Here is a 576716-nt window from a genome sequence, read left to right as displayed (position 1 = left end):
GAAACTTGATTTTGTTTGTCATTAATTTTGACTTTGCTTAACAAATGTTTTTGTGCGCATCATAGCCTTCCTAATTTGGCCTCGGTTTAATGTGGAGATGAAATCCTTGATTAACAAAACTGTTTTAATTTTCAGGGGTTGGTGACTGCGTTTTTTCATAGAGTTAGTATGTTCTCAGTAGTTTTGAAATCTTTCAGATGGGCTCAATCCAAGTGACAGTTCAGTGGTGATGCTAATTTTCATGCAATATGTTCACAGAGGAATTCCTATGCTCATGCAGTGTAAGAATTTATTCTGAGTTCCCTTAGCATATGAGTACTTATTCCGATATTTTCTCTTATGCTATATTTTTAAAGGCAAGAGGGAGAATTACATAATTACCTACAATATGCAATGCTAAATGTCTTCTCTATACACTACTCCTGTCAAATAATATGCAACAATTTGGCCAAATGGACATGGAAGATATTAATTGAGAAAAAATTAAACTTTGTAGTATATCCAGGTTTAAAGACAGCCAAACAAACTGTTGCCATAGGATACACGCAATTTACCAGGATTTGTATTTGCACCAAATCTAGTCGGTCTCAAATAACTCAGTATGGTCTTCAAAATGAAACAGCAAATTTACTGTTTGTATTATGTGTATTGGATATACTTTGGTAGAACCATACTTAAAGTCATTTCAAATGTCTTTTTTATGCCAAAACAAATCCTGTTGACTCATTTCCAATTTCTAATTATATGAATAATTATTTCTGAATCCCACAGTTCTTCTAAATAGCATCTATTTTAATAACTGCAATTGATACTTCCATCAGTTAATATACTGTCTTGCTTCAACAAATAACTAAACATCTGCTGGTCGCATTTACTGTCACTGAGTAAATGATTTTATTTAAAAGAAATCATGTAAATTAGAGAGAAGGACAGACTACACAATTTTCTCTTTTTCACTAGCAGAGTACATTCCTTTCCCTTAAGAACTGTTTTTAATATCTGAAGAAAATCGTCATTTGCCATATTTGCTTTCTGTAACAAGGTTAGGGAATGAAATTCTATTCTAGAAAAATGATATAATAATAAATCCTATTTGAATGAGGATATTCTTTAATGTCCCAACTGTTGATATTTAATGAGGCAACTGGGGTAGTCAAGATCTTTAATATTTGTTGGTACTGGTGCTTAACTTTGCTATGGTATGGTATGGTATGTTATGTTATGCTCTATTATCTAACTATAGCCATAGAAGTTTATCAAAGTTTTCTGTCCCTAAATCTCTAACTGTTAAGGAAAGGAGACTAGATGCTTTTAACAATATTTTTCTAAAAATTTTTTTTTCCTGCAAGCATTTACAAGTCTTTTTCTCAGCCCTTTCTAATAGCTACAGATGGCATGCTTTAAAAAAAAAATGGAAGCCTTCTTCATCATTTCAACTTCCCAGTGCTATCGGTGATCTCCTATAATTGATAAGAGCATCTCCCGCTTGTTTCTGTCTGACAGATGTCAGGCACAAAAGCTGCAGACCTAGTGGGGTCATCATACACTTGTTCATGTCCTTACCTGTTTTCACTGAACAGGTTAGAAAAAGAAACTGCTACTGTCTTTCTGGATGTGTGATTGCTACTTGGGTTGGACTTGACAACAACTCGGAAAGATGTGTCAAAAAGATAGCGGGACCACTTATATTAAAGCTTCCAAACCAAAATACCAAAAGGTAACAAGGTAACGAACACAAAGACGGTGGAGAAACTAGGGGGAAGAATTATTTTAATCAGTGTAGTCAATGATATCGTTTAAAAAAAAACTTTCGTTTTAAAAAAAGAAAGCAAAAGTTAAAGATTTTTTTAATGAAAGGTTTTTTTTGCAATTTGGAAATTAAGTCAATCATACAGTGAATACAGAAATGCTTTTTAAAGAACAGTGGCACTTGTTGCAAACGTTTTCTTTTCACATCTTATAATCACACATGAAAAGATACATTTTTGTTTTTGTAGTGGTAATTATCAGATCAATATTGCACACATGATCATGACTGTTCTATGATTGGTTTTGTGTTTCCAATATTAAAGACTTTTAGTACCTTATGTAGAAAAGGAAAAAATAAAGAACACTGGCATAAAAATAGTGACTATTATCATCCCTGATTTAATTCTCTTGAAGTTCCTCTTTAGCTAAAAATTGAAATGTCCTTCTTACTGTTTTTGTCAAGATACATAATTTATTTCATTGTCAGTTTCCAAATTGTCATACATTTTCGAAGGCTAAAGAAAAATTTATTTAGTAGAAACGTTTGCCATTCCGGATTATTCAGGGAAAAAGTCACAAATTTAACAATGTGTATATCTTCTAAAAGAGATTATGCATATATTTAAGAAACAGAAAGCTAAAGCACTACCTGATTTTTATATTTTTTAATCTTGAGAAAGCATGCCATGACACTGGAAATTATTCTTGCTGTTGATTACAACTTTACCAAAAAAGTATAAGCATCTTTAAATATATTATCTCTATGTTGGCTAGATCAAAATTCAAATCTGCAACTCATTAGCTTTAATCAGAAATACACTTTCAATGGCATAACACCAAAACTGAGAATATATACCTCATGAAAAATGAAAGGCTAAACCACATTCACTCCATTAACTTTAAACTATGACAAGATTAAATATTGTTTTCCTTAAATTGATTTTATGTGTTCCTGCTGTTTTTACTGAGTCCTTCGCTTTGTACTTTGATTACGTTACCCTTTGCTCAAAAGAAATCCACTGCTGGAATATTAGAAAATGGAAAAAAACTGCACCATTGTTCCAATGTAATAGATATTGTTTTAGAATGTTTGTCCTTGAGTTTAAAATAAAAGATATGCTAATAAGTGCCCTATTCAAGACTTTACTCTCCTACACTAAGAAGCTTGTTTTCATTTGATGAAAACTATTAATGCTAAAACAAAAATAGTTTTGAATTCATTTATAAGGGATATGCACCTACCTCTTTAGTTAAAATCAGTGATCCATTAAGGCTTTCTAGCTTTTTTCCAAGCTGTGAGCATACTGAGTATTTAAGTATGAATAAGAGTGAAGGTGGGGGGTAGGTTTAGCTAAATAAAAGATTGCTTGATATCTTGGGGTTCTTTGAAGAGTTTTATAGGCTTAGAGTTCACAGTTTGAATGAATGACATTTTTTTAACTTTTATATATGGAAGTTTGTTAACCTGCATTTCAATTATTGAATAATTAATTATACTAATTACCTTTGTGAAAAAATTTGCACCGTGAGCAACCTAAGCTTCAGTCATAAATTAAAGCTTATAGAATTGATATTGAAGTAATTTAAATTATCCTAGGATGTCAGTGATATTTATTTTTCACCAAAGAATGTTCACTTTGCATTAAAAAATATGGAGATACTCTGGAATATTAGCTTAGTATATATCAAACAAGATATGTAAATGTTAAACTATCAAAATGCTTTATGCAAAGCGGCCAGATATTTACCTGTTATATAATTTTTGCTTTGAGGATTTGTAAATATTGGCAATCAAAGAAAATAAAATGTGTATACATTAAATGCATTCTTATGAGGAAAACGGATTTCTATTTCAAGAAATTAGTTAAGAAACAAGGAAGAGTCCATTGCAAAACAAATGCCGATTTATCATTGGAAATACTGCCTTTTTAAAAAGCAGTTTAGTGGAATTGATATATACCAGAAATTCTATAGATTAAAGAAAGAAAATTCGTCATTCTTTAATAAGTGTTTACTACCAGTTTTTTAAATTCTTATTCTTTATTTACCTGAGAATACTTAAATAAGTCTTCAAAAGCACTAACAAAATCAATTGAATCTTTCAGATGTCTATGAAATACTTTCAGTAACAAAAATAAATAGAGGCAAACAAAGTACATATGGGCCAGTATTGACACAAACCAATGAGAAACAGAAAATTCACTTTTATTCTGTTTGCATTTTTTCCTCCTAGCAAAACTCTCTGCTACAGTATTTCTTTTTAAGAATAAACAAAATTAAGATGCCAAACTTTTCCCTGGTTTATTTATTAACCATGATATTAACTCAGAATTTTAATACATCTTTTTTAAAGTATTTAAATCTTTATTAACTACAACTGGTGTTTGGTCTGTATAAGGGATCTGAAGTGTAGAAATAAGTTCAATAGATAAAAATGAGTAAATTAAAGTTGTCACTCAAAATGTTGGCTTATTTTTAATCCAATGGATCCAGATATACTCAAATCACTTTATTAGATTTTATTATTTATTATGGACTATAGAAACTGAAATAATAGTATTTTATTAGAATTTTCTAAAACAGAAAACATTTTAAAATAATAAATGATTTAAAATAATAAATTATAAAATCAAAACCAAGCCCATAAATCATTCATAAATCATTACTTTCTCTGCACTTCCTGATGCTGCCTTTAGAAATGACTATTACAATATATTAAACATATTAGGGCAAACAATTCCTAAGATATTGCTTTACTTTTCTACAATATTATGCTACCTCCCACTCTCATTGCCCTTGAAATATATATGTGATATATATATGTGTTTTATATATATATATGTGATATATATATGTGTGTTTTATATATATGAGTTAAATTTTATTACGTGGAATTATTAATATGAAAGGCACATTTTTATAAGTTAGAATGTAAAAATTATACTATCATTTTAAAAAACCTCTAATTCTGACAGCCCATGTAAAAATTGTGAAATCTGCATGAGATTTGTTTTATTTTTATTGTATTACAGTCCACGATCAAATAGAAATATATTCAGATGTGTCTAAAATTAACCTTCTATAAATATAAAAATATTGACAAGGGAAAATAAAGCTCTACTATATTAAAATAAATAAGCAATGTTATTGTTAAACTCTACTTACCATAATTTATTTTAATACTTTTTAAATAGATCTTAAATATCTAATCAATGACTTTGATTCAATTAATTTCAGTACAAGTATTTAAATAAGTCACAAAAACTTAAACATAAAAATATTAAGTACATTATTCTGAGTTCTATTTCATTTAGGTATAAAACTTAAGGAAAAATACTTCTTAAAAATGAATTTAAACAAATATTAGTAGAATATTTAACATAGTATTTGATTTAATGAAAAATTACTTGCAAAATGGCAAAAATAAAGGGCAAAAAAAGAATTTCAATTTCTTCTGGAAATTTAAATTACTAAAATAAAAGACTCATTGTTTATATTGAAACATTATAATGTGTATATTAATTTTAAATTTAAAAACTTTAAAAATACCATCATAGTTTTTTTATAAGTGAAGTTTCTTTAGCATTAAGCTATGAAAAATAATAACTATGTCTTCTGTTTAAGCATAAACTGAGATGAATTCTTTCATGTTTTCTAAAACCTAAGGTATAGACATAATTTAATATAATCAAATATATATATTTAGTGTTGTTAGTTTTGAATTATTTGGATGCAAATTATATATTCTTACCTGAAAAGCTCAGTTTTTAAGGAAACAACTCAATATTTAAATAAAAATATTTTGCACTAAAACTTGGAACTATTTTGCTTTATTTTAGTGGCCTGTGCTAACTTGCTTTTTACAAAGCTTTTGAAAGCTTTACAAACTGTAACCAGCACCTGTTATACATAAAAGTATTGGCCACCACTTTGTAGTAACTAAAGGAGGGGTAAAAAAATCTATCTATTTTTACTGTAATTCATATTGGTTTTATTTTAATGATCTTCCAATATGTGCAGATTGAAATCATTAAATAGTCCTTTATACCAAACCCTACATTCAAAGAAGAGTTATCAGATACTTGAATTATGATTTATGAAATTTTTTAGATTTGTCAAAAGACAACATAATGAGAATCATAAATTACTGCCTCATTTATTTGCTTAGATTTCAGTTACATACAATTTTTTTTAAATAACACCAATTTTCTTAACTTTAACTTTTTCTCATGTTAGAACATCTTCATTATAAACTAATCTGAGTTATTTGGTGAGGAATAGATTATATAGTAATGAATAAGCATATTCTAGAATGAAAAATAGAATAGGGCCTTCCAGAAATACAAAAGGCAATTAAATCAAGAGGGAGTTTTCTGAGATCATAAAGGATAAAAGCTCCTTGGGTTATAATACAGTTGTTTTTAAAAAACTTTTACTAATATGTTATTAAAATGCTGAGTGATTTTATGTGTGTGTAGACATGTATGCATGCATGCGTGTGTGTGTATATATATATGCATATGTGTATGGGTATATTTGCAACATATAATCTTTAGCTTTTAAAGAGCAAAAATATTTTACATGTCAACAAAAGTAAGTAAGTCTGGATGAAATAACAAATCTTTTCAGACATTTTGTTGAACTGAAGTTAAATGACCTCATTGTTGTGCACCTTCCTTTGGAGCACATGATGAATAGATAGATTTACAAAGTAAAAATTTGAATTGAAAACACATCATTACTTGAGCTAAAGACTTTTCTGATTAATTTAGTTTACTGATTTGGAGCCTATTAAACAAAGAGAAAAGTTGGCTGTTTTCAAAGTACTGAATTGAGGTTTATCATTATTTTGATGAGGCCACCCTACTATGGTAGGGCAATGTAATCAGAATGTTGAATTAAGTCAAGCTCTAGTCTAAAAAGAATAAACTGTACTCATCAGTAAATGTTCTTAATAGGAATCTTGAAAATATTTCATTATTCCTAATTTAATTAAGAGGGCTTGAACGGTTAACTATGGCCCACATTCGTACTCAAGAATACAGTATAAGAAAAGCCATAAGAAATGGTGCAGAGAGTCATTTTTCATACCCGATTTCATACCTGGCTTTTTTTTTTCAAATGAAAATTAGGCTTATTAACTTTACAAGCGCTCATTTTGTATACAGTTCTGAAACTTTACAATGTCATGGGCTACATATTACAGATAGAAACCTGTTTAAACCAACATGTTAATTAAACATTAATTTATAAATATTTATACTGGGTTTATGCTAATATGAAGTTCAATTATATTGGCCCTATAAATATAAATAATGGATGCGTAGACCTCTCAATCTATGTACCTCAGGAGTGGTATGTAACATTCATGAAAATGTCTATAGACAAACATTGTTTCCCATTGTTCTCACCTATGTGCAATATTATTGTACTGGGGAATAATAGAAGCCACATGCCAGGTGTTTTCAGCATTAGAGATAATGCAGTCAAACACTCAGCACAATGCCAGGCACATCATAAGCAGTGCAAAGATGGAAGGGGTCATTAGCATTATTACCAGAAGGTCCCTCTCCCTAATAGTGCTATGTCATTATCACCCAGAAGAAGTTCACTCCTGGCACACATCTTCAAAGTAATTCCTCATACCAACCACACATGTTATCAGTATAACATGCATTACCACTAGGGCTACACATAGCATTAGGAAGAGATTGGTGCAGGGTGAATGAATTTCAGATGAAATATATGACAAAAGGCACGAGACACAATTCTGTAGTAGAAAGTACATATAGCCATAAACCAGAGTCGGTGCCCTAACACAATCCACAGCCACATTGGATTGTTATACACGTGTTATACACCTTGTTGCCAATGTTTATAATAGAGGATTTATACAAGAAATTGCACAAAGTCACATTTTAAATTTTCCTCTACTTGATACTTTGGTTTGCTTAATTTAAACTTGATACACTACTTCTTTCTCTCTAATAAAATGGTGAGGGAGCACTCCAGTAGACATGCAGGCAAAGGGTATTGAGTCACGCAATCCATTTGGTGCTCTTTCTGATACATTTGCTCCGAGTGGCAGAGCAGGGTGAAGGGATGGAGCCGTGTGTGTGATCTGATGAGCCTGGCACAACTGGGGGTGGCTTCTCTAGGCAGCTAAATTAAAAACCTCCCTGCAATGTGGATCTTAATCACCCCCTCCGAGGCTGTAATTGGTGATGGTCACTTAACTCTTTCTCTCCTTCTAGACTTAAATGTGCGGTGTTCCTTTACATCCATGTGTTTATTCGATCTCTCCAAGAGGATTCTAATAGCATTGACTACATAGCCACCCCCAATGGCGTCTTAAGACAAAGGGCTTTTGGCTATGTCAGATCTCACCAGTCTAATGTGGGTGATTCTTTTCCCTTCTCATTTTGAATAAAAGAGCAGTGACACCTTGAAAGTAAAAGTGCCAGAGGTTTTGACTCTTTCAGATGTTTATAATAAAAACCCACATTTACAAAATAACAGGATTATATTATTTAATACATACATTGGAACTACACTGGGTTGAATTAAAATGAAGTTCTTTAAAAATTGAAGAGCACTATTTTACAAAGACAGAAATAAAGATCAGGCTGCAGATAATCTAACGTTAAAAAAATAACTCTCCATGTAAGAACACCTGATGGTACTTTAAAGATGCTCAATAAAACCAAAGCAAGTCTGTTTGAAACTGAGAGTGCTTGCTGCATTGTTCTCTTGTTTGTATTTTCTTTTTCTCACTGAGGTATAAATTTTTAAGAGTTACAGGCAATCTAGGATGATTATAGAAGGTGTGCAAACCCCAGTGCAGTCTGGAAGATGATTGTAGGGGTGGCGTGAAAGATTAACTCCGTTTAATAAATACTTACTGGGTTGTGGCAGGCACAGAAGACATACACGCGAATGAAGCTCACTCCCCGCCTAGAGGAACCTAGGAGTTCACTGTCCCTTAAGAGAGTGGACAGTCAAAGGGACATATCACTCAAATTGTGATTTAAGCATGCACTAGCAGAACCACGCACAAGATACAGATGAGAGAGGCACAGAGAGCCCAGAGGTGGGCCAAGAGTCGTAGAGAAGTCCATATTTCACCCAGTAAGAGACCTTAGAAAGAAAAGGCAGCCTCTCTCACATAGCCGCACTTTAATTGATACAACGGAGACTTATAAAGTTGCCTCTATGAGCAAAATGATGGTCTAAGCAGGACTGGGGCTTCCTACAATGACCTGAGAGTGGAGGGGCGTGGGCGTGTTGGTGGAAACCCATGTGGCTTTCTCTTTCTTGAACCCTGATTCCAGGGTACGAAAGCATTTGGGCTGGAAGAAGCAAGAGACGGAAGTGCTGTTGGAAGACAGAGTCAGTTTCTCTGCCCAGGGAGAGCAATTCTCTGTCTTGGATCAGCTCACCTATTATTCAGAAAGCATATCGTGAACGCAGAACCGCAGCGGACTCTGCTTTTTCTGGGAGAGAAGAATGAGAATGTAATTTTCCAATTCATTTTGAAGACGGTCCTCAGTCACACTCAAGAGACAAGCCAATCCAACTGGAGGGGAAGTTACAAAGCTGCAACTAGCCCTGTGCTGGGAATTGGCGGGGAGGGTGGTCCGATGGCTGGGAGCTAACGACCGTCATTATCTTTAACAACTACTGACTTTGTACAACTAAACTGTGACATTATGCCTGCGCATTGCGTCTACTGTGTGAGTTTAAATCACTGACACTCTTCATTTTTTTCTCTGGTTTTACAGACTAAGAATTTTGTAAGCCTGATATATTTACAAATTCCCATCAGGACCTGCAGCTTAATGTGGTGAATATTTCAGGTGAACAAAACCAGAGGGTCACTTTTTTTTTCTTTTCCTCAGAAGAGGAAACTGAGGCCAAAGAAGAAATGACTTGCCCAAATTAGCAGCTTTTGACTGGCAAAGGGGGGACCGGAACCCACGTGGCTGTGATCCTAGTTCAGTACTTTTTGCACAACACAAAAAGCTCTTGTTGCCACTATGATTACTACTAATAATAACACATTCATTTAGCCCATGCAGAGCCGGACACTCTCAAGAGATATGAAAGTAAACCTGTTGTAATTTCAGCCTCAAAGAACCTGTAGTCCACTAGGGTGGCAGAGACATAACTGGAAATGTCAGTGGAGTATCTAGCTGTATATGGCCCTGGCTGGGCCTGAATAGATAGAGATAAGGACTGTGTCACTTATCACTTCTCATATTCTAGTTTCTGCTCCTTCCCTGACCAGATATTGTGGGGTAAGATCTTAACGGTTCAACACGGGGTACTAGGACACCCCTAGTGATGCAGACAATACATGAACATGCATTTATAGCATCTGCCTGGAGACACAAAGGTAGGCACAGGCACAGTCCATCCTTGGATATGGAAAAAGGCCCAAGCCTCAAAGCCACAGGTAGTGCTGATGCACTTCACAAAATAGATGAACACTGACTGTGGCCTCATGTGTGGTGTTCAATCATGGAACAAACTGTGAAGACATCCAAGAGCGAATGGCTCCTGACACTGGGTATACTCAGTGCACCGGTTTCCTGCCTTCTTCCCACCACCCTGGGTCTCTTGTTCTACATAGCTGCAGAAAATGCAGGACAACAGCTGCACAGCCACACACAACACACCACATGAGAAGAGCCCTGAGCAAAACAGCTCTCTGCTCTCCATCCTACTGTGTAGCACACACTTGAGATTATTGATGCCAAGTACTTTCCTTCAGGAATTTTAAATGTCTTCCCACTGAGCAGCAAATCATATAATATCCAGAGTCCTGATGTGAGCAGCATGAGTTTCTCGGGGCTTTGCAGGAGACATACGGAAGTGATGTTACCTTGTTCACAAGTTGCCAGCCCAAATCCATGGACCATTTCTTCCTTAGAGGGTATGTACTTCTTTTCTGAAAGGTTTGCTTTATGACAATTATTTCTCAGGGTATACAGGCCAGCCAATAAGTAAGTTGTCTACAAGGCTCCCTGGTGAGGAAGGTGACGGTGGGCATTAGCCTGGAGAACTGTCCAGATGGGATACTTCCCTTGCAGACTGGTAACAGGCTATGTGTATCCATTTCCCCTCCCTAGGTCATGTTAGAAACTGATGCTCAAAGTCAGCATCTAATAAAGGAAATTGGAGAGCCATGGAAACAATATGGCTTCCAATAGGTGAGCATGAAATTTCACCTAAAAGGAAGACCGGAGATAGGGCTGCTGTTCACAGTTGCATACCAGGGCTCTCTGCGGCTTGGTGTGACAAATGCTATTGTTGTAAGATGTTTCTAGAAGCATAGGGAAGAAGTTTTTACAGTAGTCCCCATGTGACTGAAGATCCTTTGGATGTAGGCTCTAGGAGGGCAGAATTTGCTGCTGCATTGCTCACTGCTGCATTCCCAGAAAATAGAACAACCTGGAACTCAAGAAATGTCAATAAACTGGCCCATCCCCTCCCCTCCCCCATCCAGGACACATTTGATCCAAGATCAGAGCATCCTTATAGACCCCACATATGAGTTCAACCTTGTATTATTAGTCTTCCTGTGTCTGGTTTATTTCAGTTTAAATACCCTCTGCATACACCCAGTTTGCTGCAAATGATAGAATTTCATTCTTTCTATGACAGAATAGTATTTCATTGTGTATATATACCATATTTTCTTCATCCAGTCACCTATTGATGGACACAAAGATATTGACTCTATGTCTTTGCTATTGCAGATAGTACTGCAATAAACATGGGAGTGCAGACATCTCTTTGACATACAGATTTCATTTTCTTTGGGTAAATATCCAGTAGTGGGATTGCTGGATCATATAGAAGTTCTACTTTTAATTTTTTGTAAAATCTCCACATTATTTTTCATTATGATGGTTGCATTAATTTACATTTCCACCAACAATATATAGGGGTTCCCATTTTTCCACCTCCTTGCCAGCATTTGTTAGGTTTTTGTCTTCTTGATAATAACCTTTCTATTTGGGGTAAAGTGACATCTCACTGTGGTTTTTATATGCATTTCCCTGATGATTAGTCATTTGAACATTTTTTTCATATGCCTGTTGGCCATTTGTTTTCTTTGTATGTCTTCTTTTGAGAAATAGCTGTTTAGGTCTTTTGCCCATTTTTAAATCAAATTATTTGGTTTTTTGCTATTGAGTAGTTTGAGTTCCTTTTATGTTTTTGATATAAACCTCTTGCCAGGTGCATAGTTTGCAAATATTTTCTCACATTCTGAAGGTTGTCTCTTCACTCTGTTGTTTTCTTTGCTGTGCAGAAACCTTTTAGTGTGATGTGACCCCATTTGTCTGTTTTGCTTTTATTGCCTGTACTTTCGAGTTCTTATACAAAAAAATCTTTGCCCAGACAAAATGTCATTAAGCATTTCTCCTGCGTTCTTTTCTACATATAGTAGTTTTATACTTTCAGGTCTTATATTTGTCTTTTATTGGGGGGAGGGGAGGGGGAAGAGTCTCACTCTGTCACCCAGGCTGGAGTTCAGTGGAGCAAACTTGGCTCACTGCAACCTCTGCCCCCTGGGTTCAAGTGATTCTCCTGCCTCAGCCTCCCCAGTAGCTGGGATTACAGGCACCTGCCACCACACCCAGCTAATTTTTGTATTTTTAGTAAAGATAGGGTTTTGCCATGTCAGCCAGGCTGGTCTTGAATTCCTGACCTCAAGTGATCCACCCACCTCAGCCTCCCAAAGTGCTGGGGTTACAGGCATGAGCCACTGTGCCCTGCTTCTTTAACCTATTTTGATTTGATTTTTTAATATGGTGAGAAACAGAGTCTAGTCATCTTCTTCTTTATGTAGATATCTACGTTTCCCAGCACTATTTATTAGAGACTGTCCTTTCCCCAAAGTGTGGTGTTGGTGCCTTCCTTGAAAATCAGATGGCTGTGTTCTCTATTCTGTTCCATTGACCTATGTGTCTATTTTTATGCCAATACCATGTTGTTTTGATTAATATAGCTTTGTATTATATTTTTTAAAGTAAGGTAGTGTGATGCCTCCAGCTTTGTTCTTTTACCTCCAGGTTGCTATGTCTATATTGAAGATCTTTTGTGATTCTATACAAATTTTAGGAATGTTTTCTCTGCTTATCTGAATAATGTCATTGGTATTTTATTTTTTGATTGTTTGTTTGTTTTGAGATGGGGTCTTGCTCTTTGACCTGGGCTGGAGCGCAGTGGTGCAATTCTATCCCACTGTAGCTTGGAACTCCTGGGCTCAAGCAATCTTCCCACCTCAGTCTCCCAAGTAGGTGTGACTACAGTAGCTGGGACTAATTATTTTTTGTTTTGTTTTGTAGAGATGGGCTCTTTCTATGTTGCCTCAAGTGCTCTCAAACTCCTGGGCTCAACCAATCCTCCCTGCCTTGGTCTTTCAAAAGGCTTGGATTACGGGGCAAGTCACCATGCCCAGACATTATTGGTATTTTGACAGCAGTTGCAATGAATCTGTACTACTGCTTTGGGTAGTATGAACAACTTCAGACTATTCTTCCAGTCTATGAAAATGAAATATCTTTTCATTTATTTGTTTCCTCTTTAATAGCTTTCACCAATAATTTATAGTTTTCTTTGCTTGTAGAGATCTTTCACCTCCTTGGATAAATTTATTCCTAGGTATTTTTAATAGCTATTGTAAATGGGATTGCTTTCTTTATTCCTTTTTCAGATACTTTGTTATTGGTGTATAGAAATGCTGTTGATTTTTGTAGGTTTATTTTGTATCCTCCAACTTTACTGAATTTATTTATTAGTTCTAACTCGGGTTTTTTGGTGAAGTTCTTAGTGTTTTTGGCACATAAGATCATGTTGTTTGCAAACAGGGACAACTTGACTTCCTCTTTTCTAATTGGGAAGCCCTTTATTTATCTCTCTTCTAATTGCTTGGGCTAAAACTTCCAGTACTGTGTAGAATTAAAGTGGTGAAAGTAGGTAGGTGTCTTTGTCTTCTTTCAGGTCTTACAGAAAAAGCTTTCTTTGTCATATATAGCCTTTATTGTGCTTAGGTAAATTTCTACTATACCTAATTTTTGGGAGGCTTTTATTGTGAATGGATGTTGAATTTTATCAAATGCATCTTCTGCAGCTATTGACTAGATCATACAATTTGTGTTCTTGATTCTGTTAATGTGATGTATCATGTTTATTGATTTGCATATGTTGAACCATCCTTGCATTTCTGGGATGAAACCACCTTGATCATGGTGAATAATCTTTTTAATGTACTACTGAATTCAGTTTGCTATTATTTTGTTGAGAATTTTTACATCTGTTTTAGTCAGGAATACTGACCTGTAGTTTGTTGTTGTTATTGTTACGTCCTTGTCTAGTTGTGGTATCAGGGTAAATGCTAGCCTCATAGAATGAATTTGGAAGAATTCCCTCCTCTTCAATTTTTTTGAAATAATTTGTAAAGGATTGATATAATTTCTTTCTTCCTTAACTATTTGGTAGAATTCAGCTGTAAAGCAATCAGATCCTGGACTTTTCTTTAATGGGAGACTTTTTCTTTATTTCTTTTACTGATTCACCCTGTTACTTTTTATTGGTCTGTTCAGATTTTCTATTTCTATATGATTCAATTTTGGCAGGTTTCCTGTGTTCAGGAATTTATCCGTTACTTCTAGATTTTCCAATTTATTGGCAAATAGTTGTTCATAATGGTCTCATATGATCATTTGTATTTCTGTCATATCAGTTATAATGTCTTCTTTTTCACCTCTGATTTTATGTTTTGAATCATCTCTCTTTTTTTCTTAATTTAGCTAAAAGTTTATCAATTTTGTTAATCTTTTCAAGAAACAAACTCTTTATTTTGTATTTATATTGTTTTATATATTATATTTACATCATTTCATATTTTTTGTCTCCACTTATTTATTTCTGCATTGATGATTATTATTTCTCTCTATTTTTGTTTTTCATTTATTCTGTTTTTCTAACTCCTGAGGTGCAATGTTACATTGCTTATTTGAGACACTTCTAATTTTTTGATGTAGGCATTAACTGCCTGTCAATTTTCCTCTTAGAACTGCTTTTGCTGTGTCATGTAAGTTTGGAGATGTTATGTTTCATTTTCATTTGTCTCAACAAATTTTTCTTTTTAATTTTTTCATTAACTCATTTGTTGTTCAGGAGTATGTTGTTTAACTTCCATGTATTTGTGTAGTTTCCAAAGTTTTTCTTTAAGCATTTCTTGTAAAGTCAGTATAGTGGTGGTGAATTCCATCCGTGTTTGCTTGTCTGGAAAATACTTTATTTCTATTTCATTTCTGAAGGATTTTCTGGGTGTAGTATTCTTGGATGGAAGGTTTTTTTTTTTTTTTCATTACTTTGAATATATCAGCCCATTCTCTTCTGGCCTGCAAGACTTCTGCTGACAAATATGCTGATAGTCGAATGAGGATTCTCTTCTATGTGACTTGATGTTTTTCTTTCGCTGCTGTTAGAATCCTTTGCCTTTGACTTTTGACAGTTTGATTGCAATGTGCCTCAAAAAGAACTTTTTTGGGTTGATATAATTGGGATTTTTTGAGTTTCATGGATCTAGATATCTATATCTCTCCCATGACTTGGGAGTTTTTCAGATATTATTTTGTCAGATAAGTTTTCTGTGCCATTCTCCATCTCTTCTCCCTCTGAAATTTTCTTAATGTGAATATTTGTTTGCTTAATGGTATCTCTCATAAGTCTTACAGGCATTCTTTGCCCTTTATCATTCTTTTTTGTTTTTATTCCTCTGACTGGGTTATTTCAACAGACCTATCTTCAAGGTCAGAAATTCTTTTTTCCATTTAAATTCATCTTCTTTTGAAGCTCTAAATTTTATTTGTTTAATTTTTTTTTATTGAAGTGTTCAGCTCCTTCTGTTTGTTTTTTTAATGATGTCATTATCTTTGTTGAACTTCTCATTCCGATCATAAATTGCTTTCCTGATTTCATTGAATTGTTTGTCTGTATTCTCTTGTATCTCACTAAGTTTCCTTAAGATTATTATTCTGAATTCTTTTGCAGGCAATTCATAAACGTGCCTTTCTTTGGAGACAGTTACTGGAGAATTATTGTGTTTCCTTAATGGTATTATGTTTCCTTACTTTTTCATATTTCTTGTGTCTCTGTATTGATAATTGTGCATCTAGTTGAATGGTCACCTCATCTTTTCCAATTTAATGAGTAGCTGTCATATGGAAAGGTTTTGGCTGCAGATGTCTCCTAGGATGTCAATTGGGTAGGGTGCATTGGCTTTGATTGCAGGTGGGTGCAGTAGTGTAGTCTCTATGAAGTTTCTTCAGCTGTATTCAACATCACATCAGTGATGCCTGTGAGTGCCTTAGTGGCCTAGCATACACAGGTTTATGTGGCTGCTTTGCTGGGTTGGGTGTAGCCCTGCCAGAGGCAAAAGCATTTAGGTTGATATCCCAAATCAAGCATTGAAGTTGGCAGCAATTTGGTAGTACCACCAAGATCCACACACTGGTCACTGTTTTTGTTTCTACTTGACCCCTGGGTGGTCAAGTCATACCCCAATTTTCCTTGACCTTTCCTGACCTCTCTCTCTCTAGATCTCTCCCTTGTGGCTCCAGAATTCTGGCAGCTTCACCTCTAGGAAACAGATTGAAAGACTTTTTTTTCCACAGGATACCACCTTCTCCCAAAAGCAAAGACTGAAAAATCCTAATGTGGTACCTTCCCCAACTAAGTGGCCCAGTCACATCACCCAAAACTTTACTTCCCAATAGGCAAGCTCCAATAAGCTTTTAGAATCTCACTCTTTTAAATACTAAAAAACCAAGGAAAATTGCAACACTGGGAAAGACTCTAGCATGAAAGATGTAGATGACAACACACAAAAAGAAAAGGCAACTTGGAAGGACAGAAATTGTCAAATAAACTATCATTCCTATTCCCACAAAAATAAGAGAAAGTAATATAACAATGAGCGAAAAGAGGATATTATGTTTTAAAGAAGATTTTAGAAACCAAACTAAAACTAAAAGTATTTTAGACGTTGAAAGCGTGATACCAGGGAGGACGATATTCAAGAGAAGGGTTAAAAATTAAAGACAAAAAAAACTTAAAGAACAAGGGAGAGACAAAGAAATAGAAATGGAAAAGTTATATGGAGGTACAAGACCAATATAGTACCTTCAGTATCTGAAAAACATGAGTTTCAGAATGAGCAAACAGAAATTAGAAGAGACTAGATCATCAATGAAATAATTCTAGAGATTTTCTTAGAATAAAAAGTCATTGGTTCCAGATAGAAAGGGTCCATTGATTGCCAAGCATAAAAGATAAAAATAGACCCACATTCCAGCACAGCATCATGAAATTTCAGAGCGGTGGGGACAAAGGTGAGAGCCTACCATCTGGGGATGGCAGACTATGGGTCATGCACTAAGAATTAGAAATAGAAGACTTTGGACTAGAAACTAGAAACCAATATAATAATGTATTCAACCCTGGAGAGAGAAAAAAAGTCATCCTAAAATTCTATGTCTACTCAAATTTAACAAATAAACACAAGAATGAATATAGCACTGTCAGACATGGTAGGACTCAAAACATCTTCCTTCCTACGGCTTGCTCAGGAACTCAGGAAGCTACCAGAGGATGTACACCACCAAAATGAGGTAGTAAACCACAAAAGGGAAGATGTAGGAGAAAGAGTGATATGGTTAGGCTTTGCGTCGCCACCCAAATCTCATCTTGAATTGTAATCCCCATAATCTCCGGGTGTCAAGGGAGAGATCAAGTGGAGGCAATTGAATTATGGGGACATTTCCCCCCCATGTTGTTCTTGTGATAGTGAGGGACTTCTCACAAGATCTGACGGCTTTATAAAGGGTTCTCCCCCACTTAACTTGCCATTTCTTCCAGCCGCCTTGTGAAGAAGGTGTCTTGCTTTCCCTTTGCCTTCTGCCATGATTGTAAGTTTTCTGAGGCCATCCCAGCCATGCTGCACTGTGAGTCAATTAAACCTCTTTCCCTTATAAATTACCTAGTCTGGGGCAGTTGTTTATAGCAGTATGAAAATGGACTAATACACAGGAAACAACAGGTGCTAGAGAGGATGTGGAGAAATAGAAACACTTTCACACTGCTGGTGGGACTGTAAACTAGTTCAACCATTGTGGAAGGCAGTGTAGTGATTCCTCAAGGATCTAGAACTAGAGATACCATTTGACCCAGCCATCCCATTACTGGGTATATACCCAAAGGATCATAAATCATGCTGCTATAAAGACACATGCACACGTATGATTATTGCGGCACTATTCACAATAGCAAAGTCTTGGAACCAACCCAAATGTCCATCAGTGATAGACTGGATTAAGAAAATGTGGCACATATACACCATGGAATACTATGCAGCCATAAAAAAGGATGAGTTCATGTCCTTTGTAGGGACATGGATGAAGCTGGAAACCATCATTCTGAGCAAACTATTGCAAAGACAGAAAACCAAACACCGCCTGTTCTCACTCATAGGTGGGAATTGAACAATGAGAACACTTGGACACAGGGTGGGGAACATCACACACCGGGGCCTGTCTTGGGGTGGAGGGAGGGGGAAGGGATAGCATTAGGAGATATACCTAATGTAAATGACGAGTTACTGGGTGCAGCACACCAACATGGCACATGTATACTATGTAACAAACCTGCACGTTGTACACAAGTACCCTAGAACGTAAAGTATAATAATAAAAAAAAAGAAAACCAAAAAAAAAAAAAAAAAAGAAAAGAAAATGGACTAATACAGAGAAGAAACAAGATCTGACATAGGAGAAGAGCAAAGATAATTTCCAAGTCACAATACAAAGAGATCCCAGGATGACAGCTGAGCCTCAGGTGGAGATGGCAACCAGACCAGATGGAGGCAGGTCCAGGGGCAAAGACAAATGGATGGAATAGGTGGTGTATTTGGACATCCCGAAAACAGTGTTTGTATGGTCTCAGTGATGTAAACTTGGAATACTGATCTAACCAAAATTATAAAATAACTATATGTGAAGATATATGAAAGATGTGGGTGAGCTTAAAACTGAATAATCAGTCTGGGTGCGGTGGCTCACACCTGTAATCCCAGCACCTTAGAAGGCCCAGGCCGACAGATCGCATGAGCTCAGGAGTTCAAGACCAGCCTGGGTAACATGGCAAAACCCTGTCTCTACTAAAAATACAAAAACTAGCCAGGCATGGTGGCATACACCTACAATTCCAGCTACTTGGGAGGCTGAGGTGGGAGAATTGCTTGAACCCAGGAGGCGGAGGTTGCAGTGAGCTGAGATCACATCACTGCACTCCAGCCTGGGTAACAGAACAAGACTCTGTCTTAAAAAAAAAAAAAATGAAATATCAAGACGTAGATATACCAAGCCTGCCAGTTAGAGATATAGAAAGATGTCAAAATAATCGGAAGAACCGAGAAAGTGGGTGCTTTAGGGGAGGGGAAGAGGAAAGGTGGGAGTAGGATTGGCTCTACCAACGTCGCAGAACAATTTTGACTCTTGAATAATGTGCATACTAGCTTTGATTTTTAAAGAATGAATGGCATTCTTCCAAATAAACCACTGCAGACATGACAGCAATAAAACATCAGCAATAGTTACAAACAAACAAAAAATTATTTGTATTGGCAAGGCAGCAAGAGCAGAAAGGGAGTGAACAAAATTTGGCTTAAATGACCTCAGAATAAATTAAAGTTGGACCCAAGGAAGGACTCCTTGATCATAGTGGTGTACATGGCAATGCAACAGGAATGAAAACCTTCAGGCGAGAGGAAGGAAAACCACCCTTCTCAGATGGTTTGGCTATCACAAATCATCCTGCATGCTTTTCATATTCGCAATGGAACTAGTTAATGATTCTTCATCTATTCCCATAGATAGTGCTTAACCTGCTGGCAGGTTTCCAACTGAAATAAACCCTTAATTCCCAAGGAAGCTCAGAGACCTTAAAGAAAACAATATTCCCTAGATAACTTTTATTCGAAAAATTTTGCATATGTTGGTTGCATGGGGAAAAGCCCTCTTATTTGCACAGAAAGTAGTGTTTCTGCTGCAGTAGAGCCTTTAAGAATCTTTCCAGATAATCCAGGACTGACTTTTCCAAACCAGCAGCAGCCAAGCACCTCCCCAGCAGATATATTTGACCTAAACTGGCTTCCATACTTTGTTAATAAAGCTTGGCCCTAAGCAGTCTCAGCACATGGTGAACTGTACACTAGTTCCATGCATAAACAAGATATAACTTAACCTGGGAGTATATCTTTGTAACCAAGCAACTGAGTCTCGTCAAATCATAGCAGCAAAACCCTCAGCCAATCCCAGGCTGAAAGCTGCCAAATTATGCCCAAATAAGGCAAACGGGGAACTGTACCAATCAGGTAATCTCTGTGCATTGTTTCCTGTTTTTCGGGTTATAAATATAGCTCACTGATATGGTTTGGCTCTGTGACACCACCCAAATCTCATCTCAAATTGTAATACTCACACATCAAGGGAGGGACCTGCTGGGAGGTGACTGGATCGTGGGGGCAGTTTCCCCTGTGCCGTTCTCCTGATAGTGAGTGAGCTCTCATGAGATATGATGGTTTAAAAGTGTTTGGAAGTGCCCCCTTAGCTCCCTCTCTCTCTCTTGCTTCGCCATAGTAAGACATGCTTTTCTTCCCCTTTGCCTTCCACCATGATTGTAAGTTTCCTGAGGCCTCCCCTGCCATATGGAACTGTGAGTCAATTAAACCTCTTTTCTTCATAAATTACTCAGTCTCAGGTAGTGTCTTTGTATCAGTGTGAAAACCAACTAATATACTCACTAAGGTGGGCGTGGGAGCATTCTGAACCCCCAGCATTCAAAATCTTGTTTTGAATGCTGTCCAGCTCTGAAACTTCTTTCCTTCAAATAATAACTAAAAGTTAAATTTAACTTGTCCTAGGTTTTTCTTTGTCACCTGCAATCCTGACAGCACTCCATACATCATAGCCCTCAACACTTGGCACTCAGGAAGAAATCTGCTCTCCTACCCAGCATTTCACACCACTGACATCTTATTAGGCCCCATCCCATCGCCTACCCCAGACATATGGGTAATTATGACACTAATAGGACATTAGTGAAAGTTAGTTACCATAAAAGAAAAAAAAACTGCCGACTTGGAGTAGTTCCCACTGCACCTCATTCTCTCAGTCCAGAAAAGCAAGTCAAGAAAGTAAGGAAATGAGGGAGGCATTATCATAGGATGACCAATATATTACTAACCAATTACCAGCATCACAGCCCAACACTGGCCCCAGTCATGCAGTTTAGAGCCTCTACTGTGATGCCACACAGGCAAAGTCAAATACTGGACAACTACTCTTCAATGTGGCTGCCCGTTTAATATTTGAAGATGGCTTGCCATCCGCTCCCCCAGTTGTCTTTGGAGGAAAGGGAGAATTTCCTAGAACCAATTTGAGTCCTCATCTGGGCCATTATCAAGTGTACATTCCAAATTGTATTTTTATTTTATTCAATATTTTCCATTTTCTTTATCTCCCCCTAACAATCTCTCCCCATTAATGGCTCCATCTAGGTTTAAATTAAAGACCCTACTTGCTTTATGATAGTTCCTGTTGCTTATTGACCTCTCTGTCCTGCTTTGATACATCAGCTGACTTGTTAAATTTTTTTATGTTAACCAGTATTCACATTTTCTTATAGAATATGGTCTTGGAAAATTCAGTCCTTCATCTCAGCCTGTGTTGGTCAGTTTTTGTCTTGACTTTCTGAACCTGAGATCATACATTCAATAAGCCCCACATATATCCTTAATAATAAGATGAACATTCTGGCCAAGGGCCAAGCCAGGTGGCCCAGACACTAAAGACTTCTCTTTGGATGCACCCAGATGCACATATCAGCCCTTTTGCTTTAAAAACATATTCTACCCAAGTTGAGCCAAGCAGGAAAGCCATTAAAAAGTTAATATGTCAAAGGTGCCATGTCACCTGATTAGTTCCCAAGCCAACATTTTATCCAACAATATTCCCCTCTTCCTTGAACATTCCTCTCTCAGTGGCCCCTTTTCGTGTTCTGCACTTCCATATTGTTGCATTTCATGGCTAATCTTTTGACTGCTTTCCCTCTTGATCTGTAATAAAGCATTCTCTTTCCTGATATGGGACCACGTCGGATTTCTATCCTAATAGCTCATCTCTCATGATGTAACACTTAAATGCCCCGTGCCTTTGAGCTACCGTGAGGCTGGCACTGGCTTGACTTGCCCTCTATCATCTGTGTGCCCATCATGGGAGGCAGCACAGCAGAGCAGTCAAGAATACAGACTACTGAGTCACACTGCCCAAGTTCAAATTCTGGCTGCACCATTTACTAGCTTTGTAACCTTGGGCAAGATTTTGAACCTCTCTGTGCCTTAGGAATACTTATCTGCCAACTCATCACTATCACCTCTGAACAGTTTAGAGGCACCAGATCATTTTTAGGTTTGCAGGGTAATGGCTGTACTGGCACTGAAAGGAATTTGTAGAGTTTTAGCTTCCCCTGAAACTCTTGTTTTACCTTCATCCTATAATTTCAATTATTTTCTCAATCTCATGTAAGAAAATAATCTATATAAAATCCATATACTTACCAAGCAAATGCATCTCTAAGACAAGTCTCCATGTCCTCCTTGCCAAGCATATTCTGTCCCTTAATCCTTCCTACATAGAAACTGGGAAGCCACCATCAGTGGTCAGTGAGGAGGGCTTTGAAAGCAGACAGACCTGGGTTCAAATCACGTCCTGCATTCAGCTCAGATCTGCACATCTTGGAGCCAAACTCCTTCTTACAAATGAGGCAGAGAATGATTTGGAGCTCATGTGCAATTTCAAGTGAAATAATTTTATTTTCCAAGACAAGAAAAGGACTGGAACACTTTAATTGGCCATATGAAAATCATGAGATATTTCTGCATTAATGGGCAGGGCAGATTAATGCTAATTATTCAACTAAGGCTTATTATGGGGTTCCAATACTTAAGAAAATAGAGACAATGATTCAGGCTTTTAAAACCGGAACCAGGAAAAAAAAGTGTTCTATTGGAAAGGTTGAGCCTTGGAGGGATCCAATAGTGGCGTATATAAAATAAAAGAAGTTATTATTCCTACAGTGTCAAATAGCTGTTTGTCATTTCCCCTAAAAGCAGTGGGAAATTGGCTTAAACTGCAAGGATTTGAGTTAAACATAAGGAAAAAATTCCTGACAGTAGGGGTTGTTAAACAGTGGAACAAGTTAGCAATAACAATTATGGAATGGATTTCCCGGGGCTCTTTGGACATTGTACCCCATTTGTCTGGGAAGTTCTGATATAACCTTGCCTATTGGAGACCTCCTAGGATCCTTTCCAGTTCTCTGGTTAATTAGTTCAGCATGCTTTTGCACTAATAGCTTTATAATCCTGGTCGCAACTGATTAAAAGACAAAAATCAATTTCCCACTCAAATCCCCCAAACGAGAAGGTGTTTTGCTCCCCTGTGCACAAGAAACAGGATGGGCTGCACATTTTCATTCATATGTTTTTAATTTCTTCGGGGAAGTTTTTAAACTGAGATTACCATAAACCAAAGTTTAGCCCAGAAATACAGTGAATTATAAACTGGTGGAAACGCTGAATAGAGATATATAATGGAAACATTAACAGAGCTTTAGCGGTGATGGCAATAGTATGTCACTACAATGCAAGGAAATCGTGTTAAAGTAACTGCTATTGTAGATAAGGGGGTGCTGCTCTTAATAATGGATTTTTCATGCATTACTTCTATGCTTTTAACATTTTTTCCATCGTGAAGTGACCTTGGAATAATGCTAAGAACTATATTTTGTATTTAACCTAAATACCAAATTTAAAGACTTACATAGATAATACAAAGGGCTTCATTCCATGCTGCTGAAGATTGTGCAAGGTCATAGACTGCTTCCACAAACTCATATGTAATGGAAGTAAATCATTTTTTATTGAAAATATGCAACACGCAACTACTTTCTTCTAACAAAGCCAGGAATATTTTATGAGAAATTTAAAAAATGGAATAGTATTGACAAGTAGATACCATGTAGGCCCCAAAGAAGGGTGGGGGTGGGCCTTCAGCCTCCCCTGATAATTTCCACAGCCCCACAAAGCCACCCTAAAAATGTTTAAAGCACGAATAGTGTCTTTGTGTCACAGTTTCCAGTGAATTCCCTTAATCCTTCTTCCAACCAGACTGTTATTTCAAGACTTTCCTTGATTTATATTCTGGACCTCCAGTGTGTATCAGGTGAAACAAACAAAATAAATGAGATATATATTTATACTGGTCCTAGGAAAAACTGAAAAGCATTGGTTTAAAATCTGTTGATCTGTGCCACTTAGTTAAAATATTCACCCATTCTACACCACTGCACTCCAGCCTGGGTCACAGAGACAGACTCTGTCTCAAAAAAAAAAAAAGAAAGAAAATTCACCTATTCTTCCCACTTGACACCCATCCATCTTCTGTGGCCAGCGTACCCACATCCCCCTCCATTTCCTTGGTGTGTCTCTGCCTTGGTGTGCTCACACCACTGCTGCCTAAGCTCCTTCCTCTCAAGATAAGGATGCCAACAAGCTGGCCCGATAAATTCACCAGCCCTCTGGTATAATGCAAAAGAGCCAAGCGTGTGAAGATGGCATGCTCTGAATAAGACTGCCTGGTGTTAAATGCCACCAGCCCCACTTCCTATCTGTGAGTGCTTGGAAAATGCATTTAACCTGCCTGTGCTTCCTTTTACTCACCTAGAAGATGGAGATGATGACAATACCCATCTCCTGGGTTACTGCAGGATTCAATGAGTTAATGTACATAAAACTTACACTGTGACTGGCCCACAGTAAACACATGATAAATGTCAGCTTCTTACATGGCATTCAGATGTAAGACCTTTCTTTCTCCATAGTTTAGGACCACGTTGGTCAGCATTTCAGGCCATGGCAAGCAAACAACTCTAATATTTGAGACAATGGGTCCTAGATTATAAGTAACTAGTTTCTCTCCCCACGAGAAGTGCCAGGAAACATGTGTATAATGCATAATTGTGCATATATGTACCAGTCAGAGCAGAAAAGGGAAATTTTAAGCAACAAAATCTACCAGCCAAATCATTCCTTCAGAATAAGTTTAGTGACAGCCTCCACTATCATCTAACTGCGTAGTTTTGTGCAAGTCAGCTGAACCCGAGGAGCTTCACTTTTCTTATTTGTAGAATAGAGACAATACTAATTTCACAAGGTTTTAGCAGATTCAAAGGAGATTAGTAAGTGACAGGGTTTATGTCAAAGGAAATCATAAAGAATGATATAATTCTGGCCGGGCGCAGTGGCTCACACCTCTAATCCCGGCACTTCGGGAGGCCAAGGAGGGCAGGTCACTTGAAATCAGAAGTTTGAGACCAGCCTGGCCAGCATGGTGAAACTCCATCCCTACTAAAAATGCAAAAATTAGCTAGGCGTGGTGGCGGGCACCTATAATCCCAGCTACTTGGGAGACTGAGGCAGGAGAATCGCTGGAGCCTGGGAGGCAGAGGTTGCAATGAGCCAAGATCACGCCATTGCACTCCAGCCTGAGCTACTCTGTCTCAAAAAGAAAACGAAAAAAGAAACAAAAATGTTATGATTTGGATACATCGTGTTACCGTTTTTTTGCTGAATTTTCTCCTGCTGCTCCCAGTTTCTCTAATTTGTGTTTCAGGGCAAATTATCTTTTAAAAACACTTGGTATTCTCTTCCTGGTTCACTCATCTCTAAATTTTCCTCTAGAAAATCTACCTCCTGTCTCAGAAACCATACCTGGAAAATTCCCTTTCATCTGTCCTGGGATCCATGCTTTACCAACCTGCCACCAGCCCATCTTATTTACTGTCTCCAGGTGAGAAGGAAAGACTCTTTCCCACCTGGGTACAACTCTCCATATTTCATTGTTATGTTTATGTTTTTCAGAGACAGAGTCTCACACTGTCACCCAGGCTGGAGAGCAGGGACTATTCACCAGCGCAATCACAGCTCACTGTAGTCTCAAACTCCTGGGCTCAAACGATCCTCCCACTTCAGCCTCCTGAGCAGCCAGGACTACAGGTGCACACCACCATACCCAGTTCATATTTCACTATTGATTTGGTTTATTAAAGAAAAAAACTTTCTCTAAAGAAATGACTAAGAATGCTTTTCACTTTGCCAATAAGATGCTGCTTGCTCCTTCTCAGTTGCCAGAGGCTACCTTGTAAAAAGAAAAATTAAAGAAAATTAAAAGGAAATGCCAGAAACTAAAAACGGAAGTTTTATTTTTGAAGTTTGCTCTGGCCACCTTCTCTCCTCCAGCTGGGTTGTAAAATTAACCAAGTATCATGAGCAGGAGAGCAGAGAATCTGGCAAAAGAGACACACAGCCATCATGAGAATATCCAATTTCCAGGGAGACTCTCTGGCTCACTGTTCCTTCCAGGTTCCCCTGCCCTACAGACCGCCCAGACTGGGCAGGATATTCCAGTTTGTCCTGTAGACTGGGGTGAAAGGCATCACAAGGGCACTGTTCAGATTCCCAGGTGATACAGGGATAGAAAGGGTGGGAGGTTCCAGGAAAAGAATATAGGGTGGAAAGTAACAGAGTGAGAATGAAGACAGAATAGAAAAGAAAAATGCACAGAGGACACAGCAGCAACATTTAGTGAGCACTTGCTATAGACTAGGCATCTTCCCATTTAATCCTTAAAGCAAGCCTGTGAACTAAGGATTGATACTGTCATTTCTGGGTGAGAGACTGAAGCCTACAGAGATAGTAAGCTGCTGACCCAGAATCTGAATCCAGATCTGTCTTATTTCAAAGTGGATATTCTTAACTCCAGCTCCTATAAGCTCCTACACAGCTTAGATACACATTCAGCGTTAATATTTCTTAAATGTAGTCAGACTAAGCTTGCACACTATCATAATCTGATGTGTCCGCTATTCAAGGTAAAAAAGCAATCAACAAAAGTGAAAGTTTTTAATATAGTTGGTTTAAGAGCTTGCTGCTTTGATTCTTCTCTTCTCGCCCTTGAATGAGTTTTCAACAATGCTTCTTTCAGAATCAAATCCACTCTTTTTCTGAAACACCTAAGACTGGGTCTTAGTAGGTTTCTTATCTGTGCTAATAAAAGAAAAAACCCTGCTTCAAAAAGCATCAAGCTGCTTGTAATCTTAGCACTTTGGCAGGCTAAGGTGGGGGATCATTTGAGGCCAGGAGTTCAAGACCAGCCTGGGCAGCATAGCAAGACTCTGTCTCTACAAAAAATAATGAAAATTAGCCAGGCATGCTGGTGCACCCATACTCCCAGCTACTCTGGAGGCTGAGGCAGGAGGATGGCTTGAACCCAAGAGGTCGAGGCTGCAGCAAGCCATGATAACATCACTGCATTCCAGCCTGGGTAACAGAGCAAGACCCCCAATTCTAAAAAAAAAAAAAAAAAAAAAAAAAAAAAGCATCAAGCTAAGTGGACAATGATATATCACTTTGTACCCAGAACACTCATCCTTCAAAAACGGACTTCATTCTGCAATATTTCTTTGTTCACACTCCACACAAGATAATAGAAACCCAGCAAGACCTGATTCAAATCCAGCTTCATCATCAAGTGTATGATCTTGGGAAAGATCCTTAGTTTTCTCATTTCTATAATAGGTGTAATTCATAAGGTCATCATGAAGATTAAATGAAATGGTATGTAAAAAGTCCTAAGCACAGAACATGTTCTCTATTCATAGCAGCTATTGACAGTGTTAACCATGGTGAGGCCTAATGTTAATACTTCAAAGATGGTACCTCTTCTGGAATCCAAAAATTCATGCCATCTTTCTTCCCTGGATAATACTGCAAAAACTTTACCAACTTCTGGCTCTATGAGTATCTAGTTATCAGGCCCTTTGCTAGTGGTCAGCAACTTTTTGGGATATGAAGACTCATTTTTAACACCCACAAAACTCACCGATGTCTCCTCTGAGGATAGTTGCTGATTAAGAACACAGCTGTTTCTAGACCCCTTTCCCATACAATGGGAAACTTGCTCTCAATTTATTATTCCTCTTCTCTTCAGAAAATCTCTCTCCAAACACAATATAAGAAAATAGGCCTTTACTTACCAAATAGCAATTCCATTTCTGCCTTCAGCCCTGCCTCCTGTTGGAAATTCCAGGGTTTCCTTACTTGGACTATTGGATATGCTCAAAATTTTCTGTTCAACTCTGCAGAAAATGCCTTGATAAAGTCTCACAGATGTTCATGTTCGTTGTTCATAAATGTTTAACAGTTTAATACTCTTAAAACAAACTCAGTTCCCTTTATCTTAATTTTCTGGCAGAATATGTGGAAAAGAAAAAAATCTCACTTGACTCTTTGGACTTAAAACGTACACATTCAATTAAATATCTATTAATTTGGTTTATAATGTTGAGATTTACAGTACCTATTTTCATTCTCCATACATGCCAACACTTTCCCAACTCAGAGTTTGCTCAACCTAGAAGTCCCTCTCTCCACATTCAATTTTAATCAACGGTTCTAGTCTCCAACACCTGCTCCTCCATGAAACTCTTCTCCTCTGAACTCCTGACATCTTGACCCTAAGTCTGGCTAGGTTATAAATTGACACACTGGCATCAATGCAGTCCTAGGATGCCAGTGTGCCAATTTACAGCTGAAGAACTGGCATGCGATTCCACAATCTCGACTGCTATCCATTCCCTCCATACTCCCATTCCTAATTTTCTCTGCCCTACTCGAATGATTCTTTTTACCCAAGACTTTGGTCTCTATGTCTATGTCTTATTTTTCTTTGTATTGCTAACATCCTGGGATACAGTAGATACTAAACTATAAAAACCTGGGGGATGGTGAGTTTGCCAGCGTCATTCTCTCCTTACTACCTCCAACTGTTTCTCCACTTCTCCACTTTCCTTCCTTCAGGTAATATTGAAATTTTGCTTATAGCAAAGTAACTGAGGGCATCCTACCACCCCATGCCAACATAGATTCACACAAAAACCAAACACAAAGTAAATAGAAAAGAAAAGAGAAGGCTTATATTTCTCATTACATCTGCTATCTGATCCTATTTCCATTCTAGACACAGGTTTTCCATTGTTATTTTTCTGGCTCAATTAGGATACTGGAGTTACAAGTTGCGGATTGTGGACATAAAATCCAGCGCTCAGGAGCTCATGTAAGATTAGGATGCTAAACAACAGGTCCCAGGAATTTCTCTTACCCACAGGACTGAAATGACTAACACAGGGTACCATTAGATGTAGATGTGGATAAGGATTCAAGAAATTTTTCTCACATGTTGCCTAATGTAACACAGAGTTCAGAAACCACCTTGGTTCAGCCTGCAAAGCCCATCAAACCCAGGTATTACTTTTTACCTAATTGTCTCCATTTTTTTCAGAGGCCTGTAGCCTCCAGCACTGGAGTGTACTTTGACTACAAGGAAGGGGTCAAGGTGTGAAGAGACTGCAGTGTTAATGTAGGTGTCACATAAATGCATTAGCTCGGTGGACCAAATAAGGGAAAATATTTTGATGAGAAAATGGCATTTAGAAGCGTTAGCACGTTTAAAACATTTCCCCAGTGTGGTTACATTAGCAGACCTAAACAATCAAGGGCCAGAAGGCGTTGCTGCAGGGATTGTGAGCCTAAAAAGTTATCTTTGTTCTGACACCTATTAATAACCATCTTTGAGAATTATAAAGCACAGTGAAAAGAGAATTGTTCAACTCTGCACCTGCAAACATTTTATAACTGTGATTTACACAGACAAATATATATATATATATATATATATATATATATATATATATATATGATGATATATGTTTAATTCCCTGCTGAATGAGAAGCTTTTGGCATTAAGAAATCTATTGGTAATTCTAGGTGCCGATGGCACTTGGGACCCTTCCCCTAACATTTCCTACTTAAGGAGCAGGTTGCTTGCAAACGCACAATACTCATCAGCAAAAGAACTCAGAATGTACTTGTTCTGGCTTTGAAGGAAACTTGCTCCCTGGGCTGAAGAAAACCTCCCCATATGGGAAAAAGAGAACTTTTCTCATCTTAAACCTTCGATTCAACTGCCTTCTGCACCACGTGCTGGAACTGCCCCCACTGGGCTGTCTACTCACTGCTTAGATTTTTCACTGGAGAATGAGGAAGACCACTGCAGGGGAGGGAACCTCAGGGCGTGTGGATTTGAGGGTTGTACACTCAAATGTCAAACAGCTGGCTTGTTTAACACAGTTAAACTTACAGGATCCTACTGCATGATGAGAAGAAGCTTTCATCAGGCCTCTTTTCCTGGTTATCACAAATTTGGGCACCTTGAAATCACCTGCTGCTGATGTTGAACTTAAATATCACTGTGAAAATCTTTGTCTCAGAGGCAGGGAATTCTAGAGGTTGATGACCACTAAAAAGAGTTAAAGATCCTGTGTCCTTTGCTTTTGTCAGTTTCTAAAAAGCCAGACTGAAGCTCTTCCATCTGAAGTGTCTGCCCTTAATGTACAGAGATTCTTTGAGAGAGCTCAGATTGTAACTTTTCTCTGGGAAACTGCTGTAAAGAATAGACCAAATGAGTGATTCCCTCTGGCCAAACCAGTAGGGGATGAGACAAACTCGCTGGTGTTTTAAATTTTTCGAAATGACTAAAAAGGCATTATTGGGAAAGAAAAAAACTTCAGTGAAACTTTATCTCTGAAGCCAACGCCCACTCTGAGACACAGGCTCAGTCTGGCAAACCAAAGCCAGTTGCAGAGAATGCTCATGTCTGAGGGGATATTTGGTATAGGATGTACATCCTGCGTGAGGTGTGCATCTGCAGGAACTAGGCAACAGTAAAGTTAACCTTGGTTTGCAGGACTTGACAAGAGTTAATTCCTTATTAGAGATAAGCAAACTGAGGGTACAGAATCATAAAATCATACAAGTTCAGGATTAAAATGATCTTGGAAGTTGTGTTGTCCAATCCAATTCCTGCCTCTTTAGATGTTCAGATCTCCAGACCATATCATCATCAACTTCTACAGCAGGCAACCTCGGCAGCATGGACATTATCAGAACATTAATTGGACAGTCATTGTGCTTGACCCTCCTCAAGCATTAGCCCACTGCATCTCCCCATCAACTCTGCAACTTGGGCATTATTAGCCTACTTTACACAGGAAGAAACAGAGAAAGTCAATGACTTGGCAAATCAAGAGGAGCTGGGACTTAAATCCTAAATGCCGCGCTCTTAGCCACAACATTCTGTTATTTCCCCAATGGCTCAGCCAATATCAACTTGGATACTATTAGTGACAGGGAGCTTATTACCACCCAAAAACAGTTACTTCTACTCTAAGACTGTTCCCTTTACGCCCCCATAAAAAAAGCTGGAATTTCACCCTTTGATTAAAATTCTGCTTGCTGGTATCCTCCAGAACAGGTCTGATGTGTCTTTTATATGGAAACTCTGAAACCATCTGGAGACAGGAACTACACATCTCATTTAAGTCTTCTTTACATTAAGCTACATTCCCTTTTTCTATTTTTTTTTCTTTAACATTTCCTGTGAGATCCTCATTCTGGAACCTATGCTATTCCAGTGCAAGAGCCATTTCTTACTCATCCCATACCCTCAAGACCTAGTACCATGCCTGGCACAAAGTGAATTATCTAATAAACGCTGATGTGGCTTGGCTCTGTGTCCCCAGCCAAATCTCATCTCGAATTGTAATCCCCACATGTCGAGGCAGGGGCCTGGTGGGAGGTGACTGGATCATGGGGGCGGTTTCCCTCATGCTGTTCTCGTAATAGTGAGGGAGTTCTCATGAAATCTGATGGTTTTAAAGTGTGGCACTTCCCTTTTGCTCATACTCCCTCTGTCCTGCTTCCGTGAAGCATGGAGAAGGTGCCTGCTTCCCCTTTGCCGTCCACCATGATTGCAAGTTTCCTGAGGCCTCCCCTGCCATGCAGAACTGTGAGTCAATTAAACCTCTTTTGTTTATAAATTACTCAGTCTCAGGTAGTATCTTTATAGCAGAGTGGAAAATGGGATAATACAAATACTAACGGATACAGCAGCTGATCAACAACTCTTCAGTAGTAGGTGTTCAACAGATGTTAAACATCTTGAATGTCTTTAAAGTTTTGGCAACTTTTCACAGTCCTTCATAGATCATGGAGCCAAAATGAAACACAATCTCCATGTGTGATCCGGCTTTAAAGTTGAGTAAGAATCGCACATCCTGCCTGTGAAGTGCTGTATTACTCTTAATGCAACGTAGGATGGCAATGGGATTTTGACCACCTGGGTCACCTTGCTGACTTATGCCAAAATTAGGGGAAATAAAGCTCTAAGGTCTTTTTGCATGGGCTGTGCATAGTCTGTGTTGTGCTACAGTAGCTTCTGAACCTAGGTGCAGGAATTCGTCCCTAGTAAAGTTCATGTTAAGCTCATGGTCTAGCCGCTAAGATGTTTTGGGATCCTGGAGTCTATAATGAAAAAGAGTCATTATCCTTTCTGACTTTGTTTTATTATTGAATTTGGAAGGCCAGATATCTATGCTCTTAGCCTTACCCTGGAGAAAAGACTTTTGTGGCTGGTTTTCCTTTGAAGCACTCTTTTTCCACTAAGTGAAAGAAATCGTTTTCATTGGCCACCAGCAGATGCTCTTCATCCCTACATCTAGAATGAATCCTGATCCTTGAAAAAAAGACTTTGAAAGAGTTTCATACTCAAGACCTAGGCATCAGGTCACCCTCTTTCGTCCAGTTCTGATCAGCTGGCCTTCTGATTAATTTCTCAATCTTCAAGTCCTTGGGTTGGACTAATCTAGTGCATTAGTCACATGAGGTTTATTTTAGTTCAATTAACCTGGGCTATGCTGCAGGAACAAACAAGCCTCTAAAGCTCGGTCCATAAGTTCACACTCATGCAAAGTTGGAGAGTTCACTTCCGGACCAACTACCCCATACAGTGTGGCCCTCACAATCACCAAGGCAAGGCAATTGAAAGCAAAACAAACTCATTCTTGCTCTCTGATGCTTCCTTCCAGAAGCCACACACACACTTCCCACTGGACTAGTGGTCAGAACTTGGGAAAAGGCCCCCGCCTAACAGCAATGCACTTTTTATGTCCCTTGGATAAGAAAAAATGACACAGGACTTGATGAGCACTGACCAATGTCTCTGCTAAAACTGTTGTCTTTTATTTCCTTTTTCTCTCTGGGACTAAATTCCTCCCCAAACAGAGCACGGTAATTAGGATACTACTTTTCTGATGCCTCCTCTCTGCCATAGCTCTTATTGTCACCTCTTCTTGGATTTCTCACTGACAAGCTCAGAAGATCCCATATATCAATTAGGACTCCTGTTAAGATAACAGAAAAATCCACACAGAGACATTTCAGTAGAAAAAGGAATTTACTATCTCATGGAACAACAAAGTTCGGCTGTAGACTAACTTCTGAATTCACAACTTAGACAATGTCATCAGGACTTACTTCCATCTCTTGGCTACGACTATCCTAATGTTGGCTTCATTCAACACTCCCATGGTAGGTGCTGAGGGCACTAGATTCACATTATCACAACATCAAGGCATATTCTGGGGCAGAGGGACAAGGGAGTCTCATTCCTACACAGCTCAACCAAAAGCACTGAATACATGTCTCATCGTTTCTGATTAACCCATGCAATCAAGTGCACATCCCTGAACTAATTGCTGTCTCTTGTGAGATCTGGTGCCTTGATTGGCCAGACCTGGGTCACATATTTCCTGAAGCCAGATTTGGGACTCTGCAGGAACCACATGCATGTAAAATAGAGATAAGGTAGCTCCTCAAATGAAAATGTGGGCTGTTCCAGAAAGTAGGGTGAATGGGTGCTGGGAGGCCACAGATGGTGACTGTCCACCAGCCATGACTTAACTTTGTGTTAACCAGCCCCCAACTGCAGAGTTTGATCCCTGCCTGACCTGAGATTCAGTTGCTATAACCTTTGCACAGCTCACCTGCTCCTCCTCCAGCCCCCAGGAGTGGATCAAACAGCCACCCAGTCCAGCCATTCTCAGCAACAGAAACTAAGCTAGGCCTGATCTATATCCTCACTATAACAACAGCTTAGAAATAGTTTTGTGGCCCTACTACTAGAGACCACCTTCAAGGTGGATAGCAATACCTCTTTATATAATAGTCTCTACTAAGCAATCAATCCTTCAGCCCTGAATTTCACTAATATGTAATTTGCATTTCTCCACCTTATCTTACAAGGTTCTCATGAGAGACCACATCAGTTGTCTTTCAGAAGTTCATACACACTTCATCTCCCTGACACGTAACCATATCCAAAAAGGAAATGAAGTTATTAATCTGGCAAGGTTTATACTCAGCGAATCCATCCTGGCTTCTAAGACCACCACTTCCTTTTGTCAAGGGCTCACAAACCGTCCTCTTAATAATCCATTCCAGAGTTTCACTCAGGATTGACATTAAGCTCGCAGGTCTATAGTATGCAAAATCCCCTTTCCCCTTTTTCAAAAGCTGGGACTGTGCATGTCAGCCTCCTGTCTCTCAGCACCTCCTCCCCTTCATGAAAGGCAGCTAATGGAGGATTTGCCTAATGTCTCTTAATGAGAGAGTGCACAGTCAGGATTAGTAGTCAGCAGACCGTGAGCGTCCAGCCTTTTGCTTCTCCTTTTCAGCCATGACGATTTCCCCACCCTCTTTTTCCTTGAGATTAGAGCTCTCTACCAGAATTGCCAAGTGCAAGATTTCTTTACAAAAAATAGGCCACCTTCTCTCTCCCCTTGATGTGCTTCTCCTAGGGAATTGGAATAGGAGGCAGAAGGGGGAACTGGGGCCCGAGGCCTCCGTGTGCACACAGCACAATCCTAGAGCTCCGGGGAGGAGCGGTCTGTGGTGTTGTCTTGGCTGCAGCCGATTGGTAATGCCTCAGTTCATTTTCAAATTCAATGTTGGGAAACGATTTTACCTGGAAGTCCTCTAAACCTGAATCTGAAAGAATTAGGGGGTGGGGGTCACTTCTGTGCAAGTGGCAAGTTGGAAATTCCCTGCAATTCCCATAGTCCAAACATCCACATGTATCTGAAAACCTGGACCCTCTGGGTTGGTCTAATTGGACAGAGCTGCCTTCCTGTTGACTTTCTTTCCATTTTCTTATGTGAATACCTTCATCTTTAAGTGTCAGTCCAATTCTCATTTCACATTTTTAAATCCCAACTAACTTAGCATAAGCTAATTAGAAAATCCACACTATACCACCTTTTAGGGCTCAATTACACAAAAATCAGAGTGGCGCTGGGCATATGTCTCAGCAAAATAGATTTCCAAATTGGTGTAAAGTGTACTTAATATTGATAGCTCTGTAATTTCCAGAAGAGTTCAGAATCAGAGTGATGTAATTAGGTTTTATTTGAAGTTTTTCTTTAGATTTAAAAGGAAAAAGAAGGGGGAAAATCAATATATTACCTGGCTAGGAAGTAAAAGTAAGTGAATCACCCATCTGTCTTAATTTATTTCATGAACTGAGGAGAATAATATTCACCTCTCTGGATGATGTTTTACATCATGAATAGATACAGTACTAATTTTTAAAGGCTAAATTTAATGTTTCCACAAAACAGAAATAATGTTTTTCAGTCCTGGCTCACAATATAATTTAGTACAGAAATGACACATAAAATATGTAGGCAACCTTTTATGTCGTCTATATACTTAATACTTCCTTCACTTTGTGCCACAGTATGGATCTTATGAGAGAATAAGTACCTTTTTATAAACAACAACAGCAACAAAGAAAAATAACAGACCAAAAAATAAAATGTGTGTTCCTCTTGTGAGGGAGGAGAAAAAGAACAATTTGTTGAGGAAAGAGGGCACGAGATTTAAAGGGGACAATTTGATCTGAGCCACCTTCCTTTGGTGTTGAGCTGAGAAAGATCATTAGCAACTCTAAGACTCTTGTTTTTATCATGAATACTGTGGTCGTTACAACACACATTTAATGTACTAGTCAGCTGTTGCTGCAACTGTGTTCTGTAACAAACAACCCCAAGCCTCAGTAGCTCATAGCACCATAACTTATTTCACACTCATGTAGATGGTGTAGATTGGCTGAGGTTCAGCTGATTTCTGCTGACCTTAACTGAGCTCTGCTACTGCAGACCTTGGGTCAAGTGGAGATTTGCTCTCCAGTTTTTCATTCTGGGACCCAGGCTACAGGAGTAATGGCTACCTGGGGCACACCCTTTTCATGGAAGAAGTCAGAAACTCAAGTAGGGTAAAGAGAAGAAGCCTCTTCCAGCAGCAGTTGCTGAAGAAAAAGATAAAACCCACACCCACATTCTATGGACCAAAGCAAGTGAGCAAGTGTCTTGGCCAAGCCCAACATCAACGGGATGGAAAAGTGTATTCCACGCATAGAGAGCATGAAAAGGGTGGGAGAGAAGGCAAATATGAGCATGAGGATCAGTCTATCACACTCCACACACCTATTATAAGGAGGTTCAAATGAGTTACGGTATATAAAGCACCAAGCACCTAACAGGCACTCAAAATATGGTAGCTATTATTGGCCATCTAATTATGTGATTAAGCTGTCTTTAAATTACCAACACATTTCTCAACCCCAATTATGCTGAGCCTTTACAGACTGGCATTATAATTGCTTGATACTCGGCTATAAAGGGAGTGACTTCTTGCCAAAGAAGTGTGTTGCCCATTTGAAGCCACACACATCAATACTATGGATTTGGCCACAATACAGGCTGAGGAATGTGTCTGGAATTGGCATATCTTGGTTACAAGAAGAATCAACCAGCTTATACTTTCTCACACTTACCTGGACAGAAATGAACGGATAGCTGCCCTTTCCATAGTCAGCTGGTGAAACTGTTACAAGTTGTGCTGCTGAAAAAATGAATCAATGCAAATTGTTACGATTTTTGGAGTGTCTGGCGGAGCTATCACTAGGTGAGACTTCACTAGATTGAGAACTTCCTTTTTTGTGAGTTGGCGTTTTTCCATTTGTTTATTAAATTTTTATGCTGTTTTCTGCTTGGAAGCAAAAGATAAGTTTAGGAAATGCAATCCCTTTAGAACATTCTGGGCAGGCAAAAGTAGACCTGAGATCTTGTCCAATTCTGACTCATTTCTCTCACAAGTACATCTCTTTTTTTTTTTTTTTTTTTTGTGAGACTGAGTCTCGCTCTGTTGCCCAGGCTGGAATGCAGTGGCACAATCTCAGCTCACTGCAAGCTCCGCCTCCCAGGTTCAAGCCATTTTCCTGCCTCAAGCTCTGAGTAGCTGGTGGGACCATAGGCGCCCACCACCACACCCGCGTAATTTTTTGTATTTTTAGTAGAGACGGGGTTTCACCATGTTAGTCAGGATGGTCTCGATCTCCTGACCTCGTGATCTGCCCGCCTCGGCCTCCCAAAGTGCTAGCATTACAGGGGAGCCACCGCACCCGGCCACAAGTACATCTCTTAATCTCTTTGCCTCCCTCTGCTCAACTATAGAGTTGGCTTAGAAAATCTTTGCAATCCCATCAATGTCAAAAATTCTATGATCCTAATTCCTGCTCAAGTTAGAAAGCTCCCCAGCAGAGACGTAGCTCTGATATAGAGGGGACATCAGTTGCCAAGGCACCATTAGTTTAAAGGACACCCACAGGCAAAAATCTTGGTGGAGCATTCAATCCAAAGGGTTTTACTGAGTTATCATTGAATTTTTTTTTTTTTTTTTTTTTTTTTGCCATTCTTTTCTGCTACCAACACTTGACCTCCAATACATACCCCAAGCCTGTCCATGCCTCTCTATCCCTGCTGCGGCCACCTGGCCCAACCTTACCCCCTCTCATCTAGAAGCAGCAGAGCCTCTTCCCTGGCCTCCCTGATCCCACTTTCACCCCACCCAGACTGTTCCCCATCCAGAGGCCAGAATGCTGTTTATAAAATAAAAATCAGATCATCCCCTCTTTGCAGTAAGTCTTCCTCTTATTCCTAGGATAAATTTCCAAGGCTTCCATGGTCTTCAAGGCCCTACAGCACCCAGGGCCTGACTTTTTCTCAGTCCTTTCCCCACCCTTATTCCCTGAGCTATAGTTGCAGAGGACTTCTTCTGGTCCTTGACCATGATGAACTCATCTCGGGTCTTTTATTCCTCCTTTCTCTCTACCCTGATTTTCCCCTCAACTCCAATGTCTCCTCAGAAAACTTTCTTGACCATCCTGTGTAATGCATCCTCCTCTCCATCCCCAGCCTCTACTATGTTACATTTTTTAGACCCCTTATCCATGCAAAATGGTCTTGCTTATTTGCCTGTTTGGTTTTTACCTAACACAAGAACACAAGCTAAACTGGTCCCTGCTATATGCTGAGCAGCTAGAATATTACCTAGAATGTAGTCCATACTCAACAAATAACTGTCCAATAAATGAAGAAATCAGTGAGTTGAGCTGGCACACACATGATCTCCCCAGCTCCGAAATAAGGAGAGTTCATATCCCAGTGGCCCTTTGAGTGATTGGAGTGGGTTCTCCCTAGAACAATAAAGTGAAATAGTAACACTAGCTAGTTCTGCCTCATAAAGTGAGCAAAGACTCCAGAATGTTCTGAGCTACAGAAGTGGGGTCCAGGTAGACTTCACTAAGGTCAACACACAAACCATTCAATGTTGGAGAGATTTCTCAGCCACACGGAAAGGAAAGACTCAAGCACTCAAAGAATCCGGACAGTGAGAATCAAGAGAAATCATGAGAGAGTCACAGGTGTGACCCAGCTTAGCCCTCCACCTCTCGATGGACTCTCTCAGCCTTGGCTTCCTCATCTCTGAAATGGGAATAATAACAATCATGGGCTGGGCGTGGTGGCTCACGCCTGTAATCCCAGCACTTTGGGAGGCCGAGGCAGGTGGATTGCTTGAGCCCAGGAATTCGGGACCAGCCTGGGTAACATGGCAAAACCCTGTCTCTACTAAAAATACCAAAAATTAGCTGGGCGTAGTGGTGAATGTCTGTAATCCCAGCTACTTGGGAGGCTGAGGTGGGAGAATCACTTGAACCTGGGAGGTGGATGTTGCATTGAGCTGAGATAGTGCCACTGCACTCCAGCCTGGGCGACAGAGTGAGACCCTGTCTCAAAAACAAAAAACAAACAAACAGAAAAGAGGCCAGGCGTGGTAGCTTATGCCTGTAATCCCAACACTTTGGGAGGCCGAGGTGGGCAGATCACCTGAAGTCAGGAGTTCAAGACCAGCCTGGCTAACACGGTGAACCCTGTCTCTACTAAAAAATACAAAAATAAAAAATAAAAATAGCCTGGCATAGTGGCAGGTGTCTGTAATCTGAGATACTGGGGAGGCTAAGGCAGGGAGACTTGCTTGAACCCAGGAGGCAGGGGTTGCAGTGAGCCGAGATCCCACCACTGGACTCCAGCCTGGGTGACAGAGCAAGACTCTGTCACCAAAAAAAATAATAATAATAAGTAAATAAATAAATAAATCATCATTGTCAGCTGATGGACTTGTTGAAAGAGCTAAATCAAATATATGAGAAGAGGCTCTAGTACATAAGATGTATTCCTTATTTCTTTTTAGAAGATTACATCAGTTAAGATGCTTTTGGCAGCAAGTACACCCCTAACTGAATGAGGTTTAAACAACAGGAACTTATGTGGTTCACGTAGCCTGAGGACAGAGGAGATGGTCTCAGAGGACAGAGGAGATGGTCTCAGAGCCCAGCAGCCTCAGGTGGACTTGCTCGAGATTTTCTCCACCTTCCCCGCATAGGTACAAAATCCCCTCCAAGGTATCATCAGTCCTCAGGTCTCCCATGACAAGTGCTAAAGGAAGGGAAGGCACTACTTCTAGGTCTCTCGCCCTCTCTATCTTTCTCCCTCCCGCAAGCAGTATCTTGGATATTTTTCTTTGATTCCTTTGATGCCTACCTTCCACCCTCCTCCTTCTCTGTGCCCTAGCAGCTGGTCTTCCTGGGCTGGGGTGGGCTCTTCTGACCCCTGGCTTCCTGTTGCCTTTGGCTCCCTCACTGCAGGCCACCCTCTCCCCCAGCCAGGCTGGTCTCTTTCAGTTCCAATAACCATTCCCCATTCGCCCTTTCAGCCCAAGAGTGGCCATGGCTCCCTCATGATTCCAGCCCCACAGAGGATTCCCTCAGCCATCCTTAGGCTTTCCTTCACCCTGCCCCAATCTTTGTAAATAGTCTGTTTATGAAAGTATCCTTCATTGCTCTGTCTGAGTGAGCCTCTGTTTCCTGCTGGGCCCCTGGCTGAAACAGAAAAAATCATCTTTCTCAGAGGCTATCCAACACTCCCATCCCTCCCCCTGCCTGCCCCGCCTGCTCGCCCTCTTCAAGAAAGTCTTTCCTTCAGGTCTCAGTCTCTAGGCTTGGACCATGCAAGGGAGCCTGGAAAAGCAAGTATCTGACATTTCCTGGGAGAGTGGGGTGGTTCTTGGTTGGCAACCAACAGTGTCGGCCTCACGACACTTTGATTCTTGATCAAGAGAAGAAACAATGTCTATAGGCAGGGGGTGTGGCTCCCAGTTTTTTGGCAGCAAACTTTTGTGGGTCACGGTTTGCCAGCAGTTATTGTGGTTACGGTGGTGGTGAGCAGCAGGAAATTGCTCCAGAGAGAGGCGGAAGGGACAACAGAAGGCTGCCAGTCACCTGCTGCAGGCCCATGGAAGCACCCTCACAGCACCAGCGGCAATGAGAAATTGCTGACTTTATTTGGGAAGTCGGAAACTCAGATCCTCATGATCAAGTGTTTCCTTTCAAACCAAGACCCAAAAGGCAAATGTGCATTAGTTGTCATCGTTGTTTTGCTCATGATCTTTCCTTTGGGTCCCCACACATTCAAGGCACAAGATTCTTTGGCCAGAGGTAGAAGGTGTGTCACTTGCATTTGCATGCATAACACATGTATGATTAACTCTTAACTAGCATGAGCTAACGAAGGCATCTGAGACAAGTCAGAGCATGGTGGGGATATCAGATGGCCATCTATTTTGATACAGTGTGGTCCTGACATCTTTTTGTTTTGTACACATGGTGTGATGTCTGTTTGGAATGGCCCAGACAGTAAGCCATCCTGTCCTCGGCCTTAATAAGTAGTTTTATTGTTCTTGTTGCTGTGTTTTGTTTTGTTTTGTTTTGTTTTTTTAGGGAAAGAGTCCTGGCTCTTAGCCATAATGGACAAAAGGAACAAGTTCTTAATGTAAAATAAGCCAGACTAGGAAACATAGTCTCTTTTGTAGAGACAAGGTCTCTTGTCTTAATTAGCTGGATGTGATGACAGGTGCCTATAGTCCCAGCTGCTTGGTAGGCTGAGGTGGGAGAATCCCTTAAGCCCAGGAGTTTGATGTTGCAGTGAGCTATGACTGCACCACTACACTCCAGCCTAGGCAACAGGGTGACATCCTGTCTCAAAATACAAAATAAAATAGGAATATATTTGGCCATTGAACACATATTGTCTGTCCAGCCACCTTGGATGTAAACTTGACTTCCATGATTTCTCCTTTGTTCACAAGAGCGACAAAGGTTGCTAAGTAGGCACAATACGTTATATATATTTATACATATTATATATTTATCTTGTATATTGAATGTGTCTCCTACTAAAAGGCAAGCACAGGGTTTGTGTTTCGTTATACATATTTATATATATTATATATTTATCTTGTACATTGAATGTGTCTCCTACTAAAAGGCAAGCACAGGGTTTGTGTTTCATTATACATATTTATATATATTATATATTTATCTTGTATATTGAATGTGTCTCCTACTAAAAGGCAAGCACAGGGTTTGTGTTTGTTTGTTTTTTGTTTTTGAGACTGGGCCTTGCTGTGCGGCCCAGTCTGGAGTGCAGTGGTGCAATCTGGGTTCACTGAAGCTCCTGGGCTCAAGCGATTCTCCCACCTCAGCCTCCTGAGTAGCTGGGACTACAAGTGTGCACCACCACCCCCAGCTAATTTTTTAATTTTTTTGGAGAGACCGGTTTTCGCCATGTTATCCAGGCTGGTCTCAAACTCCTGAGCTCAAGCAATCAGCCTGCCTTGGCCTCTCAAACTGCTGGGATTACAGGCATGAGCCGCTGCACCCAGCCAAGGTATTTTTGACTGTTGTGTTTCCTGCTGCATTTTCAGTACCTAGAATGGTAACTGGTTCTGTACGCATTTGTTCATTGTAGGACTACACAGGTGGATGAATGAACAGCTAAAGGTAGCCTCAGACGTCTGCCACATGGAGTTCAGACCAGAGCTGCTCATCCCCTCACCCCACACCTTGCCAGAAAGCAGACTCAAACCATCCAGTGAAGGAATGAGAGGCTCCGGGCATTTTTGGAGTATCATCTGAAGAGTCACACACATCTGACAACTGTTGATTACCTAGGAGGACAGACCTTGTCAGTATCTTCTCTATTTAGCCAATTCTCAGACAGATGGTGCATGAGCCAGGTGAGTATTCAGCAATGAGCAGGGGAGCGGGAGGGACACGGAGGGTGTTAGAATAGTCATCTGGTGCATCACCTATGGCTGGTACAGAGGATCTTACTGCTGTAGGAGAGCCACTATCATATTTGACAAATGCTCAAGGCAGAAAATTGATACTATTTTTTTCCAGAGGGGAGGGAATGTGTCAAAGACTAAGACAAGGAGTTAAACTCAGTAAAAGCTGCCCTGTAGGAGTTAGGAGAAGATGCCGTGATGAGGGAAAGAAGCCTCTCTTCCTTCCCCATCCCAAAAAGACACAGACCCCGAGAAAGCACAGACAAATATACTGAGCACCTGTGGCTTCAGAGTCTCCTGCCTGGAGACTGGCCCTGCGTTCACAGTCTCACTGCTTAGAGGGACTCACCATGTTGTCTCATCCGCAGCTTAGAAAGCTGTTGTTATTGAAAGGTGACAGCGTGCTGGCAGTCCTCACAGCCCTCGCTCGCTCTCGGCGCCTCCTCTGCCTGGGCTCCCACTTTGGTGGCACTTGAGGAGCCCTTCAGCCCTCCGCTGCACTATGGGAGCCCCTTTCTGGGCTGGCCTAGGCCGGAGCCGGCTCCCTCAGCTTGCAGGGAGGTGTGGAGGGAGAGGCGCTGGCGGGAACCGGGGCTGCGCGCGGCGCTTGCGGACCAGCTGGAGTTCCGGGTGGGCGTGGGCTTGGCGGGCTCCGCACTCGGAGCAGCTGGCCGGCCCTGCCGGCCTCGGGCAATGAGGGGCTTAGCACCCGGGCCAGCGGCCGCGGAGGGTGTACTGGGTCCCCCAGCAGTGCCGGGGGCCCGCTGGCGCTGCGCTCGATTTCTCGCCGGGCCTTAGCTGCCTCCCTGCGGGGCAGGGCTCGGGACCTGCAGCCCGCCATGCCTGCGCACCGCCCCCCGCCCCGGGGGCTCCTGTGCGGCCTGAGCTTCCCCGACGAGCACCGCCCCCTGCTCCACGGCACCCAGTCCCATCGACCACCCAAGGGCTGAGGAGTGCGGGCGCATGGCACTGGGACTGGCAGGCAGCGCCACCTGCAGCCCCGGTGCGGGATCCACTGGGTGAAGCCAGCTGGGTTCCTGAGTCTGGTGGGGACGTGGAGAACCTTTATTTGTAGCTCAGGGATTGTAAATACACCAATGGGCACTCTGTATCTAGCTCAAGGTTTGTAAACACACCAATCAGCACCCTGTGTCTAGCTCAGGGTTTGTGAGTGCACCAGTCGACGCTCTGTATCTAGCTGCTCTGGTGGGGACTTGGAGAACCTGTGTGTCAATACTCTGTATCTAACTAATCTGATGGGCACGTGGAGAACCTTTATACCTAGCTCAGGGATTGTAAAGGCACCAATCAGCACCCTGTCAAAACAGGCCACTGGGCTCTACCAATCAGCAGGATGTGGGTGGGGCCAGATAAGAGATTAAAAGCAGGCTGCCCCAGCCAGCGGTGGCAAGCCGCTCGGGTTCCCTTCCTCACTGTGGGAGATTTGTTCTTTTGCTCTTTGCAATAAATCTTGCTACTGCTCACTCTTTGGGTCCACACTGCTTTTATGAGTTGTAACACTTACCAGGGAAGGTCAGTAGTTTCACTCCTGAAGCCAGCGAGCCCACGAGCCCACCGGGAGGAACAAACAACTGCAGACGCGCCACCTTAAGAGCTGTAACACTCACCGCGAAGGTCTGCAGCTTCACTCCTGAGCCAGTGAGACCACGAACCCACCAGAAGGAGAAAACTCTGAACACATCCGAATAGCAGAAGGAACAAACTCCAGACGCGCCACCTTAAGAGCTGTAACACTCACTGCCAGGGTCCGCGGCTTCATTCTTGAAGTCAGTGAGACCAAGAACCCACCAATTCCGGACACATTATCACATGTTCTCTTCCTCAGAACCAGCTCCCATGTCTGTTAACCCCCAGTCCTTCTTTCCAACCACCTCCACAGTCTGGAAGCTCTGAGCATTTGTATATCAGTGATTACATTGATGAAATCCAAAGCTTAGCTGCTTGACAATAGGATCCCAATCTCCCTCCAACAAGATCCTCCCAGAAAATGCCTAATTTCTTTTTATTACATCAGAGAGTCTCAAACTTTTTGGTCTCACGATCCCTTTATGCTCTGACAGAAAATAGTAAGCACACAGAAAGCTTGTGTTGCTGAAGGTTATGTCTGTCAGCATTTACAGCATTTGAAATTAAAATTAAGAAGTATGTAAATATTAATTTAGTAACTTATTTTGAAATAAAAATGAACCATTGTATGTTAATACATTTTCCAAAGAAAAAAGATAATGAGAAGTGTAGGATTATTGTACATTTTTACAAACTTATTTAGAGTTTGGCTTAATAAGAAACAGCTGGATGCTCATATCTGCTCCTGTGTTTTATCTGATGTGATATCACACAGCCAATGGCTGCTGGAAAGTTCCACTGAACACCCATAAAAAAATAAGAATTAAAAAAAGCAAAAAAAAAATTAGTATTATGAGAGTCATTTTGACCAATTCTGATCTTCTTTTGGAGTCTATTGTCTTCCTTCTTATCTGCTGGTTTTCAAACTTATTTTACCCACTGAACACGCTATTCAAGTGAAATTGTATACAAGAGCCCACAAAACCGATATAGGCAGAGATACTCTGATTGAAACAGCCTCAGAGTCCCTGCTCTGCCTGCCCTTTTGTTTCTGGGACCCAACCTACCCCCACTGCCAGACCCCTGAAGGCTTTGCAAGGATGCTCATGGGACCAGTACAGCACAGTTTGAAAGCTGATGAGTCAAGCCATTGGACACTCATCCTGGTCCACTTAAGTTATGTCTCAGGCTGTCCTTCAAATTATTGGCCCAGTTCCAATGTCCCCTATTCTAAACCCACAGATCCAAACCGACTTATATGACAACTTTGTAGTATGGGAGAGTAGCTCCAAGAAATAAAAAATATGAACAACTATGAAATGCCATTTTATATTCATTATATGGCAAAATTTACATTCTGATAATATCAAATATTAAGGATGAGGAAAAATAGGAGTATATAGCTGATGGGAGGGCAAATTAATATAACTTAGGGGAGGAATTTGGCAATATGTAAAGCAGCTGAAAATACACATACCCTACAGACCAACAATTCTGTGCCTATTTTCTGTAGAAGAACTCTAAGAAGACATACACTAAGATATTTGCTATAGATTGTTTGTAATTGCAAAAAAAAAAAAAAGTGGAAAAAATTAGTATCCATCAAATGAAAAAAACTGTGCCTTATGTATATGCTGAAATACTATGCAGGAGTTTAAATAAATTAATTCTATTTATTGGTATCAACAAGGCTACATCTCAAAAACATTAGGATAAATGTTAAAAGCAAGCTACCAGATGATACTTCTAGTGAGCACTTTGAACATGTGAAGTTAAGTGCTTGATCATAGTTCTCACATCCTCATAACTCCCCTGTGAAATATATGGTGTTTTTTCATATCCACATTAAAGAAACTGGGATTTACAATGATGCAACATTGGACAAATTAAGGTCTCAGGACAGGAGGTCACGGAGTGATGAGCCCTGAATTACTCTAGGTGGGTTTAACTCCAAAGCCCATGCCCTTACCCAGGGGAACACACTGCTTCTCACACTATTTGGGAGGTAATCATAAGTATGGAGAAGAATATAAAACAGCTAGAAGGATATGATAGTGAGTGTTTCTTGAGAGGGCAAAAAGGGGCTTAGGAACAGGTGGAGTATTATAAAGAGATGCAACTTGATGCGTAATGTTTTTTCTCTTTGATTATGTTTGTAAATGCAAAAAATTATAAAAAGAATTAGCAGCTATTAGATCTGGATTATAATATTACAGGCATGCATTATTTGATTCTTATTCCATATTTTTAAAACTTTGGGAAATTTTGAAATATGCAAGTAGACCAAAGTAAGAGTAGTTAACCCTTTTTTGAATGTTTATATAAAGCAGATTGTATTACTTAATCCTGGAAACAACCCAATGAGGTAATTGCTATTATTTTCTGTAGGGGAATTTTAGGCTTAAAAATGTTGAATACAGTCAGCGGGAAGCAGTGCTAGGTGGTCCCGCTTAAGAACCCATGTTCCTGGCTACTGCATCCTACCGGAACCTCCCTTTACTGAAAATCCCAGAGCTAATCCAGATTCTTTTTATCCTTTGCATCCTGGTCTTTGCCTCTCTAAAGTGTGATACACAAGAAGACATAGTGATTTTCTCTGCTCTTCATATTTAAGCATTTATCTAAACACAGAATCACCATACAAAACCTCCATATCCACCAAATCCAAGGTGAATAAACTCTTTCCAAGCAAAATTGCTGATTTCTGAGTTCTTCATGGGAACCAAATCCCTCAGAACCCAGAGTTGGAACATTCTGGATCATAGTGTGGCAGAGCCCATTCAGTCCCCAACCCACTCCACTTTTGACATTGCATTGCCAGGTAAGGTGGTGGCGATGGATACATCCACTGGGCCCAATTACGAATGTCCAGAAAATGTGTGCAGACTGTAGCTTGTGCTCACAGATAGGCACTGTGATCACAGTCTGATTTCTGGTGAAGTAATAATGTTGCATGTAATACCTGACAGGTGATCTACAGAGTAGCTGGCATCATGAAAGTATCCATTTCAACCACAAAGCAAAGTACTTTTAATGACTGGGCTTCTTCCAGAAAGGATATTGGAAAAAGGACAATGCTGATAACCTGTTTCATTGTTAATCAGAAGTCTTCAACATAACACATGTTTGAAGCACTCATCCCCAGTCACTCCTTTGTTAAGGCGGAGAGGGAGGGGCGGCTCCCCTTCTTCTTCAGCAAGGGTGCTTAGTGTTTGGCTGTTTATCCTAACGTGGAACCTCACAAAGCCTCAAAGTGAGGGACCAGGAGTGTCCCGAACCTCCAACTGGCCACAGCACAGCTTTATGGTTAAGAAGCAGCAGCAGCTGCCTTGAGGACCTCTGTGTCAATTCTGATTTGCAAAATTACCTCCCTCTCCAGCAAGAAAATCCACCTTTAAAAACTGAGTAAAATAAAACAAAATTGTAATAAACATAGTTAAATTTTCGTGCACATCCATGATTATTTATAATAGTGCCCCTACCCGTAGAAAAGAAGAAAAGAAAGTGTCCAGCCAAAGGGAATTGATTAAGTTCACCATGGCATTAAACGAGCAAAGAGTGTGGAATTCTTAGTACAGGTCCAGAACATAGAAGATTCTCAGCAAAACACTAGGTGTTGTTGCATCCACAGCCATGATTGGGCTCCTATGCAGATATATTTAAGGGTGTGGAGAAACAAAGAGGGATGCTGTCAAAATGTGTCCGTAATATAAAGTAAAACTAATCCCTACTAAACTGCATGTGCCCTTTGACCGTGTTTGGGTTTTACTATGTAAAACTGGTTATGTTTGGGCAGCGCATTACAATTTTTATTTGGTTAATGTTGCAACTGTGTTTTCTAGAAATAAAGCCTATTGATTTTTAAAGACCAAAAAATGTTCTGCTTTCAAACCACTAAATTCACCAGAATTACTAAAGTCTTTCTGTCTTGCAAGTTCCCTCCCTCCCCTAAAGGATAACGGCACTTGGAGCCTCCTTAGGAGCTTTAGGTAGAAATCAAGACTCTGCTGAAGGTACCAGAAGGGGTGGGAGTGAGGGAAAGAGTTGCTTAAACTTAACAACCCCACCCATGGGTTTGGGCCAGAAACCATCATGTTGGTTTTCACCAAGGAAACTTTTCCTTTAGAATATCAGTTATAATAAGAGAAGCAGAACAGAAGCAGAATCTTACTGGAAACTCAAGAGAGGTGACAAGAGGTCTCTCTCCTCCATGCCCAGCTGAGTCGTGGGGATTTGGTATAGGACAGACCAGGCTGGGTCTACACTCTGCAGCCGATCAGTTGAGGAGCCAAGCCAAGATTCAGAAGCTCCCTAAGTCAGTTTCCTCAATAACAAAATGGGGAGCATAGCGTTATCAAACTTCCTACAGTTCTGTGAGCTCTAAGTAAGCTTGTTTGGAGGTTCTAGCTGGGGAGGGCAGCTAGTCACATACCCCTGATCGAAGAATAGTCTCCCTCTATCAGGGAAGTTTGTCCTCTTCAACCAAGCCTGCAGCTCTGGAGGGACACACATGGAGTGGTGAGAGAGGAAGGGGACACCTGCTTAGCCAGCCAGATGAGCAGAATCAACGCTGGCGATTAATGGGTTGACAGATGTTGCAGCCAGATCACCGCCTCCGCCCCCCGATCTACTAAATGAAATAACACACTTAAAACGTTTAGCACACACCCGACGATGATCGAATATTCAGTAAATCTCAGCTACTGTTAAAATTGTTTGCCAAGGAAAAAACAAGATTTATCTTCTTATTTAAGAATATTAAATACTTTAAATGGTATCATGCTTAGTATTTCTGCATCACTTCTCACAGTCTCCTACTTACTCTAGAAAATGTAGGCATTTGGTAAATTCCCTATATAGGAAATTGACTCTCAGTAATTCTTTGTTTAGCCTAAAGATCACAGAGTTTGACGTTCAGAAGTTCACCGTGTCTATTTTTATCTTTAGTTGGTCTGATCGTTTTTCTCCCACAGCAACTTTCTTTGAAAGAATGTGCAGAAAGATTACACTATTCTAAAGTGGACTTTCTGGACCAAATACATAGCCCACTTTATTTAAGAAAGATCGGTATTTCAGAGATAAATAGAAAGTGGCAATAATTTCCCTTAATAGTTTTTAAGAAAATATGTCTGTGGATATCATCATTCCTGTTTTTTGGTTTTTGTTCACTTTTAACTCAGAAATCCACTTAACTATAGCCAGGGACTCTTCAAAGTATTTTCGTGTGGACACTTACAGATAGATATACTGATTGCTTATTAGAAGGAATGACACCAAAATCAAATTAGATGAGAGATTACTTTGTACTTTTATCTAGGGGAAAAATATAGGAAGCTCCACACCCTGAAAGTGAATAAACATGTCCAAAAAATATCTATGTAAATGCAGCAATGAAATATTTCTGGCAATTCCTATTTCAAATATCCTGCTCTGGAGTATCCGTGGGCACATTAAGATTGTCAGACCGTGCATCTCCATGTGGGATGTGGAATATGTGACCCTTGGCTACACAATGGATCTGCCTCCAGTGGGACTCCCCCTATGAAAGCCAAGCTGGCCACTTGACTTCTTTACCAGGCTCCCATCTCACCCAGCCAGTACATTTTCACCTCAACCACTTCTACCTTAGGCCTTACAATATAGGAAACAAGGTGCTTTATGATCCCTGCCATGCTCAACTCTTCCTGCTCATAGCTGCATCCTTTAAGTTTCCCTAGTAGCTAGCAGTGAACCCACTGTTCCTCTGCAGACTTTCATATGGGATGTGGTGGAAGGTTGATACATACACATTTGGCACCAGTTACACACTAGTACTGTAATGCCATTCAGACTATTCTAGGTTTAAAAAAAAATGAATCATAGCTATTTGTTAAGTGCTTATTCTGGGGCAGACACCAGACTGAGTGCTGCTCAGGTATCCTTTTATTCTATCCTCACGACAATCCGATGAGGTTAATAACACCTCCATTTACAGTTAAGGAGACTGAGGCTTAGAGAGATAGGGAATTTTACCAAAATGACTCAGAGGGGCAGAGCTAGAATGTGAACCTAGGTTTTTATCTGGCCCTGGTGCCTGTTCATCAAAATGTCCTGTTGCAAAGGCTCTTTTCCACTCCATTGAAAATTCTGCTGGGGAAGTGGAGGTGGAGGCTTTAGATAAGCTCAGAGAAGACCTGGTTGGAGCAAATCCTGTTTTGGTTTTGTGGTAGTTGTGGGAGGAAGCCACTGACTCTGATTACTTCCCTGGGTTTCCTGGGGGAAAAAGAAAAGGAAATGGAAATTAAGGGAACATGATGTACCTTGGTGACCACATGGAGCTGTTCCTTTTGCCTGACAAAAAGGAGAGTGCTGGGTGTCCTGGAGGCACATAATTTCAGCCTGCACCTTATGCATTTAGGACATTATTATGACCTATGCAAGAGCCTCAGAGGCTTAATGAATCTTGCTATTTCCCAGACATGTGTTACATTTAAATAACCCATATCACAAAACTGCACCCAACACTGTGACATACTCATTGGCCTCCACAACAAGCTGATAGCAGCTTGAGGGTGTGACTTCCACTTTATTATTTATTTATTATTTATTTATTTATTTATTTATTTATTTATTTTTGAGATGGAGTGCCCGCTCTGTTGCCTAGGCTGGAGTGCAATGGTGCCATCTTGACTCACTGCAACCTCTGCTTTTTTTAGGGTTCAAGTGATTCTCCTGCCTCAGCATCCCAAGTAGCTAGGATTACAGGTGTGCACCACCATGCCTGGCTAATTTTTGTATTTTTTTTTTAGTAGAGATGGGGTTTTACCTTGTTGGTCAGGCTGGTCTTGAACTCCTGACCTCAGGTCATCCACTAGCCTCAGCCTCCCAGAGTGCTGGGATTAAGCGCATGAGCCACCACGCCCAGCCTGTGACTTCCACTTTAAATCCAGGACATGGCCTGCCACTGAAGAGGAAATGCGAAAATGGTGAATAAATGATTTGCTGGATTTTAGAGTGAAACATGACTGAGCCATATACCTTGCATATCATCTGCATCTCAGCCACTTGGCTTATGCCAGTAGCCCTTCCTAGAATCCCAGATGCTTTCTATTGGCCTCTCCAAATAATGCCATTGTTGGAGGCCCCATTTCAAAGTTCTACCTTTCCTCTGAAGATTTTGCTATGCTACTTCCTCAATTTTTTTTCAAATAAACTTTTTTTTTTTTTTGAGACAAGGTCTCACTTTGTCACCCAGGCTGAAGTGCAGTGATGCGATCTCAGCTCACTGCAGCCTCTACCTCCTGGACTCAAGCGATCCTCCCACCTCATCTCCTGGGACTACAGGCACATGCACCATGCCTGGCTAATTTTTTTTGTATTTTTTATACAGACGGGTTTTCGCCATGTTGCCCAGACTGGTCTCAAACTCTTGAGCTCAAGCGATCCACCTGCCTCAGCCTCCCAAAGTGCTAGGATTACAGGCATGAGCCACCACACCTGGCCCCACTTTCTCAATTTTTATCTATGTATTTCTATGATTTACTTCATAGTATAATGAATTATTTCTTTTGTTTGTTCTCTGATCTTTTCAATAAGAGTATACATTCCCAGAGAATAGGGTATATTCTTACAGAGGATAGAAAGATTTTAATAAAATATCCCTAAACAACCAGAAAGCCTAACGACTTCAGGTAGAAAGGTAAATGGATACAACACTTTGGAAGACTCTGGTAATATCTACTAAAGCTTCATACATCCATCTCCTATGACCCAACAATTAAACATCTAGATTTGTGTTCGATAGATAGATAGATAGATAGATAGATAGATAGATAGATAGACACACATTCACCAAAACACATTACCTAAAATGTTCTGATACTAGCATTAGTCATAGCCAAAATCCAACAATTGTGCAAATGCACTCAATGGACTACTGTACCACAATGATAATGTGTGAACTACAACTACACACAACAGCATTCAGCAATTTTACAAATAAATACTTAAGAGGCCCGACACTAAAGAGTCCACACTACAATATTCCACTTACATAAAGTTCAAAAACAGGCAAAATACAACCTGTACAATTTGAAATCAGACTGACATTCAACTTAGGGAGGTGTAAGACTGGAAGAGAACCAAAGATGGCAACTGGAGTCCTGACAATGTTCTGATTCTTGATCCAGGTGCTAGTTACACACATAGACCCAATTACAAAAATTCCCTACACTGAAAACTCTCAGGCACTTTTCTGCATGCATGTTATATTTCAAGAAAGAGTTGTTTTGTTTTGTTTTTTAGTCTGCTGAAAGAGTTTTCATTTCTGACCAAGATGGAGTAAAAGAAACCATATTGGCCGGGTGCGGTGGCTGACGTCTGTAATCCCAACACTTTGGGAGGCCGAGGTGGGTAGATCATTTGAGGTCAGGAGATCGAGACCAGCCTGGCCAACATGGTGAAACCTCGTCTTTACTAAAAATACAAAAATTAGCTACGTGTGATGGCGCATGCCTGTAATCCCAGCTATTCAGGAGGCTGAGGCATGAGAATCGCTTGAGCCTGGGAAGCAGAGGTTGCAGTGAGGTGAGCCGAGAATGCGCCGCTGCACTCCAGTCTGGGTGACAGAGTGAGGCCCTGTCTCAAAAAAAAAAAAAAGAAAAGAAAAAAGAAAGAAAGAAAAGAAAAGAAACCATACTTACCTGCTTACTGTAATGTAAGCAACTGGAAAACCCAACTAACTATGCGAAACAGTGGTTTTCAAAAATTGAACAACAGGCAGCACAAGACTGCCATAACCGAGAGAAGGGATTCAAATGAGATGAGCCTTATCATTGCTTCTGCTTTGCTGTGATACAGGGAGGGGAAACCCAAACACAATCCAATGATCTCACTAAACTGAAGAGAGAACGATCAGCACACAGAGAGACTTCAGAAAGGCAGAAGCAGCTAAACGGGGGACAAAGGCAGAACACTGAAGAGGAGGGTGCTACCGTAAAGAGGGTTCTAGAGAACTGCAGAGGAGTCTCCATGAGTCTTCAGTTGAACACTGATTAGCACATTCTTGAGAGGAAACTACCACAGGCCAAGAGAAGAGCCACCAGAAATCAGTAGGTTGAACAATCCCCAGGCTGGAGATCATTTTTATTCCCACCAATCAAACAAAAGCTGAAAGAATTCACAGCCAACAGCCATGCACTACTTTAAGTTCTTCAGGCAGAAGGGAAATGGTGGCAGATGGAAATTTGGATCCACACTAAGGAATGAAAAGTGCCAACGTGGTAAAATGTGGGTAAATATAAAACACATTTTTCTTATGTTTTAATTTATCTGAAAGATATTGAATAAAGCAAATTTTTTAAAAACATATTGTATTGGGGCAATTAAAACATCTGCAAAAACAAAATGAATAATGATTGTCCAAAGAAAAACAGGGTAGGAATAAAAACATATTGTTATAAGGTTCACTGTACATGAAGTCTACAATATTATTTGAAGGCAGGCTGTGATAAGACAAAGCTATATACTATAAACTCTATAGCAACCACTAAAAAAAGTAAGGCCAAAAAAGCTAATAAGTCAATAATGGAGATAAAATGGAATCATAGCAAGACTCAGTACAAAAGAAGGTAAGGAAAATATAAAACAAATAATGTGACTGTAGATTAAAACCCAACCATTTCATAATTTCATCAATTGACTTACATTAAGTTTAGCCTAAAGCTGCCTCATTACATATTTTAAGTTCAGCCTAAAGGTTTCCCCGCACATAGTGAACTATAACCTAACTGGATGTGTAGACAGACTGTAACCTACTCTCATGCAAATGAACAAGTTTTGGCCAATCACAGACAGCCTACTGTTTAAACCATGTTCAAATAACTTAAATGTTAAGCTGTAACCAATCCAGCTGTTGCTACAACTCATTTCCATTTTCTGTACGTCACTTACTTTGTTCTGTCATACATCTTCTTCCAACATGGGACTGCACTGGAGTCTCTCTCCGCCTACTCTGGCTCAGGAGGGTGCCCGATTCTCAAATCGTTCTTTGCTTAGGTAAGCTCTGATAAATTTAATTTAAATTAAAAATAATAATAATAATAAATATTATTGGGATGAAGAAGAATATTTCGTGATGATAATTCATCAAAAGGATGCAACAATCCTATATGTGTATGTAACAATTAACAAAGCTTCAAAGTGCAGGAAGGAAACACTGATAGAACAAAAATGAGAGATGAAAAAATCCACAATTAGGCTTGAAATTTCAACATCCACTATCAATAATTGATAGAACAATTAGACAGGAAACCAGTAAGGATTTAGAAGACTTGAACAACACTGTCAATCAACTCGACCTAATTGATATTTACAGGACAACCCATCAAACAAGAGCAGAATATACATTCTTTTTAAATGTACACAGAACATTTACCAAGACAGACAATATTCTGAGCCATAAAATTGAACACAGTAATTTTTAAAGAATTGAAACAACACTAAGTAGATTATTTAACCACTATAGAGTTAAACAGGAAGCAATAACAGAAAGGTAGTGGCAAAATCTGAAAATGTTTGGAAATTTAATAAGGCACTTCTAAGTAACTCAAGCATCAAAGAAGAAATTGCCCCAAAAATGAGAAAAAATCAACAATAAAATTGATTGAAAGGTATATGAGAATTTGTGTGGTGTCAGTAATGCAGTGCTTAGAGGGATAGTATCTATAGCCCTAAATGCTTATATTAGAATAGAAGAAAGAAATCAAATCAGTTATCAAAGTTTCAACTGAATAAAAAAAAGAAAATCAAATTCAACTCAAAGGAATGAAGAAATGAAATAATGAAGATGAGAACCAATAACCATTAAATGAAAAACAGAAAAATAGTTGTTTAAAAAGTCTCGTTGAAAAGAGAGAATACATGAATTACTTCGTTCAGGAATGAAAGAATGGACTTCACTACAGATACTATAGGTGTTACAACATTAGTAAGAGAATATTATGAACAATTTTATGCCGATATACTCAACAACTTAGATGATATGAACACATTCCTTGAAGGACACAAACTACCAAGACTTACTCTTTAAGTCAAATTAGATAATATCAATAACCCTACATCTAGTTTTCAAATTACATTTATGGTTATAAAACCTTCACACAAAGAAAAACTCACAGCCAAATGGCTTCACTGCTGAATTCTACCAAACATTTAAGGAATAAATAAGAGTAATTTATAAAAACTCTTCCAGAAACCAAAAAAAAAAAAAAAGGATACTCCTCTCCACTCATTTCCTGAGGCCCTCAGTACCCTGGATTTGGCCATTATTATGAAAACCAAACAAAAAAAAATACAGACCAGAATCCCTCATGAACATGGACACAAACTTAACAAAAAAATTCTAGGAAATCGAATGCAGAACTATATAAATAGAATATTAAATCATGACTAAGGGAGGTTTACCCATGAATGTAAAGTTGATTTAACATTTCAAAATCAAGCAATGTAATTTACCATATTAACAGACTAACAAAGAAAAATCACATACACATTTATCTCAAAAAGTGTCAAAAAAGTATTCATTCATCATCATTCATTCATCACATCCTCAACCTAAGAGTGGAAATCTACTGTTTCCCAAAAAAAGGCCTACAACTACCATCATAATTAATAATGAGACACTGAAAGCTTTCTTTCCCTTTCAGATCAAGAATGAGCCTGAATGTCCACTCTCACTACTCCTAACCAATATTTCACTAGAGATATTGGCTAGTACAGTAAAGCAAGCAAAAAAATGAACAAAAAGCATGCAGATTGAAAAAGAAGAAGCAACATTTTTTCAATTCACAAAAAGAATAAGAAATTAATATTTTTTAAAAGTTACTAAAACTAATGGTAAGTTTAGCGTTTAGCAAAATTGTGGGCTACCACGTCAATCTTTTAAAACTCAATTGTATTTCTGTATACTAGGAATAAACCATTAGAAATTGAAATATAAAAATTGTAATCTTTGTAAAAATGTAAAAGCATAAGATGCATTGGGACAAACTTAGTGTAATACGTGCAAAACATTACTGAGAGAAATTAAAGAATTATTAAATAAATGAAGTAGTATACTATGTTCATACACCAATATTGTTATTATACTGATTCTCCCTTAATTAATATATAGGTTCAATGTAATTCCAACCAAAATATGAGAAGATATGTTTAAAGAAATAGACAAGTTATTCTAAAATTTATATAAAAATTCAAAGGACCAAGACTACCCAAAGCAATTTTGAAAAAAATAACAAATTTAGAAAACTTATTCTATTTCTTTTCAAGATTTACTACAAAACTACAATACTAAAAACAGCATGATATTGAGATGAAGTTATACAAAGAGTTCAGTGGGACAGAACTGAGCATCCAGAAACACACCCAGAAATATATAAAGAATTAATTTTTAAGAGAGATGCCAAGGCAACGCAATGGTGAAAGGACAAGGAGGTATGTACTATTAAAGAAAGAAATAAATAAATTAGATTTCATCAAAATATTTTAAATATTCTTCAAAAGACTTAAAAAATGAAAGGAAAAACCACAAAATAGGGTACAATATGTCTGACAAAGAACTTTTATCAAAAATATAAGCCAGGCATGGTGGCTCACTCCTGTAATCCCAGCACTTTGGAAGGCTGAGGACAGAGGATCGCTTGAGCCCAGGAGTTTGAGACCAGCCTGGACAACATAGAAAGACCCCATCTCTACTAAAAATAAAAATAAAAAAATTAACCAGGCATGGTGGTGTGTGCCTATAGTCCTGGCTACTTGGGAGGCTGAGGTGGGAGGATCTTCTGAGCCCGGGAGTACAAGGCTGCAGTAAGCTATGATCATGCTGCTGCACTCCAGCCTGGGTGATCCTGTCTCAAAAAAGTATATATATAATGTATATACATGTATAAAATATATACATATAAAATATGTATATAGAGAGAGATATAAGAACTTTTACACCTCAAAAATAAGAAAACAACACAATTTTTAAATATGCAAAAAATTTAACTGAAGAAGATATATGGATGACAAGCACATGAACGATGTTCAACATTATTAGTCATTAAGGAAATGCAAATCACAACCACAATAAGATACCATTACACGCTCATTGGAATGGCTAAGATTAAAAAACTAACAATACCAACCATTGGTAAGAATATGAAACAGCTGGAAGTATTATATATTGCTGGTGGAATATAAAATGGTATAGCTGCTTTGGAAAAGACCTTGGAAGTTTCTCATGAAGTTACACATATATGATATATGCACCCTATGCCCCAGCAAAACCACTCTTAGGTATTTATTCAGGAGAAATGAAAACATCCTTCTGCAGCACAAAAACTGGTATTCAAATCTTCACAGCAATTTTATGAATTATAGCCACTGAAAACAAGCCCAGTATTCATCAGTTGGTGAATGGATAAATCAACTGTGATGCATTTATACAATGGAATATTACTTAGCAACAAAAAGGAAATTACTGACACACACAGCCTCATCAACTAATTTCAAAAGCATTATGCTAAGTGAAAAAAGTGAAATACAAAAACTGTATAATGTTTTAATCTATTCATATGAAACAGAAAAGGCAAAACTATAGTGGCAGAAACCTCACTCATCATCAGGGCAACACAAATCAAAACCACATGATATATCACTTTATACTTATTAGAATGGCTGTTACATGTATCAAAAAGACAAGAGATAGCAAGTGTTGGTGAGGGTGTGAAGAAAGGGGAACGCCTGTACCCTGTTGGTGGGAATGCAGATTGCTGCAGCCATTTATGGAAACAGTATGGCGGTTCCTCAAAAAAATGGGCCAAACTACCATACGACCCACCAATCCATGGCAATCCCTTTTCTGGATATACACCCAAAGGAAATTAGATCAGCACCTCATAGAGATATCTGCACTTTCATGTTCATTGCAGCATTATTTACAATAGCCAAGATATGGAAACAGCCTTAGTGTCCATCTACAGATGATTGGGTAAAGAAATTGTGATATATATATATATATATATATAATATATATATATAATATATTACAAAAATAGAAGAATCTTTTTTGAGGCTGAATAATATTCTGTTTATATATATCACACATATCACATATATAACAGAATATTATATATCGCATATATACATACAAACATACATGTATGTGTATACATATATCACATATACACATATATATCACACATATATGCATAGATTTATATACCTATATATCACATATATACACATATATACGTATACATCACATATATCACATATATATATAAACAGAATATTATTCAGCCTCCGAAAAAGATCCTTCTTTTCGTAACCACATGGATGAATCTGGAGGACATTATACTGAGTGAAATAAGCCATGTACAGAAAGAAAAGTACTGCATGATCACTTTTACATGTGGCATCTAGGAAAGTAAAATATATAGAAACAGTGAGTGGAATGATGATTACCAGAGATAGGGAAGGTGGGAAATGGGGAGGCATAGGTCAAAGAGTGCAAAGTTGCAGTTATGTAGGATGAGTAAGTCTAGATGTCTAATATACAGCATGAGGACTATAGTTAATAATATTGTATTATGCACTGGAAATTTGTTAAGAGAGCAGATTTTAGGCACTCTTACCAAAAACAGAAAAAAATGAAGAAAGGTAACTATGTGAGATGATGGATTGGTTAATTGGCTTGACTATAGTAAGCGTTTAACTATGTATATGTATATCAGGACGTCATGTTGTACACCTTAAATATATACAATAAAAATAAAATTAGTCCAGGTGCGGTGGCTCATGCCTGTAATCCCAGCACTTTGGGAGACCAAAGTGGGCAGATTATGAGGTCAGGAGTTTGAGACTGGCCTGGCCAATATGGTGAAACCCCGTCTCTACTGAAAATACAAAAAAAAAATTAGCTGGGCGTGGTGGTGCGCACCTGTAATCCCAGATACTTGGGAGGCTGAGGCAGGAGGATCCCTTGAACCTGGAAGGTAGAGGTTGCAGTAAGCCGAGATCACGCCATTGCACTCCAGTCTGGGCAACAGAGTGAGACTCCATCTCAAAAAAAAAACAAAAAAAATTTTAATTAAACTTAAAAATATTTATCAGTGGTTGCCACAAGCTAGAAGGGGAGGACGTTAATGACATGGACGTATGAGGGAATGTTTTGGTGTGATGGAAGTGTTCTAATTCATGATTATGATGATGGTCACATAACTGTATGCATTTGTTACAACTCATCACGTTGTCTTTTTAAATTGGTGAATTTTATTATATGTATATTACATTTCAATAAAGTTGCTTAAAAAGTCTGCAGAGAGAAAAATTATATAGCAACATATACATACGCATACATATACAGCACACATATATATAGACCTTTTGTTTTTTTGTTTTTGTTTTGTTTTGTTTTTTGAGATGGAGTCTTGCTCTATTGCCCATGCTGGAGTGCAGTGGTGCCATCTTGGCTCACTGCAACCTCCGCCTCCTGGGTTCAAGTGATTCTCCTGCCTCCCAAGTAGCTGGGATTACAGGCACATGCCACTATGCCTGGCTAATTTTTGTATTTTTAGTAGAGATGGGGTTTCCCCATGTTGGCCAGGCTGGTCTTGAACTCCTGACCTCAGGTGATCAGCCCACCTCAGCCTCCCAAAGTGCTAGGATTACAGACATGAGCCACCGTGCCCGGCCTACATAGGCCTTTTGAATTAAACTTTTGCTTCCAAGCAGAATAAGGTGTCAATTATCGAAAATAAGATAACACTAATAAAAGTGATATATTATTTAAAAATGTCTGCTTCCTGCCCTTGTAAAGTGTAATACCCAATCACTTTGCACACAGACAAATATGATACCTACATATTTTCTCTATCCCAATAGTGTATGAAGTGAGTTTCTCTGACAGTCTACCCCAAAATACTTATTGACTCTAGCTTTTGATGTAAATGATAGTGAAAAAATTATTTTCATTTTTTTATTATACTTTAAGTTCTAAGGTACATGTGCACAACATGCAGGTTTGTTATATATGTATACATGTGCCATGTTGGTGTGCTGTACCCATTAACTCGTCATTTACGTTAGATATATCGCCTAATGCTACAAAATGAGACTATGGTTCATGAAACTCTCAATCTACAGTCCAATATATTTTATTAGACTATTTCACTTAACAATGTTTAAGAAGAGGCCTATCTGCTTAGATAACTGTCTCCTATAGAAAAACTCATAGCCATGATGCCTCCATCATCATATTGTGACATCCATTTACTATTTTTCTTACAACATACAAGGCAGGATTCAAGGTTAAGGGTAGAATACCAAAGATGTGCTCCACGAGTAATTCTAATGGCAAAAGAGCCTTGACTTTTGCCTGTTACATAACTTCAACTAAAACTGACCTTCAACATATGAAGATTTCATTTGCACAAATAAATGGTTGGACTGATGTCTTTTATTAGACTCACAAACAGTAATCAGCATAGAGGCTTTCAAGGCCACAATCTCTCTTTTGATTCAAACTACAGATAAGAGAACAGAAGTCACAGGAGTCACCAAAGGCTAAAGTAATCTTTGTTTCTTAAGAATGCAAAACTATGTACTTAGGGATCACATTCTGTCACTTTCCACCATTATCAAGAGTTATCATATTTATCCTGCTAACAGGATGGATTTATTGTTTGTGTGTAATAATTTGGGTCTAAGCTGCATTGATGTGTTTTATGGCATGTAGTCAACGCCGATCTATTGCGGGTCTATAACCGCTCCATAAACTGCAGATGCCAGCATTGAAATGAATGAGCCTAAGTATCTATGAGCTGTTTTTAATTATATGTTTATCTTTCCTCATTCCTTTGACTCACATTTTATTTATACCACATGTGGTTACATGTGGTATAGAAGCAATTTTAGGGGGTTTTGGAAAACCGAGGGCAATCATCTTATTTTACTCAGCAAAGCCACATTACTTACATTGACAGCAATTATCTTTACACATATCATAACATTCATACAATTTCTGGTTTCTTCCGACCACACTATTTCTATTTGAAATTCTCCTAAAGACAGGCGATGTTAAAATGAAGTTTATTCGTTGGTCTTGAAATTTTTAGCTATTCTCTTAATTGTGTTTGTAGTTACAACCATAACGTAAAACCTAAATCTGATAATTTAATTATTATATGTCATACTACACTAAAAAAAACACAAATATTTACTGAAAATTTTAAATCATCATAGAAAAGTTGCCTACAGACCCAATTTAATCAGCTATTTTGATTAATAGAGTTTATCTGTACACGTATTATTTTTGCTCTGAGTTGAAAGAGCTTTGACAGCTGGTACAGACTAAAATTATCGCCTGTCCAGAGACAAGGATTCCCATGAGCCAGACATAATCACTTTCCATGGGCATGGCCTCCAGCTTACACTCTCCAACCTCACCCCACGCTGGCTGTAGTGATAGGTGACTGACTGCTGGCCTTAGTCACCTTGACTTGACTTACACTTCAACAGCCCGCAGAATGAGAACCTTGCCCCCAGCATCCTCCCGGTAACTGGGGCTCTGACTCCAAGCCTGGCTTGTCCTCACCTCTGCCCTGAAGACCAGGGCTCCACCTTTAGACTGTCACTCATCCTCCTCACCAGCCATGGAAATAATGCCTGTTTTATAATTCTGCTCTGCCCCCAGCCTCCTCTATATTGAAACCTCCCTAACACACCTGAATTTGCAAAGCCCTTCACACATTTTGCATCTATGCCTATACCCCTCTACTGTCTGGTCCAGGCTTCCAGCTTCTCCCAGAGTTCCCTGCTCTCAAACCCACTCAAATTAAGACAGTTGCTTTGAAATATCAAAGCGCCCTGTGTTTTCATTTTTTGATGAGCAGCTAATTTCTGCATATGAATAATTACTGTTTTATCTAAGTTTTTGTGCTTGTTCTGCTGCTCAGTGTTATAAATAAAATATCACTCAGATGACTTCATTAAGGGAAAGAGGAATGTTCTTTACCTCTGCAACTCAGCCTTATCTAACTAGTCAGAATATCTGATTTAAGAGAAGTTTGGGACTGCAAGTTTTATCATCAGAATTGGGCTCTTGGAAAAATCTAACAAGTTGTCTAGAGATAGCAGAGATTAGAAAGGAGTACCGAAATGTTCAGAATAATTACCATTACAAACCCACTTAGACACTTGCCACTTTGGACAGGTGACAGGTCAAGGATTTATCAAACAAGTGCATCCAGACAGCTGGATATAGCCAGGCTCACATGCATAATTTAGTCTCCATCAGGATGACTGTCACTTATACTCACAACATTGGCTCAAGAGCTGTCTACTTCAGATAACTTGCTGTAAACCAGATATACACACCCAGTAGAGCACCCGGGGAGGTCGGCTCCTCCTTGGAAACTTTTCATCACAAAATGGAAGCCATACATGCCTTCTGATAAACATTTCTTGACTCTTTGGAGAATAAATCTCAAAAGGTCAATGGTTTGCCTGAAAGCAATCAGTTGGATGCATTAGTTTTATTTTGTTTTGTATTTTTTCTTTTTTTCTTTTCTTTTTTTTTTTTTTTCCTGAGACAGGGTCTTGCTCCATCAGCCAGGCTGGAGTGCAGTGGCTCCATCTCAGCTCACTGCAACCTCCACCTCCCAGGTTCAAGTGATTCTCCTGCCTCAGCCTCCCAAGTAGCTGGTGTTACAGGCACCCACCACCATGCCCAGCTAATTTTTGTATTTTTAGTAGAGGTGGGGTTTCACCATGTTGGTCAGACTGGTCTCAAACTCCTAACCTCAAGTGATCCATCCACCTCGGCCTCCCAGTGTGCTGGGATTACGGGCGTGAGCCACTGTGCCGGCCTTGTTTTGTATTTTTTAAGGATTCAGTTTGTGCCTAAATCTGAATTTATCATTCTAGTGGGTGGGTTTTATCATTCGGAAGTATGTGTAGCATCTTTTATTGTCAAAAACTTTTCCTGGAGCTAATTTTGATCTTAGAGAAGGTTGAAGCATTTCTACTTTGTAGTTCCTTCATTCATTCGTTTATAAAACAGCTACTTATTTCTATGTACTCTGTGCCAAGCACCATTCTAGGTGCCAGGGATACTGCAGCAGGAAAAACAGATATAACGCCGTCTTCATGGAGCTTACTTACATTCTGGTTGGGAAGACTGTCAATAAAACAAAGAATTAACGCCAGGTGCAGTGGCTTGTGCCTATAATCCCAGCACTTTGGGAGGCCGAGGAGGGAGAATCACTTGAATCCAGGAGTTTGAGACCAGCCTGGGCAACATAGGGAGACCCTGTCTTTACAAAAGGAGAGAGAGAGAGAAGTAATATATGGCAAAATGCCCGGCAATAAAGGTCTCATAAAGAAATAAAAAGGAGGGAAAGGCTAGAAAGTGGAGGAGGGAGAGCAGTATTATAGCAAGGACTCTGGGAAGCTGACAATTGAACAGAGATCTGCATGTAAATACTGGGGAGAAGAGACTTCCAGCAGAGAGACTAGAAGGTCCAAAGGCCCTGGGGTAGGGGAAACAGCCTTGATCTGTTCAGGGGACAGCAAGAGGCCAAAGCGCCTGGAGCTGGGGAAGCGAGGGAGACAGGTTAATCGTCTCCAGCCCGGCAATTTCATATCACATTAGGTATTTTTTTCCATAGCATGCCGAGTAAACGCTGCTTTAAATCAAGACTTTTTTTCACTCTGACCCCCAACCTGACTCAGAAGTCACCTTTGTTTGAATTAATTATTTAATCACTTTCATCACACATGACTTCAAGAACTGCCGCCTCGTGTTTAATTCAAGACAGTTGGCTTTCTCTTTGAAGACAGATTAAAAACGGAGTAGCAGAAGAGAGAGTTGGTGTCTTGAGCTTAGAGCGGCTTCGGAGAAGAACAGGATGGGGGTGTTCATGGTGCTTTTCTTTGATTCACAAGAGCTGCCTAGATTCTCGCAGTGACGAGCTCTAAATTTACCAAAGTGACAGTGTTCACTTCACAGAACAGGGAGCATGAGCTAATCATATAATAAATAAATAAGCCCGGGTGGATGCGCCACACCTGCACGACTCCCATCACAATGTGACTTGAGGGTTCTGGAAACGGGAGACTGGGCGGGGGTAGAGCTGGGTTAGAAAGAGAGCAAAACTCCTTTGCACCCAGCACCCTTCGCAGGCTGGTGTATGATCTTCTGCCTGCAACAGTCGGCTTTATCTGATTTTCTTTTTTTATTAGACAGCTGTGATGTTCTCCCTTCAAACCCTTGTCACTGCCGTTCGCAGGAATGTAAGTGATATGATTAGGGAACATGGCATTTTGTGTAATCGGTTGTAATCACCATCTGAGGGTTTCAGGAACATGACACACACACTGCTTCTAGGCCCGCCCGAGAGCAGGCGCCTGGAATGACAGGAGCCCCACACACATCTCCACCCCGTGTTTACGCATCTCCTCCTGGCCTGTGTGCCTAGCCTCTCACCCCCTCATTCAAAAAGCCCCAGGCTTCAGGAAAGGACCTAGCACTCCTCCAAACACTGCTCTCTTAAGAAATCCATACATTTGGGAATCTGTCTCTTTTTTATTTGTCAAATGAAAATTTTGCACTTCCTTTATCAAGGTTCTAAGTAAGTGAATTTTCCAGATAAGAATTTACCTTTCAGTATTAAAATAATTTGCCTTTAATACAATTTTTAATCATTTAAAATAGGATTTGCTTGTTATTTAAAAATTGTATCAGAAACCTCCCTATTTTCTTTAAAATAAGTATACAATTACTTAACAGGACCTTGAAATCAAAGAAGACTCCCATTGCATGAAATGTTTCTCATTATTTGAAATGATGTAATGATGCTCTCGGGATTTCTAAAGTTATTGGGCTGTTTATTCCTTACATAATGCCCTATGCAGGAAAAACCTGTTATGGGACCCTGGCTCTGCCACTCCCTAGCTCTGTGATGTTGAGTTGCCTAAGCTCTCTGAACTTCTGTTTCTTCCTCCATCAGAACGTACATAGTTAAATATGCCTCTGAGAGTTGTCATGAGCATTTGGGCTACCCAAGATTCTTAATTGCAAATAAGAGAAAGGGACACTGGCTAGTTTAAGTGGAAAATAAACATTTGGAAAGATGCCAGGTAACTCACAGAATTGAAGAAAAATATGGGAAACTGACCAAGGAAAATGAGCAGGAACCAAAAGCCTAGGCAGGAAAGAACACAGGGAAGCCAGTTATCCGTCCAGGTAGACGCCTTCACAGGGCGTGCTGCTATCAGATCTTCAGTGCCACACTGAGACATCAACACAATCTCTGGTTGTCCTTCTGCCATCACAGTACACCTCACCCATTGGAAGGCCACCTGGTTGGCAAAGAATACGGAAAGGGAAAGGAAAATGGCTCCTTTTAGAGTTCTTGTGGAAGCAGAATCCAACGTCTCCAAAACCTACACCACGGAAATATCCCAAAAGAACGAGTTCAGAGGCTGTGCAGAGCATACATCCACTGCAGAACTAAGTGAGGGCGTGTGTGTTAAGCATCTCTAATAGTACCTGTCACATAATAAATGCTCAATAAGTGTTACATTTCTACTCCTAAGTCTTCTTCTTGGCTTACTGGTTATTATCTAGTCCTTCTCTACCTGTTCTCCCCTCTGAAATTGCTGTTTTTCATTTACTGAGCTGGTACATCAGTTTTCTAAACTGGTTAGAATTGTATACAAACTAAAAAATGCAGGGTTTGAGTGAGACATGAAGTTTTGAATAAAATGAATAAACAGAGAGCCAACTAATTTTTGGAATATGTTTTTACAGTGTTATTTGACACTAAATTTAGACTCTTGCTTGTAGAGAGCCGAAGTGTGCTGTTAGGTCTGGACATACGAGGTGTCACTCTAGTCAATTTTTTGTTCTTCACTTTCCTCTTCAAGACATTTTTTTTTTCCTCTTAGAAACAATGACTGCAGAGTCGGAGCTGGGGGGCCTTCCATGCATTCCACCCTCTTTCTGAATCTCAGGCTGGAGTTAGAACATCCCCCAGAGAACCAGAGAACAGCTATGAGAACGATACAAGATAATGCATATGCAAAGCCCCAGCCCAGGAGCCTGGTATTTGTAGGTGAATCTTCATCAGGTGCTTCTCTTTCTCCTCACTCTTCATAGTTGGCTGAACTCATGGTCTATGGTCTTTTCTTTTTTCTCTTCAGGGATAACTGCTGGGGTTTTAAAAATTTCCATCCCCACACTGTACCCCGAGACCAATTTTATCAAAATCATCTTGGGATATAACCTGAGCATTGGTATTTTTAACACCACCCAGGTGATGGTCATGGGCAGCCAGGTAGGGCAGCATGACTCTCCACCTTCTCATCTCTTCTCAGCTTCCCTGAACACCTGTATGTAAAAGCCTGAAACTGCCATGTCTGGCCCTTTCCTCACAAAGCTCATGAGTTGCATATTTTTGACCACTTGCAGGCAATAGACATGCTAGCCATTCTCTGAAATTCAGTGGTTTCACATCTAAGTTTGTTTTCTCCACAATTGTACCAGAACTATCATGGATTTGTCTCCAAATCTCCCCATCTCTGTTCCTGGTTTCACTATTCTTCTGGCTACTGGGGCTCTGAATCATGCATATGCATTTTCTCCCTGTCACTTAAGGAGTCACCACGTTCTCTTTTTGTCATGTCTTTCCTAATTAAACCTTGTTCTTCAATACTATATGCCACCTCTAGTATATTACACCTAGAGTTCATCTGTTCAGATCCACATATAACCCTGCCTCCAGGTTAATCTTTCTAAAATTTCACTTTCTTTGTAACAAGTACTGTTAAACCATCACGGGTCTCATTTCCCATTCCTTACAGCCCACATTTCTGCTACAGGCAAGCAAGGTCTTTATAACTACCAAAAATGTCATCTTATTCAACCTATAATAAATATCTATTGATCAATAGTTAATATTGATCAGTAGATACTGAAAACTACCACCTAAATTCTCCAGACATTCTTTGTAAAAAAAAAAAATCATTCTTCGTAGAATTTGCAAAATCACTAAATCACTAACCTGTTCTAAGCATTTACTCTATACCAAGCGTATCCATTTTTCTCAACCACTGTCATGCCATTGTGGTCTCCATTTTAATGAAGGACTTCCAGGGGTTAGGAAGATAGTTATCACAATTAATTCAAGCCAGGACTAGAACTCAATTCTCTTTGACTCCAGACCCCATATCAGAGCCCCTAAGCTCCAAGGCAGAGGGAGGGTTTGACTGGGAAAGACCTTGAAGATGCTGCTGTAATGCTCTCATCTCTCTGGCGAGGAAATAGGTTAACTCAATTTTCTGCGGTCATGCAGGAGGGATGTGTCAGACCCAGGACAGGAACTGGAGTCTTCTGCCTCCCACCATCTTTGCTTATTTAGCTTGCAGACCCTTGAACAAATTAGGCCCATTGTCTCTCTTGACCTCAGGATATTCTTGCACCTTAAATTGCCCTTGTTTTCCCTCCCTTCTTTCCCAAATTCTACCCCGTCCTCCAGAGCCATTCTAGAACCTCATTCCCCAAGTGCACTGAGCTCCACCAATTTTTCCTGGTTTTTATCTTGAGTGCTCCTGCCTGGATTTGCCACCTCATCATTGGATCACATGCACTTTGATGGTATTTCCCACTTGTTCCCCAGGAAGACCCTGCCTCCCTAATGATGTTTTACAGAGCTTCTGCAGAAACCACCTGATTGTTCTCCAGGTTCTCCCCAACATCATTTATCCCAGAGGCCTGGTGAGAGACAGGAAGGTGGTCAATAAACGTGTTAAATTGAATGGAATCTCTACAATACTAACAAACAGTCCCTGGTCATTAATAAGATATGGTTAAGTCCCTGCATTTATTTTTTGAATTATATTTACACCTGGGCATTTCTCAGCATATTCAATGAAGATGTAAGACTATGGTTATGACTTAGACTTCTCAGCCGTGTTGAGTGACCAGAGGCTGAGATAGTTAACAAGTCTGTTGTCCTCAGTGCTCTTCTTAAAATTGCTTTGAAATATTAATGCTGTTTTATTTTCAAATGTAAGTACGGTCCGCGTTTTTGTATCAGTTCCAAGATGGAGAGTTTAAAATGCGCTTTTCTGAATTGAATTGGGTTGATTCAGGTCAAAGCTTAAAAGAAAAATGCGTATATGGATAAATAGTCAGAGATTAAATCTGTAAACAACCCTCCATTTGCTAATGCTTTTTTGTCCTTCTTGGTTTTGTATTTTGCAACAAAATAACTTGAAGAATGTGTTGACATCTAAGCATATAAATGCAACTTATCGAATTGATTTAAGTGAGAAATGTATTTTAGGGTAACAATTAGGGTAAGAGTTAACAGATAATATAGAATACATAAGGGAATGGACACAAACCTAGCAGCAAAATTCTGCTGATCTGGCATCTACATTTTTCTCTATTAGGAGCTCCACATGCTTCATCTTTCTATTTAGACAACAGCTTGTGTTTCTTCCCAGTGTGTGTCTCTAGCTCTTCACAAAGAGGTATTAACTACCTGCTTCAAGCTTGTACTAGGAAATTAACATAAGATATTTTCATTTGACCGTGATCACATGAAGCCCTCTCTAATCTCATTGGGCACATTACCCATCAGATTTATGGAAATTCTCAGTGAACTGTGACCTTGAAGTGTAACCATTGCATAAACTGTATGTGAGATGCGGCTGTGGTGTTCACAAAATATACCCTTGACCTTGGCAACTGGCTGACTCTTCACCTGGGTCTACTAGTCACTCGGAATCCAAAAGAGAACATACAATCAACCCAGGCTTCCAAACCTATGACACTGGGGCTGATTAGCAGGGAGAGGGGTAAGACGGAATGAATAATGAGGTGAATAAAGATAGCCAGAAACTGCAAACAGCAGGGAGCCTATTTCCACAGAACTTGAAAATAAAGTAACAATAGAAAGAGTAGTCAATTATTAAATAATTTTTTTTCCTCTTCAATGATGTCCAGGTTATTTAACGTCTTGACTTCTTCAGTCATTTGGAACATAATTTCAGCATCACTATCAAAAGGAAAGTTGTGAAACTTTTAACAAACCTGTGATTGGACACTGGTAAATAGTATCTTACAGAGGGAAAGAAAAATTAAAAAGGCATTTGGCAGCAAGATACACCATCACAAGGCTGGTGTTCGAAGTCATGTTGGTAAGCTTCAAACTAAGGCATGCTTTTGAACCTCATCATCTGCCACAGCTACCAGATATCAGAGAGGAAGTGAGGAGAGGAGAAATTACAGGAAAAATGATTAGGAAGTTCTTTCAAAATAAGCAGTATTATCTGAAGGGGCCACTGGATGCTATCTGTAGTAATCTACTAAATCCAATCTATATTATCAAATATATGTATATTTTGAGGCTGAAAATAATGTGATTCAGAGCACAAAGTCAGCCCTCCTGGTTCAAACTCCTGTTCTGTCTTTCTTTCACATGTGTCCTTAGGAACATAGGTTTCACCTTGCTATGCCTTGGTTTTCTCATTTTGCAGACCTGTCTAACCTCTTAGGGTTTACATGAAGATTAAAATTAAATAATTTATACTAAGTGCTTAGCACTGGGCCTGACTCATGTAATTACTGCTCAATATATTTTTAGCCATCTCCTCCTCCTTATTTTCTTTTCTTTTAGACAGCTATTGTCTATAATTGTCTGTCTATTTCTTTTAGACAGGCACATTGTCTCCCGATTCCCTTCCGATATGTGTCTAGGTAAATGCAGCCACTACTTTGTATTTTTCCATTATCTTAAAAATATTTTATCATAGACTTCTAGAACTATTGCTGATTGGTCTCAAATAAACAACCTCCTCCCAACAGATGAGGAAACTGTGACTCAAAAAATGGCTTAACCTAAGCAGTAATGCAACCAGTAACTGCTTTCTAAAATAATAAAACAAGTTATATCATTCCCACCTAAACGTTATACCGAGCCTGCCTTTGCTGGACACTATAAACTACTATCCTGCTGTTCTGAGGAGCTCTTGAAGTAGATTTGCTAAGCTATCTAAAGTTTTTTGCTAAGCAAACATAACTACTGTACTTATTTTCCTCATTGACCTGCCTTGCTTGAATTGTGTTTAAGCTTTTGAGGACAAGAGGCAAGCTCTAAAATTGTTTAAACCCAACTACACATCAGAACCATCTTCTGCAGAACTTTCTCAAAAAAAAATACCTATTCCTTTTCTTATCCCATCTAGTGAGTCAGGATTTCTACGAATGTGGTGGCTGTGACCGAATCTTTAGAACATTGTTTCTGATGATTCCAGATCTTAGACAGTCTTTGGGAAACGCTGATACTGTAAAACATCATCCTTTAGCATTGGTGTCCAGCAAGTGAAAAGTGGTAGATTTTACAGAATCCAAAGTTTTTCTTTGTCAATATTAACTCCCTTATCAATAAATAATATAAACATGCATTTTCTTTCTTCATGGCATACCAATATGTGCATATAAAAGATGTCTAAGCATTTTCTCACTTGCAGTATTTTTAGTGCTATATTTACTCTTCCACAGCCATAGCAGCATTGAAACCTATAATTACCTGCCACTACCCTGTTTCTATTGCCATTTCAGTCATCTCTCTATATTGGGATTTCTTGTTACCCAATTTTTATGAAGCCATCACAGTTTATCAGTCAGTTTTACATTGCTTTAAAAGAACTCCCCCTTCTAAACTGTATTACAAGTTCATGTGGATCTATACACATTACACATAGTTTATTAAAGTTAACTTGAATTTTAGAATTTCATAGCACTCTTGTGATGAATAAAGAAGACAATTCAGGGTATCATGAAGCCGGAGTCTCTGAACTGGAAATTATAGGTGTTTAAGGCATTTAAGAAATGTGGCAATTTCCAAAAATACGCTTCTATAAAGATGCTGAGTAGAAGAATACGTGGACGCACTTCTTATGTTCGGCAACCCTTTGAACCATCATGCCCCCTTTTTTTCCCTTTAGTCTTTACTACAATCTCATTTCTGCTGAGTCTCCATATAACTTAAGGAAAACCCTCTTCTGCACCAGCACTGCGAGAGGATTCAGAGATTCTTGGCAGCCAAAATAGAAAGCCAGTCCTACAGTGAGTAAATTGGCCTGTGTGTGTGTTAGTTGCTTACGCTGCTGGATGAAATCGGCCCCCCAGGACACTAAGAGCCTTCCAGAAATCATGTCTTGCACCTCGCAATGGAATCCCAGAAAACCAAAAGCATCTTACTCAGGTATGAGACTGCAGGATCAGCCCAATGAGGTTTCAGAAGCAAGAGAAACCTCCTCCCTACTTTGCTGTTGGAAAAGTACTTGCACATATCAATCCTAAACAGCGCCCACATAAAAGCAAGGGAGTGTCTCTTGGATTGGCCAAGGGAAATATTAAATCAAGACGGTTTCATACTTTGGGTTAGCCGTTTGCTATTACTCTTCAGTACAATGAAACAAAGAAACGTGGATGGGGCACTGTAACGGAGTGTGAGTGCGTACCCTGGGAATGCAAGCTTTCTTTTCTGCTATAATTGCATTTACTGGTGCTGTTCCATTCAGCATAAATGTGGCTACTAGCATTCATCTAAAAGATGCCCTAAGGCTTAAACCTTCCCCAAGTGTTGAGTAAGAATGATGGAAATGTGGTTGGGGAATTTAAAACCCACTCAAACGTCATTAATTAGAAATTCCCTGATGAAATTAAACCTTTGTATTTTGGTGGGATCATTTCTCGACATTGCGAGTGATTCTTTTTTTTAATTGCTGAGTCGTACTCAGGACTCAGTGTACCCAACTTCTGAGAAAACTTGCCAAATTCGCAATTTTTGTCCAAACGTTTGAAATTAATGAGTACGTTAAACGACTTTAAGGAATTTCATATTCAAGTGACTTCAGTGTATTTAGCTCCAAGGCCTGAGGCAAGACTTCCAACCGCTGAATTTGATGCCATCACTGAATACACTTACCAGGAAAATGACTGGAAGCGTGCACCATCAGCGCTCACGGATGTCACAGACATGCATGATCTGAAAGCAGAGCAGAGCAGGGGGCCGCTGTGCCTAGAAAAGAATATGAATTATTTTAGCTAATTTTAATTATGTTTTAGCATCCGTAAATTTCAAACACTAGAGGGAGATCATAGAGACTGGAAGGTTCCATTTTCCTTACCAAAGAGGGCAGCAGCAACCCATTCGTCTCATAAATTCCATCATAATTGTACAAGAAATTGATCCCTATAATCAGTTTTCAGTCCAAAGCATATTTCCACCACCATCTCCATAGTAAGTTGCAGTTTGAGTTGTCTCCTACATCTTAATACGTAATTATATTAATACTAGGTAGAGGCATCCAGTGCTAGTTATTAGTGGATACTGTTCATTGAATGAATAATATATGGAAGTAACTGTGCTAAGCATTTTATCCACCACGTCTTACATAATCTTCACCATAACTCTCCACCGTGGATATTATTACTCTCCCACCTAGCAGATGAGGACTGAGACTTAGGAAAGCTGAATAACTCTCTTAGTTCACAAACCTAGTAAGTGAAAAAGCTGGAAAGTCCAATTCAGGTCCATATGACTTACAAGTGCAAAATTATGTCCCCAATAAATAATAAATGGAAGGCCAAGATTATAGCAAAGACTCACTCAGCAACTCCTGACACAATTTGCTCAGAAGTAGGCTTACCACATTGCATTTTCCCACTGATTCCTTTTCAATTGAATTTTTTAATTTGAGTCTACAAATGTAGATTAATGCATTATAGAATAGTATAAACTACTCATTTGAATATTATTGAATTGAGGTGTCCCAAGGAAGTTAGTGGAGCTAAGATTACAGAAAGATATTCATCTGATTGCCCAGCCAATAAACTACAGCTACTGATGACAAAAAAATAGTCTAATATGTTGAGTATTGACACACACACACAACATTCAGAATGTACTTACCAAAATGAATATTTTCTAATAGCATTAAACTTTCCAGCCAGTTTAAATCTTCTTCCAAATGGTTTCATAAGGATACTTAGCTTGGAGATCACCGCCTACATTAGAGACCCTGGTGATGGATCTAGAAATTTTTAAGACTTAGTTATCAACCATTATCAATGCAAATAGCACAATGGTGTAATCAATGATGCAACTCTCTGGGAGCCAGGAGAAGTGGGTCCCAGTCTTTGGTGGCTGACCTTAAGCAAACCATTTAGCTTCTTGGGGCTTTAGAAAATTGTGTGATTTTATTATTCAGGTAGATGTTTCTTTAAGAAACAATTTAAATAGCGTTTTTTAAAAGTAATTGATCATTCAGTAAATTAAAAACTACAATTCAGTAATCAGAAAAAAAGGTTTTTCTGTATCTACCTCTGACACTATGGCCTAAGAATAAGGATTGCTATCTTTATTGCTATTTTTATTAGATAACTAATTTTAAAAGCAAGCAAATTTCAAGTGTTAGGTTGTTGTACATGGGTGTTCAAGTTTGCATAATATATAAAAACCTTGGATGTAACTCTTATCACAAAAACTATTCATTTTATTTAACAAAAGTAAATAGATTTGTTGTACCTATGTAACATCCCAGACCCATGTAAGTGATTATTAACAACTGGATTCCTAGCTCTTAAAAAAAAAAGAAAAAGAATCCTGCGTGTTCTTTCCAGAGAAGAACAATGATTAAAAAGAATATTTTTCCTTCAGTATAAAGAGGATATTTCTACAAGTGAAAAATTAAGGTCAGTAAAAACAAGTGAGGAGCTTGAGCTGTGTATCTTCAGGCCACACAACTGAGGCAGAAGTTTCCCGCTTGCTTTGACAGTGGTTTATTCTCTGACCCAAAGAGCCTGAGGTAAGATTCAAAGGCTGATGGGTTCATCTGCAAGTCCTGCTGGTGAAATTGGGTAGCTGTGGCTGCCCAGCTGCTGAGACAAAGCTAAAATGGGAATGAAGTCTTAGAATGTCCACTCTTTTGGCCACTTAATGGAGCTAAAATGAAAGAAATGAAACAAAAGCAGCCACACGTTAATTTTACAGGTCTTTTTGTCTTCCGAATTAAATGTTTGTACTTTTTACAATTTTACAACTGGCATATTTTAAATTTTCATTAATTCTATGGCTTGAATGTCCCCCTCCAAAATTCATGTTGAAATTAAATTGCCATCATGACAGTATTAAGAGGTGGGATCTTTAAAAGGTGATTAGGTCTTGGGGGCTCTACCCTCATGAATGGATTAATACTGTTATCAGTTGAGTTGTTTACTTACAGAGGGAGTGGGCTCCTGATAAAAAGATAAGCACAGCCACCATTTTCTCTCTGTCTCAATCATCTTCCTCGCCATATGCTGCCTGGTGCCACGTTTTGATGCAGCAAGAAGGCCCTCACCAGATGCAGCCTCTCAATCTTGGACTTCACAGCCTTCAGAACCATGAACCAAATAAAACATTTTTCTGTGAAATTACCCAATCTGTGGTATTCTGTTATAACAGCAGAAAATGGACTAAGACAACTAAAAAGAGAACAGTAAAGATATGGAAGCACATTACAACTGATGTTTTATTTGACTTATTCATTACAATAAGTATGTGTTGAGCCAAGTCCTAGAAATGCAAAAATGAAAATGGCCCAGTTATTGTCCTTAAGACTACATTTTTTTAACTTTTTAAAAATATAATATATTTTATAATTTTCTAAAAATGTTGTGCCTTACAAAAACCCATAATCCAACAGTGGCTCAACTAATTGGAAAAATGTGCCAAGTGAATCATTAGACAGAAAAAAATTCTTTTCCCTACTACATAGAGTTACCTTCAGGAAATCATGTTTAATTTCCCTGCCAAGGAATTTGAGTAATGATTTACTGCAGTGGTAAACCCTATATTGTACAACCACTTCATTAGTTTTTGTATAACTGGAAAAGGTAAATAATCTACCTTTGGCAGATATTTCTGTTACTTAGCCCTTTTTTATATAATCTTTGAATAAGACTCAAGGATTTCGCTCTATAAATGATGATCAAATATTTATATACATTGTATATTCTCCTCTAGAGCTCAATAACATATATATGTCTTTTATATATAAATACATATTATATTGAATATATTACTTATATAATTAATATATACAACACAAAATATGTGGACTGGTATATATCAAAATGTAAATAATAATTATTCCATTGAGTGGAATTCCAGATGTTTTTCATGTTCATTTTTATAAGATATTCCAATATTTGCTGATTATGTATAACTTTTATAATTAAAAACATAGATTTGTAGGTTCTTTCATTTATATTCCAATGTTATACAATAACTATGTATTATACTTATAATCAGAAAATGTATATGTTGTTTTTATTGTTATATATTATATATATGAGAAGATTATAATTATGCTTCAAATACATAGCAAAAATAAGAGATGGAAATGCACGCACATATAATAGTGACTGTGTGTATAGAACGTAACTAATGGAAGTGATCCTTCTGTTTTCTGGAGTTTTTCCTCATTTGTAGTATGAGCATGTATTGATTTCATAATAACACAAGAACTTTATTTTTTAAAGACAAGTTTTTAAAAATAAATACCTAATTGAAATACATTCTTTCCTGGATTTTTTTTGTTTCTGAAAAGCTATGATTTTTTATTTATAATCAAAATGTACTTCAATGTTTATGGACAAATTTTAGGAGTAAAAATGAATAAGTAATAATACATTTGTGATAGATTTAAAATAAGAATGTGCTCAAGTAGGCGCTAATAAAGAAAATCTCATATAAAGCACTGGAAATGAACTCAACACCATGATCACAGCCAAAATTAAGACTAACATTGGAACACTGTAAGGGAGGTTGAAAATCCAAGTGTAATATCCTGTCTTTCTACCTTGATGTGGAATCCATCAGTCTAAAGCTAGCCGTATGGAAATGTAAAAGCCAGGTGGATAGACACCTAGATAACTAAGTCCAACAAGTCTGAACTGCTCTACTTGGCTGGAGTGTGGGGCACTGATCTCAGTCTATAGAGCAAGATTGGTGCCATCTGACCAGATAGAAAGGAGAATGCAGGCTCACAGCAGTAGGAGGGTTTGGAATGGCATGGAGGGGCAGAAGGCAGAACTTGAATGGTCCCAAGAGCTGTGGAGGGCAGCTTCAGGGGCATTTCCCAGAGCATCCAGGCCCTCAGCCACTGAGGCTTAGATGGCTTAGATGAAGCCCTTTGAGACAAGAGGTAAGTACATAGTAAGTTCCCCACATCGTGGAAACTTCAGGAGGGCCTCCACCTCTGTGTGTATTAATTTGCCCACCCCTAACTTGGTAATAATTCTGTTATTTGTTTATATATTTATTTAGCACATACTAGGTGTCAGGCATTATTCCAGGACTAGAGTAATAAGATAAAACAAAAAAGTGACAGTGATAAGTGTCATTTTAAAAACAAGGCACAATATGAGGCTGGACTAAGGAGGAAATGGTCTGAGGAGTTGTCCCTGGGAAGTGAGCAGAGCTCTGAATGGTAGGAAAGAGGGAGTCATGAGAGGAGCTGCAAGCACAGCCTGAGCAGAGGCAGGTGAAGGGACCGAGGTGCAGAGTGCCATGAGGCAAGAGGGCAGTGTCCATGAGGCACGCAGGAGCAGAAGGAGCTATAGGGATTGGTATGTGGTGGTTGAGGAGCTCACCATCAAGGGGTGCCCTGCTGGTGATGGGAAGCCAGCGGAGAAGGAGTTGAGAGGGAACTTGAACCAACTTGGATATTTAAGAGTTCACTTTTCTATGTGGAGGTGAGATTATAGGTGGACCAGAGTGAAAGCTAGAAGATGAGATCGAAGAGCCACTGCAGCTCTACAGCTCTGGTCCAGTCTGTAGACTGAAGAGAGTGGCTGGGATGACAAGAAGTGGTCCAGTTATATTGAAGGTAGGGTGAATAAAACTACATGAGGGATTGAATACGAGGGAATGAGAGAGAAGGGAGAACCAAGAATGAATCATAACTTTGGCCTAACGCAGTGAGTGTATGTCAGTGCCATTTATTTAGACAGGAAAGACTGGAGAACAGGCACGGGGATCATTGAGGAAGAAGGTAGAAATTCAAGACATGTTTTATACACATTCAGTTTGAGATCCCTATTAGTCAGCCAGGAAGAGATGTAAACTAAGCAGCTGAATAATACATCTGGAGCTTAGAAGGGAGATTAAGCCTGGGAGAGAAAACTGAAAGTGATAATGGCTTAGATAGTACCTAGAGAGTGGGAACAAATGAGACCATCCAGGGAGAGTGTATACACAAAGCAGAAAGGCTAATGACTGATCCCTGGAGCACAACACATTTAGAGGTTAAGAAAGAGAGAAGAAGAAAAAGAAACTGAAAAGGAGAACCTGGAAAGAGTGGAAGCTAAAAAAGAAAGTGATTCAAGAAGGAGGAGTTGGTTAGTTGTGTGAAATGCTGCCCAGAGGTCAACAAAGATGGGGAGAGAGAGAGAGAGACAGAGGACACCGGTCATTTGAATCTCATCAGTGATCCTAAGAAGGGCAGTTAAATAGAATGTTAGGAGTAGAGGGAGCTGGAGGGAAGGAAGGGAAAAGAAAAGGTAATGAGCTAAAGTTGTTTTAGGGTGACTGTTGATAGGTGCTGATAGCAGAAAAAAAAATACCCTCACAAATTTTAACAACCCTAAATCGAATCCTATAAAGGGACAATGAACCAGATGCCCTCATTGAATCACATTCTTTTCATTTAAGCTACATTAAATTTCTTCTCATTTAAGCTACTCCTTCAAGTCTTTATAAACTCAAATAGAAAATATTAATAAGACACTGGGTGTGGTGGCATGCATCTGTAGTCCTAGCTACTTCTCAGGAGCCTCAGGTGGAACGATCGCTTGAGCCCAGGAGTTTGGGGCTGCAGTGAGCCATGATTGCACCATTGCACTCCAGCCTGGGCAACAAAGAGAGACCTCATCTCTAAAAATAAAAAGGAAAAGAAAATATTAATCAGATTCCTTTATAAGATTTCAGAATTGTCATTTTACTTCATGCACTCTCAAAGAAACATAGTGTACCTCAAGCGGAATAAAGACTACATTTCTTTTACAAAACTTTCCCTCCAATGTTTTCCTTTTGGAATTGTGTTTACGCAGAGTTGCTGGTTTACATCAAGATTCACTTGAAATAATAGTGCAAAACTCTGTATCCCACCTTTTTTTGCATGGCCAACATCAACATTTTTTAAAATTTTGTTCTACATTAGAATACCTTTCTCAGTCTTTTGAAATGTGTCCATCTGTTGAAGTTTTAATCAAATATTGGTTGTTTTAAAATCTATTCTGTGGCTTCCATACTCATATTTGTAAGAAATTTAAATTGATATCATAGAGTCTGAAAACATTTTTTATTCCTTTATGAAATATTTATCATGATATTGGAGGTGTGTTTTTTCCATAAGATGTAAAAACAATGAATTTATATTTTCATCAAAATAGTTGAAAAAGTATTTCCCTTGATAAACATATACTACACCTATCCCCTTACAGTAGTATAAAATTTGTATATATTTACAAAATCTTTAAACTTCAGATTTTTAGATTTTTGATGTTCATAGATTGTTATAAATTTAAATATCTCAAATCCTTCTATTTACAAAATGTGTTTATTGCATAGTTTTATTTGTTTATTTTCCATTTGTCTTCAAAAATTAAAAAGTGAATGATGAGGTTTAAAATATGATTTATGGTTAGTTGTAGGTTTTCTCAAACATTCGCTTCTGCACAAAATATCAATGAATTCTTTCTCTGGATGCATGTGGAAGGCAGAAGGTATCCTTTCAAAGTCCGTGAAACGAGCATAGACTTTGGACTCAAAGGTAGGTCTGAGTTGTCCTGGGCATTTCACTTACACGCTGAACCTTCACTCTGTGTGTGTGTGTGTGTGTGTGTGTGCACGCGTGTGCACGTGCGTGGTAGTGAGGCTTCTATTACCTCCGTCACATGACTGTTGGCAGATTAAGGAGATGGTCTATGTAAAATTCAAGGCACACGGCAGGCACATGGTAAACGGACTGTTTCTGTGATGCTCATCTATGTGAATGGAGATGTGTTTGTGCTGTGATTAATCCAATGAGGGTGTTTACGTTCTATGAAATATAGCCAGAGTTTAGAAACAGTTTGTGAAACTTTATTAACACATGAAACCTTTTGTGAAGTCGACACTAGGTAATATTAACTTTTAATTAATTAAAAACCTGTCTGTGTATTAAAATGCCTTACAGTCTGATTAATGGAAATAGATTAGAAGGCAATGTTTTGTCATACTAAAGGTGCATTCGATCGCACATTCAGAGAGAGAGCAAATGACTTGGGACACCATCTAAACAAAAATCAGCAGCTACTAATGAGGCTTGTTAGTGATGCTAATCTATGTAAATGTTATTAATTGAGAACATCTATCTTTTATCTCCAACATTTGGTAATCAGGCAATTAAAGAACAATGACATTCCCGGTGGTTGTTCTTCCTAGTTTCTTTCTTTCTTTCTTTCTTTCTTTCTTTTTTAAGTGATCAAAGAGTTCAGAGTAAGAAAAAAAGAAAGTCCCTTATCAAGAGGTAGGCCTTGCCTTGGGCTACTAGGCCTCATTAAAGACAGAAAAGCTCTGTTGATCACCAATTAACCTGATTTGTAGGAACTCTGATAAAGACCTCCAACAACAGGAGTTTTCTTACTATGGTAAATGACACAGTTTGTTGACAAAAATAAAAGCAACTCATTGAAAAAAAATAAAAGAAGACTATAAAGAATTCATTGGTAATGAAAAGTCATTCTGCTCAGATTCCTGTGCTTGGAAGAGAGAGGAAGTTTTGCCCGTCTGGTGGCCTAGTGCCCACACCAAAGGAGCCAATCACACCTTAAGTCAGGTAGAATCAGCACCCAAAGATGTCTGTCTGGTCATCTTGTCAAATCTCTGCTTGCTCCTCCAGGGGCAGCAAACAATTGACTCCGTCAACTTTGTGAAGGGCAACTGGGCCCTGTAGGGTGTACCACATTCCTGGACCAATGGAATTTGGACCTAGGACTGCCTTGGGAGCCAATTGTTAAAGTTTTCAAATATTCCATTTTAAAATTTAACATGGTTTTAAATTATACTGGACAATGTCTATTGTATGTTTTTATATATCAAAGATATAGCTAATAGAAATAGCATTAAAGACAGCAATAAGGAGACTATACACACATTTGAATCCAATGGAATTCAAATCTAGGATTGCCTTGGGAGCCAGTTGTCAAAGTTTTCACGTATTCCATTTCAAAATTTAACATAGTTTTAAATTATACTGGACAATGTCTATTGTATGTTTTATATATTGAAGATATAGTTAATAGAAATAGCATTAAAGACAGCAATAAGGAGACTAAACACCATGCACATTGCTCAGCACTTTGCCGTGGATTACCTCTATTGATCTTCACAATAATCCTATGGCATGCACACTATCCCAGAGAGAGAGAGACACCCTGTATTTGACACCTCACCCAAAAAGTTAATAATTCATCAAATATCCTTTAAATCATTTATTTAAGCAGCTCTTATTTGGTTCTGGCTTTCTCTTCCTTCAGGATCTTAAAGGGCTTCAAGAAACCCTTAGCTATAGAAAGTAAAATTCCACTGGTGAACTGTGAACTTCCCATTTGGGTGTTGAACATGCAATGTAAATTTCCCCCAAATGTCTCAGTCCTCCAAGACTCTGAGAAAAGCAGCCAAAACATAGAGCAGCTGTTTTGAATGCAAGCTATGGAAATCCCTAAATGGGGCGGTGGCAGGTGGGGGTGGGCAATGGCTCACTCCTGTAATCCCCGCACTTTGTGAGGCCGAGACGGGCGGATCACGAGGTCAGGAGATCCAGACCAGCCTGACTAACATGGTGAAACCCCGTCTCTACTAAAATACAAAAATTAGCTGGGCGTGGTGGTGGGCGCCTGTAGTCCCAGCTACTTGGGAGGCTGAGGCAGGAGAATGGCTTGAACCCGGGAGGCGGAGGTTGCAGCGAGTGGAGATCACGCACTGCACTCCAGCCTGGCGACAGAGCAAGACTCCATCAAAATAATAATAATAATAATAATCCCTAAGGGGTGTAAAATTGTAGTAAAATCATCGTAAATGTGTGTGAATGGGGTCTATCTGGCTCCTTTTACTTCCCCTCTTGTATTCCCTCTTGTATTGTCTTTCTCCTCCATCCTGTAGAGTGACCCTAAGAGGCCCAACACGGGCCAGAAAGAAAGCAGCATAAGCACTGCCCCATCGTCCTTAAAACAGTATGTTTGCTTTATCACGATCCACTCAAAGAACAGCCTAAAAAGGAACATCTTGTTAGGACAACAAGAATCTCTATTTGTATTCATCTTACATTAATTATTATTTGCATTATAATTGTTGGTGGTTGCTAGCTTCAAATCAGTATAGGTTTGAATATATTGCCACTTCCTAACATTGTTTTCTACATACGAAGTCTCCCTGAATTTAAAAAGTTTAAAATAATGTCCTGTAGCATGCTGTTTTCTTTCTTTCATTTGATGGTGAAAGAGAGAAGCTCAAGACTGAAAGAGAACTAATGATAAGCATAGCTCATTAGCCGGCTGGACTATTGTGAAATTGACTATGATTTCATTTTTCTAACGTGATAAATGATGTAAACAAAAGATTTACATACAAGGCTGACTTCCCAGAGCTTTAGTAACTGCACATTGTAAGATATAGGTATAGGGGTAGGATGGAGGAAAAAGCCTCTTGTCTCTTAATTGGGTGTTTGTTTCACTGAGCTGATAGATTCTGAATGCTAGATAAAATTTATAACAGTATTTCTGAATATTATCATAAGGCAGTGGTTTTCAAATTTTAGTGTCTATAAAAATCCCCTGGTGTTTGCTAAAATGTAGTAAATCCAGTTTGAGGGCCCCAAACTACTTTAACAGGCAACCTTCTACACACACACACACACACACACACACACACACACCCTAACTGGTGATTCTGTTACAAATAGTCCAAGAAGTAAAAAAAAGTTTTTGTTTTTTGTTTGTTTGTTTGTTTTTGAAACAGAGTATCACTCCCATGCCTGAGGCTGGAGTGCAGTGGCACAATCTCAGCTCACTACAGCCTCAACTTCCTGGGCTCAGGTGATCCTCCCAACTCAGCCTCCCGAGTAGCTAGGATTACAGGCAGGTGCTACCATAGCCAGCTACGTTTTCATATTTTTAGTAGAGACAGGATTTCACCATGTTGCCCAGGCTGGTCTCAAACTCCTGACCTCAAGTGATCTGCCCACCTTGGCCTCCCAAAGTGCTGCGATTACAGGCATAAGCCACTGCATCCAGTTGTCAAAAAGTTTTGAGGCTAGTTTTACTTCATCCAAAAAATATGTGTTGAATGCTTAGTATGCATAAAGGGAAGATATCCAGAGGCTATAAGATATGTATGATGCCTTTCCTTCTTCCTCTTTTATCTAAGAGATGATTAGAAAATTAACTCAAAGTGAGAGACTTGGTGACCCATTGTAAATGTATTTATAAGCTAGTAAATCCATCTCAGGAGATCTGAATTAATGTTAAAACAACAATTTGGTTCTTGCATTACTTCCTGACATATTTTACAGCAAGAAATTAATCACATTTGCTCCAAATCTAGGGTATTGGTTTCTATTTCCATTTTAAGGATTTACTGAGTAGTGCTAGGAAACATAGGCAAGAAGAGAGAAAAGACAATATATTGACTAGTGATTTGGGGGAACCACCAAGTCATGTGGATAGTGTGCAAAGAATACAAATGATTCCATCTGTGTTTTTTAAATACCTTCCTCTGGTCATCTCTCCATGATTTGTGTGAGAAGCATCCCCTGGGCAACTGCCCGGCAATTCTGGCTTTCTTCAGGTCAACAAAACCTAGTTACAAGGTTTTAAATCACCGGTAGGTAGCTGAGGTTTGCAGGAAGGGTTATATACTAGGAGGATGGGAAGAATGGTTGAAGTCAGGTGGGCATAATCTAGAAAGTTTCCCTGATAGGCTAAAGCAAGCAGGGCTCAGAAGAAGAGAGAGAGAGACAGAGGAACAAGTGTTGCTTGGTGAAGATGATTCTGACAGCCACAAATGGAGCAGGAAGGGGAGAGATTAAAAGTGACATAAAAAGGGATTGCCTGACTTAAGGTCTTGAAACCAATAGGTAATAATTTGAATATGACCCAGAAGCTAATGGGAAGTCATTTGAGGGTCTTGAGAAAGGGAGAATGGAAACAGCAGGTGTAAAAGATTATCTGAGCTGCAGAAGACTGGACCAATTCGAAGAATGAGAGGCCAAGGACTGAGGAGGACTGGCAGGGAACCCCAGATCACAGTGATGTCCTACAGCAGACGGGAACTTGGTGATTACAATGAGGAAGCAAAGCCACGCAGGTTAAGTGGCTTGTCCCTGACCCAACTGCTAGTTACTTTGCTTGCTTATTTGTATTCTGTATATATATATGTGTATCCTGTCTTACTCTTAACAGAAGATTTAAAGTAATTTGTTTATTGTGTCTATCTACTCCACCAATTTCCAAAATAGTTCACCAAATAAGCTACAAGCCAAAGTTCAATTAAATCCCAGTTTCTGGGGGTGGATCTCAGGCTTCAATATATGTTTTTAAACTGCTACAATAATGCTAACGTGCAGCTAAGGTTGAAAACCACTTTTCCAAATGTAGCAAAGGGAGCAGATGCTCTCATGTCCCTGAGATGCTTAACACTGGTGACAAGATTAGGGGCAGATTCCTGTTAGCTGAGGCCAAACAGGAAATGCACTGGGCAAACAGTTTTCCTTTTTTTCTTTTCTTTTCTTTTTTCTTTTTTTTTTTTTTTTTCTAAAAGAAATGGTAAGTACCTGTTTCCACTGACAAAACTTTTAGGAATAAAACTTAAGTCAAAAAGTAGTGCATGACTTTTCTATAAGGTTTTTGTGAAAAAGTCACTAAGGTCAGCTAGAATTTTTTTAAAGCTATACAAATATTTTGTACAAATGCACAGTTCCCCTGTGGACATTTATGAGTGCCAGTGACTGCATTCACAACACTGATGTACAATGGAAGGCATTACTCCAGGAAACTGAGTAAATGGCCCAGCTAATTTAGAAAAAAAAAATCTAAAATCCTAAATGAATATGAGATGTTTGAACAAACCTCTAGCAGATGCTGAATTGCCAACAGCTCATGAAATAATTCTCAAACATGAACCTATAGTGAAGATAGTTTATGATCTTATTTAAACTGAGAACCGTATGCTTTAATCACTAGACATGATGAAGGAAAAGGTTATTCATCTGTTGCTTGTGTTTTAAAAGTGAGATTTTTTTTTCAAGTACAGCAGGAGGCCAACCCTCTTCAAACTGAAACCAAAGGCCTTTTCTTCAGAGAAATGTGATGTTTTCATCTGAAAGTAGGTTTCCTTCTTTCCAAGAATGCAGATACCTTGTTGGAAAGCAAAGTTGTATGTCTTAGAAAGTAGAAACACGGCTGATCAGAAATCCAGCTAGAACTGCCACCTGCCTGGGTCTCATTCCCAAACTTGAGCTCCCCCACCTGCCTTCCATTCCATGTTTTCCTATTAGATGTTAAGATTGGACCCACAACACAAATACAGGGAAAGAGGAAGGGGAGAAAAACATAGTAAGATTAGCCAATAGTGTGGGAGAAAAGAGAAGGCAGTAGGATGGGGGCGGGGGTGGGGCTTGGAAATTGCCTGTGTTTGCCTCGTGCCAAAAACTCCCAGACAGCAAGATTTGGAAAATAATTTTAAGAAAAATTCAGTGATCTGGATGCTATGCCCATCCGACACCAAATATCTGGTCACCTGGGGCATCTGGGAGATTTTCTGGATTCTTCATTTTCCATCTGAATGTTTGGCTATGCTTGGATGCCACCAGACAGCATTCGTGGATAGAGTGGCTGAGAAGATGTCTACAAAGGGGAAAGAGAATCTGACCTTCTTTGTCAGAAGCCAGTTAATCCTATTAATAAGGTAGAAAAGTTTAAAACCAAACAGGGGTGTGTCTGGTTAAATTTGGATTAACAGAAAATATACCACGAAGAACCGTGAAAAAGAACAGCAGTAATTATGCCCACATGAAAGAGGGGCATGAGTTAAACCTGCGCCAGCAGACCAGAGAACATGCCTTCCAATATGGCAAGATTGCTGTAGTTGTATTAATACAACTTTGTCTTAATTATATGATTGATGTGGGCTTCAAAAGAAAACTCAGAAGCCATAGTGGCTCCAAGGGCATGAGCATTATTGAAAGGATAAAGACAGCCTCCCCAGAAGAAAACCACTCGAAGAGGAAGCCTGGGAGGTTTGCATGGCAGAACTAATCAATAATGTCTTGGTTTTATCTACATTAAGTTTAATAAAATTTGATGACATCCGTGATTGAAGATCACACACACAATTGTGGCAACATCAAAGGTATTCTGCAGCATATGTTCAGCCTGGGAAGTACAGCAAATCAGAGACTGGTTGTATATGACACTGCTCACCATGAGAACACGGAGAACACCAAGAGGGGAGCATTCCCTGAGTGCCTTCTCCTCCTGTGTTGACAAAATAAGCAGGGTAAGCTTTCTCACCAGCCTTCACCAACCACCTTTTCCTCTCATTCTCTCAGCTGTCTGATATCAGAATTTTAAAAGAATAGGTTAAAAAAAAACCATACTTCTAAAGTTACTTCCAAAATCTGCCCAATAAACAAAAGCCTGCCCTGGATAGATTTTCCTTTTATCTTATCCCATGAAGCCAAAGGAAATGAGAGGATTTCAAAAGTGACTCAGCACAGAGGAAAGGGGGAAAACTGAAGAAATTGCCACCCAGTCCCTTGCAAAAAAGGGGACGAGGACTTTGTTGTCAAATTTCACATGCAGCTCTGCAGAACAAAAGAAGAAAATGAGACCTGCAATTACCTCAGCTTTAAGAGCTCAGTGAAAATCGCTTTAATCCCCCGGAGTTTGTACCACTGTCATATTTTACTTTCTCTTCAACAGGTGTGCAAATCGTTTGGACTGGAGCTGGAAAACAGCATTCAGACCCTATGGGCTGAACGCGAGCAAAGTATTTGCTTAGTTGCAGCTGGTCATCTCGTATCTTCTTCAGGAATGAGGAATTGGTGTCATGGTAACTTATTTTAATCAGTTTGGCAGCAGAAAATATGATTTTACTCACAAAAGTGATTCAGGTAGGTGAGCCTTCCTGGGGTTTTATATCAAAGAGGTAAAAGCAACCATTGTTTGTTTGAATTCAATTCTAACAATTCAGCTGAGGAAAACAGTGAGTATTAGTTGTCTTTTTTATACCTGTGTTCAATGCCATTTTATACTTGAGGATCTCTGATAAGCCAAATGCCCAAGCAATATCACACATTATGAAATTTGAAGGGTTTTTTCCTTTCTTTTTGCTTTGCTTTAAAAAAGTCATAAGTCGCAGAATCCCCCCCAAAATGGTAGTAAAGTTATGTTACTAACAAACTAAAAAAATAACCATGCTTGTGACAGGAATCATTTTCCTAAAACTGATTTGGGTCCTTTTTTTTTTTTTTTTTTTTTTTTTTTTACAATTTCACAACTTCATTTAATGTATTTGATCAGCGATTAGTTCTCATCCACATTGACTGTAGATTTTTTCACGTGGTAACAGGTACATAGGTAACCAAAGTATAGTGCTTATTTGGTGAATCTTCATCCTCATTACGTTTTCTGGACAACCGCACATGGATTTGGTATGGGACATTCCTTATTCCTTTGGCCCAGACAGCTTTGTTGAACCTGGTATCAATGTGCACATCTGGAGTTCCCATCTCCTTCATGGCAAATTTTCGAATCTCTTAGAGTGCCCAAGGGGACACTTGTTGATGGAGTATTCTCGGGTCACCACCTCATTGATGGCAGAATGGCCCTTTTTCTTCTCGCCACCCTTCTTTGCAGGAGCCATTCTGCCGAATCTAAGTTGGAAAGGAAGACCATTTTTATCTATAAAGCAGATGAAAATTTTCTAAAGAAAAGTTAAGTGATATTTTTTTTCCATGATGTCCTCGTTTCCCTGCATAAGAGGACGATCTAAGACTCTAAAGTAGGGCTTTTGACTCAAAAGCCACATTGTTTCTGTTATATTGCTCTACCTTTAATTAAATAAATCAACACAGGCCAGGCATGGCCGCTCACTCCTGTAATCCCAGCACTCTGGGAGGCCGAGGCAGGTGGATGGCTTGAGCCTAGGAGTTCGAGGTCAGCTTAAGCAAGATGGCAAAATCTTGTCTCTACCAAAAAAAAAAAAAAAAAAAATTAGACAGTCTCATAACCATGTCAATAGATAGATAGATAATATAGATGATAGATAGATAGATGATAGATAGATAGATAGATAGATAGATAGATAGATAGATAGGTAAAAAATAAAATAAAGAGTCCAGGCGCAGTAGCTCACGCCTGTAATCCCAGCACTTTGGGAGTCCAAGGTGGGTAGATCAGTTGAAGTTAGGAGTTCAAGATCAACATGGCCAACAAGGTAAAGCCCCATCTCTACTAAAAATGCAAAAATTAGCTGGGTGTGGTGGCGCATGCCTGTAATCCCAGCTACTCAGGAGGCTGAGGCAGGAGAATCGCATGAACCCAGGACGCAGAGGTGAGCCAAGATCGCACCACTGCACTCCAGCCTGGGCAACACAGCGACACTCTGTCTCAAATAGATAAATAAATAAGCACAATATTTTAAAGGTCCGCTTCTCTCTAGGTTCCCATGGTATTCTCTCCAGCTATTTAATAGAAATTCCATGACCATTTAGGCACCAAGAAGGAGGGGACCCACTCCTAGCACCACCAGGGTAAAAAGCTTTGCATCACTCCGTTCATGTCCTCTGAGAAACAGAAGCCAAGGTAAAATTAGCCATGCAAGAGACTTGAACGTTTAAGTTTGTGAATCTTCTACCTTGGTAGAAGCAGGTCAGATCTTGGGATTTGAGTGTTGCTTCACCAAGAAGACTTCACATCTCTCTGTCCTTGAAAGGAGCTGTCTTCATCTTGCATTTCCTTGCCTCGTTTGGAGACATTCTATTTTGAACTGGCTGAAGCCTCCATCCCCAGTGAAGAGCGATATTATTAACTCTGATTGACCAGGACTGACGGTAAGAGAGTGAGAGTTAGTGCTACATGAATTACACAGAGTGTGTATCAAGATGAAAATAAAAGCTGCAATGTGCAGACAGGAAGGGTGAAGGGTCCGTTGAAAATCAGAGAGATTAGCAACTCATCACATTATTTGTGGGTTATCAGGAGACAGAGGTAATGAAAGTGAGACCTATATCCTTGATCAATAAGAGTTTGACTGCATTTTGAGTTCATTTTCCCCTGCCGAGAGAGAGACAGCAGGCTTACTATTGATCACCGTGTTAATCCATAACCGGACTGGGCCTTAGCCTGGTGGAGCAAGCAGGAAAAATAAGATAATAAGCAGGAACTCTTGATCTTTTATTATGGTGTGCTAGATAAAGAGAGTGTGGGGGTTCAAGGTGGAATACTTTATAGTTAACCCTTACAGTCCCTCTTAATTTGAAATGCATGAGAAGAAGAATTGCGGCCCATCTTACTCGGACTTTTATTTGACCTTATTTTGTCTGCTTCCTATCTAAAGTGTGCCATGGCCTCTTTTCAAAGACTGGAGGCTGATTTAAGTGGGCCAAGGGACAGCCAAAACGACATTAGGCTCAGAGTAAAGGAGAAAGGCCCTCCAAACCCTGCTAGCAAAAATCAAGTGAAATTAAGCATTAATTGCGTCTGTTTTTTATATTTTCTTATGCTATTTTAGAGTCACTCGATCCAAGAATATTTATGTACATGAGTTGTCAATAATATGTGTCAGTCTGCTGTTTCAATAGCAAGCATTATTTAGTTTTTCATTAAAGCATTTGACTAAAGCAGTCATTGCATTGATGTAGACCCATCTTAGAAAGATGGTCCACCTTTTCTTTCAGATCCATCAGAGTTCCCACCTTTGTGTAACATAGACCCCGGCTATAATTTAGGCATTTCCTGACCTGTCTATTAAAAATCACCAGGCACAGTGGCTCATGCCTGTAATCCTAGTTACTAGGGATGCTGAAGCAGGAGGATGACTTGAGCCCAGGAGTGGGAGGCTGCAGTGAGGTATGATAGCTTGGACAAAAGAACGAGACTTCGTCTCTAAAAATAAAAAATAAAATCTTTCTCAGTGACTCAATATTTACTCATAGTAGTTTTTGCTGAAATTTAGACTAATTCTACCACAACTCCGATTAATCCAGATGACACCTTTGTACAAATTAGAAAAATGTGACTGCCCCAGGCAAGCACAGCCTAAAAGCAACCAAATAAGATTTCTGCCTTCCCTCATCCCTCCCCACCGGCACCACTGTGCCTAATCCTAAACAGTGCCCTGAAGTCCGGCGCAGCAGCAGAGAAAGCAGGAGGATCATGTGAATGTAGCCCACCTACCTGCACCTTGCACGGGTGTAGTTAAGTCTGCACTCTGTGTGCTTGTCCCAACTCAGCTGTCTCTCATTTAGAGGCTTCCTGTGCTTTTCCAACTGAGTTTTCATCCAGTTCTTCAAAATGCTCATCCTTTCACACAAGTTGCACCTATTAGTAAATGGCAACCTAAGTCACCCTGGAGTTAAGTATTCTGAAACAAAGGGAGAGAGAAGTGGTGTGGGTGTGGGCACATTAGTATGAGAGAGAGAATGAGAGAGAGAGAGAGAGAGAGAGAGAGAAGGGGAGAAAAGAAAACAGAGTTTAAAGAGCTCTGCTTTGGAAACATACTACTCGAGCTGCTCTAATAAGAAAAATTGGGAGATCCATACAAAAATAACGAATTTAAGTATAAAGGAATTTAAAATGAAATGTTTTGTGATGATTTAGCACTTTATCATTGGATAATCAGGGAAGTTAAACAACCTGAATGAGTTTATACAGTGATTATGTGGGAAAACTGGACCCCAACCCAGGACTTCCGAAGCTGGAACTAGTCATTTTTGTAAGAGTTAGTCCAAAAAAAGCTGAGGCAGCAAAGTCTACTATGGAATTGATTTTCAGAAACAGGCAATGCTGCTTTGAACTATCATACTTAATGCTGATGATAAGTAAACGCTTCTGAAGTGGGTGAGACACTGAAAGTTCTCCCCAAAGCTTAAGGATCCAGCTTGAGAGGGCTTGTTAGTATTAATTTACATTGTGAATAAAGAAAAGATTGTTGAGGAAAGGGGATTTTTGTCCATTTTAAAATGACAAACAGCAGCCATTATTTATCTGAAGCCTCCGTAAAACAAGACAATCAAGTCATGTAACATTATTTGGAGATGGAAGATAGAATAAATGATTGTGGCATCAGTCTAGAATAATGAATACCAGAATATCTCACCTGGATAAGCCAAAAACTAGTTGCAAGGCCTTGGGAAATTTCTTTGGGCTTTCCTCTCTTCCAGAATGATCCACATGATCATCCCAGCTTTACCATTCTGTTGTCTTCCATAGTCAAATGATCCTAGCAGCCTTCTCAGCACCCATGTGTGATCAGAAGTAACAACTCTTGGTCTTTGCAGTAAAGTGGTCAAAAAAGAAGACTGCCACCCAAAGAAGAAAATGAAGTTTGTGATCTGATCCCATAAGATGTTTCAGACTTGGGTTTCACTGGCTCTTATTTTAAGAAATCAAGAATGACTTAACAGAATGGATGTCACCAAAAAAAGTTCATGGAAACAGTCAGAAACATAATGGCTTTGGGAAAATGTTCATTTCTAATTTCATAAAAATGAGGATCTAATTTAAAATGAAAAAAATGATGTTTGGGAATTGCTATCATTTGAATGTCTGTGTCCCTTCAAAACTCATGTTAAGACTTAATCCCCAATGCAACAGTATTAAGAGGTGGGGCCTTTGGGGAAATGATTAAGTCATGAGGGCTCTGCACTTGTGAATGTGATCAGTGCCCTTAGAAAAGAGGCTTCAGAGAGCTCTCCATCCCTTTTCCCCTTCTGTCATGTGAGGACACAGCGTTTGTCCTCTCTGGAGTACACAGCAACGAGGAACCATCTTGGAAGCAGAAAGCGACCCCTTAGTAGATACTGAATCAGTCAATGCCTTGATTGTGAACTTTCCAGCCTCCAGAACTGTGAGAAATTGATTTCTGTTATTCATGAATTACCCATTCTGTGGTATTGTTATAGCAGCAGAAACAGACTAAGACAGATTGGTTTAAAAACTGAGAGAGAAAATCCTCTTATAAAAAAAACTGTTTCACACCAAAAGCATTTGCAACAAAAGGAAAAATTGACAAATGGTATCTAATTAAATTAAAGAGCTTCTGCACAGCAAAAGAAACTATCATCAGAATGAACACACAACCTACAGAATGGGGGAAAATATTTACAAACTATCCATCTGACAAAGGCCCAATATCCAGAATCTACAAGAGACTTAAACAAATTTACAAGAAAAAAACAAACAACCTCATTTAAAAGTGGGCAAAGAATATGAACAGACACTTCTCAAAAGAAGACATTCACATGACCAACAAACAAATGAGAAAAAGCTCAACATCACTGGTCATTAGAGAAATGCAAATCAAAGCCACAATAAGAAACCATCTCACACCAATCAGATTGGTGATTATTAAAAAGTCAAGAAACAGGGCCAGGCACAGTGGCTCACACCTGTAATCCCAGCACTTTGGGAGGCCAAGGCAGGCAAATCACCTGAGGGCAGGAGTTTGAGGCCAGCCTGAACAACATAGTGAAACCCTGTCTCTACTCAAAATGCAAAAATTAGCCAGGCATGGTGGTGCACGCCTGTAATCCCAGCTACTTGGGAGGCTGAGGCAGAAGAATCATTTGAACCCGGGAGGTGGAGGTTGCAGTGAGCTGAGTTCGCACCATTGCACTCCACCCTGGGCAACAACAGTGAAACTCTGTCTCAAAAAAAAAAGTCAAGAAACAATTGATGCTGGTGAGGTTGCAGATAAACAGCAACACTTTGACACTATTGATGGGAGTGTAAATTAGTTCAACCATTGTGGAAGACAGTGTGGTGACTCCTCAAAGATCTACAAACAGAAATACCGTTTGACCCATTCTGTCATAAAGATGCATGGATGTGTATGTTCATTGCCGCAGTCTTCACAATAGCAAAGACATGGAATCAACACAAATGCCCATCAATGATAGACTGGATAAAGGAAATGTGGCACATATACACCATGGAACTACACAGCCATAAAAAGGAATGAGATCATGTCCTTTGCAGGGACGTGGACAGAGCTGGAAGCCGTTAATCCTCAGCAAACTAATGCAGGAACAGAAATCTGCATATTTTCTCACTTATAAGTGGGAGGCGAATGATGAGAACACATGGACACAGGGAGGAGAACACCACACACTGGGATCTGCTGGGTGTTAGGCGGGAAGAAGGAGGGCATCAGGAAGAATAGCTAATGGGTGCTGGGCTTAATACCCAGATGATGGGTTGATCTGTGCAGCAAATCACCATGGCACACATTTATCCATGTGTGTGCCATGGTGGGTTGCTATGCAGTTGTTACCTGCATATCCTGCGCATATATCCCGGAACTTAAAGAAACATGAAGAAAAAAAATAATAAAAGAGTTGAAGAAAAAAATGTTATAAATAGAAAACAGATTCTTTACAAAAAAATTTGGCAAATATCAAAAAGTATAAAGAACAAAATATTCAAAAAGCACTCTGGAATCTGCAAACCCCAGTCGGTGCTGCATCCCCAGCCCGCCGCCACGCCGCCTACAAACAGGTGCTGATCCGGCACGGCGAGGTTGCGTGGAACCTGGAGAACCGCTTCGGTGGCTGGTACGATGCCAACCTGAACCCAGCAGGCGACGAGGAGGCAAAGCGCTGGGAGCAGGCGCTGCCAGATGCTGGCTACGAGTTTGATATCTGCTTAAGAGAACAATCCGGACCCTCTGGACAGTGCCAGATGCCATTGATCAGATGTGGCTGCCAGTAGTGAGGACTTAGCGCCTCGAAGAGCGGCACTATGGGGGTCTAACTGGTCTCAATAAAGCAGAAACTGCTGCAGAGCATGGTGAGGCCTGGTGAAGATCTGGAGGAGCTCCTATGATGTCCCACCACCTCCAATGGAGCCGGGTGATCCTTTCTACAGCAACGTAAGTAAGGATCGCAGGTATGCAGACCTCACAGAAGATCAACTACCCTCCTGTAATAGTCTGAAGGACACTCTTGCCCGAGCTCTGCCCTTCTGGAATGAAGAAATAGTTCCCCAGATCAAGGAAGGGAAATGGGTACTGATTGCAGCCCATGGCAACAGCCTCTGAGGCATTGTCAGGCATCTGGAGGGTCTCTCTGAAGAGGCTGTCATGCAGCTGAACCTGCCGACTGGTATTCCCATTGTCTATGAATTGGACAAGAGCTCGAAGCCCATCAAGCCCATACAGTTCCTGGGGGATGAAGAGACCGTGTGTGAAGCCATGGAAGCTGTGGCTGCCCAGGGCAAGGCCAAGAAGTGAAGGTCAGCGGGCAGGCTACTGTCCCCAGGAGCACTGTCCCTGCCCGTCGCTTCCCTCTGCCCCTCCCTCCTGCACGTGTCACACTGACCACATCTGTAGACATCTTCAATTGTAGCTGCAGATGGGGACCAGTGGCTCCCATTTTCATTTTAGCCATTTTGTCTCCTGCACCCACTCGCTTCATACAATCTAGTCAGAATAGCACTTCTAGGGCACAGGTTCTCAGTCTAAGCTGTGGAAAAGCTCCCCTCAGCCAAGAGAGTTTAAAGGTAGTGACTTGGGTTTTTGCGAGTGCTTTGTTTACTAAGGACTTGTGGAGAGGAACCATGCTAAGCCATGACCAATGAGGAGAAGCAAGAGAGCCTGTCTGCCCCCTGGAGCCAGTCCCGTGCTCTTCTACAGTCAGACCACTGCCTGGGGGCTCTAGTCATTCCAGTGAAAGATGGATGTAACCTGCATGGTGATGTGACGACTGTTTCCTCTCTGACCCCAGAGGAACGGGCTCTAGAAGGTTGGGATCAATCCTGAATTTAGTTTAGGTGTTACTTTTACTTTAAAAAAAAATTTATATATATAGATATATAGATATATATATATAAAATATATAAATAATACAAAACAATAACCCTTCTGGGGTTTCTCGTGGCAGTTGAAATAGTCCCACATGTGGTCATCAGAAAATAAGCCGTTCCTCATACCAACATGGGACAAGCTCCTTGACCTCTGAGGGGCAGGAGTGCTTCCTGCTGTGTGTTTTAGAATCCCTTCCCACCTTGTTTTGTGGCAGTGAAATGCTTCTTGGTCTTGTCCAAGTATGTCTTTCACTGATTTCTGAATCATGTTCTAGTTGCTTGGCCCTACAACATGGGTCCAGTGTTCATTTGAGCACAACTGTACTAAATCCTTTTTCCAGATCAGTATAATAAAGGAGTGATGTCCAATAGAAAACAAAAAATTCAACCAGGCACAGTGGCTCACGCCTGTAATCCCAGCACTTTGGGAGGCAGAGTTGGGTGGATCACCTGAAGTCAGGAGTTTGAGGCCAGCCTGACCAACATGGTGAAACCCATCTCTACTAAAAATACAAAAATTAATCTGGTGTGGTTGCAGATGCCTGTAATCCCAGCTACTCAGGAGGCTGAGGCATGAGAATTGCTTGAAGCTAGGAGGCGGAGGTTGCAGTGAGCCAAGATCGTGCCATTGCACTCCAGCCTGGGCGACAGAGTGAGACTCTGTCTCAAAAATAAATAAATTAAATAAATAAATAAATAAATAAATAAAGCCATTGCTAACATTTTATAGCATAAACTCATCTTTTTGTCCTATGCTCATATATACATGCAAAATCTTGACAAAATTGGAATAATTTTGTAAGTGTTATTTAAGTTGATTTTTTTCACTTATCTTGTGTAATTACCGTTCCATATTCTTGAATATTCTTTGAGAAGCTTGAAATTTTAAGATGTACTGTCTCCTTCTTCTACATTTTTGTTGTTGTTGTTTGAGACATGGTCTTGTTCTGTCACCCACGTTGGAATGCAGTGGCACGATCATAGCTCATTGCAGCCTCAATTTCCCAGGCTCAAAGGATCCTTTCACATCAGCCTCCCAAATAACTGGGACTACAGGTGACATGCCACCACACTTGGCTAATTCTGTTTGATTTTTGTAGTGATGGGGTCTCCCTACATTGCCCAGGCTGGTCTTGAACTCCTGGGCTCAAGAGATCCTCCTGTCTCAGCTTCCCAAAGTGCTGGGATTACAGACGTAAGCCACTGTGCCCAGACTAAATTTAAAGCGTAGTTTCCCTATTTGTAAATGGTTTGGTGTTACTGGGTCAAATTATAAAATACATAGAAGATTAATTTTCAAATAGCCAGATCATTCGGTAATTAGAAAATTTATTTCTTCAAAAAATCAATGAAATAATCATTTCCAATTTTGCTTTCATTTAAGTTATTTCAAAGTAATTTGAGGTATAACAAATAATAAAACAAGTCCTCTGTGTTGAATGGATTTTGATTTCTGTGATCAATAAAGTAATTGTAGCTGTAGACTGTACACTTGGGTGCCATAAGGTACTGTCTTATCCATGCCATGTAAATATGCAGAGACACCTTTGCATCAAATAACGTTTGATGCCCTTCTAATCAATGTTTTGGCATCTTCTTCTTTTTAACCTGGCTTTTTTCACTCAATATATAACAACCTGATTTTAAGTGCTTATTTTTTTTTCCTGTACCTGTCTCCTAAAAATCTAAGACTAATGAAAATGCTCACTCTTGCGTTTGATTTGCCAAGCCTGGACCTGCTGTTTACCTGGTGGATGAAGCACTTCATCAGGATTCCACTGTGCTGTGGTGAACGGAGGCTTTATTCCACCAGTGTGGTTAATAAATGCGCATTTTCAAGAGCAGCTCACATATCCTGAAGTATTTTCCAGGCTTAAATTAATTGATGCATCACAATTTTGATTGATAATTTTCTCTCTGTAGTCCTGACAGCCTTGTAAGCAGGCAGAAGTCCATGTAGCACGTTCACAGGAAAACAAGTAAGATCCTTCCTATGAATTTTCTCCTTTAACCACAGTGTTAGCTACCATGCATTGTGTGGTAGGCATTTTAAATGTATTCTCACTAACTCTGAACAACTATTCAATATAGGTAGTATCAGCCCCATTTGATAGATAAGAAAATGAAAATACAGGGATCTGGAAGCCCTAATTTAAATGCCTCCTATCCACAGAGCAGTATCAACTCACATTCACTTGTTTTACTTAGAAGGCTCAATCAGCACTGAAGGAGCAGGCTTTCATTTCTTAGGGTGTCAGGAGAGAATATAGGAGCCTGGAAAGAAGAATACGTGGTCCTCATAGACAACTTCCATTTGACTGTACCCACAAATGTATTTCCAATGGAAGTCTTCAATCTCCACCCATACAACACCTTGGCATCCAAGTGGTGGATAGTACCTCAGTGTTTCACGGCAGCTAGATTGAACATTCTGTAACAGTTCTTCCCCTCTTGAAATTCTAGAACCCCTAAACCGTCCCACAAATGCACTTGACATCAAGAGGGCTAATGCTGGGAAAGCCACCAAAAGCCTGTGCCATTCCAAACACTGGGTTGTCTTTGGTGAGCCCCATTACACATCAGCTCATGAAGCAAGAGGCAGAGTGTTGTTGAATCTGCAGAACATTATTTAAGTAGGGAAGTCGATGTTACTTCCAACTTTTGATTGCGGTATTTCCAGTTCTCATTTCACTTGGTTCCACAATCCAGGATAGCAACCTGTATCCCATCTATTTTGCAAATTCATACACCATGGTCAAAAGACAGAAGATGGAAGAGAATGGACTGATCTGTTCAAATACATCACACAATCAAAGAGGTACTTGCGAGGACTAGAAGAATAAAATATTATTCTTCATTAAAAGTTCTAGACCAATAATTTCAGAGGTGCAACAATTCTCCATGTTCTTTTCTCTAAGCCAGAAAGTAGACAAAAGAAAACAGAAAAAAAAAACTAAAAAGTTTATATCTGCATTCAAATGGTTTTGTTTTCTCATTGAGAAAAGTGTTTGAATATGCTTTCAACTTTATACTTGAACAATAAAATATTTACAATTATAATACAGCAAAAACCTAACAGTAAGAAAATGAGAAATCATTCTAATCTCTTAAGCAAATATTGTCATATGAGCATACACATATCGTTCACTCACTTCCCCAACTCACTAAATGCTAGAAAAACGATTTTTTTAAAGACATAAGCCTGTAACATGAAGAGTGGACAACAATATTAAAGTAGTAAAACTTTTGGAGCAGGAAAGCAGGTGGAAGACTAGTAATTGAATTAACATATCCCAGAAAACTGATTTATAAGGCAAGCCTGGGGGAACCTATGAACCATGTAATACGTAATATGCATTACATGAGAGACTCTCCAAGTGTGCAGGTATGGGTGGTACCAGGTTTCCCTGAGACGAAAGTAAAGGGGGCGGGAAATGGGACAGTAAAATGAGAAAAACTTCTTTAAAAATTTGCTTAAGAATAAGTCAGAAAGGACTAGTATCCAGAATCTACAGAAAACTTAAATCAGCAAGAACCAAAAAAAAAATCACATCAAAAAATGGACATGAATAGAAAATTCTCAAAAGAAGATACACAAACAGCCAAAAAACATGAAAAAGTGTTCAACATCACTAATCATCAGTAAATTAAACCACAATGAGATACTACCTTACTCTTGCAAGAATGGCCATGATTTAAAAGTCAAAAATAATAAATGTTGGCATGGATGTGTTGAAAAGGGAGCACTTTTACACTGCTGGTGGGAATGTAAATTAGTACAACGACTATGGAAAACACTATGGAGATTTCCTTAAAGAACTAAAAGTAGAACATCCATTTGATCCTGCTATCCCACTACTGAGTATCTACCCAAAGGAAAGTAAGTCATCATATGAAAAAGACACATACACAGGCTGGTCTATAGTAGCACAATTCTCAGTTACAAAGATATGGAACCAATCTAACATGCCCAACTGCCAAAAAGTGGACAAAGAAAATGTGGTATGTATATGCCATAGACTACTACTCAGCCTTAAAAAGAAATGAAATAATATCTTTTGCAGAAACTTGGATGGAACTAGAGGCCATTTACTCTAAGTGAAGTTACTCAGGAATAGAAAACCAAATATCATATGTTCTCACTTATAAGTGGGAACTAAGTTATGAGGATGCAAAGGCATAAGAATGATATAACAGACTTTGGAGCCTCGAGGGCCCAAGAAAAGATTGGGAGGTGGGTGAAGGATACCAGACTACATATTGGGTATAGTGTACATTGATTGAGTGATGAGTGCACTAAAATCTCAGAAATCACCACTAAAGAATTTATCCATGTAACCAAAAACTACCTGCACCGCAAAAACTATCGAAAGATAAAAATTAGCCCAGGCACAGTGGCTCATCCCTGTAATCCCAGCACTTTGGGAGGCCAAGGCGGGCAGGTCACTTGAGGTCAGGAATTCCAGACCAGCCTGGCCAACATGGTGAAACCGCGCCTCTACTAAAAATACACAAATTAGCAGGGTGTGCTGTCGCCTGCCTGTAATCCTAGCTACTGGGGAAGCTGAGGCAGGAGAATCGCTTAACCACAGAGGCGGAGGTTGCAGTGAGCCAAGATCATGCCACTGCACTCCAGCCTGGGAGACAGAGCAAGACTCCATCCCAAATAATGATAATAAAAAATTTAAAAAATAATTAATTTAACATAAAATAAATTGCTTAGGTCATTTTACTAAAAAAATAATAATAACAAGTCAGATCTCTAGATCTCCTCACCAGCTCACATAGCCAAGAAATGTCCCAACACAAAAAAATAAAAAGGACCCAAGGATCACAGCCACATTAGTTTTCTGGCTTATGAGAAAAGAAAAGAAAACTCAGATAAGTATAGGAATAGTGTTTTAAGGCTCATGCATGGAAATGGCATGCATCTCTTCTATTCCGTCTCCGTGACTCACATGAGTATATCTAGTTGCAAAAGACCACAGGAAAATTTAGTCTCTGGCTGCTCAGCCATATGCCTAACTTCCTTACCATCAAAGAAGGGGAGAAGGAATTTTGATGACATTTTGAGAGCAGGACCAAATGTCTGAGACTCTAAATTCCAACATTTAACATGGGAATATTATTCCCAAAAGGCCAGATGGGACCCGTTGCCTTTTGTTGTTGTTGTTGTTGCAGTTGTTGTTTGTTGTTGTTTTGAGACACAGTTTCACTCTGTCGTCCAAGGCCGGAGTGCAATGGTGCCATCTCGGCTCACTGCAAACTGTACCTCCCAATTCAAGTGATTCTGCTGCCCCAGCCTCCCACGTAGCTGGGATTACAGGCACCCACCACCACGCCCGGCTAATTTTTGTGTTATTAGTAGAGACAGGGTTTCACCATGTTGGCCAGCCTGGTCTCAAACTCCTCACCTCAAGTGATCCGCCCTCCTCGACCTCCCAAAGTGCTGAGATTACAGGTGTGAGCCACTGTGCCCAGCCCCAGTTACCCTTTGTACGTGCAATTCCTCAGCAGAGACTAGTGTGACTGTAGAGGGTGTCATGTAAAGCTAAGCCACCCCCATCCCCAGCTACCACAAGATCACCCTGGATGTCACCCTGGAAAGGAGCCGAAGGAAAGGAAGGAAGCCCAAAACACTGTGCCTTAGCCCAAAAGAGGCTGAGTTTTCTCCCCAGTTTAAAACAGACAAGACTGTAGTTGTATAAAACGGCATGTAGAAAGTTCAATCATCCACCACTAACCTTACCACCGCCCTGCTCTCCAATAAGTTAAGGCTTCATAAAAACATGCTACGAGGCACCAGGAAATAGAAAAGCTGTATTTGCTTTGCATATCTATGGTAAAGATGTATTATAACCAACCCCCATTAGTGGACACTTAGCTTGTTTCCAGTTTATTGCTGTTTTCAGCAATGCTATGGTGAATGTTTTGTGTGTATATCTGTGTGTGTATTTCAATACATTTGCCAGTTATTTTTCTTTGCATAACATCCCAGAAATGAAATAGTGAATTAAGGGGAAAACACTTTTTAAGGTTCTTCATATCCTTACTAAACTTCCACCAGTAAGGTCGTGCCAACTTGTAATTGCACAGCAGCGTGCTGAATAACTAACCTCTTTTCATCCTGAATATTGGAAATCTCTCAAATATTTCACAGTAAATTCTTTGCTAAAAACTAGATAATTTTGTTTTCATTGAGCTGACAAGTAGGGAGGAGCTTAGCTCAATAATGAATAATAATTCATTATAATTACGTAATAAGAAGTTCTATGAGAGGCACAATAGAAAAGATACTGAAGTGAGATGCAGAAGTACTGCCCTCAATAGCTAGTTCTGGCAGTAGACTGCTGTGTAATATTGATAAATCAAAACAAAAATCGGGGGTCAAATTAAATTTATTAATTTCTTGTCCCTCAAGGTAGCAGAAACCTTAATGGTAATACAATTCATAATTTTCTCTTGAACCAAAAACACTACCCTGAAGACTTAGCCATGCATGATTGAAACAGACAACTCAAAGCAGAAGAAATATCTCATTTTCTACTGTCACCAAATAATCCCACTAGATACCACGTTATTAATGATTCCCCTATGCAAGATAGCAACTCCTGGCTTAAATTCAGATGGATGGCTGTAGCTAATGTAAAATTTTCAGCATCATTTCACTTAAATTCAAAATTCAAATTCAACAAACATTTATTGTGCCAGAAGCCGTTCCATGTGAAGAATATGAAACAATGGCCCTGTCCTGAAGAAGCTGACAACATAGTTAAGTCATTTTCTCACAGTAGGTTTTTCTACACAGAATAGTTTCTACTTAAAATAATAAAGCAGAATATTGAGACCAAGAAATACTAAAATTACAAAATTTCCAAGCCATCTCAAAATTGAGGCTCACTTTTTAAAGGTACTTGCACATTTTTCTTAATATTTAATATATTTGCATATATCATAAAGAAATATTTTAATAGATTTGAATTGTGTGTTGTATGTGTATATGTGTGTATATAGATGCATATATAAAATGTATATAAAATCTTATTAGTAACCTGTACTAATTTTAGTGTTAAAATTAACTGTATATTTAACAATGCTTGAGTCTAAATTAGAAAAATATGATTGACATCAGAACAGCAACATGTTATAAAATATAATTACTTAATTTTAAAAATTAACTTCATATAATTAACTAATACACCAATAATTAAGAAATATGTAATTAAATTATAGTCCCTACTGCTTAGTCATTTAATCATAAAAGCAAAACATGTTTTTATAAACAAATAAAATAAATCTCAAATCTATTAATTAAATGGGTGGTTGGAGCTAAGAATAAACATTAAGAGTAAAAATCATCTATTTCCACAATCTCTGTAATTAGAAAACAAGTTTTATGATGAAGTGCTTAATTATTATATTGGTATAGACTAGTTGGTGTGGCTCAGTTCCTTAGTTTGAATACTAGCTCTGCCGCTTGGCAGCTATGATGTGCAACTTAACCTCTCTAAGTTTATTTCTGCACCAGTAAAATGAGGATAACCATAGTGCCACTTCAGGGAGCTATTGTCAGAATTAAATAAGATAATTTATGGATAGTGCTTACTATAACCCTGACACCTGGAAAATCCTAGGCACCATTATTATCTAGCCAGTTTGGAAAATGGTCTGCTTCATACATAATTTGGTAGTAAATCAGAATTCTGTGATATCATTTATACAACCAACCAAGTTCATCTCTTTGATTGGTAGGGAAAATATAAGAGTGGAAACAGGAATATACTATTATTTCGGTAAAAGTCCTAAAGAGTCTTCTTCTCTAATGAATTACCCCTTTCTGTTTAAAGAAAACCAAGATATTACTAATGAAAGTTTGTCAGTTTCATTTGCAAACTGCTTCAACAAACTAATTCTGATAACTATGGGATCTTGCTTCCAAAAGACAGTATATATATGGGTTTTTTGAGGAGAGACGACAAAACAAATACTCTGGCTAATGTAAAGGGAATAAAATCTCTTGGCAGAATATTAGAAAACCAGGTTACTTTCAGAAGGGCTGGAGAACCAGGTTTGAAACCAGGCAGGAACAGAGATAGTTCCACAGAGCAGATGTGGGCCCACGAGGACCATCCTCATTGCAGGAATTACCTGGTTCGAGCCAGTCTCTGGGGAGCATGAGATCTTACCCTGTTCTCCATGTTTGCAAGTCTCATCTTACACATCGGTCTGTACCAGGACAGAGAAAAGAAAGATTTGTCCCATAGAATCTCCCTGGTGGGAGGGAAATACCTGGACACCAGTCCCAGAACACTGTGCAGATGGGCTCTTTAAGAAGTGTAAATGGATTCTCAACAGATTCAGACCATGGGGTTGTCACAGTCAAATACATGAAGAATCTACAGAACTTTGTGAAGCTTAAATATAATTCCACTAACGTTACTGGAAAGAACACAGGTATAAGCTCCCACTTGGGGAGCTTTAGAAATCACAATACTTTGAAGGATTCTCATTTGAGGAAGGTACCTAAACCCAGAAGACGATTATAAACTAGCAGAGTTGTGACATTTTTAGGATTAAATAAAACCATGTCTATGAAATGCCTTCATAAAATACAGCACACCCTGTGAATGTAGAGTGATATCGGTATCAGTAGATGTCTGTTAGAAAAGTAGACACCACATTTACATACAATCAGTTGGAGATAAGACATTCTTTCCCCGTAACCATTGTTTCCCTATATACCAGCTCTCTTCCCTTTTGACAGTATCTTGTTTTAATCACAGCAAAGGTAGAATTTTATTGTCATTCAACAATACGAATACGTATCCTCAGGGTATGCTAAATACACACACACACATCTCATATCTTAAAGCTATTCATAAAGTAGTTCTCCTCCAGGCTGAATTAGCAATGTTCAGATACTGCAAAGAAAGAACCTAAGAATGGGAAATGCTTTCTAATGAGGCTGTCTCTGAAGCAGCAATCAAATAGGAATTCAGGGAATGTTCTGACATTAGTATTAAGAGGACTAGTTTGTTTGCATCCGCTAAATTTACGGTGCTTAACTTTTCAATGCTGAGATTGTCATATTTCCGGGAAATGTTTTATTCACTCAGTTTCCTTTGTCTGAGAAATGAAGCTATCACTGAACTATTTCCAAGAAAATCCCAACAGAGATCCTTATAGACAGAGAGGTAAATGCATAGATGGGATGAATTGGCTCTGAGTCTTTGTACATGTTAGAAATACAAATAATATTCCAATGATACTGAAGTTAACAGATCTGGGTTCCAGAGGTAAAAGCCACAGAGTAATGAATGTGCTTAATAGTGGAAAAGAAAGTCAAGGAAATTTTATGCAAGAAAGCAAGTTAAACCATATCTTTTGGAAGAAAAATTACAAATCTATGTACTTTTCTAACTATTAAGAAGTCCAAATGAGGCTGGGCTCAGAGGCTCAAGCCTGTTATCCCAACACTTTTGGAGGAGGCCAAGGGGAGGATTGCTTGAGGTCCTGAGTTCAAGACTAACCTGCTCAACGTAGCAAGACCTGGTCTCTACAAAAAAATTATAACATTAACTAGGCATGAGGGTGTGCACATGTAGTCCCAGCTACTCAGGAGGCGGGGGCAGGAGGACTGCTTGAGTCCAGGAGTTGGAGGCTGCAGTGAGCCATGACCACAACATTGCACTCCAGTCTGGGCAACAGAGTGAGACTCAATCTCAAAAACAAAAAACAAAACAAAACAAAACAAAAGAAATACAGAAAAATTCAGGCCGGGCGCAGTGGCTCACGCCTGTAATCCCAGTACTTTGGAAAGCTGAGGCAGACAGATCCCCTGAGGTCAGGAGTTCAAGACCAGCCCGGCCAACATGGCAAAACCCGTTCTCTACTAAAAATACAAAAATTAGCTGGGTGTGGTGGCACGTGCCTGTAGTCCCAGCTACTTGGGAGGCTGAGAATCATTTGAACCCGGGAGAATCATTTGAACCCGGGAGGCAGAGGTTGCAGTAAGCTGAGATGGCACCACTGCACTCCAGCCTAGGCAATGCCTGACCAATGCACCTGGCCAATTACTGTAATTTTATACTAAGTCTTGAAATCAGGTAGTGTGAATTCTCCAACAATATTCTTGTTTTACAAAATGTTCTTGGCTATTCTAGGTTCTCTGCATTTTCATATACATTTTAGAATCAGCATGTCAATTTCTTAAAAACAAACAAAAAGTCTGGAGTAGAGCTACAGTCTAGCTCTGGACTTTTCTATGAGGGACAAATAAAATGTCTTGTTTAAGGCCACTTGCATTATAGATCTTTTTTACTGAAGACCAAACCTAATCCTAACTGATGCAATCTTTGTTTCACTCTGCTGAGCCCTGTACCAGTCATCATAGCCAATAATGTATAACGCAGGTAGCTCCACCAGAGACACAACAACTGATTGTGAAAAAGAGATGGCTCCCTAGGAAAATCAGGGCTAGAGGTAAAAGAAGTTGAAAGGATTTTGGGTAAGTAAAGTATATACTTACCACTCTGCCAACATGGCCTCAAAACTAAACAAACTGGAGGTTACACCTGCCTTGATTACTATCTGTTTTTTAAAAGACTCATTCAGTTTACAATGTGCTTTCTAGCTACCGAGTTGCTTATTGACTCTGAAATACAAACAGTGGTACCCAGAGTGAAACATGTGAAAGAGACACAGCTATACAGTGATCCTAGAGATCTCCAAAAATCCCAGACAATGGTCTGCTGAAGAATGTGGCCAACTCAGCTATTCGGAAGCAATCTTGCTTTTTTTTTTTTTTTTTTTTGCAACCGAGTTTCACTCTTTCACCCAGGCTGGAGTGCAGTGGTGCCACCTCGGCTCACTGCAACCTCTGCCTTCCGGTTTCAAGTGATTCTCCTGCCTCAGCCTCCCGAGTAGCTGGGATTACAGGTGCCCACCACCATGTCCAGCTAATTTTTGTATTTTTTAGTAGAGACGGGGTTTCACCGGGTTGACCAGGCTGGTCTCAAACTCCTGGCCTCATGATCCGTCCACCTCGGCCTCCCAAAGTGCTGGGATTACAGGCGTGAGCCACTGCACCCAGCCCACCAATCTTGCTTTCAAGGATGACTTTTGCACCTGAGGAAGACTCAAAAGGTACTTTGTTTCTTTGCTTGCTTGTTTTTTTGTTTTTAATTTAAACTAGTCAAACAACAAGGTCAAACAGAATTAGGCAGAGACACATTTTCAAATTGAGGAGATGAGATTGGGAGGTCACTAGTGAAAGCTTAATTAATTAATTATTTTTTTCTTTTTTGAGAGTGGGTCTCACTCTGCCCCCCAGGCTGAGATGCAGTGGTGTGATCATGGCTCACTGCAGCCTTGACCTCTTGGGCTCAAGGGATCCTCCTACCTCAGTCTCCCCAGTACCTGGTACTATAGACATGTGCCACCATGCCGAGCTAATTTGTTTTTAATTTTTTGCAGAGACAAGATCTCCCTGTGTTGCCCAGGTTGGTCTCGAACTCCTGTGCTCAAGCAATCCTCCCGCCTCAGCCTCCCAAAGTGCTGGGATTACAGGCATGAACCACCATGCCTGGCAGCGTGGAAGCTTAATTTAAAAAGCAAGTGCTGGGGACGGGGCGTGGTGGTTCAGGCCTGCAATCTCAGCAATTTGGGAGGCCCAGGCAGGAGGATTGCTTAAGCCCAGGAGTTTGAGACCAGCCTGAACAACATAGGGAGACCCCGTCTCTACAAAAAATAAACCAAATTAGCTGAAGTGGGAGAATCGTTTGAGCCCAGGAGTTCAAAGCTGTCATGAGTGGTGATTGTGCCATTGCACTCCAGGCTGGGCAGCAGAATGAAACACTGTCTCAAAAAAAAAAAGCAAGTACTGATAGGATGGCTTCTGCCAAATGTTTTCTGAAAACTCAGATAAAGTTATGAAACATGGATGTGACAGATCTACAAACCCCAAGGCAAAACCCAGGCCAGTCTCCCTATTAATGCCTGGTGACATCATATAAGCACTGGAATTGGAATGTGATGTTGAAAGATGACTCAAGTGATCCAGTTGGCAGAAGATCTAAATTCTTTGGAAATGCCTTCAGCCTTGGTTCACCTCTGCCCTGAGCTGGTTGGCTGATCTTCACAGTGTACAGCTATGGGATGAGAGAGTCAGCTCTATCCTGCAAATTACAGGGCTGCTTCAGAAGCTGCTTGGCTACATCTCAGATGGACCCTTGGCTCTGGTGTTCTGAGCATGACTTTCTGTTCTTTGGCCTTTGCCCATCTATGATTCCACCAAATCACAGTCCAACTAATAATCTTCCAGAGTGTTAAAGCTGAAATGGACCTTAGAAAACAGTAGAATACCAGTCCCTTGTTTTCAGATGAGAAAACTTCTATAGTAGGCTCTCTGGGAATATTTCTAAGTGCAAGATACTTTTCTTGCCCTTGAGCAAGAAATGTTCTTGTTTTATGTTTGTCTTGTTTTCTGCCATGGCTGTTTTTGTTTCTTCTTCTGAAATTACCTATCCTAAAATCCTCCGTATATTTATTTTTTTGTTGTTGAGACAGAGTCTTGCTCTGTCACCCAGGCTGGAGTGTGGTGGCATGATCTTGGCTCATTGCAACCTCCGCCTCCAGGGTTCAAGTGATTCTCCTGCCTCAGCCGCCCGAGTAGCTGGGACTACAAATGTGAGCCACCATGCCTAGCTAATTTTTGTATTTTTTAGTAGAGACAGGGTTTCACCATGTTGGCCCGGCCCATCTTGAACTCCTGGCCTCAAATGACCCGCCCACCTCAGCCTCCCAAAGTGCTGGGATTACAGGGATTACAGGCATGAGCCACCGCACCTGGCCTTCCTCTGTATATTTCAACCAGCTGAATGTGTTGAACCTTAAAACAAATGAAATTGGAAGATCAATGGAGGACTTCAAGTGTTACATTGTGTAAAGGACATGATCTTACATTTGATATAAAGCAATAAATCTGGAGCATTTTCATCAATCTGAAGGTACTATTTTAACTAAGAATCTATCAGTCTACAGTGCTAGGGCACATAGCAAACAAATGGAATTAAATAGGCAAGAAGCCTCATTTCAGATTGACAATACCATGCAGGTTGCTTTAGGTCAATGGAAATGAGTGTTCTTAGTAAGCATCATCTGCATTTTCTGCATTGCCCTCAGATGCAGATAGATTCATGAGCACCAAGGTACCCATCTCAGGTAGCCACAAGCCTAAGAGGGCATCCTAAAGACCAGGTCAGGATGCATTTGAGAAACGAGACGGCTTCATCCTCTTTTACTTCCCCTCTGCCTTCACATGGCCCATGTCAACAAAGATGTAGCGTGGTGCCTTAGAAACTGCTCTTTCTTTATAAGCTCAGAGTCAAGTTCATGACTACTCACAAGAGAATATGACTTTATGGAATGCCATTTTGTACTCTGTCTTCTTGATTTATTTGTTCCTAATTTTTTAATTTAGCAATATGATTTGCATTTTTGTTAATCACTTTGAATTCTTTATGCAGGAAGGTATGATTTATATTATGTGTTATATCAATATAATTAATGTCTGTGCATACAATTTGGGCGTACGGCAAAAGAGAATAGTCTTTGGAATCATACTGCCCTGCTTTAGATATCTCAGTACCTATGTGACCTAGGACAAGCTATTCACCTCTCTGAGGTTGAGTTTCTTCACTTGTGAAGTAGGGATGAGAATCCGTCTACCTTAGAAAAGGTCAATGGGACTGAAGGTAGTATAGGTGAAATACTTTGTACATTGCCTGCCACCAAGTAGTTACCCATATATCACTAGCTGTCCTTATTTATGAAGCAGCTCATCTGCAATGTATTTAGGGGTGATTCTATCTTCTAAATACGATTCAGCATTTCCTGCCAAGTCAACAAGGCTGAATCTAGCAGTATCAACACTTCACTATTTCCCTGTCTCAATGCAAAAGTGTAAGCTGTGACCATTTCTACGGTATCATGTTGACACTGGAAGAGAGGGAAATAGGAAGAGCAAAGAGAAGAGGAGTCAGGAAGACCCCCTGAATTAATCCTCAAATGCCAAATCAATGGCGCCTCCTCACTTGCATGCTCACTGGCCAGTGAGCTCACTTGCATGCTCACTGGCCAGGGTCAGTCTCAGCATCAATTGGAAACTTGTAAAAAGTGTGAATCAGAACCCCTTACCATGGACCCCAGGAACCCGTGATTTAACAAGCTCTCTGCACAATTCTTGAGAAGCACCGCTGGAAAACAGTACTGTTAGAGGATATCTTTAGCTGTCGGCCAGCTCAGACAGAAGGAGCCAGTAACCCCCAGGCTGGATCCAGTCCCCAGGACTACTCATTTGGAATTGCAAAATGATTTTTTCAATGGCCACTTTCACATTTTGGAAAATTGAGTTTCCCGGTTATCTTGCAAAATGAGAAACGATGGCAACACTGAACCTGCATTTCCACAGGATTACGTTTAACAAGAGTGAAATCACAGTGCACTTCTTTAGAACCAGCACTTTCTAGTTTGTCATAGTCCCCAGCAGTCCCTCTTACTTTACACCTGCTCCACAACGCCCATCTCTAGTCCCAGCAAGCCCCTGTGAGCATTTGGTTTGGCCACTCCTGATCTAGTTCAACCTCTCCACCCCCCATTTAGGAAAGTACACTTAGGGTGAGAGAGTTTAAGCAAATTCAGTTAGCAAGTTAAGAACCAAATAATGTATTACAGAAATCATAGCTATTATTGCAAAATCGTTTGTTAAAAAGAAAAATAATTTGGACCAGAATGCTAATTTTGTGATATCTTCTATACTATAGTTCTGCATCCTTATCCCTTGTCACTAACCTTGATGTTCATTTTCATTCCTCCACGACAGAATGTTATTGGGATAAAGGAGGCACAGTGAGATTTGGTGAGTTTCACAGGGGCCAATCAAAAACACAAGCAAACAATTTTGCTCTCACAGTGACTGGATCTTATTTTAGCATTACATAGTCAAGGTGTCTCATTTCTAACAAATACCAGAAATTACACTTGTAAATGGCATGTATGTGTCTGCAAAAGAAGACATTTCTCAGGCATCCGTAATGTAGATATTTAAAAGTTGCCCAGGTGATTCCATTTTATGCCACCAGGTTTGGAAAACAATGATTTGGGCAACTGTGACATAATCCAATTATCCTCCCTGCCACCCTGACAGATGGCATGATCATTTTAAAAAGTGTTTTCAAGCTGGTTGAATTGTAAATACTTCCTTATATTGAGCTAAAATCTACTGCCTGCAATACCTGTCTTCTACCTACTTCCCTTTGAAATCCATTGCATTTTGCCTGTCTCGACCCAGTTGTCTCTCAACTGTTCTATAAGTGATTTGGTTTCTGCACTAAGATCCACTGTGGTCACCAACCTCAAGAGATAATAATGAGATTCATCCTCTATGGAAACCTTGTTCTCCGACAGGCATAGCATTAGGGATTTTGGATCTCTTCTGTCATATTCTTAACAAGCTAGAGAAGTGGATTTTATTACCCATTCTTTAACTGCCAAAGCCGGAACTGGGACTGAGGCAATTATGCTAGTAAAACTATGTTGGCCTGGCACCTTTTGGTGCCTGGATCTGGGCACTACATTTAAAAAAAAAAATTGTATTTTTAATTTTTGTGGGTACATCATAAGTGTAGATATTTGTGGGGTACATGAGATGTTTTGATACAGGCATGCAATGCAAAATAATCACTTCATGGAGAATGGGGTATCCATGCCCTCAAGCATTCATCCTTTGTGTTACAAACAATCCAATTACACTGTTTTAGTTATTTTAAAATGTACAATGAAATTATTGCTGACTATAGTCACCCAGTCATGGGACCAAATGTCTTATTCATGCTTTCTATTTTTTTGGTGCCCATTAGCCATTCCCACCTCCTCTCAGCCTCCCACTACCCTTTCCACCCTCTGTTAACCATCATTCTACTCTCTATGTTCATGAGTTCAATTGTTTTGATTTTTAGATCCCACAAATATGTGAGAACATTCGATGTTGGTCTTTCTGTGTCTGGTTTATTTCACTTAACATAATGATCTCCACTTCCATCCATGTCATTGCAAATGACACGATGTCATTCCTTTTTATGGCTGAATAGTACTCCATTGTGTATATGTACCACATTTTCTTTATCCATTCATCTGCCGATGGACACTTAGGTTGCTTCCAAATTGTGGCTATTGTGAACAGTGCTGAAACAATGGGCATCGCACTTTTTTAAAGTGGAAGCTTCCTGGTCTAGAATACCATCTTTCCAGGTTAAGGTTAATAAACAAGTCTTAGCATAATTCGTTTTAGACCTAACCTCATATCGAACCAGCTGGAAGGGAAACCTTGCAAGCTGTCTGCAACAGCTTGCTGAGGACCAGGGCTTGATCCATCACATGCACCCACCTGTAAGTGTGGGGTGCCGGGAGATGAGTTTCTAGGCCCTTAAACATGAGATGAGAGCCCTGACAGAATCAACGAAGAATAACTAAGTATTCATTCGTGAGAAGCCTTCATGAGAGGCTGGATGGCAGACACTAAACGTGAGTTTTAACTGGTAAAGGATGCACTGTATGCGGAATGTGAAGAAAAAAGGAGAGGGTCGGAGGGAAACAAGCCTGGGATTTGTTTGTTTGCTTTGGTTTTGGTTTAATTTGGTTTTTGCCAGGCCCTGTTCTCCTGTTTTTCTCCTCCATTGTCCATTTTAAAATACTAAGTAAATAAATAAATAATTTTAAAAGGAGCAGTAACCTATAATTCCAATGAATGCTCCCCCAAATAAATTATAACAACTACAGGGTGGTCTAGAGTGCTCAACTAACGTTCATCTTCTTTTAACATGTAATCATCTACAGGGAGAGGAGATGTCATAAAACCTTATGCACTCCCCTGCTTGGGGTTTTGTGCCTCTTTGTCAATATAGTGATTAATTTCACAAACTTCACAAATTTTTCGAAGGATTTTATGTTATGATAACACACCTTTTGGGACAATGATTTTTACTGAAAATGCATTTATAAGAGGTGACTTTTACACTGTTTAGAGGATGGATTCAAGTGTGTTGAACATGTTCTATCCGAGGTACTGTTTTAAATTCTATCAAACAGTTAGCCATTTTATATAATGCTCAAATGAAAATTGAACGTGAAGTTCAACTTATGTTTTTATTTTTAAATAGCTGATATGAATTGATTTCTTTTTAATTGAAAGTTATGTGATTTGATGATTCAACCTCAATAACAAAAACAATGTCACTTTGCAACCATTTGATTTATTTCATGTTTTGTCACCCTGCCATTATTAAATTAGTTCACCTTTTAATAAAAATAATTTCTGATGTTGAGAAAATACAGGTAAGTAGAGAAAAGCTTCATTAAGATCATCAGTATTAAAACTAAATCCTTTTTTCTCATTAAAGGAGATACAGTCAATTTAATTAATGCACACTAATCTCTAGTTGACATTAAATTCATCTAAAAATCTACACTCATATAAATTATTAATACCAAGGCATAAAAAATGTTTAAAATGATTAATATATAGATGAAACACATTTCTAGAGGTTCAAGTGATTATATTTTAAAATGTTCTATAGATGAACTAATCATTTGACACAACTTCTTCAGTTTATCAAACACTTTTGATTTAAGGGGAAAAAAAGACCGGAAAAGTATCTTTCCTAAGGAAAAAAAAAAAACAGAAAATTTTACTAAATTTAAAATTTTAAATGTTGATTTAGAGTTGATATTTCTCTCTAAATTAACTTAAAATCATCATAGTGTGAAAGTCGAAACCCAAATTATCTTTACACTTACATCATTTAAATTCTTATTTTTGAAAGAAGGCTGTATTTTGTGTAACCTTCAGATGTTTTCTTCTTTACTTTTTCTAGAAAAGGAGAATTATTATAAACCAATAAAGAATTCACCCCCAGCATTTAAAAAAAATGATTCTGGATTGTAAAGCTGTTTTGTTTTAAAATATCTTTCTGTATGAACTTATTTTAACTGGACTTTTAAAACATTCTGACCTCTAATTGTAAGTATATTCCAAGTGGCATAGTTTGTATTCTGGTTTTATCAATCTGTTTTCAGGCTATAGGTCACTTTACAAAGAATGTCACCATGTATTTTAACACTAATTTCAAATAAAGATCTCATCCCAAGTCCAGGCCAATCAGGCTTATAAAAGTTTAACTTCGATTCATGAGCTCTTTTATATAGGGCTCAAATCTTCCACCAGGGCAAGACAAGCCACACAAAATAACTGTCTTTTCAATGTACATTGACTTAAAGAACTTACCTTTCATATTAAGTAACAACAACAAGAAGTAAACTTGTATTTTATCCAGCTTTTCAATTTCATGATAAGCTCTAGAGCTAATTAATTTAATAGACTACAAGATGCCAATTTTCTTTATTTACCCTTTTTGTCTTGATAAACATTAGTGTGCTTGAATGGACACCTCTATTTTCCTTGGAGTTTTAAAGCTTCCTTTCATGTGTGTGAAAAATGGCTAAATATGTCAGGGTTTATCAAACAGAGCCTTGCTTTTTTGGCTGGTCCCTTTCGCCTTATCTAGCAAACACATTACCCTCTCCATCAAAATGTGGCAGAGCAAACACTGCAGTGGGCCCGCACACATAACTAGAGCTACCTTTAAACAGCCTCTAGACTCTTTAAACCCAGCTAGAAAGCTGATTAGGTCCCAGATCTTTGGGCGTTATCTTATTTTCGATAGCCATGCTATGAAAAGGCAATGAAGAAAAGCTGTCTAATAGCGAGGCACGTTAAAGTGTCTGCTTGCTTAAGTGCCGTGTTTAAAAGGAAGAAAAAAGAGAACTGTGTAAACTAGTTTAACTATTTGCTAAACCTCAAAAGGAACAATGTTTTAAAAAATTTTATATGTGACTTAAAGGAAAACCATATTTTCTTAAATCTCAGCCTTCACATACAGAAACCAACATATCACCATGGTTTATTTTCCTGTCCAAAAATATTCTAATATATTTGTTTAGGGTCTTTTGCGCAAGTTTGAAGAGATTATCAGCCCAAATATGAGAAAGTCAAAGATTTATTTCAGGCCCATGGAGCAACCATGAAAAGACACAATAGGAAGTTATGTGTATTTCACTAAAGTTACCTTTACCTTTATTTGAAAGGATGAATTAAGAGTAAGAAAACAGCTACTACTGAAGCTGAGTTTAAACAGCTAAAATTCACTTTGTATATGAAATAGAGCAAGACAGATGACATTTAGGAAACATCTAAACCTCACACAAACACCACCTTCTTAGAACACAAATTTTTGGTATGCGCACCAAGTAGAAACAGACTGTCTTACAACACTGAACATGTTGAAAGGGAAACATGTGAGTAGGATGTGGAATGCCGATGTAGAGAGGAGGGGGTGTGGTTCCAAGTGGCAAAGTTAGCATGAACACGTGTCCGAAAACACCGGCTCCCATCCGGACTTGTTTGTGTGAGTTAGTTTGGGGAGTTACATAAAATGAAAACTATGCATGCCTGAGGTTCTGTGATCTAATGTAACAAAATTGAGTCATATTTTATATCCATGAAGGGTGACCTGGAGAGAAAGGGAGGGTGCTGTTAGCTGCCTTTCCAACACCCCGGTTTCACTTCAGCTGTGGTCTCAAGTTACTATCTAAAGAGCCAGAGCAGCTCAAAACCAGAGAGAAAGATACCCCATAGTTGAGGTAATGTGATACCCAGTCGAAACTGGTTTTGTCTTCATTACAAAAGCCAACGTGAGGGGTGGGGATCAAACCCTGAAAGATTTTATTATTTCATTCCATTAATTTTTACATCAAGATCCTAGTTTAAATCAATATTCTAACATATTATCAGGACATATGTCTTTCCATTCAAAATAAATTTAAACTTGGACAACCTAATAAAAGACAGTGCCTGGCACATATAAAACACACATCCTAAAACTCAGAGGATGTTAAAAGATATGCTACAAAGGAATTAGGTACTTAGCATAAAGCAAAAATGAAGAAAGAGCATGCTGACATCCTTACCAAATAAAGTGACTGGATGGCAAGTCACACTGTGGTTTCTCTTTAGGGTCTCTTGGTAGCTTTTTCTTGTGATTTGGTGTATAGACATTTTCACGGCATTCTCACCACTCCTCAGAGCCGCATTTTAGCTTGGCATTTGCGTAGAAGGCTATGTGGTTTATCCGAGGCTCAGGGAGCCAGGAAGAAAGAGAGTGATCACTTTGCCCCTTTGGGGCAATTTTGTAATTCTGATGCTTCAGCTTAGTGCAGATTTGAGCAAATCTGCAGATATTTGAACAAGGTCTTAATAGAAACACTTCAAATTTCAAGTTTACATTTTGAAGTCTGGTCACAACATTCTACATGATCAGAACAAAAACACTGTTGTTGATAATAACATTAGCAAGACATTAATTCCTACTGTAGGCCATCAGTAACAGCTGATGTATATCTAGAAATTGCCACACACCAGGCACACTTTAAGAGCTTCACGTGAGTTAACTCACTTAATCTTGACAGCAACCCCTGCTGTAGGTAATATTATTATTTTACAAGTTGAGAAAACTGAAGAACAGAGAAATTAAGTAACTTGCCCAGAGACACACAGCCAGGAAGTGACTAAACTTCAAAGAAGTTCATTGTATGTGTTTCTGTGTGTGAGCATGTATTAAATATGGTCAAAGTGTTTCCTTGAAAATAAGTAGAGCCCCACTAAATCAATTTGACTCTCCAGGAGACAACATAGGAAATTGTTTTCTGCTTTATTATGGGTAATGTACATAATATTCTATTAAATAAATCTTATAGTTGACGGCTTTAAAAGATTGATTTTCAATGCAAACCAATGATTTCTAATTTTTTTGGAAAATGATCACAAATAGATTCATGTGGTACCTCAAAACTTCTGTGATTAAAATGTGTAGATTTTGTACATCACAAATTGGCCTTTCACCTTGCTTGGTCTGCCTTAGTATCCCTGGCTGCCATTGAGTTACGGGTAAATATTATCCTTGCCAGCCTACCCTTTCTCTTTCTCTCTGAATATTGTATCTGTACTTGCTTTTGATTAATGGCTGGTTTCTCAGCAGAAAAGTACATCTTTCAGAGTTTTGTAATATTTTGAGCTTTGTCACCGAACACCATCTGAGGATAAATAGCAACATCTAGGGATAAAAAGAGTTGCTGTACATGATATTATCAGCAAAGAAGGCATACCATCAGAATCTCCCAAACTTCCCCTAAACAGGAGACAGTAAGAGAAAGGCTTCAGTGCCAGCACAAATAAGGGACATTTGATAAAAGAAGATGTTAACTGGAATGAGAAGTGTGCATCACATTTGGTTGATGTGTTTATCATCATTTTCAGGTACACAATCAAGCCAAAAGATACGCTTTGGTGAATGATAATGTTCGAGAATGAAGAAGAAAGTTTTAATGAGATCAATGTTGCCATCGTCTCCCAATGTTAACCTAAAAGCTGAAGACAAAAAAAAAAAAAAAAAAAAGAGCTGTTTTAGATGTGTTGGCTTATTTGGGGAGCAATTATGTACTTAACATCTTTTTTTAAATGCTGTGAATCTCCACCCTCCAGTGCAACATTATACACACATGCAATTAACCACCTTGGTAATGTCTTTCCCATCTGACCTAGAATGACAAAATAAGACTCTAATGGGCAAAGAGATACATACTGGTGCTAAGATTGCCTTTTTAGACTTCAGGAGTCTCTAAAAAACAAATGTAAAAACACCAAGCACAATAAATAGCATCTCTGTCACTGGAAATCAGCACAAGCTTGAAACTTCACTTTTGCACTCATAGAAAAAAAATATTGCTAGCCAGAATAATAGCAATCCAAGATGATGCAAAGAAAAATGTGTCCCAATTTTATCATAGCAAATAAATGTTTAAAACACACATTAGTTGGTACATAAACATGTGCTCTGTTGGTGTTAACAAAAAAAAAAAAAAGAAAGGAAGAAAACTGTCAAGGAGATGGTTCCCACCTTTTAGAAATCTCACAGGAAGTAATTATTCATTGTTTCTGCACTAAGTCATGCTAATTTCAGGTCACAACTTTCAGAACTGCTAGGATATGCCCAGACCATTGGGATTATTTATTTGAAAAGACACAAATATTATGAAAGTTTATTTTACACACTGAACAGCTTGTCACCTGGAAAAAAAAAAACTTTCCTCACCATGGGGTTGGGAGTGTGTAGGGGTAGTATAAACCCAGTTTGCTGCCAAAGGAATTTATGAACTAAATCCCAAGGCAACCTCAGGAGAGAGTCTGTAAAAAAGAATCATTTTGTCAGCCTTTCTACTGCTTCCACACCCCAAGCCTGCTATTGAAAGAGAGTGAAAGAGAAGAAAAGAGAAGCCCACCCTATTTGATATTGTCCCCACCACCCCCCTCTCCCAGTTAAGGAAATGTTGCTCCAGCCATAGATTTAGAATGAATCATCTGATCACACTTCTGGAAACTAGGGTAAATAAAGGTTGTGTGCCCTGTAATTATTAATTATACAGACTGAGCTATCTCCAGGGGCATTTAAAATATTTGGGGGTTGCAGGTGGAGAAAGGTTTCTTGGCAGTAGTTGTTCATTGAAATCTCTTACAGGATTTTTTTTTTAACCTAGTCTGTGATGCAGAACCCGCTGTGCTAAATTATGAACCAAAGGCTTTGGGGTGGGAACAATCAATCAAAATACCTGGGGTAGTGTGTAATGTGCATGCTCTTGTCAGCGTGAACAGGCTGCCCCTGAACACAGTCCCCCAGCAGGTTAAATAAATATGATACCATAGACAAACCGACAGGATCACACGGCTGCATCAATCAGCAGTTGATAAAATACAATCTTCCTTTAATACACGCTGAGAAAGTTATTTAACACTTACAAAACCTATATCCATTTCTTGTCCTTTTTTTTTTTTTTTTAAGTCTTCTTAGAAAGTGTAACTCTTTTAAAGGGCAAGGAAAAGAAGTTGCAAAACTGGCGGGGGTGCGGGGTGCTGATTTAATGGCGCCAAGGAAGGGTGAGGCGCAACTATTGAAGTAGGTGGGGGGAACAAATAACGGCGGTTGGGGGCGAGGGAACTGGCCCGAGGGTCGGTGAGAATGCAAACCACACCTGAAGCATTTCAACGGATCTTGAAACCCGTGGATACCTCGTTGGAACAATTCCTGCAGGGAAACCCCTGGTGTATTTCAATTCCGCTCTTAGTTCAGTTCATTTCAGCTCTGCAGTTTGCGTGCATCTGGAGCAGATGAGAAAACTATTCTGGATTAATTGGGGGAAAAATAACTGGGCAGGAAATAATTTAAAAGGGAGGACCCTCACAGGGCGCTTAAGAGAAAAGCGACCCCGTAGAGCTGGTGGTAAAAGGGAGATCTTCGATGACTTCCCACCGGTGAAACTTGGGGGTCAGGAACGAGAAAATAGGAAGACAATTGCCCTGAGTTAGCAGCGAGGATGTTTGCGCCCGTGTGCTTTGTGGCTTAAGAAAAGCTCCTCGCTATGATTGAGGACTCCACTTTCCCCGCTTGCAAACAGGCAAAAATGAAAGGCGTTGGTGCCAGGACCGTCTTGAGTGCTGGCCCAGGCAGAGCTTTTGACTTTAACCTTGCGCTCGCGCCTGGCGTCCGCGGCTCGCTCGCCTTGCCCCAGTTTAACCCCGGGCTCCTCTCCTCGGCAGTGCGGCTCCGCGCGCCTTTGCGAGGACCAGCTTGGGGGTGGCCGCGCGCTGGGGGAGGGCCTTGCACGTCGGGAGTGGGAGAGCCTGGTAAAGGCTGACAGACTATCTCTTAACAAGTGAAGATTAATGCCGCATCTAAAACTAAGCTCTCCTAAGTGCCGTCGGTGCAACATAAATACCGAGAGTGGGGAAAGGCGTCGCCTGCCACTCAAATAGTACGGCTCTCTCCCAGTCTGTTGAAATAACTCGCCGGGGCAGCTCGAGGTGTTGACGGCCACGTTTGTCAGCGCGTCGTGCCCTCCTCGGGGGCGACGAGAGCTCGGAACCGATCCAATCTGGGCGTCCCCTGCCCCAGTCAGCGCAGCTCCTCCCAGGTCTCCACGAGCCTCCGCTCCGGTTTCCCGAAGATCCACGCCGGGGCAGAGCTGGGCCCCGGGGTTTAGGGTTCGAGAGTCCGCGGATCACTGCAAATGGGCACCCCTCGCGTCGCAGGATCCCTCGGGGGGCCGGTGCCAAGTGGGCTCACATGGAGTCAGCTGGCGACCCCGGGACGCGGGCGGGTGGGGGTACCTGGCGCCAAATCCCGGCCTGATCCGCCCCCTCTGGCTCCTCCCAGGCGCCCTACCCAGCCCTACGCCCAAATCTGAGGCCCGTGGGACGGGCAAGGGGCGGGGAGGGATGGAGGTGAGAGTGGGAGGTAGTAATCTGGCTGCCCCGGTAGCGCTTTCAAGCCCCGAAATTCGCTTGGGGTTCGTTAACACACGCGCTTGGGGTGGTCCCCTCCCCCCGGGTACGAACCCTTCCTGCTGCAGCGGCGGCCCAGGCTTCCGTGACTTGGGGAGGCGCTGGAACCCTTGTAACCTTTTTGGAGACTTTGCGCTTTCGAGAGCTCTTTACCTGAAACTGACACCCGCAAGCACTCTCCGGGGTCCTGTTGGGCAGATGGAGTGGCAGGGCCAGGCGGGGCCTGTTGGCGAGACACGGGGACATTTGTCATGGGTGACCCGGCGCCTCGGCTTCTGAGCCCACGCCGGCGCGGGGAAGCCCGCGCTAATGTAATAAAGCGAGAGCGACAAGAGGAAAGGCCCCTCTTGCCCCGGGGCCGCCACATGCTCACTCCGTTTTACTGTCAGGGCTGGTCGAGGCTGTGGCTTCATTTCATATTCCATTAATATTTACAGCAGCTATTGAATTTCCCATTACAAAGTTCACCATACACACTGCTAATATGAAATTTTAATAGTATTGTGCACATTATGAAAAGTCCCACCATTAAGAGGGGCGGGGGAGGGTCCTAGGGAGAAGTGGCCCTGGGAAGTTACCCACGACTGAACACTCAAAACTCCCCGCAAGCAGCTGAATGTATTCTGCAACTATTACCATAAAGATGTGAGACAGTAGGTATTTTATCAATATTGAAATCAAAAGCAAGTGAGGAAATCAAGAGTGTAAAAAGCAGGCTGACTAAATTGAGTTTGCGAAGTTCTGGGTGTGTGAGACGCTTTGCCCACATGTATAGATGTTTCCGTTTTTCCACTTTACTAGTGAACAAGCAGAAGTATACAGGTTGTGTTGGGATGTGGCTGCAGTGGAGGCTGGAGGGCTGCCGGGACAGGCAGATGCGTGGCAGTGGTAAAGCCCCTGCCCTCTTCCCTCGGCATCCCTCTCCTTCCAGACCTCCACCCACCTCCAGCCTTGGGCCCCAGAAGTTCCCAAAGCTCCAGTCCTGAAGGTGACCCCAGGGAACAAATTCTGCCAAGAACTGTGAATCATCAATTTCTCCCTCTTTGGTGTTCAACTTTTCAGGACTGGCACCCTAAGGTCAGGTGGTGTTTCCAGGGGTAGGATTTTCCATGTGATGTGCAATCCTGCGGAGGGACTAACGCTCACTTGGATTGAAAAGGGGAGGAAGGACAGAGAGAGAATGTGGCCTGGACACTTAGAAGTGTTTGTCCACAAAGCCCAAGCCCAAAGCCTTGCTGCCTAAAGTGGCCCAGAGGTTGGCAAACCGAGGTGGAGTTAAATTTCTCTCTCCGTCCTTTCAAGGACTGTACAGTGAAGCCACAAGGTCAGGCGCTTGGCAACTTCCAGCTCCAAACGCACTTTGTGGCACAGAGGGGCAGCCGGGCATCATCCTCTGCTAGAGCTGGCAGGCGCGTCCATGGGCATGCCCACCTCCTAGTCCAGTTGGAAGCCAGCCTGGAGCCATTCCACAGCAGATGTCCGATTGCCACTGGCTCTCTGAGATGCATTGGGCCTTCCCACTTTACCTGTAAGGACATTCATCTTCCTGGGAGAGCCAACTAGTTCCCATGCCTCTGGCTTTTTGCAGGTAACCTTGCCCTAGAGTGGGTAGATAAAATAGAGGGAAAGCGCACGCATTTTGTTTGGGGGTAGGATATGCTGTAATTTCTCTAGTCTGCACCAAGCTTTCACATCGCCTGTCCACCCACCCTCACACCATCCCCTCCTCACACTCCTCAGGGTGTAAATTAATGACAGTACTTTGAGCACCACTGTGGTGTCTTAATAAGCTTCTATTTCCGCATTGAGAGGGCAATTTCTGAATCTTTAGGTTACTTTCCTGCTAAAGGAAAATGACAGTGCCAGAAGGTAAAGATGGGTGACATTTCCATAGGAAGATCTGGTGTAGATTTTTTTTCTGGGTTTTAAAAAATATTACTATTATTATTATCACACCCCCCCATTTTCTTTGCATTTTTTTTTCATTGAAGCCCCTAAATGTGTCATGCTTTGTCACATCCTCTGTGTGTGTTTTTAGAGAGCATTTGAATAAAAGGCTCGATGCCAGGTATTGGTGACACAGGGGGTGGAATTTTCAGCCGTTCCACAAAGAGTTGGCCGCCTCTATTTGCATAAGGTCAGAGTAGTGCTTCTGATAGAACTTTACCAGCATCTCTGTCTCTTAGCAACACTCTTGCACTCTTGGTCCCTGCATTAAATTGACTGGTCCCTTCCTTTTCTTCCTTTCATTGGGAGGCTTACAATAAAATGTCACCCTTCCAACCTGTGCCTGTCACCCAGTAGGTCATCTGTATCTCCCCCTTCCCCCTCCCCTTTCCTCCCCTCCTCCTCCCTTTTCTCTCCAGCTCCAATTAGACGATGAGATTATTCATTTGGTGGATTCCCAAAACAGTTTCATTTTATTGTGTTAATTAATATTAATACCATTTCTCTCTTTGTTATTAATAAAAAGCTATCATAAACACAGGCGCGATAAGGAGCAAATTGCCAGCACCTACCAAACAATGGGCCTGGAGAGGGGTAATAAGGAGAGTGGAGATAGAGAGAGCAGGGTTTAGGTCAGGCTTCCCACCCATTTAGTTGACGCGGGGTTGAGCGCAGCATCGAAGCCCCTGGAAGGGAAGCACGCTTGGAATATGCCAGGCAGCCCTCTTGGCTCTGGGATGGGAAACAGTGACAGGATCCAGATGCTGATAGGTGGTGTTAATGGAGGGTCACGTTTGGACAATAGTATCCATCACTTGCCTCCTGGCTCTTCTGTCAGATGGAGTCATTTCTTACTACGCTATCACTCAGATTTTGGATAGATTCAATTATTACCTTCACCTTGGCAACAGGATATACAAATCTATGCCCAAATGACTAAGTAATAATAATAGTATTTTTTTTTTTACTGCACTTCTCCTCTTGTTCATTTTAAAGAAAAAATCCCTAAGGGTTCAATAGCTTTTTTCCTATTTTATTCTGAAAACATCTGCCCAGTTACTCAACCCCACAGGATAATGGCTGCTTAATTAGCACAAATGTTTGTCTGAATGCCTGAATGATTATTGCTGATTTTTATAATCTTACCAATGGCCCAAATTAAGTAGTCTGTGTATGTTTTCTAAAGTTTTGGAAGACTCTAACTTACAAAGGGTCTGTGTGCTGTCTTTATGGGGTTTTTTTTCCCTTTTGAGAAGTGTTTGCAACTGAGTGAAAACAAGAATGGTATTAAAAAGGAAGGGGAGGAAGAGGAGAAGAGCTTATTATATTACCTTTGTTCATAAAGTTAAGAATTAATTTAAATCAAGTTAAAGATTTTAAAAAATTAAGACACTGAGAAGTTCTGCCTGAAGGAAGTGAGAATCAGAGAGATGCAGGGGTGGTGTTGAATGTGCTTTGAATTCCGTCTCTGCTTTCTTCCTGGACAGAGAAACCAACCTCCTTCTTTAGAGGAGTGGTTTGTTTTCTATAACATATTACTCATCCCCTTGAGTAGTGCAAATGGTAAGGTAAAGCATCCTGCCTTTCCCTGATATTTTCACAAAGCCCTCACTCTGCTTTCTACTCTCTTCTTCCTACCCTGCATGCCCTGTAATTCTTGCAGTGTATTGCCAGATAAATTTGCAGGTAATGGGGTCTGAGAAAAGCAACCAGGGTTAAAAGTCAACTAGCTCCTCTTTAATAATTCACGTGTCATATTTCTTCCACTATGTCAAGTTTGGTAAAGAAGATGGACAGGGGCTGATGGGCGGCCACTTGACTTTATTATTCTAAGCCTCAGAAGGGAGGAAAACTGTAAAAAGAGATGCCCCCACTCTTCTTACAAAGGGGCGAAAGCAGCCCAAACCTTCCTCAGAGTGCCTGGTCCTCTCTGCCTCACTTTGCAGTTCCAGCACTCCTCCAAGATGCCAGGAAGATTTGCAAAGATGGGGGTGCGAAAAATATTCCTGGGAACTTTTCCTATTTTGAAGCTCCCCACCTTACAAATTTGTCCTCTTTCCTCCTTACCAGTATCTTCATTCTTATACATTACCAAGTGACAATTCTGTTCATATTTTTTTGCCACAATATGTAAGTTGCTAGGGCAGCTTCACCCACAGACAATGGCTCTTATTTTTACTTTCTTATAGATGACCTTTCTTCTTTTTACAACTGCTTTTTTTTTTTTTTTGGCAGCATTGCTGGTGACAGTTTCACATTCCTCTGACTTAAATCTCTCTATTCTCTTTCTTTTTGCGAGGGTGTGGGGGCAAGTTTGAGATGTGTGGGTGGTTTTTTTTTTTTTTTTTTTTTGGGTTGTTGGAGTTTTGTTTTTTTTTTTCTTTTACTTTCAATAATTTGCTGTTTCCAGGGAGGGGGAGAGACACGGTATGCATAGACAAGACAAGAACATGTGAAACCAAGGAAGTTTTAAGCATATTTGAGCTTGATTTTGGAGTATGAATTGATATATAATCAGATTCCAGAAAGGAAGACAGAAGACAAAGAGAAATAAAGACTGAGTCTTACCTGTTCAGATTTTGCCCAAATGTAGAAAGGAGCATTTTGCTCCATCCAGTTTGCATTTCACTATTGCTCAGGTTGTCCCACCAGAATTTTAAGGATCCCAATTTACACAGATCAAGCCCAGGGAGGTGATTTCGTTTACAATTTCTCCCTCCCCATCTCTTCAAGAGCAAAATATTAGATGAAGGTGTTCTATCGTGAGAATTAAAACCTTTCCATGTGTTACTTATTTAATGAAAAAAAAATCCTATAGTTTTGCAAACCTGCTTCCTGATTACTGGCCCATGGATAGCCATTTGAAGAACAACTATTTTCCTTTTCTCCTCTCTTTTTCTTTAGTTCTGAAGAACGTTAAAACAAAATAACACAAATCAGTCGTTCGGGAAATATAGTTTTATCTTCAAGTATAATTATCACTAGTGGCACATGACAGAAAAATAAATAGTATCTCTCATTCCATTCATTCTGTGACTACAATGCTATAAAATATCTTTTCTGTTTTTTTTTTTTTTCTGGGGGGCTTTTCCACTCAGCTTCATGGCTTTTAAATTTAAGCTAAGTTTTTGCAGCAGTTGCTCTGCTCAGGATGATAAGGGCTTGCTTTTCGGGCTCAGTTGTTTTAATATCAACCTTCTCCAGCTCCTGCCACAAATTCGAGCTGGAGGTCTGTTTATATGTCTGATATAAGTTGCTGGGGGGAGGTGTCACGGAGAGTTCCAGAGGGAGAGCAAATAATTAAGGTTTATAAAAATCAGGCACACTTTGACAGGAAGAGAATAAATAGTTCTGAAAGAAATTCATAGTAAAAGATTGGGTCAGGGTTGGGAAAACAAATTTGTAGTGATTCTGGTCTGTAGCACAGTTGGAGGAGGGGCTGAAGTGCGTCCAAGATCACCACTCCAAGAAACAGCCTATTTGAAACAGCTGTTTAAAACTTTTCCTGATTGTTACCTTTAAACCGATTAAACCAGCAGGCAAGTGCTTGAGCAATTTTTCAAACTCGGGCAACACCCAGTCCTCCTTCAGCGAATTCCTGATGAACACTAGCTAGGTATTTGCAATGTATCCACTCTTTCTCCCTCTTCAATGGTAGAGTTAGACAAGGTTGTTCACACTTTATTTGCATAAATTTTTTAAGGTGGGGAGGAAAGAGAACATGCAGTTTATTTTCAAGCACTTTGCCATAATGTGCTATGTAACTGGCAGAAGTTTCTGGCTTTGATTGAGCTCAAATCTTTCAAGAAAACGAACTTTGTAAGGAAGTTTGTTTGTGAAACTCCTAACCATGTCTTCTCTAGATTAGGGCGATGGAAGGGAATTGGGATACACGCATCACCCCTTTGGGAATACAAGATTGCTTCCACACCCCCTTCCTCCTGCATTTCTCCGGATAATTGCCCTCCCTCCCCTCACTAAGTTGCCATCCTCAGGCCGACCTGGATCCTGCAAGCCCCGCTGCCAGTTGGGATGCTGCTCTGTGTTCTTTTGGGGGTTCTTCACCTCTCTTGAGCTCAGGGCAGGGCAAGGCTCTGCAAGTCTAGGCACTCACGCAGACAGAACTATTTTCCACTGCGGATGGGGTGATGAAAGCATTTGAAAAGGTGCCGGGGAAGAGGATGTGTTCCCCACCCTGCAAGATCAGCTGGGTCAGAGGGACCCTGGGCGGAAAACGGTTAAGACTATTGCACTGACTTAGCAGAAATCCCAAGAGAAGCTTCTCCCACAAGGCAGAAAATATAAGTCTTTGGCGGGATTTCATTTTTTAGATGAGAGGAGGGACATTCGGAGAAAAACCAAAACTAGTAAAAAATAAAATTTAAAAACTAAAAATAAAAAAATCCTCTAATGGAAGAGCGCAGGAGGCAAGACCTAGAGTACATGCAATCCCATTCTCATATTGATCCGGAAAGACCCGGAGGCTGGGAGGGAGCGCAGTGTAGACTTCCCGCCTGGAACTAAAACACAAAGTAGCAAATTTGAGCAGAGGGAGTTGGCGCTGATTTTCTGGGACGATCTGCCGCTGTCCTGACTTAGGACTTTCGGAAGAGGAGGCGGGGTCGGCTCCGGGCCGCGCGGGGCTGGTGGGCGGCGCGGCGGGGGCACCCCGCGGCCTCCCCAGGCCGGGTTCTCTCCCCGACCCGGCGCCGTGCGGTGCGGCTCCCACCCGGCCGATCCCGCAGATCCCGTCTGGAGTCCTGCTAACACCTGTCATTTGAAGCCGTGTTCGCTCTGTCTTGCAAACATCTCGAGCATTTTTGATTCCGCTCGCCGCTCCTTCTTACTGAGTTGTCCGCGTCTCTCTGCAACTTGTCATAACCCATAATAAAATGCCTTTTCCGTCGGGAGTTGAAGTCCAGAGGGCGGCGGTTCTCTTTTCAACTGACAGCCGAGCAAAGGAGCCGCGGCGGCCTCCCTTTTGTCTGCCTCGGGGTTTAACTCCTGTGGGACCGGCAGTGCAGATCGCGCCCCGCGCCGGCGGCCGGTTCCCGGGTCCGGGGTCGGGGGAAGCCGCCACCCTAAAGACCACCCCGTCCCCAGCTCCCCGGCCCTGCCCCGCCGGGATTACTGCGGTCCGGGGCGCGGTTGCGGGAGAAAGTTCTGGGCCTCTGGGGCTGCGTACACACGTGCTGCTCAGGCGCGTTCCTCAAAACGAGAGGCGCCTATTTGCACTTGTCCTTTTTCTTCTTCTTCTTTTTTAATTGGAGGGGGGCCTGACCGAGAGCAACACAAGGGATAAGTGAAATAGAAGACTGATACCAAGGTCACGTCAGCCGGCATCCCGGCGGCTTTTCACTGGGCTGGTGATGTAACTGGTTCAAACCATTTTCCTAATTAGCCAAACCCATCCTATTATTATTTTCATAAACCTGGAACTGAAACATGAAGATCTGTTGGAGTTTTTCTGTCCCACGTGTGCACGTGAAGGGCTAACTCAGATGACTAATCAGATGGCCCGGGTTGGGGAGCGCGCAAATGCGGGTTTCATTATCTCTCCCCAACCCTTGCAAAGGGATCCCGAGCTCCAGGGTGTCCCACGGACCACGTGGCCCAGGTGCGCAGTCCTCAGCATGGCCAAGTGCCCCTGAGCTGGACGTCTGGCTTGGCCTCCTCCTGACCGAGAGGTTCCTCGGTACCCAGGGACACCCTGGGTACCTCGCCACCATTACCTATTTAGAAGTTCCCCACCCCCACTTTCTTCTTACCTGACCACCCACAGAGAAGTCGCCTTAGAATACCCTAAGGTCGCCAGTGGGAGCCTGCGAGTCTCCCAGGCTTTTTTCATTTGTCAACAGTTTGTGACAGAGAAGCCATGGCTTTGATGTCACCCGATATTAGGGAGTAGGCGGGTAGGACGTGGGTAGGAATAAGGAGGCAGGCTCCTGGGAGAGGGGAACCAACGCTGAACCCCGGCAGCTGCCTTCCTGGAGCCTTATTTTGTCCTTAGTTTATTTAAAGAAGGAGGTGGGGCCAGGCGCGGTGGCTCACGCCTGTTATCCCAGCTCTTTGGGAGGCCGGGGCAAGTGGATCACCTGAGGTCAGGAGTTCGAGACCAGCCTGACCAACATGGTGAAACCCTGTCTTTACTAAAAATACAAAAATTAGCCGGGCGTGGTTTCGTGCGCCTGTAATCCCAGCTACTTGGGAGGCTGAGGCAGGAGAATCGCTTGAACCCGAGAGGTGGAGGTTGCAGTGAGCTGAGATGGCACAATTGCACTCCAGCCTGGGCAACAGAGCATGACTCCATCTCAAAAAAAAAAAAATAAATAAAAATAAGAATAAAGAAGGAGGTGGGGCAGCCTCTGATGGAGATAGTGTCAGAGTGCCTCCTCCCTGACGCTTAAGGCCTCACATCCATCCCGGGAACTCCTCTTGGGGGGTTCCAAAACGAGGAGGGAGGCTAGGAGATTGTTCTCATTCAGCCAGCCATTGAAACGGAAACAGCCTATCCTGGCCTGGCTTCATGGCCCGCCACCCTCCCTTCTCAGGGCATCTCGCCCCAAGAGAGATGCTCACACTTTCAACCTGGTGCCCCGAATTCAGACCGCCTGCCTCTCATACCTCCTTGCCCACTCCTCTCGCCCAATTCACAGACTTTCTCCTAATTTCTTTCTGTGCTGGGAAGCTAGCAAAACCTTAAAAACAATACTTTCAAAACCCAAAACACATTCTATTCTCTAAAGGAAACCTGGAGAAATTGGCCAGCTGAATTCCGCAGATGACTTCCATTGAGGGGTAGAGTGGGAACTGGAGACGGTGGGAAGTCTGTGTCATAAACTGTGATAAGAGAGGGAACATAGAAAGATTCAATTTGAGAGTTGTGGTTATTTGACATTCCTCCACAAAGAAGTCAATTCTGTTCAGTTAAAAAGAAAAAACATTTCTGTTTTCTGCATCTGCAGGCAATGGTGAGATATAGTAAGGAGAAGTTTAATATTTGGAAAAATAGGTAGTAGAGGTTTTTGTATCCCCCAAAAAAGAAAAAATTAGAATATAGAAAAAAATGCATTTGTGTTGGAGCAATCAGTTCAGAAATACTATACTTCATTGTTTATTGTGATCTCTCATTTCTCTTTTTATCTTATTTCTGAAGGTTGACCTCCAGGTCTCAAGCTGGGCTCTTAATGTGCACATCTTAAAGTGGTATTTCACCATCAGTTTAGCAGGTGCTGCTGACTTTATAAAGATGATTATTTCTGTCCTCTTTAATCTCTGGAAAAAGCCAGAATCCCTTTCCCCTGTGAGACCTACTTTTGGAGAAACTATGAAGCTGCAGTTACTGAAAATGGTATTCTTTTAAAATACTGGTCAGAATTACTCAGGATATATTTGAGGATCCATTCTCTCCAGTTGGCTTATAGGTTCTATTCAAAGAGAAGCTATTTAGGGACATGTAAAAACCAGTAAATTTCCTGGTGCACAAAAGAAAATGGTGCTTTTTGCCCACCGCCTATTTCCACTCGAAAGTGAATAATGCCCCAGTTACCACCAGGCCTGACTTGATTTATCTTGGTTAATAGGATTAACGTGTCAGCCTCTCTCAAGAATTTCTAAATGCAGATCCAGAGTGTCACTGACTCGCTGGTGTCTTTTTTCCTCTCTGATGGGTATAATGACGCACCTACAAGCAGAGGGGCCTTTGTCCGGTGGGAGCAGGCAGATTATCTGTCTCCAGTGAAATAAGGCGTGATGCAGCCACCTTTGCCAAGACTCAAAGCCAGAACCCAGTCACTATAAAATAATTGTGTCACTACCTCACCACTGTACTGTCTGTGTTTCATTTATCTTTTGACTGTAATTGAATGGTTGAAAAGCAAAAATGTAGACAAATTCCAGCTGTATTGAGATCTGTTTCTTCCTTTACTACCTCGGCCCATCATTAGATACTTTCCCTCTCTGCACAGGAGGTCAGAGTGTATAAATATAAATTGCATTTTGCATTACTTCTAGATGAGTGAAGCTGTCAAAGCAATAATATGAGCTTTCAGTCCCACATTCTACCATTTCTTTCCCATTTTTTGGCCAGAAGGTCATGTGCAAATTGAACGTGACAACCCAGAAGACATGTCCAACAGACTTGTATTGTTACTCAGTTCAGCCGCCTGGCTCATAACAACATTAAACCCACATTAGTTTCCAGACTTCCCCAGGCAGGAGCTCCTAAACACAGGACTCAGGCTTCTCAGAAAGTTTACTTCAATGGCAACAATTCATTTCATCTGAAAGTAGTAGGTGGCACTGACCTAAAATATTTTTCACCCAAGATTCATGAAGATGTCATACTTAGAGGGACCAGGGCAGTATCTTATTAAACAAAGAACAAGGGGAAGGGCCAAAGAGCCCTGCAACACACACACACACACACACACACACACACACACACACACCACGCACACGCATGCGGGAGGAGAGAGGAAAGTATACTGGCTTCTATTTGAAAGTATGAAAATTATTCAGAATCCAATAGTGATGTGGTTGGAAATCATTTTTGTTGTTATCAGAACAATGAAAATGTCATTTGGGAAGCCATCTTAAAATATGGATTGGCCGTGTACCCTCATTAGCAAGTTCTTGATAGTATTGTTTTAAGAACCCACTTGCATAACAAAAAAATAAAGTTTTAGCAGTTTATTATCACCGTCATTAAAAGATACCCCTCCATTGTAGGGAAGGGATCAGAAACTTTCATCAATTTGAAGAAAGCTGAAGGGCTTGGAGGATCAGTAATTGTCTATCGAAGTGACCCGTTCATGTCTTGCCCAGATTGCAGTTAATGGAGAGCTGTTGTTCACTGACAGGGTGTTTGATGGTTTCTAGAAAATGAGTGGCTGTTTTCATTCCTGTTCCAAATGGACAGGTGTCTACATCAGAATTGGCAACCTGGTTGGCAGATTCAGAGTGGCCAAGGAGCAAATTGTTTATGGAGAATAAACTTCCCTCCCTCCCGTGATGACTGTGCACACGTGTGAGTGCTGGCAGTGGGGAGGAGGGAGAAGTGGAAACGTCGGAAGTGGAAAGATTGATGCAGGTCCATAGAACATAAAGGGGCTGAAGCCCCTTGGTTCTGAGTGACGCCATATGCAATTGCACCTCTCCTGGAGCCCAACTTTTGCTTATCCACATTGTGCTCTAAGTGCACAAATAAAAGTTTGTGAAAGTCACTTAGTTTCCCTTAAAATGCTCATATCAATCTCAACAAATAAAATTAAATGAGGTTTTTCGCACATGGTTAAATCAGCAATATTTTCATTCATTTTTCTTGAAGAAAGTATCTTTATTTTCATTCCCTCAGATGAACTAACAGTGCTTAAATACTGAACAGAAAGAAGAGGTAACTGTAAGAATCGCCCTGGGAATGCCTAATCCAAGGTAGGAAATGGCCCTCTTGTCCTCAGTGGATAAGGCCACATGTTATCACATAATACCTAAGGGTGACCATTAGATATATAAACATAATTATCTCTTCTTTCACATTTACACATAATCCTTACAATCTCAGGTTATTATTCATGCTAATGGTTTTGGCGTCCTGTTATTATAATGAAATATATGATAATAAGCTTTTTTAAAAAGTCATTGTAATACCCCAAGGTCTGATATCTTTTATTGTCTAAGCTCTACTTTCACATGGATTAAATTTGTGTTAAATTTTGGAATATGTTAACAATAATAACAAAAATCTCTGTGACCATGAAACTAATGCTGTCAGTATTGCTGACACTGAAGAAATTTGCCCTTAATTTTGGGCAACTTTTTATGGATATCTGTAGTTATTAGGAATGTTTAATTTTTCAATACTTATAATTTATAAGCTTCCAGTCATAAGATTTTAGAGTTCTTCTCCTTTGTCCTAACATTTTTCTTCTCTTCTTCTTTTTTTTTTTTTGAGATGGAGTTTTTGCTCGTCACCCAGGCTGGCGTGCAGTGGCGCTATCTCGGCTCACTGCAACCTCTGCCTCCCCGGTTCAAGCGATTCTCCTACCTCAGCCTCCCGAGTAGCTGGGATTACAGTTGTGCACTAACACACCTGGATAATTTTTGTATTTTCAGTAGAAACGGGGTTTCACCATGTTGGCTAGGCTGGTCTTGAACTCCTGACCTCAAGTGATCCACCCACTTCAACCTCCCCAAGTGGTGGGATTATAGGCATGAGCCACCACACTTGGCCTCTTTTCTTAATAAAATAATTTGTATAAACCTGACATTAATTTTTAGTTCATTTTTACTCTGCTACACTGCCAGAAATTATAGCAATGAAGATAAAAGACTTTGGAGTAAAGCTAACTCCTCCTCCACCTCTATACTGCATTCTGTGACATGGGGCACATCATTAATTCTCTAGGCCTCAGTTTCTTCATCTGTAAAATGGGAATGTTAATAGTCTTTATTTTACAAACTTGTTTGCAGATTTGTGACATGCTTACCCAGTTGTTTGAAGATTTGTGACATGCTTTCCATGTTTTAGGAACAGAGTAAGTTCTCAATCAGAGCTAAGCACCATTGTTGCTGTTAATGATGGTGATAGTTTTGTAACCTCGAAGTGTCAATATCTTCATCTTCATCCATGAAACAGAAACAACACCACCCAAAGGGTTATAGACAATATTTAAGTTAGTTAAAGAGTGTAACACATTTGACATAGTGGCTGAAGCAGAGCCTTCAGTAAATAGGTGGTGGGTTTGTTGCTGCTTTATTCAGGGAACCAGCGAAAATCAATGAAGTATTCACTGTGGAAAGAAAGTCCATTCTTCAAGAGTTCCACGTGATAGTTCTTCAAGTTTGACTCTAGAGGCTTAGTTGGTAGAAAATGGCATGATTGAAGCCAAAGTTGAGAATCATGCCCGGTTAGCCTCCTTTGTCCTGTGACCACAACTCATACCAGCTCTCACATGAATTCACATGTCTGGGCAGTAGTGAGACACCTCAGCAAGAGTGGGTGGGGGTGGACAGCCCAAGTCCACATCTGTTCCTGAAAAATAAATTACGTGAAATAAAACTCCAGGTACATGTTTTGCTGATCCAAAAACACGTCTTAGAATCTGAAGGAGGATGTAGAGTTTAAGTGTAATGCTTACTTTCTGATATTATTAATTTACTTGTAGAGATAGGATCACACCTTTTTTATATTTGCATTTGCATAGAAACTTTGGTACCATCTAAAGATTCTTCTTAAGGGAACCCAAAGGCACCCTGAAGCCAGCAGCTTTCAGCCCCTGCAGGAAGAATCAGGCACTTCTCTGAAAGCTTTCTCTGCCTGGAAAAGAGCCATCAGTTATGGCTCTTTAAGAACTTTACATTGAGCCAATAACAAAATTTTATTGAAGCCTTTGGGGGGTCCATATATCCCAAATACAATTTCATGTTAAAAATAATATTCCATAGCTTCAGAAATCCCTTTGTATATCAGAGTTCATGAATATAATCTCCCTCTGGGGAGAAAAGAAGAATGGAAAGTTTCCATTCTAAAGCTGTTTATGTGTAACACAACTAAATAAGATTCTTGTCCTGACTTATTCTGTATTTAAAACCAAGGATTCCTCAACTGATTAGATAGAAAAATGGGTTGTTCAGAAAGCCCCAATTGTATCAGATTTGGGTGTGTGTGTGACTTGTATCAACACTGCTCAGTGATGTTTAAAACCTCTAATGTCTTCAGTTCAGCAAGAAAGCCAAATGGAATTGGGTTTGATCCATTTTCTCTAAACATAGTTGCCTCATTTCTCTAAGAGTAAATTGGATTTGGTGAAGATTAAAAGGTAGGCATAGAGAAGTAACTTCTCCCCCAGTTGTCACTGACAACCCACACAGCCCAGTGTTTGCCATGTGCCTGTTGTCTGTTTTTCTGACCATAGGGAGCAGCTCAAATGACAGGCACACAGATGGACGCATTGTGTGATTAATGGTGTCTCCCAGGCCTGGTGGAGAGGCTGCAGGAAATGGTGGCATATATAAGCGAGTCCTCTTTTTGGTTTAGTGCTCCTTCCACGGTTTGAAGTAGAGAAGAATCAGGAAAAATTCCAACCTCATTGTTTGCTAGAAAATATGAAGGTACCCTTCTTTCTTTTTCTGGAATCACTTGCCAAATCCGGGAATTTAATGGGAGACCACACCAACTTCCTGATTTGCCCAACAAAATTATATTCTCCCTCTCTCCCTTCCTCCTCCTCTTCCTTTCATGCTTTGTTCCTTCCTCCCTCTTTCTGTGTTCTTTTCTTTTTCTTTGCCTTTTTTTTTCCTCTCTCTCATACACTACCTCACCTCAGCAGCCTCAAAGTGGACCACTAGAGTAAGCTCTCTGTAAAGTCTCTGAGGAGTGAAAAAAAGTGTGTAGAACCAGCCTGGTGTGGTGGCTTACGCCTGTAATCCCAGCACTTTGGGAGGCTGAGGCAGGCAGATCACCTGAGGTCAGGAGTTCGAGACCAGCCTGGTCAACATGGCAAGACCCTGTCTCTACTAAAAATACAACAAAAAATTAGCCAGGAGTCGTAGTGCACAACTGTAATCCTACCTACTTGGGAGGCTGAGGTAGGAAAATCACTTGAACCCAGGAAGCAGAAGTTGCAGTGAGCCCAGATTGTGCCACTGTATTCCAGCCTGGGTGACAGAGTGAGATTCTGTCTAAAAAAAAAAAAAAAGAAAACAAAACAAAACGAAAAAAACAGAAAAAGCGTGTGGATCTGGGAAGGCAGGAGCAGGCAGCATGAAGGCCTAAGGACCCCCAAACTCATCAAAGGGGTCATTCTTGGGTCTGGTGATTCTAATGTGTCAAGAACAAGATATCATAATTTCATCATTAAAAATGAGTCAAACACAAGGCCATATCCTCAGGATCATACCCAAAGCTGAGATTCTTTCCTTGGCTTTACATTTTAATTTATTTTGTTTTTATTTTTATTTTTTGAGACAGTGTGTTGCTCTGTTACCCAGGCTGGAGTGCAGTGGCAAGATCACAGCTCACTGCGGCCTCAGTCTTCTGGGCTCAAGCGGATCCTCCTGCTTCAGACTCCAAAGTAGCTGGGACTACAGGTGGGTGCCACCATACCCAGTTAATTTTTTTAAATTTTATTTAGAGACAGTGTCTCCCTATGTTGCCCAGGCTAGTCTTGAACTCGTAGGCTCAAGTGATCCTCTTGCCTCAGCTCACAGCTGTGAGCCACCTCTCCCAGCCTAATTTATTTTGAATACCAAATATTAATAGAAACACTGAAATGGCTTTTTAAAATTTAACTTCTTTTTGAAAAGGTAATAGAACCATGCAAAAAGTAGAAAGGGGTGAAAATACTCTTCCAGTTCTATCTCCCAGCCCCGCTTACTCAAGTTCACCAATGTCCCCTTTAAAAAATCAATAGACTTTTTTTTGGTAAGGAGTTTTAGGTTTATAGAAAAATTGAATGGAAAGCATAGAGATATATATTTCCTCATCAGCTTCCCCTATTATTAACATTTTCCATTAGTGTTTGTTTGTTACAACTGATGAGCCAATATTGATACATTATTATTAATGAAGATTCATAGTTTGCATTAGGGTTGACTTCTTGGTGTTGTACATTCTATGGATTTTTACAAAGGTATAGTGACATATATCCATCATTACAGTATCAAAGAAAATAGCTCTACTGATTTAAAAATCATCTGTGGGCCGGACATGGTGGCTCACACCTGTAATCCCTGCACTTTGGGAGGCTGAGGGGGGAGGATCACTTGAGGTCAGGAGTTCGAGACCAGCCTGGTCAACATGGTGAAACTCTGGCTCTACTAAAAATACAAAAATTAGCCAGGTGTAGTGGTGTGCACCTGTAGTCCCAGCTACTCGAGAGGTTGAGGCAGAAAAATTGCTTGAACCCAGGAGGTGGAGGTTGCAGTGAGCCAAGATCGCGCCACTGCACTCCAGCCTGGAGAGCAAGACTCCATCTCAAAAAATTAAAAAGAGAGAGAGCAAAAAATCCTCTGTGTTCTGCCTGCCTATTCAACCCTCCCTTTCCCTAAAACCCCTGGAAACCACTGGGTTTTTGTTTGTTTGTTTGTTTTACTGTCCCTATAGTTTTGCTTTTTCAATACTGTCAGAGCTGGTATCATACAGTATGTAGCCTTTTCCTATAGGCTTATTTTACTTAGCAATGTGCCTTACTACTATTATTATGCCTAAGCTGTGCAAAAGCTCATCTCTTTTTATTGATGAATAATATTCCGTTGTCTGGATGTATCACAGCTTGTTTATCCATTTACCTATTAAAGGACACCTTGGTTGCTTCCAAGATTTGGCAATTATGAATAAAGCTGCTATAAACATTCATGTGCAGGTTTGTCTGTGGACATAAATTTTCAACTCATTTGAGTAAATACCAAGAAGTGTGATTGCTAGATCATATCGTAAGAATATGTTTCGTTTTGCCTTCCACCCCAATGCCCCTTTCGGTGGTTTGCAAGTACGCGTTAGCACAATAGGTACTTAACAGAGATGGAGATGCAGACCTTGCCAATAGCTCCAGACGGACACCAAGGCAAGCGCTGCCTCCGTCTAGAGGAACATGGGGGTCACCGTGAGGAGCATGAACTCCATCAGGCTACAGGGGAGCTTTGCGATTTACTTGGTCTGCGACCTCAGGCAAATTGCTTACCTTTCTCATGCTTTTGTTTTCCCAACAGTAATTAGGCTTGGTAATAGCACCCAGACAGTAGGTTCTGAGAATTACCTGAAATATTCCATGCACATCTTAGGGCAACACTTGGTACAAATAAGTGCTCAGTAAATGTTAGCCATTTTTATATCATAAGACATAAACCAGCATTTTTTCTCCCAAAACAGCCAGTGTGTTCTTTAGAGATAAATTCGTGTGATGGTGCATTCAGGAGCACCCATGACAGAACAACTAGACACACCGAGGAATCTGGTGAGAAACAAATGTGTAGCAGTTAAAATAAAGGAAAATTAAAACTAGGAAGAAAATGTCCTTAAGTGAAATCGCTTCCTCCTCGGAGGTTTTGGTCCATGGTATAAATTTCGCACTCCACTCTCGACCCTGGTTCCCATTAGTGACTTGCTGGCTCAGGATCCCCTAGGATCAGTCCTGGACTGTGAGCTGCCCTGTCTCTGGTGGTCTGCCAAAGCCTGACCCCAGACACCCAGGCTAGCCTGGCACCCCCCCACGGTGAACAGCCTCCTCACCCCAGTGGCCTGGCTGACGCTCATGTTTTTCTTTTTTCAGGCAACTCTGCAGGCAGGTGGGAGAAAGGACATAAAGCCATCCACGTGATTTTAAAACAATTTATTTGAGCAGTTCTTATGCAATGACATAATGATAGATGCTAACAATGAAAAATAAATGCACCATGGCTGTATCATCTTTGTATTGGGTTCATTTTGGAAATTAACAAGTAAACAAAAGAAACAATTTTTCTCCTGAGCATCCCTGATGAATAATCTATGGTTCCTTACAATCCATCGGAAATGGAAACATTTGAGTTTGTCCACCAGCTGAATTGCCTTCATGATATCAAATAACTAGTTTTCCTGTTTTAACTGCACAGGCAGGGCTTAGGTGTCAGCAGGTCAGAGCATATGGAACTTTTTTTTTAACTAAGATAAACAGTGAAACCCAATAACTTATGCAGGGCAAGTGGCTCCAAAACAGACACTCACTAGTATGAGTTATATCTGCATTAATAAAGTGTGGCACCAAGGGCATATTTGGATCAAAATATTTTGAATAAGTGAAAGACTAAAAGATGACAGCAGAGCTCCGAATTCTGCCTAGGAATTACAAAGTAGGCTTGAGAAGTTGAACTGTAGGAGACAGGGGTCTGCAGGAGTCCCCCAAAGACATGACTACAGCCAGGTTTTAGGATTGTTCAGATCATTAGTCCCGTGGGAAGAAGAATGGAAAGAGGGCAGGGGATCCGAATGAGCAGAGTCTTTCTTCTTTAGCCTCCTTACCCCACTCAGGTGTCTGTCATAATTCCTGGCACAATTCAATAAAGAGTTGTGACACAAAGGAAAGGAAGAACAAAGGAAACAAGAAAATAATCAATCCCTTGGACAGGCCTCTCACCCTAAATTTGCTTTGAGTGTAATACAGCCCAGAAAAATTTCTCTTCGTCTCTAGAACCTTCTGTGCCTTAAGGTTCAGGCTTCTGAGTCTGGGTAATGACTAACGACACAGTCCCCAGAATCAGACTAACTCGACGTGGGGTCTGGGGTTCACCTTTCTCTAACTCTGTGACTGAACAGTTCTTCCCTAAGGCTCAGTTTCCTTGTTGTGAAATAGAAATAAGAAATGTGAAATAGGAACATTTTGCCTCCAGATTCTGTAAGGATTATATACAATAATAATGCTTAGCACAGTCTAATGCATAGTGAGTGCTCAGTCTAGGTCATTATTACATTATTGTTGTCATCATTGCTATTCCAAATTGACGACCCCTGTTATGGAATGTTTTTCTATCTGAAACTGGAACTAGGAAAGGGATTAGAGGCAAGGTTCAGACATGGACACTGGGGCTGGGTATTCTGGCATCCTTAGATGCCCTCCGCTGTGCTGGATCAGCCACTTAATTCAGTTTTGAGAACTTTCTCTGCAAAAGACGCCAAAAGGGGTTCTGGGGAATATGTAGGGATACAGAGGAATATGGTGGTGTCCAGGCCTGATAAGCGCATTACCTGCCCAGGGTGATTCCACAAGCATTGCTGTCCAGTTCAAGTTGCTGTTATGTAAAGTTCACTTCAAAATAAAAGATGTGCCTCTTTGAATCTGAATTAACACATATCATCCTGACCCTGAGACCAGCCTGACCAACATGGTGAAAACCCATCTCTACTAAATACAAAAAATTAGCCAGGCATGGTGGCACATGCCTGTAATTCCAGCTACTTGGGAGGCTGAGGCAGGAGAATCACTTGAACCTGGGAGGTGGAGGTTGCAGTGAGCTGAGATTGTGCCATTGCATTCCAGCCTGGGCAACAAGAGTGAAATTCTACAAAAAAAAAAAAAAAAAAAGTGCTAAAGTCAGAAACTGGATGATGGCTTGAGGAGCCTACACTGACTCCCTCAACTAAGCCCCAGAATATATCCCTACTTTTGCAAAAGAAAATCTGTATGCTTGATAGTCCTTCTAACCATTTCACTTTGTTAGTCCAAACAGAAAAAGACATTGAAGGCTCAACTAAGAGAGATAAGCAGATAGTTGATTAGACTTCAAATTGAACTGATTCAGCAAGATTTAAAATGATTTGGGAAAAGGGGATGGATCCAGACCACACTCTTTTTAGAAGCAAGTCAGGCCTCCATCAGACAGAGCTATGCCCAGCTCTGAGGAGGCCTTTTCCAGCAAATTTTCTTCCCCACTTGAAGCCAAATGTCCCTTGGTCTGCTGTCAGTCCTGGAGACGTGGCGAAGGAAGAGTGGAGGGGGATTGGGCGTTTATCTCTCCATGCAATCAGAGCCATGCAATTATCTTTCTGCATTAATAGAAGGATGGGCAAAGAGAACATGACCCCAACCTTTAATTTCCTCTCATTGTCAACAGAGTGACCCTTCCCCTGGGTGGGAAATCTCAAATTGCTTAATTTTTATGACTTTTATGGCTTTGGCTACCAAATGAGAAAGCGAGAGAGAGATCGAGAGAAAGTTTAAAAGTATTAAGGCTGGGCGCAGTGGCTCACGCCTATAATCCCAGCACTTTGGGAGACCAAAATGGGTGGACAGCTTGAGGACAGGAGTATGAGGCCAGCCTGGGCAACCCCTACCTGCAAAAATAAAAAATAAAAATTAGCTGGGTGTGGTGGTGCATGCCTGTAGTCCAGGCTACTTGGGAGGATCACTTGAGCCCAGGAGTTTAAGGCTGCGGTGAGCTGTGATTGTGTCACTGTACTCCAGCCTGGGTGACAGAGTAAGACCCTGTCTCTAGAAACAGTTATTTTAATTAAAATTAAATTTAAAGTATCAAGTACCTGAAAAAGTGTTTTCTATGTTATCCCTGTTGTATGTCCCTAATGCTGAGAGGAGAGCCCTTGAAAACAAATCTCCCTGCACCTGGTCAGCCTCTTTGCCAATTCACAACCCCAGTAGCCTCCAGTGCACTCAGCTCATCCCACTGGAATGCCCATGTCACATGTTCACGTCCTCATTTAGGGAGAGGGGACAGGGATGCAGACATTTAGTAGATTCTCAAATTTCTAACTTTCTCCTCTTTGGAGTTCTGTAGCTATGTCAGATAATTTTATTATAATGATTCCAATTGTACCTAATCTTCGCTAGATTTAGGAAAAAGAACACCCTCTCTCCCCCAACTAGGTTTCTGAGTTCTGGCATTAGTTTTGTTTTCAAAGTAATGACCAGCACTCCAAGCCTGGATAGCCTTGCTGGAGAACTTTCCACCTGGAGCCCTGCCCATCGGCCCTGCGGGACTTCCTTCAGCTCCTCTGTGGTGAGCACCTTCTGGTTTGGGGATGATTTCTTTAACTTCCCCTAATAATTCCTTCCCCTGGCCACTTCCATCCATCTTTCACACACTGTCTTTAGCATCATTTCCCACAGGAAACCCTCACAGCCGCACGTGCTCCTTGCCCATGCATCTATGGCTCCCCCTGGATGACTCCTAACACACATGCTTTTGGCTGCCTGGTTCTGCTCTGCAAGTCCAGGGATCATATCTATCTTTTCACTGTACCCTGGTGCCTAGCACAATATTTACACTTGGGAGGGGCTCAATAACCTTTGATGACAGTGAAAAAAAGAAGGAAGAGAGGGAGGGAAGGAGGAAGGCAGGAAAAGAGGAAGGAAGGGAAGGAAGAAGGTAGAGAAGAAGGGCAGAAAAAGAGATCAGAGTGGGGCGCAGTGGTGGCTCAAGCCTGTAATCCCAGCACTTTGGGAGGCCGAGGCAGGTGGATTACCTGAGATCAGGAGTTTGAGACCAGCCCAGACATCACGGCCAAACCCTATCTTTACTAAAAATAAAAATGAAAGTAAATAAATAAATAAATAGCCGGGCATGGTGGCACGCACCTGTAGTCCCAGCTACTTGGGAGGCTGAGGCAAGAGAATCGCTTGAACCCGGGAGGCAGAGGTTGCGGTGAGCCAGGATCACTGCCCTCCAGCTTGGGTGACAGAGCGAGACTGTGTCTCAAAAAAAAACCAAAAAAAACAAAAAATAAATAAGAAAAAGAAAAAGATCACTGCAGAGCCATTCCCAATTTGTCATACCCTAAATATACTATCTCTCACTCTTCCCCTTTTTTGTCTCTCCTCATTCTTCTTCTCATAGAAACTCAAAAATTAAAATAAAATTAAAACCAATCTGTCCGTGTGTACCCCAATTTGGTCTGTATTGTGGGGTTTTTGTTTGTTTTTGTCATTCTACACCCTGCCTCCACAAATTCAAGTATATTTCAAAGCCAATGTACTGGACGAGCACGAAGCAGCAGGTCCCTCTCACACACATCCCAATAAATAAATGACAAGATCTGTTGTATTGAAATATGATTTTTTAATTTAGGGCTTGAAAATCTTACGAAAGTTGTTTTAAGTCATCGAATAATTCTATCTGGACAGTGACATTGCAAAACTAATAAAATGAAAACACTAGAAATATTATTTGGAGGTGCAGGGAGATGAGGCACATTTTGGGGCAAAGGTAGAGAAAATGTAGTATTTGGATAGTTAGATGTTTTACTTAGATTTTTGTTTCATTAGCAACTAATGGTTGAGGTGTCTATTTATTTAATGAAGTAGTGGTGTATTTCATTTAATACAAAGAAAGCTTCTCCCCCTCCCCAAGCAATGTAGAAATTGGAACAAAGATACACCAAAGCCCTGTTAGGACATTTTCCACAGGATTAAAAACAAATCCCAAACTGTACAATGCTGTAAGAGAGAGACATTACACTATGTAAGTGTGACTAGATAAAAGTATTTCAAGGAAACTTTCCGTTGCTTTGGAAGAATTTCCCTCTTTTGTGCAGAGAAATCAAGAGAATTTAAAAAAAAGAGGGAATATAATACAATAGCATTATAGAAGAGAATAACACACGTTCACTTGGATTGGTGTCTTCGTCTTTCACTTCTTCACCTTAAGAAATGTAGTGCAGGAGTGGCTGAATTCCAGGACGGGGCAAGAAATAAAGTGCAGTGTAGATTTGTTCACGACAGGAGATTTCAAAAGTCAGAATTACTAAGCCTGGGCGGAAAAATAAGAGAGATTTACTTAGGCATTAAAGATATGTACTAGGCAGTAAAACCGATAGATCCTTATTACATTGTCCCATAAGAGACTGGGCCACTCAGAGAAGTTAATGCTAAGGAAATTTAAAGCAAGTTATAGGAAATACTTTTTCACTTGGTAGAATTCATGCTGAGGAATTTGCTGCCACCGGCAGCCACAAAATCAATCACTGAGTTGGGTTTTTCAAAGGCCCAGGATAATGCAAGACCTACTCTTCTGGTTAGTTGGGGAGGACAGAAGCAATCAATTCGCCTGCTTCTAGGAGATCACAGTTGATTACAAGTGGGGTCAGCAAAAGGATGTCCCCCACACTTGATCAGGATAATTAAAAAGTGTTTGCCCGTGCTCACAGGTCCTAGAAGAAGACTGGAAATAGGATAGGATCAAACGGCCTGATCCAACTTGACAGCTTTTTGACCAGAACAGAGAATTAAGCAACAAACACACACAAATCAATTCCAGCAACAAATTAAAGATGTTCCTCAAATATTTTTTCATAGAAACAATTTTGCTCCTGGTAATAGAAATATTACACAGCGTTTTTGTTTTTAATCTCACTCTCCAACGAGTATTTTCAAAGTGCATCTGCCAAACTTGAAAACAGCTAGCATGCGTAACTTTCTTTTCCCCAAAAGAGAGTAGAGTGTAGTTGAAAAGTTGTGACTAAACTACAAATATTGGCAAGGTGATGTTAATTTTGATGTTATGTTGAATGTCAGTAGGACAGTCCTTTGATAAAGTCATCGCAGTTTGAATTCAGCTTTTTTGTTGTTGTTTTTTAGCTATTATCTTCCCCATCTCTTTAACTTTTTTTTCTTTTATGAAACTAGGATAAGGCCGCCAGGACTTCACTTTGTGCTACTGCAAGTGCATCAAAACCAATATTGTGTCTTTGGCATTCGAATCCATGAACTTCTGGAAGAGAAACCAAAAAGCCATGTCAGGTATGGCTGGAGCCTGCATTTTCATTTGGGAGCAGAAGCATGTCACATAGTCTTCTAAAAAGAGAAATTTTGCTTTAAAAATGACACAACAAAATAAAATGCTGACTGAGTCATGGTAAAAAGCAGTCTTTGAATTTGAATAAAGTGTAGCAGTGCTGCAAAGGCAAAGAAAATGTTTCGTTTTCATTTCTTGAGAATCAGGACGCGTTACAGACTTTAATGGACAATGACCTGTCTGATTTCATTACCTATGTTAAAGAGAAAGCAAAAGTAAAGATAAGGGGAGTCTGAAATCTCTTCCATGGTAAACCACCATAATTTGCAATAGCTGTTATAATTTGTAGCTTAGAGACATGCTTATTTTGATAAGCATGTTTTAGTGAAACATTGTCCTGACTACTTCACCATGGCTTTCCACCACCCTCCCCACCCCACAAAAAAGAGATGAAAGAGTTGCTCTCTTCATGCAAATGTCAGGGGAGTGCTCTCTAGTTGCCATGGCACTGCGCTGGAAGCTCTGCGGGGCATTCCTGAATCTGCTCACAGGACACCTAACCGCTACAGCCTTTTTTGTCGAGGGGGACTCTCTGGAGCCACACCACCTGGGATCCAGTCCTGGCTCTGCCTCTCATCGGCTGGGTTTCCCTGTGGAAGTCATTTACCTCCCCTTGTCTCAATATCCTCACCTGTAAAATGGGCAGAACAATATTGCCTACATCATAGGATTGTTAGAAGTTTAAATCACTATAAAATAACTAGAACTGTGCCTGACACGTTGTGAAGTGCTGAGTCATTGTTGCTTTCATTTAGTCCCCAGAAAGCCCAGTGCTAAAGGAACTTATCTTTCCACTGGGAGACAGAGGAACTGTGGGGTCACTTGCACTTTCATGGACTTGGGGGTAGGCGTGGGAGAAGTTTTCACTGTTCTACTCTCTCCCTATTTTGGCCCTAACTTCTTATGTCCCTCTCCTGCCAGGTTTCTCCTAGAATTCTGCACGCCATAAACCAGCCAAGTTCACTCCATCCTCACAGCCCTTGCATCTTCTCTTTGGGCCTGGAATAGTTGCCTCTTCCCTCCTCCCAGCAAACTCTGACTTGCTAATCCACAGTCATTGGTCAGCCCTCTGCTTAGATGTCACCATCTCTGAGAAGAGTTCCCACAGTCTGAGTTCAGTGCTCCTCATGCGTGTGCTCCCATTCTCTCTATACTTCCATCACCATCCTTCATTGCCTGTTTACTTTTCTGTATCCACCATGAGAGAGCAAGCTCACTTGGCAGGGATTAGGTCTTGCTCTTCCGCTGAGTTTCATTTCTGACAGGCTGTTCAATGGTCCTGAATGAATGCAAGAATCAACCAAGTTCAACAGGAAAGGCTGCACCTTCCCAGAACATGCTATTTTCATTTGCCTTTACTCTACAAAACCGCCAGGGTCTATCCAAATGAAATTGATGTTTTGACCACTACTGTATTCAAAGCCAACATTACAGAAGAACCAATGTTGGAGGTATATGGAAATAATTGGTTCATCTCTAATAAAACTAACACTGGGAAAAATTCATAATGCACTAAAACTGAGGAAAGTTCAAAACAAAGTAAAATAGGAGAAATGCTTTCATTGGAGCTTACTTAGTCTAAGAAGAAAGACTCAGATGGGTGTTTTTGTTTCACTGTTTTTAACATGGCTATATACTTAATTATTGAATCAAATTGTAGAGTTTACATTTCTCTCTTAGAATATACCAAATACTCTTACTCTTACAATCTTTGGAACATATACAACATATACTTGGCTTTGTGATGGACAATCAGAATGGGAAGAAAAGCTATCAGAAGGCAAGCTTAGCAAGGTAAACAACCGATTGGGGCAATTCACCCTTGCCTCCTACCCATGCTTGAAAGATATGGTTGATAGAGGCAGAAGCTTGGCACAGCACAGACGAATGATTCAGTTCTTCATTTCTCTTTGTGAATGCAGGTTGAATCTGGATTTGGACATATACAACAACAATAACATAACTGATATATTCAAGCAGGAGAGATATATGAGGCCCTGCCAAGTGCCATTCATGCGTTACTTCATTTAATCATCACAAGAATCCTATGAGGCAAAAAATGATTTAACAACATATAGATGAGTAATTTGAGGCTATGTGATTAAGAAATCTGCCTGAGGTCACACAACCAGCAATCAGCAGAACCAGGCTTCAAACCTGGATTCCAGAGTTTTTCCCACTCACTTCTAGCCAACACTGCCACCCTCACCCAAACTCAGGCACCTTGAGAAAAACCTGAGGTCTAGAATCTGAAGACTCACATTAATTATTGCTCATATCAGCTTGAGTAGTTCACCTCATCTCTCTAGATCTCTATTTCATCACCTATGATATGAGAATAATAATATAATCTGCCCTACCTGCCTTCCAAAGCTTCCGTGATAATAAGTGAGACGGTTTACATGCCAGAAGTTAGGAAACAGGAACGTGTGATACAAATATCGGTTGATAAATTTTATTTAAAAGCATAGTCTGGGCCAGGCACAGTGGTTCATACCTGTAATCCCAGCCCTTGGGGAGGCTGAGGAGAACAGACCGCTTGAGCCCAGGACTTTGAGGCCAGACTGGACAACATGGCAAAACCCTGTCTCTACTAAAAATACAAAAGATTCACTAGGCATGGTGGCACATGCGTGTAGTCCCAGCTACTTGGGAAGCCGAGGTAGGAGGAGCAATGGAAGTCAAAAATGCAGTGAGCCATGATCGCGCCACTGCACTCCAACCTGGGTGACAGAAGAGAGACCCTGTCTCACAAAAAAAAAAAAAAAAAAGCATAGTCTGTTGGGTTTGTATGAATTTACCTGGTCTGTAGGGAGTATTTTACTTGTGACAGTTGAAAATCTGTTCCACCCAAGCCAAATATGATCAATAGATGATAGTGATGGACTTTGCCCACACAGATTAATGGATGTGATTTGAAGGAGGAAGTGGCTGTCCCATAACCATACACTCCAGGCTTGAGGAAACAGTAATTGCCACCTGTAGAAAAACAGGACACAAAGACAACATGCCCATGCTAAACATAGTTGTGCTTGGAATCAACACTGCTTGCAGATTAAGCAAAGGTGAATCACAGGGATTTCCCGGGAGTTAAAAAATAATCTTATCTAAAGAACAGACCAGCATCTTTACATCCATATATTAACAAATATCCAAATATTTATTTATCTGGAGAACGCTGATCACTGACAAGGTTTTAAAATTTTGTTTTATAGCCTACATAACTTCTCTCCACCAATATATTTTTCTGTAAAAATTGCCGCAGAAGATGTTATCTAATCCTACTACATGTGCAAAGCTCTGGGGAAATGTAGTGTTAAAGAGAACGTAACTTGAAAACATTTCGTCTATTAGATTTTTCCACCTGTCCTTAGCATCATAACCCTCTTTGCTTTCAGTTAAGCAAAGCCAAGTCACCCTTGACTATAATCATTTATGTTCCCTCCTGCATTTGTTGAGTACTGAAGCATGTAGTTGAGTACTAGAACAGATATCTGTAATTTTTCTCTGTCCAGCATACATTCCCTGTTTATATAGCACTTTGATTTTCCTTTAGGGTACCATTCCCTTTCTCCTTTTTTGGTCCTTCCTTAAGGTTTAAGTAGTGCTAACTCCATCCATTGTTTCCAGCAGTTGGCAGGTGACCTAAGCCCAGCCAATCAGAATGATGGTGATTTTTTTCAAGCCTGGATATGTTATCCAGTCAAGACCTATGGATATCAACTCTGAAATGTTTAATGCAACTATTGAGAAAGAGGCTAAACTAGTAAGATATAATTTGAAATGTTAGTAGCCATCTGCGCTGACATTTCAAGAGAATCTACTAGAGAATGAAGCCAACACAAAGAAAAGCAGAGCCAAGAGATAAAAAAATAGTTTCCTATTGTATTTGCATACTTAGCTCTTTCCCTGATCTTTTCCATTATATATGCTAATGCATTCTTTTTTAAATTAGGCCAGTCTCTAGTGAGGTTCTATTACTTGCAACTGAAGGCAATCTCACTAATCTAAAATAATTTATCAGTTGTGCAAAATTCACAGTTGTTACATCTGTAGTCTGTCAGGACCCCGATAGCTTCTAAGGAATAGGGAGTAGAAATAGAAAGAAAATATGTAGAGCTGGATTTTCTCCTTTTGTTTCACTTCCTTCTCTGTTCCTGATCATCTCATTATGTTGAGTATTTTATACACAGAGCACATGTAATATAACAACTTCTTTCTGTTGATTATGGCAAGAAGTCCAAGCTGGAGCTCTCCATTTACCCAATCCCACCACACCCCAGGTTTCCACAGCTGTAGCTGAGCCCTACAACTTCATCCTCACCACTCACACCACCCTAGAGCACTCTGATTGTGCTTCATGGTAGACAATGAGGCCATCTATGACATCATCTGCCATAGAAATCTCAATATTGAGCACCCAACCTACACTAACCTTAACTGCTTTATTAGCCAGATTGTGCCTTCCATCACTGCTTCCTTCAGATTTGATGGAGCCCTGAATATTGATCTGACGGAACCTCAGACCAATCTGGTACCCTATCCCCACATTCACTTCCCTCTGCTCACATAGGCCCCTAATATCTCTGCTGAGAAAGCCTACCATGAAAGCTTACTACAGCAAAGATCACCAATGCTTGTTTTGAGCCAGTCAATCTGATGGTAAAATCTGAGTCTTACCATGGTAAATACATGGCTTGCTGCCTGTTGTACCATGATGTTGTACCATGAAGTACATGGTAAATACATGTACTTGCTGCCTGATGTACCAGATGTTCCCAAATATGTCAATGCTGGCATTGTCACCCTCAGGACCAACCACAGCATCCACTTTGTGGATTGGTGTCCCACTGGCTTCAAGGTTGGCATCAATTATCAGCCTCCCAATGTGGTACCCGGTGGAGACCTGGCCAAGGTACAGAGAGCTGTGTGTATGCTGAGCAACACCATTGCCATTGCTGAGGCCTGGGCTCACCTGGACCACAAGTTTGACCTCACATATGCCAAGTATGCATTTTTTCACTGGTACATGGGTGAAGGGATGGATGAAAGAGTACCTCAAAGTAAAGGCTTTAAGATTTTAAAAAAGGGGAAGAATCTAGAAAAAGCATTCTAGATTAAGAGCCAAATTATGCTCCTTACCCTGCTACTAAAGAGCTGTTGGTGCTTGAAAAAAGTCATCCAACTATTTCTGTTCACACCAAGAAGAAACCTACAATCGAGGAAAAGGGAAGGAAATGATTGGCTTGTGCTCTAGCATTGGTCTTACAGATCAAAGCTCTGGATTTATTTTTTTTATAGTACCAACTTCTATTTTAGATTCAGGGGGTACATGTGCAGGTTTGTTACATGGGTATATTGCATAATGCTGTGGTTTGGGGTATGAATGATCCCATTACCTAGATACTGAGCATAGTACCCAACAGTTAGTTTTTCAACCCCTGTCCCCTTCTCTCCATCCCGCTTCTAGTAGTACCCAGTGTCTGATGTTGCCATCTTTATGTCCATGAGCACCCAATGTTTAGCTCTCACTTATAAGTGAGAATAATCAGTGTTTGGTTTTCTGTTCTGGCATTAATTCACTTAGGATAAATGCCTCCAGCTGCATCCATGGTGCTGCAAAGGACATGATTTCATTGTTTTCCATGGTTGTGCAAAGCTTTGGATTCTAATCCTAATGTCACCATTGGCTGGTTTTGTGAGCTTGAGCACATTGTGTCATTGTCGTGGGTATCTATAAAATTAAGTCAGTGACAGTGAGCCTGCTTATCTCAGATAAATTATGGTGAAGCAAGAGAGAAAAGACATTTGAAAATGCTTTGAGAAGTTTAAGGTTCTGAGTACATGCACGATATTGTTACTAGTAATAGTAACAGTAAATGTCAAAGTTTCACATTTGTCTGAATAAGAGAGAGAAAATTTCCCTCATCATGGCATTAGAGGATATGGCCTGGAAAGCACAGTGAGGTCATTCTTCTTCTACTTTTTTTATTTTTATTTTTATTTATTTATTTTTTTAGACAGGATCTCTCTCTGTCACCCAGGAGGTAGTGCAGTGGCACAATCACAACTCACTGCAGCCTCAACCTCTGAGGCTTAAGTGATCCTCCCACCTCCTCCTCCAGTTCTTAAAAATGGAGAAAAACTAACCCTATTCATTTACTTAACAACGTTTTTTGATGCCAAGGACTTTCTACTTTAATAAGGTATAATTTATATTTTTTATATTTAATTTTTGTCTTTTTAAAACTGCCTTTATGTTCTGCCTGAAAGAACTTTACCTACCCTATGTTCTTAAAGATAGTCTCTTTTTTACTTCTAGAAATGTACAATTTTTGCTTTTACTTTAGATCTACAGTCAGTTTGAAATTATTGTTTCTTTATGTGAAATATAGGTCCCACAATTTTTACTTGGCTAGTCAGTTGCTCCAGACCATATACGGCACACACACACAAAATTCATTGAACCACCTTGTGTACTTGGTGAAAATTAACTGACCAGGCTGGGCTCAGTAGCTCACACCTCTAATCCCAGCACTCTGGGAGGCCAAGGCAGGCAGATTACGAGGTCAGGAGATTGAGACCATCCTGGCCAGCATGATGAAACCCTGTCTCTACTAAAAATAACAAAAATTAGCCAGACGTGGTGGCAGGCACCTGTAGTCCCAGCTACTCTGGAGGCGGAGGCAAGAGAATCGCTTGAACCCGGGAGGCGGAAGTTGCAGTGAGCCAAGAGTGCACCACTGCACTCCAGCCTGGGTGACACAGGGAGGCTCCGTCCCCCACCAAAAAAAAGGAAAAAAAAGAAAAAGAAGATTAACTGACCATGTATTCGTGGATCTATTTCAGAACTCTATTTGTTGCATTAGTCTACTTGTCTAATCCTGCAGCATGCAACACTGCTTAATTATTTTATTTTATTTTATTTTTGAGACAGGGTATCACTCTGTCACTCAGGCTGGAGTGCAGTGGCATAATCACTCAGGTTCACTGCAGCCTCAAACTCCTTGGCTTGAGTGATCCTCCTGCCTCAGCTTCCTGAGTAGCTGGGACTAGAGGCATTCACTACCATGCCTGGCTAATATTTTTTATTTTTTGTAGAGATGGGGTCTCACTATGTTGCCCAGGCTGGTCTCCACCTCCTGGATTCAAGAGATCCTCCCACTTCAGCCTCCCAAAGTGCTGGGATTACAGGCATGAGCCACTGCACCCAGCCAAGGTCATCTTTTCTATTCGTGTTTAATGATTTATCTATAGCTCTGCAACATGTCTGTGCCATCAGCTCCTACATAGAAAAGAGTAACTACTATACAACGACAAGAAAAAAAATGACCTGTTACCAAAAGAACTGGGTTCTAGTGCTAGCTCTGCCACTAGCTTCCTTTGTGACCTAGTGTACCAGCTTTCTCTAGCCCTCAGTTTTCTTTATCTACATAATAAAAGGATTAAATTATGTAATGTGGTGGCCATCAAGAATGCTCACCAATGTCTGGCTCTCCTCTTCCTTCCAAGCACACAGAAGACTATACTTTTCATACCCCATTCTAGTTATGCTCAGCCGGGTGACTAGTTCTGGCCAAGAGGATATAAGCAGAAGAAACATGTGTTATTTCTGGATATTTCATTGCCCATGAGAGATATTCCAGTGCTCTCTTCCCCTGCTGTGGCCACAAAGTATACCACTAATTTGATTTGGTCCAGTTATTGATAGCATTGCCTCTATCATCTTGGGCCCTTTAGTGGGTATGTGAAATAGAATCACCATGTCAACATGCAATTGATATGTAATGTGACTGAGAAATGAGCCTGAGAAATTGTTTTGTTAAACTATAAATATTTTAGTGCTAAGTTGTTACAGCAGCATAATCTGGCTTATCCTAACTAATACAGGTAATTTCTATATTTTCTCTCAATTTTCATATACTGCAATGCTATATATATATGTTTTCTACACTTAAAGAATGAATTTCGAGCAAAAAGAAGCTGCAAATCTCACAGATCTGCTAAGATATTTTTTAAATAAGTTACATGAGAGATGAGTGTAAGGAGAGGCACCATGGAGTTTGTCTACCACTGTGAGAATAGGAGGACATTCTACAAGATCTTGTTAAATATGTCTTCTAATTCTTCCCATCAGGACTTTAAAAAATAAATTAAAAGATGTACTCTATATTACTAAGTATCAGAAAATAGATGTCAAATGTGAAAGACACATGTGCTAATACAAAAATGTGCAGAATGTAAATGTAGGTTTAATATAGACATAGTATTTAATGCATTAGTCATATTTATTTGCAGATGTCATCCAAAGGACTTAAATAATAAGCACACTTTAATAAATCTAGCAAATAACATCATATTCCTAACTGTGCTCATCCTATCTTTCTTTACCCTCTTTACCAAGGAGTATGTTCAAACTGGCTGACGTAAAATAAATTTCACGTATTCATGCTTTTTGAGGTATTTTGTTTATTTGTTTGTTGTTTGTCTGTGTGTTTGTTTTTGCCAAAAGATGAGAAGACCCATTCAAGGAAATGCCAAATAGATGAGAATAAGAATAATGATGTGTTTGTGGCCAAAGAGCAAGCCAAACGAAAAGGATAATTTGTCCACTTTATCCAAAGACTTACTTGATTTTATTGAGCCCAAATAAGCCCTAGACCTCTACTCAAATATAAATGGATTCATCTGAAACAAGCTCATTTGCTTGGCAACTTCCAAAGTGCCTCTGCTACGGAAGTATGTGACATGAGTAAGAAAAAAGAAGAAAAGAAAGGAACCAAAATGGTTCCAGTCCCTCTTGTTTTCTTAGCTCCTACCTCACCATGAGTGAGAGATGGACAGAGGAGAAAGGAAGGGAAAAAAATGAACAAAACTGGCTAAGGCAGGAGGATCGCTGGAGCCCCGAAGCTCAAGACCAGCCTGGGCAGCCCAGGGTGACCTCATCTCTACAAATAATTTTTAAAAAATTAGTTGGGTTTCATGGCACATGCCTATGGCTCCAGCTACTTAGGAGGTTGAGGCAGGAGGACTGCTTGAGCCTAGGAGGTCAAGGCTATAACGAGCCATAATCACACCACTGCCCTCAGGCCTGGGTGACAGAGTGAAACCCCGAAAAAAAAAGGAAGGAAGAAAGAAAGAAAGAGAGAGAGAGGAAGGAAGGAAGGAGGGAAGGAGGGAACGAAGGAAGGAAGGAAGGAAGGAAGGGGAGGGTGAAAGTAGAGGAAGAAATTGGCAAAGTGAGAAGGGTTAGTAAGATAAACAGAAAGAAGGGAAATGCAGAGAGGCTCACAGTTTCAATTATGGTCAAGTTAAGGTGAAGCAGCCAACTAATGAACAAGAAAACATTTCTTGACTCTTTTACTAAATGGCCCTGAAATGTTTTAGTTGAGCTAGTTCTGCAATGGCCCCTATACCTCACCTCTCAGAAGTGTAGGTTAGAGACGTGCAGGAACCACCATTAAGGTCACTTTGGTGCAAGAGGAGCCTCCAAATGGTCTCTTAAGAGAGACCAACCAACGGGCAGAAACACTGTGGGATGGAAGGCCATGTGGAGTGTGAGGACGCAGCACAGAGACTGCTACTGTGTCCATGTTGCCTTTATCCCATCTCACCAAGCTCCTCCTAGAGCAGCTGAGAAGGCCAACAATACTCCAATCATTCCTCCTGACTCTAGATTTTCAGACAATTCCGCCGTACTGATGTTTAGGTAAAAGGAGGGAGGTGCACATAAGCAGGAAAGTGTTCTAACAATGTAGGAGACTTGAAAACCTCCGAGCCCAGCCTAACCAACATGGTGAAACCCTGACTCTACTAAAAATACAAAATTAGCTGGGTGTGGTGGTGCATGCCTGTAATCCCAGCTACTTGGGAGGCTGAGGCAGGAGAATCGCTTCAACCTGGGAGGCAGAGGTTGCAGTGAGCCGAGAACACACCATTGCACTCCAGCCTAGGCGACAGAGTGAGACTCCATCTCAAAAAAAAAAAATAAGTAGCTAACTTTTTTTTTCAAGATAGGGTCTCAGTCTGTTACCCAGACTGGAGTGCAGTGGCAGGATCACAGTTCACTGCAGTCTTGACCTTCCAGGCTCAAGTAATTCTCCCACACCAGCCCCTGAGTAGCTGGGACTACAGGCATGTGCAACTACGCCTAGCTAGTTTTTTGTGTTTTTTATAGAGACAGGATTCTGCCATGTGTCTCAGGCTGCTCTCAAACTCCTGAACTCAAGCAATACTCCCACCCTGGCCTCCCAAAGTGCTGAGATTACAGTCGTGAGCCACCGGCGCCCAGACTTTTTTTCTTTTCTTTTTCTTTTTCTTTTTCTTTTCTTTTTTTTTGAGCTAACAATTTTTCAAGTACCTACTACATGCCAGGCAATAAGCTCAACCTTTTGCTTGCTTTGTGTAATTTAAAATCTCTACAACTAGCTAGTCATGGTGGGTGTGCCTCTAGTCCTAGTCACCCAGGAGACTGAGGCAGGGGGATCACTTGAGCCCAGGAAGTCTCAAGGCTGCAGTGAGTCATGATCGCACCACTGCACTCCAGCCTGGGTGGGACGGAGCAAGACCCTGTCTCAAAAAAACCCAAAAAACTCTAAATCATAGTGTTACTTGCTCAATTTATAGATGAAGAAAATAAGGTCAAAAGGATTCAGTGAGTTCTACAAATTCTCACAGTTTGTAATGGCAGTGGTAGGATTCTAACCCAGATCACCTGACCCCCAAACCAGCTTTGGCCACACTTCACACTGCACAGACTATGAGTAAGCTACATTTCCCCCAAATTGTTCCCAGTAACCATTGAATGCCTTGCATTATTTACACCCATCCTTATTATTCCTTATTAGTTCAGTGATCGGTCTCATTCTCACCAATGATTACTTTAAGTATGTCAGTATTAAAATAACTTCTCTCCTTTCACTAACCCTTCACCTTTCTTGGTCATCTATATCTAACTAACCCAACAACTGGGTTTTAACCTCTATAGCAGAGAGTCTTTCAGGGAGAAATTCAATAAATATATTTTTACGAAAGCTTGGCAGATACTTAACTGGGCTCACAAGTATTTCATAGTTGAATAAAGTGGTTCATTGACAAATAGTAGCAGTAATAAACATTTGTTGAATGATTGAATGATTGAATGTTTAATAATTAAAGAGATCCTCTCTCAGAAACACTCTTCTGTTAAGCTACTTTCAAAGAGGCTATACAAATGAGAAAGGTGTAGAAGGACATAAATAAAATTTTTTATTTATTCATTTTAATTTATGCCTTCCACAAATATTTATTCAGTGCCTTTTCTAGCCAATACCAGACACTGTACTAATTCCACTGATAGGGTTGTGTACTAGTTGTCTATTGCTATGTAAAAAATTAACTGAAAGTTTGGCACGTTAAAATAACAAACATTTATTTTCTCCCAGTTTCTGAGGGTCAGAAATCTGAGAGTGACGTAGCTGGGTGGTTTCAGTTCAGGGTCTCTTCAGAGGTTGCAGTCAAGCTGCTGGGTGGAGCAGAGGTCATCTCAAGAGTTGACTGTGGTAGAAGGACCTGGTTCCAAGCTCACTCTCACAGTTGGCAGGCCTCTGTTCCTTGCGGTAATTGGCAGAGACTTCAGTTTCTCACCATGTGGGCCTTTCTGTAAGGCTTCCCAGAGCCAACGATCCAAGACAGGAAGAAAGAGAAAGAGCATACACCCACGCCAGAGCCAGAATGGATTTTTTATTACCCAGCTTTTTATTACCCAGCCTCCAAAGTTGTACAATGTCACTTCTGGGACTTAGGCTCCACCTCTTGAAGTCGGGAGAATCAGGCAATTAGTGGATACAATTTTAAAACTACCAAGAAGAAGCCAGGCCCAGTGGCTCATGCCTGTAATCCCAGCACTTTGGGAGGCCTAGGCAGGAGGATTACTTGATGCCAACAGTGTGAGACCAACTCGGACAACGTAGTAAGACCTCGTCTCTTAAAAATTTAAAAATGGCTGGGCACAGTGGCTCACGACTGTAATCCCAGCACCTCGGGAGGCTGAGGCGGGTGGATCACCTGAGGTCAGGTGTTCAAGATCAGCCTGACCAACATGGAGAAACACCGTCTCTATTAAAAATACAAAATTAGCCGGGCATGGTGGGGCATGCCTGTAATCCTAGCTACTCAGGAGGCTGAGACAGAAGAATTGCTTGAACACAGGAGGCGGAGGTTGCAGTGAGCTGAGATCGCACCATTCCACTCCAGCCTGGGCAACAAGTGCGAAACTCCATCTCAGAAAAAAAAAAAAAAAAAAAAATTAAAAAATTAGTCGGGCACACCGCATTGCCAAGACAATCCTAAGCCAAAAGAACAAAGCTGGAGGCATGACACTACCTGACTTCAAACTATACAAGGCTACAGTAACCAAAACCGCATGGTACTGGTACCAAAACAGAAATATAGACCAATGAAACAGAACAGAGCCTCAGAAATAATACCATACATCTACAACCATCTGATCTTTGACAAACCTGACAAAAACAAGAAATGGGGAAAGGATTCCCTATTTAACAAATGGTGCTGGGAAAACTGGCTAGCCATATGGAGAAAGCTGAAACTGGATCCCTTCCTTACACCTTATACAAAAATTAATTCAAGATGGATTAAAGACTTAAATGTTAGACCTAAAACCATAAAAGCCCTAGAAGAAAACCTAGGCAATACCATTCAGGACATAGGCATGGGCAAGGACTTCATGACTAAAACACCAAAAGCAATGGCAACAAAAGCCAAAATTGACAAACGGGATCTAATTAAACTAAAGAGCTTCTGCACAGCAAAAGAAACTACCAACAGAGTGAACAGGCAACCTACAGAATGGGAGAAAATTTTTACAATCTATCCATCTGAGAAAGGGCTAATATCCAGAAACTACAAATAATTTAAACAAATTTACAAGAAAAAAATCAAACAACCCCATCAAAAAGTGGGTGAAGTATATGAACAGACACTTCTCAAAAGAAGACATTTATGCAGCCAACAGACACATGAAAAAATGCTCATCATCACTGGCCATCGCAAAAACGTAAATCAAAACCACAATGAGATACCATCTCACACTAGTTAGAATGGTGATCATTAAAAAGTCAGGAAACAACAGGTGCTGGAGAGGATGTGGAGAAATGGGAAAACTTTTACACTGTTGGTGGGACTGTAAACTAGTTCAGCCATTGTGGAAGACAGTGTGGCGATTCCTCAAGGATCTAGAACTAGAAATACCATTTGACCCAGCCATCCCATTACTGGGTATATACCCAAAGGATTATAAATCATGCTGCTATAAAGACACACGCACACATATGTTTATTGCAGCACTATTCACAATAGCAAAGACTTGGAACCAACCCAAATGTCCATCAATGATAGACTGGATTAAGAAAATGTGGCACATATACACCATGGAATACTATACAGCCATAAAAAAGGATGAGTTCATGTCCTTTGTAGGGACATGGGTGAAGCTGGAAACCATCATTCTGAGCAAACTATCTCAAAAACAGAAAACCAAACACTGCATGTTCTCACTCATAGGAATTGAACAATGAGAACACTTGGACACAAGATGGGGAACATCACACATGGGATAGCATTAGGAGATATACCTAATGTAAATGACGAGTTAATGGGTGCAGGACACCAACATGGCACCTGTATACATATGTAACAAACCTGCACATTGCGCACATGTACCCTATAACTTAAAGTATAATAAAAAAATTAAAAATGTAGTTGGGCACAGTGGCATATACCTGTAGTCCTAGCTACTTGGGAGGATCTCTTGAGCCAAGGACTTCCAGGTTGAAGTGAGCTATGATTGCACACTGCACTCCAGCCTGGGTGACACAGTGAGACTCTGTCTCCAAAAATTAATTATAAAAAAAAACTACGGAGGGGGAGTTCATTAGAAGGGGAAACTGTTAAATTTTATTCATATACTTTTAAATATCTTAACCAATTATAATTGTAACCTAATTTTCCATTAATAGACAGTATATAGCCATATACTCAGGATGAGAAAGGAGATAATTAGACATGGGTCAGGGGTGGGGTTGATCTTCCTCTCCTTTCTCACCCTCTCCACAGAAGACCAAGAAAGCTTCCATCTCTCATGGAGATCTTTGTTATCTTTTGATAAGAGATTCTATTTTCCATTCCTATGTCAAGGTATTGCATAGACACAAAATTCCAGCAAGGTTGCAAACCTCAGTAGTGCAGAGACAGTGGAGGAAACTCAAGACGATACAGAAAAGGCCATCAAAATGGTTATCAGGGAACCTAGAAACTGCCATATAAATGTATTTCCCAATGAATTTTAACATCCAAATTCATTTAACTTTTAATGGTCTGACTATATTTTGACCTGCTGAACTGTTTCTCAGATTCAAATTTTCGTCATTGTCCTTCACATCAAATAATGAATTCTGAAGCACAGTTTCCATCTGTCAGTTTAGAGAATGCAGCATCTCATCTCTGTATTGAAATCAAGTCCCTCTCACCTTTCAACAGCCAAAGAACCACTTCATCGTCAGCAACGTGGAAAGCCACAAATCAGTTAAACTTACCTCGCGTTTATGAGTACCCATGAATTGCACTTACAATGGTTGTACAAAAGGGTATGGTAGTGCCGGCTTCTCAACAAAGGCTCCCAAGTCAGGTAAGGGCACATCTGGGGTCAGTGATACTTTCCCTATTTGTCCCGTCTGTGACTCAGGCGGAGTTCTTCAGTTTTTTTCTCGGGCCCACTGCCACATCAACATTGCAATATTCCTTGTCACTGTATTTAAATCTAAGAAGAAAACCGCATGCAGGTTTTTGAAGAGCCACATGTGGCTAAGAAAGCCTCAGGTTGGAATGCGGCCCTGTAATCCCCTCACAGGGGTGGAGAGGAAACAGCTCCAGAGAGGGTTCCAAATACACACCAATGCCCCTTCGAGCTACGTTTTGCATTTCGTTTTCTGCTTTAAAATCTCTATTGGCTTCACCTCTGAGAAGGCTTAAGAACATAATTTATTCCATATAAGGTTCCCCGTAATTTATGCTCAGTAAATTGGCAGCATAGGAAGAATTTTTCATTGACTACCATGGAAGATTATTAAAGGCCATCTTGTGCAAGCAAAGACAGTTCAAGCAGCCATACGTCACACAAAAGGAAATTTCCTAGCATCCTGTGTTTTAAATGAAAATAATTTATATCTTTTGAATTTATAAATGTATAATTTTAGTTTTTACGCAATTGCCCATTCACACAAAATTCTTCTCTAGACAGTCCAACTCCAGGATACACTTCACCTTTTATAGTCCCTCTTCCTCAAAACCGGGTAAATCCAAGAAAACCTGAGGTCTATAATTCACTCTACTTCTGTATTTTTTTTTCAGTTTTAGATTTATGCCAAGATAATAGCTCACTGTCCTAAAATGCTGGCTTTCTTGACAGGTAAATATTAACTCTTTGTTCTCAGCTTTGTCTTTCTCAGCAAGTGACAGAATAGTACCAGCTCTTCCATTGGTTTGTCCGTTGATGAAAAACGGATTGAATTTGTGCGCACAAGGCCAAGTTCTATGGTTGCAAAGTAGGAACTGTGTTCCATTATTCAGGTACAAACTCACAAACATCTAGATATTTATAGTTTTTATTCCAATGATTAATGAATGTTTCATGTTCCTCTCTTTTTGTTTTTGTATTCAATAAATACAGCTGTGGGTTGAAGGATGTTATTTGTAATTATTCCATAATGAAATAATAGGACTTCTGTCCTTATTATTTCTTAGGAATATTTGCACTGAGAGTATTAAATTGATGTATTTGTTGTAATAATTATTTAGATTCCTAGATATAGGCATCTGTGCATGAACATAATTCTCCAAAGTGGCAGAGGGTACTATATTGGCTTCATATTAGAATCATGAAAGTGAAGTTGTCAGCTGGGCACAGTGGCTCATGCCTGTAATTCCAACATTTTGGGAGGCCAAGGCAGGAGGACTGAGCACGGAAGTCTGAGACCAACCTAGACAACATAGTGAGACCCCATCTCAACAAAAAATTAAAAATTAACTGGGTGTGGTGACAAGCACCTATATTTCCAGCTACTTGGGAGGATGAGCTGGGAGGATCACTTGGGCCCAGGAGGTCAAGGGTACAGTGAGCTATAATTATGCCACTGCATTCCAGTCTGGGCAGTGGAGCAAGACCCTGTCCAAAAAAAAGAAAAGAAAGAGAAGGAAGGAAAGAAGGAAGGAAGGAAGGGAGGAAGGAAGGAAGGAAGGAAAGAAAGAAAGAAAGAAAGAAAGAAAGAAAGAAAGAAAGAAAGAAAGAGAAAAGAAAGGAAGGAAGGAAGGAAGAAAAATTAGTCATTTTTTTAAGACAAAATTAGTCATTTTTTAAAAGAAATTTTAGACATAGGGTCTCACTATGTTGCCCAGGCTGGACTTGAACTCCTGGGTTCAAATGATCCTCCCACCTCAGCCTCCTGAGTAACTGGGACTACAGGCAAATGCCATGGTACCCAGGTAATCCATTTTTGATAGACTTGCCACCTAGTGCAGGATTGCCAATTGACCGAAAGCTAGATTTCCCATCTTTTGCATTTTTGTCATTCAATCTCATCTGAATCTCTTGTAACAGGCCTCAGGAATCATATTTTAGTATTGATAATAAGAGAGCTTGCTTCTGTCCTTGTCACTGGAGTCCCATAACCCTCAAAATTTGGCCTGTCTTTGAGTCATCTGTTGGTGACTGGATGATATTTGTACAGTACCTCGTCTGTCTGGATACAAAGACACAAGCCAGTATCTCTGAAATGATTGTCAAGGCTAACATGGTCTTTTCAACTCAAAGCAAACAAAAGCTATAAATTTCTTTACTGAAAATGTTTACTGCTCCCTACAGCTATGAACAGCATTAAACATAATGCTCAAAAATGCATTCTATTTCACTTGTGAAGTCCTTTGCAATTTGAATTCTAAAAAGAGAAATCACAAGAGAGATAAAGTGGTGAGGAGAATTTTTTTAATGAAGAATATATTTAGAAAGGAAGAATGAGAAGATATCTTGTCACTGAGACAGTGGGAATTTGAAATTACTCCAAGCCAGGGAGCCAATAGAGTGTCTAAAACATAAGGTAGAATTCAGAGGGAGCTGATCGTGTTTTGATCTCATGTAATGCTTTTCTTCATGCTTGTTTCCAAGATCTAATTGGTGTCTACCTTGGAAAATGTTAACTAATGCAGAGCCATGGTGAAAAGAAGAGCATCAGAACTTCTTGGATGAATTCCTCTACCTACGTAGATCTTGACCTTTCCCTGGGACAGTAACCATAAGATCCTAACTATTAAGAACCCAGGTTGGCTGGGCACAGTGGCTCACACCTATAATCCCAGCACTCTGGGAGGCTGAGGAAGGCGGATCACGAGGTCAAGAGATCAAGACCATCCTGGCCAACATGGTGAAACCCCGGCTCTACTAAAAATACAAAAACTAGCTGCTCATGGTGATGCGTGCCTGTAGTCCCAGCTACTCAGGAGGCTGAGGCAAGAGAATCGCTGGAACCCAGGAGGCAGAGGTTGCAGTGAGCCGAGATCACACCACTGCACTACAGCCTGGCAACTCCGTCTCAGAAAAAAAAAAAAAGAACCCAGGTCATTGCCATTCCCTAAGTTATCTAAACTTTATATGGAAGTCATGGGGCAAAGAAAGAGTAGAGTGGTGAAATCATGTGTCACTGCAGCCAGCAACTCCCCAGGTTCGGGTGATTCTCTCACCTCAGCCACCTGAGTATCTGGGACTACACATGCATGCCACCATGCCCTGTTAATTTTCTATTTTTTATAGGTGGCATTTCATCATGTTGCCCAGGCTGATCTCGAACTCCTGGGCTCAAGCAATCCTCCCACCTTGGCCTCCCAAAGTGTTGGGATTACAGGCATGAGCCACCTTGCCCGGCCAGATATTGTCTTCTTAATCCACTCTTTAGTCTAACTAAGAAAATATCTTGACTAATGTTCAGACTATACATAAAATGACAAATAACAACTACAACGAGAAAACATACACATAAAGATTATGTTACGTTTCAGTCCTGTGAGATTCTGTCATGGCTCTGAAGGGTAGAACGACCAATATAAAGAGCATGATTGAGACTTTACTATCACTCTGAGAAGTGACTAAAGTAACAAATGTGACGGCATTGATTTAAAGCCTCTTGGCCGGTGATTTTCACATTGGGTGCTCTTGAGTTTCTTGGAGGTGACTGTCCAAGGTCAACGGAGAGTACAGAGTTTAACATCTGCATTCAGGCCCTTCAGTTCTGCCAGGCTGGTCCCGCCATAAATAAGAGCCAGTTGGACAATAGCTACTTTATGCAATCCCAATTAAAAACCCCAAATGCAAACATAAAAAGATATTCAGATGCTCCAGCTATCATTAACACAAATTAAAAACCAATATTCTTAAACTTGCATCATGCATTCATTCATAATATACGGAGCTCTTGTGTGACTGGCACTATTCCAGGGGCTGGGAACATAAGTGAATCAGCCGTACTCCCAGCCTCCAAGGAGCTTCCAGCCCGGAGGGACAGAGAGACCCGTAGGGAACTAACCAAAACAGCATGTTTTATCTGTTCTGATAGGCACAAGCACTGAGGAGGAAGCCAAAGGTACCAATATTTCTGGCATTTGTTCGAAGTTAAGAATACATTCTGGCAGGATTTTTTTTTTTTTTTTTTTTTTTTGGCCATAGTTCTCCATGTACTAATCTCTGTTATTTCCACAACCTTGTCTACTTTTATGTGCCCTTCTCTCTGCCTTAAGCCTTCAGGTAAATGTCCAGGACACAAGGAGCTGAATTTACTCACTGTAAATGGAAATCTAAATTTGACATAAAGAAACTCTATCTTCTTGGAAACCATTTCAAATCCACTTCTCTCTTTATTCCCCATGAAACATGACAGAGATAAGACACACCCTAATGAAGAACTGTGTGACAGAACCGACAGGATGGCTCACGCCTGTAATCCCAACACTTTGGGAGGCCTAGGTGGGAGGATCGCTTGAGGCCAGGAGTTCAAGACCAGCCTGGGCAACATAGTAAGACGTGGTCTCTAACAACAACAACAAAAAAATTAAATTAGCCAGGCATGATGGTGTGTGCCTGTAGTCTCATCTACTGGGAAGCCAGGGCAGTCCGGGGATCTCTTGAGCCCAGGGGTTTGAGACTACAGTGAGCTATGATCATGCCACTGCACTCCATCCTGAGCAACAGAGTGAGAACCTATGGTGGTGGTGGTAGGGCGGGGGGACCTACAAAGAACAATGTGAGAAACCTATAGCTTATTTACACAAATCCCAATATCTTTGATCATCCCCCCCAAGAGAAATAAGAACATGGTCTGGGCCGGGCGTGGTGGCTCACGACTGTTATCCCAGCACTTTGGGAGACTGATGCTGGTGGATCACCAGAGGTCAGGAGTTCGAGACCAGCCTGGCCAACGTGATGAAACCACGTCTCTACGAAAAATACAAAAATTCGCTGGGCGTCGTGGCAGGCGCCTATAATTCCAGCTACATGGGAGGCTGAAATAGGAGAATGACTTGAACCTGGGAGGCAGAGGTTGCAGTGAACCAAGATCATGCCACTGCACTCCAGTCTGGGCCACAAAGAGTGAAACTCCATCTCAAAAAACAAAACAAAACAAAAGAACGTGGTCTGACCTCCTCCACCTTTGCTTTGTGCTTCCCTCCAGTGGAATTGCCATTTGTCTGTTGTCTCGCCCTTGCTCTGCTCCTACTTCACCCATCTTCTGAGATCCAAGTCAAAATCATCTGCACGGTGAAGTCTTTCCCAGGCAGTTATTCAAGGCAGGACAGATCACACTCTCAAACTTCCAAAGCTCTTTGTACTAATTACCAGGGTGTATTATATTAAATCATATCGGCTTTCTTGCCTCTCCCTCTCTGACCTAAAAACTCCTTGAGGGCAGGGACTGTGACTTTTCAATCTTTGTATCCACAAGTGCCTGGTACCATGCTGGCCACATCTTGCCTGCTTAATAAGTGGATGTTAAATAAATGCACAAATGAGAACGTTTCCATTTGTGTAGGAGAAGAATTATTCTTTTCACCCACTAGATTCCTGCATTCTCCATGCTACACGTTCGGACTCATGGCCCCACCCCCATTTCCACCTCCTCCAAATTTCCCATCACCCACTTCCCAAACCAGGAAGGTCTAAATCTGGAATAGGCCTGTGGCATAACCAGGTAGACACAGCCGATCTTGACTTTGAATATTTCCCTAGGACAGGCTGACCTAGGCTGACCATCTCCAGATAGTCACACACTTGAATGGCCAGATGAGTAACACACACTTGAATGGTTTATTTTTACAAGCTGAAGATTTGAATGCTATCTCTCACTCTGTTGCTTTGAATCAACAAAATAATAATTAACTAGGTACAATGATTTCTGCTTCACAGTGGCCTTAGGAATATTAGATGCTTAGTCTCATGGAGAGCTAACTTTCGTTTGCATCCAGCCACCAAATTTGAATCTGAGTCACCAGTTTACTTTGTTTCGAATTTTCCCTTCAGTTTGGCTGAACATACAGATGGCTTCCAGTACTCTACTGACCAAAACAAAGAAAGCTGGAGTTGTCTCAACTTTGTGAACCAAGCTTCAAAATTCTGGTTTGCATCAATAGACTCTGTTAGAACCAGCCTGAGCCAGCTACCCAGGGAACAAGGCGTTGACTCCTTGGCATCCTGGCATCCATGTAGGTCCCAGTCATCAAGGATCCTCTCCCAGCAAGGCCGGTATGAGCAGTAGCATACCTGTGAGGAGCAGGCAAAAATCCTTCTCACAGAGGAGAAAAGGACCCCAAACAGGCAGCAAAACAGGTAATTCAGGCAGCCTTCTGAACATTTGTGAAAACCTATGCATGTGGCATTACATCTGAGACAGAAAAAGCATTTGAATCTTTTAAGGCAGTGAAAATTTTGAAGACAGAGTTATGGAATGAAGAGTTGAGGCAATTTGGGGTGGGAGAGGGAATACAACTATCTTCACGTTCCTTGCCTTTCAATCCACCTAATCCCCTCCAACATAATGTATTTTTGAAATAAGAAATGTCTTTGCATATAGCCTTCCCATAGACTTGATTGAAATGTAAAACTTTGTGATATGGATTTTTATTTTTTTGAGACAGAGACTCTATCTTCCAGGCTGGAGTGCAGTGGCGTGATGTCAGCTCACTGCAACCTCTGCCTCCCAGGTTCAAGCGATTCTCATGCCTCAGCCTCCCGAGTAGCTGCGACTACAGATGCACACCACTACACCTGGCTAATTTTTGTATTTTTAATAGATATGGGGTTTTGTCATGTTGGCCAGGCTGGTCTCAAACTCCTGACCTCAGGTGATCTACCCGGCTCAGCCTCCCAAAGTGCTGGGATTACAGGTGTGAGCCACTGTGCCTGGCCTGTGATATGGATTTTATGAGCAGATGGTTTTGATTCAAACCTCGTCTCTGCCACTGATTAGCTGTGTATGACTATGGGCATGTGAGTTGAGTTTCCTGTGCTTCAGTGTCCACATCTGTAAAATGGGGATAATACAACTAATTGTGTCATAAGTAGTTGCTAGAGTTAAATTATATGACAAATAAATGAAGGAGGAGCCTGCCTGGATCACACAGCTAAAAGGTTCTTCAGATAAGAGGTAATACTTGATGCTATAGGTTTTAATATGAGAAGTGATAGGATACAGATATAATAATTGGCCTGATGTGGTTCACTTGTTTCCAGTTGTTTTCCTGGCCCTACATGGCTAATATCAGAATAGCCATGGGCTTTGTTATTTGAATGAATATATATATATATACACATATATACATATACATATACACACACACACACACACCCTAAGACACACCCTATTTACACACACTTGTAGGGTATTTTATATATATGTGTGTGTGTGTGTGTGTGATGTATAGATAATATAAAGATACAGCTATATACAGTTCAGTCTGGGACCAGAGTTGGCGGCGGCCAGAAGGCCTAGCGCTGTTCCATTCAGGCTTGGCCTGTTCCTAGCTGGCTGGGCTTGGTCAGGGCTCTTAACCTCACTGAGCCTCAGTTACCTCAGCAACAAAAAGCTGACTATAGTAGAGGCTGGGACAACTCTCCTGGGATGAGCTCTGCTCTGCCCCAGAGAGAATCTGCATTTAGCCATCCAAATGATCCGATTTATCTCCTGAGTCCTGTCTGGGACCACAGCTGGTGGCCAGAAGGGCCAGCCCTGTTCCATCTAGGCCTGGCCTGTTCCTAGCTGCCTAGGCTTGGTTGGACAGGGCTCTTAAATTCGCTAAGCCTCAGTTTCCCCAGTAGCAAAAAGTTGACTATAGTAGTATTTCTGTCTTGTCGGCGTTGTTAGGCTGTAAAAGAGATAAGGCACGTAAGCGGCTTAGCTTTGAGCAGGGCTCCTGACTTATGTCAGCTCTCCTTCTTTCTGTTATTCTTCCTATCTTTTCCAAAAGAACTTTTGTAGCTGTTGACAATCAACTTTGTTGGCAAACATTAGGACTAGGCTAAATTCGCTCCAGAGGAAAGTCTAGAGATGGGAAGGTCAAAAATGGAAAGGCTTTGATTCTGTCAGGACTGGGGGAGCAGAGATGAGCAGCCAGGATAGATGGAGCAGTGCAGTGAGGTGGGAGCCGGAACTGCTGAGCACAAGCCCAGCCTTGGCCGAGGTTCCGGTTGACGCAGTTCTCAGGTCAGCCAGATCACCGCAGCCTTGCTATCGACCCAATGCGAGCTTGAGGCTTGGTCCCTGAGTCCTTAACGCACTAGGAAGCATTTTCTCCCTCTAGTGCCTGCTAGTGCTCGCCACATTTCAAAGAGGCAGCTGCCAGCCTGTCTCACCTCTCAGACATCAACGTGCAAATCAAAGACTCTGGGGCTCCCCGCAGAGAAAACCGAGTCCAGATGCATTTGGGTGGGACCCGCTTTTTCCCTGCCCACAGGTGAGCCTTAAAACAATCTACCTCCAACACGGCCTCAAGGCCTCCCTATCAAGCCAGAGCTTTGCTTTCTTGAATTCTTGAAGTTATTACCGCCCTCTCCAACTCCACCTCCAACCTGTTCCACTCTGCAGGAAGCCCAGGAAGCCATGGAAGGACCAGACAGCGGGGAATCCTCCCACACCCCATCTTCCGGCACACAGGAAAGGAACAGAACTTTGTTTTGCAGAAAAGTAGATGTAGGTGTAAGTGTCTGGGAGTGGGCGCCGGGGGTTGCAACATGCCCTCCAGCTCTCAGGACCCAAGAGCAATGCTTCAGTTGCCGGACGCCTCCAGGAGCAATGGGCTTTTCGGTTGCAAAACCAACCTTATGTCTAGCAAACCCTAAAGGAAGCTGAAGAATCCCCTAGGAAAAGGGATCAATTGGAGTAATATTGGAGTGTGATGGATGCCAACCCCTCCCCAACCATCTTCCACCCTTCTTACCGGCGCCGACGCCCTGGGGCACACACACACTATAGGTGAATCCCAAACAGCTGTAAGGTTTCCCGACCCTGCCGCTGAGGGCCAGGCCCCACGCGGTTTCCTCCTCTCCAGGACTGTTTTCTCCTTCTCCTTCCCCTCCCCACATCCCCGGCCTGCCCTTATATTGCAATCTCAACTCCTCTGGACAGTACTTTTGAGACACACTTATTTCTACCACGCACCTTGCGGGTCGCTGGGGGTCCAGCGTGGGCGTGGAAGTCTCTGCCTTCTCCGCCAGACCTGCGTGGGCAAGACTGAGCATCCCCAAGTCCATGGAGTACCCTCCGGGCCCAGTGCGCTCGCTCTTCTCAGCAGCACTCTGGACACCCTCCCAGCACTGGTGAGGTGCATTCTAACCTCTTAATTCTTTTATTTCCTTTGAAGGTTTTTTTTTTTTTTTTTTTTTTTTTTTTTTGAGACGGAGCTTCACTCTTGTCTCCCAGGCTGGAGGGCAATGGGGTGTTCTCGGCTCACTGCAACCTCCGCCTCTCAGGTTGAAGCGATTCTCCTGCCTCAGCCTCCCGAGAAGCTGCGATTACAGGCGCCCACCACCACGCCTGGCTAATTTTTTTTGTATTTTTAGTAGAGATGGGGGTTTCACCATGTTGGCCAGGCTGGTCTCGAACTCCTGACCTCAGGTGATGCGCCCGCCTCGGCCTCCCAAAGTGCTGGGATTGCAGGCGTGAGCCACCGCACCCGGCCTCCTTCGCAGCCCTTTTAAGCTAGCCGTGGGGACCCGATTTGGGGCGGCGGTGTGGGAAGACCGTCTTCCCTCCGCCATCCAGCCACTTCTTTCACCCTGTTGAGCCCCTGGAGACCGCACCCAAAGCAGTGCTGAAATTCGGGAGCCCGTGGCTGTCCTGGGGAGCGTCAGAGTCTACGGTTTGCTCTCTGTGCCTGTGGAGCTCTGTGGAGACCAAGAAGGGTCTACAAGACGCGAGGAGTAGCAAAGCAAAGGATTGGGCCCTCTTGTCCAAACGAGAACCCTGCTGAGGGATAGAGCAGAGCAGACAACGGGTGAGAGAAGTGAACAAAGGTTTGGCAGGCCAAGGAAAGAGGCCAGAGGCTGTGTCTGAAAAACCGAGGTGGCGGATCCTGCAGTTCCCAGGTTCTTCCCCCGCTCGCAGAGCGGGAAACCGGGGCTGAGGAGATGGATCCCAGCGGGACTGGGCGCCTGGGGCGGGGCGGGGAGCACAGGACTGAGCGTCTCACTCAGCAAGGAGCCCCAACGTCGGGCTCCTAGCTCCGGGCCAGGAAGCTTTCCCAGTTCCTTAACGCGAGTATGTTTCCGGAGAGGTCTTGCCAAGGCTGGGCAAAGGGGGTGGGGAAGGACGGCGGGCAGCTTCCCAGCGTCCAAATCAACGGAGAGAGGGAGGGCAGAGCCCTTGGTCGCGCGCAGTTGACTCCCGACCACGTATTGATTTTCTATGTCTCTGCAATTTCAGGTCCTACCCTGTCCCTTATTCACGTTCAGCTTCGGGTTCTGGCCCACTAAGGGTCCCCAGTACCCCTAGGCAAGCCCAGGGACACCGAACGCCCGGAACGAATTCACCTGAAAGCAGGTTCCTCGAGCCCCACCCGAGGACCCAACCAGCCCTGTGTCCCCATCCCCTTGGGGCAGCTCTATCTAGCAGGCAACCAGTGACTCCAGGAGGAGCTTAGGCAACTGCTGGCCAGGAACGCAACTTTTTTTTGAAACGCATTGCTGTCCCCTTGCAAGGTGTTATTACAGCAATTCAATTACAGTAAATGGCGCGCATCGTCCTCGCAGCTGGAAAGTCGGTAACTAACTGTGACCGAGCGGTGTAAAAGAATCCGGCTAGACAAACACTACTGTTATTTTCCCCCTTCCTTCTGAATTTTCTCCTTTCCGTCTTCTCTCCGTATTAATTGTGGCTCTACCACAGGTTAATTAACTCCAAAGAGCTTAGTCTATCTGGACAGAAACACACTGAGAAATTGGCAAGAGATCCTAAAAAATGGAACGTGGCGTCAAAAAGATTGCCCGAAGTTCCTCGCGTTCCCTTCCGTGGCTAAAGTCCTTGCCTTCAAGGAACTCAGCTTCAGTCCTCTGTGGCAAAGACTCCTGGGGGTGTGGTCATTCAGGCTTAGATCTGGGCTTAGACCATGAAGCCTCCTATGGGGAGTGGTGCCCACTAAATCCCACTTGGCGTGGTCTGCAGGCATCCAAGGAAAGGTCAAGTCTGCTCCTGATGTGTTTCCACTCCTAGTTCATTGGCGATACCTCGCCACTTGTGTTATAGCACGAGCATTTCATGCTAAACTTTAAATAGCATTCCATGAAATTAATACCAACCAAAGGGGGAAAAAAGGCAAGATGGGGGTTGGGGAGGTGGCGGCTGGCTTTCCAGGGTGGCGGTAAATCGTGACTGTACTCCATATGTTAAAATCCGGAGGGAGAGCTGGAGGAAGGGGAGAATCCCTCACCAGTCAGCCTCTGCAATCATTTAAATAAAGGTAAAATTAACATTCGCTCCTTTGAAGTTAGAGTGAAGATGGCTTAAAAGAGGATTTTATTTAGTGGGTGTCATATCAAAACGAGAAGAAAGGCGATGCCTCGCCTGGAGATTTTAGTTTCATAATATTTTTTAAAACATTATTTTAGAAAAGGCCAAAATGGCAACTCAGGTGTCCCACCGCGTTCTCACGGTCCCCTAGGGCTGTGGACCTCTCCCTACAGGCACGGAATGCTCAGTTTTCTCACGCTGGGGGTAGAACAGCCAGAAGATGCCTCCGCAGGTTCCTTTCTCCCAACTCTACATTTGACTAGGACCCGGAGTGTGTTTGTGTCTGACTCCTGGAGGGGGCAGGACCCAGGGCACTGCGCTTGGGACCTGGCCTGGGCCACGGCTGCCCAGCCTCTAGCCCCCCTTGGCGGCCCACCTGCGCCTGGCGCGTTTCTTGATACCAGTGGCGCCCCCCACAACCAGCGTGTCGGGTCAGGAGGGGTAGAGCAGATAAGAAGGTTGCACTCGGGGTGTCCCGACTCGGGGCCAGCCAGACAGGAGCGAGCTGGGGCCCAGCCCTTGATACAGCTCCTGACGGCCCCGGAGCAGACTGTGCGGCGACCGCCCTGCCCCAGGCGCACCGGAGAGCTCTAGCCCTTGCGCAGCCAAAATGGTTAGGGTTGTTTTCGGCTTTGTTTGCTTTTAAATCTATAGGCGCCGTTTCATCTCAAGCTCTGCTCAGCCTCTGACCTCCTGTTCGCAATTCTCCTCTGGACCCTGACTTTTTTGGAGGGGGGCGGGTTAAAGTGAGAATGGGATGGAGAGAGAAATGTTACTCGCCTGTCCTTGGGTCCCAGGGCTGGCGATGGCAGGAAAAGGGGACCCATCACTATAACCGGAGGTCGCCGGCCGCCTGTGATCTGGGGTTGCCGCCCTCGTCCCCCGCCCCCTGGAGTTCCTGTGTAAAAGTTTCAGAAAACACATCCCGCACAGGTCCCTAACCGGGTCCAAGTTGCCTGGGTCTCGCCGCCCTTCCTGGCTGGAGAAAAACCCTGTTTTGTGAGCAAAGTAGACGGCCCTCAAGACCGCTTCTTGTAGTGTTTTTACGGAGGCTCCTGCCAGCTCTGCATTCTCACGAAGAGTTATCCCAAGACCTCCCACATCCACCAGAGGAGACCTGAATCCTTCTCCGGCCTAGTTCAGGGGACATCCCGGGCACGCAGCACGCCCGCGGTGGCGTGCATCCCAGCGAACCCTAGCCAGGCTGCGCGGCCTCCCTGCTGGGGCCAGTTCGCGGCTCAGGCTCCGAGGCGGCACTGTCCCTACTCGGCCGAGGGTCCCCTCCTACCTCTCCCTGCTCCCTTGCGGTCATCCTGTCGCCCGTTTTTCTCTTCTGGTGCTTCTCCTGGACACCAGGACGGGCCCCACCGTATTTACTGCACAAAACCCCACTTTTAAAGCCCGGTTAGGGGCCTCCGTCCTTTGTAGGAGACTTAGAAAAAGCGAAATTGAGTGCCCCGTGGGTGGCCCTTCTACGAAGAGAAGACTCTCCTTCGTTTGCGCCTCTGCTCAAGTGCTTTAAAGTTACACTAAGGACCTGCTCTCTATTCCTTTACTGTGGACGGAGTGGGGTGGGGGCGGGGGCAGGGGGAATGGAGAAGCCGATCTGAGGATAGTAGCTGCTCTGTAGACACTGGCTGCTCTCCTCCAAAGCTCCAGGGTGGGAATTTCTCCACCAGAATTGCAATGAGGGTGTCTGGGAGGTTTCTGAATGTAGGACTTCAGAGGCACTCACATTCCATTTCACCTCCCCAGCCCTCATCCTGGAGTCACCAAACTCAGGGTGCCAGGGCCAAGTTGTCCTCCCTGGCTTGGCATACCAGAGCTGTTCATCTGGGACCTGTTCAGCCCGCCAAGCAGTTTTTGGGGTTCTGCCTCTGCCTCCAAGTCCTGGTGTTTGTGGTGGCTGCCCCAGCCTTGCAGAAGTGGGAGGAGTAAAAGCTTTGAGCTTATAAATCCACTTAAAGCAACTATTACACTTTTCCCTTTCTGACCATGTGTGAAACAACATATATTATTAACAACTTGAGTCTATAATTCAGGAAACAGGAGATATTTTTTATACAGGTCTCTTCTTTCTCCACTGTAGGGACCCTCCTCAGCAGAGATCTCCTAATATATGCAGTTAAGGAGAGGTTTCAGGAATCCAACATCTGCTCATGTTGGTTTGAAAGTTAATGAAACTCGACTGTAATTCAGATTATTTCCAAAAGTATCTTGTTCATTTCTCTGAAACAGTCAGGTGAAAATTACAACCTGCAAACTGATGCTAAGTTGGTCCTTTTTCTGCTCACCCTAAAGTTGGCCAAACCAATAGCAAATAATTTTAGATGATTCAGGTTTTGGCATAATTGCCATCACATCTTGTTCCCAAGGTGTTCTCCAGTTGGTCCACTGCCTGTCTACCAGCTCCTCGGCATCTACTCAGCCTGGTTCCATTCTAGAGTTCCTTAGTTTGATTTGGTCTCATAGAATGCCCGTCCCCAGGTCCTCTTATTTCCCACCCCACCCCACCCCCACCACCACCAGATCAATCACAGAGACAATTGATTTTGTTGTGTCCTGTTCAAACCAGAAAGTGCTGACATCTTGGGCAGTGGGCAATAACTCTCATGGAATATCAGACAAACAGGCCAATGTCCGGATTTAGGGATCAAAGTTGTGTGTGCACACATATATGTTGAAGTGCGTATGCATGTAATCACGTTCATACACCTGACTGTGTATACAAATGATAGTGTTGAGAAATTGAGACAAATTTTCAATGTAATGCCAGAGTATAAACTGAGTGAGAAATCATATTAGTCTGGATAAATGAAGAGGTGAATCACACCTAAATGTCTAGGAGTAGATCATTAATTATGAAATTCGAGACTCTTTTGAGCATCCTATGCTTGCTAGAAATGAACCATCTTTTTTTTTCTTTTATTGAAAATAAGACCCTAAATTCCTTTTGACTGAAAGGAAGTTATCAGACAAGATGCAATTTTCTCTTTCTTTACTGACAACTCTGTCATCCAAAGGATCACAGCCATGTCAGGGTGTCTGTCTTAGAAAGAAAAAAAAGAGAGAGAGAGAGAGAGAGAGCTAGTGAGAGAAGCCCTGATGCGCGTGGCCATCTTTGCATCAAAATTTTCCAGACCTCTATTTTTGATTGTGATCCCACTGATCTGAGTTTGAAATGCGAACGCAGTGAAGCCCCTAAGCCTTCAATCGTGTGAAATTTTCAAAAGATCTCTAGAAGCAATCTCAGGCTGCCTGACCCCTGACAGGCACCGATCTCTTTATTCCTCTCTCTGCCAGCACTTCATTTGTCGGAATATCTTTCAGATTTGCACCTCCAGATGACAAACCTGAGTGTTTATTATGTGTACATGAATCGGAAATCTTCAAGCCCGGACAAAAGCACCATTTTAAACATAATATTTAATTTCCCAGCCTAAGTGTCTGCTTCTTTATTTGCTTTTCATTAGCTTAAATATTTTTTCCAAGTCTCCCCATGTGTCACTTTGATATTTAGATGATTCTCTCTTCTAATCGTCATTTCCCCCTTGAAAAATCCCCTGTTGCCCGCGACTGCTGGGCTCACACGGCAACGTCACCGTGCGGCCGTTGGCGAGGACTCAGCTCGACGCACAGCAGTTCAGGGAGCGCGGGGTGGGGGGCGCGTCTCCAGACAAGGTAAGGGCCGGAGGGCTGCCAAAGAAAGACTTGCTTTTTAAGCCAGAGGCCAGGGCTGGGCCCAAGGCAGTGAAGACTTTCCCATCTCACTCCACCCTTCTCCTTCAGGCCTTTTTAATTCCCCGTATTACTTTTGAAAAAAAAAACAAAACCCTCAGGCGTCTTGAGGACGTGCTGGGGGCAGTTTTAGCTGACTCGAGTGTGCTCAGCTGCTGGCCCTCTGAGCGTGGGCGCCAGGTTTAGCCATTCCACCCGAAACAGTCAGACTCATTCCTGTCTCGGGACTTGTTTTTCCGCCTGCCTTTCTGTGGGTACCTAAATCCTGGGAGCTTGAGGGCACTAGAGGGAAAGGGGATGGGGGACGCTTCTTGAAAGAGGGCTGCTTTGTGAAAATGCCCCATGCCAAATAATTCCAGGGACAAGCCTTTGGGGTCGAGATGCCGCCCACCCCTCCCCCAACCTCAGCCCCAGATCGGGGCTTTAGAGCCCAGCCCAGCACCCAGGTGGACTGGGTTGAGACAGGGACGAGCTCCAGCTCTGCAGAACCCAGGGGTGACTCGCCACTCTCAAGCACAGTCCCAGGTCGAGAGGTGGTCGGCTGAAGCCTGAACCCCCCTCCCTGTGTGTTTGGATGGGCCGTGTTGCTATGATTAACTTATTAAACCCCCTGATAATTATTTTAATTTGACTCGAAAAAATACTTTGGGCGGCGTTGTGATGTGTTTGTATTTATCCATCCCCCCTATAAAACCTGTGTTAAAACAAATGTTACTTTTCTCTCTCTGTACATAGACCCTCCCTTTTTGAAATAGACCGCAGGGACTGCCATTAGATCGAATGGCAAGTCTTTATGGAAAGTGTTTTGCATAATTACATACCAAAGCCAGAACAGTCACCTCCACATTTTATGGGTCACAAACCATCAACAATTGCCACATTATTGTCCACGAAACCTTAGTCCCTTCATTGATGGAGCGGACTCCACTGCGCCTAATCTAGAACGGGAGAGGATGGAAATTTCTTCTAATAAGAACCTGAGAAGATTATGTCCCCACTGACAACGTGTTTACATATAGTTATAAAGTTCAGAGGACCGACCGAGAGAGGAAAGGAAATCGGACTAGGCCTGATTAAGAACGGCGCATCGGTCTAATATAGATAGCGCATCAAAAGCAGCGGCTGAATGCCTCTCCCCTTTTCAGATCCGACCCCTTTTCTACCTTTGTGATGCAGTAATTAAGATATTCTTATTTAGACAGACAGCTTCTCTGGTAACTGAATAATATTAGCTCCTTTGATGTCAAACTTTTGACAGTTATCACACCAGCACTGGGCAATTTAGCACAAATGCCCTCCAAAAAAAAAAAAAAAAAAAAAGATAGAAAACCCCCATCGGCTTTGAAGAAATCTAATAAGTGTGATCCTTATCACCAAATGATTTAAATCGCCGCCGACAGACCGCCTAGCTATAAATTACATTCGGTGGTACATAATGAAGCCGAATTTGGGTTTTAGCTCATTGAGGAAGCATTGGTGGAAAGTGGGGCCGGAGCCCCACACTTAACAGCTCCCCCATTCCAGACACCCAGAACTGCTGCCCAGTGCGACAGAAAAACCCCACAGTCTACCGGGTCAGGGCAGGGATGGAGCAGAGGTGGGGGCAGGTGCGGGCAGAGCCCACGGCCCTTGCCCCAGCTCCGGAGAGTCCGGCAGGACCAGCCACCTACTCCCGGGATGAGCCGTCGCTGTTGCTTTCCGAGCTTGGTCACCAAATTTGGGATTTGCCAGATGGCAGGATTATCTTCGCGTCTGTTATATTATGTGTGTGTTGAGGGGGAGCGGGGGTGGAGAGCGAAGACAGGGAAGTCCAGAGACCGCGCTGGTTTCTTTGAAATACACGCATGTTCCCTCTTTGCCCACTCCCGGGCTGCCGCCGCCGGGACCCTTACCGGAGTTCCTGGCACCTCGGAGCGGCCCCACGGCAGGCAGCAGGCGGAGCCTCTGCCACCCCTGCCCTTGGGTGCCGGCCCCCTGCCCGCATCTCTAGACCTGGGGCCCTGTGCCCAGATGCGAGGAGCTGGGGTTTGGGAGTGCGAATGTGAGAACCTCCCCCAGAGGAGAAAGGGGGGAGGTATGAGAGTTGGAAGGGAAGGGGGCAAAGAGGGCGGGTTAGGAAGGATGGGGCTGTGACAGTGGCACCTGGAAGGCATTGTCCTAACGAGCGACACCTGTCAATCTCCGCTCCGGGGTCCCGGGGCCGGGGGCGGGGAGGCCGCGGGTCTCTGTGGTGATGTCATCTCAGCGTCCTTTCCCGGCTAAGGGCGGGAAGGCTGGGAGGGGCGCGGAGCTAGGAGAAGGATGGGGGAGGAAAAGAGAAAATAAACAGAAGTCGCTCTCACTCGCCACATCCTCGGTTCGCAATTTACAGGGAAATCAATAATCCAACTTTAATGTTATTTCTAATCTTGATTGATCGTCTTGCCTTTTCACTGGGGATGGAGAAATAGGGTTGCTGCATCTCATCCCACAACCCACACAATCGTTGGGGAAGTCTTGTGGCCCCAAAGCTCTAAGTGACCGACTCTTCTAGACCCCGCTCCCCTCTTTCCCTGGCGGTTGTTCCAAGCTTTAGGCTTAAAGAGGAAACACTTGGAGATGAGTTTTGAAAGTCTTCCGATATTGCAGGGGGCAGGGAGGGGAGTTAATTAACGCTGGGCTTGCTCAGCGAGTGGCAGAGGGGACTCGGCGTGGGTGGGCGGGCCAGGTGGAACGCTGGGGAGCGCAGTGCGGGAGGCTTGTGAGCCCGAAGCCCCTGCTTGGAGGCCCAGGCTGGGGGGAGGTGGTCTGCGGTGGCCTGGGCCGGGGGTGCGGGGCGGGGGTGTTGCTGAGGTACCCCAGGGAGTCCCCCAATGGCCCTAGAGAAATTCTGATCTCCCACCTACTGAGTCCCCACCCCCACCCCCACCCCACAGTGCGCCACCAACCTCTCCCTCTTTCTATTCTTTTCGGTCGAGCTAATTAGCAGCCTGCCAGCGGCCTGATTTATGGAAACGTTCGGGCGGGCGGAGACCCGCCGCTAGCCTAGCCAGGCTGCCTCGGGGCGGAGTGGAGGAGGAGTCTCGACCGGCCCCCTCCGTTGAGTTTCCCTTCTCGGGGTCGGAAAATGGAAGTTGCTGGTCCCCTACCGCCGTCACCCGGGCCGGTCTAGGAGACCCCCACGCCCTCGCTGCCCCAGCCTGGGGTGCGGGAAGCCCTGGCGCTAGTGGAGAGGACAGAGGCCGGTGGCCACACAGCCTGCTGCGGACACCCGAGGCCGCCAGGTTCCAGCTCCAGCTAACTCTGAGGGCGGGCTGGACGCCGATAGAGCTCGAGCCTCCTATGCCCGAGCTGGGCGCCTAGCTTCCCGCATCCAGGTCCCCAGAGAGGGGAAATTAGACCTGCAAGGGGAGGGGTGCTGCCTGAGATCGGCTTCACCTCTCCGCACCCCTCCAAGGCCGCAGAGAGTCACTAGGCCAGGGTGGGGCCCAATGAAGCCACCGGCCCTGCTGGCCCGGGAGTAGCTGGCTAGCGCCTGGGGAGGGCGAGGTTCTCTCCACTTTCCCTCCCGTGCACTTTCTCCAGGGGCGCATCCTCAGAGGGCTCCTCTGAGTCAGAGTCCTCAACCAAGAGTTGGAATTTCTCCGAGGCGAGTGCAGGTCACAGGCCATTTCTGGAGCCACCCGGCGGGGCATTTGCCCGAACACCCGGCACAGTCTCCTCGCCAACTTCGGGCTGCTTTGGATAGTCAAGGGGGAGAGGGGTCGAGGAGTATTCCCTCTTTGCCATTTGACCCCAGAAATGAGGATGGAGAGCAACCGGAGCGAAGGAGCCGGGGAAGAAAGTTCAGCAGGACCTGTTGCTGGCGCTCAAGCAGCCTCGCCTCGGAGAGAATGTTGGACACCTTGATTTCTCCAGGGAGCACCAGTGCTCTCCCCACCTCGGGGAGTCTTGGGGGAAAGAGACTAGCAGACGCAGAGGGCCAGAGGCCCGGGGAACTCTTCCCCGGCTTAGGCTTGGAGTGCAGGCAGGGACAGAGTGCGGTGAAGTCACTGTGAAAAGGATGGCGTCCCTAAGCCCGGCTAAGACTGAAATTGCAATCGTAGGGAACTGAGATCTCCAAAAGAATGTGGAAGGTTTACTTTAAAACACCCAACCAGTTCATTTTTCTCAGAAGGCATTCTGGATGCCCTGACGGGGGCATGCCGGGATGGGACCCTTCTCCCCTCCCCACAAGAACTTCAGACACCTGCTCTATCCTGCCTTCAGCCCCCAGGCCCCTAGGACCGCAGGACCCCTCCTTCCTGGGTTTCCCTCACAGAAGAGAGTCATTTAATGTTATAGATAACTCAGCCCCAGCTCAACCCACCCACCCCTGGAGAAATTTAGTCTCCTCATCTTCCTCACCCTGCTGCCACCATTTCTAAAGGTTTAGTAGAGTCAGGGCGTCATGCAGGCCCTGGGCTTTCCCCAACCGGATGGAAGAAGGAAGTAGACGCCCTCAACCAGCTGGGGAGCTGGGCTGGGCGCCGATCTATATTTCGGGGTTCAGCCCCATGGGTGGCAGCCTCTCTGAATTCCTAACTGTGCTAAGGGTTGGGGTCACCTGCCCAGATACGTTGCATAGCCCAAACCCATGACAAAAGTCTGAGTGGAAATGGAGCCCTCCTTCCCCCACACACGAAAATGTCGCCTTTTGGCAGTGCGGCCCCCAATCCTTCATGTCACCTGAGGGTCACACTGCAGGCGCAGGGCTTCACTGGGTCCTGCCTCCTGGGAGGTGCTCGCAGACCAACTCCAGGGTCGACAGCCGGCAAAGCAAATGCTGGCGGTTAGGTGCTCAAATAACATTCTTCATTCCTCTTTTTCAAAGTTGATTTATAGCAATCGACAGGTTAAAGCCTCATCTGACTTCATTACTTTTAAAAGCTGTCTATTTCACAACTGTCACTTTTCATCACTTAGCTCAAATAAATACTTGAAGAAATGAATTGGAAGAGACTTTCAGATCATGTTTATAATTCTTGGTCGCCGCGTTAACATTCCTAATGACCTGACCCTCTGAGTTTCTGCAGACTTCTAAATTGGGCCGAAAATTCCTCCTTATATACTAGAAAACTTCAAGGAAGGTGAGGTGGCCGGAAATGCGACTCAAGGGAGAAGTGCAGCGGCTGCATGTGGAAGGCAGGGTGTTGTCGCAGCAAAGCATCCCAGCAGCTGCGAGGGCCCAGGCCCGAGACCCAGGGCCACAGAGAGGGGGACAGCTCACGGGTCAGGGGATTCACATGGAACCAGCTGCTGACAGGAGGGCCCCAGCCTAGCAGCCGCGCCGCCCGCCCGCGTTCCTCGGGTCCCGCCGACCAGGCTGCAAAACCACGAGAAAATTCATGCCAGAAGGAAACGCTGTTCATTGGGACTATTACTATTATTCTATCACTGTTTCAAAAATGATTTTAAAGGGCCCCTACGACCGCAGATGAGGAGTGGCAGAGTGAGAGCCATTTTCTCCCAGTCATCTTCGACTCAGAGCTTGTGAGACACCCAGAAAGAGCAGAAGCATGGAAACGAAATCGTACGCACTGAAGTCCGTTCAATAAATTGAAATAGTTTCTCCAATTTTGCTACCATTTGCCCAAGCCTTCTAGTATTACCAGCCGGTGGTAATACTTTCACTTTCTCTCTCTCTCTCCCTCTCTCTTTCAAGCTCTCTCTCTCTCTCTCTCTCTCACACACACACACACACACACACACACACACACAACCAGTTCTAAGAAATAGGAGGAAAAATACAGAAAAAAAAAAGCGAAAGGAGAGGTAAGAAAAAAAAACTACAGAAAATAAAAGGAAAAGGAAGGGAAGAAAAAGGAAATGAGAGAAAAGAAGAAAGCAAAGGAAAACCCAAAAACTATATATCTTTTCTTTTTTAGTTTGGGGGACAACGATAGAACACATATTTTCCTTATTTTTTTCTTTGAAAAAGAACAACAAGAACAACAAAAAACCCTAAGCTGCGTCTCTGAGCTTGTGGTGGATTGGGCGCTTGCTCGGTGTGCCTGGGCCGAGGCTGACTCCAGCGCGCCGCTCGCCGTGCCTGGGGACCTGCAGCCCCAGCCTCCGCCCCGCCCGGGAATTTCGAAGATTTCCCCCGAGCGGCGGCGCGCGGAGTGTGCTCCGGAACTCGCCATCACAGCGCTCCCCGCCGCCGCCAGCCTTCCCCAGTCGTGGCCTCAGGCCTTCGCCCACCCTGCGGACCGCTCCGCCTAGGTGGGTCTGAGCGCTCCCGATTTTCCGCTCAGAGGCTTTAGGAACCCCGAGTTAACATTGCTCGGTGGCCGCTGCCTCGCTGCGTGGACGCGGCGGCGGATGCGCTCGGTGGCGAAAACCCGGGCGCGCTGCCGTACCTTGGAGCGCCACCTCGCTGCAGAAACTGGAATGACGCCGCCAAGCCTCCCAGCCTGCGGCAGCCTAATTGTACGTCACCCGGACTTTTTCCGTAATCGAAACCCTCAGAGAAGCCGCAACGCACAGGTCTTCTGACGGGTTAAAAACCATTATCTGTGACCGACAGATCCCACAGTGGCTGCATTGGGATGAAGGGAAAATAACAGAAGAAGGAGAAAAATATATAGGCACAATTTCACCAAGTCTAAAGTAGTCACTCAAGCTGGGGAGCTGCTTTCCTAGAAAGGAGAAGATAAATGAGACGTGGTCTTTAGGAAGCCACTAGTTCGGGCCCCGTGTATTTCCGGCCATTCAGCTGCGGCCAGTGCAGATGTCTCCCATGAGGTGGTGCCTATAAAGTCATCCCTTCCCAATTATGATTTCCACCAAAATTCATTTATTCTGGTCAGTCCAGCATTAGAGGGGTTCTGCAGTGCCAGTCTCCAGCCTACTGGGACACTGTACCCACAGCTTTTGGCTTTGCTGACTAAATAACCACAAAATATAGCCCCCAACACGTACACCTGTCCGCCGGTGAAAGTAGCAACTGGCAAGAATTGCAAATTACACAGCCTCTCTTTCCAAGGTGCAACTGGGCATTTGACACTATTTTATCCAGTTGATAACTTAACAGGTTTGCCGCAATCTTATATCCACACGACCATAAAATATACAGAAAATTTAACCCACTTATATGGTGAGCCTTTGCTTCAATGTGTCTTCAAAGTGCACCATCCCAGAGATGGGTGTTATAAGTTAAAACAAATGTTACATGCCAAACATGGTTTTAAAAATACAGCATCTCTGTCATGGTCCAGTGAGGATTTGTGTGGTTTCTTTGTTTTGAAGGGAGGTACAGAACCTTTATTTAATGTAGTTTTTATTACAAAGTTCAAATCCTTTTTTTTAAAAGGAGCTCTGTGGATCCTACAAATAATGGGAGCTGAACTGGGGACTATAGGGTGGAGATAGAGTTTATCTGGTGTTGTATAAGCCCCTGTATTTCCCTGCCTGAGCAATCCCAACATAGAGATCGCTTCTTGAAACTCCGCAGTCCCCTGAGTTAGCGGGGTGAGCCCCCAAAGGGCAGGCAGGGGATAGCGTGAGTGCCCCTTCTCCCTGTAACCAGGGCTCCTCCTTGCTGATTAGGAGCTCTCAGATCTTGCTCAGAAATTACACGGCTGCGCCAGGAAAATAGCCAGGTTGGCTTTCTGGCTGGTTTGTCTCTTCTCCATCAGGCTAGGAAAGATTCCTGTGAGACCACACAGGAGAAAGGCCCCAATTTCCTAGCAGGACTTCAGTGAGCATCCCTAGTAACTGCCAGCTAAGGAGGGGTGGCCCGGGCCCTGGGGGTCTTGAGGCCTAGGCATGGGGGTGGGGGTGAGAGTTGGTGCTAACATGGGGAGAAGGCAGCTGATGAGAGATAATGGGAGCTCAGAGGGAATTCCCAAGAGGGTCCTGGGGCCCACTGAGGGCCAGCAGTGAGGAACTAGGACAAAAACCGAGGAGAGGAAGGCATAGGAAATGATAGGTGTGAACCTGCACGCCTACAGTTTGGAAAAGGAGTTCTAAACTGGAAAAGGTTTTGTGTGTCTCTCTCTTTCTGTCTCTCTCTCTCTTCCCCCCCTCCACCCCCTTCTTCTCTCCCTTCATTTCTCTCTTCTCCACCCCTTCCTCTTCTCACATTCAGGTTTTCTGGGGTTTTTTTCGCCCAATAATGCCTGGAGATGAAAAATGATTTTTGTTGCTATTACACTTCCTACCGCAAGATGCAGTGCAAGGCGGCTGAGTTTGTATTACAACTATGTCACAATGTTTCACTGATGCAAAACATGTAGCCAGAGGGTGTTGCTAATGACTCCTGGATTAGAGTGAGATTGAGACTGGGAGAAAAAGAAAAAGAGAGAACAAGAGACAGAGGAAGGGAGGAGAGAGAAGAATGTCATTAGAGAACGAGGAAAATCACTGTATAATCACCTCTAATAATCTAATCAGGATATTTTCAGATTTCAAGGTTCTCTCCATGCTTAAGAGTGTGAGCTAGAGAGAGACCATTATCCTTTTAAACACCACAAAGGTTTTTTTGCATGTTAATAACTATTAATTATGTTTACAGCCAGTTAAGTGAAGAACTCTCCTTTGGAAAGAAACTTTGGAAAACGCTTAATAGCAGATTAAAGCCTTTTCCTGGAGCCGAGGTCGCTTGGAGGGAGGTGGGGGCCGGGTAATCACCCAAGGGTGTGCGGAGCCCGAGGCGGCTAGCAGAGGCTCAACGCCCCCGCCAGTGGTCGTGCACACAAATGTGCAAACGCCTGTGACGGGCTGCGGGGACCCAGGGTGCCCCGTCGGACCCGTGGCGGAACTCCTAGGCGCAGCCAGCCGCACGGGCTCGGCTTCCGCTCGGTCTTGGCAAAAATGTCCCTCCGGGCTCCGAACTCCCCGGCGCCCTCCCCCGAGACCAGCTCTATTTAGGGAAGCCGGAGGTTTCGCGGTTCCTACCGTGGCCCAGGCCGGTCCCACCGCCCAGCAGTCCGCTTCTGCCCCCCGGGGCACAGCAAGGAGGGCGTTCCCTCGGGGCTGCGGCCCTTTGAACCCGGGGAGCCCTCGGCTCTCGCCAGGACTCGCGGAGCTCGCTCGGGGCCCGGCTGCGGAGCCGAGTGTGGGTGGCGGGTGGGGTTGAAGGCGAGTGGGGGAGGCAGGAGGGGATGGAGGGGCGGGGGCGGGAGCCGGGCGTTAAGCCTGGAAGCTTGGCTGTTTACCCAAACGATTTTCCTTTCAGACCCGAGACGCCAATGAGACAAGATCAAACTCCCCTTCTCGTAGTGCGTGTGTGGGGTGTGTGTGTGTGTGTGTGGGTGGGTGGGTGTGTGTCCTCTTCCAGGAGGGGTTTTGTGAATGGGGGCTCCAGGACATCGGCTGGGAGGGACCAGAGGCCAGCCCGGGCACAGCGCCTCCTCCCGGGGACTGGGAGAAGCCGGTCGGAGGGCGCGAGGTCTGAGCGCACCGGAGGGCGCGGCGCCCCAGACACAGTGGTCCGCTGGGAGAGAAGCGAACAACAGGAACACAGGCCACGGAGGGCCAGGGGCCGCGTCCCCAAAGGCCCAGCCAGGAGACACATGGTCGTGTGCAGGAGGGGGAGGGGGAGAATAATAGGAATCACATCCTTCTTCTAGTCCCTTAATTTCCGATCCCTCCAAAGCCACTGGTTTCTTCCCGACTCCCTCGCTCGAGATCTATTAGCTGCAAATTAGGCCAAGGTTTTGGCGATTACGGTGCAATTCAGACCGAGCGACACGCGCCGCCTGGCCTGCGCCTGGGTCTCTCTCTTCGCACTGCAAAATGGTTAGAAACGAAGAGAGGATGGGTAGCCTATATGATAAGGATGGGTAGCCTATATTGATAACACATTGGTCATTTTAAAAAGGGCCCCGGTCGAAGAATATCCATCAGCCTGGGGGATCTGGGGAAGAGGGAAGAGGAGACGAGCAGGCTGAAGTCTGAGCTACGGCACAGCAGGTCACAATAGTCCTGGGCACTACTCCTGCAGCCGCTCTGGGGACGAACCGGGACTAAAATCTCGTTTAAACAACAACAACAGTATTAATATCATTGATAGTAAAAAGAATCAGAAGGCAGCATATTTATTTATTAAGATCATAAATGATTAAAATCTGGTTACATGAACATTGTATGTATAGTTAATGGCACTACCTCCCACAACTCACTGCTCACCGAAGGCCGATTAAAGGCTTAACTAAAGAATTCTTTCTGGAAGAAAAAGGTGTCATTGTGGTGCTCTGACTCAGCCTCTATTGCTTCTTCTGCGTCAGCCTGCCCCTAGGTGCCCCCCACTCTTCCCACACATGCATCCCTTACTGAATGATTCTCTCTTTTTTAACTGACCAACCACCATCTCCCTGTCCAGAATATTCTTATTTAACCAGAATTCCCCTCCTCTAGTGCTGACATGGATGGGGCATATTAGGGACCTGCTAACCCTTCTTCAGGCCTCTGTGTCTCCTGCTCAGGTGTCCCAGGCCTGGAAAACACCCCGAGGGGGGGACTCTAGGGGCCTCTGGCTTTCTCCCGCATGTCAAGGGTGGAGGGCTGCAGCTCCAGGGCTCAGAGGGAGCGAGGCAGCTGATGGGCCTCTGGGTATGAGTGGCGGTGCTTAAGGACCTAGCTAGGCATGTTGTTGGCCTGGAATAAATGTGTGTGAGAGGGGAGATGCTCACGGAGGAAACCGGATGTGCCTAAAAATGATTGACACCGCCAATCTAACACTTATTAAGCGCTTACTATGTGCCAGTCACTGTGTCCACATCTCTGGGGACTCCAAGCCTGAGGACAAACCACTGTGGCCAAGGGTAGGCCTCTGAACCGGGTGGCTGGGCCAGGGCAGGCAGACAGCCAGATAGGTGTCCTTGTGTGGCTGAGGTCAAGGTTTCCGCTTCCCCTTCCGTCCCAGGGTGGAATCCAGGAGCCAGACCAAGGCCTCCTCCCCACCTGCCCGCGGTCGTCCCCTGACAACCAGTCCGTCCAGTGTTGCCACGAGCTGTGCGGACTTCCAGGCCAGAGGAGAGGTCAACAGGTTCTAGCCACGTTCGCTCTTCTTCGCGCTGAAGTCCTTAAACGAACGTAGACTGGGCCGAGAGGGCCGCGGAGGCCAGGCTCGGGCAGATGGGGAGCGCTTAGTGCGCCAAGGCCAAGCCCACAGCCAGGCCAGGAGCCCTGCGTCCTGTGCCTCCTCCCGCTCGGGTCGCGGCAACTCTGCACCAGGCGAGGTGCGCCTCCCTCGCGGTGCCAGAGGGCGCTTGACTGACTCCCGGGCTTCAGCAGCCGAGAAGGCGGCCCCCGGCTTTCGCGGCCTGGTGCGCACCCAGGGCAGGGGCCAGGCGCGGCACTCAGGCCGCCCTCCACGCCCCACCCCCCCGGGGTGTTCTAGCCTCCAGCTCCAGGCCGCCAGAACGGGAGAGTTTTGCTCCATTCTCTGACTCTTCCTCCCATCCCCCTAACGCTGGAGGCTGAGACTCGCTGGTGACCCAGTGCCGTGCCCCGTGAGAGTGGAAAAAAGCAGGCGCTGCTCTCTGTCTGGAGACAAAAGGCCTCTGCGTTCAGGCTCCCTCGGGCCTGGCCACTAGGTCTTTGGCACGGGCTTCCACCTATGCAGAGGAAGCAGGAGCAGGTGAAAGCGGCGATGCAGCGAGGGCTCAGCCAGCGAGTCTTAATTGATCCCAGAAACTGAACACCTCCGAATCCACGGGCATAGCGACCGGGCATCTGCTGCAGAAATACGCAGTCTACCCCCAGCACCCCTCTGCAGCCCTCATCCAGCCATCTTCCTATAAAGGGGCCCCTGGTTGCCAGTTTTTTCCTTCTAGTCTGATTGCAAATCACCTGGCAGCTAGAAACCCTCGCCCCCTGATATCGACCTGCAGAGGTTACTCCTTTCCCTAAAAACGACTCTGGCTTGCTTTCTTCTACTAGCCCCACGGGAGAATTCACTGGTTTTTACATTAAAAAACAGAAACAAAAAAACTTTAAACTCTCTCTGGGTGTCAGATGTGGTTGGAACTCTCCGAGTCTCCTGGTTCACCACACTCTCTGCTGCTCCTGAAAAGCGAGTCCTCTGAAGTAGTCTTTTCCTGCAGTCTATCATTTCGGTATTACAAATAACTACCGTGGAGCGAGAAATACCCCCGGCTTGAGAATATTGATAGATGATAGTGGCGATATTCACAATCGATCCCCTAATAGGCAGACGTCATAAATCATGTTCAACGCCCTGACAGCAGAGTACTTCACTTAATAATATAATTAAGATTAAAACTCGAGAGGTATTGGAGGCAGCGGGTATTGATAGCTTCAAAAATTACATTCTGGATATGACGATGGCACGGAAAAGGACCTTGGGAAACTATAACCCCACTCCCCAAAAGTGGAGTCTTCTGGCTGCCCCTGTCTTGTGCTGAGCCCCTCCCACCCTCCTGTCCCTGCACACACTTTTTTCCCCACCAGTAACCCAAATCTCCCATAGGTCTGAGCAGAGAGTAGGCCCACTCTTTCTCAGAAATGCTATCCAGTAGGATAAGAATTAATAGGGTTCGAATGAGTTTCTTGGATTTAGGAACTGTTTAAAAATTCATTCCTTCAGCCTTGAATATTCAGTTTAAAAAAAAATGTTCAGGAGAGCAAGGAAATGATGCCGTTTTGTTCTTTCAATACAAATAGGTTCCTGAACAAAGTTTTCAAAATTACATATAAATAACTGAATATATGGAGATATGCCAGTCCACTTCATCCCCGAAACTTAACTGCCTGTACACCTTCCCAGAACCTCGGGCCTCAGGACAAAACCCCAAACTTCACATTAAGAGTAAAAGCAGAGTGGTCAGATCCCCTGCAGCAGTGATAGTCTGCTCTTTGCTTCATGAGTAGAACTGATGATAAGTCCGGCTGAAATTATTTCAGAGTGGAATATTAATCAAATCAATCAGAGCTGACAAATGAGAAATACTTGAAAGTCAGTGGTAATTTACAACTTTGTTATTGGTTAAAAATCTTTTGCCTTGTAACAGTAATTAATAATGCTTAGAAAAGAACGATTTGGAAATCCCCTTCTCATTCTTTTTATTTTTCTCTGGCTCTTAAAGAAGGAAAGAGAGAAAGGAAGCAAATGAGTGATCAGTAGAAACAGGAAAAACACTGAGTCGTTTGTGGGGAGAACAAAACTGGAAAATATAAAAGAAAGGGAAAAAAGATTAACCCCATGGGAGGCCATCAGGAAATAAAGAAAATACAGGAGGAGGGGTAGTAAATCAGAAAATGAATTCTGTAACCATACCCCATGAGCAGGCTGGCTAAAGGTTGAATTTCAAATGGCCCAGAAACCCCATCAAAATGAACAGTGCTGCTAAAATATCTTGAAAGTAGCTCAGCTCTGAATCCAGGCAGAGCTCAGGGCATTGTCTGTTTTGTTGTTGTTAACAATGTATTTCTTTATGGCCCAGGAGCAGCCGTGTGCAGGCTTTCCCAAATTCAATCCCTGGAGACCAGACTGGCTTTCATGTTTCTGGTGTTAACTCTTCTTTTGGTCATAGCCAATCCCCCCACCCACCCGTCTTACATTGATTATTAGATTGTCTCAGCCCCACCTAAAAAACACACCCAAATAATGACTTGTTGAAGAACTATAAATCTTTTCGGCCTCTGAGTTTGGAAAACCATTTCAGTGAAAAGGCTTTGCTGTGAAATGCTAAAGAAATTCCTAACCTTCTGCTCACTGAGGAAGAGCTGCTACTTTTATTTGCTGAGCTTTAATTTGTTGGATGGGGAAATTTTTCAGGTTGGTAAAAAAGGATGGAGGGGAAAAAACAACTTTTGCAAACTTTATCTGGTCTGTATTATAAGCCCCAGTTTTGTCTCACTGAACCCAAGCTGGGTCTACAAAAAGTAGCTAGAGATTGAGATTTATTGGTCTCTAAATGAAAAGATTCATTTGATATAAGAGGTTAACTCAAAGTTCCTACACCGTGACTAGCTTCAGCAAATGCCTTTGTTGGGTCAGCACAAAAGCAGTTCAAAGAAATCTTAAAAACACACCGAGATATAGACACACAAACACATTGTCCCACTTAAGCCACAAATGCAATTCTCTTTTCTTTGTCATTTTTTTTCTGTCATTACAAACCTCCAGCTTCTTCCTAAATGGCTGGGATGGTCTCCCCCAACCCATCAAACTTTGCCATTTTGTATCTTTTGCTTTTGCTAGAACTCAATGAAAGAATGAGGGGGTATGAGAAAGTAAAAGGGGGGAAGTGAACTAATTTGGATAAAGCAGAACACTTTGTAAATGAGGTGCATTGAGGCTAGAGAGATACAGATGGAGGAGAGGGGCTCTAGGATTAAAAATAGGCATACTGGTTGGAAACTGATGAAATGGGTTTTCAGCGATCAGTCTATGGATTCAATAGGAACCTGGCAGAATGTAAGGTTGTGATGAGGAGACCACGAGTGAGAGTGAATTCGTCAGAAAGAGTGAGAAGGGAGAAAATAGCAGCAAGGACCTGAGATCCCTTGCAAGGAGCAGACTATGGAGATGCTAATGAGGGAAAATTAACCTTCGGGTTGGGTCTGTGACATGGGCCTTCCACTGAATGTCTGATCCAGGGGCTGCCAGCAGCTTCCCTCTGCACCAGCGAAATGAGATAATCGCTCTGAAACCTCCCAACCTTGGTGCAAGCAAGCTCTGAGACTGTTGTGGGGAGCAGAATGTAACTAACAGCTCCTTCCAAAGAGACAAACAAATAGCAACTAGGACCACAACCAGGCGCCAGAGCAAACCTGCAGTTGTGGGTACATTTGTTCAACTCCAGAGCCCCTCTAGGCTGGCACATTGAAGGAAGGGAGGAGCAGGTATGGAAAACGAAAAAATATCTTCATCTCTGTTTGTTCCAGTCTGTCGCCAAAGGCCCTGGATAACCGGGCCTCAGTGAGGCAACACAAGGGATAAATGGATTTTATCTCCAGGAGCGTGGCCACTGGGCCAGGGGATTATTGCTTAGCCAGAGAAAATGTAGTGGGGAGGGGAATAAAGAAAAGAGAGAAGTTGAGGAGGACAGACACAAAAACAAACAAACAAAAAAAATTCAAAGGGAAATTCTGAAAGTGGTTTCCTGTCACATACACTGAGACATTAAAACACACACACACACACACACACACACACACGGATTTTATTAAACAAACAAGCCAACAACCAAACGCACATCAAAACTACATTTGCTCCTGCTGTCATAGGAAAAGAGGGTTTGGAATGATTGTAGGGTTCTGGTAGGAACCCTTCTGGCCTTTACTACTATCAGTACCTCCCCATCCCCTCACCCCCCGCCCCAGCATTTTCATAAACGCTCTGAAGTCCCCGCTGGAGAAGGGGCCGCACTAGAGGCTGCAAGCAAGGGGAGGACTCCCTGTTGGAGGCGAAGGGGTCATGTTTCCAAGTAGAGACATCAGCAAACCACAATCTTAGTGACAGTGACAGCGCAAAATTATGTTTAATGTTGCAAGGGGGAAAGGGGAAATATAAAATTAGCGCAAAGAAAATGTTTCCCAGACCTTCCTCACAATTAGGGCATACGGATGGGCACAACGGCGGGGTCGACAGTGGGGATGGTGGGGCCTAGCCGGGCGACCGTGTTGGGTGGAGGCAAAGGCCGGAGTCCTCACTCCCCAGGAGGAAAAGGAAAGCTTCTGGAGAGAGATTAATGACACTCCGCCCAATCACTTCACTGGGTTCGGAACCTTTTTTGCAGAAGAGGGGATGTTCTAGATTTCCCATCCTGGCGGAGATGACAGTTCAACGACCGGCCTACTCAGTCCCAAAGCCACAGGGCGTTTTAATTAGTGATGAGGCTGGTGGAGGGGCTGGCGGAGCCTGGAAGGCGGAGAAGGAAATGCGGAGGGGGAGACGCACAGCCCCAGACCCCTCCCCCTCCTCGCCGGAGCCTCGGGAGCTGTAGGCAGAGGATGCTGAAGCGAAGTAAGAATTACTTAATAAATTAGCTGCCCCTCTTTAGAACTTGCTGTCAGCCCCGCCTCGGCAGCCGCACGTAGGCGAGCGAGACCCCACTGCCTTCTCACTACGCCCCTGGATCTCCATAGGCGCACCCCCACCCCCAACCAGGGTCTTGGACAGGCAGACAGCCGACAGCCCAAGGGATTGGCCCAGAGAGGGCCAGGGAGGTGGGAACGGTGGCATTTTCAAGGAGGAAGCAGTTTCTGTTCAGTGCGGGAGATTATTTCCTCAGCTGCTTATTTAAAGAGACAGAGATGAGAGAGAGAGAAAGAGAGGTTGATTCCCTTCTTGTTGTGGTTATAAAAAATTTAATTTTGCCTTTGTCTAGAAAGCACTGTATTATTGTGATTATTAAACAACATCGTTTCCCTTCTCACTGCCAGGCAAGGGAAGGGGGAAGAAAGAGAGAGGATTAAGGAACATTTATTTAAAAAATAATACATATTACAAATAAGTGTATTTTTAAAAACTAAACCAGGCAGATAAAGGCAGATGAGAAACTGCAATGAGAGAAAGGGGCGGGGGGAGAAAATCGTTTGATTATTTAAAGGCTAATCTAGGCAGAAGAATCAGAAAAAAGAAACTTGGGAAAATAAGGCAGCTGCCATTTCCTACGTGTTAGCTACATGACTTGAAAAAAAATAGGAAAAGAAGCTATTCTTAGGTATAGCCAGGGTTGTAGTTTTATACTTTGATTTTAGCAACAAGTATGAAAAGATCTAAACTAATTGATTGCTGAGTTCCTTGGCCCTTTTCCAAAGAGCAATATAGATTTAATTGTATGTTGCTTAAAACTCCATTTCTCGAACAGTGTGAAGCATGTAATAAAAGTCATAAACCGTATCGGAGATTTTTTTTCCCCCACAAGCATAAATACCCAACTGACACTTGGAAATCTTAGCTAATACTCCTTATGGGTTAAAACAAAACAACAAAAAACAACAACAAAAAAGGCATCTGTGAGGGGGAGCCACATAATAAAATCCAAACTGTTAATCCATTTTAACTCATTCAAAAGAACCTGCAGTTGCGGATGGGTGTTTTGCAGAGGCGGGGCTGGGGTGAAGATACCCCACATCAGACACCTGATCTGCTCAAATTCGGTCCATCTAAACCACTCTCCCCTAAAGGAAAGAAGTCTGGCCTACAAAAAGACACCAGAAATATCTCCACCAGAGAAAATGGATCTGAAAGTTGCAGCCGAACTGCCTGGCCAGAACTCTCTGGCCAAGAGACAGGGAAGCCACTCCGCGGCTTTCGCTCTCCGCTGCCCCTAGCCTGGCATCCCCCAAGGAAAGAGACCGGCCTGGAGAGGCCGTGGGAGCGCTCCAAAGCGGCGCGGCAAAATCCACCCCTCTCCCCCTCCTAGGCAGCTCCCCCTTTCCCATTGTCCTCCGTTATCCCTGACCCCCAGTTGCTGTTGGGGTCCAAAACCACCCGCGGCTCCCCCTCGGCCAGCTGTATGCTGCAGAAGCGAAGAGTCCCGGCCACGCCTGCGATTTGGTCGGAGATCTGCCGCTGCAGCCAAGTTCGCGGCCGCCATCAAGCTGGCGGCTGCGCGCGTCTCGGGCCGTGCCCTGGCGTGGCCACGCGGGCCGGCTGCAGGCGGAGATCTGTAAAAATCCACGTGAGCCGCCCCCTCCTCCTGCTGCCCGCGGCCCCTGACACTGCAGCATTGAAGCCTGCCCGGAGGTCCCCGAGGTCTCCGAGTGTGACAGTACTCAGCATAGCGGGTAGATGGCACAATTTTCTAACATTTAGAGAGAGGAACCCACGCTGGGAGCAATAAGTCCATTTAAAAGCCCTTTATTTAAAAGGAACAAAGATAACTGACAAGCGAAGTACAGAGACATCTCAATGAAATTTCCAAAGAAGAAAGAGAAATCAGAGGCTAAAGCAAATGCGAACTGGGCTTGATGGAACAGGCCAGCACTTTCCTCCCCCTCAAAAGGAGAGCAGATAAAAGACAAAAAGAAAGAGGTGGTGGTCATTGGGTCTGTGCGGTAAGGATCACAGACCAAACCAAATTCTAAAAGTCCACAGCCACTAAACTTTAAAATGGCCGGGTGGCCTCGGTGGGGGAAGGTGAAGGAGAAGCTAGATCAGTTTGGGGGAAAGAGATATGGAAGTTTTGCCCCTGCCTTGGAGGCTCTTCCCCAACCTTTGATAACAGGTATCTCTGCTTTGGCTTGGGGTCTAGGGAGCCCCAGGAGGATGGGCAGGCAAGGCATTCGTTCTGGGCACATCTGAGCCCTTCCAAGGGGCTGGGCACCACAGGCTTCTGTCCTACAGCCACGTTTCCTACAATGGGGCCCAGGGCTGGGCCGAGTCAGCCACGATCCCAGACACTAAGATTTGGTCAAAAGCAGGGCACTTAAGCTCACACTCAGAGACTTGGGTACAATTGTGCCCCTTCCAAACTAAGAAGGGCACGATGGCACCCACTGATGTCTCCTGGCAACGCCAAGACAGCCCACACTTCATCTTGTGCTCTGGCACCGCCACCACCCTCTCCCTCCCCACCAAACCTACACGCCAGATCGATCCCCCTTGCCAGGAGAGCCTCAAGCTGAGAGGAGGAAACAGAGGAGGGGGCGAGAGGCCAAGGGATCCGTGAGGCCACCTCTCTGGTCATCCGGGCCGGCCTCTGGCCCCCAGCGACCCTGGCCAAGCAGGACCAGCGGTGGGAAGGGGCACGGCAGCTATCGTCCGCAGGGGGTCAAATGATTGCATTTGGGTGGGTGCTCGCCGACATATTTGCTGAGTAAACCTCCCTCGCTGGGCTGAAGGCGAATCCCCGTTGATAAATCCATCATTACCGTTCGGATTCAGGGAGGCAGCCGCGCCACTAAATTCATCTTACATTCGTAGCGCTTTAATAGACATTTATGAAATGCTTTTAGAGAGAGGCATGGGGTGCGTGATTACATCCTAGTTATAGACAGAACATAAAGACCCACGTTAACACCCATTTGCAGGAAGGAAGGAAAAGGTGGGGAGGGGGTGGTAAGGCAGAGAGATGAAGTGAGGAGAGGCAAGGAGAGATGGGGCGGGCAGGGGCACGGTGTCTAGGCGTTATTAACGAGGGCTGCCTGGCGGGAGCCTCGGAAAGTGACAGGCTGCGGAGAGAAGTACTCGCTCCCCTCGCAGTTCCTGGGGCTTCCCTTCCCTTGCCCCCCACCCACAATCCCCCCGTGGTGGGCTCGTATTCTCTCTGCCAGGGAACAAGGGACGCCGCACTGCCTCCGCCGACCCTTCTGTCCCTCCAACCCCCACTGCTTCTTCACTTTATTCCAGGCCTCTCCAACTTCGACCCTTTGGAGTGGCCAAACCAGAAAGAGAAGGGAGGGAGTCCCCGCATGCCGAGGACCCCAAGAACTCCTTTAAAGCATCCTCTTCACCCCACCTCACCCCCAACCCAGAGAGCAACAGAGCTGGGCCAGGTTCCTGCAGCAGAAAGCAGACGCCCAGGCCACCGGGCGGAGTACATCTGCTTGCTCAGAGGGTTCCTTGGCCTGGCAGTCTTTGCGGAAGGACCCCCTGCTCTGCGCCAGGAGGAAGCCATGCCACTTTCGCGCCTTCCATCATCTCGTGCCTGGGAACTTGCCCTGGACTTGCCCCGCGCCCCCCGACCTCATCCTCAGGGAGCTGCTCCTGTAGGGATGCCTGGGCCTCCAAAGGGCCTAACGCCTTCCTGAGGGCCCCATTAGCTTCGCCTAGAAGCCCAGTCCCCGAGCTTTGCCGGCTCTGCGCGCGCTCTCACCGCGCCCTCGCTCCCCCGGGACGCAGCCACCGACCCGGGCCGGGACAGCAGCCGGCAGGACTCCGGGCCCTCCCTGGCTCTTGGTAAAGAACACTTCCGCTATCTCAAAGTTGCCATAAGAAAATAAATACAAGTGACATTGTACTGGGCCAAAGCTCATTAGTTCGTTGTCCAGGCCTAATAAAGGAACAGAAGCGCAAATTATAGAGTTCAGCTTCAACACACGCTCTGTCACCCGAGATCAGCGCACCGCGAGCCTGATTCCAATTGCTCCGAACTTGCAGCGCAGTTCGCCCCCCACCCCCTCCTCTCAAGCAGGAGGTTGGGTGGAAAAATATAGTTCCAAAGGGGGTAATGATCAAGCTTTTCCTCTCGGAAGCCTGCGCCACCTCATTTCCCATCAGTAATCCCAATAAAATTAACGTCGTGGCTGCAATTGAAAAGAGGAGGGCCCGCAACACTCCTGAAATAACACACTCTCCCCAGCAAAAGGTAAAAAGCAAAACGGCCCTTTGTTCAGCTAATTAACGAAGGCCCAACTCCGAAAGCAGATGTGTTTGCTTAGCTAATCACAAGCATGTTTCTTTCAAGGAACGTCATTTCGAGGGGGCCGCTCCGGGGGAGATGGGATAGAGGGACACCACCCCCCAGGCCCATTCTGCCTCGGGTCTCTCACCCCGGTCTAAGATCCAGAGGCTGAATCCAGGCAGCCCGTCTTTCACACCTTTCTTCCCCTCAGCCCTACCCCAGAGGCCCCATAGGCAGAGACTTCAGCGCTAGCCCCAAGGCCAAACCTGCAAGACACGAGGGGGAGAAAAATAAAAGTTTTAATGACACAGATGCCATATTAAATGAGGCAGTTTTACAATTCACTTTGAATAGGACGCTAACTTATTACAAGTGTGTTATCAGAAGGACGATAAGATTTACAACTCCAAGAGTCAGCTTTGCGCCTTAATGACAATGGATGTTAAGAGGAGGAAATCTGTTCTCTATTAGAGGAGATGAGAATCCCTTCCCGGGTTTGGGGGCATTTACAGAGGCCTCCAGGACAGATACCAAGCCCTTTGTGTCTCTGTATGAAAGATTCTCTCTTTCCCCTTTGGCTATGAAATAGGGTCTCCTTGTTGGGTTAGCACCTTGCTCAGCTTTTTACCGTGTGCTTGGGATAGAAAAAACAGAAGGAAAACGAGATAGAATTGGGGATGGAGATAGAGGTGGGGTGGGGAGCGGTTCTTAGCCCTCTGGTTCCTCCAGTAGTACTACTTCCCGGTCTTTCTTTACCATACAAAAAATAGCTTTCCCCTAAACCAACACAGTAAGCAAACTTTAAAAAACTGAGGTCCTATTACAAACCAACGCCCAGCACTAACTGCTTTAAAATTACTGCATAATTAGATTTAGTTGAATTTCACCATTAATTAGGCAGCCGCACTGCAGGGAGCCTTTGAAATCTGAGAAAATGGGAAAAATCATCTGAAGCACGTTTTTTAAGCCCAACTTCAATAAATCTTGACGAGGCCTGGAATTCAGAGAGTATCCCAGGCGGCTGAGGGAGAGGGTTGTCCAGGCCGGGGCTGGGGATGGAGCTGGACGTGGCGGGGCGATATCCCATCCGCCCGAGAAGGGAGCCTGGGCCCGGATCCACTATCTCTGCAGAGGCCCTCAGAAGACCCTCTCTAGGAGGCCAGGTCTGTCCCACGGCCGCCCTTGCCCACTCTCAAACCTATTAGAGAAAGAGGGTCCTCCGCTGCAGTCGCTCTCCTGCCAGGGGCACAGTCCACGCGGGCTCACACATTTCTAGGGTCTGCGACCACCCGCCTGGAACCGGCCCTCAGCCCCTGCTAGACCCTCCCACCCCCCAATCAACCCTCCGCCCGGAAAGCCTCCTTTCCCACAACTTGGGCGTGCAAAAGCAGCAAGTTCTGCCCAAGTCCAGCGGGGTTCGCATTCCGCCCTCCCCACCGCGCCCCAGCTCCGCTCGGGCCCGCGCAAACCCCGGCGCAGCCCCTGCATTAATGAGCGCGAGAACTGACCGAGGTCTGTAAAGACCGTCCTCTTCCCATCCCCCTATACCATTCAAACATTTAAGATCATTTGCGGATACAGACTTTTTATTTTTCTAATTTGGTTCTTGGAAGGAGAGGGGACAGGAAATCAACTCTCCTGAATATGGGAGGGGGAGGGGAGAAGGTACAGCGTTACCAATATTTTCCTTACGAATTCTGTTGCTTTAATTAAAGAACCGAGGACCGGACTCACTTGCCAGCAAGAGTTTAAAAAAGGGTTTTCTGCCTGCAGACGGAATGGCCTTTAGCGCCCCCCGCCCTCCTTTTTTTCTTTTTGGTAACCAATGTGTTTTCTATTACCCGGCCCTGCCGAGCCTGGCAGCCCGGCGCTCGCGGTGCAGTGGGAGACGCCATGTTGGCTCAGCTCATAGGACCAAGTCAAAAGCGAGATTCGAGGCAGAGTTTCACACGCTCGAGCTCCCCCTGACCGCCCCCCGCCCCCGCCCTCGCCCCCCCCGCCTGTCGCCGCTTAATGCACATCCCAGGAGTGCAGCTCCGCGCGCCCGGCACCCCGGACTTTCCCGGGGCGCTGGCGGAATTCTGCCGCACGTAAGTGGGGGCGGGGGCTGGGGGGCAGGCACTTTCCCGTAGCAGCTGCCAACTCCAGGCCCCCGTCCCTGCAGCCGGCTAGAGGCTAAGCCTCGGACGTCGCCCGCTAACTTTGAGCCCCAGCTCCTCGCGGCCCAGGGAGAGCTAATGGTGAAAGGCCGAGGCAGGGCGACCGCGAGCCGAGCGAGCAGGCTGGAATCCCCCCCGGGCTCAATCTTCCCCCAGGTTTGTTTGAAAGTGGCGAGAAGCAGCGAGCGCCCCTCTCTCTCCTTGCACTATTGTTGCATTTCGCGTCTAACTGGGTTCTCTCACACCCCCGAGCGCCACGAGGAGGAGGGGGAGCGGGGTTGGGAAAAGAAATAAAGCGAGCTCAGATCAGATGAAAAAAAAAAAAAAAAAAAAACCCAGCAAGGAAAAAGAGACACTTAAAGGGAAAGAGTCGCCATGTTTAGCAGCTTTTTTAAAGATCTCGTCAATTTCACACAGAACGCGCTCGCTGGGTCCCAGCCCTCGTCTTTTGTCCAATTCAGTCGCAGCAAAGATCTTTTGTTCTAACTCAGCGTGAAAAGAAAAACTTTCTTTAAATGCAATAAACTTAAACCGAACTCAAGACTCTAAACAGATCCTCCTCCGGCCACTCTAAACATATACAAGGGGGTTTGTTTTAACCGGTTGAAAAATTTTGGGTCCTGTTTTTCTGCCTCGCAGACCCCAAGCTCATTGCTTAAACTTAAGAGTGCGAGAGAGATTTCCAACGTCTAGAACACATGCTTAAAGCATAATAAAACAGGGATTGTCTTTTGCTTTGAAAATCATAAATTATAATTTAATGCCAATAATAATTTACAACAAATGGCTGTTTACAATAAACTAACACAAAACAAACAAGGAAAAGGGCCTGTGTTTTACTTATTAGAGAAACTTCACACACTCACATGGATAGCACTTGCAAGAGGAAGAAAATCAACAACAACCGACAAAACCTCGAACTAAAGGTCAGCAATACTGTGCCGTAAGAACATACTTGTATTTATATATGTATATATCTACAGAAATAAGTGAGAGTCAGATGGAGAACTCTGCACAAATCAGATTTTACTGGTCTGCATGTATTGACTGGATCTGAATATTAACGTTTAATACACTTTACAAAATTATCCCTGTTCTTTCACCTCCCTCACTAGTCCTCCCCCCCCCCCACCAATTAGAATTAAACCACAACATGATGAAGTACTGGCGGTGGGGGGGTGGGTTGGAAACCTTGAATAAGAACAAAATTGCAAGCTCCCAGCACCGAGCTTCCTCCAAACCAGGAAAAGAGAAAGAGGAAAAATGAAAAAAAGACTCCAAAAGAAATAGTTACTACTTCCAAATCAGCACACCCTGTAAAGTTTCCCTCCTTCCTTCTTTCTTTTTCTCTGTCCTGCTTTCTCTTCCTTAATTTGGCTTCTAAGGACAAAGGATCCCAAGAGCAGTACAGATTGTAGCCACACAATCTGAAATGTCAAAATGTCGATGTGTTTTTATGTACATAACTCCAATGGAAAAGATTCCCTTGACCCTGTGGTCATGCTCTCACAGACTGAAGGTAAAGGGGGGGAGGGGAGAGGGAAACCAACTGCAAGTTATCATATATACATTAAAAGTAGACCTTTCAGTCTTAGAACCTGTATCACTGAATTTGAAACTCTCTCAACAACCACGCTAGAGTAGAATCACAGAATATTTTAAAAAATCGTACCTACTTAAGGAAAAACTCACTGCAAACAACTGTCCTCTAGTTACAATGCTGTGATTAGCTTGCTTGAACGATCTTCTGAGTAACTGTCAGAAATGTACAAAAGAGTATTTTTTTCTGATCATAAAATAGATACTGATCTCAAGATTTCTAATACTTTTTCACAATACCTTCCCTAAGCAGGCACTTAAGTGTGACAAATATAAGGGCCTTTTTTTTTTTCCTGGAAAATCCATTTTTAATTAAAAGGAGGATTAGGTGAATGGGGGTGGTTTACTATATCAGTATGGCACTTCCTAAACCATAGATAAACCATTAACTTCAGCTCCCCCCCCAACACACACACACCCAAATTAAACAGGCAAATACAGTAGTCCACCTTTGAACAAACTGACTGAGGGGAGTAAACAAATGCCCCCCCCCACCACCCCCCGCCCGGCCAGCTAAGCGAGAGCTCACAGGGGCTCTTCTAGATGTAAAGACAGTGAGTGGGGACAGCCAGGTTTCAGATATCAAATAATATTTTAATTTCTGAATACTTTCAATTTTCCTTGGAATATAACACACAAAGACTCGACCAAACAGTTCAGTTATTATAACTTTTACAGTATACAGAAATGTTGCACTTAAAAAAAAAACCTTCAGTTTTTTTAAAACACAAACTGTAAACTCTAAGATACTGAATCAATCACGTTACCTATAAGTGCCAACAGTGTTATTTTTGTCATGCTGATTTCAATGGTATTTTTTAAAAAGGGAAAATATCAACAATTATAATACAAAGGGTTTGCAAATATACAAACAGATATAGGATTTTCATAACAATTCAAGAACTAAGCGGGACCCAATTCAAATTACAAAAGTTCACTTTTTATTCAAAACCTCAGCATGTGTCTTGGACACATTCCTTGGCTGCCAATAAATTCCACAGTTCATTCTCTTTCTTAAAATATTTTTTAAAAGCTAGGTTTGTCATGGTTTCTTTTGGGGAGGGGCAGGGTAGGGGAAGTTAAGTGTTATATGTGGTTCCTCCAGTTCTCTAATTAGAGTGCTCGACTTCACCTAAAAATTTTGGTCACCACTTGTAAGTGCGTTTCCATCATCTTTGAGTTGCCTTTTAAAGTTTTATGTCTTCCTATGGTATTTTCATGGACTCAGTTTTAATTCTTGCAGAACATATATTTTAATGATACACAGTTTTTAAGAAGCCAAGATTATATCAAAACTTATTATAGAACCACAGAATAAACTGGTTTGGAACCAGAAAAGTACAAAAAAGAACAGCTAGAGGTACATAGACACAGGACAATTAATAATTTGGAAAAAAAAAAGACTTACTTTCTCCATTCTGCTAATTGTCTCCCAATCTCCTTAAATGCACTTTTAGCAATATTTTTCAAAAATTTACCAAAAAAAGAAAAAGACTAATTTCCTTTTTATACAAAAATGATAAGTAGCAAGTTGTTCTGACCGACACAGGAGTTTTTTTTTTTTTTTAATGCATTCTGTAAAAGTTCATTTGACAGTCTTTTTTTTTTTTTTTGAAATTCACAGTCCATTAAATTCTTCCCCTCTCTTCTTTTAGCAAACTTGTAACATCCTTTTATATCCTTTCTTAACAGAAGGAAATTAAGCAAACAAACCAGTCTTTTGCCTTTTCTTTCTCTGTTTCACTCCCCCTTCTTATTTTATTTATTTATTGAATTGCCATATACGGCCAGTTAAAACTGCTGCCGGACAGTAACATATCCCGGATGAGGGTTTCGATGGGGGTTTTACCTACCAAACGGACGAAAAACAATTGCTCTATGACTGAGGAGGAGACGGTGCGGAGGGAAGGGAGGCGAAGCAAAAGCTTTCCGAATCTCGTCGGCTGGTTGGGGTACTGGCTCCTAACGTATTCTTCCAAAGCACACTGAGACTTTTCCTGCAAGCTTTCCACATGGGCTACATCAGAGAGACCACAGGCATCTGGAAGAAAGTTTAAAAACAGAAGAAGAAGAAGAAGAAAAAGAAGAAGAAGAAGAAGAAGAAGAATTCAGTCATCAGATTAAGAGGTTTGAATTGGGTCACATGAGGTGTGTGCACAGAGCTCTGTCAAACTGCCCCAACCGGAGTTGGAGCAAATGTCTATGTACTGAAAACTTAAGGGGGGGAGGCGGGGTGGGGGAAGAAAGAGCAAGAGATGGTCCTGAGGAAGTGTTTGCTTTAAAATAAAACATAGCTCAGTGTGCTACAGGCTTTCACTGCCCGAGTCCTTAGCCTGGGTCATTGAGAGGCCCAAGCAAAAGTGCATTGGGTCTGTCTGGCCCAAGTCAGTAAACAGAAGAAACCAAAACTACCAGCACTCTCTCCCCTCCTCCTCTGTAAATAATAGTTTGGCTTATAATTATATAGGGGTTGGGGGTTGGGGGTGGACAACCTGGCCCAGTCCCGAGTAATGGCGTCCACGATCCAGCCTCAGATTCCCCCCAAAGAGGGCGACTCATTTTTCTCCAGTCTTTGAAACTGATTTAAGTGGCCCTTTAAAACTGATCTTGTCAGTTTAGCCTATTGAAGGGCAGCCATGCAAACCGTGATCTCTCTGTTCATTTGAGCTGTTTCTTTTCCCCCTTTTTCTTCTCTCTCCCTTTTTCTCCTACCCCCCTTTATTTTTTAAAACCCAGGTCCCTCCGAGAAGCATCCCCCCTCCCTGTTATCTTCAGGAAAACACTTTTCTTTTTTGATACGTGAAAATACAGTAAGTGCCTTTGAAATGAGAAGCTTCTTGGTAAAGGCGGTTCAGGTTGTGACCTGACCTTTCAGGGCTCCCCATACAAGACTGGGGTTAACATATGCATATTGTGAGTCATTAAAACAGATATTCGAAAATCTCCACCACCACCTCCACCCCAAGAACCAGAACACACATGCAACCTCCTCATATGTATATCTAGGACTCTGCATGTCTACAGAATGTAGAGGTGTCTGTGGACAGGAACTAAAAGATCTGTTTGCACAGGACTCCTTCCCTCGGCATCCTCGGAACTGTGTGTCTCCCTCTGAATCAGATAACAGGAACCTTTATCTCTTTGTGAGGCGATTTGCATTCTCCACACAGGCCTCCACATTTTGCAAATAGTCATAAATTAAACTGTTAACGACAGTATCAGGCATTTTTTTTTCCTTGAAAGACCAAGGGTAAGGCTAAGAGCTAGCAATGATACCAAGAAATTAACGACTACCTCCATCGTCCAAGAAGGTGGGCTGGGTGTTGGGTTGTGGGACAGGGGTGAAGGTGGCTATGAGGTAGGGAGATATCTTGTCTGTATATCTGCAGCAGGCAAACGTTCTAGGTATGAGGGGCACTCGAGAAAAATAATCCCTATCCAAACCTCTGCAAACAGCTTCCCTGCCCAGACACTGGCCTTTAATTGATTACCTAAGGACTTCCAAAGGCAGAATTTGGGGTGGCTGTGCTGGGAGGTTTTATGTGGAAAGCAGCAATGTACAAGACAGCAGTTTGAGGACTAAGAAGCTGCAAGCTGTTCAGCTAATGACTTAGTTCCCCAGACTTCTTTCGAACAATAAGGAAGAGATTGTGGACCTCCTTTATGTTTGCCACATAAACTACACATCTCTCCTCGTTTCCTGTTAACAAGCTTAAAAAATTGTAGTGGGTGACTAGGTTCCAAGCCCTGCTAACGTCCAGATGTTTGTTATTCTTAATCGGGAACCCCTTTCCCCTCTCAGCCATGACAAAAGGATCAGCTGACAACTTAGTACAAGAATGTGAAAGGGGGTTGGTGATTTCCATCCACCTGGGCTATGCTGAACTCAGCCTGGAGGCAGCCAAAAAGCTCAGGTGTGGCCCAAAATGGAAAGCCAGACACCTTCAAAAATCATTTTGCCTCAAGTTAATTAGTATCAGCTCTATTACTCACACAGGTTAAACTACATGCAAACTAATTAGATTGCATAATGCAGTCAATGATGGTTTTATATCTCTAGCAACATCCATATCCAGCCCAAGTTGGCATACACTTTGGGTTGTTTGAAAATTGCCTTAAGTGTTTGCTTGGGCAGGGGAAGCAAGAGGCCAGAGTCTTCAACCTCCTGCAGACATTCTGAAGAGTTATGACGGTCCCTTTCCTCCTGTTGCCCCATCCTGACACATCTTTTCGCCTCTCCTGGCAGTCTGCATTATTCCAGTAAGAATATGATTTTGAAAATTGCTGCCCTCAGGTTGGATTTGCCTGGAGCTCCAACTCCTATTGAGTTAGCAGGCAAACTTTTCCCTGCAGAGACAATGTCAGGGCTGCTCCACTGCCCAGGGCATCTCCTGGAGGCCCAGCCAGGGCGCTAGAGAAAACCGAGGGCTTGAGGAGATTCCCTGGGGCCCAGCAGGCCCGGGGGGCCTGGGCTCAGGAAAGGGAGCAGGAGAGGGCATCCCAATCTGGATACTGCAGGTGGGGGAAACAGGCAGCAGAGGCTGCCCTATGGCCCATGTGGGGAATCTATCTGAAGCATCCTTCCTGCAATCCAGCCTTCCTCTCCTCTCCCCAGGACAGGCCTGGTAGTGCCCAGCAGCTATAAAAAGTTCCCACTTTAAGTTGCACTCAACAGTTTGGCCTTTCAAGGAGCAGACTGGGTTTGCCCTGGGGACTCCCAAGTTCTCTGGGCCCCAGCTCTGGGCTAGGAGCCCGTGGGCACGAGAAGACAGGGCTCCTTCCTACCTGAGGTGAACAGGACTATGGCCTTGAGGCAGCTGTACTCGGCTGAGTCAACGTGCAGCGCCTTGAGCTTCTCCACTTGCTCTTGGAAGATCCGTATGTGGTCCATAAAGGCGACCACCCGGTCGGCGGACATGGGCGAAGCATGCAGGCCGGCGGCGGCCAGGAGCGGGGCGACGTGGAGGGGCATGGAGCACTGCGCCGCATTCAACACAAACAGCTCGCTCCAGGTGAGGCGAAGCAGGGCCACCTGGTCCGTGATCTGCAGGTCGGGGAAGAAGGGGATGTTCCGGGCCCACTCGACGGCGCTGAAGAGCATCCTCGCGGCCAGTTCGCAAATGTTCTCGATACCCATGATGTTGTTGGGCTGCATGCATTGGCTGCCGAAGCGCGACGTGGGATAGGGCTCCGCGCGCAACAGCAGGGAAATATATCCGGACAGGTACGAGTGGCAGTTGAGGGGATCCCCGTTGGTCAGCGCGAACTGCCCGTGGGTCGGCTGGGTCGGCGGCATCCTGCCCCTCTGCACCGCTGCGGGGAGGAAAGGAGACACTCCACAGTTAATGACCAGCCTCAGTCCCCAGGTTCCCCGGCGGGGTCTGCCCCAGCCCGACCCCCACCTGACCCAGGCCCTGAGCAGCGCAAGAACCAGGCAGGCCTGCCACAGAGCTGGAGTCGCCAGGCTCTTGGCACCATTCCTTTCAAACCACCACCCAGGCGAGCTCTGAGGGCCAGAGGGGCACACTTGCCTCCGAGGCCCGCTCGGGGCTGGTCCGCCGAGGACCCAGAATTGGCCACCTTGCCTCGGGGTCCCCGGCGCTGTGGGCGGGATGTAGCATTCTGAGGGCATCTTTCTTCTTTACTGCTAAACAGCTGATATTTCTTATTGATTGGAGGAGAGGGAGCGGGAGGGGCGAGTCTGGGGGGAGGGTGAGGCGCTTTTGCAAAAGGCACGAGGGTCCACCCCAGACGGCCTGTGGCCACTCCGGAACGACTCTCCCACAAACCCCGAAGCCCCAGCCCCAGCCCGGCGGGGAACCCCCCCAGTGAGAGACAAGCAGAGAGCGGAGGTCTGGCGTCTGTCTAATCAGTGTGCTCGGAGAAAGAGACGGAGGGAGAGGGCGGAGAGAGAGAGGCCGGCTAAAGAGAGAGGAAGCCGGGAGAGGCAGGGAGCAGGCGGCCGGCACTAGCGGAGCCTGGGCAGGGCCTGTAAGGGCCGGGGAAAGCCGGCGAGGCTCGGGCCCAGGCTGTTATCTGACTCCGGACCGGGAGAGTCGCTCTCGCAGAAACACAAAGAAACCCCGGCGTTGGCTCGCCCCAACCCGGAGCCCGCGCCCCGCGCCGAGCGCGCCATTGGCAAAGCACGGCTCGCGGCGCTCGGCGAATTTTATATCACAAAGACCCAACTCGCGCAGAGCGAAAGCAGCCGCCCAGGGCCCCTCGCCCACCCTTTCCTACTTCCTATCGCGCTCTCTTCGTTTCAAAAAGTGAAAGGAAAAAAGAAAGCAGAGGTATTTTTTTTTTTAGCAGGATGTTAATCCACGGAGGGTCACATGAGCGCTGCCCGGGCGGCAGCGTTAATACGGCGAAGTGCATAAAATTGCCATTTGTAATTTGAACCTCCTGTACAAAAGTACAATCTCAGGTTTTTTTTTTTTTTTTTTTGAGAGGGTGGGGGCTGGGGAAAGGGGTGAGGGGGAGGGACATGTTGAACATGCAGGAAAAACAAGGGCAGAGAGAGAGAAGTAAACTAGGCTTTAAAACAACAACAACAAACACCCCATCCCTTGCAGAAAGGCAGACTCCAGTGAACTCACAATCAATGCAAAGGAAATGGAAACAGCCCAAAGAGAGAGTAAAGAAGGAAATCAGTCGGCCAAAGCATGCGGATTTGGGGTCTGGGTTCCAATGCAGAACTCGCTTCTAGTATAAAACCCTTTTCCGCTGCAATACGAAGAGAAGAGCTTGGGGCTTCTTGTCCTTACCCAGAGCAGGCTAGCCAAACGTACCCAGGACCCCGGGACCCAGGACGAGGGAAGGAGAAATGAGAGGCCGATACCTTCCCGTCTCATGCCCACTTTGAGGCACTTTTTGAGGCGGCAGTACTGGCACTGGTTGCGATGGTGCTGGTCGATGGGACAGTTCCGGTTGGCGCGGCACGTGTAGCTCAGGTTCCTCCGCACGCTGCGCTTGAAGAAGCTCTTGCAGCCCTCGCACGTGAACTGGCCGTAGTGCTTGCCGCTCGACTTGTCTCCGCACACCACGCACTCGATGTGTTGCTGCTGCTGCTGCTTGTCGCTACCCGGGCCGCCAGGGCCGCCCTGGCCACCGGCCGCCGTCTGGGCTGGCGTGCTGGCTGGGCCCCCTTGGCCGGGCGTCTGTGGCGTGTGCGGGGCGCCGGGCGGCGGGCCGGGCACGGGCGGCGCCTGCGAGGCCTGGCTGCCCTGTGAGCCGGGCACCTCGTCCTGGGGGTCGCGCCACGTGCTGACTACCATTGCCATATCTATGGGGGCTGCGTCCGGACTTCCTGCTCCCCTGGCTGCGGGCGGCGGCGGGGCGGCGGCGGCTCCCCGGGTCTCGGGCTCCGGCGCGCCGCCTTTTGTGTGTGCGAGGGTGCAAGAGGGCGCGGGAGGGCGCCCCGGGTGGCTCGGGGGCTGGTTGGTTGAGGTTGGTTAGTTTTTCCTTTTTTGTTTTTGCTTTTGCAAAGTTTTGTCGATGGCTTGTCTGGCCCGGTGTGTTTGTTTTGTTTGTTTCTCTCGGCTCAGCTTTGTTGGTTTCGGGGGGCTTTCCGCCGGGAGGGGAGGGGAAGGGGACAGGAGAGCGAGTGGGAGCAGAACGTGGAGAAAGAGGGAGGGGAGGGAGAGCTGAAGTCGATTGTCTGGCTTCAAGACAGAAGTAGGAGGCAAAAAAAAAAATCTCTCCAAAGATCTCGCTCGCTCTCACTCTCTCCCTCCCTCTCTCGTTCACTCTCGCTCTTAGAGCTGGTGTGCAGCCGAGGAGTTGGCGGAGGAGGAGGAGGAGGAGGAGGAGGAAGAGGAGGTGGTGGTGAAGGAGGAGGTAGAGGAGGAGGAGAGGCGACTGTCCGGGGGCCAAGTCCAGGGCAGCCCACAGTCAGCCATTCAGGAAAGCCATCGAAATCAGGAGGACTAGGAGATCGGAGGCGCCGGGTGCGGGCGCGCCCAGGGAGCCAGGCAGGCCGGGGCGGAGGCCGGCGGCCCGCGGAGTGGCCGGAGCGCTGCCCGGGTCCGGGGGAATCAGCATGAAAGTGGTCCGCGTCGGGCGCTGCGCGGCGTCGTCCTGGCGCTGGGCCGCCGCCGCCGCCGCCTGCCCCGGGCGTCCGGCGCGCGCCTCGCTCTCTCCGGCCGCCGCCGCCCGCAGTCGCTGGGTGGAGGCCGCTCGCCGTTCCCTGCGGGCCGCCCGGGCCGCCGCTGCCGCCGGAGCCGCCGCCGAAGCCGCCGGGTCGGGCCCGGAGCCGCTGCGTCTAGCGCCGCCGCCGCCGCTGAAGTCGCTGCTGCCGCTGCTGCCGCCGCCGGAGCCGCTGCTGCTGCTGCTGCCGCCGCCGCCTCACACACATAGGGAAAGAGTCAACTCGCCGGCGGCGGGGGAGAAATGATAAAAGAGAGAGAGGAGGGCAGATCACCACCTAGAAGCACATCCTTCGTGCGCAGAGGGGGGAGAAAAAGACGGAGAGAAAGAATGAAAGAGGGGAAAAAAGGCAGTACGGCACCCGGAGAAAGGAGGCAACTCGGGGAGAGGAGGAGGAGAAGAAGAAAACACACACGCGCGCACGCACACACACACCGCGGAGAGAAAAGAACAGAGAATCAAAGTGATCAAATATGCTAAAAAGGGGGGCGCGGGAGGGAATGCGATTTATAGGCGCCGGGGCTGGCAGAAGTGGCTTCTCCGCGATCAGCTCACTGAGCTCTCTATATAGTGAACTTTGACACGACTGCTGCAACTTAGCGCACGTTGCCATGGCGACGGCGCGCCTTATAAGGCAGCAGCCGGGGTTGGCCTGGCCAGGCGCGCGCGCGCCGCCCCCTCGCCGTCATTGGCCGGACTGCGGCGGCCCCGCCATGGCGGCCGCGGGCGCAGCCCGGTCCTAGCGCGAGCGGCGTCGCCGGCGCGGCGCGGGGCACGCGGGGGACCGGGGGTTGGGGGGGCGGGGACGGGGTGGCCGCGCCGCCGCCGCCGCCGCCGCCGAGAGGGGGATGGGCCCGTGCTGGCCCTGCGAGCGCTGCCTCTGCTCTCCCCACATCCCGCACCCGAGGTTTCCGCCCCGGCGGGGAGACTAGCGCAGCGCGCACACACAACGTCTCTTAAAGGCTCCGCGAGAGGCTTTGGATGGAATCGGGGAGTTTGCCTCTCGCAACTTGGCGATGTCACGAATTCCGCCGCTCGCGCACCACCCGGGACTCCTGGCGCATCTTAGTACCCACAATGCCAAAGAAAAGTTCCCTGGTTTCTTTGCAGAGGGATAGGGAGTGAGGGTGGGAAGGTGCCACGAACTGAGCTTGTAGGCATTTTCCAAACGAAAGAGTTGGCCAGATCCGGGTGATGGCAAACCCTTCTCTTAATTAACTCTGATCACTTGTTCGGTTTGGTGACATATATATATGACATATATTCTTTTCAGAGGATAAAGGCCGTTCTGTTTCTGTTTATTCCTTGTAGGGTTAACATTTCACAGGTATGTGGCCTGACATTTTAATTGCCCAAATAAAGCATCTCGGATGCTGAGAAGCAGAAATAGACTTCATCTGATTGTCATGATGCAATTAGAATCAATTTTCCTCAACTTTACCCTCTCTCGCTGGTTTTAGCTAACTCTCCAGCCAACATCCTGCCACACACCCAGTCATGGTGAGAGGGGAAAGACCTCTGCCCACTGATGGACAGGAGGAGGCAGCCGCCCAGCCTCCCCTGTGCACACCCTCTGTACACACATGTAAGCGCACATGTATCAGATGCACATTTGTCAATGTACACAGACAAAGACTTCACCGACTATGCTTCTAGGTCATAGAACAGTTGAGTACGGACTTCATTGTTCCTCAAGTTCCTTTTAAGCATTCATATAGTCATTAAAACGCACCCAGAGATTCTGCCCCAAATGGGAAATAATACTAGTACAGGTCACAAGAACCAAACCCAAGCCATATTCTACCTCAAGAAGTCACTGCAAAAAGAACAACTTCATAGCCTATTGCCATTCTGCTCCATGTGCTAAAATAATTGAGACAGTTGTGTCTTTGAATTCCAGGGTGTCTGGTTTTAAACATCAAACATGTAGAATTGCTCTCAGAACACACTATATTCCAACGCAGTAAACTTGTTGTTTATGACCAGTTAGTGAATTATCATTATTCCACATTTATACAAGAAAATTGTGTCTCCTTTGTACACACTTTGCACCAAGAAAAAACCTCATGCCGGTAAACCAACCAGGTTTGTGAACAATTAAAATATTTTACACAAAAGACGCTGAGCTCCAGGAAAGAAATGAACACATATGAAGAGTAAATTGATGACCACAGAAAACATCCTTGGTAGCTGAAAAAAAAATTGACAGGGTAAAGATATTTTAAAAATAAACCATACATATAATTGACATGCATAGATCACATTTTACATTCAATTCTCTTTACACACATAGGCAGAATATGAGGTAAGGACTAAAGATCTGGGCAGATAGGGGCTGGTTTTTAGGAAAGGAAAAATCTTCTTTAAGCTTCATTCCCGAAACCTCAGCCCTCACTCTTTCTCCGATGAAATCACGTATTTCACTAAAGCTGCAGGTTCTCGGTTTATTTGAAAGTTGTTAAAAAAAAAAAAAAAAGCCCAGCAAACCTATAGTGGACACTGAACTATCATAAACCTGGTGTGTAATAAGATTGCCACAGAATGAAGCCAAGCTGAGAATTTCAGGTTAATTAGAGACACAATATAACTTTCTCCTAAAGAGGATAAGAAGGATGGAAAAGAAATCATTACACAGGAGAAGGTTTTTGGTAGTTGTTGTTGTTTTCCCTTCCAACCTCTATGATTCAGGAATTGCTAATGTTACAAATGTCAGCAGATTCGGGACAAGCTCAGCTGAGATGTGATGAGACTGGGGTTGAGATAGGAAATCTAATGGGCATTCCCATCTCAATAGAGGATGAAAATAATTGATTATAGGGAAATCTTCATCTCACCTCCTGAATGAGACTTCCATAGCAGATTACCTTTTACAAACATGGGAAGGAACAATATCGAGGAGGAAGAGCTTCCCCAGTCCACTTAGAGATTTTTGGAATTTGAAGTATGCGTGATGGCCTTAGATTAAAATGGAATAATTTCCCAACCATATCTTAACAAATTGGAGCCTGCTAGGCAAATGATCACAGGGCTGCCATAAAGTCAGGGGTGTTTCACTCTGTATTTTAGGACTCATTCAGTTATGAAATGCTGTTACAAGGGAGAAAAAAAATCACCGTATGAATTATACTTAATTTTAATGCATAGAAGAAGAGACAAGACTACAGACTGAGAAGAAAAAAGGGCAAAAATATTTTTAAATGTCTTCTCCAGAGATGCTCACTTGCTGTGCGTCTAAGGTTAAAAAGCTCTGAGAAGATAAAATCAATATATTATTGTTGTTTTTTAAAAATCCAACTCAGTCTTTTTTTGCAGATGTAAATTTATTATAATGAGAAGAATGGCAAGCTTTAATTTGCCTAGAGAAAGTTGGGACAACATTTGCCCTAATCTAAAAAAGAAAAGAAAGAAACTCAACACCCAGGAATATAATTTTCTTGCAGAAAGTGGCCTGATGGGCTGTATTTCTTTACAGATTGAATCACAATATGAATACAGACCCCAGCAAATGCCGAGTTTAACTCTGAACTCAGTAGAAACCAGTTCCGTCCTCCAGGATTCATTGAATTCCTCCTTTCCCTCAATCTAGTCCGTGTGTGTTTTTCTCTTCCACCACACTGGAGCTCCATGAATAGGGAAAGGGGCTTCCATTGTGTCCCTCTGAACTTCCAAGTCAATGCAATTTTTAACCACTGGCTTGTGGTACTTTGAAAATCACCAGGGGCTGTCAGAGTTAGGTCCTCTGAAAAATTTACAGTGCTAAATCAGAGCATATGCTGGGAGGGAAAAAATTGCTTAAGATTAGAGCAAGTACAGTATCTGTCTGCCCCCTAGTGTAAGAGTCCTCGCTGCCTAAAATTCAACTTTAAAAGAAAAGGAGCTCTTAAAGGGAAACGACTTTGGACTCACGTAGGCATAGGAGAACGAAACTTCTGTACATTTTAATCTGAATAATTCTTCAGGATTTAAAATTAATTGGCTCTGGCTTGGTTGGACCGTACTCGGATCTCGCCACCTCTGCGTTTCCCGAGTCACTGGCGAAGAGGTGATTTTTTTTTTTTTTTGAACTGGGTTTATGTGCGTCCCCCTCACCCCCTCCTCTCTTTTTCTTTCTCTCTGTCTCTGTCGTCTCTCTCGCTGGCTTTTTAAAAATGAGGAACCGCTCCTTGAATGTTCTGGACAGAGCACAGAATTGCTTCTTAAGTCAGCCCGGCGCGGTTGCAATAGACAGCAAAAAGGTAAACGTTTGCCTGAAATCCGCACGCCAGCTCCACCGCCCCGCCCGATGGTGAGTACCCTTCTCGTCGCGATTCTCCTCCTAGCTTAACCGAGCGCTCGCCTACCCGAACCGTGGCCGAGGGCGCCGGGCTAGGCTTTTCTCCCTCCCTGCCTGCCTGGCTGTCAGTTGCACAAGGTTGCAAAATGAAGCGCAGAGGCAAAGCGAACAGTAAATTCTGATACTTAGTGCGAGCCTAGCAGCTCCTTTGCTAGAAAACCGAGTCATCTGCTGCTTGCAAAACCACGCTTTATAGGACTGGTTTTTAGTTTGCTCTGTGGAAGGAAATGAGTTTGAGGAGACAGGACGAGGAGATAGGAGGCTCCGCAGTCTTAACGCTTCGGTTTAATCATATTTTGGCAGCTTTGCAATTGTATTTTCCCCCCTCCCCCTCCACCATCTCTCCTACCACACACATGTAATAAAATATGGCAATGCATTGAATTGACTCTGATCCCCCCTTCCCCGAACCCCTTAAACCACAGTCCTCGGCATTTCATACACGTTAGCAAACCGATATTTTGAAAAGCCCCAAGTCATCCCCAACCCCACACAGCACAAGCAGAAAAGTGAGAAAGGAAAGAGAGAGAGAAAAAATACTGTAAGTAAACATACCAAAACCATATTTGCCTTGTTCAAGGTCCCAAACCGCTTGCATCTTCCTCCTAAACTGGAATAACTCTCCTTTAGTTTGGCGGGTGAAATAAATGCTTTGTTGGCCCCCTGAAAAGATGTGTCTTTGATAATTAAAGAGAATCTCCTCCTCGGTGTTTATCTAAGCGATTGTGCAAACTGATAAAAAGTAGGCACTAGCCTGCAGGGAAAAAGAGGAAAGGTGAAGGGAGAGATCTTCCACCTCAAGGAAGTGCTTCCCCATGTATTAGGCTCTCTCAGCCTTGGAAAACCCTGCACACTAACTTTAGAGAGACAAGGTTTCAGGGAGCTTTGTACATAGCTGCTGAGGAATGCAAGCCTCGCCTTTAAGAAAAAAAACCCCAAACCGTAGGTAGGAGATGTCTGGAGTGATCCTTGTCTCTCATCTCATTCCTTAGAAGGAAGAGTGCGTTGTTACACCTTGTTTGGGGCTGGAAAGACGAGACTTTAAAAACACCCGTCCAATTGAAAAAAATCTCCCAACTTAATGAGTTTAGTCGGAGGCTGGAGCAAACGGCTCAGCCTCAGCAGAAAACCGCCAACAACTATAGGCGATATTGCAAAGCAAGACGACCCAAGGCACAGCCAAATTCCACTGTTTGGGGTCGAGAGAGATGGAGGCTAATCCTAAAGCAAGTTGGGAAAAAACAGAGGTGGAAGAGGAGGGGGAAAAAGCATCAGCCTCGCAGACTGGCAGACAGGCTTCCCTCGTCCTGGATCAAAGATAGAACTTGAGACAAGAGGGCAACATTTTTCCTAGGAATCCTTTGGAATCCTCATTTTCTACTTTTAACTCAAGTCTCCCCAAGTGATTTTTCCCCCTCTCCCCTGTGGATTTCTGCCTCCCCCCTTTCCGGTCCTTATTCTAGAACTTTCCTGAGGAGGAAATCTATTTCTTTTGGGGGGAGGGGTTCCCCATTCCATGCCTTCAGATAATGAATGCTTCATTCACCCCCTCCCTTTCTCTACTCCCCAAAACGAATAAAGGAAGCAAGAATACGGTAACTAGTGAAAATTGAATATAAACTATGCTGCCTCTCACAGTTTAATACTGTCTTAACTAATGGATTTTTGTTTTGTTTTGTTTTAAGAGAAGAATAATGGGGAAACACGGATCTTTTATTTTAGGAAACTGTTATGGTAAGATGTATGTCAGACTTGACAAATGGAACTAACGCTCTTCGGCTGCTTCTTGTCCTTGTCTTAAACAGGAATTAAGTTAAACACAGTGCTGAATGTTAATTACATGTTTACTGGCTAATGAAAATTACAAATGGTTTTGCCACCTCAAACAATGATGAAAACTCTGAAGACACTGTAATTATATACTTTGAGCAAAATAACTCAGAATATTGATCATAAGAAGTGTAAATCTTTTTTAACTATTCATTAATACCATAAATATGGGCTACAGAAGTTTTTCCTTGCGGTTTGTCTCATCAGTTATACTGAGTGGATGGATGGTGAGGCTCCTCTGGGGAGGAGGTGAACTCATTCTCTTAGTAGAAGGAGGCCACTTGTGTAACTCGGGGGTGCCCCCTCCCTTTCGCCCCCGCCCCCTTCATCCCCAGCCGAAGGTCGAGGAATAGTTGAACAGGAAGGCTGGACTCAGGGCAGGTGAAGATGATCACAGCCTGGCCTTTTCTCTCCCCTCCCTGCCCATCTCATTCCTCTCCCTTCTCCCTTTCCTGCCAGTTCTGATAGATGACTGCCTTCCCCAGCTCGGGCACCAGTGGGATAACCTGGCATTCGGGGGTTCCTAATGGAGGACCAGTTAGACCAAGAAACTCACCCCCACCCACAACCCAGCCGTGGAGCCCTGACAACTTCAATTCCCTCCTTCAGAGATGGCTCAGGCAGTTCATTGCAAAAGAAGAAGAAAAAAAAGTTAGGGATGGAGGTTGCTATTGGGTAAGGTGGCTCAGGCGGCTGAACCAGAACTGGTTTCCCTGGGTTTGGGAGCAGAAAAAATTTTTTGTTGTGGTTTTCTTTTAACTTTGGCCAAAGTTGTAGTGCTGGCAGCCACTCGGATCTAGGAGGTCAAAGGTGAGGGCTGCACTAACCCTAAACGGCTGTCCTGGCCTGGCTACAAGGCCAAACAGGCAGGGGAAAGGGGGTTTGTCAGCCTTGCAGCTTGGCACTTTGGAGGGGGCATCTGTGGAACCCATACTTGGGGGGCACAGCATCAAGTGTGGGTTTTAAGTGAAATATTGAGGATTTTTTTTTAAAAAAGTGCCCTAGGCTTGTGGGACTAGAGTCCTCTTTTTCCCTGAGAATTCCCAAGGCGCTGGTCTTTGTCTTAGAAGGAATGGAGTTTCTGAATGGTGTGAAAGGGACAGAGAGGGTCGCTTCAAATCGATTTTACTTGTCCTTTCTGTCTTTTCGGATCAACGCCCTTCAATGGGCACAGAGGTGCTCTTTCAACCAAAAACTTGTGCTACATTTTCTGCCTGTATTGGTGCTAAATACAATAAGCACTGGGCAGGGTTTTTTTTTTTTTTTTCTTTGCTCTCCAAAGCAAGAAAGCACCCTAATTAAATTGTTTTATATGGACAGTCAAGACGGACCAATTAAGTATGCATTAGTATAAAGATATAGTCTGCAGATAAGGTTGTTTAGAAAATCATGTGTAGGACAAAGGAGAGGGCGCTAGCATTTTGGAGAGGTGCCTAGACCCAGCAAGGTCATGCCCCTTCCTTCTTGGGCCCCAGGGGAATTGCAAAGGCCCGGGCCCCAGGTGAGAGGGGAACAAGCTCGCTAACAGGTGGGCGACATTGCCGGAGACTTTCAGGCCCGAAGCCCCGGCCCAAGAGTAGTGGAGTCCGAGGGTCGGGATTCCTCACATCTTACTCGGGCAACGTAGCAGACCGAGGTAGCGCTCCCGTAGGACGCAGCGGGACCCCGCAGTGCCCTACTCCAGGTCCACGGTGCGGCCCTGCAATAATGAAATCGTCTGCGCCCGGGGAAGGCCAGGAGGGCCAGGGGACACAGACGGTGTCACGGCCGCAGCCCTCTCACAGCCACTATCAGGGCAGGAGGCCTCCACCTAACAATTCCAAGCTAAGCGCTTTTTCTGATCTTAGGAAAGAGGAGGAGTTTTTCTGCGAGGAAAGTAACGCTTCCACCCGACGCCATCCGGCCCGATGGACGTCGAGGATCAGTCTCCAGAGTAGGAGAAAGGCCGACGGGTCGGAGAAAGGGTAGCAGGGAGAGCGGCTCGTCATCCAGCAGATGCAGCTCTGGGCTTCTCCACCCCCTCTCCTCCCTCAGAGGTGTGGGCGGGCGGAGAGCATCTCTCCTCGAAGGAGGCGACCCCCATAGCAGGGGCCGGGGCCTCCCCGCGTCGCGGCTCAGGGCTGTGATAGGTGGTCCCCGGGCCGAGGGGGCGCGAGCGCCGCGCGTTGCTGCTGGAAGGGCTCGCAGGGCGCACAGGGCAACCCTTAGTAGGGCGGGAGGGAGGAGTGCGGGCGAGAATTAGAGCCTGGGGAAGTGGCTGAATGTCAAAAGTAAAAGGTTGAAAAGCCAATTTTCCAGGCGCGCTTTCGCCCCCCTTAGCTGGTTGCAGGGGCCGTAAATCAGCGGCCGGCGGCGAGGGCGGGAGGAGCCCCCTCGGCGAGCTCGGCGCGGCCCCGCCCGGACCGTGCGCACCTCCCGGTGGGCCCCGAATCGATCCGAAGCCCAGCTAAGGATGTCAGCGCACTAAATATTTACTGATCACACACAAATAGCCGGGGCTCGAACGATTTTCCTCTGTGAGGAGAGCGCGGAGAGAAGGGTAAATCATTTTATTAGTGTGGATAAAGCCCAGAGCACACTCCGGGCTGGAGTGTTTTAAGATGTGTCTTCAACAGGATGAAAAGAGTTAGGGAAATCGATACCGAGTGATTAGAAGCCCCCGGGGTGACGAAGGGGGACTGGGCTTTCAGGGATTTGGCGAGGCCGAGAGGGGGGAGCAGGCCTCAAGGGGGGCGGCCCGACCACCGCCAGGGAGCTCCCGGCTCAGGCCTCCGTCCCTCCCTCCTCGACGGGAGACGCCAGGGCGCAGCGAGCTGCGGGGAGTCCACTGCGGCCAGGCTTCGTGGTGCCGGCGCCGGGTGAAGGCTGCGCGGGCCGCCGCGGGGCCGAGGGCTTGAGAGCCACTGGCTTCAAGCCGCGAGTGGCAGAGGCCAGGCAGCCGCGGGAGTGGATTGCAGGCGCGGTGTGGGAACGCCGGCAAGTCCCCCGCACGCAGTCTCTCCAGACAGCCTCGGGGATTGAAGGTGTGGCCTAAACAGGTTGCATTTCTCCTGCTGGCATTTCGGGTACTCCTCCCAGCCGCGACCCGATGCACCCTCGAACTTTCTCCCGGAGAAATCTCTACCCATCCTGTCTTTTAATATTTTTCAAGAGGTCTCAATGGCCCATCCCCGCCAGCTGCCTCTTCCTCCCACCCACTCGGTGTCAGGGGCGGCCGCCGGGTGGCGGAACCCGCTGGGGACTGCCGGGAGAGTGGGTTCCAGGTTCCCTGCTCGTGGGCAGGTGGGACGACATCTGAGGCCGAGGAGGAAGGCAGGGGGCTGGGTGACAGGCACCGAGGAAGCCCCAGGACGTCAGCGTCCTCTCCTAGGCGGGAACTCAGCTTTGGGGGTACCAGGCCACCCCCAGCGATGGAAACCCGCCCGGGGCCCTTGGCTGGGTACTGCGAACCCAAGTGGCCAAGGAGTAAAGGCTGGCAGGGCTTGACGAAGTTAGCAAGGCTTTGAGGGGAGTTTGCTGGGAGGGAGAGCAAAACCCCCAAACTCAAGCAGCGAAGCCCTGGCGCGAAAATGGCTTTTCACTTCTCCAAGCGCAAGTCTCTCTCGCTACTGTGAACAAACCTTGAGGTTCGAAACAGCTGCAAATAATCAAGTAGGCGCAAATTTCGGGAGGGGAAAGGAGGGGCAAAAGGTAAGAAAAGGGGAGAATCTTTTTCGTTTCTTCTTCCTTTTCCCGCTCCTGGCCTTTTCCTAAATATCTGCGCTCCCTAAAGCAACTGATAGCTACCTACGTTTGTTTATTTATTTAGAAAGGTTCACCCCCCCCCCACCACCACCCCCCAATTGCTCGATTTTCTTGGCAGCTTGAGGGATCCAATCCAGGCTGCCCTGCTTGGCTCTTCGGTGCAACAGGAAATGTAGCTGCAGATCCAATTAACCATTTTCCAGAAGAGAATTTCTTTTTTTTTTTTTTTTAAATGAATCCCAGTGGATTGAAGCGACCGTGTTCAGGTGTGAGGCTATCGGGTACCTCGCATTCCTTCCCCGGTAATCCTCCAATTCCTGCGTTGGAAGTTCGCAAGCCAAGCTGACCTGGAAGGTGTCAGGAGCCGGGTGTCCATTAACCCTTCTTGGTCTTGGCCAGAACGAAGGTTAACTACAGTGATCTACCAAAAAGAGACGTAGCAAAAAGGAAGCGAGGGAGGGAGGGAGCAAAGGAAGAAGGATGAAAGGAGGAAAGGGTATATTCACTCTAGTTGCCAGAATTTTAGAGCTCTGCCCTTCACTGGTCCTCTCCCACCTCCACCCTTCCTATGAAAGCAGGTTTCCATTCAGATAGACAACAGTCTCATCCATCACCCGCAGCACACTCCATGGAGATGGACTTTAGGGAATAAGAAAATATAATATAGTGAAATATTTTCTTGTATTTAACTGACCGTCTAGTCCATTTAAAAAATATTTCTAACCATGTCTACAGCAGTAGATTGCCGTGGCAGAGAGTTTTAAAAACTAAAAAAAAAAAAAAAAAAAACTAAAAAAAAATTACATGGTTTATTTAAATAAAAGCTAATTTTAGAATCTTGTCAGTAGCCACATTATAGCCATAAAATCTGGGTGAGATTAGAAAAATATATTCTGCTGGTTTCAAACCTGGTGGCTGCAGGAAGGTGTATGCACGTGGGTGTGTATATTCTGATGGTGTTAGAAGTTCCTTGATGGATTAAAGGTTCATATACTCAGGCACTAGATAGAGGCTGTCACTCATGTGTACTGGCAAAAAGGCAGAAGGCAGTACAAAAAAGAGTTTTGAATGAGCTCCTTAGAACCACCATTGTTGAAATACAAGCTGAAGCAACTTAGCTATGGTAGAGCTACCGTGGCTTGCAAAATCACAGAAAGACACTTCAAAGTAAAGCCATCAGTTTTGCAGTTTGGTAGCTTTGGCAAGGCATTTAAATAAAAGGTGAGCATCTTTTGCCTAAATATTTAAAAATTCAGGGATATGCTACTCATTCTATTTTACTTTTCAATGGATTGAAGAATTAAAGGAGAACAGGCTATAGCTAGAGATGATGGCATAAGGGGGCTCTCTGCCCATTTAACCAAGTGTGATGTGGGCTATACATGCTTTTAATGCTAATATTATATTGTAAGGCAAATCCTGCTGAGAAAGTTCCAAAGACATCTAAAGCCATGTGGACATCAGCTCATACTTAGTAGTGGACAGAGTGAGGAATTATTGTCTGGTTCTATATTTTTCTCTTTCTCAAGAGTCTGGTAATGAAATCTTTTAAATGACAGTTAATTTTTGGTATGTAAAAAAAAGCATTAATCAAATGATATCAAGTGCCAGTCATTTAAATGTGAAGGTGTTAGTAAGGCAAATACCCAGATAAATTAATATGGTTAATTAGCTGCATCAGTAGTACTCAAAGAAAATACAAGCAGAACAACAAAAGGGATCTAATTTAATTTTCTTAAAACACAAACTCAAGGTGAATTGCAGTTGGAGAAAAATAGTTTAAGGAGCGATTTCCATTCTATTGGTTTTTATAAGGTTTTTTTTGGGGGGGGGACAGTTTCAATATAAAGGAGTAAGTAGGTGGACAGAGACAGACATACTGTCATAATAGGGAAACATGCACAAATTAATTACAACCTCATTTCTCCTCTTAAAAGGCTGATTTCTTGAAAAGTTGAAGGTGCATCTTAAAAATAAATAAAGAACTTCTGTGTAAAATTAAGAGAAGACTGTTTAACTTCATATTCAGCTTCTTGACCATAGGATGTATTAGCTTGAGAATTTACAAAGTGTATTGTTTAAATAAAATTTATACTTTTCTTTTTAGTTTGAATACAAGGTAGAGAAAGATACTTTTCCTATCCATCTATTATAATTCATAATAAATTAATCAACCTTATCTAGGAGATTTCTATGTACTTGACTGAGGTAAATGGATTGAGAGGAAGTCACTTTAAATAGTTTAAAGCAAAACTGAGAACATTAAAGGAAGGGAATATTGAATTCAGTGAAAAATGTCACATTGGTTATTTCTTGGCAGAACCACATCACATCACCGTCAGGGAGAAGAAGATAGCAAAATTGGGGAAGCCTATTTCTGTGTAGAATGTATGTTAATAACTTATTTACTTCTAAAGGTATGTTGCAATTTCTTTGCATATACTTTGTTGCCACATTACCAAGTAATTAAAAAGATGCTACTATTGTGATATTTAAGTAGTGAGGATTTTAAAGATACTTTTCTTCTTAGCCTCCTCTGAGTGATAAAGACTTATGCCTATTTACTCATTGATTTTCTTACATGTGATTTTGGTTAATTTAATGGCTTTTAAAATTAGATACTATTTTGCTAAAGTCTACACTGTATATAAATTGAAAACAAATTCAAAAGTATCAAATCTTTTTCAGGAATTGCAATTTGAATGTTCAGTTATTGAAGAGCTACTATTTCAACCCCCCAGGTTCTATTAAAAACAAACAACTAAACCTGTTCTTCTTTCCTAACAACTCTTAAAATTGCAACTGACATGGCTGTGGATGAATGAATATTTAATATGAGTCTTTAACCCTCCTTTCCTATTTACCCTGGAAATGCCTTTAATTTGTCTTTTATGCTTACGTATTTTAAAAAGCATTAGTCAGTATACAAGAATTATTCACTCCCTTTTTAAAATCAGTGAATAAAAATTCTAATTATAGAAAAGAGGTGTGATGTTTATTCTGAAGTTTCAGTAGCATGCTAAGGTTTTTAAAATAAACTAGAAGAAACACTATCCTAGATAAATTAAAATAGGGCAGTTGTTGGGTAGGGTTTACATTCATATCCTTCTGCCTTTTTGCTTTTGGTACAAAGATATTTGGGTTTTTGTCTTCACATACTGTCTATTGTTAACAGAGTGAATTTTTGAAGTTAAAAATATTTTCAAATTGTCTCGCCTTTATAGTCGAATGCATTATTAAATTGAAAAAATAATATTCACTTTTGTGTTCAAATTGGTATGTCCAGGCAATAATGAGAAAGGTATGTTCTGTAAAATGTCTCCTCCCCTAAAAAACAAAACACATAAACATTACATAAATTAAGCTCAAGAGAAAAAACAATTCTTAGGATTCAGTGTGTTTGAACAGTGGAGCTCTTAATAAGTTTTTAAAATTTTTTTATTTTTAAAACCTTAACTATCTTCTAAGATGGGACACTTCAGTTTTACAGTTTTATATACTTTTTGAATTTAAAAGCAAATTTTAACATTGCAGGATTTTTGAAGCGCAGAGAGATTTGAAAAATAAGCCTCCAAAATAAAAGACAGACAAGTGACAGGGCATGATGTCTTGCCTAAGTTTTTATGGACGTTACAAAAGTTTTCTTTTAAAAATTACAATAACATGCTTTTTCGTCAAGTACAAAATAAGATAGGAGGGAAAAAAAATGAAGAAAAAGTCTCCCTCTCACTCTCTCCCACCAAAAGACCCCAAACAACAACAAAACAAAATAAAAAGAAACCCAAATCCTAAACCCCATAAATGGAGCCCCTTACCATGTTGGGAAAGTTTCTGTGCAAACTGAACTGTTTCTGTGGGTCCTGCCAAGCTCCTGGCTGGTCAACTTTTTAAACACGGCAGGCAATGGTTAGACTGAGGTGAGCAGCCTGGCAGCCTAGAGAAGGAGGCAGACTAGAGCTCAGCTCCAGAGACCTACCACTTAGAGGGAAAGTTGGGACAGCAACTGTTGAGAGTTAACCTCTCCTTTCCAAAGGAGGTTTGCAGAGGCAGGACAGTGAGAGCTGATACCACCAATTTTATTCTTTTCTCAGGCATTTCTAACTTTTATGATTTCCCCCCTCCTTCCTTTACTATCTGTCTTTGTGCCTCCAGGGCCAGTGAAAGAGCAGGGCAGATTCTAGATTGCTTTCAGAGTTTGCCTTCTCTGATGATGGATTACCATGTCAATTTAAACAGCATAGGATTAATTTGTTTCAATGATTTCTCTTTAGGCTGAATGCCAGCCGTTTTTCTATCTTTCTCTTTGCTCTTCAGAACAACAACAACAACCAAAAAAAAAAAAAAAAGCCTTCTTTCCATATTCTAAGTTAAGAGACAATAATAGAAATAGACAAGTTAGGTGTAATGTTGCAACACAGTTATAGGTCTGAGTGTTTTTTATCTCTGCCTAAGAGGCTGAAACATACAGTCAGTCACATTAAAATGAAATTGGACTCAACATTTATTCAATAAATACTTGTCTTGTAGATAATCCAGTGCCGAGTGCTTTTGACATATAAGAACTTAATTTGTCTTGGATAACAAGTTATTAATATGGCACATTTAAACTTGCCACCTACAATAAGGTTACTGAGCTCTACAACAAACTCAAATGATCATTGTGAAAAACAGTTTGTGGGAAGAAGGGAGACATTTTTTGAGAATGCTTATATTATTATATGTAAGTATATTCACATACAAACCAGTAACACATAGGGGCACACATGCATGTGTACACACTCTCCCCAACATATGTGTGTGTGTGTATATATATATATACATATATATTCAGATCACATATGACAAAAATGTTCAGTGAAGTTAAAAAAAAGTCCATCCATTATACAGATGTATCTAACCTTTCCTGAATAAGAATGTGTCAGAGAATTTTCTCTTTTGAAAGATTTCTAAAGTGCACTTGAAAAATGCTGTTCAAATCCAATTTTTTTGCAAGACCAAACCCATTATGAGGTTGAAAATGTCACAGAAAAAGCACTTAGGTGCAATCCAAAATCAAACAACCCCTCCACATTTTTTACCTAGTCTGAGCTTGCAGCCAGCCAGAGCATGTTGCTGGTAGAATAAAGCCAATTTAAGTGAAATAATCTATTGCTAAAGTGATTATTTAATTTCCCGCTCTAACAGGAGGTCCTCCAATGGATGCAAAAGGACAGGAGAGACATTTCATCCTATGCACTGAATATATTGGGCAAACATATTTCGAATTACGGGCTTCTTTTCCACCACCCTCTTCTAATTGTCTCTCCTTTTCCCAGCATTCCCTCACACTGAAATTTACATTATAGTTCAGAATAGTAAAGTGCATTTTGAATATGAACACAAATGGATTCTATAGCCTTCCCCTTTTCCTCAGCCTTCTCGATGCACAGGTGGGCTTTATTCGAACAGGTTCTACTTTCTAAGGACATGCAGGATCAGAGGCCAATGACTGTCAGAACTGGAATCTATGCAATTTTAATTTGTAAAAAAAGTTATTGGTTGCTAACCTTGGGGGAGATTGTGCATCTCTAAGAAACCAAATCTTTGAGTGCTCTCCCTGGGAAATGACGTTACACATGAGCAGAAAAATCCAGGCAAGAAAGGCTAATTGAATGAAGAGAGAGAATTAGGTTAAAAAATAGAGTACAATCTAGTATCACATTTTCACTAGTGTAACTTGAAATGAAGGTGTCTTCAAGTCGCCAGTGTTGCCAGAGTGTTTAGATGTTGGCCACAGATGGGAACACCTATTGAAATGTGTCTGAAGAAGATTAATAGGGCTTGTCACTGTTGGGAAAGCACTGCTTTGCTGTAAATTTCTACCAGCACAAGATGAATTACCGATGAATGCTCACTTATCAACCCTATCACTATCGTTCGACACTAAATCAAATTGAGAAGTTATCTGCAATCAGAAAATTTCTTTTTAAAATAGACATACACTTTTAGGCCCCAATTCTTTAATAATCCCATGTACAAAACAATTCCCCATCCCCTGATGCTTCTTTAGCTTAAACAAAATTATATCTCAATAATGAATATATTTTTAAGTTTATACACAATAAGCAGCTGGTCAATTGCAAAGGTTGGCAGTATTTCAGAGAGGGTATGAAGGCTTCTTGGAGGTCATCATTTAACATTTCATAAAATGTTTGTGTGTGTGTGTGTGTGTGTTTTAACTTTTAGATCTTTCTCTCTCTTAGTTGGAAGGCAAAGAAGAGAGTGAGTTTACTGTTCTAAACCCTGTGACCTAATAGTCCTCTAATGCTCCGGTAAGATCAAATTCTGAGAGAAATGCAAGTTTAAGTAGAGAACAGTAAAATTGAATTCAACAGATGGCAGTGATACTTGGGGACATGCATTTATTCTTTTGTGATTTAATGGTATTTTAGGTATCTCTTTTTTAAGTTGATTTATTTGAGAAGCAAAGCAGGGGCATGATCTCATTTTATTATTTATTAACCAACTCTGAGCATCCAGAGGCTTTCCAACCTAGGGATAATTATGTTTTGATAAAACCATCAACAATTGTGTTGTTATAGGGCTCTACCTGTTTAAAAAATGTGGTCATATGCATGATTCATTTGATTTTTACTAAAGTCCTGTACAAGAAGAGATTTTGCATTCCCATTTTGCTGATGAGTAAACTGAGGTCATGGAGCCAATAGGAGCACAGTCAGAATTTGAACCTATTTCTCCTGGGTTCCTTTCAGGATTTTTTCACTCATCATTATGTAAATAAAGAGGAGGATGATGATACTAATAGCAGCTAACATTTACTGTATACCAGAACTATGGTAAGCATTTATTTATGTTATTTTATTTAATCTCTATACAGCTCTCTGCGGTAACTACTGCTATTATTTCTATTATCCAAGAGAAAAAAAATGAAAACCAAACAGGATGAGACTTAACAGAGTTTAAGGACCTGCCTGAAATTCACATTGTTAGTAAGGTGGAGGCATATTATTCCAATCCAGGAAGTCAGAATTCAAAGCTGCTGCCCTATCCTATGTTCCTGTTTCCAATTACAAGAAGTCTTAAATTGTATTGAAGGGTCACAAGAAACCCCACTTCTTTTCAGAATATAAAATTCCTTAGACTCTGCAGCAGTGTGTCATGGCAGAATAGGCACTGGTCTGGAAATAAGGAGACCTTGGCTTAAATTCTAGCTTTACCAGTTACTAAGTAGGTGACCTCAACCTTTATGCCCTTTACTTTCCTCATCTCGAAAATGAGTCGGTTGGGTCAAATGGATCTACGGACATTGCACTTGTGTGCTTCTCTCCCTTATGGTGCCCAAGAGGAAAAAAGAGGAACAGAGAAGCAACAGCCACCTATGCAGAGGTGAGTAGGGGCGCGTGACACAGTGCACTGTGAGAGGGCATGGCTCCCGCTTCTTGGAGACTGTCTTGAGGACACTCAGCATTAGAGGAAGTCTCCTTTTTCTTTTTCTTGACTCCAGAGAGCACTGAATACTTAAAACAACGATGGTTCTTTAGAAAACCATAGAATTTAAAACTTGCAAGAAAATCCTTACCTCCATTATTTTCCAAGTAAAAGAAAAAAAACAAAACAGGTCTGTAAAGGTTAGGGGACTTACTTAGGGTCATTGAGCTGGTTGGTGATGCAGTTGAAACTGGACCCCTTTCTCTTGGCCCCCAAACCAGGAATCCTCACCTCCTGAAAGCATCTTCCTTACGCTATGCTCCTTGCTCAACAAAAGATACTTTAGATTATCTGATCATGTCCCTATCATAACCATTTCCCTATTTTATGATGTGATACTTTTATTGGGTTATTATTGGCTGTAATATGAAATTTTTCTAGGTCTCTCTCACAATAGTTTTTCATAAAACCTATTAAACTCACCAGTTACATAGTGGAGGCTGCGATGAAGAATCACACAATAATAAGAATATTCTGTCATCTCCATTAAGTCACAATAACACTCCGATCTGTATTTATTACAATGCTCCTCTGATGCCTCCATCACCCAAATTGCTAGATTTATATTCTCTAATGGTCCCCCAATGGGAAAAACCTGTATTTTTAATTTTTGTTTTCCTGTCCCAAATCACCCTTTCATATCCCTTGCCTGTTTTGGAACCTCCGTCTGGATTTAATCAGAAGTTGCAAGACAAAATGTGCATTATTAAGAAATATAAATATTTTCAGAAGCAATCAAAGGGATGAAAGATTGATTCAGCATGCAGATTGGACCTAATTCGAAGCAGCTTTGTTCTAATGAGGGCTACTGGGATAGAAAGTCAGAAGCCATTGTGCCACCAGTTAGTTGGAAATTCCAATGCATTAGAATAAACTGTCAGGATTTCTCTTGCTAGATAGGCTGAAAACACTTTTTGCAAGCTATGTTCCCCAGTCTCTGGGCAAAACCACCTTCCTTGCCACCCTTAGGGACTTGTAATAGGTAATAGTCATCTTTGAGAAATTATGACTAATTCATTCTTCTCTTCAGAGTTCAGATCAGCAAGTACCTCCCTTTTCCCAACTCAGAAGCTGGCTTAGCATTAACTTTCATAAGAACATTTTGGCCTCGAGGCATCTGTATTACAATTTCTTTCTTGGCATAATAAAAGGTATCACATTATCTACCTGGTCAATCTCTATTGGCTTTCAAAATAGAGACGTGGAAAAACCTAATAAGCCTCATTAGGATATCTGCTTTAAAAACAAGGCTGCCCCATTTAGCACATTGCTGTGAAATGTCCCAGCAGAGCTGGGTGGTCATTGCTTGAATACAGGTATTGCTAATTTGGGATCTTTGTTAGTCTGGTAGCTCTGAAAAAAAAGCCTAATGTGTAGGTGGAATTTTAATACACAAGTGATCAAACCCAGATTGTTGTATTTTGTTTTTGTTTTCTTTCTTTCCTTTAATCCCACTTCTTGTCCACATGGCCATGTGTGAGAGATGGCTTGATTTTCTTGATATGGTTCACCCATCCACAGCTGGAATTCCAGAGATGACTGAAAATGTCTTTAAAATCAACACAACTCAGGGAGCCTGAGAGAACAAGTTTTCCTTTGTTGTAGGGTATAGTATTATTTGCTGTAGGTTTTTTGATATACATTCTAAATTAGGCCTGCAAAGGCATGCTTCATCTTTAATTCATCACTCTCAGCTGAAAGAGATTAGCAATGTCTAGCACGCACCCCTCGTATGGTGCTGACCTCATCAAGTATGGCCTGAAATTAATTAGCCTCATTCATTCAAAATGGAAAAGGATAATGGAGGCGCATTTTAGAGATGACCATCACAAATCGTATGCGGCATATTTAAAAGGCCCCTATTTTCAAACCATGTAGATTAAAATTCTTTCCAGGGCTTACAATATGCCAGAGTTATCAAGGATCCAGAGCAGAGCCTGGTCAGATTTCGTGTATATATGTGTGTGTGTGTGTGTGTGTGTGTGTGTGTGCAGAGTCATATGTTCCATGAATGTTAGTGCCTGTGTATGGCTGAGTCCATAGCTGGCTTGTTCTCTAGGATGACATCCAGAATATCTGACCAACAAAAATCTGATGTTTCATACTGTTTTATATGGTCCAGTAGTAGAACACATTAAGTGAAATTTGTTGTTGCTATTAAGTGGAATATGCCAGCACAAACTTTGCTGCTATTTTTCAGATACTATTCATGCTTTAATTTAGAAACAGAAAAGCCTCTTAAAGAAATGTTCAACTTTTCTATTTTGAGTTATTTTTAAAGTTTCTGTCTTTTCCCAGTCTCTACTGTTTGATCATATTTTAAAACATGATTTAGGACTACGTTAGATTACAGAATCGCTTAAATTTACCATCTTGCTAAGATTAGCTGATTTTTCTCTTTTGGGGATTGACTAAGAGCAGCCAAATTTTTGAATATCAAAACTGCTTTCTTTTCTAGCCAAAAAAATCTTGACCGGGGTTCTTTTGGATTCTCAAAGATGTTGTAAAGCTTATTTTTATGAGCAGTGGTTTTGGGACTACAAATTCGAAGAAAAAAAATGACTTTTATGTTTCCAGGTTTTAATTTTTAAAATGGTATAAAATGTGGTTAACTTATGAAAAGATAGTAGTGGTGTTTGAAGGGAATTTTATATAGTATACATTTCTAAAGGAAAAAACTTTATCCAAATATAACTTTGTTTAGTTAAATTAAAAAGTAGGCATTTAGTGTAATGTAACTACAAAGCTTCTACTTAACTGCTGTAGTGAAACAGGCAGTTTTAGGCAAAATAATCTTTTCAGAGCTCATCGATATACTCATGTCCATATGTAAGTTATTTCAGATTATTTTGCATTATAATAAAACAGAAACTGGAAGCATATTGCCCATGTCTCTGCAAATTTAGGATGTAGAAATTTCTCTAAGCTCACTTTTGCTTAAGCTCCTTATCCTAGAAGGCCCCTGTGTCTAATGGGCATATATCATTTATATGTACAAGATCATCAATCACGAACTGTGAACCTATCATTTTGACATAAAATATCTAGCCTTAAATCTTCCCAAACCTCTAGCATATAATTTTAGGAAATTAGCTAGCTTAAAGTCTGGGCTTCTGACTTGTGGGGGATGAAATGCAAAAATGAAGAAAGCTTAGATTATGCAAATTTGATTTTAAAATCACAGTTTAACCGAGTCAGGGATAAAACTGATAAAAATGCAGATTTTTAAACGTTGATGGAAACAGACAATTTTGCTAATTATTTTCTGATCAGTTTGGAATTGCATGGCAAATAAATATCATAGTAGATAAAGAAGAATATTCTCCAAAAATGGTTTGACTCACTGAAGCACATTTTACCAATAATATGATATTTTCTCCATAATTATTTATGATTGAGACAAAGGAATGTATGCATCCTGTAATGTTGCAACTTGCTCACATACTGAACAGCATGTCTCAATTTTTATTTAATTTTTTTATCCAGTGAGGTGAAAATGGCAGAAAAACTGTAAATACGAGGATTAAGCTGTATGAAATTTGAGTTCATTCAAATGACAAACTCAAAGTAAAACACAGATGAACTTACCAAATTTCATTTGGCGTCCACCTGAAACTGTAAATCTTCTCTTGGCATTTGAGAGTAGAAAGGAGGTTCACCTAAAATTCAAACCAGGTTTTCTTAAACCTAACCCAGACTTACTAACTTTGGGGTAAACTACGGTTGCATTTTGGGTTCATAATAAAACTTTCATCCCACTTTAGCTGATGATAAATAGATGATGGGTTGCATGGAGTAAACTAGAAGATGTTTTTGGAATTGCTGTTTTATCTTGTTTTATTTCATAATGTTCTGAATTAGGGAAGAAAAGTATATAAAGCACATTTTCAATGATGTATAGGGAAAGATGACCACATAAGACTGTCCAAAAGGGAAAATTAGCAGCATTTGGATGTTAAGTATACATAGGGTTTTCTAGAAAGCAGAATGAGGATGAAATATTATTAACTCACATTTCTTGAGTGCTTACGATAATCAGGCCCCGTTTTAAGCATTTTACACGTATTAACTCAGTTTCGTTTACCATAGAAAGTACTAGGCAAATACTATCACTCCCATTTTGCACAAATGAGAAAGACTACTAGGCATAGGGAAGTTACGTAACTGGTCCAAGGTTATACTGCTTGTAAAAGTGATTTGAGCCCCAGATGTCTGGTTCTGGAATCTCTGTACTTAAGTACAATGCCATACCTCCTCTCTAGAGAAAATGCATTCGCAATGTTGTTTGAAAACAAACTGCTGCAGACTGTGAATGGGAGGCATGCTTTCCCATTTTTTAATGACTGAGGACAGTAGTAAATTTAATGGAGAAAGCCAAAGTAGACAAGCTCATTCTTGTCTAATCTTCTTATCCCAGAAGTAGGAAGGGAGTTGGTTTCCCAAATCTCCTGTAAGTCCTTGCTGAGCTTCCACTTGGAAAACTACATTACGTAGGATGCCTCAGTGCTGAAGAGATAGAGATAAACTGAGTGGAATTCAAAGAAAAAAATACAAGAATGACAGGGTGAGAGGAGAAGATAAAAAGAACTGGACAAGTAGAACGTTGGCCAAATAATAGTTAATAGAGAACTCAATAGTGTTCTAGAAGTATTTAGAAGAAAAACAATGGCCTAAAAACGTCACTAGGGCGGTTGGAAAGAGGCAAAGAGGAAGGTCTAAGAGAAAAATAAATTAAGAGAACAGTGTTAGATTTTGTCATTGTCTCGCAAGACCCACTGTGTAAGTTATATTTTCTTGGAATGCTGAAGTCCAAGCCAGGGATTTCACAGGAAAAGAACATTTTATTCCTTTCTTTGTGTAGGTTGAAGCAGAAAGATAGGCTTAAAAAATATAGTTAAAAATGCTTTACATAATAATAATGTGTGGAATGTCCCCCTAAAAGTAATAACCTTTATATTTACCATCTCATTTAATCCTCATAATAAATTTACAAGGTATATACTATTATCTCTGTTTTACAGATAGAGAAACAAAGGTTTGAGGGGCCCAGGGTCAGACAGTCGGTATCCCTAGGAATCCTTCCCAAGGCTGGTCTCTTCCCAGAACACCACGCTGTCTTCTCTCGCATGACGTCCCCAGGATTTTGCTCAGGAGATGATGTCACAAAACAACTGATTTTAGGCCAAATTCATTACAGCACATCACCCTTAGGGAATGTTTTGATGAGAGCACATTATGCTGGAATCAGACATAGCCCTGCTTCTGAAATCTGACCGACATCTTCAAGAGGTGACCGAGTCTGCTCAGCTCTTTCAGAAGCTGTGCATGTTAAGTAAACACATAGTGGTTGGCTTGAATGTGGGATGGACATGGGAAAATGGAGTGGAGCTCTCGAAGTAGGCCGCAAGCCTCCTGTGTCTGCAGGCCCCCAAATGAAATCACTTAGCTGTTTATAGGAGCCTTAGTGCCGATGAAAAGACTGAATTATACTTCAAACTTTTCCCTGCCAATGGAGAAAAGTTCCAGATTCTTTAAAAAGTATGAAAACCATCGATCCGAAAAGTGGCAACAGCATTTGGGACCAATTATCCAGATTAAGAGGCAGCAATGATCTGTTTACACTTTGTAGCCAAGAGCCCTTTGGCTCTGGTCCACAAACTGGAGATTGTAATTTACAGGAATTTCAGCCTAACATTGACTTCTCTTCTGACCTGTGTGTCTGAGGATAGAGGAAGCCTACATGTAGCGAAAGCCCTGCGTTGCCTTCCCTAAAATGTCAATGCATGGGGAACTGAATATCATCTTCTAGGTAACACAGTTAGCACACAGATCCCCTGCCATGAAGGCATGGGTTTTGTCATTCAGGAAGAGTCTAATTGACTGTGTCAGGATATAGCTTTTCAACTTGCCACTCCTCAAAAATGATATTTATAAAAGAAGTTAGAAAATAAAGGCTCCCTGCCATCTTGTGCTTAATTACCATAGCATTCCAATTTAACTCTAATTTTCAATACATTGTGGATTAATCAGTCACAAATGGTAGACAGTGAAGTTATTACCAGGAGAACTGTGCTGCTGAGAATGATCAGACATAAGATTGTGGCAAATACAGATATTATGGGCTAAAAGGAGACATTTAGAACATTTAGCCAAAACTCCAAAAGTTGAAGTTGATAGAGATTTGAACCATTTGGGATGGAGATGCATGTTTCTCCCTCTACAAAGGAAGACCAGTCTCCATTGCATAACCCTGATAATTCCAGAAGTTTTTGAAAATATTGGTCTTTCTTTTAACATAATCCTGATGTTAAGGGCTTGACCTTGACAGGAGGTAAATAACCAAGTGACAAGGAAAAGAAATAGGAGGTATCTATTCCTGAAGAGCAGGACTGCCCAATGCAGCAGTATTGAAACGACAAGTCATGATTTTACCTGTAGCTATAGCTATGCGGATGTGTTTAGAGTTAAAAAAAAAAAAATGTAACCAGGGCTGGGAGTGGTGGTTCACACCTCTAATCCTAATACTTTGGGAGGGAGAGGCGAGAGGATCACTTGAGCCCAGGAGTTGGAGATCACCCTGGGCAACATAGTAAGACCCTGCCTCTACATAAAATTAAAAAAAAAAAATTAGCCAGATGTGGTGGCTCACACCTATAGTCCCAGCTACTTGGGATGCTGAGGTGGGAGGATGGCTTAAGCTGGGGAGGTCAAGACTGTAATGAGCTGTGATCGCACCACTGCACTCCCGCCTGGGTGACAGATTGAGACCCTGTCTCAAAAGAAACGTAACCACACTGAATACCATCTTAGACCAGAAAATTGGAAGTAAGCACAGGCAGAGATTCAGTTGTTCTTTTTCAAGCTCTGTTGGTTGGATAGCCATTTAGATAAAAAGATGACAGAGGCTGTGATTGTGGAGTATTGTGTGAGTCTTGGAGTTGGAAAGCGCTTTTTATCCCATCATCCTGTGTGCACTTAATGCAGGGCTAACTTCTGAGGCAACTCAAATATGATGCCATTCCAGGCCCTTCACAAATCAACATATATTTCTGATAAAAACTGGTCAAAAAACAAACTTTATTCAATTTAGGATTTTTCGGATCCTGGTTTATCTCAACAATTTACCATTTTCTGCAATGTCAGAGCTTCCTGACATTTACAATTAACTCACAAATTAACTTAGAAATGATAGTAAGCTCTCACCTAAATGATCTAGTGGCCACTGGGGAGCAGAGCAATTTTCTAGAATAAGGTTAGGAGTAAGTTGCTCTGTAACGATGTTAAGGTTGGTTGTGTAGAAGCAGTTACTCAAGTGTGAACAGGAATCTAGGTGTGAGAGGGAGTCATTGCCTCTCATTCTGGCTGGTTACTCAGCACTCTGACATTCCTCCATCTATAAAACAGATAATCTGCTTTTAAAAGTTTTTGGAATTCAAGGCTCCATAATGGAATCAAGAAGTCATGGAATCCTATGCTTGGAAGGAAGTTTGGAGGGCATTGGTCCAACTTCCCACTGAACCCAGAGTTCTGGAGATGGACAGATGATCAAACAGATGCAGATGGAGCGAATTTCAGGAGTTGCAGAGTCAAGGAAGGTAACATAAATGTGAGAAGGTCTGGGTGAAGGCTGCCAGTTTGGCCAGGGCCAACTAGAGAGATGGAGGGGAAGGGCTCATGCTCTCCAAGGCTGCTACTACTGGGGAACTTTGTTTTTAGAAAGCTTTGTTCTTTGTATGAAAGCAAAAATTGATGTATTGGAAATATCTTTCTCTTTTGTCTGATTCTATCTTCAGAAGGAATATAATGAAATCTCATCCCTTTACCATATGATAGACCTTTAAATCTTTGAAGACTTTCAGGCCCCTCAATATACTGCTTTTGTTTCAGTGGCTAAAGTTCACAGTTCCCCATATGACATAGACTCAAGAGATTTGCTTCCCTGAGTTGGCCTTGGTTTGCCAGTCTCTTTTTTTTTTTTTTTGAGACGGAGTCTCGCTCTGTCGCCCAGGCTGGAGTGCAGTGGCGCAATCTCGGCTCATTGCAAGCTCCGCCTCCCGGGTTCACGCCATTCTCCTCCCTCAGCCTCCCAAGTAGCTGGGACTACAGGCGTCCGCCATCACGCCCGGCTAATTTTTTGTATTTTTACTAGAGACGGGGTTTCACCATGGTCTCGATCTCCTGACCTCGTGATCCGCCCACCTCGGCCTCCCAAAGTGCTGGGATTACAGGCGTGAGCCACCGCGCCCGGCCCTGCCAGTCTCTTAAGAAGTGTCCCAAAACAAGTAAATTACTCAGAAGTTACATGACCATCAGGGACAGTGTCTGTCCACTGCGCCATGTGATTGGCTTTAAATGGAGTCTTTCATGAAGGAAGAGCCTCCATATCCTGGAGTCAAATCTTAATCATCTGGGGCTTGTACAAGGGATTTATTGCATTTAAGAACGTCTCACACTTATCCTCATTAAATTTCATTTTGTTTTGGCTTTGTGGTAGCTTTTAGAATCTGTCTCCTTTATATTTTGTTCCTTTACAAATTTACTAGCATTTTTTTTTCTTTTTTACGGTTTTGCCCAGTCATTGAACTAAATATTGCAGATGCCAGGGCTTCTGGAGTTTCTGGGGTCTTTGGTGTCACTAGTGAATATGTTGAAAATAGTTGCATGTTTATTTCTTCAGTTAACTCATAAGTAGTGGTTAATGGCAGGGTCTCTGGAATAAGATTTGCGAGGGTTCAAGTACTGGATCTGCCAATATACCAGGTGTGTGGCCTTATGTGTATTAACTTATCTGTGCCTCAATGACCTCATCTCTAAAATGGGGATAATAATGTAACTATCACGTATGGTTGTTTTGATGATTGAATGAGTTAAGATATATAAAGCACTTACACTAATGCCTGGCACATAGCATGCACTATTTATTAATGAAGATAAAATAAATCGAAACAAGATCCCTAAGGAGAGGGTAGTGTCTTGTTTATATCTGTAGCTCCAGAGACTAATGCTGTGCCTGGAATACATTTGGTGCTAATATACTGAGAATATGATGAATGGGTTTCCACAGTGTTTTAGACCTGCATGTAAGCAGATACTACAGTCGATGCTGTGGCTCCTAATGCTAACAGATTTTCAACGTGATTATAAAAAAGAGGTCCTGACCATGGAAAGAGAAGTTGTGTACATTCAACCTCAGACCATCTCCTTGGTGGTCATTTTGCCACTAATCTTTCTGTGAACGATAATAGCATCAGTGTCTTTATTGACCTAATCTATCATGCCTCTTTTATCATGGAAGACCAGAAAAGACACACACTTAAGTCTACTCTCAACTCAGAAAAGAAGAATGCATTCTGCTTAATTTGTGCTTACACCAGTCTGAGAGGGGATACTGTCTACTTTTAGCAAGAAAAGGAGCTTAACCAAGGAATGCTAGTGTTTCCTAATCAGATCTTCATTTTGTTTCAACTTTTGTAGATTCCTAGGCCTGAGGCAGATGCATTAAAAAAATATATGATTAAAAAATAAATGTTTTAGACACCGTTCACGATGTGAAAGTTTCTGCATCCTCCTAGCTTTCTGTTTCCATCACAAGTGAAGTTTTGCCATCAGGGTAGGTCTTGATTTTTAGGTGCATATCCATGTAACCCTCCCCTGGCTTCAGCTTCAGTATGTTAAAGCCAGTTCTCATCAGGTTGAAAATTTAAATCTTGCCAGAGATATCTTTTACACGTCATTCCCTTTGAACTTCTGTCCATGCTAATTTAAACACAGTCGGTATTTTCCTCCTTCTATATTAAAACAGTCGAGCTCAAAGAATAAAATTCACCAGTGTTTTCTCCTTTGAATGTGTTCAGTAGGTACCCCTGAAGCAATTACCTACTGCAAGAGGTGGGAGGAGCCATTCTGTAGGAGCAGGGGCCACCGGTAATATGATATGTGGTTGTTGTGTGTGTAACGTGCTAATACTTTTGACAGCAACCATCCTAAAGGGGTGTAGCAAGTCATTTGAAATTTGTACACAGACTGCCCTATCCATTACACATGGCCCATATCATACCCATAATCTCCCAAGCCAGATATGCTATTACACTCAGCGGGCCAAGGTCTGCTGGTGCTTATATACACATAACTCCCACTGACTCTGTGCCACTGAGACACTTCAATGGGGGTTGTCAGCGGCATAAATTTAGCCCGGTACACTCACAACCACAGCGGGCACAGCTGAACAGAGAGACCTGGCTGTGTGTTAAAAAGGCTGAGGAAGAACAAAAAAGCTGCCAGTTTTCATAAGAAATCTTATCCCTCGAGCATTGAGAACTGTAGCCCGATACTCACCACACTCTTTATCCTTGTCCCACAACCTGCCGATCCCAGGCTGGGACTTGGAAGCAGCTAAAACAGAGCGGGCATTTAAAAAAAAAAGTCTGCTACAGGGCGTAAAACTGCGCTTCGCATCCAACCTTATTATGTGAGGGGGAAGAATTCCCCATAGATGATCTTCAGAACATTTATTTATCAAAATTTAAAGGAGCATCTTGGAACCAATGACCTTTAAATATAGAAAATTTAAGATACGTAAAACAAAGGCACAAAGATGCTCACCTTTTGAAAGTCACTGGTACAACCAAGTTGAATCACATTTGTTATGGGTGTTATAACGTATCCCATATATATTGTCATGCGAATATGATGATTGCTATATTAAACCTTTCACAGTGATTTCCAGCATGTTATCTCATGTGATTATTTGCAAGGTCTTTTTGGCCCCTCAGACATCCCCAAATCATATCTTCTAAGTGATCAGCTTAGAAGCTCTGGTTGCAGCAAACACCAGGATTTAATCTTTGCTCCTTGGAGTCCCGGCCCTCACAGCTATAAACAATGAAGCCTGTTCCTAATCATCGAAGTGCCGTCGTTTGGCAAGCAAAGCCTTGGTTTGAATCCCTGCTTTGTGCCACAATAAGTGTGTATCTTGGGTATGTTGCCGTTAAGCCCCATTTTTCTCATCTATATGCTAAGGTTAAGACAGTAACTTCACAGTAATGCTGTGAGGACAACATCAGAACACTTAGCGCAACATACATGCACCAGTGAGTGAACACCTGCAACTGTTGCAATGTGTGCTAGTTAGTAGGCACTCACTAAAAGCTTCCTTCCTCTTTTTCATCTTTTCTTCCCCACCATATCCTAATAATGCTTATGCGAGCCTATGAATATTAAGAAAAATACTATCTTTAACGAAACGTAACTATTATTCCATGAATAACAAAGGACTATGCATTTGACAGAACACATTTAAAGCTATGCTCACACTTTGATTATTGGTATAGAACAGGTAGGAATGATCTAATCGAAAGAAAAATGGAAAAATAAAGAATAAACAAAGAACCAAATTAGACATTCAGTCAAGTATGATTCGTGGCTATTTCCAGTGGAGATTTTAGCTGAGTTTAGGATCCTGCCTCTCTGGCTGTTAAGGTACAGTGGTTAAGAGTGACCATTAAGAAGTTGAATGCCTAATTCATTCAGAGTTCCCATAGATTTTCTTTCTCAATTTGGGAAAGACCAAAAATCAGGTGCAATTCTGTTAATGCTATAAAACTAGTATATTTAATGATAATGAAATTAGAAAAAGGAAACTATCTTTTTCCTTAATAAATTTAGCTTTCTTGTCATTTCTTCATTTAAAAAAAGTAGTTCACAATATGAGGACCCTAGTTTGAAGTCAAATTAATCATGTGTTAAAACATGGCACCATTCATACCACTCATTCTGAAAACAGTGGTCTAGGTCATATTTAAAAAATAATGTGTTCTTGAATATGAAAAAATTCAATAGATTAATTTGAAAAGTATAAATCATTCAACACAAAATTATGCATTTCTCTTTACATATTTTCCTATATAAAAATATTGCCTCCTCCTTGTTAAGTAAACTCCCATTGGCACGTGTAACTCCCATAGAGCTCAAATAGGAGATGCAATATTGTGTTTTTTAGAAGAAAGTAACTGAAGTTTAGTAAATTGAAAAGACCACATGCACTTGTGTGTGTGAATGTGTGTGTACTGCTGGGGAGTTGACTTTTTTTCAGTTTACAAAACAACCTCCAGTTTGAAGTTGCACTTAGAAAATGTTAGAAGTTAAAAGAAAAATTGAACAGGATTTGGACAATATTCGGGGACTTTGAAGAGTGTGTGTGTGAGAATTTGGTAGTGATGATGGCAATGTAGCCACTTCCATTTGTGTAATAAAATCAGCACAAATAAAACAAGGCTTATCTAAATATAAGTTGAGGTGGTCAATCAAACTCTTAATGGAACATAAAATTGATATACATATATCCAAATGTACATGATAAACTTGTTAAATTCTTTTTGTCCTATTAAAGATAATTAAAAAATACCAAAATTCAAATATGCCTTCTGCCTTCAAACGTCACTTCTTTTTATGTAGGGTTGATGATCCTGGCCTCTCAAGTTCTGGGCTTGTTTTGTAGTCAGTGAATCTTGTCAAACAGAAATTCTTTTTTAAAAAGGTGTTCTCCCTCCTCATCCACATTTTGCCTCGATTTTAGTGATCCTTTCACCCTCCCATGCCTGTCAGATCATAGCATCATATCAGCCTGCATAAAATTGATTTAGGACAGTAAGCATTTCCTCCGAAATTAAATTCTCCATGAAAACATAACAGCACCACCCAACATCAAAAAAGCGTCACGGGAAAAGTGCCAGAAGTTGAGCTGAAATGAAGGCTGAATGCTTTATATCAGGGAGAAGGGGAAAAGGGTCAGACAGAAAGAGAAGCGAAAGGAAAAGCAGGGCAGGAGGAGAGGCATGAAGGAGAGGAGGGACCTAAATTAGAACAAGAGGCGATGTTTATTAATAACCTTACTGACCCACAGGCCCCTGACACAAAATACATTAAGTATTCTTGGGACACACTGGTCTGTCACTCACAGGAGGAGCAAATAAAATGGTGTTGGAAGCTGCAGACTTTCTGAGAACAGATAAAAAAGAAAAGAAAAAAAAGCCAGAACAAGGTGAAGGCATAGACTCACAAACTCAAGAAGACTGGCGGTCCGGGTTCACTTTCTCCTGTAGCATCTTCTCCAGGTAGTCCACCTGACACCTGCAAATTTCTGGCAAAGTAGGACTGAAACAAACACAAGAAAATATTGGTGTTTAGTTGCAAAGAGGTACAGTGGTTAAGAGTGACCATTCATGGCCATTGCAAGACATTTGGAAATTAGAGGAAAGCGTGAAGAAGTAAATAAAAATTGCCTCTGATCTCACCACTTAAATATAATCATTGTGAACACTTTGATAGACATTTTCTAATCTTTTTCCTCTACTTTTTTTGCACACATATATTTGTGTGTTTGGAAACTACAGTGCAGGCCCTGCTGTAGTGTACTATTTTGCAAACTGCGTTTCCCATTTGATAAGTCATAGTAAATATTTGTTCATTTTGTTAAAACTATTCCAAAACATAATTTCTTTCTTTCTTTCTTTCTTCTTCTTTTTTTTTTTTTTTCTTGGGACAGGGTCTCACTCTGTCACCCAGGCTGGAGTGCAGTGGTGCAATCTGGGCTCACTATAGTCGCAACCTCCCAGGCTCAAGCGATCTTCCCACTTCAGCTCCCCTAAGTAGCTGGGACTACAGGCCTGTGCCACCACACCTAGCTAATTTTGTTTGTTTGTTTGTTTTGTAGAGATGGGGTTTTGCCATGTTGCCTGGGCTGGTCTCGAACTCCTGAGCTCAAGAGATCCACCCACCTCAGCATCCCAAAGTGCAGGTTTACAGGTGTGAGCGACTGTGCCCAGCCTCCAAAACGTGATTTCTCTGCCAGCATTGCATTTCCTTATCTGTAGAGGCTGTAACTCATTCATTCCTCTAACCTCTAGTTAGATATTGATACCATTTGTAACTTTTTGCCCTTATAAAATCTTCCTGTGTATCTTCATTTCCTCTGGATGAATTATTATATGTGAAAATCATGGATCAAAGCCTTCTTTCTGTTTTGTTGTTTTACTTTTGGCTACATTTTGTAGAGTTGCCCTCCAAAGTTGCCGATTTATATTCTCACTCAGGGTGCATGTGAACAAACACAGATTTCAGGAACCATAATTAACCCTTTCCCCCCAAAAGATAAGAAACATAGCATCCCATTGTGTTTTGTATTATGTTGATTATTTGTGATGCTAACTTTCTTTCCATTTCTTGACTCTGTCTTGTTTTGTGTGCAGGTGATTTTGCATGCTTTTTAAAATATTTGTTTATTTAACATTTGCCCTGTAGTTCTAAGGAAATTTTCATTAATTTTCTATTAAATTATAAAAGTTCTTTACATATTAAGTTTATCAACTCTCTCATTATCATATATTGCAAACATTTTCTCCATTTTGTCATTTGGTTTTTAATTGTTAATGGATATGTTGTTGAATTTAAGTACATAAATATTTTCCTTTATTCTTCCTTCTGCTTTATGTTTTAAAAGGCTTTGCCTATGCCCAGAGTAAAATCAGTATTAACCTATATTTTCTACTAGTGCTTCTGTGGCTCCTTTAATTTATAAAAACATTTAAATCTCTTATTTATCTGGAATTTTTTTTTGGTCATTAAAATTTCTTTTCCTTGTTGATCTAAATGTATGCTATTGGTCCCGTTTCTGTGTTTCCATGTTTATTTTATTATCTTTTTGTCTCCATCATTTTTGCCAAAATTCTCCATTTTTATTATTGTAATTCAAGAATATGGTTTTATGTCTAGTAAAGTAAGCTCTCCCTCTTTAAGATTGGTATTCTAGATGATGCTTTCTTATTTGTTATTCCATAGGAATGCATCAAGTTTCAAGTTTAGATGTTAGAAAATACAATTTAAGCCAAGCACGGTGGCTTACACCTATAATCCCAGGTCTTTGGAAGACTGAGGTGGGAGGATCACTTGAGACTAGGAGTTTAAGGCTGCCGTGAGCCATGATATAGCCGCTGCACTTCAGCCTGGGCAACAGAGAGAGATTCTGATTCAAAAAAAAAAAGAGAGAGAGTACAATTTATAGATTAATGTGTGTGGATTAGAGGTCTTTTTAAAACCAGGTTTTCTCATGTAGAAATAAACCATGCCTTCTCATCGATCTTTTCATATGAACTTCTATAAAGTTATAGTTCCATCAGGTAGTTTCTCAATACAATCTCCCATTTATTCAGTGCTATTGTGCATGCAGTTTCCCTATTCAATTTCATGACTTCGCTGAGCAACATTATTTTTTTCAGCATTTTAAGCATTTTTATTTCATATTTGCCACTTTACTGGTTTCTTATTCAAATAACTTGTCAATTTGATTCTCTTGAATCATCTAGGTAGATAACATTATTATCTGCAAATAATGATCATTCTGTTCCTTTCCCAAATTTATGTAATTTCTTTATTTTTCCTGTCTTATTGCAAAGGATTAGAACTTCCAAATTATTTAAAAAGATTCTTCATTAGGAAGACTTTCAGTATTTCACTGCTAGGAATACGCTGTATTTTTTATAAGCTCTGGCTCTTAGATGTGTTTTTGGCTTCAACTTTCATTCTCCATTCCTGAACCTTCTGTACCCTAGTCCCAGTGTATGGCTCCCCATCCTCCCTGCTCAGTGCTGAGTACATCTTACCCTTTTTGTATACAAGAATGTTCTATCTCTGTACACACAGCCTCATTACTTATCTAGTGATGCTTCTTTTTGAGTCATAACACCCATGGTTCACGGCAGGAGAACTCTCTTTCAATTCTTGGCCCAAAACCATAAAAATTGGAATCACCCTTGATTTATTCAGTAAATCATAAGAAACTACCTCGCTATTTTCTGCCACCTTAAAAGTTAGTGTCTTGCGTAAGAGTTTTTATTTTTCCATTTTAGGAAATGCTAAACTTTTTCCTCACATAGAAATGGTCATTTCATTTTAATTATGCTGGATTTCTGCCAGGGAAAAGTAAAACTAACCTGGGAATTTGCATGTGCCATGCAAAAAGAATTGATTCCATGGGTTAGACTGGTTAGAACGATATGTGAAAATAGACTGAGGGGAAAAACAGCAATGTTTAGCAAGAGTGTTTGGTTACATGTGGAGAGGTGGAATGGTGAACCTCTCCAAGCAGAGGTGGCCTTTGGGATGAGCCACAGCTTAAAAACCGTGAGATCTCAAACACATCTCTGTGTCACCCTGAGTTTCCATTTTTTCAACTCTAAATTGAGCATCTTTCCCCTGCTAGGATAATGTAAGAATCAGAGACAACTTCTGGAAAGCATCTAGTTGGACACTTGGCACCTAAGCAGGCACTTAAAAGAGAGAAGCTGTTAGGTTCTGGCCAGGTTTGAAGGCAGGAACATGGGCCATGTTTTAGATAACAAATGGAAAGACTTTACTATGAATTTCTACATAGAACTAACCCCAAACATGCTGTAGAAGTTTAGGATTTAGTCAACAGGCATTACTGTACTGGGGGTGCCATTAAAGGGCTCTCCAGCCTCTGCCCAAGGTAGTGGAAACCCTGTCTTCTCTCCTCTATCAGGGTTGGTGTTTGCCTTGACTGCTGAGTTTATTGGATCCTACTTCCTGTCCCACCCTGACGGAGCATGAACTGTGAATGTTTAGATTCTGTCTTCCTCTGAGGGAGACCAGAAGGGCTCCTAATTTTGGTAAAACAGTAAATTTAGTCATTATAGCCATGTGCCTGGCATCATTTAAGAACCTCCTTGTCAGCACCCCTTAATTTTTCCAATTTGTTAGCCTGGAAAACACCCCTATTAGTATCAAACTTAAGTCTTAATGAGGGGAAATAAGAATTTACCCCTATCGTTCCCAAAATGAAGACAGAGATCTGTATCTTTTTAAACATAATGGGAGGTATCTGTGTTATTGTTTAAAATCAATTATCCTTTATTCCATGCTTTTTTTTTCTATTGTTTATTTTATCTGTCCTGCTTTCCCAGAGGGGCAGAATTAAGGCCCCTATTTGGTTTTTATTATTGTAATCAGTTAATAGCTGTTCTATAATGCCTTACTTATTGTGTTAATTTTCTGTAGTTATATCCAGAGGCCGCTTACTGGAAGATCACATTAAAAAAAAAAAAAAATAGAAGATCTAACTCCTTCTTTAATGGGTCCAGTTTCCATCTATAGTTTCAGCTGAAATTATCGAACACGATTGAATTACAAGATCATTGAAAAAATATATAAACTGTAGCTACTATTTTAAGTATATCTGTGGCGAGTGCAAACATTACATTAGTATGAGGACAGTCCAAACATTCGTCATAGTATCTCTGTTGACCACAGCTTATGATACCACTTCCTCGGATCTGCCCCGAGTCTGTCAGAGGTATGAGTGTGTGCTATTGCCGGGCACACTGCCAATCATTGTAGTTCCATCGCATAGGTGCCTAAACTCTGGGTCCCAAGGACCATCGTCCTATTGCTGTTGGAGATTTTAATGTGAATGTCTTATGTAGATGTTGGCATTTAAAGAACTAATTCTCAAGTTAGAATGGAGCTTCAAAGCAGACCAAAGGGAGAAACAAACTTACCTGAAAGATGACAAAGGGCATTAGTATAATAAATGTGACAGAATGGGCCCCATGATAGATGCATTCTGAATTAGATGAATGTACTCAAGTGACAAGAGCTTCACTGGGGGGTCAGCACTGTGGGTTCTAGGCCTACCTCTAACATGAACTCACTCTTAAGACCTCTGGGGGCCTCAGTGTTCTCTTTTGTAAAATGAGGAGGTGTTGAGATGAAAGTTCTGTTTCCTCTCCACATTCACACTCTGTGTGATGTTCAGCCAGGAGTGATTCTGTTAAGCAGTTCAGCGAGGAAGAGCCATTAGCAGGTCAGGATTGGATCAGAATTAAAATGCTTCTGGTTCATTGTTGAGTCTCTGAAGATGGGCATGGCACTTGGCATAAAACAAGGGCCCATTCGTCCCTTTGTAATAAGTTAGTGTTGATTGTGAAGCCTAACTAAAACTCCAGTTTGAGAACTGTTATTCCTATGATGGCTGAGAGAGGAGGTGGAGAGAGGGCTAGACCACGAAGTCACAGGAAATGGCTGCATGACCCTGGGCAAGTCACTTCATTTCTCCCAGTCTTTTCTCCTTTACTTGTCACATAAAGAGTTTGGAGGAGAATTGTCAAAGTAGCTTCTTCTTCTTTTTTTTTTTTTTTTGAGGTGGAGTCTCACTCTGTCACCCAGGCTGGAGTGCAGTGGTGCCATCTCGGCTCACTGCAACCCCTGCCTCCCGGGTTCAAGTCTCAGCCTCCCGAGTAGCTGGGATTACAGGGACCTGCCACCACAACCAGCTAATTTTTGTATTTTTAGTAGAGAGGGGGTTTCACCATCTTGGCCAGGCTGGTCTTGAACTCCTGACCTCATGATCCACCCACCTTGGCCTCCTAAGGTGCTGGGATTACAAGCGTGAGCCATTGCGCTCAGCCCCAAAGTAGCTTCTAATTAAGAAAGTCAATGACCTTATGAGAATGGTCAACCCTGTAAAGCAAATAAAAAGGTTCCGATGCTTTACAATATCCAGTGTCCAGAGCAGGTAGAGTACATTATCTGCGATTTAATGCTTGCTGGGAAGAACTTTGCGGGGATGGGCTGAGAAGAAGAGGAAGGAAAGGGGAACTGTACCCTCAAGTTTGACTGGGACTTTCATGCAACGAAGGAAATGAGGTCTCCTGCAATTGCCTCTTATTAAGGTAGAGAATGTATCAAATGCTGTGTTTAAATCAATTCAATGCCGAGTTCTTAGCACAGTGCACCACCTGTTTTGGCTGTTTCCATATCCTGGCCATAGTGGTGATGTGTGAGAGCTTTTCCTTTGGGCAATGCCATCAGAGAAGGAAATGAATAGCAACAACATATTGAAAGGAAGAGAGAAAAAGTTCATATACATTTCAATGGAGGCACGTTTAAGGCATTTAAAAAGGGCGTCTGAGAAATAATGACAAAGTTTAAACAGAATCTTAACTTTGATCTGATTTTCTTCTGTAAAGCAATTTGGCACATAATTTTTCAAGTGCTAAACCACAAATTCCAATAGCCGGACCTCAATGCCTTCATTTGCATCTTGGGACTTCTATTCCCCCCAAAAAACGTTTAAAAATTATTAAGGTGATTTTCCAGAGACATTAAAGCATAAAGCATTTGCTGGTCAGCTCTCATAAAAACTATAGCAGCATAGAATAGCTGAGATTAAAAGCTAGATTTAAATCATGCAAGGGCTCAGTTAATATCAGCGCCTAATTAAGAAATCTGTAAAGTTGATTTGATGGAGAAAAATTCTATCAAGGTGTGATTGGAATTTTCCCTTCCAATTGCTGTTGGGGATTTTAAGAGGAATATATCCTACATGGACTTTGGTATTCATAGGACTAGCTCTCAAATTAAAATGATGCTTTAAAGCAGAGAATAGGGACAAACTAATTTACCTAAAGGGTAACAAAGGAGGTTCTTAACTAAAAATAAGCGTGATGGATTGGGACTCAATGTTAGACTGCATTTCTCCCTAGTTTTTTAACCCAAAATCTCTCATAGTTCATATATGTAAATAACAGACTGTCATCCCCTTGAGGGCTAATGGATATTATTCTTTTTGTGTGTTCCCAGTACTCCACTCATGGTTCTTAGCACATAACAGATTCCCACTAAATGTTTGCATAGTAGAAGAATTGAAATACTTTGATCATTTTTAAAAAGGTTCTTGCAGAGCATGGTGCTGTTTTGGGCCTATCTTCTGTTCAATAACTTGATTGATTGGCCAGTTGTGCACCAACTAGGGAGCATTGCACAGGCAGCCTGCAGGCTGAATTGGGCCAGTGTTTATCCACTCTTTAAAATCAAGAACCTTCAACTTTGCATAACAATATGAATTTCTGAATTCCGAAGTTGTGGCACTGTTTGGTCAACAGCTGTGCATAGTGACTATTAGGAATAGCAGCCCCCGTTAGGCAGGGCTCCTTCACAGGTTGCCATTATTAATAAATGTGATAGATTACCCCCTGCGCCTCCCAACGCCACCCCCCACCCCCACCATGTTAGGTTGCATTCTGAATTAGATTTAGATGGATACCCTGAATTCCGTTGCATATGACTCCAGGCTGACTTCACATTTTTTCTTTTTTTCTTTTTTTTTTTTTTGAGACAGTGTCTCACTCTGTCGCTCAGGGTAAAGTGCAGTGGTGAGATCATAGCTCACTGCAGATTCTATCTCCTGAGGCTCAAGCAATCCTTCCACCTCAGCCTCCTGTGTAACTGGAACTAGCACCACCATCCCCATCTAATATTTGTATCTGTTGTAGAGACAGGGTTTTGCCATGTCTCTACATGCAGGGGGGTGAGCTCACTGCAACCTCCACCTCCCGGGTTGAAGCGATTCTCATGCCTCAACCTCCCGAGTAGCTGGGATTACAGGTGCCCACCATCACATCCACCTAAGTTGTGTATTTTTAGTAGATACAGGGTTTCACCACAGTGGCCAGGCTTGTCTCCAACTCTTGACCTCAAGTGATCTACGTGTCTTGGCCTCCCAAAGTGCTGGGATTACAGGGGTGAGCCACCACACCCAGCCTAGTGTGCCTTTCTATGGCTGTTGACTTTGAACAAGTTAAAGATCTAAGTGTGAGCTTAATTGTTTTCTCCAGCTTCACAAAAAGATAAGACTCTAAGTGCTAGGCTTCGAGTGAATCTGTAGTGTGCACATTTCTACAACCTCAGTGTGGCTCCAGTGGGAATTGAGCCGAATCTAAGCACTAAATAACCCTAATGATACCAAGTAGGAGCTCATCAGGGAGCTGTTGAAGAGTTTGTCAGAGCTTATTAAAATACAATACATTCACATAATCAAAAAAGGTACATCAGTCCATCTGTCTATACATTCCTTTCTGATATTAAATTTGTCCAGGGACTTTTCAAAATTACATCACCTATCCCTACCCCTTTCTTTGTGAATAAAAATGTGGCAAGAATGGAGAGCAAATCAGAATAATGCACGTTGGTGAAAGTCCTATAATTGAAATCATTATTGCTTAAGACACCATTGCTTTAATCAGCCCTATCATAAATCAATGCTTTTCACAAGTGAAGGTTTAAAATAAAATGCTGTTAAACAAATTGGGCCTCTTAAAAGGCATGATGCAATTGGGAAGCTACGGAAAATGGATAAAAAAGCGCTTTCTGAATGGATTCACTGGTTCCAGCATTTTGTCTTCCACTTAATTTAAAAAAATATATTACCTGGTCCTTTCTTAGAAATTACATATTGGAGGTCTATAATGGCCAAGCCTTTAACCCATTAAAAAAATTTTCTCCCAGGGAACAGTTAATATTTGACGTTTAATTGCTTTTTCTTGTTGGAGAGGAAAATGGTTTTTTTCTTCTTTTCTTGATTGACTTTTCAAAAATCACCTTGTGAGCTATAAAAATGGAGATGATTTTCAAAAACTGCGGTACACATCTGTGTGTATGCAAGCATATATGTGTTCATGTATAAATAAAATCTCCCATGTACCAGAAGCTGGTGCTTCCCTCACAATAACTCTGCAAGGCAGGTGTGACTATCTCCACGTACTGAATTAGGTGGCAGAGGTCTAGAGAGGTGAAATGATTGCCTGGTGTCACTCAGGTAGTAAGTGGAGCAGGGGGTGGCTTGACCACAGAGCCAAGGAAAAAGGTCATGCCAGTGGTCCCCATCTTGGAGTGCAAATCCTCTCAACCTCTTTAGCAAGCGCCAGATTCAGGAATATAGCAGGTAATCCACACCACCAGCAAAAGTCAAAAGAGCCCAACTCTCATCTTTTCTAAGCATTTTAATGTGAGTCCTTCATGGTAATTAAGGTAGGAGAAGCCGTTGAATCAGCCCTATAAATCATGTCCACCTGGAAGAGAGTTCTTATTCAGGGATTTGTGTGAATAAGCAGGGAGGCTTTGGGAGGCTGAGGCGGGTGGATCACGAGGTCAAGAGATCGAGACCATCCTGGCCAACATGGTGAAACCCCATCTCTACTAAAAATACAAAAAATTAGCCGGGCGTGGTGGTGGTGCGCGCCTGTAGTCCCAGCTACTCGGGAGGCTCAGGCAGAATTGCCTGCACCCAAGACGCGGAGGTTGCAGTGAGCTGAGATCATGCCACTGAACTCCAGCTTGGGCAACAGAGGGAAACTCCATCTCAAAAAAACAAAAAACAAAAACCAGAAAATAAAAAAGTAAAAAAAAACAAAAAACAGGGAGGTCACTGTTTTCTTATTAGAACAGTGCTCATACAGACATCAGATGAATTTTGGGGCCTCCCCAGGAACTGTTTTAAAAGAAAGAGGGGGCCAGCCAGACATTGGTGTGGAGAAGGTGAGGAAAAGCCTCCATTTGGTTGCCTAGAATTAGAATATTTCCAAGTCAACACTGTCAATCTCCCCACTCTGACATGCAGTAAATCCAGTACCCACAACTAAAGTGTTTTCTTGCTTTCTTTTTCTTTTCTTCTTCTTCTTCTTTTTTTTTTTTTTTTTTTTTTAGACAGAGGGAGTCTTGCTCTGTCATCCAGGCTGGAGCGCAGTGGTGCAATCTCGGCTCATTGCAACCTTCCGCCTCCCCAGTTAAAGCAATTCTCCTGCCTCATCCTCCCAAGTAGCTGGGGTTACAGGCACCCGACACCACGCCTGGCTAATGTTTTGTTTTTTTAGTAGGGACGGGGTTTCACCATGTTGGCTGGGCTGATCTTGAACTCCTGACCTCGTGATCTGCCTGCCCTGGCCTCCCAAAGTGCTGGGATTCCAGGTGTGAGCCATCGTGCCCAGGGTTTTGCTTTCTTTTCTTTTGTTCCTTCTCTTCCCACAAAACCAGGTATTATTTAAGTCTCTTGAAAAGCTGCACAAACCAACTGTTCCTCCCAGATTATCCCTTTCAGAGCTCAGGTGATAAGCCACCTTGGGTTACACCTCCCATGACTTGTGGTCAGATGCGGGCTGTGTCACTCTGCCTTATCCTACCTTACAAGAAAATATCTGTGTGTTGGCCTCACCAGGTCCCAGTTCCTCTGGGAATCGTCCTGTATGCAACATCTTCACAAGAGTGGCAGGCAGTTGAATCTCTGGCCTTCGTGGGACCACTGGACATCTGGCAGAGAACCAGGAAACCACGGTTCCCTTCTGTGAGTCCCTCAGCCGGAAAACTACAAGGTGTGTGACTGTAGGATGAGGCTTTTTGAAAGATGAAGTACGACACTTTGAGAAAGTGTTTGGAAAGAAACTGGCTGATGTCGAATGGAAATCTGAACATTCACAGATTTCTTTTCCTAGATATAGAAACGCAAAAGCTTACATGTACACATTTAAAAAAAATTAAATTATCTTTTCTTTCTTGCCTTCCTTTTTTTCCCCGCTTTTTTTGTTTTTTTTGGTCTTTTTCTTTTATTCCTGGTTAATAGTAATTCCCATTTTTAACCAAGGAGTGGTAAAACTGACACTGTCATATTGCTGATAGGATATATTAGCAAAATCCTTTTGGAAATTCATTTGCAGTGTGCATCAAGGGCCCATAAAAATGTATGAGAACTATGTGATAATAAGGAAACAGGATATGCACTCTTAATGCTTATAAATACATAGGCAAAATATACGTAGTCATACTAATAGGTAATATTTATTGTCTACTTAATATATGACAAGCACAATGCCACATGTTTTACAGGCATTGTCTCATTTATTTTGTACACAGACTTTGTGTGGTGGATATTATTATATCTCCATTTTATAGATTAAAAAAGAGAGGCCTGGGGAGACTAATTGGTTTATTTGGAGTCTAGTGTGAGATTTCAACCCATCCTAATTGATTACAGAGCTTACACTATTAATTTATAATACCTTATCATTCCTCATAATATGTGGTTATAAGTAAAAAACAAACATTAACAACCAAAAAAAAAAAAAAAAACCCACACCAGCAAACAAAAATCAGAGAAGCTCTTCTCTTATAATAACCACATGAGAAAATAGGAAAGCTTAGACTGAGAAAACGGCCAAACCTAAAAAAGCGTATTTGCAACCAGTTAATAAAATGACAGGTAGCCTTCAACACTTAAATGTTTTAAGGTTTTTTTTTCTCTGGATGGGGATTAGACCCTATATGAATGATTTTTGACCAAAAGAATCTAATTGATATTATTCTGCTAATTTAAGGAGTTCAAGGGAACAAGTCTTACATGTAGTTGCAAAGGACTTTGAAAGGACTTTGTCCAGACTTAGGTGAGAATTTTCTTTTGGACTGGGTCCTAGGTTAGTGTTCCTTAACTTTCTTAACTTATATTGTGTGAGAACATAGCTGAAGATATTAATGGAATCTATGGTTTCTCTTTCTCTCTCTCTCCAGAAAAACACATATATTAACATTATTCAACATTTTGCTGTATATATTTTAATTTTATCTTTTTTTCAGGAAACTTTGAAAATTTTAGGTTTATTGCTGGTTTAAGATTTAAACTAAAATTTCCCTTTCTGTTTTGGCTTCCAGAATGTTCTTTATACCTCAGAGAGAGGACTTTCCTTTTTCTAATAATTTTTTTTTTTTTTTTTTGAGACAGAGTCTCGCTCTGTCACCCAGGCTGGAGTGTAGTGGCACGATCTTGGCTTACTGCAACCTCTGCCTCCCAGGATCAAGCCATTCTCCTTCCTCAGCCTCCAGAGTATCTGGGACTACAGGCACACGCCATCATGCCCAGCTAATTTTTGTATTTTTAGTAGAGATGGAGATTTCACTATGCTGGCTAGGCTGGTCATCTTGAATTCCTGACCTCAAGTGGTCCACCTGCCTGGGCCTCCCAAAGTGCTAGGATTCCCAGCATGAGCCACCGCACCTGGCCTGTATCTCTAATAATTTAAATACTGATGCAGTTTCTTCAGAGTGTTGTCTACACCTGGAAAACTGAGGTCGGTAAAGTAAGCAAGTATAATGCATAATTTAGTTTCAATGTTTTCATTAATATGATACCATACCATTGTGAACACTTGTATTTGGTTGCATGGCTAACAACTACCTTTTGGATTTTTCATGTTAGAATGAAAAAAATGCATGGCATACATCACCAAGAATCAAAGGTTGTGCCTGGCAGTGTAATTGACTATGTAATAAAGAGAGAAGCTTTGCTAGGTGAGTGGACAGCATAATGAGAGGCTTTGTTCACATCTGCAGAAATGCATTTTCGTTAAACACCTGTGTTAAGCACAAGCACATAAGGCACAGTGATAGATGGATGTAAAACATGGGTAGATGATGTCCTTGTATGAGATTCTACAAAGACTCCGATGTGTTGAGGTTTGGAAGCATTCAGGCAGCCTCCTGGCACTATTGGCTATGCTGCTAATGAGATTACAGGCAGGGCATGATTTCATTCCATGTAATATTTTTGTCATTAGGAAGAGGCAAGTTATTTTTACCTGTCAATTTCTGTTTTTTGAAATTGAAAAATTCTCAGGTACGAATCCCAAAAGACTTTACATGCAACCTCCATGTCCTATTCAGGACTGTTCAAGGAGAAGACAGAAACACCATGTTTAGAGGTCATTGGTCCATCTACTCTAGAAACTTCCCCTTGGCAGTGGTCCCTGCCTATGTTACAGAAGACGGCAAAAATACGAGCCATCGTGCATCTGGCCAGTTCTGCAATGCTCTATCCCAGGGGGAAATTCCTTCCTCACTCCAGCTGGTGAACAGCTATGCCCTGGAGCCCAGGACGGACATGCCTTGTAACTTTTTAACTTAGTTAGTGTAACTACCAATATTATTCCTATTCATATAAATGTCTAATCCTTTCTTGAATCTTGCTAGACTATTTGCCTCAATAATATCCTGCGGCACTGAATTCCACAGGTAGATTATACGCTGCTTTAAAAAGTATTTCCTTTTCTTGGTTTTAAATTTGTTGCTTTTTAATGTCACAAAATAGCCCTTGTTCTTGCATTAAGTGGCACAGGATAGAAGCATTACAAATGGACCCTTATTTCTTCCAAGCAGTTTCTTCACTAATATTAAAACCCTATTTTCTTCATATATTTTCTATTTTGGCATATATAATCTTGATTTAATGAAATGATTTATGTAATTAGTCTCACACTATTTTATGAACATAGTAGGCACTGGTAAAAAGCTTTCCTTGGCATTCAGTGTCATTTATTGGACAAATATTTATTGAGCATCTATTATGTGCAAGAACTGTTCTAATTTTGGAGAGTCAGCTTCACATAAGACTGGGTCATTTTTCTGAAGGACTTACTTTTCTAGAGAAGGAGATAAGCAGTAATATAGTGAATAAATCTATGAACCTCATGGTTTCAGATGGTATTAAGTATTACGGGAAGATTGAAAGGTGGCTGGAGCCGATTTGCATTGCACAGTCAGGGAGTGGCTCTCTGAAAAGAGGACAGTTGCCATCAGCTGTCAAGGAGCCCCTTATGTGAAATCTCCATGAAGGTGAACTCCAGCTCCGAAACAATGCCCAGTAGTTGTTGAGGCTCAATCATTATTTGTTGAGTGCATAAATGAATTAAGGTTGAGAAGGAAAGCCTTAGTTACTAAAATCACCAGGAATTTACTCAGTGGATTCAGGGGGATCATTTCTTGAATCCCCGTGTTCTGTAACTCCCAACACTGTGGGAATAAACAAAGCAGGGGCTGTAGTTAGTTAGACTGGGTTTCAAGACCTGACCATGGTCCCCAGCTTACCAGCTGTGTGTCCTTGGGCAAGTTACCTAATTGCTCTCATCCACAGAACCCTCCTTTATAAAAATGAGAGTAAACTTTCTTCCTTCATGGGAGTTGGAGGTTTGAAGGCAAAGTTAACGTGGAAGTTCTTTTTAAACTGCCAAATGGTGTAGAGGTGTGGTTATTCTTGAGGGAACCAGCTGTTCCCAGTGTCAGGCTCTGCTCTTTCATTTTTCCCTCGTTCCCTTCCTCATGTTCTGCTTCCTTCCATTCCCTAGTTTATCCCTGCCCCTGCCTAAAGCCCACCAGGGCATCCATGGGACTTAGCTTTCTGTCCCGGAGGTGGCTCAAGCAGGGTGGACATACCTTTCTGAAATTCTTATCTATGTCTTAGGAACTTTTACAGTGGAGCTGTTGTGTATTGATGCAGCGGACTGGATGTGGCTTTCGAATAGTGATTGTCTGCTTTTATTTTGTTTACTGCTTAATCTGCTGGGGTCAAGTTACCGAAACTTCTACGTATAAAGACAGTCCTTGCCTGAATTTCCGAGGGAATCTTGCCCCAGAAATCAAGCCTTTGGTTGCAACGGGCTGCCTGGCTGCCTTCGGCTTCCCTCTGTGTTCCAGCCTGACTGGCATATGCATACACTGTTTCCTCATGTTGCCTCTTGTTATTCTTTTTAATTGTCCCTTAATGTACGTTTTTTTTTTCGTTTAGGCAATTTGAAATAGAGCATGTGCAGCTCTGCATAATAATATATGATAGGAAACATTTCAAGGAATAAATTATTAGAATTGTTTACATGCATGGTTCAAATTTACTGGCAAATTGCTTAGGCCTCAGTTTTATGATGTAGCTGCCAGCTAGGCTCCTTCAGGGTGAAACTCTGAAATAGGAGAAGCTGCCCAGCGCTGTCCCTTCCCAGCACTTCCTCTCCTTGTTCCTGCCCTTTCAACACCTCCCTCCTTTCCCGCCCCCAAATAACTCTGTGGAGCTGCCAGGCCTTTTGCACCTTAATGTGAAGACATTTCGTGGGTCCTCCCCGGACCCGCCCCCAGCAAAGGTGAGGTGCGCAAAGGAATAAATCTCCAATGGTGTAATTTTAGACACTGTGGCAACTGGGCAGCGCGGCTATTTTTGGCCATGGGGCTTTCTCCTTGACCTGAGATGATATTGCCTGGCTGCTGCCAGTGCACCCGGCCAACCCTGCACGCGGTCCTTTTCGCAACGTGTTTGCCATTCCTGGGGGCTGGCTTCTTCCTCTTTCTGTCAAGCAGCTCTGTGCTCATGCACGATGCTGTGTGTTTGAGCAAGGGTGTGAAGCGGTCGACGCGTGCCCACCTAGGCTTGCCCCAGGGTGACACTCTCAGGCAGTGGTCAGGCCACCTCTGAGGGGCAACGCAGATGGAACAGACGTCCTTTCACATTGGGGGTGGGGGAAGATTTCCGGTCCAGTTTCTGGGTCTCCCTCAGCCTCCATACTTGATCAGCTGCTCAGCGACCATTCTATGAGTCACTCCTTCTCTGGGTAAGGCGAGCCAGGCAGCCTCCAGGCCACAGGGTTCATGCATTCCCGCCCACACTGCTTCATTTGAAGCCGCATCCTCACAGAGATTCTTCTGACCACCCGGCTTGCTGTCTTCCCACTCAAGCTCCTCATGCAGCTGCTGTCTACAGACCCCCTGGACTGCCTGGGGAAGTGAGTCGGAGCTCCTGCAGCAGAGGGGTGGAACAGCTACACGAAGATCCGAAGGTGGCCAAAAATAACAGCGCTTTCCAGATGAGGGTAATGTTATAGCCAAGATCATCGCTGGGGTAGGGTGTCTTGTTCTTTGTTTTACAACCTAAAAAGTACACAGAAGACTCAAAGATCATTCAGGAAGGAGGAATCAAGTCAGTACAGAACAGAGAAATGGGAGCAGTTAAAAACAAAGGAATTGAGTTTCTTTATGCCAAAAGAGAGAAAACAGAGGCCTTTTATAGATAGAGAGAGAGCCCTGGCTATCTGGATGGAAGATCTGTTTTCTCCAGCTTCCATGGCCGCAAAAGAAGGGGAGAATTCTGAATTTGCAGAGAGAGAGAGAGAGAAAAAGTGAGAGAGAGAGAGAGAGAGAGAGAGAAAGGATATAAGGAGAGACTGACCAAGGAACAAAAGAGCAAGGAGTTAGACAAAAAGGGAGAAAAAGATCAAGAGACAATGTTGCCGTCTCTTATCTGCTATTGGATGAAATTTAATAGAAACGTATTGAGAACCAACTATATCTAATCCAGTTATCTATTTCTGCATGACAAATCGCCCTGAAATTTATTAACTTAAAATCACAAAAATCAAGTTATGATGATCTGTCATTGTTTTGAGTGTTGACTGGGATCAGCTGGGTGGTTCCCACACAGTCTTTCTTGAGGATAAAGATGAGGTCTGGCGGAGGCCAAGGCTGGAGTCATCACTGAGGCTGCCTCACTCTCATGTCTGCTGGTTGATGTTGGCCATGGCTGCGACCTCAGCTGGGGCTGTCAACTGGAACCCCTGCATGGGGTCACTCCATGTAATCTGAACTTCCTCACGGCATCTCATCCTTGCACTTCTCACATGGCCACTCAGGACTCCAAAGATGAGTGTCCCAAGAGAGTAAGGTTGAGGCTGAATGATTCTTTATTTTATTTTATTTTTTTTCTTGAGATGGAGTCTCACTCTGTCGCCCAGGCTGGAGTGCAGTGGCGTGATCTCAGCTCACTGCAACCTCCACCTCCCGGGTTCAAGCGATTCTCTTGCCTCAGCCTCCAGAGTAGCTGGGATTACAGGCGCCCGCCACCACGCCTGGCTAATTTTTGTGTTTTTAGTAGAGAAGCGGTTTCAACATGTTGCCCAGTCTGGTCTCGAACTCCTGACCTCAAGTGATCTGCCCGCCTCGGCCTCCCAAAGTGCTGTCATTACAGGTGTGAGACACTGCACCCGGCCCAAATTATCCTTTTTGACCTACCAAGTGACCTTTTCTATTGTCCACCAATCACTAAGATCAGCTCAGATTCAAGGGCAGGGCATTTAGATACCTCCTCTGGATGTGGGGAGTGTTAAAGAACTCATGGACATGTTTTAAAACTGCTGAAGTGTCCAATCATGGTGTCAGCTACTCCCAGCCTCTCATCTCCAGGAGCTTCCAATCTCCAATCTCGTTGAAGCTATCAAAGTCAATTAAGTATTCTGTGAAAAGTAATAAAATAAGTACCCATTCACCAGGTGAGTGAGGTGATAGAAGAATGGGTACCAAGTGGGATACAAGATGAACACTCGCATTCGTGTAGGTCACAGACAGAGTGTACTTCGGAAGGCCTGTGGCCACTGATCATTTGGAGAGCATTGAAGGCAAATAGGACAGCAGTGGCCAAGGTTCCCTTACTCTGGAGTGGGGGTGCTTACTCGCCTTATTCAAACTTCTATGTCTGTGCTCAATGATTTATTTATCCTCCTCTGCCCCGCCTTGGTATGACCAATTGTCCTTTATTTCAATTACATCATTCTGCAATGGTCCAAAAACCTTGCCTTTTTTGTTCTTCTGCTGTGACTTTATCCTTTCTGTGCATGAAAAAGATTCGGGCCAGGTGCGGTGGTGGCTCACGCCTGTAATCCCAGTACTTTGGGAGGCCGAGTCGGGCGAATCACAAGGTCGGGAGATTCGAGACCATCCTGGCTAACATGGTGAAATCCCGTTGCTACTAAAAATACAAAAAATTATTTGGGTGTTGTCATGGGCACCTGTAATGCCAGCTCCTCGGGAGGCTGAGGCAGGAGAATCGCCTGAACCCAGGAGGCAGAGGTTGCAGTGAGCTGAGACCACGCCACTGCACTCCAGCCTGGTGACAGAGCAATAAATTTAAAAAAAAAAAAAAAAAAAAAAAAAGATTCACCTCCCCTTCTCCTTCCCTACATACTTGCTACTCCATTGCCAGTTTTCAGACCAGTGAACTTCTCTCTGCCCTTGTCTCATTCCTCAGTCAACTGCTTGCAATATACATATTCATCTTGTTTTCCTTCTTTATGGCCACTGTCTCTTGCCTCCTCAAATCCTATCTTATATTCCACGTGACTCACGCCCTTCTCTGCTCTGACTTGTCTTATCCCAGGAGCCAGTTGTCCAGCACAGTGTCATGGGACAGTGGGCCCTGGTGCCACAATGCCCGGCATCTCCACCAGATACAGCTTTGAGATCTTCATGATGAAGCTTGCTCCAATCCAAGGGCTGTCAGGTGGGGTTTGCGGTTCAGCTGCTAACCTTTCTTTGGTAAGCATTTACTATATTCCATCATTGCTGAAATTACTTTTAATCTTGATTTGGGCCTTTAGTCTCCTAATAGCACCCACTTGGGACATTCTTTGTTTCTGTTTTGTTTTGTTTTGAGATGGAGTCTTGCTCTGTTGCCCCAGTTGGAGTGCAGTGGTGCATTCTCAGCTTATTGCAACCTCTGCCTTCCGGGTTCAAGCGATTCTTGTGCCTCAGCCTCCTGAGTAGCTGGGATTACAGGCTTGTGCCATGACACTGAGCTAATTTTTGTATTTTTAGTGGAAAAATTTTGTATTTTTCTACTAAATTTTTCTACAAAAAATTCTTGTATTATTCTACTGAATTCTAAAAATTTTGTATTTTTTCTACTAAAAATATAAACATTTTTAGTCATGTTGGCCAAGCTGGTCTCAAACTCCTGGCCTCAAGCGGATGCCTGCCTTGGCCTCCCAACATGCTGGGATGACAGGCATGAGCCACTGTGCCTGGCCAGGGGACATTCATTTTTAATTCCCATGTAGGCTGGGTCTCTTTTATCCTCTTAGTATAAAGTGATATATGTCCACTTTAGAAAATTTAGAACACAGAGACAAGCAAAAATAAGAAAACAAATACTGTAGACAGAAACATTGTTAACAACTTGATGTGGGCCTTTCTCATCTTTTTTCTTTCTAATTATGGTTTTTATATCCAAAAATGTAGCATCACCACTTAGATGGTCAGTGCTTCCGTCTGAGCTACTTCCTATTTTACTGAACCAGTTCTACAGAATTCTATTCCCTGGCCCCAGCTGATTGGAACAGGTGTGGACATCTGGCCCAGCTGGGCTAGTCCCTGCTCTTTCCCTGGGATTAAATTAGATTGTATGCAGCACATTGGCATATGTATTAGTCTATTCTCATGCTGCTAATAAAGACATACCCGAGACTGGGTAATCTGTCAAGGAAAGAGGTTTAATGGACTCACAGTTCCATATGGCTGGGGAGGCCTCAATTATGGCAGAAGGTAAAGGGGAAGCAAAGGCATGTCTTACATGGCAGCAGGCAAGAGAGTTTGTGCAGGGGAAGTCCCCTTTATAAAACCATCAGAACTCACGAGACTTATTCACTATCAGGAGAACAGTATGGGGGAGACCACCCCTATGATTCAATTGTCTCCACCTGGCCCCTCCCTTGACACATGGGGATTATTACAATTCAAGGTGAGATTTGGGTTGGGACACAGCCAAGCCGTATCAACACGGGATTAGAATTTGTACCTCGAAAGCTAAAGCTTTAGTGGAGAAGGTGGTTTGCAAGAGATGAGTAGAGGAGACAGTAAGAAGCAGAGGAAGAGATGGCGGAGTTCTAGGGGCAGAGACTCCTTGTATCCTGGCACTGATCCCTGCAGGGAATTTTGTGGAATCGCCTTGCATCCTTACCTAATATTCGTCTTTAATGGAGCAGTGTCTATGGGATTCTGATATTTTCATCTAACAATGCCTGTGCAGAATGACAGGCACAGGCTTTGGTCACTGAAAAATACATCATCGTTTTTTTCTGAGTCATCATATGTCCTCCTAGATTATAATTTTCATGGCTGCACAGTGACTATTGTGGATGTCTCAATATTGATGGGAGAAGTGCAATTTGCGGGAGAAGCTTGAGCTCTGGTGTTAAAGAGTACTGAGTTCCAATGCCCTGCCCTGACATTGTTGGCTATGTGATTTGGGCAAATTATTTAAACACCCTATGCCTCAGTTCCCTCCTCTGTAAGATAGGCACAACAATAAGGTTAAATGATGTAATGATTCTTAAAGTTCACAGCACATTTTCTGTCATATAAGTGAGGGGTCAGTAGATTTCACCTCTCATTATTTATAATCATGAAACCAGTATTCTGTTACTGCTCATGTAACAACCCTTCTATTTTCCACATCCTCCCCTGCCTCCTCCTCCTCCTTCTTCTTCTTCTTCCTCTTCTTCTTCTTCTTCCTCTTCCTCTTCCTCTTCCTCTTCCTCTTCTTCTTCTTCTTCTTCTTCTTCTTCTTCTTCTTCTTCTTCTTCTTCTCCTTCTCCTTCTCCTTCTTCTTTTTCTTCTTCTTCTTCTTCTTCTTCTTCTTCTTCTTCTTCTTCTTCTTTCATGGAGTTTTGCTCTTGTTGCCTAGGCTGGAGTGCAATGGTGCGATCTCAGCTCACTGCAACCTCTGCCTCCTGGGTTCAAGCAATTCTCCTGCCTCTTTTGTATTTTTAGTAGAGATGAGGTTTCACCACATTGGTCAGGCTGGTCTCGAACTCCTACCCTCGAGTGATCTGACCACCTCAGCCTCCCAAATTGCTGGGATTACGAGCATGAGACACCATACCCGGCCTCTATTTTCAACATTATAAACAGAATGGCAGTGAACATCCTTACAGTCAAATATTTGCACATGATTATTCTTTGAGAAAAATGCCAAGAAGTTGCATTATTGGATCAAAGATTATGGACATAAAATTTTTTAAAAAACATACACTAGGAGCCAGGCTTGGTGGCTCATGCCTGTAATCCCAGCACTTTGGGAGGCCGAGGCAGGCAGATCACAAGGTCAGCAGTTTGAATCCAGCCTGGCCAAGATGGTGAAACCCCATCTCTACTAAAAATACAAAAATTAGCTGGGCTTGGTGACTGGCGCCTGTAATCCCAGCTACTCAGGAGGCTGAGGCAGGAGAATCGCTGGAACTCGGGAGGCGGAGGTTGCAGTGAGCCAAGATCACACCACTGCACTCCAGATTGAGTGACAGAACAAGACTGTGTCTCAAAAACAAAACAAACAAACAAACAAAAAACATACAGTAGGATGGCTGTCTCTGAATCTTCAGTGTTGCCCACCACCCTAGCCTTATCCATTGTCTTCTTGGCCTCAGATTTAGAGAAAACATGTTTCTTTCTGGGTCCAGGATGTGGTCTATGTTCACTTTCCGACAAAATTAAAACATCACATCTGACATTTGAGTTGAGACTCTTTGGGTAAAGTTAATTAATTCATTTAGGTATTCACTTACTTGTCAGGTATAGATTAAGTTTATATATAGCCTAGATTTATGGATTAGATTTATATTTTGAGAGCTGGCTGGAGTGTTGCCAGTGATGGAGTGGACTTTGCAGCCATCATAGGAAGAGTTCCAGATGGTCCTGAGGAAGTCAAATGTAGACTAAGGCTTACAGTATCTGTAAAATCATTCCTTTCTAGAAACGGGGACATTTGGAATATCTTTATCTTTTAATGTGCCTGGAATGACCTGCCATCAGCAGACCCTTCCCCGGCTTCAAGGCTCTGGAAAATATCCACATGAAATTTAGTGAGATGCTTCTTTGAGCCACCCACTGTGCTAGGCAACTTGGGAAGACAAAGGTAACCCTACATGATCCTTATCCTCAAGAGCATCGTTTGTTGGGGAAGTAGATGTGCAAACAATTAGAGGGCAAAGTTAAATTTGCCAGATTGGTGGTGTGCACCTGCAAGGAAATCCCAGAATAAGGCATTCCATGAGCCAAGGTCTGCATGCAGTTAGCCACTTGGTCCCCGGGGGGTTTTAGTTGTTCTAAAGTCATAGTATTTGATTTTTCTTTTTAGTTACCAACAATGAACACTGGAGATTTTAGATAAAAATACAGATTTCTGTCTTACCTTGAAAAAATGAAAGAATTGACAATAATTAGCCCCTATTCCACCATGGTAACAGTGAGGGATGGCTGATCTTTTAACCAGAGAATGAAATGACTTCTCCTGCTGGGCATGGTTCATGTCTGTAATCCCATTACAGGTTCATGCCTGCAATCCCAACACTTTGGGAGGCCAAGGTGGGCGGATCACTTGAGGTTAGGAGTTCGAAACCAGCCTGGCCAAAATAGTGAAACCCTGTCTCTACTTGAAATACAAAAATTAGTCAGGTGTGGTGGCAGGTGCCTACAATCCCAGCTACTCAGGAGGCTGAGGCAGGAGAATCCCTTGAACCTGGGAAGCAGAAGAGGAAGTGGTTGCAGTGAGCCAAGATTGTGCCACTGCACTCCAGCCTGGGTGACAGAATGAGACTCCATATCAAAAAAAAAAAAAAAAAAAAAAGAAAGAAATAAATGAGTTCTCCTTTTTAACTACAGTCCCCACTACTCCTTACAGTTTTATCCTGTACTGCTTCATTTATTTATGCTGTTTGTGTGGGCCCTGTGAGTTTAAGAACATGGCCTAGTGGAAGGAGGCTCTTGTTCTTTCACAGGATATCAGGGAAGATCAGAAAGATCTGCTAGAGGGGAGACCTGCAGGGTAAGCAGAAATTTGCAAAGTAGAGAGGAAGAAGGGAGGTGGAGCACCTAAGGCAGGGGCAACAGCATGTGCAGAGGCATGGGGCTTGGGCACAGAAGGCCTGCTTGGACAAAGACAAGCTGACAAGGATAGCAAGAAAGTTGAGTATTTAATGGAAGGGATCAAGAGAAAGAATTGGAGAAATATGCAAGTGCCAGCTCACGAGCAGTCTCGCATACCGAAATAGAGGCTTTGGATTTTGCTCTGTAAAAACTAGATTCGGCCCGGTGTGGTGGCTCATGCCTGTAATCCTAGCACTTTGGGAGGCTAAGTTTGGTGGATCACTTGAGGTCAGGAGTTCGAGACCAGCCTGGCCAACATGGCGAAACCCCTTCTCTACTAAAAATACAAACATTATCTGAGCATGGTAGCGGGCACCTGTAGTTCCGGCTGCGAGGGAGGCTGAGGCAGAAGAATTGCTTTAATCTGGGAGGCAGAAGTTGCAGTGAGCCGAGATCGCGCCACTGCACTCCAACCTGGGCAACAGAGTGAGACTCTGTCTCAAACAAACAAACAAACTGGATTGGATGACTGATCAGATAACAGCTAAAAGAGTTTCCAACAGTGCCCCGACTCCATGCTGATGCTGTGGAAAGCACATGGTGTGCAGCAGCTCGTGAAATCCTGACTCCAAGCATATAATACATGTGCTGTTACAGAGGCGAAAAAGCAGATCGAGGGAGATAGGTTAAGTGACTTCTCCAAGGTCACAACCAATAAACATCAAAGCAGGAAGTGAACCCCAAGCTTCATTACAGAGCTTGCAATCTAATCATCGGGGCACCCCACTTCCCAGCTGGATTAGTGCTTCTGAACAACTACCCTGGCAGCAAAGTCAGGGTTGCATGGAGTGTGAGTGTGGGGACACTGAGAGAGCAAAGCTGCCGAGCTACTGGAGACCCCTGCATTGGCCAGAGAGCAGGAGGGCCTTCACCAAGGTGGCCTAGTGACGTGAAGAGGACGGGGTGGATGGGGGAGATGTTGAACAGGATACAGGATGGACCAGCGGGACCCTCCTTCATGGAACCTGCTGGCCATCGCATCGCCTTTTCTTTTCCTTCTTGGAATTCTCGGAGCACTCTGGGCGTCTTTCCTAGGGTTTGCTTCTGCCATGTCCCCATCCAGTTATGTGCATCTTATCATATCTAGCATGTTTTGAGTTCCTTAAGGGCAGGAGGAATTATGCTTTATTTGCCTTAATATTTTTTTTAGTTTTTACATTGCTGAGCATAGTGCTTTTGTAAATGAATGAATTCCAAAATTATCTTATTCAGATCATTTCTCCTTATGTCTGCATTTTATAAGTTAGTGGCAAGTTAAATGCTTTTTCTTTTAAAATGTGAAAATAATTTCCTTACACAATCTACTTTAAACTACATTAAAATATGAGGGAAAGTAAGACTGGGAAGTTGTTTAAAAACAGCAAACCCTTTAAGAGTCAATGTCACATTTATTGCTATAAAATATTTTTCTCTCTCTGTTAGACATCTGGTTCCCATTACGTACAGTATTGGGTACTTGAGTTCACCAGCCATATTGCATACCAAGCAGTGTGCACGCAAAATCCCCACCGACATCCACCCGTATGCATTTGCACCAGGTAATTCTTTACATTTACAGACAACCCTTCTATCACCAACTTAATTCTTACCAATACATTTTTGAAGTTACTTTGCTCATAGGTATCTTAAGACCAAATTGCCTATATCTGAGAAGTGAAGAACTTCAAAATCCTGGAGTCTTTGCTTTATGTCATTGTACAACCCAACTATCTATAATCTGGCATTGAAGTCAATGAAACATCTAAATCTTAAGTCTATATTTTCTAGTAACATTGACCCAGAAATGAGAAACACAATATGGAATGTTTGCTAATGAGTCATGAATTTCATTATAATTGCTTCCACATTCAGGATAGCTCCCTTAAAACCATCTAATCTTGACATATCCTGCAACAATCCCATGTGTTGTAAATGATTTTGTTTTATTTCTTAGGTTACTGCTAAGGGCTTATTTTCTGGTTCATTTCATTTTCTTAAAACCACACACACATGTGCATGTGCACACACACATTCAGACATACACACCTCACCTCAATTTCTATTTTTTTGAAATAAAATAATTATGAAATAAAAAGGAGCCCTAATCATTTGGTTTGAAAATAAAAATAAACACATTTAGGGAAAAAGTTGAAATACATTCCATTTTACAGCTCTAATTCAGGTCTCTGAGAATTAAAGCCAGAATTAAGCAATGCCTAGGCAAGCAGTAGTCTGTACCCTTTGGAGATTTAAGAACCTATATCAGAATGGACAGACACAACTGGCATTCAGTACTGTAATGATGGAAAATTAAATACAACTTTAAAAAACTGCTCACTTTAGAAAGTGATCTATTAGCGTTGTACGACTTCAGCACTTAAAGTGACTGATTCTAATTGCAGGATTTGGCCAGTAGCAAGCATTAAAGAGCTGCAGGATCTTGTATTTTATTTCTTTTGGGATATTTTAACTGGATTTTCTCTGGAATGAAGCTTTATCCTTGCCACACAAAAGATCGTGTGGAAGAAATTTCTCTGTTCGATGGAACGAGAGGTAATTATAGTTTCTTCTTCTTTGATTCATGATTCAATACGCCAGATCCTAAGAACATTCTTGCATTTATTCTCCCCTTCCTTTACTAAGTAAAACTCTATTTTTACAGCTCATGGATATTATCCTGAAGGACTAAAGATGGATGCCCTTCTCTAATGAGCTTTAGCAAGCAGAGAGGCACTCTTTTCCTGCACCTGGTTATTTTACTTTGTCCTTCAGAATCTCTCCGGGATAAACCGGTGGGTCTGTAGGATGAAGCTACCATGCCATACCTTGAGCCGAACTTATTTTACATAGGTTATCACAAAACTACAGGGACTTCTGGGCAGGTATACTTCTTAGATGTACCTACTAATGAGTTTGCAGTTTCCAGAAAAAGAAGGAAGCGTGTGGGAGAATGTCATTCATCTTTGAATTTGACTTTAGGTTTATGACATCTACAGGCTATTTCAGAATTTTCATTTGATTGACTACAGGAAACTAATTAATTGAATAGGATTGGAAACTGCAGCTCTTTATGCTAAAAGAGTGTTTTTTTTGGGGGGGGTGGGGGTTGAACTTACATGTTTAAGCAGTTTAAGACATATTGAAATTTTACCTTAATCTGCCGTATGGATTTTTTTGTTGGTGGCTTTCAGATCTCTCAGGTAGTAGAAGAATTGCCTACCATGTTTCAGAGTTTAGATGTGATCACCTACATTGTTATCCATGTAACCAACAATGGGATCTTGAACATGTAATTTAAAACTCCAGCGCTACTGTAAACGCTAGCCTTATTTATTTAAAACATCACTCTCTGAAACTGACATTATTTTCTTAATAGGACAACACTGGGTAGAAAGAAGTTTAAAGGCACTCTCTGACTTCTTGGTGAATTTTTCACTAACAGTTCCCCGTTGCTCATAATTGCATCCTCTCTTCCAAAACCTAGAATCTGCAGAAGAGAGCAGAAATACTTGTTATTGACCTGAATTAGGATAAAAAGAAGAGAGAAGATAAGATCATAGCTGTTGGCACTTTGTTTATGAAAACATCATTTCGAAAATATGCTTGAATCAGGCAAAAGTAATGCATCTCCTTCCTCTCCTAGCATATTTTAAATGCCAACCTAGCCAGACAAAAAGAATAGTGCCCCAAATTAGGGCATTTTCTTTCCTGTATGCTAGTGTAATATATGATAACATCATTTAATTATTATTTGTGACATTTCAACTACATTTTAGATATTATAGAAATATATGCAAATATATGTAAAAGTATAAACATAAAAATCAGAAAGTGTTTAAAAATTATCACATTTTATTTTGAAATAATATAGGACTCACTGAAGTTGTAAAAATAATTCGGAGAGATCCCCTGTACCCTTCACCCGGCTTTCCCCAAAGACAGCATTTCACATAACCACAGCACATTCTAAACATTAGGAAATTGATTCAATATTGTTAACTCAGTTAGAGGCTTTATTCAGGCTTCAGCAGTTTTACATGCACTCTTTTCTGGGGTGTATAATAACATGTAGAAATGCATAAAACACCAGCGTTAAGAAAGCATCTCTCACCAATGAATATTGATGATATGCAAGATTCTCAGACAATGTGGTTTTACGCATCTTGTGATTGACTAAAAGAGAAGTAGAGCTGGTTGCATTTAGGAAGGTCCTTTATACCTAATTGCTTTAGCCATACGTTAATTAACTAATCAATTAATCAATCCGAATCAAGTGCCAACTATGAGCCAGCCTCTTTGATAAAGTGGAGACGCAAAGATGGAGGCATGGATTATACTCGCGAAGAACTCACAGGAGGAGATAGAAAATCAAATCAACAATTACAACACGTAGCTGCATACCATAACACAAATGAAACACACCAATATGACTAAGCACCTAAAAGTGCCCTGCACTGTATCAGGCATTAGGCATTAGGTGAATAAGATGCATGCTCTTCCTGTTCTGTGGAGCTCACTGCTGAGTGCAGGAGATAAGACCATTAATGAGCGATGACAGCAACGTGCTCTAACAGGGAGCTGTGGTTCGGCGTGGGTGGGTCCTAACCAGATCAGTGGGTCTAGGAAAGTGACTCAGGAGTGTGTCATGAGGTCAAGGCCAGCATCTCAAGACGCTCAGCATGACTACTTTATGGGTTCTTTGAACCAATCTCTGACTATTTTTCATGCAGACCCCGTAAAGCATCTTCTAGTTGTGCTATCGCATTTGAGCAGATGGCTTGCCGTCACGAGAGCAGTCAATGTTTCTCAGAACTGATTCAAAAGCTCTTTGAAGGCCGGACGTGGTGGCTAATGCCTGTAATATCAGCACTTTGGGAGGCCTAGGTGGGAGGATGGCTTGAGCTCAGGAGTTTGAGACCAGCCTGGGTGACACGGCGAAACCCCCTCTCTACAAAAAATACAAAAATTAGCTGGGCATGGTGGCATGCACCTGTGGTCCCAGCTACTCGGGAAGCTGAGGTGGGAGGATCAGTTGAGCCCAGGGGGTAAAGGCTGCAGTGACCACTGCACTCCAGCCTGGGTGACAGAGTGAGCCTCTGTCTCAAAAAAAAAAAAGCTCTTTGATATCATACCTGGTGTCAGATCTTCTCCATTCAATGCTGGCAGGCCTGGTGTTGGGCTCACATAAGACATGGGGTGAAGAGGGGTTTGCTTTCCCCCAGTGAAGGTGAAGTGTTTTCCTAGAGCATGGTTGGTTAGTTGGTGTTGGAAAAATATAACAGTTGTATTTTTCTTTCCTAACAAATTGAGGTTTCTTATTCAAAATGAGACAACACTATCACCCTCTAAGCTGCTGTGGGTCTTATCATCGGCCTTTCCTGCTTAGAACCCCTCAATTGCTTTACACTAGACTTAAGGTGGCATCCAAAATTCCTACCTAAGCATGTGGTCTACAAGGCCCTCTGTGATGTGGCTCTGCTCACCTATGTCTCATCACGTTCTGCTTTATCTCCAGGTCCTAGTGGTCCAAGCATGCTGGCCTGTTTATTATTTCTTTAACTTCCAAGCTGTTTCCTACTCCTGGACCTTTCCACATGTTTTTGGAAATGTTTTCATTTTTCCTGATACTTTTATCTATAACCTCATTCTTCAGGCTTCTATTGCAAGACCTTCTATGCTGAAGCACTTGTTTATATGAAGGCTTCACTGTAAGTTCCACTTTATTCTTACTTTTACTTTGTGTATTTATTATTGTATGCAATTTTCTATTCATTGGTGCGATTATATAATATTTATCTCTCCCATTAAACTGTAAGTTCCATGAGGGCCAGAATGATGTCATTTTTATGATTATCTCCTGAAGGCTCAATAAGCATTTGTTGAATGAATTATTGAATCAATGAAAACATGAATAAATGAAAGAAATAGTGACATATGCCCTTATTTCTTCTATGTTTAGGTAATGCTACACCTGAGATTTGGAAGTATCTATAGAGTGTTTTGGGATCATTTCTGGAGTTATTTCTTTCTCAAGTTCAGGCAGCAATCATTTTGCATAAAAATCATGGCTGGGCTGAGTGTGGTGGCTCATACTTGTAATCCCAGCAATTTGGGAGGCCGAGGTGGGCGGATCACCTGGGGATTGTGAGACCAGCCTGACCAACATGGAGAAAACCCGTCTCTACTAAAAATACAAAATTAGAAATTAGCCGGGTGTGGTGGCACATGCCTATAATCCCAGCTACTTGGGAGGCTGAGGCAGGTGAGGCAGGAAAATTGCTTGAACCCAGGAGGTGGAGGTTGCAGTGAACCCAGATAGCGCCATTGCACTCCAGCCTGGGGGACAAGAGCAAAACTCCGTCTCAAAAAAAAAAAAAAAAAAAATTCATGGCCGACATGATTCTGTGTACTTCAGTGGTTTCTGCTCTAGGTGTTTTATTGGTGAAGTTGTCATCTCAAGGCTACTCCAACAATGGGCAAACCGTAGGTTAGATGCCCACTGCTGACTGAAATGGTGGCCATTACTTTGCAAAGAATAGCCTAGAGCTGCTTTGCTAATCCCGGGGCTCTGAACGTGGCTCTTTGGTACACAGAGGGTCTTGAGCATGGGAGGTACCTTGGCAGACAGGTCTAGCACACAGTTTAAAATGTTTATATCTGCTGAATTCTAGATCCAAATCCTGTCTTCACTGGCTTCAAGAATCCTGTCTTCACTGGCTTCAAAACTGGGATGAAGGAGGCTCCTTAGTGGAGAGCAAAGCAAAGAGGTATTTGACACAGGGATAAAGGGATTGATAGAAGTCAGGGACTGTCTCCAGGGAGAAGTGATCTTTGAGCTGAATCTAGATTGGTGGTCAGGATTGAGTTACTCAGATGGACATACGTGACATGGTTTAAGAGTGGGCTGAGGGAATAGCAGTGCAAAGGCCTGAAGAGATGTTTAGTGAAAAGGCTCAACCAAATCTCTGGACATACAAAACCAACTAATGGACTGTGAGAAGAGTGGTAATCCCCCAGCCCTCGAATTTCAATTATGTAGATAATTGCTTCAATTTTGTGCCTGGTATGTACCCAGTCTAAGCATATGTTTATAATCTAACGTAGATTACTTAAATGTTGTTTGGTAGGTAATAATGCAGTGTGAATTTCAGTTTTTTGTTTGTTTGTTTGTTTATTTGAGACACAGTCTCCCTCTGTCACCCCCCAGGCTGGAGTGCAATGGCACGATCTCGGCTCACTATAACCTCCACCTCCCAGGTTCAAGCGATTCTCCTGCCTCAGCCTCTCGAGTAGCTGGGATTACAGGCATGTGCCACCATGCCCAGCTAATTTTTGTATTTTTTGGTAGAGACAGGGTTTTACCACCTTGGCCAGGCTGGTCTCGAACTCCTGACCTCATGATCCACCCGCCTTGGCCTCCCAAAGTGCTGGGATTACAGGGGTGAACCACCGTGCCCAGCAGCAGTGTGAATTTCATTACCTTTTTTCCTGGGTGTTTTTATCAAGAAGGGCTTGTGTGTGTGCGCACATATGTGTCTTTAAACTCATTTGTTAATCTTGCCCATGTATAAATAAAGATCACAGATCTTGTTTATGTTAAGAGCTGTGAGATTTTGGTGAGCTGCTGCTTCTGGAATGTATACCTAGTGAAGAGGCAGCATTGCGTACCAGAAAGAGCTCACGTTTTGGAGTTAAAGACCTGGGGACAAGGATCAACTTGGCACTTACTAACCTGTGACTCTGGGCAAGTTGCATAACCTCTCTGAGTCATAATTTCTCCCCCACTAACTTTGTGGTAATAATAAGGTTATTTGGCTCATTTATCTCATAGAATTATTTATATAAGGCAATCTATCTGAAAAAACTTTAAACATTATAAAGCACCTTGTAAATAGGAGGCATTTTTATTCTAGAAAAAGTGTACTTAAAAATATGACAGGTTATGTAAGTGAATGGAGAGGCCCTACCCAAGCTCAATATCATTTGAAAATTGAAAATAGCATATTTCAAATATGGCAATATGGCTAGACATTCAAAAGTTTCTGAGAGCAGTGAAAATTTACACTTATTGTGTTGCAGGCTTATAGTTTAGAAGGCAGTTCAATGTTGTACAAATTAAAGAGAAAGTCAACCCCCCAAATAAAGATTGATAAAAACTTTTGATTTTTAGAAAAGAAGGCATAAAGCAAATTTTCATGAAATATTTCTTGGTAACTCACTTTGCAGTATTTTTGGAAATTATGTGACAATAGAATTACTTTCCAGAAAATAGTAACAAACTTTCCCCAAAATGTTTTATTTAATCAAGAAGGAGCTACGTAACTGGAGGAAAGGCAAGCACATTTTATATGTGACAAACAACTATCTCACATATTAATTTCAAAATGTAAGACATCTAAAAGTGCACATCAAACTCAGCATTAAAAATTATTGAGATCCTTTGCCGTAAAAGTGATTTCCTTATATTTTCTAGAAACTCAAATTGGATCCATATTAAAGAAGAGAAGGATGGATTTGTTTAGACAACACAAACCTAGGAAGGGTTTGAGAGGTGAAACAAACTGGGTTATGGATGAACGGGGGCAATTGGAATGTAGAATTGAAGCAGTAATTAACATCTTGGTAAGTTACCCACCATAAAACGCTTTAGAGCAAGATAGATTTTTGTTTTTCTTTTTTTTTTCTTCTATTTCTTCTTTTCTATTTTTTTTCTATCTTCTCATGTAGGACACCCTTTTTTTTTCTCTAATTTTGAGATCCTCATGGATGAAAACAAAACATATATTGAAATATTGCATAGGAAGAACACAAATAGCTTTGATAATGCACCAACTGCAAGTGGATTCATTGGCTCTGTGTCAGCTGGTGCATGTAGGAAGCTGAAGAATATTTTCTTGCCAACGTTTTGGCAAGACTTATTTTTTCCCGGGGGGTGGGCGCAAGGGTGCAATCCAATAATAATTAAAAAAAAGACTGTATAACCATTGTGTAGGAAGAGCTTCAGCCACCCTACAGCCGAGAGCGAGTTGGTCTTCCACAAGTCACTGGGGGAGATGAAGGGTACACTGTAGTCAGGTGGAGTCTCTTTGGGCCTAAAATCACTATAGGACACTTTTCCAAAGTACCCTGGTGTCTTCAGTGATCCTGAGTGCTGGCACTTGCACTTTGTCACTACATCCATCCCAGAGCTGCCCCAGTGGCTGGAGGCCTCTTGAATATCAGCATCATGCTCTCCCCCAACCTAGGGGATTCGTTTTCCTCCCCTGCAGTAGACATTTGCGTGAAGGTTAATCCACAGTTAGGAGTTGCTTAACTCAAGCCTCAGAAAGCGTACACTGCATCTTTAAGAAATAGTTTACTTGTGAATCAGTAAACGTACTAGACAAAGCAGCCATTACTTATGCATTCCTGCATATCCAGCAAGGTGAAAATAATAGAATAAACATCATATACTTCATTATGATATCGGTTTACACTTCCAGGGTACACAAAAAGAGGCCATTTCATCAAGCTAATTGCCTGAAAGTAAAAGAGAGAGAACTTTAGCTATTAGTCTATTATGGGGCTTTTTTCTTAATCACAAATAGGGGCCGTGTGTCCCTGGGGGGATGTGTATTCTAATTTACAATTGAACTACAGATCAGAGCAATCAATCTTGGGCAGCACTTTTACAGTGTAATTGCTGCAACATAACAAATAAAAAAAAAAAAGAGAGAGAGAGAGAGAAGAAGAAGAAGAAGACCTAAGCTGAGCGTCAGCTTGAGGTGGAGATATCTGCAGGCACTAGTTCAGGGTGGGAGGGAAGAAACGCCACAAACATGAATATGCAATGAGGGCTCATTAGCGGCCTCGTGTTGCCATGACGAATGGCATTATCCGCGGCCTGGTGCTGCCTAAACGTGAATTTTATAACGACCCATTTATCATGACTTGTCATGGGCTTCTGTACTGTACTTTCTTCCAGCTCACACACCTTTCCCTATTATGACAGTAGAAATCTTTCCTTTTATTATTATTGTTTCCTTTTGTATTGATTTCTGGCTCTTCAAAATAAGTTGCATCAAACAGAGCAACATGCTAATGAGCGATTTGTGCCTTCAAAGTTGAAGAACTAAAACTTGATTATTCATCCCGTTTTCTCTATAGTCATATAATTGAGCAAACAGTTGGGCTAAACTTTGAAAGAAATTTCTTGATGTGTGAGTTTTTGTTTTTGTTTTTTGACTGTAGCATCTTGACACTGCAGATTTTTTTTAAAGTTAAAATTAATGAAGTGATCTTCCTTTCATTTATTTTATTCCCTTTGTTGTACTTCCAGAATCTTTTAATATCTTAAACGCACAGCTCAAAAGTTTCTATGTCTCTTCCCAAAATCTCGGCACCATTACAGAAAAGTGTAAGACTAAAGTGTTTCAGAGATTTTTAGTGCTTAGCATTTTACAAGTGCTTGAGTTGATTTCTCACTTAGAAACCCTCTTATACTGTGCAGAGGAATGTTAGCAAAAAGCTTGTTCTTTGATGATAACTTCCTAGGATGTACATTTTACTAACAGAAAAAAAAAGTGGAAGCAATCTCCCATGATGGAAACCATGAGATCTGTTTGAATATTCAGCAGCAACAATTTGCTCTATGCAAAGGCTTGAGTCTTTGCCATTGGCCAGGAGGGAGGAGGGTGCATTTGTCTGTCAAAATTAAGTCCACCAGTCAGCCAAGCATAGGGTCCTAGATTGGCAGAAGTGTCCTATTGTAATCAGAGATACAGTATGCCTTATGATTAGTCCGTTTAGTACCATGAAAAGGGTAGCACTCAAACTATTTCTCGGATTTAGCGTGGTGAAACACGGCAGCACAAGGAAGTAGAATCTGGTATTGCTTTGCACATCCAGGGATTATAGTCATTCCTGTATTTAATTTGTAAATGGTAAATAGCTGACCAGGTCTTGTTAGCATGACTGTCTCTACTGTGCCCTCTTGGATTTCATTTTAATAGTAATGACACTTTTACACAGTAATACTATTCATGTAATAATGATATGTAAAACTCAAAATAGTCCGTGTATTACTGATAATTTTATATTCATAAAGGATTTTGCCCTCCCCAGGTTCTTGTTTTTAGATCCTTGGGTTCACTAGAATCAGGTCTATTATTTAATTTTTTTTTTTTTTAAGGAAGAGAAAATTGGGGCTCAGACGTTAAGTGACTGGCTCAAGGTCACACAGAAAAATGAGATGCTGGGGCTCAGCATCAAGTTCTTAAGTCCCTGGGTCAGTGCTTTAAGGTACCCAAAGTTGCAAAGCAGAAATTATTCTTAAAATGGCGGGTAATCTCTTTTAGGATTTAATGATAAGTGAATGAATTGGGAAAGGATCCCATTGAAAAGATGACCATCATTTACACTTGAGAGCCTGTTATTCTCCAAAGCTACCTACTAGGACTGAAATTCGCATGTGCATGTCAATTAAAATTAAGTTTCCATTCCAACCATTTAAGGTGAATTAACTTTCATCATTTAAAAATGCAGATATGAAATGTTTTTCAACATAGAGACTTGGGCACCATCCTGGATGGTAATCTGGTCTTATGAATCCACTGGGCATTATATTTTTGTTTCTGAAGAAAATATCCTTGTTTTCCTCGTGAATGCATTACATAGGATTTTTAGAGATCATTTTGTGAAGAAGGGAGTGAAATATTGGCAAATGATATTAAATAACGCTGTGATTGTGACTGAACAGATTAAGACTTTGTCTATACGACACCAAACATCTGGATGAAAATGGAAAAAAGAAAAGTAAAAATCCTTGATGTTCTGTTTACTTGATACCATACATCTGGATCTTTAATAACATCTGGATTTTTGACTCTTTTCTCCTCCTAGGTTTCATCTGGGTGTTTGGCATCATGTTCAGAAATGTGAAAAATAAAATTCAGCACCGTTATTACTGAATTAGATAAAATGATTGTATTTAATTAATCCGTAAATATTAACTAATTATTCTGTTTACCATAACATGTAATGAATATAATTCTCCACCAGGCAAATAAAGAAAGAAAGATGTAATTAGGTGATTTAAGCATAAAACTTGGCTGAAAGCATATTTAAATCTTGGTCATAGTTTACTGGCATTAATTTCCTTGGGCAAAAATCTTTGTAGGTCCTCAGACAACCATTTTCTCTTCTGAGGAATAGATTTCCCTCGTTCTTCTGAGGGTCTGTTCATTTACAATGTGTTTTGACAGTAGTAAAATTTAGTAAACATTCAGTAACATATGAGATACATCTAGTAATAGATGTTTTCTTTGCCAAGTGAATTATCTGGGGCTGATAAAAATCAGTGTAAAACCCACTCTCAGAGCAGCCTTCTGACATGCCTGAGGCTGAACCCCGAAGAGGAATCTACTGAAACTGGACTTGAAAGCCTTTGTCACAATGAAAAGCACCTTCTGTGACTGACATTCTTTTGTGATCTCCTCCAAAAAAGTTATCATAATTATTGAACATTTCCTCTGTAGCTTATTCTCAATCCAATCAGTTATAATGAAAATAGTCTGCTTGCTTTTTATATTCTTAAGTTTTCAAAATGATTAGTGCTTCCTTGAGATATCCCATTAATTGGACACACAACCCAGATGAAAAGGCTGAAACCCAAGAGTATATAAAAAAACATAAGGTTGTTGCAATTTAAGTGCCTTCAAAAGATCTAATTTGATTTCTAAAAGCAATTTTGCAGATGTGAAAATTAAAGGCACGCAGAAACAAGATATGATTTAATGAACGTGTAGGTTAAGAAACATTTAGAGGTTTCAGTAGCTTTACTCTGACGTTTTTGTTTGTTTGTTTAGCTGTTATGTTGGAAAGATTGAGTCCACAACACAATAAAAATTACTGAATTTTATGGGTCGCTATTTCCTTGATCAAATTGTCCCATTCTTCCCAACATGTTTCTGAAGCAACTTTGTATTTCTGTCTGCAGATTTTCAGGTCCAGGACCCGTCAATCAAATTTCAGATTCTAATAAAGTCCAAGGGTCTCTCCACTTAGGTTTGTCTTAGCTGTTTCATCAATGAGCCCCTCCCCCTTTCCCAGCAAATTGCACACTTATTCCCACTTAAAAAAAAAAAAGAGAGAGAGAGAGAGACAGAAAAATAACCCTTCCCACTGGTTCTAATGACATCTTCAGTCATTAATGAGTTAATAAAAATCTCGAAGTCATCTGGGCTAGATAAGAAAGAAGAAAGAAATGTATTGTACTGTAATGACAGGCTCTCGAGCTGCCCTCTGAGATGTCATGGGTCAGTCATGTTAAGAATGTGTGCGTCCAATCATCTGCTGATTTTTATCAGCAAGCTCTCCAGCAGGAGCTGACAAGGGCCAGTTTGGGAGTCACAATGAATAAACAATGACTTTTTGGATTGTTGGGGGCTGTGTAATAGAGTGAGGGGTTTATATATACTAAAACATGATGACATTAGCAATCAATATACCAATTACTGGACAAGTTATTGGAGGAGGCATTCACGTGTCTTCAGCCTGCTTGCACTTTGAAGGGGCCTCTAGCAGGGAGAGTCCGTGTGCCCAGAGGCCGGCAAAGGTTCAAGACGTCAGGCCCAGATCTAAAAGGCAAGCCCCTCTTCTCAGGCTGAAGTAGTCCAGAGCTGGATGATTTGAATCCCCTGGGGAGTTTATTAAAAATACAGATTCCTGACTTTCCTTCTTAGAGAGTCCATCTCAGGAGTCTGGGGCTAAGGGTGAGACTTAGTGTTTTTAACAAAGTTTCCAGGTAATCCTGATCGGGAGCATTAGGGAACTGCTGTACAGTTGTAATTCCCAAAGTGCTGTCCCCCAGCCAGAGCAGCTGCATCCCTATCACCTGGGAGCCTGTTGCAAATGCACATTCTTGGGCCCCTCCCTAAACCCACTGAAACTGAAACTCACTAGGGGTGGGGCCTAGAGATCTGTGTTTTAACACAGCCCTCAGGTGATTCTGATGCACTGTACAGTTTGAGAACCAAGGCTGTAGTACAAAGATCCTTGCCAAGGTGTTGCAACACAGCTCTGTCACCTGTAGCCTCTGAGGCTCCTCATGGGTAATTTGTTACTTGTACTAGTTAGAGTGCTGGAGTTTGCAAATGATTTACTTAAAAAAATTAAATTAGAGTAGATCCAAGATTATCTTCACAGTCATGCCACTCTCATTCACTTGCATACTGCTAGGCTTTCTTGAATGATCTTGATGTATGAGTGACTTTGGTTATAGAATAGGAAGAATAAACATAGCTTTTGTCTATTATTTGAAGTGGAAAGAGAGAGTGGATTTGTACATAATCTTAAAAGAAAAGGAGTCCATAAGAAAAATCAATGTACGTGAAGCATTTATTTGATGTATGACAAATATTTATGTAGGTAACCAGTGCCACTTGTGAAACCCATGGGCAATTGGTGAGGTCTACTGTTTTCGTCTTTGGTAGCCACAGAACATGCAACGTGTCTTAATTAGAAGAAGAGAATATGCACGGCCCAAGGTCAGCATATCCTCAGAAGAGGAATGGCGAAGACCTTCTTGCAGTTGGGTTGAGACTTCCTTTATTCAGCCAAGGGTCCTCCTAAAGGGGCTTGCTCAGCTTTCAAAAGAGGTGGACTCGTTTGTCAGCCATGCAGTAGATTTAAATCAGTGTTCTCCAGAAGACGTTTGAAATAGTAATTTCATGTCTCAAAACATTGATTTAAAAAAATGTCCGGGGTCAAGTGAGAAACAGTAGATTAACCTGAGTTAAATATGATTGTTTGCAGCAGGGCCCCCAAAGCCTCCAGCACATTACTATGCACTGTGAATCCCCAGGACATTTGATCTTCAATAGATCTGATTACCCAAACCGTTTTATAAAGGATAAGCTTGTAGCATTGGTGTTCAAGGAATAGACTTTCAGGAGACACAGATTCCTATTTTCTAAGATGGCAACAACCTGTTGGTAGAAGCTAGTTCTTTTATATATTGTATAGTAAGGAACCTCTTCCTTTATTCTAATGTATCAAACCCTCTGTGTCTGGCGTCAGGATTCATTATGTGGTGGCTTGACGCCAGCAAAAAGGTTCATGTAACACTCACCAAAGAGTTAAATAAGTTGTCCAGTTGTTGATGGTTTGGTTAAATTATCCCTGAATTTTTGGCATATCTCCCAGAACAGGTACTCATAAAAAAAGAAAGAAACCTGGGTTTTGCTAAGTGAGATTACATTGTGTTTTCATATATGAGGGATAATTCCAGTGCAATACTTGCCTATACCCAGAAACTGGCTGCATAAGCAGACGGGCATTGGGCTGGGTCTGATGTTAGAAAGTACTTCTGCCCCCTCCATTGACAGTACTTCCCCCGTCTTTTCTAGCTCACGGGGCTCCAGATGGCCATAGCTGTGGTAGCCATCTTTGTCCCCGTACTGGCTATTTCTGAAGGTGAAAGGTTGGGGATATGTATTACAGAGGGCAGGTCAGGAAGGATTTAAGCACATTACTGGTTGTAAAATTTCTTTTCTTGAAGTTATGGCCAGAACTGTGCGTTCGTTAATGCCAAATGTTAATTCTTGCTGAGGACATGATGTCTTATAAATGTTGTAAAAGAATATCATTTTTCCTGTAGCAGGGCAGGTACTTTTAAGGCCATGTTAAGAAAAGGGCTAGTTTCCCCATAGCATCTGCAGGTCACCTGCTTGCTTATAAATCGTCTCTATGCTAACATCCCTTCCAACTGTTACACAATAGTTAGAAGAAATTGTCACATGGTAGAAAGAATAGAACTTAGCTGACATTTGAAAGACGTGTAAAGATTAAAAACAAGCAAACAAAAATTCCTCCAAAATAAAACAACCCCACCACCCTTGTTAATATTTGTCACCTTTTCTACATAGTTTTACAAGTCTCTGCTAGACTCAGAACTCATTAGGATGTGTCTCTCAACTAAAAATAATAGAGCAGGTTCAACTTTGGGAGGTCCTAAAGCCCTTTTTTCATCTCCTTTGTAAATATATCCCCATTGACACCACATGTGCTTCCAAGCTTTCCAGACATAAGGCGTTTGTATGATGGGATTCACTCTACACCCTCGTAGAAAAGAGCAGAAGTTCAACACAGTTAACGGAGATCTACCCACCACTGGTCTGGTTTGTTATGTAGTTGAATATTTCTCCCCTTTATATTCTTTGAAATGTTTTGAATTAAAATAGCTTACTCAAGGTCACTGAAGGCATATGGTCCTGCTCAAAACTTTAAACAAAACATTAGTTTTTACAACCTTTTGTAATTTGGTATTGTATACAACATAGCTATATGCGGAGTTTCTGTAATCTTTTCAGTGGGTGACAGAAATATGAGAAGCAAATTTATAAGCCATTTAGTGAAGCATTTAATCAATTTCATGCATAGAAAATAACTCCGATTGCTTTGCTTTATCAATCTTTCTTTCCAGCAAAACTCTTAAGTCAACAGCATCTCCAAACACTGCCTGGGTGGGGGAGGGGCTGGGGGCGGGGTGGAGAGCGGGCAGGCACCTTTCCCTGCACACAAATGTCAGGGACTTCAAAAGTCTGCCTAAAAGGGCTTGCCAGCATCTATGAGGCTTCTGGAGGCTGTTAATGTATTTCAGAAAGAAAGCACGGGTCTAATGTTTAGAGTAAGTTTTCAAGGCCTTTTACTGTAAAGTTATTCATTAAACACCCTTTTCCCAGAGTGACTCTCACATGCTCAGCAGTGCAGACTGTGTTCAACATTAGGCTCAAAGAAGTATTTTTGTAAAAACTGTTTCAGTGGTTATGACTTTTAAATACATGAAAACTGAAATGACTCACATTAAAACTTAACTTCTGAATTAAGGAGTTGAAGCAATGCGACCAAAATACCTGAGATTCACCAAACAGAGCTATTTTAGCAGTTTTCAGGATACTTGAACTGTTTTTTAGAGTTCATGTTCCAATTCTCTTTTTGAATTGCTTGGAAGATTAATCCATCTCTTGGCTACATAGTGAGTTAATATTTTCTTTTCTGTCATGTGCTAGAATGTCTCTTACGACATTTTACCCCAAACACCATCAAGTTTTTAAGTGAAAAAGTCCTAAGGGAGCAAAAGATGATTTTGCCAATAATCATTAACTGCTAAACTGTATTAAAACTGCATTAGCTCTACCTTGTCCTCTAAATGGGAACTGATATGAAAGTATTGCAGATATACTTTCTAATTTAGAAAATAATTTGCTACCACTGATTTTTGAACCTAGAAAAATATTCCAGTGAATAAACTCCAGTCTAGATTCCTCTTTTTTTTTTTTTTTTTTGAGATGGAGTCTCACTCTGTAGCCCAGGCTGGAGTGCAGTGGCATGATCTTGGCTCACTGCAACCTCCGCCTCCCGGGTTCAAGCAATTCTCCTGCCTCAGCCTCCCGAGTACTGGAACTACAGGCGCACACCACCACACCCGGCTAATTTTTGTATTTTTAGTAGAGACGGGGTTTCACCATCTTGGCCAGGCTGGTTTTGAACTCCTGACTTCGTGATCCACCCGCCCTGGCCTCCTAAAATGCTGGGGTTACAGGCGTGAGCCACCGCACCTGGCCTACATTCTTCAGTTCTGATTTTAAATCGGCTCCATTCCTGGACCTCATCTCAGCCTCCTGATGTTTCACTCTGCCTTTTAAATATGACATATGCAAGTATTTGCCTGTGTTGGCAGTTTGGTGGCATGCCATTGATGTTTATTTTGCTACACTACCTAACTTGTGGGGGCCCCATCATTTTATTGAACAGAGTCGCCTTAATAATCTTGCATAAAATTGGCAGCTCTTGGGGAAACTGGCTATGCAAGTAGCTTGGCTGATTTGTCTATCTCTCTGTCTCTCTGTCTCTCTATCTCTCTATGTATTTATCATTCTTTCTATTGTTATTCAACCATTAAGTCTTGCATTACACCAGTGCCTCACTGACTTTTAAATGATCATTTTGAAAGAAAGATGTCTTTGGTGTAAGATCTGATATTTAATGCGAAAAGGGACTCCTTAGAACTAAGGAGTTTAAAATTTTCAAATAAATTTTGGAACACCAAACAATTACCATATACTTATTCTACTTGTAAATATTAAGGTATTAGAGGATAAGGCTAAAGTGCTCTTTGCTATGACTTCTCTGCCTCCCTTGATGTGATCTATGTTACCAAGGATGTGCATCTTGCCAGTCCCTTTTCTGTCCAAATGAGTCACCAAAATGTGCTATATCGTATGTATCATTGCGCATTTGTTATTTTCACTTATCCATGTCTTGGAGATCTTACCTGGTTAGGAGAAACAGGTATACCCCATTCTTTCTAACTGCTTAGAGAATTTCCCGTGATGCAGGTAGACCATGCTCTCTGAGTTTTTCTCCTATGATGTGTGTGTAGATTCCTTCTACCTTTTCTCTATTACAAATAGCACTTTAGTAAATATCCCGGTACATACTTCCTATGTACTCTAGTATTTCTCATATGCTCATATGCATAATACAATACTCATATGCCATGAGTACTTCTCTAGTATGGGCACTTAAAGTGAAACTGCTGGGTCATAAGTATACATATTTTATGTTTTACTAGTTACTGCCACATTATCCAGCAATTTTAATTTTAAATGAAAGTCCTACCCTAATCTCTGATACAGCTTTTCTCAACTCTACTGAAACCTACACATTGCTACAGCCAGTCTCATTCTCTGTTAATAATTTTGCTTCTGCTTCTCCAAGAAGATGGAAACCACCCAGAATGCCTTTTCTACTGAGCTTTCCCTTTTCTAGGGCAAGCTGGGGCCAGGCAGGCTAATCATGGGGGCATAGCCAGATGTTCAGAAACGGGGCTGCTCAGGGCCATTGAGGTGACCAGACATTCAGAAACTGGGGAGCATCAGGTCAACAAACGAAGCCTGTTCATCTTTTAAAAATGCATCAACAAAGTCAGTGACACATTTTCATTTTGATCATAACGTTGATGTCCAAATTCAAACAATTGCCTCTGACAGTTTTATAGCTGAGGCCTACACATTTTTACTATTTTCAAAGACAGCCTTGGGGGCAAGGTAGAAAGACTTATAATCAGACTTGTGGTGTTTGTTAGGATTTAGGGCCCGGGAAGGGGATGCTCCTGGGAACAACTTTCCTTATCCCCTTCACTCAGTGTTTTTCTTGTCCTCTGTCTTAGAGGACATGTCTTAGACCCATGACCTCCTTCCCAGACTTATTGCTGCCTCTTCTTTCAGACTCACCTTTAAATCGTTCTAGTGGCTTCATGTTAATTTGTCTCTGCTAGTCTCCTCTTTCTTCCATCCATTTTACCCTGCTAAATCTTCAAGAAGTACAAATACGGTTTTTAGTTTTTTTGTTTGTTTATTTTCAAGAGACAGTGTCTCCCTCAGTTACCCAGGCTGGAGTGCAGTGGCACAATCATAGCTCACTGCAGCCTTGAACTCCTGGGCTCTAGTGATCTCCCACCTCAGCCTCCAGAGTAGCTAGTACCACAGGCATGCACCACCAGGCCCAGCTAACTATTTTTTATTTTTTGTGGACATGGGGTCTCACCATGTTGCCCAGGCTGGTCTCCAGTTCCTGGGATCAATCCATCCTCCCACCTTGGCCTCCCAAAGTGCTGAGATTGCGAGCACGAACCATCCTTCCTGGCCCCAATCTGGTTTTGATTGGCTATTGTTTAACATAGCTTCTTACTACTCATGCCCTTTATGCTGCCATTCAAAGTCCTCCATGATTTTTTCCCAAACTTGTCTTTTAAAACTTCCTTTCTTCTTCTCCTTTATGTATATTTTACTTAGCAAAACAACATGGTTACCCTTCCCTCAACTTTCCTGCCTCTTCACTCTTCCCTTGGCCAGAATGCTCTTTCCTCAACTGCAGAGAAATCTGCATCTTCAAAGTCAGGCCACTCCATGAGGCTTTTCCTGTCTTCCTCATTTTCTACCAAATGAGTCTGACTGTTAATAGAAGACAACGACAGGGATTAAAACGGGTGCAGTGGTTCACGCCTGTAATCCCAGCACCTTGGGAGGCCAAGGCAGGTGGATCACCTGAGGTCGGGAGTTTGAGACTAGCCTGACCAATATGGAGAAACCCCATCTCTACTAAAAATACAAAATTAGCTGGGCGTGGTGGCATATGCCTATAATCCCAGCTACTCAGGAGACTAGGGCAAGAGAATCATTTGAACCCGGGAGGCGGAGGTTGTGGTGAGCCAAGATCGCGCCATTGCACTCCAACCTGGGCAACAAAAGTGAAACTGTGTCTCAAAAACAAAAACAAAAAAAAAATTGGAGAGGGAAACCAGAAGTCAGAGGTTGGGCTAACCTCTAAGTCCTAAGTGAAATGGCTCAACCTGGTATAACCTAAATAAGGGTTACACACATTCTAAGTGATGGATGTATTTTCCACTCCACAGTCTAAAACAGAATGTGAGAATGTAATCTAGTTGTAGCTGTATTAAAATGTTATGCTACAGTTAAGTCTCTGTTCAGCTCCTACTCTAGTGCAGGCATCTAATCAGGAAATGGCCTCCTGTATAACCCATGGATTGTTTGTAACTCAGGACCCTAAGTGCAACGAAGCTAACCCTATATATATTAATAACATATTTAGACTATGTTATGTATACCAATTCAGAGATGAAAATGATACTTTGAGTCTATTAGTAGAACATGTAGTTTCAGCTGATTTTTAAGATAAAAAGGATCTGTTTTATACAGTTTTCTCTACCCTTTTCTGCCTGTTCCCCCTGTAAGTAATGGTATACATTTATGAGAAGCCTAGTGGAACTTAGCCATGGAATCCTGGTCTTGCACGAGCTTTTTCTTTTTTTCTTTAAGGATAACTGTCAAATATTGGGATTGAATCTCTAAAATTAGCTTCTAGAATTTATGTGTTATAATGAAAAATTGGAAGCCAACTATATGTCCAAGAATAGTAGATTGAGTCCATACATATAACATATCAATGTTGAAATATTATATGGGCTTTAAAATGTTATAAAGTCGTATTAATATTTAAAAAGGTTTTAGGGTAATCGTAAGGACAGGTAAAAGGCAAACCCATATTTAAACTTAACTTTATATGGACTGTGAACTTGTCAGGGTGATAGATTGAGAAGTTATTTTATTTCTTTAAAAAAATTTTAAAATGTGGGCAAGGTGCATTGGCTCATGCCTGTAATCCCAGAACTTTGGGAGGCTGAGGGAGGTGGATCACTTGAGGTCAGGGGTTCAAGACCAGCCTGGCTAACATGGCAAAACCTCATCTCTACTAAAACTACAAAAATTAGCTGGGTGTGATGGCACGTGCCTGTAGTCCCAGCTACTCCAGAGGCTGAGGCAGGAGAATTGCTTGAACCCAGAAAGCAGAGGTTGCAGTCAACCGAGATTGTGCCACTGCACTCCAGTTTGGGTGACAAAGTGAGACTCCATCTCAAAAAACAAACAAACAAACAAACAAACAAAGTTAATGTTATATTGAGTGGACATTGAATTTCAAGCATTACAGTAGCTGTATTACTCCTAGCTGAGTGGTGAGAGCTGGATCAGAGAAAGAGGATTCTGTCTTTTCCTAGCCTCAGAAAGGCAGCTGGAGGGGTTCCCCCAAAACTAGGGAAGAGCACACATTGCTGTTGCAAACAAGGAACTTGAGATGGGCAAACTTAAAAACCACCCTGATTTCACTTGAAGAGACTGGTTTAAACAAACACTTTTTTTTTTTTTTTTTTTTTGAGACGAAGTTTTGCTCTTGTTGCCCAGGCTGAAGTACGATGGCGCGATCTCGGCTCACCACAACCTCCACCTCCCAGGTTCAAGCGATTCTCCTGCCTCAGCCTTCCCAAGCAGCTGGGATTACAGGCATGCGCCACCATGCCCGGCTAATTTTGTATTTTTAGTAAAGACGGGGTTTCTCCATGTTGGTCAGACTGGTCTTGAACGTCTGACCTCAGTTGATCCACCCACCTTGGCCTCCCAAAGTGCTGGGATTACAGGCGTGAACCACCGCGCCCAGCCTTAAACAAACACTTATAAGAGAAACCTGAAGCCTCAGTATAAGGGTAGAACTCATCATAGCTATTCCTGCTACTAAAAACACACCCAGATATCCTGATTTTTTATAGATTGATTATCTTATGAGAGGACGAAGAAAACTAGCCAATGGGATTGCCAATGCACCTTACTAGTCTTTGAGGAATTGTAAAAAATGGAAGAATTAGTGGAAATTTAGAGACATGCAAATGAGGTTTTTACTTTAAAAAAATATTCTGAAGGTGAATTTTGGAAATGAAACACTTGATGGCCCATGAATTAGTTGTTGAGCTTCAACAGAATTTAGGATACATTTTTAATTGGATATTTGGTAAACCTTTATCAGACGATGATGGAAATCTAGAACATTAGACTGAGAAGGAAGTTGGAAATAGAAACAGTTCGCTTAGATCCCTCATGGATTCACTAAAAACAGCTCAAGTCATGCTGACTTATTTTTTTTTTTTTCTGATAAGGTGAATGTGTGGTAGGAAGGGATGCCATAAGCCAGCAAACTGTAGTCTCTTCAAACTGTAAAGTCAAGAGGAAATCACCAGGGGATCTTGTTATTTAACCAAATGCAGATTCTGAGTCAGTAGATCTGGGGTTGGGTTTTAGTTTCTGCATCCTTAAGAGACTCCCAGGTGACACTGATGCTGCAGGCTCATGGGCTGTACTTTGAATAGCAAGATTTTAGACCATGGGCCCCTAATACAGCTTGCTAAAAACCAGATTTATGCCCTCTATGTCCAAAGTGTCTGATTCCATAGGTACAAGACTCTGCTTTTTTCCAGGTGTCCAAGGTAATTGTATTGCATGATCTCATAAGGAACCATAGCATCAGACACTACATAACCAGTCACAATGCACAATATCATTATAGTTCTTTTTTATTATTTTTTTTAATACAGAGTCTCGCTCTGTCACCCGTGCTGGAGTGCAGTGGTGTGATGTCAGCTCACTCATTATAACCTCTGACTCCCACATTCAAGCGATTCTCCTGCCTCAGCCTCCTGAGTAGCTGGAACTACAGGCACCCACCACCACACCTGCCTAATTTTTGCATTTTTTAAGTCGAGTCAGGGTTTCACCATGACCAGGCTGGTCTCGAACTCCTGACATCAAGTGATCTGCTTGCCTTGGCCTCCCAAAGTGCTGGGATTACAGGTATGAGCCACCGCGCCCAACCAATATCATTATAGTTTTTACAGTCAGTTGTATTTATAATTGGTTGGACCTTTTTTTTTATTCTAGATAAAATTAATTACTTCTACCATGGTAGAACTTCTTTACCGTGTACATTATTGCATATTTTATGTTCTGTCCTTGCACACCTTGGCTCGCAATAACCATGCCCTCTTACCAACACACGCTTAATAGAATTTGTATGCACAGTTACATTTTTTTTGGAAAGGAATTGAGCATTGACTTGTTCTACATCCCTAAGCCTCAGGCTCTCCTATGATCAGTGAACACGATAATACCTGCTTTATTGGGGATCAGATAAGAATAATGTGAAAGAATCTCCAAGGACTGACCTTGTAAATCAGTAACTCTGGGTTCTAGGCTCTTCCCTGCCAAATTTGACATGATCTCAGACAAGTTGTCAGATGTCTCTGATCTTCCCTCTTCCACCAGTAGCAACAGAGTTTTTAAATGTATAAAGTGCTAAACAAACTTGAGAGAGTTTTATTGTGAGCAGTAGGAAAATGCATTACTTTTTAATTTAATGAAATGAATATCCAAAATTAATTGAACAGCATTGAATTAATTAATATATCGTTAATTTCTACATGAATTCTCTCCATTAGCAGTGCAGTGTGTCTTATAAATGTTTGCTAGAGGAGTCTTATATGTAAGCATTACTCACTGGTAGAAGATTCTCGCCTAATACATATGCTAAATTTCCATCTTCTTGCACGATTCTGGTTAAGGATCGTATTATTCCAGCCTTAGTTGTCCCCGAGGTATGCAGGAATTTCTCTCTTTTGTGTTGTGCAACCCATTGTGAAATCACAGTGCCATCAGCGCTGCTATCTGTGTGTTGCTAGAAGTATAATTTTCTATACCTGTTTGTCTTTGGCCAGAGAAAGAAACCAATAATTGCATGTTGACCTTGCTTGCTGCTTCTTGGGCCACCATATCCCACTGGACTGTGAAATCAGCATTTCTGCGATGCCTGTCTTATTTGTGCCATTCTTTGCCTGAACATTCTTTCCTATGGTGAATTTCAGAAAGAAGAAATACAGATAACTATTTTTCAAAAGTTAACTGACCTAAATGAAGACCTAGACTGAAGGAAGTCCAGCTGCCTACTTTTAAATATAAATTCACAATGACCCAGATTAATAGACCTTTGAGCCAGAAAAAGGTTGAAAATGGTGAAGGCAACTGAGATACGGTAGGTGAAGAATAGGGGCTCTGGAGCCACATGGCCCGGGCTCTTATTCAGCTTCACTGCCTTCTGTGTGGGTAATCTCTGGTTACTTAGTTCACTTTGCTAAGCTTCAGCTTCCTTCTCTTTGCAAAGAGGATTTAAGAAGGTAATCAATTCTGCTAGAATCTATACCTGGCAGAAAGAGAGTTTAGTTTTCCCTCCCAAAGCACTACAAATGCTTAGAAAAGTCCCCAGCACAGAATAGGTGCTCAGTTGATGTTTGTTGAATGAATAGCTTTCTTCCAGAATGATAGAAAATACGTGTCTTCCTTAAGGTCCTGCAAAATGTTTCTCCACATGCCTTCTCTCCGAGCACTCCTTCACTGGAATGTTTTTATTGTTCTTTAACAGTGAATGGCCCCAGCATTTTGTTTATCATGCCAGAGATAAACCAGGGCACCATTAAAAGTCTAAACCCTTCCATGGACTTCCACATCATCTAAAGTGTTTATTGACTTGAACTAAAGTAGATGCAACAATTTGAAGCTTCAACCAAGTTTAGTCTTTTTTTCTTTTTTTACTGTTTACAAAACAAGATATTTTATGGAAGTAATTTATACATTGAATAGAAGAGGGCTATTCCCAACATTATCTTTATCTTGTAGACATAAATAACAAACAACTCCGGTAATCAAAATTTACTACAATTGTAATAGATTTTGGCAGAGTTTATGTATTGTATGCAATGCTAACATAACGCTGAGTTTCAAGGATAGAGGCCAGGATTCCTAGTTTGGCTTTGTTAAATGGGAAAAAAAAAATCACTACTGTATTCGTAGTGTTTACTACATTTAAGAGATTAATTCTCATAAATAAAATTGTTTATACCAGCTTCTAATCAGAAAGTTGAAATTATCTGTGGCAATGTAGCCCACTAAAAACTTGTATACTATGAAAATATTTCAATAATTAATGCATGCTCCATCTAGAGGAATCGACAGTGAGGTCATAAACGTAATGGGCCATCTGTGTTTGATTTGTACGTGAAAATGCTTAAAGAGATATGCAGGTAATTCAAGCTTCCCTGGCAAGGAAGATTTGCTCCAACTTCTCCAAGTAGCAGTGCCATTTATTAGATTTTCTTTCTTTTTTTCTTAAAGTTTTTTCCAGGTTTTTATTTGATCTACGTACTTCTCACTGTTTCTTGTTCTAATGCAACAATCCCTTTTAGAGTTTTTGGTACTCTAAAACCAAATTAAATTGGCTCATGTTCATTCTTAACAATTATACTTGGTTCCCCTAATATTTTTTTTTTTTTTTTGAGACCAGGGTCTCACTCTGAAACCCACAATGGAGTGCAGTGGCACAATCACGCTAAGTGCAGCCTCAATCTCTCAGGCTCAAGTGAACCTCCTACCTCAGCCTCCCAAGTAGCTGGGACTACAGGCGTGAGCCACCATGCATAGCTAATTTTTTAGTTTTTTGTAGAGACAGAGTCTTGCCATGTTGCCCAGGCTGATCACAAACCCTTGTGCTCAAGCAACCCTCCCACCTCAGCCTCCCAAGGTGCTGGAATTACAGGCATGCACCACCACGCCCTGCCTCCTAATCATTTCAATGGCAACTTGAAAGCCACATGTCTTATTACAATATTAGAGGCTCACTCCAGTGACTAATTCTTCTCTGTCTGACCACTTCAAACTTTATTATTGCAGTTTTTGCTTTTTTGTCGGTTAACAATTAACCAGCCCTGCTTATATGTGTTAACGAAGAGTGATAGGACCATTAAGAATCTTAGTCATGGTTTTGTAACTCACCCCCGCCAGCATGGAGCAGAATCTCTTATTTCTGGAGGCAAGACAACCTCGGTCAACATCAAAGGAGGTTCTAGGATTTTCTATGGAAGAAAACCAAAGAGCATTGAATAATAGCTGAGACCTGGACCCAAAACTGTGTCGAGGAACACACATTCGACTAGAATTTACCAGGATTTATCATCTGCTGTGTGCTGTGCTAGGCACTGAGGACATAGTGAATGAAACCAACAAGGTCCCCATTCTCATGGTTCTTATATGCTAGTAAATGTGACTTCCTCCTTAGAGGTACTCTTAAGTTCTACAACTAGGAAAGTAAATGGATTATCTCCCTTGGTAGACCCCCCCAGATCTGTATCTCCTCCTGTATTGCCTGTTTGGGGAAAATAAGCCACCATCTACCCAGTCACTCAATGCAAGACCCTAGGGTCATCTTGGACGATTCTCTTCCTCTTTCCTCTCCATCAAGGCGATTCACAAGTTCTGCCAGCGCTGTTTATCATCGCCTGACTCTGCTTCCTTCTCTTTATCCCTACCTGTACAGCCACAGTCTTAATTCAGTTCCTAAAAATTTTTTTGCCTAGAATCTTGCAACAGCGTCCAGTATTAATTCCTTACCATTCTATTCTCCATACTGCTGCTATAGTGATATTTTAAACATTATTATGTTAATAAGATTATGTCATTTCTCTGTAGAGAGTCCTTACTGTAAGAGTTCTACAATTGTCTTGGAGACAAAACCCAGACTTTTAACATGGTGTACAAGAAAAACTTTTGCTAATGTGGCCTGGGCCTGCTTCTACTATGCCATCTCTCCACAAATCCAGCTCTCTAGTCCTGCAGAAGTCTATTTGCCAGGCACATTATACCTTAGTGCCTTTGACCATGCAATTCCCCTTGCCTGGAATCGCTGACTTTCTTTTATTCACTTGCACAATCTCTCTTCACTTGTAAAAGCTACTCCTAGAGATGTTGCTCTTTCTGCACAGCTTCTCTTCCTTGATGCTTGCCTGGGTTATGTGGACACTTCTCAGAACACTTTGGGTCCAGCTCTGTGGCAGCATGGTGCAGCTCTGTTTACCTGCCCCAGGTGGTCAGTCACACAGTGCCTGCATACATATGGGAAGTATGCTGAATAGGAGGTGTTGAAGGACATTCACTACGTGTCCAGCACTGTGTTATGTGTGATCAAAGGCATGATAGAATCTAAAGGCAATTCTCAAGAGTCCTTGTCTTTAAGTGGGATGGCAACAAGATGTCTACCCTCTACCAATCTGTTATTTATTTGGAACTAATTGTTAAATCACCCTTATTCTCCACTTTTCCAGGCTAATATTTCTTTAAAGTTTTTAGCTTTTAAAGTAATTCTTAATATTCGGTTCTGTCAGTTCTTACAATTCTTACTTACAAACATATGCCTTTTAATAGCTTTAACCTAGTGCCCTTAATATTTTTCAAAGGCACCTGAGAAAAGTATAAGAAAAAATTTAAATTCATTTTATTCTAATTTTTGAAGTAGAGAGGAGGTTTTCGGTTCCACTGTGGCATTCTATATAATGTCAATCAACCAAACAAAAAGCAAAGCAAACAAACACCAACCCAGCTCTTCATGTATTGGTATTAAATAGATATAATAGCGGGGCTGGACGTGGTAGCTCAGACCCATAATCCCAACACTTTGGGAGGCCGATGCAGGTGGATCACTTGAGGCCACAAGTTCGAGACCAACCTGGCCAACATGGTGAAATGTTGTCTCTACTAAAAATACAAAAATTAGCCGGGTATGGTGGCCTGCGCCTGTAATCCCAGCTACTTGAGAGGCTGAGGCAGGAGAATCACTTAAACACGGTAGGCCAAGGTTGCAGTGAGCCAAGATGGTGCCACTGCACTCCAGCCTAGGTGACAGAGTGACACTCTGTCTCAAAAAACAAAACAAAATAAAAAGCAAAAAGATGTAATATCTGGATATGTAATTGAAATTCTACTTTTTCAGATACATGCTTGGTTTTGAGTAGACATAACCACCCTCTTTGTTTCCTGTAGAAGTAAACAAAATACAAGCCACATTTTTAATCAGAAAAATGTAAATAGAAAAAAATACAAATTTAATAAAAAATCTAAATTCAACTCCTCACTATTTCCTGAACACATGCTCATTAGCTTTCAGTATATGAAGTGTACTTCTAGAATGATAAGAAAAATAGGCACTTTGAAAATTAATGAATGTGATTAAAATATGTAGTTAGGCAAAGGGTAGTTTAAGAAACTGCACAGTTATACAAGGAAGAAAATGGGCTGAGAGAGTAAGTACCCTCCATCTGAGATTGCTTGTGACATGGCCAAGGGCCTTCAGTGTGCCCTGCATCCTAAGATGCTGTTGGTGGGGCAGAGTGGGAGGACTTAGCTCCACCTTTGTTTTTCTTCATGCACCAAGCTAGGGAAGTCAATTTTGCCTTCAACACATAGGACTTGATTTCATCATTATCATCAGAAAAAGTTTTATATACCTTTCTGTGTATTCAAAACATGAAAACAAGAATCTTAAATAGCTATAGACATTGCCACCCAGATGTTTTGAGTTCAAAGTAATTAACAACATGGTAGGACACAATAAACAGAGCCATCTTTCAGACAAGTGCACAGCCTGATGAGACAGCAGATTAAAGGCTTAATAGGGCCAGGTGTGGGGGCACATGCCTGTAATCCAAGCCCCTTGGGAGGCCAAGATGGGAGGATTGCTTGTGGAGTTCAAGACCAACCTGGACAACATAGCAAGACTCCATCTCTACTCGCCCCCACAAAAATTAGCCTGGCATGGTCGCACACACCTGTAGTCCCAGCTACTCGGGAGGCTGAAGCAAGAGGATTGCTTGAGCCCAGGAGTTCGAGGCTGCAGTGATCATGCCACTGCACTCCAGCCTGGGCAACAAAGTGAGACTTTATCTTAAAAAAATAAAATAAAACAAAACAAAAAACGAAGGGCTTTATTGAGGATGGTTTCAGCTGGCTAAGTTCCAACCATGTTTCCCATCAAAATATGGTTTCTTGTACTTCTTTGTGACATTATAAAAGCAGTACATACTCAAAACAAAGAAAAATTAGAATATACAAAAAGCAAAACTAAGAAGAATACCCTGAAAAATAATTTTTTCCTTTTCTACAAGTTAGCCAATGTGATGGCATTGGTATATATCTTTGCAGATGTATAAAATAGCATGCTATTCTACATATGTTTTGTAACCAGCTTTTCCTCTTAACATAGCAAATACATTCATGTCACTAGTCCTATCTAAGGTTATTTGCTTGAATAAGAACCTACCACTGGTCAAGAAGGCACATTACATGATACATAGCAGCTCACATACTATCTTTTTTAAAAAATTAAAAGATACAGACAACTGAGAATCATACATAGCTACATTAAGTTAGCATGAATCTTTATTTTAAACATTTAGATGATCTGCCTTGTAAGCAAATCAGTTCAGTGTTTAAGAGTGATGAATAACAAAGTTGGGAAGGTGAGTGGAATATTTTAAAATAATTTGATAAAATAGGATGGGACTGGGTTTTGGAGATGGATGGATGTTTGCACCCAGCTTCCCCAAGCCCTAGAATATGTGTAGGTGAGAATATCTAGCACTGTGCTTGGCACACTGTGGGCCTGGGGAGAGTTGGAACCCATTTAAATTAGCTGGAAGAAGCAGGGATTCAGAACACAAAGATGGTAAAGGTAAGCAGTGTCAAGGGGAGGCAAGAATGTGATGGAAGTACTAAAATGACTGTGTCTCAAAAACAGGGAGAGTGTTCAATAAATGGTGCTGGGATCGCTGGCTGGGCATATGCAGAAGAATGAAACTGTACCCCTGTCTTTCACCACATACAAAAATTAACTTAAGATGGATTAAAGATTTAAATGTAAGACCTCAAACTGTAAAAATTCTAGAAGAAAACCTAGGAAATATTTACTAGACATCATCCTTGTAAAGTATTCTTCGCTAAGTCCACAAAGGCAATTGCAACAAAAGCAAAAATGAATAAGCAGGATCTAACTAAACTAAAGAGCTTCTGCACAACAAAAGACTCCATCAACAGAGTAAACAGACAGCCTGCAGAGTGGGAGGAAATATTCACAAACTATGCATCCTATAAAGGTCTAACATCCAGAATCTATAAGGAACATAAACAATTCAACATGCAAAGAACAAACAACCCATTAAAAAATGGACAAAGGACAGGAACAGACTCTTCTCAAAAGAGGACATACAAGCAACCAAAAAACATGAAAAAATGCTCAACATCTCTAAGCATCAGAAAAATGTAAATTAAAAACCACAGTGAGATACCATCTCACACCGGTCAGAATGGCTATTATTAAAAGTCAAAAAATAACATGCTGGTGAGGCTGTGGAGAAGAGGGAATGCTTCTGCAATGCTGGTGGGAATGTACAATTTCAGCCACTGTGGAAAGCAGTTTGGAGATTTCTCAGAGAACTTAAAAATGGAACTAGCATTCCACTCAGCAATCCCATTACTGGGCATATACCCAAAGGAAAATAAGTTGTTCTATCCAAGAGATATATATATACTTCTATGTTCCTTGCAGAGCTATTCACAATAGCAAAGACATGGAATCAACCTAGGTGCCCATCAACTGTGGATTGGATAATGTGGTACATATACGTCATGGAATACTATGCAGCCATAAAAAGAACAAAATCATGTCCTTTGCAGCAACCTGTTTGCAGCTGGAGGCCATTATCCTAAACAAACTAACACAGAAACAGAAAACCAAATGGCACACATTCTCACATGTAAGTGGGAGCCAAATATTGAGTATGCATGGACATAAACAATGAACACTGTAGACTGCTAGAGCAGGAGGGAGGAAAGGGAGCATGGGCTAAAAAAAACTACCTATTGAATCCTATGCTCACTACCTGGGTGATGGGATCATCTATACCCCAAACATCAGCATCACACAGTATACCCATTTAACTAACCTGCATATGTAGCCCCTAAATCTAAAAGTTGAAATTGCTAAAAAAAAAAATAGCATAAATAAATAAACTTAGATATGCCCCCCTCCAAAAAATGAGGAGAGTTTGGTGGTGGAATGAGGAGGGAGAAAATGCCCTCAAGTGCTATACCGCAACAGAATCCCTGGAAGATGAAGGAGAAGAAGATGATGGCAGCTAATGGATAGCATTTACAATAATGATGACAACACTGGATCGCGCTTACATTTCCCATGTACCAAACAGGGGCCTCTAAGCACGTTGCATATATGAACCATTTAATCTTTACCACATTTTGTCTGGCCTACCTTCTTTTTTTTGAGGTAGGGCCTCACTCTGTTGCCCAGGTGGGAGTGCAGTGGCATGATCTTGGCTCACTGCAACATCCGCCTCCTGGGTTCAAGTGATTCTTGTGCCTCAGCCTCCCGAGTAGCTGAAATTACAGGCTACCATGTAATTACACACTACCATGCCTGGCTAATTTTTGTATTTTTTTCGTAGAGACAGGGTTTCAACCATGTTGGCCAGGCTGGTGTTGAACTCTTGACCCCAAGTGATCCACCCGCCTTGGCCTCCCAAAGTGCTGGGATTACAAGCCACAGCACCTGGCCCTGACCTACCTTCTATGGCTATAAGGACTAAATGAATTTGTATTTGTAAAGTCCTTTAAATAGTGCAATATAAAAGTTTGTTAATAAAGCACCCTTTTACTGAGACACACAGAGGTTAAGTACCTTGCCTGAGGTCACGCAACTACTCAATGGAAGAAGTAGAATTAGAACCTGGGCCATCTGGTACAGGAGCCCAGGCTGCCCCTGAGAGATCTCTGGTCAACTCAGAAAGTGATGGGCTGTGGCTCCTCCTGCCCTGATTTCACCTTACCCACAAAGAATGTCAAAGGAGGTGCTGTCTTTCTCCATGGGAGAAATGGGAATGACCATTACAGCCGAAGAATTCCAACAATGGGCACCTGCTGGCGAGCTGGGGGCTGCATTACTTCTGCCCCATCTCACCTCTTCCCATCCACTCCATCCCTCTGTCTTTATTTGAGGTGACTGCGTGGGAAAGGCACTCTCTTAGGAGGTTTGATGTGACATCATTTAGGAAAATGGAAACAAAATACAGACCCAGTCTGTAGAAATGTCACTATTACTGGAAAAGGAATTAAAATCTCCTTAAATAACCAATGTTTTCAAGATCTCTGGGTGAAGACTCAGAGTTAAGGTCCTCCCTTTCTCATTCTTTTCTCCGTTCCTCTTCCTCTTCCCTGGTTTCTGCCCCTCAACTATTGACCTGCCTATCTCCCTCTCCCCACTGTAACAATAATGGTCATAACAAGAATGCTGGAAGCTCACAGTGACTGAGCTCTTGTTGTGTAGCAGGCATGTTAATTCATGATCTCCTTTAATCCCTGTAACAGCCTTGTGAAGAAGTGACTATTTTCTTAACCTACTTTATATGTGAATAAATTGAAGTTCAAAGAAGATAAATCATTTGACTGGTAAGTGGAAAGACTGGAATTGGAGCTCCAATCTCTTGCTAAATCCAATGCCACACTTCCTCTCCTTATCCCCCAAGGTACTGGCGCCAACTCCACTAAGCATTCAGTTTTCCAGCATCACCTGATTCTTGGAAGATAAGTGGGTAGACATGCATGGGCCTCCCTGAGTTAGATACTCTGGCATGTTTCACAGATGGTATTCCAGCCAGTTGGACTGTGCCTTTTAGCCAGAAAGGTTATGAAATGCACCAAATAGGATCACAGGATTTGTTGTCAAGGCCAGCCCCTGTTTATTGAGTGTCTACAATGGCCTGGCACTTGTGGTAGCTGCAGAGAGAAATGCAGTGGCGGAGGGGATGTGATCCTGCTATCAAGAAACTTAGCATTTGAAAAGGAAAATGAGACCAGCTCACATCAGAAGAAGAACCTAAGAAAAACATGGTCAGGGGGATTCTTTGGGGATCGTGCCTGAGTGTCTACCCCTAACACTTTTTCCCTTTTCAGCCCCTTCAAGCCATGAGGTACCAAGGCCACCAGTGGGATAGTGAACCTGACGCTAATGGGGATGCTGAGACATCTGAGGGTTGAGTTAGAGGTGAAGGAGCAAAGAAAGAGAAAGCCAGCCTCTTTTCAAGGTCTGGGCAAAGAGAGCAGATTGTGTGCCTCCTGAAGGAAGCCCTTCACATATCTTCATCAGGATGTGGTCCATGGAAGGACCCTCTACTTCTGCTAATCATGGTAGCCCTGGAGGAGTGAGGCAGAAACTAGCAGATGAGCTTCTGCATCTGGTAGGTTGGGTGTCCTGCCAGTCCTTTCAGTGCCTCAGCAGATGGTAACAGGAAGATAAACTTCCCTACCATTTTGGACTTTCTCCTTGCCCAGAACCAAACATCTGACCTCTACAAACTAATAGAACATGACCTTCAAGAAAAACTATGGCTTCTCCAGTGGGATTCAGGAACTAGAGGAGAGAAACCCAGATGGTTAGGACAGACGACTCATTTGCTGATAGAAGAGACGGAGAGATGAAGATGAAAATAATGAGCATTCTCAAAGATGTGTCATTGAAACACCACAAAGATCTTCTGGACCTACGTTCATGATGTCTGCACTGAAATAGCTATTAGATGAATGAGGGAAAAATGGCATAATTCTTGATAGCAACTGAATTAGAGAGCTGCAGGATTAAGTAAAAGGAAATACAACATGCCGCAAAGATGGAAACACATGAGTGAAAACGTAGGTGACTTAAAGCACAGATCCAGGAAATGGAACATGCAAATAATAAGCCATCCAGAAGAAAAAAAGGAAAGGGTGGAAAAGTGGTTACTATATCCAAAATGAAGGAACATTTCACTGAGCTGAAGGAAGAAGTTAGTTTCCTGATTACAAGAGCTGAGTCTAAGTAAGAATTAAGACAAAACAAAACAAATCCAAACAAAAACATGTAACTCAACATATCCTCATTAAATTCATGACTATTCAGTGTACTAGACACTGTGGAGTTTCACCCAGATACCCCCTTCAGGACTGGGGCGCCCTAACTCCCCACCCACTGCTGTCCATATCCAATACTGGTTGATGCAACGTACAAAGGAATGGTTCTCTTGTCCCAATATGAAAACTCAAACTCAGCTCCCATAAGATCAGCTGAGGCCTCTGTTAAGGCTGCGCGCAGCTACTCAGTTATTCCCTTTGCCCAATCCTGCCTCTTTATTCCTTATAGTCATTGTTCTCAAGAGCACTCCTCTGTAAAATTCCTCCTGCCCACAAATCCCCATCTCAGAATGTTTCCCAGGGAACCTGACCTATGACACTTTATACTAAACAAAGCAAAACAAAACGAAACAAAAATCCAAAAACAGAAACGAAACAAAATTCTCCCTTAAAAAAACCCCTAAACTAATGACATTTTCTAATAGAGCAATCTGATTAGTTGAAAATAAAGGAGAGCTGGGTGTGGCAGCTCATGCCTGTAATCCCAGCACTTAGGGAGGAAGAGCTGGGAAGATAGCTTGAGCCCAGGAGTCTGAGACCTGCCTGGACAACATAATGAGTCCCCGTTCTCCACAAAAGAAAAAAAAAAAAGCCAAAAAAATTAAAGGAGAATTGGACTAGTGTTATGCTTGTCTGCCATATGGAAAGCTGAAAGATGATAAAAATTAAGTGTATAGAGAAAAGCCAACTGAAAGCTAGAGATGGTGAAATAAAATCTATTGTGAGAAAAGGTCTGAAATCAAAGAAGCGTATAATTAAGAAAATATTGTTTATTTGGTTCCAAAGAAAGTTATTTTGGAAACAGGTAAGGACTCTGTTTATTACCCCTATAGCCTTTCTGATTAAAACACTGCAGAAAATTATCTACCCGAATGACAACTGAAAACAATGGAGATCTCAAGACCGAAAGGATCGGAAACAATGGATCATGATAATGATGTAATTGAGATGTTGTAAAATATTGGTGAGTATGGATTATTGGAACAGAAAGAATGAGATGTTGGGAAAAACTCTGGATTTAAGAGGTGTGGCTGTGTGTGATGGTAGGGGATAGGGAAATTAATATCACAGTGGGAGGAAATAATTATTTAATAATGATATGCTAATAGGGGAGTCAACATTAACTTCAGTAGTTATGGAAGGAAGGTGATGTTTAGCACATTTGACAAACAAAAATACCTTGCAAATTACCAGGAGGAATAAAAAAAAAGAAGAGAAACTTAACGAGGTCAGCAAAAAAATATAAAAACAGGTAAAAAAGAAACAATAGCAAAATGTAAAAAAATTGAAATTAAATATAAGATGGAGGAATTAAGTAGATCAGTTATTACAAGAAATGTAAGTGGATATAATTCCTTTTCAAATGTCAGACTAGGTTAAAAAACAAAACCCAGCTTAATGCCCCATACAAGAGTTATACCTATGACAAAGTGAAATACTGTAAATTAAGGGTTGGGCAAAGACATCGACAACTGCAAAGAATAACAAAACAACAAACCCCAAGGTATGAAAGTTTGGATTCATGAAACACTTCAAAGAAATATACTATGTAATGATAAAAGGCATAACCTATTAAGGAAATATGATGAACACAAAATATCAAATAACACAGGAGACAAACACATAAGGTAAAACTGCACTCCAGCCTGGACAACAGAGTGAGACTCTGTCTCAAAAAAAAAAAAAAAAAGAATACAATTGTAGGGGGTATATTTAATAAAGCATTTTCAGTATCTGGTAGATTAAGAAAACAACAGGCCAGGTGTGGTGGCTCATACCTGTAATCCCAGCACTTTGGGAGCCCAAGGCAGGAGGATCAATGGGTCAGGAGTTTGAGACCAGCCTGGCCAATATGGTGAAACTCCATCTCTACTAAAAATACAAAAATTAGCCGGGTGTGGTTGCAGGCACCCGTAGTCCCAGCTACTAGGGAGGCTGAGGCAGGAGAATTGCTTGAACTCGGGAGGCGTGGAGGTTGCAGTGAGCCGAGATCATGCCACTGCATTCCAGCCTGGGTGACAGAGTAAGACCCCCTCTCAAAAAAAAAAAAAAACCAAACAGTAAACAAAGATATAGTGGATTTCAATAAGATAGTCAATAACATGGAACACACAAACACACACACACAGATCTATGCAAATGTGTGTGTGTGTGTGTGTGTGTGTGTGTGTGTGTGTGTATCAAGGTACTCTACAGGAATTTTTATCTTTATCTGTGTCCATAAAGCATTTGTAAAAGTTAATAGGTAACTGACCACACAAAAAAACTAAATGAAATTTAAAAAGTAGAGGTTTTATAGGCTACATTTCTGATCATAATGCAGTAAAACTAGACATGAGCATAAAAAGTTGACAAAAAGTTCTTAAAATTAAAAACACTCTTTTAAATAATCCTTGGATCAAAGAAGATAACCAAATTAAAGTTATGAATTAGAGTAATAAAAGTATTTCCTACTATATAGGACATTCAAACAACTTTGTACTGAGGCAAAAATTATACCCTTAAATTGTGTTTTTTGTTAAAAAAAGATTGAAAATAAATTTTAAAATACTGAACTTAAATTCTAAAGTAACAATAAAATATGAATGAGGAAGGAGGGAATTAATAAAGATAAAAGCTAAAACTAACAAAATAGAAGACAAACATAAAAACGGATAAGTAAAATCAAAATTAGGCGCTTTAAAAATATTGATGAACTGGATACAATTCTGTCTATTATGACTGAAGAGAGAGAGGGAGAGAGAAAGAGGGAGAAAATGAAATGAATATACTATTATAAAGGAACTACAACCACAGATATGAAGAAGATAAGAAAATTTACTGGTGGATATTATGTACAACTCCACAGGAATAAATTTGGAAGCCTAGAGTAAAGGGATTTTTTTTAAGTAAAAATATAGACTCTGGAAATCAGTTATAGCATGAAGAGATAGGAAATACAAATAAATCAATTAGTAGTAGAAGAGTCTGGAAAGTGAAATACCTTGCATTAAAAAAGGCACCAGACCCAGATGGTTTTACAGATGACATTATAGTCTTTTAAAAAAATCATTTGCAGTATTATATAAACTTTATTTGACCACAACAAGGAATGACATTCAAATTGTTTTGTGAAGATAACTTGGAAAGACAGTACAGAATTTGAAGACCAATTTCAATAAAGAATTATGAAGAGATTTTAGCAAATTAAATTCCATCAGTGTATCAAAAAGTTATGACACCACTATCTATGACAATAGACTCTATCTATTGTCTATCTATGACAATAGATAGAGTCTATTACCAGAACTCAACAATGTGTCTCAGTTATTACAATTCTTTAGCAAATTATATAAAGGCTTCCAATTAGTTGTAATGGATGTGATGGTGGTCAATGAATCCTTAAATCCTGATTTCTGAATAACTTGTTGATTGCAGGAGTGGGGTAAGGGTAGAGAGTGGACATTAGTGGAAAAGAGTTATTTAGCTTTAGGCAAATGCATTAGTTATTTGTGCTTATTGATTTAATTTTTAGGATGCAAGTTGAAGAGAAGAGTGATGACTAAGCCATGGGCCTGTGATAAGTGCCTATCATGTTCCAAACCCTTGACTAGGGTGCTTTGCATACAGTGTCCTTTCATTTAACGATTTAATCAGGTCTGGGTTAATATGCTGAGCACACACTCATTTTAATAGAATGCCTTCCAGAAACATTCATTGAGGACCAGAAATCAACATATCATTTTAGAAGAAGTTAGGTAAAAAAGGGGCTTATGCATCGAATGTGATTATTGCAATTGGTTGCAGATAAACACGTTAAATACTTTGCTGACAGATTTCGTTCATAAGACACAAGATATAGCAATTTCAACTGATGTGCGAGTTCATAGATGTTCACGTTGCTTTACAAGTTCATTAGAATGGTTTTGCTGGCTGTAATCATAGAGGCATACATACGTCTGCTGCAAAGACATCAGAGCTCACCTAATTTTCCTAGGCTATCTTAATAGGGTGTCTGCTGGTTGTACCATCTCTGAATGGGGAATCTCTTAATCTCACAATGCAAGGGCAGAGGCTTTCTTTTCCATCTGGCATAGCTCTATCTGAAGACCTTGGGGATCTTAGGGAGGAGAGTGATTTCCAACAGAAGGGAGAAGACCTTTGGACATATTTTTGTCATGAAGCAGCCTCCCATCCTTCCTTGAGTATGTTTCCTGCTACATCTGTCTCTGGCATAGCCTGGGTTTCTCCTGTTTGCCTTGAGAAGGGAGATTCTTTGGTACATTTACAGGGCCTTGAAAGCCTGGTGCCTTCCTAGAAGGAAGGAAATAATCTTTCTTGTACTACAGAAAAGAACAGAGCACAGCTCTGGCTAAAGTATGTTGCTAAAGAAATTTAAACAGAGCAAACTACGGATACCTCAGATGCAAGATTTTGTTACTTAACAAGTCGGAGTAATAACTACTAAGTCAATGAATCTAAGTCTACCCTATAAACAAGGATTATGATATTTAAACAGGGCTTTGGCTCACGACAATTATGTCGGCAGCCAATTGTGATAGCTACCCTGTCTTTCTGCTTCATCACTTGAAGCGACAGTCTCCAGCTTTCCACTCCGCATCTATCATGAAGACACATTGATTTCCTTTCTGGAGAAACACATATTTCTTTTCTCCTGCTAAAAAGATAAATCTGACAGATTTTAATCAAATGTAGTTGTTCACAACTATAGAAATACATACAGTGCCACATATGAAAACAAAAATACAACACTCCCAAAGGAGAAGGAGTTCTATGGCCAAGTTTCTTTGTAGAAAAGACTTGCATTAATATACACACACACATGCACACACACACACACACACAGAAATAAAGTCTGAGAGTTGTGTATTTTAATATTTTTTAAGGTAGTGTATTTGCTTGTAGTGACATCAGCAAAGGTTGGTCTCAATTAAAATTTGCGCTAAAACTATGTTCTCTGTATTTTTGTTGAATTCTAAGATTCTGTAATGTTGGGCTTTGGTCTTTAAAATGAAGTCTTTCCCAAGATAAAACTTGGCTTTCAGAGGGAACACCGTTTGAGATACCATGTGGAAAAATGAAGAAGTACCATGTCTTGTATCCAACGGACTCTACTAACTGTATTTTTGTTTAGTATGTGGCTATGACGTGACCCAGTGTGTCATAGAGCACCTGCATTATTTCATGTAGTGATTCTGAGTAGCTTTTATTAGTAGTCTCTTCAATGTGTCTAAGGAGATTCAAGATGTTATATCTACGTAAGATTTTTTTTCTGAATTTAGGTAAACATTTAAATGGATTTTTTCTTAAGATGGTATTAAAAGTCTGTGGGAGAGGGACTGAAAATTATCAAGGTTTGATGCTTTGTACCACTCATTCATTGATTAGTTAGATGCCCCTCACTATGAGTTATGCATAAGCTGAGTTTTAATGACAATTTTCAAAATATCTGAGTTGTTTGCATGTTTTGTCTTTTCTTCTAAGTGAAGATATGGCTGATTGTGTTTTCATTAGAATGGAGAGCTTGGATGTCTTTTGTTCATACCTCGTGGCAATTTCCTGTCCAGGTATCTTGGTCTAGTACATCTTATTTCAGCTAATTCTCAGAGGACAAAATAAAAAATAATCTACATCATGAATGAAAGTGCAGAGATACAGTTTTAAGTGACCCTTAATCTAATCCTACCTTAAGTAGTCCATCATTTCAATAAAGTTTCAAAATTTTATTCTCATAATTTTGAATATTGTATTAAGATATATGATTCAAGAAGAATCATATATTGGGAAGAAAACTATTGAAAGTTGCTTTAATAATCCTACATAGTGATTCATAGTGTATATATGTATAGAATTTCTTTCGATGGGCAAAAATAGAGAACTATTTCTCTTTTAAAATGTGAACTTTAGGCTGGACACCGTGGCTCACGCCTGTAATCCCAACACATTGGGAGGCCGAGGCGGGCGGATCACCTGAGGTTGGGAGTTTGAGACCAGCCTGACCAACATGGAGAAACCCTGTCTCTACTAAAAATGCAAAATTAGCCGGGTGTGGTGGCGCATGCCTGTAATCCCAGCTACTCGGGAGGCTGAGGCAGGAGAATCACTTGAACCCGGGAAGCAGAGGTTGCGGTGAGCTGAGATAGTACCATTGCACTCCAGCCTGGGCAACAAGAGTGAAACTCCATTTCAAAAAAAAAAAAAAAATGTGAGCTTTAATAAATTCCCCTTTGGTGTGCTTCCATTGTCTTTTCTAAGTCCCTAAAAATTACAGACATTATTTTCCATATGATAATATACCCTAAGTGCCCTGCAGTGCATTATTGGGTTAATTTTGATGACTGCTTTGGTTTGAGAATGAACTGGCAACTCTGTTATCTGTCCTTGATGTGTCATTTACAGATATTTCACCCTGAAAAGCACAGGATGATAGGAGAAAGAGAAAAGATAAAAAGTGGCCAAATCAGAAGTTACCTTGTTAGAATAATTTTAGAAGAGGTTGGCATTTAACTTGTAAGAGGACTAAATTAACTTCTTAATGTAAAAATTAAGAAAAGGAAGCCAATAAAAGTGGGTGAACTTATTCATTTGAATATCATGGTGTCCTCATTAAGCCTCAGCCAATAAATCAGTGGTTAAAAATTTGTCCCAAATTCCATCTGGTACTTGTGTTATTTGAAAATTTAACCCAAAATGAAAGGCCATCCTGAGAAAGGAAATACGTGGTGTTTTCTTGAAAGAATATTTGCGATGCCCCAACCTACAGCTGCTAGAAGATATGAAGGCAAGCACAAAATACTACCTGGATCATGATTTATACATGCTGAACAGACAATAAACTCACTGCACTCCTTTGCCCCCACAGAAAGTGCTCACAGCTAGCTATAACTCCAGTGTGGTATTTCCAAGCAATATTTTCCAAAGTTACCAAGATTTTTCTTATTTACAAAAGAAGCAATTCATTTTGTAGGACATTTCAAACTGGCAAATGGCCAACAACAATTTTGACCAAAGCTGGGTGCAAAAGGTATTGCAAAACACAAAGCAAAAGAATATTAAGGAAAGATGGAAACAAAAAGGAAGATTATTCATCCTTCCATATGGCTTTTTAAAGCCATTTACAATTATGCACCGCTTATAGTAGTTTCTATAACATTTTCTCCATTGAGAAGGCAGAAGACTGAATATGTTTGTGAATGCATTACAAAAGAAAGAGAAAGGATTCGGAATGACAGTGGAACTTAGCTGTTTGTTTGAGAATCTGCAGTGTGATAATGACACTGTTAACCAGGAGAATGGAGAATGTGATATCATTTGCTTTTCCAGAAAGAGATTTCGAGAACTTAACCAAAAATTAAAGTTGCTAGTGATAGTATGAAAAGTAAACAATAACAGCCCTACCACAGTTATGCATCTGATTGAAACAGGTACAGTATATCTGAGGTCCTAGAACCAGCATTTTGTTCATCTGTCTGCTACCCATGGAAATGTACTTCAAAAGAATGGAGAAAGCGTGGACTCTCTCAAGATGTATTTAGATAACTTTATACAATATGCACATTAGACCATGTGCCATGCCACCAATTCATGTCTTGGGCCTCCCATGGCTAAACTGTCAGGAGATTTATAGCTAATTAGGGGCTAAAAAAGATTCTGGGAGATTTCATAGTCCATTTCTTATTTGCTGAGGAAAGACTTTCTTACACAATTCCAGCTACATTAAAAGAGACTTTATTTGTCAAATTATTATTATTATTATTTGGATAGGGTTTCACCCTGTCACCCAGGCTGGCGTGCAACTATGTGATAGTAGCTCACTGCAGTCTTATACTCCCAGGCTCGAGAGCTCCTCACACCTCAACCTCCTGAGTAGCTGGGACTACAGGTGCATGCCACCACACTTGACTAATTAAAAAAATTATCTTTTGTAGAGACGGAATGTCAGTATGTTGCCCAGGCTTGTCTTGAACTTCTGGACTCAAGCATCCTTCTGCCTTGGCCTCCCAAAGTGCTGGGATTACAGGTATGAGCCACTGTACCCATCCCAAATTATCTACAGATATTTACTATCAATCCCACTCCTCTAGTATCATCATCACTTGACAAGTCCGGATCATCTGTTTTAAAGAAAATGGGCTGGGCACGGTGGCTCACACCTGTAATCCCAGCACTTTGGGAGGCCTAGGTGGATGGATCACGAGGTCAGGAGTTCAAGACCAGCCTGGCCAAGATGGTAAAACCCCATCTCTACTAAAAATATAAAAATTAGCTGGGCATGGTGGCGGGCACCTGTAATCTCAGCTACTCAGGAGGCTGAGGCAGAGAATTGCTTGAACCCAGGGGGGAGAGGTTGCGGTGAGCCGAGATCATGCCACTACACTCCCGGCTGGATGACAGAGCTGGATTTCCATATCAAAAAAAAAAAAAAGAAGATGAAAATTTCTTAACCTCCCTTTTCCAGCTGATGTGCGATGTCAGACAAGTCATTAACACTCTTTTTTTTTTTTTTTTTCCAGACAAGGTCTCACTCTGTCTCTCAGCCTGGAGTGCAGCGGTGAGATCATAGCACCCTGCAGCCCTACCCACCTGGGCACAAATGATCCTCCCACCTCAGCCTCCCAAGTAGCTGGGAGCACAGGTGTCCCGGCTAATTTTTAATTTTTTTGTAGAGACAGGGTCTCACAATTGTTGCCCAGGCTAGTCTCCTAGGCTCAAGTGATCCCCCCACCTCAGCCTCCCAAAGTGCTGGGATTATAGGAGTGAGCCACTGTGTCTGGTCATGAACACTGTAAACCTTAGCTTTCCCACATGGAACATGGAAATGACAATGCCCACCTCACAGAGGTGACATGTGCTAATGGATTGAAAGCACTAGCATAGAAAAACTTACTAAACAGGCTGGGCACGGCGGTTCATGCCTATAATCCCAGCACTTTGGGAGGCTGAGGCAGGAGGATCATTTGTGGTTGGGAGTTCAAGACCAGCCTGGCCAATACGGTGAAACTCCGTCTCTACTAAAAATACAAAAATTAGCTGGGCACAGTGGCACAATCCCAGCTACTGGGGAGGCTGAGGCAGGAGAACCGCTTGAACCCTGGAGGCGGAGGTTGCAGTGAGCCGAGATCACACCACTGCACTCCAGCCTGGGTGACAGAGCAAGACTCCGTCTCGGGAAAAAAGAAAAATACAAAAAGTAGCTGGGTGTGGTGGTAGGTGTTTGTAGTCCCAGCTACTCAAGAGGCTGAGGCAGGAGAATTGCTTGAACCCAGGAGGGAGAGGTTGCAGTGAGCCAAGACTGTGCCACTGCACTCCAGTTTGGACGACAGAGCAAGACTCCATCAAAAAAAAACAAAAAAAAAGAATGAAGAGCTTACTAAATACTAGAGAGCTAAAGACGGAAGTGGAAAGAAAGCAGGAGAAAATGACTTGGCTTGTGGCTTTTAGGCTTCCTTCTCAATCATTTCTATCCTTTCATTTCTGTTAATTTCAACAATGCTATCGACAGGAACATCTGCCAGATTCCTGTGATTCCTCCTCATTTTTTCCTGACATACTCCCTCGTCATCTTGTTTCAGACCATTCTGCATTTGGTATCTCAGAACTTGAAGAAAGTAAATCTTCTCTGGAAACAGAGTGACTTTCTACTGCAGAGGAAGCCACCACTCTTGGGTGTTCCCTGTGGTAAAATACGACTCTGATACAGCAAATGATGCCCTGGGGCTGAAGTAGCGAATCCTCTGTCCAAAGCACTCGGCCTTCCCCAAGATTAGTCATTTGGCTGTCTCTCTGCTGCTAGTAATTCAGAGATAATCATGTTACCAAGATGCCATTTAATCTGTATTTGGCGTATCTCAAGTTTTCATCTTCATTAATAGAGCCATCAGAGTTTCATCGGGCTTGACTGGTATTGGACACACCAGTGATTCACCCGGGGGGTGAGGTTTGCAGTTTGCATGGAGAAACTGTGCTTGCCAGATGGCAGCTGTTAATCTGCTTGCATCAGGGGTGCGAGGAGGCCTACGTTTGCCTGGCCCCTAGCCAGTGGGGCTCTCCCTCACCTCTGATTATACAATGACCTTGTGGCAGGCCCTGTTCTCCACTCCCAGCAGGCCTGAAGGCACTGGGGGGATTGGATGCCTGATGAAGGGAAGGAATACTTTTTCTGGCCTTCTTACAAGAAAGATTGCTAACCAAATCTTTGCTACCTATAGCCTAGGATATTGAAACATAAGCTCTCTATGGAAGTGTTGTAGGCCTTTCTCCTTAGTTCAGCTGAAATAGGGGTCTTGTCACACAACCACGAAATATTAGGCTTGCAGACACTTTGAAGGGTTAGAAAAACGGAATTTATTGGGCAAAAGGGAATAAAAGGGGAAGCAGATTCTCAGCATAGTGAGAGTCCTGCTAGTACAGGCTTCCCACCTCACAGGCTGAATCCCAGGTACCACCCAGGAAGAGAAGGAGCCAGGCTCCTCCCTCCTGCAAATGGCATGAGCTTCCCGAGACTCCACACTCCTCCCAGTGTGCAGGCCAGTCAGAGGTTCTCCAGGACCCCTTTATACGTGGCTGTCTCAGAGGGCAGTCTACGGTGGAAGGATGTGAACCTGGGAGTCAGAGAAACTTGGCTTTAAATCCAGACGCCAGCATTTAACTAGCGATGTGAAGTTAGGCAGATCACTTAACCTCTTTGAGCCCCAGATTCTTCCATTCACATGCTATGAACCTGATACCATCATCATGGTGGGTGCTTCATAGTCAACGCAGGGAAGTCAGATGGAGACTGATCCATGAGCCCCATGACCCAGCTGTCCTGCTCCTGGGAGTGGAACCCATCCCAGCATTGGGTGTGGTGGTGAGGATGGGGTGACTGAGGTGTTTTTCGCTGGGGAGATGGGTAGTGAGATGTCAGGGAGGCTCATCATACAATGCTATGCAGCAGTATGAAGCAGTGCAGATTAAATCTTAAAAACTGACTAAGAGGGAGGAAAACCACAAAAACATCTGTGGGCACCATTTATGTATAAACATACATATGTGTATATATGTAAACATGTATGTATATATATGCTTATACATAAACGTATGTGTATATAAGGTACATATACAGACAGAGCAAGGAAATTTGGGGTGTCTTATGAGAATGCATACAAACTCAAGGATGTCATCGAACACAATACTGCTATTGTTTATGGGTTGTGGGAGGAAAATGGAAGGGGAAAAGGAGATAAAAGTTAATGAACACATGAGTGAAGGGCTTGGCACAAACTTGTAACGATAGCGTGCTATGAGTTGAGGAGTATGACTTACTCAATGTTCTGTCCTGGGTCTAAAAGAAAAAGAAAAGTTCAACAAAAAAGTCAAGGGAAGGGGGAGAATATAATTCTCAGTAATGCTACGGGGGCTTCAGGGTCTGGGTGTGAGGACCGGCACCCATGTGGCTATGGAATAGCTCTCTCCCTTGGCTCTCTCTCTCTCTGTTGAGAGTGGGAAGAAATTTCAGGAGAAATATAAGGCATGGCCCAAGATACTCATTTGCTCTTATGTGAACTCTCGGTCTCTCAGTTTCTAGTTGCCTAAAGGCACTTCTCTAATTTTTCCCAATTCTCATTGCAGACCCAGTTTTGGTGACTTGGTCACTGCAGACCTTTCAGAATGTGTGGTGCTCATTCTTGTTAAACCAGTTGAGAATTTCCCCAATCCTTTGGCCCTGCGCACAAGTGTAGCTGCTCTTCCAATCAATGGGACCTTTGTATGCAGCAGGGCGGAAGGATATTATTATGTGACAAATGACCACAGGGAAACTCCCATTATTTTCCTTGTGTCTGAGAAATTATAAATGTGTAATAAGGAACACTTTGTAGTAACCCTTGTTAATTTATGATTTTAAATATGAATGTGAATTTATTGGAATGACACAATAAAGAGTCACCATGGGCACCGATTATAATTATCACCAAGTACAATGAAGCAGAGAAAGAAACTATCTCGCTCCTAAATGGCATCATCCATATAAGCCTTGCCTTGTTCAAAGCTACTCTGTAGTATTTTCTTTTAAATAAAATAAATAAGGCACAAATAAACAACATAACCTAAAGAGGAGATGGAATGGTCTATTTCTTTTTGTTTTTTGGAAGCTAAATTTTTGAGATAACATTAAAGATAAAAATCAGCAAGACACCTCTGGGCTACGAGAGGCTACTCTTATGTCACATGTCCATTTATCACCATCATCTTCTCTATGTTCTCTTCCCTTCCCCCCACTTTCTCCTCCTCCTACTTCTTGATTAGCCAGTCAGATGTCTTATTCTTCTGAAGGAAGTGATTTGTTCAGAGATGGGTACATGATACCAGGCTCTGCCAATACAAGGCTTGCCTGAGACATTGGTTGGAGATGTAAAGAAAGAAGTATGCTCACTTCTAGAAGAGCCACATATAAACCATTAACTGCAGTGAAGAAAGCCTGATGAAGGATGCCAATGGAGAAGGAAGCAGAGCAGCACAGAGCAGGAGCAATAGTTAGATGCGCATGATGACATTACTTGAGTACCTGGATCCAGCCACACCTGAAAACTGAACTCTCTAAACTCCTCACTTATTGGAACTAATATGTTTCTCCTTTTTGGTTTTAGTTGGTTTCAGTTGACTTTTTACTCATGGCAAACCAAAGATTTTTTTTTTTTTTTTTGAGACACAGTCTCATTTTATCACCCAAGCTGGAGTGCAGTGGCGCAATCTTGGCTCACTGCAACCTCCACCTCCCGGGCTCAAGCAATTCTCCTGTCTCCACCTCCCAGGCAGCTGGAATTGCAGGCATGCACTACCACGCCCAGTTATTATTATTATTATTATTATTATTATTATTATTATTTGTATTTTTAGTAGAGATGGGGTTTCATGATGTTGGCCAGGCTGGTCTCGAACTCCTGACCTCAGGTGATCCACCTGCCTCGGCCTCCCAAAGTGCTGGGATTACAGGTGTGAGCTGCTGCACCCAGCCAGCAAACCAAAGATTTCTGAGTAACACACCAAGTAAGAAAGGCAAACACTGCCACACTGGGAAGCACACACTCATTTATTAAACATTTAGCATGTCTTACTCTAGAACAGGAAGAGCATTTGTACAGATCATATGACTCATTTGAATCAATTTCAAACAAAGAGAACAAGTCTGTGCGTTAGTTCAAAGATGCCTGCCATATCTTTGGGTATCTAAATAAGTTCGCATGTGTGCTTTTACTTTAATAACCAAAAAGAAATGTGGCCATAGGTTGGGTTACCTGGATCATATATTCTAACTAGACAGTAATTCATAAATTCTGTGCCAGCAGTTTCATTTGTGACTACAGTTGCGTGAAGTCATGAAGAACTACTTTAATAGTCATAAGGTGATGAGCTGTATGACCTAAGGCAATTTACTTAACTTCTTTGTACTGTCAGTGTTTATCTGTCAAGTGGCAATAATAAGAGTATCTACTTCAACCAAACTTCCACCAATTCTTCTGAGTAATAAATAAGCAAATATATGTTAAGTGCTTAGAATGGTGGCTGGCACACTCACTCAGTAAATAATAGCTATTGTTATTCATTATCACCACCACCATCAACTTCATGTAGGAAGCTTCACAAGCAGTTTGAATAACTTGCAAATATGCAGAACTTTATTTACCACTTACAAAGTACTTTTGCCTGCATCATCCAATTTGAAACAGTAAATCTATGCTGCCACACAATATGCGTTTTACAGTTTGCCTTCTTGCAATTGAAAAGAGCAGTTTTTTTCAAATATTTACATAATATTTTGCAAGATGCACTGAATCTCGTATCACATATGAATGACTGAGGAACACTTTTTTTTTTTTCCTGCAGAAGAGTTAAACAAAAACATTTAAAATACAAATGTGGACTGGTTCTGGATATCTTTTACCAAGATTGGAAATTTAACTGCTTAATAAAACTTTGGTTATACCTGTTATATTTGTCAACAGACCTAATCATGGGAAATAAAATGTTACTTTGTTAAGAGTTACTTTATCTTTTCCTTAATATATCACTGATATCAAAAAGAAAAGGGTGAAGCAAATTCATACTTTCATGTCATTGGTCATTTAAAATATTTTTAAAGTTGGACCTCCTGAAAGACTTAGTGTGTTTCATGTCACCAACGTAAGCAGATTGTTGAATTTGACACATCTAAAAGTTTTCTTTGTTTATGGAATTTTCTCACAAAGACCTGCTTTCAAAATGCTAAAATATTCATTCATACTAAGAGTTTTGTTGTTGTTGTTGTTGTTGTTGTTTTGTTGTTTTCCCCCACACGAAGAAGCTTTGAATTAACTGGGTAAAATTTTTCAATAGTCTTTTTTCTTTTTTTTGAGATGGAGTCTCGCTCTGTCTCCAGGCTGGAGTACAGTGGCGCCATCTCGGCTCACTGCAACCTCTGCCTCCTGGGTTCAAGCGATTCTCCTGCCTCAGCCTCCCGAGGGGCTGGGACTACAGGCGAGTGCCCCCATGCCCAGCTAATTTTTGTACTTTTAGTAGAGACGGGGTTTCACCATGTTGGCCAGAATGGTCTCGATCTCTTGACCTCGTGATCTGCCCGCCTCGGCCTCCCAAAGTGCTGGGATTACAGGCGTGAGCCACTGCGTCCAGCCCTCAATAGTCTTGTTTAAGGAGATGATACAATTTTATTCTTGTATCAATTTCTAGAATTCATCAAAGTTTGCTAGTAATTCTTTTATTTTGGACCTTGATGGTATTTTATCCAATTCAGGGAAAACACACCTGCTTTAATAACTGCTAAGGGGACAAGGATGGTGTGGGAGGAAAGATTTATATAACTAGTTTTACAAGTGTAAATTTTAATAATTTCTTGTATAGCAAAACAAAAACCAAAAAGCATATACAATAAAACTTTCTTTGGTATTTAGATGGTATTTTTCTTGTCAGAGCTTTGGCCAGAAGCTAGAAGAAACAATTGAGTTCTGAATTGTTCTCCTCTGTTTAGGCTACCGTGTTACTAAAAGGCTTCTGATATTGCAACTTTTTTTTTTTTATAGTTAGTAAGTGTTCCTCGCTTGTATCCTTGATGGACTAATCTATTCCCCACCTAGAGAGTTTGAGTTATTTTCTCAAGAGTAGTTAGTTGTATTTTCTTCATTGTGTATCACAAGGTAAATGCTAAATTCTAGACATATATTGACACTCACAATTATGGACACCAATCATTTTGTGAAGGTAAGCCATACTTTTTAGGTTTTATGAATACTGAATGCATTTTAAAAGACAGCCAGATTCTCCCAGTGTTTACACAATGGGACTAAATGAGTGTTAATAACTTAGGTCTCTTAGAAGCTGTATGAAGATATGCTAACAAAATTCTTTGCTAATACACAGAAGAGATATGCCAGTGTTGGTGGTGTGTCTGTCCTAGAGAAAGGAACCCTAGGGACAGGCTTTCTTATTCAGCTTCATATCATCAATGAGCATTTCAGGGACCTTAGTGCTAAGTGTTCTTGAAGTGATGCTCAAATTTTAAATTTAAACTTCGCAAATTTTATGCACATATTTTAGGTGAGTAATGCAAGTTCAATCCAACACTCCATACACAAAGGGCACCTGGATATTCCTAGGTCTCAGTTATGGGAATACATGAAGTCAAATGAACATTCATAGCTCTTGAGATCCTTCCATGGCCCCAACAAGACCACCTGTCATGGCTGGTCCCTTCTTTTGCTTCATCTGGGCTCCACTGGGCCCAGCAGTTCTCCACTGTTGTTCCTGGAGGAGTCAGAGTGGCTGTGAAGTCTGTGGTGAAGTGTGTGGGGCAGATCCCTCTGTCTGTGTGTCTCACTTCATCACTTTAGCCTGTAGGCAGTACAGTTTGGACCTGAGTCTCATAATGGCTTTTGTGAAAGAGCGCATCAGACTGAGTTTCTGGCACCATCTGGGAAACACACAGCATTCTCTTCCATCTTGGCTTCCCATGTCTTCCCAGAACCTTGTGTTCCAAAGTTCTTTTTAGTCCAGACCCTCAGCAGTGTTGGACATAAATTCACGCAGATACGTGTTTTGGGGATAGCAGGGTAGGAAGTTTGTAGCCCCATAAGTCTTAGCACATGCCACACTACTATTAATATGTTTCCTTTTGACGGATGGCTCAGGCATAGAGTGACAATTTGATCTCAGAATATAAATAGACCCAGAGGTTTTATAAAAAGCTTCTTTTGTGATTTTGTGGTGATGACTGTATTGGACTTTTAATAAATTTACCACCTATAGATGATGGCTGTAGATACAGACACCAACACAAAGAGTGAATAAGAATTAAAGGAAATCTGTGAAAGATCAAAATAACAAGGAGATCATCATGGTATTTTTCCGGGGTGGTTCAGATATTGGAGAGGCATGGGAGTGTTCAGTAGTCAGTGACTTCTGCATGATATTTGCATAGAGAGAACTTTAAAAAGGTTGCATTTCTTTTCTGCTTTCATATTTACTTTGGGTTAAGGTTATAGGATCTCCTTGGCAATGTTGCTGATGCTATTTTTGTAAACCCCAAATCAGTGTTCAAATGTGGTGGGATGGAAATTTTGAGCTACAGCAATAATAAATACATTTTATGTCCCCGTAACATTCAAGCTGTAGTATGTCTAAGAGTCAGTGAAAGTTGTTTCCTGCCTTGAACTCTGAAGTAAGAAAGAAACTTTTGTTTATAAATGTTAGAGATTTTGTTTTTGCATTTACCGCAAAGTTAAGTGCAGATATAATCTAATCAGTTTTGGCAAAATATCAAGCGTGCTTGTTTGTTTGATAAGGGAGGGAAACCCCCAACTTTTCATGAGCGCAAGTCCTTTACCTGTGTTGAAGATACATGACTTCTGTCCATAAAGTCTTCGATCTTGTGGACTCATACAGAAAACACGGGTCCTGTACAGGAAATAAGAGGCAGACATGTACTCCAGAACATCTTTCTCATCCATTTTAATAATGTCTGGTTTTGAATTTATAGGATTTCATATAAAGGACCCCATTTATAAGTTTTTTATTCTTCTCCTCTAAAGATGTAAAACTTTATATGCTGATTCGAGTGAAATTGAGAGTAGTCAATATCAATCAAACAAAGATTATTTAATATGCACTTTAGCATATTCTATATTGGATTTCTTCACGAGAATATTTGATAAGAGAACAGGTGTGTGTGTGTGTGTTTCTATATCTATCTTTCTATGTTTTTCAACTCACCATGCTTCTACACTATAATCTCCTTGAAGGGCAGGGCCATGTGGTATTCATTTTGTTAACCTTGTAACACCTAGTGGGACACTCTCAAGACATGAAAACCAGTTTATAATTGTATCAACTTTACATTCTGGAAGATGCCTGTCAGTGGCCTTTTATGTACCTTGCACCCATCTGGTGGGGTGGATTGGGCAAGCCTTACAGTCCTTATTTTATAGAAGATGAATTTGAATTTCAGAGAGAGTGAGTGATTTACAATTCCGGGCATGTCTTTCACCCCATCCATTTCTTGTGGCCCATCTCTGGACACTTTATGTTGAGGGAAAGGAGCATTACCCTGCAAGCCTGGCAGGAAGAAGGGCTGCTGACAAATGGTGTGTTTGAATTTATGGGTTGGGCTAGTGACAGTTGACAGAGCCTTCCTATAGAGACACAGGATTCTCCATCACCACTGGCACTTTGCCCCTAGGACCACAATGAGTATCAAACCACATTTAAGACAACCGTGAACAAATTTCAGTGGGATTGGCAATGAGATTTCCAAATGGACAGATCTTCTGCCTGAAGGTGGTCATCAGCATGTCTATAGTGTATAGAGTTCTCTGCTAAATCCACAGCTTCTGCTTCACCTAACTTTTTTTTTAACCTGGTTTTGTTCATTGCAGATAGAGTTCTCTCTCTGATAGCCAGGAAGTTGTATTGAGAAGGGATCAGCCACAACAAGCTTGACTCACTGGGCACATGTTACCTTTTGTTTTTTGTTCAGCACCTCTTTATATAACAAAACTGTCTAATCTCTCAAAGTCGTAAAAGGTTAACATTTAACTAAGTCCTGCATGTCATTCTGGGATGGACATCATGACAGTTTGGCATGTCCTTTGGCATTGTGTTTGTGCTGATACATTTCCATTCAATTTACAAACGTTTCATTGAATGCATACCACATGCCAGGTGATAGTGCTGCTGCTGGGGAGAAGGTGGGAAATGAGGCATACACAATCCCTGCCCTCACAGAACCTAGTGGGGACAGATGAGAAGAAAGGAATGCCAGTGGAATTAGTGTGATGAAAGAACAATCCCATGAGATAGGAATAGCTTTTTTAGAGCGCTAGGCATTCTGAAACTTTCTGGTTATCTCAGATCTCAGATTGCTTAAGCTTCTTCATGCCCTTACAGGTAGGCTCCGGTCTTAGTAGCTCTGAAATATTGTGAAAGTTTCGTGACCTCTTGGGACCATAGTTTTATCATCTGTGAAACATAGACATTAAAGTGGAGGACTTTAAAAGCTTTTGCAATCCTAAAGTATCATTGTTGTATTATTGCAATAGCTAACATTGATCAAAGTCTGACAAGGTGCCAGGCACTGGACAGGGAGCTCTTATAAGCATTGTTTAATTTATTAAGTGATTTTTGTGGATCTTTTTGTATAAACCTGGATACAAGCAGCCTAAGGAGGGACATGGCAGGTACTCTGGTGAAATCCAGATAACCATCAAGGGAGCAGGTGGCTTTGTCTAGATCTCTTTCCCAATTTAGATGTTTTATATACTTTTCAGGGGAACTTGCATCACATCTGTACACACCTATGTTATATTTATATAATATTTGCATGTGAACTCTTTGTTCTATTTAAAAATGATCAATTTGATGCCTCAAAAGTTTTTTTAAAAGCATAAAACTCTAATGACAAAAAAGCAGTTTTCAAAGCAAAATGAAGTCCTCCCATTTGGTATAGTCATTTATTTTAAAAGACAGGTACATTTTAAATGCCCCCTATCCAGCTGTGTTCATCTATGTCTCCTTTTGTAGAGTTATTTAAGTCTTTTTGGAATTGCCTTGTGTCATTTTCAAATGTTCTTGAATTTAATGTCTGCACGACATTCTTAGGCAGACTTAGTCCTCAGCTACCTGCCAGGGATGAGTTCACATTCCTTTCAATAATGAGAAAGCAGGAAAATGGACAACACATTTGCAATAGGCTCAAAAACACCTGCCAGGGGAAAGAGATGAGCTGTTTGATGTCCCATGTCCCACCGACCTGGCAACTCTGTTAACTAACAGTGATGATGAAGAAGATGGTGGCAGTGGTGGTGGTGATGACAGGTGCGAATGTGGACTGAGCCACTCAGGAACTTGGAAAATTATTTGCATAGCTATTTCATTCAATCCTCATAACAACAAACTGAAGTAGACGTGAATATGTCCATTTTACAGGGATGAAACTGAGTCTCAATATTTGTAACCACCTTGCTCTAGGTTACTCTAGGTTACTGGACAAGGTGGGATTTGAACCCAGGTCAATCTAATTCCAGATCTCAGGCCTTGAGCTTCTACATGACACTAGTTTAATCCCTTCTTGCCAAGAATTCTTTCTAAGAGATAAGGCAAATCTGCTGTACTATCTTTAATTCTATAATGATATGAATAGAGCTATTATTATTTTAATATTATCAATTAGTAACTTAGAAATTCTCCCAAAGAGTCAAACAATTGGAAAAAGTACAATGTGGCACAAACCTCACAAACTTTTAGCAGTTCATTATTTGGTCCATGGGTGGGAAGGCAGCATGGCACAGAGGAAAAAGCCAGGACATGGGCTAGGCTGGGCTGGGCTGGGCTGGGCTGGGTTAGAGACCTGGGCCCATACTGCTGACTACATGGACCTGGCCCATCTCTAACCCCTCTAAGTCCTAATTTCCTCACCTACAAGGAGTGGCTAAAATGTCTTTGTTGAAAGAATGTTAGATTGATTGCAAATCATAAATTAAATGTGTCTGGGCAGTGTCTGGCAACGCAAGTGCTATGTGGTTCCTACTAGATAAATGGTAGAAAAGCTCTTGGCACAAACCGCCCAAGCCTGTCATGCTCCTGGGATAAGACTACCTTCAAGCCCTGCCTGATTTCATTCCTGTCCATGTCACCAGCCCCATCTTTAGCCATTTTCCTTTTCATTGATTTTTTTCTCATTTCTCATGTGGGACAGTGTCACCCTTCCACCCCAGGGTCTTTGAATATGCCATTTCCTTGGCTGAAAAATAATCTTTCACCCTTGTATGAATGCACTGTTCTGTCTTGTCCTTGAGATCTCAGCTCAAATGTCACTTCCCCAGGGGAGTCTTTTCTGAAGCCCCAAAGCATCAGGCCCCCCTTATAGATTCCCAGGGTGCTTTCCGATTTGGGATACCCTTCCCAGTGGTAATTAAGTACTTAATTCACCATTAATTGTTTAATGTCTGTCTCCATCACCAGCATTGACCTCCAACAGGGCAGAGGCTGCATCTGCCATATTTATTCTCTCTCCCCAGATCCTGGCATGGGGCGTCGCTCCTAGTTGGTGCTTGATGAATATTCATTGAATGAATGAATAAATGAGCTGATGAATAAAGGATTGCCTTATTTCAAGGATCCCCCTTTACACTTTCTAACCTGTTTTTACTAAAAGAAGACCACTTGATGTGAGCCAGGAAGACTTTTACCAAAAGTTTTTGCCAAAAGCTGTGCCCTTTTTACCCCTGATGAGAGCAGAACTTCCTGGGGGACCATTTGTTACCTGTGGCGCAGAAGCCTTGTGTACCAAATGAGCTGCATCCACTCCGACCAGAGCGATACACTGGATGATAAAAAGATATCACCTCCCTGAAACAGATGCTTCATTTTATGATAGAAACAGAGACGCTGAAGCCTGCAGGTGCCGGGCTGACACGCGCTCTGCAGAGAATCATTAGAGCCTCCTTAGAGAACTGGGTTTACTCTGTGTTTAATCAGCCCCAGGCAGAAGAAATGGCTTCATTTCAGCTCGACGAGAGCCAGATCACAAAAGGAAGATAGATGGCCAATACGGCTCATCACTATAAGCATATTGTCTTAATTTGAAGGAACAGCCTGGCACCCGTGCTAATCAGGAAAGAAAGTGCAATATGGCTAGCACTGAAGGCCAGTCAGTTTAACTCTCAGTGTACCCCTTAAGGAGAAGCTCTCATTTATTTTCTTAATTAATATTTTAAGGGAAGTGAGAATCACAAAACACATTACTCAATCACTTAAGAAGTTCCTTGGCTTAGAATTAAAGATGCTCCAGGAAAGACTTTTTATACCTGAAAACTGTGAATCTCTACCTAGAAAAAAGTCTTAAAGCCGGTGAATAAAGTGGCTTAGGAAGGTAAGGTCTATTAATTTGCTGGCTGCTTTTAATATTGGTCACGTTTGGCAGTTGATCCAGAAATAGCTACAAATAGAGACGACATCAGATCTATTGTGTGGAAACTTGCTGGTCTCTTGTAGGCTCTTGTTTTTCATGGCTCAGTCCTGTGCTTGTTCTTCACCACCCTCAGCTTTATTGAGGTGTAATTGACAAATAAGGATTATATATTTAGGCTGGACATGGCAGCTCATGCCTGTAATCCCAGCATTCTGGGAGCTGAGGCGGGTGGATTGCTTGAGCCCAGGAGTTCGAGACCAGCCTGTGCAACATGGCAAAACCCTGTCTCTACAAAAACACAAAAATTAGCCAGGTGTAGTGGCAGCTACTGGGGAGGTTTAGGTGGGAGATCACTTGAGCCCGGGAGGCTAAGGTTGCAGTGAACTGAGATTGAGCCAATGCACTCCAGCCTAGGCCACAGAGCCAGACCCTGTCTCAAAAAAAAAAAAAAGGTTATAACTTTAAGGCATGCAATGTGGGGTTTTGATATACCTTGTAAAATGATGACCACAATCATGCTAGTTAACATGTCCATCATGTCACATCATTACCTTTCTCTCCCTTGTGGTCAAAACATTTAAGATCTACTCTCTTAGCAGGCCAGGCACAGTGCCTCACGCCTGTAATCCCAACATTTTGGGAGGCCAAGTCAAGTGGATTACTTGAGGTCAGGAGTTAGAGACCAGCCTGGCCAACATGGTGAAACCCCGTCTCTACTAAAAATACAAAAATTAGCCCGGTGTGGTGGTGTGCTTCTGTCGTCCCAGCCACTCGGCAGGCTGAGGCAGGAGAATCGCTTGAACCTGGGAGGTGGAGGTTGCAGTGAGTGGAACCTCTGCATTCCAGCCTGGGCGATAGAGCAATATTGTATCAAAAGCAAACAAACAAACAAACAAACAAACAAACAAAAAACTACTCTCCTTGCAAACTGCAAGTATACAATACATTATTATTAACTAAGTTACTTTCTGTACATTAGATCTCCAAAATTTATTCACTCTGCATAACTGAAATATTGCACCCTTTCACTAACTCGCCCGCGTCCCTCCTCACGCGCTTCCCCTGACAACCATCATTGTACCCTCTTCATCTGCGTGCTTTTGCCCCTCTAGAACTTGCCTTGGTTAGGACTGCAAAATGGATATTCAGTTCAGTCGCTCTTAGCTTCTCGATTGCCCCAAAATGCCAGAAAAGGGATTTTAAGCTTGTGAGGAGCAATAATACATATCTGAACTCAGCATCCTTGCCAAACCTCTCTTATTTGAAGTAAAAGCAGATAATGAGTAGTGTGGGTACTTACAAACAAGTGGATGTTTTAGAATCATTTGGTATGTGTCACATCCATGTTTTCATTATATCCCCTGAGCCTTAGCACAAAGAGCTTTAACAGCCCTTCCACCCCAGCGACTGTTTTCCAGATGTTCTGAAACAACATCAAGTGACCCACTTTACCCCTGAGAGATACATAAAGGTGCATTTATGGAGAGACTGGATGAGTGAGGCTGAGACATTCGCTCAGCAGCTTAGTCCTAGATAATCTCCCATGAACGCAGTATCGAATCTTACTTTTTACCTAAGGCACATTGAGTACGGTTTCTAGAAAATGATATGCGAAACACTGCTAAAGTGAAGAAGAAACTTAAGAAGCTTAGCAACGGATGTAGAAATATTATCATCAGCTATCAGGGTAATAGTATCCAGTCATTTTCCACCTACAGGCACAAGATTTAGGCTTAAGCAGCTGAAGACAACACAGAAAGTGTGCAGTCTTAGAGTGTTTAAATATCGGCACGTCAAGGGGAAGGACTTTAAAACCTGGACAAGTGTCATTTGATTTTTGTGCTGGATAGGATGAAAGCAAAATCACAATTGCAGAACTGAAAATACCCAAGAGGCACGCCAAGGTTCATTGAGAAGCCATACCATGGAAACAAGAGAAATCATCATTTGTAGATAGGAGATTGTTTCATTCTTTGCACATGGGCAGCAAATACCAGAGCAGTCTCTGGGATCAGAACCCAGCTCTTTGCCTCTGTAAGGGAGATGAGCCATTTCTCAAGGACCAACAATATGTTGCCTTATATTCAGTCATAGGGGAAGAGCTACTGATTCCTTCCAAACATGGGCATCAGGCCACATGTCAAAATCTGGCAAGAAGGTGGGAGAATTCTTCCATAGCACATCTGTTTGTGTAGATGACATTGAGTGAAAAAGGTGCCCCCTCCCCAACTCCCAAAGTAAGCAACATGCCAAAATCTTGACGTGAAATGTACTTAATTTTCTACAGTATGTCAATCACCCAATGTCTGCTGTGCAAAATGAACAACCTTCTGGCGTGACTTCCATTGCCACTGGCACAGAACTCACTGCAGTCATCCCGTTGAGGTACTTTATGCATGAAAGGGAAAGTGAGCCCACGTGAGGGGGGTCGGACAGCTCTCAGAATGCCTGCTAGTGGCCTGCTGTTTAGCAACCATTTACATGGGACCAACTAATGGATGACAGTCCTATTGCTGAGTTCAGAAATAGACACCCTCTCATATCTTGGGAGGCTGGGAAGTCTTGCTTGGCACTGACATGTTGGTCTAACTTAAACTTTGGTGAAGAAGTACAACTCTGACTGCATGACAAGGTGGATGCCCACTTGAGATAAAATGAACTACTTTTTGCTTTGAAAATCTGTGGTCTGGAACATCCAAGATTGATCATTTTGAGTCAATTGCCATTGCTGGTGCTTTTCTGATTCCTGCCGCTGATTTGTTCATAGTTAGAAACATGAGTTAAATTACCCTTATCTTAACATCCTTAACCATCAATGTTGTTATTGGTCATAAAATTAGGCACTTCCTGTCATTTCAAATCCACTGACAGTTTTGGGTGGTTTGAGTTGAGTGGGTTGGACAAGGGGAAATAGGTGATTTCCGCTGCTTCTTGTGGAGTTAATCTCTCATCCAGATACTGCTAAAGCATCTCTTTCAACGGCAGTCTTTATTCTTAGTTTAGCAGCATCAGTGTAAACAACAAGTTTCTTTAGAATGCTCCAACTCAAAGTCCAAATGACAGATGATTTCCCAGTCCTGAAGAAGTCATTTAAGCACTTGTATTTCTTTTCTTTTGTTTTTTTTTTTGTTGAGATGGAGTCTCACCCTGTCGCCCAAGCTGGAGTTTAGTGGCATGATTTCAGCTCACTGCAACCTCTGCCTCCCGGGTTCAAGCGATTCCCCTGCCTCAGCCTCCTGAGTAACTGAGATTACAGGCACCCACCATGAAGCCCAGCAAATTTTTTGTATTTTTAGTAGAGACAAGCTTTCACCATGTTGGTCAGGCTGGTCTCGAACTGACCTCAAGTGATCCACCAGCCTCGGCCTCCCAAAGTTCTGTGACTACAGGCATGAGCCACCGCACCCAGCCTCACTTATATTTCTTTCAGCAATTTATTCCAGTTTGAACAAGACAGTCAATTTCTCATTTAAATATGGAGCAAGCAGGTTATGTGTGTGGAAACAAAAATATCTGGCAACCATTCAAGGTTTGGATGAAAAGAAGGATGTGGAAACATGTTACAGCTAGAAATGATTACTTTATTGTAACTGCCATTTGATATCTGGGGGCTTCTCTCTTCTCTGCACAAATCTCTGTTCTTAAAAGTCCTTTTGGGGAAGCTCCGGGCTCCCCACACCATCCCCTCCTCCACCAAATAGCTGCTGGGCTGCTCACATGGTCAAGCTGGCCTTGAATCTAGAAAGTATTTGCAGCTTCATCTATGTCGGCAAGTTTTCCTTTCCCCTAAGTAAAACACTTGTTTCAGCTCACATGTTTTGTTCAGTGTGAAATATCTTAGCTGCTAAAATGTCACTTCTGTGGCAAATATTTCCTCAAGGAAACATTTGTAAATATCTTCAAAAAGAAGGACTCATCCCTTACACCAACAAAAATATAGCCAAGTCAGCACATGTGTTTCTAAAATCCTCCTTCCTTTATAAAAGTCAGGCTTTTTCCTACTAACTGATCAGCAGGAAGAAGTATATATATATGTCCATGTCCTCCATGTACTTGACCTACTGAGGCTCAGAGGGGCTAAAACACCTTTGAGTATAGCATTGATCTTAGCAATCTTGTAATGGGGTGTATTAGTCTGTTTTCACACTGCTGATAAAGATACACCTGAGACTGGGTAATTTACAAAGAAAAAGAGGTTTAATGGACTCACAGTTCTATGTGGCTGGGGAGGCCTCACAATCATGGTGGAAGGTGAAAGGGACATCTTATATGGCGGCAGGCAAGAGAGGGAATGAGAACCAAGTGAAAGGGGTTTCCCCTTATGAAACCCTCAGATTTCTTGAGACTTATTCACTACCACAAGAACAGTATGGGGGACACTGCCCCAGTGATCAATTACCTCCCACCAGGTCCCTCCCACAACATGTGGGAATTATGGGAGCTACAATTCAAGACTAGATTTGGGTGAGGACACAGGCAAACAATTTCACAGGGTTTCCAACTGGCAGGTTTTTGGAAAACTGAGACCAGCCACTTGTATGGGTGCCTCTCAAGGGATCAATGAGAACAGGAAGTGATCAATGCTCTCTCATACTCATAGCATGTCTGGGACTCTGAGTGCCCAGAATTCTGCCCCATGTAGAATAGAACCTTGCTAAAGGTTGAGCCCACCCTAAATCTAGAGGAATCACCGCTGCACAGAAAACTTCTATCAACTCCTTTCTGTGCTGTGTGAACATAAGACTCATCTCAGTGTAATGTTGTGAGAAAATTCATGCTCCATCACTAAGAAACAGCTGTGTGTTGCCACAGTCATTAACTTTTGAAAGATGTTAAAGGCAGGTATTTGTTTGAAGCCAGTCACTTCAGACAGAGCTTCCCCTTCAGGTTTCCTTCTGGTTCTCTAAGTGTTACCTTGCTTCTCTGATACAAGTAGGGGAAACCAGCACCAGAAATTTATGGCTTCTATTAAGAGGGTTGGCTGGACGTGTGGACAATATGTCAATAATTATTTCTGGTGGGGATCTAACAGCAGAGGAAGTGTCTTTGTAGAATAGCTTATTTTAACAGAAGACAGATCTGCCTGACCTGGGTTTTATGACAGATGTCAAATATATCGAAGTGTGTTGTGAAGCAGATTGCCTTATTGGCAAAGAAATGAAAGACCACCAGGAAGATGTATGGGAAACTTTCCTTGAGGGGTTTCGTGCCTCTTGGTGCAGGTGCGGCAGTAAACCTGGAGAAAGGCCAGTGGGAAGGTGAGAGTGGAGACTGTGGGGAGCAGTTTGAACTTCTGCCTATCCATGAGACTTGGAAACAAAAGACCCTAAGCCCCAGAGGGTTGATGGAAAATGGGGTGGAAGAAAGGGAGAGCAGGGCAGCTCACATGAGAGCAGTTAAGGGACAAGGGTAAAGCAAGTGAGGCCACCCGAGAGAGAGCACCCCCTCACTTGTCTCATCTGAGGTGCCTGCTCAAGAATGGGTTGTTCTCCAACTTTCCTTCTTGAGTTCAGTTCAACAAGTATCAGTGCCCTGTGCCAAGAGCTGAGCTGGGCATTAGAGAAGAATGCTGAATACACAGGCTCCCTACTCCAGTCCCCATTTTCCTTCCTCTGGAAAGAAACCACTTTAGTGTCCAGGGAGGACATGGTGTCCTGGGGTCACTTATTAGCTGCTGGGTAGCCTGAGGCAAGTGTGTTCATGTCTCTGAGCCTCATTTCCCTGAACTGGACAAAGGAGCTCAGGACCTGCCCCATAGAGTTGAGGATTGAGAAGGACAGTGCCCTTGTACTTGACCCATAGTAGGTATGGGAAAGAAGGTTTAGGAGCCCATCTGTTCTGAGTTTGTCCAACGCACAGTGCTTCATAGGGCTCCTCCAGTTCTCATTTACTCTCTACAATATGGGAAGTACATTTCATGATTTTGATTAAAAATGAGGAGGCAGAAGGGATGGTAAAGAGAATCACTCTCTGATTTGTGGCACTACTCACAATAGCAAAGACTTGGAACCAACCCAAATGTCCAACAATGATAGACTGGGTGAAGAAAATGTGGCACATATGCACCATGGAATACTATGCAGCCATAAAAAATGATGAGTTCATGTCCTTTGTAGGGACATGGATGAAGCTGGAAACCATCATTCTCAGCAAACTACCGCAAGGACAAAAAACCAAACACCACATGTTCTCACTCATAGGTGGGAATTGAACAATGAGAACACTTGGACACAGGAAAGGGAACATCACACAGTGGGGCCACCAAAGTGTGGCCACCAAAAAGTTGGTCAGATACAGAAACTATAAAGGGAGTAGTGAGGATCACTCAACTGTTTGCCTTTCGTCTCAAAAAGACGGAACTTCAGGTAATTTATGTGGCCCTTCACTGAAATTATCTTCCATTAGATTATAAGCTCCTTGTATTCTTATTCCGTGAGCTTCCTTTGTCACAAAAGGTTAGCAGGAAACTGTGCCCCTTGAGACAGATGGATAACAAAAAAGCCACCCTTTCTCCAGGCTGCTGTAGTCAGTAATGGTGGCTTCGGTGGGAGGACAACATGGTGGTTTTCAGCTGCCCCTTCAACCGGGCTCCCATGTCTGGGCACAATCTACACCACTGTTTGTGGTGGCCCTGTGAGCCCTTAGCACAGCTAAGCCCGAAGTGCATAGTCAGTAAATGTTTTCCAACTCAATTTATTACAGTCACTGTTGTGCAGAAAATGATGGCATTATGTTTTCAAAGAGATTACTTTAGTCATTGGAAAAACATAATAGAGAAATTATGGGTAAAATGTAAAAAGTCACTGCAACAGTATTCTTTTGTGTTCTTAAATGTTTCTTCTTTGAGTCCATCATGAGAAAGAATACAGTATTTCATTCCTTCTGGCTTTGCTGGCTATAAACCATTAAGGGTTTTGTGTGTTTTTTAAGTGATTGGAGGGCCCATGGACTACAGTTATGAGAAAAGCTTGGAGAAACTGAGGCAGGACAAATAATTAAAGAAGGATATTTAGACTGGACTCAGTGGTTCACACCTGTAATCCCAGCACTTTGGGAGCCTGAGGTGGGAGGATCACTTGAGGCCCGGAGTTCAAGACCAGCTTGGGCAACATAGTGAGACCCTATCTCTACAAAAAATTTAAAAGGATATTTACATTTTTACATGTGTGGGATTCCCCAGGATTAGATAAGGTAGCTGAAATACAGAAACCAAGAAAAGCTCACAGAAAATGTTAGCTGTGGTATAGAATATTGGTTTGAACTATTTTGCCTTCTTCTTATTCTTTAAAGGTGGTCTCGATGGTAAAAGTAAAATCCTTAATAAATGGAAGAGCTGTACAGTCTTCTGTTTTGGACTTTTGTTTGTCCCATTTTGTGGTAGTATCATAGGGAAATCTTTAGAATGCAGATCTTGTTTACTTGCCACTTCTCCCCCTTGATCTACTGGGCTTTTGACCACTTCACCTGCAAAGAGGAAACTCTCAGAAGGAGGTGGAATGTAAGTTGTTTTCATAGATTTTACCCTCCAAACCAACTTCCAAAGTGATTAACTGCTTTTTCTAAGAAGCAGAGAGTAGAAATGTCCATGCAGAAAAAAAAAACCAGCAGTATCTGCTTTTATGTTTAAAAAGTGGGGCTGGACATGGATGGTGGCTCATGCCTGTAATCCCAGCACTTTGGGAGGCCGAGGAGGGCAGATCTCTTGAGCTCAGGAATTCAAGACCAATGTGGGCAACATGGCGAAACCTTGTCTCTACCAAAAATCCAAAAATTTATGGGGCATGGTGGCATGCACCTGTGGCCAGCTACTCAGGAGGCTGAGATGGGAGGATCTCTTGAGCTCGGGAGGCAGAGAGGTTGCAGTGAGCTGAGATCACACCACTGCACCCCAGCCTGGGCAACAGAGCACGACCCCATCTGAAAAAAGGAGGGTGAAGTGGGTAAAGTGCAAACTGAAAACAAGAATTTCCCTGGAAATGAAGCAACTGCCTTGAGTCAGATGCTAGGGATGAGATTTGTCCCTCCTAAGGAGGGGTTGCTGAAGTCCTTCATCTCTTAGCCTGGCTTGACATATGGAAGGAGAAATGATATTCAATTTGAATCTAGAAAGTGTAGAATCTGTCACTGGGCAGAACAAGGGCCACATGGCTTTTCAACCACAGGACTATTTCACAAATTCATGTTCTTTTCCCTTCATTTTGACTCTTTTTTGGTCCCCTCTGCTCATTTTATTTCCCCTTGAGTTTGTATTAAATTCATTACATGCTCTTAAGGGAGAGAGGTTCTCAAGAGTGGGGAAGATGCTACCAGTAAAAAAAAGTTGGCGGGGGGAAGAAGTCAGCCTTGGTGCATTGAACTAAACTATAGTTTATCTCAAATTATTTCCCCCCTTTTGGAGAACAATCTACTGTTCTCCTCGAAGAAGCTTAAAGTCTCAAAGGCCTTTATTAACTTGATCTTTGGGAATAGTGTTTTAATTTTTCCATAATCATCATGCAAATTGATCATGATAATATCTGGAAAGGAAAATAAGTGAACCAATGGCCTCATTAACTCCAGTGCTAGGGAGACCCATGTTCCTGAGAGCTGGTGCCTTTACCCCATGGTGGCTCAGGACTTCATTGTGTATGACTTGGCCCATACCCAGTGGGAGCTGTGGAACGTTCCCTGCCTGGCGTGTTTAAATTGCCTCATGCATTTTACTCCCTTACAAAATAATAGGGGAAAGGTTCCAACCTTACAAAAGAAATGTTTGCATTCTACTCAGTTCTAAGCAGGATCTCCGACTCTCCTATAACAGAACCATACCACTGATGCAACATGTCTTTTCCGGACTTTACCTTAATGACATTGAGGTCTCAAATTGCTAGACCTTGGGTGATAATTGAGTCAGTCAGCATTAAAATGTATGGCTCAGATGCATAACTCTGAATGCTGTTCTGCTGAATTAGGAGGCTTTTTAGAGTGTGTTTTAATTTTAATTTAACACTGACAATGGCAAAGACAAATAGATCTGTCCAAAATATACTTAGTAACAGTTTTTTGAGTTGGTTATTAATTTTATATAAGTAGTTTCTCTTTTTATTTTTATACACTATAAAATTCAGTAGAAATCAGAATCAAATGCAATACACTTTTATTGATTGCCTGCTATGTGTCAAACAAGGTGTTGAATGTTTTCGAATGCTGTCTCATTTATCCTCATCTTACAGATGAGGAAAATGTGGTGTAAAGAGGTGAAATAGCTTGCTAGCTGGAGAGGGGCAGAGTCATTTACAGATCTACCTCATCATTGACAAATTTTGGATGCAACGCTTTGAAAATTAATTTCTTCAGTGCTACGTACAGCTAATAACTGTTTCTCAGTAGACCTTGTCCTATCAGTGAGTAGAAAGGAAGTGCTTATAAGCCTGGGGGCCACGGGGCACCATAAACATCTGGGCATGGATTGTCACTCAGTGGGTGTCCAGGACCATACTTTGAGGCACACCAGTGTCTTTCACTGCCTCATCATATCTGTGGCTGAAAATGATCTCTTCCTCTTTTGGAGACAATTGCCTTCTAGGGAAGTACAGATGCAGGAAGGTATGCACAAAGCTGATGTTGGAAAGCAATCACCTAACAACCAGATGGGTTAGCCAAAGGCATCTGCCTCCTGAGACAGAGCAGGGCCACATGCACATCTCCCTCTGGAAAACCCCATTTATCTCAGCTGCAGTGAGAAAAGGGGTTATATGTTCTTTTAATCACTTCTACCTCTCTGGAGAAATTTTATATGAATATGCATCAACACCAACTACCTGTAAGCTATTATGTTAGAATACAATAAACTATACCTTCTACCAGCTTTGTTGAGTGTCTACTAAATGCTGGGAATTGTGCTAGGCGTTACAGTTCCAAAGACAAAAGGGCCTAATATTCTTGTAGGGAAGGTGGACTTACGAACAGACGCCTGCAAAATTAAAGAGCTGATGGGCAGCAAGCACCAAGAATGACTTGAGGAAGGTGTTGGACAGGTAGTAACACTGGGGCTGGGACTTGAAGTTATTAGTAAAAGTTCCTTGGATGAAAAAGTTGGGGGAAATGTATCCTATTTTGAAGGAACTTCCTACTTAACTTGGCAAAACAAGAGTATGCTTTTGCCTTTTAAATAGCAATAAACATGGTGTAATTGGTTTAGGAAGGCTGTGCTCCATGGAGAAGAGCTGGTACTACATTTAATTTATCTTGTAGCATAGTGTTTTCTCAAACTATGCTTAGAAGAATACTGGTTCCTCGAGGTGTTGATTGGTGTTGTCTGGAAATACAAGGAGCTTCTGAGGCCAAGTAATGTGGCAAACACTGGGGTAGGCCAGTTACCTGGGGTTAACTTTCCGGCAGGACTTCTCAGAGTCTTTAATATGCTACTCTGCATCATAAATTTTCAAGAGCTTGCCCTGTACCTATTTGTCTTTCCCTTTTCATAGTGCTCACAGGGTTTCATGGATCTCAGCATAGAAAAGGCTGCTTTAGGGTAGAGGCAGCTGCCAGCAGTCTTTAGAAAGTGAGTGATTTCTATTTCAGAAAGGTAACACTGAGCACCTGGGAAGGAAAACGCCAAGGATGAGAAACTAGACCCAAGGCAACCTATAATGAGGCTGTTAAAATTTTCTAGGCACAAGAAAATGAGGCTCAGAATTAGGGCAGTGAAAATGTGAGGGAAGAGATAGAATTGAGAGATACTTAGGAGGTAGAATGGATACTCCATAACCACAAGGATGGTGAATGAGAGAATAAAATAGTTGAAGGTGAATCCCAAGTTTCTAGCTGGGAAGCTTGGACAGAGAAGTGTTGGGTAGAAGATGAAAAACAATTTAATTTGGGACATACGGATAAAGATGGTCAACTCATAGCCAGCAACTGGTGATACTAATGAAGCAAGGTATTTCCCTGACCTCTTCATGGGTGGGAACTGGAGTGCATGGGTGCTAGAACTAGCTGGCCACTTTGGTGCTGGCACGGGTGGACTCCACTCTCTTGGTCCTGCTGTGTTTCACCCCTTGTGGGAGCGGGGGGAGAACAGGTGAGTGGGTGCAGGAGCCAGGGAGAGTGCTTTTGGGCACTGGCAGGAGCTAAACTTTGTGCAGGCCCTTCAGCAGCATCTAGGGGAGTGCCCACTACCTCTAAAGCTTCAGAAGGAGTGCCACAGTGCTCCTTTAGCTTTCCTGTCTGTGGATCACTTAAGTGTTAACAGCTCAGTGGAGGGTCAGTGTGACAGCCTTTTGCACCTGCACTCGTGGCATCTGAATTCTTGTCTGGTATCCTGTAGTAATGAGGTCGCATGAATGAATTGGTGATGGTAAATGTGGGGGATTTTGTTGGTGAAAGTGGCTGGAAGGGGAGCTGAAAAGGGGAAAGAGCAGGAAGGTGAACTTCCCCTGGAGTCTGGTCATCTCCAGCTGGACTCCTTCCAAGGCTACACTGTCAAGCTGTCCCTCTGAAGTCAAGCTGCTTCTCTCCAGTGTCCAACCATAGTTTTTCCTCATCCAGCTTCTTTTCCTCTCTCTGCTGGCTGAGCCTGGGGTTTTTATGGTCACAGGATGGGGGACGGGGTGGGCCATGGGTGGTTTTGGGAGAGGCAACATTCAAGAGGGACAACAGGGATTTTTACTCCCACTTTTGGCTGCAGTATTAGGCTTTTCAGCTTGAAGGTGGGGCCGGGGACCTGCCCTCTTCTGCCCAGAGTTTCCCTGGCTCTGGTCCCTATCAATAATCTGCAGTTCAGGGCACAGATGAACATATTTTTATCTTTCTTTGATGCTTCAAGTGACTCTATTATCTTGCAATGTCTTCAGGTCGTCATAATTAACATCATGTTGTTGACTATAAATGTTTAACAATGCAGGTTGTAGAGAGCTGTGCTTAATAGAAAGCTGAATACAAATTATTCGTTGAGATACTAACATGTGCCTAGCACAGCAATACTACGTAAAGAAAAAGCAAGCAAGCAAACAAACAAACAAAAAAGGGAAAAATAAAAAGACATATCCCTTGCTTAATTTGTTTATTATCTTAAGCCTAGAGAAGGTATTACAAGTGGTCAGAATAGCAGTGTTAAGATTCTGACCTTTCACTTGCTATGTGACCTAGGGCAAGATACATAACTTTTTAGTGCTTGGGTTTTTTCATTTGTAAAATATTATTTGTAGATTATTAGTGTCTTTCTCATTAAGGAGTTATGAGGTTTAGCTAGGGTTAAACAAAAAAAAAAAAAGATTTACTTCATTCTGAAAGTATAATAAAATAAATTTCTTTAGGAAATAATGTATGCATTGTGATCTATTTAATAAGTTTTACTGTTACTTTATTTGGTTTCCAGGTAATACCAAATAATAATGTGTCTATTTGAATTGCAAAAATCAAGCTGGTTTGAATTAAAGAAGTGTGAAAAACTCCTAGCTTGGCAAAATATGTAACACTTCTATCAATTAAAAATAGGTAAAATGTGTTAAAAAATAATGAAAAGTTCATGCTTTAATTGAACTGGCTTTTTTCAAAAGCCTATATTTTTTACGAAGCTTAATGAAACAAAAATTGAAATGGTGCCCATTATGAAATCTGTGTTAATTGTTATTATTCCCATAAAGTTCACATGACTAAAAAAATGCATACTACCTGCCTTTCGTTTTCTCTGTATTTATTTTTCTGTATATCTTCACCATGGCAAACAGAGCATTTACTAAATTGAAAACTTCCTTTAAACACACTGGAAACTTTTGACACAAAATTGCTAGAATTATAGGGTATTTTTGTCAATCTGACAAAACTTCCTTCATTCTTCCTGATTTAAACGCAAGACTGTTTCTCTACTTATCTCCAATACTGTCATCATCTTAAATATCGTTGTGCTGGAAGGCATTGCAATATTAATTAAAAATACAGTCTAATTATTTACCCTAGTTGGTTCATACAAACCTCTTTGGTATAATCAGTGGACTCCCTTAAGGGGTTTCACGGTATTTCGGAGTGAAATAGAAAGGTTTGTTACTGACTTGGACTTGGCTCATGAGTGTAATTAAGTATAACCTACAATTCACCTTTAGGTCACCAGATCAAATACAACTTATCTGGGCAATGTCCAAAGGTATGTGCTGATGTTGACTGAGTGCTGACGGGCGGCATACATAAACGAATGGAACTTTTAATTTACCTCCAGGCGTCTCGGAGAACATTCCGGGTGTTTCAGCGAGTCAGAGGGAAAGCAGAGGGCAGCCAAAGAGGTCCTTCATTTTAGACAGTCCCCAGGACAAAGCAGCACAAACCAAGTTGAAAGAGCTGCTCAGATGGCTGAAGGTGTTTGGCGACAACCTCTTCCCACTTCTGGCCTTAGTGCTAACCTAAAGTTGCAGGGCAACCTTTGCTAGCTGTTGGTGTTGTGCTATGAAGCCTCCTGGATGTGCCTGGGGCTCAGTCATTGGAGAGATTGCCTTCTCAAGGAAAGCAGTGAAGTGTTTCCAGGTCCAGCACAGTGCTCAGATCCAGGCTTCAAAACTATGTCCTTGGGCTCATCTGGCATAACAGGGGTTCAATTGATTTCTCAAGGAGTCTTAAAGCGTCCATTTGTCTTTCTCACAAATATGTTTTAGAAAAAGTGACAATAAGGCCAGGTGCAGTGGCTCAGGCCTGTAATTCCAGAACTTTGTAAGGCTGAGGTGGGTGCATTGCTTGAGCCCCACAGTTTGAGACCAGCCTGGACAACAGAGTGAAACCCCATCTCTCATATATATATATGTAAAATATTTAATTTGTATATATAATTATAATATATTATATATATTTAATATGTATAATAAATATAATGGCAGCATGTGCCTGTAGTCCTAGCTACTCAAGAACCTGAGGTGGGAGGATCGCTTGAGCCTGGAAGGTGGAGGTTGCAGTGAGCTGAGATCAAGCCACTGCATTCCAGCCTGGGCAACTGAGCAAGACCCTGTCTCAAAGAAAAAATAAATAAAGGAATAAAATGCTCTCGACTCCCATTTTAAGATAAAAATCAGTGTCTGAAAGCCCTACTCAGTTTGAAACATTGAATTGCCTGGCCTAAGGAAGAAGAGAAGTTCACAAGCAGCCCCATAAGGTGATAAAAGAGTTTGGCAAATGGAAAACAGCAGTACAAATAAAATAATCTTCAGTTCTAAATATTGAAATCGATTAGAAATTATAGTGGCTAGGGCCAGGCATGATGTCTTACGCCTGTAATCTCAGCACTTTGGGAGGCTGAAGTGGGCGGATCACTTGAGGCCAGGAATTCAAGACCAGCCTGGCCAACATGGCAAAACCCCGTCTCTACTAAAAATACAAAAATTAGCCGGGCGTGGTGATGCACACCTGTAATCCCAGCTACTTGGGAGGCTGAGGCACAAGAATTGAACCCGGAGGCAGACGTTGCAGTGAGCAGAGATCATGCCACTGTACTCAAGCCTGGGCGACAGAGCAAGACTCTGTTTTAACAAAAACAAAAAGAAATTACAGTGGCTGAACTGTAAATTTATTGGTGGATATTGTGGGAAATGAGAAGAAAATGGTAGTTTAGGCTAGATATGGAAGGCTTTGACTATCTCGAGTGTTTTTTTTTTTTTTAAATATCCAAAGCCGGTGGTGTAGTTTTACCTGCATAACCAACTCAACAGGAAGATTTCGATTAATCTAGAATTGAGTGGGAATAGGTATTTTGTATGATTTTTCCTAATTGAATACAACCTAAAATTTTGGCTAAGTTAAGAGTTCCAGGAAGAAATGGATGAATCAGGTGTTTGCAGTCAGGAAGGTAATTCAAGACGCTGAAGTTTTGTGAGGAAGATAGTAGATGGTGTCTCCCCTGAGGTGATCTGTGAAGAGGAAAAAGAATAAAGCAACCAGAGATTGTGGCCTTTGGGTTTCTGCCTGCTGAGAAATGACAGATAGAATCCCAGCCAGCTGGAAGCTCTGATTCACAGAAACAGGAGAGGTCATGTGAGATATAAAGTCAAACAGGGCTACATGCATAGTTGCTAAGTTTTATTTTAAAACTTGTTAATCTTGTTATTGGGGGATTGGACTGGACTTCGGTGGAATCTGCTAGAAAGCATTATAAAACAAATCACATCTGTTCCTGCAAATAAGCTGTCCATCCACCCATTCCCTTAAAAATATTTATTGAACTCCTACTATGTGCTAGTTATGAGATAAACAAAAGCAGACAGCCCCCTGACCTCATGGAGCTTACAGTCAAATGAAGTGCCCAAGGACTTGGATACAGTGGGAATGTGAGCAGAGTGAGAGGTGCAGAGAAGAGGTGGACAATGGCCAGGCCATACAGGCCCCTGGAGGGCAGGGAAACTATTTTATTTTTAATATTAAAGGAAAGGAGGACCCATTGAATACTTAAAAAAATTTTTTTTTCATTTTATTTTGAAGTGGAGTCTCGCTCTGTCGCTCAGGCTGGAGTGCAGTGGTGCGATCTCAGCTCACTGCAACCTCCACCTCCTGGGTTCAAGTGATTCTCCTGCCTCAGCCTCCCGTGTAGCTGGGACTATAGGCTCATGCCACCATGCCTTGCTAATTTTTGTACTTTTTTTTAGTAGAGACAGGGTTTGCTATGCTGGCCAGGCTGGTTTTGAACACCGGACCTCAAGTGATCTGCCTGCCTCGGCCTCCCACATTGAGAACTTTTAAGCAGGGAAATTATATGATCAGTCAGACTAGCTTCTAGGATTTTTTTTTCCTCCTGCATCTTCATGGGATTTTTTTGATGCCCAATTTCTCCCCGCTGACCATGTAGATGCAGTTTTCTAATGACCTCAGAAAATTGACTAGGGCGTGAAAGCTGTTGTGTTGATGAACTGCAGAAGTGGAGAAGGATGAAGAGACCATGTTTTCCAGTTTAGTTCGGACACTCACCACCTTACCACTGGATCGCACAGTAGCTTCATTAGTTGGCCTGGGTCTGATGCTTGCCTTTCCTGCCAGAAAAATTTTCTCAAACAATTGCTCATGGCATGGCCCTATCCAGAACCTCCACCAGGGCCCTAGGGCCACAGTGCCAGAGCATCTTACCAGAGCAACCCAGGTCATCCATGGAATGGTTCCTGTTGGTCTTCTATGTGTTATTGGCCATAAAGTTTGCAAAGCATCACTTCTTTTTTTTTTCTCTCTCTCTCTCTCTATATATAAAATACTTTAAGTTCTAGGGTACATGTGCACAACGTGCAGGTTTGTTACATATGTATACATGTGCCATGTTGGTGTGCTGTACCCATTAACTCATCATTTAACATTAGGTATATCTCCTAATGCTCTCTCTCCCCCCTCCCCCCCACTCCACAACAGGCCCCGGTGTGTGATGTTCCCCTTCCTGTGTCCAAAAGTTCTCATTGTTCAATTCCCACCTCTGAGTGAGAACGTGCAGTGTTTGATTTTTTGTCTTTGCAATAGTTTGCTGAGAATGATGGTTTCCAGCTTCATCCATGTCTCTACAAAGGACATGAACTCATCCTTTTTTATGGCTGCATAGTATTCCATGGTGTATATGTGCCACATTTTCTTAATCCAGTCTATCATTGTTGGACATTTGGGTTGGTTCCAAGTCTTTGCTATTGTGAGTAGTGCCGCAATAAACATACGTGTGCATGTGTCTTTATAGGAGCATGATGTATATTCTTTTGGGTATATACCCAGTAATGGGATGGCTGGGTCAAATGGTATTTCCAGTTCTAGATCCCTGAGGAATCGCCACACTGTTTTCCACAATGGTTGAACTACTTTACAGTCCCACCAACAGTGTAAAAGTGTTCCTATTTCTCCACATCCTCTCCAGCACCTGTTGTGTCCTGACTTTTTAATGATCGCCATTCTAACTGGTGTGAGATGGTATCTCATAGTGGTTTTGATTTGCATTTCTCTGATGGCCAGTGATGATGAGCATTTTTTCATGTGTCTGTTGGCTGCATAAATGTCTTCTTTTGAGAAGTGTCTGTTCATATACTTCACCCATTTTTTGATAGGGTTGTTTGTTTTTTTCTTGTACATTTCTTTGAGTTCTTTATAGATTCTGGATATTAGCCTTTTGTCAGATGAGTAGATTGCAAAAATTTTCTGCCATTCTGTAGGTTGCCTGTTCACTCTGATTGTAGTTTCTTTTGCTGTGCAGAAGCTCTTTAGTTTAATTAGATCCCATTGGTCAATTTTGGCTTTTGTTGCCATTGCTTTTAGACATGAAGTTCTTGCCCATGCCTATGTCCTGAATGGTATTGCCTAGGTTTTCTTCTAGGGTTTTTATGGTTTTAGGTCTAACATTTAAGTCTTTAATCCATCTTGAATTAATTTTTGTATAAGGTGTAAGGAAGGGATCCCGTTTCAGCTTTCTCCATATGGCTAGCCAGTTTTCCCAGCACCATTTGTTAAATAGGGAATCCTTTCCCCATTTCTTGTTTTTGTTAAGTTTGTCAAAGATCAGATAGTTGTAGGTGTGTGGTATTATTTCTGAGGGCTCTGTTCTGTTCCATTGGTCTATATCTCTGTTTTTGGTACCAGTACCATGCTGTTTTGGTTACTGTAGCCTTGTAGTATAGTTTGAAGTCAGGTAGCATGATGCCTCCAGCTTTGTTCTTTGGCTTAGGATTGACTTGGCAATGCGGGCTCTTTTTTGGTTCCATATGAACTTTAAAGTAGTTTTTTCCAATTCTGTGAAGAAAGTCATTGGTAGCTTGATGGGGATGGCATTGAATCTATAAATTACTTTGGGCAGTATGGCCATTTTCACAATATTGATTCTTCCTATCCATGAGCATAGAATGTTCTTCCATTTTTTTGTGTCCTCTTTTATTTTGTTGAGCAGTGGTTGGTTTGTAGTTCTCCTTGAAGAGGTCCTTCACATCCCTTGTAAGTTGGATTCCCAGGTATTTTATTCTCTTTGAAGCAATTGTGAATGGGAGTTCACTCATGATTTGGCTCTCTGTTTGTTATTGGTGTGTAAGAATGCTTGTGATTTTTGCACATTGATTTTGTATCCTGAGACTTTGCTGGAGTTGCTTATCAGCTTAAGGAGATTTTGGGCTGAGACGATGGGGATTTCTAGATATACAATCATGTCATCTGCAAACAGGGACAATTTGACTTCCTCTTTTCCTAATTGAATACCCTTTATTAAAACATCACTTCTTAAACTCGTTCAGTGGATTGCCAGTTTAATGAGATGTTCACAGTTTCTCCATTAAAAAAAATTGGCTTAGTTTGATAGCTCACACCTGTAATCCCAGCACTTTGGGAGGCCGAGGCAGGTGGATCACATGAGGTCAGGGGTTTGAGACCAGCCTGGCCAACATGGTGAAACCCTGTCTCTACTAAAAAATATATAAAAAATTAGGTGGGCGTGGTGGTGCAGGCCTATAGTCCCAGCTGAAGGACTGGAGGCTGAAGCACAAGAATCTCTCGAACGTGGGAGGCAGAGGTTACAGTGAGCCAAGATCATGCCACTGCACTCAAGCCTGGGCGACAGAACGAGACTCCATCTCAAAACAAAAAAAACAAAAAACAAATCAAAGCAAAAGAGGCAGGGGAGTCTATTAGTCAAATACATCAGGAAAACAAACCCAATGTATAATATCCTCACTCTTCATGAGGCACTTAATGTACTTAGCCTCACTAAAGGCTCCAAGAAGTCCTGCAAAAATGTGATTAACTCAACACTTACCAAGCATGATCAATGTTAAACCCTTTTCTGCACCTAACCATGGTTACCTTGTTGAACAGTTTGGAAAACACTGCCCCAGTTTAACCTCTTTGAACTTCTCTTGCCATGGCTCTGTTTATGCTGTTTCTCCCTTTCTGATGCCCAGTTTGGATGGCCTTTTGGATTCTCCTTTTGGGAAAAATCGTCATTATCCCCTCTATCTTTTCAAGCTCATCCAACAGAGATGTCACCTGCTTTATGAAGCCCACTCTGATGATCCTAACTCAGACTGACATTGCTTTTCCTCTAACTCTTGAAGCACTTTTTTTTAGCTGGGCTATTTGGTGTTCCTTTACTACTACTTTCTGGTGTTCCTTTCACCATTTATGTTTATAATGGCATTCTTTTCATCTTTACTATGCAAAAACCAGCTTTAAAATTTCTTGAAGGGATTGATGGTTCTAATTTTTAGGTTGGAAGGCAGAATTGTGAAGAAACATGAGCTTTGGATCAAGACAGTTATTTCAGTCACATTTTGGTTAACCAGCTGCATGACTTTGGGCGAATTACCCAACTTCACTAAGTTTTAGCTTTCTTATATCTGTAAAATGGGGACAATGAACTCCCTACCTCTTAGAGGTGTTGCGAAGAGTAAATGAGACTATGTACAGTGTCTAATGTATTGGAAGCAATCATACATGTCAGCTGCTGTCATTATTATCACATCAGTGGCTAAGAATGCGACACAAAAAGGTCCCTTTTTTGTTATAATGACTGTACATGCCCAATATTCTGGGCAATCAAAATTCCTCAATATTCCAAATATTTTGGCATCCAAAGAGGCTCCCTCTCTCTTTGCAAAGGCAGAGAGAGGTATGTTAGATGTATCCATTGTCTAGCAAAGAATGGTCTTCCTCCCAGAGAGAGAAAGCCTGTTGCTGTGACTGCCACATTCCCTGCATTTTCTGGTCCATCCAGATTGTAATAGTGAATTTCACAAGCAAACACATAGTCCAAAGCATTCTGACTTCTGGTTCAATATAAGTGCTGTGTCTTTTTTTTTTTTTTTCTGGAGACAGAGTCTCACTCTGGAGTGCAGTGGTGCTATCCTGGCTCACTGCAACCTCCGCCTCCTGGGTTCAAGTGATTCTCCTGCCTCAGCTTCCCGAGTGGCTGGACTTACAGGCATGCACCACCATGGCCAGTTAATTTTTAAAATTTGTTTTAATTTTTTTAGTAGAGACAGGGTTTTACCATGTTGGCCAGGCTGGTCTTGAACTCCTGGCCTCAAGTGATCTGCCTGCCTCAGCCTCCCAAAGTGCTGGGATTACAGGCGTGAGCCACTGCACCTGGCCAAGTGCTGTATCTTGCATGAAGAGGTACTTGGCCCCTGCCTGTGGCTAGCGTGTCCACCTGGTATACCTGACCTGGACATCAGGGGACATGCAGGTGTAAGTCAGTGGCTGGGCAGATTCAGCCCTTTAGTTAATTTAGGTTAAATTTCACTTGAATCCATGTGATTGTTTATACTAAGATAGTTCAGCAAAATAAAATGTCGAGTCCTTTTATATTTTACATGATAAATATATATGAATCAAGGAAAAAGAACTTCTGTTTATTTACTAAACGTTTATCGAGTGCCTACTATTTACCGGGCACAGTTATATGCAGTTGTTATACAACAGTATACAAAATACAGACAACCCTGTTGTAATGGAGCTGAATTCTGATGGGAGAAGAAAGAAATCAAACAAGGGAATGAACTAATATATTATATAACAAATGGTAGTAAGTGACGTGAAAAAATTAAAGTAGGACATGGAAGACAGAGAGTTGGGAAAGTCAGGGAAATCCTTTCTGTTACAATGACATTTGAGCACAGATGTGAAGAAGAATCTGGGAAGTACTTGGGCTAAGGAAATTCTCAAAAGGTAAAGGATCATGTCGCCTGATAGGGAAGAGAAGGCAGCTGAGATAAAGAAAAAGAGTGGTTTGAAGCTCGCTAAAAAACATGCCAGATTTTGTGGCCAAGTCAACAAGTCTTTTATCTGCAAAGGAATTCAAAAGCCATTGGTGGGTTTGAAGGAGAGGCACTACATTTGTGTTTTTGGAAGATTACTCTGGCAGTGCCAGGTGGAGAATGGGTTGAGGGAGTGAAGTAGATCCAGAGGAAGAGGAAGAGGGAGGAGCTCAGGTGACTGATGGGTGCTGTTGTTTCCAGGGTGGCCATGCTGGAAGAGGAGCAGGCTTGCTGAGAAAGATGCTCACTTAGGTCAGTTCTGGAAGGGCAATGTTGGGGCGGTCCAAGAGAGAGTCTCTCCAATGCAGATGGGAGCAGTCAGTTGAAGTAAAACCTCCCTGGAGAGGTTATTTTTTTATTTTTTATTTTTATTTATTTATTTTTTGACGGAGTTTCTCTCTTGTTGCCCAGGCTGGCGTGCAATGGCGCCATCTCAGCTCACCGCAACCTCCACTTCCTGGGTTCAAGTGATTCTCCTGCCTTCGCCTCCTGAGTAGCTGGGATTACAGGTGTGCACCACCATGCCCGGCTAATTTTTGTATTTTTAGTAGAGACGGGTTTTTGTCATGTTGGCCAGGCTGGTCTCGAACTCCTGACCTCAGGTGATTCACCTGCCTCAGCCTCCCAGAGTGCTGGGATTACAGGCGTGGGCCTCTGCGCCCAGCCCCTGGAGAGGTTTTAAAGCTGGTGGCTCATGGATGGTGACTGGGGCCATGATGGGAGTGCATGGAATTATCAGGGAGCTCCTTAGAGTGAGAAAGAAGAGGACCGAAAATAGAGACGTAGGAAGGCTGAAGATCTAAGACCTGAAGGAGGGGCCAGAAAGGAGGCCAGAAGACACCCCGGAGCCTGTGAAAACCTGGAGGCTGCCCACCAGATAGCATGATGATCAAGACTACAGGTTCTGGTGTCCAACCCACCTGGCTTTGAATCCTGACTTCCCCACTAAAACTGACATGACTTTCGGTACTAAGCCTTGCAGGGTGATTGGGAGGGATTACATGTACCATGTTTAAAATCTTTAGCACTTTGTCTGGCTTGTAGTAGGTGCTCAGTAAAGTGGTACATGTGGAAGGGGATATGGAGAGGCACATGGATGGAAATGGAGATGGAGAGAGAGACGGAGGTATTCTCTAAAAATGTTCAACTCGAAGTCCTTGGCAGCATTAACAGAAGGAGTGGCAGCATCTCAGCTAGCATGCCAGAATAGGATCTGCTGTAACTCTACACAGCCCAGAGCCTGTCATGCCCTCGGGTAATGTAATGAAAGGTGTTTTCCTCTCTTCAGAACAGGTGCTCCACTGATACAATTTAGAGTCTCAAATTCCAGAGCTTAATTGTTTGTTCTACATACAAGTTAGCCCAGCTCAGAACACCTGTGGGCTAAGTTCTTTTGATGCACCAAAGCCTGTCTTTTATTAAGCCCTTTGCGAGCAGTCAAAATAAGACCAAATGTCCATGTGTCGCTGCGTAACCATGTGGACATGAAACAAGCCAGCCAGCGTGAGGAGTGCACAGTAAGTGCTTAAAATAGCAAGTGAATCCTTAGGCTCTGGAAAATATGGTTACGTGATTAATGTAACCAGAGTTAGAGATGAAATAACATTAAATATTTTATATATATAGAAACTTGCCTACACACACATAAAATTCCCTATTAGTTGTAGTTGAGGTTTAGTCATGTTGAATCGATAAAAAATGATTTAGAGCGGATGGTTTCAAAAGCTGGTTGTGCTTTCAGTCTTCCATAAAGAAGTTAAAATTAATTTTAATATGTTGATGGTGCTTATTGATGATAATATTCATAATAAATATCCATCGGAAAAATTCTCCGGCACATCTGTGTGACAGAGAGGTCAAGAATGTTAATGACGATCAGGACTACAAAATGCAATCCAGTCAATTACTTTAATTAAATCTAAAACTACTTTATGTCTTCTCATTTATGTAGTAAACTGATAGTGGAGAAAAGGGCACCATCTTTATCTGGCTCATTGTAGAGTCCAAAGATGCGGTCTCAGATTGTTTTAACATTTGTAGCTCTTATATCCTTGTGGAATATTTAAAGTATTTATGGGTCTTATGAGTAATGCTCCTGCTTCTGTAAGAAGAAGAAAAGGTGGAGATTTTCCTTTGAATGCCGTTTTGTAGAAGGAGAGCTTTCTTTTCACAGACACTAATCTTGTATTTACAGACTGGGTTATATTTGGTAGAGCCAACATTCCAGGGTAAATGGTAGAAACGTCTACATTTCAGTGAATCCTTTTTAATTATATTGTTTGGGATCAGAAGAAAAAGAACACAGCTGTCTGAAGTTCTCCCTACCACAGAGGTTCAAGTGCTTATAACCCAGTCATCATAGCCTGCAAAATGCCTTTTTATTAATTGTGGTATCATACAAAAGTTGGCATCACCTATGTGTTTCGGTTATTAAACTTGGAGAATAGAAAGGTGAGCATTTTAGAAAATGAATCAATTAATGAATGAGCAATTCAGTCAGTTTTTCCATGAATATTAACAGCATGTAGTGCCTACTGTGTGTCATGTGGTGTTACAGGCATCTGAACACAGCTGTAAACCACACAGAGAAGATCCAGTCTGGACCTCAAGGGGTTCCCATTTTAGCTTGAAGGAAATGAGGAAACAACAAAAAAAGTAAACTGAATTTTATCAGATAAGGCAAAAACTATGCCAAAAAACCCCCAAACAAACACCAAAGCAGGATGATGATAGGTTGACCAGCTTTTCCTAGTTTGCCCAGGGCTGCCCTGGTGTTAGCACAGAAAATCTTGTGTCCCAGGTAAGCCCTCAGTCCTAGGCAAACTGGGTTGATTGGCCATCTTAGTAATGGGAAAGAGAGCAGCTAAATGAGAATTTATTTTGGATGAGTGGTCAGGGAAGGCCTCTCTGGGGAGGTGATACTTGAGTTGAGATAAGAGCAATGCGGGGACCCAGAGCTCACACTGGTAATCCCAGCACTTTGGGAGGCTGTAGTGGGAGGATCGCTTGAGCTCAGGAGTTTGAGACCAGCCTGGGCAGCTTGGAGAAACCTTGTCTCTACCGAAAAAAAAAAAAAAGTAGCCAGGCATGGTGGTGCACACCTCTAGTCCCAGCTACTCGGGAGGCTAAGGTGGGAGGATCCCCTGAGCCAGGAGAGGTCAAGGCTGCAGTGAGCTGTGATAGCACCAATGTGCTCCAGCCTGGGTGACAGAATAAAACCTTGTCTCAAATAAAGAAATAAATAAATAAATGGAGCAATACAAAGGAGCTGCCTTCATATACCTGCAGATCCCTCAGGATGAGGTTCATCTCCTGGTGATCTTTCAAAAGAATAGATTCGTGCTTTGAGAAGAAGAATAAACATTTATGAAAAGTTTTCTGTGAGCCAAACAGTGTAAATATGTTATCTCATTTAATTCCTACAGCCCCAAGTGGTAGGTAGGCATTAGTTTTTCCATTTTACATGTTAGACATTAAGTGATAAATAATGTCTGAAGTCTTGAGCCTAATAGAAAATGGCAATAAGATCTTTCTCTGCTTGAATTCAAAGCCCACAGGAGGGAGTGTGAAAAGTGAGTTTAAGTACTTTTGGGAAGAAGAACCACTTTCTGCTTGGAGAAGAGATGAAAATGGATCCTTCATTTATGGAGCCCAAGCTCTTGCTGTACAGCCCCTGAAAGCTCCTCTAAGTGGGATTGGCTTGGACATTATCCTTTAACCACTCTAGATCTGACAGCCACTGGGCTAAGCAGCCTCTTTAAGATACCTCTTAAAGAACTCAGGACTGCTTGTGGAAACAGAAAAAACTATGGTGATGGGAATTGGAGTTTCTGCAAATCACAGATAAGAGGGAATGAGTGTAAATTTTTAGCATTACTATGGTCCTACTGTATCTCTGGGTTAGTGTTGCCTATGGGTGAATGAGAGGCGTGTATCTTTGTCTTATAATTTAGCTTCTGGGATGTGTGTGTTCTTTAAATCTTAGAGAAGACCTCATGTATCATGTCTTTGGATTTTCCATTGCAGCTAACACAGATGCTTGCATGTAGAATGAAATTCATAATATTTGTTGAAATTCAAATATTTGGAGAGTCAGCATTGGCATACTGGCGAAGTTCAGTTTTTGCATTCAAAGTGATTTTTATAAGACAGTCTCTGAGGTGACTCACTCCTGGGTTTGACTAAAAGCTATTTTGGGCTTTTAAAAAAAATTCCTTGCCATAGTTTTATATATACATATATATATATATATATAACTATATATAAAAATATATAAAACTATATATATAACTCTCTATATAAAACTATATATATATAAAACTATATATATATATAAACTTATTCTTTAAAAGACAAGGTCTCACTCTGTGGTCCAGGCTGGAGTGCCATGGTGTGATCACAGTGCTCATTGTAACCTTAAACTCCTAGGTTCAGGTGATCCTCCTGGCTTAGCTTCCGAAGTAGCTGGGACTACAGGTGTGCACCTCCATATCTGGCTAATTAAAAAAAAATTTTTTTTTGTAGAGATGAAGGCTTCACTTTGTTACCCAGGCTGCTCTCAAACTCCTGGCCTCAAGCACTTGGATTACAGGTGTGAGCCATCGTGCCCAGTACCATAGTTATATTTTGGCCCAACTCATGCTATGATGACAAACTCTGAAGGTATAAACTTATTTAGCTTAAAATACAAAGATGTGAGAAAGCACTTTTGGAATGGTAGAGTGAGGACATTAAAAAAAATACATACCACTTCCTCATAAAAGCAATAAGAGTACTGGAAAAATAGTTAAAAGCAACTTTTTCAGAACTCTGAAAATTAATCAAAGGTTTTCAGTAACTTGAAGAGTGTTGATTCAAGAAAGGTGGCTGAATCTTGGTAAGAATAATAAGTGTTGTGATGTTTTAACTTGCCCTAGTCCCATTCCACTCTCTCCAGTTCTGTAGTAATATTGAAAACTAACAGCCTCACAATTATGGTAGTCCTGAATGTAAGCAGCCTAGCAGCTACTGAAGGGGAGAAGTTCCATCTCCAGAAAACTTTCACTGTTTGACCTGTCTCACAGCTTGTCTTTGATATGACTCAGACTTTACTCTGTACAAATAGCCTTTTGCTAAACTATTTGTTGAAAACAGTCAGTGGCAATTATTTAATGTGGCAGCTACCTGAGGTGATAATAACAGATGAGGCTACCAAGAGGCTGAGCAAAACATTTAAAAAGGAAAAACTGAAGAATGATATGAGCATAGAAGGTTTTGAAGAGCTCCAACATATTCCCAGGAATCTAGAAGTCCACGTGCAAGTTCGGGGCTATGCACCTGCTCCAGAAAGATCCGAGGAGGTTCTGAGTTCTCATCTGTGACTAACCTGAAGTTTCTGTGTAAGCAGGAAGTGAAGGCATAGGCAGAATTCTCAATGACCTGACTGAGCATTGTAGATGCCCTCCCCTCTTCCAGAACTTCTTACTGAAGCCTAGGGGACTCATTGTTTCAAGTCATTTAAGAAAATCTCTGGGGTGAGTGTGGTGGCTCGTGACTACAATCCTACCCTTTTGGAGGCTGAGGCAGGAGGATCACTTGAGCTTAGGAGTGTGAGACCAGCCTGGACAACATGGTGAGATCCTGTGTCAAAAAAAAAAATTAAAAAAATTATGCCCCTGTGGTCCCACCTATTTGGGAGGCTAGGCAGGAGGATCACCTGAGCCCAGCAAGTTGAGGTTGAGGTGAGCTGTATTTGTACCTTGTCTCAAAAAAAAAAAAAAAGAAAAGAAAAGAAAAGAAAACCCTCTGTCTGAGCATTAGCTAAGCACAGAGTTTCTAAACAGAGACTTTAGTGGCTGTACATGACCAAGACTACAAATGTTACAGAATTAGTTTGAAAAAGTCACTGAACAAACAGCAGCAACAACAATAAACTTTAAGAGTAACAAATCTTGAAGGAATCTTCTTTCCAGAATAGCCACATTATATAATTTTATATATATATATTTTTATAATTTTATTTTATATTTTATTTACATTTTATATTATATATATGTCCAGTTTTCAAAAAATATGCATGAGCTACACAAGGAAACAGGAAAAATTCCAGATGTTGGAATTACTATACAAAAACTTTAAGTCAGCTACTATTAATAAGTTGAAAAAAGGAAAGAAAAACATATTTAGAGAATTAAAGCATGAAAATAATACTTCACCAAATAAAGAATTTCAATGAATAGATAGAAATTATAAAAAAGAAAAATAGAGATCTAAAATGAAAAAATACAATCATTGAAATAAAAATTTGCTAGAGTTGCCTAATAGCAGATACGAACTGACAGAAGAAAGAATCAGTGATCCTGAACATAGTTCAACTGAGATTATCCAGATTCGGGAAGAAAAAGAAAAAAGAAATGAATAAAAATGAATCTATGGGACGCTAGTGTACTAAAATATATGTAATAATCACAGAAGAAGAGGAGAGAAGAAAAGTTGAAAGTATATTTGAGAAAATAATGGCTGAAAACTTCCCAAGCTTGATAAAAAACGTTAACCTGTACATTCAAAAATTTTAAAAAACTCCAAGTAAACTTAACACAAATTGATCCACACCTGGATACATTATAAACTATCAAGACAGAGAAAATCTTGAAAGCAGCAAAAGAATCATAGAGTCCACCATAAGATTTAACAGTTGACTTCTGGTAAAAACCCAAGAATATCAAAAGGCTACTGTTTACATATTCAAAAGGATGATAGAAAGACTATTCATCAAGACTTCTATATTAAATGAAACTTTTCTCCAAATATAAAGGATAAATAAAATCATTTCCAGAGTAGGAAAAACTGAGAGATTGTTACTAGCAGACCTGCCCTACAAGAACTATTAAAGAGAGAGTCCTTCAGGCTGAAATGAAAAGACATTAGAGAGTAACTGGTAAATGTACTACATAGGTAAATAAAAATATAGCATAAATGTATTTTGTTTGTAAATCATTTATTCTCTTATTTAAACACCTACTTCATAAAGCAAGAATTATAAAACTGTGTTTATGGGCTTACACTGTGTAAAGATACAAGTTAATTGACAAAATTTCACAAAGGAGAGAGAAGAAATGGAGCTATATGGAAACAAAATTTTAGTACACTATTGAAATTAAGTCGGTAGTAATTTGAACTAAATTGTTCTAAATTGGGATGTTGATCATAATGTATGGGGCAACCACTAAGAAAATAAAAAAAAAAAAAAGTAAAACAAACAGCAAGGACATTAAAACAATATACTATATCATATGTATTTAACATAAAATAAGGCAATAATGGATGAACAGAGGAATCAAATATGGTAGAAGATATATAGAAAATAAATAGCGAAGTGGAAGATAAAAACTTACCTTATTTGTAATTACTTAATAGAAATGTATTAACCACTCCAGTGAAAAGGCAGAGATTGGCAAAATGGACAAAAAACATAATCCAGCTCTATGCTGTCTACAAGAGACAAACTTTAGATTCAAAGACACAAATTCATTGAAAGTTAAAGGATGGAAACATACTAGGCAAACAGTAACCAAAAGAGAACTGGAGTGGCTCTCTTGAAGACGAAATAGACTTCAAGACAAAAAGTGTTACTAAAGACAAAGATAGACATTTTATAATAATAAAAGGGTCAATCCATCTGAAAGACTTTAAAATTAAAACACATATGTACCCAACCTGACAAGAGAGAAATAAAACTGTCTTTGAAGATGACGTGATCTTGTTCACAGAAAATCTCAAGGAATTTATTAAAAATTTATTAGTGCTAATTGTTGAGTTTAGCAAGGTTGCAGAATACAAGATCGATATATCAATATGTGATAAAATCAATAAATTCTATTTCTATACACTAGCAATGAACAAGTTGAAAATGGAATTAAGACAACAATTCTATTTTAACAGTATCAAAAAGAATAAAATATTTATGAATAAATTTAACAAAGAAGTGCAAAATGTTTACACTAACAACTGCCCAATATTATTGAAAGAAATTTTAAAAGACCTAAATAATTGGCAAAACATCCCATGTTAATGATTTGGAAGACTTGATATTGTTCAGATGGCAATACTCCCCCAAGTGATCCACAGATTCAAGACATTCCCTTTCAAAATCTTAGTTGCTTCCCCGCTCTGCATTAAACTACTAGTTGGTCCTAAAATTTAAATAGAAATGCAAGGGATCCAGAATATACAAAACAAGAAACCTTGAAAAAGAACAAAATTAGGGGACTAACATTTCTCAACTTGAAAATTTAGGTACAGTAATTAAGATAGTGTGGTTCTGGCATAAGGGTAGATATTTAGATCAATGGAACAAAATGGAAGATTCAGAAATAACCCTTACATGTTCCGTGAGTTAATTTTTGACTAGGGTGGCAAGTCAATGGAGGAAAGAATAATCCCCCAAAATGATGCCAGAACAATTGGAAATCCACTTGTAAGAGTAAATTTAGATACTCTATCCCGCATCATATCCAAGAATTACCTCAAAATGGATCATAGACCTAAAGGTAAGTGCCAAAACTGTAAAACTGAATTAGGCAATGGTTTCCTAGATGGCACTAAAAGCAAAAGCAACAATAGAAAAAAAATAGGTATATTTGACTTTATTTTTATTTTTAATTTTTTTTTTGAGACAGGGTCTTACTCTGTCAACCAGACTGGACTGCAGTGGCACGATTATAGCTCACTGCAGCCTCAACCTCCTGGGCTCAAGTAATCCTCCCACCTCAGCCTCTTCATTAGCTGGGACCACAGGTGTGCCACCAGTCCTGGCTAATTATTTTATTTTATTTTGTAGAGGTGAAGTCTCACTTTGTTGCTCAGGCTAGTTTCAAACTCCTGGCCTGAAGTGATCTGGCCACCTCTGCCTCACAAAATGCTAGGATTACAGGAATGAGCCACTGCGCCTGGCCTAATTTGACTTTATTAAGCATAACAAAAAAAGCTGCTGTGCTTCAGAACACCACCAAAAGGTAAAAACAGATTGGCATGTGGTTTATGCCTGTAATCCCAACACTTAGGTAGGCTGAGGCAGGCTGATTGCTTGAGCCCAGGAGTTGGAGACCATGGGCAACATGGCGAAACGCCCTCTCTGCAAAAAAATACAAAAAATTAACTGGGCATGGTGGTGTGCGCCTGTTGTCCCAGTTACCTGGTATGCTGAGGTTGGAGGATCACCTGAGGCTGCAGTGAGCTGTGATCACACCATGCATTTCAGCCTGGGTGACAGAGTGAGAACCTAGTTCGAAAAAAAAAAAAAAAAGTAAAAACACAATCCACTGAACATGACAGAATATTTTCAAATCATATATCTAAGAAGAGACTTGTATAAAGAATATACAAAGTGCTCTTACAACTGAATAATAGGCCGGGCGCGGTGGCTCATGCCTGTAATCCCAGCACTTTGAGAGGCCGAGGCGGGCCGATCACCTGAGGTTGGGAGTTTGAGACCAGCCTGATCATCATGGAAAAACCCCACTTCTACTAAAAATACAAAATTAGCCGGGCATGGTGGCACATGAGGTTGTGGTGAGCTGAGATCGTGCCATTGCACTCCAGCCTGGGCAACAAGAGCAAAACTCCATCTCAAAAAAAAAAAAAAAAAAAAAAACTGAATAATAAAAAGACAAATATGTAATTAAAAATGGGCAAAGGATTTGAATAAGCATTTTTTTTCTGAAGAAGATATACAAATGGGCATAAATACATGAAAAGATGGTTTATATCATTAGTCTCTAGGAAAATGCAAATCAAAACCACAATGAGATTCGTGACACACCCATTAGAATGGCTAAAATTTAAAAAGACAGACAATAACAAGTGTTGGTGAGCATGCAGAGAAATTGGAACCCTCATACTTTATTGGTGGAATGGTGAAATGCTGCAACCTCTATAGAAAACAGTTTTGCAGTTTCTCAAAATGTTAAAGATAGAATTACCATATGATCTAGTAATTCCATGATTAAGTATAAATCCAGAAGACTTGAAAACATATGTCCACACACAAACTTCTTCAAGAATGTTCTTAGCTGCATTCCTTATAATAGCCAAAAAGTGGAAGTAGCCCAAATGTTCATCAACTGATTATTTGAAACACAAAAATGCAATATATCCATACAATGGATATTATCTGGTCATAAAAATGAATGAAGTACAGTATTAATGCACGCTACAACACAGATGAACCTTGAAAGTGTTATGCTGGGCGAAAGACGCCAGACACCAAAACCCCTGCATTGTATGATTCCATTTGTATGAAATGTCTAATGCAAGCAAGTTCATAGAGACAGAAGGTAGATTAGTGGTTGTCAGGAGCAAGGAGAGGTTAGAATAGAGAGTGATTGCTAATGGACATGGGATTTATTTTTGAGGTGTTGAAAATGTTCTGAAATTAGATAGTGGTGATGTTTATATAACTGTGGATTTACTAAAAACTGCTGAATTGTACACTTTAAGAGGACACATTTTATGGTATGTAAATTATATCTCAATAATGCTGTTATAAAATCTAGTAATATGCTTTGTAGGAAAATGTGTATAAAAATAAACATCTTGGTAGATAAGTTTTTATAAGGTAAAAAAACAGAGGCAGGCGTTCAGATTTTCCTGCTAATATCTCATTTTCTCTTGTCTGTTTTAGATGAGTGTAAGGCCATTATCATGGACTTTTTCCCCAGCTGCAGGTAGGTGTACCCATTTGACTGAATTCTGGCCTATAGGGTAAGAACGAAATGTCTTGTGAAACTGCTCTGTTGTACCCTTGAAAGAAAATTGCTGGCTGTCTATGTCCTCCTTCCCATTTTAGGCAGGCTGAAGTGTGCAGATGAGGGGTTGAGCCATTGTTTTTTTGTTTTTGTTTTTGTTTTTTTGAGACAGGGTCTCACTCTGACTCCCCAGGCTGGCATGCAGTGGCATGTTTGTCTTTCTTTCTAAAACAAATTATTCTTTTACAAAATTAAATAATTTAAAATTATTTTTAATGCTAAAAATATTGTGCATGCAATGGTGTACATTCCCCTCCCAGGCTCAAGCAATCCTCCCACCTCAGCCTCCCAAAATGATAGGATTACAGGAATGAGCCAGTGTGCCTGGCTGCCATCTTTGAACTGGTTGTTAAGAGCAATGCCGTTGGGAGCTGGGATGCTGGGCCACTTGATGAGCAGAGCCTACAGAATCACTCTAATGCCAAAGAGAAATACATTCTCTACCAGATATTGGCCATTGTTATTTTTGCCACTTTTAAAGCAGTCAAACCAATCTTCTCACTTATAGAATAACATCTTTGGGGTCATGATATATATTTTTTAAGATTTATTGTTCCTTCCCATGAATCTATGTTCAGATGGTTCCAAATGAAAAACTCTGAGGGTATCAGGACACATACGACCAGTCCCGATCTTCTGGACGTTTAAAGTAGGAGCTGTCTGCATAAATAGCAAATAGAAAACACAATTTGAAACACAAGAGCAGAGTTTCAAATGGACTTTTGTGGAAGTGTAGTTCAAGTTGAGGGGAACAAAAGAGGACTGGAGGAAGATGTAGAAGAGTAAGGTGACCTGAGCCACCCCTTGGATGGTTAGGTGGAGAGCTTCAGCAGGTGGAAGGGTGTGGCCAGGGGGGAACAGAAGAGAGGTGAGTGCAGTAGACATTAGCCAAGGTCAGAATATAGCAGAGTGACCAAAGGGGAAAATGGTTGGAGATTATGCTGAGCTCTTCAAGTTGACTGGTGCTGCAGATAATTGGATTGAAGCTCAGGACAGATGTCCAAGTGAGAAATTTAAGTTTGGGAATCATCTGCAGAGATGGTGGTTGAAGAATTGGGAAGGGCTAAAACTTCAAAATCATATGGCTTGTTCTATCATCAGGATTAGCCTTCTCTAATTCCCTGTGTGCTCTTTGTCTTTCTAAAACAAATTATTCATTTAAAAATTAATTTTACGGTGGCTCACACCTGTAATCCCAGCACTTTGGGAGGCCGAGGTGGGCAGATCATGAGGTCAAGAGACTGAGACCATCCTGGCCAACATGATGAAACCCAGTCAATACTTAAAAAAATTAATTTTAAATTATTTTTAATGTTAATAATTTTTTAAAAAGGAAAACTGGTAAAAATTTCACTTATATGTATTAATTACAAAACAACTCTACCTTATCAGGATACAAAAACACTGTTAAGAAAATATAAATTGGATGGCCAGGCATGGTGGCTAACACCTATAATCCTAGCAATTTGGGAGGCTGAGGTGGGAGAATTGCTTGAGCACAGGAATTCAAGACCAGCCTGGGTAACATAACAGGACTCTATTTCTACAAAAATCCAAAAATTAGCTGGGCAAGGTGGCACACACCTGTGGTCCCAGTTGCTCCAGAGGCTGAGATGGGAGGATTGCTTGAGCCTGGGGGGGTGGGGTGGGGTGGAGGGTCAAGGCAGCAGTGAGCCATGCTCATACCAGTGCACTCAGCCTGGGTGACAGAACTGGACCCTGTCTCAAAAAATAATACTTATAAATTGGAATAAGAAATTATGTTGCCTTTACACACCTGCAAATGGTTTTCCTAAGGAGTTAGTTGAAAAATTATACTTTGCTTTTCTCCAGGAATATTTACTTATAATTTTCCCTGTGCCAATTTGGCACCATAATGTGAATACAATACAATACAATACAATACAATACAATACAATACAATACAATACAATACAATACAATACAATACAATACGGTACGGTACGGTACGGTACGGTACGGTACAATACAATACAGTATAGTACAGTACAGTACAGTACAGTACAGTACAATACAATACAGTGCAATACAATACAGTACAGTACAATACAATACAATACAATATGTTAATACATATCATTTTAAAGGTAAATTAGTTATTATCAAATTGTTTTTATTTTTAAACAATTTTAGAGTTACAGAGATATTCAAAATAGTACAGAGAAGTCCTATACACTTTTCACCCAGCTTGCCCTTAAGTTAACTTCTTACCCACAAGCGTGATTCTGAGAAATTAACTACAATTAAGCATAATACTATTAACTAAACTCCAGACTTTATCAGATTTCACCAGTTTTTCTTCTAATTGTTTGTGTGTGTGTGTGTGTGTGTGTGTGTGTGTTCCAGGATCCAGTCACCGATCTAAAATTGCTGGTAGTCTTTAAGTTTTAAAATCCTCCTTAGTCATTTAAAAACATGGTAGTACAGAACATTCGCTCTAGTCCATCTGAAGCAAAGGAGACTGGAAGGGGAACTATGAACTGCCTGTTTGAGACCAGGATTAGTTATGAATAAAACCCTAGACCTGTCAAGTGGATGGTTGTGGGAATCAAACATGAAAGCACTCTGAAAATTATCAAGTATTTCACTCCAGTAAGATCATTTATTCATTCATCAATTTTTCAGAAACTATTTCCTCAGCACCAGTCATATCTTAGGCACCATGTTCGGCAGGGGAATCACACAAAAAAGATGCCGGTTCTTGCTTGCCGGTAATTCTAGCCATGGAAAGCTGATCATTAAGTATTTATTGAATGTCTACCACTGGCCCTACGATACCAATTATTACCTTTCCCTTAGAGTGCACTCAATGACTGTTCCATTACAGGCTTGAAAGAGTTAATGTGCTGCAAATGCCTCTGTGCCTGGGGAGTTCTGCACCACCTCTGCCCAGGCTGCAGAGGCATTAGGCTCCAAGTATGTATTTTCTTTTCCCTTCTGTTTATGTCTCTGTTTTCTGTAAAGTCTGCTAAACCGCAGCAGTATCTTCCAAGTTCTCTGACAATGTTATAAATTTCATTAAGAAGATGAAGCCTTCTGGGGCAATTAACTCCAAAAGTGGTACAAAGCCATAGCAAGGAGATACTGGCCTGTAGTACTTAGCACTCAGCTCTGAAATGGAGATAAGCCCTATCAACCCGGGGTTGTGTTTAATGTTCACTGCAGCTTCCATACCACCGCTACAAGCTAGCGGTCACCGTGTTAACACTCCCCAATATCTATTACAATTAGTTTTTGATTAAGAGGCCTAACATGGCTTTTGAAGCTTTTTATGTTGTGTCAAATGGCTAGTGATGGAGTGAGATGCACAGACACCTCCCGGTAACAAAGCATATTGTAAAAGGTTTCGAGTGAACTATTTTATCATCCTAATGGAAACCAGATGACTCGAACTCCCCCCTTAATTTCAACTATTTACTGAAGAGTCCTTGTTTTGAATTACTGAAAGATTTATTCCTATATGACTACCTCATGCATTAAGAATCGCTAATAACAGAGCCATTTGGAATTTGGGAAAGCTTTTAAAAATGACTGAAGCAATGTTCACAGAGGATTTATTTTATTTTATTTTATTATTTTATTTTTCATTTGATTTTTAAAGAGCAAATGATTTTGCCCTTTCCTAGTATTTAATTATTCCTTTAGTTATTGTTTATGACGCCTTTCTCTGTTGAGTTATACTGTCTCTGCCAGGGTTTCAGTCAGTAGTCTTGGCCTGCTGTCTAAGAAAGAGGTCACTGGTATCTTGTGAGGAGAGAAAACTTTGTTCAGTTATGTAAGATATAATTCTTTGTGAACTGAAACTATATGCTATTTTTGTAAAGGTCCATTTGATGAAACAAAGTATAATTATTTTAAAATCCCTTTATAGATTAAAAAGCTGAAGATCTGAATTGTTTGACATTTTATTACTCTTAACATGAACAGTCACATGTAAATGTAATGAAAGTGGTATAGAAATATGACTTAACTTGTGAGTGTGAATCGTAAGAGCTTTTTACGGCCGGGCGCAGTGGCTCACGCCTGTAATCCCAGCACTTTGGGGGGCCGAGGCAGGCGGATCACGAGGTCAGGAGATTGAGACCATCCTGGCTAACACGGTGAAACCCTGTCTCTACTAAAAATACAGAAAAAATTAGCCAGGGGTGGTGGTGGGCACCTGTAGTCACAGCTACTTGGGAGGCTGAGGCAGGAGAATGGCGTGAACCCGGGTGGCAGAGATTGCAGTGAGCCAAGATCGCGCCACTGCACTCCAGCCTGGGTGACAGAGCGAGACTCCATCTCAAAAAAAAAAAAAAAAAAGAGCTTTTTACTAACATACTTTTTTACTGACTCTCTGGCCTCATTCATACATTTCCCTTTGAACCTCAGTTTCCTCATCTGTGATCTGGGGGTTGAATAGACGTGCCCTGAGTTTTTGTTCATCTCCGGATGTTATTGACTCTGTGACATCAGATGTGCTGGAGACTGTTAGTGCCTGGAGCGTAAAGGTTTTATCACGGGGACACAGTATGGTGTATTGGGTTCAAACCCTGGCTCTGCCTGTTACTGACCTGTCATTCTTTGGCGTAATACTAACTTATTAATGCTTAGAGTCCTTCCATGCAAAATAAGGACAATGTTAGCTATTTCACAGGTGACATGAAATAACCTAGGAAATAAAATCAGATATATAGGGTGCCTGATAAATGGTAGCCTCTCAATCATTTCCGTTTCCCCCTTTTTGCCTTCACGTTTTGTCCTGTTTAATGGTGCCTTGTACAACTGGAATGAATGAAATGACCACGATGTTTGTCATGGACCTCCTTATATTACAAACACTTAGTGAGCACTTGCTATGTGCCAATGTTGTGCTAGGTCTGGGGATCCTAAGACTAGAGGCAGAGGCTTGCTCATACAAAGATTGGGTCATAGACAGTAGGCAGAGGGTTTCAATAGAGCCAGACAGTCAGAAATGAGTAGAGATGGCAGCTGTCAGGAGGGCCGCCCACTCAGTGCAGATTGCAGTTGGGGCTCACTCTCGTATATGATCACATACATCATTTCAGGTAGTCTTCTCAACCACCCCCTCGGCCTAGCAAGGCAGGTGTTATCAATCTCCCCTTTGTAGATTAAAAAGCTGAAGATCTGAATTGTTTGATATTTTATTACTCTTATTAATAAGATCCATTCAAAATAAAACTTGCTGTCACAAATGTAATTGCAGCGAACATGTGCAAAGATTTAGACCAAGTAAAAAAAGCTGTAGTAGATTTACACATTCATATTTCACTTATCAGAGTCTGTTTTCTAAGCATTATCGCTTGGAGCCCCATTCATTTCATTCATTTATGCATTCGTCCAGCATTAATACACTGTTTTCCAAGCACAGGGCTAGGTGGTGGGGGTTTGAAGATGAAAGCGGTAGCCTCTGCGTTCAGCAAGGAATTTGCAGTCCTGTGAGGTGATAGGCACTTGCACCCATGATTATAGTGAGAAGTAGCTGCTGGCCCAGAGGTTGACAGAGGTATTTGAGGGAACACAAGGGAAAGGCCCCCTGAGGTGGCTTAGATGAGGCCTTCTGGAAGAGGGGAGGGGACAATTGAACTTAGCTGAATTTTATAGGATTCAAAAGGGACAAGCGAAAGTAAGGGTGACATGGAGATACTCGAGGTGAAGAGAGTCTGGGAGACAGGAGAAAGCATGGCTCTCTGGGGCTGTTGTCAGTGGTGACAAGGTACCGTGTGGTGGGGATGTGGCTGTGGAGAAGTGGAGAGGCACCAGGTTATGAGGACATTTGGCCAACACTCGTCCTTCAGCAAGAAACAAGTTCCCATATACACTTTGTAGTTCACATCTGTTGAAGTCTACCCACATTTAACTAGTAAACAAGCCTTGTATCTTATTTCTTTCCATTTCCTCTTGAACCCATCTCGTTTGCTGCCTGTGGCTAGTCTGGGTTGATAGTCCACCTTAGCGGTTGGTTAGAGGCTGCTATTAGTATGACCAGCCTTAAATAATTTGATTTTCAGGTTGGGTAAGTCACAGTATCTCCTGTGGGCTTGATAGTCAAGCTACACATTTATTTAAAAATTGGTTTCTTCACATTATATTTGAAAGCAGTGCTACTCATTCATCTGTAAACCATTAGGCTACATGTATAACAGTATCTCATCTGACTTTTATCTACGGAGTTCCGAGGATCCGTTTCAGGTCCTTGCGGATATTCCAGTTCTCTATGAAGTCTATTGTCTTATTTTATTAGTTTTCTCTTTAGGACAATCCTATAGTGAACTGTGTATTTAAAGGAGAAGAGAAACCGTTGAATAAATTGTAGAGATACACTCAGACTTTCCTCCTCATTGGCAAATTTTCGGGCGTTCTTTTTTGTTTGTTTATTTATTTGTTTTTAATTTAAACAGGAGATTTAAACTGGCCTGGTGTGGCCTGCAGTAGATAACGTATTGTTTGGCCCATGAGTTATAAATCTAGAGATTTCACACAAAATATGGCTTCTTTAAAAAATCAAAAGATATGATGCTGTGGCTCTTAGGGGCTCGCTGTGGGGCTAAGGCACATTCACTCCCAGGTTCCTCAGGGTGCCTGGGGCACCCACTTCACTCACCAGGATTCCCTGCCACATCCCCAACACCTTTGCCTTCCTGTCTACAGCTTGGACTTGACCTTTTCCCATTAAAAAACTGGGTGAATGCCAATCAGCAGGTACAAAATGTAACCCTCTTAGCGCAGAAGTTTTAAAACAAGGCATGGACTTAATAACTCAATGAGGAAGCAAATACTTTTACAGAGGCTTTGCAGGTTAGTGATAAAATAAATTTCCTGAGTGATTTTACCCATTGCCATGGAAGGAAAACAAGGGAACCACAAATGTTAGACTAAGTACAATTTACCAGATCAATGATCGTCCAGAAAATTCCCTCCATCCTTGCACTTACTTCCTATCATGACTGTCTCAGAACTGTTTTTTGGTGAGAATATGAGAAATGTAAAAATGAAGAAGTAATTTTCTCACTCTCTAACAATCAGAAATCACCACTGGGGTTTTCTTATATTTTTCGGGGGGTTCCTCTGGCACCCACTTTCCTGAGCTTGGTTGGAAGTGCTAGCTTTTCCTGGTGTTAATTATTAATGTGACCTGTTTATGTACCAGTTATCCGGCTAACCATTAATATCTGTTTACTCATTGATGACCTTTGCAATTGCGTACCTAGCTCCTGGCTGTAAATGTCAACTTTTTGTTTTTATATGCTAAATGTTTTCTCTATATCTACTGAGTACCTGAAACAACTCCTTAACAAGGTAAAATAATATCAAGCCACACAAATATAACCTTTATGAATATGAAAAGGAAGACAAGTTCCTTTTCAAGCTATTTTTTCTGAGGGCTCAGACAAGCTATTTTTTCTGAGGCAACAGAACTTTCCTGTTTGGAATGAGCAAGAGATGTACACAAATGGCAAATGCGAAGGATCCCTGAGGGGGAAAAAAAAAAAAAAACAATTGGCAAGAAAAAATGTTCTTCTGCTCTCTGCTTAGTTTGGGGAGGCGGGGTCGGGGGCAGGGGCAGGGACAAGTAAAGGACTCTGACCTAATCCTGGGGAATGAAACCCAATTTTACTTTTTCAAAATGTCAGTGTTAAGCACTTGCACATTCAAGCAGGCCTGCAGGATTGATCTCCAGCTACCCAGTCAGTCCACATTAACCCCAACACGAGGAAGACATTTCCATTCCACACAATGGTAATGGCTAAAGCTGAGATTAAGCAATGCAGCTGGATTAGGGCTGCAACTGGTGACCTTAATTTTACCCATCATTGGAGCCTGTGTACATTTGACTCTTCTTAATTGCATTTGCCTAATTTAAACAGACAATAGTAGCCCAAGACATTTTTTCACCCCCAAATAATAAAAAAGGAAGAAGAGCGTTTTCCTAGAAATTAACCACAGGACAGTGTTGTTATGTCTGCTGCTTGGGTAACAAAAGCAGCTGTTCTCTTTCTCTTGCCCCATTAACATACCAGCACTGGGGAGGACCCATTGAGATATTATCCACCTTTGCATAACAATACAACTTTAAAGTCTCATAGTGCTTCTTTAGCGAAATATTTTAAAATATTAATATCATCCCAGCTGTAAATAACCATGATGGAATTCATAGAGATTAAAGTTTTGAGATCCGCCTTAGGTGTACCTTCACATTTTCTTGTTCATTGAGTCCTAACTTCAGTAAAATTAGTTTTTTTAGATAGAGCTCTGAACACTTGCTGTGACTGTCACTTCATGTTGAATTTATCATATAGAATTTAAGGCGGAAGACTGGGGAGCAATCTGTCACAAACGATTGTATTCGTAATCGTTGAGGGTTGGGATGGGGGCTGGGGAGAAGATAAGCATCCTAGGGCCGCTCTTGTCGCCTGCACCATTCATTCGGCTCCAGTGGCATCGGTGAGGCGATTTGTGTAGGCTGAGTGTGTAATGTGTTTCCTTCAAGCCTGCCTTGATGGTTCTGTCTATGCTGTACTTCATGCACATAAATGCCTCTCAGGTTTTTTCAGCTAAGTGATAACTCAGCTTGTCTTTCCCGGTGAATTCGGTAATAAATAGATATATGGGCTAGACGTGGGGTGTTCTGACTTAGTTAGATCCTCTCGTGTCCTGGAATAGACAAGTGGACTCAATCATTGTGCTAGCAACAAGATACATACTTTCCAGGGAAGCACGGGGTTTTATGCTAAGTTTACAATGACATGAACTGAAAAGCAATTCAAAGTCAAGGTTAGTATGACAACCTCACATCCGTCTAGGGCATCTAGAGGGGAAAACGGTCAAAATGCAACATTATTTTCTTTGAAAACTGAACATCTGTTAGGGGATTTTGAAATGATAGAGAAGTAGAACAGTTGAGTTGCTTCTTGAACTCATTTAATGTGTACATTTTACTCTGGGAAGTAAGTATTTTCCCAAGACTGCTATTCAGCGCTGCATTTTTTTCCTCTGATGTGCCAGGCGTTTCTTCACAACCTCTGGATGTTGCAAGTCAAGTACTCTTAATAGCTTGCAGATCTATATCTGGGTATCAAAATCACAGGCTTTTGAACTTTGCCAATCAGAATCCCACATTACATTTCCTTTTTATGTCACATGCTCAATGAGCTTAATTGACACATGGAAAATTTCCTGTATACATCTTACTCAAGGCAACACTGGAAATTTGGGTTTATGGAATGCGTCGGCAGCCCTGAACGCTCTTGGCTTCTTCGCTGCTGGCTTGGTCTGTGGCCCAGAATGATGCAAGTTAGGCGTAGCTCAGAACTCTCAAATTAGCTGCTGGGGCGGTGTTAGGAGTGTGTTCAGGCTCAAGAGCCATTTTTGAGGGCTGGAAGAGGGAGTGGGGAGGCTCTGGCCCACTCCCCACTGTGAGGCAGCGGAGGTTACCGTTGTTTGTGAAGACTCAGGCCGTTAACTTCTGCAGGAAATCTGCCCTCATTCCCAGCCTGCAGTATGGCTAGGGGCCTCATCCTGGGCCCCTGTGGGATACTGGGATTATTCTGTCTGTAGCACTTATCATATTACACTAAAGATCTGCTCATGGTTCTCTCCTCCAACTAGACGGGGGAGGCATTGAGAGACAGGACTCAGCACCCAGCACTGTGTCTGACCTGCAGAGATAGTAAAGGCAGCCTAGGTGCTGGGTAGGCTCTAAGACTAAGCAGGACTGGACATGGGGATGCCAATGATAATAACAGCTCCTAATTATGGAACAGGTACTCAGTGATCATAAATGCTAGCCTAGGTGATTCCCTACACCCATTTTACAGATGAGAAAGGTAAATAAGATGTAGCAAGGTCAGGTAGTGTTCACAGGGTAAATTAGGAAGCCAGATAACTGAAAGGGGAACTGGGAAATCCCAGGCTATTCCTTATGCTCTGAACATACACACCTCTGATTTATCTGAAGAAAGATAATACTTCCATGATCAAAATACAATGGAATAGCACTTACAGAGCTAGTGAAGCCTAGAAAGAGTCCAGGCCTTGCTGCAGTTTTCTTCCAGTGGCACTCAGAGGGGTTTGTGTTTTCAGTTTCTGTATTATTTTTTGGCCTATGCAGTATTTCGTTCTTAGCATTTTGCAATAAATTGGTGGTCTCTCAATATTTCTATGTATCTGGTTTTACCATGTCCCAGTTGTGTGATCTTGGAAAATTTACTTCTGTGTTCCTCTGTTTCCTCTGCTGTGAATGTGGGGATGGAGGGTTGTCTTCAGGAGTGACCATTCTAATATTTGCCAAGATCCTAGAATGGTGCTTAGCACGTTCTGAGTGGGCAGCAAACATTAGATGTTCTGATTTACGGTTCTAGCTGTCCCTGTCTCTTCTCTCTTCTGCTTGCCACTGTCCCCACCTACCTGAGCTTCCCTCTTGTGGCTGTGCTGCCCACAAGCGTGTTGGGTGCTGGGAACTTTGGGTGGCGCATTTGCTGCATCTGTCAGCCTGGGATTAGGGGCCAGTGGTCCACGCTCATCCTCTCTGAGAGGCAGCCGCTTCTGCAGGGGCTGCCATGGATTGTGGCTTGTCTGTAAGTGGCCTGCTTCTCTGGCCTTCGCCCCCTTTCCATCTATCAAAATCTCTCTCTGTCTCCCTGCCTCTCTCTCTCCCTCCTCTCAAAGGCCTCGAGCTTCTCCCCTCTTCCTCCCTGCTGGCATTATCTCCTCCCACAGCTTGAGCTTTGGGGAAACAAAAGCCAGGTGTCTTGGCTTTGGACTTTTAAAACAAACCTCCCTCGAGGCAGGGGCACAGAGAGGCCTGACTTCCTTTGTAGAGCAGAGGGCAAACGCTGAGATAAAAACACAAATTAATATATCAGTAAATTATCCTGCCCCACTGACATACTCTCTAATCAGAAAGACAGTGAAAACACGGGAGGATGCCAGGAAAGAATCCAGGGGAGGAAGGAGGAGCCACACAGCCAGCAGCAGCCCAAGGAGAGCAGCCCCTCGGGAGGCTGCAACGGCTGAACTTTTCCCCTGACATTTTACTGGATGTGCAGGGAGCACCAGCTTGCACCACCGTGGGGTGACAGGAAGAGAGAGACAACAGTGAGAAATGGAGAATGGAGGAACCAAGGAAGAAAACCGAGGCAGGGGCAAAGAGGCAGGGCTAATAACCATGTGGGCTAAGATCTCACTCCTTTGGACTCATAATCATCACAGTGACCTTCCTTAGTGGCCTCACTCACTACAGAAGTCACCCCATTTTAAAGATGAGGGGCTGGGCATGGTGGCTCACACCTGTAATCTCAGAGGCGGGTGGATCACCTGAGGTCGGGAGTTTGAGACCAGCCTGACCAACATGGAGAAACCTCATCCCTACTAAAAATACAAAATTAGCCGGGCCTGGTGGCAGGCGCCTGTAATCCCAGCTACTCAGGAGGCTGAGGCAAGAGAATTGCTTGAACCTGGGAGGCGGAGGTTGCAGTGAGTGGAGATTGTGCCATTGCAATCCAGCCTGGGCAACGAGAGTGAAACTCTGTCTCGAAAAAAAAAAAAAAAAGAAAAGAAGAAAAAGGTAAGGAAACAGGAAGTCCAGGATAAGTGGACTTTCCCAATTTCCTGCACCTGCTAAATGATGGAGTCAGGTTTTCAGCCAGAATGTTGGAAGATGGTGATCATGCAGTTAACCACTTTGCTATTAATACAGGCTCCCTCTTGACAAGTCTGTGATCTGATCAAACTGGAGAACTCAGTTGGTGTACGTAAACAGTAAACAAAAACCTGGTAGAACCAGAAGAAATTAAGACTATAAAAGAGAATGAGCCAGAAGTGGTGGTGTGAGCCTGTAGTCTCAGCTACTTGGGAAGCTTAGGCAGGAGGATCTCTTGAGCCCAGGAGGTCGAGACTGCAGTGAACACGCCACTGCACTCCAGCCTGGGTGACAAAATGAGACCCCATCTCTAGGAAAGTAAAGAAAGAGAATGAAGCTCTACTCCCAGGACCTCAAATATGAATAAAATTTTCAAGTGAAAGAATAAAATTGTCACATCCACCACGCGCTGAAGAGCTTGCACAAACATGGCCTCATTGCCTCCACTCAGCCCCCTGGGATAAATCAGGGATTATTGCCCTTTTATAGATGTGGAAACTGAGGTTCAAAAAAATTAAGTGACTGAGCCAAGTAAATAAGAGGCAGAGTTTAAGATGGAACACAGTTCTACTGACTCAAAATCCAATGTTGATGACATGGAGGACAGTATTTGTCAGAGGGGCTCATAGCCCTGTACTCAAGGGCTGCCAGGAAAGAAGAATAAACTAATATCCCTTCTCCCCATGCAAGCTGGTGGGTTCACTTAGGAACAATGCATGTTAAAGGTAAACTAGTGGGGTTGCACAGATGGGAAGAGAAGAGGGATTTTCAGGTGGCTTTCAGCTGATGCATTTGATTTGGCAGGAGAGGAGAGGTAGTTGGGATTCAAGATATGAAGGAAATACGCAGGAAGGGAGCAAGAGTAGCAAAAATTGCAAAGCTGTGAGATAGAGAGGAAATGCAGGAAGGATTTCAAAGCAGAGTATAGGCAAAGAATGCCTGGCATACAATCTGGAGAGGAAAAAGATGGGGAAAGGAAGTAGGAAGTGAAAACCGAGGGAAGTGGAAAAGAAAGTGAACATGTGGATGGTTTGGAAGCTGTCCTCAAAAAGTAGAAATGTGGCCTGGAATCTATACAACACAAACGAAAGGGAATACAATGTTTGGGGCAGGAGAGGAAACACCTGCTTAAGAAGGGTATTTGAAAAGTCAGAGCCACACCCAGACCAGAAGATTCGGGCAGACTGATGGACATCATTATGATGAGAAAAAAAAAATATCTGTAAGTTTCAGCCAAAATAAAAGAAAAAATGTGGAGTGAGGAAAGGAAGAACAACCACAAAACCAGTGTTCTTTTTAGAACTTGCTAGAATCACAATAGAAATATTGAAGCACTATTAGACCGGTATTTTCTAAACATATCTGAGGATAGCACCTCCTCTTATTTTTAATTTTTACTTTTTTTAATTTTTTGAGATACAGTCTTGCTCTGTCACCCAGGCTGGAGTGCAGTGGCACGATCACAGCTCACTGCAGTCTCGACCTCCTGGGCTCAAGTGATCCTCTCACCTCAGCTCCCTGACTAGCTGGGATCACAGGCGCATGCCACCACACCCAACTGATTTTTTTGGTTTTTAGTAGAGAGGGGGTCTCACTATCCTGCCAAGGCTGGTCTAGAACTCCTGGGCTCAGGCAATCCTCCTGCCTCAGCCTCTCAAAGTGTTGGGATTACAGGTGTGAGTCACCACTCCCAGTCCTCTTTTTTATTTTTAAAAAACCTTCTTTAATATCTTGTGGAACTATAATTTTAGGAACATAGTTTATAAAATGTTAACTTGGTAGCATTAGGGTGGACTTTTCCACCCCTGAATTCCATCCTCCCAAATTGTAGTCCTTTTTGAGTTTTGAATGATGGCTGATTACTCTTCTGATTCTTGGTGCTTTCACCATGCCTGCCTATATGCAACCTCTGTTAGGGTTATGAGCTGGAAACCCAGGCTTGTTAGAATTTTGCATAAATAAGTGTCATAGGATTTTGAGCATTGGCTTTAGAGAGTCTTCCATGAGCAAATATATGAGCTTGGCACCCTGAAGCTTTTGCAGCTATTTTGACTGCCCACAGGATTTTTCTTGCTTACTTACTGGTTTCTTAGCTTCCATTCAGAAGGCAGAACTTTCCAGCTAATTGACCTCCAAATAGTTGAAGCGTGATTGTATTATTGCTACTAATAATATTGGCATTGCATAAAAGCAACAGAACAAGTCTGCAGATTATACACTGCAGAGGCCCTTTAAAGAAACAGTTAATCCAGAGATTAGGCTGCATATTTTGAGGACTTTTTCAAATTTTTGTCAGGCACACACTCTCATCTGATGCTTGCAACAGTGTTGAGCATATTGTTTGTGAAGTGGTAGTGAACCTTAGTATGAGAAATACATGACCACCTACTGGTGGGGTTACAAAGGCAGAAATTCAGCTATAATCAAACAAACAAATGCATTATTCTTTCTACACATTCATGAGACAAGAGCGTAAACTCACTTGTGGAATTTACAGTTTTCCACAAGCGGATTTGGCGGAGGCATCTGACTGGGGATGTTTCTATGTCTTTCACTGTATGCATCTCTTATCATAAAATTTAAACAAAGAAATGAAAGTTGGCCACTTGCCATGGAATTAGATTCCATCATAGAATAAATTCTCATCACTAGTCCTAACGGTGATACCCAAGATACCTTTTTGGATACCTTGAAGGTAGGATACTTCAGGGTCCAATCAGATACATCAAAGGAAAATAAATGCTAACATAAAAATGGCCAAAGGAAGGGAAATAGTGATGTCGCTTTGTGCAACTTTTAGAGTAGTTTGTTTCATGCCAGACATTACTTTTATCCTTTCTGCCCCATTTATTATAAAAATTTTACTTTGAAAATGTTATTTTAGAAGGAAATTTTGTTGTCACAAGACTTAAACAGAGGAGGTGAAAGAATTAGATAGTGAACATCCAGGTATCCATCAACCACTTTCGACAATGAACACTTTACTTCTCTTGCTTTTTCATATCTCTTGCCATCTGTCCCTCCCTCCACCCAATCATCCAACCGTCTTGATTTTCTGATGCATTTCAAATGAGTTGCAGGCCTTGATACTGTTACCACTAAACCTTTCAGTATGCAGATCATTAACTAGAATTCAATATTTATTTACAAGGTTTGTTTTTGAGGTAGATACAGTATAATGTACAAACTATGTACATTTTGGTGGATTTTGGCAAATACACACAACTGTGTAACCCAAACAACTCTCAAGATCTGGGATGTTTCTAGCATCCCAGATTGTTCTCTCATGCCCATCCCACCAATCCTTGCCCCATTTTCCCAAAGACAACCATTATTCTGATATATAATTTTTCACCCTAGATTAGTTTTACCCATTTTAGGATTTCCTGTAGATACAATCACGCAGTGAGAAAAAGATGTGCAGGGCTTTTTCACTCAGAATAGTGGTTTGGAGATTCATTATGTTGTTGTGTGTATCCACTGTAGTTTGTTCCTTTTTATTGTTGAGTAGTATTCCATTGTAGCCATATACCACTGAGGAGAATTTTTAGAGAGAGAGAATATGCACCAAAGAATGCCAGAGAAGAGTTTCCGGGATAATGAGATGGTGGTGGTTGGGGGGACCTGAGGTATTTTACTATAAAAAAGGGCACTTTTAGGAAAGGACAGGAGAACTACCTTCTACTATTTAAGGCAAGAATCAGCAAACATTCTCTGCAATGGGCCAGATAGTAAATATTTTAGGCTTTACTGGGCCATGTGGTCTTTTTTCAAGTACTTAATTCCGACTTATAGTAAAGTAAAAGCAGCCACAGACAATATGTAAGTGAAGTGTGATTGTGTTCCAATAAGACTTCATTTATGGACACTGAGATTTAAATGTCATGTGATTTTCATGTGTCACAAAATATTATTCTTCTTTTGATATTTTTTCCAACCATTTGAAAACTTGAAATCCATTCTTAGCTCATGGCCCACATAAAAACAGATGGTGGGCCAGATTTGGCCTACGAGCCATAGTTTGTCAATCTTTGATAAAAAAGCACTGTCAAATGGAAGGAGGAATAATTATTCTGTTTAGAACTAGTGGGCAATATGAAGACTAAAGGAGGCAGCTTCTGCTCAGAAAACTGAGTAATTAAAGTAGTGTTGAAATGGACTCTAATTCCCTACTTTGTCTCTGTCCCTTGCCCCTATTGGTAGCATAGAATTAGCAGGACAGGCTACAGGGCTAGTCTGTTTAGTGCAATTGTCCAGCTCTTCTCAGTCTATCTGTGTGACCTCTGGCAAGTTAGTGAACTCTTTTCTGTTTCCATTGATTCATCTATAAAATAAGAGCAATAATAGATCCTACCTCCTAGAGGCATTTTCAAGATTCAATAAGTTGAGTGTCTATGAAGTTCTAGGAACAGTGCTGATTCACAGTCAGTACTACTCAATATACTTAGGACAGTGTCTGGCACACAGTAAGTATGAAATATGTGTTCATTATTATCATTACTGTTGTTATTGCTTTAGTCATTGGGAAGTTGGATAGGCATGTGCGAGAATTTTGTTGAAGGAATTCCTACTTTTCATAGTAGGCTGGACTAATAGATGCTTAAGTTGCTTTCCTGTCCTAATCATCAGCATTCTCTTCAATTTAGTGCCGGATACTTTGACCCTGAGGCTCAACTGTTGTTGAAATCTGAGAAGAAATAATATAACATTCTAGTCATTAATATTAGCATAGCCTACATAATAAGGTAAAAGTACAGTTGGGCCTCCATATTCCTGGGTTCCACATCTGCAGCTTTGAGCAACCACAGATTAAAAATAATTGTAAAAAAAAAAAAGAAGTAATAATACAACAATAAAAGTAATACAAATAAAAATGCAGTATAACCATTTACGTAGCACTCACATTATATTAGGTATTGTAAGTAATCTAGAGATGATTTAAAGTATACAGGAGGGTATGCGTAGGTTATATGCAAATACTATACCATCTTATATAAGGCACTTGAGCATCTGCAGATTTTGGTATTGAAGGGGGTTCTGGAACCAATCTCCTACAGATACAGAGCAATGGCTGTGTATTTTGTTTCTGCTTGATCTCTCCTTACGCTGGATCTTGGACCTAACTCTCAGTAGATCTGATTAATTATAAGGCCTCATGTGGATGCTGACTAGTTGTAATGCTACTTTAATTTTTTCTCCATGTGAGAAAGTGAGAGGAGTAGGGATCTTTGCTTTGTAAAGGGAAATGTGTCAAAGCATTAAGCAAGCATTAATTTTTCCTCAGAGCTTTATTCACATATTGGACGATGCTGAATAACCAGAGAGTTGTGCGATTATGCACAACATTATTAATGCAATTATGTCTGGATGTCCTGTGATGTTGTGGGACTGGTGCTCCAAGCCCATTATGATTGCTGTTGCCTGTTGAGAACAGGGGAATCCAAATAGAGTTGACTGTGGCAGATCTCCATTTGCAACCCCTCATCCCCCAGTTATAACCCTTATACTAGATTGTTGTCTTTGTTTACTTGGTCTCTGAAATTTATTTTCCCAAGCCTGATTATGTATCGTCTTTTTCTCTGTTAGCTGGCTGGAATGATGGCCCCTGTTTCTAGGTGTGGTAAGCACGATATAAAATCACAAAATGGTACTAACAGAGACCTGTGTGATTATTTATGTCAACATTTTCATTTTCCACATGAGGAAACCAAGGCACAGATAAGAGAAACTTCATGCTTCCAGTCCAGTGCTGTTTGTATTATGCCAGATTCATCTTCGACTCTAAGCAGGATCGGATGTGGGGTGTGTTGTTGAAAGTGGCAGGAGAGCCAGATGGAGGCAAGCCCCACCTTCATGCCTACAATGTAGAGTTTTGGCATTATTTCCAAATAAATATATATAATAACTGGAATACTACTCTCTGTTATATTGAACACTCTCAGAAAACATTATAAATATCAAATGTTAAAGCCTAATTTATTAAAAAGTCCTGTTAGGGGATGTCTTTATTATTTCACATATTGGAATCTCAAATTGTGGCATTGGTCTCAGCCTTTCTGTAACTCACAAAAGCTCTACTGATGAGAAAGTGATACCATAGTATTTACATGGGTGCTTAAACATTTAGACATCCATGTGAACAGACGATTCCAGGAAGAATTGCTGGTAGGACACAGAGCAACATCAAGGCAGGCCTTGACTCATCCTAGATGATAAGTTAAAAAAAAAAAGGTCAACATGGACGTGAAGAAAGAACAATAAAAGGGAAGAAATGCTAGATAGTGAAAAGGGAGAAAAGAAGAAAAGAAAGGAGGTAGTGTACCCTGGCAGTTCCCAGGAAGTTAAGGTGGCAGGGGAAATGCAAAGCTCTCTGATGGGGATGAGGCTCCTAGTCTTTTGACAAAAATAGAAATGGGGGCTTTCACCGTTAACCCCCACATCACTTAATAAAGCCTGTTCAATAGTCTCATGTGTTTTTTGAAGCATAAAGGATTTGAGTTGACTCTTACTATTTTCTAGCTTGACTCAAAGATGGTTTACAGCACAGGAAGTTCCAAGGTTTCACATAAACAATGTCATGAGAGTTATTAATTTTTGGAGTTAAGATTATTGCCTCCTAACTGACTTTCTGAACTTTTTGGATTTAGAAACTACTGCTTTGAAGGCAAATATTTGCTTTCCATATTAAAAAAACCACTTTTTAGAGTATGTAAAATGACACACTAACATGAACTAAATTCATAATGAAGCCAAATTCTTTTTAAAAATATTAAATCTATAAAATTAGAAAACCATTTCACCCTTTTGTGTAAAATACCTATGCTAATGCCTTGCTCACTCGTTTTTTAAAAAATCAATTTTAAGGAGAATAAAGAATTCTGCTGCAAAAACAAGTTGAAAGTCTAAAACTCGTTTATTGCGGTAGAGGCTCCAAGATCACACACGTCCATTAGAGGTATTCAGTGCAGGGTCACTGGAGGGTCGGCAAGAGACAGCCAATTAGATGTCTGTTTTTCCTTTCAAAGTCCTGTCTGTTTCCTTCACTCTCTTCAAAACACCCTAAGTAGACATATATATCATGAAGTCAAAGCGAAAAAAAAGAAAAAAGAAAAGAAAAAAGAAAGACAAAAAGAAAGCCTTAGAACAGTGGGAGTTTTATTATCCAATAGTCATATGCATTTTAAATACCCATCATTATCAAGAGGAAAAACGAAGCCTGGTGTCTGGTAAGAAGATGTGCTACAAAGTAGAATACTATTCAATTTTGTCTAAACTCAGGCAGGAAAAGGCTACTGAATGCAATCCTTGGTTTCCCACCGTGGAAGATAGATGACTTCAAAGTTGTAGCAAAAGTATTTGTTTAGAGTAGGGAGGATCAAGACTTTCTGGTATTTACAGTGAAAAAACAACAACAACCCAGCCTATCTTTTAGAAAAGGAATGCATGGTTAAATTGGCTCAGCTTGTCCTTAGCAACCTGAACTCGGAGGCCACATTTTTTCCTCTCTAAGAAGCAAGTGGGAACTTGAAAAGTATGTAGCATGTCGTGAAAAGGGAGCAGTGAACTTTGCCCAGGTCTGCAGCCAGCACTGAAATCTGAACCTTCTGTAGTCCCTGGACTGGTGTCCCACCTCGCTACCCCCAACCTTCCTTTTTAATCCCTCTGCATAGAGCGCCTTAGCAAACTACCTTGGCCTGGAAGCAGAGCAGTTGTGACTTCTGAGGGAAAACCTGTTCTCTAAGTATTTCTGATGCCATTAAGAAGGAAATGCTAATGACAACAAAAAACCCCACTAAACCCCAGCTTTATAATTATGATTATGATATTCAACCTTATTTTTTATAATATGTATGGAGAAAATATAGAAAGATTTTGTTCTGTTGCATTAATTTTCAAGATAGCTTGAGAAGTTTTGGAGGTTCCCTATGTAGAGATTGTCACTGCTTGGAAAGATTTTTCTTACCTTGTTGGCGGGGAATATCATCAAAAGCCCTGCATTTAGGCGGCTTGCAGTATGAATCGTTTCACAACAGTAAGTTACTTGGTAACTTGAGCTGCACTCGTTCCTGAAATTCTTTCACCTAATTGAAGATTAACTTGATTCCCCGGATTGTTGATGGTGGTTGACAGTGTGGGGCTGGGGTGGGTGGAAATAGATTATTCAACTCACAAAGAAGTAGGTGTACCCTAAGTGACTGTTCCATTACTGATCATGATTGTTTGCCTTCCTAAGTATTCATCAAACTCGGTGCTGCAGGATCGTGTGGGGAGGGAGGAGAGTGTACCGCCAGTGTTCAGAAAGCAGGTGAACCTCAGAGAAACTTCAATATTTTGTAAAGAGACTTATATGTAGTAATGGCTACTCCAGAATCCATTAACGCCCAAACAAGCCGACTCAAGGGTTCTGGCTTTCTCAAGTGGCTAATGTAAACAATATGAAAGTCAATAGTCGGGGACATTCCAAGATAGTATTAACACGATTGATTTATTGATGGTTGCACAATGGGAGGTTATCTTTTGTTAATTGACTCGGTAAATAAGCTCCCAGGCGTCAGGGCATAGGGGGAAAAGCAACCAGTGGAGGAAAAGGTGAGGCACCTGGATTATAATTTTTTTCAACTCCCAGCCTGTCTTGGTAAATTCCATACCACTTCCTCTGCCAACCTCAAACACAGTTTAGCAATTTTAATTCCGGCCAAAACTCTGCATCCATGTTTCATGAGGGGAAGACTCAAGGGTGGTATGTTCCTATCAAACAATCCAACTTTCTTTCTCTTTCTTTCTTTCTCTTTCTTTCTCTCTCTCTCTCTCTCTCTCTCTCTTTCCTTCCTTCCTTCCTTCCTTCCTTCCTTCCTTCCTTCCTTCCTTCCTTCCTTCCTTCTCTCTTTTAAAAACTTTTACTTCAGGAAGATTAAAGCAATAGTAGTTGAGAGAGAGACAGAGAGAGAGAGAATTCACCGACTTGGCTTATTTATTAATACAAATCTAGAAATGGTAGGGAAGATGCATGTATGATCTTTTTTTTTTCTTTTTCTTTTTTTTTTAGATGGAGTCTTGCTCTTGTTGCCCAGGCTGGAGTGCAATGGCACAATCTCTGCTCACTGCAACCTCTGCCTCCCAGGTTCAAGAGATTCTCCTGCCTCACCGCCCCCCAAGTACCTGGGATTACAGGCGCCTGCCACCACACCCAGCTAATTTTTGTATTTTTTGTAGAGACGAGGTTCGCCATGTTGGCCAGGCTGGTCTCGAACTCCTGACCTCAGGCGACCCACCCACCTCGGCCTCCCAAAGTGCTGGGATTGCAGGCATGAGCCACTGTGCCCGGCCTTCACGTGTGATCTTTTAACCTCCAAGAAATGATTGAACCATAGGGATAATACATTGTTTGCTGTTGGCAGTTATTTATGCAGCATTTCTCCATAAAGACTACCATAATTTGGTACTTCCTCCTCCTATGAGGAAGGGGGAAAGAAAAAAAAATGCTTTATAAATTTTGGTCGACTCCTAGTACAGCAGTCCCCCGTATCCGCAGTTTTGCTTTGCATGGTTTCAGCTACCCGTGGTCAATCACAGTCTAAAAATATTCAGTAGAAAATTCCAGAAATAAACAATTCCTAAGTTTTAAATTTCACACTGTTCTGAATAGATGAAATCTTCTGCCATCCTGCTCTGTCTCGCCTGGGCTGTGAATTGTCCCCATTGTCCAGCGGATCCATGCTGTATGCCCACCCCTGCCCGTAGTCACTTAGGAGCCATCTCTGTTGTCATATTGACTGTCACAATGTCACAGTGCTTGTGTTCAAGTAATTCTTATTTTACATAGTAATGGCCCCAAAGTGCAAGTATAGTGATGCTGGCAATTCGGAGATGCCAAAGGGAAGCCGCAAAGTGCTTCCTCTAAATGAAAAGGTGAAAGTTCTGGACTTAATAAGGAAAAGAAAAAGTATCCTGAGGTTGCTGAGATCTACAATAAGAATGAATATAGTATCCATGAAACTGCGAAGAGGGAAAGAGAAATGTGTGCATAGTATGTTTAGGGCTTGGTGCTGTCTTCGGTTTCAGGAATCCACTCAGGGTCTTCGAGGGTATCCCTCAAGCGCAAGGGGAGACTGCCGTATTATGTCTGCGGAAGTGGGACCTCCTAGATCAATTCCTAACACTTTGAACTTGGCAAGATAGATTTTTTTTTGGACTTTTACACTTTTATCAGCGATAGTTTAAAAATTTAAATTGCTCACTGTTTAACCCTTGCTATCTTCTAGAACAGTGGTCCCCAACCTTTTTGCACCGGGAACCAGTTTTGTGGAAGATGATTTTTCCATGGACAGGGTTGTGGGGATCATTTTGGGATGACACTATTCCACCTCAGATCATCAGGCATTAGATTCTCATAAGGAGCACCTAACCTAGATCCCTGGCGTGAGCAGCTTACAATGGGGGTCAGCTCCTATGAGAATCTACTGCCACTGCTGATCTGACAGGAAGCATGATCCGAAGTGATGCTCCCTCGCCCACTGCTCACCTCCTTCTGGGGCCTGGTTCCTAACAGGCCACAGATTGGTACGGTTCCGCAGGCTGGGGTTGGGGACCCCCGTTCTAGAACACTCAAAAAACATCAACTTCTCCCTTCACGCTGTCTTTTCCTCTGTCTCCCTAAGGCTTTTCTTTTTTTGATACGGGCATTCTTTAAGCTCTGACTTCTCTTTTCCTCTTTCCTCTGCCATCTCCCGTCAATCTCTTCCAGCTGCTGGCTGTACTCTGCAGGGGAGTTCAGAGTGAGCGTGAAGTACAAATCAACACCTGCACCCACTCCAGCTCTGTCTCCACCTTCCAACCATTTCCCGTCCTGACTTTTCTATTTCTGTACCTAACCCACCCCAACCCATTCTGCCATTGTTTTTGGCCTCAAAACTTGGAGTCCGCCTCACATTCCCACTTTCTTCTGTAAGTTCTCAAGTCCTATAGATTCTGCTTTTAAAATGTATAGTTCATAAACGATGAGCTTTGCCTCCCAGATAGATTAAATTGGACTGTGGATTGGCACACGGTAAGTATTCAATTAATTTTTGTTGAATGAAGGAATGAGTGAGTGGCTCCTCCTTAAACCAGGGTCCCTGCTCCAAAATATAATCCTACATAGCTTTGCATACTACTGTATTCTTCATAATAATCATCTCTGATCACATTATTTCAGGGCTCAAAAACTGTCAGTAACTAGTTTTCTCCTCAATCCAGGGTAAACTACTCTTTTTTCAAGTCACCCACAATGTCTTTTTGTTTATCTTCCACTAAACTCCTAAATATCCTATGCTCAATACAGAATATTGCTTATTTTCCTCTAAATTCTTTTTTTTTTTTTTTTGAGATGGAGTCTCACTTTGTCACCCAGGCTGGAGTGCAGTGGTGTGAGCTCAGCTCATTGCAAACTCTGCCTCCCAGGTTCAAGCAATTCTCCTGCCACAGCCTCCCAAGTAGCTGGGATTACAGGCATGTGCCACCATGCCTGGCTAATTTTGTATATTTGGTAGAGACAGGGTTTCTCTATGTTGGTTAGGCTGGTCTCGAACTCCCGACCTCAGGTGGTCCACCTGCCTCGGCCTCCCAAAGTGCTGGGATTACAGGCGTGAGCCACCACACCTGGCCTCCTCTAAATTCTTTATATCTCTCTGCTTCCCTATTTTAGCTCATTTTATTTCTTCAATCAGAATGTTTGTTCAATCATTTTTTTAAGCTGCATTTTTTTAACTGTTTTTTTGAGGCCCATTTCAAATGCTACCCTGTCCATGGAGCTATTTTTAGTTCCATATACTTCTTTCTCAGCCAAGCTAGATGTGCTCTTCCTCTTGGGGCGTTTATTGTATTCAGCCTGTATCGTAGATATTTCTATACTTGATTTATTCTTTCCTAATAGAAGGTAAATGCTTGGGAGACAGGAGCTAAATAAATCTTGCTTCTTTCTTCTAAGCCTGGACTCTCAGTGCCTTGTACATAGTAGGCACACAGAATGCTATTATTGAATTACAATGATTTTTATATTTTCATCCGTGTAAGATTTTTTTCTTTCTCCTTTGATTGCATGTTGTTGTTCAGCATTGTGTGCGTGTGTGTTTCCCCATTTGCTATGTCCTGCTTAGCACCTTTAGTTTTGAAATACACATTTATTTATGTATCTTTCCCATTTTGACCTAGTAAATAAAATGTATTTTTTCATGTGACTATCCAAAGTGAGAGAGGATACTGTGAAATGTCTCATGAACTGCTGTTCCAAGGTAGTATTTATAAGCAATCCTTTGATCTGGATTTCTTTTAAATTTTGTGTTTATCTGTACACATTTAGGGGGTACAGGTGCAGGTTTCTTACACGCATGTATTGTGTAGTGAAATCCACATTTATCAATCATTATTTTAAACTGGTCTTCGGAATGCAGGCAGGTCCAGGAGCAGGGCTCCTTCAGTTTGCCCTGCTGCAGCCTGCTTCGGGTTTGCCCAGCTTTCTGTTCTTTCCCTATCCCTCTTAATGTCTGGGAATTAGTTACGCTGAAGTTCCACTTCATACAGAGCTGCCTGCAACTTGAGATGCAAACTCCAACACTGTGGGCCACTTTTTAGAAGCATGTGGTCATTCGGGAAACAAAGGCACTCCTGTTTCCTCTTCTCAATAACAATTAAGACATCAGATTAATAGAATCTTTAAATTCTTGAACTATGCTCGCAGAATAGTTTGTGTTTGCTTTAACACAAAGGAATACTTTCCAAACCCTAAAGGTCACCCAAGAAATAAGAGAGAGACGGCTTATGAATCGTGTATGCTGGTAGATTTTTGGAGAATGGCATGTGTCCTAGGCAGTGCGCTCTGGCTTTGGAGCGACTTGGCATGGGAGTACTCTGTGATTTACGCTGGAGAGGCATTTCCTGGGCAAGGAATCCCCTGTATTGAAGGGGCATGCCATTAGGAGGAGAAGAAATAGGGGCGGGGCGGGGTGGGGAAGAGGAAGGCTTCTTGGTTCACATTCTGGCATTCACTTAATGAGTGTGATGTTCTTGCTAATGGGATTTAACCACAATACCTATCCCTAACCTTGTCACCAAAAAGGTAGTCTACATGCCCCTTTTTTTTCAATACCGTCTGCCTGGTAACTGTGCAAAAGTCTGTTCTCCCAATTTTCTAAATGGTAATCCTAGAATTATCTTGGCTCAGAAATGAATGAAGAACCCGTGTACAGGACTCAAATTTCCCTACAGGGGTTGTAACTGAAGCAAGGATTAAGTGCCAGTACACAAAACCTCTCAAGCAATGGACAGCATGTCGATTGCTAAACATTCTATGGTAGAAGGCCTTTAGTTTTTCTCTTTTATAAAGCTTGAGATCAAGTTTTGGTAAGAAGTAAAAAAGCAAGGCAATTTAGCTCCTTTAAAGGATTGCTTGTTGGGAAGGACAGAGCTATATTTAGCTCTGTGGCTGTGTCTCCAGGAAGCTAAAGCAACAAGGCAATTAAATGGTGAATTGTGTGTGTGTGTAGAGAGGGGGCTCAGGGGGAGGGCAGGTTAGGGAGATTATAATATAGGCCTTAAAAAGAATCTGTTTAGGAAAAAAATTTTCAAAACAGTTGCAAAGTATCATGAAGATACAGCAGACTATTGACTGACCACCTGTTGCACATCGCAAACCTTTATTTTGAAGTGGAACAGACAGAGCCTGAATAACTCCAAGTTCCCCCATATGGTGATAGCAATAATAAACTCTCTGTCATTTATTGAGTACCTACTATATACTAAACACAGTGCTTTACTTCTATTAAGCCATTTAGTGTTGACAACTGTGCTCTCGGCAGCAAATAACAAGAGGGTCTTGCCCAAGATCACATAGCTGCTAAGTGGTTGAAACAGATTTGAATCTTGTTCTCTTTCTCTCCCCACTTTTAGTTGCTTATATACACTATGCCTCCTATACTCTTCCCTGCTGCACTGGCATTTTATGATCTTTAAATTCTTATATTACAGAACTTTGACCTTCTAGGAGAAAGGCATGAAATACACCCCCCTCCCATAATGTCCATACTCATATACGTGTGTGTGTGTGTGTGTGTGTGTGTAAAACATCTACGTCTAAATCTACAATTTAAGTGGAGTGCTATCCTTAAAAAAGGAATAATTAGAAACTCTCATTTACATTGTAATTTACATTCAGATTTCCTGGAACTGTAGCTTTACTCTTTTTTGCTTTTTTTTAAAAAAAAAAACTCCTTTTATTTATTATAATTCCTGGAGATTTGGCTCTGCTCATGTCCTAGATATAGGGTTATGGATGTGGGGCAGAGTTCAGCGAGACAGAGCTGTGTCAGGAAACAAAACAGCGGGGTAGAATTGAGTGTCATATAACTAGCTCTCAGTCGTTGTTTTTCTCTCATTTTGTGTGGTAAACCTAAGGCCTGTTTGATTTTGCATCTTCGAATTTAAACCCTGGGTAAACAGGTAGATGGCAGCCAATGATCCCAAGTGGAAATTATTGTCTTACAAGAGGGTAAATAATTTGACCAAATCTAAACATAGAATTCTTCTTCTATGAGTGCAGTTTAAAATCACAGGGCATTTTAGTGCATCGTCATTTTTCCTTTTCACACTTATTCCCTTATTGAGATAGGTAGGAATCAAGAATTGCATCTCTGGGAAAATTGATAAGTGTTCTTTCTGAAAAAATCAACAGTATATGAATAAGAAGTATATTTCCTTGAATGATATTGTTGTTAGTTTAACACCTTAAATAAAGAAGGTATTCAATAATTTTTAGGAAAATCAAATTTAGAAATAAACATTCAGATATGGAAGGCCTAACAAGGCTGTTCTCAAAGTAGACAAAGGAATACTTAGAATCTTATTGAACCTCTTTGGGACCAGCTGGACACGATCATTGCTCCGGTCCTCTAGAGCTCTAACATTCTTTGAATCAATAATAGCCCAGTGCCCTTTCATTTCTGGGCCCATTCATTTAGAGATAGGATAAAGTGGTCAAGAAAGCAAAATTCAGCTGTTGAGTCCAGAGGTAGTTGGAGATATAAATCAGAATATTTCTTCCTCCCAGATCAAAAAGAGAGAAGTTCTTATATCTGCTCGTGTTTGAAGCAGAGCAGCAAAAATTGTGGTGGATATAAAAATCTAGGCTTATTACAAGACCTAGGAAGCAATCTCAGGGGGATGGTCTTGCCATCAGTTACCTGAGATTATTTAATTACAAGCAACTCGTGATTACCTGTAAAGGCGAGAGATGCAGTGGAAAACTCAAACAATGCTTGTTGCAAAATCATGTACATTGGCTTGGGAATATCCCGTATGACATTCCCCCCCAGAAATTTGCCTTCCTAATTATGTTTTGCTTAGCCCAATATTAAAAATTAGTTAGTTTCCCCGGAGTAGCTCTGAAGTTAAACTGCGGAGGGAGTTGGTTCAAGAGCATGCCAATTGGAATATGGAGGATGAAACATTTTCTGGCACTAATGTGGCAAAAAATCCCAAAGTTATTTTAATCTTAAAGAAAAACATAATCTTGAGCACCTTACCAGCCTTCACATATTATCTGAAATGCTATAAACATTTGTAATGATTACATAAATGAGATTATTTTTATTTAGATATGTGTGTTTTTGCCTTAAGAATGTGTGTTCTCACTCTCATCCTTCTTGGCAGCTAAAGAAAATAATAAACCAATTTTCACAGACTCAAGCATAGTGCTCTGCACACACAATTGGGTCAGAAATATTTGTTGAATAAATAAATGCTCCTGCTTAGGAAGGGTCTCATTTTGTAGCATTGAAGACAGATTAGGCTAGATTTGGAAAGTTAGAACTAGAGGCGGATTAGAAATCTTGGATCCTTGGGCTACAACGTTGTCGTCATGGGGGGGTTCTTGATTGAATTCTCTTCTTTCTTTCCTTCTTCCTCCTTCCCTCCTTCCCTTCCTCCCTCCCTTCTTCCTTCCTTCCTTCCCTTCTTCCCTCCCTCCCTCCCTCCTTCCTTCCTTCTTTCCTTATTTTCCTTTCCCTGAATTTAAATGACTTCATAGTCTAATATTCCTAGAGCATATACAAACTTGAAAGTAGGCATATATTCCTGAAATTTATGGCTCTTATACAATTGCAAATCCAAAACAAATTTACAAATTGAATTCAAAGAAAATGACAAACTCAGCCTTCAAATTAACAACACTGACTTAATGTGATGGACAATGGTTTGCTAACGTTTAATTGCTACTCACAGCATTAATTTTGTTCCAACTGGTATGCTGATGATGTTTTGATTTTAGTATGCCTATATTTCCTTGTAATGTATAAGACAATTCCTTAACACTTTTCTGTATTTAAACTACTGCAAAACTTTGGTCCACACAGAATACTGGAACATCATTTAACCTTCACTTGGCAGAAATCCGTAATTTACTTACTTGGGGGCGGGGTCCAGGTTTTGTGGGGCATGAAGAGTATACAATTTTTAGGGCTTTTAAAAAAATATATATATATATATAATAAAAGTGAAACAAAATTGCTACGGTCCCTCCCAAGGCATTGGAAGGAATCTGCATAGGAGTCGAAGCTCAAGCTTCATTAGCTTCATGCTAAATCCATCTGTATTCATGTATCAAGCCCGTCTCTATTTTTTTCTTGTTGCTAATAAAGAAGAATGACCTGGCAACAATGAGGAGTGGCATTTTTTTAACTTTGGGAAGATCAATCTTAAATTACACATTAGTGTATTTAAAGATTATTCTCAACCTAAAAACAGAAAATTAAATATTGTCATTGATGACACAGAGACGACTGAGAAGTACCTTTTAGTTAAATTCTTTTTCCCTTGATAAATTCCAAGGAGGAGTTGCTGGAACCAAGTTTTAGAGCTCTCACCAACTTTTCTTGGTTGGATTTACAGAGGTCAAAGTTTGGAGTGCAACTAGAGAGGTTAGCAGTTCACTTTTCCCAGACCGCCTGGCTTCTCATAGCTTAATCTCTGGGCACAGCTGCTGTGAGCACACAGTCCCTGGGACTCATATCTTGCCCTGCTCCTGGCCTGATGACAAGACTGGGAGGAACTGTGGGCAGGTAAGGCCAAAGGGAACCTCAGACCAATATTTCTCTGGAGGGCAGAGGGACAAACAGAATCCAGAGGTTGGGATCTACCTTGGGGACAATGTCTCAGAGTCCAATGGTTGCAATGAGATGTGTTGTGAGTCAGAGCTAGGGAGGGAAACAGCAGGCACAGGGGATGTTGAAAGGTCAGCCAGGCAACGGAAACCAGGGGTCAGGAAGAATTCTGAGCTATGATATCAGTTGGCATGCATGGTGGGGCAGGTATTCATATCAAAATCAAGCAAGTTTCATTTTTCAGGATCCAAGATCTTCCTGCCTTCCTTTCCTGGTAGGACTCAAGGGATTCTTCCTGGGCTCATAGACACTAGGTGTGAAACCATGCAAAAGGACAGGAAATGGGTGTCACTCTTCTTTATTGAGGAGATTCTGGAATTATTTTTACCGGAGTTGATTAGAGAATAAAATGTGGTAGTCAAGATCAGACCTGTCCTCTCAGGCTCTTTTCCTTCTAAGACAGGAGAATCTTCTGAGAGGTTCCCATAGAAGAGAACCCTCACGCTGCAAGTATCCAGGATACACATTCTGATTCATGCGAGTTCTAAGAAAATCTTTATTTTGGGACATTTGAGGCTTGTCATCAAAGAACTCTAACTTTCTATCTCCCATCTATCTATCTATCTATCTATCTATCTATCTATCTATCTATCTATCTATCATCTATCTGTCTTCTTTCTATATATTTTCTATTTTCTATATATATTTCTATTCTATATATTTCTATTTTTTATATAATATATATGTGAGATATATATCACAGAGAGATGTATTCTTTTTCTCTATATATATATGTGGGAAAGTGTTTTGTAAATGGTGAAGAACTACTGTTGTTATAATCCCATTTCTGTCCAATGTAGATGCTGATTTTTATCTTGCTTGATAATTGTTTTCAGGTGAGATTATATCCGATAAATACTTTTTAAATTCCTTTTTCTTCTGTTTCCTTTCTGTTTGTTTTCTTTTTGCTTTTGTTTCTTTAGTTTTCTGGTGAAAAATGATTCCATTGGAAATTTTATATCAGAACAAGTGTTTTCAGAAAAGGAAGGGATTCTCAGATTTAAAGGAAAAAGTTTCCCTAAAAGTCAGAGCAGCTAGAGCTACTAGGAAACCCCTTTATCTAATCAATCAAGTCTTAACTATAACACACTCAACCGATGCTTGGGTAGAATATAAATTCCAAGTCACATGAGGTCTTATCAGTTATAATACTGAGAAAGAATTAGCCCCTCTGTTTTGGTAAGATGATAGCTGTGGGCTAATTCGTTTTTTCTTGATATATTTGGGGGATTTGAAAACTTAGGAAGTAAACAGGTTATTTTGTTCAGGGAACCTTTTCTGAAAGAGTTACCAGGGTTCATCTGATGCCATTAGCTTTGCCAGTAATTTCCATGATGTCAAGGGCACATGGGAGATTAAAGAGGGATTAAGACCTGCTTGCACAGTCAAAGCATCACAGTAAATTGACTTGACTTGGCAGGCTACACTTCAGGTTGGCACCTTTTCACCACCTAATCATATACAATCCAGGTTTGCAGTGTTAGCTAGGCTACTTTCACAGAGGCCAAGAAATGTTAAGCAGGCAAGGTAGGAGGTGAAAGTTGCTGGGAAGGAGTGGATGGACTTCCAGGAGAATGCTCAAGGCCAGGCTGCCACCATGAGCTGCCGAGGAGGATTAAAACATTAAGGAAAATGCTTGTTGTTGTTGTTGTTCTTTTTTCCTCAGAATCTTTCAAAAATGAATTTCATTTTCTATTTACCCTCCTTCCACCCGCTCCCAAGTTTTCCAGATATACGTTCCTCTTAAAACCTTTTTAATCGCTCAGGTTATTATCAACTCTTCTGCAAAAGGAATCAGGTTTGCCCAGGAACTTCACTGAATAAAGATGAGTTTATATCTTAAAAAGGAAACAGCTGGATGGCAAAAGCCAGGGCGGGAGGCAGCTCTTGTTTCATTAGTGAAGGGAAACTCGAGGGCCCGGAGAGAACAACTGGGCTGGCAGCCACGGCGGGGAGAAGAAAAGGAAACACACGATCATAAAGAACTAATCATGAAAAATGGAAAGTGAGAAAGAGCCAAGAACAACAAGCAATAAATAGATTTGGAAGGGGGAAAAAGATGAGGAGGAATGAAAAGCTATGCTCAGGAAAGAAGCAACAAGAGCATGTGCGTTTCATTTGAAAAAAATTAATGATTCTGAAAATCATTAAAAAGTCTTAAGGAAAATGTTTTAAGATAGCTTTTCAGACCCAGGTTTTATTTCTATGTGTTGTTTCAGAGTCTATTCCAGTGCATGAAAAAAAAAAATCATGTGGAACTAGTGGGAGAAACTTAACATACAATGTGCCTGAGTGATTGGTTTCCCTCTGCTTTTTTTTTTTTTTTAATGATTTCTGCCTGATGGTGGGGAATAGAAGCAATTAGTTTGGCTATGTAGGATCACTGATAAATCTGGGGATTCTAAGATTAACTCATACAATTCTAGTCGTAATTAGAAATATCAAATACATTTTCACCTGTGCAGTAATCACGTAATGTTCATTTATTTGTCATGAGGGGGTGATGATTCAGCACTCACAGGTATATCTTTAAATATTTTCAGACGAAATGAGCATGGATTTAAGGAGGAACTAAGAGGAAAACCGGATCCTAGTCTGTCCTTCATCTTGAAAGAGGACTATTGGTCATGTTCATATATTTTATCATGTTGAATCTGTTCATCGAAACATAGCCAATAGTCCAGGCAAGCCTAGAGAGAAGATATATGTATATATATATATATATATATATATATATATATATATATACACACACTATTTGAAGTTTCACATCAGTTACAGATAATACTTTACAAATTAAATGTTGTTGGTCTTTTATTTGGGGGATGCCTTATTAGCTTTTTAAAAATTAGTTTTTAATAGCAGCATTTGTTTAAGAAGGAAGAAAAAATGCTTGGTGGTACCTTCTGGAAGGTACATTAATCTTGTTAATGACACCACAGTTCATGGTTGGCAAAACAGGACTTTTGAATCAACCTGTATTGTGTGTGTGAATGTGTATGTGCTTGAGAAAGAAGGCCAGGGCACTAAAGATACATGAGAAGTGCATGAAGACAGGATGCAGGATTTCCTATGATTTTATGTTGTTCTTAATTAGGAAGCATATTGGCAGCAAATGCTAACATGTGTTAGGATGTTTAGCTGAAGCCAAATAAATGTTTTCTATTACAACTCTGAATTCCATGCCTGGTCGGAACCCGTGCTTTTCTGCTCATGGCTTACAAAATCCCGTTAAAAGTCATCTCAAGGGCCAATTTTCTGTTGGCTCACAGAGCAAAATGACTTTCACCACATGTTTTCCTGAAGGGTTATCTACAACTCCGGGTGGAAGTCAAAGATTGGAAGAGGATGACCTCTGATCCTGGAACTGCATTGCTTGGTGGTCAGGAGGGGTTCTTAGTAAGCAAACTCAGTTTAATCCCAGAGTCGGAAGTGGGTGTCAACAAGCCAAAGCAACATCCTTTCAGCTCTGCTGCTTTTTTGTCTTGGTGGAGGAATAGCCAATGGAAGAAGATGGAGAGTCCGGACCAAAAAAAAAAAAAAAAGATGAGGTAAAGTAGCTACACTTGTGTACATAAGGAACCATGTAAAAGTATGCTATGTATGTATGTATTTATTTATTGTTTTGAGACAGGGTCCTGCTCTGTCACCCGGGCTGGAGTGCAGCGGCAGGATCTCGGCTCACTGCAACCTTCACCTCCCGGGTTCAGATGATCCTCTCACTTCAGCTTCCTGAGTAGCTGGGACTGCAGGAAGGCCCCACCATGCCTGGCTAATTTTTGTATTTTTAGTGGAGACAGGTTGCCATGTTGCCCAGGATGGTTTCGAACTTCTGAGTTCAAGTGATCCTTCCGCCTTGGCTGGCCAAAGTGCTGGGATTAAAAGTGGGAGCCACCGGGCCCGGCCATTTTTTTCTATCCACGTCTTTTTCACTGCTGTGTCTGAGAAATTTTACACGCTCTCATATATGTAGCTGAAATGATGCAGGAGTTCCCCGGCACCAGCCGCTTGGTACTCTCATTTATTAATATCAATAAATCAATGAAGCCAGGTTGCAAGGCATTCTTAGGTATTCATTCACCATGCTAGGACCGCATTGCCTGGAGCTCTTCAGCAGTTTTTCACTGCAAGGCCTTCACACAAGCTAGTCCCTCTTTCTGGAACATTCCTCTCCACGTTTTGCACGGCCTATTCCCTCGCCTGGTTCAGATCTCTTCCCAATTGTCCTTTCTCCTCCAGCTTTCCTTGATCCCTTCATCATTCTTTCCTCTATTTGTATTTATTTATTTTTGTTCATTGTTTTCTTCCCTCCTCTAGAATGCCCATTTCAAGAACGAAGGGAATTTATTTTGTTTTCCCTGCTGTGCCTCAATGCCTAGGACAGTGTGAAGAACATAGAAGGTGCACAACTAATAATTTATTCACTGAATTAACAGGGCCAGGGTGTTTTTGTTACTTGTTACAGATGTGTGTGTAACATTTTCAAAGCCTTGGAAGTTATTAAATCACTTTCCCGCATTTTATATGCAAGACTCCTATTATTCTTAATAAGAGTCAGCTGTACATCTAGACTGCATTAAAAAATAAGCAAAACTACATTTTCCTTGGCCTTGTAAACAATCCCACATGGTATATGGGCCAAAAAAGGAAAATTAACAAAAAAGGGAGAATGTACCAAACCATATTCAGTTAGTAAAAGGGGATGTTTTTCCATATTCTTAAATGAAGATCTTTTACCCAATATATCCAGTCTCTCATAAACCATGAAATGAAGTGACTGGGTATCAGAACTAATTTTCAGAAGAAAAACTGTCATCTTTAAAGCAGTAAAATCTTCATAAAACTGTGTAAACTAATTACTGGGTTAAGTAAAATCACTGAAATATATCAGGACCTTCAAATGTCTCCAGGGCAGACATAATATAGTAATTCTCTAATAGTCACTCTGGGGAGATACTGTAATGGGCGGGATGAAGTCATTGTAATATTCTCATTTAGTTTGGGTCCTGAGACTTATAAAGAGAATACCGGTGGCAGACTGCACATACGGAAGAGATGCCTATTTATTTCACATGATACTAGCTGGCCTTTCCAGGCTGTGGATCATGAGCTCAGGGGAGCCCAATGGAGATGGGCATACTCATTTGTTCTGCAGAGAAGATATGCCGAATGTTTCTTCTCATCCCTCCTCATCAAAGAGAGTGGAAAATATTTTGTGTACAGTATTTTTTGCTTTAGGTTATTTAGAAGCCTTATGTATATTAGGTTTTTACATGTGAGCAAATAACTAAAAACAAGAGCAGGACCTACCAGAAGCTTCAACAGAACAGACAGACCATGGAAGACCTCATGTTCTTTTGAATTAGTGAAAAGCTATATAGTTTAAGTAGGTATCTTGGTAATCTAGGATAAATCACAAGGATTGGGTAAACTCAATGGAATATTGAAGGTTTATTTTATTAGGTAATTTTATATACATTTAGGCCACGTGCAGTGGCTCATGCCTGTAATCCCAGCACTTTGGGAGGCCAAGGCGAGTGGATCACTTGAGGTCAGGAGTTTAAGACCAGCCTGGTCCAACATGGTGAAACGCCATCTCTATTAAAACTACAAAATTTAGCTGGGCATGATGGCACTTGCCTGTAGTCCAGCTATGCTGGAAGCTGAGGCAGGAGAACTGCTTGAACCCAGGAGGCAGAGGTTGCAGTGAGCCAAGATCACACTACTGCCCTCCAGCCTGGGCTACTGAGTGAGACACCGTCTAAAAAAAAAAATATATATATATATATATATATGTATATATATCTGTAATGTGACATTGTTTTCTCAAACCTCAGACTAATCTTATGCTCAATATGGAAGATAATCATAACTCATCACTCTGGATTATAACTGCTTACATATGTCTTTCTTATGAGATAATGCACCTTGAAGGTAAGGACTTCACTTTATTTGCTTCATTCTCCAGTGTCCAATTTGTGGAATGAATGAATGACCCTTAACAGAAACCTGACTGTGATTCCCTTCACTATTAACTTTTCCTAGAGTTATGAATTCCAGTTAGAAATTTGTTCAGAAAATCACTTGTCCTTAGGAATATAATTTCACAAGACACACAAGTTGATTTCCTTATAGTCTATCATGGTGATTTCTACCCTGGCTCAAGGCTGTGATTCATGAAGAAGAGTGGTAGGAACCAGACTTCTTAAAAGTGGTGAGCATCAGGCCACAATCTCAGAGGATAGTGTATGAGGAGTAAAATTGGGAAGACACATTCACATTTACCCAAATGGCTTGCACATTAAAAGCTGTACACCCTCCCCAACTCCAATTAACTCAGAGGGAAATCTTTGGGCGGGTTTGGTTCTCTCCAATGTGTGTGAGCCTGCAGTTGCCTGGCTGGCTCCTGTGTCCCTTTGGAATTGATAATGAGGTTCAAGAGAGAGGAATAGTCCTCACTAAGCATGTCACCCCTATTTAGCACCTTTTCCAGGATGGCAGCCACTATTGTTTTATTATGTCTCTGATCAGCTGTCACTATTCATAAAGTAATCACTGCCATTAACACATCACGCCTCAAGCCATCTGCTGCAGCATGGCACACACAGAGCTGTTGGTTGCAAGCAAAGCAGGTGTCACCTAAAAATGACAGTACCACAGTAAAGGTGGGAGGTCATCATGGTGAAAGAGGATATGTCACGTCAAGTAACTCTATTTTTTGATGTATTATAGTGCAATGAGCAATAGTATTTCTTGCTCAATTTGCAGAGGCTAAAATTAAAACTTCTTATTTGAGATACTTTTTTTCAATATTGGTAAGTCATGGAGACAAAAAATGTCATTGAAGTTCTTAAAACAATAGCATCTAGATTGTGAATGAACTCTTGCATTAAATTTGCAGTCAAGTTTAAAGCATTCTTGAAGAGATCTGATCCATCAAACCTTTATTTGACAAGTGTTTATTGAGCACATATTAAGTGACACTGACATGTGGCTGGCCCACCCGAAATATACAGTTGCTACGTAAAACAAAAATCACAAGTAATGTGTACAGTGGAGATTCCTGATCCCAGCTGCATTTTTGACCCTTGGTCAGTCCCTAACACTTATCTTGATTTTGGATAATTTTTTGGATAGTTTTCAGTTTTAACAGGATCCATATTGATTGGATTTTCTGTGGATGTGTTGGAAAATAAGCTTGCATTGGAAAAATACAATGATTTCATAAAGTCTGTTAAGAAGGACAATATCTTTATAGGACAATTAGTTCTCTTGACCACCTTCATTGTAAAGGGGCTTTATATTTATACAACTGAGAGAGGAGATAGGAATTTAATTGAAGATCTTAAATGCTGATAGAAAGTGGGACAAGGGATCATAATTGGGTTCAACTATCTTTCTAGCCCCTTCCCCTCCTGCATATACACTGGAATTGCATCCTTAGCTTAACTTCAGAAAATTCATGTATTTATCCTTGGCAAATATACACACTTATACATCTATATGTATATGTAAAAAATTAACTAGGGTAGTTAATAATTCTACCCTCCATTTTATTGCATGAGTTTCTGCTCTTTTCCTGGGAGTGAGAAGTATTGGATGAGGGTTTGGATCTTCTAGCCCATCAGTTACTCTTAGCAACATCACCCATCCTTTCCTACTGGTGATGAGAGCATCTTGCTGCATGGGTGGTGGTTCTCAGGTGTATACAACAAGTACTCTTCTCCATGATGCACATGTCCACACATCCTGTATGCTACTGCTGGTTTAAGGGATTTTCAAGGGTCAATTCAATAGTACATTTAGAAATTAACTTCTGTGAAACATGCTACTCAATTACAAACCAATTGAGGAATGCTACATAACCCCAAAGTCTATAGAAAGCAAAGATATCCATCTTCTATTGATATAGAAGATATCTATAAGATATCTATATAGGGATCTCTCAACTACTTTTGAATCCAACTTTCTTTTGAGAATCAAAAATCTCAGGCTCTCTCCCTATCCCTGAAGATTTATAGAATCATCTGTTGTAACCAAAAAAATAAAATCGAGCTTGAATTTTTGTGCATTCAGAAAAATGTCTTTTATTATTTTTTTCAAATTCTATAATGATCTATATGCTTTTCAAAATGGGTCCCCTTTCTCCCTGGGGATTATGATATGCCCAAGCATAAGAGGCATTTTAACTTTAAGGATGATATTTGTGAATCTGGGATGCATGCTTTTCAAGATACCAGTGAAGCAGCAGAGGATGAGCAAGCAGAAGTGTCTCCTGATGACTGATGGCCCTTTCTTTTTTTTTTCTTTTTTTTTTTTGAGATGGAGTCCCAGCTCGGTCACCCAGGCTGGAGTGCAGTTGTGCAAGCTCAGCTAACTGCAACCTCTGCCTCCCAGGCTCAAGTGATTCTCCTGCCTCAGCCTCCTGAGTAGCTGGGATTACAGGTGCCCACCATCACGCCCAGCTTATTTTTGTATTTTTAGTAGAGACGAGGTTTCACCATGTTGGCCAGACTGGTCTCGAACTCCTGACCTCAAGTGATCTGCCTGCCTCGGCCTCCCCAAGTGCTGGGATTACAGGCATGAGCCACCGCACCTGGCCTGACAGATGGCCCTTTCTAAGGAGACTGAGGTGGTACATTTGTGATTACCAGATACGATAGAGTTGATATTGACCGTTGCACTAGTGACTTAATAGTTTTTATAAAAAGCCCCAAAATTGTTTGATATTTCATTTGCATCAAAATGTTGTAGCTCAAATGGCTTTATCAGATTGGCTCCTTAAAATATCATGTGCCCTTGTTCTAGGCGCAGAAGGAACACAAAGACAAAGACAAATGGTTCTTGGGTCCTGCCCTCAAGGCACTTACAGTCCAGTTTCAGTTTTAGAAGTTCAACCAAGAACATGGCTAATGGCTGGTAGAGATTGTACTGACTATTATACCACTTCTCCTAAAATATTATTTTGGTTGAAATAATAAAATGTAGATTCTAAACAAAATAAAATAATATTTTACTGCATTTTTCTGTGAAAGAAATGGGGGAATCTTGGGATTTCAAGATAATCCAACAAGCTGAGTAGGGCTGGCCATAGGTTTGGAACTCATGGAGATCACAGTGGAAACCCAGGAAACATTCTCCTGAGGGCTGCGTCTCCATTAATGTTTTCTGCCTAAGGAATGTGCTGGCTCTGGCTCTATGGGTAAACAGGAGGGTGAAGAGGAGGCTGACTGAGTTAAAGACATCAGCAGGTTGGGAACTATTAACACTGAGGATCATCTTTCTGTTTTTATTTTCCAGACAGGGTCTCACTCTGACTCCTAGGCTGGAGTGCATCATGGGGCTCTGCAGCCTCAACCTCCCAGGACCAAGCGGTTCTCCCACCACAGCCCCTCGAGTAGCTGGAACCACAAATATTCATCACCCCACCTGGCTAACTTTTTCGTTTTTATTTTTTATAGAGACAAGTTCTCCCTAAGTTGCCTAGGTGAGTCTTGAACTCTTAGGCTGTAGTCATCCTCTGGCCTTGGGCTCCCAAAGTGCTGAGATTACAGGTGTGAGCCACTGCACCTGGCAGTTGAAGATTATATGCGGATCACCTAGGTCAGGAGTTGGAGACCAGCCTGACCAACATGGTGAAACCCCAGGGGCTTTACTAAAAATACAAAAAAAAAAAATAGCTGGGCGTGGTGGTGGGCACCTGTAATCCCCCCTTCTCGGGGGTCTGAGGCAGGAGAATCACTTGAACCAGGGAGGCAGAGGTTGCAGTGAGCCAAGATCACACCACTGCACTCCAGCCTGGGCGACAAGAGCGAGACTCCGTCTCAAAAACAAAACAAAACAAACAAACAAAAAAAAAAAAACAGAAAAAAAAAAGACGGTTATAATGGGACCATATTTTTACCATCCCATTTATATGTTTAGGTATGTTTAGATACACAAATACCATGGTGTGACCATTGTCTACATCATTCAGTACAGAAATATTTGTACGGATCTGTAATCTGCACAAATCTGTACAAATATTAGCCTGTACAGATTTGTAGCGTAGATGCAGTAAGCCATACCGTGTAGCCTAGGTGTATTGTAGGCTACGCCATCTAGGTTTGTGTGACTACACTTTTTTTTTTTTTTTTTGAGATGGCGTTTTGCTCTTGTTGCCCCCAGGCTGGAGTGCAGTGGCATGATCTCGCCTCACCACAACCTCCGCCTCCCAGGTTCAAACAATTCTCCTGCCTCAGCCTCCTGAGTAGCTGGGATTATAGGCATGTGCCACCATGCCTGACTAATTTTGTATTTTTAGTAGAGACGGGGTTTCTTCATGTTGAGGCTGGTCTCGAACTTCTGACCTCAGGTGATCCACCTGCCTCGGCCTCGCAAAGTGCTGGGATTACAGGCATGAGCCACCACGCCTGGCCGTATAGCTACACTTTTTGATGTTCACACAATGACAACAAAATCACATAACATTTCATGTCTCAGAATGTTTCGCAATCATTAAGTGACTCATGATTGCACTTAATCTCTCTGGTCTGTAAAATAAAGACAACCAGAAGACCTACTCCAAAGGATTGTTGGGGTGATAATATAATGCTTAAAATTAATACTATAAAATAACGTAATACAAAATATTTATGATATTTATAAATACAGACATAAAAATATAGTTTTACTTATGATAATATTTCTTTTTTTTCTTTTTTTGAGACAGAGTCTTGCTGTTACCCCGGCTGGAGTGCAGAGGAGCGATGTCGGCTCACTGCAACCCCTGCCTCCTGGGCTCAAGTGATTCTCCTGCCTCAGCCTGCCGGGTAGCTGGGATTACAGGAGCCCACCACCATGCCCAGCTAATAGTTTTTGTATTTTTAGTAGAGACAGGTTTTCACCTTGTTGGCCAGGCTGGTCTTGAACTCCTGACCTCAAGTATCCTCCCACCTCGACCTCCCCAAGTGCTAGTATTACAGGCATGAGCCACTGTGCCCGGCCTACTTATTATGATACTTCTAAGCGTGATAAAGCACTTATACGTCTAGCACACAACAAATCCTCAATAAATGTAATGTACGAATGTGGCAGATTAAGAGAAAAAGCCAATGAAATAAAGCTGCAATACTTGCATTTAGAAAATACTATAGGAATAGGACAGAAGGCTTGGCTGACTGAAAGGAGGAATATATTAAAGGAAATGTCTTAAGAGTAGGTGACATTTGAATTGGCTAGTGAAAGAGAGAGAGAATAGCTTGCTAGGGGAAGTATGAAGAGCAACGTTTTGGACCATGAAAGGGAAGGAACCAACTGCTTTCTTCCTTCATTCCTCCCACTGAAGTGTTTTTCTCAGTTTGTCTTAAATCTCACTTTATGGGTTCTTCAAACAATTTGCCCATTTTTGTGTTTACCTGAGTATCAGATCTGTCACGTAGATTTTCTTTATGGAGACTCACACATTTAAAAAAGACTCTCATAAACATCATTGTTTAGTATTAGTATAGTTAATCATTTTATACCTTAGGCTTACAATATAATGATTTTAAGGTTTTACTCATCCAAAATCAACTTCTCCAGCCTCCCTTACTATTAACTCACTCTTTGTATTTAATTTATTATTCAGTTTTCTATTTCTTTGGACTGAGTGGGCATGGGAAATAGAATGGGAGAGGAAGCACGTAATTAGAAAATATTGTACAAAGCTGCTGGCTATTTTATGTAGAAAATGAAATTTGAGACCTCAGGATGCAAAATTAATATGTAAGAATTTCATCACTTTGTTAGAAGATGCAATCGGAGTTCATCCAATATACTGTCAGAGACTTGGTGGATATTTGTCAATTTTGTTTGTTATTCAGGAGGAATACCTGGATTTTCTCTGAGGGAGTCATCCCTGCTTGGTCTCGGTCTACGTGGTTTATGTGGTGCTTTGCCAAGTCCACTCCCTATCCACCTTCCAGTCTTAAGCAGGGGGAATAGCTCAAGCTCAGCCACTCAGGCTTTCCCTTCCGGGAAGCTGAATTCCGAGTGGTGAGACACAAAAGTGGGAATATGCTTGGAACAGATTCTTCCTGTGAGCAGAACCTTGAAGAGGCTGTTTATTCATTCCTGCTACCTGGAGCCCTGAAGCTGTCTGGTTCCCATCTTTGTTCTGTCACGATCTGAGCGTCCAGCTTTTGGTTTCTCTGAGCCGCTCCATATCCTTCCAATCATTTTCCTCTTTTCTTTTGCTTCATTTAGTCAGAGTTTAACTGATAGTCTAAGTGATAGAATAAAAATGTGAACACAGAAAAAAATATCACTAGATGACAGCTGGGATTACTAGACAGCATTTTCTCACTGGACATGTGTTTTGAAAGCACATACCAGCACCAGGCACTGTTCTAGGCACTTGAGTCAGTGACAAACAAAACAAAATATTGAGAACAATAGATGTGGCTGGGCACGGATTCACAGGCTCGTGCCTGTAATCGCAGCATGTTGGGAGGCCAAGGCGGGGGGATCGCCTGAGCCCAGGAGTTTGAGAACAATAGATGTTCTAACAAATATTTGTTGTTGGGCTTTCAGGAGCTAAATGAATGGGCTAATGACATTTGTTCAACCTTAAGATAATTTTTATATGACCCTCTGTGAGAGGTTCTAATAATTCTTTTTTTAACAAACGAATAAGAATATTAACAACAATCTAGGTAAATATTTCGAAAGAGTTCTTCCTTTGGAAAAAGCAAGCCGAGTGTTGATTTAAATTTCTCAATGATCAAAGTGTTAAAGTAATATGTTTTGAATAGAGCCATCTATAAAACATACCCATATAAACAACAAAACTTGTAAATGTGTAATGGGCAAAAGTAATAAAACTATTGAAATAATGCATTTTCCTCATACCAACTCTATCCATTAATTTTTTACAGTTTTCTACCATGTAACATTACCCTTCATAAAAATGATATTTTAAAATGAGATGGGGTTGGTAAAAGAAACAAGGGGTAATAATGGAAGGAGGATTGCAAAGCTGTGCTCTGCTGGATGAGGGAGAAGGGAAAATAGAATTCATTTGGGCTTTCTGTGAGCCAGAGGCCATGGTCTGTAGCCTTTAAAGGGATGAGCAATGCGCAGAGCCAAGGATTTTTATATCTTTATTTTGATTATTTGTTTCTTTTCTCTAAAGAAATCAAGCACAAGCTATTTAAAATAATGAAAGTCACTTCAATATAATACTTTATAAGCAAATTTGTGAATCTCTCATGTATTAAACATTTAAAAATTCTTCATGCATTCTTGGATGGGTTGTATAAAATCTAAATGTAATATGATGGTATTCTTGCATGAGGCAACTTGGTGCAGTCAGAGGGACATAGATTTGGATTCAGACGGATCTGAGTTCTAATCCTGACTCTGCTCTATTCAAGTTATTTGACCTCTATGTAACTATTTCTTTACCTGAAAAGTAGAGAATATAACTCCTAGCAAGTAGTGGGTACTCAAGATAAGATGGTTTTCTGGCCAGGTGTGGTGGCTCATGCCTGTAATCCTAGCACTTTGGGAGGCTGAGGTGGGTGGATCACCTGAGGTCAAGAGTTCAAGACCGGCCTGGCCAACATGGTGAAACCCCATCTCTATTAAAAATACAAAATTAGCCAGGTGTGGTGGCAGGCACCTGTAATGTCAGCTACTCGGGAGGCTGAGGCAGGAGAATTGCTTGAACCTGGGAGGTGGAGATTGCAGTGAGCCAAGCTCATCATGCCATTGCACTCCAGTCTGGGTGACAGAGCAAGACTCCATTAAAAAAAAAAAAAAAAGATGGTTTTCTTCCACTGCCTTCATCCTTCATTCTGATAATACTTCAAATTATGAAAGATTAGCTTATTTGCAACTAGAGGCCATTACAGTATTATTAAGAGACCCACTCAAAATGCTTAATATCATTTGATATTATGTGTCAACTAAGTAAAAATGTACATGCTTGCAATTCCTAAAAATGAAATAAATAAAAGGTTGAAATTTTTACACTTACATTAAAATGAGAATCCATACTGTAGCATAATTTTGGAAAATGGAATTATCTGGGATATGAATGCTTTATTTCTCCATTTATTCAACAAACCCCGAGCACCTGTTAAACTCTTGGTCCCATGATAGGCATTTAGAATACAAAGATAAATCTTTGTATTCTAATACAAAAGAATACAAACATGATTCTGAATTTCAAAAAGTTACTTCACCCTCTTCCATGGTGAAGACCACAAGCAGAGAATTAAACGCAGAAATGTAGGATGGAGTGCCTTATGGGAACAATGGGGAGGGTCACCTCATTGGTGAGTGTGGGGTGTCAGGGGACACGGGAGTTTTCCAGCAGAGGTGGTGGTGAAGGTATGTATGTCAAGCCTTAGGGAATGAGTTGAAGTTATCTAGGTGGATTAGGTGGGGGAGACTAGAGTAAGAGGACATTCCAGAGAGTGAAGCAGGAAAATCAGAGGGAGATGAACCCACATGGTATGTGTACGTGTGTGTGAGGTGTGTGTGTGTGTGTGGGGGGGGGGGGGTAAGAAAGTCCCAGCAATCAATGTTATGCTGCACAGAGCTAGAGGTAGGGGCAATGAGAGTGATGCTACTGGAGAGGCAGGCAGGGGCCAGTTCATGGGTGTTTTCTTTCCCAGGCCAAATTGCTTAAGCTTTATGCAGAAGGACAAACGATGGCTTGGGCACAGCTGAAATACCTCTGCTCACACCTGTGTGAAGAATAACAATTAGGGTGGTAAAGCCCATTAGGAAATGGGTAATGTAGTCTGTGGTCCGGGGCCAGGCTGTAAGGGCTTGAAGGAGGTCAGGTTCACTGGGACACAGAACAGTGGGAGGGCTGGGTGGTTGGTGGCAGATAGGGGTGAGCTCAGGCGCAGAAGGAAGAGAGAGAATCCAGGCTGACTCTCAGCTCTGGAGTGTGGTACCTGACGTGGTGCCACCATCCAAGATAGGGAATACATGGACATGAATAAGGGTTATGGTCCAAGTTTAGGCATTCAGTGAAATCAAACTGTGAGTATCTTAAGAATTGGGCTGACTGTGGGTTTTTCAATACCTTGGTGAAATTTTCTTAAAGGGAGCTGCATTGACCACTTCTCCTGGTGCATGCAGAAGGCCTACTATGGAGTGACCATGGAGATGATAAGACAAAAATAAGCTTTCACTCTGCTCCTTAGTAGCTCTGGGATAGTGGGCAAGTCACTTTAGCACTCCAGATTTCTTGTCCCTCATTGAGAGAATAAGTAGGTTTGACAAATAACCTCTAGTTAAACAACTAGTCTTATTTGGTTCACTAAAACCATGTAATGTGGTTCTCCTTCCCCATTCGTTGGTTAACAGTAAACACCCCCCACCCCCCGACACACTGTGCAAAAGTTTCCATCTCCCAAATGTATGAGGCATTTGATATTTGATGTCATAAACGGGTTTTTCTTAACTCCTATGAATATTCTTAGCTCCTTCTCGTCAGGAATCGCTTGCAGCTCTTAGATGATGTGAATCACCTCCAAAGCATTTGTTTTCCAACATTCAAATGCATTTTTTGAAAACGAACATCAGCTGTTAACCAGAGCTTTCCCAGGTGCAGCAGAAACCCTCTTCCACAAGGCTTTACCTCCCTTCCCTACTCAGTAAACTGCCCAATCCAAACAGGGGGCCACTTCTGGGGCAGTAGCTTCTGACATGAAAGAATGCATTCAAGTAAAACAATGTGTTTTTCAAATTAGCACACATAACAAAAAAATATGTATTTACTTAGTACGCCTTAATGGCTTTCGAAGAGCCATTAGGCTCAACTGAGTGAATATTCCGTGTATTACCAAAATATGCACAATGTATCCCCAAACAGCCATTTTACCTGTAAATATAACAAGACAAGCTCATTTCTCTTTGAATTTTCCTTTGCTCCTTTCTAAGTAATTTTCTTAGCCCATTTGAGAGCAAAGGGAGACATTTTTTCAAGGTTTGGGTGTTTGCTTGCTTCATTCCAAAGTTCAGGGTATAACTGAGAAGTGTGTTCATCTACTGTTGAGTGGCCTAAACGAGGGAGCATTCTATCTGGTTAAGACCTGCTAAAGTTTCCTTATTAACAGAGACACCAGCAAAGAGTAAGTAGCCTAAGGAGATTAATGTAAAACGTCTGCAGGATAGAAAAATTGCTTTAGAAACAAAATAATACACCCTCTACCCCCCATGAATTAGTACTTGAGGCACTTTAATTGGACAAACTCAGTGTTTAGATCAGGAGTCTGTCCAATTGCTATCTGTGACCAGAGGAAGCAGAAGCAAAGGGGTTAATAGTTGCTGACAATTTTTTTTAAACAAGCAGTTTTATTGCAGAAATGGGAGTTGAACCGGAACATTCACAATCAGAATGAAAGGGCAGGCAGGCAGATCTGGAAAACTCACCATTGTATGTGAAAAGGAAAGTTTTCATGGATTTTAGAGAGGCCAAAGAAAAGGGCTTATTTTATATTTGAGAATATAGTTTAATTTAGATTTTTAAGGACCAGTCACCCAACATTGGAAATCCATATATAATTCTCTGGAGAAATGCAGCAATGCCTCCATTTGATCATGGTAAGGAAAGCATTCATATCTGACAATACCTTATGCAATGCTTATAAGACATATGTCTCTTGGTGGTTTCATGAGAAGTATGTGCAATTTAATGTGTTGACCTTTATTTCTAAAGAATGATGTTGTTTACCTACTATCTTAGAGATTATTGTTCCACCTTGAACAGTGAAGGTGAAAGGGTACCAATCAGCCAGTGTGTATCTTCTGACAATTTCCAGATTTTTATCTAGAGACATCCGGCAGCAGAGAATCATTCATGACTGGCATGTTATAGTAAAAAGAACACTGCACTTGGGAGTTAGAAGATAGAATTCAAAGTCTCAGCTGGCACCTGTAATCCCAGCTACTTGGGAGGCTGAGGCACAAGAATCACTTGAACCTGGGAGGTGGAGGTTGCAGTGAGCCGAGATCACGCCACTGCACCCCAGCCTGGGAGACAGAGCAAGACTCTGTCTCAAAAAAAAAAAATTACATGGCCATGGGGAAATAGTTTCTTCCAATAGTTCGCAAACATTACTGTACAACGAAACCGTCTGTTGAGCGTTATATATGCACATATACACCTGGACCATCCTCCTGAAATTCTAGCTCAGTAGGTCAGAGATTGGTCTCTATATTGTCTAAAAGCAGCCGGGGTCAATAACTACTAATACATCCAACACACTTGAGTGTCCTCATTTGTAAAATGGAAACAACATTTTCTATTCAGCGTAGAGGATTGTTGCAAAGACTAAATACAATGATACATTTAAGACACTAGTGCAATGCTTAGAAGAGGGTCCCTTATTTTTCTTCCAATGGGCCATGGTTGTTCTAGTTCAGAGCTCCTCAAAGTGAATTCTAAGGAGCAATAACCCCACGAGATGGTCTATGGAAAAACTGTGTACCATCAATCATATTTGGCAGCTGCACATTACATTCCCTTCCAGACTGTTAATGGGACCATTAGCACCTTAAAGTTTCTGAAATAACCTGACAAAAAGGAACTGGCTAAGTTGGTTGAACTCAGTGTTTCTCAAACTTATTTAACCACCCAATTCTTTCTTCAAGTGGCAATTATTTATTGATGTTTGATGGAACATGCTTTAGTGAACACTCCTCTTTATGATCTCTAACTAATGTCCTACCTTTCTATAACCTCCCTCAAGGAATTTGCTGCTTGTTTTTTGTCCGACTGAGACCCAGCCTTTCTGATTATCTTGAAGGATATCTGCTCTTTTCTTGAACTGCTAGTTTAAATGGACTCTCATATTGAACATGATTCTGTTTAAGTACTGTAGTTTTTACTTTAACTAAGGTAGTTATGAGGGTAGAACACAAATGATCTAGAAAAAATTAAACCATTAATTTAGAAATAAAATTAATACCTAAATAGTAGAAATTCACAAGTCCATGGCTGTTAAATAAAGGGAAGACAATTACATTTTGAGAGCTCCTACTTTGCCCTTGAAACCAGCGGAATGGGATAAAATTTAGAAATGCAAATTATGCTTTGAGCTATATTAATCTAACAATCTAAAATAGGTGGTAGAAATGGATATAGATGCAGTAAAAAATTTGAGGAGTCTTGAGGATGCACTATTTCTCTTAAGTCAACAATTTAAGAGCTTTTGGGAAGTTGAATATAATCATGTAGACTTTTTGGTGACCTCATTTGCCTGGGCTGTACTCTTAAAGAAAGTAGAATAAATGGCTTCTAATGTGTCCTTCTGGGAATGAAAAGCAAAACGGCAAAGTGTACCTCTGATTGAGGTGTATTTGTAAAAGAATCACCTAGTCATTCAAGCAGAAGAGGACACAGGCATAGACACATGGTCTTGGGATGGATGAATAGACATCATGGGTAGGGATGGAGAGATGATGTGGAAAGTCAGGCTTGTCAGAGTTCACAGTAAGAATTTGCCTCAGATAACTACTCAGAGGAAAAAATATATATATATTTGCAAGTATCTTGCTTTTACAGGTTTCTGAGATAAAAATCTCAGAAGAACAGCTTTGCTCGTGAGCTTTCCGATATTTCCACTGTGGTCCTGGCCAGAAACACTGTGAGAACACCCTTTCATTTGGTATTTGAGCCCTTCTGCCTCTGTTCCTGGCTGCAGACCAAAAGGAACAAACGCAACTGAACATTTCAGAACCTCAAAATAGTAAACCAAAAACGGTTTGCTCTGCTTTTGGTTTTAAATATGATCGACCCCAAAGCCTTGTTCCAAATGATCTGGGGGATCCATCTCTAATATGGATTACTGGATTTTAGAAACCTTTGGAGGATGGTGTTTTTAAAATAGATAACTAAGAACAAAGAAAACAATCAGTCCAAATGGTTGTAGTACAGGTGTCCGACCACCACAGCAGAGACTAGACTTAATAAACATATTTTACGTTCTAGTGTAAAGTAATTAGAAGAAGGGGATTAGAGTTTGGAGTGGGATATCTGGGCTTGAATGTTGACTTGGTTCATGACTAGCTGAATGTCTATGGCGTATTTCTGAGTCTAAGTTGTTACCTGTGAGTAAAATTAATAATACAAATGAAAAATAATTATACCCATTTTAATTGGCTCATTATGAGGAGCAAAATTATAAAAATACTTCTAAAATTGGAGTGTCCATGATAATATGAAAGTCAGTAAATCCCAGTGATTAGAAATTTGGACTTTACAGTTCAACACACTTAGGTTCATATTTCTGCCCCTCTGCTTTCTAGCTCTGTGGCCCTACATGGGTCACTAAAAATCTTTGACAATCATTTTTACCATCTGTGAAATGGGGTTAGTCTTGTTGGGAGAACGAAATCAAATAATGCATATAAAATATTTGGCACACAGTGAATGCTAGAAAAATTGCTGGCTGTTAATACATGTATAAATGATGATCATGGTGATTTTATATACTCATAATTCTAGGTGCCAGTCCAAATACAGACACATGAGAATGTGGATAGATCCTCGAGTTCTCTCCGAACCTTCCTTCCATGAAGTTATATACTCTATAGAATCAGTGGGTGAGTTGATTTAGGAGAGGTGCCAGTATGAGCCTGGAGTAGCTTACTTGGTCAGATCCAAAATATGGGTTTGGCTAAATATAGGGATCTAGGGGAGAAGGTGGAAAACGCTTGCTGGGCCAATGCCAAGTATGAAGCAATGCTGACCTTGGCAATTTTTAGCATCCAATTTTCACCCGTTAAGAGAGGAAGGTTAAAAGGTATAAATAAATGCAAAGGCCATAATAAAATCATTGTGGAATTAAAACATTAAGCCCATGGGCTCTTAATTATAAAATAGCAATATATTGTTTACAAACGTTCTTATATTAGGGACTTAGGGATTTCACAGGATGCTTTTTTTCTTTTCTTTTCTTTTCAGGGACAGCATCACTTTTGCTCTGCTGCTCAGGCTGGAGGGCAGCAGCATGACCTTGGCTCACTGCAGCCTCCACCTCCTGGGCTCAAGCAATTCTCCCACCTCAGCCTCCTGAATAGCTGGAGTCTCAATATGTTGCCCAGGCTGGTCTCAAACTCCTACCTCAACTGATCTTCCAACCCCAGCCTTCCAAAGTGTTGGGATTACAGGCACAAGCCACCGTGTCTGGCCAGGATGCTTGTCTTAAAAACAAAGATTTACTACCAGCAACCTGGCTGGCCCAAAATGTGACTGGCAGCTTATTTTATATTCCCCATACACATTAAATGTAGAAAATTAGTAACTATTAGATTTGATTAAATATTAAAATGTCATATTGTTCAGCCAATGAACAAATTGTTTTCAAGCTGCTCTGGGGGGAATGACTAGCCTGCTACCTTTTTATGGTGTTAGTTATATGGTATTTTCTCTTCCTCCCTTCATAGTAAAAATCCTTGAAGGCTTACTCTCCTTGAGAACACTTCCTCATGGGTTTTTGAATCTCCAGCTCTTTCCTCTCCCAGGTACTGAAACCATATTTTTCACAGGCCCCTTTACCTGCCCAAGGGTCAACTTGATTCTTCTCCTTTGCCATTTTGCACCATTGACCATGTTGAAAATCCTTGCACTTGCTGTCTGCTGCACTCTTCTTGTATTTTGTTTTCTTCTGAATTCTGATGAATACTGTTCTGTTGTTTTATGGTGCATGCTCAGGGTTCTGTTCATTATCATCTTCTCTTTGCCTGATCCTTTATCTTTAAGCAAACCCATCCATTCTTGCTACTCCAGTTATCTCCTCTATCCAACGAGCTGGGCCACCATGATTTTTCTCCTAAGCTTGTTATCTTCACCTGGATTTCCTCAAGCTCAGTATATAAAGCCAAAACTCTTCAATTGTCTCTGTAAACCAGCTCTCCTATCCCTTCCCCCTTTGTCTCAGCCATTTGGTTTGTATATGGAAATAAACCTCCTGGTGTTAAAACCTTAAAACTTCAGCATTATCTTTGTCTCTACACTGTTGTTTGACCTCTAGATCCAGGAAATACCCCAGTTTCATTATAAGGCCTGTCAATTTTATCTCACAATGTTTTTCACACTTATAAGCTAGATAGACCGAAGCAAGGGTCGGTGTGCACATTCTCTGTGATGCTCATTCTTATGTTCTCAAGATAGTTGCTTGAACTCTAGCTGCAGCTTCTGCATTTCAGGTAGAAAGGAAGAGGATGATCACAGAATCAAAGGGCATCTGCCAACTGAATCTGCCACCCTTTAAGGGGAGCATTCCTGAAAGCAACATGTAATAATCTTTGCTGACATTGAATTGAGCAGGGTAGTGTCGCATGACCACTCTGATCTACAAGGGAGGCAGAGAAATGGAGTTCAAAAGATCGGGACACAGTGCTGTTTCAATAAATGGGAGTTATATTGGAAAGGACGAAAGTGCAAAATGTTTTGGGGTGGGCAATTGACAGTCTCTACACACCTTTTTTCTTAACTTTCCTATGTTTACTTGAAATAAATTTCCACTGACTTTGAATAAAACACTCCTTGTTTTCCACCATCATCATCTAACTTGACATCTTCACTGTCCTTTTGCTTAGATTTTTACAAAGCCAAGTGGACTCTGTGTGCCTCTACTTCACTGCTACCGAGAGGTGAAGTCAGCTGGGCTTCTGGGTGGGGTGGAGACTTGGAGAACTTTTCTGTCTAGCTAGAGGATTATAAACACACCAATCAGCACTCTGTAGAAATGCACCAATCAGCGCTCTGTGTCTAGCTAAAGGTTTGTAAACGCACCAATCAGCACTCTGTAAAACGGACCAATCAGCACTCTGTAAAATGGACCAATCAGCAGGACATGGGCAGGGCCAAAAAAGGGAATAAAAGCTGGCCACCTGCACCAGTAGCGGCAACTCCCTCAGGTCCCCTTCCATGCTGTTGAGTTTTGTTGTTTCGCTCTTTGCAATAAATCTTACTGCTGTTCACTCTTTGGGTCCGCACTGCCTTTATGAGCTGTAACACTCAAACTGCGAAGGTCTGTGGCTTCACTCCTGAAGTCAGTGAGACCATGAACCCACCAGCAGGAAGAAATTGGACACATCTGAAGAAACAAACTCCAGACACACCATCTTTAAGAGCTGTAACACTCACTGCAAAAGTCCGCGACTTCATTCTTGAAGTCAGCGAGACCAAGAACCCACAGGAAGGAATAAATTCCAGACACACTACTACTGTCCCTGTTCATTAATCTATTTATTCGGCAAGAAAATATTGATAACAGGCACTGTCCTGTGTACTAGAGATGGACAGAATCATGACTTTTGGCTTCAGGGCCTCACAGTTCAGTTGGAGAGAGCAACATGGCACCAGTTGATTCCAGGGCAACACAATTAGTGACATAACAGAGACAGATGAAAGGGATTGCAGAAGCAGAGAGAGCATCCTGACTAATTGAATCTGCAAATGGTGAAGAAGCCCTTCCAGGGGTGATGCTGTGAGCTGAATTGTGTATTAGTAGGAATTTCTCGGTTCAACACACAGAGAAATAACAAGTTTTCTGTTGTAAACTATTCCTTACTAATTAAAAACAAAGTGGTTATATTCTTGACCTGACTCTGAATTTAATTTTTTAAGAATGTAATCATAAGTGAAGCAACTTTAAATATAGCATTATAGGGCACAGTATTGATAAATGAGAGGAAAACTTTTTCTTAAAGAGTGTACCACTCACTTACCATGCCCTGAAATTAACTGAGAACTCATTTGTCAAGAGAGCACCTACCCTATAGAGAATTCTTCCAATTAACATCAAAAGCGATCATTCTTAACCTCTCATGCATTAAGAAAATCTTGTCTGCACCCAATGTTCTGTTCATAATCAATGAAGCCCCTTATGTATGTTATTGCAAATTTATCACCTTGTATATTACTAAAATGGATGAATTAATAAATGAATCTGCTGTAGGTCCAGAAGCCAGATTTATCTGTTGTCTCCTGGTTCTCATGGGATTTTCCTTTGGTCTCCAAGACATTTCACTCTGCACTTTCTCATAGTTTGGGATATTTATTGATAGCTACTGACAGTATGAGTTGGTACTCATAGACTCACCATGGCTATATCAGAAAAGTGGTTTTGAGGGGGATTAGTTAAATTCTAAAAATGTCAGCCAAGTGACTCTCAGGCTATGCTAAAAAGGCAGTGCAAGTGTTGTGCTATATCAGTTCTAACAGTATCATATTGCTATAAAAAGCATACATCAAGATAAATGATGCTTAACATTGGTGAGGTCATGGTAAGCTTGACACATTCATAAACATTAGTTAAAGAGTAAAATAGTGCAACATTCCTGGAGGCCAATCTCATGATATGAAATTAGAATAGATTAGGATATATTCTTAGGATCTGAGCCTTCTTTCCACCTGTAAGGATCTAGGCAAGGCTGGGTGTAGAAGGATGGCCATTGAAGTATTACATAAACTGCAGAATACCCATGAGCTAGAACACTATGTACTAATCAAAATTGGTGCTTTCTGATAATTTTGATTACATGGAAAAGTGCCCACTATGTTCAACGAATAAGAAGAAAAACAGTTGTATCAAAGTCTGATCCATATGTAGGGATACATCTATCACATATGCATACACATCTTTCAAATGATTTGCATCAGGATGCTAACAATAGTCTAAGTTTAGGTGATTTGTATTATCATCTTTAAAGTTCTCTAAATTTTATAAATTTCTAATCCATGCATGAGTTTCACAATTAGAAATAAATTGCTGTTTTTTTTGTTTTGTTTTGTTTTTTTGTTTTTTGGAATGCAGTGGTGCGATTACAGCTCACTGCAGCCTTTACCTCCTGGGCCCGAGTGATACTCCCACCTCAGTCCCATGAGTAGCTGGGACCACAGGTGATATGGTTTGGCCGTGTCCCCACTCAAAATCTCATCTTGAATTGTGGCTCACATAATTCACATTTATTGTGGGAGGGACCTAGTAGGAGGTAGTTGAATCATAGGGGTGGGTATTTTGCATGATGTTCTCATGATAGTGAATAAGTCTCATGAGATCTGATGGTTTTATAAAGGGGAGTTCCTGTGCACATGCTCTCTCTTGTCTGCCGCCATGTAAGATGTGACTTTGCTCCTCTTTTGCCTTCTGCCATGATTATGAGGCCTCCCCAACCATGTGGAACTGTGAGCCAATTAAACCACTTTTCTTTATAAATTGTCTAGCCTTGGGTATATCTTTATTAGCAGCATGAGAACTAATACAAGAAGTACGTGCCACCACACCTTGCTATTTTTTTATTCGTGTAGAGACGGAGTTTTGCCATGTTCAAGCCCAGGCTGGTCTCGAACTCCTGGGCTCAAGTGATCCTCCCACCTTAGACTCTAAAAATTCTGGGATCACAGGTGTGAGACACTTTGCCTGACCAGAAATTAATCACTCTTAAGAGGAAAACTAAAAAGGACCATGTAGTAGAAGATGAAGAGATTATTTATAGGTATTTTTTATATGTATACATTCTACATGGCTAATTCTCAGACTCATATACCGTGTGAGGTCAATTTCACTAAGGGGCTCAGCACACACTCTGGCCGGGGAGGGTGCTCCAGGCTTTGAGCCTAACTGCCTGCCATCACTCTCTCCCCTCCCATGCCATTCTCCAGGCTGCCATCAGATTTCTCTTTCCAAAGCATAGCTATTGTCCTGTTATTCTCTCTCTGGAAACATTGTTAAAACCTGTTATCCTCTCTGGAAACATTGTTAAAACCTTCCCAATTGTGCACAGAATACATTCTCCCCCTCCGCTTGGCTCCAGTTCACGTCCTCAGTCTGATATCCCTCACATCTCTCAATCCTCCTGCACTCCAGCACAATAGAGCTACCTTCATGACACTCTTCACCTCCCCCTGCCCACCACTTTACCCTCATTTTTGCTTGTCCTACCCGTTCTTTCAAGCCCTGCTCAAATTCCCAGAGTGACCACTCTGAATTAATCTTTCCCTCCATTATTTCCTCTTTGTACTTTATTGATCTCTTTTATTGCATTAATCAGAATTTTACTTGTATTATGGTTCCTTGTGTCTTTCTGTTCTTATATTGATTTTTAGCTACCCAAATCATATCTTCATTCATAATCTTTATGGAGTGGTTCTCAAACATTAGCACATATCACAATCATCTGAGGGTTCATTAAAACAGATTGCTGGACTCCATCCCTGGTGTTTCTAATTCAATACATCTGGGGTGGGGCACGAGAACTGGCATTTCTAATAAATCCCCAGGTGATGCTGCTGCCGCCCCAGTATGGCAACCACACTTCGAGCACCACTGCTTTTCAAAAATGGGAAACAATGAACTAACATAAATGAACTTGATATAGTACATAGGGAATGGAAGTTCACAGGTTAGGATTTAGAATCAGAGGCTTGGGTTTGAATTCCAGTTCTGCCACTTAATGCTTCAACAAGTTATTTAATCCCTCTGAATCTTCATTTTCTTGCCACAAAAATTGGGATATTATTACAGTAAGTCCTCAATGTCACCCATAGGTTCTTGGAAATCGTGAATTTAAGCAAAATGATGCATAAAAAAAAAATCTTACCATGGGCTAATTCACATACTCAAGAGTTAAGGGCCTAGGAAGTACTTCTGGTCACAAAAACATCAAACTTCTAAATAAAAACTAAAACACGGCCAGGCGTGGGGGCTCACACCTGTAATTCCAGCACTTTGGGAGGCCGCGGTGAGCAGATTGCCCAAGCTCAGTAGTCGAAGACCAGCCTAGGCAACACGGTGAAACCCTGTCTCTACTAAAATACAAAAAAAAAAAAAAAAAAAAAAAAAAAAATTAGCCAGGTGTGGCAGCGTGCGCCTGTAGTCCCAGCTACTCAGGAGGCTAAGGCAGGAGAATCACTTGAACCCAGGAGGCGGAGGTTGCAGTGAGCCGAGATTGTGCCATTGCACTCCAGCCTGGGTGACAGAGCGAGACTCCATCTCAAAAACAAAACAACAAAAAACAAAAAACCCTAAAACACTTCTAATATTAAACATTGAAATAAATGCAATTACACATATATTTAAGAAAGATTAATAAACACAAATAAGCTCATTATTTAAACGCTTTTTCCAATTCAGGGTTAGGAGTGATCAGAGCCCATCCCAGCAGCTCGGGACATAAGGTTGGAACCAGCCCTGGGCAGGATGTCATCCCATTGCAGGGGGCACCTATACCCACCCACGCTTACACTCCCTCACACTGGTGAGAGGTGAAGCCGGCTGGGCTTCTGGGTCGGGTGGGGACTTGGAGAGCTTTTCGGTCTAGCTAAAGGATTGTAAACACACCAATCAGCACTCTGTGTCTAGCTAAAGGTTTGTAAACAGCACCAATTAGCACTCTGTAAAAACGCACCAATCAGCGCTCTGTGTCTAGCTAAAGGTTTGTAAAGACACCAGTCAGCCCTCAGTAAAAATGGACCAATCAGCACTCTGTAAAATGGACAAATCAGCGCTCTGTAAAATGGACAACTCAGCAGGATGTGGGCGGGGCCAAATAAGGAAATAAAAGGTGGACACCCCGGCTAGCAGCAGCAACTTGCTTTGGGTCCGTTTCCACGCTTTGGTCTTTCTCTCTTGGCAGTAAATCTTGCTGCTCCTCACTTTTTGGGTTAGTACTACGTTTATGAGCTGTCACACTCACCGGGAAGGTCTACAGCTTCACTCCTGAAGCCAGTGAGACCGTTAACCCACCAGGAGGAACGGGCAACTCAGACCGCGCCACCTTTAAGAGCTGTAACACTCACCGCGAAGGTCTGCGGCTTCACTCCAGAAGTCAGCGAGACCACGAATCCTGCGGGAGGAACGAACTCCGACCGCGCCACCTTTAAGAGCTGTAACACTCACTGCGAAGGTCTGTGGCTTCACTCTTGAAGTCAGCAAGACCACGAACCCACCAGAAGGAAGAAACTCCGGACACATCTGAACATCTGAAGGAACTCGGGACACGCCATCTTTAAGAACTGTTAACACTCACTGCGGGGGTCTGCGGCTTCATTCCTGACGTCAGCGAGACCAAGAACCCACCGGAAGGAACCAGTTCCAGACATACTGGGACCGTGTGGATACGTCGGTAAACCTGACATGCACATCTTTAGGAGATAGCTGGAGAAAACCCATGCAGATTGTGGGTTTATCCCCAGCTGGGGATAGATTTTTTTTCCCCATCAATATTGTAAAGAAAACTGAATGAATTAGTTATTCAAGAACCAGCTGTACCTCTTACATAGGGTTGTCCCGAGGGCTATGAGAGATCATGTTTGTAAAGTGCCCAAGAAGCAGTGGCTACTATTATTACTAACTTGCTTTTTCTGTGCAGTAACTTTATAAGATAAATTTTGCCACAGTTTTATAGATGAAGAGACTGAGGCAAATGGAGGTCCCTTAATTTACCAGAAGTCTTCTACCTTAAGAAAGACAAGACTCGGATTCTAATTTAAGTCATTTTGATACATTCTACTCTCCCCACCACAGCATATTAAATGTAATGCACACTCAAAAATACTGGGTTTTTTTTTTGTTTTTTTTTTTTGAGACAGAGTTTCGCACTTTTTGCCCAGGCTGGAGTGCAATGGCGCGACCTTGGCTCCACCTCTTGGGTTCAAATGATTCTCCTGCCTCAGCCTTCTGAGTAGCTGGGATTACAGGCATGCATCAGCACGCCTGGCTAATTTTGTATTTTTAGTAGAGATGGGGTTTCTCCATGTTGCTCAGGCTGGTCTCGAACTCCTGACTTCAGGTGATCCTCCCACCTAGGCCTCCCAGAGTGTTGGGATTATAGGTGTGAGCCACTGCGCCTGGCCTGGATTTCTCTATTTGTTTATGCGAAATCGTCTACTGGCATTACCATCTCTCAAAACATTTTCCTGGACTTTTAACTAAAGATTTTTTCCATTGTAATGGGCACAAGTGCAATTTCCCTTTCATTTTAAGAGACTGTGAGAAGTAACAAATCAGGTAAGTAAAATTATTAAAGAAGGAACTAGCACTTAAAAAATATAATTTATAAAACCAAGTTGCCTAAGAGAAGCGTCAGCTTACAAGACTTTGTTACTTCATGGCATTAATAGTTTCAGGAACATTATAATACATAGTTTAATTTTCTTTGGTGTTTGTCGTGTTTGGGGGGTGGAGGTACTTTTTTCTTATAGATTTTATGATAATAACTTGGTTTTAATAGCACTTTTGAATTTGCTAGACACTAAAACAAAGACCATTTTATAAATTGAAAATTCACTTGTGTGAACACTAAATGCTGGGATTTGATTTCTTTGTTTCTATAGAAACAAAAGAAAGTTGAGATTAAAATAAGCTAAAATGGAATTACATTTTATGAAACAGTAAAGAAGCTTATTTTACTTGTTTCCATTGTAGTGTGGTGAAATAAAATTTTTATTTAAAACCCAAGCTGTCTGTGGGCCCTTCTGCCTTCTGAGAAAAAGTTCCCTTGGAACAGGGAGTGGCAAGATTTATATATTGAAAAAAAAAAAAAAGCCAGTCTGTTTGCTATTTCATTCCAATTTGAGAAATTGCTGGTGATGGTTTGGAGGGTATAGGGGAAGATGAAGAGTGTTTTCAATGTGAAAACTTAAGCCAGTGCTCTCTATATTGTTCAAATAGTGAGAGCAGGTTTAGCAGAGACAGTAATGTTAATGTCTTTGGGTCCGTAATAACAGCCCAGTAGGATAATAGGTCAAAGAACCGACATTCTCTGTGATAACAGGAAGGAAGGAGATCCAGACCATCCTGACTAACATGGCGAAACCCCGTCTCCACTAAAAATACAAAAATTAGCCTGGTGTGGTGGCATGCACCTGTAATCCCAGCTACTTGGGAGGCTGAGGCAGGAGAATCCTTTGAACCTGGGAGGCGGAGGTTGCAGTTAGCCGAGATTGTGCCATTGCACTCCAGCCTGGGCAACAAGAGCAAAACAGCATCTCAAAAAACAAAAAAACAGAAAAACAAAAAACAAATACAGAAACAAAAACCACTAGGCACGAAGACAGTTGCAAAGGTGAGGCCTGGAAAGAGGGTCTCATGAGTATTCGTGGATCCATTTGTTTCTGAGGCCCAATTGCTTTCTTGTAGTTGGATAACTATTTTGAGAATGAAGAAAAATTCTTTCCAATCCATTCCCATTTTGTCAATTTAGTTCAAGATAGGGTTGTTCCTATTTTGAGAGAATTGTTCTTCACTGTGCCACATGTAATCCTTTACCTGGAGTGCCTTCCCTCTCTTGACTTCTTACTGACTCCGTGATCCTGTGCAGGGAGGGCGCAGTGTGTATTCTCATGCTTGCATTTACATGGGCTCTGATTTTTTTCTTTTTTTCTACATATGTGGCATGGATAATTTGATAGAGAATCTAATATTTTTACAATAAGATAATACTGAATCTATCTTTAATCTGAATCTTTGCTCAATAAGAACATATGAGAGTTGCAAAAAAAAAATGTTAAAAAAGATGGAAGACCTAAATCCACCTTGAAGCATAAACAGTGGTGTTACTTTAAGAAAAGCACGTGGCAGCCCTAATAACGTCTGTAATAGTATAGAAAAGCACCTCCACGTCTCATTCTTTTAGACAATATGGTCCAGTGGGAAAAGTTTTGGCTCTAAAGAATACTATTCTCTAGCTTCGTGATATGTTCATTCCACTGTTCTTGATCTCAATCGGAGGTTCTGCATAATGGAATTCATAATTTTGTTCTATCAAACCTGCAAAACAGTACCAGCACCTATAGATAGCATGTTGTAGAAAATGGCAAGAATATGTATAAAAATGGAAATGGATCCTAACCATCTCACCTTACTTGCTCCTAGAGAAGTCCAACAGGTGAGTTGGAATAATTTATTTTTTCTTCCCCAGTCATACAGGACTAGTTACAATGGATGCACTTTTCTGTTTTGTCCAATAGTAAACAATCTGAAATGTAACTTAAAATACAGTTTTCCTATAAATTATAAAAAGTTCTGAGAAAAACTCATTTATCTAATGGTCACTGGATATCCAACACTGTGCTGTCAAGGGTTTCCTTAGCAAGAGGTGATCAAATCAGGAAGATAAACCAAGTAGAAGTGAAACCACTTTTGACCAAAACCTGTGTCTAACTGTATATAAGATGTTGATCAGGATGTGTTTGGCAGCCAATAGAAATGTTAATTCAGCTGGTTTAAATGATTAGGACTTTTATTATCTAATATAATAAAGTTTGGAGGTAGGACGGTAAGTATCTCTGAGTGTGGCTTCTTCAGCAGTTCAATGGCATAATCAAAAATTGAAGACTTTTTTTTCTGCTCTGTTATTCTCAAGGTGATGGTCTTGTTTTCCCAAGCTGCTACAGAGCTTCTGCAGCTCCAAGCATGACCACTATATTTGGCTGCTTAAAAGCATAACAAGGGCAGAAATCATAAAGGCTTTGCCCAGAGGGCCTTGATTGTCCTTGCCTTCTTGTCCTTTGGTGAGAACTTCATTGGTGGTGGCTCCAAAAATCAGGAGACTTTCTGTGATGAATTCACCATAAGAACGTGGGACCCAGCCTCCCTTGAAGGACGTAAGTACCCAATATCTGAAGAAAATTGAGGTTTTTTTTTTGTTTTTTGTTTGTTTGTTTGTTTTTTGAGACGGAGTCTTGCTCTGTCACCCAGGCTGGAGTGCAGTGGCGTGATCTCGGCTCACTGCAACCTCTGTCTCCCAAGTTCAAGCGATTCTCCAGTCTCAGCCTCCTGAGTAGCTGGGATTACAGGCATGTGCTACCACTCCCAGCTAATTTTTATTTTTAGTAGAGATGGGGGTTTCACCATGTTGGCCAGGCTGGTCTTGAACTCCTGATCTCAGGTGATCCACCCACCTCGGCCTCCCAAAGTGCTGGGATTACGGGTGTGAGCCACCATGCCCAGCCCCTCCTGGCTTTTGTATAATTGCGTTTGATTCAGCTATAGGGTCTTGTATGATATTGTTTATACAAGTCAGCTGCTTGGTTCCATTTTTCTTTTCTGTTCTCCATTTGGTTGGTTTTATAATGTACAAATTCACATCCAGAGTGTATATATTTTTTCATCTAGTAAATGGATAAACTTATTGTGAGATTTTATTAGACTTTTTTGAAACTTCCAAAAATTTTCAATTGCATTTACTGCTTAAAGGAATAATTTGAGATATAACTCAAATCAGGAAGTACTCTATTTAAGAGAGATTCATATTAAATATTTTTGGTAATGCTTCATAAGGGAAATGTAAAATTCTACTTGATTTAAATAGTATTTGTTACCTTTCAATTTTCTCAGCTGCACTTTCTCAGTTTACACTCTAATCTTTTACCTGGACAATTCCAGTTGCTTCCTAACTGTGCAATGTACACATCCTGTTGCTGACCATGGGAACTCTCTAAAGCACAAATATGATGCTCTCTTCCTGTTTGAACTTTCAATCGAGGTTACTTGCAAAATCAGCTTCATGGTTCTTGGTCTAATGCCTGAGACCCTGGCTGACCTTGCAACTACCTTCCTTTACAGCTTCAAAAGTTGCTACCTCAAAAAAACCCTCCAAGTTTTGGAAAAGTACTTTAAGGATTAACCTATTGTAGGCATGAGGAGTTGTCTGTGGTTCCCCAAACATCCCATGTTCTTTCAAGTTTCCATGCATTTGCACGTTCTGATACTACTGTCTGGATTATGATTTTCTACCTATCCTGCCTTATAGGAGAATTTATGTATTTCTCAAAATGCAAATGTTCTCTCCTCAATGAAGACGTGCTAAAACTCGTCTTTAGCCCATTTCCAAGTAGCCAGCAGTTAATACTTTTGTAACACTGTGCATGTATTTCTAGTACAGGATCTAGATCTGTACATTGCATGTACCTTTAATATAAACTCTAACCCCCACATTAGATGAGACTTCGTTGTCAGGGCCTAAGGCATGAGAAAGAGAACTGGTTAGCAGGCTGTCAGTAGGAGATAGAAAGCTAAGCAGGGTAGTTCTTCTTTGTGACTTTTGAAGACACTGGACAAGTAGATCTGATGAAGATAGACTTGGGTTCAAACCATGGATTGAGCATCATGCATTTCACTCACATTATCACTTTTACAAAATGCCCATATCATATGATGGGTATTTCACTCATATATCTCAGAAAAATCTATTCTATGGTTTGTGGAGGTAATAACTGTTTTAGAAGCAGAATTTTAATGCAAAATTGATAAATTCTTGTATGCAAATGGTAATATTTAAAGAATTTCCACCATTCTCCACACATTACTGGGACTGGATAATTATCTGAAAGGCAGATTCTGGTTTTGAAGGTCTAGACAACAGCATAGTAGACTTTCTTTTTAGTGCTTACTTTGATTATCATTGGCTATCTAACATTAATGTAAATAAGAAATATAAAAAATGAGAAAACATGTTTGTTTTATTTTAGGGGTAACTGAAAGTATCTTTTGAAAGGGCAGTTTAAATATTCCCAACCTTTATATTATTAAAATACACTGTGGTGTCTTTCTCTTTATACTCTGAGCTTGTTGGTAGCAAACCCATTTATCTTTATTGTCTTCCTAACCTATAGTATACTGGCTTGCATTTATTATCCTTCTGATATGAGTGTTTCTGGATCCCACAAAAACATAGGTTGAGGTAGTTTTGGGAGACAATTAAGCAAACGAAGCACACCTCTTCTGCTGGGCTGCAGTTGGATGATCCCAGCTCATGCATTTGGGGAGCTGGTGTAGTGATACAAATTTTAGAGCCAGAATGCAGGGTTTGAATTCCAGCTCCGTTACTTACCAGTATGTGCTACCAGGAAAGTCATGTAACCTCTTTTTGCCCTGATTTTGTCTACCATTAAGTAGGGATAATACCAATTACTATCTCTAAGAATCTTGAGAAGATTACATGTGTTAATACATGTAAGGTGCTTGGAACAATGTCTGACACATCATAAATATCATCGAAGTGTCAGCTCTCACTTTATTGGTTTCAAGTCTTCACAGTCAGCCTCCTTTGTCCTAAGGTCATGCTACATTTTGTATAAATGTTTCTTATGGGACAAAATGCTCCTGTCTGTTTAGGAGTGTGGGTGTGAGTGTTTAAAGACACTGATGACTTTTGCCCTATAATGGAAATTCTCTGCACCAAAAGAGCCAGAAGATTGCATTATACATTTATAAATTCACATCAAGTAAAAACAGAGAGGGAGATGGATCCCAAAGGACATATTATCAGAATCGGGCTCCAGATGGAGAATTTATGTGATTTGATATAAGTTTAAATACAGAGTTGTTTTACTCCAAAGCTTAAGAGGAAGGAATCGTTGTGGTCATTGCTAGTTATATTAATGGAAGGAGTCTTCCCCATTTTTAAAACTTAAGTGATGGTAACTATTGGCAGAATTTGTCATTCATCTCAACCAGGTTTCTAACTCTTACTCTTAAATTCCCTCTTTTAATATTTATTTTTTAAAGTTTTTATTATGCATAAAATCTATTTTTTAATAAGTTGAAAAGAATTGGAGTGGGAGGAAATCAGAGCTGTCATGAGAACTGGAGAAAATGGGTGTGGGGAGGGGAATCTGTAGAGCACAGGTGCCAGGTGTCCTGTGGATCTCGGCCACAGCCATCCGCCCATCAACTCTCCTGTATTGTTTCTGACTAATGGAGCAACCTATTCACTTTTTTTTAATCATATGAGAAAAAGGATGCATGGAAATTCCACAATCAGTGTCATTGAGGTCAGACGATAAGCAACTTTAAGTTTAATGAGAAACTTCTACATCAGAGGCTTTATTTAATTTGTTTTGTTATTTTGTCTTACTGTGGCTTCAGAATTTCACCCAGGAAATGTATGGAAGGTTTAACAATACCATGTTAAATCAGTAGATCTACATGATCTTTTCAGTGGAATAGAAGAAATATGATCAGGACTTGGTGGCCCTAAATTAACTTGTTTAAAAACAGGATTCTCAATTTGGTTATGAATTTTCTTACCTCCAGTGATGTGCTGGGAAGCGTTTAACAACTGACACTTTGGAATAAAGCCCTGATTTATGCTGTGGGCTTATTTCCTTTTGGTGATATTCCCACCATAGCCAATTTTGACCTACCAGTGTGATGATACCAAATGAAGAGTTAAAAGAGAGGTACACAGTGGGCTCTTGAGAGCCTGTTGAACATGGCAACTACACAACACAACTCTGTTTACATCTCAGAAAAGATTTGAGACAGGCCAACAAAAGAGATTGTCCTGAGAACTGGCATATAGAAAAAGCTCTATGGCTTGCATAGGCAATGATGAGGCACAGCATTCAAACAGGGAAGCTGGATCAATCAACATTGCCTGGCTGCACAGCATCAGATAGCCCAGCCAATATTCACTGTTGCACAATGCTTTTTTTTTTTTTTAAACTAAATTAGTGAAGTATACAGACATTCCTGTAGACATCCACCTGGATATGTCAAAGAAAATACCCAAAAACTGTGCCTCTTTTTTTTTTTTTTTTTTTTTGAGACAGTCTCTCTCTGTTGCCCACAGTCTCTCTCTGTTGCCCAGGCTGGAGTGCAGTGGCACGATCTTGGCTCACTGCAACCTCTGACTCCCGGTTCAAGCAATTCTCCTACCTCAGCCTCCCAAGTAGCTGGGATTACAGGTGCCCAACCACGCCCTGCTAATTTTTTGTGTTTTTAGTAGAGACGAGGTTTCACCATGTTGGCCAGGCTGGTTTTGAACTCCTGATCTCAAGTGATCCGCCCGCCTTGGCCTCCCAACCTGCTAAGATTACAGGCGTGAGCCACCGCACCTGGCAAAAACTGTGCTTTCTTATGGTATATTTTTTTCCCTTTCTTCTGAAACATTTTTAGATTGTTATCTCATTTTACTTCATTTTACATCAGAAGGTTTTCACATAGGAGTCCGTATTCTTAGGTTTTGTATGCTTTGGAGGATTTCACTCTCTATTCATTCCCTGTGAGGTCCTATATGATGCCTGTTTCCAAGGGAAGAAGTAAAGTCAAGAAACAAGATATCCTCAAGCTACTCTTAGGATCAGTGTCTGCATAGATCTGGCACACAGAAATGCAAGGAAACAATTTGTGCAAAGCATTAAAAAAAAAAGGGGGGACCCTGAGAGTATAACAAGTGCTCCTGAGAGAGGACAGACGGAGAGGACGCATGGGCAGGGATGGCCGCCCTGAGCAGCTGATGTTCGAGCTAAGATCTGAAAGGTGAGCTGGGGCCACAGACTTACTGAGTTGGGGGTGAAATGGGCCACCATCTGGGGCACAGGAGACAGCTCATGCCTAGCCGAAGGAACACAATGCATTCAAGCTGCTGAAGGAGTGCCAAGCTGGAGCTCAGGGGAGCCTCCTACAGGATGAGATGGGATGGGGTGTGTGGGGGGCAAGACCTAGGGGATGAGATTTTGTGCTTTGGTCCTTGGATGGGAAATGGGGAGGCAGAAGAATGGGTGGTGAGATGAAGTTTTATCACCAAGGGAGAGGGAAATATTCATGAGGTGTTTACATTAGGGATTTTTATTAAATATAGCAAGTGGTATTGATCTGGAACTCGGTGATCTGGAGCCGAGAAAAGGAGACTTGCCCCATATCTGGGCAGCATGCAGAGTGACCAAACAGCCACATAATCATGACTTAAAGAGTGACATATCTCAAGGGTTTGACAAGTCTGGGAAGCCCTGGAGGGGAACCCCCAGAGAGGGAGGAGTCCTGCTTTTGAGGGGCAGGGGTGTTTGCCATACGGTGAATTGTCTCCTGCGAGTGACTTTTAGGCAGCTGGCTGTCACGCACAGTTGTGTAGTTTGCATACTTGGCAAAGGTACTCAACACGGGGCAGTGGGAGCTTCCATCCAGCCCTCTCTGAGCTCTTCAAATCTGCACCATGGCAAGGGACACAGAGATGGGTTCTTTTTGACATGCTCACTGAGGCTTTAAGCCAGCGAGACACTAGAGACCCTATTCAGGAATAACTTGGGGAGAGGGGCATTTGTTAAGGGGGTACAGGGTGGGAAGAAGTTATGAGGTTCTTTGCCAGCTAAGAAGAGGGTTTGATCCTGAAAAGACTAAAGTTAATATATTTTATTTATGCCTAACATTGGTTGGGCAGGAATTGCTTAATTATATACTGCATATGTGTATATATCCACCCAAGCATGCGTATGAGTATTGTGAGTGTACATATACATACATGCATATGTAATGGCAATGTAATGCTTCTTAAATATATTAATGTCATTCCTTTTCTCACTTTTCAGGTGCATGATTTCCCACTTACCTCCCGCAACCACTACCACCCACGTTGTCCACAGTATTCAGCTGTCTCAGGGAGGATCACAATTATTCTAATGGGACTGCAAAGAGTGAAGGACACAGCTTTTAACATCAGGTAGAGAATTTTGTTGAGTCTTTAGTAGGTCAGCCTTTGGAAAATACTTCTCTAAATTTCTATACATTCGGGCTAACTCATTAGAGGTCAGGCCTGGAAGATGAGATCATCTGTTTCTTCAAGAGGAGGACCTCTGCTTCTGTCAAAACAGCTGAGTCAACAGGGCGTGGTGTCTCATGCCTGCAATCCCAGCACTTTGGGAGGCTGAGATGGGAGGGTCACTTGAGCTCAGGAGTTTGAGACCAGCATGGGCAACATAGTGAGACTTTGTCTCTACCCCAAATTTTAAAAATTATCTGGGTTTATTCGTGTGTACCTGTAGTCGCAGTTACCTGGGAGGCAAGGTGGGAGGCAAGGCGGAAGATTGCCTGGGCCAGGGAAATGGAGGCTGCAGTGAGCCATGATCACACGTCTGCACTCCAGCCCGGGTGAGCATGAGACCTTGTTCCCCCCAACAAAAAAAAAAAAAAAAAAAAGAAAGAAAAGAAAAGCTGAGCCAGGAGACTCAAGAATGAGATAGCATCTCTACAAGTCAGAAAGACAAAAAGGAAACTCCACTTCAACTCAGGTAGAATGTGGGAGAGAGAAAGGAGACAGATGTGGCAGGATTAGGCTTGATGCCGAGCGACTGGAAGTCTAAGCAGTGGTTGAAACAGGATAGAATGTGTTTCTCTCCTTTCTGGCTGCCTGGGGAAGGCAGTTCAAGGCTGGGATGGCACTCTTCAGTGTAAGAGACTCAAGCTTCACCTTTTTTATTTTTTACTCTGCCGTGATCCTTATTCCTTATCATGGTGCAAGATGGCTGCTGTAGCTCTGTCCACCTCATCTGCATCTCACCCAGTAAAAAAAAAAAAAAAGTAAAGAAGGCCACACTTCCACATTTGATCACGTTGCTAATATCCCTTAGCAGAGGTCAGTCATTTGACCACCCAGAGGCAAAGGAAGGTGGAGAATATAATTGTTATTCAGAGAAGCCATATGGAGAGCTAAAATTCTGGGGTCCTTATAGCTAGAGGAAAAAATGAGGGAACCAGTGAGGACAAATGAAGGAAGCATTACTGGGAGAAAAGAGTAGGGTGAACAGATGTGGAGGTGTGTTAGAAATGACCAGATAGATTTAGGGGAGTCAAGGACATGAGGCCTTGCCTATTCCCATGGAACAGTCTGGGAAACCACTGTGACAGGCCCTGTTGGCGCTGCAGCCACACGATGGCATCTGGCCTGATGGATGTGCTTGAGGCTGTACTACTTCTGTGCTCAGCACAAGGTCTCAGCGGTTCCTACAGTCCTCCATGATGAGGTGTGTTGGGTTGAGGCCATGCACTAGCAGAGGGCCAGCATGAGAGTCAAGATGCAGTGGCAGCTGGGACCTCTGAGACTAGAAGCCTGACATGTCAGCAGGTGAGACAGGACCTCCTGCCTGTGTGGGCACCAGCCAGACCAGCCAACCTTCATTAGACACCAGATGTACCCAGAGTCCCCTGTGACTCTGATCCCTGCTCTTCCTGCTGTCGCAAAGACACAGAGAGCTTCTTCGTAGACAGGCACCATCTTGGGGAGGAGCAGGGAGTAACTTTTTTTTTCTCTTCCCATACATAGGCGGAGCTAAATGGGGGATGGAAGGTTCTTGAGAAGATTTAGCTAAAGAAGCTAATTGTTAAGTTAGGCATCTGAGTATAATGTGAGTGCATTTTCTATCCTATAAATGTACATAGAATTAAACTTGTAATGCTAAATCATTTACTTTTGAGTTCATCCTCATAAGAGTGCAAAATGAACAAAAATTAAAATTGAGATTGCAGATTTTGATTTAGGGTAGACCTGTGGCATTTAGTGTTATATCAGGCCAAAGACATCACTCCAAGATAATACTATTTACACAGAAGATCTCCTTAGCTAGAGATGTTTTTTTAAAAACTGAAACTAGTAAAGAGAAAGTTGATTTGTCAAGAGAGTTGACTCCCACAAATCGGGTGTTTTCCAGTTATTCAGGCATGCAACATTCACACAGATGCTCTCAGATCCTCTTACGAAGTACTGGATTAAAAAAGTATGAGATGAGACATCAGATATTTCAGTGACAAAACCATCCCTCTTGATCAACCAAAATATTCAAATGCACTTCAGATATGCTGGTTTCTGAAGCGACCTGAAGAACTTGTTTTCCCTTACCTCTAAGTTAAACCCAGACACAGTGACTCCAGACCGAGAACAATTGTATGGGGATATTGTATTGCTATTGCCTGCAATTTAGATAAAACAAAGGTGCACAAGGCATGCACCCACGTGTACACACACACACACACACACACCTGCCCCCCCACCACACACACACTGTGAGGTACTATATCAATGCCTGCATACTCCACAAATCTAGTCCAGCAACTTGCTTAAGCTTTTCATTGGAACAAAGTGATAGTCTTCTCTCCTAAAACAGAGTATCTTAAAAAAAAAAAAAAAGTTAATTTAGCAAAAAGTAGTGCCCAACTTTTTCAGGGACCCGTGGAATTCAGGCTGTCTAGCTGACACCTCTGCAGTACTTTAAATATTTAAAGCAATTGCCTCTGAAATATGGATTACCATGTAGGGAAATGTACAAGGGAAGATTGCTTTCTCCAGTTTTGTTTGCTCCTTTTGATGTAAAATGTTGTGGGAAAAAAAAGAGCTGTGACCCTTAATTAGATAAGGATTTATCTACATTGCTTTTCTTTTTGTGCCTGACCCCACTAGTCGGGCTAGTTGATCTGTATTGCCTAGTGTTGACACGAATGAGCAGCGTGAACCTTATACAGTTGTAAACACCTCTACAATGTGGCCTTCCTTACATGGTCCGCGAGGAGGCCTTGACAGAATGACACCCGTCATCTGATAAGCTGGGGTCAGGAGTCACTTGAAGAGTCGCTTTTTCTTTGAATTTCTAAAAGCCAAAAACTTTTAATGTTTTTAATAAGTAAATTACCTAAACATGTACAGTCCTTTTGCACATATTAACTCATCAGAGGCCCACGTGAGTCAGGGAGGGCTCCCTAAACAGTCAGGGGCTGTTCACCTGGTGTGTTGTAACTGCAAGACCACGTTTTGGTGAGAATCTGAGATGTATTTTGGAGAGCTTATATGACACAGTGGTCACATGATCCTTAAGGAGCCAGAGGGCATGACTTTAAGTAAATGGCTGGATGTTTTTTTCCAGTGTTGGCGATGCCTGTACTCAAAGGCAGAAACTCATCAGTAGGACTTCGATGAAGGAAGAATATTTTTCTTAAAGCAAGATATGTTTTAGTGATATAATTAGCCTTTTAGTTTATTCTCCCATGTATATATATCTACACACACATACACATACATATATAATGCCTGTTTTATAGTGTCTTGGAGATTTAGGTGATCAGGTTTTCTTCATGCCAGTATTTGGAATTCAGTGAGATCAGGTGGCTAGGCAAAAGAAGAGTAAATTATAACAAGAGCTTCCTTTATAGTCACCATGAAGAAGATGACTTATTCTCTGAGTCATAAAGTCATAAACCAGAATGCCTTGGTAAAGAAAAATTTTAATTGATACTGATACATGTTTATTCTCTTCCAGGTCTATCTTATTTACTGAGGATGGGATAGGGGATAGTGTGTGTAACAAATGTGTCAATCCTTTTGATAAGGTGCTGTGGGAACACAGAGGGACTGGTGTCCCTGGGATGTAGGAGATTTTCCTGTGTTGGCCTCCTGCCATCTCTCCTTGTGCTTCAATCAGTGTATGAGAGTAGGTGGCAGAAGCACCAGCTTGGACATTTCTAGGGCTTTTAAGAATATTTACAACCTTAAAATTTTGTGCTCAAAATAGGTCACTGAGAGCCTGTAATCCTGCAAGATTTCAGAGCTGTTCCTTGCACTTTCCGTAGCAATTCTTTCATCAATCTGATCACGTTCTTAATTCCAAATTTGGTGTTGCAGGTAGTCAAAATACTAGTGAGGACTCTGTTAATGCAACTCAAAAGCCAGGTTTCTCGTTCCAATCACAGATTCGAATCCTACAATTTGGAACCCATGGGCACTTCTAGATTGGATCTTGCAGAGATTTTTTACAACAGAAATAATGGAAAGGCAAAAGAAAACATTGAGTAATAACCAACCCAAGCAAGTCCAGCCTCTTTCTGCAGAAGGCAAGTAGTTCTAAATGAATTGAATATTTGGCAATTTTTTTCCATCCACACTGTTTGACTCCATTCTGGGCCAAAATGATCTGTGACTAAACACAGGCAAAAACAAAGTTTATTTTTAATCTGTCTAGCAATGAGGGTATTGGCTCATCATCCAGAGGAGATGTGAATTCTTATCCTTTATCTAATCTTGAACACTCTCTCTCATACTGGGGAGTGGTGACGGCGCAATTTCTAGCACTGATTTCCTATTGAAACCGTGGTTTCCTTCATTGTTTATCAAATTCTCTCCCGTCTTACCCTCAACTCCAACCAACCCGGAGTTTTTCGTCAAAGCCACTCTACTTGACATACATATGAGCTTGACAATAAAATTCCTTGGATATACATTGTGGAAGACGGGTGCATTTTCCATATTTTACATCATATTCTTGTTTTTGGATCACCAAAATATGATGTGTTATAATTTAGAAATTCATTTCCATAAATAATTTAACTATAGCTCTAGACTCATGAAACTTGGATATAGGCCAGACAAGCGGCTCATGCTTATAATCCTAGCACTTTGGGAGTCTGAGGCCGCCCGGGAGGTCAAGACTGCAGTGAGCCAAGATCACAGCACTGTACTTCAGTCTGGGTAACAAAGCGAGACCCTGTCTCAAAGGAAAAAAAAAAAAAAAGGAACTTGGGTATAATTTAAGATGGAGCGACAAATATGGGGTTTTACCTGGAGTCTCCTACACCATGTGACCTTTCAAATTTGGCCTTGCACAAATCATACTGGAAAGGTATGTTTCAGAACTTTTTCCCTAGTCTTACTCATCAAATATATTTTCCCCACAGGAATATCTAGTGCCATCAAAGTGGATAATTAACATTCAAGGTGCTAAGACCATGTCTACATGATGAAAAGTGTTTTGTAAAAGAATAAATGAGTGCATTACTAATGAAAGATTTTTTTTTCCTTTACAAAAAGTCACTGAATTATGCTATCCAGGCAGCCCACTGTCTGATGCATTGATAAATGGAGGAAAAGACAATCACATTAAGAACATCAGAACATCATTTGCAATTCTTAAAGTCGGTATTCAGAATCAACAAGCAGGGAACTTTCTCTTAAAATTAGAGGTAATAACCCACCCAATTGAGTGGCAGCAATGTGGTCAATTGAAGACAGAAAAACAAGACCTATTTTCCACATTACGAACCTTTAGTCCAAGGAAGTGTTTTTCAAATGATGTTGGCTGAGACCCCGAGTAATAAATATATTTTACATTGCAACACAAATGCAAATGAGTGTTGAAACATCCATATATAATTGAAACAAAAGTTTCCAAAGTAATGCTACTCTACTGTCTGCGATGCACACGTATTTTCTATTGTATTCTATTTCACTTTAAAAATAAATGCTAGTTGCAAACCATAAAATTTATACCCCTAATGGGGGGGCTGTGGTCCACAGTTTGCAAAAACAGTTATTTAGCAATTATAGTCATCTATACTTTTGAAAAATGTAGCAGATGCACTAAGAAACTTCCACAAAAATATGTATTCATAAGCTGAGTGAACTAAAGACCTCTTTAAGGATACAGTGTGACATATGATAGGGGCTCAATATAAATTTGAAGAAATAATTAAAAGAACATAGTAGAACAGGCCAGGCGTGGTGGCTCATGCTTGCAATCCCAGCATTTTGGAAGGCTGAGGAAGGTGGATCATCTGAGGTCAGGAGTTCAACGTAGCCTGGCCAACATGCTGAAACCCGATCTCCACTAAAAATATGAAAATTAGCCGGGCGTGGTGGCGCATGCTGGTAATCCCAGCTACTCGGGAAGCTGAGGCTGGGGAATCGCTTGATCATGGAAAGGCGGAGGTTGCAGTGAGCAGAGATTGTGCCACTGCATTCCAACCTGAATGGCAGAGCGAGACGCCGTTTCAAACAGCAACAGCGACAACAACAACAACATAGTAGAAAAGAAGAAAAGAAGGAAAGAAGAAGATACTGTGGAGAAGCCATAACTGCAAGTGAGCAGATAAGGCAACTGAAATGAGCCTCAAGCAACTTAGAGGTGGCCTAGTTTTGGCAAAGATTTTAGGCTGTTTATAAAGCAAAATAACAACTGGTATGACTTTAAGTGCTAAATATTTTTGTAAAAAAATATAGTGAGGCCAGCACAGTGGCTCACACCTGTAATCCCAGCACTTTGGGAGGCCAAGGAGGGCGGATTATCTGAGGTCAGGAGTTCAAGTAGTCTGGCCAACATGGTGAAACCCGTCTCTACTAAAAATACAAAAATTAGCAGGGCGTGGTGGCCCATGCCTGTAATCCCAGCTACTCGGGAGGCTGAGGCAGGAGAATTGCTTGAGCCCGGGAGGCAGAGGTTGCAGTGAGCTGAGATCGTGCCACTGCACTCCAGCCTGGCTGACAGAGCAAGACTCTGTCTCAAAAAAAAAAAAAAAAAAAAAATAGAAATAGTGACCAGTTGAGGAAAGTTTAAAGCCTTTTGTGATGAATGGATATGGCTTTGAATCCCAGATTTTCCAGTGACCAGCTTTGTCAATGTGGAAGCTTTTTCCACCACATCTTGTGTGGTCTTTAATATTGGGGTGATGATATCTAGCTAACCAGGTTATGATGAGACTTTATAATAATAACACATAGAAGGAACATGATAGGGCCTAATAGGTAGCAAACGCTCAAGAAATAAGAAATCTTATTTTGTGTGTTAGATGTTGGTTGTTTTTTTTGTTTTACCCAACTCTGACTTTAGCTTTCTTTTATGCTGAATGAATCTGCCTTTCAAAATGTTGCATCAGACACTAACATACCTTCTCTGCCCAAATTGTTAACTAGCAGATAATCAGGATGACTCCACCTTTGTACCTGACTGAGGAACTTAGTGAACCCTGAAGAAATGATGATTAAAGAGACAATGAAGAGGCCAGGCGCAGTGGCTCATGCCTGTAATCCCAGCACTTTGGGAGGCCGAGGTAGGCGGATCATGAGGTCAGGAAATCGAGACCATCCTGGCTAACATGGTGAAACTCTATCTCTACTAAAAATACAAAAAATAAGCTGGGTGTGGTGGCACGTGCCTGTAATCCCAGCTACTCAGGAAGCTGAGACAGGAGAATCGCTTGAACCCAGGAGGTGGAGGTTGCAGTGAGCCGAAGTCGTGCCGTTGCACTCCAGTCCGGGTGACAGAGTGAGACTCTGTCTCAAAAAAAAAAAAAAAAAAAAAGGACAATGAAGACAGGAGACATTGGGCTGTGCCCTTCTAGATATGACAGGGAGCAAATAAGCCAACTCCAGGTCAGTATAAAATCCTAGGTGATCATTAAAATCACTTAAATAAGCCAACTCCAGGTCAGCATAAAATCCTAGGCGATCATTAAAATCACTTAAAATTAAAATCCTAGGTGATCATTAAAACCACTTCAAAAAGACATGTTTTGGGAGCTATGTGTTCAGGGAAACAGAGGAGAAAACAACTGGGACTCTATGAGGTGCCAGGTTTGAAGCTGTATGGATGTGACTGATGTCAGGTTTTCATGAGCCCAGTGGAAAATTTAGAGGCAGTAAACTGGGCAACTGGGGCTGTTGGTGCTTGAGTAATGCTTGGGCATCAAGATCTCCAAACTGTGTGGCCGCACCTGTGGTCCTAGCTACTCAGGAGGCTGAGGTGGGAGGATAGTTGGAGCCTGGGAGATTGAGGCTGCAGTGAGCTGTGATGGTGCCACTGTACTCTAGCCTGGGTGACAGAGCGAGACTTGTCTCAAAAAAAAAAAAATCTCCAAACTGGACTCTCTCTCACTAGGGATTTGTCTCTTTCTCCTCTCCTTCTCTTCCTTCCTAATTATCTCCTTTTCTTTATTCACAATATATATATCCTCAACTATGGATAAGTGTGCTTATACTCAGCTATATTTTCTTTTTTTCCAGCTATATTGATGTATAATTGACAAATAAAAATTAGATATTGTTAAGGTGTACAACATAGTGCTTGACAGATATATACATTGTGAAATAATTACCACAACCAAGCAAGCTAGTTAACATATCCATCACCTCATGTAGTTACTTTTTTGGGTTTTTTTTTTTTTGGTGTGGTGAGAACACTGAAAATCAACTCTCTTAGCAAATTTTGAGTATTCAATGAAGTATACTTGAATAACACTGTATACAAATTCAAGTATAAATTCAAGTATACAATGCTATTAGCTATAGTCATCCTGCTATATATTAGTTCTCCAGAACCTACTCATCATATAAGTTAACGTTTGTACCCTTTGCCCAAGACCGCCCCACTTCCTCCTCCCACCAGCTGCTGGTAACAACCATTCTACTCTCTGTTTCTATGAGTTTGACTTTTTTAGGTTTTGCATAGAAGTGACATCATGCAGTATTTATCTTTCTGTGTCTGGCTTGTTTCATTTAGCATAACGTCTTGCAGGTTCATTCATGTTGTCGCAAATGGCAGGATTTCCTTATTTTTAAAGGCTGAATATTCCATTGTGTGTGAAAATATATGATATCAACTGTATTTTCATATATGTGTCTAACTGGATGGCCTCTTAATAAACTTTAAAGGATTAAAGATTGTCATTAGAGAATTCTAAATAAGGTGGTTTTAGGTTCATATTATACAATACATGTAATGTGCATGCATTATGTCGACTCTTATTAAATTCTAAGTCCTACTCAATAGTGTTGAGAGCATTAATGCACCCAAGAATTTTGTTTTTTTATTTAACTTAGTGAGAAAATATAACTTAATATATAGCAATTCACTTAGATTGATATAGAAGTAATTAACACCACATTCTTATTAATAGATTTCTACATATTTGCAATGACTAATAACTAAAAATGTAAAAAATAAGGAAGTTACATTATAGGCTTCCGAAAAATATGCCTTTCCACATGTGGGATTTCAAGAAAAAAATATCAGCACAAAAGTATGTATTAGAATGCTTGGAATAGTCAACCAAAATTTCACACAATATAAACAAGACAAATCGGTACAATTAATAATAGAGGACTGGATGTTCTGCTGTAAGTTTTTGATACATATTAAGTATTTCTCAATTTTTGGTACATATTAAATTTCCTCAGGGTGTTTGTTAGTAATATGGATTTTGGGAACCACCCTGAGAGAGATTCTGACCCAGAAGGTTTGAGGTGGAGCCCAGGTATTATTTGCAAGCATTGCAGTCCATTCTTTTTTTTTTTTTTTTGAGACGGCATTTCCCCATGTCACCCTGGCTGGAGGTGCAGTGGCACAATCTCCGCTCACTGCAACCTCCACCTCCCGGGTTTCAGTGATTCTCCTGCTTCAGCCTCCTGAGTAGCTGGGACTACAAGTGCTTACCAGCTAATTTTTTGTATTTTTAAGTAGAGATGGGGTTTCACCATGTTGGCCCAGCTGGTCTTGAACTCCTGACCTCAAGTGATTCACTCCTCTCAGCCTCCCAAAATGCTAGGATTACAGGTGTGAACTTCTAATTACATCTTGAGAAACTGGTCTAGGATAATTCAGATGAATTTTTTTTTTTTTTTTTTTGCTTTCCCATATTTTAGATGTAACCAAAGTGGTGCACTCAATGTTTAAGTACAAAGAAGGATGAAGAGGTAGAAATTTGAGGCAGCTTTTCAACCTGTTTCTGTCACTTTGTTTTCCATCTTTGTTGCATGCTTTAAACAAATACACCAGTTGTCTTAATTGAGCCTTCCGGAGCATATCCCCATTCCACATGTGCCCGTGAATCTGTGGCCACATGTACACATAATGATTTGGAGTTCCATTTCTTAGAAAAAATGAAGATTGACCCCGATTCTTTAAGTGCTGGGAGTATTACCATAATAAATGGTATCACTGCATGATAAGAGCAAATGTGTGATTTTAGTCAACATATTTTCTACATGACTAATGAGAGACTTGCAGCTTGGATACACAGCAGTGTCTAGAGTCAGTGGCTAAGCCGTGGTAGGTCTCTATGAAGTGGGGAAATATTTCTGACCAACCCCAGGGAGATGTTTGCAGTGTGGAGTGGAAGCTGCCCTGCTGTGGTTTAGCACTGCAAAAACTCTCCCTTACATATGCAATTTGCATATTCCTTTATATACTGAAAGGCCACCTGAACATAGGTGGTCAAAAGACCTTTTTTCTACCTTCCTTCTTCTGTTCTTTCCATTGGATCTTTGATTCTGAGAAGTCTGCCCCATAGAAAGGAGGAGGCTTAACTCTAGGAATGCTTCCTGTTCTCCTTCTCTTTCGTCTTTCTTCTCACTCCCAGCCCTGAAGGCATCACAGAGGCATCAGTGATGCTTTTTTTTCCTCCTCCACTCCAGTCTGCTCCGCAGAACCCCATGTCCTCAGATAAAATGCCACCAAAAAGTCTGAAGGTGCTTTGCAATGGAAATGGATTATTGAAGACACAAAGACCCGTAGTAAATTTTACAGTTTATACTTCTGTGATGTTGTTATTCTTAAAATTGACAAGAAAAATCAGGAAATTTACATAACTCCTGTGAGTTTCTAGGACAAATGAGTTTATGACTATAAAACACCTTGTAATCTAATCTACAGAACTGTAGGTAAATATAATTGGGCACTATGATTGTTGTTGTCATCGTCTTTCTTGTGAAGAGTGATAATCCTGAGAAAATCAAAAGCTAGCTCTGTGCCAAGTTCAAGTTGAAAGAGCAAGAGAAAGCCAGCTGGGCGGCTGCAGTTCACTTTATGGTGGGCCCCAGGAAGCTGAGGCATCCAGTCACCCAGCTGCTGATCGGCTGAGTTAGGAATCAGACTCCTAGCTTTTGTTCCAGAATCAAGACATGCCCCTTGAGGCTCAGCCATAAGAGCTTCACTTTGACCCTCAGAGCCCTGCTCTTTGCCTGGATGGTTCACCTTTGTGGACACTGTCCCAGCCAGCCAGCCTCTTCCCATTGTTCCTTCCCTAGCCCCTGCCCTGCCCTGATTGGTGAAGTTGCTGCCAGGGACCAGGAGGCCACCCTCCCAATTGTTTATTATAAACAGGGGGAGAAAAGTGGGGAAGGAAAAGTGCCAGAGGAGAATCTCATATCTAGCTGCCCAAGCCAATCCACTGAACACCCATTACATATGCTGGCTAAGCGTCCATTGATCTTTCCCATTAGAACAATGATAGTCTCCAAGTATATATGGGTTACAGGTTTTGGAACACAGTGAAAGTGGATAATGGTTTTTATGGGAAAATGCATTCTGAGATGGAAATCACCAACTTAGTAACAAACATTTAGGACTTAATGCTGTCCACAAATTGAGGACTACCTTTCATTTATGCAGCAGTTACAATTCCATAGCCAGAAGTGCTGACATTCCATTAAAGAAGAGCAAGAAGCGATGGGGAAAACACCCTGAAAACTACAATAATCTTTGATGCCAAGAGAGAGGAGCAGCAAACATTATAAGAATAACATACAGCAAACTTTGCCAAATAATGGGGAGTTCCTCACACATGAAGCTTGCTTCCTGAGAAACAACAGATCCACTTAAAGACTACTCTTAGGAATATTTTCTTTGGCTTTGTCAAACATTTTGGACTTTTCTGCAACCATGTCCCAATAAATGTACCTCATTAAAAATATAAAACTAGCTGGGCACAGTGGCTCATGCCTGTAATCCCAGCACTTTGGGATGCTGAAGTGAGAGGATCCCATGATCCCAGGAGTTTAAGACCAGCCTGGGCAACATACAGAAAGCCAGTCTCTACCAGAAAAACAAAACAAAACAAAAAAACAGCGAGGCATGTTGGCACATGGCAAATGCCTATGGTTCCAGCTACTCAGGAGGAAAAAAATTTTTTTTGAAGTATGTATTCAAATGATATGTATTGCTTTATTATTGTTATATAGTGATACATAATCAGTGAAGAAATAATTAAAACAATAAAATGATTAAGAAGAAAATATAGGCCAGGTGCAGTGGCTCATGTGTGCAATCCAAGCACATTGGAAGGCCGAGACGGGAAGTTCAGTTGAGCATCAGAGTTTGAGACCAGCCTGGGCAACAAAGTGAGACGCTGTCTCAAAAAGAAAAAAAAAGAAGAAAATGAAAGAAAAAGAAAAAAAAAAGAAAAATTAGCCAGGCACGGTATGGTGGCACACACTTGTAGACTCATAGTTCTCCCAACTACTGGGAAGGCTGAGGTGGGAGGTTGACTTGAGCCCGGGAGTTTGAGGATGCAGTGAGCTATGGTCGTGCTACTGCACTCCCGCCTGGGTGACAGAGTGAGAATCACTCTCCAAGAGGAAAAAAAAAAAAAAGACAAGAGAAGAAAAGGAAATATGACCTAAATACATTTAATGACCTCTTTTAACCTTTTAGAGATCATGCGTAAACACACCACACATATATTTTAATGAAATATTCAGTCATATTGAAATATGGTAGTATAGTCTGCTTTTTAACTTAAATATAGTACAGATCTCTTTCCATGTCGTGTATAGTATAACAATTAAGGTGAATATGTTTAGTATTTCATTTTATGGCTGACTATATTTTATTTCACTAATCCACATTTGACAATCAGATGATTGTAATATTTTCACAACTTTATATTCTCATAATTCAGTTGTTGTACTAAGGCATATTTATCTTTTTTGTATATGAAATTTATCAGATACTTCAATTGTTTTAAGCAAGCTTTATGAGATTACTTTTCTAGGTCTACTGGTGTCTGTGGTTTCTAAGATCACGTTGCCTGTATTTCTAGACAAATCAGATAATGTGATTTCAGAACACCTGATTATTTCAGTCAATTGAAAGAAACAACTGGTCAACCCAGTGCATAATATTATCTTTTTTTTCCCCTCATAAGTAAGAGACACATAAAATTCTTAGGCTAGTTTACAGTCTCATACTAGTTTATATGAGACAGAAAGTGCCGACTGACGGAAGACCCAAGCTGACAGCAAGCTTTCGTTTCTCAGATGCCTTATGAAAAGAACCCCTTATGTTAATTTTCTCAGTTAAGTCCTACAGTTCTCCGTTAATTTCTCAATGAAATCCAGAGGACTAAGTTAACTGACCCTTTAGCTACCCCCGGTAATGAATCGTTAGCTACAATGTTAATAGAGACAGAAGGAAATATGGTATTGCCTATAGTACAGGAGAAATAAAAATTTGGTGAATGCCATTGAAAACAAAATTGTATTTCAGGACCTATTCTATTTTATAGAATCCTTCTTCAGCAACAACAAACTAAGGGAACTGCATATTAGAACTACTGGTCACTATTTAGCTAAATTAGCATCCAAATGTGCTAAAATATTTACTCTTCAGCCATCTGGGCCAACATTTTCAAGATATGATATGGGCCATCATTTTCAAGATTGATATTGATAAAGAAATGGTGAATGGGGATTAGGAAAGGTGAAGTGAAAAACTTATTATAATCCAAGATTGTGAATAAATGTTTATAGATGAGAAGGACAGTTTGACATAGACCTCATCTGATGAGATGTGAATCTATACATAGCACAGATCTGTTTATATTCACATGAAGGAAGAAAAAAAGCTGGCATAGCACCAGCTGTTAAATTTGTAGCCATCATTATTTTCACATTAACACCTGTTGAATCAGAGATACTGGCACCTGTTGATTTTGCCTGTGCATCTATTTAGCGCTATATTCTTAAATGTGAATACAGTAGGGGAAGAGCCATATTAATGAATCATGATATATATAAAATAATGAACAGTTATCCGTCTAGAGGTTTCCAAGAAATAAATAAATAAAACAACTTGAGGACCTCTGTGTTCTTAAATGTGAACACAATAGGGTAAGAGGCATATTAACGGATCATGATATATATAAAATAATGAAAAGTTGTCCCTCTAGAGGGTTCTAATAAATAATAAAACAACATGAGGACCTCAGAACAACATTAGGATGAATATTTTGGGAAGTTCTGATCAAACCAAGCAGCAGTGCCTGAGCACATTCTGACATCTGGACCCCGGGGTCTGTATCCAGCACGATGGATACTGAGCAGTACTTCTGGGTGTGATTTCTTGGCCATGTAGGCTATTGTAAAGAGAAAGTATTTCATTTAAAAAGGTCTGTATGGTGTTTTTGTATTTAAAGTGCAAAAATTTTAGATAACTTAGCTTGATTTTTGGCTTTGATAGGAGTTTGTGGGGGCTGTTCATTATTGAAATCTATACTTAAGAATTTAGGACATTCTATTTATTATGTGTTTCCAAAGCTAAAACGTTTATTATTTGAGATGATTACTCACAATATTTGCAAAACCATAAAAATGAGAATACCATCAAATATAGGTTACTTTTGAATAAAGAACTTGGAAGTAACGACGTTTCTATTTAAAAAATCATCTCCTGCACTTTCTGTTTCCTCATTAAAAATAGTAATATGAAACTTCAGATGAAAATGCTTTGGACTATCTCTGACTTAAGGAGAGATGCAAAGAAAGAAATTTTAGTTTTCAAATAGTTACTTCTTTCCCCTCTCAGTCAGGCACTATCAGAATGTTTGGTACCACATTAATTCTAGGAGACAGAAAACATAATGGCCATATAGTCTTTTGACAATCAAAAGTATTTTATCTGAGGTGGTGTGTAAAATACTTCTAAGTAATTATGAAAGATTTCCTAGTTATAGGACAAGAAATGAAACCTGTTTCATCCATCTTGAGATAATCGGCTTCACACTAAGAGGTTTTCTCCTTGCCTCCTCTTCCCTGTTTGCTTCCGATGCATCCCAGAAGCTTCAGCAAGCTTTGCAGCATTGGTGTAGCAGACGCTTATGAAAACACAGGTTGCTGCGTCCAGTCCCAGAATCTGAATTGGCAGGCTTGGGGTGGCCTGAGAATCTGCATTTCTAACTAGTGCTCAGGTGATACTGATGCTGCCAGTCCTGCGACCACACTTTGAGAACCACTGATGTAGGGTCAGTTATATATATATTTTTATTAAATGCTTTATTTCATTGAAAGCTATATGTAGCAACCTCATAGTTTTAAAATTAAGTTGATAGAGCAGAAAGAAGAAATGATGGTTGCTCACTTTGGTACCCATTTTACTAGTGAAGTTGCAAATCTCCAATCTATGTCACTCCTGATAAGTGATTTTATACAAATTGGGCCATTCCCTTGAGTGCCTCACTTGGAAAAATGTCATGTGTGACAAGAAAGCTTCAAAAAACATCAGGCGGAGGGGGTCCTGTTTAAGAAATTACAGGACAGATACATAATAAGTACCTAATGATTTGCTGAATGAGTACACAAAAGAATCAATTATATCCTTTTAAGTTTATATATTATAGTTACCATTTTCAACACCAAGTTCATTTTGAGAAGAAAATTGGGAAGAAAATTATTTTATGCACATAATTCTCTCCCTTACCTATCCTGTTCTATCTTATTCTTATCTAAGATCTCCGTGGGTCTTTTTATCCTTAAGAAGTTTTGGAGGCAAGGAAGAGCAGAAATCACTCTCCGCATTGGATAGATGAAGAAAGGAGCCTCAGAGAAGAGATTCAGAGGTTCTCCTAAGGCCACTAACTAATAAATGATGACATGAGAGTAAACTGAAGACTTGCAGTGCCAGGGTTGGTGTGGTCCTCCCTGATGGGGGCCTTGACCTGTGAGGCCAAGGACAACAAAGGAACAGCTGTCTCCTTGCCATGGAAGTGGCCCAGTAACCAGAAGGACTCAACTGTCAGGGCTGCAAGAACTTCCCAAGGACCCAGCTCTCTGCTGGAGCTGCAATCAAGAAATTGAAACACCTGTGGAGCCCCACCTCGCTGAAGAACCAGCACACCTGTCGACCACTGTCTTTCCACCTGCAGATCCAGGAAGAAAACCAAAGCAAGGAGTAGGGAGAGGCTGTCCTCGGAGAGGCTGTTCTAGGACTGTGCTGCTCCCCTGGGTGCGCAGCCCCTGTGTCTTCCTCCTTGCGTTACCACTTTCCCTGCCCATGAACTGAAGGCTCTCTCCTCCCTCTCCCTCTCTGCATCTTAAAGCTGAGCCCACTAACATAAAGCCTGGACAACTTGATCTGCAGTGAAATCTTGAAGACAAAGTCTGGCCTCCTCATTAGAATCCACATGTTATTGAGCCTTACCCACTGGTGCTGGCCCTGGCACAGAGAAGGCAACTTAATACGTTAATACAACTTAATAAACTTGTAGAATGAATGAATATTGTCTGGAAGACACACCAAGTCAAGGGTCGTTTGACATCTAATGTTCAAAAACTATTTTGTGCACCTACCATTTAGTGGGTACTATCCTATTTATTTAGGACATGCTGGTGAAGCAAACGGATTCATTCTCTGCCCTTGATATATTTTAGCAGGGAATACAAACAAGTAGTTGCCATGCATGTGATGGTATGAGATCCAACAGATGAAAAGCTCTTACCACCTCCAGGCTCTGTGTTGCACAGAAGCACAGCCTACACTAGAGTCTTCAGTTCCAGCTGACTTTGCAATCTGGACTTTCCAACGTCTAGTGTGAGCTAAGATTTGGCTGCCTTTCCCCACTTCCTGCCCCATGTAGCAGGCCTCTTTTGGCCCTGGGTATGGAGTATTCCTACCTCTTGGCATAATTCCAGTCTTATGTAGTGACACCTGCATCGGTGAGTGGCTGTAGCAACTATCTAGGCCTGTCTAGAAATTAAAGCTCTAACTCTAAACTTTGAAAGTCAGGCAAGCAACAGCAGCCCTTCCCTTTCAGGCACCTACCAGCCATCCTGCTGAAGATAACCTGGATTTGCATCTTCTGGATGGGATAGAAGCTGTGACTAATACTGAGCCATCTAGGGCAGCAGCCCCCAACCTTTTTGACACCAGGAACTGGTTTCGTGGAAGACAATTTTTCCACGGACTTGGGGTGAGGGGGATGGTTTCAGGATGATTCAAGCACATTACATTTATTGTGCACTTTATTCTATTATTGTTACATTGTAATATGTAATGAAATACTTATTCAACTCACCATAATGTAGAATCAGTGAATCAGTAGGAGCCCTGAGCTTGTTCTCCTGCAACCAGACGGTCCCATCTGGGGGTGATGGGAGACAGTGACAGATCATCAGACATTAGGTTCTCATGAGGTGTGTGCAACCTAGATCTCTCACATGCACAGTTCTCAATAGAGTTCGTGCTCCTATGAGAATCTGATGCTGCTGCTGATGTGGCAGGAGGTGAAACTCAGGTGGTAACGTGAGCAATGGGGAGTAGCTGTAAATACAGATGAAGCTTCGCTCACTCACCTAGCACTTGCCTCCTGCTGTGAAGCCCAGTTTGTAACAGGCCACAGCCATGGACTAACTAAAATTATCCCTAAGTGAAGGTGAGGATTTCAAAGGCCAATACAATGTGTTGAATGCGGAAGCACTGCAGGGTCTGGATGCTCAAATAATTGTTCTTTTTCTCAATTTTGGAAAGAAAGTTGTCAATCTAAAAAGAGCGGTGTTGAAGAACCTGCTCATTAGATTAGCCATGCTTGGCTAAAGGGGAATGTTATAGTACTTTCTTTTTTTTCTTGAGTAAAATCACACTCTGGAAATGGTTGAGTTGCAGAAACATCTGGGGGCACTTTATGACGTTAATAAGAAGTTTGGCCCTTGATGCAAGGTTAATTTATTTGGGATGAAACCATAGCTAGTTCAACTTCCTATCATGCTCTCCAGAAAAACCCATGGCCTGGAATCCTCCAGGCAAAGCTCATTTACATTTTTTATCTCCCTATAGTCAATTCTGAAATTCCAGTGGTCATGTTCAGACATAACTTACTAGAAGAGTCATTTCATTCAGAAACGTCTTAATTTTAAATGACATCTTGAGTCTCCAAATCTGTGCTATGGAGACTTCTTTATTTTGAGGTGCTCATTCTGGTTGAGTATATTTAGTGTTTAAGAAAGCAATTCAAAAGTTAAAAACTATGTTTGTTTGTTTTTTTTCATTGAGTCCCTCTGTCTGGACAAGGAAGACTCCTTCTAATACCCTTTCTGGTGCTGCAGACTTTCAATTTCTACTTACAGTGTTTGTGGATGGCAATGGAAAATGTATTTCCTGCTGAGCCTGAACTGGAAATAAAATTTTGGAGAACTTTGGGAAAAACTGGCAAAGATTCCACCAAGGTGCACATCCAAGGGGGCTCAAATAGTTGCAGATATCCCCTTGGTATGGGGGTGAGTTGCATGGTAGGAGGAGCTCCACTTGGGGAGCTGATGGACCTGTGTTTAGAGTCCCACTCCACCATAATTCATTGTGTGATTAGCCCCTCCACAAAAAAGGGGGGATTATATGGTGTTCCTGCTTGTTGAGTGAAGATTAGAGTCTGTGAAGGGCTTAGCACAGAGCCTGGCCCATCGCAAAGACTGGATACATGGAAGTGCTTATTGTTACCATTCTCTGTAGACAAACTCCAGGATAGATTTGACCTGATTCACCTGGGGTTATTCTAATTTCTGTGTTGAGGAACGAGGTGCCCTGTAGAACTCATGGTTGAAGTAAGTGCTTACACTATACTGACCGGTTCACCATGCTAGGTCACTGGGTGAAATGCACTTGGAAAGTCAAGTGCTCCGTAGAATTCTAGATGGTTGGGGGAGGTTTGGGGAGGAACTAACTAGAAAGCGAGATCTTACAAGTAACAAAATACCCCAGAGAAGTAAAGGCTAGATCTAAAATCAAAGATACATTCTTTCATTCAGTAAATATTTAATTACTTAACATGTGGTGGACCCTGCGGGGGATATGTGGATAGTAGATGCAAAAGCTACCGTCTTTACTAACACTATTCTTTCCTTATCTGCAACTGGGCTCAGCTAATTTAGAATCTTCCATTTCTTTTCAGTAGCTAGAACGTGGGTATGATGGTCAATTTTTGAAACCCATTTAATGTTGTCCTAGAGCTAACTCAGCTAGCTGCGTCTGCTTTATTCGGGCGTGTCTAATTCACTTTCTGTGTGCAGGGGATGCCTTGGGCACATTGTCCAGATGCATGGGACTGGACACCACAGAAGTCTTGCTTCACCTAATCTTTGAGTGAAAGTGTCGGTCCTTATTGCATGTATTGCAGAAGTGTCTCTGGGGTAAAGAATTCTCCTTCCAGCACTGTTAATGCACAGTTAAGACACTGACCCTGAGGTCTGGCTGTGAGCTTATTCAATCCCCAACTTGGAAAGTCAAAGCATCATCTTGAACTTGGTATGTAGGAAATATTTGTTGTTACTAATAGATATGGAGAACACTATAATGGATTTGAGATGTCCATGAGATATTTAGGTGTGCATGCCTGACAGCCTTCTAAAATGTGGGCCTGTAGCTCTAGAGAAAAGCTAGAGATGAGGGATGAACAGGTGGGAAGTCATCTGTTCAGTGGTAGTATCTAAAACCACGAGACTAGGAGAGATCACCAGTGGAGTGTCAGGTGGCTAGCAGATGGGGTAATTACTGGCCAGGCTCCACAGTAGAGACTTAGCTCCCATGTGTAGGGTCACCCCTCCCCTGAATCTGCAATTCTATCTCTTGTCAAGGAGGAATGGAAGCAATTTTCTGTGTACTGCCTTTTTGCCTCCTCTTCTTCTTGGTGAAGTAGTTTGCTGGAGTTCCAGTAATTAATTCCCATTTTTGTCTATTCGTGTCTGATACTCTTCTCCATATGGAGTGGCAGGTGACTGGGGAAGTGCTCAGTAGTGACCTGGGAACTCGAGTGACCACACAACACAGTATCTTTGGTGCCGGAGAGCACATACTAGTTTAGTATCTAAATGAGACTTTGGAGTCAGATATAGATGAACAGTTCAGCTTCAATATACAAGTCTATACAAGACAAGATGGTGGAAGAAGAGCAAAGTGCAAACCCAAGGGGGCCCAGAACTGTGGAACCTGTAGTTGAGAGGTTGAGCTCGGGGGAGAAGTGAGCTCCCTGGAGATGGTTCTTCATGTACATTCTTTGATTGCTTGGAATCACCCTGAGACAGACGTTCTTGCTGAAGTTCTAGCCTAATTCTCAACCCAATCCCCTACTTCTTTGACTTCCCTACCATATCTCACTTTCCTCCAGAGATTGTGATTGTAAAACTCTGGTCCCCGTGGCGATTTTCTGCCCCTTACTTTCCAGACCTTCCTGGAAATTACTGCCTGCCAGTTTAGGCTTTGACCTTGGCCTGTGCTCCTCGCTCATGGACCCTGCTTAGTTTCATCTGTTGCATTTCCATTGTCAAGGCCTTACCCAGGCCTAGTCTCTGTTTCTGGGACATCTTCTGGAATGGCACTCCTGGCACTGTGAGTATACCGCATCTTCTAGTGCTTGCTGTATGAATGTAAACTCCATCTTCCACTTCGCGTTTGGAGGTTCCTGTCAGCCAAGGGCCCTTATCTTTGTTGAGAACTCTGTGTGTGCTCCATGTCTCAAATGCCTGCAAAGTAGAATTGTAGTTCTTATTTTGTAGGCTACAAAAGAAGGCTCAGAGAAGTTCAGGAGCTTGCGCAAAGTCACAGAACAGAAAGTGGTGGGTGCTAGGATTAACTGTCAGATTGGTTTGGTTCCAAAGCCCATTCTCTTTCCATAACTATGGGTGGCTTTCAAGGAGGTATGAGGAAGTAAGAAAGGTAAGAAAGACAGTGGCCAGGAAGAGTAGACCAGGAGCCTAAGATCTTTACAGTGACACAGTTTGTGAGTAACTAACTTCAGGGAGGTGGGCTTGTTAATAAACAGAGTGGAGAAACTGGTCACAAGTACAGAAGGGATTCGAGGGACTCCCTTCTGTCAGCATGAAGCTTATCATAATTAACAAACTCTGCTCTTCCAGATTTAAAATCAAGATGAAATTAATGTTTCCCTTAGAAATGCGTGCTGTGGTCCAGGCACGGTGGCTCATGCCTATAATCCCAGCACTATGGGAGGCTGAGGCGGCTGGATCACAAGGTCAGCAGTTCAAGACCATACTGGCCAACATGGTGAAACCCCATCTCTACTAAAAGTACAAAAATTAGCTTGGTGTGGTGGTGCATGCCTATAATCCCAGCTACTTGGGAGGGTGAGGGATGAGAGTCACTTGAACCCAAGAGGTGGAGGTTGCAGTGAGCTGAGATTGTGCCACTGCACTTCAGCCTGGTGACAGAACAAGACTCTGTCAAAAAAAAAAAAAAAAAGAAAAAGAAAAGAAAGAAAGAAAAAAAGAGAAGTGGATGCTGTGCTGGAATGAGGAATATTGAATTCACTTGGCTTTGGGATACAGTCTTGTTACATCCGGGTCCTGGAGGCACACATGCTATGTATATTTGTAACAGATTCACACACATGATTGGGCCAGTAATCTTGACCACAACCTCCAGGAAGTATGAACTTAACATCTGTAAGAAAAGCACAAATGTTGCTTCTCTGGTTAGCTATGACTAGTAATGGCTCCACTTTGCTAGAAGTTCCTGATGTAACACATCTTAATCCAAAATACGCCTCCCCCCTACCCCCAGTATATGGAGAATAGCTAACATTCTTCCTTTTCCTCTTAGAAGGTGGATTAGTACCACCTGTCTCAGCTAACGTTCATGGGATTCAGCAGGAAAAACAGTATTATGAGGGGAAAGCTTCTTTGAATGCAGTATTTTAGGATTATTTCTTTGGTTGCTAAACTGCTACCTTTGTATTGAAAGGTGATGAGACATTTTCTGGCTGAGAGACAGAGATATCCTAGAAAGGTGTCAAGTTAAAAGAGGGCCGATGAAAGGACTTGAGCCACAGCCATCGGAGGAGGGTAAGCGATTGATTGCAGGCATTGCTTACATTTTCTTCCCACTGCTACAGTTGAGGGAAGGATTGTGGTCATCACCTTGCTGCCCCATCCCACCCCTTCTTCTGTGGAAGGTATTACCATGGGCCATCATTCCAACTGGATCGTTGCCATCCACCAAGGCTGCTCAATGATTTTCTCTGTATAGGGAAAAGGTGGAAGTTACAGTGCCTCAAGTTTCAAAGAGCTGTCTCCTTTGAACTAGGAGTCTCCTTTGAGCCGGAGTCCTGCAGCTCGCTCTTGGCTTTGGCATTCAACGGGGATGGTATCATGGGCTGGGCATTTAACCTTTTGCTGTCTGCATTTCCCCCGTTCTTAAAATGGAGGTAATTTAATTCTCTTGCAGGAGAGTTGGGAAGATTAATGAGTCAATGTTTGGTGAAGTGCTTTGAGATTCTCAGATGAAAGGTGCTACATAATAATTACAATAACACTTTGTTCTTACATAGTGCCTTTCTTCTAGGGAGCTCAAACTGCTTTATAAAATTATTTCATTAATACTCGCAGCATCCCTCTATGGCAGGTAGTAATTATATCCCCCCATTCTCATATCAGCAATCTGGGGCACAGAGAGGCAAACTGACCTGGCCAAGGTTACACAGTAGGTCACTGATAAAATCATCAGTTGAATTCAGATCTGATTCATTCATTTGTTTGTTCCCTCATCCACCAATATTTACCCATGATTATATGTCTGACACTTGAGCTATTGGATAAAAGAGGATGTGATACAAAGTTAAATGAAATACACTCTCTTTGAAGAGATTTAGTCCGGTTGAACATGTGCATAAATCATTATAATAAAATATAGCAATCATATAATACAATGGGTTGATAGAAACAAACATGCATCTAAAGTAGGCGAAAAGAAACAAGAAATCTTAGTTTTACTAAAGAGATATCATATGAGTGAACTTTCTCTTGAGCAATGAGTTCACAAATAGAGAAAAAGAAGTTGAAGAAACTTGCCTCCGATTAGAGAAGGAAGGACCGTGATAAATGTAGGGAGTGAGATCCACTTGGCATAGTGGGAGCAAAGGGTTTTTTAGACGGGGGAGTAGGCTAAGAAATTTGAACTTTATGCACAAGGCGATTGAGAAGCATTGGAGCTTGTTCAAGTAGAAGGAATGAGGTCAGCATTATATTTAAACCATTAGCTCTGGTAGCCGAATAGTAGCAGGTTTGGATGTGGAAGAGACGTGAGACCAGAAACCAGGAAGACAGGTCTCTGACTCAAAGTCCAGACCAGTCACTGAGTGATTCTTCTCAACAGTTTTATGAGCTGGAGCTCCAGTGTTGTTTTGAAATTCTGCATGTGGCACTTCGTGAAAACAGTGACAACAATGGTCTTTCATGGATAGTCCATTTTCTCAATTCAAGAAGCATACAAATTAAAAAAAAATATCTATAATTCAGCTTTTCAGTGATGGTACAGTGAGCAATTGTCATTCTTCTGCCCTGAAATCCATCAGGCAAAATGGTTGAGTCTACATCAATTACTTATTATAATAGAAAGTAAGCCTTTGTTATATTATTTGTTAAGTATCTCTCCACATTAGATACGTGAGAATGATCTTCAATGCAAAAGTATTCATTTTTATTTCACGTGATAAACTAGTCTGTGATTAGACATATTTATTTTTATTTCTTACCCATGATTGTAACTATGGAGTCCATTTTAAGAATGATTTCTTGATCACTTGTATTTTTTTTCTTGTCAAAATCTCTGTTAAGTGTCTGACAGAGAAAATATTCAAATCACTTTGCCTACATTAGAGGTTCTCAAAATGTTTTTCAGGTATGGATGGCTGCAAGCCCACAGGCCACCTGTTGAAGAGGTAGGTGCACTTGGTCCTCAGAATGACAGCTACTCAGTACCAGATCTCTTTGTCTTCATTATTCATGGATAATAATGAGCTGGGAAAAGTCACAATATTCTATGAAATAAATCCTGACACATGGCTGGTTAAGCTATTCTGCACCTTGTGGACATACAGTAAATGCATCTTGATTACCTGGCAATGAACTCATTTAGCCGTTTTTTTTTTTTAGCCACAGTTGCTTTATAAAGAGTACATTATCTTTGTCATTGAGTTTGCTGAGTGAATCAGTTAGGATAGGCAAGATTGTGCTACAGTAATAAACATCCCTAAGTATCAGTGACTAACAAGAAAGGTCTAATTCTGGCTCATGCAAAGTTCATTGTAGATCTGAATGTCTCTCCAGCATGCTATCTTATAGGTGGTTGATCTGAAATTCACCTTCCTATCAATATGCACTTTAGTGATTGCCAAAGCAGTAAAAGAGGGAATTCAAACAATGGCAGTTAAAAGCTTCTGAGAAGTTCCACTCCTCATTTCTATGCACATTTCATTGACTAAAGCAAGTCACTTTTTTATTATTATTATTTTTAATATTGAGTCTCGATCTGTCATGCAGGCTGGAGAGCAGTGGTGTGATCTCAGCTCACTACAACCTCCCCCTCCTCGGTTCAAGTGATTCTCCTGCCTCAGCCTCCCAAGTAGCTGGGACTACAGGTGTGTGCCACCATGCCTGTCTAATTTTTTTGTATTTTTAGTAGAAATTGGGTTTCACCATGTTGGCCAGGCTGGTCTCGAACTCTTGACCTCAGCTGATCTGCCTGCCTCAGCCTCCCAAAGTGCTGGGATTTACAGGCATGAGCCACTGTGCCCAGCTGCAAGTCACATTATCATGCCTAATTTCAAGGAGACAAAGAATTACAATCCTCCCATGTGCCCTCAAGAGGGGAACAATATATTTGCCATGAGTCTTTTCTGCTGCTCTTTGAAAGTTACTATTTTGTTCTTTGAAAAACATCACATATTTCCATTTACAAAACTTGTATTTTAATATTTGAAAATCAAGTAATTTATTCTTGATGGCGTTCCTGGAAGATGTACTGGTATTATTAATCCTACTGCTTAAATATAGCCTACAATATGAAACTGTTTATTGGTTAGTATCTCTCACCTAATAGCAAGCTTTTTAATGGTGAGAAGGGGTAGGAAATAGGACTGATATTTTTTTCTGCATTCCCATCACCTAGAAGAAGGGCTGACATGGAGCAGGCATTAAACATTTTCCCACATATTGTGGCATTAGCAATTTTTACTTCATATACATTTGGAAGAAGACATAGACAGGTAAGCTGAACTGACTTTCCTCTAGGGAGAAAAAATTCTATTTTATCACAGGAGAAAATATTTCACAATAATTTCTATAGTTGGACTTCTGATGTGTTTTCTAATTATACCTTAAGAAAAGCTAAAGTATCTAAGAAAACAAAATAACTTTTGGAAACATTTTCCTAACTTTGGAAAGAGTTTTGCTTGGGGTAGAGTGAAGTTCACTGGGCCTGACATGGTGGGGAGATTACATGGAAATCCTACCTTGTAAATGAACTCAGGTAACCAACGAAAGGGAATGCTAGACTTCCTGTGAAGTGTATTCTAACCCAGTTTCTTAGGGATCATTAACAGAGCTGTTTTTCAGTATGTACTTAGGCATCTTCAGTCCATAAAAAAGCTATACTAGAGGCCGGGGGCAGTGGCTCACGCCTGTAATCCCAGCACTTTGGGAGGCCAAGGCGGGCGGATCACGAGGTCAGGAATTCGAGACCAGCCTGGCCAACATAGTGAAACCCCATCTCTACTAAAAATGCAAAAAAAATAATTAGCCAGGCATGGTGGCACAGCTGAGGCAGGAGAATTGTTTGAACCTCAGAGGTGGAGGTTGTGGTAAGCCGAGATTGTGCCACTGCACTCCAGCCTGGGCAACAGAGCAAGACTCCGTCTCAAAAAAAAAAAAAAAAGCTATACTATAAGAAAATTCTTTAGCTTTAGCCCACTTGTCTTCTTGAATTTTATTCGCATATTTCTAGTAATTCCTTCTAGTATACTTAAAATACTTCTTCCTCATTGGCAAAAGCATCCTTTGTAGGTTTCCAGCATGTTCACCCCTATTAGTTGCTATCCTTACTTGGGGTCTATAATCTTTCCTTTGTGCCCTTTGTGTGCCATGACTTTCTGGTCACCCACTGATATATTCGAATCATTCTGACACAGAGAGCATTAACCCTACTGTTGTGTGGTGTTGGTTTGAGGTTCTTTGTGTAAAGCATGAATAAAGCTGATTTTTCTACTACTTTAGAACATCAATATCGTAGATTCATTGGATCTACTTGTATCTGCATTTTCGATCGTCTGCTACTAAAGTCTTGCTGTTTAAAAGGAGCTGCTGTTGGCCGGGCGTGATGCCTCACGCCTGTAATCCCAGCACTTTGGGAGGCCGAGGTGGGTGGATCACGAGGTCAGGAGTTTGAGACCAGCCTGGCCAACATGGTGAAACCCCGTCTCTACTAAAAATATAAAAATTAGCTGGGCATGGTGGCAGGTGCCTGTAATCCCAGCTACTCAGGAAGCTGAGGCAGGAGAATCATTTGAACCCGGGAGGTGGAGGTTGCAGTGAGCCAAGATCACACCATTGCACTCCAGCCTGGGTGACAGAGCAAGACTCCGTCAAAAAAAAAAAAAAAAAAAAAAGACGGTTTTCTTCCACTGACTTCATTCTTTATTCTGATAATACTTTAAATTAGGGAAGAATAGATTATTTGCAACTAGAGGCTACTGTGGTGGGTTCCTTGGTAGGTCAACAGGTTCCTTCTTGGTCTATCTGAGACTTTAGGGAATTTTCATTCTTTACTTATTTTCCTGGATCCTGAAAGGAGGTAAGGGGTCATGGCAGGAATTAGAAAACAAGTGAAAGCCACTTTTTATTAAGTAGGCACTAAATATAGAGGGGTGAAATCAAAGATTCCAGGGATGCTATGCTTGCACACCAGGTCTGCCATTCTAGCCCCGTGCTTTGTGTATGTCATAGTGTGTAGTTCAACGAAGACCAGTCCTTTGAAGAACTCACAGGGTAAAAGGCAGGAGCTCTAAAATGCAAGGCGTTTTCTTGTTTAAAGTTTCTGGTCAATATGCCTGAGTATCTAAGGGATGGCCAAGGGTATTGGCATAGGAGTAGAAGTGGAGGAGGTAAAAGAAGATGGAATGGTTTCAAGAAGTTATAGGCAGTCAGGGGACTCCTACCTGAATCCCAGAAGGTTGTCAGATGTTGCCTTAAGGGCATTTTATTTTAGTTATAGGTTTGGAAGAGTCATTTTAGCGTTGTTTCAACTTTTCTGGGGGGTGTGAGGAATAGGGAGACATGGGGAAATAGAAAAAGCTAAGGAATCAGAGCTTCACTGTTTTTTCTTTTTATTTTTTTTAAAGACACATTTTTCTCTTTTTCCAAATTAATGTATATTTGAAAACTTTGGCTTCTGGGTGGATCCCTCTGGATCTTGTCTAATGAGCATCCATGTATTTGAAGTGGTATCAGCATGCACACACCTTATGCTCTGCCTTTTGTTTTACTGCATGCTAGTTCATATATTCTGCATGTCAATATTGTTCAGTACTAGTCATTTTTAATAGCTATCTGTGTTGTGGCTAGTTAAGCTACTACATTTGAGTTGTCCTGTGCCTAAATTTTTACAGTTGATGATCTTTCTGATTTTAAAGATTGTATAAACTTACATAATGTAATGTAAAGTGTTTGCGTTGGTGTCTAAATTAGATGCTGGCTAAGGGTTGCCCTCTTTTCTTTCCTTTTGGTTCCCAATTGGATGCAGCCCCCAAACTTTGAGATTTCTGACTCCCAGCGCTCATCTCCAAAACCATCAATCCCAAGAAGGTGATTTTCATATAATAATTTTCTGCTCATAGTTTTAACCTCTTTTGGTGCGTTTCTATTATTTCTTTGTCCTTACTGGTGGTTACACCAGCTCCCAGTTTAATATCATTTGCACATTTCATTAATATGTGGCTTACTCTCTCTTTGAGATCCTTAATAAAGATGTTAAATTAGATTGTATCTGACATTGACCCCTGGGGCACTGCAATACTTTAACGATATCCCGTTTTCCTGTCTACAGTCTATAGAGTTCTTGCAGAATGTGCAAGGAGCAGCTTCAACCTGGGATAAATCTTCAATTTTAATTCTAAAGCAGAAGTCAAGTCATGTGGTTGGGGATAACTTGACATTGCCAGAACATACTTGTAGCTGCTAGGAAGTCATATTTTAGCAATTAAGTACAGGTTTGCCAGAATTCTATGTCAGATTGCCAATCTGCTGACAATTACAAGAGATAGTCTCTCTGTCCTGCTTACTGTATTTCAGTCAAACTGAGAAGGGTCTTGTCTTAAAAAAAAAAAATGAAACTAGGCTTTTTTATTTTAAGGCTTGCAATCACCTTTCACCAGGTTTTAAACAGCAGGCTTCTTCTGTGTTTCAAAGCAGATTTGTTAAAGGAATGGTTGTACCAATTCACCAACGTAGGCAGAATTCAGGGAAGCACACCAAGTGCCCCACTGAGAGTCCAGACGTGAAAGCCACTTTCAAATTTCAAGAATTTACAGCAAGTTCTTTTTTCAAATTGGAAACATTTATTTTTTTCTAAATAGCAAAGGTATAATACCCTATGATATTTTTGGCACAGAATTTAACTGTCTCATCATATTTGATTTAATCAGAGAAATCTATATATTTATATCAGATGCAAAATTTTTTCAAGTGAATTGAAGAATAATATCTTAAAAAATTAGGTTGCATTATCAAGTAAACTACAATGTCTATGAAATGCAATTGACTATGGTTAAATGAAATGTATTCTTTAATCATATACCTGTAAAGTCTTCTAAGTCCCTCCAAATTATCAACTATCTTAAACGTCACATGTTAGACATTCTCATCAATTTCTCTTGTTCTGCCTTAAAGTAAACTTCGTTAGCTTTGCAAAGATTTTGATCTCATCTTGGACATACATATTAAGACAATTCCTTAGATTTTAACAGAAAGAGAATGATTAAAGGAACACATATAACCAGAACTTGAAACTGGCCCAGTAAATACAATTTTTTTTTTTGGAACTGTAAGCATGACTAAAAGTGCATTTTGGCATCAAACGCAGAAGGTTGTGTACGTTCTACAAGGTGATGGAGGAAAGACGCGCATGTGGGGGTCCTCCCTTCCAAAGGGTTTTTTCACATGTGTATGATTCATTGTGTCTTGGAAAATACAGTTTCACCCAACTGGTTCCTTGTATTTGGGAACCTGAATTCTGAAGCACCCGAGTGAAATTCTCAATGTCGCCTCTACTCTCTCATTGCCCTACCCAACTCCACGAAGAATGACTGACCCCACCCACTTTAAGAAGTAAACAATGATTTGGGCAGTTCAGCCAAGAAACCAAAACAGATTAATCTCTGTGTGTAATGAAATGTTTAAATTAGTAGTGTTCGATTGGGTTGAGATTTGGTGGTAGAATTTAGATAGTTCCCTCAATTCCTGGCTTCTATTTTGGGTGAACAATAGGATATCAGAACATTATGTTATACTCTCCTGACCTCAAGGATCTAATAGTTTAACGGGCAAGATAAGGGTTGTGTAAGGAGGAGTTAGAATCAGATGAGATGATGCACAGTTTGATGCAAAAGCAAAACAGAGAAGGAGGCAATCAGTGTGAGAGGAGTTACTATTTCCGAGGCCTGGCCTTTGGCGCTCGGGTCTCCTCCTCTTATACCCTTTTGCTGCTTTGAAATCTGTTTATTTGTCTAGCGTCTTTTCCCTTGAGCTTTGAGTTCTTTTATCCAACTGCCTACTAAACAATGCCACCTTAAAACCCAGGAAGCCCACAGGGCCAACCTGGTGGTGGACCTTTCTCTTTTACTCTGTGCCGTGCTTAACACACTTCCTGGAGTAATCCAGCTTCAGTGTGGTATACTCAAACCAGTCGTCCTGCAAACGTAGCTGTAGATGTTCTGGCTTCCGTATACTGCTGAATCTTTAGCCAATTAATTTTGCCAAAGCACTTTTGATGAAGTTTGTAATACAAGGTAGACATTGACAGCTGTTCTAGAACCACTCCAAGCATCATCATGCTCTGTTGATCTCACTCATTCCACCTCGCAAAAATGAGATGTTCCTGCTGTAACTTCTTCATTCTTCCTTCTCTGCAAGAACAAATGCCAGGCCCAAATGTTTCCTTCTTGTTTCTAGAGGTGGAGAAACACTTTGTACACCAAGTCCTGGGGAAACAATGAGTAGATCTAGCCTCTTACCCAGCATATGGGTCAGAGAATGGGAAGAACCAAAGCGAGAGCAGCAGAGAGAAGCCTTCTTCTATTTTCCTATAAACCATGGCTGACTTTCTTCCTTCAAGTGGTGTTTGCTCACTTGTCATAACTGAGCAGACTATCATAAGCCGTATTTTTCTCAGATCTCCTGTTTATACTACTTCAATGCTAGAATAGGTACTTGTAGTTAAGGTTTGGTATATAATAAGTTATTTTATGTGGGGAGTATAATGTGGTTCTAATAGTCTATTTAGCCTGCTTTTTAGAATGGATAGTGTTGCTACTATTTAAATGTTATTCTAGTCCTTGAGCCAAAATGCTTATTAAAGTATGCAAACATAACTTATCCAGAGAATTCCTTAGACAACCAATAGACACACATTGAAGAGAAAAACATTGTTAAATTACTATTTTCTTAAGTTTTTTGGTTCACAACCTACCTAACTAACATCTTTCAGCTTGGAATTAGAATGAAATGCAAAGTGTGGCATTGATTTTGAATGCGTGCTGTGGCGGACAGAGACCCATGATAGAAATAGAATAGAATTCTGCACACACATATGAATGCACCCCAAGCATATGGGCATGTGGATGTATCAACCACTCTCCTGCACGTCTCTCCTTTGGCAAGGAACTGAATCTTGGCATCTTAGTTTCTACAGTTGTTTAATGGGCTTTATTGCACTTGATTTGTCTACCTCATAGAGTTTCTTTGTTAATCATCTATAAAAAATGCAAGTCAGGCCAGGCCGGTGGCTCACGCCTGTAATCCCAGCACATTGGGTGGCCGAGGAGAGTGGATCACCTGAGATCGGGAGTTTGAGACCAGCCTGACCAACATGGAGAAACCCCGTCTCTACTAAAAATACAAAAAAATTAGCCGGGCTTGGTGGCGCATGCCTGTAATCCCAGCTACTCGGGAGGCTGAGGCAGGAGAATTGCTTGAACCCAGGAGGTCGAGGTTGCAGTGAGCCGAGATCGTGCCAATGCGCTCCAGCCTGGGCAACAAGAGTGAAACTCCGTCTCAAAAAAAAAAAGGCAAGTCAGGTTGTGTCACTCTCCTTTGTTGAAGCTTTCCCTGAATCTTTTTTGTGGCTTTCTGTGAGTCTTTGAACAAACAAACATATCCTTACGATGACTTCAGGGCAGCACATGATCTGGCCCTGTTTCTCTCACTAGCCTCCTCCTTAATAACTCCTCTTGGTAATGACTTCTTTTTAGCCCCCACTGGCTTTCTTTTAAAACCTTGAATTCACCTTAGCATACCTTTCTGAGAGAGGCCTTCTGACACCTGACATCCGGAGCTAGGTTCCAATCCTCTGTCGTGCTGGGTCCACACCCCTACCATTCTGCACTAGGTTTGGTCTTGTCTGACATATGTTTGAAGAGCCCCTGAATGCCTCCTTCACCAGACTCATCTCAGTCGTGAGCAACTTAATTCTTTATCTGATTAGATGGTATTAGATTAAGACTGATCTTTTCTTCAGACTCTCATCCCCATCAGGGAAGGGCTGAGCTCTGACTTGTTGACACAGCCCTCCAGAACCCAGTAGACTACCAGACATGGAACATTTCGTAGGTGAATGAAGGAAGAGAATAAGATGATGCCAGTGATACCCAGTGTAAAACGGCAAACACCACTTACATGTAAAATATTAATTTCATGTGTTTGAACTGATCAATCACAGAAGCAAACACATATATGCCATTTTTGTAAACACTTTTACAAGTAGAGATTAACCCGTGGGCCAGCAGGAAGACTCTCTCAGGCAAGAGGTTAAGGAATTGTAGCACAATTCCCCATGGTTTTGGAATTTGATGTCTTTTTAACGGAAGTGCCTCAGTGTTCTATTTCCAAGGAAACTCATCAATCATAAGTGCCAGAAATGAAACATTTATTAACAAAAAAGAAATTCAGGTAATATGTATATTTGCTATTTCAGTCGTCGTGTTTCTTATTTCGAGGACAAATGCCTTCTCCAACTCTGTATTAACATTTTAAAATAATATTCATTTGCATTTTACTTCTTGATAGCACTTAACATCTGAAGGATTAGGAAGGAATTGTTCTAGCTGATAAGTATTGAATTAAACTTGGAGAAACATTTTTTATCTGATGACCTTCATCATGGTGAATCTGTTTAGGTTTTAGTGCAAATCAAATTTTTCAAAGTACTCTAGAGAGAGGTAAGAAGATAGGGTTTTTATCTCTGTAATAAATTTTGGATTTTAAAGACTTGTTTAAGACTTATTTGGCATAAGTCAGTTTAAAACTCAGTCTTTACATTTTCTTTAAAAAGGAATATTCAGTAAACCATTATGATTCTGAAGCAGAATAAAATTTGTTTAAATTCATAGATGAAAGTTGGTTTTGTAAGACTGTAGTTTTCTTTCTGAAAACATCCATTATAGGGCTATCTCATTGGAAAATTGAATTAAAAACAACCTTTCCCATTATATCTAAACATACACATAAAGTTGTTTGTTTGCACAGCATGACAATGGAAAAATAAAATGAAGCATTCTGAGCTAAATGTTTGGAGGTGATATCACTCTTTGAGAATTTACAGCTCAAGTTTAGGGCTGTTCTACAGGAAAGCCATGTGTTTTACAGACAAGACCATTTTTTTCCTTAATAGGTGGTCAGTTTCTGCAACAAGTAAACCAGAACGATTTTAGAGGTAAACAGAGAAGATAAGAAAGAGGGTGTCCATGTATTTTTTTTTCCTTCCGTAAAGTTCAGATCATGCATCATCTCTAATGAGCTTGATAAAGCATAGCAAGGCAAATGTGCCATAATTCATCATGTTTTCCATTTCAAAAGTGACAGGCAACCTACAGGAAAAAAAGTCTTTATTTTGTAACAATAAAAAAAGGAGGTGAGATAATCACATTTGAAATAACATCTGCAAAGGAACTCTTAAAGTCCACATCGAATATGAAAAATTGTCTTATATTGGGGTTTGTTTGGTTGACATGATGCCAAAAATTACCATGAGTGCCTGTAAGCAAAATGTTTGCTTTTAGTATTTAATCCAAATCTAGTAGAAAAAATTTAAAAATCTTTAAAAATTTTGACAGAGAATGTGCTCTTATTGTGAGAAATGGCAATACTTGGACTTGTTAGAAAGTTTCCATTAGCTTTCACTCAATAATGTTAAACATTACAGCACAAAATGTCAAAAGGTTTAGATCAAATTTATTCTGCAAAAAACCATAATGTGCTTATAGTAATTTTCTGAATGTTTGCCTATTTCTAAAAATGGCTCAACAAAATAGCATCTCAAAAATGCATCTCTTTTTGGTCCAACCATTTTCTTTGGAAATCAATCACATTTTCTTATACCATGGACCTGAGTATCTTAGACCTCACACAGAGACAAGAAGAGTTGGGAACCAACTCAATATATAGGATATAATCACATCTTTAATGCCTCAAGTCATTCTGCCTTATCTGCAAGTAAGTGAGGGAGGATGGAACATGGTTTGGTCACTGTAAGAAAAATAAAAGCTACTATCAAAAAGAAACGTTAATTTTTTGCAGTGTCTCAGAACTACAAACACACATTTAATCACAAAATATGTCACTTTTTCTAATAACTCAAGAAGTCAATTTGTCTTTACTAAGAATTTTAAGCATCATGTTTATTTAAAGTTCTAATCTGTGAAGTAATGAAGAAATAACAGGAATGGTATGTGGGATAGTAACTTTTTCTGTTTAGAATATAAGAAGTGTATTTACACAAAGACTTAAAATATAGAAACACATTTGGTTCTAAATAATTACAATTAATGAAGACCCTGAATCTTCATATTGAGGTACCGAGGTCAAAGGCTCTGCGGTTAAGTTGGAAGCTGTTCTTTATAACTTTCTTTGCACATTAGAACGCATAATATTTGGTAGATTTAGAGAAAAAAGTCTGGTGGGACTTAGAATCACTGAGTTTATATAGTATGACTAGATGTATACTTGCAGAGCAAATTCCATCATTGTTATATCCTTATGTATAAAACAATATCTTTTATATGTAACAATATATTTTATTTTATACTTATGAATATTAAATATTCTGTTTAATAACATTCCAGTTATAACAGCTCAATTTACTTGCCACTGAGTTATTAATATGCCACGGCATAGCAAACTTTTTTTTCTTTGGGTACTCAAGAGCTTCTTTTTATTATTGTCTTTGAGCTTTTTAACAGAAGAGAAAGAAAAAATATGATTATTGGCCAGATGCAGTGGCTCACACCAGTAATCCCAGCACTTTGGGAGGCCAAGGCGGGTGGATCACTTGAGCCCAGGAGTTGGAGACCAGCTGGGGAAACATGGTGAAACTCCATCTCCGCAAAATACACAAATATTAGCCGAGTGTGGTGGGGTGTGCCTGAGTCCCAGCTACTCGGGAGGCTGAGGTGGGAGGATTGCTTGAGCCCCAGAGGCAGAGGTTGCAGTGAGTCGAGATCACACCACCGCACCTCAGCCTGGGCAACAGAGCAAGACCCTGTCTCAAAAAAAAGGGAAAATATGATTATTTAAATTCATCTAGTCAACCCAAACTTTTTCTATATAATGAAACAGCATATTGAATTTTCCTCTCAAAAGTTTATTCATTTTTGTTATTCCCCCAAATAGCATTCCTTTAAGGACGATGGCATTTGCTTCCTTCTTCCCTGCTCTCTCAAATAGAGGTGGTTGAAAGTCCTTCCAGAATTCCCTTTCTTGTTTCTCCTACTACTTTAGGATCACCACAGATGATGAAGATGGAAAAGCTTCTCTAAAACATGGGCTCATTGTTGAAAATGATAGGTTTTACTCAAGGGGACTAATCAGTAATATGCCAGCCTCATATCAGGGACTGGGGACATTTTCTGTCATTGCAGACTCTCTGCATGATAAGTTTTTCAGTTCTCAATTCAAGGGAAGACCTTTGGTTGACTGCAGTGCGTATGCCTGACTGTGTTATATTTCAGCTGTTTCTCCTTTTCCTTCTGACCCCCTTTCCTTCCCAAAGACCATAATGTTCTTTCTTAGTTTAGGAAAAGAGTCACTTGAAAATTTGATCAAGGGCTCATACTTGAATTATTAACTCTTTCTTCTGATGCCCTAAATACTTACATTTCTTGATGTCCACACCTTTTCACAAATGCTTATCTTATTATTCCTTCTTACTTACTCTTCTGTGAATAAAGTCTGATGGATTTATTTTTTACCATTTTTAATGAATAAATGATTTCAACCATTACTTTTCCGTACTATTTTTATGAATAAATGATTTCAACCATTACTTTCCCTTACTTTTATATTTATTGTCAAAGACCACTAAATTATGTGGAACTGCAAAAAGGTTTTTGATATGATCTCTAGACTCTCATAGGATTTGAACTAAAATTCACAATCCAGGGTTTTAAAAAGAAGAGGAAAAACAGTAGTCTTAGTTTTTGACTCTTTTAAATAATACTCGTTTAGAATTAAGTTTAACATGGCAGAGTTAAATATCTAATGAAAAAGATCCACTGGAGTATGTGGTGAAAATTTTTCTGGAGATAGTAGGCTGAAAGAGGTTGGCATTTCACACACATCTTTGTTGATGGAGCTGGATTGACAAGGTGACAGTTTCTCCACAATTCCCAGAAAGACAAATCATTATTTTTATGGGGAGGGAAATAGGGTTGGGAAGGCACATTTCACAATGATACAATCCATTATTTAAAGATGTTAGTAACTGGCCTCTCCCCCATTTAATCAGAGGCATTGGGTCTTTCTTCAACGTTTCTGTATTTTTTTGAGGGGGGTGGGTAGGGGGATTAACCGTTTCCCAGCCAGATCTGCCAAAGGGTTATTGTTAACCAGTCAAAGGAAGCTGGCATCCCAACACACTGGCAAGGTCTTGCCCATGGCTCTTTTTCTCCGCCTGTTAACTTCATCACTCTCCAGGTGTGGTGTGAATGGAGAACATGTGGCCCAGCAGTTGCCAGAGGGCACGTTTTCTAAGCTCAAAGTCAGAGGCCATTGGGCTGAGACTGCCAAGCTTTGGAACATCAACGGGGATGTAGTTGGAAAGGAGTCTATACAGACGGTATGGCTAGTGCTTGCCAATCTCTGAATTGTTCTTAAGTGGACCCTTTAGGACGGACGCCCCGCTACCATTTCCATGCTTTGATAACAGCAGTAGTAAAGGCAGAGTGCAGATAGATCATCATGGTTTAGTCTATAATGTCATATCCAAAAAGAAACAGAAAAAAAAATACCACCAAGCTCTATTTCTGGCCTCAGGATTTGGGGAATTACCAAATGTTTGAGCTTCTACTAATTCAGGCAGCGAAACTAATAATCCAGCAAGTATCTGTGTTGTTTTGCAGAAGGCAAATGCGCTGGCTGGGAAATCCTATCAGACTGTACCATTCCCAAACCAGGCAACAGACAGCCTTTAAATGATCTTGGGAAGAAGGAGGGGCTGGCCAAGGTGTTGTAAGATTAAAAGAAAATAAAATAAAAAATAAAAAAGTTAAAAAATTTCTTTTTGTGTTAAAAAAAAAAGCATGTTAAAGCTAATTTTATTTAATGTTCTGAGAGGAAGCACAGAAAAACCAAAGGTGTTGGCCTTCCGGGGTAGGACTGTGGAAGTGATGGTCAAGCAGCTTTGTTTAAAGATGCTTACGAGAGGTATTTATTTCAATCGGGGCATAAACTTCCTTGAAAGTGTCTTTTACCCCTCGCTTCCGCTGCCGAACGTTCTCCTACCCAGATGGGTATCAGAAAGTGAGGTTCAGGTTTTGGCCTGCTGAGCCAGGGGAATACTTGGTCTAACCATTTACAACAACTAGATTTTTCCTATTCCAGTGTAGGAAACCTAATTACACCCTGGTAAATTCTCTTCTGTCTACCAAACACAGAAAAAAACAGTGACAGAAACTGAAAGGCCAGAAAAGAGAAAAGAGTCCCTAAGACCTAATGAATCCAAACTAAACACCTCTCCACAGAAATGTCAAACATTTCTCTTAGCACAAAACAAGGCTTAAAGAATTCCCTGCTTTTGTCTCTGGCCTAATTCCTTAAGCAGAGAGGGGGATTTTCCTCTGGGAGTGTTATTTCACAAAGAACGAAACAGCAAATAAACAAAAGACTCTCAAAGAGAGAGAGAGTATAAATAAAATTCATGACTCCTTAAAGAGTTTACACTGAAAGAATGTGGAGGATTATTTGCAATTAAAGCAGAGCCTCTAGAATACAGTTATTATATATATATATAGATTTATATATAAAGACTGAGAGTTCATTTCATTTTCTTCACAAGAAAACTGCACCTAGATACCCTTGTTTGTAAAAAATCGTGAAACTTCATTTTATTGAGATCTTTTTGTTGTAATTTTTGTCACGTATACATATATTTTGACTTTTTAATATTTAAAACTTCTTACATATGTAGCCTAGCAATTCCTAATTAATTTATATCTTTTTATAAGAAAGCTACAGGTGATGCATGTTGCAATTTGATTAAAAAATAAATCAGCCTAAAAGACAAAGTTCCAAGAAAAAGTGGTTGTTTTTTTTTTTGGCATGTGTGTGTTTAAAAGCGTTTTCCTACATTTAACAAACACCTTTAAAATGAGTGTTTTCAGTGTTGAAAATATTCTTTTGGTTGAACAAAAGAAAAGTTGTAATCTATTAAGAAGTTTGAGTTAACAGAAAAGGAGGAGAAAGGACAAATTTAGAACTGTCTAGTTTCCTGGAAAAATCATATCATAATACAATGGGTAGTTAATAACAGAAATGAGGTTAGAGAAGGGGGAAGGTGAATATGAAACAAATGCAAGATTTCAGTATTAACGTAATAGGCAGACAGAAATAAATGGTTATTAAGACAAAGCAGCAGAGGCTAAGGAAACTAGTTGATTGTAAATTATAGAGCAATTAGTCCTCTTTTCAAGTGTGTGTGTGTGTCTGTGTGTTTACCAGGCATTTGAATTCTACTTTGAGTGTGACTTAAAACAATGTGCATAATAACTTTAAAAGCCGTGGTACAAGGGCCATATAGGCAAGAGGAGTTTAAAGGTAGAATCCTAGTAAAAGCATGGTCTTCTAGAGGGCTTAAGTCATGGGCCTGGGAGATGGGGCCAGGATTTAGTGCTTGCAAAGTTTACAGCAGAGTTTAGATTGAGTCTTATCCTGACATGCCTGTCTCAGTGAAATATCTGAAACATTTGGCCCCATGAGATTAAAAGAACAGTGCTTATATTTAGCATCTGCTGCCCCCAACTCCAACTTTGCTACTAATAAAATTCAGCTCTATGGAAAAGAATTTGAATTCCAGCTGGGCAGTTTTCAAAATAAGATGAAAAGTTAAGCAGGCAATTGGTGTGTATTTAGGGCTCAAAACACCTTGCCCCCTAAGAAGACTTGAAGGAGTTAATCCCTTCTCAAGATAATCCACTAAAGAGCATCCTTCATTATGATGTTAAAAGCAAGGATCAGTGCCGAGGAGTCTAACAATAGGACAGGGGGCTTTTCAGTCCCAACCACATTCTTCCCAGGTTAGAAACAGAAACTGCTGTGATTTCAGCTGAAAAACAGAGTAGGACTTTTCTCTTATGTTAAATATTCAGATGGAAGGAAGGGGGGAGAAATCTACCACATTAACTAAATTCCTCATTGGAGAGTTTTTCTTGGCAACTATCTTTTTTATGTTTTAAGAAATGATTGCACTGTCATGATAGGAATCATTCTATAACCCAACAGTTACACAGTTCATAATCACTTTTGATTTCATAGAAAAGCGGATTTTTGATTAAATTGTGTTCAATGACCCCTCCCCCTGTAATATTCAATGAACATAAAAGTCACCATAAACTTTTACTAAAGCTGCACCCTAACATTGTAATTTGGTGAAAATTTATCCTTTAAGATATATTTTATATTTTTGGTCAGATATTTATTTCTCAAAGATTCTTAATCATCTTCTATAAATAACAAGACAAAGTATTTAGTGTTTGTAAACAAATGAATATTAAAAAAAACTTGATTTTAAAATCTAGTATTTACTATATTTTAGTACTTTTTAAGTATTGTATTTAAGTAAATACAATTTACTATTTGAAAAGGTCTAAATGTTGTTGTTTTCAAAATATTTTATAAGTAATTTTTTAAATTAAAAGGATGTCTGTAAACATCTTAACTATAAGTTCATCTCTTAGGTAAATCAGATGGAAAAGTTGGGCCGTTCCACGCTAAAGGAAATGTTTCTTTAAAAAATTTCCTTTTTATTCAAAGTATAAACACAGTTTTGAAAGACATGTTTGTTTTTAAGGAACTTTATTCTGACCAAATTGGATCAAGACAGGGAAAGATTTTTTTAAGAAGTGTTTTTCAAGGGAAATCAACTGCATGCATAAAAGTATGTCGTCATTGCCTCCCATGAGCTCTGCTGTGTGCCTGTGATGTTCCATGCAGCTGGCCTCTGAAGACCTGGGAGCTGAGGTTGCCGCCCTGAAGGAGCTGGAGGTGGACAAGCCCCTTTTGGGGAATTCAGCTGGGCATGTGTTGGGGTGACAGTAGATCACTGGAACGAGTGGGACTATTTAAAAGAGGAAGAGGCAAAGACTGCTGTGATTTGGATTTGGTGGGCTCAAAGAGTCATCTGAAAACCCTAGTAAGACAAAGAATTTGAAAGAGAGAAGTGTATCTATAATATATAAATAGAAGTCTTTGGGACATGGGTGAAGACTTCATATATGGATATATAGCTCACAGCTGGTAAGCCATCACGAAGCTGGTGATGTAGTAAAGGCAGAATTTTAAACAGAATTTTATGAATGTTTTATTTTCATGAGAAACGTCATGGAAGGGGAAAGATTTTGGGGGTAAGATTTGTTTCCTTTTATGTGTTATGTGGGAATAACTACACTTGAACTCCAAGCTAGTATGAAGATTCTTAGAGCGCCTGTCAAAGCCCGTTATCTCAATACACCCATAATAAAGAACAGAGGTCTGAAGTTTTCACAGACCCTTTGTGTCCTCATTATGTGACTTTAGGCAAGTCCCCTTGTCTTCCTAAGTCACAGTTTGTTGTCATCTGTCAAGTGAGAATGGTATCAACTCACAGAGTTGCTGAGAATATAAAATAATATGGTCCATAAATAACCCAGTGCTTGGCTCATGTAAGACCTCAATTAATTCTTGCTTTTGCCAAAACAACAATTAAAATATACATACTGCAAAATGTCAGGCATATAGCAAATGTGCATGAAAAATCAGATTCTCTTTCTTGTAAATATATGCTTCCTTTTTTTCTTTCCTTTTCTTTTTTTTTTTTTTTATTTTTTTGAGACAGAATCTCGCTGTGTCCCCCAGGCTGGAGTGCGTGGCGCCATCTCGGCTCACTGCAACCTCTGCCTCCTGGGTTCAAGTGATTCTCCTTTCTCAGCCTCCCAACTAGCTGGGATTACAGGTGTGAGCCACCATGCTCGGCTAATTTTTGTATTTTTATCAGAGACGGGATTTCACCATATTGGTCAGGCTGGTCTCAAACTCCTGACCTCAGGTGATCCACCCGTCTTGGCCTGGGATTACAGGTGTGAGCCATTGCACCCAGCCCGTGCTTTCTATTTTAAAGGAAAGTAATATGTGTAAGGTTAATTCAAGGCATACAAGTGTCACTAAAGATTTTGATCTTGGAATCAAAGCATTTCTCTTAGCCCATATACCTGCAGCTGAATTTTACTGAAAATATTTTGAAAATTAATTCATTAATTAATGCCAACTCGTCATCTCCCTATACTCTCCCTCTATCCTTATACTACTGGGGAGAGCAAGTCATTGGACAGTCAAGGCAAATAGCCATTTTCTCGAATTTTGGATCCTGAGAGCTGTGAGTGTTACAGTCAAGTGGCTCATATTTGATCTCCTTCCTCCGTCCTCAAGGTTTAGGCAGAATCTAGCCTCTTTACCTTTTTACTCTGGGATTCCTATTTTAAGTCATTTAACAGAGGACTATTGCTAACTCAGGGACAACACTTCCCTCTGACATGAATTTCATTTATTTATCGTACATTCATTGAGCAGCATTTATCATAAAACAAAACAGGATTTGCATACAATTTGCTTTTTATTGTTTGTCACCTCATTTTATCCTTTCAACTTTCATGTAAAATATTATTCCTGGTTTTATTTTAATAGAGGAAAAAAAAAACAGATTTCAAATGTGCCCGTGGACTTCGAGCTGGTGCGTTCAGTGGCAAAGCTGGAATTCAAATCTCAGGGCTCCTGCTCTGGGCTTCTTCTCCATGAAACTTGGAGGTAAGATGGAGGTCTTCTTCCACTTGGTTCTCCAAGCTCCTGACATCCTGGAAGTCTAAGGGGTTGCTGGTGGGCTTGGACTGTTTTTTTTTTTTTTTGAGACAGAGTCTCGTTCCGTCACCCAGGCTGGAGTGCAGTGGCGCTATCTCGGCTCACTGCAAGCTCCGCCTTCCAGGTTCACGCCATTCTCCTGCCTCAACCTCTGGAGTAGCTGGGACTACAGGCACCCGCCACCACGCCCGGCTAATTTTTTGTATTTTTAGTAGAGACGGGGTTTCACCGTGTCAGCCAGGATGGTCTCGATCTCCTGACCTCGTGATCCGCCCGCCTCGGCCTCCCAAAGTGCTGGGATTACAGGCGTGAGCCACAGCGCCGGGCGGGACTTGGACTCTTAGCTGTATTAGCTGCTTTATGAATGGGGAATTCTGGCTTCCACCACTGTTCTGAGGGACTCTGCAGTCAGGTCTGGAAATTATAGTTACTCCTTAACAGCCACTCCCCTGAGTGGGCTGAGGAATTGGGCTAAAGTCCTAAACATGGGGCTTGTGCACCTGCCATAGGACAAAATGTCCTGTAAGCGAATGACTTAGACTTCTGCCTTGAGGAGAGAGGGTAGGTGGGGTTGGGAGAGTACCTTGACATTGCTTCGGGAAGCTGTATTCCCTAACAAACAGGTCAAAGATTGAATCTGAATATTTTTCACCTTCCTAGAGTATCATGCATTGAATAAGTGTTCAATAACTACTAATTGAATTGAATTCATTTGACAAAATAAAAGAAAAAAGTATGGGTCAAGAAATTTTCTTAGGTTAAGAAGCAATCTTGAATTCACAGCTTAATCAATAATGATTTGCAGATTCATTATTCCCCAACTCTCAGTCGGTACTTCTGGCTGCTTAGTTATTTTTAAACCTTTACTAGGTACATAAATACTTCCCTCTTTAATGAGAACGAAGCTGGGAAGCCGGTGCTCTATCATTAAGTTCCATTTTATTCACAAATGTTTCAGTTTGTGGATTGCCCTTTAAAAAGTCATTAATTTATCACCATTTTTCTTATCCTCTTTAAAAATAAGGAAAAGAAAAAGGAAGACACTCTTACTGGTCAGAGGAGAGAACACAATTCCTTCAGTGGAACCAGTAATTCAAGCTACTGCATATGCCAATTAAAGACCAATCTGGGGAAAGGTGGATGCCCTGGGCTCCATCTGCCATTCAACCACTGATTACGGCCTTGTACGGATGGACTTTCAGCAGCAGGAACCCAAAATCATTGGTGAAATAGGAAAGCTATTGTACAGATATTAGAAAAATAAGACCTTCACAGTCATCAGAAAAGTTATCACTTAATGTCATGTGTCATCAGTCCTTTCTTGTGATTGATTATGTTTGTATACATGCACTTGAAATGTGTTTTTAAAAGAGTATTATAAGAGATATTTTTCCAGTAAGTACAATAAGCATTCAATAGTAGAACAAATAGAACATTGATATCTCATTATTAGTATTGCTCACATGTGTATTATGAGGCAGAATTAAAGCTGAAATGCAATAAGAGCCATATTTTATCATAATAGATATTTTTCATTTTCTGAAATAATATAATAAAATAATGTGGTTGGTTAAAGTATGTACACACAGGCTATCAATTAAGATGTTTTAAATTTAATTAAATATTAAATAATAAAAGCCACAAGGGGAAGTAAGGGAAGTAAGACAATTCTTTCTTTAACATACAACACATTTAAATGTTTTCTGATAATTATAGAAATATCAAAATCAGATCAATCTTCATACCTCAGAAAATTAAATGATTAAATACTGGAGACTATTAAAACAAATAAAACTGTTTATTCCACAACTTTGCACAGCTAAAAAAAAATCTTCTATCATGTCTAGAAACATGTTTCTGACATATGCACACCTCACCAGCATATCTCAGGTTATTATACACCTCCAACCACAGCCTCACGGTGGCAGGCAGTCAGTAAGATGGACCCCAGTGATCCCTGCCTCCTGGTATTCACAGTCTAGGGTAATCTCCTTCCCTTGAGTGTGAGCCTGTGGCTTACTTCTAACCAATAAGAGTACAGCAAAAGCAATGGGATGTCAATTCTGTGAGTATGTAAAATTGTAACTTCCATCTTGCAAGCCAACTCTCTTCTTTGCTGGCTTTCATGACGCAATATACCATGTTGGAGGGGCTCGCGTGGCGAAGAACTGAGAGGCCTGTAGGAACAAAGTCCAATAGCCAGGTAGGAAGGAGTCCCTCAGTCCCACAACCCAAGGAAACTGAATTCTGTCAACTAACACGCATGTAAGTGAGCTTGGAAGTGACTTCTTCCCCAAGTGAGTCTTCAGATGAGGTCCTAGCCAACTTTTTGATTGCAGCTTGTGACAGACCCTGAAGCAAAGGACTCAGCTAAGTTGTGTCCTAATTCCTCCACTGTGAGAAAATAAATGTGTGTTTTTTAAAATGCTAAATTTGTGGTAATTTCTTATTCAGTAATAGATAGCTAATACATGCGTGTACATACAAACACACGCACACACACTGTATTTGGCTTTCACACTGAGGAGAACACAGTTAGTAGGCCCTTTTCATGTGGCTTTTAAGGAGGCATAATTACTTTTCTTCGTCTGTGATCCACCTTTGTGTTCTTCAGGTTCTTTTCCAGGCCTTTGCCCCGAGTGTGTGGGGGACCAAAGGGACGTCATGCTATATGGATGGTATTGCAAATTCATATCCTTGGATCTGAAAGTAGTCCTAGAACATATCCTAAGGAGATCATCTATCAAGATTAGAGAATTTCCTTCATGATGTTGTTTATCGTGGCAAAACTAGGAACAACCTGAATACCAGTCCCTCCAAGAAGCTATTGAATAATATGGGTATCCCTGTTCAGGAAAAATGCAAACAAACCACTAAAAAGAGTAAAATAATCTTTATTGATATGAAAAGATGTTTAATGTTTACTATTACATTTTTAAAAGAAGTTAAAAATCTCATTAAAAACTAGTTTAAAATCCACTCTTATTCCATGCTTGTATTATAGATAATATATATGTAGTTTTTTTTAAGTAGAAAAATTTCTGGAAAAACACTTATTAAAATGCTATTTGTTTTCTATGAATAGAGTAAAACCAGATAAGTGAAAGAAAATACCCGTGTTTTCTATATTTTCTACGATGTTTATTCCTGAATAGATGTTTCAAGGCTTTCATTATGTTCATAGATTAATTGAAGTGAATGGAAACTGTTTCTTAGACAACCTAAAATATATCCCAATTCCAAAGTCCAGGTCTGTCTTCATTGCTTCGAGTGCAGTTGTATGAAATACTTCTCAGTGAGGCCAAATTTCTTAATAATGATTAATTCCAGTTTCATTTTTCACCCTCTTCATTCCATTTGAGAAGAGTAGTGGAAAGGAGTATGGTACCATACCCCACACTTTAGACCTATGGTCTTGTAGAACTTCTTAGGGATCTACTTTGATAAAAATTTAATTTGCTGGTTACATCAGATGATGTCACACAGTTAATGAGCATTCTCTCCTATGCTGTACCTTCTCTGTTCTACTAATATAGCTATGGTCAATTTTTCTATCATGGAGAAGAATCTGTGGATAACTCCTACTATTTTTCTGGAAGTAAAAATTTAACTGTTATGTCGTAGAAAATTCAAATATATATGATTCCTTTGTATAAACTATGTACACATATGATTAATCCATTGATTAACACCTGTTTTCAGTAATGTTAATGCCATCTTGATCATAACATTTAATTAAAAGGTGACAAATGTTAGTTAAGTAAGCTGGATACTGTACTCAATAAATATATATGCTTTTAGAAACATTAAAACACATGCTATCACCAAACCACATAAGTGGTGCCCTTTGAAAACTAAATTACCAACTGGTAGTCATTGCTTTTTTTCTAAGATCTATTGTTCAGAAAAGATCCAGAAAACACACACACACACACACACACACACACACATATACTTGTATGACTTTAAAAAAATCCCAATCTTCACTTTGTTTTCTAGAAGAGTCACATGTGACCAGTGCCAATTTAAGGTTTATTGTTAAGCCGTTCCTCATTTTTACTTGGCAGAAACAAAAAAATATGTTGCCAACACAGTAGTATGTTCACTCCTTTATAAAGTTGAAAGACTCGCATGTGACAGACATAATTAGAAATTTAATCATTAAGTATCTGCTAAAACAAGGCTCACTTGATGAACCTCATCTTTTTTCTATGATAGAGAATATTCCATTCAACTCATGATGTAGATGAAATGGCCTATGTTTCTTTACTTGATCATGCCGTCCTCCTACCCAGCAATGAATCTCACTTGCATCCAGCCCTTCAGATTTCTTTCTTAGTCCCATGGGACAGGGTTTGCATACCTGGGCACAAACAGTAGAGAATGTCCCATGTGCCTCCTAGAAGAACCACTTGTATGAGGCCACCAGTCACATTCTTGGCCGTGCACTGAATATTTTACCAAAGACAAACATTCAGAACACCGTGCCTTCAGATTGAAGGCTTTCCTCAACTGCTTCAGAAATAAGCAACAAGAATTTTATTAGTCAAAGACATGTCTACTGAAGAAATGCAACAGTGATTTTATTGCTGCCTAAGTGGGAAGCTTTACTGTTTATATATTTGTTTGTTTGTTAATCATTCCATGGTACTCAAATGGATGATATAAAAATGTTAAAGATACATTTGTTTTGAAAAGCTTAAATAATTTTGTGAAAACATTAAAAAAATAAGTTTTATTGGTTATGTCGACCATCTTGAGAAGCTTGGAGATAGCACAAAAGATTTGATTATTAATTATTAATACTAATCATTAGTAATTATATTTTTTAATCTTGAAGGTAAAACAAAACCCTGCCATTCATCATAAACAATTGCCTTTGATCTTTTGAGCATTTATACAGAATATGCATCATGGATCTTGAAGGTTGTCTTGTTCTAGATGAATATGTCATATAATGGCATTTTCGAAGAAGACCATAGAAACTTCTTTTTTTCAGAATCTCATTGCACAACACACTCAGTCTTTTCTTTTCATATATTGTCTGAAATGACCAGTTTCTTCCTTTCTCCAAAATTCACAATGCTTGTTAATCAACAACTTTTGAGGCATCTCATTTTATACCAATTATCTCTAAGTCTTAACAGTGTCTCTTTGGTACCCAGCATACGTATCATTTCAAGTTTCAGTTCTCAAGTCTGATAAAACTAATAAACCCACACTGCCAGAGGTGGCACATTAAGCTGGTAAAATGGTTTTCATCTTAATTGGATATGAGCACGGTTATCGCTAATAACCCCAGGATACTTCTAATTGGAGTCTCTCTCTCTCTCTCTTTTTTATTTTTGAAACACTAATCTCATTGACCAGCCTTAATTCCTCCATCCCCCATTCCTCCAACCTAAACCTTGAAATGCAATATAGAAATATTCCGATTTCAGAGGGTTATTGCAGTACTATTTCCTTATACTAAACCAAAAAAGGGTAAATGATTTTGTGAAAATAAATGCTTCCTTTTAAAGTTTTTAGAAAAAGAAAGTGTAGTAAGACTATGGTATTGAAATTGCAATAATGTCTCAAATGCAGTTAAGTTAGCTGCCAGCTTTACCTAAGGACACTAAATTCTCAACTTTGAGACATTTTTAAAAGGCAATAATCTTATTTGTTTAATTTTGTATTATAATTTTAGGGCAAGCTGTATATCAGAAGGAAACACTATTTAAAAATGATCACATGCATAATTACTAGATTTTTGTATTTGAGATCAAATACATTATTTGAATTTACAAATATTGGTGACTGTATATGAAAATTATAGAAACTTTGTTGTTGACATTACAGTTAAGACATGACAAGATGTGACAGGTTTCTTTCCATAGATAGCTGCAGTTTCCTTGCAGAGAAAGACACTCTGGCAAACACACAAGAAGATTAACACTTGAATCAGCCATTCCACAATATCGATTTTAAACTAAATTTCAACATGTAAAATCAACTCCAATTTTTCTTCATACTGTTTTTTTTAGAGTTGGTGGGCACAGACTTGACACCAAAAGAATAAGATAATAAGTAAAAGTTTTAGGAGGATTTAAACAAAAAGAAAGAACAGAAAAAATAATTTTCTGATTCCACAAACCAGGAATTTTTTCCCCAGTAAAAGGTAAAAACTGAAAACTGCACGTTTTAATTGTTAAGAAATGACATATGAGCCATTCACTGGCGGAAATGATTCATTTTTAATAGACATAATATATTTTTCTGGAACAATATGTATTTTATCAGCTGACTGCGGGCCTTTATAATTATTATTACTATTCCCATATAATTAAAAGCCTTTACGTAGATATCATTAAATAATTATGGATCTGCAAAAGAAATGCTTTACCCATTTCTACAATCCATAAAATGATGATTGAAAAAACTACTCATTAATTTATATTTACATTATGGCAATTAAACCAGCAGTACCTGGAGCACAGATGAAGGTAGATCAAAGGGCTTTTATAGACAGAGGGTTTTATATTATCAAAGCTGTAGTGACATCACATATGCCTTCTACGCTGACTTAGAAAATTCCGTATTGTTGTGACTCTGAAAGACAGCCAGACTATCAGTCATTTGTCTTTTTTTCGGTGTATGTATATAATATAGGATATATGTAAATGCATACGATATATATAAATACGAACAAAGTAAAACATACACATATGTGTGTATATATGACATACAGGATATATATAGAGAAAGGGATGTATGTATTATATAAAACATACATGTATATACTTGTACTCACACATATACATATATAATGATTGTAAAAATGATGATGATAGTGATGATGATGATGATTTTATAACTGGCAAGCATTTTAGTTCTTTTGGTCCATATTCTTGGTTTCTTCCTCTTTGAAAGACCAAAATTACATGATTTCCTCATGAGATTTTTGAAACAGAAAAGCATTTCCCAATCTCAACATAAGAGAGACCACTCTTCTCCCCTTTTCTTTTTTTTTTTTTTTTTTTTTTTTTTTTGAGATGGAGTCTCACTCCGTCACCCAGGCTGGAGTGCAATGGCGCGATTTTGGCTCACTGCAACCTCCGCCTCCTGGGTTCAAGTGATTCTCCTGCCTCAGCCTCCTGAGTAGCTGGGAATACAGGTGCCTGCCACCACGTTGAGCTAATTTTTGTATTTTTAGTAGAGACGGGGTTTCACTATGTTTGCCAGGCTGGTCTCAAATCCCTGACCTCTGGCTATCCGCCCCCTTCGGCCTCCCAAAGTGGTGGGATTATCGGCGTGAGCCACTGCGCCTGGCCTCTTCTCCCCTTTTCTTGAAGGAAGGAGAAAGGGAACAAACTCAACATCCCCATTTCTCCCTCTTGTAGCGTGGGCAGTGTCAGACTTGCTTCTTTCTGTTTTCAGGCAGTTGACACTCATCTAGCCCCGTGGTCAGAACAGACTGTAAGGCACACTGCTGGTCACTGTGGAGACACGGACCCTACCCTTAATAAATGCATAGTTTGGTGGTAGAAATGTAATCTATCCACACAGTTTTAAAAAGGTGATGAAACTATAAGGTGAAATATAGAGCTACATGGGTCATTAAAAGCAGTTATGTCTAAAACTTTGACCAAATATTGTTATCAGTAAGAAGAAAAGCCACACATGTAGTCTTGCTTTATGTATATGCATTTATGGGTTATACAAATGTTACATAATAAGACATTTCGTGCATAAAACAGACAAAATAATCATTGAAATAAGATGAAAAACAATATTAATAGCAGTTCTAATATTCCTTCTGCACATCCTGTGAGGTCCTTTGCCTCCTCTCAGAACCACGGATATAGAAAATACATGTCATGTCTTTTGGTGCTTGTTGTGGAGTGAGTCATTGTGTTCTGCTTCATAGATGTAACGGGCAAGGGGTATTCTATACTAAGGGAAGTAAGAGGGATACAGAAAGCATTTCCAAATGTCAAGTGGTAAATCCCTCTTACATCATAACTGCAAGTTTCTACCATTTCTTAAGCTGTAGCGGCTTTTATCTTCACATCTTTCCCAACTCCTATATAACAACAGTTTTACTCCCAAGATATTGAACTCTACGCTCCCGCTCCTCGACATTTCCCTTTTCCAAAACCCCGGTTCTTAGTCTTCTACCTCTGTTATTTCTTCTACTTGAAGAGTTGCTTTACAATGTCATCAAAAGTACTGTATTCAGCTTTCTTCCTAAATTTTGCATTCAAGGTCAGGATCAGTTAAATAATTTGCCTAAGGTCAAGCAGACTGTGATGAATGGGATAAGAGCTTATGTTTTCTCTGCCACTGGCACCATCTTCAGATTAGGGCCAGTATGATGGTCGTATGCAGATTATTCATTCAACAGGTGACTTATGGGTCACCTGTTATAGGACAGGTGTTGTCCTGGGCTGTGGGACACACTGATAAATACGATACACTAAGCTACTCTAAAAGGGAAAGCTCATATTCTAAAAGGGAGTGAGGTGAAATAAACAAACATACACAAATAAAAGAGCAAGGTAATCTTAGAGAGTGGTAAGAGTTTCAGCAATTAAAAATATATATTGTGTGTGCATGTGTGTGTGTGTGTGTGTTATTTAGGTGGCCAGGAATATCTCTCTGTGAATGTGGAATCTGAGCTGAAACCTGAGTTATATAAAAAAGCTGGTGTGAAAGTAAGGGAATAGAGAATTTCAGGTAGAAGTGAACAGCAGGTTTTAGAAGCCTAAGATACAAATAAACTTTCCATGTTTAGAGAACATAGAAACAACTGTGGTAGCTGGGTCATGGTGAGAAGAGCAGAGTAAGATGAGATTAGGTAAGCAGGGGCTAGATCATGTAGGACCAGGACAAAGAGTTTGGATTTCCTGGCAAATGCATTAGGAAGTTGAGGGAGATTTTAAAGCTGGGGAGTGACATGGTCTTATTTGTACGGTTTAAAGACCACTCTTGCTGTCATGTGGGGCATGGCTTCTGGAATAACAAAAATGGCAGCAGGGAGACTAGCTAGGACGCTATTTCAGGAGTCCAGGCAAGAGATAGCGGTTCTGTGGATGAAGGTTGTAGCAGTAGAGGCAGAGAGAAGTGGTGAAGGAGACAAAAGGACTTTTTGAAGGATTTAATGTTGGCAGTGTGGGAAAGAGGAGAATCAGACTCCTCTAGGTTTTTGGCTACAGTCATAAACTAAGTATACCTAGTACACCATCTTACACTAACGTGGGGGAGAGTGGAAGTTTGGGATTAGGAAATCATGAGATCTGATTTAGCCAGTTAAGTTCAAGGATATATATTTGGGATCTAGGTAAAGATGTCCAGTAGGCAGTTGGATACAGGAGTCTAGAGCTCAGTGGAAAGGCAAAGCCTGGAGATAAACTTTGGGAGTCAGAAGCAGATGAATGGTGGTTAGGGCCAAGGAACTGAATGACACCACCTAGGGTGAACATATAGTCAGAGAAGACTATATATTCTCTGACATATAGGGCCAGGGTTATTGCAACAATTACAGTTGAATCAGGGCAAGAGGATCCATCAGATCAAGAGGATCTCAGCTCAAAAGAGCTGAGAAGGAACATGCATGGCATGGCTGCATGCTGTCTAAAAGAAAGGACCCAGAGTCTCCCAAATTGTATTTGCAAAAACACAGAAAACATCTCATCAAGCACATATTATGGAATTGCAATAGGTTTAGAAACATAAAATAATTAAGACTTCCCAGCAGGGCCCGGTGGCTCACGCCTGTAATCCCAGCACTTTTGGGAGGCCAAGGCGGGTGGATCACAAGGTCAGGAGTTCAAGACCAGCCTGGCCAAGATGGTGAAACCCCGTCTTTATTAAAAATACAAAAAAAATTAGTCGGGCGTGTTGGTGGGCACCTGGAATCCCAGCTACTTGAGAGGCTGAGTCAGAGAATTACTTTGAACCCGGGAGGCAGAGGTTGCAGTGGGCGGAGATCGTGCCACTGCACTCCAGCCTGGGCAACAGAGCAAGACTCTGTCTCAAAAAAATAAAAATAAAAATAAAAATAAATAAATAATAATTAAGACTTCCCATCTACTGAGAAAGCAAGATAGAAACTATAAAGTTTACAGTGCAATTTAGTATCATAATTTCCCTTTCTCTGCTGAACCTATAATACCGTATCCTGTTTCCTGATGTCTCAGCAGACAACTCAGACTGAGGGACTGATTTCTGGGTCCTGCAGTTGCTGTCCCGCTAGGTTTCACCATGGTGTGATACTGCATTCAGCTAAAGACAGTGGGATGAGTAACTTGAAAGCTTGTAGGAGTCAATGCCCACAACCAATGTGTCTTAGGTTGGGAAAGGAAGAAGTTGCAGCTGATCAAGCCCCCGGGTGGTGGGAAGGTGATAGTGCTTGGAGTGGGGGTGTCAGGGACACAGATGCTCAGGAGGAGGTAAAACTCAAGGGGAGCCCAACTTGAGTTTCCTTTCTAGTTTCCTGGAAAGAACTTGCTACTCCTTTCCACTTCCTTGCCATTCGCCATGTCACCTGCACCCAGCTCTCAACTGCGACTCTCTTTCTCAGAGCCTCCAGTGGGGTTTCTGTAAGGAATTTACCACTGTCTGAGAGAAAACTAAGAAAATTAACTTCACGTTTGGTCTTCAATCAGACAGCCCATTACTGAATCTTCTTTGTTTAAGGAACAAATAATCTTTGAGGACCTGCAAAGGAATCACCCCTTCCTGGTTTTGTGTTTTTAATGCCTGACTTCTCTACATTTAATAAATACTGAATATATTTATATGTATAGAAACAAACATATACATGTACATTTAACTTACAAGTTATACATATTTTACTGCTTCACTTCGGGAGTTTTAGAAAATAGCTATATGTGGAGATAGTTTTAATAGTTATGTGTTTAGTTTTCTTTCAGATTTTTTTTTTTCAGAGATAAGGTCTTGTTCTGTCACCTAGGCTAGAGTGCAGTGGTGCAATCATGGCTCACTGCAGCCTCAAACTCTTGGACTCAAGCGCTCCTCCCACCTCAGCCTCCTGAATAGCTAGGACTCCAGGCATACACCATTTTACCTGGCAAATTTTTAAATTTTTTTATAGAGGTGGGGGTCTCGCTATGTTGCCCAGGCTGGTCTTAAACTCCTGGCCTCAAACCATCCTCTTGCCTTAGCCTCCTAAAGTGCTGGGATTATAGGTGAGATGCATTTTTTATCTTCTTGCCTGTATCTAAAAAGTATTTGAGTTGGCTGAATATGTATAAGCAGGGTGATAGACCCTTCATTGCATGGCTTTCATGCTGAGATAATAGCTTTTGGTCGCTGTGTGGCTTCTTGGTGGGTTGGATACATTTTTAGCCTTAATCATTCAGTTTGGCCATTCCTACTGCCAGGCCCTTGCACCTAATTGCACTCTTTCACTGTGGCCATGCCTTCCATGGCTCCCCTTGCACCACGCCCTCTACTGTTTGGGCATCTTGTTTAGCATTTCCATTCCACCCAGGCCTGGGCTAAGCTCTTGAAAGCTCTGGCAGTAAACACAGCTGCTGGACTCACCTCTAGCACACATTCTAAGACAATGTCAATGGCTCCCATGTAACTTCCATCCTCCATATTTTTCTTTCATGAAACCTCAGGAAATGATTTCCAAATACAGTCATTAATTTCTCCTCTAAAAGTTCACGTATGTTCTATTTTCCTAGACTGAAAAATTGTTTGGCTAAACACACTCATACCATATGTAGTGTATGCCATGTGAGCGATGTAAATTCTCAAGTGAATCTTTAAAGGACTCTGGTTGGGCAAATAAATAAATGATAATAGCTGCCATTTATTGCACACCTACTATGTGCTAGGTGCATTTACATACAGGATGATATCTAGAATTTCATTTAATCCTCACAAAAGCAACCAGTGTACCTACCTTGATGAGGTAAAACTGAGTGTTTGTATATCGGAAAGAGTAGCCATGCCGCTGTCTGATGTTTGCATTGGGAAATCGGGGCCCTGACTTCGTAGAATATCTGTAATTTTTAAATAAAGTATAGGTGTATATCTACATATAATATATGTACTTATTTTATGTACAAATGATTCCTGAAATAGGGTTCAACTTTTGAATTTTCAACTTTCCGATGATGTGAATGTGATATGCGTTCAGTAGACACTGCACTTTGAATTTTGAATTTTGATCTTTTCCTGGGCTAGTGAAATGTAGTGTGATGCTCTCTTGTGATGCTGGGCAGTGGCCATGAGCACAGCTCCCCGGTGAGCCACACAGGAGGGTGAACAACCCATACTGTACTCTACAGTGTACTGTATTCAGTAAATTATGAGAGATCTTCAACACTGTATTATAAAATGAACAGTTGGGTTTTGCCCAACTGTAGGCTAACGTAAGTGTTCTGAGCATGTTTAATGTAGATTAAGCTAAGCCATGATGTTTGGTGGGTTTAGTGTGTTATGCATTTTTAATTTACAATATTTTCAACTTACAGTGGGGTTATCAGAACATAATCCCATTGTAATCTAATGTGTATTTTTACACATAGTATTATGTTATACTATATTACATTATATTATGTTATACTGTATTATATTATAATTATACTATATGAACCATGGTGAGAGCCAGAAGAAAGACATTTGTGGACTGTTTGCATCCTCTGGGCTCCGTAGGCAACCTCTAAAGTCTACAGTCAATTCGGGGTTGGTGAGAAGAGCCCAGAGTTTGGGGAGCTGTGATGTGACAGGGCATCTGGTCTTTGTTTCATTGTCTCATAACATCCTATGTTGAGATAGAAGCTAGTGGTCCACCGCCTGCTAAGAATGTTCCTCGGGGCTTCGTCTGTGGATCCTTAGGGTTGATTAGGGGTTCGGCTGATGCCGTTAAAGTCCAACAGGAGCTGGGTCCGCTGTCAGGGAAATGGGGGCCACACAATTCTCATCTTACTTCTATACCCCACTAGAACATCTGACCCAGCTCAAGAACTAATTATTTATGTAATATCTACAAGCTTCCTTAACTATACCTTTATTCCCATTAGGTAGAAATGCTTGATAAGAATGTAAATGGATATCCTTGAAAGGAATATTTTCATTTTGATCGAGATCAGTGTCTTTCAGTGGCTTTTAAAATGCATCCCCTGAGCCTCAGAATGCTGTGAGACAGAGAGCAAGTATGTATCCTCCTTCCACCCGCTGTCCCTCCACCAGCCTCCCTAGCTGTTTATTTTTGCCATCTACTGAGTCTCTGAAAAATACGCCTTTGGAAAAAGTGGTTCTTTGGCAATGAGAAAAGGTATCTGGAAAATTAAATTCTAACAGTCAAGTTTTAAGCATCAATTATTTTTATTGCAATTTCCTCAATAAAGTTGTTTTTTTTCTACTTATAAATAAAACCTAGAAAAATAAAAAAAAGATGGGAAGAGTCAGAGTAGCTATATATTTTTTTCCACACTTGGAGCTATATGATCCAAACTTCTCAGCTGGAATTCTGGGATGGTAAGCCACCCCCTAAACTACGAACACGATGCACATACTGTTTTCCTGGCAGGATGATTTCGTGCCCATCTGCTCGGGAGCACCATGCCAATGGAATGCGGGACTTGCTGGAGAGCCGGTGGCACTGGGAGTCAGCTTTAAGATCTCTCCTGTGCCAAGCAATCCCTGAGTCAGAGCACATGCTGATTACAAGAGATCACATTTGTTGATACTGTAGATAAAGAACCATCAGCAAACATCCAGATCATGTGCCCCATTTCCCAATTCGTCTTCCTTCTGGGAATCAGCACGCTGCTTCTGTAGAACTGGCCAATCTGGAATGCCTAGGACTTCCCTCTTTGTGTATATCCTTTATTGAAGAAGAACAACTGATTTCTTTTTCTTTCCCATTTACAATGGGAAACCATTTCCTCCAGCCCCATACTAAATCTCATTACTTGGCAATTAAGTTTCAGTATTTTATCAGGTTAGTGGGGAGTCAGGTGTCATAAAGCTAAAGAGAAGCAAGTGCCTGAATAATTCTTAGACCTTCTTTATTTTTCTTTCTCCTTTTTCTCCCCTTCCCTTATCTTTTATTTCTGTTGAGGTCCTTTTATGGAAATCTGAGAGTCAATGGCCTTAGTCAAACATATGCAGATATTTTTCTTGAAGGGTGTGGCTGCAGCCACACAGACCTAAGTTGGCGCATGCATGTGTGTGTGCGCGTGCAGGCACACACACAAACACACACAGACACACACATCCAACCCATGTAGCTATGTCAAATATGTGTGTGGGAGCACATGTTCTCTGCAGACATTCAGAGCATGTTGTATGCTCTGGTGCAAGTCTTCCTGACTTTTTATTTTTCAAATCAAGAGCCTCTTTAATTATCTGCCTCTGACTCCCCATGAATATCACTAATTGAAGAATACCCCCACTGCATGTATTAAGTACACCGTGTGGCTTAATTGATGGTAAATCTGGGGCTTCTTAGGCTTTTTGAAATGTGGGAGTTAGGCCGGGCGCGGTGGCTCATGCCTGTAATCCCAACACTTTGGAGGCCAAGGCGGGTGGATCACAAGATCAGGAGTTTGAGACCAGCCTGGCCAAGATGGTGAAACCCCGTCTCTACTAAAAATACAAAAATTAGCTGGGTGCGGTGGCGGGTGCCCGTAATCCCAGCTACTCGGGAGGCTGAGGCAGGAGAATTGGAGAATCGCTTGACTGTGGGAAGCAGAGGTTGCAGTGAGCCAAGATCGCGCCACTGCACTCTAGCCTGGGTGACAGAGCAAGACATCATCTCAGAAAAAAAAAAAAAAGAAATGTGGGAATTAATTGTAGGGCTTCCATGGCCCCCTTTGGGAATTCTTCCGAGCTCTGAAGATCTGGATCTGCTGGATGCTGTTATGAATGATGTGCTGGACGCAAAACCCAGGGAACCAAACTCTGGTGAAGCCACAGCAGGAAGCCTGTTCTCACAGCCTGTATTTCCTCACCTGTAAAGTGAAGACAGCCGCAACTGCAGTCCAGGGCTATTTCTGGACTCGTGGTTCTGTCTCTCCTGGATCTGAGTCCCAGGGGGCAGGTGGGCAGACATCTATCTGGTGGCCTTCTCCAGTTTCCTGTCCTCCCAGCGCTTCCTCTCTAACGTGGAGTGTGCAGTTCTTTCCCTGTCCTCCCCTTTCTATGTGTACAGACCAGAAGAGCCCTGCAAAATTTCCAAAGAGATTCCACAGGTATGTAGGAGGAAATCCACAGCCAGAAATAAGTAAGATCTGCTTGGGAAAAATAAATCCATTTTATCTGGACTTGAGTAGGCCCAATAAGCTCTGCCCACATGGAGAAGCCACAAGAAGCATTCATGACCGGCAACTCCCATTTCTGCCTAGTAGAGCTCTTAATGATTAGATGGCTTTTAAAATGGCTACATCAAAGACAAACAAATCAGGGTGTGAGTCGATGTTGTGGGTCCTGATACCTGTTATCACCACTTAAGTATTTCTTCAAACATGGTATTGAGTCCAAGAGTCTACGTGATTATTATTAAACTAAAAGCATGTTACATTCCAAAGATATTTTGGAAACAATAGATTTTGAAATTCACTGGTGGCTTCCATCATTTCAACAAACTTGTATTTAGGGAGCAGGTGTTGTCTGCAAGCCTAAACTACAAAACTGGTGTTTAGTGGTGAGACCGATAATTCTCCCACTTGTTTACAAGATTGCACTGAGGGGAAAGATTTCACCTGAGCATGTCTTATGCCAGAAGCCAGGGAAATGCACAAACTTGAAAGATTTTGTGACATGCATACAATACGCCTAATGTATTATGTCTTTTTTTTTTTGTCTGGGGTAGAAATAAACAGCTACTGAATGACTACGTATATGGACAAAATTGTAAATTTGTACTTTAAGAATAATGTTCGTTATGGTAAATATAACCCAATTTAAACCTAGTGGAAAAAATGTCTCCTAAAAAGAATTATAAATTCTTTTTTTTTTTTGAGATGGAGTTTCACTCTTGTTCCTCAGGCTGGAGTGCAATGACGCAATCTCACCTTACCACAACCTCCGCCTCCCGGGTTCAAGCAATTCTCCTGCCTCAGCCGCCCGAGTAGCTGGGATTACAGGCATGTGCCACCACGCCCGGCTCATTTGTATTTTTAGTAGAGATGGGGTTTCTCCATGTTGGTCAGACTGGTCTTGAACTCCTGACTTCCTGTGATCCGCCCGCCTCGGCCTCCCAAAGTGCTGGGATTTTAGGCGTGAGCCACCGTGCCCGGCCAACAATTATAAATTCTTAACTAGTTGGATCACTTCTACCTTCTACTGGCATTGATGGAATGAATCTAATAGCCCCTTTACAAGAACTCCAAACCCTGTGATTTTGCAGAGGCCAAATTAAGAGACGGTTAAATTGGATATGAATGAGTGGTACAGTCTTTGTTAGGAGTGAATCAGTTTTGGCCTTAAGACACAACATTTCATATTCAATTCATGTCTGGAAAAAGAAGTTCTAATTCTAACAACTGGAAATGAAATAATGAGTACAGTCTCACAGGTGTATCTGGCTGCAAAGAGAGATGTATATGAATGGCATCACAGCTCTAACCCTGTCCTGGAAGGATGTGAGCAAGGTAGGCTATAGTCTGGCAACCCTTAGCCTTTGATGGTATCTTAGTCTGTTTGTGTTGTTATAAAGGAATACCTGAGGCTGTGTAATTTATAAAGAAAAGAAGCTCATTTGGCTCGCCCTTTTTCAGCTGTACAAGAAGCAAGGCTTCAGTATCTGCATCTGGTGAGGGCTTTAGTCCGCTTCCACTCATGGTGGAAGGTGAAGGGGAGGTGGCCTGCAGAGATCACAGGGCAGGAGGTGAGAATCAGGAGAGCTGTGCCAGGCTCTTTTTAACAACTGGCTCTTGATGGAACTCTCAAGAACTCATTCGTTACTACAAGGATGGCACCAAGCCATTCATGCATGAAGGAGCTACCTCCATGACCCAAACACCTCCCGCCAGGCCCCACCTCCAACACAGATCAAATTCCTACATGAAATTTGATGGGTCCAAACACAAGCCATATCCAAACCACAGCAGATGTGAGGTCAGGTGGAAAGGGAGCCTGACATAGCTGATATGGCCTATCATAGGCTTTGCTGCAGGCCACAATCCCCAGCCCTGATCATAAGACTTCCTGGCATCGTCAGCACAGCACATTGTTTAAGGTTAGAGGCACACATCCGGGGTTCAACCCTCCATCACCTCTGTGTAATTGCAACACGTTATTCTGTCTCTCTAAATCGCAGTTCCTTCTTTTGTGGTTGATTAAAACAGCTTTTCTGGGAGGATTAAATGTGATGATATGTGTAAAATGTCTGACACATAACAGTAAGAAATATTTGCTATATTAATATTATTAATTATTAATAATAATTAATATTAATACTAATATTATTAATTATTAATAATAATTAATATTAATATTAATTAATAATTATTAATATTATTAATAGTAATATTATCATAATCATCAACAACTATTTATTTTACTTATCTTGAAACGAAATGAAAAGTTATTTGCGCACTATATAAAAAATTCCTGCATGAATTCAAAGTATCGCTGGTGATGAATTATTTTTCTTTCTCAAATTAAAACTTTTTCAAAACACCAGTGAGAAGGTAGACAATCTCTAAAAGCTTGAAATCTTAAGTTTTATTTTTGACATGTCTCAGGCCTGTTTATTTTTCTGTTTTTGTGCATATGACCATTAGAGTATTGGAAAAAGGATTAGATAGCCTAAAAATAATAGAGGTTTTATAAATCCACTTTGCCAGAGAATTACTTTCTGAGGCAACTGGCCTTTCCAAAATAAATTTGCGAACTGTATCCTTATTTAAAAAAATAAAAACCTGGCAAGGCAAAAGAATTTAGGCCATATCAGCTATGTCATTCTAAATTTTAAAATATTTAGTCTTTCTGTAAGATAAATAGGAACAATTGAATTTAAGCAACCAAGAAAAATAAACATACAACTCCTTGAAAACATACAAATAACTAGATGGTTTTAAAAAATGTTATCAGAAAAATGTCTTCACTACTAACAAGCTCTAAATTGAACAGTGGCCATAGATTATGCTCGTATCTGTGCAATGGTTGCACTGCCAGGGGACTGGCCAGTCTCAGGGTAGATGAGGCTTAGCATTTGAAAGCATTTTGGAGCGGAGGATGGAGGAATCCCAGCTGTCTGCTAACAAAAACCTGGTAGGTCTTGGGCAAAGTAGTCAAGAGTATGTGCTTTGGGACCATCGGGAAGGCTCCGAAAGAAGGTAAGATTTGAACTGAGCCTTAAAGGATGTTTGGATGAGATCATACTATCTCTTATCCAGGTGCAGTAATTTTCTTTTCTTCCTCCTCTCCCACCCCTCGCATGGCACTAGTTTCCACCTGTTTAGAGGCATACAGTTAGCAAACCATGGAAAATTATGGGAGACTGGGGATCATAGAAAAATTTACTTTATGAACAGCATTGATGGGAGTGAGTAGTGCAAAACCAGTACTGAGTGGGAGACTGAGACCAATAATGATTTCATGAGGTGACCCTGTCTTTTCCAGGTTGCCTAATGGGCTAGTGATTGATTAAGTATACAGCTTTGGGGTGAGACGTGAATTCCAGTCCCTCCACGATCAATATGCTACCTATGGCACTAGGGCCACCTGCGTGCTGCTGTTTGAGAGCATCTTTTACATTTGTAAAATAAGCACATGATCTGATTGTTATGAAATTAGGTGATATAATTATAATCATTATTATATTTTAGTTTGTACTTTGCCAAGTACAAACAGGTAACTTTGTTTATGTGCTAATATTTACGTTGCATCTAGTTTCCCAGTGAACTCAGCTAAAATCACAGGTGCCACAGAACTGTGTCCTATGATAGCCTATTAAATCTAGGACATTTTTTCAAGTCAGGAATATTAAAAAAAATCTCAGTAACCTCTAATACCAGAATTTAATTGGGTAATCACTTTAAGGAATATCTGGAGTTGGCTTGCTTATAAATAATGCGTTGCTTTTAAGGACATATTTCTTTTAAGTTTGAATCAACTTCCCATTATCCAGTTTTTTTCATATTCAGATTTATTCCCCATAAAAGCATTAGTAAGTGCATATGAAAACCATAGTGTAATAATTTAAATGATTGTTATGAAAGGATATTTGTGATAACAAACATTTTTTAAAACTCCAGTTTCTAATAATTTCCTGTTTTCTTAAAACTCATAATATTTTTGAGTGGCAATAATAAATCCCTAATCCTTGTTCTCATCACAAGTAACGACATCAAGTAGGAATCATCATATACAAGACAAAATGTTTAAAACTTTGGGGTACAATCAGAGTGGCAAAAATTAATATTCAAAAATAAAAATCTCACTCCCTTGGCTGTTTTGAATTATATTTTTCCCACCGATTATATAAATAGGAAAGAGCTGAGTGGATGTTTCTGATATCCTACAAACGTAATTAGTTAACTTAAGATCTGCTTCCCTTAGATCTGTAGATATCCTGATCTAGAAATCAGAACTTAATTCAAAGTGAGAAGAGCAAGACGATGGTTTATTGCGTTTTTTTGTTTTGTTTTTTTAATGTCTACGGTGGTTGTTGTTGTAGTTGCTGTTATTTGCATTGACAAACATGAAATTCTTCTGGTAAATGGTTCGGTTCTCTGACCTCGAAGCTGAGTGCATGACACAGGCTGGGCCAATCATATTACCTCATTCCCTGAGCCACAGTGACTCGTGCAGAGACGAGCATGCGGCCCAAGCTGGGCCAATCAGAATTGTTCCCTGGAGTTTGTTATACTGCAAGTATTAGGGAAAACAATTCTTCCTTCCTGGGTTGGTAAGCATGTGACCTCAGTCTTCAGGGTATGCAGTAAAGGATTAACTTTGCCCTGGAGAGGTTTGGCCCTTTTGCTCCCAGCTGCAGGGCTGTAATTTCTAAGCCCTTGGAATGTTCTGCCTGTAGGAGTGTCTTTGTTTACTGGAGGTCTTGAGCAATACCAGATAGTCTGTGCTTACAATGTAACTTTTGGTGGGGGGGCCTTTGGACATGTGGTACCACTCAAGCTCCAGAGGGGTTAGAGACTAAGGGTAGTCACATGGGTGAACAGAATGTCCGAATGGCCAACTCCCAGTAAAAACTCTGGACAACAAAGCTTGGGTGAGTTTCCCTGGTTGGTAATATTCGGTGTGCATTGCTATATATTCTTGCTGAGAGAAATATATCATGTTTGCATTATCTGCTGAGAGAGAACTGAAACTCCATGCCTGGTATGTCCTAGACCCGACCCTATGCACCTCCTCTCTGTATCCTTTCACTGCAATAAATCGTAACCATGAGAGTAGGGGCTTTTCTGAGTTCTGTGAGTCCTACTAATAAATTGTTAAACCTGAGGGTGGATTTGGGGACTTCCTGAGCATTTTGTAGAGCATCTATTTTCTTCTTAATTTTACTTTGACTTCCGGGATACATGTGCGGAACGTGCAGGTTTGTTACGTAGGGATATGTGTGCCGTGGTGGTTTGCTGCACCCATCAACCCATCACCTAGGTTTTAAGCCCCGCATGCGTTAGCTGTTTATCCTGAGAGCGTCTATTTTCTGCACTACTAGAGGAAGGCTGAGAGAGTGGAGCAAAGATGAGAGTAGGATGGATGAATGGAAGGAGAAAGAGAGAGAGGAAGAGAGAGAGAGAGGGAGAAAGAAAAAGAAAGAGTAACATCATGCATCTGGCTCTAATCCTTGAGCCTCCTGAGGGTGCATTATTTTCTTAGCTATTGCTTTGAATCTTTCCATTTCCTGAATATACTTCCAATAATTCTCTGTCACTCCTTCAGATAGTTTACATTGCATTTCTGAAAAGCCTTTAATTGTATCATTTTAAAATTTCAGTTATATTTAGTTAAAACATATCATTTTTTACCCTTAGAGAAGTGAGTGTGATTAAAGTAAAATCAGGATCAAATAAAGCCTTGTAAATATTTTTGGAACTCTCAATAAAGTTATTGAAAAATGTATTCATGTGAAGTGAATTAATCTAGAAATGTGGATGTCAACCTGACAGGCCATTTTAATCCCTGAGTTATTTCTGAAATGCTGTTAGAATAAGAGATTTGGAAACAGAAGTTAGTATAGGTCTGCTGGGTTTATAATTTTTGTAAGAATTTTCTAATATATAATTTTCTATATCTTGAGCTCTCAGAATAATATTACTTTTGTTAGGCAAGAGATAGAACTCCATTACTCTAAAGGACTAAAGCTAAACTCTTGCAACGCTGCTCAAAGAGATTATTTAAGCCCGAAGAGATTGTTTTATAGAAAATTTTACATTATTCTACTACTAAATCCCAAATATTAGCCCACAGAAGAAAGTTGGCAAGAATATCCTCTATAAACTCTGTAAACATTTAGACAATTGCATTATCAACATTTATCATTCTATTGATGAAAAATGGACCACACTTATTACATGCCTGATGCCAGCATGCGAATTGCAATTGGATTTCCATTACTGTGTCAGAATTCCTTGGGCTTTTTGGAAACAAAAAGGAACTTTCTTAATTTGATAAAGTATCTACAAATACTTAAAACAAAAAATCATATTTGATACTGATGTGTAAGGAACATTTCCTATAAAGTGAAGAATAAGACAATGAATTCCATTCCTTTATTACTCTTTCTAGGTCCTAGACAGTGCAATACACAAAAGAAATATGAGCTATAATTATTGGAATGAAGAAACTGTCATGATTACAGGTAGTATAATTTTTAATACAAATTTTCAATGAATTTTGGAAATTTGACACATACAACGTTGATATATAAGTACCAATACATGTACTTGATTGTGTCCCTAAATATCACCGTGGCCAATTAGAAAATGTATTCTTTAAAGGATTCTATGCCCAATAAGCACCAGGTGTCAATGAGTAAATGTAAGAAATGGATGCCCCGTATGAAGAATATTGTACAACAGTGTCAAAGGACACAAAACGACATATACATGGATATTTTATTTTATTTTGTTTTTGAGATGGAGTCCCATTCTGTCACCCAGGCTGGAGTGCAGTGGGGCAGCCTCAGCTCAGTGCAACCTCCGCTTCCTGGGTTCAAGTGATTCTCTTGCCTCAGCCTCCCGAGTAGCTGGGATTACAGGCACACACCACCATGCTCGGCTAATTTTTTTGTATTTTTAGTAGAGACGGGGATTACAGCCAAGAGTCACTGCACCTGGCCTTAGATATTTTATATATGGGAAGATTTATTTTCCTAAATAGATCAATTATCCCAAAAGTAATCTAAAACTTTAATTAAAACTCCAACAGATTTTTTTCTTCACAGAGCTAGTCAGTTCATGTGGAACTAGTTAATTCATCTGGAAGAATCAAGAACCCCAAATAGCTCAAAATAGTGATTTTGAAGAGGGAGAGTAAAGAAAAAGCACATGCGCAGTTAGAGACTGAATGATGTTAAAGTGATCATATTCAAGACAGTGTGCTGGTGGTACACTGGTAGAGAAATAAAGATCCCAGGAACAGACCTACATAGATATGAGAATGGAAAAGAAATAGTCTTACAGACCAGTGGGGGGAAATGGGCTTTCCATACAAAAAAAGTAGATATAGATATCATATATATATATATATGTTTATATATATATATGTTTATATATATTTTACATATATATGTTTATATATATTTTACATATATATGTTTATATATATTTTACATACATATGTTTATATATATTTTACATATATATGTTTATATATATTTTTTACATATATATGTTTATATATATATTTTACATATATATATAAAATGAACTTCAGATACTAACATTTGGAAGCAATCCTTTAACATTCTTAGACAGAAAAGGAAGAGAATATGTTTATGGCATTATGATAGGAAATAATTTTTAAACATATAAAAAGTGCAAATCATAAGTCTATTAATACATTTGATTAAATCAAATTCGATCTATTCTATTAAAATTCTTTTCTTTGGTTGCATATACCCTAAAATATTTTTAAAATCCTACATCCTGGATAACATATTTTAATACTTACAAAAGAGTTCATATTCTGAACATAGAAGTTCTACATGTTTATCAAAGACAAATAGTCAAAGAGAAAAATGAGCAGAGGTTAGGAAAGACCAGTCACAAAAGAGGAAACTTGAATCAACAATAAATGTTTGAAAAAAAATTCATCCCTCTTTCATACTTTGATATTAGGGAAATACAAATTAAAAGGATGAAGACAGAGTGTTTCCAACCCATCAGAATGGCAAAAAAAAAAAAAAAGCAAACAACAACAAAAAAATCCGATAACACCAAATAACACCAAATATTGGGGAAAATGTGAGGAAAATGGAGCTTCATACACTACTGTAAGGGCTGTAAATTAGAACAAACACTCTGGAGAATGACTTTGACTCCGTAATATGTAACAAAGCAGAAGATGTTCATCCACTATCACCAGCAATTGTACTTCCTTACTGTATTAGTCTGTTTTCATGCTGCTGATAAAGATATACCCGGGACTGGGAAGAAAAAGATGTTTAATTGAACTTACAGTTTCACGTGGCTGGGGAGGCCTCAGAATCATGGCGGGAGGTGAAAGGCACATCTTACATGGCGGCAGCAAGAGAAAATGAGGAAGATGCAAAAGTGAAAACCCCTTACAAAACCATCAGATCTTGTGAGGCTTATTTGCTACCACCAGAACAGTATGGGGGAAATCACATACTGACTAAAATTATTCCCACCGCATCCCTCCCACAACATGTGGGAATTATGGGAGTACAATTCAAGATGAGATTTGGGTGGGGACACAGAGCCAAACCATATATCACTTATATGTACCGTAGAGAAAACTATCCCATCATAGCTTATGAGTGAATAACTGGAAACAACCTAAATGTATGTCAATAGAGGAATTAATGAATATGGTATATTCCTGCAAGTAATACTGTGCAGCAGTTAGAATTAATAAGATATGTCTCTCAGTAGTTTATTGGCCTGCCATGGTCTGCATTCTCCCCTCCATCCTTTTACTATTAGTACATTGGCATCCTTTGGAGAATTTGCACTTGTGGTTCCCTCTCCCAGGAAGATTCTTTCCTCAGAGATTGTTCTGGCTCATTTCTGTGCTTTGTTTTGTTTTCTGTTCTTATGTCATCTCCTTGGAAAGCCCTTGTGTGAAAATGCTATAGAACATTGCACCTCCCCCATTCTCATCAACCCATGACCTCCTAAATTTGTTCCCAGGTCTTCTTTTTGCCCTGCAAGATTACAAGCTGCACGGGGGACAGCACTTTGTTTTGTTCAGTAAAGCATCTGAGTGATGCTGGATGTATTTGTTGAAGTGATACATAGACACCTGCACACATTTGAAAGTTTATGTGCTCCCTTCACCTGCTCCTGGTACTCCCCCTCACTTAGACTGCCTTGTAGAAATGGACCCAGGAGATCCTTCTTCCTACTGCACATCTTCTCACAGTACTAGAAAAGCAAGAGGAACGAAGAGCACAAGGGCAGCCTGTGAAAGTCTCCAACCTCCTTACTTCCTCACAGCTTGCTCTCCTGGACCCTTCCACGAGGCTCCAGTGGGTGTGGATGAGTGTTCTATCCAGGACAAGGATTGTGTCTAGCTGGGGAGCACTGGAGGTTCCCTTCTCTGTGAGATGCCTGGCTAATGATACTTCAGCACCGCAAAATAAAAAGCCTGTGCTCAGATCCCAGTGAATTTATCTGCCTCTTCTTGGACTTTTTGCAATATCATTTATGTTGGAAAAGATGATTTAAAGCCACCATCTAGCATAATGTTTACCTCCCAAGGGTTGGAAATGGAGGGTTGTTAAGTCCTCCAGACAAGGTGATGTTCAACTGCTGCTCTTCTGGGAGGGGATGTCATTTAGTGGACTGCACGGTGCTGATGTAAACTGCATCCTGGGAGCCCAAAAGCCTTCAGTACCTCTCTACTGACCTGGGGTTTACCTTGTCTTCTCTGGGATAGGCTGGAAATTTGATCTTCTCACTTCCTTAAATTATATAGCTAAATTTTTCTTGAATTACTTGTGTTAGTGGAAAGACTACAGGCTTTGGAATCAGGTAGAACTGGGTTTGAATCATGGCCACATTACTTCCTAGCCACTCGACCTTGGGCAGGTTATTTAATTTCCCTTGATCCTCTCTTTCTTCCCCTAAGTTAGAGGGGTCATAATATGTCTTCTGTCTTTGGGTTTGGGTGTTGATACAATGAAATAGTAGATGAAAAGCACCATACTGCTCTAATGCGGATAGACAAAAAGCATATACTCTGGCCTGGCTTAAATCCTACCTCTCTCTGTGGGGGTATTAATAATAAGTTTCCTTGTTGTTGTTTTTGAGACAGGGTCTCACTCTGTTGCCCGGGCTGGAGTGTAGTGGCACAATCAAAGCTCACTGCAGCCTTGACCTCCCAGGCTCAAGTGATCCTCCTGCCTCAGCCTCCTAAATAACAAGGACTATAGGCATGCACCACCATGCAAGGCTAATTTTTTATTATTTTGTAGAGACTGGGATCTCCCTATGGCACCCAGGCTGGACTTGAACTCCTGGGCTAAAGTGATCCTCTGGCCTCAGCCTCCCAAAGTTCTGAGATTACAGGCCGGAGCCGCCTTGACCAGCAATAATTATTTTTGGTACAAATCACACATGACTACATTTTACTGAATTTCTTTTTTTTCCCACTAGCCTGGCACTGTGAGTACTTTGTCTTTCCCCATTTAGCTTAGTGGGGCAAAGAAAGTAACCAGTGATGGTAATAATGGATACTGCTCACGTCTTCATGGAAATCCCCTTGTAACCAAATAACTTCCTTCCAGCCGCATGTGTGAGCTAAATTTACTGAGTAAAAGAAGAACTAAGAATGAAGCAAGATGGGAGGAGATTCTGCCTTTGGATATTGAAAATCTTGACCTGGAAGAGTCTGAAACAAAAATTCAGCATTTAACTCTTCATTTTGAGAGAATTTACCCTGGCCGGCATTCAGAATCATATTGATATACTTCTACTAAACATCAACACATCTGAAGACCCCTAATCCAAAATGATCACCTAATGTAAATGAAAGACACCAGACAAAGCTTACTTCATTTTGATAAATAAGGACACCCTCAGTCATTAAAGGTTAATTTGAAATTGAAAAAGAAAAGCCTTTCCCCACCTCCCCGTGTTTCAGAGTCTGTACGAAGAATGATCATGTTTACTGTGTTCTTTAACTGGTTGTGTTCTCTTTTTACGTGAAATCTTCTCTGCTTGCTCTTCTGCCAGCCAGTGCAGTGAGGCAAGGGAAACACACACAGGCTTAGGGGAGCTGGACCTGGGTTCAAGTCATGACCCTGACACTTAATAGATGTGTGACACCACCTACCTTCACTCATGTCGCAGCTTAGGAAACTGAGGCCCAGAGAAGTTAATACTGGTCTTGGGAAAGTCTTCAAGGGATGGCCGGGCACGGTGGCTCATGCCTGTAATCCCAGCACTTTGGAAGGCTGAGGTGGGCAGATCACGAGGTCAGGAGTTCAAGACCAGCCTGACCAACATGGTGAAACCCCGTCTCTACTAAAAATACAAAAATTAGCTGGGAGTGGTGGCTGGCGCCAGTAATCTCAGCTACTCAGGAGGCTGAGGCAGGAGAATTGCTTGAACAGGAGGTGGAGGTTGTGGTGAGTGTTGTGAGCCAAGATTGCGCCACTGCATTCCAGCCTGGGCAACAGAGCAAGACTCCATCTCAAAGAAAAAAAAAAGTCTACAGGGTATTAAACCAGATAATAGATAATGTCTATAAAAGGTCTTGGTTGTAAGAGACTCCAAATAAATAGCTGCTGCTATTATTATTACTGCTCTTATCTACTCTTCTTCTTTCAGAAAACAATTGTGGAGGGTGTCACTCTCTGCCTCTCTAAATATTAAGAAGCTAAGCAATGTAAACAGTCTAGTTCTAATACACTGTGCCGAGAACTGTGGATGCGCCAGAAATTAGAGATTTTAGTAATTTATTGTTTTTAAGTGTTCTTGCGGGGTACATCAACATAGCTTTAGCTTGGTAAACAGGTTGGTTAACTTGTTTAACTCCCCAATCTTTATTCGTGGTTACTGCCATCCCTTGGACTTCTGACTTCAACTTGCTGTTTTCCACTTTCATACTTTTATATAGAAAATGTTCTCCTTTTGGCCAGGCACGGTGGCTCATGCCTGTAATCCCAGCACTTTGGGAGGCCAAGGCAGGCGAATCACCTGAGGTCGGGAGGTCGAGACCAGCCTGACTAACATGGAGAAACCCCGTCTCTACTAAAAATACAAAATGAGCCAGGCGTGGTGGCACATGCCTGTAATCCCAGCTACTAGGGAGGCTGAGGCAGGATAATCGCTTGAATCTGGGAGGCAGAGGTTGCGGTGAGCCGAGATTGCGCCATTGCACTCCAGCCTGGGCAACAAGAGTGAAACTCCGTCCCCCCCAAAAAAAAAAAAAAGAAAAAGGAAATGTCCTCCTTTTTCAGGCAGTTCAGGTTCTTTATCTACAGATACTGAAATCTAATCTTCTGAAGATAGTTTTCCGTGATGTAATCATTGTTCCTGTACAGTGGTTGTCAACTGGGGGTGGTTTTGCCTTGTAGGGGACATTTTTGGTTGTCACAAAGGAGAGAGGGCATTGCTTATGGCATCTCATGGGTGGAGGCTAGAGAAACTGCCAAGCATCCTGCAGTGCATAGGACAGCCCCCCAACAAAGAATCATCCATCTTCCAACTTTAGTAGTGTGGCGGTCGAGAAGTCCCCAGCTAGAGTGACCCCAGACTTTTTCAAGCAACCTCAGACATTTTGGGGAATGAAAAAAAACCACTCTTAACAATTAATCGGAGACAGCAAGTGTAAACTGGGACTATTACTGGCACACAGGGATTTATGGCCCGTGTCTTGAGTTCCTTTTCTTTTGCATTGCTGAGATATTGCCCCAAAGCATATTATTAATTTGCCTTCTTGACTTGCTTATAGCTGTTCTCACCAATTAGACTCTTACGTAGCCCAAACCAGGCGGTGTGGCTTCTGCAACCTCCCCTTCTCCTTCTAGTGCCGTATACAGAGCGCCTACTTGATAAATCTTCTTGATTGACTGTGCTTATTTATAATCTCTGTTCACAACTGGGTCCTTGACAAAACCTACTATAAACTTTTCAACCATCAATTATATGATACATCAAAAAATGTGGGTGAAATGATGGAGAAGAATTCAACAAGTACCATTGCTCATGATGTAGAGAAGATTCTACCTCTTATGATGTATAATTTGATGAAATATACTAAGCAAGGTACAATCCCCTTAATTGGTACTCATTTAAATTACTCATGTTTACTGTAAATGTTCTTCTGCACAAGATGTGTTTCTATTGAATTAGATAAAATTTTATTGTTGAAAGAGTGGTTTATACGTGTGAAATCAACAAAAATATATCAAGTTCTCCAAATTCTGCCCAGGATATGATAGATGCACAATACGTATTAGTTCCTTTTGCCTCCCCATTACATAGGACACTTTAAACATAATTTTAAGCCATTTAATTTGGTTTCATATGTTTTTGAAATATTGATCTGAGGGGATATTAAAGTTACTGAGTGGCTAAAATTGGTTGGTATGCTAGGGTTCTCACATAAGCAAGTACCACAGCCTGGATGGCTTCAACAACAGAAATTTATTGTTTTGCAGTTCTGGAGGATATAAGTCAACATTTAAGGTGTCGACAGGGCTGGTTCCTTCTGATGGCTGTGAGGAAGGGATCCTCTCCAGACCTCTGTCCTTGACTTGAAGATGGTGGCTTTCTCCCTACATCTCTTTATATCATCAATGCATGCATATCTCTGTTTCTAAATTTCCCCTTTTTAAGAAAACAGCAATCATATTGGATTAGGGTCCACGTTGGTGAACTTATTTTAAATTGATTACCTCTGCCAAGAGCCTATCTCCAAATAAACTCTCATAACTGGGGGGTTAGAAATTCAACATGTGAATTTTGGGGGAACACAGTTCAACCCATAACAATTGGTAGTTAACAAATTGCCATAAACAGATTATAAGCTGAATTAAAATTTTGTAGAGAGAATAATTCTACCATACCTTACTATATATAAAGAGAAAGTTGTGGAGTCACTACCATGTGGAATATAAATGATGAACTTGTGTTACCGTAAGCCACTGGAAAGTACATCATTGTCGTCGATCTTTAAAAACATTATAAAGAACTTTCCAGAGAAAATTACATGGATCAAAAATGTCAACATCTTTCTTCTGAGCATGTGAACTCAAAATACTTTGCCATTTAATTTATTTTTTCCCTCCCCAAATCTCTTGAGATGAATAAAGGACACGCTTTAGGTGACAAAATACAGAGGTGCAAAAAAACGCAAGATCATTTGTTCCACACCATCTTCATTTTCCATAGGCAGGAAAACATTTGTCCTCTGTGCTTGCTTTATTGGAGGCATGTCTGCCTGACTGGTTAGAGCATGAATAAGATTATGGGATTCCACGTTTGTTGATCTTTAAGTGAATTGTATTCATGAAATAATCGGGGCGGAGGTGGGTCTTGAGGGAAGCCCAAGCATCTACCAGTCTGGGACTTGAGCCAAGTGAGAGCTTTGGCTTTTTTTCAGTGTGAAAGACTAGATAGCTGCCGCCGTCTGCCTGCTATCTCAGGATGGGAGGTGGAAATTTAAAAAATATATAAATTTATATTTATATGTATTATATGAAATATAAAGTATTTCATATCTATTTGTCTGTCTGAAAAGAACGTTGGACAGGGAACTGGGTTCCAGTCCTCATCCTGCCACAAAACTTACTAAGTGATTTTAGGCAGGTCCCTTCACCTACTGGAACTGCTTTCTCAGCTGCACATTCAAAGTTTTAGCCTGGGTGCCCGGCAAGGTCCCCCAAAACCTGAGAATTTCATGAGGGAGAGTGTTCCAAGTGTTCAAAGTGATTTTCATGTGGTTAACGCTAAGGATACATTGGCCCTCAAAGAACCTTCATTCTGTAACCTTGTCCCTAACATACTTAGTTACCTCTGTAAGACTTGTTTGGGGTGGGGCCGGGGGAGGGCAGGGAAGTGTCAGGGTTTTTAAAACAAAAGGAAGAGTTCTCCTCCGGCCTCCTGCAGACCTCCTCACCTTGCAGACCAGCTGCCTTTTCTGCCCCCCACCGCCAACCCTGAGTTTCCACTCCTGGAATAGGCATCAGCTCTGCAGAGTTTTTATGCTGTGAACTCAAAATTTCCGGGGCAAAAATCTCTGCACCCAGGATTTGCCCCTTCTGAACAGTTTCACCCATTCTTAAAGGAAGGGAAGTTAAAAAGAGTGGGGTCGAGGCCCGGAGTATTTAAACAGAGGCCTCTTTATCTTCTTCTCCCCTACTACCGCAGGGCAGCCTCCGAAAGTTATCAGAGTGTCATTAACAGGGACAGCTGCTGGTAAACAAGGAGGATGTCGACACCAGCGCCTCCGTCAACAGGAATTTCACTTTAATCTGTCCCTTACTTAAAGAAACACTCCTCTCATTCTCTCTCTCTCCCTCCCTCCACGGTGCATCATTTATTTATCTCCGTCAACTTCCAGATAGAAGACTGGCCTTAACTCCAGAAAGCCCACTGGGATAGAAAATTAATAAGGTGCTAGGGACATCCACCTTAGGTCAATTCGAGGGGACGCGGAGAGAAAGGGAACTCGCTGTGGAGTTCCCTGCTTAGCTGGAAACCGATCCTACATATTTATAAAGGTGAAACTGGAGGGCTGCCAAGCGCCTGCATTTAAGTGATTAACAAACGTTTCTCTTTAAGTGGACACCTCTTGTTCTAAATATATTTGACAAGAATGCAAAGAGTCATCTGGAGGGCAGAGAGGGCGAGCCCGGGCCTCCTCTCGCGAGGCGGACAGGCTGGCAGGCCCGGCTCCCTGCTCGGTGCCAGCCCGGTTCACCGTCGCCGGTGGGCAGGCTGCCAGCGCCAGCGGCTCCCCGCTGTTTAACGACAATGGATTTACTGCTTCTCTGCATATTGGTGTTATTTTGTATAAACAAGGTTAACACTCCTTTTAAATTAAATGCACCACCTGGTGACTGAGTGGGTGACCTTGCCAGCTTTCTTCACCTGGCTCGGGGAAGCCCAGGCTTTCGCTCCGATTTCAACCTGTGGCTCTCCTTGGAATCTCTTTTGCTTCTCACTTAAACAGAGCTCCTGGAGGAGGTTGGCCGGTGACTTGCCCTCTGACCCCGCCGTGGGGGACGAGACCCGATGGAGGTACTAGGGGCCCCTGCGGCTGAGCCCGTGTCCAGGCACCTTCCACGTGGCGCAGGGCGGATCAAGGCTTGCCCGGGGCCAGCGCGGGGCTGCCGCCAGCACGAGAGCCTCGGGGACCGCCCTCCTCCGGCAGCCGGTGTCAGCGGAGAGTGACAGACGGTCTGGTGGGCCCTGCCAAGGCAGCCCCTAAATAGAGATCTCCAGAGGGGGCAACACCATAAAAAAGGTTCTTTGTGTTTCACTCTAGCGTGGTATTGCTCTAATATAGAGCTCGGCACTTTCCCCAACCTCTAGGAATTCGAACACCTGGAAAAATTCTCCTGGCTTTACATTGGAGGAAATTTAATGGTGTAAACCAACTCTGCAGGGGGGCCCCCTTTGATTTGAGAAAGCAGTGATCTGCGGTGCAGTGCTGAGCCGAAGGGGCTTGGAAACGACTTTGCCTGAGAATGTCCATTCCTCAAACACTTTAAGGATGGCTTCGAGTTGTTTAGAAAAATTTAGGCAGACAGCACCGTCTTGGAAGCATCTAGAAACTTCGAGAGAAATAAACTTCAGTTACTCGTTTAATTACAGGCATCAGCTTGCCAGTTCCCTGCTAACTGTCCATTTCCGAATAGGGCAGAATTTTTCAGGGGTCTTTGCTGTGCTACTACAGCTTTATGAATTGTAGACCGGTTTGTCAGCCTTATTTTAGCTCGGCAAATAAGGAAATCATACCTGGGAAAGTGAAGTGACTTCCCCAAGGTCACCTGACCCAGAAGCCAAGACTCCAGGCTTGTAAGTTCCATGATGTTGATGCCCTTATTGTTTCCCTGTGGAGTCCTGCTACCCAGAAAGTAAGCTGTGAGCTGTAAGTATAGAGAGTTTTACTCTTAGCAGCATAGAAATAGCTGGGTCAATAGCTTCTGCTTAAATAGTTTCTTAGTAGCTCAAATTGGGATAATAGAAATGTCTCTTTAAATAGGCAAAGTCATTCCAGTAAGTGATATAATTTTACTTGCTAGAATCCTAATAATTTTATTAAAAATAAGATATGGAATGTGGATTTATTAATACCTTTCAATATTTGAGGTAAAATGTGACCTTCTTTCCCAAAATCTCTCTAATGAGTACATTTTGTGTGTGTGGTGGGGGGAAGAAACCAAAAACAACCTAACATGAATAAGATGCATTGTCTATGCACAATGAGTGTTGTGGCCTGTTTCTAAAGACATTCAATATTTAGTGTGGACATCAGGGTGCCAGGTTTTGAGGACACAAAGATAAGACACAATCAGGATCTAGATTAATTAAGGTCCAAGGAAATTAGTGTGTACATAAAGAACCACTGTGGGTACAGAAAGTTCAGTGCAGGAGGCATCTAACTCCGGGTGTCCAAGCTGACTTCGCAGAGCAAATAGTGCTGTACCCTAGGCAATTCCATTTGTGTTATTGTGGAACAAGTCACAACAGACATTCAACTTGGCTTATACAGTGATTCCTGTTTGCTAGGTGTTGTCCTAAATGCCTGGCATAATCCTCATAACAACCTTCTGACGCAAGAAATGTTATCAGCTCTACTTTACAAATGGGGAAACTGAGGTATGGAGAAATTAGGTAACCTGGTCAAGGCATCACAAGGAGGAAATTCACATCCAAGCAGGCTGCTGCCCCTCTGTGGTTCCGTGTTCATTGTCTTGGTATTACCATACACAGGCATTACTTTCCTCCCTTCAAACACCCTGCCTTCTAGGTACTAACTATCCCAATAGAAGATAAACTTTTAACTTTTAAAAATTATCTATTGCCAGACATTGTTATGGACTTTACATACAATGATCTTACTATCTTTTTCCCCCTAACCCTGAGAAGAGATAGATATTATTTCCTCATGTTATAGATAACAAGACTGCCACAAAGCTCAGCAGCTGCAGCAGCGACTTTCTTTTTATCTTCTTAAATAACTTCATTGAAACTAAATTCTTAGAGGTATCCGATTTTCTAGGGTGGTAATTATTTCAAATATTCTTTTCTATTGTACGACCCAATTCCCAGGGTTTTTGTTTGGAAGTAGAAGGCACAGAGGCTGTCGTGGAAAACACACAGCAAACAAGACAGCTCCACAAAAAAATGAACATCTTTACCCAAGGGGGGTTTGCAGAAATTGCAACAGGGATTAATTATTGAGAACTGAGGTTGTCAGGAATGCAAGCGGTAATTTCTAGCTCATCTAACCCTGCAGTAGGATTTCCTTAGAGCAAATAGGTTTCTTTTACCTTTGGAAGGTAATATAATATATAGTAACATAGTATGATATTATATGTTAATATAATTATATATTATATAATACTAAAGAAGATTGGGAAAACTATGAAGAAGGGAATAAAAAATTATCGAAAATTTCATTACTGCAAATATTTTTGACATTATTCCTTCCAGCCTTTTTTATTAATACACATAAATTTTGTTAAGGAAAAAAGTGTATAAATACACACATGATTAGGATAACTGTCATGCAGATTTGAATGCTACTCTTAACTTGATAAACATTTTTTCACTCTCAAATATTCTTTAAATTTTTCATTTATCGTCTTTACATAATTTTATTATAAGTATTTATTATAGTTTTCCATAACCCAGATTAATAATTCCCCTATTCCTGGACCTATAGGTTATTTTCAGTTGCTGCTATTATAAATAATCTTGCATATATATTTTGGCTGCCTAAAAGGTTTTCCCCTGCTTCAGTGGAATCCTTAGAAGTAGAGTTATTGGATCAGAAAGCATTCATTTTTGTTGTTTCATCAGAAATGTGAACATACATAGCATGAGTGCGTTTGGAGGAGATAGGATAGGAATGGAAATTTGAAGTATTTAGAAATTTTGTTGGTCTGTTGTTTCACTTCTGTAAAAAATAACATACAATACAGGTATATTTATATACCTGCATATTTACTTTTTTTTGACAAAAACAGACAATTATGTTACCTTATCTTCTGTATTCCACTCTGAGACTTCCATTGTATTTTATGTTGCTGCCTCTAGGGCTGGATTTCTGCTTGTTGGGTGTTAACAGGAAAACAAACAAACAAACAAACAAAAAATATATGGTGGGGATGCTGGAATTTAGCATACCTACCATGGTTTGGAATTACCCTAAGGGAGTCTAGAAATTCCAGTTTGTCAAGTATCCAGTCTTGTTTTTTAAGAACACAGACTAGGAAAAGCAGAAGATCACTCTACAAAACTTTTACAAGAGTTTGTCAAGTCTGGGGTAGTAAGAGCAAATGTATAAGGGTACGTGGTTCCCTTAGGACCAAAAAGAGGTGTGAATTTGTAAGGCATCTAACTTTCTCTTGCTTGAATGAATTTGCGTCACTATCTTAAATTGAAGTATTGTTTAACTGTGTTCAATTCAACTTCTTCCAGAAGGAGAGGAAAAGGCCCAACACCTGCCTGTCAGGGCTCCTGGATCACGCCCTGCTGCCTGCTGACCTATATTGGACTCGAGCCCTTCTTCTGGCATGCTCACCTGTTAACCCACCTATCAGCCCACACCTCTGACTGCTGGCTGCTCCCCATTGAGCCTGAAATACTGTGCTATCTGCCTGTACCCTTTTGCATAAGCTGGGGTTGGGTTATCTCAGATTTCTATTTGGGTCAAGATTGCCACATACCTCACCTCTTCTGTTCTGGTCCTCATCCTGTGTTCCTGGACAAAAATAACATTTGAGTAGAAAGCTTTTCTACTTGTTGACATAGTTGAACAGATTTTGCTTTATTGAGATGAAATGGAGCCTAAATTTATCTGGAAATGTGTGGAATCAGTAGAGAGAAGTAAACACAACTCGAAGAAAGCGGGAAACCCCTGTGTACAATTCAGCTTTTTCACTCCCAGGGAGTTGGGCATGATTGTAAAGAATGATGTTTTCAAGCCTGCCAATAACAGAACACGTCTGTATCCATTGTGGATGGGCTTCTTTGAGAAAGCTTCCTTTTCGCCCAAGTAGAGGAGCTCTTCACTGCCCTAAGATTCTGCTTTCCTACTCCCATGTCAGAGCAGGAAAAGGTGAATATTTTTCACACAGAATAGCCTCATCCATTCCCACGGGGAGTGAGATAGTTCCTGTAGGGTGCTAGTGATGGCATAAAATTACAGCTCACTAGAGAAACAGTTGCGAGTAAAGAAATATATACATTTCCTCTATTTGTGTTCCCTGTCTGTGTTGTCTAAGTTGCAAACAACAGACTCCACTTCAGCTAGGTTAAAGGGAAAAGAGGTTTAATAAAGAAAATTAAATAGCTTATAGCATCACTGGGGAACTAGAGAAACAGATTTAAGGCTAAGCTTCCAGAAACATATCCCAAAACATGCCCCCAAACCGTGACACTGACATGAAGAGACAGTTGTCATTGCTGCTTTATTGAACAGAGGACTGAGAATTTTTCTACAGTCACTGCTGTTCTCTGCACTGATGGAAGCCAAGCCTGCCTGGAGAACTCAACTTTGCAACCCAAAGCTGGTGGCTAATGTGGCTACCCCTACCAACAAAATGGAAACTCCACCAGGTGTCTGAATCCAGCTCTCACGGTATGTATCCTGCAGGTGGCACGTTGGGAAGATGCAAGGGAGGCTGGGAATTTGAGTCCCGATTTCCAGATTGTGACTGTGGGTCACAGTGAAGATTAGCTTTGCTTTCAAGCATACGCATCAATCCAGCAGGAAGATGTCTTCCCAATTCTAGACATGAACCTGCAACCTAGTAAAGTGGTTAAGAATATGAGCTTCAGAATTAATCAGTCATGGATTTATGTTTTCTCAGAGTGATTGTGAGCCGGTCACTTTCCCTCTCTTTCTTTCTCAACTGAGCCTCAGCTTCCTTCTTTGTAAAATACAGATAATATTTCCGTAGAGGTGGTATGTGACACAAATTTAAACAAGCATGTATGGAAAATCCTCAGCATAGTGTTTTTATAATGTAGTGAGCATTCAGTGTATGGTGGCTCTCATTCCAGTTACTAGTAATAAGAGCTGAAAGTTTATGGTCTAAAAGAGAAAAAAAATACTTATGACCAAAACTCATAATGCTAATAATAATAAGAAGAATCCTACTAATAACAAACCAGCCTTGAACCAAGCCACCCAAGTTCATCTTAACATTTCTTATAAGAAATTTCAGTTCATGCAAGGGATTTATATGGCAATAGCTGAACAATGGGAAAGTTTGAGGTCGATGCTTCCTCAACTGTTTCCAAAATAAACAGTTACAGGAAGCTCACTACCCTGTGCATTAAAGCGCAGGGGGAATAAGGAGGGGGCTCTGTTACTTTAAGCTCACTACAGGAGACGTGGGAGCAGATCAATATGTGGTTAAGTGTTTTAGCTGCACTTTTATTACGTTTGACAGCGATGACAACATAGCATGCACTGAATAAAATGACTAACGCACACATTTCTCCCGCATGCATACTGCTTCTATTTTTCGAACCTCCTGAGTGAAAGGCAGTCATACAAAAAGCATGCAGAGTGGGAGTTCCAAGTGGCTAGGGCCAGAATTGCCCACGGATTCCAGATTTCCAGAGTCACAGAGGGGAACCTGACTACCCGAAGCAGAAAGAACAAAAAGGGCTGCATGAACATGAACATGTTAACTACTGAACAGTAGTTAACAGTCGGATGAACTGAGAAAGGCATGCTTACGTACATAGCTACATTTCTTTCTCCTCAAGCCTTATCTCTTTCCCATAATGTGGGCAGTGCTGATGAGTGAAAAAATACACAAGCCCGTCTAAGTACACTGTAGATTTACACAGCACAGGGCTGAACTTAAAAACAACAACAACAAAACGCTGTTATTTGAGTAACTTTTCAAAATCCTATTTAGATGCCACCCGTTTCTACCTTTTCACTGACACCCAGATGTTTTCACTTGGATTTGAGGCCCCAGCAGGCAGCATCCAGATGTTTTGAGGGGGCAGAGGAAGTTCTTTCATTTGTGGCAAATTTGAGAAGTGAAGATTCATTGACTCATGTAATATTAATCTTCCTACATAAGGAAATTGGAGCCAAGCTGTTTGCCCACTTTCTCAGTTATGTGTGGGGTCACTGAACTGGGGTGGGGCAGTGGGGAACCCCTTTGGCTGGGATTTTGTGCAGATGGCACTGAATTCCAAAATACTTACCACGTTTTCTCATTAGCCCTATGCAATTCTTTTTATTCACTTCAAGACCATTTAGTGGAGCAGGAAGAAACTGCAGGCCTTTTGGAGGTATTTCCTTGTGATTCTGGTCCAATCCACCACCACCGTCTCACGCTTAGAACCCTGCAATCCTTCGTAAGTATTTGTTCTGGAATCCTGTTACTCTGTTACTAAAACCACTCCTATTTCTCACCTTGCTCAAGCTTCTCATCTCACTTAGAAAAAGGAATTTTTACAAACAAATCTTTCCATTAGCATCATAATGTTTTTCATGTTTGGCTCTGACTCAGTTTCCTTTCACTTTCTGGGAGCCTTTCCTCACCCTCCTACCTCGCTCACTCTGCTGTGGCCCTACCACCTTTCTGTTACTCAAACTCGCTTTTCACCCTCCTGCTTGGATGAATGAGCAGAGTCATTGCTTGTAGTGTCCCCTTTGTCCAAAATGTTCTTCCCTGGATATTCCCTGGGCCTGCCACATTCCACGCAGGTTTCTGTCCAGGGCTTAACTGTTTTTTGTTTGTTTGTTTGTTTGTTTGTTTTTGAGATGGAGTCTTGCTCTGTTGCCCAGGCCAGAGTGCAGTGGCGCAATCTCGGCTCACTGCAAGCTCCGCCTCCCGGGTTCACGCCATTCTCCTGCCTCGGCCTCCCGAGTAGCTGGGACTACAGGCGCCCACCACCACACCCAGCTAATTTTTTGTATTTTTTTTTAGTAAAGACGGGGTTTCACCATGTTAGCCAGGATGGTCTTGATCTCCTGACCTCGTGATCCACTCGCCTCGGCCTCCCAAAGTGCTGGGATTACAGGTGTGAGCCACTGCGCCCAGCCACCAAGGCTTAACTCTTGAGCCCAGACCCACACCTAGCACGAGCTGGGCACTGAATCAGCAAAGACTTGGAACGCGTGAACACAGTTATTGTTGTTCTTTGTGTTTGCATGTGGTGAAAGATTGGCTCATACTATATGAAAATCACTGAGATTTTTTTTTTCTCAAATATCTGTTTTCTCGAAGATTTAGGTGAGGAGTAAAGTGAGCAAGCTATTTGTAAAAGTTTTCAGAGCAAACATTCCATGATCAAAACAGGATCAAGGATTTTGCCTTTTTGTGGCTTCTTTGGAAGGAATAAGTGTAGGTCCTCAGGCCACTTCATTAAAAAAATGATTAATAGACATACTACATCTCTGTTTTCTGAAGTGATACTTTAGTGTACTTTAATTTGTTTAAGAGCTGAGCTTACAAGGAAGTATGAGACCATTTCTGTTCCTACCCTCCCAGCTCCAATTATCTGCCTTTCTGTGTTTGGGGTGACATTAGATGCATAGGACTCTACCCTGGAAATTTCCCATTAAAATATTGTTTTTCAAACCCATAGGTATAATTTGACCTCTTTTGGATGTTTAAATTGAAAATATGTGAAGAACTTAAGTCCCTTTATTTTTACCCTCTTCTGTTATTGGAGTCTTCTGCTGTTTGTACTTTATGATTCTACTTCATGGCTTCTTCTAGGCCAGTTCCCCATTGCTCTGCTTCACTGGGGTGACCGAGACCTTAAAATAAATTCTCAATCAACATGTGTAAACCAAATGAATGATTATTTGGACCCCAATTCTATAGCATAATAGTCTAAACTTGCTAACTTGGGAGGCCAAGGTGGGCAGATCACTTGAGGTAAGGAGTTCAAGACCAGCCTGGCCATTGGAGACATGGTGAAAACTGCCTCTACTAAAAATACAATAATAATAATAATTAGCTGGGCGTGGTGGCGCATGCCTCTAATCCCAGCTACTCGGGAGGTTGAGACAGGAGAATTGCCTGAACCTGGGAGGCGGAGGTTGCAGTGAGCAGAGATTGTGCCATTGCACTCCAGCCTGGGCGACAGAGCAAGCCTTCGTCTAAAATAAAATAAAATAAACTTGCTAACTTCCAGACCTAAATCTAGAGAACAGGAATGCATTGCTTTAATATTATTCAGAATTTCTTAAAAGTTGCTAGGGCATGTTTTAGAAGAAAGTGATTGTTTTCATATGTGATGAGATAACAAAGGTGATAGAGTGAATATATTTCCAAAAATGAACGTTTATTTCCAATTTTCCAATTCTGTTTGTCAAAAAGGTTTCTCTCTCAACAAGATTATTATTTCCATGTAGAAAAAAGAGCAGGGATTTGTTAAAAACTGTATGTAATACTCTAAACAACCTCGGGGTAACCAAGTATTAGTTGCGGATAAACTTACTGATCATGGCACAAGTGTTGACCTAAATCACCTCTGACTATGTTAAAGCTGAAGGAGGGCATTTTGGAAGTGCAACTGGGTCTGCAGTCCTTGACACAGAAACACACTGACTCAACACCTTCTGACGCTGGAGACTTATGCTTGACAATTGCCCTTCAAGGATAAGAAAAATCCCAGCAAGGCACCGTCCTTGGTTTCAATGATGCCCAGAGAAAAGAAAAAGAAAAAAGAATATAAATCTGATTTCTTTTCCATTGAAGCAGTTTTAATGCTTCCAGTGAAACACAGAAAATAAAGATTTGTAATTGGGAGTTCAAGGCCATCCATAGCTTCTCTCCTGAGCTTCGTCTCTACATGTAGATTTCTTGAGTTCTAGCATTCCAATGGTACCATGTTTACATCTTTTTATTTTGGGACCTTGATGGAATAAATGGAGCTATGTAGTCTACCAGAGTATGACAGATAATGGATAGCTCGTCATTTAAAACAATCTTTTTTGCCGCTAATAATTATACTAGAATTTTAAATATGCTACCTCTTCCACCAGATGGTCTTGAATAATGCTTCCATCTACTTAATTGTGCTTTTTGTAAATCAGTTGCATAAAATCTTTTGATGCAGTTTCAAAGATCCCTTTTGTAGAAGCACGGAGATCATGTAATTGGCTGAGAACAACTATCCAGTCTGAGAGGATGACCTTTTACCCTCTACCCAAAAAGAGCACTCCAGAGAGAAAGGTGCCGTAATCTGGGTTTAAGGCTTCTTACCATCATGTGGAGAGCCTGTTTCCTGTGCCACACACACAGTGGCAAGAAAGCTCAGCTTCAACATTAATGTAGAACTTCCCACGTTGCTCTTGAGAAAATCCACTCCTTAAAGAGGAAGAAAGGACCTCACCCCATGCCTCCCTCCCTCGGTGGAGATGCCCACACATGGGCACTCGGAACCAGTTGCAGGCAACTGTGAATTGGGAGGAAGGAAAGAAGAGATTAGGACTGAAAGAGGTGAGTATGTTCAAGTCTGTTTCTAGTGTAGAGATAGCGAGATGGTCACCCGTTAATTCATTTGCAAGGCTGAGAGTAATGCTGAATCCTGGCTTAGGACACCAGTAGATGACTTCCCAACAAATAAGTGGACAAAAAGATGACACCACCACCTGAAGGAACTTTTAAAGCAATGAATGAAGCACCTTGAAAAGTTAGATTTTGGTTAAGAGACACATCCCCAAAGTTAAATGAAAAGGTAGAACCTGGCTTTGCAAAACTGATGAAAAATGGCCATGTATGCTACAAAGTAAGACCCTTTTTTTGACATTTTTTTTTTTCCATGAGAGTCAACAGGGGAAAGTTTGGCTAATGTTTTCTATCACTAAAGACTTAAAAAATAACTGGAAACATTCCCATAGGCTTTGTTTGTTTGTTTTTAAGAGGCTTGTTTCTCGTTTTTCCATGCAAATTAAAATTCCTAGTGTGGCTTCTATAAATTTGAACTTTTGAAAACTTTCCCTTAGCATTTGGCTCAAAGTGTAGCTGGCACTTCCGTGTGACAACAGAGAAATTTCAGTTCTGCTTTTCTTCAGAGCTGCGTGTTATGGGTTAGATAAGTAAACTTGGCTTTCTCTGTTCTAACGACAGTGTGTCCAGGGAAGCTGGAAGAAGAATGGCTCCAGGGTTCCTGTCGATGCCAGATTTCACCAGCGCTACCCTGCTTTTATCAGTTTTCCATATAGAGCTTTCATAAAGGTTTTCTTTTTCTGTTTTTTAAATTGTGGTAAAATACATATAACATAAAATTTACCATCCGTGACACTAACTGCATTTACCATGTTGTGATGCAACCATCACCACGAGAACATTTTCACCACCCCAAAAGGAAACCCCAAACCCATTAAGCAGTTACTCTTCATTTTCCCTCTTCCACCAGCCCGTGGCAACCACTAATCTGCTTTCTGTCTGTGTGGATTTGCCAACTCTACTTTTTATGTTTCATATAAATGGAATTATGCCATATACATAACCTTCTATGTCTCACTGCTTCTACTTACAATAAATGTTTTCAATCGAAGTTCATTCACCTTGTAGCATGTATCAAAATTTCATTCCTTTTTATGGTTGAATAGTATTCCATTCCATGAATATGTCACATGTTAAAAAATTCCTTCATGAGTTGATGAACATCTGAGTTGTTTTCATTATTTTGCTACTGTGAATAGTGCTAACATGAGCATTTTTGTGAATGTTTTTATTTGAACACCAGTTTCCAGTTCCTTGGGGAATATACCCAGGAGTGGAGTTCCTAGGTCATATGGAAATTCTCTACTGGGCTCATTGAGGAGCCATCAAATTGCTTTCCATGGTGGCTGGACCATTTCACGTTCCTGCTAGCAGTTTCCTAGGGTTCCAATTTCTCCACATCCCTTCCAACACTTGCTATTGTCCATTATTTTGGTAGTTATCTAAGTGTGTGTGAAGTATCTCACTGTGGTTTTGATTTGCATTTCCCTAATGGTTAATGGTATTAAGCATCTCTTTATGTGCTCATTGGTCATTTGTACGATCTGTGTTAAAGTTTTCTTTTTGAGAAAGTGTTTTTCAGTTTCAAAAACATAGATTGTAAATTACATTTAGAATGTGCCCATTTTTCTAGCCCAGCTTGGTCCCTTTGAGAAGTTGCCCTTGGTCCTGAAACCAACAGCACAATCCTGCCAGGTGCCAGTGTCCATGCAGTGAGCTCCTGAGCTGCCTGGTTCTACCTGCTAGTGCCTGGCTGTCTCTTGACTTATGTAGCTGAAATTTCTGCATTATCTCTTCTTCCATCTGCCCAATCGACATTATACCTATTATATCACAGGCTTGATTTGTAGTTCTGCTCCTTATATTTATCCTGTCACAGGAGCTAGCAGCATGTGCTCCAGAGTTGGACTGTGATGAAGACCTTGGAGAACCCAGTATCTCAGTTTTCTCAGCTCTAAAGTGGCTATCTCCATAGTACTTGCCTTGTAGATGTGTTGTATTAAATTAGGTAATGCATATACATCATTTGGCCTGGTGTTTTTGAGGTGTACACTCAATAAGAGGTACTTTATAAACATCTTGCCTCTCCCTTTGCATGCTAGTCTCCTTGTACTGACAACCTGGTGATCCCATCTGGGTCCCCTGATAAGACCTGGATAATATGACTCTCTAGTGTTCTTAAGATACTGTTACTAAAACCATCTTTATTTATTTATTTCAACTTTTATTTTAAGTTCAGGGGCACATGTGCAGGTTTGTTATATAGGTGAATTTGTGTCATGGGGGTTTGTCATACAGGTTATTTTGTCACCCCGGCATTAAGTGTAGTACTCATTAGTTATTTTTCCTGATTCTCTTTCTCCTTCCACCCTCCACTCTCTGAGAGGCCCAGTGTCTGTTGTTCCCCTGTTTGTACAGGACCATCTTTAAAGGCATTGGGACTCAATACACAATTTCTAAATATCATGGGAATTAGCAAATTAATTTATAAGTTTTTATACAGCAGTTTAATTCTGGGAATGTAATACCGTTTATTTCTGAACAGGAAATTTAATATCATCTACTTTTTATTGAGTGCCTAACATGTTCCAGCCACTTACTATAGGTGCTTATTATATTATTTCTAATTCTAGTAATAACGCTGAAAGTTGATACTATTGTCTCTGTTCAATAGTTGAGGCATAATTGAAGTCAAATGGGAGTAAGTAACAGACCGCAGGTCTTAAGGCAGATTCACTAAGTAGCAAGGTTAAAATTTAACACTCGGTCCCCATGATCCCCCAGTTTTTTGCTCCTTCTTAATCACCATACAACTGATATTAGAGTGAGTAGCTTTAGGCATTTACTAGAATGTTTGATATTCAATGAAAAAATTCTGAAGGTGCATGGACCAATAAATATTGTGAATATCCATGTGAAGTTTGTCACTCCCCCAAAATTTCATTCCTCTTCCCATCCTTTCCATTCCTCTTCCCTGCTGCTCGTGCTCTCTCTTTTTCTACCAGATGACAGATGACTAAACAAAATAATAAAATGTGAAGCAAGTTCTGTTTTGCCCATGGAGGTGGAAAGTGAGTGTGTATGATCCGTTGGAAGAATTTGGAGAAGATTCTCTAAGAATTAGGAAATCGTTACCTGACTGAATAAAGCATGTAGAATTATGATTATTATGCAGATGTGTATCTTGTTCCTGACAAACTATAATATAAAGCAAGTGTTCTGAAAATATGTTAATGAAAAGAAGAAAGTTACACAGGATGAGAAATTCACTTTCGCAATGCTTAATGTAAAGCTGATTATAATATTGAAGTCAAAATTAATTCAGTCTTAAGTCATTCAGATAATTGAATAAATAAAATTTATATTTAATCTGATGTAATTAGCATGTTTTTATATATCAATTTCAACAGAAGAAAGAAAAGTACCGCCCACTTTATTTTCCTATGGATCTGGGGTGGCAAAATAAATTTTCATCTCGTGTGTCTGCTACAGTCTCCCAAATGATTAGTTATTTATTCCTTGTCTGAATTTGCTGACAAGGTCACCCTCAGACCTTTGCAGGTGGCAGTTGAGAGAACTTCATAGTCACCTGACCTACTTCCAAGCTGTACCGTCTACATGATGCCCAGACACATTCGACTTCCCTCTTGACTTTCTCACTTGTTCTCCTTGCCTATTTATTCTAATTTTCATGTTATCTTGGTGTATTAGAGCTATAACTCATGTTAACTCTTTTTGAGAATATAATAGAGTGAAATAAAAATATAATGTAATAGACACTGTAATAGGTTTTCTGCAGATTACTTGAGCCTGGAGTGTCCCTGGTATGGCAAGGTTTCCAGTGGTAAAGAGCTAGATAAGATTTTAATCCCATCCAACAGGGGTGATTGATTCTAATCACCTCAGTTCTGTAACATTTTATGCAATGGTATAAGTCATGTAACCAAGCAAGTATTGGTGAATGTTTATATGTTCCAGATGTATCTATTTGTAGCCACTCCTATTTAAAATGTCCGGTTGGGTCCCAGATCAGAGAAACAATTATCATTATCTACAAAATGTATGCAATGCCAATATACTTTGAACAATAAGTACTAATAATAATACAGATTTCAAATGTAATATTCTTTGAAGTAAGCAAAATAGACAACTTGACCGTGCCTGTCAGGTTCTGGGGAAGAAAGTGCCCTGTACAACCATCTTGTTTTGCTTCTTTCAAACAATGTCGGAAGTTGAGGTGATAGCAGCATCAGTAGAACCTTTCTTTCATAGCTTAGTGTGAGTTTATTTGATCTTGAGGGGCCCATCTGGATATTCACCAGAGAAGTCTGCCTGTCTGCAAATGAACATAATTTTGTGTGTGGGCTGGTACAGCGTGGGCTACCACGAGCATGGGGACTGCAGCAACCTTTGGCTCGGGTGCATGTGAAGCAGGTGCTGGGCAGTAGGGAGGAGTTAAAACATCGCTTGGAATGTTCCGGCGAGGTATCATCATGTATGGGCTTAATAAGACGCCATGACAGCAGAGGATTCTTACTCTGTGGGAGCTGACTCTAGTCCCCTGTTAGGAGATGGCAGGAGCAGCTATTCACACATACTTGTGAAATAAAACTAAGTTACACTCACACAGAGCCGTAGTGACTATAAAGGCAGTGTACACAGCTAGACGCTTTTAACTGAAAACACAAATTTTAACAGAATGTTGGTAAAGACATGGAAAATGTAGTTTCCCCATTTCTTGTAAACGTGGTTTCAGCTCTCACATCTATCCTATCCTGTATCTGTCTACATAATGCCTGTCACATGTCCACCTTGAAATCCACAGGGTATTGTGGGTGGATCTGAGAACTGCTAGAGAAAATTCTGAGATGGAATCACAATGGCATGATGACTCATTTTTCTTTATGTGTATCTGTCTTCAATTTCTTTTTCTCGTGGCAGAGTTTTAAGGGGTTACTGGTATCAGGTCCTGAATTCATTTGCTAAAGGTAGCTGCGGGATTTCAGAAAAAGCAGTTATTAAAAATAGTTGGACATTACCAGGAGAAACATCACTCAGGTCTCCAGTGGTTGTGGTTCTGCAAAAGTGTGGAGCTGTGTTTGATTTAAAATAACCAAATCTTTTTCTGGAAGTGTGTGCAAAGCTAGAAAGTAAGCTTGTAGAGAAGAAGGCATATTTTTGTATATTTTTGGGCAATGCAGTACCAAGTTATGGTATTGGAGTGGTCATGTTTACTAACTACTGGGAATGAATTTCTCTTCCTAAGCTATACATGACTTGATGTGTTGCTGAATTAGAGGACTGGAGTCCAGGGACCATGGACTTGATTTTCTTTGCATTATATCACTACACCCTCTATTGCTAGCTACAGGGGCGTGTGTGCTGTTGCTGGGCAATAAATACCCATGGCATTAAACATACTGACAAAACTAAGGATGGAAAGAACAGAAAGACATATTCACATCTTTAAAAGTGTATAAGAATTAAACTTCTCTATAATATTTTTCTAGCAACTGCACATTAGAATTAGAAAGACAAGCAACCACTTTAAATTAGAATACACGTTTGTTTTCCCCCGCAGGGAAATGAAGTCAGGGGGTGCTACATACCTTCTCTGTTCTGAAATGGACACATTTATTTCTCAGTAAATAACTTTTTTGGGGGTAAAATTACATTGGCCACTGTAGAATTCAATGCTTTCCTTCTGCGTATTTTTTTTCAAAACATTAATATTTTCTCTGCCAACCTTTGAATTCAAATGGGTGTTCTCATGGCTTTGGAGCTTTTGTTTGCATCATTAGAAATCCTTTTAAAAATGGGTGAATTAATTTGGTGGAATTAGGTTAACAAGTCATATCTGAAGCGCACTGGTTTACATTGTGGTTTGTGGTGAGTTTAAAGGCGGTTTCGTGAGAAAACTCCAAGTGCTGAAAGCAAACCTTTCTCAGCCCATAGTGTCTTGATGTACTAAGCACAGAATTTCCTTTTGTGGTCTAGGGTGACCTGGCATTGGATAATAAATATCTGTCAAAAGATTTCCTGAGGTTGACTGGAAGCATCATTGACACTTGAAGTTGTTGCTTTCACAGCATTATACGGTGAAACCGGAAAACTTTTCTTTTTAGTATATTGAAGTCACGTCTCTTTGTAATTATCTCCTAATAGACAATAATCATTTAATCCCCTATTAACTCGAATACTCACACCTCTTTTTGTTGTGTGGTCCAAGAAGTTATGCATAATAACTTCTGCATGAATCTTGCATTTCTTTGTTTACTCTTTTATTATCGTGTTTGTCCAACATTTGGAGAAGAAAAAACAAAAACAAAACAAACCGATGACTCCCCAGTTATCAAAAAAAGTCTTGTTAGAAGTTTGAGAAAGAAACACTCACACACACACACACACACACACACACACACACACGCCCCACACGGAAAGCCACAGCATGCTCACATTAACTGTGGAAACTGTTTTCCATTAATGTGTAATCAAGAAGCAGGCAGGCCATTTACTTTGAAAAATAAAATAAGAAACCAGTTGCCCTCCCCTCCATGCCCTTCCAGATTAGACTAAGCCCCCACATTCGACAACCTGTTTGTCAAACTTAGCCTCTCAAAGAATAAATTCCCTTTTTTGTCGCAGAACCAGTAACAAATCAGGAGGGGTGGATTTTTTGTAATGAGTTAAAATATTCCAAAAGCTTAAGGCTTCCATTGCAGTTGACCTTTAAGGCATGTTGCAGCAACAAAGTTAATTCACTCTGCACATGTTGCACAGCAACAGGTGGTAGACAACCACGGGGCCTGTGTGCATTCCTCCGTTTGCAAACCCCTGGCCCCTGGTATTCTGGGATTTACACTACCTCCCCCAGGCCCTGACTGACAAGCTAATCGGTGTGCTGGGAAGCGCTGAGCTATTGATTCCACTGTAACAGAACACCACCCTGTCAATGAAACTGCAATGAAATGCTTCAGCAACGAAGAAAGGGAGGCATTCGACTGTTGAGCAACTGGAAGAAATTTGCTTGTAGGTAGTGCGGCAGAAATGAAAAAGCTCTCCGGAGCAGGGCCTTGAAAAGCCAGGTTATTAAAAAAGCCACAAAGCTGGAGTCTGGCTGAGTGGAGAAAAACAGTTATGGTTCAGTTAGGCGTATCTAAAAGAAGAAGGGAGGAGGGGGTGCAGCTTTCAAAATTGCATTAATCCCTCGAGTACTTAATTTCTTTTCTTTTATGGAAGCTTGTAGTATAGCAACAAGTATTCAAGCAGTTAATAATTTTAAACAGTTTAGCTTACCTTAGGCAATATATCTTTAGCCTTAATTAAAATTTTATTTTAGTAGGAAAAATATTAAAATGACATTAAGATCTATCCTCTATGATGGGACATATATGATAATATGAATATCTTATTAGACAAACTATTATTAAACAGTGGCTGGCATTTTCTCTCCTGAGTTTGACTTTAGTTGTCTGAAACGCCGTCACCATTTCTTAATAATGTCTCGATAGCTTCCTTCTGAAATATTTGAAAGTGCCACATTAATTGGAAACAGAAGCCAAATGCACATCCCATTTTTAATACATTGATGGGAGATCCATAAACCACACCTAGGTACTGGAAATTCATTGAGAGGGGTAGTCTTCTCACAGAAACAGTATTTGTGTAACCCCAAGTATTCATCACAAGCCACCAAACAACTTGATCTTGGTCATCCTGGTTAAATATTTTACACGGAAAAAAAATCACTTCTTTTACAGTCACAATGCTAAAGAAGAGATATAGAAGCTAAAACTGCTATATTTGCAACTTGCATAAGCTTTATCTACCTGTTATGTAGTCATGTGTGTGCCTGTGTGTGTGTGTGTGTGTGTGTGTGTGTGTGGGCGGGTGTGTGCATTCCCGAGTTTCTCTGGAAGTGCTTAAAGAGTTAAGCAGTTGGGTCTCATCAGTGTAAGGAATCTTAACGACAAAACAAATCTTCGAAAATTACCTCCAACCTGAAACTACACAGAAAATAACCATCAATTTTCATCTGTATTTCCATCTTTCATCTCTACATCTAGTACTGATCACTGTGGCATTGAAGTGCTCCTTCAAACTAATTAGATTAATTTCAATTTCTATTGTGTGTGAGAAGGACACACTTATCATCTCCCTCCCTGCTGAACCCAATAATTGATTGGATGGTGGCAGATTGGTAAGATCCTCCTCCTGCCAAGATGAAGGAAAGTCTGGATCAGGGGGTTATTGAGGATTCATTTTTTGAAGTCGGAGTTGTTGATTGTACTTGTGACTTTGAGGATGGAGTCTTCCAGTCTGTGGCATCTTTGCTCTGTGAAGAATTGGCTGTGCTGTGCCTTCTAAATATAGTTTGTGAATATGCATGCTTCAGTGGGCCATGAGGCACCTGGGAAACAGGAGCAGGGCAGACGTGTGTCTGTTGGCAAGAGTGGAAGGGGAACCAAGGGGAAGGGGCACTTAACTTGGAGTGAGGAGGTGTGGGTTTCTGTGCCGATTCTGTTCCTAACCAGCTGACGTCTTGAGACATTTACTTATCCTCAAAGGACCCAATTTTTTAAATCTATAAAATGGAGGAGGATTTATTCAATAAATATTCATGGAACCTAGCCACCATACAGCATGAACTGTGATAGGTTTTGAGGATTCAAAAGTGAGCAAAAAAGAGGGAGAGCTATGTCTTGAGCTGAGACGTGATAATTTAATGTCCAGGCAGAGCAAAGGGAACGTGCAAGGGAGGCAGGTGGGGAAGTGCACAGGACTGGAGGACGTACAAGGGAGGAGCAAGGGCAGCTTGCAGTGAGAGAAGGCTGCAGAGGGAGGCATATGGTAAGGGGATGGGGCGTGATCAGATTTGGGTTGGCAAAAGATTTGTCAAGAACTTGGTGGAAGAGACCAAGAGTGGAAATGGGTCAAGCAGGGGGCAGCTATGATAGTAAACCAGTCAAGAGAGGATGGGCATTACCTGCCTGAGAGCCTGGTGGGGAGGATGAGCAGAATGAAGAGATGCTCAGGAGACACTCTTGACAGCATATGGTGATGAGTCAGGTTTAAGATTCTAGAACATGTCCCCCAGTTTCTGGCTGGAATTACCCAGTGGACGGTGAAGTCACTCACAGACTGGGGACACTGGACTGGGACCAGATTTGTCATGCTCACAAATTTGGTTCAGGACACGAGTTTGAGAACAATTTGATTCACCAGAGAGGATGATGAGATGACCCCTAAACTCTCCAACACCTTTAAAATTCTATGATTCGCTCAGATGAATTTGTTGTAGGGAAGTGTATCCTGGTCACATTTGGAAGGTGGCATCAGGTAGTGGAAATATATCAGCTTTTATCACAGATGGGGCCCTAACCTAATTTGGCTGTTTTCTGGCTGAGGGATGTTGGTCTAGTTAATTTATCTCAATGTCAATTTCCTATTACGAATCAGGGCAATGCCCCTCCCTTTCATGGTTAACATGAGCATCAGAGATAAAGTGTACATTTCCTGCATGTCCCCAGACACAAGGAAGAGTTAGAATTTTTTTTAAAGAACTCGTTCCAAAGTTTGTTGTGATGAGATATTCATCCATACTGTCCTGTGTCAAAATAAACAATATATTATTCCAGACGATGGGGGTGGAATAATATATAAAATAAAATCTACTTAATAAGTGATTGTTCGCAGATAACAGTGACTATTTAACAACCCGGCTACCAGTTTGTTCAAGGGTCTTCTGTTCTATGTGTGGGGCTCAATGGAGTCAAGTTACAACACAATATTCTCCAGAGAAAATTCTTGAGTCTCTCTGATGAGGTTTCTTTTTGGCAGTAGTGGATAAGTAAGTTATATTCTCCCATGGGTGCTTAGGAAGGGTAGTTCCTGGAAGATGGCTGTGGTGCCACACACATACATCCCTCTCATACAAGAACACATGTCCTCATACCACCAAGACAGACTGATGGTGCTATAGGAAGAGGCTTCTTTCAGTTCTTGTATGTGTGTGTGATCATTCAAAATCTTGGCATTTAACTACTTTTATTAAAATATTGCCCAGTCTACCTCACAGCAGATCAACATTCACCATTTAGTTACCAAATTAAACTTCTTATGGCCATCCATGACTGTCAGGAGACAAGAGGGCGAGAGGTGTTCTATCATAGAAGTGTGAAGCTAAGGTCAAGATCTCACTTTTAAACTTTCCTTTGGAAAAATGCAAGGGAATTTTGAAAGGATTGAGGATTCTGAGAAACTTATTTCCTTATTTCTCCATGAAGATGGAATGATTATTTCAGTGTTTCTTAAGGCTTTTCAAGTTAACAGCTTCTAATATGTAAAAAGGTCTTGTACCTTGTAAATTCACTTATTCCCTCAAACATTGCAAACTACCTGCATTTCAATCCTAATTTGTTGTTTCATCTAAATACCATATAGGTTTTGCTCATTTAAAAAGAAACTCTATTTAAAAAGCGTCTCTGTTTTCTTCCAGGCACTTAAAAACTTATTACCTATCATCTCCCTCCCCTCTCTCCAAGTTTACTTACTTGTTAGCAAATTGGATCAGTTTCGTCAGCTAAAAGAGCTGTGGTCATGAACATAAAGCTAATCATTGTTATAAATACTTGCTTAACATTGCAAAAATTCTAAGGTTTCCAGAAAAAGTTTTTTTTTTTTTAAATAGGTAGGAATTAATTTGGATGATGCATTTCTACATGTGCTTAGAGTGCTTGAAATCTAATTTTGAGGCATCCACCTTTGGAAATGTTAGCATTTAAAAATACTTTAAAAATGTTGGGAAGATATAAAGTAGTGGCAGTTTGGTGAAATGAAGAACATTAGTATTTGCCTTTCAATTTAGCAGCTGCTTGTTGAGCACTTAAATGATCAATATCTTGGATCTATTAAGATGACCCAATCCTGCCTTCAGAGAGTTTTGCATTTTTTTCTTCTTTAAAGTGCAGTAAGAATGTGCTTATATGAATAATTGGCAGTTGAAAATATGCCAGCTTCATTCAATGTGGAAAAATTAAATTTGGCATTGAATCCAAGCTATTTAATGCATACAAATATGGTTTTCTATATATTTTGAATGATGTTGTCAAGTCTATTAGAGCCAACTCATTATTTTCTGTATTACTGGAAAATAAGGAAAGACTGAATAAATAATTTTGTTAGCCAATCATTTCAACATCTTGCCCTGCTAAGTTTTGAAGGGTCTGACCAATTTCCTGTCTCTACCTTGATCTGCCTGAAGGGTTGTTAATAAAGTTGTGGCCATGATCAGCAATGTGGAAGGCAATAGGGGATAGAGAGAAATAAGTACCTACTAGATAACTATTTCCTGAATAATACTGGGACATGTAGACACTGGCTGAGAAAGAGACGGAATCTGGCTGGCAAGCCAATAGAGCCTTTTGAGGATTTTGCTTTGATGGAGAATGAGGGCGTCTGTCAACATTTGGAATTCTGCACTATTTGGGGAATAACTCCTCTCTTCAGGTCCTATACATGTGTTCTATCAGCACCAAAAAGAAAAAGAAACGCTCAAGTTTATATGGTTATCAGCTTTTCCATTGGACTCTTCCTTTTCTTTCTTGCTAGAGTTACCAGTTTCTTGACTTTTGAAAACACAACTTCTGCTGGGTCTCTTTGCTTCCTGGTTTATCTCATTTTCTTTACAGTTCTTTGCTAACCTTGAATACTTATCTGTCTTCCTGTGTGCCTTCCCATTATCTTTCTAGAATTATTAACCTCCCTACCCACTATTCATCAGCTAGTGACGTCCCAAACCGTGGCTAGTCTACAGCCTTGCTCAGTCAAGAATCTCTTCTTACTAGAAATGGAAACAAACAAAAGCTTACTCTACAAAAAGGAGGAAAAAGGAGGAGAAAAAATGTAGACAGAGATGATAGAACTTGGGATGAGAGACTGTTGCAGAAAGTAGGAAAGAGGGCAGGAGCCAAGGCAGCCTCTTTCTCTCTTTCATTGGCTCACATAATTGCTCAAACTGAAAACTGCTTCTCTGAGGATCGATTTCATTTTCACATCTCTGGGTATTCTTCTTGCTAGTAACAAGCTTCCTCTGTTTCTATGAGTTTTTTACAACTTTTGAGTTTACCCGTCCTCGGTTGAAGCCAGCCACAGAGATTAACTTGAATTGCTAGTCCCAAATCTAAACCCTTAGATGACTCAATGAACTGTGGCCAGTGGAACAGGATCATTTATATTATAGACACATCAGATAGGGAGGCCTTCCTTATGGTAGAAGAAATTTCTGACTTTAACATCCATCCCCAAAGCATCCCTCCCTCCTATGCTCTAGGTCTACAATATTATATCCACCAAGAGTGGAATTCACCATCCTCCTATCTTCAAGCAGAGAATCCTGTCTCCCTTTCCCATTTCTACAAAAAGAAAAAGAAAATGGGCCAACACCGTAATTCCCTCCATTCTTAGGTCCAAGATCTCAGTTAATTGTAACCTATCTTAATTCAGAATTCCTTGTTCTTAGTTAATCACTATATCCCATAATCCTTTTAAAATGTCACATCGATTTATACTTTCTCCCATCTGCATATGTTACCCTAGCTCATGGTTTTTGTTTGTTTGTTTGTTTTTTAATCTGCATTACTGGATTTACTTCCCAGCTACCATGTCCTGTTTCCATCTTCTCCTTCACGTAAGCCATTCTTTCAAATGATCAGCCAAAAATTCTGTTACCTCCATGATATGGGACACTTAGGAATATACCTTGGGGTTCCGTTCCATAAAATCCACCTTTCCTTACTCAGGCTTCCAAGTTCTTCTTTCATTGCTTGGCTTTCTGATCCCACTCGTGTAAACTGGACTTCTTCTTTGCCTGGAGGCCTGGCCTCCTCACATCCGTCACCCCCAGAGATGTCTAGGTTTTACTAAGTTGCATCAATAAGAATGTTCCCTATCGTTATGGGCCTTAAATTTATGGTATTAATAAAAATGTTTTCGTTTTTAGTAAAATAGTATCTTTGTCTCCGTTTTACTGTATTTTCCATTAAAATGAAAATCTTCAGCTGTATTGATTGTCCAACTATTACCTTGCTTAACAATGATTACATTCTAGTTCTTCTCTCTAGAAGCCCACCATGAGGTTGTGTCTCTGAAATCAGTCACATCATCAGTATCCCCCTTTGGAAGCAACAAGTCTTTCATGATTATGTGTGAGAAGCTAAAGGAGGGTGGAACTTAAATAGACCAGAACCCCTGAAATATCCCAGAAAGATACCAGAGGCCCTGCACTAAATCAAGTTGTCTGCAAACCGTGGAGAAAAGTGAAGACATTTGGTTTTGGATGAAAATTAATTTTAATGTATTTAAAACCACATTCAACAATTATTTTCCACTAACGGTGAAACGCTAAATGGACGACTTCTTATTTATTACAGACGATTTGAGGTTTCATTCGAATAGGGCCTATGGGTCCGTGGCTTACTGTAAGCTTTAGATTAGCTGTGATATCAGAGTTGGCATGACCCATAGCAGCTGCTAATGCAACACATGCCTATCATTTGCTGTTGACAGGCATTAATAAAAACCTAATTTGAGGAAATTATGAAAAACCTACTCATTATGCAATCTGGTTTATGTTCTGGCATGTGGCAATCATTGGCTTGATAGCCGAGAAACCTTCATTTCCAGAATTTTATGGCCTATGTTTCAATTGCAGACCCAGCCAGAGCCCCCTCACCTCTCCCACGTGTTTGATCTTCTAATTGCCTCAAGACATATACACAGGTTTGCTTTATGATGCTGCAGGCTCCAGCTGAGCCCTGGTCTGATGTGCAGCGGAATCCAGTGTTGCCGTCAGAAATGGGTACTTGGCTATTACAAGAAACTTAATTCTGACCTGTCTATCAAGAGCATTCACCTGTAATCCCCCTCCCCCTCCTTTAACTTGTTCCTTATGGCCTCTTTGGACTTTCTAGTGGCTCTAGTAGAAAATATCCCCCAGTCTAGGAGAACAATTCCTGCTCGTATAGTCAGCTCAGACTACATATGTGACTTGTAGGTACCGTGTACCTTGACTATAGCTAATAAGTAACATTTAAGTCATTCCATTTTTGTTTTATTAAAAGAGACTTTTCTATAAATGGTATCCTCTCAAATTTTGACAAGGTAGAGAAAGGCAGGTTGGAAAGGGTTAAGAAAACCTTAAAATCATCTGACTTTATAGAGTCTGTGCTTCCTGCTCTCTGATGCTGTCTTTTTAAACATTAAACTTAAGAAAAAAAGTTGGCAACTTTGCATCTCATAGAAGAACTGGTTCTTCTCATTGGCCTTTGGCTAATGCCTCATAAAAGTTCCCAGATAAACAACTATGGCTAATTGTAACCTCAAGCTAATCAAACAGAATTGTTCTAGAAAAAGGTCTTTCTGTTGATCTGCCTTATCTTTTTTGACTTGTCAAAGGCCTCCCTCCCTTCCTTCCTTCCTTCTTCCTTCCTTCTTTCCCCTCCCTCCCTCTCTCCTTCCCTCCCTCCCTCTATTCTTCTCTCCCTCCCTCCTCCCTACCTTGCTTCCTCACTCCCTCCCTTCCTGGATCCTTTCCTCAATCTTCCTTCTTTCTTTCCTTAGTATCTGATTCCAGTTCTTCTTTCTCTGTCACGTGCATTTACTTTTATTTCAATTCAAAGTTTAACAATCTCAAAGCAGCTAAGTTGGACACAGAAAGCAGGTCTTTCTTTGCTAATGCTACAAGGTGAGAATGATTTGCTGGCCCCTTCAATTCAGAGGTAGAAAGCTGAACTTAATTAGGTATCACAGAATAAATGGAAGATCAGTGGCTAGACTCTCCTTGCATTGGCCAGTGAGTGCGCCCCTGTTGGTAGGATGTTAGCTGCCCAGAAAAGAAAGCATTTCTGCTCTTCTATTCTCACAAATTCCACCATTGGACATTTGTTCACTTGGCTCAAGACTCTATTTTTGTTTTTGTTTGTTTTGTTTTGTTTTAAGAGATAGGGTCTTGTTGCCCAGGCTGGAGTGCAGTGGTGTCATCATAGCTCACTGTAACCTCGAACTTATGGGCTCAAGTGATCTTCCCACCTCAGCCTCCTGAGCAGCTGGAAGATTAGGCATGCACCACTATGCCTGGCTAATTAATTTTTCTTTTTTTTTTTTTTTTTGTAGAGACTGCATCTTGCTATGTTGCCCAGGCTGGTCTTGGACTCCTGGCCTCAAGCACTTCACCAGCCTCAGCCTCCTGAAGTTCTGGGATTACAGGCATGAACCACCAAGCCCAGAAAAGAAAGTCCGTTTCTTCTAAAAATGGAGAGGGATTTATTGAATATATATCATAGCATGTCAAGACAGCTAAGATCATCTTAGTAGTCTCATTTTTAGAAAAGTCAACTTTATATAGGTATAATTTACATATAAAATGTATTCATTTTAAGTGTATGTTTTGATGCATTGTAATTAATGTAAATGATCAAAATGCTTAACATTTCAATCCTCTCCAATACTTTTATGGACCTTCCTGGAATTTGCTGTAAGTTCTTTTGTGTCTGGTATCTTGACTCCACATAATAGTCTTGAGATTCATCCATGTTTTTGCATCTGTCAGTAGTCTATCTCTTTTAGCTGCTGAGCAGTGCTCCATTGTATGGTTGAAGTACATTCTGTTTATCCATTCACTTGTTGATGGACATTTGGGTTATTTTTGGCTATCATCATTAGAACTGCCATGAGCATTCCTGTGTAAGTCTTTTTGTGCATATATATTTTCATTTCTTTTGGGTAAATACCTGAGATTGGAATTGCTATAATTGGAGGGTTATATGGAGAATATATGCTTAACTTTCTAAGTTATTGCCATCTCTTTTCCAAGTGCTTTTATCATTTTACATACCAATTCTGTTTGTACCACATCCTTGCAAACACGTGTTGTCAGTGTTTTAGAATTTTAACTGTTCTAGTGTGTGAGTAGTGGTAGCTCATTATGGTTTTAATTTGTATTTTCTGGATGACTACCAATATTGACTATCATTTTACATGCTTCTATGAAATATCTGTTGAAATCTTTCATCCACTTTTAAACTGGGTTGCCTTTTTATTATTGAATCATAAGAGTTTTTTTTAAACATAAATTTTGGATACAAATTTTTTGTCATACACATGTACGACAAAAATTTTCTCCAAGTATTTAATAGCACGAGTCATCATCATCATTTTCAAAAATTTCTCAGTTGTTTTTAACTCTTTATTTCTTCAGATTGTTCTATAATGATTTTGTTAAGCTTAGAAAAAAATTACTGTGGAGATTTAACTAGAAATGATTAAATTTATCAATGAACTTGTGAAAAGCTAGACAGGTTTAGGATATCATCATCCCTTCTTGTTGATTCATATAACTTTCCATTTATTAAGCACTTAGGCTTTAAGTGAAGTTTTATGTTTTTAACGTAGTTGTGAATATTTTTGTTAATGCTTAAATATTTAAGATTTATTATAACTACCTGAGATTTTTTCCACTGTGTTATCTATTATTTGAAAAGTCATTCATTTTTTAATATTTGTTGCATTATTTGGGATGGATTATTTTTCAGTTACAACCCCACATCATAGTGGTTTAACATAATAAGCATCTGTTTCTTCATCACGTAAAGCCTTCTGCAGGTCTGGGCAACACTCTGGGGAAGTTACTCGCCACGTGTTATCTCAGTGACCTAGGTTGCATCTACCTTGGTTACCTTTATATCAGCAAATGTTTTCACAGTTGCCTTAGCCAGGGAAGGCAGATTGCAGAATTGAGCATTAGCAAGTAAAATACTTTGGCCTAAAAACAGGCTGGGCGCACTGGCTCACACCTGTAATCTCAGCACTTTGAGAGGCAGATCACTTGAGGCCAGGAGTTCGAGAACAGTGTGGCCAACATAGTGAAACCCTGTCTCTACTAAAAAACTCTGTCTCTACTACAAAAGTTAGCTGGGCTTGGTGGTTTGTCCTGTAATCCCAGCTACTTGGGAGGCTGAGGCAGGAGAATTGCTTGAACCTGGGAGGTGCAGGTTGCAGCGAGCCAAGATCACGCCACTGAACTCCTGCCTGGGCAACAGAGCGAGACTCTGTCGCAAACAAACAAGCAAACAAAAACACTTTGGCCTAAAAGCATATATGAGTCACTTCTCAAATTCATGACCAGCACTAGGCACATGGCCAGGACAAACATTAAGAGAGACAGGAAACAATGCACCAAGAAGTAGAGGAGAATGGGATATTTGTGAACAATGGTCATGCCTTCCATATTGATTTTGTTGACTCATCTCTCATGTTAGGTATAAGAATACTTCATTTTATTTTTTTGGGGGTGCTAGGTAGTTGTTCATATTATCTTCAAATAATGTTATTGCCTACTTTTAAAAGAATGTGGAACTGCCGAAATCTTTTAAAATAATGTAAAGTAATAGTAGTGATATGAGACATTCAAATCTGTTATTTGAACTTAAAGTATATGCTTCAAACTAATGTATGTGAGCTTTGCTGTGATTTGACAGCAAATAATAAATGGAAGGAAAATTTGAAACATAGTAAAAATAACTTGCATTAATAAAAAACTATATTGAATTTTGCAAGTTTCAAAATCCATCTCAATAATCACCTGATTTTTCTTCCTCAGCCAATTGGCGTTATGAAAGAATAATATCAGTAAACTGTTTCATATTAAACCATCCTTATATTTATAATCTAAATCATTATTGATTATTTTTTCAATGTTATGGTGTACTTTATTTAACTGGATTTTATGTAATAATGCTTTTTATTAATATTAACAATTGAGATGCACTGGAATTTTCTCTTTTTAGTGTTATCTCTTTTAGATTTTAAGGTATTGAATTTATTGTCTTTAACAACAAATTGAGAAGCTTTCTGTCTTTTTCATGCTTTCCTATTTATTATGGGAAAAATTAAAAAGAAATGCATTTATAAAATCATCTAGCCATCTTACTTGGACTTTAATCATTGTATTTTTATTTCTGCCTTTATCTTTTGTCTGTTCACATGCATGCATACATACATATGTTTTTGAAATGATTTTGATGATTTAAACATTCTCAGAAAAACTCTAATCTTTTTATATTTTCAAAATATCAAAAAATTCTTACATATTATTTTATATTTTTATGTAAAAACTTTTATATTGACTCCACAGTTTCCTCATAAATCAGTTCTTATATTTATTTTCCAATTCTACTTTGTTTCTTTAATTAATTGATACCTTCCCTTAGTTTTATGATTATTTTTCACCCTCTTTCCTTGGTCTTTATTTTATGATTCCTTTTCTAACTTCTGATTTGACTTCATCATTTTCCCTCCTTGTTTAATAATATAAATGTTTGCATCTACAAATTTCCTTCTGAAAGCATCTTTGACTGCATTCATTACCTCGTGTTATGTAATGACCCAATAGATATTATTTTCTGATTAACTCATTATTTTATTCTGCTTTCCTCTTTGAGACAATTTAGTGAGTAGGATACATAAATTTTTCAGTTACTGGTTTCTTATGATGTAATACTTTGTTATAATATCTAGCTTAATTGTGTGGGTCAGAAAATGTAACATGTACAGTTTCTATTTATTAAGTTTTTAAAAGTCTAACACTTGCACAATTATTATAAACCAGGGATTCTCATATTTTAGGGTACATGAGAATCCCTGAGGTGTTGAAATGCGTATGTTTAGTTCCTCTCTGGAAATTATAATTCAATAGGGGTGGGAAAATGCATTTTCCCTAGTACTCAGTTAATCCTGATATAGCTGCACTCTGAGAAATGCAACCATAAATAACGAAGGGATGCTTGAATAAAATCTATATTCTCCATTTGTAGGGAAAGTTCCATATTCCAGGATGAATTTTTATTATATTATTTAAATTTTTAGAAATAACTCTAGGCATTTGAAGGAGAATGGGATTTAATACAGAGAATTAGGCATTTGCAAAAGCACTGGGAGAGCCAAAAGAGTGGGACGTAGGCTGACCTTCGAGGGAAGCTCCCAGGATCCAAAAGGGTGGGGCTGGCAGGGAAGCTGCTCTTCCTGAGGCCATGGTTGCAGGTGCAGCCGCCTCTAGATGCTCCAGAAACTGTGGAGAATGGACACTAGAATGCTGCTGCTGTCAAAGCTCAGTTTCCACAGTCTTGTTTGCAGATAGAAATAGCCAAAAAAGAAGTCAGGGATCCAATGCGTGTAATGACTTCCTCGCTTTCGAAACCCTGCGTAAATGCTTCAAAGTCAGAACTAATCCATATCCAGAATTGCAAAGGAGTCTGGAGGTTATAGCTTTTAGTTTTCCAACCTCTCCAACTAGAAGTATGATGGATGGAATTTGAAAGCATCAATATACAGGTAGAAACTTCTGTCAGAGGTGCGGCTGTGGTCATGAAGTGCAAAGAAAGAACACATGAGACACTTATAAGACGTCTTCGCTATATTAACAGATGGTTTCTGATGGAGAAGGATAAGTTAATGATGGTTTCACAATTTTGATCATGCATGACTATAGGATTGGGGCTATTCTTGAGCTAGATACATAATCCAAGGAGCAGTAGTGTGTGTGTGTGTTTGTAATTACTTTTGCACCAACCTAATAGATGTTTGTTTAAAGACATCTAACTTGCAGAGGCAGGTAATAAATATTATTTTATAAATTCTGAGCTCAAGTTAACATGAAACTATTCAGAGAACATCTAGAATCTAATGGAATATCTGAGCTTACTAGAAAGAAAAAATAACTATAAAAATGGAAGAGAGAAGCCATCTATACATTTAATATATATTTAGAATCATATCCTATATTGACGATATCAGAAAATGTATAATGTAAATTAAGTACAGTATTTTAAGTTTAAGAAAATAGGAATGTATAAAAACTATTTTAGGGCCAAGCATGGTGGCTCACAACTGTAATCCTTGCACTTTGGGAGGCCGAGGCGGGTGGATTGCCTGAGCTCAGGAGTTTGAGACCAGCCTGGGCAATACAGTGAAACCTCATCTCTACTAAAAATACAAAAAATTAGTTGGGCATGGTGTGGGCGCCTGTAATCCCAGCTACTCATGCAGCTGAGACAGGACAATCGCTTGAACCCAGGAGGCAGAGGTTGCAGTGAGCTGAGACCGTGCCATTGCACTCCAGCCTGGGTGACAAAGCGAGACTCTGTCTCAAAACAACAACAACAAAAACTACTTTAGAAAGATACACATATTGGGGAAAATGTTCATTTTATTTGGACACAGGAGACATGAATTGAAGTTTTAATTCTGTTTTTATATGGCATGTTACATGAGCAAGTAATTTGAGCTTTTGTGAATTCAATTTTTCTGCAGATAACATGTATAAGTTAGCTACTGCTGTGTAACAAAACCCACCCCAAGACTCATTGGCTTGAAAGAGTAACCATTTATTATTTCTCATGACTGTAGGTCAGCTAGGTGGTTTCTCTGGACAAGACAGGTCATTCATGTGTCTGTAGTCATTTGTGGTTTGGGGAGGCAGCTCTTTGACTTTGGCTAGCCTCCTTACCTGTGTGGGAGTTGGCCAGCTGCTGGCTAGTCTAGGATGGCGTTGTTTAGGACAACTGGTTTATCTTTTATGTGGTCTCTAAGGCTTGAGCTTGTTTATTTCACAAAGAAAAGTTTCAAGAGAAAGAGTAGAAGTGTGCAATGCTTTTTGAGGACTAGGTTGGGAACTTGACCCTTGTCATTTATCAATATGAATCTCGTGACTCACAAAGCTGACTGAGATTCAAGGAGTGGGGTGAAAAACCTGAAAACATAGATAACAAACTACAAATGGTAACTTTTTGGGAGTGAGGAAATTATAGGTAATTTTCACTTTTTCCGTTTTGCTAATATTAATTGTATACATTTTTGTACTTTAAACTTTACTGTTATAATCAGAAAAATTGTACTTTAACAATATATTCATTACTTGGGATATATACCTGTTAATATAAAATAATGTACTAATTCATTTTGTAGCCTGAATATCAGCTGAGGTAACCCCTCTGGTTTGAGAGTTTAGCAAAAACTGACTTGAACCTTCTTTCCTAATGTTATGCATGAAATTTGCGTAAATAAACCCTTCTTAAGATTTCTGTGAATTTCCAGGAGATTAGTTGTTTTCCATTCTGTCTCCTGTCCCTGTCCAATTGTTTTGCTTTTTTCACAAACAGCATGAACAGCAAGCTTTTGGGAATGCACAGGTGTTATTGAGGTCTTGGAGTGATTAATTTGCCACTAATCATTTAAGTTTTAATCATTTAAATGATTAGGAGTAAATTAAAATGTAAATGATTGGGGTAAATTAATCACTCCCAAGTGTCCGGAAGAACCACCTAGCTGATGTACAGCCACGAGAAATAATAAATGGTTACTATTTCAAGCCAATAAGTCCTGGGGTGGGTTTTGTTACACAGCAAGAGCAAGCCTATACAGGTTATTTGTAGAAAAACTGAGTTCAAGGCCAAGCACAGTGGCTCAGGCCTGTAATCCCAGCACTTTGGGAGGATCACCTGAGGTGGGCAGATCACCTGAGGTTGGGAGTTCGAGACTGGCCTGACCAACATGGAGAAACCCTGTCTCTACTAAAAATACAAAATTAGCCAGGCATGGTGGCAAGCACCTGTCTTCTCAGTTACTTGGGAGGCTGAGGCAGGAGAATAGCTTGAACCTGGGAGGCAGAGGTTGCGGTGAACCGAGATCATGCCATCGCAGTCCAGCCTGGGCAACAAGAGCAAAACTCCATCTCAAAAAAAAAAAAAAATTGAGTTCAAAAAAGCTTAAATTAATTGTTCATGTAACATGCCATATAAAAACAGAATAAAACCTTCAATTCATGTCTTCTGCACCCAAATACAGATTTTAATTGTTAGATTTATTCATAACTAAGCTTCCTTCCACCTCCCTGCCCTGCCCTGTCGTGACCAGTGTTTCCACAAGTGCCCGCCCCACAGCCAGGCTGCTTGACCTCTCCACCTTCTCAAGCCTCCTTCTCATCTTGGCCCTTCTTATGCTGCTTTTAACCCCAAAAGTTGTTTCGTTTTGTTTTGTTTTTCTCATCTAGACCAGTTTGGCCAATGTTCTGTTTTGCTGGCTCCTTCTTAATATGCCTTTAGGTAGAGTTCACCCTTTTAGCCCAACGGATATCAATGAAATACTTTGCTTTAAATATCCAGATTGATTTTAGAAAGAAGTATGTGAAATTATTCCCTAAGGATAGAAATAGCTGCAGTCACTGTAGTATAAAAATCACATAAAAATCCTGTATACATGCATTTATTCAGCAAATTTTTTAAAGCACCTACTATCTTGTAGGCACTATGCTCAGAATATGCTGGAATTTGAAAGTGAGTGTTTTCCAGTCCTTATGAAGCTCATCTGCTACTACTGTCTCACTTTCCAAAGGTATTTGGAGAATAAAGTATTGCTGTAAACACCTGACTTATAGAGAATCTTTCATCAAAGTTTTAATATTTGTCAAAAAGTATATACACCAGTCTTTATGAGACATAATAGTAGTAGAACTTGAAATTGAGATGAACAAACAACAGTGATGAATGTTTGCAGAGCTGTCAGGGAAGAAAATGATTAATTCACTAAGTAGCAATTCCTAGCTGCACTCTTACTACTGAGCAGAAACCTCTCAGAGGCCCTGATGAAATAAGAGGAGCCTATACATACTTCCCCGACCTCTAACATCTCCCTGCCAACCAGAGAAGACAGAATGCATCTGTAGCAATAAATTAGGGAACGTTTAGATACTACATACTTGATTATGACTATAATTTCAATAGCCATGTTGATGGAAAGACGTCTATGTTGGTGAAATGTCCCAAAGAAACTTTGCAAAAGAAACAGGCCTGACTTACTTTAAGACATGTCAAAAGCATTCTGATCTACTCCATAGTAGGCTTAAAATTGGGTCAACTTGTGGATGAATAAGCTAGATCACATTTATGTCTGAAAACTAGTCTACCATTCATAAATCATACGAAAATTGTTTATTTTCTTCCTTCTTTTTCGCATGTACCAGTCTCTTGCATCTTTATCCCTATTGAATGCTATTATCTTCGTATGCCTAAGAAAAAGCCCAATTGCAATCCATTACAAAGATTTTAACAAGTTAATAAAAAAATCTACAAATTCCTTTATGGGAGACAGTCCACCTTCAAGAAGGAAAGAGGTTGGGGGTGGTAGTGGAATTCAATAGTCCATTCAGCGTTGAAATGTGAACAGTAAGCCTAGTCTTTGGATAAATTCATGCCAGATTTGGCCTGCAGCTCTCACTGGGCAGTTCCCAGATGCGAGCAGGCCTTTAGCCTGTGGTGAAGAAGCGCGGAATAATGCCTCTTTGAATTAGTTTCAAAATAGTGCTGCAATGCAGACTGACAACTTCTGATGCCAAATTGCAAGAACAACACATAATAGCAGTCTGTTAAAATACCCATAGTACTACTAGAGGATATGGTTATTAATATAAATTAAAAACCATGAAAAGAAACCAGAATTAACTGGCATCAGATGACTAGCCTAACAGTAAGACACCACAGTTTTTATTAAGGCAAGGATATGTAAAACAAAAAATAATAAAAATATGCTGACAGTTGGATATAACTTGCAATTACATATAGTGTTCGTCTAACAAGTTTAAATAAATAAATATAGCATGTTTGCAAACAAACAAAATAGATCACTAGAAATGTACCCATTTTACTTGGTGTAGTATATAAAGTAGATGGTGTAGTCGGGTGTGACTTTTAAGATTACAATGAGTTCTGAACAGGTCAGAAGGATGGTAGCAGGTAACAATTGGAATTTGCACTGAGGCACATGCTTGCCTGCAGTACTACCGTGAATATGTATGGGAACAAGGTGTTTATGTAGTTGAGTTGTCTTTACCTCTCAACTTGCTTTCTTTGTGAAAAATGCCCATCCAGGAGTAATGCAATTGTACGACTGATTGCAAACGTTGCTAGCCTGTGGTTAAAGGCCATGTACATAAGAAACATATGCTGGTCCTTCTGCCTGCCCTGCTCAACCTCCAAACCCACGCCTGCCTCAATCCTCTACTGCATCACAGCATCTGCACAAATGTCACCCTGAGAGGCGATCACCGAAATCCTGGACTCTCAGTATTAGTTTGTTAGGGCTGCCATAACAAAGTAGCACAGATGGGGTGGCATAAACAACAGAAATTCCGCTTCTCACAGTTCTGAAGGCTAGGAGTCCGAGATCAAGGTACTGGCAGGGTTGGTTTTCACTGATGTCACTCTCCCTGGCCCTTTGTCCCCAGGTCTCCACCCGGACTTCCCTCTGTGTGGATGTCTGTGATCTAATCTCCTTTTCATGCAATGACATCAGTCGTATTGGACAGGGCCTGCTCTCAGGAACGCATTTTAACTTAATCACTTTTTTTTCAAAACATTGTATTCATATACAGTTATATTCTGAGCTATGAGCAGCTAGTACTTCAATGTTTGAATTTTAGGAGTGCACAACTCAGCCTGTACGTGGCAGAGGCTGAGGTGGGAGTATCACGTAAGCCCAGGAGGTTGAGGCTGTGGTGAGTTCTGACTGTGCCACTGTACTCCAGCCTGGGTGACAGACTGAGACCCTGCTTCTAAGAAAACAAAAACAAAAACACCAAACACAGTTCAGCCTGTGACACTCTCTTTTCCTGTCTCTGCTTTATTTCTCCTCACACGCTTACCACCACCTGAAGATCCTTATGTGTTGGCTTAACTGTTGTGTGTCTCTTTCTTCCATTGGACTATAAGCTCTCGGAGGGCAGGGCTGCCTTGACCGCCGGGGTCATGATGCTTAAACAAACAAGAAATGCTAGCAAATGCAAACATTTGTGAAAGTCTTGGGACATATTCTTTGTAATTATCAAAGGCTTATTTTAAAGCAAAAAACCTGCACGGTCCTCAAGTTTTACAGTTTGCAGTGGAAGTGTTGGTGTAAGCCTGCCAACAATGTTTTCTTGGGAAGGACTATTCTATTTTACTGCAAGTATACCCTTAGTTGCTATTAATTACTATTAATTACAATAATTGCTATTTAATACTAGTATTAAAATATTTTTAAAAAGAAAAATGATGATACTACTAGACGGGTTTAAAAAAAATGTAACGTTCTTACTTAGCAAAAGAAGAAGAAAGAAAAAAAAAAGAAATACCCTGACACGTCTTCTAAAATGTTGCTGGTCCTAAAATCCTAACAGGTGGGTACCACAGTCATCGACCTACCCTCTACCATCAGCTCAATGACTTCCTTTATATTTTTCCCAAGCCTCTCTTGCAGTGAGTTTTGGCATGTGGGAATTAATTTCATTTCTCTTTGTGCCCACAACAAAACCAAAAAAACCCCACAAAGGAAACATAAACATACATACACATATCTTTTCTAAATATCTTTGTAATTCCCTTATTTTACTTTAAGCTTCAGAATTAAAAGACTCTTTTAGTCTTTTTTTTTTTGAGATGGAGTTTTGCTCTTGCCACCCAGGCTGGAGTGCAATGGTGTGATCTCGGCTCACTGCAACCTCTGCCTCCCGGGTTCAAGCGATTCTCCTGCCTCAGCCTCTTAAGTAGCTGGAATTACAGGTGCCTGCCACCATGCTGGCTAATTTTTTGTATTTTTAGTAGAGACGGGGTTTCACCATGTTGGCCAGGCTGGTCTTGAATGTGTGACCTCAGGTGATCTGCCTGCCCCGGCCTCCCAAAGTGCTGGGATTACAGGCACTGTTCTATGGAGAAGTTAATTATAGAAGGCAATGCATGACTAGAGACACTGCAGGATAGCAGGGGTGCACTAGACATATTCCTTGCTTGCTTTCACTCTTTATTTTCTCTTAGGAAAGGGTCTGCAACTTGAGCATGTATCAGATTCAGGCAGTTTGCTGGTCTTTATTTCTAGAGTTTCTGACCCAGTAGGTGTAAGAGTAGCCCAAGAACTTGCATTTCTAACAACTGACTAAGTAAATGCTTATACTTTCTGGGGACCTAACTTTAAACACCTCTGTCCAAAGATCATGATGGTATTGGGGCAATGGTCTTTGGCATTTATGAAGAAAGTTTCCCGAAAGTTTAGATGATTCTGATGCGAGCAAGGGGCAGGGAGATTAAAGAAAAAGGTAGATAACAATTACATTAAGCCTCTCCCTCTATCACCCCACATTTTTGAGAGCTTCTGCTTTAGAAGGAAATTTTTTTTTTTTTTTTTTGATGAAGTCTTGCTCTGTCACCCAGGCTGGAGTGCAGTGGCGTGATCTCGGCTAACTGCAACCTCTGCCTCCCGGGTTGGAGTGGTTTTCATGCCTCAGCCTCCTGAGTAGCTGGGACTACAGGTGCCCACCACCATGCCCAGCTAATTTTTGTATTTTTAGTAGAGATGGAGTTTCACCGTGTTGGCCAAGCTGGTCTCAAACTCCTGACCTTAAGTGATCCGCCCGCCTCGGCCTCACAAAGCATTGGGATTACAGGTGTGAGCCACTGCACCCATCCTAGAAGGAAATCTTATTAGGCCATGCTACTCCCATGGCTACTTACAATGGTGAAGGATGAGGCAACTAGAAAGATATTTAGTTTAAAATCATGCATCATAACATTTTCGTTATGATGAGTACCTTCTCTATAACTATTTTTAAATTAGAACAAATAGTACATGCTTATTGAGAAATTTAGAATACTACAGAAATCTTTAGAGTAATTCAGCATCACCACAGTTGCCTTGTTCTTGATTCTCTTGAAAAGTTTAACATGGATGGGTGTCTCCTGAATTGTAGAAAATAACACCTGACTCTAGGAAATAAATTTGTTTTCTCTAGAAAACAAAGTGCTGGTGGGAGGGTGCTAATGTGCTGGAGATGCTGCCGTGATCCTGGCCTCATTGTCTGGATACAGGATGAGAGGCACATTCACCAGGGAGTAGGGCCCTCACTTGCATGGCGCCTTCCAAGATCAGGGAGAGGCCCAATCAATGCATTTGTAGGGTATATTCGTCTGTTCTCACACTGCTGATAAAGACATACCCGAGTCTGGGTGATTTATAAAGAAAGAGAGGTTTAATGGACTCACAGTTCCACATGGCTGGGGAGGCCTCACAGTCATGGCGGAAGGAGAAAGGCACATCTTAAACATGGCGGCAGACAAGAGAGAAAATGAGAACCAAGTGAAGGGGGTTCCGCCTTATACAACCACCAGATCTGATGAGACTTATTCACTACTACGAGAGCAGTATGGGGGAAACCACCCCCATGATTCAATTATCTCCCACCAGGTCCCCCCAGCAATACATGGGAATTATGGGAGATACAGTTCAAGATGAAATTTGGGTGGTGACATGGCCAAACCATATCACAGGGTATTAGGCTTTTATAAAAACTTTACAAAACTATAAACATTTTCGTGTATTTTTTTCCATAGCTCCCCTGCCTTTTCCCCTAAATTAAAGAAGACTCAGTTTCCATCTGGGTAAAATTCTGACCCCTCATAAATAAAATAAATTTGAAGGAGAGGAAAATTCCCATCTTTCACTGTAAATAGCACGCTCCTTTTTGTTTGTCATGAAAAAGCTCCTGTTTACTCATATTCCATGTCATAGAACATCTCAGCCTCAAGAAGGATTTGGTGGAGGTGGATTTACCCCATTTTACAAAGGACCGTGTAAAGTCATTGAAGTTGTGAAAGTCTATTTTTTTCCTGTAAATCTATTTTTTACAGAATATAAGAAACATCAGTGATCTGATCTATCCTTCCTCCTCCTTCCCGCTTCCCCCAAAATCACATTCCAGTTTTTACTGTCTTTGTGTCCAGAGTAAACTAGGTGACTTATTTGTATAAAATGTTATTTTGCCGCAAGAGACAGTAATAAAAGAAAGATTTTCACAGAAAAAAAAAAAGAAGCTCTTGCTGTTGGGAGGTATTTCACTCTGTCATAATTTATCTTTAATAGATCTATTTAGTATCTATTGAGAGATCAACTTAATGAAGAGATTTGTGTCTCTCAGCTTTTAATTTAACAATTAAGGCTACTAGTGAATTCACAGATCAAAGATTGAAGCCTTAATTGGTCACTTGCCTTTGCATTTTAGAGGCTGTTTAATCATTTGAGGGTAGTTACACTGTTGCTGTTTATATAAATTTCATGACTTTTTCCTTTGATATTTGTTCAAATGCACATTTCGAGGCATCCTCTGCTTGCTCTCTGTCTGGTCTTCCAATCTAACGATACTGGTCTTGATAGGAACTAGCATATCCTTAACTACTCAGAACCTCAGTCTGTCTCATTTGTTAATACAGAGGTGGAAAATGATATTTTCTTCCCAATACCTACCTCCAGGATTAAATAAACCAAGTACATACAGCCCGATGTCTGGCAAATGCCAAAGTCTTCTAGTTGACTCTGCATAAAGCAGTAGAAACCTGGAAGCTATTCAGAGAATTTTGACTTTGATAAATCAAGCCGAATATGTACCCTTCCCCCCAATTATTTGCTGAATCAGGAAAAATGCATGCATGTTTTGCATTGCTTTGAATATTTGAGCAACTGCACCCAGATATAAATTACTGAATAGCTAATGATGCAAATATTGAAACAATGCCTATATCTGTGAGTTAAAAGAAAATCAGACCCCAGCAAATTGCTAATGGTAAATGTCTAATTGCTAATGGTATCAGTCTTATGAGTGAAATGGAGTCTACATAGTTGATCCAGGGATCACACAGCCAGATTGTTCATTCTTGTTGTCGTGTCTGGTTGACACAGATTATCGTCCAACTCTTTTGAGTGTAAGCATTAATATCAATTCCAAATATGGGTAAAGATAATCTTGGGGACTCTGGTATGTACTGCTAGATTGTCTTTGAAATTTGTTCTTCACTTTTTACTTTAGTAAAAGACCTCTAAATTTTAGCCAGACTTAAGGCTGTCTGAGAAAAATAAAAGCGTACATTTCCAGCCTTCCATGAAGCTACATGTGGCCATGTGGCAAACTGCTGGCCAATGAGATGTAAGTAAAAGTGATGTAGGCAACTCCCCAGTATTTCTGCAGCAGAGACTGGAGGGCATTGTGCTCTTCCTTCTCCCATTCTCCACCTTTCCAGTTAAAATGAATACATCATGGAGAAAATTGAGGTGGTCATTTTGGACAAGGAGGTGACTTTTAGAATGAAAGTCAACTATAATAAAGCAAAAAGATAGAAAGAGTGTGAGTTCTTCCAACATTCTGTAAGAGGGTCACCAGAGCCCCTTGATTTGTTTGAAGTGGGAGAAATTAATTTCTTATTTTCATCACTGTTACTTGGAATTTTACTGTTATGCACAATGCAACCTGGTCCTAACATATTGGTCATATTGCAGTTAGATTTGGAGGTCAAGTATAAACATGGCTTTACAGGGATCTTGTTGCCGCTATTAGAAAACAATAAGATTCTGGAAAAAATATTTCTTTCTAACTGTAGTTGCTCATTATTTAGAATATTTTTTAAAAAGTTTACAAAGACAGGAAAATTCTTCAAGTTATTTGTGCCTAGTTATAGTATTTTTTCTGAAGTACTTTTATATGACTACTAGAATACATATAAAAGGAATATATTTTAAAAGTTAGGTATGCATGGGAAAAAAATTATAAAGTTATAAAAAATAATCTAACCTCAGCATTTCTGTATTTACAATCCTATTCATTTTTTAAATCATCCCAAGTACTTTGTGAAAGACGTAGAGAATAAAGAACAAATCAGCATAAAAATTGTAGCAAAAATTCTTTTAGAAAACAGTATGGACATAGCTTCTAATTGGTGTTGACCAGCTTATCATGGAAATGCTTTTTGTAAACTGATAAGAAGACAGTGGCTTTTTTTTTTTTTTTTTTGGAGACAGATTCTTGCTCTGTTGTGCAGGCTGGAGTGCAATAGTGGCATGATTATGGCTCACTGTGAGCACTAAAAACAACCTACAAGGCCCAAGTGAGCCTCCCACCCCAGCCTCTTGAGTAGCTGGGACCGCAGGCATGAACCTCAATACCCAGATAATTTTTAAATTTTTTGTAGAGACAGGGTCTCCCTATGTTGCCCATACTGATCTCAAACTCCTGGGCTCAAGCAATCCTCCTGCCTCAGCCTCCCAGAGTGCTGGGATTCCATATGTGAGCCACTGTGTCCAACCAAGACAGTGCTTTTGTGCATGTGAAGATGAAGCTTCTGCAGCCTCCAATACAAGCAAAACTCTCCTCTCCTGCCTGTTTAGCCCTTGTTTTTCTTTTGACCAGGTTGTGCAGGTTTAAATGTCAGTTTTGTGAAGGGGACACTAGGCATTGGCCAGAGTACAAGCTGAGAACGCCAGTTCATCTCCTGCAAAAAACAACTAAGCAACTATCACATGATACCCTTTGGAGTTCACAGCTCAGGAAAAGATCTTTGCCAAAACGTTCACACACACACACCCACACACACTCAATCATATTATATGAAATGAGGACAAGAGACCTATCTAACCCAAAACTTTAAATCCTTGATTAAAGGCATTTACATATTAATGTAAAAAGTAGCCAGTATCAAGTAGACAATATCAATATCAAGGGAACGAGAAGATAAGCCACAGGATGAAAGAAAATATTTGTAAAAGACACATCTGATAAAGGACTCATTTAAAATTATACATAGAACTCTTAAAACTCAACAATAAAAAAACAAAGAACCAAGAGGAAAAATTGGGACCAAGATCTTAACAGACATTGCACCAAAGAAGATATACAGGTGGCAAGTAAGCATATTAACGTGTGCTCCCCATCACATATTAGAGAAATGCTAATTAAAACAAGTTACCACTATACCATGGCCCATATTTGTAACATGGATAAAACCAAATGCTGGTGAAGATGTGGAGCAACAGAAGCCCTCATTCTTCGTTGGTGAGAATACAAAATGGTACAACCATTCTGGAAGACGGTTTGGCAGTTTCTTCAAAACTAAACACACTCTTACCATATGATCCAGCAGTTGTGCTCCGTGGTATTTATGAAAATGATGGCAAAACACTTGTCCCCACAAAAATATAGACACAGATATCTACAGCAGCTTTATTCATAATTGTCAAAACTTGGAAGCAACCGGGATGCCGAAGTCCTTCAGTAGGTGAATTCAGTAGGATAAACTAACTGTGGTACATCCTGATAAAGGAATATTATTCAACACTAAAAAGAAATGTGCTATCAAGCCATGAGAAGCCATGGAGGAAACTTAAATGCATATCACTAAGTGAAAGAAGCCAATCTGAAGAGGCTACATACTCTGTGATTCCACGTATATGACATCTGGAAATGACAAAACTATGGAGACAGCAAAAAGATCAGTGGTTACCAGGGGTTGAGGGTCAGGGTTTGGGGGATGGATACGTGGAGCACAGAGGATTTTTAAGGCAGTGAAACTACTCTGTATGACACTATAATGATGGCTATGTGTCATTATACATTTGTCAAAACCCATAGAATGTACAACAGCAATAGCGAACTCTAATGTAAACTGGGGACTTTGGGTGATTATGATGTCTCAACATAGGTTCATCGGCAGTTAACAAATGTACCCCTTTGGTGGGGCTATAAATGTGTGGGGGCAAGGGGGTCTATGGGACATCTCTGTAACTTCCTTTCAATTTTGCTGTGAACCTAAAACTGCTCTAAGAAAATAACGTCTTTTTAAAAAAGTAGGCATTTTATAGCATAGGCTAAAACTGCATATGCAACCATGATGTAATTCTATGGATACACACACATCATAAGGAAATGTTCTTTGGCGGGGTCTAAAAAAGTCTTATAAAATGAAATAAAGAAAAATCAAATTTCTAATCAATCAGTTTACAATCCTGGGGATTTGTCATTCAGCTTAACTTACTGTAGAGATAACACAAGATGCAAAAAACAAACCAAAAAAAAAAAGGAAGAAAGAAAGGAAATAAGAAAGAGAGTCAGTTAAGTGGAATTTAAGTTATCAGGCTACAGTGTAGAACTCCATTACCATATCTTTTTTTTTTTCATTTTTTTAATAGTATTCTCTGAAAAGCACTAGATGTAATAAAGTCAATTTAAAATTTGTTCTACCAATCTTTTGCATCTGTAATTTTCCCATTAAACGTAAATGCCCATGAGGCAAGCTATTTGCATTACATTGCATTTGCAGTCTTTAAAACAAACTATAAATCCCCTCCTTGTTTCATGTGATTGATGCCGTGTGTATAAATACCACCATAAACCTCAAAGGGGGCTAACAGTGACAGTAAATTAAAGTTTTCAAGTCTGGCAGCATCTCAGCACTCCAGCCCTTGATCTTAAGCAGCGTTGTTAACCCCCCGCCTCATTGCCCTCCTGAACCTTTTTTTTTTTCTTCTTTCCCGCTCTGCCCCCACCCATTCTGATTTCCTTGGGAAACACCTTCCTGGCCATACAAGTCACACCAGGGCAAGGATAGGCAGTTAATTAAATTGAGGCTGCAACTGCTTGCTGGAGAGCTGAAGGCCCCGACTTGCAGCCCTCCAGTATTTGAGATCAAGAATCTTGGGGCCCCTTCCCTCTGTAAACAATGGGCAGCCGCAGAGATACTGATTAACTGGCCAAACCCCATGATTAGGGGTATTCATGGCAATTGTCTTCCGCTCAGTGGCCGGCCTCCCCATCAGGAGAAGAAGGAGACATGAGTAGTTGATGGAGAAGGAAGTGGAGACAAGGAGGAAAGAAAGATTTCTAGCTAAATGTTTTATTTCCAATTATTAAATAACCCCTCGGCCGGGCGCGGTGGCTCACGCCTGTAATCCCAGCACTTTGGGAGGCCGAGGCGGGCGGATCACGAGGTCAGGAGATCGAGACCATCCTGGCTAACACGGTGAAACCCCGTCTCTACTAAAAATACAAAAAATTAGCCGGGCGTGGTGGCGGACGCCTGTAGTCCCAGCTACTCGGGAGGCTGAGGCAGGAGAATGGCGTGAACCCGGGAGGCGGAGCTTGCAGTGAGCCGAGATCGCGCCACTGCACTCCAGCCTGGGCGACAGAGCGAGACTCCGTCTCAAAAAAAAAAAAAAAAAAAAAAAATAACCCCTCTACCCTCATTATTTTGCTGTCCACTTTAACACTGCATAATGAATATCATTACTTTTTATTAAAACTTAGACCAGAACAAAGAGGATTCTTTACCTACACAGGAGGGCTTACTTGAAACATAAACAAAGCTAATGTCCCTCTGGAACTGCAGAGGGTCCCATAGTCTGCGTAATTAATGGATGGGTACAGCTGGTAAATTCTTTCTTGTCTCTATCTTACTGTAGCAAGATTGGATTTGGAGAAAGCTCAAAACAGTGATCATGGAGAAGTCATAAATATTGAGTCACTGATTCTATTTGCCTCCCATCTTAATACGAGGGGATTCTTCTCTGAAACATGCAATTGCCAATTCCTTGACCGACTTCATGTGATTGTTCACAAAAATTGTGATATGCCTAATTGATTCAGGGTGCAGTGGGGTTTCTCACTCTTATCTCAAATGATCCCCATAATTTTTTTGTATTTTTTCCCAGAATAAAAAAAATTATAAAATCCCATGTTAATATTTTTTCTAGCTGTATGTTTCACAATATGACTTCAAAATAGGAATGTAAATTAATAGAACCTCACAGCTCATATATGCAAAATTCTTGGGGGAATGGCAAATCTTCAAGGATGGGTAAATTATTCCTCCAGAAGGGAAAAAAGACACAAAGGAAAAGCAATTGGGAATGGGGGGAAGGGAAGACAAGAGGCAGAGAGGTGAAGGCAATGAGAGAATGAAGCTAATTAATTAATTTAGGCTATTAATCTAGAAGAAATGTCCTTTGATGATCTCACAATCAGTGGTGCATCCCAAGTGAATATTGACAGGGACATTGAAATATGTTTGGAAAGGAAGACATATACGATTTTTCATTTCTTCTACAGTCTTTTAATAATCGAGGTGAAAGAATCCAAGAAAAGTTGGCACTATGAAGACAATATGCCCAAGATAGATTTCTCAAGACTTCCTTTGTTTTTTTCCTCTGAATGACAAAGCTGCCCACGCGTGGGACCTGCTCATTCTGTTGCCTGGATGTCTTCTCCAACAGCACCAGAATCCCTAAGGTAGCTGGTATCAAGCCATGAATTCTCCTTATTGAGTTTATGCTTTTCCAAGAGTCTTTGAAATGCAAGTTGTAAGAAAAGTGAAAGCACATGATGACTTGGTTAAACATACAAAATCTATTCATGTTTCTGCAAAAGGCTCTTTGGACATATTTAAAGCCACATAAGGGAATTCTGGGGAAGTGGAGGGAAACAGCCATTTCTTGAATCTTCACTATGTATGTGCCACCTTTTTGGAGATTTCACATTTTATCAACCTTCACAATTCCATGAGGTAGCTATGTTTTTCTTTGTTGATAAGATGGGGAAAAGAATACCTAAGAAACTTGTTCAAGGTCCCTGAAATAAGGGACAGAGTTTTCTGTTATTAACATTTTTTCCCTTCAACATTTCTAATGGAGCATGTTCAGAAATACAAAATATGAAATCCTTAAAGCAGATCCTTAAGGAGATAAGCATACATACCACATCTTCTGGTGAACAACTCAGCCTATCTGTTTTTGAAGCTGCTCCTACTAGAGTTTGAGTCTGATGTGAAACTCTGGCCATCTTGTCATTGCTTCATGTTTCTGCTATTGGAAATAAACAGAATGAGGAGCCCAAAGGGGTGTGTGTGTGTGTGTGTGTGTGTACGTGTACGTGTGCATTGGGTATAAGAGACCAAGAAACAGAATGTTGTGTTAGAATGGTAGGCTAAGGGAAAAAGGCATGTTTTGGAATGGATAGAACTTGGTGTAGTGATTAGAAACAGGGGAAGCTGAAGGCAATATCTTAAAACACACAAAGGTTATTTTCAAGATCCTATGAAGCCCTTTACAAAAATAGGTATTACCTGCTCTATACCAACCTCAACTTAATTTAAAGGTCCTCAACACAGATATCCTAAGACTCTTCATTTAAGAACCCTCATCCTTTTTATTCTCAGTCCCAACTCATAAATCAAAACATCCAGCCTGTGTCCCCTTTTCTTGAGGGACTATTCTAGGATAGATAACATGATAAACGTATTCACACTCTAGAACTTCGAGGAAATAACCCTTTCAGATGTGCGTCTATTTGATCAACAGAATTTAACGCTTTAAATCAAAGCAAAAACTAATGATGGAAAGCACCTCATCTGCATTTAATCGCCTTCATGTTGCAACTTAATATCACTGGCAGTAAAGGGATGGTAGGGGTTGTGGTCTTGAAGAAAACAGGAGCAGTGTCTTGTCAGTGAAGTTTCATTCCCCTGAGGCTTCCTGCTTCCTGTGACTTCTTTTCCTTGGATACCTGAATCCACGTAAACTGGGAATGTGAATCCTGAACCAGTTGTTGGTAACTTTAAATGTTAACTCTTGTCTGGGTACAATGGCTCACACCTGTAATTCCAGCACATTGGAGGGCTGAGGCAGGCAGATAGCTTGAGCCCAGGGGTACAAGACCAGCCTGGGCAACATGGTGAAACCTCATCTCTGCAACAAACACAAAAAGTAGCTAGGCATGGTGGTGCACACCTGTAGTCCCAGCTACTCCGGAGGCTGAGGTGGGAGAATCACCTCAGTTCAGGAAGTCTAGGCTGCAGTGAGCCACAGGCCACTGTACTCCATCCTGGGTGACAGAGTGAGACTCTGTCTCAAAAACAAAAACAAAAATACATTAAATCTTAGACTCTGGAAATTTAGGTTCTAATGTACATTGAATCAACCAGTATCCTTTGATGAATGTTTAACTTTCATTAATTCAAACACATAGAAGGGTGATTATCTTTAAGGGTAATACAAAGTTGCAGAAGGTATACACTCTGCCCTTAAACAGAGTATATTCTATTACTATTTAATGTGCAATAAAATGTGATAAGTACATTGGAAATGGTACAAAACGTGATGTGAATTCTGAGGCAAGAGAGATGGTTTCCACCATAGATGTCAGAGGACAATGCCCTTTTGTCTTAAGGGGCACCAAGAACTGGAAGATTTTGGTTCTTGACTTCAGAAGTTTTCTACATCATCTAGGAAGACTGGATAGAGAGGTGAGACTGAAATGCGGTCACACTTACAGGGAAATGTAATCAACCACTGTAAATGATGACAGTGGCCAAATTCTAGCTCCAAGGGGCATTCTGAGGGCATGTAGCAGGTCTCCTGTATGTAACTGCCAAGAAATTGATGAGGGGAACTGTGTCTTTGAAGAACACTTATTTCAGCAAATATTAATTATTTTGTACCACAGACTTCCATTGAGTCTACCATGTATCAAGGTGTGGATGCAGGACATGTGGACTAGAATAGGGACCAGAGCAGAGCAGAGCTGGTCAAAAGTGCTACACAGAGGGGAGGTTTTGTCTAGAATCTCAGGAAAAGGATAGACATGCATTGGAGAAGGGTGTGCTTTCTTGAAAGGATGTCACCTGGGAAAACTGTTGGGGTAGAAAAGAGCAAACGAAGGAGGGAAGATGGTAGGTGGGTTGACATGGCCTAGAAAGATGGTTCCTGACAGAGAACAGAGAGATGAGGGGATTCAGGGGTGGTGACTGTTCCCATTTTAAGCCACAGATTTGCTGCCAACCAGAAGGTGACATGGTCCTGCTGGTGACTTCAGTGAGTTACGTGGGTTAGGTGGGGATTGTTGGAAAATGGGAGGAGAGGGCATGCTTGGTCTACTGGGACAGTCACAGAAGCCAAGCCTTTTGTTTACAGGTGGAAATGAAGGTCTGCTGTTGTCAGATCTGACTTTTCAAGAAAAACAAAAACTATATTTTTATTTTATCTATTCTGATTTTAAATGTTGGCCATGAATCCAAATATTAGATCCTTTCCTATTGATACATTAAAAAGAAGAAGTAGGAGGAGGAGAAGGAGGAATTTGAGAAGGAAGAGGAAAGAGCACATCCCAGTCTTCCTTGGTGATATAGAGAACTACAGTTTGATTAATTTGGTTTTAATCTGAATTTATTTTTTGGTCTGACAGCATAAAAACGATTTTGAAAAATCCTTGTTGCTTCTGTGGGAAAATGAACAAAATTTCCCAGTTTTCCACTTTGAAAGATGTGCTAAATTATTCTATCTATTTCATCATGAATTTCCTTTGTGAGGAAGACATTACACATTGGAAATATATAGTGCTAAATACTATGCACAAAATATATTTTCAGATTTTATTCTCCTATGGTTCTGAATTTGTGTGTGTGTGTGTGTGTGTGTGTGTGTGTGTGTGTGTGTGTGTGTTGTTTTGCAGTCATGTATATGTGTGCTTGGTGCTTGCTTACTTGTATTTGTTTTGTTATCCCTATTATATCATCTGTGGTAAAACAATCTCCTCTGCTTTGTTTTTTTCTTTTATGCAAAACCAGGAACATGTTACTAACAAAATTACAAGCTGGGAATCTTCAAGTCACAGAATCCAACCCTACTGATGACAGAGTCTATAAACAGAGAATATCACAGTTGAATTTCTTACTAAAAAATGGGTTGCAGTGGATTCTGTTCAGAGCAGGGTGTTACAGGACTGAACTCAGCTTTATTTCAGCTGAGCATCCGTGCTCTTAAACCTTTGGGATTCTACAAGCCCCGCCTCTCTACTGACCAATGTCAAGCACATCCTCCTTTGATATTATAATAGTTTGTATCTTTGTCTCGTTATTAGTGTTTCTCAGAAATTAATTGATTGTTAGGGATTCACTGGTGAAGGCAGAGGAAGAGCAGGTGCTTCTACCTGGCTATCATGGAGGCAGTAATAACCATAATGATGGCTTGCTGCATCAAGATATGTGGCACCAAGTACCCATTTCAGCCCAAACAGATTGCAAATATATCCTTTCTCTTCAATCTTCCTATTCATTTGGAAATGCTTAGATCTAAAATTCAGCATAGGAATCCACGGATACTACCAATTAGAATAAGCCACCTTGCCCTACTAAAACTGCCACAGTGCTGTTTGTTTAAGAGATAATGATAATTTAACTTTGAAATAACCTTGTCATTGTAAAAAGAATTAAAATTATAACTCTTCCACAGTCTTGGTGTGCAGCTTTCTATAGACTGTGGCGTGCCAAATTTCAAGTAATATTCGTCTGTCGTCCCGTATCCCCAGGTCCTGGATAAAAATGAAATGTGCATTTCATAAGAAGATCCCAGTGAGCAGTAATAAGAAAAAGTATTCAATCATAGTCAATTGGCTAAAGCTGTGGGGATGGACACAAGCCACCATCTTCTTCTTTTATAAAAACACGAGTAAAAAAATTAAATAAAAACATTTTTCAACCTCCCACCAGATCCAGTTGGCTAGGAAAATTGAGGAAATTTTGTCTGTAGACATATAAAAATAGTTTTCAATGGCTTATTTTAGAATTAACGGAAGCAGCATCAATCACCTCAGCTATAATAAATAAAAATTCCAGCCAATGTAATATATATTTCTTTAAGCATAACCTGAGGTCATATCATATCAAAATACATACCTGATGCCATTGCTCCTTCCCTCCCCCCATTAAAAAAAAGTAGAAGATGCGTATTTTTTCCCTGAAATTTATGAAAAATCTGACAACAGTAGGTCTTTTCAGTGTTAGGATTTCTGTTTTCAAAATTGTCAATAAAACTGAAAACAGAAATTGCCCAAAGGACGTTTTGACTTTTAAAAAAATAGAAATAAGTAATTGTACATTTCTAAGTTTGTTAGACAGACTTTTGAATTCACTTTTTGGAAAGCATTTCATTAAGGAGAAACTATATTATGCTAGATATAAATAAGTCATAATCTCCAAAAACAAGAGTCTTCAAAGTGGTCAAACATATTTTCACATTGGCATACTTTTGCCTGCAGAAATGTAAAACACCTTCCAGAATTTTGAAATCTAGGAAAAACCTGGACTCCCCACACAGACGTGTTTTTGTGGAAATCTACAGTAAAGCTTACTTTTCCTTTTACCTACAAGGAAACCTTTACTAAGTTAGCATATTATGCTGCTCTGAAACAGTTGGGAACTTTCATTCATGCTGATTCACTGTAAAAGGAATTTCATTTTGTCTAAGTTCACTATAAGCAGGTGCCACTAACAACATTGGAAAAGAAAAACTCAATGGCTCCAGGAAAGTCCAACGTTTAAAAAATATCCTTAAAATAATAGTTGTTTAGAGAGACCTCAATGGATCCCACTGCTCCGGAAACTTCTCCTGGGTTGTGAACAATCAAAGATTTATTTGAGCTCTCTGCACACTGGGAAATGAAGACCCAGAAGCTCATTATCATATCTATTAAAAAGCAGAAACTGGGGTACATCTAAGAAAAGATGTATTACTTTTTAAACCGCACTGCAAACTGCAGACCAATAGGGACTTGAACTATATAAAAATACTCTCAGTAGTCGGGGGGTGGAGAAAGGGTGGGGGTGGGGACTCACTCTCCCAAACAGCAGGAAAATACCATGCCACCAAGTTCCATTGTTGTCATGGTTTTGGAAAGATGGCTCTATCAGGTTTTCTTGAAACAGGATTTTTGAAGTCAGACTTTTGGTTTGATCTGGGGACTGGCTGTGACTACTCGAATAACTTAGGGGACCATGCTCTAGAGGAGGTGAGGGAGGTTTGATGAGCAATGACCAGTTAAATTCTAGTTAACCCCAATTATAAACCTTCACCTTTGCTAATTGGATTAATTTGTCGGCAGACAATATAATCATAAAGTATACTAGAGCCAACTTTGTGCCACTTTACTACAAGATAAAAATCATTATTGTGGCCTGGCTCATTTCTTAAGACTGGATCTATAACCAATTTCTGCAAAGGTAGAACAAAGTTGAACTTACTGTAAAGTTGGAAGGGCCATTAATTATAGAGATTCTCTTTACAGCTCACCAAAAATATGCCCGGTAAGCAAATTCTCTCTCAATTAAAAGCTTTCCAAACTCAGGGTTTAATGAAATCTTAATTAAAGTCAATGGAAAAGTGATGTTCAGAAAAAAATTTAATGTGTCCTTTATTTCCCTCTTGGCCGATCTGAGCATATTGACTCTTTCTGACTCTTCCAATTTTTTAGTGTGTGTTGTGTACAGAAAGATATAATCCAGAAAAACCTGTTGCACTGATACAGCAATCCTCACCACCCAAACACAAGCAGTGCCTGCTTTCTTATTAAAATGGTAAAACATATTATCACAATGTTTCTAAATGTTCAAACAGACTGAGAAAAAAATTTGCCTGTACTATATGTTGGGCTTAATTTAAATAATAAAAATATAATTTTCTGTTTCTAATTCTGTTATAAAATCTGTGAATGAGACCGGTTTGAGTAAAATGGAACATCAATGTCAATCACGCTTATTTCCCTGTGGTGGAAATAAAATCTTTCAAAGTGGTCCAAGTTGAAGTGAACAGAGAATCTGTTATACTTGAAAATATGTTAATATGTCTGCAAAATATTGTGCTTTAGAATTGGCTAAAGGGCAAATAGCTATCGTCAGCATTGTCTGTGCCTTGGGTGAATTAGCACCCATCTGCCTAAATAGACACAAGGCTGCCAGTGTTATATACACACTTCAAATTACAAAAGAAATACTGTAGCATTTTCTATCTGTTGCAAAAGAGGTACTGGAAATTAGATATTCCAAGAGAATTTAGTAAGTCAACTTTTTTTTTGTAATAGGGGTACCTGGAGATTATTTCTCTTTACTAACAAAGCAATTTAGAGAAAAGAGACCCTAAAATGATGACTGTATAAATTAATTGTAATATACTATGTGTGTTTGAGTGTGTGTGTGTGATCTAGCTAGAACCAGGGCAACAAATGTTCTACTCTATCACCTGAACCAGAATTTGTCACCTGTTGACAATAGAAAAGAACCAAACCCGAGTGTTGGGATCAGGGCACAATAATGCATGTTGACAATAAATTATCAAAACAATAATCATGTTTAGCCAATCCCTTTGTGTAAAACTGTTATTATGATTCCAGTGCCAGCTGTCTGAAACTTTAATTTAAGTGCTTGCTTGAGGCGAGACATTTGGAATGCTAGTTTAGAATGTTTTATAGCTCAAGCAATATGTTTTACTAACCTCAAATACTGTGATGATGGTTTAAATGGTGACTATAATTTGTACGTGGGGGGCTCCAGGGTGAATTTTGCTTTCCCTGGAAAGTGTCTGCTGCATCAAAAATTCAGTCATTTCTGAGCTATCTGGAGCCGTCGATCCTAAAGGGCCCCTGGAGCTGCATCTACCTGCCTGCAGGTAAGCATTGCAGGTGGTTAACTTTTGGGAAGTTATTTCAAGTTGCCTGCAAGTAGGAACACTCCTCAGAAGCAGACATGTTCGATGGAAAGCATGGTGTGGAAGAGGCCATGGTTTATTGGTAGTTGAGTCAGTAAGCTTTACTCTCTTCCTTCATCTCAATCATTCTCTTAACCCCAGACATTCAACAAGAAGGCAAAACCATATCCTGTCAGGTTATCATCAGCACATATTCATGTTTTTCTATTAATGGATCAGCATTATGTTGGCATACTGAGATAATGATATGTTCCCCTTGAAACACAGTAGGTTCCAAGATAAAATCCATCTCTAAGAATTTTTGCAATTATCTTTATCATGCATAAGTGATGTGGACTATGAATTTTGGAAGGATGATGGCAGCTTAAGATGAGTTATAATTTATTGCTTTATATTGGAATATTATTCAAGGTGGTGTAATTGTGGAGATATTTGTAAAGTTAATATTAATAATATTATTTATGTCACTTTAGTACTTACAAAGCACCTTAGATTCATTAACTCATTATCATCACAGCATCTTTGTCATGATAAAATCTATTCTTGCAGTCATGGAATCAGAAGTTTAGAGAGGTTATATAAGATCAACTAGGTCAGATAACTCCAAAGACCGAGGTCCAAACCTGGGCATTCTGAGTCACCAGCAGCACCATAGAATTTAAAGCCTTTTGCATTTTGCTCTTATTCACTGTATCATCAAAAGTATCATCAAGTAACCTTCTATGGACTTTGTTTTTCGTTTTACAGTCCCTAGTGAATTTGAGTTCTAAATTCAACATCTAAGTTTCTAGGAAAAAAAAATATTTCAACTGGAGACTCCTAATATGTAATAACTGTTCTGAGGGTATAATCAGTAGTTAATAATTCTGGGGAGTAATTTGACACCTAAAATACAAACCTCATTGTATCATCTTCCAATATGAAAATGATTTAATTAAGTTCTAGAAATGTCTCCTGAAATTCTGCAAGATAAAGTCTGCTGGGGGAGACAGGTAGGAAAACATACCAAAGCTTATGGCAAACATCTACTAAATAAATACTTCTCTGGCAACAGTCTTTGTCAAGCTGATTGACTCAGACAAGAGTACCTGCCTCATAAATTATCTTAATAGAAGAACTGCACATATGTGCATTGGTCATATGTATGTTCAGATGCATTTCTGGAAAAATAATGTGTATAATTCAGCCCCCAGCACAGTGCCTGGCACAGAAGAGAGGCTTCATACATATCAGATTTATGAATCAATATCAGTATATTTCATTTTAGTGAAACTGTCAAGCCTTACCTCTTGAAGGAATTCCAGAGGAAATGTTATATAAAGCAATAACCACTTGCTTTCTCCTCATAGTATTGGTTTTATAATTCCGGATGTTTACATGTGAATTTATAGTGAACTGCATTTGAAATTACTATGCCGAGAAACAAATTCTCTACTTAATTGGCATTTGCAATGCAACTTCTCAATTAATTTGTATTTTTTTAGAGAGGCAAAGGTATCATTTATATAGATTTTTATATAGATGATGTTTACAACTTTAATGATTCTGTGAAAATGTTGTTTTTAAGAAACTAGGCAGAAGGGACATAAACAGAGCCCTGTGAGCATTTTCTGTGTAGACTGAATGAGTTAAGTCAGAAAGTAGCTGATCAATAGACACTCAAACCAGAAAACATTTTGCAGGAATGTTACATTGTTCAGAAAATCAGGCTAGGGTGTACTTAACTTTTGCATCCTTCAACACACGTTAGACCCATGACGATGGAACCAGATTAAAACTAAGTCAACTCAGTTATTTACAACATCAGTGGCCAGTTTCCACACAGCCGAATAAACCAGTCATTTGGCAATACAAAGTGAATATTAATTTGGTGTAGCATTTTGGAACTGGAATTTTGAGAAGAAATTGACATGCATTATTTTCTTGCTTGGTCTAATATTTTAAGTTGATTTTCATGCAATAACCAATGTTGATAATATAAAAATGTTAATTTTGTTTACCATCAGATGGTAAGATTATGAATGATTGTGTTTCTTTAAATGCTTTTAATGTGTTTTCCATTAGGATAATGAGGATTTTTTAAAAAATTACAGCAACATCCTTCTACATGTCTCCATATGCAGTCACCAAGTTTTCCCTTTACGGCAATCCAAGTATCCATTCCTCATCTTTCTTTCTGATAACATCCATGCTGACTCAGATCTTCACGCCAATATTTTGAAGACTACAAAGGCCTAGTGAAAAGTCTATATTCTATTGCTTTCTTTCGTAAAGGAAGGCTTATTTTCCTAAAATAGCATTATATTCCTTTTATCATTCATCCTCCTGCTCAACGTTTTATAGGCCACGTTTGTTTTTTTCACCAGCTTTCTAAGTAGAGTTCCCCCATTCATTTATCTGTTCATTTACCCTTTCGTGCAATAATATCATGTGATCACCCCTACAATCTCTAGAGAGTAGGTATTGTGTAAACTGCAAATAACAAGTGATCTCTGTGCCTCTCAAAAGCTTTGTAATACAGTTAAGGATACAAGGCACCTGAAAATAGCTGCAGTGTAGTGGTCCTGGAATCAGATTGCCTGAGGAAAACCCTGGTGCCACCACTTATTCGTTATATGTTTGGACAACTTGCGTAACCTGGCTGTGCCTCAGTTCATATCTGTAAAACAGGCAAATGGTATTACTTACCCCAGGGGATTATTGTAAAGATTAAATGAGATAATACATGCAAAACCTTCGAACATCCTCCTGGTTCAGTGGAGCACTCAGCAAAGTTAAATGGCATGTGGAGGGAAGAGGAATAAATAAGTATAAAACAAACAAACAAACAAAAATAAACCAAAAGAAGGAAGGAAAGGAGAGGATTGAGGTCTTCTAAAGCTCATATAGTCAAGTTATTCTTTCCACCAGTGGGTGTTCCCAGTAGGCCCCACTGCCAAAGTGGTATTGGAGCTGTGGTTCGAGGTATTGATGAGAACAAGATAAATGGGAAACGCAAAAGTGCTGCTTCAGAGGAGTCCCCATCCCTCCTCACGGCAGGTCACGCCTACATGGCTGTCCTAACAAAGCTTCCTCTGGCCAAGAAGCTGATGGGTCTCTTTCACTTGACTCATAGCTTTTTTTAGGGATGACTTTGTTGAGGAGAGAACATTCAGACCTTGCTGGGAGGCATGACATCTGACTTCCACTTCCTTTGCTGACCTCTTTATGTTACTACATTGTCTTGAAAGAATATGCCTGTAGGTCTGTTTTCCCCTCTGGACTGTAAGCTACTTGAGGGTCAGATCCCCTGTCTTTGCAGACCCAGAACCCAGTGCACTGTCAAGAACAAAGCAGACACTCAAGAAACGCACACTGACCTGAAGAGTATTGCAGGTGATTTGGTTATTATAAGGAAATGGTACAATGTAAGTCACCATAACCTGGGTCATTGTGTGGGATTTCCCATGGCTCTCTGCCTTCTGCAAGCCAAGTTCATTCTCTTTGGAGTGAGAGTGACTCTTCGAATCCTACTGCTAACTAACTAGAGAGAATGCTGACAGAGCTCCTTTGGAACCTTAAAAGGAAAACTACTCATCATCAGAGGATGGGATTTTCTCTTTTCTTTATCTTTTTTCTTTCTTTTTTTGAGATGGAGTCTCCCTCTGTCACCCAGGTTGGAGTACAGTGGCACAATCTCGGCTCACTGTGACCTCCCCCTCCTGGGTTCAGGTGATTCTCCTGCCTCAACCTCCTGAGTATCTGGGACTATAGGCAGGCACCACCACTTGAGGATGGGATTTTCTATGCAATTTTCACTTTAAGGTGTCAGCAAAATTTAGAGTCAAGAAATTTCTTCTACTGGAGGAACATCACAAGTTTTGCCAAATTGAATTGGCTTTGAGTAGAGCTCAAAAGCTCCAGACATGAGTATGGGCAGACAGGTAGAGGGAACTTTCTAATCTAGACAAGGAAGTTGAAAAACATAATATGAAAGAGTTCAAAGGTCGTAAATCAACTCTTCTTCTCCTTGTGTGTTTGCTTGTACCAGTATACTAGAGAAACAAAACAACTGTTTTTTTTTTAAACAATCTTTACTCAGAAATACACAAACATACTACACACAAATATCTCAGCAGGATAAAAGATTATTTTTAAATAAAGAAACATTTCTATCTCTATTATATTGTAGAACCAAATGGAGTTCAAGTACATTTTTCCTACTTACCTTACTTTCATATAATGCATTAAATGAGTCACTAATGCCTCTCAGACAGAGTCAGAAATTGCATTCCTGAAACTGAGGTCAAAATCTTATTGAACAGTTGTAATTCTCAGATTGATTTATATCATTTCTTTATTCACGTCTTTTTCATTTATTTCTTTTCTTCCTTGACCCAGAGAAGAAGCCACCTGCTAACAAAAGCCCCAATGCCATTGAAACTCTGGGTGAATAATAGTGACCCACATTAGCAAGTTGAAAACCCTAACTCTTTCTACACTGCAGAGTAAAAAATTATAGAATAAAAAATAAAGAGGTTATCAGTCATGCAATTTGTCTTCTCTTGCAATGCAGATTAAATGGTTGTAAGTTCACTGGACTCCAATCTACTTGACATCTGTCAGAAGGCTTGAATCATCTTTCTTCCATTAGCAAGAGTCTCCATTTCAACAATCCCCTCCATATCCATATTCATGTCAGATATAATTGTCTACTTCTTGTCAATCTTTCCTGTTAATGGGATCAACAAGTGCTGAAACCAGGCATCTTTCTCTTCCTTATGTTGCAAAGAGAAAATGGTGCCTCTTTTCAGGGACAGAAGAGCAAAAGATAAAAGGGAAAGATAGAGCCTGGATTTTTTTGTCATCTAATGTTCTCTTTTATTTGGTTTTCAATTCAGTAGCTTCCTATTGTGCCAACCTCTAAGATATAGAATTGCTTTGCAACTAAAATGCTGCAAAGGATATGATTCCAAAGGCTCTATTTGTGAGCGTGATCTGTCTCACCACAAATGGCTATGGTAGATACTGAAAACTTTTGAATGTGCAAAACGAGGCACTGTATAAATGTAATTTGCCTTTGAGAAATGATGGATAGATTTTTGCATCTAGTTTCAGTGCAAAGAAGTGTCCAATTATGATATACTTGACCCATTAGCCCAGCCTCAGCTACTATGCAGATCTGTAGACTTAAACATATTTGTAGTAAATCCACAAATTATGCATCTGTTGTAGACTTCAAAATGTTGTGAGAGGGGATTAAAATGAAATTTCCTAATCCATACGTCTGACTGTTTTAAATTCCAATTGATCTGTGACCAATCCTGAATCCTTTCAGAGGAGACAGAAGTCAGTTCTTTTACTTAAACCAATTGTCCCAGCCTTTGGTATGTGACACGGAACTCAAGGATTTGTTTTAGATCACCTGTTCTTCCCTAGATGCATTTTTGAATCTAAGAATCTGGTTGAATAGTTACAAAATCAATAGCCTATGATAAAGGGTGTGGTTAGAAGAGGAAAACCGCGTGCTCAGGATGCATTTTGAGACAAAAGGCCAACTTTAACCACAAAAGCCCTGTGGGTGTTCCTTACGCAGAAAATCTGTCACTAAATCATGCTCATGCTTTTTATGAATGTTCTGTGCTTTTTTTTTTTTTTTTGACATAGAAGTCATGATAATGTGGCTAAGGGATTCTTAATCAAGCAGTTTTGGTGAGTAACTACAATTTAAGTATTGTCTAGTTTTTTATTCATTTGATTTCTAGATTCATTCTAATGTGTTTATAGTTGGATCTGTATCTTCAATTCATAGAATTAGTGCAAAGAAATGAATGAAACAGCTTGGGGAAAGCAAACATAGCATGTCTAGGAAACGCTTTTTGGTCTAGGAGAGGTAACCTTAATATTGACATAGTATATATTATTAAATATTATGTTAATTGTATGTTATTAAATATATATTTATTATACATTCACATCATTATATGCATATTATATATAATATGTACATACAGTATTCTATATATAGCTATATATGTACATATATACTGTATATCTCTTAATTAAATGTATGTGTCATATAATGTATATTTAATAAAATGAATCTTCTTTTAAGCATACTGCAGATATACAGTCAGCTCTCCAACATTGTGCACAGGTTTATCTCGGCAATGAGTTGCTGTGAGTGGTGTATTTCTATAGGCCAGAATTCTCCCACCACAATCCCCCTCAGTCAAACACATATACTCTATTTTAAAATGGTTCTGCTACTTTTGTTCAATTGAATTTGTTAAGTGCCAAATCACTGAGTCATGCCCCCTTTTTCCTATTCTGAAGTCTGTGCCAAGCTCTGTCTCTGAGGCAAAGCAGAAATAAACACCTTTCACTAACACTTTACTCTCATGGTAAAATATGAGGGCATCCTCTCTCACTATCCGCAGAGCAGACTCGGAAAACATTGCTTTCTGGATTTTCTGCTTTTCTCATTCTATTTTCTCCCAGAATCTGTTTGCAAAACATTTTATGGAATTGGCAAGTTATTTGCACTGCTTTTGCATTGCAGTCTGCCTAATTCAATTGCAATTATTTGTAAACTGCCGCCATAACTCTTCCTTGGCTAATGTCTGCAAACTGTTTACTAAACAATAAACTTAATCATGCATTCATTGTTGCAAATGTCTCCAAATGGCTTCAGAGTAGAGCTGACTTGACATTTTTGCCTATTTGCAAAGTCATGAAGGATGTTTTCTGAGCAGACACCAATTTCTATAACATTTAGTCATTCTAAAGTATCTCTTCTGATCTATTGCAAATTGAGATGGCCTCTTTTCGGGGTCAGTAAATGTGCTGTGCCAATCCTGGTAGATCCAAAGCAAACTGGGCTGAAGATAAGGCACTGGTAGCAATGAATGAAGAGAAAGGACGACATCATGGCACAGGCAATAGGTTATTAAATATTTCATGGGTATTCACTTTGCATGTCAACCAAGTACCTGTTATATTTAAAACTGCAAAATTTCTTCAGAGGTACATGCTATGAGGACATGGTTCTGTCCATTAAGACTGTGTGTGGGCATGAGAGGAAGAGAGAAGATGAAAGTAATGCCTAATTTTCAAGCCTAGAGATCTGATGGAATCACAGTGCTATTAATAACAGTAGATAAGTCAGGATATAGAACTGACCTTGGAAGAAAGGTGATAAATACAGCTTAAAATATTTTGATTTGAGCCATCGATAACATATTTTTGCACAACAACTTCATCAGAAATGTTTATCAGGTAGTGTGGAATGGAGGTGATACTGGTTTGAGAATATCAGTGATATGGTTGTGGCTGATACTGTGGTAATAAACAGGGTTGCTTACTAAAGGCGAGTGGAGAGGACAGGCAGGTTCTTGTGGGGGAGGGGGGTGGGGAGGGCACTGGCCCTTTTAATGGAGAGTAGGAAGATGAAAAATTAGTGAAAGGTACAGAAAAGAATGATAGAAAGAGGCCCCAGTTGTTCTATGGTCATGGAAATGAGGCTGGCATTTCAACAGGTCTGGGGTGGTCCGTGGAGTGGAATGGACTGCTGCAGCTATGTTGAGGACAAAATACCTAGCATCTTGAGTTCCAAGATGCCGAAGTCACAGAAGATCCAACTGAAAATGCATAAGCAGATTCAAGGGTGTGAGTCATCTTGCTGGGAGCTAGGATGCAGGACGCTGATGAAAACAGTGTGAGCACCAGTTGCTGCCCACACTCTGGGGGATATTAGCTCTGAAAAGGATAGAGGCTGAGAAGTAGCCAGCAAAATTTCTTAAATCTGCCTAATTTTCCCCTACTTCCAAATCTTGGCGCAAGTCATTCTGTCTAAACCATCAACACCTCCTCCACCAGCCTCACTCTCTGCTTATGAATTTTCTGACTAAATTAATGGAAAACTTAGAAGCAATCAGTGGAGAACTTCCACACATTCATCCCTATGTCTGTATCAATAGTCAGTGCTATGGTTTGGCTGTGCTCCCACCCAAATGTCATCTTGAACTGTAGCTCCCATAATCCCCACATGTTATGGGAGGGACCTGGTGGGAGGTAATTGAATCATGTGGACAGTTTTTTTCCCATGTTGTTCTCGTGATAGTGAATAAGTCTCATGAGATCTGATGGTTTTATAAAGGACAGTTCCCCTGCACTTCTCTCTTGCCTGCCACCACGTAAGACGCACTTTTGCTCCTCCTTCACCTTCCGCCATGATTGTGAGGTCTCCCCAGCCATGTGGAGCTGTGAGTCCATTAAATCTCTTTTTCTTTACAAATTACCCAGTCTCGGGTATTTCTTCATAGCAGTATGAAAATGGAATAACAATCAGTCTACTTTTCCTGTTGTTACTATGAATAATTGGTCTACACCGCTGAGTCAAGTCAACCTCTTCTGTGCTGCAGCCTATTCCTTCCTGCCTTCCCAAGGACATTGTGCCAGCATTTTCTTCCTCTCTCCTGTGCCATCAATTCTCCCTTGTTTGTACACTGATGCTCGAATTTTCACATCCTGAAAACATCCTCTCACGACTCCACATTTTTCTTCATGTTCTGATTCATTTCTCTGCCTACACATGCTACTTCCAATTTCTCTCCTACTCTTTTTGGATTCGTTCAAATCAGTCTTTCATGCCTCTCCTCTTCACTGAATGAGATCTTATCAAGCTCCCCAGTGAGTTCTACAATGCTAATTCCACAAATCAATTCAGAGTTCTCATACTACACATTTGATTATTCCCACTTCTTAAACTCTTGCTTCTCTCGGCTTCCAGAACACTGCTTTCTGATGGTTCTCTTTCTACCTCACCGGACACCTCTTCCATCTTGCTGCTAGTACTTTGCCCCATTTTCCTGACGTCAGAATGCCCCAGAAACTTCTCTTTTAACTTCTCCTCATTTCCAGCTACATTGACCCCTATGTGATCCCATCCTGCATTTGTATTTAAGTATCATGTAAATACTGATGACTCTAAATCATCTCCAGCCTGGACTTGTACCTGCAAATTTAAATATTATAGATGTACTTGTCATGTCCACTTGGATTTCCAAACAATATCTCCAACTCAACCCTTCTAAAACCAAACTCGTGGCTCTTCCCTAACCACCACTCTTCTAAACTTGCTTCTTCTCCTGTCTTTTTTTTTTTTTTTTTTTTGAGGTGGAGTCTTACTATGTTGCCCAGGCTGGACTCAAACTTCCCAGCTCAAGCAATCCTCCCACCTCAGCCTCTTGTGTAGCTGGGACTACAGGCTCATGCCATAACACCTAGCTTAGTCTTTTTTTTTTTTAACCTTTTTTTTTAACCTTTCCAGTTGTCTAGGCAAAAACAATGTAGATAGTCTTGACTACTTTCTTTTCTTCATGCTTTCAAACTAATCCATCAGCAAATACCATAAACTGTCTGTTTGAAATAATCTAGCACCCCACCACATCCACTGCCACCATCTTCGCCCAAGTCAATTTCATTTCTTGCCTGGACTATTATAGTACCTTCTACGTACCCTCTCTGCTTCCACACTTGCCTACCCAGAGCGTCTTCTCAACAGCAACTAGAGTGACTTTTTGAAAACATTGTTTATGCCAGTCTTCTGCTCAGAGGCCTCCAGTAGTTTTCTAAACTTCACCAAAGGTAAAACCCAAAGTCCTTGCTTCAATGGCTTCAAGATTCTACCTAATCTGGGCTCTGGCAATTCTTTGACTTCATCTTCTCTTTCACTATCTTTTGCTCACTCTGTGCCAGCTATACTGTCCTATTGCCTGTTCCTCAAACAAACTAAACCTCTCAGGGTATTTGAATACTCTGCTTCTTTCTTACTGGTATTTGCTTCCCCTCAAATCTGTATAATTTGCTCTTTTACTTTTAAACATTTCTTCTCAAATATCACTTTATCATGAGACTTTTCCTATAAAAAATAACCTCCACTCCTATTCCTTACTCTCCTTTATTTTCTCCCATGTCGTCATACAACCTACCATATTTACTTGTTTGTGTATTTATTGGGTACACCCAATAAAATATAATAAGATCTATGGAAACTGGAACTTTATTTTCATCACTGCTTTATCTTCTACTTCCACTACTTAGAAAAGCACCCAATAAACGATTCTTGTTTGATAAACATTCGAATGAGTAAGAGTGAATGGAATGAATAAAAGTTGATTGGTGTCTAGCACCACCCAGAACATCATACTGATTCAATAAACAAGTATTGAAGAATGAATGAGTGAGTTTCTAAAATTGAGGAGACAGGTACCCCCTTGTAGGCTGAAGGCAAGAAGCAGTGGGGGAAAGGTAGATCTTGCTGAGTAGTTAGTTGAACAATATATAAATATGTAATTATCAAGTAAGCCCTAGAAATAAGAATACCAGGATATTTTGCACCATCAGCAACATGATAGAATGTGGCCCAAGTGACTCTCCCTGTGCAGGGTATGGCATGGAGAGGGATTTGGTTGTTCAGGACCAGCTGATAAGAGGGATTCCCAAATCAGAGGTTATGAAGAAGCTGAATCCAGGAAATCAACCAGAGTTAGAAGATAAAATGAGTCACCAGAACCAAGGATCCAGAACCAGATTATGGAAGCACCACGGCTGGCCCTAGCTCCTTGGGCAGGTAGCATTTAAAAGCCAGACATGGAGCAGACAGCAGACAGGGTGGTGGGATTCCCCCCACAGAAGCCAATCTGCTATACATGGAGATTTCTGACATAATAGATAATGTCTTTTAGGCCTAAAACCCAGGCTCTGATTTTGGCATTTAGGTATGGAGAAATATAGAGCATGAACATGCCACATGTCCCAGCTTGAAATCCTTTTCATTCAGTCCCAGACAAGACTCTTTACTTGTTATAACCAATTCGGACCCAGTACAGGTGTCTGACTGCAAGAGACAAGGCTACGTCAGTGAAAACTCTGCAAAACCAGAATCCCGATTGGCCCGCTCTGCAGAGGCCTCCTCTGGGAAGGCCTCATCTGGGAAACCCACCTTCAGGTTTCCCAATCCATTCCATTGGAATCAGATATTTTCCTCTCGTAAAATTGGCCACAAAATACAAAGTGCCCAAAGCACTTCATCAAACCAGCCAAAAAGCACAACTCTTCTTGGCTTTCTAAGAATGCCAGCTATATAATGAAAAACATCAACTCCAGCCTCCCACACGCGTGCCCTAGTTGGACAGGAAACAGCACTTTCTCCTGCCAGAGCATCCCTGCCCCTGCCACAGTGACCAGCGCAACCTGGCAGCCCCACAACCACAACCACAACCACAACTAGAAACCAAACTTCAGTTCTCACTGCTCCCCAGCTCAGGGTGCAAACTTCTGCTCTCAAACTGTTAAAGTGAATCATCAAAGGTCATTTAAAAATGTGGCACTTACTTGAATCAATGTCTTCTTGAGCCTTTTGAAAGGTGCAGCAGGCATAAAATTTAATATTGATCGTTGGGGCACATTCCATTCCCCCTTTCAGAGTCATTTCAGAATGACAAATCATTTGTTTTGATCCATAGCAGAGCAGGTCTACTGGACGCACGGGAGTCCCGGGCCTTCTTATTTATGCTAAGCTTTCTTTTTTCTGTCCACTTCTCTCAGTTGTTTCTCCCCGCCTTAAATTTCCTAGTTCCTGCCGTCCCCTTCTGCTGGCTCCTCTTAGCTCCTGTTCTAATTTCAACTGTCATTTCCCCTGCTCTCCCGAGTGCTCTGAGCTCCTGTTCTAATTTTTCATGTCTTCTCCCAGCGCTGCCCTCCTTTCTGCCTCTCTGGCCCTCTCCTGCTCGCCTTCCCTTTTTCTCTCACTTTTACTCTTCCGTGTCCCACCGGAGACTTTGCCTCAGGTTTTGCTTCATCTTCCGTTTTCTGCATAATGTTTAATGCAGCCAGTAACACAGTGTCCATCCAATCCACTGCCTAAATCACAGATTCACAAATATAATCCTATCTCTTCTAAATATTTCCTCCGCCACTTGCAGATTCTACTTTGTCAAAGAAAATATCCTTTTTTAAAAAAAGATTCCTTGGTTGATAAGAGACAAATACGTGGAGTTGATCTGAAAACCTCTCAATCTGATATAATTCTGTCCCAATTTAATTTTCTAAAGAAGTTGAGATGGATTTTCAATGAGTATAAGCAGCTAAAAGTGGTGAATGATCTTCTGTGAGCCCATCATTATCTAAATGGAAAACTAAGTTAAGGTTGCGTTTTGTAAGAGTCATTTCTCAGGGGTCTTCCTCCTCCCTCAGTTGCATGCAGAAACAATTGCACTCTTGTTAATTACAACTGAAATAATTTGCATTATTCACAACCTGCTACACCAAATGTATAAATGGCAAACAATCTGGATGGAATTTTGAACACACTGATTTGGCCTGGTGTGAAAGAAATTCTCACCAAATGTGATGTTGGGGTATGGAAAGCAATTCATAGTTGCCTTGGATATCCAGCCTTCCTAAGACAGGTATTGATAGGGGATTCTATCTACCTGTTTGCTCTTAAGGGCAAGAGGGCTCTTTAGTACAAAACTGTCCCAGCTTTCGGGATATGAATGTTCCATATTAATGAATGCATTCATGTCCATGTAAAAGAATATAGACATGATGCCAGAAGACACTGTGAGCTCTAGGTTCTTACTCAAGGGTGAGGGCATCTCTCCTAGACTTACATAAGAACACCAGTTGGCAAATTGAAACAACTTAGTCAGCCACCTGGTGATTTCCAGGAGGCTGTGTTCATGTGATGTATTTGGCCAGTTATTTTGGCAGAATGCCTCCTTACCTGAAACATAACATTTTAAGTTTGTTGGGAGTATACAAATGTAAAGGAAGAGAAAGTTTGTATCGAAAAGGTCAGAGTTTAAAACCGTACATGTTGCATCTTATGTTTTCAAAAAATTTTCCAATCTTTCTGGAACTAATTTCAAAGCACTTTAAGAAATTATTCATGACATTATATTCTTGGCTATGTATTATTGTTATTATCTTTACAGATGGCAAAGAAAATTTGGGGTTATGACATTCAACCCACATTGACTCAATAAACTTTCCGAGTGTCCACTTTGTACCCAGCACGGTGACGATGGGTGCAGGGGTCATAAAGATGAATAAGCCCAAGTTCTTTCTCTGGAGGGACTTCCAGTTAAAGGTCATGTCAAGGGTCAACCAAAAAGCCTCATCTCAAAATCTTAAACCCAAAAACCCTTCTCCACACAACATCCCTGGAGTTAAAACTCTCCAGGGCATTTGCCATAAAAAAGAAAAGAGCATAAAACACATGAATAAATGCCTGTACATATGTTACATTTTTCACTCACTCCTTACAAAATTTACAGAATATATACAAACTTCTCAAATACATGGTGGAGAAAAGAAAACGAAATGCAAATTTAGCCCCATGTAAGTTTCTGATTATTCCCCGCTTCCGATTAAGTTATTTTCCTTTTCTAACAATCTCCAGGTTTTTTTTTTTTTTCCATGAGAATGAGCAGAAAAACAAAAACATGGGGGAGGGGGAGACTCATAGCTCTGTTGAGAAACAGGAAGTTATATGAAACTTTGTTTGCCCTTTCTGCTGTGAAGAAGTTTGCCAAAGAGCTGTAACCCTGCACTCTGCTATGTAAACCACCTACAGAAATGGCAGAGGTCAGCGTGGGAAAAGAAGGGCCGCCTTGGGCCCAAAGTGACAACAAAAGTCAGTGCTTCCAGGCATCTCAAGATGAAAAGTAGAACCGTTCAGCAGTTTAGAATTGCTTGCTTGCTTGCTTGCTTCTTCCTGTTCTTCCTCTTTTCTCTCTTCCTTTCTTCCTTTCTCCCTCTCTTCCTTCCTCCCCCCTCCCTCTTCCTTCCCTCCCTCCCTCTTCCTTCCCCTCCCTCTTCCCTCCCTTCCCTTCTTCCTTCCTTCCCTCCTTCCTTCCTTCCTCCCTTCCTACTTTCCTTCCTTTCTTCTTTGCTTAATTTTAAATCATTATAAACTGATCATATTATACCGATCTTTTCACATGTAGTCTAGTGACCTCCACTGAGTCAACACTAGAATAATATAATCTCTTTTGTTGCTGTTGAATGCCCAGCTCCTGTTTTCTTTCTGCAGTTGTGTGTGACTATGAGAATTCAGAAGGAAATACCATCTACAACAGGAATGTTCAGCCTTCTTTTTCCATCCTTGTAGGGTTACCTGGGGATGCCACAGGGGGCCTCAGGGTTGCTGAGGAAGGCCATGGCGCTGGGCCCAGCAGCAACTCTTTTCTGTTATGTAGATAGGGGTTAAATCTATATGTTTTGAAGAAAGGGCTCTGTGGCTAAAAACAAATTTTGAAAAATTGTGGCTCCAGGGAATCTTTGGGGCTACCTACTGAAATATCCAGATAATTGAAGGTTCTTTTGTGCCTGGTGTTTGCTTTTGTTTCCCCCTCAGTTTCTAAGGTACTTGCTGCCTTTTCCAGTCACAAGACGGAAATGTCTTTATAGCTTCAATGGTTACAGGTGTAATGTGGCAGAAAATTCTGATTTTAGGCCTGTGGCCTTTCTGAAATTTTTATTTCTGTTGGGTCAGTTTAGCATTAGCCACACTGTGGCAAAAAGAAGCTGCTTATGAGGCTGTTATTTACGCTTTTGGGCAACGGAGGTGTCACTTAGTTTTTTAGACCAATATTTAATTTTCTACTCCCAGGAGTTGACTTGCAGCAGTGGGTCACACTTGAGTATGTGACAGCATCTTCTGGAGGGTGAATCACACGTGGTTGTCGGGCCATCCCCTGGAGTGGAGCCTAAGAACATGCATTTTTAACAGGTTCCCAGAGGCTGCTGCTGCTGGTCAGGGAAAGTCTCACTCTCAGAACCAACAACTGAGAATCATATTTCTTGTGAAATAGATGAGTTCTTAGGACTTCCCCTAGGAAATTTTGATTTAGGGGGTTGGGAGAGAGCTTAAGAATCAGTATTTTATTTCATTTAAATTTTGTTTTCTTAAAAAAACCAAATGCCTCAGATGAAACTTAATTTCTGGGAAACGTATTTTGTCTGTGTATCAGTTTGATAACTAGCTACAGGTTGTTTGCTGAGTTAGGCAACCAGTGGCCAATCTTCTCCAGATGCCTAAATGTCTGATTTAAGACAGAACAAGAAAGACAATTGGTCTGAATCAATTCAGCAATGGGAAATTAGACTGGATGTTGAAGGACAAGTGGGAGTTTTCTGGGTGTGATAGGTGGGTAAGGAGGATATTCAGTTGGAGAAGTGAGGTGTGCAAAGTCACAACAAAACCAGAGTGTGGCAAGCTGTAGAACCAGCACCTGATTTATGAAGGCTCCAGGTGTTCTGCGGCCTCCTTACTATGTGCTGCCATAACAATCTGTTTTCCCTTCAGTTTCTCTGCAAGACTGAATGTTGGACTTCTTTTTAAGGGCAGGGAATGAGTCTTGGGCCTCTTACTCAGACGGTGGTGTGCTCACGTAGGCCTGTAAATGCATGATAGGTAAATTAGCAGTGGGCAAGGAGTTGAGAAGTCAAGTTAGAAAGACTTAGTTTGGTACCAGATTACAGAAGACCTTCAATTCCATGATAGGAAGCCCGTGCCTAAAAGTGTTATGAAGCCATAAAATTAGTTAATGAAAGGAATGCTCTAATATGATTTGTGGATTCAAAGCTTACTTTGGGGAAAGCATAGTAGATTTGAGTTTAAGGTAGAGGCCACAGGCAGAGAGATCCACCAGGGGCTAGTGCCATGGATTTAGAAAAGAGTTGATCTACACAGAATGAGGGCTTCTCAGTGGTGGCAGAGAGGAGTCATTCTCTCTTTCCATAAGCATGTTCTGAGCATTTGGATATCACATGTCAGACGCTAGTCTTGACACTGAATAACGCAATGAACAAAACAAAATCCTTGCTCTTGTAGAAGCTATATTCTTGTAGAGGAAATTTATAATAAACAAGGAAATACATAAAAAAAATTTTAGATATCATAAAAAATAGAGTAAGAGGCTTGAAAGAGGCTACCACATGCTACAATGTCTTGACATTTAACACAAGGTAAGAACAAATGCTGAAAAGTGTCTCTTGTTTTAAATTTGAGTCCACTCTGAAAGGTATAACATATACAGATCCAAGCGATTTTCTTTTCTTCAGACTGAAACTTTGGTGAATATACTACACGTGTATAGGGGTTCTTTGTAATGTAACTAATATATTATCCCAGGCCCTTCACAATTCCTTCATTTAATGCAAAGGGGAGTATGATGTATGATGGAGGGTATTTTATTATGTATAATCACACTTTTTATTCTGATGTTGATGAAGATAATTTGATTCTCCCCATTTCAGTCAAGATAAATCCCATCTATCTATCACAGGGTTCATAGAAAAACCTATGGACAATTTGTACAACTGCTTCAAAAGGAGAGATTCACTCTCCTGGTCTCCTAAAGGAACAGTATTGTCTACTTGTTGGCCAAGCCCTGAAACAAGCGATCATGCTGCTTTACCAACCTTCCATTTAACTCTGGGCAAATGCACTTTCATCCCTCTAATCATTATGTTAACCATCTGTGAAAATGCATAAATCTCAGATTCCAGAAGTCTGATGAAATCAACTAGAACATAATTAAGCTTAACCAAATCTCTCTTCTCTGGGGTGCTCAGCAAACTATAACAAGGCCACAGCTGCAAAAGTGCGTTTCATGAAGCAGTGAGTGGAGACTGAGTCCGTCAGGTTTTGAAGGCATTGCAGATGTCGGTTTAACTTACAGCACCACTACCTACTATTTCTGTGGCCTTGGAGATGGATTAACTTCTCTGGGCTTATTGTCCTTCTCTATAACATGGTTATAACAGCACCAATCTCAGCATATATCTCAGTTGCAAAGGTTGAAAGAGATTGCATATGTGTACAAAAGACATATGAAGTATCTCACCGTTTCAGGACTTACAGTCTTCTCTTAGGGATTCTGCCAAACTACATGGATGAGGCTGGGGCAGCCACATTTGTAGTATGAAGTCCTGCTTTCCTGTCCATTGTTGATTGGAGAATAGTGGGCCTCTGCACCAACCCAGACTGATCTGGGATTCTCTTTTCCCACAGTTGGCACTTGCAATTGGAGTTGCTAAACTGAGTCAAATCAATGTCAGATTTCTTGGGAGATAATGAATTCTTGCTGCCCGCTTCCTGAACTTCCCAGGTTCTCTTCTTCTTAGGTATCACTTCTTTCTCAAATTTTATGAGATATCCCCCTATTCTTCCCATAGACCTCTCTTTAGTTGGAATTTGATTCTGACTACTCACATTTCAAATAAATCCTTAAGTGTTTATAATTAAATGCTTGATACTCTTTTGAATATGTTCCTTCTAGAGTTTCCTGTTTCAGCATGTACACAGGTTGCACCACTGGACATCTTAGCATCTCTCTAGAAACTGTCCTTTTCCTTCAGCACCATATCAAGTCCATCTTGAAATCACCTTGAAATATTTTGTCTCAAATGTTTCTTTTCTAAAACTTTTCAAGTGACACTTCTTTCTCACCTAGGCCACTCTCTATCAAAGGTGGCTTTAACACCTATTTTCCAGCTTTCTTTCAATTCATTCTCCAAAGGGAAGCTGGAGAGAGAGAGATCCTTCCAAACTTTAGTCATACTGGATCATGTAACTCCTCTGCTAAAATAATTTAAATGGACTCCCATTGCTCTTGGAATACAATCCTACCTCTCTGCCATCACCTACAGGATCCTTTCAGCTCTAGCTCTGCCCATCATTTCATTTCCACCTTCTACTTCTCCTGCAGGTGGGCACTTTTCTTGCTTTGGTTGTTTCCCAAAGGTTCTTGCTCTTTTCTGCCCTGGGGCTTTTTCATGGGTGGTTTCCTATCTCTGCACTTCTCCCTCAGATGACTGTTATTCAACTACCTCATCTCATTTCCATCATTTTCCGCAGAGATCTTCCCTGACCTCCTGTGATATCATGATATGGTAAGAAATATGTATGTCATTCTTCCCTCAGTTTCCTGGTTCACAGCTCCGAAAGCCCTTGGAATCTCTGAAGTGATAAATTTTTGTGTGTGTGTGTGTGTGTGCTCATGAGATGATGGATGGCTGGGGCACCTGGATAGCCTCAAGATAGAGGCTGGCTGCCAGGGGACCCAACCATGTGATTGGAGTTGCAACTTTCCATCCCATGCCCTGACCTCTGGAGTGGGAAGAGGGGCTGAAGGTTAAGTTGATTATCAATGGCTAATGACTTAATCAATCATGCCTACATAATGAAGGCTCCATAAAAACCCCAAAGGGCTGGGTTCAGAGGGCTTCTGGGTTGCTGAGTGCATGAAGGTGCCAGGAGGCTATGCCTAGAGAGGATGCAGGAGCTCCATGATCCTGCCCTCATACCTTGCCCTGTACATCTCTTCCATTTGGCTGTTCCTGAGTTACATCTCATTAATAAGTAAATCTAACTAAAATATTTCTTTGAGTTCTGTAAGCCAGTCTAGCAAAATAATAAAACCTGAGGAGAAGATCATATTAACCCCTGGACTTGAGATTGGCATCTGAAATGTGTGCAGTCTTGTGAGGCTGAGACTTTAACCTGTGGGGTGGGATGTTATCTCCAGGTAGATGGTGTCAGAATCAAGTTTAATTGTCTGCAGAGAACTGGAGAATTGCTTGACGTAGGAAAACACCCTATACATTTGGTCACAGAAGCGTTCTGTGTTGAATGTGAGTATAGAGAAGAAGCAGTGTGGGTTTTCCCCATTTGCCTCCACATCCAAAGTTGATCCCCTCATAATATATTTCTTCGTAACCCTGGTGGTAAAGAGGCCCTATAGATACTTACAGGTATCTACAATTATATATGTATTTACATGGCTGTTTAATCCTCATGTCTCTGGGGAGACTATATGCTCTAAGAAGATAAGACTGGATGCTACATGAAGACAGGGAGCACATAGCCTTTACTCTCCCCTATCCCCAGTGCCAGAAGATGATAAATAGAGGCTATCTAGACAGTTGCCCCAGCATCATGAAGTTGAACAAAAGAAAGACAGATGTCACCTAAACCAAGGGGAAGCAAGGTGTGTCGGCATCACTCAGCCAACTGACCTGGAACCCGGGCCATAAAACACATTCAGGACTTTCAGGTGAAAGTGCTGGGCAAATACTTTCTTCCATTTCTCCGTCTAACTGTGGAATTCTGCTAGGCAGTCAATGCAAAAGTATAGACATAAACCAAGGTCGATGAAAGTGCTATTACATTCAGAGGGGATATTTTCCATTTGTTTTCAAATTAAAGTCTCATGCAAGTAGCAGAAAAATACACCACAGATTCTTTAGCTTGATTGTTTCAACTTTTAATAGTGAAGTCAATATGTGCCTCCAACTAACTGCTGGGTATTGTTCTGTGATTGCCAGGTTGTTTTATGTATGTGAAGCAACAAAACAATATAAGGTGACAAACAAAAGATGGAAAAATATATAAAAGGGGAAAAAAAAAGTTGGCTGTGTGCTACCTCGGGCTTTAAAACTCTTCTTATACACTTCACCACGAAGTCTATTAAAGCAAAGTATAGTGGAAATACAATATACCGCAATGAATGTCTTCAAACTAGCAATTTAGCGCAAAAGCTGAGGGCAGTTCTTATGCACCGACTTTTAATACCAAGACGATTTGTGGTCTCACAAAGTTCCTGCCTTAGGCGAAAGTTGTGCTGAGTTCTAATAGGTCTAGTTTGTTGGCTGTCAGAATAATGGAGAATTGGGTAGCGGAGGGGCTAGATGCTGTAAACAGCAGAGATAATTAGAAGGTCTGTGGAGAGGCAAGTGAAGCTGGTTTATATTTGGTCACAGGGGAAAGTGTTTGTTCGGGAAACTCCTGGCTGACACAGCACAATCTGAATCTGAGACTGTTTATTTTGAGAACTTTTGTGGGTCACTTGGCATGTTAGTATTTTTTTATTATAAGGCTACTGCTATTATTAATAGTAAGTTGCCATTTATTGAACACCTACTATTTGCTTAGTTCTGCTCCAGTTCTTCTGTATCCCCGTTCTGCAGAGAAGGAAATTGAGGCTCAGAGGGTAGGTTTATTCGATGGCAGGTGCTAGCAAGCCATAGTCCTTACAATAGACTAGAAACTGTATTTGACCGATATGTTGATGTCTTCTTTTGAGGCACGATTACTATTGCCAGAGTATTTTCACTGATAATCCTATGGCTTCAAGTCTAGTTTAAATTTCCAGTAACTGTAGAGGCAGAACTTGGCTTCCCAGGAAGAGGCTGAGATTGAGAATGAGGCTCTCAGAACTAATGTAGTAATGACAGTCCCGAGGCTGATGTTTTCTAGTAATTCATTTTCATTTTATGTAAATTAGCGTGGAATCCAGATTGTCCTTTATAATAAAGCTATCTTTACTCAGTGGAGAAAAGTTTGTTTTGTTGTCCAGGAGGACCAGGTGGTCAAGTCATTGCAGCACTCCTGTGTGACAGCCCCCTCAACGTGCCCCAAAGTGATCACCCTGTCAGATAAGTCATGGCTGAGGAGGGTAAGAAAATCCACAGGTGAATTCCCAGGAGGTATGGAAGGGCATTTTTCAGTTGCTATGATTTTGCCTTGCACTCTACCTGCAAGTGTTAAGCACACATGACAAGTCACCCGCCACTAAGGGACGGGGACCATGATCAGTGGCAACCTAGGCTTCGGGGAGCTCAGTTACACACATGGGCCGATCTTGTTTTTCTTAAATAATAAATAGTAATTAGCATTTTCTAGCACGTCATGGAATGTCTGCACCGTCCCTCAAGAAAGCTACAACAAAATTGGGGAATTGACAGGAAATGAGATACTGAAGCTGTCACATGCAGAGACCAAAGAGATGGGGATTACTCAGGCTGGAAAGGGGGAACTGAGAGATGGCGTTATTATAAGCACATACAATACTCAAAGGTATGATTAAGGACTTGTTTACCAAACACTGGATCATTCAAACAAGATGGCTTCATTAAGAGGCCTCCTACATTGTTCCTTTCCAGGCAAAATCAACTTCCCTCTCTCTTGCTTTGCGCTCACACTTACAGAAATTTGTTTCTCCTCACTTAGGCCTTTGGTTCAGTTATTTAGGAGAAGTAGCAGGTGTAGCGCAAAGGGCACTAGCTGAGAGGTTAAAAAAGTGTGGATGCTGGTCCTGGCCCTGCCATTGTTTTCATTATGTCTTGGGGGCTCACTTTGCTTATCTCTGTAATGGGAATGTTACAACTTGCTAAGATGTACATAAAGACCTCACAGAACTTTTTGAAGGTCAAATGGGAGAGGGTGTAGAGAGTGCTTCATTAGTGAGTAAAGGGTTTTTCTTGGACACCTGTTTGCCTCTCATCACATGATTTAGACTCCCTTTATTTGAGCTGTTGCCGGGGCAAAAACTTCACGGTGCTGTAGCTTGACAGACCCTCCTCCTGGCTGTTCCAGGAATCTCTTGCTTTCTGGGCCAAAGCTTCTCCGATGGCATGTTGAGATTATTCAAGCATTACTCAGATCATCCCATGAACAAACTCTTGAACATGGAGGTACAGAAGCCAGAGGATGAATAACACTGTCTTCTGCACTTGAGTCTCAGACTCATTCTCTGTGCCCTTCAGAGCATAGACCATGATGGATTGATGACCACAGATGGATTGAACTTTGGTGCCCATCGTAGTGACCCACTCAAGAATGTTCCCTCATATGATCTTCTCACCTAGCTCCTACATATGGGGTCTGGAAGGCCTGTCTCGGGTCCTGCTTTCTGGGGGAAACTCAGAGTAAGTCAGTGCCATCCAGCAATGTGTAGCTATGCCTCTCCAGCCCTCTATACTTTAGGCTCTGAGTTGATCACAATGATAGTATCTTGGTCAAGGCTAATTATCATATGTCATAGCTCATTTGTGGACAACGAAGTTCAAGTGAGACTCAGCATCTGACTGGCTTGGAAGCTGTGGTGCTCTACATGTTTCTCTCAAGCAGCAAGGAAAGTTTGAGAGGACAGTTCTTAACAGTCTGAAACCCACTCTCCTGCTGATTGAGAAACTGATGGTATTGAAGCCCCAGGAACAACATGCTTTCCATGTAACAGATTTCCCCAGTCTCATGGCCACTTCATCAGCCAAGTCTCCAGTAGCCCTCACTTGGACATATTACATCCTAATATGTTCCCAGCATTTAGCCTCCACCTTTCCAACTACATGTGCTGACCAGCAGTCAGAGTCATATTTTATAATTCCGAACAAATTGCATTACCCCTCTATGTAAAACCTGTCTACGTTCTCCTACTGCTTTCAGAATGCAATCCAATCTTTTTATCACCAACTCCAATGCCTCCAGAACCTGGCACCTGCCTACCTCTTCAGCCCGGCCTTGTCGTCCCTCCCTCTTTCACCACACCAGAGCTACACAAGGCTTCTTTCAGTTTCTTGGCCTCTGGCTTGAGGGCCTTTTGCTGCTGTAATTTTCTCTGATGGGGAGCTATTCTTTCGTCGATTCCTGACCAGTTCCTCCTCTTTCCGGCCTTTGGTTAAATGTCATACCTGCAAAGCAATATTCCCTGAGTCTTCTATTTAAATAAAGTGTTCTCCTCTTTCCATCTGTCATCAGTTATTATTCTCTTTTGCGCGGACCAACAAACTTTTTCACTAAAGGGCCAGATAATAAAAATTGTAAGTTTTGTAGGCCACAGGGTCTCTGTTGCAACTATTTTACCCTTCAGTTGCACATTAAAAGCAGCTGTAGGCAAAACAAAATGCTTAGGCATGACTGTGTTTCAATAAAACTTTATTTACAAAATCAGGGAGCAAGTAAGCTGGATGTGGTTCTGGGGATCCATAGTTTGCTGACTCCTACACTATTGCTTAATGCCTTTGGTTTCCTTAATAGCATTTATTGCAATTTTTAATTGTCCCTGTGCTCATTTACTTGCTGTTTACCTGCCCTCATCAGCCGACTGTTCTCCCTATGAAGTAGGAACCATAACCCTTTGTATTTTTAACCACAGTGATCTCACTGCTTACAAGCCTATAAGGGTTGTTGGCACCTAGTAGACACTCGCTACAAATTTGAAGAATAAACAAAAGAATAAAACATCTTCCCTGTTAATTCCCAACTCAGCATCTTATATATTTATTTTGTTTGTTTCATAGAACTTATTTCAATTTTTGATTGTTTAATTTTTCTGTTTTTGCAAGTTCCATGAGCATAGAAATGATGTCTGATTTAATTGATTCACCCCTCAGCAATTAGCATAGTGCTTGGCACATAGAAATCCAAACAATTGGGATGAATAAAGAAATGAATAAAGGAGTAATTTAGATTGAGTATTTGCATGGGTAAAAGGAAGAATTGACTTCCAGTTATGATACATTTTGGTTTAAAAACATGTATCAGTGAGAGAATGAATGAATTAATGCATGTATGGCACATGCCAACTAGCTCTGCAGAGCCCTGAGTAATAAATTCTCAAAATTCTCTAAATTGATATATCCAGCAAATCCTATGGGAAAATAAAAAAAACTAGTTATTTGCCACCATCTAAATAAGTCTCTTTAGCCACTTAGAGATTTGGTAAGCGGACAACTTCTCAGGCTTTTTCCAGGTGGCCTTTCAATGAATGTAATTCTGAAGGGTTAACCCAGAGGGTGACCCCAGCTGCGTGACCCCAGCTCCACTGGAAGGCTCAGTGTGACCCGAGAGGACATTATTTTCTGGCTGTGCGGTTCCATCATTATCTGCCATTAAGAAATGATTTCGTTGACTCATGGTCATAACCATGTCTCTGTCTCCATGGAAAATATTTAAACTGCATTTAAGGACTGCAAAACTGGAGAAAAAAAAAAGACATAATGCTTTGTAACACAGAGGAAAAAGAACGAAGTGAATAGTGTGGCAATACCTCCTTGTTTGTGTGGGGCAAGGCTTGTTTTTGTCTTTTTTCCCTCCGTGAAGTCGTTATTAATAGTGTCCCCTTTCCATCTCAAAAATGCCTGATTTGGACAATAAATTATCCTGTCACTAGAAACATAAGGGATAAGTTATGTTTCTTTCCTAAGGACAAGATGAACATACTCTGGGTGCCTACTGAGTTATCAAGAGTTAGGGCTGTGGGAACCTCAGACTGTCTTCTTTGGCTTGTTGTGAGTAATATCCCTGTTCATGGTCACCTATGCAAGTTTTGGTGGCAATAACAGTGGCTCCAGCAAAGCCAATTGAAATATTTGATTATCCTAAAATAACCTCTCTGTATCCCACATCACTGATGGAAACCTGAAGGTCTGAAATGCTGACCCTGATCTTTAGAAGGCGTTGATGCCACCAACTCGCACTTGTTTTCCCAGAGGTACTCAAGATGGTTTCAGTGAAGGCTCTTCCTCCCCACTGGCTCTCTTCAATCCCTGATTTTCTAGCAGCCATCAGGAGACTTGGGCATGAATTCTCTATGGACCAGTGAATTACAAGTTATTCAGATTGATGCCAAGGATAGTGATTAGAACACTGGGCCTGGAAGCAGAGTGCTAGGCTTCCAATTCGGGCTTAGATATTTACCATCTATATTATCTTTAGTCTCCCTGTGCCTCAGTTTTTTTACCTGCAAAATGGGGGAGTTATAGTCCCAATCTCCTAGTATTGCTACAATGATTGAATGAATTAACCCCGCGAAGATACTTAGAAGAGTGCCAGACATATAGTGCTCAGTAATTGTGTTATTATTACTATCTACTTATACTGTAATTCTCTCTAGCATTATTACTATCTTCTTGTACTTAAATAGCTCTCTAGATAATATTTTTCAATCTTTAGGCAAAAACCATTTTCAAAAGATTTGAGAAATGCTCACTATCATATGGAACTTTGTAATAACAGCTATATCATAAATTCTATTGGCATATTTGCTTTCACATTCATGAAAACAGTCTTGATTTCCTTAATATTTGCCTCACTGTATAAAGTCCTTAAATATTTTACAATTTTTGTACCTCTCTGAACCAAGGCTACAATAAACTAAATTAAATTAATTAGTTCAGATAATTATTTTAGCTAACCATCATCTTATATAATGTGTCAATTCAACACTGCTTCTTTGTTCTAAAATATCCTTTTGACTGACATATAAGAACAAAGTAATATAAAGTTCAATTCTATTTAATAGCATCTGATTTTATTCTCTCCACAAGTCAGATAATTAAGTAATTCCTCTGTAATTATTAGTATTAATTTTATATGTCCTTTCTGGTTACCAGAATTATTATTTCTTCTTTTAGAGTAGCAATTATTGTTAATTTAAATCCACATTCTACACTGACTCCTAGTAAATGACTCCAAATCTTAAACTATTGTGTTTGTTTAGGCCCTAAAAACATGCACTCATATAACTTTTCCATTTCTTAGCTCATTTAATTTGTGATTCAGTTAGGTAGTTTTACAAAGTTAATTTGGTTGTATCTGAAATCTAGACATTGTTGTTATTTTATAATACAAAATATGTGCACAATTATTTTTTCATCGTTCTAGAATAATTCATTCTTTAGTTTTATGAGGGCCTTATGGACTATTAGAAAATATCTAGTACAATCTGTTCCTTTTACAAACCTGAGGCCTGAAGATGTTCCAGGACTAGCTCAGGTTCATCCTGATAATGTTCTTCTGGTTTTTCACGCTTTTCATCATCTCTTCTTTTCATTTGGAAATGCTTCTCTGTTTCTTTTCCAACTATAATCTTTCATTCTGGAAGCCAAACATGGTTGATCCTCAGCTGTAGGAGGGCAAGGTATAGGATCTAGAAGGTATGGCAAGACATGCCCATGATATTAAGAGAGGAGCAGATTTAGTCTGGGATGGCTCTTGAAGACTCTTGGGTAGGTAGACGGTTGGGGTGGGTAGGAGGAAATGGCCTAGGAGTGACGTGACGGTCTGCTTAGAAGGGACTGCTGTTGGCTGTAGAGAGAGGGAGAGGGAATGTGAATTGATTCTTTCAGAAGTGGCTTTCACAATCTAGAGCTCGCTGTGAGAGCCACCGTGAGCAGGTGACTTGGTCATTAGCACGCCCATTCAGTCGTTGCCAGGTTCCACACTCCTCCACTCTGAAAGGTCTCTCCACACTGCCCCTTCCTCTCCAGTCTCGTGTTACCTTCCTGTTCAGGTGTCCACTAGAGCTATTTGGGCTTAGCGAGCACTTCCTCACTGGGCTCCCTGTCTTGGTCTCTCTCCACTCTGCTCCATTCTGCACATACCCTCTAGTAGGCCCTTTGTAGTGCACAAATATGGCCTTATCAAGTGCTCATTTTAAACCTCAGCAGGCTTTTTATTGTCCTGCAGGGTGAAGTCCAAATAATTATCTTCACATTCTGGCTCTCAAATGTCTTCCTGGCTCTCTCCAGCACCTCTAGCCATTCACCCTACTGATGGCTGCATCGTCCTATCTACACACTAAGGGGTTTCTTCTCCTTTGTTTCCTTCCTCCTTCCCTCTTTTCTGTCCAGAAGACCTCTGTTCTTAGGCTCAACTCACATGCCATTACCGTATTGGTTCTTCCCTCTCTTCTTCCAAGCAGTATGAGATGCCCACTCTTTGTATTCACTGTGTCTGTGTGGATCTAGAATAAGGCAATGTTTACACTGGAACAAATAATTTATGTGCATATCCCTTCCATTGTTAAGGTCTCATTTAGCATCGAGTAATTGTTCAGTGCTTACACCAAGGCTGAGGACATAGTAACTTCTCAATACATAGTTTCGAAAGCATCTTTTGTTTCTTGGTACACAGTTCAGGGGAAGACAAAGATATAGAAACAAGAAGACCTAAAATAGTTGCTTAAAGACCATAAAAGCTTGTTTCTCTTTTACATTCAACTCGAAGATGAGTAGTCCAGGTTGGTGGAAGTTCCCTGTTCCACAGAGTCATTCAGGGACTCAGGCTCCTTCTGTGGGGAGTTTCCAGTTGAAGATAGGTCACAGCCCCTACTGAGTTCCAGCCAGCAGGAAGGAGATAGAGGCATGGAGGAGGCAACGACCCAAGGCCCAGGCTGGGAAATGGCACACATTACTTCTTCTCATATTCTTTGGCCATAAGTCAGTCATATGACCACATCTAACTGCAAGGGAGGCAAGGAAATGTGGTTTATCCATATGACCCAGAAGTAGGGAAGGATAGATTTTTGTGGGCAACTAGCAATCTTCATCCAACTGATTTGTTAAATGTCTTTGTAGCTGTAAACTGACTCTCCATGCCTGGGCCCTGAAGCTTCATGGCCATAAGATTTCATGCTTCGTGTTAAGAAAGAATATCTGTCTACGTGCAAATGAATAAACTGTCTGATATCAAATAATCTTCTGTCTTTAGCCTTTCTTATCTTCCTTTAAAAATGATCATAAACTTTCCTACTTAAACTGTCAGGCTTTATTTTCCTCCTATATGAGGAAAAGTTCCTGTACATTAACTTCATCTTATTTCTTTGTTTAATTAGACAGTCTCTATTTGGCATAACCCAAGCCTGATTTAAATTTCTTTTTTTTCCCTCATCTATTGTCTCTCTTATGGCCTTTTGTAGAAACTGTACTAATTTAGTGAATCTTTTATCTTGATCAGCCTCATCAAGCAAAGAAGTTACTTTTTTTTTTTTGGAAGTGTTTGTGAAAATTCTTTTGTATAGCTACTTCCTCTTAGGGGTTGGTCTTTTGTGCTTCTTACTTAATTCCATGGCTGTCAGTTCTAACTAAGGATGCTCCCAGTAGTGATGCTGGTGTAAGAGACAGTGTCTGCTTCTTTGGAACAAATGAATTTTAAAGATCCTCGTGGAGCACCTTAATGTCCCTCTGCTCAATCTCTTAAGAACCCACTTTTGTATCTATTAAATCTATCAACAGCCCTGGTGTTTGCGGGGGACAGGCTCTGTTTTCTTGATAAATTCATGAACACACTTTATTGTTTGGCTTTTTCTTAATCTTAGGTATAGATTTTCCTAGAAAAAAAAACCTAGGATGGTTCTGCCTACCTCCTCCTTGCAAGACAGAAGTATCATCAGCGTGCTGTTTTCAGTTTTATTGGTAGATCTCTCACAATGTGCTCTAATCTTTGAAACTGGGAAGGGAAAAGGAACCTCCCTGCTGAATTCCCCTCACAGCCCCTCTGCTGCGGGGCCCTGAGGCTCTGGAACCAGGCAGGGGTCGGGGGAGCGCAGTCTTTAGCTGTGCTCCTGCCCACTCATTACTTCCTCTATGAACCACAGCAGAGTTATGCTTGGACAATTTGCCCTGTTGTTCTCCACTCTTCATTGCCTTTTGCACCAGTCAGAACAAAACGCTGAGTCTCCCATGGATCAGAAAGAAGGGGAAAAAGGGGGCTTATCCATTCTCACCCATACACACCACACACACACACACATACACACCACGCACACACACACGAAAATATAATGCCTGTTTTCAAGCACCAGTTATGTACTAAGCACTTTGTATATACTGTATGCAAATTTCTCTTCATCCTTATAAACTAGCTGTTAGTTATTATCTCCTTTGTGCTCATTTGATCACTGAGCTTCAAGGGCCATACAAGCAGGCTCAGCTGACCTGACAGGACCTTGGGCAGAGAGGGCTGTCAAGAAGGTCCCCAATTCAGCCTTCTGCTGCCTTCTACATCTTGCAGCACATTTGCCCCTTTGAGATAACTGAAATTTTTTGAGCCTTCTGCTACTTGAGAAGATATGCTCCCTGGAGTTTCTATCCTTTGCAAAATCCTGGGCAACCTTGTCCGTTCTTCTGTCTCCCAAATCTGGACCTAGAATCCCTAACATCTCACCTAAGCTCGTGATGGGCATATCCAGGGACTTCTAAATTCATCTTCTGGCTATTCATGAAGAGTTAGCATCCTCTTTGCCCCACTCCACCCGCAACACACATATACATTCTTTATCTGCTATTATTCCCTGACATTTAAGACAGAAACCAGGAGTCACCCTCAGTTCATCTCTCCCCTCTAGTCTCCCATCTAACTGATCAGTGTGTCTTGCAGGACTGACGAGGGCAAAGCTGGGCCTCAGTGCTCCCGATACTCAGGCCCCAGTGGCCTCTTTTTGGAACAATTGTTTTGGACTCTTTCACTGACTCCTCTGCCTTAGGTCTCACTGGCTTTGATCCCGCTTTTCTATGGTGGCCAGAGGGACCTTTCTAAGATGCAGAACTAACCAGACCACTCTCTAAACAGAAAATTAAGAAACCCTGCAGAGAGCAAGTCCAGGCCCAGTCCTGCAGCATTGAGGCCTGCCTCCTCTCCGTCGCACTTTTATCTTGCAGTCTGATCTCCAAGCCCCACTCCCTTTGGAATATGCTAGGGGCTCAAGTGGTGTGAATGTCCCCAACCTCCAGGCTGCTGGTCTAGTTGTATGAGATACTCTCATTGCGTACAGTGCCCATATCCTTACAGTTAAAGCCTGTTTAAGACAACCCTGCCTTTCCTGCCATAACCTCACACTGACTAGAGACACACGCAAATGGGCAGGCATGCGTGCCCCCCACCCTGCCAAACACAAGGCAAGCCAGGCGTGCTTCTCTTTAACCATTATAAAGATGAATTTGTCTGCCCTCTCTTTCTTTGAAGAAGTCATCTCCTTGAGGACAGGCATTGTGTCTCTCTTCCAGTTGTCTCCAGCCCCTTGCCCAGGCACCTCCAGGATCATATTTGTTGCGTGGTTGATTTGTCCACTGCCAGATGTTCAGGAGCATGTGTTTCTTTGTGGAAGCTCTGCACTGCCACAGCCTACTGTGGTGCAGAGTCAGTGACTAATAAATGCTGGAATGAGGAGAAGTCATCCCGGCCTCCTCACTTCTCCTTCTTCACAGAAGGACTTCGCTGGCTATTCAAGTCCTGCCCTTCCTCCAGCAGAAACGTTCCTCTCTAATCGCTCTGTTGCAGATAGGTTTTTCTCAGCAGCTGGATGGTTCTGGCTATCTTGAGTCAATTTTCATTCTTGCAACACAGAGGATTTTTGAAAACACTTTCAGAACTTGGGAGCAGCGAGAAGCAGACAGTGCATGATTGCATTGGGACTCAAGAGCAAACCTCAGCTTCCTGGCTGTGGCCATGTGCCAGGCACTGGCGCTAGTGAAGACAGAAAAGTCTTTTGAAGTGCTGCAGATTTAAACCAGGGAATCAGTTAACATCTCCCCAAGCAGCCAGTAGTGGGAACAAGAAGTGTATTTGATAATGGAGAGATGCTGGGAGAATGGCTGAGTCTGTGCTTCCCTTGTGATAAAGGATGCTACAGAGCAGAAATTAAAACGAGAGGACTAGGGGGTGGCAAAGCTGCTCTCATTACAAGAGCGGCAGGCATGGGGTTATTGTGTAGGAAGAAATCGGGCATGAGATTGGAGGGCCTTATGAAGGCTTGCACGGGTATTTCCTTGTTGGTACTTGTGATGGAAATCCAGTTGCTAGCAGAGTTGTAATAGAAAGTGCCTCTCCTGGATTCCTTGATTCCTCGTGATGAATTTTTAGGTAACCGTGAGGAAGAGAGCAGGCAGCACCAGCCCTGAGGGATGGGCACCCCTTTGCTTATGTTCTTCAATTTCATCATACTTTCCTTTCACAGTATCAGTACTGTTCGTGTGCGTGCGTCCATACAGGCAGCAGTGGAAAACGGAAAGCGTATGGACTTCAAGTTTGAATTCACACCAGAGTTGAAATACAGTTCTTTCTCATATGTGCAACACTAAACAAATTGTTTCACTTCTTTGAAGCTAAATGTCCTACTATGTTAAATAGAAAAACTATTACTGAACTCATAGGGTTATGATAAAGATAAAACAATATATTATGAATGCTCTCAGCTCTGGCCAAACTTGTCAACTGTAAATCTGAAGTTTTCATCATATGTTATTTGTATTTAGAATGCTTGGAGTTCTTAAACATCTTTCTAGCCTCTTTTCATCTGAATACAGGTACATTAAAAAAAAATACTGCCAGGGCCAGGCGCGATGGCTGACTCCTGTAATCCCGGCACTTTGGGAGGCCGAGGTGGGTGGATCACCTGAGGTCAGGAGTTCGAGACCAGCCTGGCCAACATGGGGAAACCCCGTCTGTACTAAAAATACAAAAATTAGCCACACGTGGTAGTTGGCGCCTGTAGTCTCAGCTACTCGGGAAGCTGAGGCAGGAGAATCGCTTGAACCTGGGAGACGGAGGTTGCATTGAGCCGAGATCGCGCCACTACACTCCAGCCTGGGTGACAAGAGCAAAACTCCATCTCAAAAAAAAAAAAAAAAAACGAGCAAAAAAACCCCAACAAACTGCCAGGTGTCCATGATTTACAACCAGAGATTACCACGAAGCCTTTTTATAACAGCCCAAGCAAATCAAATCCAATGTGATCATATTAAAATAAAATAATACATTTGTAGTATGGCCCAATAAGCTATCAGAGTGATGGAAACACTCCACAGATCTATTAGCTGTTGATTATTAGAATTATTAGTAAGTGGTTTAATGCATTAATGTAAAATTAAAACCATTTTCTTTATTTTTGGAGGGAAAATTTGACCAAAAAACCTATGAGGAAGTGTTCCATTACCATTTTGTACCAGCCTAACTGAAATGTCACTGCCTATGTCCACTGATTAAACAAATGCTGAAATGGAAGTAAGCAGTTTTCTTCTAATGATGTAGAAATTCCCCCCACGAATCCAGGTGTCACTGCCTAAAGATCAAGTGACTAATTGCAGTGGATACTAGTGGGCCAGGACCATAGCCTAGAAACGTCATGCTGCCAGGGCTCACATGACCTTAAGGGAAAGACCCAAGACTGTCACCAATAAGACTCACATGTTTGCAGATCTTAATGGAAAAACCATGTTCTAAACTAATTAATTCCCTGTTTGTATAATACAGTCACACTTAGCGTACTGTGTGCTCTTTGTAATCTAATTTCTGTTGAATTGCTTTTTACAATCTGCTCAAAATGTGTTTATAACAGAGAATCATTATAAGAATAACTTCTTTTCCCTTTCAGCTTTCCTCTGTTTCTCTCTCTCCTTCCTTCCCCCTTCCTTCCCTCCCTCCTCCCTTTCCTTCCCTTTTTTTCCTTTCCCTTCCCTTCGCTTCCTTCTTCCTTCTTTCCATATCTCCTCCCTACTCCTTCCTTCCTTCCTTCCTTCCATTTTTCTTTCTTTCTCAACTTTAAAATGTGCTTCCCTTTGTTAAATAGATCAAATGAGTTCAGGAATCCAAATTTCTTCCTTGTTCTTTTTATTTTCTCCTTAGTCGTCTTCTTTTGCTTATTGCTTTATGGAGAAAGGTAACTTCTTTTCTTTCAAGAGATTACTAAGTGGTCAATACATATCCATGAGTTCCTGTCTTCTGAGCTGCTCTTAAATTACCTTAAAACACTTCAAATATTTCCTGAAGGTTTTCTATACTAAGCACCTGGGATAGAGAGCTATAACCTGTGAGGTTTACTACCCTCAAGGAAATCAAATACACTCTATTAAAAATGAGAAAGAAGTGTACATTTCAGCACACATTCATTTATTCATTTTTTTCACCTTTTCTTTAATTTTTAAATAACTTTAAAAATAGTTCGAGGCATATAAATTGTAAAAATAGCACAGAGACTTCCCTTGTACCAGCCTTCTCCAATGCACAAAATGTTATGCATATCTGTAATGCATTTTCAAAACCGGGAAACTGACATTGGTACAATGCTGTTTACTCAAATAGAGACTCTATTTGCTTGACTATTTTTAAGTGTTTTGAGACTCAAGAATAGTGTGTTCCAAGGAGAAGATTCTCAACCGAGGATGATTTTGTCCCCCAAGAGACATTTGACAATATTGAGAGACATTGTTGGTTGTCATAATTGTCAGGGTGGGATTACAATACTGGTATCTAGTGAACAGAGGCCACAGATATTGCTAAACACCTTAGAATACTTTGGTAGCCCTTACAGAAAAGAATCATCTAGCTCAAAATGTCAATAGTGCCAAGGTTGGGAAAACCTGCTTTAGAGAACCATAAGCCTCGTGGCAAATCACTTCTCACTTGATCGTATCAGCACCATTTAAACCAGGGAATTCAAACTCAAATATCTACAGCGGCCAGCCAGGCAGTGGTCAAGAGTGCAGCAGACTAGGTAGAGTGTGTAGAACCAGAAAGCACATTCCCTGCCCAAAGGGAGAAGCTACTGCTCACTCAAGTGGGGCTTGCCATGATGAAGCATAGGCCAACTTTGCTGGGTCATCAGATTTTCCCTAGAAGCCAGACTTGGAAATGTAGGCAAAGCCAGAGGGCTGACCTGTTCGGGAGGACATTGCGGGCAATTGTTGCCCTAGAGCACAAACTTGGATCCATTGGTAAAGGCTCCTAGCTTTCTAGTTCTCTACCGTGTACCTGGGTCTGCTGCACTCTTGACCACTGCCTGGCTGGCAATGTGGATATTTTAGTTTGAATTCCCTGGTTTAAATGATGCTGATATGATCAAGTGAGAAATGATTTGCCATGAGACCTATAGTTCTCTAAACCAAGTTTTCCCAACCTTGGCACTATTGACATTTTGAGCTAGATAATTCTTTTCTGTAAGGGCTACCAAAGTATTCTAGAGTGTTTAGCAATATTCCAGGCATCTACTCGCTGAATACCAGTATTATAACCCCACCCCCACAATTGTAACAACCAACAACGTCTCTGTCAAGTGAGAAGTCTCTGTGCTAATTTTACAATTTATATGCTTCTAACTATTTTTAAAGTTATCTAAAAACTAAAGAAATGGTGAGCAAGTATTGTTGACTGGGTGCTTATTCAAAGTAGCCCATTTCTCAGCCTCAGTTTCTCTAAGAGAAAAATGGGAATAGTATATACCTCATAGGATCGTTTTGTGGACGACATAAAATAAACAGTGCGAAGAGCTTAGTGCTCCACTTTGGGCAAGGGAGGTATTGAATTGTTCCTCAATGATAAAAGTAACTTAGTTTAGGAAGTTTTCTTCATAAACTTAGAGTGAGTTTTATTTTTCTTCACCATCTTCTTTCCTGTTCATTGCTCATTAGTTACTAACAACTTGCCGCAGGGTGATCCCATCTCAGAGAGGAGGACCTGAGAGGTGCTAGTGATACTCAAACCTGCCATTGGGGAAGCACTTTATTTGCCACACCATGAGTATGTTTTCTTCCTTTAGAATAGAATCTCCTGACGCTCATTTGGACAAGCATCCCATTCTTCTTAGAGATTGTAGAAAGGTACATTGGACTCCGTACAAGCATCACTAATTTGACCATTTTGATTGAATTGGACAGAAGCGTAAGTGACTGGATGATGTCAAAAAGCTGTGGAATTCATAGGTGTATTTGCTGAAAATGGATGTGTGGGCCTATTTCACTAGTGGATCCCTGGGGTCGCTTGTTACGTCTCTAAGTATTGCATCTATTCTTGCTGTCCTCTAGAAGCAGGCTGTCCGTGCTCCCTTGGGTATTCCAACTTTACTCAATATTCCCTGGGCTTATATTTTGTTGACTCAAGTGTGGCATAGCTGCTATCGTTAACCACATCCACTCTGCTCTATTTTCCACAAGTAAGATTTAGAAACATAGGATTAGTGCCTATCTCCTGGACCCAGAGGAAATCTCTGACCCACATTGTCTTGGAATAACCAGGCTCTGGAATCTGGGGCAGTTGTAGAGCCCAAGTTATAATGTATGCTAAATGCTGCCAGTGAACTTGGCATTTTGTGGTCTTTATTTTTTTCTTCTTCGATTGTCAAATTAGACATTTTTTGGTGAATTAGCAGAAACCTATAATAAAGCAAGTTGCCTAAAAGTGCTGGGCTGGTGTGCGTGTGTGTTTGTATGTGTGTGTGATGATTGCTAAATAATTTACTTACAAGTAGTATTAATGTATTTCTTACAATGCGTACACAATTTAAGGCACTTGGATGGAAAAAAAACCCTCTCCGTATTTCTTATTTTCTCATAGCAGTATCTTTCACAATTTAGATAAACTTGGAAGATGGACTAAAATCCGACAGTCTCAATGATTTAAAAACAATGAAAATTGGGCACGGTGGCTCATGCCTGTAATCCCACCACTTTGGGAGACCAAGGCAGGTGGATTACCTGGGATCAGGAGTTTGAGACCAGCCTGGCCAACATAGTGAAACCCCGTCTCTACTAAAAATACAAACATTAGCCAGACGTGGTGGTAGGCACCTGTAATCCGAGCTACTTGGTAGACTGAGCAGGAGAATTGCTTGAACCCGGGAGGTAGAGGCTGCAGTGAACCGAGATAGCGCCACTGCACTCCAGCCTGGGTGACAGAGACTCCATTTCAAAAAAAAAAAAATGAAAATTAATTTCTCTCTCATGCTTCATGTCCAAAGGATATCAGCAAGGAGGAGAGGTGCTTTTTCTATCATAGTTTCTCAGATGCCTGTGTAGAATGAGGCCCCACCATCTGTTGACATCGTCATCTCAATGCTAAGCTTCAGGCTTCCTGGCGGCAGTGGAAGAAAACTCGGAGAATCAAAGACTGTGTTTTAAAGGATTCCCACTCAGATGTGACAGACTTCCGCTCACACTGAACTGGCCAAAGGAATGGTGCATGTGCTTAGAATAAAAGGAGAGCCAGAAATCTTGATGAGTCCTAATACTGTCTACTATAGAACGTATCTCATATCTTTAATAACATGAATTGCTCTACATACCATGGACAGAATGGAAAATAAGGGGAAAAAAGTCTTCTAAAACTATTGATAAAGTGTTCTCTGAGTCAAATAAGTTTGGTAAATGGCCTGTAATCTGTATCTCTGAGATTTACAATGCTCATTGCTTATTTACTCTGCAAAGTAAAGTAGCAAGCAAATTTAATCTTTTTACTGCTGCTTTTAAAGCAGCTTTATTGCAGGATAATTTACATAATATACCATGCACAAATTTTAAGTGAACAATTTGATGATTCTTAGTAAATTTATAAAGTTGTACAGCAGTCATCACAGCCCATGTTTAGAACATTTCTATCACTTTAAGATGATCACTCATGCCCATTTGCAGTTAGTTGATCCTTGTTTCTACCCACACAGGCAAACAACCCATAATTTGCTTCCTGTTTCTATAGATTTGCCTTTTCTGGACATTCAATATAAGTGGAATTATATAACATGTAATCTTTTTGTGTTTGGCTTCTTTCACTTAACATAATGGTTTTGAGATTTATCCATGTTGTGTCATGTATCAGTAGTTCCTTTTATTGCTGAATATTATTCAATCGTATTAAATTTTCTTTATCCTTTCATCAGTTGTCAGACGTGTAGATTGTTTCCACTTTGGGGTTATTAAGAATAATGTTGGGCCAGGCACGGTGGCTCACGCCTGTAATCCCAGCACTTTGAGAGGCCGAGGCGGGTAGACCATGAGGTCAGGAGTTGGAGACCAGCCTGGCTAACACAGTGAAACCCTGTCTCTATTAAAAATATTTAAAAAATTAGCCAGGTATGGTGGCACATGCCTGTAGTCCCAGCTTCTTCGGAGGCTGAGGCAGGAAAATCGCTTGAACCTGGGAGGCAGAGGTTGCAGTGGGCCAAGATCACGCCACTGCACTCCAGCCTGGGCAACAGAGCGAGAGTCCCTCTCAAAAATAATAATAATAATAATAATGTTGGCCAGGCATGGTGGCTCACATCTGTAATCCCAGCACTTTGGGAGGCCAAGGGGGATGGATCACCTAAGGTCAGGAGTTTGAGACCAGCCTGGCCAACATGGTGAAACCCCGTCTCTACTAAAAATACAAAAAAATTAGCTGGGCGTGGTGGTGGGTGCCTTTCATCCCAGCTACTCAGGAGGCTGAGGCAGGAGAATCACTTGAACCTGTGAGGTGGAGGTTGCAGGGAGCCAAGATCGTACCATTGCACTCCAGCCTGGGCAACAAGAGCAAATCTCTGTCTAAAAAAGAAAAAAAATGTTTCCAAGGAAATTTGTTTACAGGTTTTTGTGTGGGCATTTCTATTGAGTAGATATGTAGGAATTATGTAATATTCATAGATTCTATGGTAAATATGTTTAAATGTTTAAACATAAATTGTTTTCCTAAGTGGTGCTACCATTTTTCATGTCTGCCAGAAATGAGTGAGATTTCTGGTTTCTTCACACATTCCCAGTGCTTATTTTTGCTTATGTTCTGGTTATGGCTGTCCTGATGGCTGTGGTGGTGACGCAGGACAGGCAAGTCCCAAATTGAGGCTTAGCTCAGGAAGTTTCTTGGCGTGGCTCCGGAATGAATTCCAGAGTGCGCTGGTTTGGGAGGAACACAGCTTTACTGAGGTGGCAGTGTCACAGCTCTGGGACTGCTCCTGCAGAGCAGGACTACCCCATAGGCAGCGTATCAAGAGTAGGAACTCAGAGATGGTTCTGCCATATTTATACCTAATTTTAATTATATGCAAATTAAGAGGCAGAATACGCAGAATTTTTTAGATCAAGGGTGGTAATGTTTGAGATGTTGGGTAGTTGACATAGAATGGGATGGTGACTTGCAGATGCTGCCATGGCAATGGTAAAGTGACATGGCATATTGGTGGGCACCTCTTATGGAGAGACGCTTTCACCTCTTCCCTGTTTTAGTTAGTCCTCAGTCTGGTCCAGAGTCCGAACACTACCTCCAGAGTTGAGTTCGGCCTTCCGCCTCAGTGGTATCAAATTGTGATTTTAATTTGTGCCTATTAGCCGTTCACTTATTATCTTTAGAGAAATATCCATTTAGAAGGATTGATATTATTTCATCAAGTATTTGACAGAATTCACTGGCAAAAGTCCTCTGTAACTAAGATTTTGGGTAATAAATTTTTAATTACTATTTTAACTTCTTTAAAGGTCTATTCAGATTTTCTACTTCTCCTGAAAATAATTTTGAGAATTTGTGACTGTCTAAAGATTTGTTCATTTCATATGTTTCTAATTTGTTAGAATGAAGGTTTTAATAACGTAACAGTATGCTCTTTTGAGTCTTTTAGCTTAGGCTAGGTAGTGATGTCTTCTTTTTATTCTTGAGTTTTGGTAATTTGCTTTTCTCTTTTTCCTTGTATTCTAGTTAAAAATTTGTCAATTTTGTTGATCTTTTTAAAGAATCAACATTCCATTTTCCTTTATTTTTGTTTCTGTTCACTATTTAATTGATTTCTAATTTAATTTCTATTATTTTCTTCCTTCTGCCGGTTTTGACACTAGTGTGATAGCCTTTTTCTAGTTATAATGTTAGCTTAAGTATTGATTCGTGACCATTCTTTTTTCCTACTATTAGCATTTAACACTGTTACTTTCTCTCTAAGAACTGCTTTAGCTGCATTTCATCTATTTTAATATATTGTATTTTCATTTTCATTCAAAGTATTTTGTAATTTCCACTGTGGTTTTTTTCTTTGGCCCATTATTTAAAATATGTGTTTTATTTTCAAGTACTTTGGGATAACTCAAATTTCTTTTTGTCGTTGACTTTTGTTTGCATTTCATTGTGGTCAGATAATTTATTTTGTGTGATTTCAATCCATTTAAATTTATTGAGACTTGTTTTATGCTTATTTTTATGCCTAGCATATGGTCTACCTTGGTGAATGTTCCAAGATTGTACTTAAAATGTTTATTTTAGCAGAATGTTTATTCTGCTATCATTGGGTGTGGTGTTCTATAGATATCAATTAGGTAAAGTTAGTTGATAATGTTGTTCAAGTCTTGTATATCTTGTTGATTTTTTGGACTAGTCGTTTTATCAACTATTGAGAGTATAGTAATGAAGTCTCCAACAATTTATTATTGCTGAAATCTCCTTTCAGTTATATCAGGTTTTGCCTCATATATTTTGAGACTCTTATTACATATAAAACAGAATGTTTAGAATATAATAAATAACATACTGATTGTAATTTTGTACCTTCTTGATTTTTTCTAAGGTGGCTTCTCACTCTGTTGCCTAGGACTGCTGTGGGATAGTCACAGCTCACTGCAGCCTCAAACTCCTGGGCTCCTGCCTCAGCCTACTGGGTAGCTGGGACTAAAGGCATGCATTACCATACCTGGCTATTGCCAATGAATTGACCACAACTGATCATTTAAATATCTCCTTTTTTTTTTTTTACTAAAGTAATAATTTTGGTGTAAAAGTATATTTTGTCTGATATTTTATTTTTTTCTGGGATTGCCTTTTCTGCTGTCTTATGGTTACTATTTGCATGATACATATTTTCATCATTTGACTTTTAACCTATAGAGGTCTTTGAATATAAAATGTGTGTCTTTAGACAGCATTGGGTTTGATCTTGCTGCTAATTGAGTCTGACAATCTCTGAGTTGTTATTGGAATGTTTTACCCATTTACACTTAATGTAATTGTTGACATGGTTGAATTTACTTCTGTCATTTTGCTATTTGTTTTCTGTAAGTGTCTTATATGTGATAAGTTAGTTTTCTTTTTCTGCTTTTAAGATTTTCATCTGTAAACAGTTTGACTATGACATGTCTAGGTGTCGATCTCTTTGTATGTATTTTGCTTGGCGTTGGTTGAGCTTTTTGGATGGATACATTAATGTTATTCATCACATTTGAAAGTTTCTTTTAAATAGAACTTATTTTTTAGAGGAATTTTGGCTCACAGCAAGGTTAAACAGAAAGTACAGTGTTCCCACACACCCCACCACCTCCATCCATACATAGCCTCATCCACTATAAACACTCTATGGTTGTGCGTGTGTTACAGACAAACCTACATTGACACATCATTATTACCCAAAGTTCATAGTTTACAGTAGGCCTCACTCTTGAGATTACACATTCTATGGTTGTTGACAAATGTATATGACATATATCCACCACTATATTGTCATATAGAATAGTTTCACTGACCTAAAAATCCTCTGTGCTCTGCCTATTTACTAAATTTGGGAAGTTTTCACCCATAATTAAATTTTTTTTCTGCTGCTTTCTCACTCTTTTTTTATTCTGGGACTTCTATTAAATATATGTTGATATGCTTGATGGTGTCCCACAGGTCTCTGAGGCTTTGTTCATTTTTCTTCATTTTTTCGTTCTTTGGATTAGATTATTTCTATTGATCCATCTTTTATTTCGCTGATTCTTTTATTTTGCAGACAAAGTCTGCTATTGAACTATTTCAGTAACTTTTTCATTTCAGTTATTGATTTTTCAACTCCAGAATTGCCATTTGATTATCTATTTTTTATCTTCTTATTGATATTTTCTCTTTGATAAGTCGTTGTTGTCACACTTTCCTATAATTCCTTAAGCGTGATTCTCTTCAGTGATGTGAACACACACACACACACACACCATATATATATATGTGTGTGTGTTCACTGTGTTACTCTGGATCTTTTGTCCCTTTATTGTTGTTTCAACCATATTTTCAAGACCTATTTGTCAATAGAACTTCTTTTTGTTTGTTTGTTTTTGTCAACAACAACACCTGTTTGGTGCTGGTGTAAACAGTGCTTCTAGAAGACACTTTGGGAAGCCTTGATGTAGATGAAATAGGCTGATATTATTTCAGCCTAAACTGCTTTATATACTGTCCACCAAATTTACCTAAGCTTCTCAACACTTAGGCTGATGGGGAGAAACAGGGAGTAAAGTGCAAATTTTTACAATTGCACACTGTAGACGAGATCCAGCCACTAGATATGGGCTGTCTAAGCCATACCAAAGCACCAATATGTAATTGGGAGATTATACATACATATGCATATTTAGACTTTTTTTTCAGATAATCTCACAATATGGCAAAAAAAAAAAGAGTTACAACTAAATATTTAAAACACAGTCCCCCCACTGACTCAGCACACTTATTTATGTGTGGATAAGTGTGCTGAGTCAGTGAATACCTGGACCCAGAAATTATTTGAAATTATAGCTTTGGGTCTCAGAGATTATAACATCTTCATATTAATGAGGGTTGTTTCTTCATATTTCTGATTCCTCTGATCACGTCTGACTTACCAGAAGCAAGTTACTAGTTCATAACCTTTTGTTCTAAACAAGGACGATGGAGGCCACATTCTCAAGCTTAATTTGTTTCAAGACACTGCCATGGATGTACAAGAAGATGACTGGTGACTGCTAATGGTATCGTCACTAGCCATAAGGCAAAGTAGAGTCTCCTGGTTCTCATGGTGAGAAATATTCTCCATTGGTTTAGCTCTGGATGCTGGTTCCACGGATGTCTACTTACATACATATACTTTTTTTGCGGAATTTAAGTTACAGTCAAACAAATGTATAAGTGAATGAGATAGGTTGAAAAAAAATCCAAGTATTTGTGGGAGGCAGTATCTCTGGTAGATTTTAAAGTAGTCAGGAAGCCCTTCTGAAGAGGTGAGATTTCAGGAGCAATTTTTAGAGTTAGGAGAGAAAGTTTGGAGGCATAAGGGAAGTCAAAGGCTCAAGGCAAATGGTACAACTTAAAAGAGGGGATGAAGGTGGCTGATATAAGAGTAGGATGACAAAATTGAAAGAAATGGAGAGCAAAGAAACAAAACACTAGATCATCAAAAATAGACATTTTTTTCTGAATATCATGTTCTTTTGAATACTTGCAGCCTACTAATCTCCATGCACTTTTCTAGGACTTCTACCCACTTACCGCCTTCACGTTTTGGCCCCCTTAAGTCTTCATAAAGTCCCTATCCTTAGTCCTACCTTTAAGACTAAGATTTCCAGAGTTTTGGAACTCTTAATAAAGATGGCTGGCTCTCAGTGGGACTATTAATTTCATTTTTTGGTGTGAGTCTTAATTCACTCCCATTTTACTCACTTAGCAGAAATGAATTCATTTCTTTTCCCAGGTTCACCGTGGAGTTGACTGTAAGGCTTTCATGCCTGCAAAGTCACCGTTAGCATGCTGATATCAATATTAATCATATACAGCTTGATACTGTAATTGAATAGTTTTTACACAGATGATATTAACAGATAAAATATGGCGTCCTCATGGGAAAACATTACCTTGAAATATTAGCATTATTATATGTTAATTTCTTTGGAGGATATGACTACAGATATATGAGCAGAGGTAAATTTTCCAGCACTTCGGCTGACAAATTCCATGTCAACATAACTCTCAAGAATTTGTATTACTACTTGGCGATGACTTATATGATGATGTATAACAACTTAAGGGGTTTTAAAATGCAGTATTTTGACTAATGTGGCTTGGTAAATAGCATTTGTGATTAGTCCCTTTTCTTTTTCTCCCCCCAATTTCTGTAATACTGACAAAAGCCTGTAATAATAATAAAAATCACTTCTCCAAATGGAAAATGCCCCACTCCATCACCAACATTTTCTGGTAATGCTCCAAGTTCTGTGCAGAACAGAGACCTGCGGGGGCTGCAAAGACAGATTCACGTTGTACTAATTGTCTCATTAGCACCTCCCATTTCTATCAGGGCGTTGGTCCCAAGGTCTAAGTTTTTAAGAACCTTTGCCATGGAGATTTATTCTACACAGGAGATATGCCACCGAGGGGGGCCCTGAGTCCTCTGTGTTGTATTCAAAGGACTTAAGGATAAGGCTGGCATTCTGATGCCCTTAAACACAGAAATTGTGAACTCCTATCTAGATAGCTTGGCTCAGGGGTGGTGCCTGCACTCTTTGGTCTTCTGTGAAGTTTCGTAGATGTGTCTACATTCTATCATTTTGGGAGGCAACTGCAGTCGAAATGGCAGTCATTTATAGTCATTTCATTTGCCTCAATGTTGGAAGCCCCAGAACCACCTTTCAAAAATTTTTTTTTCTTGGGGTGGGGGTATGGGTGGGGGCAGTCTCTCTCTGTCTTGCCCAGGCTGGATTACAGTGGCACAATCTTGGCTCACTGCAACCTCCACCTCCTGGGTTCAAGCGATTCTCCCACCTCAGTCTCCCAACTAGCTGGGACTACAGGCATGCACCACCACGCTGGGCTAATTTTTTGTACTTTTTTTTAATTATACTTTAAGTTTTAGGGTACATGTGTGGATTATAAATCATGCTGCTATAAAGACACATGCACACATATGTTTATTGCAGCACTATTCACAATAGCAAAGACTTGGAACCAAGCCAAATGTCCAATAATGATAGACTGGATTAAGAAAATGTGGCACATATACACCATGGAATACTATGCAGCTATAAAAAATTTTTTTTGTACTTTTAGTAGAGATGGGGTTTCCCCATGTTGGCCAGGCTGGTCTCGAATTCCTGACCTCAGGTGATCTGCCTACCTCGGCCTCCCAAAGTGCTGGGATTACAGGTGTGAGCCACCATACCTGGCCAGAACCACCTTCTGATAATTGAGAACAGGAGTGTTCTTTTAGGATTTTCCTGGATACCTACCACCTGTTCTCACACGAGGCTGGTGTCCGTTTCATAGTCATGTTTCATTATTTGGAGCCATTCACTCACTACTTAGGATGTTTTCATAGAAACCTCTCCCCTATTTCTGCTTATATGTCTGAGCCTGGCTCATTGATGTTCCTCCTCAGAGAAGTAGTGTCTTCTCAAGAACAGCACAGCACCACTAGAACAGGCCACTTTTTGTAGCCAACACAGGGCTCTCTCTAGACAATAAACTCATGTTTACAACTACGGGGAGGCGGAGAGTCTCTTGGCCTCTCCTATCTGATTTGGCACGTGAAAGGTGACCGATGCAAAGAAGAACAGAGCTCACTCATAAATTATTTGCAGAGGAGATTTCCTACTGGGACTCTTGAACAGTTCACATGTGTTTGGCTCTCACACTGCCATTCCTATTCTTCAGTTTCAAG

General features: G+C 41.0%; 1 protein-coding gene, 8 long non-coding RNA genes, 2 other non-coding genes and 4 pseudogenes across 20 annotated transcripts, besides 22 other annotated features; 6 read left to right on the top strand and 9 right to left on the bottom strand.

Annotated features, from left to right (window-relative positions):
• RN7SKP254 (RN7SK pseudogene 254) lies at positions 48320-48629 on the bottom strand (annotated as a pseudogene).
• RPL31P55 (ribosomal protein L31 pseudogene 55) lies at positions 86681-87085 on the bottom strand (annotated as a pseudogene).
• PGAM1P12 (phosphoglycerate mutase 1 pseudogene 12) lies at positions 92846-93842 on the top strand (annotated as a pseudogene).
• Positions 117447-118310: an enhancer, noted in NCBI's record as "H3K27ac-H3K4me1 hESC enhancer chr15:96960131-96960994 (GRCh37/hg19 assembly coordinates)". NCBI's record gives its function as "activates a minimal SCP1, AML or CMV promoter by ChIP-STARR-seq in naive H9 embryonic stem cells {active_cell/tissue: H9 hESC(naive)}" and the evidence as "EXISTENCE:reporter gene assay evidence [ECO:0000049][PMID:30033119]".
• Positions 118311-119174: an enhancer, noted in NCBI's record as "H3K27ac-H3K4me1 hESC enhancer chr15:96959267-96960130 (GRCh37/hg19 assembly coordinates)". NCBI's record gives its function as "activates a minimal SCP1, AML or CMV promoter by ChIP-STARR-seq in naive H9 embryonic stem cells {active_cell/tissue: H9 hESC(naive)}" and the evidence as "EXISTENCE:reporter gene assay evidence [ECO:0000049][PMID:30033119]".
• Positions 124558-124852: a silencer, noted in NCBI's record as "tiled region #9726; K562 Repressive non-DNase unmatched - State 20:ReprD". NCBI's record gives its function as "represses a minimal TATA promoter and a strong SV40 promoter by Sharpr-MPRA in K562 cells {active_cell/tissue: K562}" and the evidence as "EXISTENCE:reporter gene assay evidence [ECO:0000049][PMID:27701403]".
• Positions 134247-134461: a silencer, noted in NCBI's record as "fragment chr15:96943980-96944194 (GRCh37/hg19 assembly coordinates)". NCBI's record gives its function as "represses an EF-1alpha promoter that drives an FKBP-Casp9 reporter gene in an ReSE screen in K562 erythroleukemia cells {active_cell/tissue: K562}" and the evidence as "EXISTENCE:reporter gene assay evidence [ECO:0000049][PMID:32094911]".
• Positions 140195-183858, bottom strand: LOC101927263 (uncharacterized). Its single transcript, XR_007064788.1, has 5 exons — positions 183801-183858; positions 183216-183703; positions 180699-181432; positions 162603-162802; positions 140195-140904 (listed from the first exon to the last, which is right to left on the bottom strand). It is a non-coding gene; the product is annotated as an uncharacterized LOC101927263 (long non-coding RNA).
• Positions 142421-143620: an enhancer, noted in NCBI's record as "MED14-independent group 3 enhancer chr15:96934820-96936019 (GRCh37/hg19 assembly coordinates)". NCBI's record gives its function as "activates an origin of replication core promoter dependent on BRD2, BRD4, P300/CBP and CDK7 cofactors, and independent of MED14, by STARR-seq in HCT116 cells {active_cell/tissue: HCT116}" and the evidence as "EXISTENCE:reporter gene assay evidence [ECO:0000049][PMID:35650434]".
• TUBAP12 (tubulin alpha pseudogene 12) lies at positions 146159-146998 on the top strand (annotated as a pseudogene).
• Positions 172008-172857: an enhancer, noted in NCBI's record as "NANOG-H3K4me1 hESC enhancer chr15:96905583-96906432 (GRCh37/hg19 assembly coordinates)". NCBI's record gives its function as "activates a minimal SCP1, AML or CMV promoter by ChIP-STARR-seq in naive H9 embryonic stem cells {active_cell/tissue: H9 hESC(naive)}" and the evidence as "EXISTENCE:reporter gene assay evidence [ECO:0000049][PMID:30033119]".
• Positions 175895-176737: an enhancer, noted in NCBI's record as "H3K27ac-H3K4me1 hESC enhancer chr15:96901703-96902545 (GRCh37/hg19 assembly coordinates)". NCBI's record gives its function as "activates a minimal SCP1, AML or CMV promoter by ChIP-STARR-seq in naive H9 embryonic stem cells {active_cell/tissue: H9 hESC(naive)}" and the evidence as "EXISTENCE:reporter gene assay evidence [ECO:0000049][PMID:30033119]".
• Positions 180060-180959: an enhancer, noted in NCBI's record as "H3K27ac-H3K4me1 hESC enhancer chr15:96897481-96898380 (GRCh37/hg19 assembly coordinates)". NCBI's record gives its function as "activates a minimal SCP1, AML or CMV promoter by ChIP-STARR-seq in naive H9 embryonic stem cells {active_cell/tissue: H9 hESC(naive)}" and the evidence as "EXISTENCE:reporter gene assay evidence [ECO:0000049][PMID:30033119]".
• Positions 183859-189566: 5708 nt separating the features above from the next.
• On the bottom strand, positions 189567-192314 carry SCDAL (stem cell derived angiogenic lncRNA). The gene is made up of 2 exons (NR_198964.1): positions 192213-192314; positions 189567-190646 (listed from the first exon to the last, which is right to left on the bottom strand). It is a non-coding gene; the product is annotated as a stem cell derived angiogenic lncRNA (long non-coding RNA).
• Positions 192811-193330: an enhancer, noted in NCBI's record as "H3K4me1 hESC enhancer chr15:96885110-96885629 (GRCh37/hg19 assembly coordinates)". NCBI's record gives its function as "activates a minimal SCP1, AML or CMV promoter by ChIP-STARR-seq in naive H9 embryonic stem cells {active_cell/tissue: H9 hESC(naive)}" and the evidence as "EXISTENCE:reporter gene assay evidence [ECO:0000049][PMID:30033119]".
• Positions 193331-193851: an enhancer, noted in NCBI's record as "H3K27ac-H3K4me1 hESC enhancer chr15:96884589-96885109 (GRCh37/hg19 assembly coordinates)". NCBI's record gives its function as "activates a minimal SCP1, AML or CMV promoter by ChIP-STARR-seq in naive H9 embryonic stem cells {active_cell/tissue: H9 hESC(naive)}" and the evidence as "EXISTENCE:reporter gene assay evidence [ECO:0000049][PMID:30033119]".
• Positions 193852-194371: an enhancer, noted in NCBI's record as "H3K27ac-H3K4me1 hESC enhancer chr15:96884069-96884588 (GRCh37/hg19 assembly coordinates)". NCBI's record gives its function as "activates a minimal SCP1, AML or CMV promoter by ChIP-STARR-seq in naive H9 embryonic stem cells {active_cell/tissue: H9 hESC(naive)}" and the evidence as "EXISTENCE:reporter gene assay evidence [ECO:0000049][PMID:30033119]".
• Positions 193852-194411: a biological region, named in NCBI's record as "Sharpr-MPRA regulatory region 11279".
• Positions 194117-194411: a silencer, noted in NCBI's record as "tiled region #11279; K562 Repressive non-DNase unmatched - State 18:Pol2". NCBI's record gives its function as "represses a minimal TATA promoter and a strong SV40 promoter by Sharpr-MPRA in K562 cells {active_cell/tissue: K562}" and the evidence as "EXISTENCE:reporter gene assay evidence [ECO:0000049][PMID:27701403]".
• Positions 194948-209165, bottom strand: NR2F2 (nuclear receptor subfamily 2 group F member 2). Of its 4 annotated transcripts, none has more exons than NM_001145156.1 (3): positions 202590-202646; positions 200608-201135; positions 194948-197863 (listed from the first exon to the last, which is right to left on the bottom strand). In NM_001145156.1, the coding sequence occupies exons 2-3, from the start codon at positions 201116-201118 to the stop codon at positions 197589-197591; spliced, it is 786 nt and encodes a 261-aa protein (NP_001138628.1). In that variant the 5' UTR covers positions 201119-201135; positions 202590-202646; the 3' UTR covers positions 194948-197588. The 4 variants fall into 4 exon arrangements, with proteins under 4 accessions (NP_001138628.1, NP_001138627.1, NP_066285.1 ...); NM_001145155.2 differs by lacking the exon at positions 202590-202646 and adding an exon at positions 208859-209165 and having other exon boundaries at positions 194953-197863; NM_021005.4 differs by lacking the exon at positions 202590-202646 and adding an exon at positions 202664-204511 and having other exon boundaries at positions 194953-197863.
• Positions 200522-201484: an enhancer, noted in NCBI's record as "H3K27ac-H3K4me1 hESC enhancer chr15:96876956-96877918 (GRCh37/hg19 assembly coordinates)". NCBI's record gives its function as "activates a minimal SCP1, AML or CMV promoter by ChIP-STARR-seq in naive H9 embryonic stem cells {active_cell/tissue: H9 hESC(naive)}" and the evidence as "EXISTENCE:reporter gene assay evidence [ECO:0000049][PMID:30033119]".
• Positions 201904-201950, bottom strand: MIR1469 (microRNA 1469). The gene has a single exon (NR_031715.1). It is a non-coding gene; the product is annotated as a microRNA 1469 (primary transcript).
• Positions 204619-204758: a silencer, noted in NCBI's record as "silent region_6852". NCBI's record gives its function as "represses an Ori minimal core promoter by ATAC-STARR-seq in GM12878 lymphoblastoid cells {active_cell/tissue: GM12878}" and the evidence as "EXISTENCE:reporter gene assay evidence [ECO:0000049][PMID:35858748]".
• Positions 207850-407851, top strand: NR2F2-AS1 (NR2F2 antisense RNA 1). Of its 3 annotated transcripts, NR_102743.1 has the most exons (8): positions 207850-208012; positions 244428-244581; positions 246456-246547; positions 249752-249885; positions 252222-252379; positions 263413-263508; positions 265215-265363; positions 268622-268825. It is a non-coding gene; the product is annotated as an NR2F2 antisense RNA 1 (long non-coding RNA). The 3 variants fall into 3 exon arrangements; NR_125738.1 differs by lacking the exons at positions 207850-208012; positions 246456-246547; positions 249752-249885; ... (2 more) ...; positions 265215-265363; positions 268622-268825 and adding exons at positions 208093-208255; positions 343817-343859; positions 403149-403389; positions 407798-407851; NR_102744.1 differs by lacking the exons at positions 246456-246547; positions 249752-249885; positions 252222-252379; ... (1 more) ...; positions 265215-265363; positions 268622-268825 and having other exon boundaries at positions 244428-244767.
• Positions 260058-291856, bottom strand: LOC124903584 (uncharacterized). Its single transcript, XR_007064801.1, has 2 exons — positions 283006-291856; positions 260058-260228 (listed from the first exon to the last, which is right to left on the bottom strand). It is a non-coding gene; the product is annotated as an uncharacterized LOC124903584 (long non-coding RNA).
• Positions 260807-262006: an enhancer, noted in NCBI's record as "P300/CBP strongly-dependent group 1 enhancer chr15:96816434-96817633 (GRCh37/hg19 assembly coordinates)". NCBI's record gives its function as "activates an origin of replication core promoter dependent on BRD2, BRD4, P300/CBP, MED14 and CDK7 cofactors, with strong dependence on P300/CBP, by STARR-seq in HCT116 cells {active_cell/tissue: HCT116}" and the evidence as "EXISTENCE:reporter gene assay evidence [ECO:0000049][PMID:35650434]".
• Positions 266276-266890: an enhancer, noted in NCBI's record as "OCT4-NANOG hESC enhancer chr15:96811550-96812164 (GRCh37/hg19 assembly coordinates)". NCBI's record gives its function as "activates a minimal SCP1, AML or CMV promoter by ChIP-STARR-seq in primed H9 embryonic stem cells {active_cell/tissue: H9 hESC(primed)}" and the evidence as "EXISTENCE:reporter gene assay evidence [ECO:0000049][PMID:30033119]".
• Positions 282308-283507: an enhancer, noted in NCBI's record as "MED14-independent group 3 enhancer chr15:96794933-96796132 (GRCh37/hg19 assembly coordinates)". NCBI's record gives its function as "activates an origin of replication core promoter dependent on BRD2, BRD4, P300/CBP and CDK7 cofactors, and independent of MED14, by STARR-seq in HCT116 cells {active_cell/tissue: HCT116}" and the evidence as "EXISTENCE:reporter gene assay evidence [ECO:0000049][PMID:35650434]".
• On the bottom strand, positions 307868-544776 carry LOC112268156 (uncharacterized). The gene is made up of 2 exons (XR_002957737.1): positions 544327-544776; positions 307868-307938 (listed from the first exon to the last, which is right to left on the bottom strand). It is a non-coding gene; the product is annotated as an uncharacterized LOC112268156 (long non-coding RNA).
• Positions 351662-352163: an enhancer, noted in NCBI's record as "NANOG hESC enhancer chr15:96726277-96726778 (GRCh37/hg19 assembly coordinates)". NCBI's record gives its function as "activates a minimal SCP1, AML or CMV promoter by ChIP-STARR-seq in naive H9 embryonic stem cells {active_cell/tissue: H9 hESC(naive)}" and the evidence as "EXISTENCE:reporter gene assay evidence [ECO:0000049][PMID:30033119]".
• Positions 354470-354970: an enhancer, noted in NCBI's record as "H3K4me1 hESC enhancer chr15:96723470-96723970 (GRCh37/hg19 assembly coordinates)". NCBI's record gives its function as "activates a minimal SCP1, AML or CMV promoter by ChIP-STARR-seq in naive H9 embryonic stem cells {active_cell/tissue: H9 hESC(naive)}" and the evidence as "EXISTENCE:reporter gene assay evidence [ECO:0000049][PMID:30033119]".
• On the bottom strand, positions 360876-363628 carry LOC105370997 (uncharacterized). 4 transcript variants are annotated; one of them, NR_188332.1, is made up of 3 exons: positions 363566-363628; positions 361710-361807; positions 360876-361459 (listed from the first exon to the last, which is right to left on the bottom strand). It is a non-coding gene; the product is annotated as an uncharacterized LOC105370997 (long non-coding RNA). The 4 variants fall into 4 exon arrangements; NR_188331.1 differs by lacking the exon at positions 361710-361807 and having other exon boundaries at positions 360876-361023; positions 361264-361459; NR_188330.1 differs by lacking the exon at positions 361710-361807.
• LOC124903583 (uncharacterized) lies at positions 382189-395748 on the top strand. Its single transcript, XR_007064800.1, has 2 exons — positions 382189-382278; positions 392281-395748. It is a non-coding gene; the product is annotated as an uncharacterized LOC124903583 (transcript).
• Positions 399160-400359: an enhancer, noted in NCBI's record as "BRD4-independent group 4 enhancer chr15:96678081-96679280 (GRCh37/hg19 assembly coordinates)". NCBI's record gives its function as "activates an origin of replication core promoter dependent on BRD2, P300/CBP, MED14 and CDK7 cofactors, and independent of BRD4, by STARR-seq in HCT116 cells {active_cell/tissue: HCT116}" and the evidence as "EXISTENCE:reporter gene assay evidence [ECO:0000049][PMID:35650434]".
• Positions 407370-453159, top strand: LOC105369212 (uncharacterized). Its single transcript, NR_158193.1, has 8 exons — positions 407370-408049; positions 409096-409226; positions 413240-413380; positions 416235-416368; positions 431053-431153; positions 432988-433027; positions 450564-450683; positions 451759-453159. It is a non-coding gene; the product is annotated as an uncharacterized LOC105369212 (long non-coding RNA).
• Positions 447697-448218: an enhancer, noted in NCBI's record as "OCT4-NANOG hESC enhancer chr15:96630222-96630743 (GRCh37/hg19 assembly coordinates)". NCBI's record gives its function as "activates a minimal SCP1, AML or CMV promoter by ChIP-STARR-seq in naive and primed H9 embryonic stem cells {active_cell/tissue: H9 hESC(naive and primed)}" and the evidence as "EXISTENCE:reporter gene assay evidence [ECO:0000049][PMID:30033119]".
• On the top strand, positions 481835-492588 carry LOC105370998 (uncharacterized). 2 transcript variants are annotated; one of them, XR_001751688.2, is made up of 4 exons: positions 481835-482957; positions 485516-486677; positions 488316-488422; positions 491141-492588. It is a non-coding gene; the product is annotated as an uncharacterized LOC105370998 (long non-coding RNA). The 2 variants fall into 2 exon arrangements; XR_001751687.2 differs by having other exon boundaries at positions 490568-492588.
• Positions 544777-576716: the final 31940 nt, after the last annotated feature.

The sequence above is a fragment of the Homo sapiens genome, chromosome 15 (assembly GCF_000001405.40).
Source record: "Homo sapiens chromosome 15, GRCh38.p14 Primary Assembly".
Lineage (NCBI taxonomy): Eukaryota > Metazoa > Chordata > Mammalia > Primates > Hominidae > Homo > Homo sapiens.
The sequence above is the reverse complement of the archived record's forward strand: the minus strand, read 5'-3'. Positions and strand labels throughout refer to the sequence as shown.

Excerpts from the sequence above, each read along its gene's own strand:
- NR2F2 (NM_021005.4), bottom strand. The coding sequence starts at position 203,105 with ATGGCAATGGTAGTCAGCACGTGGCGCGACCCCCAGGACGAGGTGCCC. Across the intron at positions 201,136-202,663 it reads AGTGGGCATGAGACGGGAAG|CGGTGCAGAGGGGCAGGATG; the intron begins GTATCGGCCTCT and ends TCCTCCCCGCAG. Across the intron at positions 197,864-200,607 it reads CATAGTCCTGTTCACCTCAG|ATGCCTGTGGTCTCTCTGAT; the intron begins GTAGGAAGGAGC and ends ACTTTCTTCCAG.